This window comes from Homo sapiens, chromosome 20, assembly GCF_000001405.40.
Source record: "Homo sapiens chromosome 20, GRCh38.p14 Primary Assembly".
Lineage (NCBI taxonomy): Eukaryota > Metazoa > Chordata > Mammalia > Primates > Hominidae > Homo > Homo sapiens.
In genome coordinates, this window is record NC_000020.11 from 163,236 (window position 1) to 722,468 (window position 559,233).

Genomic DNA, 559,233 nt, shown 5'->3' on the forward strand with positions numbered 1-559,233 from the left:
GATGTGCCATATAGAATAATTCCCAATAATTCATACAGATACTCCCTGCTGAAGAAGGTGGAGCTTGACCTCCCTCTCCCTTGAGCATGGGCTGTATTTAGCTACTTGTTTCCAAAGAGAAGTGTGTGGAAAGGAGTTAAAAAATAATTTCACCTGGATAAACCTGATAAGGTCATGTTTCAGATTTTATGGAGAAATCATATTGATAACATGAACCTGTGATATGATCTGATGAGAATGGCACTTCACTTCTGTTTTCTTCCTCCCAAAACCCTGCGACCCAAGACAAACAATGAAAAACATCAGAAAAACTCAAATTCAGTGGCATTCTAAACAATATTTGACCAGTATTTCTAAAAACTGTCAAATTTATCAAAAAGGAAGAAATTCTGAGCCACAGTCAAAGACCAGAGAAGCCTAAAGAGACAGGACAACTAAAGGTAATGTGGTATCCTGGATGGACTCTTGGAACAGGAAAAGAACATTAAGGAAAAACTAGTGGTGATAATAGTAATAATAATAAGTGTAGAGTCATTTAGTAGCAATGTATTTAGCTGTGATGGCTGCATTGTGGTAATATAAGATGTTAACAATAGCAGAAACTGGGTGAATATTTGGGAGCTCTCTGTATTATCTTTGCAACATTTCTATAAATCTAAAACTATTCTAAAACTGAAAATGTATTTAAATTTTAGAAAACTGACCACAAAATCAATTTGGCACATTCCTTTTCTTCTTATTTACGAAAGAGCTTCTCATTTCTTCATTGAATGCTTGGTAGAATCTAATGGTAAATTCAACTGGAACGGAACTCTTTACAGGAAGTATTGTTATAGATTAAGTTTATTGCAGGTTAAAAGGCAATTCAGTTTTCTATGCCTTCTAGTCAACTGTTGTATTTGGCATATATACTTTTCCCATGTTCTAAGATTTTTATACTTGCTATCCTAAAACTCTTGTAATATCTTCTTTTTATCTTATTAATGCCTGTAAGATATGTAATGACACCTTCTTTTTCATTTTTGACATCTATTATTTGTTTTATTTTCTCTTTTTTCTTGATAAGTCTCACATTCACTTATTAATTTGATTTATCTTTACAGAAAACAAATTTTCTTCATTAATTTTAGTTTAGTTTCCATTTCTTAGACTGTGACTTGCATTGCCCAATTGAAAGTGATTGAAAGTGACAGGTTCACTTCCAAGTGGAAACTTAAGAGCCAGTGTGTCCATGTGCAGTGGCTCACACCTGTAATCTCAGCACTTTGGGATGCTGAGGCGGGCAGATCACCTGAGGTCAGGAGTTTGAGACCAGCCTGGCCATGGTGGTGAAGCCCTGTCTCTACTAAAAACACAAAAATTAGCCAGGCATGGTGGCAGGGCCTGTAATCCCAGCTATTTGGGAGGCTAAGGAAGGAGAATCACTTGAGCCCAGAAGGCGGAGGTTGCAATGAGCTGAGATCATGCCTCTGCACTCTAGCCTAGGTGACAGAGCCAGACTCTTTCTCAAAAGAAAAAAAAAAAGAGCCAGTGTGCAGTTTAACCGTCTCTCATCTCTCTGCCAAGGTGATTGTGGAAGCACTGTTGACATAGAGCCTCTGTCAGCCTGAAGCCCCGAGTGACCATGAAAGCAGGGTCATTCTTTTGACCTAAAATAGACATCTAGCACTGCCAGAAATAACCTTTTGGGAAGTTACTCTATGAGAGCTGAGGTTTGTTTTTTATTTTGTTTTATATATATTTTTTAAATCAGGAATAACTTAGACCAGGGTGAACAAACTACTGCTGTCAGGGCAAATCCAGCCCATAGCCTGCTTTTGGAAATAAATTTGTATTAGAACACACACACACACACACACACACACACACACACACACACATACACACATACACACAAATATATCTTCACTAATGTTCTTTTTTTCTTGTTTTTCAAAAACTTTTACATACCATAAAATTCACCTGTTTTAAGTGCACAATTTAGTGTCATTTCTATTTTTTATTTTCGGTATGCTTTTCTTTTTGTAACTTTGTTAGGTGCATGTTTATCTTTATAAAAGAAAAGCCTTCCTTCTTTTCAAATATGAGAGTTTAAAGTTGTAAGTTTCTCTCTATACACAGCCTGAGCACCATCCCACAAATTTTCAATATAGAGTATGTTCATTGTTACATTATAAACCTTCTCATTTCTCTTAAACCATGAGCATATAAATAACATATAGATTATATAAAGACTATGGATACAAATGTTAATCATGCAATTTTGTCAACTAGTTATAATTACATATACAGTAACATTACTTTGGTGATATGTAAACCAAAATGTAAACAAAACTTGAAAGCAAACAGAAAATATCATATGCAAAAACTTGTACACACTTGTTCTTCATACAGTTTGTTTTCAAATATGATCTTCTATCTTGTTATAGGTTTTCTATGGCTTTAAACTGACATTTATTTTTCATTTATATTGTCCTCTGTTATGATTCTTCCAGTCCTGAACTTCCTGCATCAGTAATTTTTAAAGATATTTTTGGTTTACAGAAGTTTACCAATTATTACCATAATTTATCATCAATTTATTAACTCTCACCATCATTTCAAAAGTGAAAGAAATTTCACTACCTAAAAATATGTATGTATGACATTTTAGAAGAAAACAGACTTTTAACTAAATGCATTCATGTCTCTTAAAATTTAGTTCTATCATTTTAATTTTTTTCATTTTATTACAGACCAGTTTAAACTTTGTCAGAACCCCATTAGGGCCCATGTATCCATTTAACAACAAAATTCTGTAATTCTTAAATTCTCAAATTCATAATTTATATAACCACTGATACCCAATTGGTAGTAGTCTTCTGAGGAATGTTTCTATTCCATTATTCCTTGTCTTCTCTAATCACTCTCTGAATCTAAACTTCTCTTTAGTTTTTTTTCCCTATAATTAGATGTTGAGGTGTTTGGCTTACTTATCTTCTTTATTAGAATAAATAATATGTATCCCATCCCTAATGATTAGCACTTTGTCAATTTTTATATGTTTATGACAGGTGGACTCACTCTTATTCTAAACTCTGATATTAGTGATATCCAATGCCCCATTCAGAGACCATTAAATTAAAAATGCACTTATTACTTCTGGGACTTTCTAGACAATTTCCTTCATCTTTAAAAGATCTGGGACAAACACCACAAGCTTTGTCCCACATGAAAGTTCTCTGCCCAAGTAATGAAGCATCTAAAAATGCTAGTAAAGATATTAGATTTTAATATAACACATCAATAATTATATTTAATATAAATGATCTAAATCAGGGGTCCCCACCCCCCAGGCCATGGACCGGTATAGGTTTGTGGCCTGTTAGGAACTGGGCCACAGAGCAGGAGGTGAGCAGCAGTGGGAGTGAGCATTACCACCTGAGCTCTGCCTCCTGTCAGATCAGCTGTGGCATTAGATTCTCATAGGAGTTTGAACCTTATTGTGAACTGCACATGCAAAGGATCTTTGCGTGCTCCTTATGAGAATCTAATGCCTGATGATCCAAAGTGGAACAGTTTCATCCTGAAACCATCTTCCCATCCCTGCCAGTTTATGGAAAAATTGACTGCATTAAACCGGTCCCTGGTGCCAAAAAGGCTGGGGACCACTGATCTAAATACACCAATAAAAAGAAAAAGATTGTAAGATTGGATTTTAAAAGACCTGACTCTATACTGACCACAAAAAAAAACCCTCACTTTATTCTTTATTGCATATATTTATGGTGTACAACATGATGTTTTGATACATGTTGTGAAATGGTTAATATAGTCAGGCAAATCAACACGTTCATCATCTCACATAGTTTCCCTTTGTGTGTGTGTCGCAAGAGCACACTACTTTTTTAACAAAAATTCCAAGTAAAATATAATATTATCATAGACCTCACGTTGTACATTAGACCTCTAGACTTTTTTAATCTTACGTATCTGCAATTTTTTATCCTTTGACCTACATCTCTCCATTTCCTTCCCCTCCAACCACACCCCTGGTAACGACCACATTATTCTCTATCTCCTTGTATTCAGCTTTCCTTTTTTTTCTTTTAAGATTCCATGTATAAGTGAAATAGTGCAGTATTTTTCTTTCTGTGTCAGTTTATTTCATTTAGCATAATGTTCTTCATGTTCATTCATGCCTTGGCAAATGGCAGGATCTCCTTTTTGAAGAGTAAATAATATTCCATTGTGTGTGTGTGTCACAGTTTATCCATTCATCTATCAACAGTTCACTTGTTTCAAAATTTTGACTATTGTGAATAATGCTGCAATAAATATGAAAGTACAGATACCTCTATGAAGTTAAGTGGTGATTTCATTTCATTTTTTTTTTTAAAGACAGGGTGTCACAGTGTTACTCTGTAGCCCAGGCTGGAATGCAGTGGTGCAATCATAGCTCACTGTAAATCTCAAACTCCTAGGCTCAAGGAATCCTGCCTCAGTCTCCTGAGTAGCTGGGACTACAGACACACACCATGCTTAGTCAATGTTTTTTAGGTACAGGGTCTTGCTGTGTAGCCCAGGCTGGGCTCAAAGTCCTGACCTCAAGCAATCCTCCTGCTTTGACTTCCCAAATTACCGGGATTACAAGCATGAACCACCTCACTCAGCCTGGTAGTTCTATTTCTAATTCCTTTAGAAGCCTTCATACTGACTCCACAATGGCTACATCTGTCTACATTCCCACCAAGAATGTACAAAGGTTCCCTTTTCTCCACACCCTCATTAACAATTGTTATATCTTGTCTTTTTGGTAATAGTTATACTAACAGGCATGAGGTGATGTCTCATTGTGGTTTTGATTTACATTTCCCTAATGATTAGTGATTTTGAGCCCCTTTTCACATACTTCTTGGCCATTGTTATGTCTTCTTTGGAGAAATGTCTTTTCAAGTCTTTGTCCATTTTTTTAATTGGGTTTGGTTTTTTTTTACTGCTACTGAGCTGTATGAGTTCTTTATATATTTTATATATTAATCCCTTATCAGATATATTTAATATAAAGACAAAGAAAAGCTATAAGACTTTATATCTTAAAAAGCTGGAGTGGCTATATTAATATTGAACAAAATAGATTTCAAAACAAGAAATACTACCAGGGATCAAGACGCACAGAAAGAAGTCAATTCACCATGAAAATATAACAATACTAAATGTGCATGCAACTAACAATAGAACTTCAAAATAAAAGCTTGTAGAACTAAAAAAGAGAAATAGAGAAATCTTCACCTACAACTGGAGATTTTTAGACTGACATTAGCAAGATGGCAGAATAGGAGGTTCCAAGCATCCCTCCTCTCAACAGAAAATTCAACTGGCAGATATCCATGACAAGAGCACTTTGGTAAAAATCCCAAAACTTGGAAATAAGCCAAAGACACCCATGTTGACCACAGAACTGAATAAAAACCACATTAGAAGGGGGAAGAGAAAAGGTCTCACTTTGACCAGGCCACCCCTCCTCCACTCCCTCGCCCAAGTTGGCACACCACTATGCAGACAGGATTGCCCTAGGCCTACAGTTTCTCCAGTGGGAAAAGAAAACTAAAGATGAACATTCAGCTTCCTTAGCCATTCCTGGAATATTCTCAGAAAGCCCATTTCAGTCTCAGTTCACAGGGAAAGCAGGGGATAACGGTGTGGTTAGATCACCTGGGTTCAGATAGAAAAAAAGAAAAGGGGGCATTGCTCACAGTGACCAGTATGAAGATACTGTTGGTAGCTCTGTGTCACTGCCAGCAGAGGTACCAGCCAACAGCATAAGCCACCTGCAAAGCCAAGCTGGTCACTCCCAGAAGCACAGTGGAAATTTCCATCTGGCTTGAGTCCCTAGATGGCCAGCCTCCACAGCCAGCCTCAAATCCCTCCCCAAGGCCCCACGCAGAAATGGAGATACCTGCAACAAAGCATTTCAAACAAAAGAAACAACTGAGACTTGTGCCCCAGGGCATTTAAACAGTGGCTCAGACTCAAAGCTCACTCAAGGAGGGAGATGCCCACCACAGCACCTTTCAGCAAAGCCCAGAGGCTGGACTAGCCACACCCAGAAGTATAAATGGTGGCTCACCTCAGCCTCAAAGCCCACCCCAAGTCTCTGCCTAGGCAAGGGGGCAAGCCTCAACCATGCATTTCAACAAAGCATAGCAGCTGGTCCCAACTACCCTGAACAAAACCTATCTAACCTCAGGACCCAAACAGTGGTAGTGCCCGGCCGGGGAAAATACCATGTCTGTTAAGGGTTCTTACCATGATTTTAAAAAAGAAAGAAAACCTATACACAGACATTCCCAACAGCTTTATTCATAATTGCCAGAAATTGAATACAATCTGAATATCCTTCACTGTGTGGCTTTTAAAAAATCGCATTTATAGTACATCCATAGCATGGAATATTACTTAGCAATAAAAAGAAACAAAGTATTCATACAAGTTGGAGGGATCTTCAAGGAACACTAAGAGTAAAAATGCCAATTTAAAAAGATTACATATCTATGATTCCATTTATATGGCATTCTTGAAATGACAAAATTATAGAGCTAGAGAACAGATTCCTGTTTACCCAGGGTTAGGGAAGGAGGGAGAAGGCTCTCACTGGAAAAGGGTAGCACAAGGAGTCTATGTGATAAACTGTTTTGTGTCTTGACTGTAATGGTGGTCACAAAAATCAAAGCATGTCATAAAATTGTGTAAAACTAAATACATACCTACATGCACACACACAAACAAATGACTACATACATGTAAAACTGATGACATCTGATTAAGACCAATGGAGTATATCAATGTCAATTTCCTGATTATAGTTAAACAAGATGTAACCATTGGAGGGAAAAGGTATATGGGATTTCTCTGCATGTAGGTAAGTCTAAACATATCTCAAAATTATTTTAAATGTCAACTTTTAGGAACAGCTGATATTTTCTCTGTATTTATCCTAAATCACTAAGGCTTTCACAAGATCTCTGCTCCAAAGACCACCATATTTCTTTTTAAATGACATATCTATTGTGAAATGCATTTATGATAGTCAGTATTCTCATGCTGTGGAAATATACTTTAAAAAGAATATAGTCTTTATCCTATACTGAAGCTCTTGTCCCATCCTGTCCTTTTCAAACACTCAGCAGTTCAATTGAGCTTTACAACTTCCATGCACTTCACAAAAAGAAATAAAATAGTGGAGGCTACGCTGATCTCAGCTGGTTTTCATATATTTGGGGGTCAGATGGCTATAGACTGATATAAGCTAGCCTCTGCTGGGACAACTGGGTTCTTCTCCAAAATGTCTCTCTTGTCCTTCCTGCAGACTAGACTGGTCTTGTTCACCTGACTGAGGCAGGGTTCCAATGGAGAAGGCAAAGGCACACAGGCCTTTTGAGGCATAGGCTTGGAAATAGCACAATTTCATTTGTGCCATATTCTCTCTTTTTATGACTTTATTATTTGAATTTGTATATTGCACAAGACTTCCTATTGTTCAGATTTCATTTGCTTTCTTTCTCTTGTATTTTAACATCCTTCACAATTCTCACATCATTATTAAAAGTTGCACTTAACCTAGTAATAGATAAGCATTAGCTGAAATTAGTAATTGCTTAACTTCTATCCTACACTACTTTATCACATACTAGTGTGTCATGTTTCATAGTATAGGAACAAAGTAATCTTGCACGATGATATCTCTGATGCATACCACTATATTTTTGCTCATGGAATGACAGCAAAATTAATTTTTCTGCTGCCAAACTAATATTCAGCCAATCTTTTATTCATCAAATCTAACTACTTAGACCAGGGGCAGTTTCCTTTAGAGTTAGACTGTAATTTGTGTACTAATTTTTTTTTGGTTTTTTGTTTGTTTGCTTGTTTTGCTAAGGGAAAAATTTATTTTCCTGATGTATTTATTATTTTTTAGCTTTTATTTTAGTTTTAGTTTTAGGAATACATGTGCAAGTTTGTTATATAGGTAAATTGCATGTCATGGGTGTTTGGTGTTCACATTCTTTTGTCAGCCAGATAACCATATTCTCTCTTTTAACGCCTATTTAAAATTATATATTTTTAAGCTATACAATGTGATGTTTTGATATACATATGCATATTTAAGCTATACAATGTCATGTTTTGTTGTACATATGCATATTTAAGCTATACAATGTCATGTTTTGATGTACATATGCATATTTAAGCTATACAATGTCATGTTTTGATGTACATATGCATCTTGAAATGAATACTATAGTCAGGCTAATTAACATATCAGTCTCTTCACGTAGTTACCATTGTGTGTGTGACAAGAATGCTTAAGATCTACTCTGATAGTAAATTTCAACTATATAATACAGTATTATCTCTTTTTTATTTTTTACTTTTATTTGTTTATTTTTTTGAGACAGAGTCTCTCTGTGTCTCCCAGGCTGGAGTGCGGTGGCGCCATCTCGGCTCACTGCAAGCTCTGGCTCCCAGGTTCACGCCATTCTCCTGCCTCAGCCTCCTGAGCAGCTGGGACTACAGGTGCCCACCACCACGCCTGGCTAGTTTTTTTGTATTTTTAGTAGAGACGGGGTTTCACTGTGTTAGCCAGGATGGTCTCGATCTCCTGACCTCGTGATCCGCCCACCTCGGCCTCCCAAAGTGCTGGGATTACAGGCGTGAGCCACCACGCCCAGCCTTTATTTATTTATTTATTTTGAGATAGAGTCTCGCTCTGTGGCCCAGGCTGGAGTGCAGTGGCAGCATCTCAGCTCACTGAAATCTCTGCCTCCCAGGTTCAAGCAATTCTCCTGCCTCAACCTCCCAAGTAGCTGGGACTACAGGCACCCTCCACCACACCCAGCTAATTTTTTTATTTTTCATAGAGACGGGGTTTTGCCATGTCGGCCAGGCTGGTCTTGAACTCCTGACCTGAAGTGATCCACCTGCCTCGGCCTCCCAAAGTGCTGGGATTACAGGCATGTGCCACCATGCCTGGCTGATTTTTGTATTTTTAGTAGAGACGGGGTTTCACCATGTTGGACAGGCTGGTCTCGAACTCCTGACCTCAAGTGATCTGCTTGCCTCAGCCTCCCAAAGTCCTGGGATTACAGGCGTGAACCACTGCTTCCGGCCACAGTATTATCAACTGAGGTCCCCATGCTGTGCATTAGATCTCAAAAACTTAATCATCCTACAATACTGGAACGTACTCTTTGACCAACATCTTTTGATTCTGCCACCATTGCTTCTGATAATCACTATTCTCTCTCCTTCTATGAATTTGACTTTTCAAGATTCTACATGTAAGTGATATCATGCAGTATTTTTCTTCCTGTGCCTGGCTTATTTTACTTAGTATAATGTCCTCCAGGTTCATGCACATTGCACAAACGACAGGATTTCTTTGTTTTAAGACTGAATAATATTTCATATTGGATACAACCTAAGTGTTCAACAGATGAATGGATAAACAAATTGTGGTATATACCACCTGTTCTCCCTTGTAAGTGGAAGCTAAATGTCAGGCCTCTGAGCCGAAGCTAAGCCATCACATCCCTTGTGACCTGCACCTATACGCCTACATGGCCTGAAGTAACTGAAGAATCACAAAAGAAGTGAAAATGGCCTGTTCTTGCCTTAACTGATGACATTCCACCACAAAAGAAGTGAAAATGGCTGGTCCTTGCCTTAACTGATGACATTACCTTGTGAAATCCCTTTTCCTGGCTCATCTTGGCTCAAAAAGCTCCCCCACTGAGCACCTTGTGACCCCCACTCCTGCCTGCCAGAGAACAACTCCCCTTTGACTGTAATTTTCCTTTACCTACCCAAATCTTATAAAACGGCCCCACCTCTATCTCCCTTCACTGACTCTGTTTTCGGACTCAGCCTGCCTGCACCCAGGTGAAATAAACAGCCTTGTTGCTCACACAAAGCCTGTTTGGTGGTCTCTTCACACGGACGCGAGTGAAATTTTGGTGCCGTGACTCGGATCAGGGGACCTCCCTTGAGAGATCAATCCCCTGTCCTCCTGCTCTTTGCTCCCTGAGAAAGATCCACCTACGACCTCAGGTCCTCAGACTGACCAGCCCAAGGAACATGACACCAATTTTAAATCAGGTAAGCGGCCTTTTTGTACTCTCTTCTTCAATCTCACTATCCCTCAACCTCTTTCTCCTTTCAATCTTGGCGCCACACTTCAATCTCTCCCTTCTCTTAATTTCAGTTCCTTTCCTTTTCTCCTAGGGACAGGAGACGCATTTTATCCGTGAACCCAAAACTCCGGCGTGGGTCACGGACTCAGCAAGGCAGACTTCCCTTGGTGTTTAATCATTGCGGGAATGCCTCTCTGAATATTCACCCACATTTCAGAGGTGTCTGACCACATGGGGACGCCTGCCTTGGTCCTTCACCCTTAGCAGCAAGTACCGCTTTTCTAGGGAGCAAACACCCCCCACCCCTTCTCTCCATGTCTCTACTCTCTCTTTTCTCTGGGCTTGCCTCCTTCACTATGGGCAGCCTTCCACCCTCCATTCCTCCTTCTTCTCCCTTAGCCTGTGTTTTCAAGAACTTAAAACCTCTTCAACTCACACCTGACCTAAACCTAAATGCCTTATTTTCTTCTACAATGCCGCTTGACCTCAGTACAAACTCGACAGTGGTTCCAAATAGCCAGAAAACAGCACTTTTGGTTTTTCCATCCTACAAGATCTAGATAATTCTTTTCATAAAATAGGCAAACGGTCGGAGGTGTTTGACATCCAGGCATTCTTTTACACATTGTTCCCTCCCTAGTCTCTGTTCCCAATGTGTCTCGTCCCACATCCTCCTTCTTTCCCTCCCACCTGTCCTCTCAGTCCCAATCCCAAGCATTGCTGAGTCTTTCTAATCTTCGTTTTCTGCAGACCCCTCTGACCTCTTACCTCCTCCCCAGGCTGCTCCTCGCCAGGCCGAGCCAGGTCCCAATTCTTCCTCAGCCTCTGCTCCTCCACCCTATAATCCTTTTATCACCTCCCCTCCTCACACCTGCTAGCCCTACCCCACTTGCCCAGCAATTTCCTCTTAAAAAGGTGGTTGGAGCTAAAGGCATAGTCATGGTTAATGCTCCTTTTTCTCTATCCGAACTCTCCCAAAATCAGTTAGCGTTTAGGTTCTTTTTCATCAAATATGAAAAACCCAGCCCAGTTCATGGCTCATTCGGCAGCAACCCTGAGATGCTTTACAGCCCTAGACCCTAAAAGGTCAAAAGGCCGTCTTATCCTCAATATACATTTTATTGCCCAATCTGCCCCGACATTAAATAAAACTCCAAAAAGTAAATTCCAGCCCTCAAACCCCACAACAGGACTTAATTAACCTCGCCTTCAAGGTGTACAATAATAGAGTAGAGGCAGCCAAGTAGCAATGTATTTCTGAGTTGCAATTCCTTGCCTCCACTGTGAGACAATCCCCAGCCACATCTCCAGCACACAAGAACTCCAAACGCCTGAACCGCAGCTGCCAGGAGTTCCTCCAGAACCTCCTCCCCCAAAGTCCGTCCCCTTCTTAATCAATACGGAAGCTACCCACTCCACATTACCTTCTTTTCAAGGGCTTGTTTCCCTTGCCTCCATAACTGTTGTAGGTATTGACGGCCAGGCTTCTAAACCTCTTAAAAACTCCCCAACTCTGGTGCCAACTTAGACAACATTCTTTTATGCACTCTTTTTTAGTTATGCCCATCTGCCGAATTCTCTTATTAGGCCAAGATATTTTAAGTAAATTATCTGCTTCCCTGACTGTTCCTGGACTACAGCCACACCTCATTGCTGCCCTTTTCCCCAGTTCAAAGCCTCCTTCGCATCCTCCTCTCATATCCCCCCACCTTACCCACAAGTATAAGATACCTCTACTCCCTCCTTGGTGACTGATCATGCACCCCTTACCATCCCATTAAAACCTAATCACCCTTACCCCATTCAATGCCAATATCCCATCCCACAGCACGCTTTAAAAAGATTAAAGCCTGTTATCACTTGCCTGTTACAGCATGGCCTTTTAAAGCCTATAAACTCTCCTTACAATTCCCCCATTTTACCTGTCCTAAAACCGGACAAGGCTTACAGGTTAGTTCAGGATCTGCACCTTATCCACCAAATTATTTTGCCTATCCACCCCGTGGTGCCAAACCCATATACTCTCCTATCCTCAATACCTCCCTCCACAACCCATTATTCTGTTCTGGATCTCAAACATGCTTTCTTTACTATTCCTTTGCACCCTACATCCCAGCCTCTCTTCGCTTTCACTTGGACTGACCCTGACACCCATTAGGCTCAGCAAATTACCTGGGCTGTACTGCCGCAAGCCTTCACAGACAGCCCCCATTACTTCAGTCAAGCCCAAATTTCATCCTCATCTGTTACCCATCTCGGCATAATTCTCATAAAAACACAGGTGCTCTCCCTGCTGATCGTGTCCGACTAATCTCCCAAACCCCAATCCCTTCTACAAAACAACAACTCCCTTCCTTCTAGGCATGGTTAGTGCAGTCAGAATTCTTACACAAGAGCCAGGAACATGCCCTGTAGCCTTTCTGTCCAAACAACTTGACCTTACTCTTTTAGCCTGGCTCTCATGTCTGCGTGCAGCGGCTGCCGCCGCCCTAATACTTTTAGAGGCCCTCAAAATCACAAACTATGCTCAACTCACTCTCTACAGTTCTCATAACTTCCAAAATCTATTTTCTTCCTCATACCTGACACATATACTTTCTGCTCCCCAGCTCCTTCAGCTGTACTCACTCTTTTTTGAGTCTCCCACAATTACCCTTGTTCCTGGCTCAGACTTCAATCCGGCCTCCCACGTTATTCTGGATACCACACCTGACCCTCATGACTGTATCTCTCTGATCCACCTGACGTACACCGCATTTCCCCCATTATTTCCCTCTTCCCTGTTCCTCACCCTGATCACATTTAGTTTATTGATGGCAGTTCCACTAGGCCTAATCGCTACACACCAGCAAAGGCAGGCTATGCTATAGTACAAGCCACCAGCCCACCTCTTAGAACCTCTCATTTCCTTTCCATCATGGAAATCTGTCCTCAAGGAAATAACTTCTCAGTGTTCCATCTGCTATTCTACTACTCCTCAGGGATTATTCAGGCCCCCTCCCTTCCCTACACATCAAGCTCAGGGATTTTCCCCTGCCCAGGACTGGCAACTCTTAACTCCCTCTTAGAGTGGATAGATGCTCTTTGCTGGCAGGGGACCCTCCAATCTTTTCACCCTGATGAAGTTCTATTCTTTACTTTTATACTCACTCTTATTCTCATTCCCATTCTTATGCCACCCTCTACCTCTCCCCAGCTATCTCCACCACACTATCAACCTTACCCATTCTCTCCTAGCCGTTTCTAATCCCTCCTTAGTGAACAACCGCTGGCTTTGCATTTCCCTTTCTTCCAGCACCTACACAGTTGTCCCCACCTTACATGCAGACTAGGCAACATCTCCTATCTCCTTACACCTCCAAACTTCCTTTAACAGCCCTCACCTTTACCCTCCTGAAGAACTCATTTACTTTCTAGACAGGTCCAGCAACACCTCCTGAGACATCTCACATCAGCAAGCTGCCGCCCTCCTCCGCACTTAATTAAAAAACCTTTCTCCTTATATCAACTCTACTCCCCCAATATTTGGACCTCTCACAACACAAACTACTATTCCTGTGGCCGCTCCTTTATGTATCTCTCGGCAAAGACCCACTGGAATTCCCCTAGGTAACCTTTCACCTTCTCGATGTTCCTTTATTCTTCATCTCCAAAGCCCAACTACACACATCACTGAAACAATAGGAGCCTTCCAGCTACATATTACAGACAAGCCCTCTATCAATACTGGCAAACTTAAAAACATTAGCTGTAATTATTGCTTAGGAAGACACTTACCCTGTATTTCACTCCATCTTTGGCTGCCTTCCCCTTGCTCATCAGACTCTCCTCCCAGGCCCTCTTCTTGTTTACTTATACCCAGCCCTGTAAATAACAGTGAAAGTTTGCTTGTAGACACTTGACGTTTTCTCATACACCATGAAAATCAAACCTCCCCCTCTATGCAGTTACCCCATCAGTCCCCATTACAACCTCTGATGGCTGCCACCCCAGCTGGATCCCTAAGAGTCTAGGTACAAGACACTCCTTTCAGCATTCCTTCTCATCTTTTTACTTTGCATCTCCGGTTTTGCCTCACACAAGGTCTCTTCTTCCTCTGTGGATCCTCTACCTACATGTGTCTACCTGCTAATTGGACAGGCACATGCACACTAGTTTTCCTTACTCCCAAAATTCAATTTGCAAATGGGACCGAAGAGCTCCCTGTTCCCCTCACGACACTGACACGACAAAAAAGAGTTATTCCACTAATTCCCTTGCTTGTCGGTTTAGGACTTTCTGCCTCCACTATTGCTCTCAGTACTAGAATAGCAGGCATTTCAACCTCTGTCACGACCTTCCATAGCCTGTCTAATGACTTCTCTGCTAGCACCACAGACATATCACAAACTTTATCAGTCCTCCAGGCCCAAGTTGACTCTTTAGCTGCAGTTGTCCTCCAAAACCACCGAGGCCTTGACTTACTCACTGCTGAAAAAGGAGGACTCTGTATATTCTTAAATGAAGAGTGTTGTTTTTATGTAAATCAATCTGGCCTGGTATATGACAACATAAAAAAACTCAAGAATAGAGCCCAAAAACTTGCCAGCCAAGCAAGTAATTACACTGAACCCCCTTGGGCACTCTCTAATTAGACGTCCTGGGTCCTCCCAATTCTTAGTCCTTTAATACCTATTTTTCTCCTTCTTTTATTCAGACCTTGTATCTTCCATTTAGTTTCTCAGTTCATCCAAAACCGTATCCAGGCCCTCACCAATCATTCTATACGACAAATGTTTCTTCTAACAACCCCACAATATCACCCCTTACCACAAAATCTTCCTTCAGCTCAATCTCTCCCACTCTAGGTTCCATGACCCAATCCTGCTCAAAGCAGCCCTGAGAAACATCACCCATTATCTCTCCATGCCAGCCCCCCACCAAAAATATTTTTTTCGCTGCCCCAACACTTCAATACTATTTTATGTTATTTTTCTTATTAATATAAGAAGGCAGGAATGTCAGACCTCTGAGCCGAAGCTAAACCATCGCATCCCCTGTGACCTGCATGTATATGCCCAGATGGCCTGAAGTAACTGAAGAATCACCAAAGAAGTGAAAGTGGCCTGTTAATGCCTTAACTGATGACATTCCACCACAAAAGAAGTGAAAATGGCTGGTCCTTGCCTTAACTGATGACATTACCTTGTGAAATCCTTTCTCCTGGCTCATCCTGGCTCAAAAAGCTCCCCCACTGAGCACCTTGTGACCCCCACTCCTGCCTGCCAGAGAACAACTCCCCTTTGACTGTAATTTTCCTTTACCTACCCAAATCTTATAAAATGGCCCCACCCCTATCTCCCTTCACTGACTCTCTTTTCGGACTCAGCCCGCCTGCACCCAGGTGAAATAGCCTTGTTGCTCACACAAAGCCTGTTTGGTGGTCTCTTCACATGGATGTGAGTGAAATTAATATTAGGTACACACAGACATAAAGATGGGAAAAATAGACAGTGAAGATTTTAAAGGGGATAAGGAAGGGAGAGGAGCAAATGTTGAAAAACTATCTATTCTGTACTATGTTTGCTACTTGGGTGACAGGGTCATTAGAAGCCCAAACCTCAGCATCACACAATAAGCCCATGTAACAAATCTGTACATTTATCCCCTGAATCTAGATTTTAAAATAAGGCTGGGTGTGGTGGCTCACACCTGTAATCCAAACACTTTGGGAGGCTGAGGCAGGAGGATTGCTTGAGCCCAGGAGTTCAAGACCAGCCTGGGCAACATAGACCTTGTCTCTACAAAAAATAAACAAAATCAGCAAAATGTGGAGGTGCGCCTGTAGTCCCAGCTGCTCAGGAGACTGAGGCAGGAAGATTACTTGAGCCCAGGAGCTCAAGGTTGCAGTGAGCTGAGATCGTGCCACTGTACTCCAGCCTAGGCTACCAAGTGAGATTTTGTCTCAAAGAAAATAAGATAAAATTTTTTCTTACATTGTGATATATATGCACAATGGAATTTTCAAATATATAGTATATTATCACTAACTGTAGCCACCATGATGTAAATAGAGCTCTTGAATTTTTTTTTTCTTCTTTTGAAAACAGAGTTTTGCTCTTGTTGCTCTGGCCAGAGTCCAATGGTGCGATCTTGGCTCATTGCAACCTCTGCCTCCCCAGTTCAAGTGATTCTCCTGTCTCAGCCTCCCAAGTAGCTGGGATTACAGGCACATGCCACCACGCCTGGCTAATTTTTGCATTTTTAGTCAAGGCGGGGTTTCACCATGTTGGCCAGACTGGTCCCAAACTCCTGACCTCAGGTGATCTGCCTGCCTCAGTGTCCCAAAGTGCTAGGATTATAAGCATGAGCCACCGTGCCTGAACTCTCTTGAGCTTATTTTTCCTGTCTAAGTGATTTCCCCACCCCTAGCCTCTGATAACTACCATTTTACTCTTTGTTTCTATGAATTCAACTTTTTTACACTCTACATAGAAGTGAGATCATGTCTTTCTGTGCCTGGTTTATTTCATTTAGCTTACTGTCCTCCAGGTTCATCCATGTTGTTGCAAATGACAGAATTTACTTCTTTTTTAAAGCTGAAAAGTATTCCATTGTGATTATGTACCACCATTTTCTTTATTAATTCATCTATTAATGGGCACTTAAGTTGATTCCATGCCTTGGTTATTGTGAATAATGCTGAAATTAACATGAAAGTGCAGATATCTTTTCAACATGCTGATTTTATTTCCATTAGCTATATACCCAGTAATGGGATTGCTGGATCATATAGTAGTTTTCATTTTAATTTTTTAAGGAACTTCCATACAGTTTTCCATAATAGCTATACTAATTTTTATTCCCACCAACAGTGTGCAAGGGTTCCCATTTCTCCACATCCTTTCCAACACTTATTCTCTTTCATAGTATATTTTGAAGTCAGGTAGTGTGATGCCTTCAGCTTTGTTCTTTTTGCTCAAGATTGTTTTGGCTATTCAAAATCTTTTGTGGTTCAATCCAAATTTTAAGATTTTTTTCTGTTTCAGTAAAAAATGTCTTTGGAATTTTGATAGGGATTGCATTAAATCTATAGACCACTTTGGGTACTACAGATATTTTAACAATATTAATTTTTTACTTTCATGAACATGGGATATCTTTCCATCTGTGTCTTCTTCAATTTCTTCCATCAAAGTTTTATACATTTTAGTGTAGAGGCCTTTTACCTCTTTGTTAAATTTATTCCTAAGTATTTTTGTAGCTATTGTAAAAGGATCATTTACTTGATTCACTTCTCAGGTGTTCTTGTTAGTATTCAGAAAAGCTGCTGATTTTTGTATGTTGAATTTATATCCTGCCACTTTACTGAATTCATTTATTAGTTCTAATAGTTATTTGGCAAAGTCTTCAGGATTTTCTGTATATACGATTATGTCATCTGCAAAAAGAAACAATTTCACTTCTTCCTTCCCATTTTAATGCTCTTTTTATTGCATTTTCTTGCCTAATTAATCTGGCTAGAATTTCCAGTACTACATTGATAGAAGTGGCAAAAGTGGGCATTATTTTGTTCTTTATCTTAAAGAAAAAGCTTTTGACTGTTCACCATTGAGTATGATGTTAAATGGGGCTTGTCATATATGATCTTTATTGTGTTGAGATCATTCTTTCTGTATCTAATTTGTTGAGTTTTATCACAAAAGGACGCTGAATGTTGTCAAGTGTTTTTTCTGCATCTGTTGAGATGATCATATGGTTTTTACCCATCACTCTGTTAATGTAGATAAATCTCACTTGATCATGGTGAATAATCCATTTAAAGTATTGTTGAATTCAATTTGCTAGTATTTTCTTGAGGTTTTTGTATCTCTGTTCTAGGGACATCGACCTATAACTTTTTTTTCTTGTATGCCCTTGCTCTGGCTTTATTATAAGGGTACTGCTACCCCAGCATGATTTCCAAATGGCTATGAACCAGTGACTGCTGTGTACAACCAACTTTTCCTCCTTTCAAATGGGAGTGTTGTGGTTATAACATTATAAAACAAATCTTGCAAAGTTAGATAGAAGGCATCAGTTCTAGTGTTTGATAGCACAGCAGAGTGGCTATTGTTAACAACAATTTATTGTATATTTCAAAATAGCTAAAAGAGAAGTTTTGAAATGTTCCCAACACAAAGAAAGGACAAATGTCCAAGGTGCTGGATATCCTAAATAATCTGACTTGATTATTACACATTATATGCATGTATCAAAATATCACATGTGCCCAGAAATATGTACAAATACTATGTATCAATAAAAAAGTTTTTAAAAAATAAATATTACATATAATATATGAATTATATAATAAAACTAGAATATAATATAAAAAGGAAAAAATATATGTAAAATAAATCTTCATAATAAAATAAAATAAAATAATTTGAAAGAGTCTATGAATAAGATTTTGGAGACTACTCTAAGACAGATGCAAGAGCAGGTACCAATAATTCTGTCTGTACCAAAAGAGTGAATAATAAAAATATACAATTTCAACTTAATTTTGCATAAAAAAAAGTGAACAAATAAACATGCATCTAACAATACTGACCACATCCACGTCTTCTATGAGTATGGAGGGGATAAAAGAATAAAAGAAAAAAGTCAAAGCGAAGATTAGATCCCCCCAGTCAGAGCAGAATTCAAGGGTTAATTTATCTGTTCAATTAAGTATATCCCTCACCCCCAACTCAGAAGACACTTCTCTGATTTATCTGACACTAAGCCAAAATGGATTCTCTTATCTAATTTATCAGTAGAATCATATAGAGTAGAGGACACATGTAGATTAAAGACAGTGAGCCAGACCCATCTTCACTGTCACAGTGACAGAATGGACCCTCCTTTAAAATACCCCTGGTGACATTGTAATGAAAGACTAAAAAAGAAAGGGGCTTATAAAGTGCTGCAGTGAAAAAAAGGGCTTCTTATGTGAGCCTTACTTTTAAAGTTCCCTAAGAATTAGGTTGAAAAAGGTCATACATTGACTTTCATAGTGCTGAAATCATCAACAAAAATTTCTAAAATTCTGCAAAGTCCAGTCACTGTTACCTGTGCACTTCTCCAGAATTTTCAAAAGCCAAACTACTAAAAGGAAGGTTCTTGTATGCTCTTGAAACTTTAATATATCCAGCTAAATATTTTTCTCCTTCCTCCCCCTGAAACAAGGTGGTGAGCTGCTCATGGAGTAATAAGGTTCATTGATTTCTTTATCTCACATGAGTAAATATTAGCTCTACAAAAGTTATTTATGACCAGTGCCTTAAATTAAGCAGCATCAACAAATGTCACCACAAAATTTCTCTTCTGTTCATCTGGACAGCATTTTCTACCATCATGACCTACTACAATTTCATCTATCTCATGAGGAGCTTCTTAAGTACGTCCCCCTCATTTATAAGACTTTAAATTTCATACTGAAACAAATGATATGCAATGCTTTTAGAGATCTTAAGATAATCTTTGTCTAAAAATTCTGTCAACTAGATGTTCAAATTGCTACTGAAAATGGAGATGGAACACATACATTAAATGATTCAAATGATATATCGGAATTACCAGTAGCTGTCATGTTTGCCCATCAGATCTGCCCTCAAAAAAGTGTTATGAAAATATTCAAACATTTTTTCTCCCTCTAACTAATTCCTAGCTGTTAGCAGAACCCTCTGTACACACACACACACACACACGGCATTCAGATCTAATTAGACAAAAGAAATTTCATTTGTGAAACAGGAGAAATACCTGAAATTCTGTGAAATATTGTCTCGCATAGAAAATGGAGTTGTTACAAGCCAGGAGAGATTGGGTGCCTATTTTCAACCTTCTTAAAGACAAGAAATTCCAACCAAGAATTTCATATCCTGTCAAATTAAGATTAATAAATGAAAGAGAAATAAAATCTTTTCCAGACACTCCAGTACTAAGAGAAATCCTTATTATTAAAGGCAGTCTTACAAGAGACCCTTCAGGGAGTTCTAAATATGGAAACAAAGGAACGATATTTGCATTTACAAAAACATACTTAAGTACGTGGCCCACAGACCCTAATAAGCAACCACACAATAGAAACTACAAAGCAACCAGCTAACAACTCCATGATAGGATCAAAACCTCACATATTAACATTAACCTTGAATATGAACACTCTAAATGCTCCACTTAAGAGGCACAGAGTAGCAAGTTGGAAAAGAAAAGAAAAGAAAAGAAAAGAAAACTCATCTGTCTGCAGTCTTCAAGAGACCAATATCACATATATGACACCCATAGGCTCAAAGTAAATGGTTGGAGAAAGATCTACCACATAAACAAAAAACAGAAAAAGAGGAGGGGTCATTATTCTTAGATAAAACAAACTTTAAACCAACAACTACTTAGAAAGATAAAAAAGGGCATTACGTGACAATAAAGGGTTAAATTCAATAAGAAGACTTAACTATCCTAAATATATATGCACCCAATATTGGAGCATCTAGATTCATTAAAAAAACTACTTCTAGACCTATGAAAAGACTTAGCCACATGATTATATTGGGGGACTTCAACACCCCACTGACAGCATTAGATAGATGATTGAGGCAGAAAACTAACAAAGAAATCCTGGACTTAAACTTGACACTTGACCAATTCAACTTAATAGACATCTACAGAATATTCCATCCATCAACCACAGAATATATATTCTTCACATCTGCACATGGAACAGACTCCAAGATTGACCACATGCTAGGCCATGGAATAACTATCAACAAATTCAAAATACCAAAATAATGCCAACCAAACTCTCAGACCACACTGGAAAAAAATAGAAATCAATACCAAGAACCTTCAAAACCACACAATTACATGAAAATTAAACAACTTGCTCCTAAACCACTTTTGGATAAACAACAAAATGAAGGCAGAAATTTAAAAATTCATTGAAATAAATGAAAACAGAGACATAGCATACCAAAATATCTGGGATGCAGTGAAAACAGTGTTAGAAAGAAAGTTTATAGCACTAAACACTGACCTTGAAAAGCTAGAAAGATCTCAAATTAATGATATTACGTCACACCTACAGGAACTAGAAAAACAGAAACAAACTAACCACCAAGCTAGCAGAAGAAAAAAAATAACTAAAATCAGTGTAGAACTGAATGAAATTGAGGCTCAAAAATCCATACAAAGACACAGTGACATTACAAGTTTGTTTTTTTAAGGGATAAACGAGATCAATAGACCACTATTTTTTGTTAGTAGATTAACAAAAGAAGTGAGAAGATCCAAATAAGCACAAATAGAAACAACAAAAGTGACATTACAACAGATCCCACAGAAATATGAAAGAGACTATTATGAGCACCTCTATGCACACAAACTAGAAAATCTAGAGGAAGTGGATAAATTCCTGGAAACATACAATCTCCCAAGATTAAACCAGAAAGAAACTGAAACCCTGAACAGACCAATAACAGGTTCCAAAATTGAGTCATCAATTAAAAACCTATTAACTAAAAAAGGCCCTGAACCAGATGGATTCACAGCCCAATTTTACTAGACATACCAATTCTACTAAAACTATTTCAAAAAAGCAAGAAGAAAGATACCTCCCTAACTCATTCTACAAAGTAGGCATCACCCTGGTACCAAAACCTGGCAAAGACACAACAAAAAAAGAAAACTACAGGCCAATATCCCTGATGAAAAAAATGCAGAAATCCTTAAGAAATACTAGCAAACTGAATCAAAGAATACTAAAAAAAGACAGTTAATTCGCCATGAGCAAACAGACCTCCCTCTTGGGATGCAAGGTTGGTTCAACATATGCAAATGAACAAGTGTGATTCACCATATAAACAGAATTAAAAACAAAAACCATATGATCATCTCAATAAATGCAGCAAACCTTTTGATAAACCCAACATCCCTTCATTTAAAAACCCCTCAACAAACTAGGCATCGTAGGAGCATACTCAAAAATAATAAGAGCCCCTATGACAAACCCACAGCCAGCATCATGCTGAATGGGCAAAAACTGAAAGCATTTCCCTTGAGAACTGGGAATGCTTTCTGGAACATTCCAGTTTTCTGGAACATTCCCAGGAATGCCCACTCTCACCACTCAGATTCAGCCTATTACTGGAAGTGCTTGCCAGAGCAATCAGGCAAGAGGAAGAAATAAAAGGCATCCAAATAGGAAAAGAAGAAGTCAAGCTATCTTTCTTCATTGACAGCAGATTATATGCCTAGAAAACCTTAAAGCCTCCACCAAAAGACTCCTGGAACTGATAAACGACTTCAGTAAAGTGTCAGGATACAAAAGTCAAAGTATAAAAATTAACAGCATTTCTATACACCAATAATGTTCAAGCTGAGAGTCAAATCAAGAATGCAATCCCATTTTCAATAACCACACACTCAAAAAAAAAGCCTAGGATTTTTTTCTAACTAAGAAGGTGAAAGATCTCTTCAGATTCAGGGAGAATTATAAAACATTGCTTTAAAAAATTATAGATGTCACAAGCAAATGGAAAAACATTCCATGCCCATGGGTTGGAAAAATCAATATCATTTCAACAGTCATTCTGCCCAAAGCAATCTACAGATTCAATGTTATTCCTATCAAACTACCAAAGCCATTTTTCACAGAATTAGAAACAACTATCCTGAGTTCTTATGGAGCCAAAAAAAGAGCCTGAATAGGCAAAACAATTCTAAGCAAAAAGAACAAAGCCAGAGGCATCTAATTACCCATCTCAAACTACACGATAAGGTTACAGTAACTGAAACAGCATAATACTGATACAAAAACAGACATATAGACCACTGGAACAGAATAAAGAATCCAAAAATAAAGCTGCATGCCTACAGCCATCTGATCTTTGACAAAGTCAACAAAAATACGCAATGGGAAAAGGGCTCCTTATTCAATAAATGGTGCTGGGATAGCTGGCAAGCCACATATAGAAGAATAAAACTGGACCCCTCCTCTCACCATATAAAAAATTAACTCAAGCTGGATTAAAGATAGAAATGTAAGAACTCAAATTACAAGAATCCTAGAAGACAACCTAGAAACACCATTCTGGACATAGGTCTTGGGAAATAATTTATGACTAAGTCCTCAAATCAATTGCAACAAAAACAAAAATTGACAAGTGGGACCTAGTTAAACTAAAGAGCTTCTGCACAGCAAAAGAAACTATCAACAGAGTAAAAAGACAACATACAATGGTAGAAAATATCACAAACTATGCCTCTGACAAAGGTCTAATATCAAGCATCTATAAGGAACTTAATTCAACAAGCAAAAAGAAAATAGCCCCATTAAAAAGTGCGCACAAGACATGAACAGACACCTCTAAAAAGAACACGTACAAGTGGGCAACAAATATATGAAAAAATGTTCAGCATCACTGAACACCAGAGCAATGCAAATCAAAATCACAATGAGATAACCTCTTTACACCACTTAGAGTAGCTATTACTAAAAAATCAAAAAACAACAGATGCTGGCAAGGCCGCAGAGAAAAGGGAATGCTTATACACTGTTAGTGGAAATGTAAATTTGTTCAGCCACTATGGAAAGATGTTTGGAGACTTCTCAAAGAACTTAAAACATAATTACCATTCAACTCAGCAATCCCATTACTGGGTATATATCCAAAAGAAAATAAATTGTTCTACCAAAAAGATGTATGCACGTGTATGTTGATCGCAGCACTATTCATAATAGCAAAGACATGGAATCAACCTAGGTTCCCATCAACAGTGGATTGGATAAAGAAAACGTGGTACATATACACAATGGAATACCATGCTGCCATAAAAAAATAAAATTACCTCTTTTGCAGCAACATGGATGCAGCTGGAGGCCATTATCCTAAGCGAATTAACACAGGAATAGGAAACCTAATACCATATGTTCTCACTAATAAGTGGGAGCTAAACATTGGGTACACATTGACATAACGATGGGAACAATAGACACTGGGGACTAATAGAAGAGGGAAGGAGGAGAGGAGAAAGGGTTGAAAAACTAACTGTTGGGTACTATATTCAGGACCTGAGTGATGGGATCAGTTGTACCCCAAACCTCAACAACACACAGTACACCAATGTAACAAATCTGCACATGTACCCCTGAGGCTAAAATAAAAGTTGAAATTATTTTCTTAAAAATGGAAAGGCTAAATTCCACCTCTACCAATATGTTTACTTAATTTTTATATCCCCCATCTTACTGGTATAAAACCAGGAACATGGCAACCATTCATTTATGTTTGAAGTGTTCAAAAAATGAGTGACTACATCAATAAATGTACTCAGAGGAAAGCACAGGACTTTATTATGTGGGGAATCAAGTTCACAGAAGGAAGCAGATGAATCTTTTGCTGCAGGCTGCTGGATTAGGCAGCACTTTTTATTTAGGAAGAGTGGAGACCAGCGAGACAAGGGCTAGATTTAGGATTAGACTGTGAAAATGGTGATGGTGGGTAAGATGATGTAATCCTGCAGCACACTCAGCTTCTCACCAGAATGTTGATGTGGCTTCTTAAATGACACATGTTTTTTCTCTTCTTCATCATTAGCACAACATAATTTCCCACTTAGACATCCTATTTCATATCTTTCTCCTACCTTGCATTTCTTCCTGCAATAGCCTGTTACTTTATTGAAGCATTTTTTGAGTCTTGCCCCGTCTGTGCATAGGAAACAACATTGAACCAAGGTTAGTGCGTAAGGAAGAGCAGAAGAGGTAGGTATGTGGTTCCCCACAAGTCATGGCCTCCTATGGTCCCAAGTGAACATTATGCTGATAAAAGGAAACTCAGAGGCCCCTCCTTGAAAAATATCCCAAATTAAGGACATTCAAAAGCCCAGGCTCTCAGCCAATGTCCAGTTGCCTCTGAGAACATTAGAACTGATATGACAAAAGAGAAGAGAGAACTCAATTCCTGGTTATCAACCAGAGCCAAGTCCCACCCCTAGGACCATGGCAAAGCTGACTCTCTCCACCAAGCTCCAAAGTCAGCACTCTCTCAGCTCCATCTCAGTCTCATGTCCCCAGAGACGGCTAACATGTCACCATGTGCACAAGACATGTCACCATTGGCACAACTCAGCCAAAGCAACTTTTGAAAGAACATCACAAACAAGACTTTTTAACTTAATTCGGTTTCACACTCACTGATATGGGCAACAGAAATCTCCCTTTGACAAGATCTCATGGGTCTCAGCAACAGGTGCTATTGAGAACTCCTTCCCTTAACCTGGCTCCTCCTGTCTGTCACTCATCACACTCCCCTTGATCTCAGATAAATGTGTTGCCCAGGGATCAAATTCAATTCCATGAATTTGGCTCTAGAGAGCTACATTGTCACCTTCTCAGAGTAATGCACTGAAATTCTAAGTCTCTTGTTTCTAATCCTTATTTGCCCCTCTACCCAAAATTTGAACAAGCCCAAAGAATAAGGTTGGAGAAGAGAGACATACTCTCCCTATCCTAAACTTCAGAATCAGGGAACATCTTTGAGGGTTAGAGGAGTATATTTTGGGGCCATAAAAATACAATATGCCTTCTTCCTAGCAAGAGAGAAGGTAACTCTCACTGACAGGGCTTCTACGATGAACTTTGTGCTTCGTGCTTGTAAGTTCATGTAACCTGTACATCAAATAGAATCATGAAATATAGTAATTATACTCCTTCACAGATGAGAAAATTGAGATTAAAAGGAAATAATGTGCTTAATTCATACAACCCGTCAATGATGAAGACATATTTTAACCTCACATTGACATGACTCCAAAATGTGTGCTATTTTAATTACTGTTGTAGTACAGGCTGAAAATGAATTTGAATGGAAAAGGGAATGGCCAGGCTCTCAGGTGAAAACTGTGTCCAGCATTATAAAGATAATTCTAGATGATGAGTTCATGGATACTTTTGAAAAGGACTCCTGAGAGTCCACTATAGCCCTGACCTCCTCTTACCTCCTTGGGTGCCTCTCTTCTAAGGCATAGACTCAAGTCAGGCAACCAGGAGAATGGGTACTTTTTTATGATTTTGGCCAAATATAAATAATCTTGAAAGTCCTGTTCCCACTCTTACAAATAGTAATATCTCTTAGGATGTTATAGTACATTTGGACAAGTTACCTGTGAGTACCTCAAACAGCAGAATAATGAGAACCAGAAACAGCTTCATATTTACAGACTTCCCAAGAGAAAGAGGCAGCAGAACTTTGTCCAGTGGTCTGTGTGCCACAGGTCTTTAAAGATGATCCAGAGTTTTGAGAGCTATCAGCGCTCGGAGCTCTCATTTTAACCCACACAGACAGAGAGGAATTCCAAGTCCACCCCCGTAACACACACACCTACATCCCCAAATATGGAGCTCACAGTCCCAGAATGTTCCACCATATCATCCCTCCTCCCCCTTCCTCAGGATATGCGCCCCTAGAGAGCAGGAACTATGACTTTCCGTCTGAGCTTCCAACCCATTTGGGTCAAGGTTGGTTGGTCGTGGGCCTTGGGTTGTGTGGGATAATCCTGTCTTATTCCTATTGTTCCAATGTTCCATCCGGCTACTGCTGCCTCTAACAAAACTAACCCAGTTTGGAAGATAAATTAAGTCATTAGTCGACACAGAAGCATATTCAACAATAATTTTTTTAATGTATAAAGCTTCCAGATAGTCATTCTAGGAGTAAGATTGCTTTTAGGTTTGGCTAGATAAATTGATATTATTTGAGAGTTTCCCATAAAGACTTGTCCATCTAGTAGAGCAAAATTCAACAACTGAAAGTTTTCAAAAGATCAAATCTCCTTAGCACAGCACTCAACTTATTATAAACTGGTCTCTGCTCTCCTCTCTTGGGACATTTTATGGAACCATCTATGTTTCTCCCAAACTAGTGGGTACACCTTCCTGAACTTTTACTTCCTTAATCTGTTTCTTTTCACATTTAAATCCCTCCTTACAGATTATATTACACTCCCCATCCCCTCCATATAATTGGTGCTAGTGAACTCCTGGTTTTCCTTCAAAACCAAGTTCAATCATCTCTATATAAGTGAAAGTTTCCCTGACCCAACTAAACAGAGCTGCAAACTCTCTTCTTCGCACCATCACTGTATTTGTACATATTTTTGTTGATGGTCACACTATGTCATGTTCCAATTATTTGTTTATCTGCAATAGTCTGCAGACCCATAAAGGGCAGGTCTCTGGTCTTATTAGACTTGGAGTTCTTTTTCTTTTTTTTTTTTTTTTTGCAGTTGCAAGATTTAATAGAGTGAAAATGGAGCTCCCATACAAAGGGAGGGGACCCAAAGAGGTTAGCCGTTGCCGGCTCGAATGCCTGGGTTTATATCCCAATCATTGTCCCTCCTGCTGTGCTCTCAGGCAATAGATGATTGGCTATTTCTTTACCTCCTGTTTTTGCCTAATTACCATTTTAGTGAGCTCTCTTTCCTACCTGATTGGTCACATGTGAGCTAAGTTGCAAGCCCCGTGTTTAAAGGTGGATGCGGTCACCTTCCCAGCTAGGCTTAGGGATTCTTAGTCGGCCTAGGAAATCCAGCTAGCCCTGTCTCTCAGTACCCCCTCTCAACAGGAAAACCCAAGTGCTGTTGGGGAGGTTGGCCGACGACCGCTCTAACTGCTTCCTCCTGAATTGGGGCATAGTAGGGGTTGTGCAGTTGAGATTTCCTCAGGAGGGGTGCCTTCGATGTCATTAACATTGGAGCATGGGCTAGCAGGCCGGTCCAATGGTCCACGGTAGCTCTTAGTCATGGACGGCATCTGTGGCTCCATTTGAAGAATGATTTGTAGTTTTACAGCTTTGATTCTGGAAAAGACAAACTTAACAAGGAGGTTAAAGATACAGGGATTGAAATGTATGGCCTGCAGTGCAGGGGATTATTTCTTTGGCACACTTTACAGGCCCTGACTATCTATTTGATAGTTTTGAAAAGGCCTGGTCCAGTAAATAATAATTTAGCCATCTGATAGTTGCTATCAATGCCTAAGTGAAAGGTTTGGTAAAGGGTTTTAAGTAATTTCAATTGGTTAGCTGCAGGCAAAAGTATTTTTTCTTCTTTGGTGGCTAGCCATCCTGAGGGGAGGAAAGTATGTCCTCTTGAGGTTCTCCATTCTATTTCTTCTGCTGAGTACTGGGGCTTGGTTTCCTGGAGGGGGTTACCCCACACTAGGGGTCCTTCTATAAGCATTTCTAATGGAGGGTCCTGTCTTGTGGCTCTTTTGGCTTCAACATCTGCTTGGCAGTTCCCTTCTACTTCCCTTTCCTTTTTTTTTTTTTTTTTTATGACCCCGGCAGTGTAAGACTGCCACCTCTTTAGGTTTCTGTACAGCCAATAATAATATCCTAATGGCTTCTTGATGTTTGATAGGTGTTCCCTTGGAAGTTAGGAATTCCCTTTCTCTCCATATTGCTGCATGGGCATGGAGAACTAGGTAAGCATACTTAGAGCCTGTATATATATTTACCCTTTTTCCTTCTCCTAATTCTAGTGCCCTAGTGAGGGCTATTAGTTCTGCCAGCTGAACACTAGTTCCTGGAGTGAGGGGATTACTTTCAAGTATTCCATTATCACTGACCACTGCATACCCCACTTTTCGAAGTCCTTTTTCTACAAAGGAACTTCCATCAGTACATAAGGTGAGGTCAGGATCAGTCAAGGGAACCTCTAAAGGATCCCCTTGAGCAGCGTAGGTTTGAACAATTACTTGCTGACAGTTATGTTCTATCTTTTCTTTATTGTCTGGAAGAAATGTGGCTGGGTTAAGAGTTGCACAAGTGCACAGTCGCAGCACTGGCCCTTCAAGTAATAGAGCCTGATATTTAAGTAAATGGTTGTCTGACAGCCACAAGTCTCCTTTAGCAGTGAGTATGCCATTCACATCATGAGATGTCCACACAGTAAGATCTCTTCCCTGTATTAGTTTAACTGCTTCAGATACTAAGACTACTACTGCTGCCACTACCCGTAAACAATGAGGCCAACCCTTTGCCATTACATCGATTTCCTTACTTAGGTATGCCACGGGTTACAAGCTCATCCCTCAGACCTGTGTAAGGACTCCTAGAGCTATTCCTGTTTTTTTCTGTGACTTATAAAGAAAAGTCTTGCCCCTTTGACAAGCTTAACACTGGGGCTTGGGTTAGGGCCTTCTTTAGGGCCTGGAAAGCTGCTTCTGCTTCAGGTATCCATCTTACTAATGGGTATTTGCTTTCTGAGTTTCCTTAATTGTGTATATAATGGTCTGGCTATTTCGCCATACCTGGGAATCCATATTCTGCAGAAACCTGTTACGCCAAGGAAGCTTTTAGTTGCTTTAGGGTTTTGGGATGAGGATCAGCCAGTATAGGCTGGATATGTTCCTCACTGAGGGCCCTGGTGCCTTTGGATAATTTGAGCCCTAAGTATTTAACCTGCTGTGAGCAGAGCTGAGCCTTTGGTTTGGAAACCTTATAGCCACAGGTGGCGAGGAAATTTAAGAGTGCTTGGGTGGCTTGATTGCACAAGGTTTCTGAACGGGCAGCTAAAATTAAATCATCCATGTACCAAAGGACAAGAGTGTCCAGGTATGAGAACTGGCTCAAGTCTTAGGCTAATGCCTGGCCAAATAGATGGGGGTTATCCCTGAACCCTTGGGGTAAAACAGTCCGGGTGAGTTGAGATGTTGGGTTCGAAGGATCTTCAAAGGTAAACAAGAATTGAAGGTCAGGATGTACAGGGATGCAGAAAAAGGCATCCTTAATGTCCAGGACTATAAACCACTCTGCTTCCTCTGGTGTTTGGGAAAGCAGAGTATACGGGTTAGGTATAGGTGGGTATGGAGCGACAATGGCCTCATTGATAATCCTGAGATCTTGCACTAACCTCCACTGTCCGCTGAGTTTCTGTACTCCTAAAATTGGAGTATTGCAGGGGCTATTGCATGGTTTTACTAGGCCTTGGGCTTTTAGGTCCTTAAAAATATTTTAGAGTCCTTGTTGGGCCTTGGGTGTAAGGGGGTACTGCCTTTGGTAGGGAAAGGAGGTGAAATCCTTTAGTTTAACTCAAACAGAATGGGCATTCTTTGCTCGTCCATGTTGTCCTTCTGTTGCCCAGACTTCAGGATTAATTCCTTCCTCAAGCAGGGGGACAATAAACGGGTGTTCTTTCTCCTATGTTCAGGTGTATAATGGCCCCTGCTTTCGCTAGAATGTCTCTCCCTAACAAGGGAGTGGGGCTTTCAGGCATAATTAGAAAAGCATGTGAAAAGTATAAAGTTCCCCAGTCACAACTTAGTGGCTGGGAGAAGTATCTAGTGACTGGCTGTCCTAGGACCCCTTGGATAGTGACAGATCTGGAGGACAGTTGTCCGGGACAGGACAGTAAGACTGAGAAGGCTGCGCCAGTGTCCAGGAGACAGTTAGCCTCCTGGCTCTCAATGGTCAAGCATACCCGGGACTCTGTGAGGGTGATGGCATGGGCTGGAGCTTGCCCTGGGCACCCTCAGTCCTTCTGCTGGATCATCTGGTTAGTGGCTTCTGACTCAGAGGACCTTCGTCCCCTGGGGCAGTGGGCCTTCCAGTGATTCCCTTGACATAAGGGGCATGGATGAGAGGGTGGCTTATTTCTACTTGGACAATCTTTTTTAAAGTGTCCTTGTAGACCGCACTGGAAGCAAGCCCTATTAGGCATTCGATTTGCCCAGTTTTTCCCTTTTCCAAAGCCTCCTCGACTAGGAGTTCTTAACTCATAGCACAAAATTCATGCTATATGCTCAATACATAATCACTGAATGGCTGAAAAGTACTGAACAAATTACTGCTAGATAAAATACTCCAACACAGCAATAAAGTTAATTATGGCATTTCCTTTAAAAATGCTGTTTACCACTTTTTGCAATTTCTAGGCACCTAATTATAGTAATGAGGTCCCATCTAATCCAAATATCTTTCTGTGACAGTATCTGGAAGAATGTTGGAATTTCTGAAAGCTGTAGAAGTAGCCGTTGATGATTAAACTCTTATCACAACATAGTCAGGGAAAGAGTAAGGTTAGGAATTAGTATTGTATATAGCTTACTATGGATACCAGTAACCAGAGCCCTTATCCCCCTCAGTTAGTAGCTGTATACCTTGTAATCCTGGAGTGGCACAGAAAATAAAGATTGGTGAGGCTTACAGAATCTCATCAAATCATATTTATCATATGAAGACAGCTAAGTTAATGGGTGCAGGAAATTTAGCCGCACGAAGATCAGATGTGTGAATATTTATTAAGGGCTAGGTGCAGTGGCTGGGATTACAGGCGTGCACCATCATGCCCAGCTAATTTTTGTATTTTTAGTAGAGATGGGGTTTCACCACGTTGGCCAGTCTGGTCTTGAACTCCTGACCTCAGGAGATCCACCCACCTCAACCTCCCAAAGTGCTGGGATTACAGGCATGAGCCACCACGCCTGGCTTGTTTTTTTGTTTTTGTTTTTGTTTTAATTTTCTAAGTCTTTCTTGCTGAGGGTCTGTGGATCAAGGAAATACTTATTCAAAAAACAGGTATTAAGTTCCTGTTAATAAATACAAGAAGAAAAGTGCTAACTGAATCACCTGTGGGTTTAAAGACCACCATCAAAGCTACAATTTTGGAGGACAGCCAACTGCTCCCTTGTTCTGTAATTCAATTTTACTCATTGCTGTAAGGGAGTTGGTTCCATTTCTAAATAAATTAAACAGAGATAACCCAAGGATTAGATGAATATAAGTCCAGCTATGCAGGAAATCGTTTGCCACCTTAGTGCACAATAAGAACTAAGAAGTTGGACTCCAGATTAGTGTATGGGATTTCTTTTAGCTTTTTCTAACTAGAATCAAGAAAGATGAGATATTTGACTGTTCTAAACCTTTACTTCAGCCAAGTATGGTGCTCTGGAAGCTTCTCAACCCCACTCCCACTGCCTCCATGTTCAAGACCATCAAATAAGAGGGAATTTCCTCTCCAAGTAGATGTCCATCTTCTACAACATTTTTTCCTACGTCTGATAGATACACTCTAGCAGAACTCCAGTAGCATATTTCACCCAGGATACAAAGGTGTATTTGTCAGCACCAGTCCTGCTGATGTTTTTCCTCAAATTCTGCATTGTTTCTTTCCAAATCTCAAAACCTCCCAGAAAATCCTTCTTGTCTTTTAAGGCTCAGATAAAAATAAGACCTCCTCTGTGATGTCTTCCTAACTCCTCTGATAGACTTGATTAATTACTATTTTGAACCCCCACAGCTCTTTCCATTTGTATTTGTAACACTAATCCCATTCGTGTGTGTGTGTGTGTGTGTGTGTGTGTGTGTGTGTGTCTGTGTATGAATTTTTTTAGCTTTTATTTTAGGTTCAGGAGAACATGTGCAGGTTAGTCACATAGGTAAATTGTATGTCACAGGGATTTGGTGTACAGGTTATTTCATCACCCAGGTAATAAGCATAGTACCTGATAGGTAGTTTGTTGATTCCCACCCTCCTCCTACCTCAAGTAGGCCCCGGTGTTTGTTTCCTTTTTTGTGTCCAGGTGGACTCAATGTTTAGCTCCCATTATAAGTGAGAACACGTGGTATTTGGTTTTCTGTTCCTGTGTTAACTCACTTGGGATACAGGCCTCCAGCTCCATCCATGTCCCTGCAAAAAACATGATTTCATTTTTTATGGCTGTGTAGTATTCGATGGTGTATATGTACCATATTTTATTTATCCAGTGTACCATTGATGGGCATTTAGGTTGATTCCGTGTCTTTGCCATTGTGAATAGTGCTGCAATGAACATACACGTGCATGTGTCTTTATGGTGGAATGATTTATATTCCTTTGGCTATATACCCAATAATGGAATTGCTGGGTCGTATGGTAATTCTGTTTTAAGTTCTTTGAGAAATTGCCAAACTGTTTTCCACAATGGCTGAACTAATTTACACTCCCACCAGCAGTCTAAAAGCATTCCCTTTTCTCCACAACCTCGCCAGCATCTGTTATTTTTTCACTTTTTAATAATAGCTATTCTGACTGGTGTGAGATAGTATCTCATTGTGGTTTTGATTTGCATTTCTCTAATGATAAGTGATGTTGATCTTTTTTTTTCTTTCAAATGCTTCTTAGCCGAGTATATATCTTGTTTTGAAAAGCGTTCCCCATTGCTTGTTTTTGTCAGGTTTGTCAAAGATCACATAGTTGTAGGTGTACAGTCTTATTTCTGGGATCTCTATTCTGTTCCACTGATCTATGTGTCTGTTCTTGTACCAGTGTCATGCTGTTTTGGTTACTGTGGCCCTGTAGTACAGTTTGAAGTTGGGTAGTGTGGTGTCTCCAACTTTGTTCTTTTTGCTTAGAATTGCCTTGGTTATTCAGGCTCCTTTTTGGTTCCATATAAATTTTAACATAGATTTTTCTACTTCTGCAAAGAATGTCAGTGGTAGTTAAATGGGAATAGCATTGAGTCTATAAATTGCTTTGGGCAGTATGGCCATTTTAGTGATATTGATTCTTCCTACCAATGAGCATGGAATGTTTTTTCATTTGTTTGTGTCATCTCTGGTTTCTTTGAGCAGCACTTTTTAGTTCCCCTTGTAGGTAGAAATCTTTCACTTCCCTTGTAAGCTGTATTCCTATGTATTTTATTCTTTTTGTGGCAATTGTGACTGGGAGTTCCTTCATGATTTGGCTCTTGTGTTGAAGGTTATAGGTGTATAAGAATGCTAGTGATTTTTGCACATTGATTTTGTATCCTGCGACTTTGCTGAAGTTGTTTATCAGATTAAGAAGTTGCCTAGCCATGTGCAGAAAATTGAAACTGGACCCCTTCATTACACCATATAATACAAAAATTAACTCGAGATGGATTAAAGACTTAAATGTAAAACCCAAAAGTATAAAAAACCTGGAAGACAACCTAGATAATACCATTCAGGACACAGGCACGGGCGAAGATTTTAGGGTAAAGATGCCAAAAGCAATTGCAACAAAAGCAAAAATGGACAAATGGGATCTAATTAAACTAAAGAGCTTTTGCACAGCAAAAGAAACTATCAACAGAGTAAACAGACAACCTACAGGATGGGAGAAAATTTTTGCAAATTATGCATCCAACAAAGGTCTAACTAATATCCAGCATCTATAAGGAACTTAAACAAATTTACAATAAAAACAAACAACCCCATTAAAAAGTAGGCAAAGAAAACATGAACGGACACTTCTCAAAAAAAGACATACATGCAGCCAACAGTCATATGAAAAAAAGCTCAACATCACTGACCATTAGAGAAATGTGAATTAAAACCACAATGAGATACCATCTCCCACCAGTCAGAATGGCTATTACCAAAAAGTCAAAAATAACAGATGCTGGCCAGGTACAGTGGCTAACACCTGTAATCCCACCACTTTGGGAGGCCTAGGCAGGCAGATGACCTGAGGTCAGGAGTTTGATACCAGCCTGGCCAACATGGCGAGACCCCGTCTCTACTAAAAATACAAAAATTAATCAGTCATGGTGGTGGGCACCTGTAATCCCAGCTACTTAGGAGGCTGAGGCAGGAGAATCACTGGAACCCAGGAGGCGGAGGTTGCAGTGAGCCAAGGCTGCACCATTGCACTCCAGCCTGGGCAACAAGAGCGAAACTCCCATCTCAAAAAAATAAATAAATAAAAATAACAGATGCTGGCAAGGTTGTGAAGAAAAAAGGAATGCTTATACACTATTGGTGTAAATTAGTTCAATCATTGTGGAAGACAGTGTGGAAACTCCTAAAGACCTAAAGACAGAACTACCATTTGACCCAGCAATCCCATTACTGGGTCTATACCCAAAAGAATATAAATCATTCCATTATAAAGACACATACATGCCCATGTTCATTGCAGCATTATTTACAATAACAAAGACTTGGAATCAATTCAAGTGCCTGTCAATAATAGACTGGATAAAGAAAATGTGGTAAATATATGTCATGGAATACTATGCAGCCACAAAAAAGAATGAGATCACGTCCTTTGCAGGGACATGAATGGAGCTGGAAGCTATTATCCTTAGCAAACTAGCACAGGAATAGAAAACCAAATACCACATGTTCTCATTTACAAGTGGGAGCTAACTTATGGGAACACACAGAAACACAGAGGGGAAAAACCACACACTGGGGCCTCTTGGAGGGTGGAGGGTGGGGGGAGGGAGAGAAGCAGAAAAAATAACTAATAGACACTAGGCTTAATATCTGGGTGATGAGGGGCGGGCACAGTGGCTCATGCCTGTAATCCCAGAACTTTGGAAGGCTGAAGCAGGCAGATCGCTTGAGGTCAGGAGTTCGAGACCAGCCTGGCCAATATGGTGAAACCTCATCTCTACTAAAAATACAAAAATTAGCCAAGTGTGGTGGCATGTGCCTGTAATCCCAGCTTCTCGGGAGGCTGAGGCACAAGAATCACTTAAACCAGGGAGGTGGAATTTGCCATGAGCCAAGATGGCGCCACTGCACTCCAGCCTGGGTGACAGAACAAGACTCTGTCTCAAAAAATAATAATAATAATAAATCTGAGTGATGAAATAACCTGTACAACCAACCCCCATGTCACACATTTACCTATGTAACAAACCTGTACCCCCTGCACACATAACCTTTGATCTTAAAATAAAAGTGAAAAAAAAAAGTGTCTGTTCATGATCTTTGCCTTTTTTTTTTTTTTTTTTTTTTTGACAGAGTTTTGCTCTTGTTGCCCAGCCTGGAATGCAATGGCATGATCTTGGCTAACTGCAACCTCCACCTCCTGGATTCAAGCAATTCTCCTGCCTCAGCCTCCCAAATACCTGGGATTACAGGTGCCCACCACCTCAAAGTAAATTTCTTTGAGTTTCCTCAACACAGCTATTGTGAATTATCTGTCAGAAAAGTCACATATCTCTGTCTCTCTGGAATGGCCCCTCCTGCCTTATTTAGTCCATTTGGTGAGGTCATATTTTCCTGGATGGTGTTGATGCTAGTAGATGTTCTTCAGTGTCTGGGCATTGAAGAGTAGGGTATTTATTGCAGCCTTCACTGTCTGAGCTTGTTTGTACCTGTCCTTCTTGGGAAGTCTTTCCGAATATTCAAAAGGTCTTGAGTGTTGTGATCTAAGCTATATCTGCTTTAGGGGGTACCCCAAACCCAGTAATACTGTGGTTCTTGCAGACTCTTAGAGATACCACCTTGATGGTCTTAGACAAGATCTGAGAAAATTCTCTGGATTACCAGGCAGAGGTTCTTGTTCTCTTCCCTTGCTTTCTCCCAAACAAACGGAGTCAGTCTCTCTCTCTCTCTCTCTTTTCTGAGCTACCTAAAGCTGAGGATGGAGTGACATAAGCATCCCTGTGGCCACCAACACTATGACTGCACTGGGTCAGACCTGAAGCCAGCACAGCCCTAGGTCTCACCCAAGGCCTGCTGCAACCACTCCCTGGCTACTTCTCAAGGCCCTGAGGCTCTACAATCAGCAAGTGGCGAAGCCAGCCAGGACTGTGTCCTTCCTTTCAGATCATAAAGGTACCCCAGGCCCAGGATGGATACAGAGGTTCCCATGGGGACTCCGAGACTAGAGTAACAAACCTTAGAAATCTACCTGGTGTTCTATTGTACTGCAGCTGAGCTTGTACTCAAACCACAAGACTCAGTCCTCCCCACTCTTCCCTCTCCTTTCCAAAAGCAGAGGAGCCTTACTTCGTGGCCACCAAAACCACAGGCCACAAGGAATACTGCCAGGCTACTGCTGATGTTCCCTTTAAGCCCCAAGGGTTCTTACGTCAGCTTGTGGTGAATGCTGCCTGGCCTGGGACTAATCCTTCAAGAAGGTAGGCTCCCCTCTGGCCCATGACAGGTCCAGAAATATTCAAGAGTCAAGTCCTAGAATCGAGGACCCCAAGAGCCCACCTGATGCTCTACCTCCTTGTGGCCAAGCTGGTACCTAAGGTGTAAGACAAAGTTCCCTTCATTTTTTCTCTGCTTTTCTCAAGCAGAAGGAGTTCTGCCCTATAGCCACCACAGATGGGGATGTGTTGAGTGTCACCTGAAGCCAGAAAGTCTCATGGGTTCACCCAAGGCCATCAGTGTGGAACCTGGTTATCACTGCTGGTTATTCAGGGCACAAGGGCTCTTTAGTTAGCAGGTGATTAATGCTGCCAGGACTGGGTCCTTCCCTTCAAGGCAGTGGGTTCCCTTCTGGCCCAGGGTGTGTCTAGAGATGTTTTTCAGGAGCTACGTCCTGGAAGAGGGTCTGTCAACTATCTGGTGCCTGATCCTGCTGTGGCTGAGCTGGTATCCAAGATGCAAGACAATGTTCTTCCTACTCTTCTCTCTCTTCTCCTCAAGTGGAAGGAAATGGTCTCTTTTGGAGCTATGAGTTGCGCAGCCTGGGGTTAGGGGAGGATGATGTTAGAACTCCCTTAGCTGCCCTAGCTACTGTTTTAGTAGGTCATGTGCCCCCCAGTCCACTGTCTCTAGGCCCAGTTCAGCACTAGGACTTGCCTAAGAGTTGCAGTCCTTGGGGTTTAGACTGCCTTTCAAGTTTGCTTAGAGACCCAAAGCCCACAGTGGAAAGCTTTGCATGTATTCAAGTTCCGACCACTGAGATCAGCAATTCCCCTCTGGTTAGGGCTGGTTTAAATGCTTCCTCTGTGGGTGGGCCTCAGCTGCATTTGGTCCAGTTTTCCTTTCTGCTCTAACTGGGCAGCACTGAGTTCACTGCCTCACAATTGCCGAGTTTTCCATCCCTCCTCCAGCACCCAGAGATTATCTTTGCATGCTGCTACCGACAGGGCAGTGGGAGTGGGGAGTGCAGGGTGGCAGCTGTGATTGAGGACTGTGTTTTCTATTTCTTCAGTGCCTCATTCAGTGGTAGGAACTAAAATCAAGTGCTATGATTCTTATTCTTATGAAGGTGTTTTTTGTGTAGATAGTTGTTAAATTGGTGCCTTTGCATAGGGGAGGGAGGACGATCAGCGGAGCCTTCCATTCAGGCATCTTGCTCTGCCTCCTTTTTCCATAAATAATTTTTGGGAGTCTAGTATGTTCCAGGAACTCTTTCAGGTCCTGAAAATTAGACATGCATTCATGGAGCATACATTCAAAAGTGGGAAGCAGATAAAAAATCATATGAATAAATATATAGTATGTCAGATGGTGACAGGGCTCTGGAGCAAAAGAAGATATAGAAAGAAGATGACAAGGCCAGGCACGGTGGCTCACACCTGTAATCCCAGCACTTTGGGAGGCTGAGGCGGGCGGATCACCTGAGGTCAGTAGTCCAAGGCCAGCCTGGCCAACATGGCGAAACAAAATACAAAAATTATCCAGGAATGATGGCGGGTCCCTGTAATCCTGGCTACACAGGAGGCTGAGGTGGAAGAATCACTTGAACCCAGAGGTGGAAGTTGCAGTGAGCCAAGATCATGCCATTGCACTCCAGCCTAGGCAAAAGAGGGAGACTCCATCTCAAAAAAAAAAAAAAAAAAAAGTGCTGAGCAAAAAAGAGTACAGTTTTAAATGAGGTATCTGTGAAAAGACTCCTTGAGGCAGTGACATTTCAGGAAGGATGTAAAAGTTATCTGGGGCAAGAGAGTGTCAGGCAATGAGAAGAGCAAGTGCAAAGGCCCTGAGGTGGGACCATGCCCAGTGTGTTCAAGAAGTAGCAAGAAGACCACATGGATAATGTGAAGCAATGAGGAAAGAGAAAAAGGGGATTATATCAGAAAAGTAATGGGGGTGCACATTTGGGGTTACAATAAAGAATTAGACTTTTCCTCTAAGATGGAGGTTATTGGACAGTGCTGACATGATCTGATGTATTTTCAAAAGATGCCTCTGGCTTCTGTGGTCAAAACAGATTGAGAGGGAGGGAAAGTATAAAAGTGGAAAACCTGTTGCATGGGCATTACAAAATCTAAGTGACAGCTAATAGGGCTTAGATAGAGAGCATCAGAGAAGAGGGTGGGAAATGGTCAGACTCTTACATACCTATTGAAAATACAGTCACTCGTAGATTGAAGAGAAAGGAAGAAGTCAAGATAACATCACAGTTTTAGTCTGAGTAACTGAAAGAATGAAGTTGTCACTGACAGAGATGGATATAACAGGAGAAAGTTCAGATTGGTCTTTTTGCTTGAGGGAGGATAAAAACCTTTGTTTGGGATACGTTTGCTTTGGAGTGCTATAGACATCTAAGTGGAATTGTCTTGTAAACAGGAGAGATTTTTAAGCCATGAGACTGAATGGGATTGTCAAGGCTATGACTGCAGAAAAGAGCCTAATGCCTGAGACCTAGAACTCCCCAATGTTGATGAATAAGAAGCAGCAAAGGACACTGAGAAGGTTCATTCCAGTGAGGTCGGAGGAAAACCAAGAGAACATGATGCTCTGGGAGCTTAATTAAATTAAGTTCATCAAGGAGGATAAAGCACCAAATGCTGCTGATACATCAAGATGAGGCATGAGAATTGATCAGTGGCCTACCAGAATCCCAGCTCCATGACCTCTTACCAGATGCCAAGTAGATGACAAATGCATTTCAAATGCATTGCTTACTTTAATCATCACAAGAACACTATGAAGCAGAAATTAATATACCTCAATTTTTAAAACTGGAAAACTACAATTTAGGGAGCTAATAATGTGCCCAATGTCACACAGCCAATAAGGAATTAACTGGGATCAACACAGGTCTGCATGAACCTAAAATTAAAGGCCTTAGCCACTATGCTAAGCTGCCTCTCCAGCTGCCTTCCATGGGTCAATTCTAGGGAGACTGAAGACAAAGTATTCAAATAAAAGATGTTGCTTTATTCAAAAAATGTATTGGCCATGTGCTTGGCTGGACATTCTTCCATGACCTACTCCTTTATACTCTATTCATCACTTACAGGGCAGCCTGTTTTAAGAGAATTCATATTTCTTATTTCTGAAGATGACATTATTACATCCTGGAAGAAATATTGATTGCCCATTTCAGTATATTCCTAAGTCTTTTTGTTCCTCTGTGTCAATTCTTTTTCTTTTATTATTATACTTTAAGTTCTAGGGTACATGTGCACAAAGTGCAGGTTTGTTACATAGGTATGCATGTGCCATGTTGGTGTGCTGCACCCGTTAACTCATCGTTTACATTAAGTATTTCTCCTAATGTTATCCCTCCCCCCTCCCACCACCCCACAACAGGTCCCGGTGTGTGATGTTCCCCACCTGTGTCCAAGTGTTTTCATTGTTTAATTCCCACCTATGAGTGAGAACATGCAGTGTTTGGTTTTCTGTCCTTGCGATAATTTGCTCAGAATGATGGTTTCCAGCGTCATCCATGTCCCTACAAAGGACATGAACTCATCCTTTTTTATGGTTGCATAGTATTCCATAGTGTATATGTGCTACATTTTCTTAATCCAGTCTATCATTGATGGACATTTGGGTTGGTTCGAGGAAGTCAAATTGTCCCTGTTTGCAGATGACATGATTGTATATTTAGAAAACCCCATCATCTCAGCCCAAAACCTCCTTAAGCTAACCAACTTCAGCAAAGTCTCAGGAAACAAAATCAATGTGCAAAAATCACAAGCATTCCTATATACCAGTAACAAACAGAGAGCCAAATCATGAGTGAACTCTCATTCACAATTGCTTCAAAGAGAATAAAATACCTAGGAATTCAACTTACAAGGGATATGAAGGACCTCTTCAAGGAGAACTACAAACCACTGCTCAACGAAATAAAAGAGGACACAAACAAATGGAAGAACGTTCCATGCTCATGGATAGGAAGAATCAATATCGTGAAAATGGCCATACTGCCCAAGGTAATTTATAGATTCAATGCCATCCCCATCAAGCTAGCAATGACTTTCTTCACAGAATTGGAAAAAACTACTTTAAAGTTCATATGGAACCAAAAAAGAGCCCGCATCGCCAAGTCAATCCTAAGCCAAAAGAAAAAAGCTGGAGGCGTCAATTCTTTAATGTCAAGCAGCCTTTATGCAATCTTGGATTGGGCACAAGAAGCACACAATCTCCTCATTTTCAAAGCCCTTCATGGCTAAGCAATAGAGTTCCTCTTGAGTAGGCTGGAACAGATAATGAAATGTTGCTTTTTAGATGTGGTCAGTTAAAAATAAAATCACCTATCAACATTTGTTACTGTACCTCCAGCTGTGATCAATAGTACAAATTGCTTTTAATATCTTACTTATAAATAGACTTTAAGTATGTTTCATTTCTGAGAAATGTTCTCTGAATTCTACTTAAGATGTTATCTTTCCAAACTGCTGGACGGGCTGAATCCAGGCAAGAAATGGGATTGCAAATTCCCTTGCACGAAGACTTGATGGGTGAGTCAAAGCAAGATTCCCTTGCCATTCTTTGTTTAGAGGTGAGAGGAAGGTTAACTAGCATTTTATGCTATAAAAATCAGACACAAAGATAAGCAAAAAGAATACAACAGAAGCCACTCATTATTTCAGCTCTCTGTTAACACTTTGATGTTCACTTCTAAATATGCTTCCTCAAAGTAATTTCTTTTCACAACTGGGTAGGAGATAAGATAAAGCAAAGTGAGCTTGCTTGCTTTTCATCCACTCAGTTAAAAACAGTCTTCCAGTTGACACTCCCTGATACATGCACACTCAGGCACACACAAAAGTCTGCACTCATCCATTAACCTCAAGAAAGAGACCTGTTGACAAAATAGACATACACCAGTTCAGAGGAACCTATGTCACCTGTCCCTAGTAATCTACTTTTAAGCCTAAATATATCAACAGTCAATTTCAGGAAAATTAACATTAAAAAAATTTAGATGAACAATAGGAATGAATGAACTTAAAGGAAAAGAAGCTAATATCAAGGACAGAAGATAATTATTTAAAATGATGAGTGACAAACTTGACTAAAATGCACAACCTCTTCATAACAAAAAGCATGCAGGAGAAGGTACAAGTCAGCACAAGGTTAAAAGACAATCAGAGTAGAACAAAAATTCTATGTGCATGATACCACAAAAAGATTGCTATCCATAATCTATATGAAGAATAACTACAAATCAATAAGAAAATGACAAATGACCCAGAGGAAAATAGGCAAACAATAGTATAGCAGCAAAACATTGTAAGCACTCGTTTCAGAAGGTTGATATAGATTCAGAAATATGATATTCCCTTTAAGAGAATCTGCTTTTAATCCATAAATTGTCTTACAAACTAGTTTTATTAGTTTAATATTAAAGGACCCATTAGTGGGTATATATCCAGAGGAATATAAATCATTGTATTATAAAGACACACACCTGAAAATGTTCATTGCAGTACTATTCACAATAGCAAAGACAAGGAATCAACCTAAATAACCATCAATGACAGGTTGGATAAAGAAAATGTGGTATGTATACACCATGGAATACTGTGTAGCCATAAAAAAGAACAAGATCGCATCTTTTGTGGGAATATGGATGGAACTGCAGACCATTATCCTTAGCAAACTAACGCAGGAACAGAAAGCCAAATACCACATGCTGTCACTTATAAATGAGAGCTAAATGATGAGAACTCGTGAACACAAAGACGGGAACAAGAGACACTGGGGTATCCTTGAGGGTGGAGGGCGGGAGGAGGGAGAGGAGCAGAAAAGACAACAAACCTCTGTGACACAAGTTTTCCTATGTAACCAACCTTCTTATGTCCTCCCAAACCTAAAACAAAAGTTAAAAAAAAAAAAAAGACCCAATTGGAGTTGCAATTTGCTCTTTCCCATTCTACTGCATTTCTGAAACCCAAAGTGTACAAAGAATGTGTCTTATGTTTTATGAAATGTACATTTGGGCCCCCATTTTTTTATTTGTATAACAATTGTAAAACACTATCTAAAGGCATAAAATGGCTAGGATGAGAATTACTATTGGTTCATAATTATATTTGCTTAATTACTGAAGATGTAACTGTACTCGCTTTAAGTATGCCATTTGACTATTGCCCTTCTTTTTGTCCAGAGCCATCAAAAGATTAAAGTATTTGAAATGAATAATGTAATGGTTTTGTCTTCCTGCTACAGTGTGTTTCAGGTTATTTTCTAAAATCATAATGAACCCTGTTTTTTTGTTGTTTTTATTATTTTTTGATAAGTAAATAATGCCACGATTGGTAGATCTAAAACTGAAGAAGGAGACCCTATGGCCTCAATCCAGAATGCCATAGCATGCTAAAATGAGAACTTCCTCCAGGTGTGTATGTGTGTGTTCAGGGCCACCTATGTATGCCCGATACGTCCAGTCTTCGTTGATGAAAATTGTTAGAGGTCAGTATTACAGAAGATAAAACAGAAAGGCCATATGTTAATAATGAGAAATAAGTGGTTAATTCATAATTAGTGAATCTGGTTTCAGCACTTTGGCCTTCGAGGTGGTCAAAACAGGTCTCCAATATGAACTAAGGATTGAAAAGATTAAAATTATTTTTTTAACAAAAATTAAGCTCAAAGAGTCTTGGATGCTTCAGATTGACTCTGCTTCTGGCATAACTTGAATAGAAAATCATATAAGGGTCTATGATGGGCACCATGCCCAGAGCTAGTTGGTTTAAATGTCATTCTATTTTGGACCCTAAAGATAAACATGGCCTACTGTGATTCCGTCCTGCGTGGCTGTTCTCTGGAGCAGTAGTCATTAATCTTTGCCTGCCTTCTCTCCCACCTAGGTGTGTGCCACCACCCCATGGTGACATGAGCTTCATTAATTAAAAAAAAAAAAAACTTTTTCTCTCTTTTCTTAATAGAAATGACCTTGGAAAATTTCTATTGGTCTGTCTTCAAGTTCATTTCTCTTTCCATATCATATCTACATGGCTGTTAAGTCCAAAGTTTATTATTTAAATAAATAAATAAAATTGATAAAACTCTAGCCAGTTGATCAAGAAAAAAGAGACAATTACCAAATTTTCAATATCAGGTATAAAAAGAGGACATCATTACATTAAAAGTTTTGTGAGAGATGATTCTATATGCCAAAATTTTTGACAACCTATATGAAATGGATAAGTTTCTTAAAAGATACAAATTACCAAAACTGACCTAAGAGGAAACATAAAGTTTAAACGATGCTGTATCAATTGGAGAAATTGAATCCATAGTTTAGTCTTCTCACAAAGAAACTTTCATGCCTTGATGGCTTCACTGGTGAAGTATACCAAGAAATAATAATGGCAATTCTACACTAACTCTTTCAGAAAATAAAGGAGGAGACACTTCTCAAATCATTCTTCGAGGCCAATATTACCTTGGTTCCAAAAATATGCAAAGATATCACAAGAAAAGAGAACTATGAGCCAATATCCTCATGAACATAATTTCAGAAATCTATAATAAAATATTAGCAAATTGAATGCGGTGAAGAATAGAAAGGATCATAGAACAGGACAATATGATGTTTATCCCCAGAATGCAAAGTTGATGTAACATCAAAAAATGAATCAACGTAATTCACCATATTGATGGACTAAAGGGGAAAAACATATGATTATTTCAATAAATGCAAGAAAAGCATTTGACAAAATTCAAAGCCCTTTAAAAAAAACTCATCAAACTAGGAGAGATGGTAACTTCAAGCTGAATAATGCTAGCTACAAAAAAGTAACTACAGATAACATCACCTTTAACTTAGAAGGCTCATGTCTTTCTACTTTAATTAGGAACAAATGGTAAGTTGACCACAACCACTTTTACTTAACGTCATACTGAAGGTCTTAGCTACTCCAAAAAGGCTAGAAATAGGAATAAAATGCATGCATTTAGAAAAGGAAGATACAGCAGATTCTATTTTTAGTTTTTAATTTTTATAGGTACATAGTAGATGTATACATTTATGGGGTACAAAGTTATTTTGATACAGGCATACAATGTGTAATAATCATATTAGGGTAAATGGGGTATCCATCACCTCAAACATTTATCTTTTCTTTGTGTTATCAACATTCTAATTATACTCTTTTAGTTATATTTAAATGTAGAATAAATTAATTTTGACTGTAGTCACCCTGTTGTGCTATTGAATACTACATTTTATTCATTCTGTCTTACTATATTTTCATACCCATTGACCATCCCCTCCTCCCAGACCCCCCTACTACCCTTCCCAGACTCTGATCATCATCATTCTACTTTCCGTCTTCATGAGCTCAATTAGTAAAACTTTCCTTTTTTGCAGATAACATGATCATGTACATAGGAAACCCTAAAGAATCCTTGGAAAAGCTATTACATCTAATAAATGAATTTAGCAAAGTTTTGAATGAAAGTCTGTATACAAAAATATATATGTGCATATTTTAGCAAAAAATTAGAAAAAGAAATTTTGACAAAAACTACCCTTTCCATAATAGCATCAAAAATGAAATATTTAGGGGCCGGGCATGATGGCTCACCAATCTTGTACCCCAACAACCAGAATGATTATTTTTTATAGTTTTATGTATAGTCTATTTTGGTTTTAAAATGGCAAAATACTATATGATTTTATATAAAAACTAAACTAACTTAGAAGTATGCAGTAAGAACGTGAAGGTCAAACACGCTGTCCATAACACTTAGGAAAATGAGATCAACAGTAAATAGAAGACTGGTTACTCATCCTACAAGAAATGGTGATGAATAGGCCTGCAAAATATCCTGTAACTCCTCTAGAGGGTGCTCACTAGCAGGACATTCACATGCTACTCCATGTGATGTTAGATTATTGTAAAGCATTATGTTCCTATAAAGGGTGGCGTGACAGTCCATTACCAAGCACGAGACCCTCTGCTGATCTGTCCTAACAAGTGGAATTATGATATGCAGCAACACAGGAACCAGGCTTACGCTAGCCACATTGCAGAGAGACATTGCCAGAATCTCACTTGTAGAGGCCACCATCATATACATCAGTAAGCCTCTCTCCCTGGATCCACATCTCCCTCTATAAGGAGCCCTGTTAACCCCATCATTTAAGGGCTTCATACATTTGCCTTATATTTCTCTCATAAACAAATCAATGAGTTCCAGACTTTTGGTACAAATGTATGAAGACAGAAGAAATCATATTTCAGTCTTAAAAGCCTAATCCCAGAAGTGACACCCATCACTTCACATTCCATTGCCAAGAGCAAATCACATGACCACACAGATGCAAGGGGAATGAGACATTGGCAACCACTTCCCAGTGACCATTATATATTATAGAAGGGGGGCATGCATGTAAGAGGAAAGTTGGTCTTCTCTGACAGAGACGTAGAATTCTACAAACATAGGGGAGGACGTTAAAAGGTGCTGAGCAGATAAAGGTCAAATGTCTGTTACAGAAGGACACAGGCACCAAAAGATAAAGAGATACTCCTCAATTTATGAGGGAGTTATGTCCCAATAAACTCACCATAAATTGAAAATATCATACGTCAAAACTTCATTTAATACAACTAACCTACCTAACATCATAGCTTAGCCAAGCCTGCCTTAAATGTGCTCAGAATATTTATTTGAGCACATAGTTGGGCAAAATCATCTAATAAAAAGACTATTTTATAATAAAGGGTTGAATATTTCCTGTAATTTATTGAATACTGTATTGAAAGTGAAAGATGGAATGGTTGTATGGGTACTTGAAGTATGGTTTCTACTGAATGCATATGGCTTTCACACCATCGTAGAGTCAAGAAATCATGTCAACCATCATAAATAGGGGACTATCTGTATGACAGTAAAAACCATTTTGTTACACAAATAGCAATCATCAAAAAAGAAAACACAGCAATTTCTGTTGCATATATCCAAGCATTCAACAACAAAAGACCTTTCATTTTAATCATTTTTTTAAGACACACGGTCTGACTCTGTTGCCCAGGCTGGAGTGCAATGGTACAATCATAGCTAACTGCAGCCCCGACCTCCTGAGCTCAAGCGATCCTCCTGCCTCAGTCTCTTGAGTAGCTGGGACTACAGGTGCGCATCACTATGCCTGGCTAGTTTTTTCTAGAGGCAGAGTCTTGCTATGTTCCTCAGACTGGTCTCAAACTCTTGGCCTCAAGTGATCCTCCCACCTTGGCTTCCCAAAGTGCTAGAATTACAGAGGTGAGCCACAGCACCTGGCCAAGAATAGACATTTTATATCAAAGTAATTCAAGTATCTATATGAACAAGTAATCGTGCAACTAGGTAATCAGGGCTTTGACCAATTTTGAATTACACAATTAAAGTGCTAATATGTATTGTATTATACTGTATTTGCTGTAGCAATGCAAAAACTTCATTGTTCTTTGTCCCCAAATACAACTGTCACTTATATTTCACTGTTTATGCTGCTAGTACATAGCTTTATAAATTAATCTATCTTGTTTCTGACACTTATACATATTTCATCCTCTGGGGACCTGGAGGAGCATATTCTTTGCCCCACCTCACAATTACCTATGCATATTTCTCAGTAACAGGCATAAGGCACGCTGCACAATCTTAGCTGATGAGATAAGAAGTCTCTCCTAAGGCTTTACTCGCTGGACCATGGCAGAAATGTGGACAAGAGTGGTTGCAGAACATGCTGTGCCTGGGGCAAGGACCCTCTAATAGAACTAGAAGAGATAAGTCACAGGTACAAGGAGTGTGCAATCGGTCTGTTCAGCCACAGTTGCTATTAGAGGCCCCTGAAGAATTTGTTGTACTTTCCACGCTAGGCTACCTCGATCACAGAAATCAGCCTAGAGTCATATAACCCAAAGGGGGAGCTGACATTGCTGCTAAGCCCTCCTCCTGAGGGCCTTTTATCATCTCGTCCTGTAACCTACCTTTGCCAAGACAATTCCTTCAATCTTTGCTTTGTTTCAGGGAACAGTAATCCTACTAAGACTCTAACAGTAGGGACGAGAGAAAGGGATGGAACAAAGGAGTGAGGCAAGGAGGCATCAGATGAAAGTGAGCTAATAATCTGTTGGCACCCATCACATGCTGAGTACTTCCACTTACATTATCACACTTAAGATGCACAATACTTTGGGCATGATGTCACTGCCAGCAAATCTGAAATTAGGAAACTCAGGCCCAGAAGATATGAAGTGACTTTTCCGGGGTATCATTAATGCACCAGCAGTGTAAGCTAAATTGAATCCATTCTGCCTGACACCAAAATCGTATTCCTTTCCTTCCCTCCCACAATTGTTTCCATTGGTGTATAAAACCTCTAAAGATCAAGATGTGGCTTCCTTCTTTAAAGAAATAAAGCTGAGGCTAGGTAGTGACAGGTGGGGGCAAGTATGACCATCTATGAATGTTAAATCTCACCCTCAATCCCACCTTGTAGTTTACCATCTATAGACTTGGCCTTCTTTAGATGAAGCAGTGTTGTAGGGGCCTTTCTCAACTGGTGTTCCTCATTCGAACCACAGAACACAGAAAATGACTTAGGTGACTATTTTCCCAATTCTTCCAAAGATGATACATATGAATACCATTCTAGGTGCTTAGAAGAAAGGTTAATCCAAACACAATGGATGTGTTTGGTTGTTAGGATTTAATTTGCTTGCAGAAACCCAATTGAGACATGCTGGTAGGGAATCTCTAACATTGGTCCACTGTAGAAGACAGAGGAGACGATCAATTTATTTTGTCTATCAACCTGCAGAAATAAAGAGTTTTGGTGGAACTGTAGGTAGAGAAAGAAGGAGGTACCTTCCCATGGCCTTGATGAGCCTGAGTCTTTCTAAATGCCAGGAAGGAAAACTACTCAAATTAGCTGTAACAGGGAGTTATCACAACAATTTTTATTCTCTTGGGAAGTGCTAAAACAAATATATATGGAAATCTTACAGCCAACAGAAACGAATTTCCCACTGCTTTCCTCCCTCCCAAACTTTCCCACTGTCCCTAATTGAAACCCCATTGGAAGGTAACTAAATCCTGTACAACCAGAATCTCCTCATCTAACTTTTCATTTCTCCCTGTGTTAAATTAATCCTGTTTCTCCCTCATGGATTCACCATCAACTTGTACTCTCAAGCTGATGCTGTTCATTTTCCCACTTTTCATGACTCAAGGCCAAAAGGTTGGTATGGCAGCTTCCTCCCTTCCCAATGTTATTTTGAAAACATTGCTTCTGTAGTGTAAAATCCCCAACTAGTCAAGACTCAAGTCAGCTCTTTTCAATGCCTCTTCAACCATCTTTATTGTTATATTTTAAAAAGCAGCCCCCCATTTATTGAGGACTTTGGCACTTTGTTTAGAATGTATCTATTCTGATTATTGCCTTTATTATTGGTGACTTCAGCATCCATATGGAAACACTATCCAGTTCTACAAATGTTCAGTTATTTGTCCTCCTTAATGTCAATAATTTACCTGCTATTCTACTCCTGATTTCTGGCCATAGAGCTGTCCACGTCATCATCAATGACCACTCCACACATGAACTCTGAACTCCTACCACCTTCTCTGATCACACCCAGGCACCTTTTCAGCTCCCTCATTTTATTATAGAACATGCATCCGCCAGACGCTTCCTCCTTCACTTTTCTATTTTTTTTTTTTTTTTTTTTTTTTGAGATGGAGTCTTGCTCTGTCGCCCAGGCTGGAGTGCAGTGGCTCGATCTCGGCTCACTGCAAGCTCCACCTCCCGGGTTCACGCCATTCTCCTGCCTCAGTCTCCCAAGTAGCTGGGACTACAGGTGCCCACCACCACGTCTGGCTAATTTTTTTGTATTTTTAGTAGAGATGGGGATTCACCGTGTTAGCCAGGATGGTCTCGATCTCCTGACTTTGTGATCCACCCGCCTCAGCCTCCCAAAGCCTCCTTCACTTTTCTTTATTAGCCTCAACCCCATGATTCACCACTCCAAGTACTCCCTTGCCAGCATCCTCAAATCCCAATACCATTTTTAAAATTTTTTAAAGAATTTCTGCACCCACCTGTGTGAAAAGTTCAACCCCCAGATCCTTTTAACTGTTTGTCTTCTCCACAGACAAATTCAGGCTGATGAGCAGTGCTGGAAAAAGTGCACAGCTGCGCAGATTAGTGGCACCTGCATTCATGATCTCCAGTTTTCACAAAGCCCTCAGCAGCAGCCACTTGGTTCCCTGTGTGCAGCGTTCAGTGGAAAACTCCATGAGGGCAAGAACAATATCTGCTTTTACTCATTATTTTAACCCACTTGAATGTTAAGCTCCATGATGACAGGGACTTTCTGCGGTATAGATTATTACCGGCCCCTAAGACAGTTTCTGGCACATAATAGACGCTCAATAAATACTCAGTGAAGGAATAAAATAAATAGGAGGTTAAAATTAAGTGATCAACAGTAGTCCAGGGTATTAAAGAGACTCCCCTTAAAAGCTGCAATTAAGCAGAGTCATGAGAGGTGAGTAGGAGCTAGCCTGAGAGGAAATGGAAAAGACAGTATTAAAGGCAGGTTGAACAGCGCCTCTGTGATCCCTCCCTCATGCTTTACACACAATCGTTCTGAGTATTCTGTACTCAAAGCCCTTCCATTCTCTCCAGTTCCACTGCCGCTCCTATGCACCCTCAGATGCAGCCTCTGTATTTCAGCCAGAATGGTAGCTCTAAAAGGTAATTCTGCTCATTATTTTCAGCTTCTATTTGGAACTCCTCTCAGAGCTCTCTAAATTTCCTCAAGATATCTATCAGTTAAATGTGTTCACCCAGTGGTCTTCCATGTGGTTTGTATATGCCAAGGTATCCCCAAAACCCTTTGAAGGAGTCTGCAAGGTCAAAATTATTTTCATAACAATATTTTTAAAATAACTAGTTTCATAATAATATTTTGCCTTTTCACAAAATTGACATTGGCTCTGAAAATGCAAACTGAAGCAGATAAAATAGCTAGTGCCTCACCACAAATCAAAGCAGGGGCACAAGTCTATAATTAGAAGTTGGATTCTTTATCACCAAGCACTTGTAATTTTTTTAAATGCCACTCTTAAGAATATACTTGACAAAGTATAAAAATTTTTAATTTTATTGAATCCCTTGAGTAGATTTTGTTCTAAGGTTAAAGTAAATTAAAGTGGAAACCAGGCCTGGAGAATCCATGAGCAGACAAGGCCTCTTAAGTGCTCATAACTTTTCTTGATTTGCAAACGTAAGCAAAACTTAATTGGAGCTATTTCTTGTAAATGCCTATATTAAAGAAAAATAGAACTTAATCTCAACCAATCAAAAGCAGCTAACTAACTCGTAATTATATAAGAAGGTACTTCCCAGCAGGATAGACCAAATAAGACAAAATTTGTAACTATAACCAATCAAATATTTTATTTGTATTATTTCCACACTTACTGCATAAAAGCGTGTTCCTTACCACTTTTTTTTTTTTCTTGAGACAGGGCCTCACTCTTTCACCCAGGCTGGAGTGCAGCGGCATGGTAATGGCTCATTGCAGCCTCGAACTCCGGGGCTCAAGCAATCCTCCCACCTCAGCCTTCTGAGTAGCTGGGACCACAGGCACCCACCATCATGCCTGGCTAATATTTTTTTTTTTTTTTTTGAGATGGAGTCTGGCTTTGTCACCCAGGCTGGAGTGCAGTGGCGCAATCTCGGCTCATTGCAAGCTCCACCTCCTGGGTTCATGCCATTCTCCTGCCTCAGCCTCCCGAGTAGCTGGGACTACAGGCACCCGCCACTACGCCCATGCCCGGCTAATTTTTTTTTCTTTTTTTTCTTTTTTGGTAGAGAGAAGGGTGTCACCATGTTGCTCAGGCTGGTTTCAAACTCCTAGGCTCAAGCAATCCTCCCACCTTGGCCTCCCAAGGTGCTGGGATTACTGGCAGGAGCCACCATGTCCAGCTTCCTTACCACTTCTTAAGTGAAGACCCCGAACCACTTCTGGTTTGGAGTTGCCCAATTCATGCATTGCTGTTTGCTCAAATAAACTCTTTTAAAAATTTTTATTATGCCTCAGTTTACCTTTTGACACTATGTTCTGAGTAATACAAGGAAAAGTACATATAAAGCACTTCTGCAGTATAACAAGCTATGATGGTTGTCGCCAGAAAAATCACTTAAATAACTATTTGGATTTTAAACTGAACTAGGCACTTTTTTATGAAACATCATTTTTATTTGAAAGAATGATGGAAAAAGTATGGTTATTCAGACTTACATACTTGGCAGAAATTTTCTCAAAAATTAACAAAGTGAACTTGTCATTTCAAAGAAAATAGCTAGCAATATTAGTTACCAATCTATTCTTATAATGTGTGGCTGACAACAAGAAGTGAAGTCACTGCTCCCTTTCCTTGAACCTGGGAAGATCTTTGTAACCAACCTGACCAGTACAATGCAGTGGAAGAAATATCAGGTGATTTCCAAGGCAGAACAGCTTCTGACTGGCCCTCTGTCTCCAGCCACCATGTTAGAAGGAAGTTCAGGCCACATGGAGACAGCAAGGCCTCTAGCTCACAGTCAGCATCAACTGCCAGACATGTAAGTGAATGGGCCTCCAGATGATTCCAGTCCCCAGTCTTTGAGGCTTCCCAGCTGACGTCACTGACATTACCATGCAGAGACAAGCCATCTCTGCTAAGCCTTAATTTTTAACCCATAGAGACCATGAAAGAATAACAAATGATGATTGTTTTGAAGCCACTACATTTTGGGGTAATTCATTATGCAGCAATGGGTAAGTAATCCTGGCATCACATGTTTTTCAAGAATGGGAATATGTCTTTTTCTTCCTGTCTTTCATGTCTAAGCCCTCTATCAGTGGTGCTTGTTGTGTGGAGTTTGGAGCCCAGGAGTAGTCAGAAAAGACTTTGATGACACAGGGTTGCTTGTAGAACATCTAATATGAGCAACTCCTACCTTGTGCTCACTGACCAGGCCCACAGAAAAGTCAACAAGGGCAAAAGTTCTTTGCCTCACAGCACAGAACTGCTCCTTCCTCTCTGGTGCCTCTCCAACCACAAAATTCCTTGTCCCTGTCTTTGCCAGTCTCATGTTAAGAAACCCCATAGACCCAGGTATTCTCCAATCTTGATGATAGAAGGGGAAACTGAGGAAGAGGTCCAGCTCACAACATTCTTACCAGCCCAGGGGGAAGGCCAAGATCTCCACAGAGTCATAAACTCTAGGCCAAGACTATGCCTCTCCCAGGAATATCCAAGTTGGATATACCATATATTTTATGCAGATAAAATAGCTAGTGCCTTACCACAAATCAAAGCAGGGGCACAAATCTGTAACTAGAAGTTGGATTCTTTATCACCAAGCACTTGTAATTTTTTAAAATGCCACTTTTAAGAATATACTTGACAAAGTATAAAAATTATTAATTTTATTGAATCCCTTGAGTAGATTTTGTTCTAAGGTTAAAGTAAATTAAAGTGGAAACCAGGCCTGGAGAATCCATGAAAAGACAAGGCCTCTTAAGTGATAAAACCTGTATTATTCCTACAGAGTCTCCTCTAATGTCAGCAACTGTCCTGGTGTCTCAACCTGTCTTTACCACCTTGATTTAGCCATCATGAAAGATCAGCCAACTCTATGTTATTGTATTTTTATTTCCATCTCTACTTTTTATTACAACAAAGGTCCTACTTCGTTGAATTTTCCCTTGCTTTTAAAAAAACGGAAGGTCTTTAACTTGTTCTGAAGAAACCTCCTGTGAATTTCAAAAGGGCTCCCTATCTGTTGCATGTGGGGAAGGGCCACGCACATCCACATTCCCTTCGTTCCAGGGCACTGGATTTTCAAATATTGAGTTCTTGCTGTCTTCAGTCTTTGAATAAAGCTCACGTGGACAACTATGAAGTTTAAAAGCATAGGTTGAGTTTGGGGTATAGTCATGAGAATAGAGAGGAAAGAGCAGAAGTACAGCTCATTGCAGAGGACAAGCATCATGATATTCAGAACATTTGATATGGAGTGATATGGGGTAAGAGTGAGCTGGGTTTTATTCTGGGAAATCACCCAGCCCTGAAAAAGCTATTTATATTCTTTTGTTCACTTTCCTTATCTGTAACACAGAGACCGTTATGCCAGGTTTCCTAGCTACTTTAGTTGTTGTGAAGCAGCATATTATAAATATCATAAAAGATTATCCAGTGCTAGGTGCCATGGTGCACAGCTGTAATCCCAGCTACTTGGGAGGCAGAGTCAGGAGGATCACTTAAGCCCAAGAGTTCAAGGCTGTACTGCACTGTGTTCACACCTGTGAATAGCCACTGCACTCCAACCTGAGCAACACAGTGCCTCTTAAATATGTATATGTATATATATATATATGTGTGTGTGTGTGTGTGTGTGTGTGTGTGTGTGTGTGTATATATATATATATATACTCTTTTAAATTTACTCTGTTTTAAATATTTTGAGGCAGAAGCAAGACGTTTTGATACAGAAAGCCAGCAGGTTGCTGAATTACAAGACTGAAGCTGAGGAAACTGTGTTTATCAATAGAGATGCACCGCTCATTCTTATAGAGGGAAGATACAAAGTAACTCTATTAAGTCAAGAATTTCTATATGTTTTATTTACTGCAATATCCTCAGTACATAGACAGCAGTTGACATATAGTATTGATCATAGTATCTAATGTTCAATAGATATCTGCTGAATGAACTGAAAAATTAATAATGTTGAGCAATAACAGGTAATCACTGTAAGATAACATTCTGAGGAGACTAAAATTTGAAGAATGCCTACAAGAGAGGGAGATGCAAAGGGAAAACATATCCTAAAAAATGAAATGAAATTATCCTTAAGAGAAAAAAGAAACACCAGTATGATCAAAGATTGCAAGAGGTAGAAGACAAAACTGCATAAAGTAAAACAAAATGCTGAACTCTTGAAATGCAAAAATCCAAAAATCCTGTTGCCTGTTTTTTTTTTGTTTGTTTGTTTGTTTTTTTTGAGATAGAGTTTCACTCTTGTTGCCCAGGCTGAAGTGCAATGGCACCATCTCGGCTCACTGCAACCTCCACCTCCTTGGTTCAAGTGATTCTCCTGCTTCAGCCTCCCAAGTAGCTGGGATTACAGGCGCCCACCACCATGCCCAGCTAATTTTTTGTATTTTTAGTAGAGACGGGTTTCATCATGTTGGCCAGGCTGGTCTCGAACTCCTGACCTCAGGTGATCCACCCATCTTGGCCTCCCAAAGTGCTGGGATTACAGGCATGAGCCACTGCACTCGGCTGTATTTTTTTTTTTCACTTATTTAGAAGGCTGATTTATTATCACCTCCTGCCAGTCACGGGAATGAGACAGAATCACCTTGAGAGTATCTACAGGGAGAATCTGGAGTCCAAATCCCTTCTTAATCAAGAAATGCTCTTTAATCAACTCCCTATATATAGGGAGGTTGATGCTGGGACAAGAGGGGCTGAATAACTTGGGGTTCTAGTCTTGGATATGGAATGGGGGCAAGTGTGTACAATCTCTTTGATTTTCCCCAGGGCTTCCATCAATATTCCAAAAGACTAGAAATTCTGGACAGCAGCTTTTCCCTTCTCTCCCTTTCACACTTCAGTGACTTCTGTCTTCATCTTAAGACACTAATCTACACCCAATTTTCTCTCCTTCCTTTTTGCAGGAATGCTATTCATTCAAAAATGCTGGGATGAAAGAGCAAACTTGCAAGGATATCTGCTACAATAATTAAAGAGAAATAGATGCCTATAATTAAAAACATTGCTGCTTGTCTCTGAAATTATTTGAACACTGTATACATCATAATGTACATAATCAGTTTCCATCTGATATCCCAGACATCTAATCCTGGAAACAACGTCTAATATCTCTACCCCAAAGCAATAGAATTAGAGCTGGAAGGGGCAGGTAAGCAACAGTGTGGACCTTTCTCAGCAGCAGTGAACTTGGGGTGCTCACAACCTGTGCAAAACCAGCTGTGGTGGCTAAGGATTGCCTATGTCACCTCTCCCCCAACTCTAGGCAATGCAGCTTGGGGATAGACTCCTTCCACTTGGGGGAAGAAGAGGGAAGAGTACAGAGGGCTTTGCCTTGCAACTTGGGTACCAGCTCAGCCACAGTAAAGTAAAGTATCAAAAGTTACCCAGCATGGTGCCAGCTGTGGTGGCCACTGGACTTGCCCTTCCCCCAACTCCAAGCAGCCTGGCACAGAGAGAGAGACTCCTTTTGTTTGGGGGTAAATGAGGGAAGAGAAGAAGAAACTCTGCCTGGTAACCCAGGGAATTTGGCCAAATTTAAACCCCAGCCCACTAAGGTGGTTCCTCTAGGACTCAGCGAGAGTTGCAGTGTTTCTGAGCTTAGGGCACCCTCTAGTGCTGATATAGTTTCAATAATCACAGGCTCAAATCACAACACTCAATCTCCTTCAAATACCTGAAAAGCCTTCCCAAGAAGGATGGGTGCAAACAAGCCCAGATTGTGAAGGCTACAATATGTATCTAACTCTTCAATGCCCAGACATCAACAACCATCTTCAAGAGTTAAGAACATCCAGGGAAATATGACCTCATCAAATGAACTAAATAAGGCATCAGTGACCAATCTGAGAATGATGGAGATATGTGACTTTTTAGACAAATAATTCAAAATAGCTGTCTTGATGAAGCTCAACAAACTTCAAGACAACACAGAGAAAGAATTCAGAATTACATCAGAGAAGTTTCACAAAGAAATTGAAGTAATTTCTAAAAAATCAAGCAGAAATTCTGGCACTGAAAAGTTTGATTGTCAAAGTGAAAAATGCATAAGAGTCTTTCAACGGCAGAATTGATCAAGCAGAAGGAACTGGTGAGAACTGGCTATCCAAATATACACGAAGCCAAAAAAAGAATTAAAAAAGAATAAAGTATGCCTACAAAATGTAGAAAATAGTCTCAAAAGGGTAAATCCAAGAGTTATTGGTCTTAAAGAGGATGTAGAGGGAGAGAAAAGGGTAAATAGAGAGATCTTTTCCTCAGCACATGGAACATTTTGAGAGATCAGGGTAGAAAGGTCAGAGAAATAAAAACAAACAACCTTCCAAACCTCAAGAAAGATATAAACATCCAGGTACAAAAAGGTCAAAAAACACCAAGCAGATTCAACCCAAATAAGACTACCTCAAGGCTTATAATAATCAAACTTTCAAAGATCAAAGATAAAGAAAGGATCCTAAAAGCACCAAGAGAAAAGAGGCAAATAACATATAAAGGAACTCCAATACATCTAGCAGCAGACTTTTCAACAGCAACTTTACAGGCCAGGAGGGAGTGGGAAAACATATGAAAACTGCTGAAGGAAAACCAACCTTCAACCTAGAATATTATCTCCAGCAAAATTATCCTCTAAACATGAAGGAAAAATAGTCTCCCAGACAAACAAAAGCTGAGGAATTTCATCAATACCAGATCTGTCTTACAAGAAATGCCCATGGGAGTTCTCCAACCTGAAATAAAAGGACATTAACTAACAACAAGAAATCGTCTGAAGGTATAAACTCACTGGTGATAGTAAGTACACAGACAAATACAAATACCCTAACACTGTAATTCTGGCATATGAACCGTTCATATCTTTAGTAGAAAGACTAAAAGACAAACCAATCAAAAATAATAATGACAACAACTTTTTAAGAGATTGTATAAAAAGATACAGAGACAATAAAAATCAAAAAGAGTGTAGAGTGTAGAGTGGTTGTCTCTTTGCTTGTTAGTCTGTTTTTCTTTTCTTTTTAATCAGGATTAAGTTGTCATCAGTTTAAAATAAGTGGTTATAAGATGTTATTTGCAAGCTTCATGGTAAGTACAAAACAAAAACCTGTAACAAATATGCAAGAAATTAAAACATACTACCACACAAAGTCAACTTTACACAAAGAAAGATGGAAGGAAGGGAGGGAGGGAGGGAGGGAGCAGGGAAGGGAAGGAAGGGAGGGAAGGGAGGGAATGGAGGGAAGGAGGAAAGGAGGGAAGGAGTGAGGGAGGGAGGGAAGGAGTGAGGGAGGGAGGGAAGGAGAGAGGAGAAAAGGAGGGAGAGAGGAGAAAAGGAGGGAGAGAGGAGGGAGGGAGGAAAGGGAGGGAAGGAGGGAGGAAGGGAGGGAAGGAAGGAAGGAGGGAAGGAAGGAAGGAAGGAAGGAAGGAAGGAAGGAAGGAAGGAAGGAAGGAAAAAGAGGACCGATGAAGCAACCAGAAGATAAATTTTTAAATGGCAGTTGTAAGTCCTTATCTATTAATAAGAACATTGAATGTAAATGGACTGAAGTCTCCAATCAAAAGACATAGAGTGGTTGAATGGATAAAAGAGCAAGACCCAACTACATGCTGCCTATGAGAAACTCACTTCACCTATAAAGAAACTCATAGACTGAATATAAAGGAATGAAAAAAGAAATTCTATGCAAATAGAAACCAAAAAAGAAGTTATTATACTTATATCAGATAAAAATATCTTTCAAGACAAAACTGTAAAAAGAGACGAAGGTCGTTGTTTAATAATAAAGGAGTCAATTTTTGCAAGAGGATATAACAATTATAAATATATATGCACCCAACACTAGGGAACACAGATATATAAAGCAAAAATTATTAGTTCTAAAGAGAGAGGTAGACCCCAAAACAATAATAGTTAGGGACACTAACACCCCACTTTCAGCATTGGACAGATCATCAAGACATAAAATCCACAAAGAAATATCAGACTTAGTCTGCACTATAAACCAAATGGACCTAACAGACATTTATAGAACATTTCATCCAACAGCCATGGAATACACATTATTTTCCTCACCATATGAACATTCTCAAAGATAAACCACTTGTTAGGCCACAAAACAGGTCTCAAAAGAATCTAAATAATTAAAACCATATCAAGTATCTTTTATGACCACAGTGGAATAAAAGTAGAAATCAATAACAAGAGGAACTTTGAACACTATACAAACACATGGAAATTAAAAAACATAATCCTGAATGACCGTTGGGTCATTGAAGAAATTAAGACAGAAATTTTAAAATTTCTTGAAACAAATGAAAATGGAAATACAACATTCCAAAACCTATGGGATACAGCAAAAGCAGTACTAAGAGGGAATTTTATAGCAATAAATGTGTATATCAAAAAAGTAGAAAAAATGATCAATAAAGCAGTCTCAGTATCAAAAATTATGCCATATGTCATTCCCTTCCCCAATATAGAAATTATTTAGAAATCAATAACAAAAAGTTCAAGAAAATGTATATTATGAAAAAAATCATGTAAGAATTTCAAAATGTTTTGCACCAAAATAAACTAATACTAACTGGTTATAAAATGTTTGAACAAGATCTAGTTTCAGACACTAAAAAAGATAAGACATCAGTCTGAAAAGAGCCCCTATCAGAGCAACATGAATTCTGCTAAAATTGAAGCAAGAACAAACATCAAATGTACAGTGAAGCTTGGGTAGAAGAATGATGAAATCATTGATGCTTTACAAAAAGTCTATGGGACGATGCCCCAAGGAAGTCAGCAGTTTGCAAATGGATAACTCATTTTAATAAGGGATGAGATAATATTGAAGATGAAGCCACCAGCAGCAGACCACCCACATCAGTTTGGGAGGAAAAAATTAATCTTGTTCATGCCCCAGTTGAAAAGGACTGATAATTAACAGTAAAAACAATTGTCAACATCATAGACTTCTCAGTTGGTTCAGTTAATGGAAATCTGACTAAAAAATTAAAGAAGAACAAACTTTCCACTTGATGGGCGCCAAAACCATTGTGCCAAAATCAGCTACAAACAAGAGCACAGCTTTCAATGAAACTTTAAACAAGTGGGATCAAGATCCTGAAGCATTTATTCAAAGCACTGTAACAAAAGTTGGAATCTGGCTTTACCAGTATGACCCTGAAGACAAAGCAAAATCAAAGCAAAGAGATGGAAGTGATCCAGTCCAAGCAAAAGCTGACCAGTTAAGAACAAAAGTCATGTCAACAATTTTTGGGGGTGCACAAGGCATTTTGCTTGTTGACTTTCTGGAGGGCCAAAGAACAATAACATCTGCTTATTATGAGAGTGTTTTGAGAAAGTTAGCCAAAGCTTTAGCTGAAAAATACCCAGGAAAACTTCACCAGAGAGTCCTTCTCCAACATGACAATGCTCCTGCTCATTCCCCTAGTCAAACAAGGGCAATTTTTCAAGCGTTTTGATGGAAAGTCATTAGGCATCCACATTGCCATCCTGACATGGCTCCTTTTGACTTCTTTTTATCTCCTAATCTTAAAAAAAAATCTTTAAAGGACACCAATTTTTCTTCAGTTAATAATGTAAAAGAACACTGATGTGGTTAAATTCCCAGGAAGCTCAGTCCTTCAGGGATAGACTAAGTGGCTGGTACCATTGCTTACAAAAGTGTCTTGAACTTGATGGAGCTTATGTTGAGAAATAAAGTTTATATCTTTATATTTTTATATTTTAATGTCATCTTCCACAAACTGTTTGAAGTTCCCTCATAACTAAAATGTCCCCACATGCTCAGATAAGAAACACATTTCTCAACCAATGTTTCTCAGATATTAAAGTACATACAAATCACCTGAGGATCTTCCTAATACGCAGATTTTGATTGACTCATTCTGAGATGAATTGAAATCCTGCATTTCTGACAAGCTCTCCGGAAGTGTTGATGCTTCTGGTCTTTCCACCACACTGTGAATAGCAAGGTTCAAACTAATTCATATGTCAGAAAAGATGACACAGTGGAAATTGAAGTGTTTATTTTTAAGTGAATGATTATGATAACAAAACACTGCAAATAAAAACTTATGAAGTCCAGCTAAAGCTGCATATAAAGGGAAAATTAGAGTCTTACCCACTTGGTTATACTGAAGAAAAGCTGAAAATGTATGAGATAACAACACAAATAATAAGTTAGAAAACAATAACAGAATAAAATGAAATTTTATTCAAAGAAGTTCAAAGAAAGGAAGATAAAGCTGAGAGGAGAAAATAATTAAATATTTTTTAATTTTCATAATATTTAAAATAAAATATAATTAAATAAAAATCAAACATAGAATCAACAAAACCAAAAGCTGATTTTGAAAAGACCAATTAATTAATTCACTATAGGAATAACAAAGAAAAAATTGAAAACACATTACCCATATGAAGAATAAAACACGTAGCCATCACTACAAACTCTATAGATAGTAAAGAGATCAAAGGACATATTGTGAGTGACCTTATGCCAAAAATGAAATTTAGAAGAAATAAACATTACTTGATGTGACCCAAGAAGAAATTGAAAATTTGACAGTTCTAAATTGTTAGGGAAATTAAATCTTAAATCTTTAAACTCAGTTGAGTTTTTCTGCTACATTCCAATGTCTGATCCCTAGCTCTATGGGTTTCAACAGACAGTTGTAGAAGCAGCAGAAAAATATCCTTGCTCTTATATTACAGCTACCGTGGTGTGTTCTTGAAGTCCAGCATGTCTAATCATGGGATCCTGTCACCCTACTTTCCTGACTATGAAAGAACTAGCAGATTCTCTGCTGGGCCAGTTTGTTGGAATGTTCTGGAAGTCATTCTGGGAGACCAAGCCCACAGTCAGCTTCTGTAGAGAGTTTATAAGCACATAATTCTGAGTATTAAAAATATTTCTGTTGAAAATAGCTAGTGTTTTTCATTTCCCAACTGATACACATAAATGCAACACTTTGCACATGTGAATAATTTGTCTTTTTACAAAATTATGCTACACTGTTGATAGATTCATTCCATATATACATGCAACATACTTAATTTTTCATAACTTTCCAATTCTTATTAACTCAACTTTTTGTTCCATAATAACTGTGCTTCTCTTTGTACCAGTACTTTCCATATTCTTATTGCTTTGGGACTAGCAAGACACAATGAGGTGAATAATGTTATTTCAATGCATCTTAAAACACCAGAAACCAATTAATATGCGATATTCAGGATTAACTGATTCCAAAGGGCTGTTAATTCCATCTCTTGATATTGACAAGTAGTAAGTAAATATGCCTAAGCTTGATTATTTTTGTTCATAGAAGTAAAATATACATTTCATAAAGTGAAAGTTCATAAGATTTGCTTTTATTGTTTTAAAAAATAACAGTTAATTTAAACAAAACTGAGGAGTCATTGGATACTATAGTAGCTAATGAAATCCTAAGAAGACATGAATTTCAGGAAGGCGAGGAACCAGGGAAACTCTTGAAACTTGAACAATTAATAATATTCAGAGCCAATGAGCTTCAATATCTGAGTTTCTTAGGAAATGTCCCAAATTAGCAGGGGAAAGCATCTGATTGGTAGGCTTGGTTCTATTGTTACACCTGGATCAATCAGCTACGACCAAGGAATCTGAGCAGTACACTATAAAAATTGCTGCTTTTAATTATTTCAACCATTGTGGAAGATAGTGTGGCAATCCCTCAAAAACCTAAAGTCAGAAATACCATTTGACCTAGCAATCCTATTACTGGGTATATGCCCAAAGGAATATAAATGGTTCTATTATAAAGACACATGCATGCATATGTTCACTGCAGCGCTATTCACAATAACAAAGACATAGAATCAACCCAAATGCCCATCATTTGGCCATTTGGATAAAGAATGGATAAAGAAAATGTGGTACATATATACCACGGAATACTATGCAGCCATAAAAAAGAATGAGATCGTGTCCTTTGCAGGGACATGGATGGAGCTGGAGGCCATTATCCTTAGCAAATGAAGGCAGAAACAGAAAACCAAATACTGCATGTTCTCACTTATAGGTGGGAGCAAAATGATGAGAACACATGGACACACAGAGGGGAACAACACACACTGGAGCTTACTGGAGAGTGGAAGGTGGGAGGAGGGAGAGGATGAGGAAAAATAACTAATGGACACTAGGCTTAATAGCTGGGTGATGAAATAATCTATACAACCAACCCCCATGACACACATTACCTATGTAACAAACCAGCACATCCTGCACATATACCCGCGAAGTTAAAAAAGTTTTTTTTTAGTTGCTACTTTAAAAGGATGTGGGAATCATTGTAAACTCAAAAGTTAAAGATGTGCCAAGAGCTGTCTCCCACGAACTTGTTTAACAAACGTACTGACTTTGTATGTTGATCCAATACCCATGCTGGCCACTGGACATACCAGTACAAACAAGGCAGAATCTTCACTCTCCTCTAGCTCTTCTAATTCTCATGCACTAAGTGCCAACCTTAGCATAACTGGGCTGACAATCAGTGAATCAAATATCTAACTCTTATCCTACTCCAACGTTAAGAAAGAGACATGCGACTGGGTGCGGTGGCTCATGCCTGGAACCCCAGCACTTTGGGAGGCCAAGGTGGGCGGATCACTTGAGGTCAGGAGTTTGAGACCAGCCTGGCCAACATGGTGAAACCCCGTCTCTACTGAAAATACAAAAGTTAGCTGGGCATGGTGGTGCATGCCTGTAGTCCCAGATACTCTACTTGGGAGGCTGAGGCAGGAGGATTGCCTGAACCTGGGAGGCGGAGGTTGCAGTGAGTCGAGATCACGCCACTGCACTCCAGCCTGGGCAACAGAGTGAGACTCCATCTCAAAAAAGCAAAAGAGAGACACATGCAAAGGGCTTGCTCTTTCTTTCTCATCTTACCTATCTTATGTTTTCCTCCAGGATCAAGAGCAAGGAATTTGTTGCATAGAGGTGTTCAAGAAAGGGTGTTTTCAAACAGAGTCAGAAAAAACACAACTATACTGCGAGCAGCATACAAACCTGCTTTGGCTGCACTTCACTGCTCATGGCATAAGGCCACGAAGAGGCCAATAAAGGCTGGAGCTCAGGAGCATCAACCCAGATTCAAGGCTTCCTCTCTGGCACCCAACCATGAAGCTCCTTTTTCCTATCTTTGCCAGCCTCATGCTACAGTACCAGGTGAACACAGGTAATGTGGATTCCCAAGTTTAAGATGGGTAGATGAGAGGAACCAAGGATTTGGCTGCCCATGACAATGGAAACCCAAAGAGAGGAGACTGAAAGATTAGCTGTTCAAAAAGATGGCTAAAGAGCTTACCTATTGTATCAGTCATGCACTGATACATTCTCATAGGCCCCAACTGCCAGATTGTGTCCAGTGGAAACACCCAGGAAGCTACAGAGAAAGCAGGGTATTTTTTGTCTATTCAGAAACTATCCAAAATATAATGCTGCCTTCCTGCCCTGTATATGTCTATCATGCTAAGACTAAGCCCAGGTCTACCTCCTTTTAGCTCTATTTCTATCTTAAAAGCCCTTTTTTTTTAAAAAAAGTCCTGGGGTACTTGTGCAGGATGTGCGGTTTGTTACATAGGTAAATGTGTGTCATGGTTATTTGCTGCACCTACCAACCCATCGCCCAGGTATTAAGCCCAGGATGCATTAGCTATTTTTCCTGATGCTCTCCCTCCACCCAACAGGCCCCAGTGTGTGTTGTTCCCCTTCCTGTGAAACCACCTCTTGAAGCAAAGTTTCCTATCAGTTTGTGCTTGGTGTAGAAAGGAGGAAGTTCTTCCCTCATGCTCAAAAAAAAACCCTTTCAAGATCAAGTAAACAGGCCTGTGTTCTCCATCTTGAATTCTTTCAGGTTTTCCAGAGCCTTTATCGCTTCTCTCAGACTTTGTCTTCCTGAAAACCCCCAAACTACCATAAGGGCATCTAGGAATGCATTATAGCAAAAGGCTAAGCCAGGGGATTAACCATTGTTTTTGGAAAAGAAAGGAGAAGCACTGAGATTTGTTTCAGAATACAAGAATCATCCAGCTATTTGAAAAAATTAGCAAAGGGTTTCGGGGCAGGGAAAGTGGAAGTGTCAAAGATGCTTCTAATGTTTTTATCTTCTAATGTTTTTATCTTGGGACCCTAGGAAAAGGGTAGTACCATAAGCAAGTATGGCTGTGTCATCTTGGGTAAAGTCACTTAACCACTTTGAACTTCAATTTCACATGAGTATAATGGGGTTAATCAATGCAGCTGATTCCAATATAAGAATTTTTCTGTTTCCCGTTTGATGAGAAAACAATGTGGAAATGTATGCAAATATGCTTTGAAAATTAGCAGATGCTACATAAATCTCTTGTAATTTAGGGAAAATCATTGGGTTATTAAGATGAACAAGGGAGAAAAGCTTTCTTGATTCAGAAAAAAGAAACACGAGACATTAGGATGGAAAAGTCATTCAGCAGATAAAGATAAGGTACTAAGCCGAGCAGGAAATTTAGAATTATAGATAACAATACAGAAGTTACCTTGGTGGATATGAGGTTAAGGCTAGGATAATGAATGAGACTTCTGAGAGATAGAGTGTCCAAAGAGGCTAGAAGAGATAGAACACCATGCTTCAGGAATCACAGATCTAGTGATTGTTGAGAAGAGAGAAGTCATGGGCTACTGAGTTTGGTGAAAAGATAAGACTCCTGAAAATTCTATTGATTCTCTTTTGAACTTCTTTCTTAAATTAGTTTTATGATGGACTTGGCTCTCATTGGTATTTCCCAAGATTATGGAGATGGGATAGTGATGTCTGACAAGTACCTAAGATGCTAAGTTGAAGGTCTAAAATTCCATCCTAAAAGCAAATAATTACTCTATCATCTACGTGCCCTTTGCTTCTTAAAGTTACTCAAGGAAGGCAGACTAAACAGGAAATTTACTTTGGATTCAAGAGGGGCATAGAGACGCTCTCAGCCTGCCCATTTGCCTTCATCAACATTCCTAAACACTGGGCTTAAAATGTAGTATGAGTAAACTCTCTCTTAGTCTATCCATCTCCCACTAGCAGTTTTAACATCATCTCTAGTTATTAACCTTGGCTCAATGGCTTTCTCTTTTTTTATACAGAATTTATTGGCTTGAGACGCTGTTTAATGGGTTTGGGGAGATGCAGGGATCACTGCAATGTGGATGAAAAAGAGATACAGAAATGCAAGATGAAAAAATGTTGTGTTGGACCAAAAGTGGTTAAATTGATTAAAAACTACCTGCAATATGGAACACCAAATGTACTTAATGAAGACGTCCAAGAAATGCTAAAACCTGCCAAGAATTCTAGTGCTGTGATACAAAGAAAACATATTTTATCTGTTCTCCCCCAAATCAAAAGCACTAGCTTTTTTGCTAATACCAACTTTGTCATCATTCCAAATGCCACCCCTATGAACTCTGCCACCATCAGCACTATGACCCCAGGACAGATCACATACACTGCTACTTCTACCAAGAGTAACACCAAAGAAAGCAGAGATTCTGCCACTGCCTCGCCACCACCAGCACCACCTCCACCAAACATACTGCCAACACCATCACTGGAGCTAGAGGAAGCAGAAGAGCAGTAATGTGGATCTTTCCCTTAAAACTCCAAGTTCCTCTCTATTTTTGCTATCTATAAAATGACATAGAACTGTTTCCTCTGTCATCAGTCATTCAATAAACACTGTTTGAGCACCTACAGTTTATGTAATATTATCATTCTCACAAGAGCCTCACAGAGGGGGTAGAGCTAGGGAGGGATGGAATTGTTTAAGTTTAGATGCCCAGGAGAAAGTAAGCCTCAGGAGGGTGACTACAGCATCGAGTTTGTCCCAAGCATGGCCTAGATTAGGCCTCTGTAGCAAGCATTTATGTCTCTCATATGGTGTGTTTTTCCTGGAGCAACAGTAAGGAAAGCATCAGGAGATGTATTTTCTTTTCTCATGTATTTGGGAGGAAAGGCCCAAATGCAAAATAGAATATGTAGGAATCAGAAAAAGGTTAAATTAATTGTAATAATATATTTTTGTTTCGTTTTGTTTTGAGACGGAGTCTCACTCAGTTGCCCAGGCTGGAGTGCAGTGGTGTGATCTCAGCTCACTGCAACTCCACCTCCCGGGTTCAAGCAATTCTCCTGCCTCAGCCTCCTGAGTAACCGAGATTACAGGCGCACACCACCACACCCAGCTAATTTTTGTATTTTTAGTAGAGACGGGGTTTCACCATGTTGGTCAGGCTGGTCTCGAACTCCTGACCTCGTGATCCGCCTGCCTCGGTCTCCCAAAATGCTGGGATTACAGGCATGAGCCACCACACCCAACCAATAATGTGTTTTATTGAATGCAATATATCCAAAACATGATCATGTTGACATGTAATCAATGTAAAAATTATTTATGAGAGAGTTTACCTTTTTTGGACTACATCTTTGAAATCTCATATGTGTAATTACACATAGAGCACATTTCTATTCATACTAGCCACATCTCAAGTGCTCATAGTCATATATGAATAGAGGATTTCATAGCATATTGAACAGCAACAAGGCTAGAGAGTTTTAGGGCACAAGTAATTATAGTGACTCTTAGGCATAGGGGATGCCCCTAATCCAGAGGAGACAGGCATATTTCTGAGGGCTGTGGCATATAATTTAAGAGTATAGAAATTCAGGTCTGATATGCCCGGACTAGCATCCTAGATTCTGGCACTTTTTAGCTGTGTGGTCTTGAACAAATCATTTATCCACACATAAGCATCAGTTTATTTATTCATAAAATGGAGATGTGAACATTATATTATATCCCAGAAATCAGCAATCTCAGATCACTCTTCCTCTTATTGCCCAAATTACAATGGCACAGCCACCTATTCTAGTTTTTTAATAGCTTTATTGAAGCATAATTGATATACAGAGAATTGAACATATTTAATGTGAATAATGGCATGAGTTTGGGCATATGCAAAATCCTGTGATACTATCACCACAATCAAGGTGATAGACGTATACATCACCTCCCAAAGTAACATGACCATATTTGTAGAAAACCCTGAAAACTTCACGAACACACACACAAAAATGTAGAACTAAGAAATAGATTCAAAAAAGTCAACATACAAATATCAGTGGCATTTCTATACACTTAACAATGAACCATTCCAAAAGAAAATCAAGGAAACAATCTATTTACAAAAGCAACAAAAAGAATAACATAGGAATAAACTTAACCAAAGAAGTGAAAGAGGTACATTAAAAACTTAAAAATATTGATGAAAAAATCAAAGGAAACACAAATAAATGGAAAGATATTCCATGTTTAGGTATTGAAAGACTTAACATTGTTAAACTGTTCATTCTGTCTAAAGCAATCTACAGATATAATACATCTCCCCCCTTCCAAATCCCAATGGCATTTTTTAAAGAAATGGAAAAAACAATCCTAAAATTCACAGGGTACCATAAAAGACCCAGAATAGCAAAATCAATCTTGAGTAAAAAGAACAAAGCTGAAGGCATCACACTTTCTTATTTCAAAATATATTACAAAGGTATAGTAATTAGGCCAGGCGCAGGGACTCACGCCTGTAATCCAGCACTTTGGGAGGCCGAGGCGGGCGGATCATGAGGTCAGGATATCGAGACCATCCTGGCTAACACGGTGAAACCTCGTCTCTACTAAAAACACAAAAAACAAAAAATAGCCGGGCGTGGTGGCGGGCGCCTGTAGTCCCAGCTACTTGGGAGGCTGAGGCAGGAGAATGGCGCGAACCCGGGAGGCGGAGCTTGCAGTGAGCCGAGATTGGGCCACTGCACTCCAGCCTGGGCGACAGAGCCAGACTCTGTTTCAGAAAAATAAATAAATAAATAAATAAATAAATAAATAAATAAATAATGGTGTTGGGAAAACTGGCTACCCACATGCAGAAGAATGAAATTGGATCCTTATCTCACCCCATATAAAAGAAATCAACTCAAAACGGATTAACGACTTAAACATAAGACCTAAAACTGTAAAACTACTAGAAGAAAACACAGTACTGTTCTGTATTTAAGCTCCATGACATCGTTCTGGGCAATGATTTCTTGCATATGACCCCAAAGCACAGGCAACAAAAGTGAAAATAGGTAACTGCATCCAGATTTTTTAACATATTCTTCTCTGCTACATATCACCTACCTCCATTCAAAGGTCACCTTTCCCCATCCTACTCATTTTTTAATACAGTGTCACTCTAAGAAAGACAAAGATTTTTCATGATGCCCCACAGTGATTCTAGAATATAACTAAAAAATATTTTCCTGGAAGTTTTTGCACAACAGAAAGGAGTTGCAATACAAAGCATAAGTTTAACACCTGCTAGATATGTGTTCTCTGAGGAACCCCAAGCCTACCTGATGGGTGTCAGATTCTCTCCCTGCTACAGCTATTTGTCAAACTCTTGAAAGTCCAGCTTTCCTTCCCATGGAAGGAAAATTCCCACGGAATGCTCTCTTCCGTGTTTACCCACAGAAAGGAGAGAAAGGTTCTTTCTCACACAAGTCTAAGGCCTTCCTCTAAGTCACCTTTTCCTATCATAGAACTCACCCAGCACTTCTCAGGATAAATGATACTGCAGAATATGAGTTTGCTTCAGGGAAATCCCATACCCACTGTGAAAAATATGGTAACTCTCCAATATCAGTTCTCCCCCTTTGCTAAGTAATAGAACCCTCCAAATATTAGGTTGACACAAAGCCGACCAGAGAAAAGGCTGAATTTCCCATCTAGAACTGGTCATTCTTCAATTCAGACCAGCCATAACTGGACACTTTTGCAAATATTCATTAATAGTCTTGGTGAAAACCTCAGATTTCCATTTTGCCAAAGTTTCCAAAGGAAAAGAGGGCCTTTTTCTAAGCCCTGAGAGCCCCACAGTGACAGTAAGTTCTCCCTTGGAATTCACCCTGGCATACCTCGGTGCTACCCCAGATCCTTTCCCTCAGGGGCTATGAGATTAGGTTTCATGGCCGAATGTGACGGTTCATGCCTTTAATCCCAACACTTTGGGAGGCCGAGGCAGGAGGATGGCTTGAGCCCAGGAGTTTGAGACCAGTCTGGGCAACATCATGAGACTCTGTCTATGTAAAAAATAAAAATTAACCAGGTGTCATGGTACATAACTCCAGTCCCTGCTACTGTGGGGCAGGGGCTGTGGGGGCTGAGGAGGGAGGATTGCTTGAGCCCAGAAGGTTGAGGCTGCAGTGAGCTGTGGTCGTACCACTGCACTCCAGCCTGGGCAACAGAGCAAGACCCTGCCTTTTAAAGAAAAAGAGAAAGGAGGTTGGGCATGGTGGCTCATGCCTATAATCCCACCACTTTGGGAGGCCGAGGCAGGTGGATCACCTGAGGTCAGGAGTTCGAGACCAGACTGGACAACATGGTGAAACCCCATTTCTACTAAAAATACATAAATTAGCTGGGTGTGGTGGCGGGCACATGTAATCCCAGCTACTCAGGAGGCTGAGGCAGGAGAATTGCTTGAACCTGGGAGGCGAAGGTTGCAGTGAGTCGAGATTGTGCCACTGCACTCCAGCCTGGGTGACAAAAGCAAAACTCCATCTCTAAATAAATAAATAAAAATAAAAAAGAGAGAGAGTGAGATTAGGACTCACCCTGGCCATCCCAGGTCCTGCCACTCCAGGTCCTGCCACTCAGGGACTGTGTGACTCTATATTTTTTTTAACTTCTCAGGCCAATATTAGAACCCAATCTGATCAAATTAGAAACCTATGAACATTCCACTTACTAGCAGTGCATTCATGGAGCACTTCACAGGGAGTCACCAAAGTATCAATCAATCAATAAACTACTACCCTACCCTGAACTATTAGGTTGGTGCAAAGTAATTGCAGTTTTTGCATTGTTGGAATTTGCTGTTTGATATTAGAATGCGTTCTTAAATAAATGTGGTTATGTTACACTTTTTTTTTTTTTTTTTTTGAGATGGAGTTTCGCTCTTGTTGCCCAGGCTGGAGTGCAATGGTGTGATCTTGGCTCACCGTAACCTCCTCCTCCCGGGTTCAAGCTATTCTCCTGCCTCAGCCTCCCTAGAAGCTGGGATTACAGGCCTGTGCCACCATGACTGACTAATTTTGTATTTTTAGTAGAGACGGGGTTTCTCCATGTTGATCAGGCTGGTCTCTAACTCCTGACCTCAGGTGATGCACCCGCCTCAGCCTCCCAAAGTGCTGGGATTACAGGCATGAGTCACTGCTCCCGGCCTATACATCATTTTAATAGGCATTTCTCACTTTATGTTTTTTGATAATGACTTATTACTTGCTGTTGATTTTATGTTTATTTTAGACTATGGAAATGATGTCAGACAAAAAGAAAATTCAAGCGATTTTCTTATTCAAGTTCAAAATGGGTCGTAAAGCAGCAGAGACAACTTGCAACATCGACTGCGCATCTGGTCCAGGAACTGCTAACGAACGTACAGTGCAGTCGTGGTTCAAAAAGTTTTGCAAAGGAGAGGAGAACCTCGAAGATGAGGAATGTAGTGGCCGGCCGTTGGAAGTTGACAACCACCAATTGAGAGCAATCATTGAAGCTGATCCTCTTACAACTATACAAGAAGTTGCTGAAGAACTCAACCTTGACCATTCTATGGTCGTTTGGCATTTGAAGCAAATTGGAAAGATGAAAAAGCTCGATAAGTGGGTGCCTCATGAGCTGAGCAAAAATCAAATCATCATTTTGAAGTGTCGTCATCTCTTATTCTACGCAACAATGAACCATTTCTCAATTGGATTGGGACATGGCAATGAAAAGTGTATTGTATGTGACAACCTGCTACAAGCAGCTCAGTGGTTGGACCAGGAAGCTGCAAAGCACTTCTCAAAGCCAAATTTGCACCAAAAAAAAAGGTCATGGTCACTGTTTGGCACTGTGATCCACTACAGCTTTCTGAATCCCAGCGAAACCATTACCTCTGATAAGCATGCTCAGAAAATGAGATGGAAATGAGATGCACCGAAAACTGCAATGCCTGCAGCCGGCACTGGTCAACAGAAAGGGCCCAGTTCTTTACGACAAGGCCTGACCTCATGTTGCACAACCGACACTTCAAAAGTTGAATGAATTGGGCTACGAAGTTTTGCCTCATCTGCCATATTCACCTGACCTCTCGCCGATCGACTACCACTTCTTCCAACTTTTTGCAGGGAAAATGTTTCCACAATCAGCAGGATGCCGAAAATGCTTCCAAGGGTTTGTTGAATCCCAAAGCACAGATTTTTACACTACAGGAATAAACAAATTTATTCCTCATTGGCAAAAATGTGTTGATTGTAATGGTTCCTAATTTGAGTAATCAAGATGTGTTTGAGCCTAGTTATAGTGATTTAAAATTCACGGTCTGAAATCGCAATTACTTTTGCACCAACCTAATATGTATGCAGGTGAATTCTGTCTGTCTTTGCTAAGCAGTGAGGTGATCCCGTGCTTAATGATGTTACTGCAAGCATGACAGCGGATAGAAGCGGGGAGGGCCAGTGATGAAGATAACTATTAGAGAGGGCATCCCAGTTGATTAGAAGCCCATCCCTAACTAACTACATCACTTCTAAAGGCCTGATTTCCAGTCCAGAACTACTTTGAAAATGTTGTTTATGAACTCAAATTGTTAGTTGTAAAAATTATGAAATGAAAGACTATTATGAGCATATATAAAATAAATTAGCCAGTAAATAACCTAAGATGATGAAGAAAAGAGCACTAAATAAAACCATAAATAAAAAGTTGGGAGCTTGGTAATGTCCAGAAAAAAATATATATTTACTGTAACAAAGCAAAGGCCTTTTGTTAGTACATGAGACTCAGAATGCCTTAAGGAATGTGCTGGGCTCTAGAGGGCAGGGCAGGCACACAGCAGCTGGCACTGTTTGTCCAGACTCCTGCCTGGACAAGTTGAATTAGAAAAATCCAAGCAAGAAACAGTGTCACTACTGGCTTCCCTGCTCTCTACTCATCTGCTCAGAGAGCTGCATGCTAGTTTGGCCTGTCCTGCACCCGTAGAGGACAATAGGTTATCTACATCCTTCACCACTAAGTGAGCCAATGGGCTGAACTGTGTTCCCCTCAAAATTCATATGCTAAAGCCATAACCCACAATGTCACTGTATTTGGAGGTAAAGCCTTTAAAGAGGTAATTAAGGTTAAAAGAGGTCATATGAGCAGGATCCTATCCAACATAATTGGTATCTTTGCGAGAAGAGGAAAAGATACCAAGGATATGCATACACAAAGAAAAGGTCATGTTAGGGCACAGCAAGAGGTCAGCCATCTGCAAGCCAAGGAAGGAGGTCTCAGGAGAAACCAAACCTGCCAGCACCTTGATCTTGGACTTCTCGTCTTCAGGACTGAGAGAAAATGAGTATCTGCTGTTTAAGCCACACAGGCTGTGGTATTCTGCGATAGCAGCCCTAGACTAATACAGGCCATAAAAAAGATAATATCCTTTCTTCCTTCTTTCTGAGCTCTGGGTAAATGGAGGTCAGATAAAGCCAGGTGTGATGGCACATGCCTGTATTACCCGCTACTCAGGAGGCTGAGACAGGAGGATTGCTTGAGCCCAGTAGTTCTAGGCTGTAGTACACTGTGATTATACCTGTGAATAGCCATTGCACTCCAGCCTGGGCAACATAGTGAGACCCTGTCCCCTCCCCAACCAAAAAAAAAAAAAGAAAGGAGGAGGGGGAGGAATGAGGTAGGAACAATAGGAACAACAGATGCTTTTTTTTTTTTTTTTTTTTTGAGACAGAGTTTTGCTCTTTTCACCCAGGCTGGAGTGCAATGGCGTAATCTCGGCTCACTGCAGCCTCCGCCTCCCAGGTTCAAACGATTCTCCTGCTTCAGCCTCCCGAGTAGCCAGGATTACAGGCACCCACCACCATGCCTGACTGATTTTTGTATTTTTAGTAGAGATGGGGTTTCACCATGTTGGCCAGGCTGGTCTCAAACACCTGACATCAGGTGATCCACCTGCCTCAGCCTTCCAAAGTGCTGGGATTACAGGCGCGAGCCACCGTGCCCGGCCAACAGATGCCTCTTAAAACACCCTGAGCCTCTGCCTTTATTCTAAATTTGTCAGTCACAGGCCCGGGAGAAAGCTGAGCAACTTCAATAGGATTTTTAACTCAAATCTAAGACAGAAGTTTATATAAAGTTGTAGTCAGACTCGGCTGTGTTCAGAAAGTATATTTCTTCCATTGCTCAGCAATTATTTATTAGCATCTATTCTGGTCTCTGGGCAAACATTAAGGACTAAGAAATGAATGAACTCTAATCATTTTCATTCTTTAAAAATTGTGCAGCCAAGAAAGAGAAATAAATAGGCAAATGACCACATAACAGCAAGACATGTATAGTGAAAGTCATGCTCACTGCAATAAAAAGAACCTCTAGCTCTGAGTGAGGAAGGGGGAGTGGGTGCTGAGGTTGTGGGAAAGAGGAAGCGTGGGTAGAGTGAGGCAGACTGCTGTGGAGTGGAGCTGTGGGAGTGGCTTAGAGCTTGCAGGAGTAAGGGAATGAGGTGAGAGTGGAGGAACGGCAGAGTGCATATTCTCAGTTGCCAGAGATTCTGGGCAGCTTCTTTCGATCTTTGAGGATTTGGGCAGGAAAGGGTGAGAAAGGCCCATCTAACAATCCTGCGCTTCATAATCCCCTGAATCCTTGAAATTATTACTAAAGCTTAATGCTGGGAAAGATCTCTGATTCCCCTGAATCTGATTTGGCAAGCCAATCAATCATTTGTGTTAATTGGGAAAGAAATCAAATATTTCTGTGTGAATATACTCATCTCAAAACATTTTCAAGATAAAGTGTTTTACAAACTATGCTTCTGAGTCAATAGGATTCAGCTGTTTCGTTTTCATTTCAGCAACTTAGAGGAAGTTTATCTTCAGAAAAAATTGCTATAAGACACTTCCTATAAGCCAGCCCTGTGCCAAATTATTTACATGAATCACCTTCTCTAGTCTTTAAACAGCCCTATTATGAATGGACAATTATCTCAATTTGACAGATGATGAAACTGAGGCTTGAAGAGATTAAGTTACCTAAGATCACACAATATGCCTCCAAAATTCGAAGAGGGCCGAAGGTTGTAATTGTGCAAGAAGAAGCAAATTTTCTATCTCTTTGAACCATAGACTGTGGATCCACTGCAACCTTGCTGAAATGGAAGTCTTTGTTGTTTCATGGGGGTTTTGCTGAATCTTCTGGCTTGTAGCAAGAAACTACTTTATCTTCACCAGATCTTATCAGCACATTGTATACCTGTGTGATACTCTGTGTGCTAATAAAATTATCAAGCTTCCTGTGGGTCCAAATTATGGCAAAAACGTAAGACAAAATGATAATCCCAGCACTTTGGGAGGCCGAGGTGGGTGGAACACAAGGTCAGGAGTTCAAGACCAGCCTGGCCAACATGGTGAGACCCCCGTCTCTACTAAAAATACAAAAATTAGCTAGGTGTGGTGGTGCGCACCTGTAGTCCCAGCTACTCAGGAGGTTGAGGCAGGAGAATCGCTTGAACATGGGAGGCGGAGGTTGCAGTGAGCTGAGATCACACCACTGCACTCTAGCCTGGGTGACAGAGCTAGACTCCATCTCAAAAGAAAAAAAAAAAGAAAAAGCACACGACTAGTTATCATAGATACTGTTGGCTACTGTTTCCTCTCTGTTGTGTGGGTCTGAGCAAAGAGAGGGAATGGGATGCACCGTGCTTTCAGCTCTCTATAGTCTCTTCTGGATTTCAGTGTTTCAGCACAGCCCTAAAAACTACCACATGATTATGCCCCACGTAACAGTCAGATCACCTTGTCTCTAGAGAGACCACGCATCCATAACGAAGAACCTCTTATAACCATGGGTTCCACATCTTTACGGCTTAATCACTGATGCTCTCAGTGAACCTGAAAATTGATCCTGCTGAACAAGATCAATAAACAGAGTTTTGATTCAAAGGCAGCCCAATGAGTTAATAAGTGCTCCATGACAATGCCAAAGAGGATTAAGGAAAGAATAGCAACCTGGAGGAAGATGTATAGAAAAGCAGACCAGGTGCGGTGGCATGCGCCTGTAGTCCCAGCTACCCAGGAGGCTGAGGCAGGTGAATCATTTGAACCTGGGAGGTGGAAGTTACAGTGAGCCGAGATCACGCCACTGCACTCCAGCCTGGGAGACAAAACGAGACTCTGTCAAAAACAACAACAAAAAAAAACCAATATTAATAATGCAAATATTTGAGTTACAGGGCATTTTTAAGAGCCAGATACAGTACTGGGAACCTTGAGTATATTATCTCATTTAGTCCTTAAAACAACCCCATAGACTTTATATAAATAATACAACTGAAAGTTTAACTTAAGTTGCTGAAGTTCACAGATAAGCAGTAGAATCAGGATTGGAACCCATGTCTCATCATATCAGAGACCCTACGCTTAAGTGCTATGCTTCCTTGACTCTCACTGGCAACAGCTTTGGTGCATGTACCTAATGCCAGTTATATCATAAAGGATCTACATGGATAAGCTTATTTCATACTCTTAGAAATGGTTTGGAAGAGGCCAGGCGTGGCGGCTCACACCTGTAATCCCAGCACTTTGGGAGGCCTAGGCAGGCAGATCACGAGGTCAGGAGATCGAGACCATCCTGGCTAACATGGTGAAACCCCATCTCTACTAAAAATACAAAAAATTAGCCAGGCATGGTGGCATGCACCTGTAATCCCAGCTACTCAGGAGGCTGAGGCAGGAGAATTGCTTGAACCTGAGAAGCAGAGGTTGCAGTGAGCCAAGATCACGCCACTGCACTCCAGCCTGGGTGACAGAGTGAGACTTCGTCTCAAAAAAAAAAAAAAAAGTTTGGAAGAAGCTATAGAAGTCTCGATATTACTGGTGACCCAGTATAAGGAGGAGTGGTGAATATCCCTATTCTAAAGGATTTCCTAATCCTGAAGGATTTGGACAGCTCCTGCAATTGCCAAATGTAAGCGGCCTGAAAAGTTCACACTTAGATTATTGCCTTTATTTTTGGCTCCCACACTGTAAAAGAAATTAGAATTAGAGCACAGATACAAAAGCTATGATAATGAAAGTCCTAAAAAAAATTCCATTAAGAAACACACACATATAAGTCAGAAATTCATTGGGAATACCTTTGCATTTTAAGAGATGAGAAGGAAAGAGTTAACAGTAGTCCTGAAATCAATTCTCTCCCTTTAACAGGAGATACTTCTGGCAGGAAAGAAAAAAAAAAAAAAAAAACTTGACTCTGACTCTGTCAGATCTCCTTATAACATGCTAATAAGAGACCTTCTGGTAAATATGCTAATGATATTCACTAGCAGAGGGGTCTTTATGTAGCAGAATGCATCTGCTCAGTCCTCAATTGCTTCTGGTAAACAAACTTAGAGTCTATGAATTTACAGGGCATGGCTCCTTGAAAAATGTCATGTGTTTGTAATGCTAAGTAATTGCCAGAGAATAAAATGGAGATGTTTCTAGCTAAAATAGCCCCTTTGGGTAGCTGATGGGCACCCATGCATCACAGACATCACTTAGAGATCTTTCATGTTAAACCTATCCCATGGCTTATTTTCATGAGGCAAGAAAGGACCTGGGAAGTGGTGTGGACATCCCAGACTTTTGCATTTTTACCTGCTTCGTAATTACCCGTATCCTTGAAATTATTACTAAAGCTTAATGCTGGGAAAGATCTCTGATTCCCCTGATTCTGATTTGGCAAGCCAATCAATCTTTTGTATTAATCAGGAAAGAAAGCCAATATTTCTATATGAATATACTCATCTCAAAACTTTTCAGAAAAGATATTTTCCATACATGGAAATAGCTTAATTAACTTTTTCTGATTATGAGGTTACTTATAGTCATTTTGAACACTCAGACAAAACAGAAAACTTTATGGAAGATAAAATAAGAATAACAAAATCTTTCCCAAAGAGAAAGACCATTAAATTTTTGTATATATCCTTCCAGAGAATACACAAATTATATGTATATATATTTTACATGTATACATATATAACAAAGACTAGCTTATACTACCCACGCTTTCCTGTCATTTTTCTTTTCTACCTAAGATATCACTGACAGTCTTTTATATAATAAGGATAGTCCTCAATTATCATCATTGTTTAAATGGAATTCTAATGTGTTAAGTGCCATAAATTAGCAGATTCTCTATTGATAGACATTTAGCTTACTTTTCACATTCTCACTATGAGTAATGCTAAGAAGGCAATATAGTTCTTGCACCTTCATGAACATATTCTTTTATGCTATGTGCATTATTTTGGGTCAAAGGGCAAGCAGAGTTTCATTTAATTTTGTTTTAGACATGGGCTATATATTGACAAATTGCCCTCCCAGGAACAGTACACAGTTTTTCTTATGTTGCCTCACCCATGCCAGCAGTAGCTAGAAAATGCATTTCCAAAGACTGGTGCTAATTTTCTGTGCATTCTGTGAGTGCTCAGTCAATTTAAGCAATAACCACTTAGAGTAACAAAATCTATTCACCCTAATAGCAGAGATTTCTACTTCATCCCTGGCTCACTGCCCAACTTTTGATCTCATCTAAGGCCAATAAATGTAGCTCCAGACAAGTGACACAGGTAGCTCTGTCCCCATCCAATCTACCCAGCTACTTCTCTTAAGGCACGTTCTGATCCTTCAAGCATGAAGTTCTTGCCTCTGGCTTTTGTTTCTCTCTTGTTTCTGGCTTCAGTGACCTTGAGTACCCTGGAATCTTCCATATTGAGAAAGAAATGATAGAGGGGAGGGGACATGGAAAAAAGAATTAAATATATCTATTTTTAAAAAGAAAGAAAATTTTAGAATGGACATGTCTAGAAGGAGGAGGAAACAGAGGAGGGGGACAGGTATAAAAACTGGACTTCTCTGAATATACTCTGCTTTGAAGGTTTGACTTTGGAATCATCTACATATTTTATCTAATACAAGAATATCGAAACTTAAATGGCAATCCCAAAAATCTAAAAGGAATAGAAATCAAATTAGCCTCTGTAATAAATGGGTTGTATAACCACACAAAGGACTATTTGAAATGACTTTCAAAGAGTAATTTGAGAATACTTCCTTATTGGAATATAACCTAAAAACAGAAGAATTGCAAACTGTTTTCAATGTTTTCAGTAATCATATTGAGACTTTAATACATATATTGTGGGATAAAGGAAATGAATGTTGGTGTCACTGATAGAGATAAGAAATAAAAGTTCAGGTAAAAATTCTGTAAATCCTAAATTTGAATTGGAATTTTATATTTTATTTTTAAAATACCTTTTTCTACCCCCATCCACTGAAAAGCCCTAGAAATATTGGCCAACCTAGTAGAAATGATTTCCCTCTCACCCGGGATATTATCTCTAAATATAATTTACCAAAGTCTTATTGAAGAAATTGCTGTTTCTGAGCTTGAAGCAACTATACAAATGTACCTGGAAGATTTTACCATACTGGAAAAAAGCAGCTTGACAAAGACTACTGAAGTCATGTCAAAAAAAACAAAGAAGTCAACTTGAAGGGGCTTTCTCTTGGCAAAGATGGGAAAATGTGAACCTTGATAAAAAATAATTGCATGCATTATTCACAGTAACCAAGATATGTAATCCACCTAGGTGTCTATGGATGGATAAATATATAAAGAAAATGTGATATACACAATGAAATATTATTCAGCCTTTAAAAAGAAAGAAATCCTGCCATTTGTGACAACACAGATGAACCTGGAGGACATTATGCTAAGTGAAATAAGCCAGACACAGGCAGACAAATACTGAATGATCTCACCTATGTGTGGAATCTTAAAATGTCAAACTCATGGACACAGAGAGTAGGATGGTGGTTACCAAGGGAGTTGAGGGAAATGAAGAAGTACTAGTCAAAGGGTACAAAGTTTCCGTTATGCAGGGTGAATAAGTTCGGGAGCTTACTGCATAGCACAGTGACTACAGTTAATAATACTGTGTTGTATACTTGAAATTTGCTAAGAGTAGATCTTAAATATTGTTACCACAGAAAAAAATGGTGACTATGAGAGGTGATGAATATGTTAATTAGCTTGATAGTGGTAATCATGTCACAATGTATATGTCTATCAAAACATCACATTGTACGTCTTAAATATGTACAATTATTATTTGTCAATTATACCTCAATAAAGCTGGAAACATAAAAATAAAATAACTACAATTAATTGAAACATATCAAACATGTCCAAAACTGATAAAGAAAGGTAAAGAATTTGGCCTGGCACAGCGGCTCACACCTGCAATCTCAGCAGTTTGGGATGCCAAGGCAGGCGGATCACCTGAGGTCAGGAGTTTGAGACCAGCCTGGCCAATATAGCAAAACCCCATCTCTACTAAAAATACAAAAATTAGCTAGGCGTGGTAGCGGGCATCTGTAGTTCCAGCTACTACTCAGGAGGCTGAGATAGAGAATCACTTGAACCCAGAGGTGGAGGTTGCAGTGAGCCGAGATCACGCCACTATACTCCAGCCTGGGTGACAAAGTGAGACTCTGTCTCAAAAAAAAAAAAAAAAGAAAGAAAGAAAAGTGAAGAATTTATCCTGGCTTTTCTGTAAAAACTGCACCTCAGAAGAACCAAATTATTGATAAGGAATTTTGCTCTTTAGAAATATTTCCAGCTAATAAATGAAGGAATAATAGCATTGAGACAAATCGCCATTTTGTAATCTCAGGTGAATTTACGGATCTAGGCAATGATCATTAATGGCTGAGAAAATCACAACAAAAAGAACAATTAGACATTTGTGCCTCCTGATAGAAGTATACAATATCACCTTCAAAGCTATTTTGCCAAAAAAGAAAAAAAAAATCAACCCAAATCTAATCAAGGCTCCCACTCTAACTCCCAAGCTCTAGGATATACCAAGGACAAAGGAAGATCATGAAATACCACCATGGGGATTCAATCAGCAAATTCTGAAATGCAACATTATCCTTCACCCTGCTTGGCCTAAAAGTACAAAATAACACGAGGAAAAATTAGTTTCCAGAGCCTGTTATATTTTGAAAAATCATCAGAAAACTGAGAATCAAGGATAGAATTTCTAGAAAGTTCCTTCCCCTAAAGCTTTCACACTTGCCTCAGTGTATATATGTGGCTATACCACTGACAGGCCGCCAGTCATTAAATTCAAGCTCCAAGAGACAAACTCTTGAAAAAAAGGCAGCCTAGGAGAAAGCAACATGATTTTTCACATATTTTAACTTGGTTTTTCTCATAAAATGGTTTCTGAATGTTTCTTAGCTTTCAATGGGCAATAAATAACTTTTAGGGAAATAGATGTGAGCCAATCTGAGGAAGTATTTGAGATGAAGAGAAGGCTTTGCTGTCTATGAGGAGTGCATTAGAATAGAATCGCTCCAGGAAAAGGTCACCTGTGTTGATTGCCTTTATGAGGTGACATTTAAATAAAAGTACTCGTTCAGTTTTCATTGAAAAACATTAAAAGACATCTCCAAAAATTTTTTTGGGAATGTGAGAAACTCTGCTGCACAAATGATCATGTTTTGTCAAATAAGATGAAAAGAAAAAAAACACACACAAAAATGAAAAAACAGATGGAGGGGTAACATAAATTAAGAAACTCAGAAGACACATCTACAAATTACAATTTATGGATCATATTTGAATGCTGATTCTAAAAATTTGAAAAAATATGCATTTGAGAAAATGAATGCTGACTTCATAGTTTATAATATGAAGTCATATTATAAAATATAATAAGAATGAAATATTAATAATTTATCAGGTATGATAATGGTTTTAAGGATGTGTTTTTTGTTTGTTTGTTTTTTGAGACAGAGTCTCATTCTGTTGCCCAGGCTAGACTGCAGTGGCGCGATCTCGGCTCACTGCAACCTCTGCCTCTTGGGTTCAAGCGATTCTCATGCCTCAGCCTCTCGAGTAGCTGGGATTACAGGCATGCACCACCATACCTGGCTGATTTTTGTATTTTTTTATTAGTAGAGATGGGCTTTTGCCATGTTGGCCAGGCTGGTCTGGAACTTCTGGCCTCAGTTGATCCACCTGCCTCGGCCTCCCAAAGTGCTAGGATTATAGGCATGAGCCACCACGCCCAGCCTAAGAATGTGTTTTTTAACTGTATATATTTAAGGTGTGCAACATGATGTGTGTATGTATATATATATATATATATATATATATATAGAGAGAGAGAGAGAGAGAGAGAGAGAGAAATAATTTCTGTGGTCATGCAAATTAACATATCCATCATCTCACAGCTACAATTTTTGTGTATGTGTGGCAAGAGCACCTAAAATCTACTCTTAGCAAAAATCCTGAATACAATACGATATTATTAACTATTGTACATTAGACCTCTAGACTTGTTTCTCTTACATATCTGCAACTTTGTGTCCTTTGACCTACATTTCCCCATTTCCTACCCCTCCACCACACCCCAGTAATAACCACTTTATTCTCTATCTCTGCATTCAACTTTGTTTTTTCTAGTTTTTAAACTCTGCATATAAGTGAGATCATGCAGAATTTCTCTTTCTGTGTCTGGTTTATTTCACTTAGTACAATGTCCTCCAGATTCACTCACGTTGCCCCATATGGCAGAATCTCCTTCTTTTTTAAGGCTGAAAAATATTCCATTGTATATATACCATAGTTTCTTTGCCCATTTATCCTTCAATGAATACTTCAGTTGTTTCCACACCTCGGCTATTGTGAATAATGCTACAATGAACGTAGGAGTACAGATATTTTATGAGGTGATGATTTCACTTCCTCTAGGTATATACCCAGAGGAGGAATTGCTGGGTCCTATGGTAGTGCTATTTTTAATTTATTTAGGAACCTTCATACTGTTTTCCTTAATGGCTCCACTAATCTACATTCCCACCAAAAGAGTATACAGGTTCCTTAAGGGTGTATTTTTCAAAAGGGTCGCCGAGAGATACCTATTAAAATATATACAAGAGAAATCTTATAATATCAGGGATTTGCTTCAAAGGAGGGGAAATCCAAGAAGGGGAAAGTAAATTGGGTTATATAAGAAACAAGATTGGCCATGAGTTAATGTTGAATTTGGATGATGAATACATGGGGGCTCATTATATTATTGCTTGACTTTTACACACATTTAAATTGTTCAATAGTATGTATTAGTCCATTCTCACACTATATAAAGACATACCTGAAATTGGGTACTTTATAAAGGAAAGAGGTTTAATTGTCTCACAGTTCTGCAGGGCTGTAGAGGCCTCAGGAAACTTACAATCATGGTGGAAGGGGAAGCAAACACATCCTTCTTCACATGGTGGCAGCAAGAAAAAATGCAGCACAAAAGGGGGAAAAGCCCCTTATAAAACCATCAGATCTTGTGAGAACTCACACACTATCACGAGAACAGGATGGGGAAACCACTCCGTGATTCAATTATCTCCACCTGGTCCCTCCCACAAAACGTGGGGATTATGGGAACTACAATTCAAGATGAGATTTCGGTGGTGACGCAGCAAAATCATATCAAGTAATAAGCTGAAAATACCCTTTATATAAATAATGATAACACTGCATGGAAATAAAGAAAAATCTTTAGGATGCAGCCTAACTGGTATTTACGATTTTTTAAACCCTGGATTAAACGCATCTTTTTATAAATGGAAATAATTAATGAAGAACTGAGATGGAATCAAAATAGCAAATCATGCACACACACACACACACACAAATTCTGTTTAGAGAACTAAAACAATATGTCAGAAACGTTGAAGAGTTCATGTGCATCAGTTAGTTCCTGCCATGTAACAAACCACACCAAAATTTAGTAGCTTAAAGCAAAATCATTTATGTATGTCATAATTCTATGAGTTACAAATTGAGGCTGGGCTCAGCTGAGAGGTTCTTCTCTTCACTTTTGGGCTCATGCATGTGAGGATTAATGGGAGCTGGCAGGTCTAGGGTGGACTCCACTGGAATAGTCTGTCTCTGTTCCAAAAGGTTAGCTGAAGCTTGTTTTCCTGGCAACAGAGCAGAGTTCTGAGAGAGCGTGAGTATGCAAGGCCTCTTGAGGCCCAAGCCTAGGTTCAGAACAGGAATCACTTCTGATATACTCTATTGGCCAAAGTTAGTCCCAAGTCCAGATCCAGGCTTGCTCAAAACAGTGGCCCATCTCTCTGGCCCCAATCTCCATAGTTCTGGTAAACAAAAAAAAAAGAAAAAGAAAAAGAAAAAGAAAGAAAGGAAGGAAGGAAGGAAGGAAGGAAGGAAGGAAGGAAGGAAGGAAGGAAGGCTGAGATAACATTGGGTTTTTCCAATGATAAAACCTAGAATTAATGAAGAGCTAAAATTAGTAAATTTTCAAAAATACAAAACACATAAAATGTAAAACTGCTGAAAAGATAAGAAGAAATGAATAAATCTATAATTAAGACGGAAATCTTTAATAGGCCATAGGCCTCAGGAGTCCTCAAAGTAAACAAAAAATGCACAAGCATGCTTATCTTAAAGGATTAAATAGGTATTTTTAAAATATTGATTTAATACACATGTAGAACTATTAAGTAACAAAATAGATACATACAATTTTAAAGCATAGCTAAAAAATGGCTAAAAATTGATTATTATAATACATGTGTATTTCAAATATTCCAAAAGAAGTCAGTCCACTCATATAAACTAACCACAATATAACAACATTAGAACTTCCAAAAAAGGTATGTGTATATGAGGTGGGGTTTTTTCAACCTTCTAAATAATTGTGGGTTAAAAAAACATAAAAACTACAAGATTTTGGAAATGAATCAAAATGAGAGTTCTACATATAAAATCTTCATGAAAATGGTTAAAGTGGAAATTAGATGAAAGATTTAAAGGCATTTACTAGAAAACAAGAAATTTTACATTTTTAAATTAAAAGCTAATTAAACTCAAAGTTAAATTTAGTTAATTAAACTCAAAAAGCTAACAGACCTGAACTTGCTCAGCAGCCTTACCTAAGAATCATCTATTTTACCGATCTTTTCAAAGAAATGTTTTGTTTTTATTGATCAATGCCTCCATATTTTTGAAATTTTTATAGTTTTCATTTATTATATTGACAAATTTTTTTAAATTATTAATGTGGCGCTGGCAATACACTTGTGAAGCATTTAGTTATTTATCCTTAAAATATATTAGTACTTGGCGGAGTGCAGTGGCTCACGCCTGTAATCCCAGCACTTTGGGAGGCTGAGGTGGGCAGGTCACAAGGTCAAGAGATGGAGACCATCCTGGCCAACATGGCGAAACCCCGCCTCTACTAAAAATACAAAAAATAGCTGGGCGTGGTAGTACACACCTATAATCCCAGCTACTCAGGAGGCTGAAGCAGGAGAATCACTTGAACCTGGGAGGCGGAGGTTGTAGTGAGCCAAGATTGGGCCACTGCACTCCAGCCTGGATGACAGAGCAAGACCCTGTCTCAAAAAAAAAAAAAAATTAATCCATGTGCACAAAGAGGCATAATCAGAAATAATCATTTCCAATTTTGGCTGGGCGCAGTGGCTCATGCCTGTAATCCCAGCAATTTGGGAGGCTGAGGCGGGTGAATCACCTGAGGTCAGGAGTTCGAGACCAGCCTGGCCAACATGGTGAAACCCCGTCTCTACTTAAAATACCAAAACTAGCCTGGAGTGGTGGTAGGCACCTGTAATCCCAGCTACTCGGGGGGCTAAGGCAGGAGAATTGCTTGAACCTGGGAGGTGGAGGTTGCAGTGAGCCGAGATGGTGCTATCACACTCCAGCCTGGGGAACAAGAGTGAGATGTCATCTCAAAAAAAAAAAAATCATTTTTATTTTGTTTTTAAAAAGAAAAAATGGGCCGGGCGCGGTGGCTCATGCCTGTAATCCCAGCACTTTGGGAGGCCAAGGCGGGTGGATTACCTGAGGTCAGGAGTTCAAGACCAGCCTGGCCAACATGGTGAAACCACGCCTCTACTAAAAATACAAAAATTAGCCAGAAGTAGTGGCACGTGTCTGTAATCCCAGCTACTCAGGAGGCTGAAGCAGGAGAATCGCTTGAACCTGGGAAGCAGAGTTTCCAGTGAGCCGAGATTATGCCATTGCACTCCAGCCTGGGTGACAGAGCAAGACTCCATCTCATAAAAAAAAAAAAAGGAAAAATTGGAAAAATAAAGTACATGCAGTTTATTTGACAGAGGGATGTTTAACTGAACCACACTACATCCATATATATGAAGTTATGCAGCAATAGAAAAGAATAATGGACATTTATATTTTTAGATATAAAAAGAGCTGTTGAACCTATCATTGAAATTTTAAAAGGAAGCTGAAGAACAAGTACAGTGTAATAAATTATTTGTTTTTTACAATTTAATTATAGAGTAAATGTGATCTTTCTTGGTATATAGTTCTATAGATTTTAATAAATATTTGGATTCATGTAACCACCACCACAAATAGGACACACAACAGTTTCATCACCCTAAGAAAAGTTCCCGGATGCTCACCCCTCTGTAGCCAAACCGTCACCCCACCCATAATCCCTGGCAACCACTGATCTATTTTCCATCACTATAATTTTGCCTTTTCCAAGAATGTGACATAAATGGAATCATGTAGTATTTAACGTTTTGAGACCAGCTTCTCTCAGCATGTGATATGGTATGTACCTGTGTCTCCACCTAAATCTCACGTTGAATTGTAATCCCCGATGTTGGAGGTAGAGCCTAGTGAGAGGCGATTGGATCATGGGGACAGATTTCTCATGAATGGTTCGGTATCATCCCCTTGGTACTGTCCTAAGGATAGTGAGTGAGTTCTGCAGAGACCTGGTTTAAGCGTGGAGCACCTCCCCACTCTCTTGCTCCTGCTCTGGCTATGCCATGTGCCTGCTCACCCTTAACCTTCCACCATGATTGTAAGTTTCCCGAAGCCTCCCCGGAAGCCAAGCAGATGCCAGCATCATGCTTCCTATATAGCCTGCTGAACAGTGAGACAACTAAACCTCTTTTTTTTTTAGCAAATGACCCAGTCCCAGGTATATCTCTATAACAATGTGAGAACGACCTAGTAACAGCATGTCTTTGAGATTCATCCAAGTTTCTACCAGTATCAATAACTCATTCCTTTTTACTGCTGAGTATGATTGTATTCTATGGATGTGGTACATCTGTTTATCCATTCATTCATTGAAGGGCATTTGGGTTGTTTTCAGCTTTTGGCTATCACAAATAAAGTTTCTAAGATGGCCAGGCATGATGGCTCACGTCTCTAACCCCAACACTTTGGGAGGCTGAGATGGGCGTTGAGGTCAAGAGTTTGGGACCAGCCTGGCCAACATGGTGAAACCCTGTCTCTACTAAAAATACAAAAATTAGCTAGGTGTGGTGGCACACACCTGTAATCCCAGCTACTCAGGAGGCTGAGGCAGGAGAATCACTTGAACCTGGGAGGTGGAGGTTGCAGTGAGCCAAGATTACACCACTGCACTCCAGCCTAGGCAATAGAGAGAGACTCTGTCTCAAAAACAAATAAATAAATAAATAAAGTTGATATGAGCAGTTTTTACAGATGTTTGTGTGACCGTAAGTTTTCGTTTCACTAGGGTAAATACCAGGTTCAGGATTGCTAGGTCCTGAGGTACGTGTATGTTTACCTTTCAAATAAACTGACAAACCATTTTCTAGAGTGACTGCAATTTCCAGTTGTTCTGCAACCTCACCAGCAATTGGTGTTGTCAGAAACTTTTTATTTTCATAATTCTTATCAATGTGCACAATTGTTTTTAAAATTCACAGAATTAAAGGAAAATATATTGTGCACTATTTGTGTAATTAAAGCAAAACACAAACACATAAACGGAAGACAAAAATAAGAAACTAATTCAAGAAACTAAAGAAAGAAAAACAAAATTAACTTTTTAAAATTAGAATAAAGGCATATATATGTAATAGGGATAGTTTGAAACACTCCCAAACATCTGCTCTGAGCCAACAACAATCGGATAGCGTGAGGGCAGATACAAATTAAATATGAGACTTAACTCTCCCCGTTAAAAATAAGGAAAGAGACTTACCCAACACCCCTCCCCCCCGCCCTTCTCTTTCTCTGTCTCTTTGAAATGTATGTAAATCTTTTTAAAATGTAAATAGGCCTCTAGCCAGTTTTACAACCCAGGAATATCTTTGTCAAATACCTAGGAGCCATCTCTTTGAAATGTAAGCATCCAGAAAGGTAGTGCTCCTATCTCTGAATTTATATGAGTGGGTAGGTCTCTAACTTTGGCAAGTTCCTTGCTTCAAGTTGCAAAGCCACTTCCTGTCACAAGGATGTGAGAATTTTGTTTTTCCTTTGGTTAAAGCCAACCAGCGAACACAGATGGCCACTCCAATTATCAGGTGAATCTAGGATGAACTATGTGTATGTCAAATGGTACTTCTAAGTTCTCCTATTTGAGAACCAGTTATTGTTTGTCTTGAGAGCATATCTGTAATGGGTTTTATCTTCTTCAGGATATAAACAAGTAGGATTTCTTTCTGTCTTTGCAAACTCTTTGTGAATTGCCTGTGATGTGTCTCACATTCTGGTTCAATGCTTATTCAATGGCAATTGTTTTCTTTCTCTTCTACCTTTGTGGAGAGGTTTTCTAGGTTGAGAGAAGATTTTGTTTTTAATTATATTTCCCCCACAATAGCAAACACATCCCCAACCACATACACACACACACACACACACACACACACACACACACACAACAGGTAATTAGACAGGCCTGAGCAGGGCAGGAGAGGGCTCTTCCCCCACCCACTACGAATGTCAGTGATGGTTCCAAAATTATCACATTGCCTCTCTAAAAGTGATAAATTGGGCAGCGCAGTGGCTCATGCCTGTAATCCCAGCACTTTGGGAGGCTGAGGTGGACAGATCACTTGAGGTCTGGAGTTCAAAACCAGCCTGGCCAACATGGTGAAACCCCATCTCTACTAAAAATACAAAAAATAGCTGAGCATGGTAGTGGACACCTGTAATCCCAGCTACTCAGGAGGCTGAGGCAGGAGAATCGCTTGAACCCAGAAGGTTCAGGTTTCAGCGAGCCAACATTGCCCCACTGCACTCCAGCCTGGGCAACAGAGTGAGACTCCATCTCAAAATAAATAAATAAATAAAATAAGTGAGAACATATGGTACTTATCTTTCTGTGTCTGACTTGCTTCACTTAAGATAATGGCCTCCAGTTATATCCATGTTGCTGCAAAAGACATGATTTTTGTGGAGGGATTGTATTCCATTGTATATATAGACCATAATTTCTTTATCCAATCATCTGTTGATGGACACTCAGTTGATTCCATACCTTTGCCATCATGAATCATGTTGTAATAAACATACAAGTGCAGGTATCTTTTGATGTGATTATTTCTTTTCCTTTGGGTAGATACCTAGTAGTGGGATTGCTGGATCAAAATGGCAGGTGCCTGTAATCCCAGCTACTCCAGAGACTGAGGCAGGGGAATCGCTTGAAACTGGGAGGTGGAGGTTTCAGTGAGCCAAGATCATCCCACTGCACTCCAGCCTGGGTGACAGAGCAAGACTCTGTCTCAAGAAAAAAAAAAAAATGCTGTGTGATTACCCTTATATGGGTTTCCTGGATGAGCCATTTGTTAAATTAATTTTTGTTGGAAATTTCCCCGCAGAGCTGTTGCACATTGTGGGGGGTTAATCCCCAGACACTCCCATGAGGCCCCAGTCACCCAGGGGTGCCTTTGGCTGGGAGGAGCAAGTGCCCTTTCTCCTAGGAGCTGAAAAACTCAGTCTCTTATTTATCTATGAAAACAACAGTTCAGTTTCTCACATAAATGTGTACAGATAAACCGAATTTAGACAGATTTTAGGAGAAAAAGCAATTGAGAATTCCTTTTAGAATGCATCTCCCAACTAGAATTAGGATCCTTAAACAACCACTTCTTAGGAGAAAACCAGCTCAGAATAAATCAAGGACCATCAACCAAAGGGAGGTCTGGGGCTCAGGAGGACTTACCAGTTCCACCAGAGGAGAAGCTCGAAGCTTCAATGGGCCCCTGCTGGCACCTTAGCTCTGGTTTTGGGCAACTCCTTTAGGGTCCTGAGTCTTCCCTGAGGCCTCACGTGTTTGGGCACCAAATTATTGTTGACGAAAAGAGCCAAACTCTGTAAAATATTTTAAGAGATTTATTCTGAGCCAAATATGAGTGACCATGGCCCGTGACACAGCCCTCAGGAAGTCCTGAGAACATGTGCCCAAGGTGGTCGGGGTGCAGCTTGGTTTTGTGTATTTTAGGAAGGCATGAAACATCAATCAAATACATTTAAGAAACACACTGGTTACTTGGAAGTCCCCGCGGGGCTGGGGGCGGGTATCAATGGAAAGGAATGTTCAGGTTAACATAAAGGATTGTGGAGACCAAGTTTTATTGTGAAAAGAAATCTCTCAGATAGCAGACTTCAGAGAGAGAGCAGATTGTAAAATGTTTCTTATCAGACCTAAAAGGGTGCCTGGCTCTTAGTTGATTATCTCCTGGATCTGGAAAGGAAGGGGAAAAAGGGGGTGGGTGGGTGTGGGGGTATAGAATGTGGATCTTTTTCCACCAAAGATTTTGTAAGGCAATTTCAAAGTATGGCAAGGCAATATATTTTGTGATAAAACATTGTGATTTTTTTTTTTTTTTTGTGAGACAGAGTCTCACTAGGTCCCCCAGGCTGGAGTGCAGTGGCGCCATCTCAGCTCACTGCAACCTTCGCCTCCCGGGTTCACGCCATTCTTCTGCCTCAGCCTCCCGAGTAGCTGGGACTACAGGCGCCCGCCACCACGCCCGGCTAACTTTTTGTATTTTTACTAGAGACAGGGTTTTACTGTGTTAGCCAGGATGGTCTCGATCTCCTGACCTCATGGTCCGCCCGCCTCAGCCTCCCAAAGTGCTGGGATTACAGGCGTGAGCCACTGCACCTGGCCAAAACATTGTGATTTTCTTCCTTGTTATGCCAGAGTCAGATTGAAAAGTAAGTCACAATATACAGGGTCAAATAAAACCCATCTTGTAAGAATTTATGGTTTGTAGGGCATAACTCCCTAGACCCCTTAGGTAGGAATTTGGGCAAGATAAAAAATCAGAGTTTAGTCCTCAATTCCTTAAGATAAATCTCTTTCTCTATATATATCTCTCTCTATCTCATATCTCCATCCTATTCTCTGGAAAACTCTGACTAATGCAAGAAATTAAAGAGACAAAACACATAATACAATATCTTAAACAACAAAATACTATTCAGCCATAAAAAAGAATGAAATCCTGTCATTCATGGCAACATGGATGAGCTAGAGCAGTGGTCCCCAACCTTTTTGGCACCAGGCACTGGTATAGTGGAAGACAATTTTTCCATGGTCGGAAGGGGGTGGGAGGATGGTTTTGGGAAGAAACTGTTCCATCTCAGACCATCAGGCAGTAGTTAGATTCTCATAAGGAGTGTGCAACCTGGATCCCTTGCATGCGCAGTTCATAATAGGGTTTGTGCTTCCATGAGAATCTAATGCTTCTGCACATCTGACAGGAGATGGAGCTCCGGGGTAATGCTCACCTGCCACTCACCTCTTGCTGTGCTCCCAGTTCCTAACAGGCCATGGTCCCCATACCAATCTATAGCCCAGGGGTTGGGGACCCCTGGCCTAGAGGACATTATGTTAAGTGAAATAAGTCAGGCACAGAAACATAAATGCTGCACATTCTCACTTATATGTGGGAACTAAAAAAGTTGAGCTTACAGGCCCGGCTCGGTGGCTCACACCTGTAATCCCAACATTTTGAGAGGCCAAGGCGGGTGGATCACCTGAGGCCAGGAGTTTGAGACCAGCCTGGCCAACATGGTGAAATCCCATCTCTACTAAAAATACAAAAATTAGCCGGGTGTGGTGGCGGGTGCCTGTAATCCCAGCTGCTCAGGAGGCTGAGGCAGGAGAATCGCTTGAACCTGGGAGACAGAGTTGCAGTGCACCAAGATTGCACCACTGCACTCCAGCCTGGGAGACAGGGTGAGACTCCATCTCAAAAAAAAAAAAAAAAGTTGAGCTTTCAGAAGTAGAGAGTAAAATAATGTAGCAGGTAGAAGAGGATACGGAGAGGTTGGTTTTAACAAATACAAAATCACAGCTAGATAGGAGGAATAAGTTCTAGGGTTCCATAGCTCTGTAGGGTGACTGTAGCCAACAATCACTTATTGCATATTTTCAAATAGCTAGAAGAGAGGATTTTGAATGTTCTCGCACAAAGAAATGAGAAATGTTTGAGGTACCCTGATTTGATCATTACACATTGTGTACACGTATTGAAATATCACTCTGTATCCCATAAATATGTATAATTATTATGTCAATTAAAAATAAAATTTTAATTTAAAAATACATTTTAAAAATCAATACAATATCTGACCTGACACTGCAATCTCAACTCAAGGAGGAAATGAATGCTGTAAAAGGCATTATTAGGTCAATTGGCAAATTGGAATACAGATATATATATATATATATATATATATATGGATAGATGATAGACTAGATAAAAGTGGTGTCCATTTAAATTTATGGAGTTAGTAACTATACTGTCATACAGGAGAATATCCCTATTCTTAGGAAATACACACTGAATTATTTGGGAGTAAAAGGCCACGATAATATAAGGCCATGAACATATAACTTATGCTCAATAGATTCAAAGAAGAAAATATACAAATATAGAGAGACTAATATAGATATATATATATCCATAGATAGAGAGAGGTGGGGCAAATGCTAAAGCAAGAAAGATAAAATGTCAACAATAGGCAAATCTCAGGGGAGCTGGGGAAAAGGTATCGTACAATTTGTATTTTGCAGCCGGTATGTTTTAAATTATTTTTAAATGAAAAGATTTTTTAATGGGTTGAGGAAATTGGAGTGACTTATATTTATGACATCCAATGGACTGTGCATGCTGTATGGAAACAAGGAGAAAATAAATGTCATCATTGCTTAACAAGTGAAGGGTAAAAAGACAATTAACTCACTGAAGACTACGCACAGAAACACAAAAGCCTTTGCTTCTGTGGTTATAGGTTTACCAAAGGCACAAAGGGATTTGTATTTATTTTAGGATTATAATTTACATCACTTAGTTGGAAAAATTACAGATTTTAAGATATTTTTACAAATCTGAGTGACTGTAAAGACTGCTAAAGTCTTGGGACATATTCTTACCAAGTCCCAGATCTTTTGTTTTGTTTTGTTTTGTGCCTGAAATCAAACCAGGTTTTTTAGACCAGGAAAACGTGAGAAGCTAGAGCTGCTCTACTCAGTTGGCCCAAACCAGGACTCCGGAGATTATTCCCTTATACAGCAGGCACCACATTAGAGAAAGGATTCTGGAAAAGTGAGCTGGAACAGAAAAGAACTGTCTCAATGGGAAACAGACTCCAAAGGACGCTATTGGGGGGAGGAAAACACAAAATATTTCTTGAGAAGAATGTGGAAATGGCAAAGTCTCTAGCCTCCAGAAACCTTAAACTCTAGGGAAAGAAAGCAAAAATTTAGAGGTAAGAGTGTTCATATTAAAATTCAAACAATAAGTAGTTTTTCTATAAACTCTCTTTTTTTCTAATCATGAAAGTACACATAATCATTCTCTCCAAACTCAGACATTTTAGACAGATAGATAGATAGATGACAGATAGATAGATAGATAGATAGATAGATAGATAGATAGATAGATACACATGCATACATACTACATACATATATACCTACATATGTTGGCACATAGATGTTCCTTTACCACAGATTAAGTTATTCTAGATGCATATCTTGTAGCCTACATTTTTATACATTTTCATCATTTTAATAACTGCATACTGCTCTATTATATTCTGTATTTTCTATATTAGATTAGATCCATGTTTTATCACCATTTAGGTAGCTTTTGGTTTTCTGTTACTGTAATGTTGAGATAAACGTCTTTATGTACTTGTTCAATTATTCCCATTAAACAAAAGCCCAAGGTACAAAGTTTCTGAGTAAAAAAATAGGCACATTTTAAGGCTTCTGATATATATTGCCAAATTGTGCTACAAAAGAAAAACTGTACCAATTAACACTCCCAGCAACAACGCCAAGAGAATGCTAGTTTCCCCACATCTCACCAACACTGTCTAGAACGCATAGTTTTAGAGATGAACGCTGGGAACCGACGCACTGTTTGCTCTACCTCTCCCCCTCCTAACAGTCTAGAACACAGGCGCTCAATAAATCAATCCAGGCTCCAGTCCAGTAGACATTCTGATCTAATCTGACTGCTCTGGGTAACAGAAAAGTCTCCCTTGGTTCACTGCCCAGTATCCTGGCATCATGTGGATCCTATAAAGGCAGTAGCTCCAAGCACATTACAGAGGGACCCAACTCCATTAAACCACCACCAGCTCCCCAAGCCACCCCTTCAGCCATGAAGTTCCTGCTCCTGGTCTTGGCAGCCCTCGGATTCCTGACCCAGGTGATCCCAGGTAAACTGGATAAATAGGAGGAAAGGAAAACTGGGAACGAGGAACACTAGCATATCTGGTTGCTCTGGTGATAGATGAGCCAGGTTGGGTGGAGGCAGGGCTCACCCCACTGAGTTCCAGTCTAAGGTAGAGATCTCCTAACAACCACCACTAGCCTTGATATCCCACACCCAAACACCACCCTATATAACCTTTACAAAAATTTGTTTTCTATTCTAAAATGATAGTCACCCTCAACCTAAACCAAAATATCTTCTTTCACTTTATGTGAGCTCCTTATATCTAACCTCCTAAGACACACTGAAGGCTTCTGTCATCACCATGTGCATCCATTGAGATCAGCCCGGGTTGGAGCTCAAAGGAGATTTTGAGCCTAGAAGGAAGAGATTGAGGTTCCCATCCCTATGCTCAACAGACAGCTGGCAGGTGGGGGATGGAAGCAGACCTCTTAGAGGGCTAGTTCCCACAGGATGGTAAGCAATGGGTTCAGCTCAAACCCTGGGGCTAGGAGATAATGCAGGGTCAGAAAGAGAGAGAGACAGACACACAGAGAGCAGGGAGAGAGAGAGATCAGAGGAGGGCCAGGCAACGGATGTGAAGAAAGCCAAAGAGGCTTGAGGGTGCTCCGAAGAGGCCCCTGCTGTGAGCCAATGGCAGACACAGAGCACTGAGGCAAACAGATTTCAGCAGATGGTGAAATGGTGCACAGCACTGGGTGAATGCAAAAATGCCCTGTCACTGGCAACCGTTATTTTCTTTTTAATGATTTTGGAGAAAGATTTGACTCCTCCCACTTTGCCCCAGGTTGACTCATATTTACAGTTTTAGAGTCTATGAAAACAAGTAAGGTAGAAACACCTTAAAAGGGAGCCTGTGGGGTGAGTGAGACTAGCCCCATTTCTCCCTTTTGAGTATCCAAGCTCCTCCCTGACCGTGAAGACCAGGCTCCCCACCCCTGTTTTTACCCATACATCCTATTCTGTAGTATCAAATTTAGCAAAAAGCTTCAAAGATGCAGATACTGGCAAAGAAGAAGAGCTCGTCAGACAGAGTTCCCCAAGGCCATCAATCCAGGAAGATTTTTGTCTCCTCATCACTGGCTTTCCCAAGTCTCATTTGCACAACATCCTAAGGATACACCTCAGAACAAAAAGCCAAACACTCCCATCTGGCGCTGACGCTTTAGTAGCCCTGTGCTGCTTCTAACCATGACTTCTCTGTCTTGTCCTCTCCCATACAGCCAGTGCAGGTGGGTCAAAATGTGTGAGTAACACCCCAGGATACTGCAGGACATGTTGCCACTGGGGGGAGACAGCATTGTTCATGTGCAACGCTTCCAGAAAATGCTGCATCAGCTACTCCTTCCTGCCGAAGCCTGACCTACCACAGCTCATCGGTAACCACTGGCAATCAAGGAGAAGAAACACACAAAGGAAAGACAAGAAGCAACAAACGACCGTAACATCATAATAACCACTGCTATCGCCTCCACCAACTCAGAGAAATATCATTTCCACAGTTCCAATTCCTCCTACATTGCTGAGTACTAGCCAAGGCTCCTCTTTATGGGGCAGATATCTATAGCCAACCCCAAAACTTCTGTCTTCTATCATTCTGTCATTCATCTAGTAACTAATTTGGAGTTTGTATCTATCTTACGAGAACAATCATCATGCAGATTCGTCCACAGGGGATCTGTCAGTTTGGGTCCTCCAAATGAAAAATGTCAAGACAGAATTGGACATGCAAAAGATTGACTGGGAGAACACACCTCTGATGGACAAAGGTGAGACAGAGCAGCCACAGGCAGGGAGAGCCTTCAGACTGCAACGCTGGCCTGATACGTGTCAAAGGAGAGAGGGATAGAGGAGGATTGAATAGAAGGAGACTAAGACTGCAGCTCTAAGAAAGTCTCAGCCAAACAGATGGGGAGGCCCAAAGCAAGGCTTGCCCCTCAGAGGAGCTCACGCAGGGCAGGAATAGCCAGGTTCTCATATCCCAGGGGTTCAGACTTTGGCTGAGAACAGCCCCTGGAGAACATGGGGTGACTGCTACCATAGGTCTGGAAGTATGAGGCTGTCCACCAACTATCCCCTTGAAGCAAGTTCTCTTGAAAGGAAATCTAAACAGTGCACCCCCATGGCTGCCACGGAGTATAAGGAGGGAGAGAAAGGAGCTGAAAGTCTAGGTTTGGCCAGCTAGGTAGACTGACTTGTGAGGTATTTATTTATTCATTTGAGTAACAAAGCAGACAGAATACATAGCCACCATTGGTAGTACACCCCAAAAGCAAGGATGGCATGATGCTGGTGACTCAAACGTGCCTACTCATGGTGTCAAATTGGCATAATCCTCTTGGGAAGCTGTGTGGAAATAAGCACAGAGAAGCAGAACTCTAATTGCTTAATCCACTAAACATTACTTCTGGGAATTGGCTCATCATAAATTATCCAAGAGAAGCACAAAGTTATGGGCACAAAGGTTTTCCATATAATATTATTTAAAATGCTGAGAAAATGAAAAAATCTAAATGGTGAAATATATACTAATGCCATCTATAAATACAAACAAATAGAATGTTTATAGAATAATGGAACATAATAACATTATTCAAAATTGCATTTATGCTATAGTTGTCAAAATTGTCTCCTTATATGATACAAAACTCATGAAAATTATGACTTTTTTGTTTGGTTGGAAAGCAGAATTATGCATAAATTTCCTCTTACAGTTCGATGCCCATTAGTTTTATATAACATTTATTTGACACGTACTGACTTCTATCTGAGAAGAACAAACCAAAACACTCAGGCCTAAATAATTAAAAACGGTCCTAAAAACTAGCAAACCAGATAAGAAAAGATGTTAATGCCCATTCCCTAACTTATGTCTTAGACCAAAATTAATTCTAGATGGTTTTAAAATGACAGTGTAAAAGTAAAGTATTAAAAGATTGTGTGGTCAAATATTCAATTTAAGAGCAAGGAAATTCTTATAAATATAACAATAGAGGCAGAACTCATGTAAGAATAAATTGATTAGGTGGTATTAAATATTAAGTTCTTATGTATGTCAAAAGATATCATTTTGAAATTCATCCATCTTATTGGGTATTGCAGGAGTTCATTCCTTTTTGTTTATAAATACTCTTCCGTCATATGAATAGTATTCATTTGTATACTGGTTTGTTGATGGACATTTGGGTTGTTCCCAGTTTATGGCTATTACAAATAAAGCTTCTATGAACATTTATGTACAAATCTTTGTATGGATGTATGCTTTCATTTCCCTAAGGTAAATACCTAGGAGTAGAACGTCTGAATCATATGGTAGGTGAATGTTTAGCTTTTTTGTTTGTTTGTTTGTTTGTTTGTTTGTTTGTTTGTTTTTTGAGATAGAGTTTCGCTCTTGTTGCCCGGGCTGGAGTGCAATGGTGCGATCTCAGCTCACTGCAACCTCCGCCTCCTGGGTTCAAGCAATTGTCCTTCCTCGGCCTCCTGAGTAGCTGGGATTACAGGCACGCACCACCCCCCGACCCCGGCTAATTTTTGTATTTTTAGTAGAGACGGGGTTTCTCCATGTTGGTCAGGCTGGCCTCGAACTCCTGACCTCAGGTGATCCGCCCGCCTTGGCCTCCCAAAATGCTGAGATTACAGGCATGAGAATGTTTAGCTTTTAAAGGAAATACAAAATTGTTTTCCAAAATGGTTGTGCCAGTGGATGTGCCCATCAGCAGGATGTGAAAGTTCCAGCCGTTCCTCATCCTCACCAGCATGTGATATGGTCAGTCTTTTGCATTTTCATCATTCTAATAGATGTGTAGTGGTATTTCATTATGCTTTCAATTTGCATTTTTTTAATAACTAGTTATCAAAAAAGTATATTCTGTATGATTCTATTTACATAAAGTTCTTTAAATTCTTTTAAAATTGCATACAATTATTTAAAATAGAAAGTAAGAATCTAACGACAGAAAGCAGATCACTGGTTGTCAGGGGATGTGAAAGGTGCATGGAGAGGGCTGAAAGAATGTAAAGGGACCTGAGGACACTTTGAGGGGTGATCAGTCAAGACACATTCATAGGCCGGGCGCGGTGGCTCATGCCTGTAATCCCAGCACTTTGGGAGGCCGAGGCAGGTGGATCACGAGGTCAGGAGATCAAGACCATCCTGGCTAACACGGTGAAACCCCGTCTCTACTAAATATGCAAAAAATTAGCCGGGTGTGGTGGTGGGCGCCTGTATTCCTAGCTACTCGGGAGGCTGAGGCAGGAGAATGGCGTGAACCCAGGAGGTGGAGCTTGCAGTGAGCCAAGATCGCGCCACTGCACTCCAGCCTGGGCGACAGGGCGAGACTGTCTCAAAAAAAAAAAAAAAAAAAGATACATTCATAATCTTGATTGAGGTAATGGCTTAATGGGGGTGTACATAAGTCAAAAAATTACAAAATGGTAAACTTTAAATGTGTTCAGTTTATTGTATGTCAATTTAAACTTCCAAAAAAGCTATTATTTTAATAAAATAAATAAATCTCACAGTGAAACAGAAATATTAAAGTATCATAAATAGTTTAAAGACGTATGACAAACTGAGACATGTGATGAAGTATCGATACCAATAAAATATAACAAGTTAACATGAAGCAACAGGGAAAACATGAAACCCCTAGCAGAAAATGAAAAAGTAACATGAACTAGCTTTTTAACTCTATAAACGGCCTGAAAAATGGGAAAAAATCTGTGTGACTGTGATCAAATAAATGCAGATTAAAACTACAATGAGATCTTGTTTTTTACCTATCGGATTGTCAGAGAATTAACAAACCCAAGTCTGACAAGGCATAAATAGAAATAAGTCTCATCATCAGATGCTCCGGTTTATAACTAAATATGTCCATTCTGGAAGACATTTATCTATACAGCTTTCAAAACCCTTAAAAATGTTCATGTTCTGTGGCTCAGAGACTCTACTTTTAGGGATATATTCTGGGGAAATAATTAGAGTTCATATCAAAAAGATTAATGTATATACAGCACAATCATAGCAGCATAGTTTAAAGTAGTGAAGAGGCAGTGGGGTAAGATGGCTGAACAGAAGCCTCCACTGATCATCCTCCCCACTAGAACACCAAATTTGACAACTATCTACACAAAAAAGCACCTTCATAAGAATAAAAAATGAGGTGAGTGATCACAGTACCTAGCTTTAACTTCATATCACCTAAAGAGGCACTGAGAAGGTAGGAAAGACAGTCCTGAATTGCTGACACCGCCTCTCCCCAGTCCTCAGGCAGCAGCTGTGTGGTGTGCAGAGACAATATGTGTACTTGCAGGAGGGAGAGCACAGTGATTGTGGGATTTCACATTGGAACTCAGTGCTGCTAGCACCAGGCAGAACCCAGCAGGTGCCTAAAAGGGATCATTTAGACCATCCCTAGCCAGGGGGACATCACCCATCCCAGAGGTCGGAACTCCAGTTTCCGCAAGCCTCACCACCGTGGGCTAAAGAGCTCTGGGGTCCTAAATAAACTTGAAAGGCCGTATAGGCCACAAGAACTGCAATTCCTAGGCAACTGCTAGTGCTGTGCTGGGCTCAGAGGCAGTAGATTTAGGGACCACTCAACCTAGTGAGACACCAGCTGGGGTGTGTGTGTGTGTGTGTGTGTGTGCGTGTGTGTGTGTGTGTGTGATTCTCGTGCCTCAGCCTCCCAAGTAGCTGGTGATGGCAGTGGCAGCCCATCTGGAGTGGACGCTGCCATCAAGCCAGCTGCAGCAGGGAGGGACAGCTGGGGCTGCACATTCCACAGAGCTGCAGAGCTGGGGACAATGAGAGCCCCACACCTTCCAAGCTGGTGCAGCAGGAGCTCCCCAGGTGCAACTGCAGCCACTCAAGTCACGGCTGTGAACCCCGGCCTCCCTGTGTTCTTGTGGGTGCTGGGAGCAGGCAGGGGTCCTGCACTTTTGGGTGCAGCTGCAGGCGCCCAAACCATGGCTGCGGAACCAGACATCTCTACACTCTTGAGGGTCAGGGAAGTCCCCACTGCCCTCACAAGCTTAGAAGTGCCTGCTCCCACAGCCTGGCGCCTCCCTGCTGTCGGTGCCCGCTCTAATCTTGGAGCAAAGTTGAGGCCAAGCCCAGGTGCTGTCATAGCCTGTTGGGTGTGCACACGCTTGGGGCAGTGCTGACATACCAGCCCCCTGCCGCCTCGGACCCCTACAGACCTCGGGTGCTGACGAGCATAGGAGGAAAGCCGAGGTGGGGCTGAGGGCAGCTCGGCACCTACAGCCTGGGTGCCATGAATGGCAGTAGGAGTCTTCTCAGTTCTGTCTCCCTCCCTTCAGTGTGGATGAAGGGGTAGAAATGAGGTACAGCATCCTGTCTTTCCCAGGGGTCGTGTTGCATCCTTTAATAGTTTACCACTGACAGCACTACCAACGATTTGGGGATTGTGTCTCGAGGAAGCAATTGACCTAAATTTCATGTATCAATGAAACTGTTTTTCCTTATGGTTTTAATTATTTATTTATTTTATAAAATAAAATAAATAGGCTTTTAATATATAATGAAAGCCTTTTAATGTTAACATGCAAGGACTGAAAGAATACCTGTTGGACTGCAAGATGGCTGCTCCCTCTACCCTCAGCTTCAACTGGCCTGTCAGCCAAGCTTTGATTTCCTAGGCAGAATATAAAAGAATTCCTCTCTGTGGTGGTCCAGGAGACCAAGGGAATTTGGGGAGGTGATAGAACTGCACCCTGATCATGCTGGTGGTGAAAACTCGTGCAACCGTACACCCAAATGTCATCTTTTTTACTGTATGTTAATTTTAGAAATCAGAAAGTAAAAGATGCAATCACAAAAATATCATTTGGTAGGACAAACTTATTCAGTATATGAAGATAATAGAGAACTTTTATACAAAAGTGGCTCTTACAAAATATTAATATAAAATATTAAAATATAAATTCTCAAGAGCTATAACTTAAACTTCTATGTTAATTTAGGTAAGCAATTCTCCTATGAAAAGACTTAACGAATTCTTTCCTTTTCTTTTCCTCTTGTCTTTTCATTTTGCTGCAAGGAGCAGCCTTAAAGCTGACTGAAACAGTTATTGTGACCAGCATGTAATGCTTGAAAAGATGAAAATCCAGCTTTAAATATGCTCAATCTCAATAACTTTTTTGGTTTTTTTTTTTTTTTTTTTTTTTGAGACGGAGTCTTGCCTTGTCACCCAGGCTGGAGTGCAATGGCACGATCTCGGTTCACTGCAACTTTCGACTCCCAGATTCAAATGATTCTCCTGCCTCAGCCTCTTGAGTAGCTGGGATTACAGGCACCGGCCACCATGCCCAGCTATTGTTTGTATTTTTAGTAGAGATGGGGTTTCACCATGTTGGCAAGGCTGGTCTCGAACTCCTGACCTCATTATCTGCCGCCTTGGCCTCCCAAAGTACTGGGATTACAGGTGTGAGCCACCGCGCCTGGCCTCAATAACTTTTTAATAGGTATATGCTTAGTTTATTCATGTTTCTTTGCTAGTTTTTTTTCCCTGCAAAGAAGAAGAAGAAAAATAATTTTAAATCTTATTTGAAGGATGATTGTACACTGTGTTATTGGCCTTGGAAAGGAGAGAAGGAGGAAAAGGAGTAGGAAAAGGGAAAATATCTTAAGAGGTTGTACTGTTAATCTACTTCCAGGCAGATTTTAACCACTAAAGCTAAAATGCTATTATGAAATTGAATATTTCAATTGAATATTGAAAATGGTATAATGATGCCGGGTACGGTGGCTCATGCCTGTAATGGTAGCACTTTGGGAGGCCAAGGTGGGTGCATCACTTGAGGTCAGGAGTTCGAGACTAGCCTGGCCAACATGGTGAAACTCTACCTCTACTAAAAATACCAAAAAAATAGCCGGAAATTGCTTGAACCTGAGAGGCAGAGGTTGCAATGAGCTGAGATCATGCCACTGCACTTCAGCCTGGGCAAGAGAGCAAGACTCCATCTTAAATAAATAAATAAATAAATGAAAATGGTATAGTGGCTTGAAGATGCAGGGGCCCATGAGGAAGAACATGGATGGCCCCTAGAAGCTGAAAGCAGCCCCCAGGTGGCAGCCAGCAAGGAAGTGGGGTCTTCAATTCTACACGTGCAAGGAACTGAATTCTATCAACAACCTGAATGAGCTTGGAAGCTGATTCTTCCCCAGAAGCCGCAGATAAGAGCTCAGCCTGCTAGGGGCTTGAGAAAGGGGAAAGTGACTTTAAAAATGTAACTCGAGGGAGTTCCAAAAGGCTAAGCGATTCGGTGAATCTAATAAACATGTTAAAATGCATAAAGTTCGGGTGTGGGGGAAAGGGAAGGGAGAGCATTAGGACAAATAGGTTCTTTTCTGAGTTCTGGCCAGGAGGCTTCTTGATCAGTTCAAATTGTTACAAAGTTCAGCTGGAGGTTTCCTTCTCCCTGTGGCCGCTCTGGGCCTCTGGCAGCCCTCCTCAAGGAGCAATCCGTTTCCTTCAGAGGGTCTGTGGGTTCTCCTGGCTTCCCTAATGCGTTCCTGCAGTCCTTCTGAAGCAAAACTTAATGATGCGAGCCTCCACACGCTGCTCTGACCGTCCGAGTGGGAGCTGCAATCTAGTCCTGCCTCCCGTCTGTCATGATCCCTGGTGGTTTTTGACTACAGCTCAATTGTTTTAGATTCCATGTGTAAGTGAGAACATGAAGTATTTGTCTTTCTGTGTTTGACTCATTTCACCTAGCAGAATGTGTAATAAACATTAACAAAATGAATGTGTAAAATCAGGTAGTGATCACAGCTACAAAGAAAATAAAACAGAGTGATAGATGGAAAGTGATGGGGAGGAAGAACCTGGTTAGAAATGGTGGTCAGGCAGGACCTCTCTAAGAAGGGAAAAGAGCTGTGACTGCACGATAAGCCGGCCACGTGAAGACCTTGAGGACAACATGCAAAGCTGATGACCCACCGGCCCTGCAAAGACCGGGCGGGAGATAAGCTTGGCTGGCGCGAAGAAAGAAGGCTGGAGGGAGTAGAAATGGGGACAGGAGCTGAACGCTGGGAGAGGGGGCTCAAAGCCAGCTCGCGTAGGCAGGGACTGGGCACTCGCAATGCGCGCAGAACAAAGGCCTCTCTCTCTCTTTCGCCACACTAAGGGCCAACATGGTCATCTCCAGGTGCGGATTCTGCCGTAAAATGCGCCCCTGGCGACTCACGACCAGGACGCATTCCGCACCGCTCCCCCACGCCCCGCAGCCCGCCCTCGAGGCTGATTGATTTGTGCCAGTCTCTACCGCCATCTGCCGGCAGCACTCGGTACACCCGCGCCCTGGAGGTCGCACGCGCTGGCCAAACGGGCGCACCAGACACTTTTCAGGGCCCTGCCAAAGACCTCCCAATGTCTACTGGCGTCCCAGACACAAGAGATCCAGGCCAAGACTCACACTTCACAAGATACACAGACACGGGCCTTAGGGAACAGGAAATTCCATGAAACTTCCATTTACCCAATTAGCCGGACTCACTGAGCCCCAGAATAGGGTTTTCAACCAACTCCTACTAAAATTAAAAAGTAATGTGTGGTATAGATTGGAATAATAGACATTGGAGGCTACAAACGATGGGAGGCGGAGAGGGGTGAGGGTTGAAAAATTACCTATTGGGTGCAACATTCACTATCCGGGTAATGGGGCACTAGAAGCCCACTCCACCACTATGCAATATATGTATTTGTACCCCGTAAATCTATAAAAATAAAAACTACATTAAAAATAATAATAATGTCTGGTCATCTAAATAGTACCTCTACAGCTTATTAAGTGCTCTGGAGACGTCCCAGTTGCCTGTCCTTCCCATTAAAGGTGATATCCAGTGCTGATTTCCCCTTCAACCTCGGGTTCCCATAAACCTCTTCTTTCTCACTCCTGCTGCCCTCCGGTACTCCAATAAAGAATGATAGATGGGCCGGGAGCAGTGGCTCACGCCTGTAATCCCAGCACTTTGGGAGGCCAAGGCGGATGGATCACCTGAGGTCAGGAGTTGGAGACCAGCCTGGTCAACATGGTGAAACCCCGTTTCTACTAAAATACAAAAATTAGCTGGGCATGGTGGCGGGCCTCAGTAATCCCAGCTACTCAGGAGGCTGAGGCAGGAGAATCGCTTGAACCCGGGGGCAGAAGTTGCAGTGAGCAGAGATTGTGCCACTGCACTCCAACCTGGGCGACAGAGCAAGACTCCGTCTCAAAAAAGAAAAAAAGAAAAGAAACAGTCCCAGTATGCATCCATGTGCATGTGCATGCAGGTGTATCTGCCTGTGAGAGCTGCGCACGCGGCTCTGAGTACCTGGGAAGACACCCATGTACAGATGCTGTACATGTGCGGGGTCACTCTCTGGCGCATTCGGAGGCATGAGGGCTACGTGCAATGCGAGGGAACCTATGTCCAGGCTTCCTTTCTTGGTTTTCCTCCTCTGAACTCATGCATCCCTTCACAAACAGTCCAGCTCCTGGCTAAAAACCTATGTGTGATTTTTCAGCCCAAACACAGGCAATGACAGGTTTTACCTGGCAGGCCTCACAGCTGAGTCGTGCACAGCTGATGCGTTGCAGTCTTTAAAGACAGTTGCAGACACAGACTCAGGCCTCCTGGACAGTCGACCTCTCACACACATCTCCGCTCCCAACCCAAGTCTTCATTCAGACACGTCTTCATTGCAGTGGGGTAGGCCTTCGGCCAGGACCTCCTTATCTTGGGGAGTGGAGAATCCTTGAAGACACTTTCCTCCATGCTGACTCAGAAGTTTTCCCACTCTCCCTTCCCCACCCCATCCCTGGCCCCCAGGTCCGTACAACTTCAGGAGCCTTTTTGTTGGAAGCTTTTCTGCAGTGAGACCAACCCCACACCTGTGCTCATCCACCCGACCCCAGTTGGCATCATTCTATGAGGAAATTAGAACAGGTGGATCTGTGTTCTACAAAATAAAACAAACCAGGTTCTCTGGTTTAGCCTCTTTCTTGTACTGTAATAATAAGAGATTTGGGGCTTGGCTATTACTTGCTTTGACTTTTTTTGTTTTGAGACAGGGTTTCGCTCTGTCACCCAGGCTGGAGTGCAGTGGTGCGATCTCGGCTCACTGCAACCTCCGCCTCCTGGGCTCAAGCAATCCTCCCACCTCAGTCTCCCTAGTAGCTAGGACTACAGGTGCACACCATCATGCCCAGCTAATTTTTATATTTTTTATAGAGATGGGGTTTCACCATGTTGTCCAGTCTGGTCTCAAATTCCTGAGATCAAGCAACCCACTGGCCTCAGCCTCCCAAAGTGTGAGGATTACAGGCCTGAGCCACCATGCCGGGCCATCATTAATCAGCTACTCCAGCACTTAGCAGTTCAGCTCTCTCCTGCTCAGCTGAGCTCCTGATTGTACAGTGGTTAAGAGCAAACTGCCTCTGCCACTTAGTAACCTGGTGACTTGAAAAATCACTTTGCCTTTTCATCCTTTGGTTTCTTCATCTGTAAAATGAAAATAACAATAAACAATACCTACTTCACAGGGTGGTTGTTGTGAGGGTGTAGTGAGTTGATGTATGTAAAGCATAACGTAGGTTCCATTGAAGTGTTTGCTATTGTGTTCAACAGGGTCCATTTCTGCTTGGAGATCCACATGGCTCTGGGGAGTACCTGTTGGCTCAGCCTAGGTCACGTGTTCCACCTTAACCATCCCTTCCCTGCTCCAAGGTAGAGCCCGTGACCTGAACTAAACCAGCAGGCACGCTCCACCTCCAACACCGGCTCAAGGTGGGCGTGTAATATAAGCTGGTTCAATTAGAATGAATCTTTTTTTTTTTTTTTTAAAGACGGAGTCTCATCCCCCATCACCCAGACTGGAGAGCAGTGGCACAATCTCAGCTCACTGCAACCTCTGCCTCCCAGGTTCAAGCAATTATCCTGCTTCAGCCTCCTGAGTAGCTGGGATTACAGGTGCCTGCTGCCACGCCCAGCTCATTTTTGTATTTTTAGTAGACACAGGGTGTTGCCATGTTGGCCAGGATGGTCTCGAACTCCTGACCTCAAGTGATCCACCCACCTCGGCCTCCCAAAGTGCTAGGATTACAGGCGTGAACCACTGTGCCCAGCCCAATTACAGTGAATCTTAATACACTGGCTGAAAATTCTGGGACACAGCCAGTCTCTCTCTTTCCAACAGGACATGTACAAGGACCTGTACAACCCTGGGAGATGCTGGCATATTGGGGCCACAAGCAGTGCTGACCTGAAGAAAAGGGCAACACCTCAGAAAACAAAGTAGATAAATAGAAACCAAGTCCTTGGTGCCATCACTTGATTTCTGGACAAAGCCTCACCTAAGCTATTTATTGACCTGAGCCCTTCATAGTTTAGGCCAATGTGATTTGGTTGTTTTGTTACCTGTAACCAAGTATCTTAACACAAAGTGGATCTGTGAGTGACCAGAGCCTCTTGGGGGTTGTAGCAATCTAGTAGTTGGCCCAGAAAGGCCAACTCTGAGATGGAGTGTAGGGTGCAGAATGTTGAGTAATGAGTGCTCTTGGAATCAACAACTGAGGAAGACAGAAATATGCAGGATTGGGCACAGGGAGAAGTTCAGCTGCAGTGCAGGCCCAAGGGTAGTTGCAGCTGAGCCTTCAGGAAGTTCTGGAGCCAGAGTAGCCCTTCTGAGTTGTTCCAAGCACTGAAGGCCTAGCAAGTTCCAGGGGTATTAAAATCAATAAGCCTGTCAGCCCCGACAATGCCCTCAATAGGTCTGGGCACAGATTGGAGAGAAGCTGGGCTCCCACTGCACCAGGAGGGAGTGGCCCAGAGCCACTGAGCCATGGAGACTCAGGCAGGGGGTTGCTCCAGCACTTCTTCTGGAGAAGTTTTGAGCCCCAGATGCAGTTAGCACAGTTGCCCGCCCCTTATCATAAGACGAAGTCCGTTCCCACCACATCTTCTGCAAGACCTAGCTGGGGACCCCGAGACACTGGCAAAAAAGCAAATGTAAATCCAGCTTTATTGGTAAAAAAGGAATAGCAGATTTAATCAGAAATTCCCACCTGGCCCAGCAGCACCAACCAGAAAGAAGGGAAGAAGAGAGGAAAAAACCACAGGAAGAAAGAAAGGAGGGAGGGAGGGAGAGGAGGAAGGAAGGAGGAGGGAAGGGAAGGGGGGAAGAAGGGAGGGAGGGAGGGAGGGAAAGAAAGAGGGAGGAAGGGCAGAGGGAGCAGGGAGACTGTAGATCAGGGTCTGAATGGAGATCCGGTCCTGGAAGTAAATGATCCAAGGCTCCAGGTGCTGGGAAGAGAGCAGGAGGGGAGGGCGGCCCATGGCACTGCCATCTAGAAGGGTAGTGGCTCTTCCACAGGAATGTTGAGGATGACATCCATGTCTGGGGTGCACCTGGTGGGAGGCAGCACAGAAGGCCATGAGAGACCAGAGGTGGCGGTGTGGGAGCACCCACTCAGAGGAGCCCTGCTCTTTAGAACTCTGGTACGTACTTGGGTTGGGGGGCAATCCCAAAATACAATCTGTGATCTATCTGTGACCTCAAAGCCCAACTGTGCATACACAAGCATACACACACACACACACACACACACACACACACACACATACACACACATCAAAAATGGAAAAGAAATGAGTTTGGCAGGACAAATGTTCCCCTGACAAGTCTGAGGTCAAGAGGGAGCAGGAACTCAGCTCTGAAATGCTGAGGGCCCTCAAGATGATCACTGGCTTTGGAGTGAGGATGACAGGTTTGATAACTTTGACCTGTGTCACCTTGAGCAAGCTATTTCTACTCTCCCAGCCTCACTCCTTCAGTTGGCACTTAAGTGAAAAGCACTCATTAAGTCCCAGACCCCAAGTGAGCCTCAGTTTCCTCATCTGTCAAATGGGTTTAATATTCTAACCTCAGTCATTGGTGGAAAGATTAAATGAGACCATGCCAGCAGGTAATAAGTGCTCAGTAAATGACAGGCATTATTATTTCCATGAAAGTAGCAAGAGAGATGGATTCCCATCAGCAATATATTCCCCATTGCAGGGACCAGCACAAATATTTAAGAGGCTGAAGGATTACATTCTGTTTCACTCTCTTTTCTCTCTTCCAAGGAGACCATCCTCTCTCATGGTTTCAATAATCTGCTGATACACATGAAGTATTTAGGCAGGAAATGTCAGGATACTTGCAATTTACAAATACTATTAAAAAAATGAACATGAAACCAACATAGAAAAAAAAAAAATTTCTAAATCTAGATGGGCAAAACTGGCTATTCATTATATCATTCTCTCTTCTTTATATTTGAAATTTTTCATAATAATAGTAAAAAAAAAAAGTTCATCTCTATGCTGGCAACACCTAAATTTCTACTTCCAGCCAATATCTGTCCTCTGAGGTCTACACTCATCTTGTCAATTGCCCACCCAATGACTCCACCTTGGCACCTCATATAAATCAAACTTACTGTCCAAGTCAACTGTATGGTTTTTGTTTTGTTTTGTTTTGTTTGAGACATGGTCTCACTCGGTCACCCAGGCTGGAATGCAGTGGTGCAATCACAGCTCACTGCAGCCTGGAACTCCTCAATCGATCCTCCTGCCTCCCAAATAGCTGGGACCACAGGCACGTGCCACCACATCTGGCTAATTTTTTAATTTTTTGTAGAGATGGAGGTCTCACTATGTTGTCCCCCTGGTCTCGAACTCCCAGCCTCAAGCGATCCTTCTTCCTCATCCTCCTAAAGCACTGGGATTACAGGTGTGAGCCACCATGCCTGCCTCCAAATAAACTTTTTGACTGTGCCTACATACACATCCCTCACCCCGCCCCAGCCTTCCCAATCTCTGCATTTGACATCACCACCACCCCATTATAAAAGTCAGGAACCCAGGGGTTATTCTTGATACCTCCCTTTCCTGTACTTCCCAAGTCATGCAAGTCCTTCTTACTTTCCTAAATATTTCTCCAATCTATCTATTTCTCCCATTTCTTCTGCCACACTCTTGGCCAGGCCACTTCCCATGTTCCCCTGGACAACTGCCCTCACACCCACTAGAATTCCAGCTGCCATTCTGGCTCCTTGCCAATCTCATCCCCATGCTCTTTTCTTTTCTTTTAAGAAAGAGTCTTGCTCTATTAAGCAGGCTGGAAGGCAGTAGCACCATCTTGGCTCACTACAACCTCTGTCTCTAGGGCTCAAGCAATCCTCCTGCCTTAGCCTTCACTGCAGCTGGGACTACAGGCGCACGCCACCACGCCTGGCTAACTTTTGTATTTTTTGTAGAGATGGGGTTTCACCATGTTGCCCAAGCTGGTCTTGAACTCCTGGGCTCAAGCAATCCTCCCACCTTGGCCTCCCAAAACGCTGAGATTACAGGCATGAGCCACCACACCCAGCCCACCATGCTCTTTTCAAACTGACTTTTTTGGAATACAAATCTGATCATGTGGCTTAAGATCCTTTGCTTCTGGGATCAGGCAGAACATCTGGGCCTACAGGGCACTGCATGGAGGTCCCTAGGGGCTGAGTTGCCCTGCTCCCTTCCCGCCACTCTCCCTGTCACTCTGCATTCCAACCACTCTGGCCTCACTCAGCTCCGTGTCAATGCCAAGTTCCTTCCAACCATAGCTCCTTCACAGCTCAAGGCTCAACATGTGGTTGGTTCATAGAGCAGTAACATAAGCATCACCGGGTAGCTTCTTAGAAATGCAGAATCAGGCTGGGCATGGTGGTTCACACCTGTAATCCCAGCACTTTGGGAGGCCAAGGCAGGCAGATCACTTGAGGTCAGGAGTTTGAGACCAGCCTGGCCAACATGGCAAAACCCCGTTTCTACTAAAAAACATAAAAATTAGCCAGGCATGGTGGTGCACACCTGTAATCCCAGCTACTCGGGAGGCTGAGACAAGAGAATCACTTGAACCCAGGAGGCGGAGGTTGCAGTGAGCTGAGATGGTGCCAGTGCACTCCAGCCTGGGAGACAGAGCTAGACTCTGTCTCAAGAAGAAGGAAGGAAGAAAGGAAGGAAGGGAGGGAGGGAGGGAGGGAGGGAGGGAGGGAGGGGAAAGAAAGAAAGAAGGAAGAAAGAAAAAGAAAGAAAAGAGAAAGACAGAGAGAGAAAGAAAGAAAGAAAAAGAAAAGAGAGAAAGGAAGGAATGAAGGAAGGAAAGAAAGAAAAGAAAAGAAAAAAGAAATGTAGATTCATGAGCCCCACTGAGACCTACTGACTTGGAATCTGCTTTTTAACGCGATCTCCAGGTGTTTCCTGGGCATGTTCCAGTTGGAGAGGCTCTGCTTAACAGTGTGCCATTTCTACTTTTTAGGAGGGAAAATGTGCTTCCTTGCTCCTGGTGTTCCCTTCCACGTGGAAGGGCATCCATGAGTGTATTGCTCCTGGCCTCTCTCTGCCCCCTTAAATTCTGCTTTTGGAAAGGGGGTATGACCACCAGAATGGTGAGTGTGAGGAGAGGAAGGGGACACAGGGAGCCCAGTCCCTTTCTCTCTCAGCAGCAAGAAACCCGAAAGGACTCCACTCTTCTCTGCCCCAAGGCCTGGCTCCACGTGGGTCCAGCTCCACCATGATCGGGTGGTTCAATTTGCCTAATTCTGGGTTCACTATTCAGAGGCCAACACAGTCTCTAAAATCAGCTTTACCAGAATAAAGGTGATAACCTGGCCCACATGCACCTTACCCCTTTCAGTCTCATTCACTGTGTTCAGAGTTCAGGTAAAGACAAGTGACTATTTATTACGTCCCCCGGAGACCCTGGCACCACCGCCTAGAATTGCTCTTCCTTCAGCTCCCCCATCAGTCTCTTTCACCTAGTGAATTTCTATGCATCCTTCAAGCCTCAGTTCAAATGTCACATCCTCAGGAAAACCTTCCTTGACTGCCCAGACTTGCTGTCCTAACAGTTGCTTTCTTTTTTCTTTTTTTTTTAATTAAAAAAAAATTTTTTTTTAGATGGAGTCTCGCTCTGTCACCCAGACTGGAATGCAGTGGCACAATCTCGGCTGACCGCAACCTCCGCCTTCCAGGTTCAAGCAATTCTCTGCCTCAGCCTCCCGAGTAGCTGGGATTACAGGCACCCGCCACCATGCCCAGCTAGTTTTTGTATTTTTAGTAGAGACAGGGTTTCATCATCTTGGCCAGGCTGGTCTTGAACTCCTGACCTCGTGATCCACCGGCCTTGGCCTCCCAAATTGCTGGGATTACAGGCGTGAGCCACTGCACCCAGCTCCTAAGAGTCACTTTTGCAGTGGCATGTACTCTACTCAGCAGCTCTGGGCTCTGCTGCAACTCCACATTTATTTGTGGCTCATTATCGACTCATGTCCAGTTCCCTCTTTAGTTCCATGAGGGCGGGACCAAGGACTGTTCTCATTCACATGGTGCCTGGCATTCAGAGGCACTTCATAAATCCAATAGTATTTTGTTTTGGGGGCGGGGGGCGGTTTAGAAATAGAAGAAAAGGAAGAAATGGCGATAGGAGAGGAGAAGGAAGGAAAACGACAGGAGGGAGAGACAGATGAAGAAGAAAAATTAAAGAATTTGCAAATGCTAGGCTCTGCCACACATGGTCCTGTGGTGTCATCAAGGAGAGGTAAGCCTGGGGGACCCCCAACCCAACCGCAGAGGGCTTGCCCCAAGGAAGGGCAGGCAAAGAATTGGTTTCTGGGGCCCAGAAACCTGCCAAGTGAACAGGACAGACTTCTCTCCTTGTAGAGTGTCTTCCAGGCTATTCTTCCCTGAAGCCAACCACCCCACTCAACTCTGCCTTCCTCAAAAACCCAGAAGTGGAAGGCTGTACCCACTTGGTTGACACATGGGATCTGGGAACTAGAAGGGCCCTTAGAGATTACACCACCCAGCCTGCTGTGTACAGATGGGAATTGGAGGCCTTTGCAGAGATGGGAAAGGTCACATCTGCCCCTGGTCAGTGGCAGATCCAAGGTGGAAACCCAGGACCGCCCCTCCCTCCCTGTACAGGGTTCTGCCATCCACACCAGGCTGCCTTCCCCAAGAACAGAGAGCCTCCGTGAGCTCAGAGTGTGACTGGTTTAAGAGGCAGTGGCAAAAAGATCACATACTTGGGTCTCCGAAGCAGAACATCCTCAAATATGACCTCTCGGGGTTCCCGGGTCTGGGCTTGGAGCTCTTCCACCTCGGCCCTTAATACAGGCATGTTCTCCTCAAACTGGTCAATAATCTGAGAGGAAAGGCACAGCAGGGGAGAAGGGAGAGGCAAATGGCCCCCAACCAAAGGGAGAAAGGCCAAAATGAACGAGGAGCAAAGCTATCTGGGGAAATGGTATGGGTTCTGTCACTGGGACTTGCTGGACTCCAGGGAGGGGACTTCCCCATGCAAGGTGCGGCTGGCTTCCAAGTTAGTGACAATATTCAGTGGTGCTGAAACAGGTGAGGGATCATGGAGAATGGAGACAGGTTACAAAGTGGCGGGGAATGCTCAATCATGGGAATGAATGGAGGCTGGCAGAGATAGTGAAGGGCATACACATTAAAAACCAGTGAAGAGGCAAGATAATGAAAATTAATTCAAGAAGGCAGTGATGGTGAAGTTCATTAACACTGATAATGGGTGGTGGGCAGTAACAAGAATCAAGGGGTAAAGATGCACGGTGGTTAATGGCTGAATAGGTGATGTTTGGTGATGGTTGTAAATGGGTCATTAGCCAGCATTGCTGGCTAATGAGGCAAGGCCTAGGTCAGTGCCAATCGCCTTCCCAGATGAAAGACAAGTGACAGTAATGGCACCGGCAAGGAGGGAGGCCAACACCAGAGTCAGAGACCTCCTGAGCGCCAGATCAGGAGAAGCCTGACTCATTCCCACAGGCCGTGGGGACTGCCCATCCACTGCTTCCCTACAGGGACCACCACCTTCCTTGCCCACGCACTTCTCTGAACCTTTGCATGCATTTCAGGAAGTCCTGGCTTTCCCACATCTTCTGTAGGAGAGCCTCTTCATAGGGACGCTGGGTTTCCTGTGGAGGAAGAAGAGGTCTGGCCCCCAGGTGCCTCTTCCTGGGCAGCAGAACATGGTAGAGACCGATGGGGCTGCAGTGGGCCTGGAGGCAGAGGATGGGGAAGAGGGCGGGGTGGGGGTGAGACCTGGATCCCCGCTCCCACACAGCAACTGGCTACTCACCGCCACCACAGAACTCAGAATTTTTTTCTTCTTCTTCTGAATCTTGTCAGACAAGGATTCCAGGACCTTTCTGCGCATCTCACCGAGGTCATCCAGCTCATCCTGGGAGCCAGCAGAAGGGTGTTGGTCACCAGTCCTGCCTCCCACACAGTCTGGTGGGAGAGGGGCAGGGGCTCCCCTACCTGCTGGCTGTCCTTAACCTGCTGCAGCTGGCGCATAAGAGTGGAGATCTGGACAGACTTGATGGAATACTCATGGTCCATGTAAGTGCTCAGGAAGTTCACTTCCTCCTGGGTCTTCTCAATCTTGGCATTCAGCTGCTCTGCCTGCTGCTCAAGATCTGGGGAGGGGTTAGGGAGGTCAGCAGGGACAGGAGGCAAGACCTTCCCTCAAGCACCTGGGCCCCAGGAGGCCCAGGAGGCAAGGTCTCCTTGGCCAGTAACTGGGGTCTGGGCTGAGGTGAGCTCACACAGGGCTGGGAGGTGGTTAAAAGTTAAGGCTCTAGACGGTTTTCCACCCCTGCAGGAGAAGAGGCAATGCTGGGTAGGAAAAAGGAAGGGAATTGGTGCATGATCCCTAGACTAGTCCCCACTCTGCCACTGACTTGCCGGGTGGCTCTCGCCAAGACTGTCCCTCTCCAGACTTCAGTCTCCTCAGAGACACACTCAAGGAAGTGAGACCAGGCAGATGGGGTGACAGTGGCTCCCAAGACACAACCCATGGCAGGATTAAGACAAAGTCTATCCTGTCTTCCTCCAGAGAGACCCCCAATGTCTGGGGTTGACTGATCCACCACCCCTCTGCTCAGCAGGTGTGTAGTCTGCTCAGGGAAAAGGAACCACAGGCCAGGCAGGATGGAAGCCAGGAGACCCAGGTTCTAGCCCAGCCACTGACTCCCAGAAGGACCTTGGCAGGAAACAGAGCCAGGCTAGGATTGGATTCTGGCTCCTAGCTATATAACCTTCCACAAGCTACTGCACCTCTCTTAGCCTCGGTTTCCTCATCTGTAAAATGGGAGGACAGCTTCCCTGCCTCCAAGTAGTTGCAATGACTGAGTGTGTGCCTGTAACAATGCAGACATTGGTAGAGACCCAGATACGGGGCCTGGAAAGAGCTAAGTGTTGGGTAACTATGCTATTCGCTCTGTATCTTAGCATTCCCATCTGCCAAGAAGAGAGCCAATGGGGCTGAGGGTTTCTGAATGGCAAGTACAAGGTGAATGCTCTGCTGCTGACCTCCCCAAGGTGCCAGGGGGGAGGGTCAAGGAATTTGCCAGGGATTCTTACAGCTCATCTTGCATTTCTTCTTTTCTTCCCACTCCTGAAGCTCAGATTTCAATTGCTGCAGCCTCTTCTTGTTTGAGTACTCCAAGATGTCGATGATGGTCTGCGGGAGGGGTGGAGTCAACTCACCCACAGGCTCTGCTGGCTCTCAGAGGCGGCCACCCAGCACTTCCTCAGAGGAGTCCCCAGTCCCAACCTCACTCCCAGAAACCTGACCAGAGGCTAATCGGGACAGTAACAGTGTCCACCCATAGGGTTGTTGTAAGGACTATATAAAGACATACAGATCGCTTGCTATTACACGTAGAGGTGTTTGCAAATGCTGTTGGTGGTAGCAGCGACCTCTGTCGCACCGGTACAGTATGTGCCCGGTGAACCCCCTCTGGGACGGGTGCTATGGTGCCGCATTTCACAGAGCTCGGGGAGGCAAAGTTAACTAAAAGTCTCCCGGCCAGTGAGTGCTGGCGCGCTGGGATGAAACCCATCTCGGTCCTCTTGCAAAGCCCAGGTGAGGGGAGTGAAGGGTGAAGAAATGCGTCTTCCAGGTGGAGGAAGCACCACGTGCAGTGGGCGGGGAAAGGCAGGAGAGGGCGCGCGAGTGCGCGGAGGGAGGGCGGGACGGAGGGAGGGAGGGCGGGACGGAGGGAGGGAGGGAGGGACGGAGGGCGGGACGGCGGGAGGGCGGGACGGAGGGACGGAGGGAGGGCGGGACGGAGGGCGGGAGGGCGGGACGGAGGGAGGGAGGGAGGGAGGGACGGAGGGCGGGACGGAGGGACGGAGGGAGGGAGGGAGGGACGGAGGTTGGGACGGAGGGACGGAGGGCGGGCGGATGCCGCGGGTCTCACCGCCAGGGTGTCCTGCTGCTGCAGCAGGGCCCGCACGTGCAGGGTCGTGCTGTTCTCCATCTCCTGGATGGTCTCGATCAGCTCCCGGTTGAGCTTGCTGAGGAAGTTCTCACGGCTTCGGAGCTCTCGCAGAGCGGCCCTCCCGCTCCTGAGCGAGGTCTGCGGGCGGAGGGAAGAGCAGAGAGGCGGCGCTGCGCCCTGCCCGGCCTGAGCCCCCGAAAGCCCGTGGACCCGCCGCCCCGGCCCCGCCAGACGCCCGCCCCCGTGCGGCCTCCTGCTGGTAAACGCGGCCCAAGCTGGGCGGTTCCCCATTGTCTGCGCCGCCCGGGAGCTCCGGGACTCTCATCCGTTCGGAAACGCACGTGTACCCATCATCTCACATCCCTGAGGTGCGGGTGCATCTACAGTTGGTGGCGTGTCACCAACTAATCAACAAATATATTATTAGTGGGTAAATAAAGATGTGCCTTCATATCAATGGCTTCTCAGAATCAATGAAATATAGAAATAATAGTAAGGGCCGGGCGGGGTGGCTCACGTCTATAATCCCAGCACTTTGGGAGGCCAAGGTGGGCCGATCACGAGGTCAAGAGTTCGAGACCAGCCTGACCAACATGGTGAAACCCCGTCTCCACTAAAAATACAAAAATTAGCCGAGCGTGGTGGCGCGTGCCTGTAATGCCAGCTACTGGGGAGGCTGAGGCAGGAGAATCGCTTGAACCTGGGAGGCGGAGGTTGCAGTGAGCGAGATGGCGCCACTGCTCTCCAGCCTGGGCGACAGAGGAAGATTCCTGTCCCAATAATAATAATAATAATAAACGCCCCAGGTAGGTTAAGAAGGTGGCAGAGCGACCGCCATGTCTGGAGGAGAAGCAGGGGAGGCAAAATGGATGATAAACGTCAGCATTTCCGGGCAGGCCGCGGAGTCAATGAGTACTCTCATTTCACACAACAGCCCCCAGTGGAACAAGGAGGGTCTGAGGGTTAAGTGACTCGCCTAAGGTTACACCCAGCAGGTGCATAAAACCTACAGTAACAACAACAACAACAATTGTACTTCCCTAAGGTTACACCCAGCAGGTGCATAAAACCTACAGTAACAATAACAACAACAATTGTACTCCCCTAAGGTTACACCCAGCAGGTGCATAAAACCTACAGTAACAATAACAACAACAATTGTACTCCCCTAAGGTTACACCCAGCAGGTGCATAAAACCTACAGTAACAATAACAACAACAATTGCTGAGGGCCCTCTACATGCCAGGCCAGGTGCTGTGCCTTGCTCTGCAGGTGGCACATGGTATCTGTTCACCCTCCAACAGCTTTATGTTTACTAACTCTATTTTGCTGATAAATGGAGGCTCAGAGAGTTTAATGACTTGCCCAGTGTCACACAGTCAAGAAGTGGCAGGGCTGGAACTGGAAAGCCAGACTTCTGAATCCCAATGTCTGTCTTTCCGTTATGCTAAAACAAGAACTGAGTAGCCTTAAAACTGCAAGGCATGGCTGAACCACGTAGTGACTAAGACTTGGATGTTGAACCTAGACACACCTTGGTTCAAATCCCAGCTCAGCCACTTACCATCTAAGAGAATCTGGGCAAGTTAGTTAATGTCTCAGAGCCTCCTTATACTCATTCTAAAGGTAAGGAAACTAGTATCTGTTTTAGAGAACTGCCGTAAAATATAAATGAGATTGGACAGGTGCGGTGACTCACGCCTGTAATCCCAACACTTTGCGAGGCCCAGATGGGAGGATCACTCAAGGCCAGGAGTTCAAGACCAGCCTGGGCAACATAGTGAGACCTCATTTCTACAAAAAGTAAACAAAATTCGCTGGGTGTGGTGGTGTACACCTACAGTCCTAGCTACTCAGGAGTCTGAGGTGGGAGGAATGTTTGAGCCCAGAAGATCGAGGCTGCAGTAAGTCAAGATTATGCCACCACACTCCAGCCCGGGTAACACAGCAAGAACTTGTCTCTAAAAGTAAATAAATAAATAAATAAATACAATTTTAAAAAATTAAAATGTTCGCTGGGCATGGTGGTGTGCACCTATAGTCCTAGCTACTTGGGAGGCTGAGGCAGGAGGATCTCTTGAGCCCAGGAGTTTACGGCTGCAGTGAGCTATGATTATGCCATTTCACTTTAGCCTGGGTGACAGAGCAAGACCCTGTCTTTAAATTCACAATCAAGCCACTTAGTGAGAGTGCACTCATGTGCACTCAGTGAACAATAGCTGATACTACTGTCTCTGGCTCTAACCCTCTACCCCTGCCATAAATATTTGCTCTTTCATTTGTTCCTGTACTTCCTCATTTCTCCGTCCTTTACTAAAAACGACCCCTTCCTAGCCCTCAGCTCCTTTATTTCTCATATAACAGTAATCATGCTGATGTGCTGAGTGCTTGCCATGTGGCTGATACTGTACTAAGCACTTCATGCGCACTGCAGCACATCACCCTCACAGCAAGACTAAGAGATGGGCACTATTATTAGGCCAACTTTATAAAAGTGGACAGCAGTCGGGCACAGTGGTTCACACCTGTAATCCCAGCACTTTGGAAGAGCAAGGTGGAAGGACTACTTGAGCCCAGGAGTTAGAGCCCTGGGCAACAAAGGGAGATCCCATCTCTACGAAAATTAGCTGGGCATGATAGTGCATGTCTATAGTCCCAACTACTCCGAGAGGCTGAGGTGGGAGGATCACCTGGGCTCGGAAGGTCCAGGCTGCAGTGAGCCATGATCATGCCACTGCGCTCCAGCCTGGATGACACAGCGAGACCCTGTCTCAATCAGTCAATGTGGACAGCAAGGATTAAATTCAGTAACTTATTCAAGGTCACACATAGCAGAGCTGTCATCCTTGAAGTCTTGCCTCCTAGCCACTCCACTACCTTGTCTCCACATCTCCAGACCAAAATACCCAGAAGTATCTTGTGAAAAATGTTATTCTCCAAGTCCTGGGCCCACTGAAACAGCAGCACTAGGGTTTCAGTTCAAATGTCACCCACCTTAGCAGCCTCTCGTTAGCACCTAAACAATTACTGCCACACTCTCCTCCGTGCCTCCAGCCCCCTAACCTTATTCTTAGGCTTCTCTTTAGCTCTTATCATCATTTCAAATATCTTTCTCTTGTTGATTGTCAGTCTCCCCCATCCAATAGAATGGAAGTCCCCTAAGATCAGAGGTCACATTACTGGTGAACCCTCATACTCAGAATAGAACCTGGCACATGGTAGGTGCTCAATCAATATTTGTTGATTCATTAAATGAATGAAAGATTGCAAGAGACAGTATTAAGAACTGGACTGGTTAGGAGCACAAGTTTTAGAGCCAAATTGTCCACGTTCAGCTTCTACATCAATCAAAAACACCTAAACCCCTCTAAAGTTAGGATAAAAATAACAGAAATGGCTGGAAGCGGTGGCTCACACCTATAATCCCAGCACTTTGGGAGGCCAAGGCGGGCAGATCACCTAAGGTCAGGAGTTGGAGACCAGCCTGGCCAATATGGTGAAACCCCATCTCTACTAACAATACAAAAAATTAGCTGGGCGTGGTGGTGGGCGCCTGTAATCCCAGGTACTCAGGAGGCTGAGGCAGGAGACTCACTCAAACCTGGGAGGTGGAGGTTGCAGTGACCTGAGATCTTGCCACTGCACTCCAGCCTGGGTGACGGAGTGAAACTCTGTCTCAAAAAAAAATTTTTTTAAAAACTAAGAGAAATATGAGTTCCTCCTTTAAGAATACTGGGCTACCTCTAAACCATTTTGCAAGATAAAAGGTTAAAGGGGAAAAAAAGGTTTCAAAGCAAATTATATTTTCCCTTGTTCTTTATATAGTAGTCATTGTTCATTGAGCTATTAAAAATTTTCTTGAAGAATTATTCTATAGTATTTTGTAGTCTTTATAATACTTAGTATTTTACTTTCTGCTATGTATGCTAAGGACTTGTCTTCCTTTAGGCATTTCAAATACTTTGAGACATTGTTCAGATAATTACAGAAGCCATAAAACAATGTATAGCGAGGAAATTAATTACCTACAATTGTAGCGATTGATGTGAAAATTTTCATTGTCAGTTTCTAAGGCTTGCTTCAAAGTACACTGTAAGAAAATTTAATTTACTGGAATTTTTTTTTTTTGAGATGAAGTCTCACTCTGTCTCCCAGGCTGGAGTGCAGTGGCACCATCTCAGCTCACTGCAACCTCTGCCTCCCAGGTTCAAGCCGGTCTCCTGCCTCAGCCTCCCGAGTAGCTGGGACTACAGGTGCGTGCTACCACACCCAGCTAATTTTTGTAGTTTGAGTAGAAACGGGGTTTCACCACGTTGGCCAGGCTGGTCTCGAACTCCTGACGTCAAATGATCCACCCACCTAGACCTCCCAAAGTGCTGGGATTATAGGCATGAGCCACCACACCCGGCCAAGTTGCTGCAAATTTTAAGATAAATAAGCCACTAGATCGTGTTCCTAATGCAACAAAATAACAAGCAATTCTGATTATTTCTTGAGTCTTAAACAGAACAGCAAACGCTTTGTTTAACTGGCTTTGACCCCTGATCCTGCCATTTCCTGGCTGTGTGACCTGGTGCATGTCATTTATCTCCCTGCGCCTCAGTTTCCCGGTTTGTAAAATAGGAACAAGGATAAGCGTGCTCACACAGTTCCTGTGAGGAAGAAATGAGTCAAGTCTGGCACCCACAAAGTTCTCAGCACATGTTTGCTACAGCCATCATCCCCGTCCCTGTCCTGGGCCCAGTGTCCAGGGAAGATGTGCCTCATACCTTCATTAACCAGATTTTGGCATGCATCTTCCCAGGGTCCAACTTCCGCCTTCTATGTAGTTCTCTTGGATTCTTCGGCTGGCAGCTTGTCACCACCGTAGTGGGCTTGAAGTGAAACACTAGGGGTAGACAGGAAAGGACAGGGAGAGAGTGAGGGTCCCGGAAGGCCTGAGGCCAGGTTCCCGGGAGTGCACCATTAATGAGAGGAGGGCCAGACCCCAGCTCCACCCTCTGACTGCCTTATAATGTGACACTAGACCGAGGGTGAAATTCACACCCTTCACTAAGCTCCCAGGACAGACTCTGGGCCTCAATATGAGGGAGGGACAAGCCCAGGTGAAAGCAGTAACTATGGACATGGACAGAGGGGAGGGCAGGGCAGCCAGGAACCCCGCTCTCAAATGTCCAGTCAGAAAGAGAGTCGGGAACTCCCACTCCTTGTGTCTTTCCAGTAGCTACTGCAGCACAGGACAGCAGAAAGACCAGAGTCTGGCAGGCCTGAATCCAAATCCCTGCTGTCCCACCAACCTGGCTGGCAGAAGGCCTGATGGGGTAGGGGTTAAGAGCAAGAACTAATGAGCCAGACAGTCCAAGTTTAAATCCAGGCTCTTGGCCAGGCATGGCGGCTCACGCCTGTAATCTCAACACTTTGGGAGGCCAAGGCGGGCGGATCACCTGTGGTCAACAGTTCAAGATCAGCCTGGCCAACATGGTGAAACCCTGTCTCTATTAAAAATACAAAAAATGAGATGGACATGATGATGGGCGCCTGTAATCCCAGCTACTTGGGAGGCTGAGGCAAGAGAATCGTTTGAACTCGGGAGGCGGAGGTTGCAGTGGTGCGAGATCCCGCCACTGCACTCCAGCCTGGGTGACAGAGACTCTATCTCAAAAAATATATATAATCATAAAAATAAATTTTTAAAAATTCCAGGTTCTGCCTTCTACTAGCTGCGTGACCTTGAGCAAGTCAAATGACCTCTGTGTCCCTCCATTCGTCCACCTATAAAATGGGAATAATCATCACGCCCACCTCATAGAGTCTTCCTGAAGATGAAAGAAGTTACTATACCTTAAAGGTGTTTGGAATAGTGCCTGATGCATATTCAGTGCTGGATACACATTACCAGTTGTTACTCTTACTTCTAGTGACCTGAGAAGTGGGACCACAACACCAGACGAAGGCACAGCAGCCACGCAAAACTCCAACTGGCTGTCTCTGAAACACTCTAAGGGCTGTGGTTCTGCCAGATAAGAGTACAGGCATTTGGGGGGCATATTCTCAGAATCCCTGTTTCCTCTCTGCCTGTCGTGCAATGACATGGGACAAATCGCCCAGGTGGATCCAGCTGTACTCTCAGTCCTCACCAAAATCCCTGCTTCAGGTACAACCCAGCTCATCTGGGAGAGATACTAATCTCTTTAATAGATCAATGTCCTTCATCCTGAGAAATGCTGGCATTAACTATGGAGATGATTAAGTAAATTAATTTTGTGTTTAATTTATAAATTACCTGTATATATCCGGTTTTTAGTTGTATTGTATAAGAGATAGAATGATTAATAGGTTAATCTTGTGATTCTAATTTTAAAAGTGTAAGTGGGATTTTGATTTAGATTTAAGTTGAAAGGTTTAATACACTCTTATTAGCTCCGTTGCCCAGGCTGGTGTTCAATGGCGAGATCTCGGCTCACTGCTACTTCTGCCTCCCAGATTCAAGCAATTCTCCTGCCTCAGCCTCCTGAATAGCTGGGATAACAGGTGCCCGCCACCACACCCAGCTAATTTTTTAATTTTTAGTAGAGATGCGGTTTTGCCATGTTGGCCAGGCTGGTCCTGACCTCAGGGGATCCACCTGCCTCAGCCTCCCAAAGTGCTGGGATTACAGGTGTGAGCCACCGCGCCCGGCCAGATTACCCATATTTAGAAGTTTAAGTATTAGATATACAAGAATTATGTAAATACCCAATGGTTTTTGTTAATCAGACAAGTGAACCATTTGAAAATGAAAATGAATACGTTAAAATTTAAGATGTGGCTTAAAAGGTTTAGGAGAATTTAATTAACCAAGTTCCAAAACCCCCTTACAAGTGTTTATAAAAATTGTAAGATTCTTAAGTTGAATTTAAATGCTTAAGGAAGATTTGCAGTTTTAATAATGAGGATTTATTTTCATTATTGGTAGTAGCCCTAATTTATCTTTTTTTAAATTAAATCTTTTATTACAAGATAGTTCAGATTCACAAGCAGTTTTAAGAAATAATACGGAGGGGCTGGCCGTGGTGGCTCACGCCTGTAATCCCAGCACTTTGGGAGGCTGAGGCATGTGGATCACCTGAGGTTAGGAGTTCAAGATCAGCCTGGCGAACATGGTGAAACCCCATCTCTACTAAAAATACAAAATTTAGCCAGGTGTGGTGGTGCACGCCTGTAATCCCAGCTACTTGGGAGGCTGAGGCAGGGGAATCGCTTGAACCCGGGAGTTGGAGGTTACAGTGAGCTGAGATCACACCACTGTACTCCAGCCTGGGTAAGAGAGACAGAGAGAGAGAGAGACTCTGTCTGAAAAAAAGGAAAGGAAAGGAGAGGAGAGGAGAGGGGAGGGGAAGGGAGGGGAGAGGAAAAGGAAAAGAAAAAGAAAAAGAAAAAGAAAGGAAAGAAAAGGAAACAGAGGTAGTCTATGTACCCTTTACCCAGTTTCTCCCAGTGGCAACATCCTGCAAAAGTACGGTACAATATCACAACCAGGATATTGACATTAAGATGAGCAAGATATAGGACTTTCCCATAACCACAAGGATCCTGCCTGTCGCCTTCTACAACCACACCCACTTCCCTCCCCTTACCACCCTCCTCACAACTCTGTCCCTAACCCCTGCAATCACTAATCTGCTCTCCATTTCTATAATTTTGTGATCCCCAGAAGGTTATATAAATGGAATCATCCAGTATGTAACTGTGGGGATTGGCTTTTTTTTACTTGGCATAATTCTCTGGAGATTCATCCAAGTTGTTGAATATATCAATAGTTCTTTCCTGTTTATCGCTGTATAGTTTTCCACGGTGGGGATACACCATAGGTTGTTTAAACATTCACCCACTGAGGGACTTCAAGGTTGTTTCCAGTTTTGAGGAATTATGAACGAGGCTGCTATGAACATTCACATACTGGCTTTTGTGTGAATATAAGTTTTCATTTCTCTGGAATAAATGCCCAAGAGTAAAACTGCTGGGTCGGATTACTAGGAAGTGCATGTTTCATGTTGTTAGAAATGGCCACACTTGTTTCCAGAGAGGCTGCATCATTTTACCTTCCCACCAGCAATTGCGCACAATCTGACGTCTCCTCTTTGCTAGCATTTGGTGTTATCACTATTTTTTTATTTTAGCCATTTCGATAGGTGTGCAGTGATATCTCACTGTGGCTTAATTTGCATTGCCCCAATGGCTAATGATGTTGAACATCTTTTTAATGTGCTTATCTGACATCTGTATATCTGCTTTGGTGAAATGTCTCTTCATGTCTTTTTCCCATTGCCTAACTGAATTGTCTGTTTCACTGTTGAGTTTTTACTGTTACTGATATATTCTACATAGTAGTCCTTTGTCAGATACATGGTTTGCAAATATTTTCTCCAAGTCTATAGCTTGTCTTTTCATCCTCCTAAAAAGGTCTTTCATAAGGCCAGGTGCAGTGGCTCTCACCTATAATCCCAGCACTTTGGGAGGCTGAGGCGGGCAGATTACTTGAGGTCACAAGTTCGAGACCAGCCTGTCTCTACTAAAAATACAAAAATTAGCCAGGCATGGTGGCACACGCCTTCAGTCCCAGCTACTCGGGAGGCTAAGGCAGGAGAATCGCTTGAACCCGGGAGACAGAGTTTGCAGTGAGCTGAGATCGCACCACTGCACCCTGGCCTGAGCAACAAAGCGAGACTCCTTCTCAAAAAAAAAAAAAAAAAAAAAAGTCTTTCACAGAACAAAATTTTTAATTTTGATGCAGTCCAATTCATCTATTTTTCTTTTATGGGTCAAGCTTTTGGTGTGATACCTAAGAACTCTTCACTTGGCCCTAGGCCCCAAAGATTTTTCTCTCCTGTTTTCTTCTAAAAGTTTTTCAGTTTCACATTTTACATTTAATTTCTATTTTATTTTATCTTTGAGCTAATTTTTATATTCGTTGTTAAATCATTTCTTTCTTTTTCTTTTTCTTTTTTTTTTTTTTTTTTTTTTTGCCTATGGGTGTCCAATTGCTCCAGCGCCACCCATGGAAAAGGCTTTCTTCCTCCACTGAATTGTTTTTCCACTTTCTGAAAAACCCATTGGGAATATTGGTATGGATTTATTCCCTTTTCCTCACTGGGAAGTGTTGGCAGTGTCCAGCAGGTAGCTGATCCTTCATTCCCTGCTTGGTGGTGCTGATTCCCCAACTGGGATAGTGCTGGCAGGGATGAGTGGGGAGGTCATCTTCTAACCCCCACCTGGCAGAAGACAGTGCTCTGACTCTCTCTCTAGGGTAGTGTCAACAGAGTCTAGCAGTGACAAGATTTCATGAAGTGTCATGAGGTGGGACTCATCACCTCTGGGCTTCACTCCCCTCCCCCAGCCTACCTATGTCAGTAGAGCCTGGTGGGAGCCTGAGCCTCTATCCCCACCCAGCATCAGTGAGGTAAAATAAGGTAGTGAGATGCAGGGCAACTTGGCATTCTACTCTCCCATCTCCTTTCTGTGTTTCAGTGTTGCCCACAGGGGAGCTGATCTAACATTACTTACTCAGAGGCAATGAGGTGGTATGAGTGATTTTATACATAGATGTATACATAAGTATGCTAGATTGTCTATGAAGTTCATTTCAGGATACCAAAGAAATATTACAAAATATTTGTTATTAATTCTCACAACAATCCTAGGTGGTATTAGTGTCCCCATTTCACAAATGAGAAAACCAAGGCTCAGAGAGATGAATGATTTTTCCAAGTGAGTAAATGGCAGAGCCAAAATCTGACCCCATGTCTGCCTGAGCCTGACCCAAGGCCTCGGAACTCCCCTGTAAAGCATGATAATGATGTGGCAGAGTTTATTCTACGATTTCACCAAACCTTGTTTTCTTTTCCTCCTGGAAAAACAGATGGACTACATTTCCCACCTTCCCTTGTGGTTAGCAGAGGTCATGTGGCTAAATTATGGCCCCTGAAACATGAGTAGGAGTAACATTTGTCACTTCAAATCTGGACCCCCCCCAAAAAAAATGCCCACATAATTGTCCATGTTCTTGTTCTCTCTCTTCCCTCTATGCCAGCTGGATGCAAAAGTATCCAGCAGAAGACTTCAAGACCTTACAAAATATCAGACCCACAAGGTCAAAGGAACCTGGATCCCTGAATGACCATGTGGAACAGAATCCCTCCTTCCTCAGATCCACAAATGTACTGTGGCATAAATGAGATATAAACTTCTATATCAATACTTGCAATTTGGGCATTGTTTATTACATCAGTTAGCCTACCCTAATATAAGTGGTGTCACCAAGAGCCAAAAGCAGCCACTCTATCCTGTCTCCAACCCCCACACCAGCTCCCAGGTGCCTCCGCCCACCTGGTTGGACCCTAGTCAAAGTCTTCATTTTGCTTGTATGAAGGCTGTTGGCTTGTTGGACTGGAGGCAGAGTAGATGGCTTGGTTTCCTGCTTGGACTGCTGCCATGGAACATAATCCTACAAAATATACAATCAGTCACATAGCACCATGAGTTTATATCCCAGCTCTACCCTTTTCAGATATCTGTGACCCCAAGCAAGTGACTTGACCTCTCCTGAGCCTCAATCTTCTCATCTGTAAAGTGGATCTAATAATAAAACCTACTTCTGTGGATTGGCGCAAGAATTCTGAGAGATATTTATGAAGCATGTGGTAAGTGCTCCATAAATGTTAGCTATCACTTTTTTAAATCAGCCAGCCAGAATTTACTAAGCACATCCAGGCTGTGAGGTGCTAAGAACTGTGAGAAACAGAAGGCATGGAAAAGACGCAGACATCCACCCTCAGGAAACCAGAGCAGCAATCAGATGAATAAGAGAGCAGCATAATATACCCTTACATTCTGATAAGACAGTGAGAGGAGAAAAATGAGGTTCTGAGGCTTGCTCTGGGTCCCACAGCAAAGTGTGACCCGGCTGGGACTGGAATTCGGGTCTCCAGCCTATATCCGCGGAGCAGTCACGACCGTGAGAGTGGAGAGCAGGTGGACTGCAGGGCCAGCGAGCCTCCCACCCCAGCCCTAGTCCCCCAAGACTCACCGGAACCTGGAACTCCTGGACTATGGAGTGAGTCCCAGAGTGCTTGGGTCTGGAAAGAGTTGGGAAGGGAAAGAACTTCCATTATCCCCAGCCCAAGGGGCAGCAAGCAGCAATTCGAAACAGGATTGGAGTCTCGAACCAGAAACTGCAGTTTACCGGGGACAATAGCCCCGCGGGAGTGGGGCGGGGCCAAGGAGATGTGGGCGGGGAGAGGACGGGGGTCAGAAGACCGAGGGCGACCTCGAGGCGAGGGCGGGACAGCGGCGGGGTGTGAAGTACGCATGCGTATTCCGCCTTTCTTCCAATTTTTTTTTTTTTTTTTTTTTACCTACTTTTGTAAGACATGCGCCATTGGGGAAAATGGAAGAGAAGTTGCGAGTCTGTGAGACCCTGATCTTCTGGTATAACTACTCGGCTTTTCCAACTTCCTTGTCTCAGTGTAGATCGCGCGGTAACCCAGGCCACTCAGAAGTCCCGAGACCCGATGCTTTCGCCAGCGTCTCGGTCTCCAAGGAAACGCGACGCCGCCTACCGAGCGCCTAAAGGGACTAACCTCTCAAGGCAAAATCTAGTTCGGCCCGCTTTTCAATTTTCAAATTCCCTTCAGTTTGCTCTGCCCATAATCCTAAAATATGATATCATATTTCTCCACTCTCATCAAACTTCCACCATTTCCTTCGCCATCTTCACTCTTGGCTAATGAGTTTGCTTCCAATTTTACTAAGAAAATTGTGGGAATCAGTAAACCCACAAGTTCATGGCATCATTTACTCGCCTACTTGCCTCCCTCCCGTAACTACGTATAAACTGCCTACTAAGACCAATTCCTACATTTATGCACCGAATCCTATCCTCTCACGTTTTCTCAAAGATATTGGCCGAGCAGTTCTCCCCGTTTTTTCCTCCTCTTTTCTCTCTCCTTTGTATCATCAGTATACCAACGTATTTTTAAATTTCTTCTATTTAAAAAGATTGTCCACAGCCGGACACGGTGGCTCATGCATATAAGCATGAGAGCACTTTGGGAGGCCAGAGGTGGGAAGATCGCTTGAGCCAGAAAGGTCCAGTCTGCAGTGAGCCACGATCCAGCCACTGCATTCCAGCCTGGTTGACAGAGCAAGACCCTATCTCTAAATAAATAAACAAACCACTTCCCCTCCAGCCAGCTCCCATTTCTGCTTCATTTTAAAGCAAAACTCCTAGAGAGGTTTGCCTACTCTGTTTCCCATTTTTTTCCCTCCTCTCAATCAGGCTTTCACTCCCCACTGAAACTGCCCTCGTCAACATCATTGGTGACCTCCACTTTGCTAAACCCCATGGTCACTTCTAGGTCCTCCCTTTATTTGGCCTGTCTGCAGCATTTGACACAACAGATCACTCCCTCCCCTGAAACACTTTCTTAACTTAGTATCCAGGAAACCACTCTTGAGTTGCTTCCTGCCTCCTTTTCAGTCTCCTTTGCTGGTTCCTCCTCTTCTCCCTTTATCATTGTAGTATCCCAGGACTCAGTCCCAGCCCCCTCCCTTCCAGTCTCATGGTTTTGAATACCATCCGTACCCAGATGCCTCTCAGACTCACGTCTCCATCCTCCCCCTGAATTCCAGCCATGTACATCCAACTGCCTGCTTGGGCCCCTTATAAGCAACTCTAATGTGCAATATTTTTCCAGAAACATTTTTCCCGAACTTAAAATAGGGCATCTCTCTTCTTGGAATCATCCTTAACTCATCTCTTATCCCACATCCATCAGCAGATCCTGTTGCAATAACTTCAACGTATATCTGGAATAGGACCACACATACACACACACACACCCCTCTTTCCTTTTGTACCCCAACTAAAGTACTAGTTCCCACCCTTGCCCTACACCAATTCTCTCTCTACACACCAGATTTGCTAGATAGAGCACGGATTTAAAAGAGAATTCCAGTTTAAAAGATAATTGGGCGGGAGCAATAATTTTAAATCACTTAAACTTCAATAGGGGAACATTGCTATAGAATACCATGTCAGAGCTCCCAACCTTTTCTGCCTCTTAAAAATCACAGGAGAATGTGTTTAAATGCACTGTGGTAAATAGAAGCAGCTGCTAGGATAAAAAGCAATTAGCCCAGGTACTCTGGCTATTCAGGCCCCTCCTGGCTGACCCTAGAGCTGAGGGAATCACTGTGTTGGGTACCCTCATTTGCAGAGCACACCATATGACAGCACTCTTGCTGGGCAACTCTGTACCAGGAAACCATTAAAAAGTAAAAGATAAAGGCCGGGCACGGTGGCTCACGCCTGTAATCTCAGCACTTTGGGAGGCCGAGGCAGATGGATCACCTGAGGTCAGAAGTTCGAGACCAGCCTGGCCAACATGATGAAACCCCATCTCTACTAAAAATACAAAATAGGATTAGCCAGGCGTGGTGGCGGGTGCCTGTAATCCCAGCTACTTGGGAGGCTGAGGCAGGAGAATTACTTGAAGCAGGGAGGCTGATGTTGCAGTGAGCCAAGATCACGCCACTGCACTCCAACCTGGACAACAATAATGAAACTCCATCTCAAAAAAAAAAAAAAGTAAAAGATAGGAATACATGACAGATCCAGGTAGTGACTTACTCAACAGCCATTCCTCCCCATCATCGCAACTATTGGATCCTGATCTTGTCCATGTATGCACTTGCCTTAATGGAGGCAGGCCCCAGGTCCAGCCCTAGTCCTAGTCCCAGCTCCAATAGTCATGACTGTCTGAGGCTGGACTTGGTGAGCCAATTTCCCTTTCCAGTTAGAGGTCTAGTCATAGATACATGATGAAAGTCTGGCTAAGAAGACAGGATGAGAAATCTACTCAAAGGCTTTTGGGAAAGGTTTTCATCACACTTTTAAAAAAAGGCATTGCAGAAAAACATTCCTTCATCTGCTGGTAGACATTGTCATATCTGTGTGGGATTCCTGGAATCGCGGAACTGTGAGGGGAGTTGGCCAAAGAGGATATACAGTGAATGGTAGAGAGGAAAATGTAAAAACCTTCTTCCTTGATAGCACTGTTGAGCCATTAAATTAACCAACCCTAGCCTGGCACAATAGTATGTGCCTGTAATACCAGCTACTTGGGAAGCTGACGCAGGAGCATCGCTTGAGGCCAGGCATTTGAGATCAGTCTGGGCAACATAGTGAGACCACATCTCAGAAAAAAAAAATTTTGTTTTAATTAGCCAGATGTGATGATGTGCACCTGTAGTCTCAGCTACTTGGGAGGCTGTGGTGGGAGGATTGCTTGAGCCCATGAGTTTGAGACTGCAGTGAGCTATGATTGTGCCACTGCACGCCAGTCTGGGCAACAGAGTAAGATTCTGTCTCTAAAAGAAATTAATTAATTAAATTAACCTTTCACCTATCTAGAAAATACTTGAGATTAAATAAGAAATCACATTACTGGGTGAGCAAATTTGAGTTGAGTTTTCTGGTACTTGCAGACCAAAAGCATTTTACTGAACCCTACGTCTGGAGGAACAACAAGATAGAAGGAACCTGGGTGGGTCCCTGACAACCTTGCAGGAGAAAGTCACCTACCTGTCCTTACTGCCTGCCAAATTCCGAGCTGCTTCATCAAAGAGAAATAAACCTCCACCTTGTCTGAGACCCTGTATTTGAGAGTCCCTTTGTTACAGTAGCTTAACCTGTACCTTGATTAATACAAAGAAGAGCTTGGCCACTGTCAGACAGCCTTCCTCATCAGACATGCTGACCCAGCATGGACACCCACTGAGAGCTGCCTGTGCCCCACATCTCAGGTACTTAACCAGTAATATTACTGCCTCCCACTTCAATTTTTTTTTGTTTTTGAGACAGAGTTTCGCTCTTGTTGCCCAGACTGGAGTGCAATGGCATGATCTTGGCTCACCACAACCTCTGCCTCCCGGGTTCAAGTGATTCTCCTGCCTCAGCCTCTCGAGTAGCTGGGACTACAGGCATGCGCCACCACAACCGGCTAATTTTGTATTTTTAGTTGAGACGGGGTTTCTCTATGTTGCTCAAGCTGGTCTCGAACTCCTAACTTCAGGTGACCCGCCCGCCTTGGCCTCCCAAAGTGCTGGGATTACAGGTGTGAGCCACCGCACCTGGCCCCACTTCAAATTTTTAAAAAAAATACATAAAAACATTTGCAAAAATGCTGCCATCTTAATCAAAGCCAAAACACACTTGAGGGGCCACTGACAATCACCTGTAACAAAGCTGTTGGAACTGGGATTGAATCAGATGGGGTCCATTTGCACTTACACCTGTTCAGGTGGCATTTCTGTGTTCACGAACACCTGATGGAACTTCCTGCCCCCAGGATAGGTGGGCAAGATGAGCTGGCCTTTCCTCCCTGCACATGTGAGGTGATAAATGTGATAGAGGGCCTCTCAGGCCTGCTTGGCTCCAGGCTCAGCAATGGCAACCTGGGCTCTGATTCCATCAACATCTTGCTGAGAGGTGGACTAGGCTGAGCAGGCAGTCTCGGGCTTCCATCCATGTCATTTGATGTGCTGGCTTTGTGGCAAATGTGCACAGCATCCTAAACCCACAATCCCTACTGTTGTCACTGGGTAAGATGCCGTGGTTCTTGTGGAGACACCTGCTATACTCGACATAACAAGATCCTAGACATTCCTTCTTATCATCTGCACAGCCCTCCAGAGCTGCTCTCTCCATACGGCCTCAGTGCCCATCCGGACTGCTCTCCTTGCAGGGTACCTGCCTGGCCCCTGTAGCTCCTGATGTAATAATCTCTGCAAAATTTGACCTGGAAAAAATGAAACTGACCAAAAGGATGGCCCTACACATACCAATGAAATTGTACAACAGAAGAAGATATGATTAGCAAAATTGGACATGGAGCCAGAACCTAATCCACAAGTCAAATATTTTCAAAATACAGACAGATGCCTTTAAAGTCCAACACAAAACAAAAATGCTCAAAATACGTTGATTATATGAGAGTTCCTGACTAGTGCAGTAAGACAAGAAAAAGTATAAGATTTGAAAAAAGAGACAAAACCTTCATTATTCACAGACGATATGATTGGCAATACAGAAAAGTAAAGAGATTCCAAAAACCACTGGAAATTTTTTAAGGTTTCAACTTTGTTGCCAGATATGGGGTCAGTACACAAAATTCAATCGTGTTTCCTCTAACGGACACCAACAAACCATATGTAACTTCTGATTTACAATAATTTCACTTACAATAGCAGTCAAACCACGTGGTACTTTGGAATAAATCCCCAAAAGTATGTAAGACCTTTATGAAGAAAACTATAATATTTTATTGAAATTCATAAAATAAGGCCTAAATAAGTGAGAAATCAAGTGGGGTCATTGATGGAAAGACTCCGTGTTATAAAGTGGTAATTCTGTACAAATGCAGTGCAACGCCAATTAAGATCTCATAGTTTCCTGGAACTTAGTAGGCAGGTTGTGAAATTTATATGGAGGTTCCAAATATAGCTGAGACCATCTTAAAGAAGACGAAAGAGAGAGAAGAATGTTTCCCATAAAAGAAGAAACTGGAGTTCAGATTTCTCTTTGGAAACTGAAAGATCCCCCCACAGTGGACCCTCACTTCTGGAGAGGAATATTCAGCTACAGTTGACTAGCAGTTGCCCCTTCAGATAGAATATTCGATCTCCAGTTCACCCAGTATATCTTCTACTTAAGGCACCTGCCTGACCCTTGCAGATATTTGATTATGTGATAGTTACCTGGAGTGAGGGCTTAAGATAAGAGGAATGGAAGAGATTGTTTAAAATACATCTATTGTTTGGTTGTGTAAGTATTCTCCTCATGGTGAAACTTGACCAGGCAAGTAGAAAGAATAACAGAGAAGTATGTGAATCTAAGACATTGATGTTTCTGGTAATGGTGAAGTTCCGAGTATGATCACGGGAATGCGTGGCTGAGAAGGGATAAAGGAAATGGTGCCTGAGGATATAAAGTGAGAGGACTGGAAAGTGCAAACGGCCCAAGTCAGTGGCTCCCCTGAGACCAATACCAGCAGTTGGGATGAAGGGAATCTGCCTGTTAACAAGGTTTCCTAGGATCTGATGCACAGTTCTTGATCCACGGCGTCAGAAATAAAGTGGTTAAATAAATATAAGCTACCGGCCGGGCGCGGTGGCTCACGCCTGTAACCCCAGCACTTTGGGAGGCCGAGGCGGGCGATCACGAGGTCAGGAGATCGAGACCATCCTGGCTAACACGGTGAAATCCCGTCTCTACTAAAAATACAAAAAATTAGCCAGGCGTGGTGGCGGGCGCCTGTAGTCCCAGCTACTCAGGAGGCCGAGGCAGGAGAATGGCGTGAACCCGGGAGGCGGAGCCTGCAGTGAGCCGAGATTGAGCCACTGCACTCCAGCCTGGGCGACAGACCAAGAGTCCGTCTCAAAAAAGAAAGAAAGAAAGAAATATAAGCTACCTATACGTGGGGCTGCCTATTAACTCCGCCAAGTGACTTAACTCCTGCCTCTTTATCTGTAAAATGGGCATAATTACAGCATTGTTTTTGGAAGATTCCATGTAATAAAGTCTGAAGTGTGCTTAACACAGTACTGGGAACTTAAGCAGCACTCACACTTCATCCTAAATACGACGAAAGTCTTTTCAAAAAAATAAAAATTAATGCAATATGACTTACTTGGAAATGTATCAAAAAATAAAGACCGATGAATGGATCGAGGCGTAGTGTGACAGAGTAAAATTTTAATGATAAAAAGTTAATGGTAAAATGTTCACTGTAAAACTTTCAACTTTTCTTCTTGAAAACGTGCATAATCCGACGTGGGAAAAAAAATAACGCATTGCAGTCAGTTCTGGGGAAACGGAAAGCTAAGTTTTAATTTTGCTATTGCTTTTGCTTTTTTAACAGAAAAGGTACAAAAAAGAAAAAATGGGAGAGATGTTGCCGAACTCCGTCCCGCCTGTGGGCTGTGGGCCGTTAGCAAAGCTGCTAGCATGAAATCGTCGAGCACCGCTTGCGAAACGCCAAATCCTCGAGAGCGAGGCCGGAGGCTGCCAAACCCGCGCTGGGGAAAGGGCCGCCTCCGGGCGCCCCATCCCGCTGCGGACGGAGGTGAGGTTGGAGCGAGCGCTGGCGGAAGAGAGGCTCAGCGCAGGGGGCGCAGAGCCGGCGCTGGCCAATATGCGCCGCATGTGATACCTTTGAGGGCGCGGCGGGGGAGGGTAGCGTCAAATTTCAAAAAAAAAAAAAAACCAAACCCACACAGCCCCGGCGGGCGGGCGCGCGCGATGGGCGCCCTTTGGCTGCGGGAGCGAGTGGAGGATGCTGGGAAGGAGGTAAAATGGCCACCGGCGGCGGCGCGGAGGAAGAGAGGAAACGGGGGCGGCCGCAGCTTCTGCCCCCCGCGCGGCCCGCGGCCCGGGGCGAGGAGGCCGACGGCGGCCGCGAGAAGATGGGCTGGGCCCAGGTGGTGAAGAATCTAGCCGAGAAGAAGGGCGAATTCCGCGAGCCGCGGCCGCCGCGGCGGGAGGAGGAAAGCGGCGGCGGTGGAGGGAGCGCCGGGCTCGGCGGCCCCGCGGGCCTGGCGGCGCCGGACCTCGGCGACTTCCCACCGGCTGGCCGCGGGGATCCGAAGGGCCGTCGGAGAGATCCGGCCGGCGAGGCGGTGGACCCCCGCAAAAAGAAGGGCGCTGCGGAGGCGGGCAGGAGGAAGAAGGCCGAGGCGGCGGCGGCCGCCATGGCGACCCCGGCCAGGCCCGGCGAGGCCGAGGACGCGGCCGAGCGGCCCCTCCAGGATGAGCCGGCGGCGGCGGCAGGCCCGGGCAAGGGTCGCTTCCTCGTCCGCATCTGTTTCCAGGGAGACGAGGGCGCCTGCCCGACCCGGGACTTCGTGGTAGGAGCGCTTATCCTGCGCTCCATCGGCATGGACCCGAGCGACATCTACGCGGTCATCCAGATCCCGGGCAGCCGCGAATTCGACGTGAGCTTCCGCTCAGCGGAGAAGCTGGCCCTGTTCCTACGCGTCTACGAGGAGAAGCGGGAGCAGGAGGACTGCTGGGAGAACTTTGTGGTGCTGGGGCGGAGCAAGTCCAGCTTGAAGACGCTCTTCATCCTCTTCCGGAACGAGACGGTGGACGTGGAGGACATTGTGACTTGGCTCAAGCGCCACTGCGACGTGCTGGCCGTGCCGGTGAAAGTGACCGACAGGTTTGGGATCTGGACCGGGGAGTACAAATGCGAGATCGAGCTGCGCCAGGGGGAGGGCGGGGTCAGGCACTTGCCAGGGGCCTTCTTCCTGGGGGCCGAGAGGGGCTACAGCTGGTACAAGGGGCAGCCCAAGACATGCTTTAAATGTGGTTCCCGGACCCACATGAGCGGCAGCTGCACGCAGGACAGGTGCTTCAGGTGCGGGGAGGAGGGGCACCTGAGCCCTTACTGCCGGAAGGGCATCGTGTGCAACCTCTGTGGCAAGCGAGGACACGCCTTTGCCCAGTGTCCCAAAGCAGTGCACAATTCCGTGGCAGCTCAGCTAACCGGCGTGGCCGGGCACTAAACACCCGCCTGCCTGCCAGGGTGAACACACAGCCAGCTTATCCCTCTTAAGTGCCAAAACTTTTTTTTAAACCATTTTTTATCGTTTTTGAAGGAGATCTTTTTAAAACCTACAAGAGACATCTCTCTATGCCTTCTTAAACCGAGTTTACTCCATTTCAGCCTGTTCTGAATTGGTGACTCTGTCACCAATAACGACTGCGGAGAACTGTAGCGTGCAGATGTGTTGCCCCTCCCTTTTAAAATTTTATTTTCGTTTTTCTATTGGGTATTTGTTTTGTTTCTTGTACTTTTTCTCTCTCTCCTTGCCCCCCTCCCGCCCTCCCCGCCCCATACCTTTTCTTCCCCTGGATTTTCACCCTTTGGGCTGCCTTGCTCATCTTTATGCCCCAGCACTAGGTACGGGGCCCAACACGTGGTAGGCACTCCATCAGTGTTTGCTGAATTGAAAACATTGTTGACTGTGGCTTCTATCAGAGTGTCTACCTTTTGCAGCTCTTCCCCTCCCTCATTTAATTTGCTGCTTTTAATCTACGTGGTCTGAGAATTTGTGAAACCAGTGTTGTTAGAAGTGTATATAATCTGAATCAATAAGCTCTGAATGGTGGCCAAGGGCCTCTCTTATGGCACAAAGATGCATGGACTTCATGACAGCTCTTTTGGTGGCTCAGAAGCCATTTTTTATAGAATCATGGAATCTAGAATATTCCTGCTGGAAAGAACCTGAGAGTTGGTTTGGACCAATTCCCTGGTTTTCCAGCAGATGAAACAGGCCCAAAGAGGTTAAATGACTGGGTGAAAATCACATAGCTGTCTGGTGCCAGAGCCAGCCTATAGTAGAGTCCCCTGACCCCAAGCCCGGTGCTCATTCCACTACCTCTCACACTTCACAACAATTTCCTCAACACTTGAGGGCCCAGAAAGTCTGATCTCTCCAGAATGATCAGCCCAGAGGAATGCTGAGAAATCACCTGGAGGAGGGAGCAGAAAGAGAAGGTTTTTAAGGAGGGGCTTCTGAATACTTGGGAGATACGGAACGGACCAAGGACCACACTCCAGGGTGCATTCGTTGCTCCCTGGGGCACCACTTCTGGATTACAGTGTGCCAGGTCCTTTGGAGGCCCTACCCCTTCCCCATTCATTGCCACCAGTGAGAAATGGGGGTGCCCCTGTGTAAAGAAACCTACCAAAGGTTTACATTTGCACCTTAGCCTCAATAGCTACGAACCCTAGAGAAGCAGCTAGCTGGAGCTCATGTGCAACTCCTGATTCTCAGGAGAAAGATGGATTTTAACCCAAAATTATGAGTGAGCTGTTAACTCTAAAATGTACTTGGGAGATAGGCCAAGCGAGAGGTCATGGGCCAACTAAGTGTTATCCAGTAGAAAAGACAGTACACTGCTTTTCTTTTAGTGTTTGCTTTTCCTTTGCTATATGTTTTGCTATTTCCTTGTGGCTTAGAATGTAAAATTGATTGTTAAAAGTTTTGTTCTGAATAAATATTTATCTTTTGTATTGCTAAAACTGGTGCACTATTTCCTTTCAAAGTGTTAGATGCACAGTTACCCAGCTCCAGACCGTATTTCAATCCCACTTCCCCTACACTCCATTTGTTTACCTTGCTAAATACATTTCCCACCCCTGCAGGCAACACTTAGCACCTACTACGTTGTGCCGGTCCCTTTGCATCACAATCAGCACACTGTTAAAACGGGTTTTAAGTCCTAACACAGTTCCAATAAATCAGAATCACTGTTAGAGGAAGTGAAACATTTTAGTTAATCATCCTCAAGCAATTCTGATGGGCAGCCAGGTTTGAGACCAGAGTATAAGATGTGTGAGCTGAACCCTGCCCTCAGGGAGATTACAGACCTGTGGGAAAGAGAGGTGGTTTGCCAGCTTCCTCGTCTTTCTGTTACTGTAAGCGCGCGCTGTGGATGGGATGCAAAATATTCTTGGGTTCTGGGAAAATGCCATTTCTTCCAGCTGTTGAAAAAGCGGGATCCAGGGAGCTGACTTCTCCAAGTTAGCCCCCACTGGAGACTGGGCCTGCAGGCAGAATAGGGTCAAGGTCCCTGGACTTCAGGTCCAATACCCTGCAGACCCCAGATACAACTCTCTGAAGGATTTTCCAGCTGGTGATGCTAGGATGATCTGATCCTGAGAGTTAAACGTTCCCAGTATATTGACTCTGACTCAGTGATTTGAGGATATTTCCAGAGCTGATCTGGAGTTGGGACCTGGTAGGCTCTTGGGAATCCTGTCTTTCAGAGCCAGTTCAACCCCTCTCCTTGTCTCCCAAAGCAAGCAGACTCTCCCCTCCCTCCCATCCCTCTTTCCCGTCTTTGCCAGCGGTTTCCCTCCCTCTCACAGAGCTGGAGGCCAGGGGCCAGGAGAAAGCCTGCATTCACCATACTCTCCACTCCGTTCCTCAAAGCAGGCACTGTGCCAGGGAGCCTCCTTGAAGGAACCTTCCCTCTCCTGGCCCCATCCCCCCACTCTCCAGGAGGGAGGAGAGGAAGAAACTGTTTCCCTGCCCATCCCCCACAGGATCTGCTTCAAGGCCTCCTGCCTGGTGGCCCAGGGACAGCCAGGGGCTGGAGCTGAACAAACCTCCCCCAGCTTCCTTTCCTGATCAAGCAGCCCTCAAATTACAATTCTTCACTGTTTTTGGGCTCCTGGAAAGTGTGCAGAGATGCCCGGACTGAGGCTGGTTGACTAGGGGACATTGATTCATTCCACTTCAACAAATACGGAGGGCATTAGAGCTGGGCCCCATGCAAGGCCCTCTGCATAGGCTGCCTTGAACAAGACAGTGCACTTGCAATGGAAGGTACAGATAAGTAACAGTAGGCAATGTTTACAATCATATATTTAACAATTTTTTTTTGAGACAGAGTCTCACTCTGTTGCCCAGGCTGGAGTGCAGTGGCATGATCTTGGCTCACTGCAACCTCCACCTCCCGGATTCAAGCGATTCATGTGCCTGAGCCTTCCAAGTAGCTGGGATTACAGGCACGTGCCACCACGCCCGGCTAATTTTTGTATTTTTAGTGGAGATGGGGTTTCAGCATGTTGGCCAGGCTGGTCTCGAACTCCTGACCTCAGGTGATCCACCTGCCTCAGCCTCTGAAAGTGCTGGGATTACAGGCGTGAGACACCGCACCCAGCCAACATTTGTCCTGTATAGAATTGTCTGAAGTAAAGGTTTCCCTAGAAGAGAAAACGTCCTGACTGAAACCTGCAAGATGAGTAAGAACCAGGCTAAGAGTGAAGAGACAGCCAAGCAGCAGAAATAGCAGATGTAGAGGCCTGGAGGCCAGAGAGCACACAGCGTGTTCGGACTGGCCAAGAGTCAGGGGAAGATGTGGCTGGGAGAAAACGCCGAGAAGAGGTGTCACAGGGCTTACCAGCCATATTTAAAAACGTGGATTTTGTCCTCAGAGCCTCCAATCAGGCCTCCTCCATTCCATTCATTCTTTCAACACATGCCTGTTAAGCGCCAACTCTATAGGGGCCTTTTCTAAGCGATGGAACACAGCATGGAGCAGGATAATCAAGTCCCTGAAGCTCAGATTCTAGAGTCACACAAGTACATAATTACAGACGATGATGCACTAAAAGAAACATACAGGGTGAGATCCCTGTTTAACAAGCAAAGCTGATCCAGTCTTAAGGATCAGAGAAAATGTTTGAACTGAGATGGAAAAGACATAAAAGGAGTTAATCGAGAGATGGGGCTGGGGATTAAGGGATGGCAAGGGTATTAACCTAGGCAAGAGGGATAGCAAGTAAAACAACCCTATAGTGGGAGGAGGCATGACCACTTCTAGAGACTAAATGAATCAGTCTAAGTTTAGAAACAGAAACCACTCTTGCTGTTGAAGAAAATGCTGGTCCCTGGGCTGGGTATTAGGAATGACTCCTAGAACACCATAGAACTGCCAGGGGAGTTACTACCTCTCACAGTCAGAAAGACAGAAGCCAGGAGGCCACCACTGGAAAGGCTGAGCATGAGGACACAATGGTGAAGCTGCCACCCAAAGACAGGATCCTGGGATCAGAAAGTCACTGCCAATGCCACTGGCAGGACAGTGAAATGCCAAGTCCTTTCCCTGCCTCTACAAAGCCAGGGACTGTGCACTACTGTCTCCGCAACCATTTACAGGTAAAAACAGCCCAAACTGTCTGGCTTACTTATGCCTCCCTTCCATCTTTTATGCAAATACATCTAAGTGCTAGAGCCCTAGCTGCAAGGGAGTTGGGAGATGTTTTAGCTTTCCAGCATCCGCAACATAGGAAGGCACATAGAATGGGGATGGGTGCTGTCTGTCAAAAGACAATATCCAGCACAAAAAATGTGACTGCAGTGCAGAGAAGAGGAGCTCGTGGGAGCATCTGGTAGGCCATGTTAAGAATGTGGGTCTAAGAACGATGTGCCATTGAAGGACTTGCAAGCAAGAGAGTAACATGATTAGATTGGTTATGTTTTACAAGCATCATTCAGGATAGTTGGTGGAGACTGGGTCAGAGGAGAGCCCAAGGGGAAATACAGTATAGTTCACCCAGGTCTCTCGAGAGATGAGGACATCTTAGGCATGGAAGGCGGAGATGTACAGAGAGAAACAGCCGAGTAAAGAAATCTTTCAGAGTTTAAGTCAACAAGATTTGGAGCTATATTTGACATGGGCTGGGAGAAAGTTAAGTACCAAGGATGTTGCCCAGGTTTCTAGCTTCTGCAGTTGGATGGATGGTGGGGCTTTTCCCTGAGATGCGAAACAGAAGAGAAAATCCAAGTTTAGGGTGAAGGGCTTGAATTTGATTTTGGATATATTGAGTTTAAGGTCTCCGTAGAGGATATCTAAGAGGAGATGTGGAGTAGGCGGTTGGATACACACAGATCTTACATTCCTAGGAGAATTCTGGCCCTGAGAAATAAACACAGGAGTTGTACAGCTGTGGCTTTCAAACTGTTTTACCACATCCCACAGTAAGATATATATTTTACATTGCAGCCATCATACATATGCATGTGTGTATTTATATCTAAATCTGAAATAAGCTTCCTCAAACAATATTTGCCCTGTGCATGATGCACCTTGACACTTTCTATTCCATTGCTTCATCCTTTTGTCAATGCTTATATGACGTGTTAAACTGATTTCACACTCTCCTAATGGTCAAGAGAGAAAGCAGAAGGAAAGATTATACCAACTAAGATTGTGCCTCAAGCAACTTTGACACAGTTTTCCCTGATGGAAAAGGAGATGGTGAAAAACTAATAAGGGACAGCCAGAAAGGGAGAAGGAAAACCAGAACGTGCAGAAACACATAAACCAAGGGAGGACATTTCAGGTGGTAGGGGTTAACAATTGTGTCAAGGGCTGCAAGAAATCAAGTAAAATCAGCTCTAAGAAATGTCAATTGAGGCCGGGCGCGGTGGCTCATGCCTGAAATCCCAGCACTTTGGGAGGCCGAGGCGGGCGGATCATGAGGTCAGGAGATTGAGACCATCCTGGCTAACACAGTGAAACCCCGTCTCTACTAAAAATACAAAAAATTAGTTGGGCGTGGTGGCGGGCGCCTGTAATCCCAGCTACTCGGGAGGCTGAGGCAGGAGAATGGCGTGAACCCAGGAGGCGGAGCTTGCAGTGAGCTGAGATTGAGCCACTGCACTCCAGCCTGGGCGACAGAGCGAGACGCCGTCAAAAAAAAAAAAAAAATGTCAATTGAGATCAGAACTGAAGAGTGCCCTAGGATTGAGTAGTGTGGAGGTTATCAATAAGGGCCTTTTAGAGGAAAGTGATGGGGGCAGATTAAGGAGCAAATGATCTTTCTAAGATGTCAATCTGGCACGCTGACCATTTTATTCCCATGTCACGTCCTCTGGGACTCCCTTGTGCACTTGGAACCCAGCCTGGTACCCGATCCCTTTCACAAGAGGCTCCTGGACTCCTTTCCAACCTTACTCTCAGCCAGATTGCCCATTACATCCCTTTATGTCAACTCCAGTTACGGCTGACAAACAGCAACCAGAAAGAATTTTGGAGTATGGAGTGGTACAAGACCAAGCTAAGGGGCCAGGTGCAATGGTTCATGCCTGTAATCCTAGCACTTTGGGAGGCCTAGGCAAGTGGATCGCTTGAGGTCAGGAGTTCGAGACCAGCCTGGCCAACATGGTGAAATCCTGTCTCTACTAAAAATACAAAAAAAAATAGCCATGTATGGTGGCATGCACCTGTAGTCCCAGCTACTCAGGAGGCTGAGGCAGGAGAACTGCTTGAACCTGGTGATACAGGAAGGGAAGTGCTGGGAAGGGAAGGGCACAGTCCCTTTAAATGACATGGAAGGGAGAAAGGGCGTGGTCCCTGGCTAGGGCTCCACCCCAGCCTGTGCCCATGGACCTAGGTGAGGACAGGCATTTTTGTTTTCCTGCCCAAATGTTGCATTTCCCAAGACCACCCTGGCCGGCCACGCCCCCATCCTGTGCCTATAAAAACCCTAGCAGGCAGACACACAGGTAACTGGACGGCTAGAGGAGCACATCAGTGGAGGAACACACAAGCGGCTGGACGTCGAGAGGAACGCACCGACAGGCACTGACAAACCAGCACACCACAGGCCATCGACCAACAGAACTATGCAGAGTTTGGCTGGGGCAGTCGGAGGGGAGCCTGGGCCACTGAACAGTCCAACTCCAGGGGAAAACCTTCTCACTCCATCCCCTTCTGGCTTCCTCCATCTGCTGAGAGATACCTCCACTCAATAAAACCTTGCACTAATTCTTCAAGCCCAGGTGTGATCCAATTCTTCTGGTACACCAAGGCAAGAACCCAGGATACAGAAAGCCCTCTGTCCTTGCAACAAGGTAGAGTGTCTAATTGAGCTGGTTAACACAAGCCACCTATAGATGGCAAAACTAAGAGCATACGGTAGCATAAGCCCATTGGGGCTTCAGGAGCTGTAAACATCCACCACTAGACACTCGTGGGGTCGGAGCCCCACAACCTGCCCATCTGTATGCTCCCCTAGAGGTTTGAGCAGCGGGACACTGAAGAAGTGAGCCACTCCCCTTGTCACACGCCCTGGGACGGGGACAAGGGAACTTTTCCCGTTTCAGTGGGAGGCAGAGGTTGCAGTGAGCCGAGATTGTGCCACACTGCACTCTAGCCTGGGCAACAGAGCGAGACTCCATCTCTAAATAAATAAATAAAAGGACCAAGCTAAGGGTGAGGAGACGTCAGATCATGCTGAGTTGAGGGTGGGGGCGCCACAGGAGTGCACCAAACGTGTACAAAGGCACTGATACATACAGCCCCATTTGCTGGCTTGTCAATGTGACTAAGATTTGGGGTAGGACATAGTAAAAGAAAATAAACACAGATATATTATGGAAAAGAATGTAAACTTTGCAGAGTTTTAAATAAAATATGACTTTTTTTTTTTTTGAGGCAGGGTCTCACTTTGTTAACCAGGCTGGAGTGCAGTGGCTCACTGCGTGGCTCGCTACAGCCTACAACTCCTGGGCTCAAGCAATACTTCTGCCCCAGCCTCCTGTGTAACTGAGACTACAGGCACACACCACCACACCCAGCTAATTTTTTCTTTCTTTCTTTTTTTTTTTTTTTTTTTTTTTGAGACGGAGTCTCACTCTGTTGCCCAGGCTGGAGTGCAGTGGCACAATCTCGGCTCACTGCAACCTCTGCCTCCCGGGTTCACTGTGGATATATCCCCTCCCGGGATATATCCATCACTGTGCCTGGCACAGCTGCAGCCTCCCAAGTAGCTGGGACTACAGGCACCCGCCACCACGCCCGGCTAATTTTTTGTATTTTTAGTAGAGATGGGGTTTCACCGCATTAGCCAGGATGGTCTCAATCTCCTGACCTCGTGATCCGCCTGCCTCGGCCTCCCAAAGTGCTGGGATTACAGGCGTGAGCCACCACTCCCAGCCTCTCTCTTTCTTTCTCCTCTTTCTTCTCTTTCTTTCTTTTCTTTTTCTTTTCTTTTCTTTCTTCCTTCCTTCCTCCTTTCCTTCCTTTCCTTCCCTTTCTCTCTCTCCTTCCTTCTTTCCTTCCTTCCTTCCTTCTTCTTTCTTTCTCTTTCTTTTCTTTCTTCAGGGTCTCAATATGTTGGCCAGGCTGGTCTTGAACTCCTGCCCTCAAGTGATCCTTCCACCTTGGCTTCTCAGAGTGGTAGGATTACAGGTGTAAGCCACCACACCCAGCCCAAGAAAGATTTTATTTTATTTTTTTATACAGACAGGGTCTTGCTATGTTGCCCAGGCTAGACTCAAACTCCTGGACAACATAGCAATCTTCCTGCCTCAGCCTCCCTAGTAGCCAGGTGTGCACGGAACAAATTATATGTATTAATATGGAACAATCTCTAAGACACATTATTAAATGAAAAAAAGCAAGATATGGTATCCTACAGTTTACATTTTTTAATGTTGGAATAAATACATACATACCCTCAGCACCATAGGAAAGATTTTAAAAAAGAAAAAATATATATACATATGCTTATTTTTGTACAAATATGTAACACTGGAAGGATATTAATGAAATTCGTAATTTGTAACTTTGGAGAACTGGATATTTGGGGTTTGGGATAAAAGGAAAGTTTATTTTCCACTGTGTATCCCTGCTTTTAAAAAAATATTTCATCTATTATCTCTAACAACAACAAAAACAACTTTTAACAACAAAAATAAATGCAAAACACAAGACTTCAACGAAATTCCTATAGACTTTAGAGAGACAGGAGTCCATCTCCTCTATCTTTAAAAGTAAAGGCCGGGCTTAGTGGCTCATGCCTGTAATTCCAACACTTTGGGAAGCCAAGGCAGGAGGACTGCTTGAGCCCAGGAGTTTGAGGCCAGCTGAGGCAACACAGGGATATCCTGTCTCTACAAAAAAAAAACAAATCGTTGGGTGTGGTGGTACATGCCTGTGGTCCCAGCTACTTGGGAGGCTGAAACAGGAGGATCACTTGAGGTTGAGGCTGCAGTGAGCCGTGATGGCACCACTGCACTCCAGCCTGGGCCGCAGAGTGAGACCCTGTCTCTAAAAATAAAATAAAATAAAATAAAAATAAAAAATAAGAACTTTGATGGAAGAGTTTAAGAAATTCTATAGCAGACAACACATTGGTCTCCCTGCTTCCAGGCTCCCTCTCCTTCCAACCATGGAATCCACCCCAAAACAAAACTTGATCACATTTCTCCCCCGCTTAAAGAACTTCAAAGATTTTGCGTCCTCCCTGGTGTTCACCAGGGCCTGCCTGACCAGCCCTGCCTCCTCTGGGCCTCCTCTCTTGTCGGGCCTCCCCCTCTTACCCTGGCTTGGCTTCCCCTTCTGCTCCAGCTGGTCATTCCTGGAAGCAGATCTCTTCCTCCCCTACCCATGGTTAATCCTTACCTGCCTGGGGCACTCAGCTCTAATGCTGCTTCCTAACTAGAGCCTACCCTAACATCCTGTATCAGACCCTCTTACACCGTCCGTTACCTCCCTGGCCTCTCCTTCAGCAGTTACTCGGGTGCAATGATATACTTATTTGTGCCATGGTTTGATTGATATCTGCCTCTGCCTCTCCACTTTGAGCTCCCTGAGGGCAGGAACCAGTCTCTTTTGGCTCACGGTTATAGCTTGAGCAATTAGCACTATGCCTGGCACAGAGTAAAGCCTAATAAATATTTATTGCATGCATGATCTAGAATCACTTGGCTGAGGTTACAGATTAAGACACGTGTCTACTTGTCCTTCTTTAATATACTTAACATACCTTAGCACTCTGTCATTGACACATACTGAACAAGGGCTTATTCATTCATCTTTTAAAAGCTAACTCACTCTTTTAGTTTTCCCACCTTTGATAAGGGAGGATAGGACCTGGGAGGTCAGGCCCTCGGTTTACTAGCTCATCCTCCTCTATTTCTCTGAGAGCATAAAATCACTGGAAGTCAGCCAGCATGCCCCATGGCACTGTGAGGCACAGGGGAGAAGCACCAGGCTCCTGGATTCTGAATGCGTGGCTTTGAAGCCTGGCAAGAGTGGCCCCTTCCCTGAGTCCCCCACCACCCCTCCCCTTGGGGCGAGGATTCTGCAGGCATGAGAAGTGCCCACCCAGAGTCTGTGCCTATGCCTTCTAGAACACGCTCTGATACCCGATAATTCCCTTCCAAAATGTCACTAAGTTAATTCACAGGGCTCTTTGTGGGCCTCATCCCTGGCTTCATCTCACCTGAGGGCAAACTATACTGCCTGATGCACATCTTATAGACCTGAGCCTTGGGCCTCAAGATAGCTGTTTGCAGGTGACAGCTAGGTGTTGACCCATGCATGCTAGCTCCATCACTGATGGGATGAGAGGTAGCTGGATAAGGGATGGATACAGGTTCCAGGGGACAGGTCTCCTTGGGCCTACACATTCTGGCACATAACTCCAAGGGTCTTAGAATTCTAATTTGAACATGGCCTTCCAGGTTGTTAGAGGATATATCCATCAAGGAAGAAAACAGAACATATTTCATTTAACACTTGCTGGACTGTTGTATAATTTCTAACTATAGAGACATATGGTATATGGGCCTCCAACTCTACTCTTGTTCTGAGCCCCACAAATGCCCATTTGGTTCTGTCATTTCTTTGCATAGACAAGCTACATAACCTCTCTGAACTTCAGTTTCCTGAGCAGGAAAATGGGTCTATGGTAATAACTACATTATCAGGGCTGGTGAGAAAATGAAATAAAATAATCCATGTCAAGGGCTTGAGAAGAATGCCCTCTGGCTGTCGTCTCCTATGACTTCCTGTATGATCTCCAAACTGCTCTCTTTGCAGGGTTTCAACACGGCTGCTCCCTCCTGCCTCCTTACCCACAGCCAATAACCTCCCCATTCTCTCCACCTAGTCAAATCCCACCGTCTTCAATTGTGATAATAGCTGGTTGATTGCACGTTTACTACGTTTCAGGCATTGTATTAAGAACTTTCCATGCATTAACTCAGTTCTGACACCAACTCGATGAAGCAGGCACTGTTTATTATTCCCCAAACACAAAGACACAGGGATCTGGAGACTGGAAGCACTGGCGGCTGCAAGTGGCAGGGCTGGCGGGGTGTGAAGCCGGAGAGGAGTCTTTCTGCAGTCAGGCCTCCCAAATCCCGGGATGGAATCAAGGAGCCTTTGGCTGTCCCACCCCTCCTCCTCCAAGCCCCCAAATCCAAGTCTGTTATATCCCGTCAGCTCTGCGGGCCTGCCTGTGACTTTCAGCCCAAGGGGGCGGGCACTTCGTGTCACGCCACGTTGTCCACATCATCGACCCTCCCTCCCCTTCTCCCCTTCCTTCCTTCCCTCCCTCTCTTCCTCCCATTGAGTGCCAGTTCTGTGCCAAGCTTTGCTGTTCAAAATGTTACGAGTGGAGAAGTCAGGGAAGGATGGAATTATAGGTGTTTCTTCTTCATACCTTTCTGTTTGGCTGATTTTTTTTCAAATGAGCACGCAGGCCCGGTTCCTCAAACCCACTTCCAATGTGGCATTGCTGGGTTGGTTTGGTCCAAGGAAAGCCCTGTCTCCTTAACTCCCAGCCCCCACGCCTCCTCCGCCGGCCCCCAAATCCAGGCCGCCCTGCCCCCTCCGGAAAGGGGAGTTGGGGGCGAGCGCCGAAATCTGAGTGGCTCTTTCAAGCCTCCGTTGCCATAGAAACCGGCCGCACAGGCCGATGCTGTCCATTACACCATCCTCTAGCCTCGCAGCCAATGGACTCCGAGCTCCATCGCCAGAGGCCCCGCCCCCCAGCTCTGGGGAGTCCACCAATCAGCAGGTCCCGTGACTTAGAGCCCTGCCCTCGGCCCAGGGACACCACCAATGCGCTTCGACCCTGCCCTCCTTCTCTTCGGTGTAACAAGAAGACTCGATATTTTTTTTTTTTTTTTTAGGAATTCTCCAGATCAGAAGGAATTGGCAGTAAGGCCTCTGTCAGCTGCACCCTGAATAATCTTTGGCTGCTATTTTATTTAAGGAGAGCAAAACTGTTTCAATTACGCAACAATATATACCATTCTCTACTAAAACAATTTTAGGAAATGAAAATGTAGGCAATGGGATGATATAGTCTGCTCTATATGAATGTCTTTCATTATAGGTATTTTAATTTAACTTAAAATGATCAAGGAACTAGTCATCTTTCCTTTGTATTTCAAATGCATACAAAATTAAAGATACCGAGTTTTTTGATGCAGAGTTCATGAGACATTGACTTAATTAGTTGGTAGGCAACTTTTACTGAACCATCTAATTCCTGGTTCAGAACATTACAACTGGAGGATAAATGAATATTTCTCTTAATCCATGGAAGAAATTCTGTTTTTGAGGCGGGCTGCGTAAATGGCTCTGACACTCTGGAGTCTAAATAAACCAAATGTGTTTTTAAAACCCGTTTGCCATTACAAAAAAAAAACTTCAATTTTTTAGAACACTTTTAGATTTACAGAAAAATTGTGAATATAAAGTTCCCGTCTACCCCAGCCACCCACCCTGTTTCTTTCATTATTATTATTATTATTGAGACAGGGTCCCGCTCTTTCACCCAGGCTGGAGTGCAGTGGCGCGATCTCGGCTCACTGCAACCTCCGCCTCCCAGGCTCAGGCGATCCTCCCACCTCAGCCTCCCAAGTAGCAGAGACTACAGGGGCATGCCACCAAGCCCAGCTGATTTTTGCATTTTTCATAGAGATGAAGTCTCGCCATGTTGCTCAGGCTGGTGTTTCTGCTATTAACATCACATATGGTATTGCAGACGCATGGTATATTTGTTCCAATTAATAAACCAATAATGATACATTATTTATTAATTAGAGTTCACAGTTTATTCAGATTTCCTTCGTTTTTACCCAACGTTCTTTTTCTACTCCATCTTTTTCTACTCCAGGATCCATCCAGCATGCCTCATCGCACTAGCTGTCGTGTCTCTCTGGGCTCCTCTTGGCTGGGGCGGTTTCTCACATAGCAACATGACATCACTGTTGGTGCTGCGTCAGGTTTCTCTACTGGAAAGTCAGTCTTCTTTTGCCCCTTTTCATACTGTACTCTTTGGAAGGAAGTCACTATGCTCGGGCCACACTTAAGTGAGGAGTTATGCTCTATCTCCTTAAGGTTGGAATAGCTACATAGATTATTTGGGATTTTTCTACACTGAAGATTTGTCTCATTTATTCAGTAATTTATTTATATCAGTATGGATTCACAGATAATTATTTAATACTTTAGGTTATAATCCAATACTATTTGATTTTGTTGCTCAAGTTGTTCCAGCTTTGGCTTTTGGGAGCTCTTTCGGTTGGCTCCCGTCTCCCTTTGACACACCCCTATTTTTGTGGGGTTTTCTCGTTGCCGTCAAGCACTTCCTTACTTTCTGGCACTACAAGATGCCTCAGGCTCATCTTTCGTATTTCCTGCCCCAGTCCTCAAATCAGCCATTTCGCAAGAGCTTTGATTGTTTCGGAGAAGGGTATTTATTAGAAACCAAGAACTGGGCGCTAGGTGCACTCATTGCTACTAGGGTGTCATTTATTTCCTTCCTCCCTCCCTCCCTCCCTCCCTTCCTTTTTGAGACAGAGTCTCACTCCATCACCCACACTGGAGTGCACACTCATGGCTACAGCCACGTAGCCATGGTAATGAAGCCATAACCTCACGAAGCTTCCAGTTTACACAATTAGAGGGTTAATTACCAAGTTGCCCAGCACTCTGCAGTGTGCTGTGTAGGCAATGCGGGGGTAAATTATCTGAAGAGAATTTAAAGACAATAAAAACTGCAGCCTAGACCTCCTGGGCTCAAGTGATCCTCCCTCCTTAGCCTCCTGAGTAGCTAGGACCACAGGTGTGTGCCACCACACTCAGCTAATTTTAATTTTCAATTTTTTTTTTTGTAGAGATAAGGTCTTGCCATGTTGCCCAGACTGATACAACTCCCGGCCTCAAGCCATCCTCCTGCCTTGGCCTCCCAAAGTGTTGGGATTACAGGCGTGAGCCACCACACCTGGCCTTGGGGTATCATTTCTTTTAAGCCTTCTCAACTGACAGAACAAAGAAATATATCTGTATATACCAATGTGTATATATATACACACATATCTATATTTCCATTTGTAACCATCTGTATATATATTAAGCTAAACATGAGTTCCTGTTTATATTTACCACTTGAATCCAGGGATCATTTGGCTTGCTTCCTGCTTGCTTATCTCTAAATTCCCACTCCAATAACGGGAAACCTGGTTCCCATCATCCACATCCACCATCCATTTACTTAATTGTTCAAGTCCAGTATACATGTGTAGGATTATCAAAATTGTTAACCCATACCCCTGTGGGAAACTTTATCAAGTAGAGTACATTCTTCTGAACACTTTCTTTTGCCTTTAGTGTTCCAGCAGACTCCACTTGTTTCTTTTTTCTTTTTCTTTTTTTTTTTTTTTTGAGACAGAGCCTCACTCTGTTGCCCAGGTTGGAGTGCTGGAGTGCAGCGGGGCCATCACAGCTCACAGCAGCCTTGACTTCCCAGTCTTAAGTGATCCTCCTGCCTCAGCCTCCCAAGTAGCTGGGACTACAGGCATGCGCCACTACACCCATCTAATTTTTTAAAATTTTTGTAGAGATGGGATCTCACTATGTTGCCTAGGCTTGTCTCCAACTCCTGGGCTCCAGTGATCCTCCCGCCTCAGCCTCCCAAAGTCCTGGGATTAAAGGCATGAGCCACCACGCCTGGCCCACTCATTTCTAAAGTTACTTAGGTCAGCACGTTTTCCTCTATCCTCTTCATGAGGTCATTTCACACATTTGTAATACGGTGAAGATGTTTGTCATATTCTGCATGACATTTTGGAATTATCTAAATGTCCTAAGTGATTTTTTTAACTTTGCATGCATTAAGGTTCACTTTTTGTGCTATTAAGTTTAATGGATATCAACCAATGCACAGTCATATACCCACATTTCTTCACCCTAAAAAACCCCCTGTGCTCACTTATTGAACCCTCTCCCCGCCAAACACTGGCAACCACACATCCGTTTACTGTATCTATGGTTTTGCCTTTTTGTGCCATTATTAAAAAAAAGAAAGACGCACAATATTTTTGTTGTTGCTCTTGTCACAGCTGCCACCCATTGAATCCTTACTATGTCCCAGGTCCAGAATTACACTGTCCCATTTTGAAGATGAGGAAACAGATGCAAATGAGTTGAAGTACTCCCTAGAGACTCATAACAATAAGCAAAGTTTGACTTCTATGATTAACTTCTGAGTCACCTCTGGGAATATTTGTAATATGTCTAATAGCCACACTTCTTTTGTTTGTTTTGATACAGGGGTCTTGCTGTTGCCTAGGCTGGAGTACAGTGGCTACTCACAGGTGCAATCATAGGGCACTACAGCCTTGAACTCCTGGGCTCAAGCAATCCTCCTGCCTCAACCTCAAAAGTGGCTGGGACTACAATGTGTGCCACTGTGCCCAGCTATATTAGCCACATTTCAAGTACTCAATAGCCGCTGTGCAGTTTATACTATTATATTGGTTTCTGAGTTTTGTTTTTGAGACTGCGTCTTGCTCTGTCACCAGGCTGGAGTGCAATGGCACAATCTCGGCTCACTGCAACCTCCACCACCTGGGTTCAAGCGATTCTCCTGCCTCAGCCTCCCAAATAGCTGAGACTACAGGTACGTATCACCAAGACCAGCTAACTTTTGTATTTTTAGTAGAGACATGGTTTCACCATGTTGGCCAGGATGGTCTCGATCTCTTGACCTCGTGATCTGCCCGCCTCGGCCTCCCAAAGTGTTGGGATTACAGGTGTGAGCCACCGTGCCTAGCTATATTGTTTTTTAAAAGATCTCTTATTATTTAGTGAAAAGAAAGGACCTGTAGTCTCAGTTACTCAGGAGGCTGAGGTGGGAAGATCATTTGAGCCCCAGAGTTTGAGGTAGCAGTGAGCTATGATGATGCCACTGCACTCCAGCCTGGGCAACAGAGGGAGATGCCATCTCACACACATACAAAAGAAAAGAGACCTTGTAATGCACACACTATCATAATCTCTGATTTTTCTTTTTTTTTTTTTTTTTTTGAGACACTGTCTTGCTCTGTTGCCCAGGCTGGAGTGCAGTGGGGTGATCACTGCTCACTGCAGCCTCAACCTCCTGGGCTCAAGTGATCCTCCCACCTCAGCCTCCCCAGTGGTTGGGACCACAAATGTGCACCACCACAACTGGTAAATTTTTTATTTATTGTAGAGATGTGGGTCTCAATATTTTGCCCAGGCTGGTCTCAAACTCCTAGGCTCAAGCTAGCCTCCCAAAGTGCTGGGATTATAGGTATGAGCCACTGGCTTTTTTTGTTTGTTTGTTTGTTTTTGTTTTTGATATGGAGTTTTGCTCTTGTTGCCCAGGCTGGAGTGCAATGGCGCTATCTTGGCTCACTGCAACCTCTGCCTCCCAGGTTCAAGTAATTCTCCTCCCTCAGCCTTCTGAGTAGCTGGGATTACAGGCATGCGCCAACACCTCCAGTTAATTTTGTATTTTTAGTAGAGACGGGGTTTCTCCATGTTGGTCAGACTGGTCTCAAACTCCTGACCGCAGGTGATCTGCCTGCCTCAGCCTCCAAAAGTGCTGGGATTACAGGTGCGAGCCACTGCCCCTGGCCTGACTTTTTTAAAATCAGGAAATTTAGATGAATCAAAAAAGAAATTACCTTGTCCCTATTGTTCTCTTCTCATTATGAATGTCTTTGAGGACCATGCCAGTTGGCAAATAGGTATTTTGGAGCTAGACACAGTTAGGGTGAGTGGAGTAACACGACAGTACCTACAACAGCCACACCCACACCTGAGTTGGCTTCATCCTGCCTTCAGGTATCATTAAGAATAGGTATTATTATTATTATTATTATTATTATTATTTTGAGACCGAGTCTCACTCTGTCGCCCAGGCTGGAGTGCAGTGGCACAATCTCCGCTCATTGCAACCTCTGCCTCCCAGGTTCAAGCGATTCTCCTGCCTCAGCCTTCTGGGACTACAGGCCCGTGCCACCACGCCCGGCTAATTTTTTGTATTTTTAGTAGAGATGGGTTTCATCGTGTTAGCCAGGATGGTTTCCATCTCCTGACCTCATGATCCTCCTGCCTCAGCCTTCCAAAGTGCTGGGATTACAGATGTGAGCCACCACACCTGGCCATATATATATTTTTTTCTTTGAGACAGTTCCACTCTGTCACCCAGGCTGGAGTGCAGTGGTGTGATCATGGCTCACTGCAGCCTGGAACTCCCAGGCTCAAGAGATCCTCCTGACTCAGTCTCCCAAGTAACTAGGACTATAGGCACACACCACCAGGCCCAGTTAATTTTTCTATTTTTAGAGACGGGGTCTCACTATGTTGCCCAGACTCGTCTCGAACTCCTGGGCTCAAGCAATCCTTCCAACCTCTACTTCCCAAAGTGTTGGGATTGTAGGCATGAGACACCACATCTGGCCTATAATGGAATATTATTTGGCAATAAAAAGGAAGTTCTGATACATGCTACAACATAGATGAACCTAGAAATCATGATGCTAAGTGAAAGAAGCCAGGCACAAAAGGCCACATGTTGTATGATTCTCTTTACATGAACTGTCCAGAAGAGACAAATCCATGGATACAGAAGCAGATTAATGGTGGCCTAGGGCTGGGGATTAGAGGGAAGGCAGAGCAGATGGGAGAGTGACTGCTAATGAGTACTGATGCTAATGGTTTCTTTTGGGGATGATGAAAATAGTCTAAAATCCATTGTGGCAACAGTTACACAACTCTGTGAATGCACTGAAAGCCACTGAATTGTAAACTATAAATGACTGAATAGTGTGGTATGTGAATTACATCTCAACAAAGCTGTTTTTTTTTTTTTTTAATGTTCTGGAAGAATCAGGATAGACATTACCTCAGGTGAAGGAAGGCAGGAGATGGGATGGTAAAGGAATTCATTGGGGAAAACAGGTTATCAATGTTCCAGTTCTTGTGTCAGATTGCTGACTCCACAGATTTTTATTATGTTATGTAAAAATAAATACACACAGGGCCAGGCATGGTGGCTCACACCTGTATCCCAGCACTTTGGGAGGCTGTGGTGGGAAAATCGCTTGAGCCCAGGAGTTCAAGACCAGCCTAGGAAACATAGTGAGAACCTGCCTCTACAAAAAAAATTTTTCGAAATTAGCCAGCCATGGTGGCATGCATCTGTAGTCCTAACTACTTGGGAGGCTGAGGCAGGAGGATCACTTGGGCCCAGAAGTTCCAGGATGCAGTGAGCTATGATCGCACCACTGTACTCCAGCCCAGGCAACAGAGCAAGACCAGGTCTCTAAAAAAAACCCACACAAGCATAAAGTGAGGGAATCACAGGCAACAATGAGAATGTGTCGCAGATGAAGCGATTCTGTATACCTGAGACAGAGGGAGATGAACGGGAAACGGCAGAGAGTGGTCAGGACAGTCCTCTCTGGGGAGCCCGTTTGAGCCGAAGCTAGGATGAGTAGATGCTCCAGCCCATGTGGGGATGGGGGTGAAAAGAGTTCCAGACAAAGGAGACAGCATGAATGAGGGCCCTGAGGTAGGCCCAAGCCTGTTGTGTTTGGGGGACAGCCAGTTTAAATGTCTGTTCTGTTATATTGTGGAGTCTCTGTGTATGAATTTTTCCTAAAGAAATAACAGACAGGCCGGGTGCAGTGGCTCACGCCTGTCATCCCAGCACTTCGGGAGGCTGAGGCAGGCAGATCATGAGGTCAGGAGATCGAGACCATCCTGGCCAACATGGTGAAACCCCATCTCTATTAAAAATACAGGTCGGGCACGGTGGCTCACGCCTGTAATCCCAGCACTTTGGGAGGCCAAGGCAGGCAGATCACAAGGTGAGGAGATCGAGACCATCCTGGCTAACACGGTGAAAACCCAGCTCTACTAAAAATACAAAAAAAAAAAAATTAGCCGGGCATGGTGGCGGGCGCCTGTAGTCCCAGCTACTCGGGAGGCTGAGACAGGAGAATGGTGTGAACCCGGGAGGCAGAGCTTGCAGTGAGCCGACATCAAGCCACTGCACTCCAGCCTGGGTGACAAAGCGAGAATCCGTCTCAAAAAAAAATAAAAATTAGCTGGGTGTGGTAGCGCACACTTGTAATCCCAGCTACTCAGGAGGCTGAGGAAAGAGAATCGCTTGAACCCAGGAGGTGGAGATTACAGTGAGCCAAGATTGCGCCACTGCACTCCAGCCTGGCGACAGAGCGAGACTCCATCTCTAAATAAATAAGTGGCCAAAAACATACATACAAAGGTGTTCACTGCCATATTGTTTATAATAGCAAAAAGGGGTAAAACAATCAAAATGTCTTTCAAGAAGGAACTGATTCACTTTGGGAGGCCGAGGTGGGCAGATCACCTGAGGTCAGGAGTTCGAGACCAGCCTGACCAACATGGTGAAACCCCATCTCTAATAAGAACACAAAATTAGCCAGGCGTGGTGATGCACGCCTGTAATTCCAGCTACTTGGAAGGCTGAGGCAGCAGAGTCATTTGAACCCAGGAGGCAGAGTTTGCAGTAATCCGAGATCACGCCATTGCACTCCAGCCCAGGCAAAAAGAGTGAAACTCCGTCTCTAAAAAAAAAAGAACTGATTAAATGAATTACAATATACTCGGCAGACCTGGACGAGAACCTACGCACTACATGGAAAGAGAAAAGAGATGTGAAAAAAGCAGGTTACTAGAAATTACATATAGTAACATTCCACTTGTGTAAAAAAAACTATGTGTGCATGTGATTATAAGCATTTAAGTTTCTGGATGGCCAGGTGAAGTGGCTCATGCCTGTAATCCCAGCACTTTGGGAGGCCAAGGTGGGCAGACCGCTTAAGCCCAGGAATTTGAGACCAGCTCGGGCAACGTGGCAAAACTCAGTCTCTATAAAAAATACAAAAAATTAGCCCTGTGTGGTGGTACGCGTCTGTAGTCCCAGCTACCTGGGACACTGACGTGGGAAGATCACTTGAGCCCAAGAGGTTGAGGCTGCAGTGAGCTGTGATTGCGCCACTGCACCCCATCCTGGGTGACAGGGAGAGACCTTGTCGAAAAAAAAAAAAGGCCGGGCACGGTGGCTCACGCTTATAATCCCAGCACTTTAGGAGGCCAAGGCGGGCAGATCACAAGGTCAGGAGTTCCAGACCAGCCTGGCCGATATGGCGAAACCCCGTCTCTATTAAAAATACAAAAATTAGTCGGGCGCAGTGGTGGGCGGCTGTAGTCCCAGCTACTTGGGAGGCTGAGGCAGGAGAATCGCTTGAACGTGGGAGGCAGAGGTTGCGGTGAGCCAGGATCGCGTCACTGCACTCCAGCCTGGGCAACAGAGTGAGACTCCGTCCCGTCTCAAAAAAAAAAAATTCTGGAAAATTACATTAAAATTTAAAATTTACTCATTATAATGCCATTTTTCTAGATTACAGGAGACGTTCACTTTTCGCCTTATATAATTCAGTATAAGGCCGGGCGCAGTGGCTCATGCCTGTAATCCCAAAACTTTGGGAGGCCGAGGCGGGCGGATCACTTGAGGTCAGGAATTCGAGGCCAGCCTGACCAACATGGCGAAACTCCGTCTCTACTAAAAATACAAAAATTAGCCAGGCGTGGTGGCACGCACCTGTAGTTCCAGCTACTCAGGAGGCTGAGGCAGGAGAATCGCTTGAACCTGGGAGGAGGAAGTTGCAGTGAGCTGAGATCACGCCACTGCACTCCAGCCTGGTGACAGAGCGAGACTCCACACACACACACACACACACACACACACACACACAAACACAAACACCATATATATACATATATAACTTTTGTAATAATAAAAAACATACTTCTACTTAAAGAGAATATCAATAAGCCCTAAAGTTTTTCATAGTGAAAGCCCTTCAAAATTGCTTGACAAATAAATTCTAAGTATACTAACTATGGGAAAAATGTATGCTTGCGAAGACTTTGTTAGACACATTTTCTTAAATGCTGAAGCTATAATTTAAAAATGAAGATTTCAGGAGACAAAATAAAGTCAGCTGGATAAAAAATGTGCAGAGAGAAAAAATATACCAAAATGTTAAGAGTGAGTGTCTCGGCCGGGCGCAGTGGCTCATGCCTGTAATCCCGGCACTTTGGGAGGCTGATGCGGGCGGATCACGGGGTCAAGAGTTTGAGATCAGCCGGCCAACATAGTGAAACCCCGTCTCTACTAAAAATACAAAAATTAGCCGGGCATGGTGATGCATGCCTGTAGTCCCAGCCACTTGGGAGGCTTAGGGAGGAGAATCACTTGAACCCGGGAGGCAGAGGTTGTGGTGAGCTGAGATCGTGCCACTGCCCTTCAGCCTGGGCAACAGAGCAGGACTCTGTCTCAAAAAAAAAAAAAGAGTGGGTGTCTCTTGGCACTGAGACAATGAATCCCAACAAATTCCCAACAAATGATATTTTTTCCTTAAATTTCAGAATTTTTGAAGTTTTACACAATGAATATTTTGTGATCTGAAAATTTTTTCTTCCCCTCCTCTTCCAATTCAACAGCTGAATAATAATCTTGTGTTCATTGTCTGCTACTGCTTAAGACATTCTTTCCAGACTTAGAGGCTTAACAAAGCAAACAGCTACCATCTCACAGTTTCTGTGGGTCATGAATCCACGCAGAGTTTAGTTGCATGGTTCTGGCTCAGGGTCATTCACGAGGTTGCAGTTGAGATGCTGGTCAGGGCTGCAGTCATCTGAAGACTTGACTGGGGCTGGAGGATCTGATTCCAGGATGGATCGATCACTCAGATGGCTGTTGGAAGTAGGTCTCAGTTCCTTGTTGGTGTTGGCAGGAGGCTTCAGTTTCTCACCACGTAGAGCTTTCCACAGGGCTGCTTGAGTGCCCTCGCATGACAGCTGACTTCTCCCAGAATAAATGATACAAAATAAGACAGCCAGGAGGAAAACATAGAGCTTTCTATGTCCAATCTTAGATATCACAAACCATCACTTCTGCCATATTCTATTAGTTAGAGGCAAGTTCACACTTAACTGGGAAGGGGAGGAGGAATTAGGCTCTTCCTTTTGAAGGAAGGAACATTAAAGAATTTGTGAAGGGCCGGGCGCAGTGGCTCATGCCTGTAATCCCAGCACTTTGGGAGGCTGAGGGGGGCGGATCATGAGGTCAGGAGATTGAGACCATCCTGGCTAAAACGGTGAAACCCTGTCTCTACTAAAAAAATACAACAAAAATTAGCAGGGCGTGGTGGCAGGCGCCTGTAGTCCCAGCTACTGGGGAGGCTGAGGCAGGAGAATGGCGTGAACCCGGGAGGCGGAGCTTGCAGTGAGCCGAGATGGCGCCACCGCACTCCAGCCTGGGTGACAGAGCAAGACTCCATCTCAAAAAGAAAAAAAAAAAAAGAATTTGTGAACATGTTTTTGAAACACAAGAAAATTTCCAGCTGATCTTTCCCCCCAAATTTCCCTCCTCCAATCCAACTACAACACATGAAACTCCTTAATCTTGCTGAAGCGTACCTCTGATCATGTCATCCTGCAATAAAAAAACTGTCCCTGGCTCCCCACAACCCAGGGAACTCCATAACTTGGCTTCTGAGGACCAACTACCGTATTGCCCTTCAGCTCCAGCTCAACATAAACGCATCGTATTCCTCATGTACACTCCCCCATCTCTGGTCTTGGCACCTATCCATGCCCTCTCAATACCTCGTCCCAGTCTCCTTCCCATCTCCAGTCCCTTGCACTTGCTGTTTCCTCTGCCTGGAATGTTTTACATGGATGGTTCTTCGTCATCTTGAGATCTAAACTCTCCCCCATCTCTATCATCCCCCGTCCCAGTCACTCACTCTCTCATTACCTTGTTTTCTTTTCATTGTCGTTTGAGACAGGGTCTCACTCTGTCCCACAGGCTGGGGTGCAGTGGTACGATCACAGCTCACTGCAGCCTCAACTTCCCGGGCTCAAACGATCTTCCTGCCTCAGCCTCCCAAGTAGCTAGGACTAAAGGCACAGGCCATCACACCTGGCTGTTTTGTATTTTTTGTAGAGACAGGCTTTTGCCATGTTGCCTAGGCTGGTCTTGAACTTCTAGGCTCAAGCATCTGCCCACCTCAGCCTCTCAAAGCGCTGGGATTTCAGATGTGAGCCACCTTGCCCAGCCCCTCCCTCCCTTCTTTCCATCACCCAGTCTGGGGTGCAGTGGCACCATCATAGCTCACTACAGCCTCAAAATCTCTGGCTTAAGCGTTTTCCCACCTCAGCCTCCCCAGAAGCTGAGATGACAGGTGCTTGCTACCATGCCCGGCTAATTTTTGAATTTTTGTGGAGGTGGGATTTCTCTATGTTACCCAGGCTGGTCTGAAACTCCTGGGCTCAAGCGATTCTCCCGCCTTGGCATCCCAAAGTGCAGGGATTACAGGCGTGAACCACCACACCCAGCCCAGCTTTATTTTCTTTATAGCAGTCACAACTATCTGAAATTATCTTATTTGTTTACCTGCTCTTTTCTGTTGCCCTCACTTGCTCCTTAAGAACAGGGACCTCTGTCTTGGTCACTGCTGTAACCCAGTAGCCCCAGTTCCAAGTTCACTGCCTGGTGCACAGTAGGTGGCCAATAAATTGTTGAATTAAATGTCCTCTCTTCCAGGGAGTTGTTTTAGAAAGAATCACACACTGCATAAATGTCTGTTGAGGAAGAAAATGAAAAAAACAAAAGTGAAGACATTATCTTCTCGGCTGAACTTCCCACACCATCTTCTCTGTCATTAATAAGTCCTGGTGTCTACACTGGGGAAGGCAGTCCAAGGTTCTTCCAGGGCCTAGGTTCAGCCAGACTTTAACCATCTCTAGCTCCTCAGAGTCCGTCAAAGGGCCTAAGGAATGGTAAGTATTAATAATGTTTGTTTATGTATTTATTTATTTATTTATTTTGAGATAAAGTCTCTGTCTCCCAGGCCGGAGTGCAGAGGTACAATCATTACAACTTCCACCTTTCCGGCTCAAGCAATCCTCCTGCCTCAGCCTGCCAAGTAGCTAGGACTACAGGCAGGCACCACCCTGCCCAGCTAATTTTTGTACTTTTTTTTGTAGAGTAAGGGTTTCACCATGTTGCCCAGGCTGGTCTTGAACTCCTGGCCTTAAGTGATCTGCCTGCCTCAGCCTCCCAAAGTGCTAAGACTACAGCTGTGAACCACTGTGCAGGGTCAAATGTTTATTAATGGATGCATGCATGGATGGAAGAAGGAAAGGAGGCAGGTGTGAATAATGAATGCAGCATTTTCACTGCTGAGAATAAAGAGTGAAATCCTGGTCCAAATCAGTTTGGCAGTGAGTAAGGTTAGGAACTATTCACATACATTGGAATAATAATAGCAGCAGCAGCTACAGGGTCAGAGACAGATCTTTGAGAGGCCATAAGCATTGAAAAGATTGTGGTACCTATCACACACCGTCTAAAATAAAACAAATATTTTATTTATGGGAAAAGTGTTAAGGTGTTGATAATTCCAAGAAAGCTTTTATTTGTCCTACAATCATTACTTTGATACCTTTTCTGAAATCCTAGAGCTGTCCCCACTCTGCCCATTTTTTTTTCTCATTATGGTGATGTCTCTGGGTTGCTGGTGACCTGCGTAACTATTGGGAAATCTAGTTTCTCAAAACTTTTAGTTTTTTTTTAGACAGGGTCTCACTCTGTCACTCAGGCTGGAGTGCAGCGGCTCACTGCAACATCCGCCTCCTAGGTTCAAGCGATTCTCATACCTCAGTCTCCTGAGTAGCTGGGATTACAGGTACGCGTCACCAAGCCTGACTCATTATTTTGTACTTTTAGTAGAGACAAGGTTTCACCATATCGGCCAGGCGGATCTCGAACTTCTGACCTCAAATGATCCGCCCGCCTTGGCTTCCCAAAGTGCTGGGATTACAGGTGTGAGCCACCGCGTCCCGTCTATCATAAGTTTTATTGAACATTGCCTAGGTATCAGGATGTGTTTACATGCATTATCTCATTTAATCTGTAAAACCACCATGTGAGGGAGAAACTGAATTATCCCCATTTTCAGGATAAGGAAAAGGAGGGACTGGGAATGTGAACTCAGGAAGTGTGACTCCATCGGGTAGACTGCTCAGGCTGCAGATGTAAAGGTTTTACACGTAGGCTTTTCCAGATCTCAGCTTCTGAAAGGCGGAGGGACCGTTTGGACGGGAGCAGGGCCTCCTCTTCCAAGCACCCTGTGCCTTTAAGAGTCGCCCCCTCCCTCCAGGGATGCTCCAATTTCTTTCTCCCCACCACCCCCACCCCGCCCCCCGCGCCGCGGAGCCGCACCTCGGTCCTTCCTCCCCGCCCCACACCCTCAAGCTCGGCTCTTGGCCTTCGCTCGTCCAGAAGTGGGTGAGCTGTACCGCCAGAGGCGCATTCTCCTAGCCCCAAACCATGCCCGCTACGCCCCAGCGGAATGCCACCTTAAAGACCCTAATCCGGGCACCTCCCAGCTCCTGCTTCCCAAGGGCGAGGCCTCAGCGCCCCCTCCCATCGCCCATGCTCACGACGCCGTGAAGGTGACCTCCCCCAGGGGCGGCACACGCCCAGTGGTGCCCGAACTGGCTCACACGTGGTGAGCCGGGAGCGCGCGGCCCCTCCCCGCCACGCGCCTCGTGCCGGCCACCCGGCCACGCCCCCAGGACTGGCTCCGCCCCGTGCCCCTGCACGCTTCTCCAGGCTTGGGTGGGGCGACGCGCCCAAGTCGGGCACCGGGCAGGCTACGGGGTGGGGTAGGACCTGGGAATGGCGCACCCACGCATCCTCGAATGTCGCCTGCGGTTTGTGAAAAGCGGGAAGTCCGCCCAGCTCAGGACCTTTGGCTGGCAGGCGAGGTGCCCCGCGGCCCTTGGTGCTGAGCAGGGGAGAGACAGCTGGGACCGCGAGCCTGGGAATCGAATCCTAGTCTGCGTGTCCTCGGTGCTTCCTATTTGGAAACTGGGCATCATATTATCATATTCCCTTCTCCCTCCGGATTCTTATGGAGCTTCGAACGAGATTAAATATACATATATATGAGAAAGGGATTTGTTCACTAGGTCCAAAAGCATTTGCTGGTCCCATATGTGGTCGGACCCTGTGTGTAGTAGGCGGGGGGCAACATCTACGACAACCTGAGTTCGTCCCCTTAAGAAGCTTTCCTGAGTCTTGGGCCCCCCAAATTCTCTTCTGGGATGGTCCGAAAAGACGTCCCTGAAAGAGGAAAGGGCGGAAATCCTACCTGACGGCAGGTGTCTCGGAATGAGCTAAAATTTAAAAGGCAACGCGGGGCAGGGACAAGCGTCCAGCGTCAGATGGAAGCAGGCTCGCGTCCCCTACCCTTCCTCCAACCCCTAACCTAAGAAAAGAAACCGATCTCGCCGGTCTCCCCCAATCCTAGCCGCGAGACCGCCCAGCCCCGCAGCCCGAGCCCCGCCCCGCTCCGGCGGCCAGCGATTGGGAGATGCAAATACCGGCTTCTCTGCCCAGCAACGGGTGACGCGGCGCCCGAGCGCGAGGCGGGGCCCGGCCGCAGCCCAAGCGGGCACCTCGGTGTTTACACGGGGCGGCCCCGCGCGCGCCGCAGCGGCCCGCAGACGGCGAGGGGGAGGGGTGGTGCGCGCGCCGGCGGGGCCGCGCGGGGAGAAAGACACTGAAAGGCGTCGGCGGCCGGGCGGGGAGCGGCGCGCGCGGGCCGCGGCGGAGCCAGAGGCTGCAGGAAGAGCCCGCGGGGGCCCGGAGGGTGCGATTCCTCGGCCCCCGCAAAACAATGTGTGTTGTGAGCCAGGACGCAACTTGCCGGAGGCGGCGGGGGCGCGCCGAGCCCGCCTGAGACCGCGCTGACCTTCTCCCCCCGCCGTCCGTTGGGCCCGAGCGCCCAGCTCCTCGCTCCCCAGTTCGCGGGGGCCGGGCCGAGCCGCGGGGCGGGGCCGCCCCTCCGTCGCCGCTGCCTCCTCCCCCACCCCCAGCCGCGGAGGATGCGGACGGCCCCCGGCGGCGTCTAGCGGCCCCGGGCCCAGGCGCGATGGTGCAGCAGCGGGGCGCGAGGGCCAAGCGGGACGGCGGGCCGCCGCCCCCGGGACCCGGGCCGGCCGAGGAGGGGGCGCGCGAGCCCGGCTGGTGCAAGACCCCGAGCGGCCACATCAAGAGGCCGATGAACGCATTCATGGTGTGGTCGCAGCACGAACGGCGGAAGATCATGGACCAGTGGCCCGACATGCACAACGCCGAGATCTCCAAGCGCCTGGGCCGCCGCTGGCAGCTGCTGCAGGACTCGGAGAAGATCCCGTTCGTGCGGGAGGCGGAGCGGCTGCGGCTCAAGCACATGGCGGATTACCCGGACTACAAGTACCGGCCGCGCAAAAAGAGCAAGGGGGCGCCCGCCAAGGCGCGGCCCCGCCCCCCCGGTGGTAGCGGTGGCGGCAGCCGGCTCAAGCCCGGGCCGCAGCTGCCTGGCCGCGGGGGCCGCCGAGCAGCGGGAGGGCCTTTGGGGGGCGGGGCGGCGGCGCCCGAGGACGACGATGAAGACGACGACGAGGAGCTGCTGGAAGTGCGCCTGGTCGAGACCCCGGGGCGGGAGCTGTGGAGGATGGTCCCGGCGGGACGGGCCGCTCGGGGACAAGCGGAGCGCGCCCAAGGGCCGTCGGGCGAGGGGGCGGCCGCCGCCGCCGCCGCCTCCCCGACACCGTCGGAGGACGAGGAGCCGGAGGAAGAGGAGGAGGAGGCGGCAGCGGCTGAGGAAGGTGAAGAGGAGACGGTGGCGTCGGGGGAGGAGTCGCTGGGCTTTCTGTCCAGGCTGCCCCCTGGCCCGGCCGGCCTGGACTGCAGCGCCCTGGATCGCGACCCGGACCTGCAGCCTCCCTCGGGCACGTCGCACTTCGAGTTCCCGGACTACTGCACCCCCGAGGTTACCGAGATGATCGCGGGGGACTGGCGCCCGTCTAGCATCGCAGACCTGGTTTTCACCTACTGAGCCCACCGTCAGCGGGGCGCGCACGCCCCCAAACCAGCTGTTTACATACAGGAATCAGGTATTGGGGCCCCTCGGAGGCCGAGGCTGGCACCCCATCTCCCGCGCAGCCTGCCCCCTCCTGGACGTGCCCATCCCCCCTCAGATCCAGACATGCCCCTCCCCCGCAGACACACCCCAAGGCAGCCCAACCCCCACCCCTTCCCCGACACCCAAGCCCCTCCCCACGTCGCCCCCTCCTGCACAGCCACCAGCAGCCAGCCCCCTCCGATACACCTCCCGTCCTCTCCTACAGACCTGCACCCCTCCCCCCTTTTGCACACGCCCCTCCTCGTGGCCGGAGGACCCGCCCCCTCCTTTGCTCCGGAATCTCTCCTCCCTCGCCCGGCCCGCCTTCTCTGGGTTAGGGGGGCGATGCGGCCGGGTGGCAACGCACGCGCCTCCTGCGCCCCTCCCTTCCCTGGGGGGAGGGGCGCACCCCTTTTATCCCCGGAGCGCTAGGGCCCGCCCCTCCGCTGGGGCCCACCCCCTTCGTGCGCATGCTTAATGCTTCTGGGGAGGAGGGGGCTGGTCCCAGCGGAGCCGCACTCTTCGCCCGCTCCGGGCAAAAGCGGGGGCGAGTGTAGAGCGATCCTGGGAAATCCTTTGATCCGGGAGCCCTAGGTTTCCTCTCCAGCCAACGGGGCGTCGCTGCCTTAATGGGAGGAGCACTCGGAAGGGTTGGTTTGGGCCTGAAACTCTCCCAAGTGGCATAGCCCCTTTTCCGGTATGGGGTCTCCTACACCCACGCGCACCACCTCTCCGGTCGCGTGGCTGCCTCTACAGCCTACCTATACGTCCCTTTTTCCCCCCAACTGGGAATTGAGAGGTAAGGTCTTTCTCTGGAAATCCAGCAGTAGAGGAAGGGACCACCCAAGAAAACTAAAAACCAAGGCACCTTACCAGTCTGTCTGGGGACAGGATCCCTGCTGCACCTTCCCCACCCCCTCCTGGGAAGTGCCCCCTCACCTCAGGGCACCCGCAACCTGGGCTCCTCCCTGAGCGCACCGGCCCTTCCTGTCACCCAGGTCCACCCTCAGTACTCAAGCTGCAGTATACAGCGGGAAAAACTGAGGCACTTTGGTGCTAGGGGTTTGGGACTGAGGCGTGGAGAGCAGATGTGATGGCAGGAAGACTCTCGCTTTTAAACATCTGGTTTGGGAGAGACCATCGACTTGGCCAGTGAGACTGAGAATGGATTCCGAGTAGTGATGGGCCGTTTGCACCTCGGTTTTTCCACGTGAGAAATGGGGAGAACGCTGCTGTTAGGAGGAAGTTGTGTCCAGTTCAGGGTGCCCTCGGGAGCCCTGTCCCTGTTGCTGTGGCCCCTCTCACGCCGCCATCTCTCTGCCCCGCCCCGCCCCTCCGGCCTCCCCACACCCCCCTTGCCCTCACTACCTGTATCTCACCGGCGTGTGTTCACCCTCCCGGGTGGCTCACACACTCTCATTCACACACACAAATCTCAGGAACAAACGGTCCCAGAGTCCTCCGGACCCCTGCCCAGGGTCTCTGCAGGTCTCTGCCCCACGCGTTCCCGTCGCTGACAAAGCCACCAGCTGCCTCCTTTAAGCTTGGTGCTCCGGCTCTGGGCCTTTCTTGCGCTCTATTTTTTTTTTTTTTTTTTTTAAGAAAAACAACAACAACAAAAAAAGACAATGAAAAAAAAAACGTCATGTGAGTGAAGAGATGTCACTGTCTGTGGTCTTGGAGAACTAGTCTCGTAGCTGAGGGGTGGGGTCCCTCTGTCTGGGGCACTGGCACCCACAGCAGGACTCCGCCAGTCTGATGCCAGGACTGAATAAAGTGTATTTGCCCCGACCTTGCCCTGTGGTTCTGCATGTCTGTGCTCTTCCTCAACCCTCCCTAAACAGTTTGCCAGATTCAAGTCCGTGTGATTTGGGCCCGAGCTGGGTGTCCCAGGGCAAGCCACCTTGCCTGTCTAGGCCTCTATGTCAGGACTCCCTGGCCTTCATGAAGAATAGCAAACTCATCCCTGTAGGGACCAGGCAGGTAACATAGACGAGTGACTCTGGGTGGACAGTGGTGTCATGACCCACTTCAAGGGGCCTACCTCCTGCCAGTTGTGACCCTGTGGGAATGCAGTCCACAGTGGCCAGGTGGCCAGATTTTTCAAGAAAAGCTGGATGGATGTTTCTGAGTCATCTTAATTTCAAAATGAGACTCATATTTTAAAATTTCTGTGGGCCAAATGAAACAAGTATGCAGGCAGGTCTGGTCCGAGGGGGCTGGCTTGGCCATGCCTTTCTGTGCCTTTAATGAGGACTAAGAAGCAAGATTGGGCCACACTGTCTGGACTCAAAGCCCAGCTCCACCACTGAGCACCCGTGTGACTCTTTCCATATGTATAACGTGGGGATAATAATAATAGCTGCTTCACAGGATGAAATGAAGTTTGAGGTGAGAAGCATTCACCATGGTGCCCATCGTGTTACTCCATTGTCAGAGGAGGAAACGGGGTCAGGCAGGAAAGCAACTTAAAGGAGGGCCTGCAAGCAGCCAGGGTCAGAGACAGGGCTTGGTTCTGCTTCCTGGTGAAGCATGGCTTCGGGGTGCTGCCTCTCCCTCCCTGTTTGAATCTGCAGATTGTGTTAGGCCCCCAGCTGAGGGCCTGGAGTGGTGGGATTGGTCCCAGTGCCTGGCGCACATTGGCCTGCAGAGTAGATTAACTGAATGACCAAAGAGCAACAGAAGTCTAGTGATTCTTGTCTTTGAGGTTCTGACTGGTGTTTTACAACTGAGTCCAAGGCTTTTCCCTCCTTTGTCCCTCTGACACCCCTCCCCCTAATTCTCATCTGTCAGATCCAGTGTATTCCTAAGCTGGGACAAAGCCTCTGTTTTCCCAGTAGGAGCCAGGGCTGAGTGTGGAAATTACAGTGACTGCTTCTTCTCAGCTTCTCTGGTTGAAAGCAAGCTGGCGAAGTAAGAGGAGGTAGAGTTGAGAAGGTGTGGAAGATAGGGACAGCTGCCCCCAGAACTCCCTTCAAGGGAGGACTTCCCCAGCTATGGGAAGTGCCATCAGGGTGGCCGCAGCTGCAGAGAGCCACTTCACCTGAGACCACGCCCTTCCTGGGGCAGCCTGTATCTGGTGTCTGAGTGAGGCATGGTATAAACACCTGGTCATTTCAATCCAACATGGGACGGACACTGACAGACAGTACTCCCAGCAGGCCCAGGCCAGCCAGGGCTTCGTCAGGCCTGCAGCACAATTTGACTTCCTATGCCCAGGCCTGCTTCCTCTTCTTCCTCTTCTTTTCACAGGTGCTTATTCCTAATAAACATCTTGCAACCCAAACTCAGTCTCATTGTCTGTTTCTAGAGAAACCCAGTCTACAACAGAGGGTTCAAGAGACTGGACAAAGGGAATTGGGTCAGTGGCCCAGCAACTGCAGCTAGGCCGGTCGGATGTATCCTAATGTCAAGAGTCTGTTCACCGATGCCATCAGCACCAAACTAGGGGCTGCACACTTTCCTAGTCTGCACACCAGTCACGTCAATTAGAGACTCCAGCCTCAGCCCGAAGGCCTTCCAGGGCCCCCTGCTGATGCCATTCTCACTGCCAGTCCGTCCCCTGGTAAAAGCAGGTGGGAGGGAGGTCGTCATCTGAGTTTGTCTTACAGAATAGCCTGGAATGGGGTGCACGGTAAAATGCCTGACCGGAGATAATGCTAGAGCTGTGGAACCTTGGGCAAGCCTCTTCCCCTTTGTGGGCTGTACTGGGAGTCGGTAATAGGACTAGAAGAGGGACCATCTCATTTTGGTTCCTTCCATTTCAGATGCTGACCTGAAAGGTCGGGGAGACAGCTCCTTATGGGGTCTCTGGGGCCACCTAGTGGCTAAGAGGAGTAGAACCAAGGTTCTGTGCAGTTGGGAGGTGGGAGTCGGGGTGTGTCCCAGGCCAAGGAACTGAGTCCCACTCGAGTCTCACTCCATTCATGCATTGACTCATTGCTGGGTCATGCCCCTTGCCTGGGTGGTGTGAGCCACCCTGCTTCCAAGGCTTTCAAAACACCATACGCTGATGTATTGTTTCTCATCTATTGCTGCGTAACAAATTGCCACAAGCTTAGCAGTGTAAAACAACATGCATTTGTTATTTCAGTCTCCATGCATCAGGAGTCCAGCATGCCTTAGCTGGGTCTCTGCTCAGGATCTCACAAGGCAGCAGCTGGGGTGCTGGTGGCCCGCATTCCTTCTTGGAGCTCAGCAGCCTTTTCCAAGCTCTCACGGTAGTGGGCAGAATTCAGTTCTTTGTGCTTATAGGACAGAGATCCCTGTTCTATTGCTGGCTGTCAGTTAGTACCACTCTTGATTACTACAAGCTGCTCAGTTTCTTGCCACATGGCCCCCACAGGGCCTCCCCAGCCTTCTCACAATATTGCAACTTATTTTGTCAAGGCCAGAGGAGAATTTTTCTGCTGCTTGGAGTCACTTGGCTCAGGGAAGGTTTAAGCTCTCTTTTAAAAGCCTCTCCTGGCTGGGCATGGTGTGTTCATGCCTGTAATCCCAGCACTTTGGGAGGCCAAGGTGGGTGGATCACCTGAGGTCAGCAGTTCGAGACCAGCCTGGCCAAATGGTGAAACCCCTTCTCTACTAAAAATACAAAAATTAGCCTGGCGTGGTGGCAGTCGCCTGTAATCCCAGCTACTTGGGAGGCTGAGGCAGGAGAATCACTCGAACCTGGGAGGCGGAGGTTGCAGTGAGCCAAGACCAAGCCACTGCACTTCAGCCTGGGCGACAGAGCAAGACTCTGTCTCAAAAAAAAAAAAAGAAAAAAAAGGAAAAAGAGAGAGAGAAAAAAAAAGCCTTCCCTAATTAGGTCAGACTCACCCAGGAAAATCTCCTTTTTGATTAGGCATCAACTAATGTGGGATTTTATATCTGCAAAAAATCCCTTCACCTTTGCAGTATATTGTAGCCTTATAAGAGTGACAGCTGTCATACTAGATTTGCCCACACTCAAAAGGGAGGAGGCTGTCTAGGGCAGCTACACCAGAGACTGGGAATCTTGGGGGCCATCTTAGAATTCTGCTTATCACACACCTGTAATCCCAGCACTTCGGGAGGCCAAGGTGGGAGGATTTCTTGAGTCCAGGAGTTCAAGACCAACCTGGCCAACATAGCAAGACCTAATCTCTAGTAAAGTTTTTTTTAAAAAAATTAGCCAGGCACGGTGGTACACACCTGTAGTCTCAGCTACTTGGGAAGCTGAAGTATCATAGCTGAGAATTCTCAGGTCTACATCTCCATCCCAGACATGACTAGACTAGCTGCCTTCTTGTCATCTCCACTGATATATCTAATTGGCACCTCAAACTGGACATGCCAAAAAATGAACTGTTTCCACAGTGCTCCCAAGCCTGCTTCCACAGACCACATCTGCACAGCTGATGTGAAATGAAAGGCTAAAGCCTCTCAGTTATCCTTGATGCCTCTTTTCCTCCCAGCGCCATCTCCCTTATACCCTGTTGGCTCTACCTTCAAAATATGCCCTGTGTCTTGTCACTTCTCACATCTTCCATGGCCTCTGGGTCCAGGATATAAGGGCATACGAAGGGCTCCTTGCGTTTTCCTTTGCCCCACTCATAGTCTTATTGTCCACACAGCAGCCGGAGTGATCTGGTTAAACTGTAAATCCCAGCACACCCTGCCACTGTTCAAAATTCTCCAAAGACTCTCATTCAGTAGAAGCCAGAGTCCTCAGCATGGCCTGCAAAGCCCCATAAGAAGTAGCCTGTGGCTCAGCCTCGGCTTCATCTTCTACTTTTTCTGTTTCTCACATGCCCAGTCACACTGGTCTTGCTGTTCCTCAAAAGTGCCAATCACACTTCCGCCTGAAGGCTTTTGCACATGCTTTTCCCTCTGCTTAAGATACCCTTCCTCCGGCTGGGCGAGGTGGCTCACGCTTCTAATCCTAGCACTTTGGGAGGTCCAGGTGGGTGGATCACCTGAAGTCAGGAGTTCGAGACCAGCCTGGCCAACATGGCGAAACCCCTTCTCTACTAAAAATACAAAATTAGCTGGGCGTGGTGACACATGCCTGCAGTCCCAGTTACTCAGGAGGCTGAGACAGGAGAATCACTTGAATCCAGGAAGCAGAGGCTGCAGTGAGCTGAGATCGCATCACTGCACTCCAGCCTGGGCAAGACAAAGCGAGACTTCACCTCAAAAAACAAACAAAAAAATACCCTTCCTCCAGATAGCCACATGTCTTACTTCCTTCAGGTCTCAGCTCCCAGGGCGCCCTAGAGTAGGCACAGGGAGTACCTCACAGTGTCCTCCCTGACCATCCATATAAAGTAACATCCTCCATAAACTATCCTGTTACTTTGCTTTATTTTTCTGAATAGCATTTATCACTATCTGGCATTTATCACCTGTAGTTTTTACTTTTTGTCTCTCTCTCTCTAATTTGTATGTAAGCTTCATAAGGAAGGAATGACTCTGGACTGGACTCCATGCCTCAGCACATTCACCCACCCATTCAACAAACATTCTTAAGGGTCTAGGCTGGGCATGGTGGCTCATGCCTGTAATCCCAGCACTATGGGAGGCCGAGGTGGGAGGATCACTTGAAGCCAGGAGTTTGAGACCAGCCTGGGCAAGGAAACAAGACCCTGCCTCTAAAAAATACAATTTAAAAAAGTATCCAGGCACAGTGGCGTGAGCCTATAGTCCCAGCTACTCGGGAGGCTGAGCTGGGAAGATCTCTTGTGCCCAGGAGTTCAAGGCTGCAGTGAGCCATGGTCATGCCACTACACTCCAGCCTGGGTGACAGAGTTAGACCCTGCCTGTAAAAAAAAAAAGGTGGGGGGCAGGGTGGGGAAGGTTTGCCTTGACCAGGCCGCGTGCTAGGTGCCGGGCATACAAAAGTGAAAAACGTGATTTGTCCTCAGTGAGCTCACAGGTCTGAGGAGACACATAAACCCAGGAATGGAAATGCTTTGCTGGCGATGGACAGTGAGTCTGGGAGAACATTGAGGAGATGTTTAACCCAGACAATGGAGTGGGGTGTGGTCAGGTCATTCCCTGGAGGAGGTGATGTTTAAGCTGTGGCATGAAACCTCAGTAGGATGTGATGACCTTAGAACATGGCTACACGTTCTTTGACATTCCTCCTTTAAATTACCTTCCCTTTGAATCTGGGCTGGGCCTTCATGATCCATTTGTAACCAACAGGACACAGCAGACATGGTGCTGCAGGATTTCCAAGGCTAAGTCACGCTGAACCGCCATGTTGAAAGGCCAACAGCCAAGACTGCCATGTGGAGAAGCAGCCCGGGCCACGTGGGAAGACCATGTGTAGGTAGCTGCTCCAGTTGACAGCTGAGCCCAGGCACCAGACTTATGAGTTGAGAAGCTTCCAGGGGATTCCAGCCCCTCATAATTCAACTCACTCCCAGCTGTTGGAGGGCCTTCCCAGCAGAGGCCCAGCCATCACAGAGCAGAGACAAGCCATCCCTTCTATATCCTGTCTGAATTCCTGACCCAGAGTCCACGAACATAATGAGATGGCAGTTGTCCACACTATTAGGTTTTGGGGCAGTTTGTTATGAAGGAATAACTGGAACAATAGGATAAGGAAGAGTGAGGTGAAGGAAAGGACTTTACAGATGCCAGCAACAGTACATGGGAAGACCTGGTAAGAGTGGCTGACACAGAAGCTAACCAGCTTGCGGGGAAGGTGTGGAGAGAGGAGGGTGACAGGCAAGAGTGAGAAGGACCTTGAAGGTATTTGGACTTTATCCCGAGTCTTCACACTGCAGCCCAAGGGGTCAAGGAGTCTTTTTTTTTGTATGGTAAACATGGGGTCTTGCTATGTTGCCCAGGCTGGTCACAAACTCCTGGCCTCCAGAGATCCTCCTGCCTTGGCCTCCTAAAGTGCTGAAATTACAGGTGTGAGACACTGTGCCCAGCCTCCAAGGGGTCTTCTCTTTTTTTTGAGACCGCGTCTCGCTCTATTGCCCAGGCTGGAGTGCAATGGCGCAATCTCAGCTCACTGCAATCTCCGCCTCCTAGGTTCAAGCGATTCTCCTGCCTCAGCCTCCTGAGTAGCTGGGACTACAGGCATATGCCACCACACCTGGATAATTTTTGTATTTTTAGTAGAGACAGGGTTTTACCATGTTGGTCAGGCTGGTCTTGAACTCCTTACCTCATATGATCTGCCCACCTCATCCTCCCAAAGTGCTGGGATTACAGGCGTGAGCCACCATGCCCAGCCGGGGTCCTTTGAAAACACAAACCTGACCACTGCTGTAAACCTTTCGATGGCCCCTTACTACCCTCAGGATAAACTCTTGAAATTCAAGGCATTTTGCAGTTGACTCCCTCACTCTTTTATAGATTTATCTTCGGTCACTTTATCCTCAGCTACGCCAGGCCACTCTCCAGTGACAATGCTTCCCGCCTCACCCATGCTATTTATCTTTGCTCATGTGGAGGAATTAGTGGGACTTTGGGCTAATCACCTTGCCTTTCGAGGCCTCAGTTTCCCCATCTGTATGATTAGGTGGTTGGACTAGAAGTTTTTGTTTTGTTTTGTTTTTGTTTTTGTTTTTTTGAGACCGAGTTTCACTCTGTCGCCCAGGCTGGAGTGCAGTGCTGTGATCTCGGCTCACTGCAACCTCTGCCTCCCGGGTTCAAGTGATTTTTCTGCCTCAGCCTCCCAAGTGACTGGGATTACAGGCATGCACCACCAGGCCCAGGTAATTTTTTTGCATTTTTAGTAGAAACAGGGTTTCACCATGTTGGCCAGGCTGGTCTTGAACTCCTGACCTCAAGTGATCCACCTGCCTCGGCCTCTCAAAGTGCTGGGATTACAGGTGTGAGCCACGACACCCAGCCTTAGATGTCTCTTAAGAGCATATCTAGCCTGGCATTCTAGGAGTCTATGAAAAGGAGGGAGAAAGGTGTCTGTAGCCAAACCTGCCTGTCTGGCTTCTTCTAGGTTGCCTAGCAATGGATGCCAACCCTCTCCCCCATCCTTGGGGGTTTCTTAGCAACCCAGTTTCTCACCCTCTGCTGTTTTCAGGGTTTCCTTTTAACTAAATGTCAAGTTTTGCTCTTTCTCCTCCAGAAAACCTGAGGCCAAGGGTCTCTGTGTAGAGCTGGATACAACCCAGAATACACAGAGACCTGGGTTTGAGGTCAGTGGAGGATTTGCTGTGTGACTTGGAGGTCTTTGACCTCTCTGGCTTTCATTTCAGACTGTGATTCCCTGTCATATGCTCCTCAGAGTTCTTCTTCTTTTCTTCTTCTTCTTCTTTCCTCTTCTTCTTCTTCTTCTTCTTCTTCTTCTTCTTCTTCTTCTTCTTCTTCTTCTTCTTCTTCTTCTCTTCTTCTTTCTTCTTCTTCTTCTTTCTTTTCTTCTTCTTCCTCTTCCTCTTCTTCTTCTTCTTCTTCTCCTCCTCCTCCTCCTCCTCCTCCTCCTCCTTCTCCTTCCTTCTTTCTTCTTCTTCTTCTTCTTTTGTTTTTTGAGACCTAGTCTCACTCTGTCGCCCAGGCTGGAGTGCAGTGGGGCGATCCCGGCTCACTGCAACCTCCGCCTCCCTGGTACAAGCAGTTCTCCTGCCTCAGCCTCCCAAGTAGCTGGGATTACAGGTGCACGCCACCATGCCCAGCTAATTTTGTATTTTTAGTAGACACAGGGTTTCACTATGTTAGCCAGGCTGATCTCGAACTCCCAAACTTTGGGATTACAAGCATGAGCCACTGTGCCCAGCCTGTTCTTTTCTATTTTTTGAGATGGAGTCTCACTCTGTCACTTAGGCTGGAGTACAGTGGCACAATCTCAGCTCACTGCAACATCCACCTCCCAAGTTCAAACGATTTTTCTGCCTCAGCCACCAAAGTAAGCTGGGATTATAGGTGAACACCACCACACCGGGCTAATTTTTTGTATTATTTGGTAGAGACGGGTTTTCACCGTGTTACCCAGGCTGGTCTCAGACTCCTGACCTCAAGTGATCCGCCAGCATCAGCCTCCCAAAGTGCTGGGATTACAGGCATGAGCCACTGTGCCCAGCCCTCTGTATTGTTCTGATTTTAGTATATGTGTGCTGAAATGAGCACTTCCCTCTTCTCTTGTATGCGTTTGGTTTGACTACCAAATTTATTCACTTTTGCAATAAACCGTCACTGAGCACCTACTATGTTCCAGGCACTGTCTTAAGGACTGGGGATTCGTCAGTGAATAAAGCAGACATAGTCCCTTCCCTCACAGAGCTTATACTCTAGTAGATGGAAACGTATAATGAATAAACAGATAAGTGCACATAATGATATCATGCAGTGAAGGGGACAAAGTGTAAGGAAGGGCTACTATTTTAGATGAGGAGGTTGTATCAGTCAAGATGGGCTAGGGAAGTCAGAGATGGTTGGGAAGAAAAAGCCTGGCTTCCCCCTTTCTCCCTCCAACTTCCTGTGGGTGCCTCACCTTGGGTGACCTCAGCTAGAGGCCAGCTGACAAAGGAGGCTGAGTAGCTTCCAGGGGTCAGCTCTGCAAAGCAGGAAAGAGCAAGGAATCCACTGGAAGCAAGAAGGCCCAAAAGTACCTTGGGAGGTACGCCGCTTTTTCAGCTCACTCACTGCCTGTAAACTGTCAGGGACCCTAGGATCATTAAAAAATATTTTGAGGGCCGGGCGTGGTGGCTCACGCCTGTAATCCCAGCACTTTGGGAGGCTGAGGTGGGTGGATCACTTGAGGTCGGGAGATCGAGACCAGCCTGACCAACATGGAGAAACCCCATCTCTACTAAAAATACAAAATTAGCCAGGCGTGGTGGTGTGTGCCTGTAATCCCAGCTACTCGGGAGGCTGAGGCAGGAGAATCACTTGAACCCAGGAGACAGAGGTTGCAGTGAGCTGAGATCACACCATTGCACTCCACCCTGGGCAACAGGAGCGAAACTCTGTCTCTCTCTCTCTCTCTCTCTCTATCTATATATATATAGATAGAGAGAGAGAGAGAGAGTAGTAAAATACAGATAGCATAACATTTACCATCTTAACCATCTTTAGGTGTACAACTCACTGGATATTAAGTATAGTCACATTGTTGTGCAACCATCACCATCATCCATCTTGAGAACTCTTCATCGTGCAAAACTGAAGTTCTGGATCCACTATGCACTAACTCTCCATTTCCCCCTCCCCCTAGCTCTTAGCAACCACCATTCTGCTTTCTATATGTATGAATTTGACTATGGTATATGTCTCATATAAGCAGAATCATACAGTGTTTACTTTTCGTGACTGGTCTATTTCACTTCACATCATGTCCTCAAGGTTTATCCATTGCAGCATGTATCAGAATTTCCTTCTTTTTAAAGCTGAGTAATATTCTATTGCATGTGTATATCACATCTTGCTTATCCATTCATCTGTTGATAGACACTTGGGTTGCTTCCACCTTTTAGCTATTGAGAATAATGTTGCTATGAAAATGGGTTTGGAAATTTCTCTTCAAGATACACTGCTTTCAGTTCTTTTTTTTTTCTCTCTGAGACAGTCTCACTCTATTGCCCAGGCTGGAGTGCAGTGGCACAATCTCCGCTCACTGCAACCTCCACTTCCTGGGTCCAAGCAATTCTCCTGCCTCAGCCTCCCGAGTAGCTGGGATTACAGGCTCACACCACCGCACCTGATGTGTGTGTGTGTGTGTGTGTGTGTGTGTGTGTGTGTCTGTGTGTGTTTAGTAGGGATGAGGCTTTGCCATGTTTGTCAGGCTGCTCTCAAATTCCTGATCTCAGGTGATCCGCCTGCCTTTGCCTCCCAAAGTGCTGGGATTACAGGAGTGAGCCACCACCCCTGGCTTCAGTTCTTTGGGGTATATAACTAGAAGTAAAATTGCCAGATCATGTGGTAATTCTATTTTTACTTTTTCAAGGAATCACTATGTGTTTTCCATAGCATCTGCACCATTTTTCATTGTTATCAACAATTCACAGGGTTCCAGTTTCCCCCTATCCTTGCCAAAACTTGTTATTCTGTTTTGTTTTATGGTAGTCATCCTAATGGGTATGAAGTGACTAGGATCATTTTGAGACCCAAACAGTCACAGGCTTTTTTGTTGTTGTTGCCCAGGCTGGAGTGCAGTGGTGCAATCATAGTTGACCGCAGCCTCAACCTCCTTGGGCTCAGGTGAACCTCCCACCTCAGGCTCCCAAGGAGCTGGGACTACAGGCACACACCACCACATCCAGCTAATTTTTGTGTATTTTGTAGAGACAGGGTTTTGCCATGTTGACCAGGCTAGTCTTGAATTCCTGGGCTCAAGCAATCCACCTGCCTCCAGCCTCCCAAAGTGCTAGGATTATAGGCACCCAGCTTCATAGGCTTTTTAGCCCAGGCTTGTGATTTCTTTGTCAGTATAATTCTCTGAAAAACTTAGGTTTCTGGCAGGGGGCAGTGGCTCACGCCTGTAATCCCAGCACTTTGGGAGGCCGAGGCGGACGGATCACCTAAGGTTAGAAGTTCGACACCAGCCTGACCAACAGGGTGAAACCCCATCTCTACCAAATACAAAAAATTAGCCAGGCATGGTAGCATATGCCTGTAATCCCAGCTACTTGGGAGGCGGAAGCAGGAGAATCACTTGAACCCAGGAGGTGGAGGTTGCAGTGAGCCAAGATTGTGCCATTGCACTCTAGCCTGGGCAACAAGAGTGAAACTCCATCTCAAAAAAAATCTTAGGTTTCTTATCGATTTGACTGTAGTTAATGGTACTAAAACCATACCCACAATACTTTTCAATATATTGTCCTCAAGTCTGCTTTTTCCCTTTGCTTTCTATCCTAAAGCTGTCACTCTCAATGTAATGGCAATTAGCAAGAATAACAGGTGGCAGAGTTGCACCTCTAAAGTGATCTTGGCTCTGAGAGTTTTTACAGGACATTTTTCACTCAAAGCCTTTTAAAAATCCAATCTCATACTTTAGTTGATTCTAGCCTTGAAGTACTTTAATTGATAAAAAAGAAAGTTCATAAGGTCATTGGGAAGATTAATTATCCCAGCATATAGTAAATGCTCTATAAATGATACCCATCTTTGTCACTTTTTTTTTTTTTTTTGAGACGGAGTCTCACTCTGTCGCCAGGCTGGAGTGGCACAATCTTGTATTACTGCAACCTCCGCCTCCTGGGTTCAAGCAATTCTCCTGCCTCAGCCTCCCAAGCGAGTAGCTGGGACTACAGGCAGCATGCTGCCACTCCCGGCTAATTTTTTTTTTTTTTTTTTTTCAGTAGAGCTGGGGTTTCACCATATTTTCTTTCTTTCTTTCTTTCTTTTCTTTCTTTCTTTCTTTCTCTTTCTTTTCTTTTCTTTTCTTTTTCTTTCTTTCTTTTCTTCTCAGAGTCTCTCTCTGTCACCCAGGCTGGAGTGCAGTGGCATGATCTTGGCTCACTGCAACCTCTACTTCAAGTGATTCTCCTGCCTCAGCCTCAAGAGTAGCTGGGACTACAGGCATGTACCACCATGTCCAGATAATTTTTGTATTTTTAGTAGAGACAGAGTTTCACCACGTTGGCCAGGCTGGTCTCAAACTCCTGACCTCAAGTGATCCACCCACCTCAGCCTCCCAAAGTGCTGGGATCACAGGTGTGAGCCACCATGCCTGGACAAATTTTCCTATTTCTTAATAGATAATCCATCTTGTTTTTCTCAAAAGTAGACAGTTTATCAGGTGTCGTGTCTCTCACCTTCCCACCCTACTCACCTATAAACTAATATAACAATAACAGTAACAATAACCATAATTTGCTGAGTTCTAATTTTGTTCCAGGTACTTTGGATAAGTGTCTTATATGCACATCTCATTTCACTCTTTCAACCCCTCTGAGAGGCAAGTACTTAAATTATCTTCATTTTACAGTCAGGGAAACTGAGGCACAGAGTGTTTAAATCATGTAAGCAGTAAGTAGTGGAGCTAAGATTCAAACGCAGATCTGCTGGACTCCAGAGTTCAACTTACAGACACTACATTGTGGCTCTTCTTGGTGGCCCCCTCCCCTCCTCCCCAGGCTCTCAGAGGATACAGGATCCCTCCTTTGCTAGTCAAGGCCAGCCCATCCCCCTGTATATTTGACTTCATCTCTTCCCACTGCCCCAGGATTTCATCCACCCCTGCTCTGATATCAGGGGCCCCCTCCCCTTCTGTCCATGGTGTGGGGCTTTTTGCACTTCACACACACACACACACAGGTGCACATACATACACACCCCTTCTCCAAACCACTCCACAAAGGGCCCCTGCCTCCTCACTTTCTTGCCTTCCACATCACACCCTAAATTCTCCTGGCCAAGGTTCCCACTGACCTCCTTGTTGCCAAACCTAAGTCCTGTTGTCCCGCTGTGTGTCTCTTATGCACTTGGCAAGGCTGAGCAGGTCCTTCTTGGAAATGTGTTTCTTTGGTTTCTATGACACAATGCACCCCCACTCCAAAACACACATACACACATCCCAGATTCTTGCCCCCACCCACCACCACCCGCTATCTCTCTAGATGCTTCTGTGGTTCTTTCTCCTCCTCTGACCTCTTCAAATGTAGTATGGTGGTTTTAAAACATGTCCATAATTTTTTTTTTTTTTTTTGAGATAGAGTCTCACTTTGTTGCCCGAGCTGGATACAGTGGTGCGATCAGGTGCGTGCCACCATGCTCAGCTAATTTTTTTTAACTTTTAAGTTTTTTGGAGAGATAGGGGCTCCCTGTGTTGACCAAGCTGGTCTCGAGCTCCTGGGCTCAAGCGATCCTCCCATCTTGGCCTCCCAAAGTGCTAGGATTACAGACTTCAGCCATCGTGCCCAACCATGTCTATAAATTCTTTAAGACTCCTCCCACTGAGTAACAGAGTCTGTTTCTTCCCCTTGAATCTGAGCCAAACTTAGTGACTCAGACTACAGTAGAAATGATTCTATGGTGACTTGTGAGGCTGGGTCATAAAGGCAATGTGGCCTGACTCATGGGAGTCCTGAGCTACAGTGTAAGAGGTGTCAACACTCTCAGCTGCCATGCTGTGAGGAAGCCCAACTGGCTCATGCAGAGAGACAACATGGAGAGGCCTTGAGGCTATATGAAGAGAGATGCTTGGCCAGCTCCCAGCTGCTCCAGCTCCCCAGTGCTCCGGCTTCCACTGTAACCACAAAAGAGACACCAAGGCAGAACCACCCAGATGAGCCCTTCCCAAATTCCTGACCCACAGAAATTGTGAAAGATGATAAAAATCATTGGATTTGGAGTGGTCTGTTATGCAGCCATAGACAGCCAAACAGAGGCATCTTAATCTGCTTGGGCTACTATAACAATTTAGCATGGAGCAGGTGGCTTGACAACACACATTTATTCCTCAGGTCTGCAGGGTGAAGAGTCTAAGATCAAGGTGCTGGCAAATTCCATTCTGCTGGCAACCAAGGGCCTGACTTCTGGTGTACAGACGACCATCCTATTGTAGCCCCAAATGGCACAGAGAAGAAGCAAGCTCTCAAGTCTCCTCTTATCAGGCTGTAATCCCTCCCAAAGGCCCACTTCCAAATAACATCACCTTAGGACTTCAACATATGAATATGAGGGAGATACAAACATTCAGTCTGCAGCAGAGGGCTTCGTTAGAGCTCTGACCTGAGCACGCTTCATCTCAATGTCATTGTTTTTGCCAGCTCTACATCCACTGCCCTTTTTTTTTTTTTTTTTTTTTTTTTTTTTTTTTGAGACAGAGTCTCACTCTTATCACCCAGGCTACGGTGCAGTGGCACGATCTTGGCTCACTGCAACCTCCGCCTCCCAGCTTCAAGTGATTCTCCTGCCTCAGCCTCCGGAGTAGCTGGGACTACAGGTGCATGCCACCACACCCGGCTGATTTTTGTATTTTTAGTAGAGACAGGGTTTCACCATGTTGGTCAGGCTGGTCTCAAACTCCTGACCTTGTGATCCACCTGCCTCAGCCTCCCAAAGTGCTGGGATTACAGGCATGAGCCACTGGGCCTGGCCCCACTGCCCTTTCTTACAGTAACAGTATTTCAATTTCCCTTTAGGGAAGCTCTTCAAGCAGGTTCTCAGTCCAAGAGGTTTCTCTGGGTTAAGCACTGCCAGCCACCCAAAGGGTGAGCAAGTAACCAGCCAATCAGAGACACTCCAGTGGGTTCAGTAAATGACATATTATCTAACTGGGGTGAGGGGAATCAACATCAGGGCTTTTCCTGAGACTATAAGGAGAAACAGATTCTTTTCCCAGCAGTTAAATTTGAAGTCTGTGGCCATTTTGCTACCATATAGGGAAAATCTGCCTGACATTGAAGCCAACACAGATGAGGGAAGAGCCAAGAGATAAAGAGAAAGATCCTGAGCATCTGGATACAGCCATGCCTGAAGCCAGTATCCCTTGACTTCTCAATTATGTGAGCCTTTATATTCCCTTTGTTTAAAGCCAGTTCAAGTTTAAAACTGCCATTTCCAGTGAGAACAATTCCCTATGTTGTATCTAAGGCCAAGACCTTGCCCCTGACTCTAGGCCAGAATGTCCTGTACAGTGCCATTCAACTCTGCCAAAAGCAAAGGGCATCAACTTCTCCACAACCTGGCTTTCCCTCATCTATTTTACATCTCTGTTAATGGGAGCATCACCCACCTGACCTATAAACATAAAAGTCAGCCTCTATCCTCTCTGTCTCTCTCCCTCTCTCTGTCTCTCTCTCTCTCTCTCAATCCCTGTCACTTCCCTTACTTCTTAGTAACCAAGTTCTGCCAACTTAACTTTATGGACATTTTTCACACCTGCACCCTCCTTTCCATTTTTCCTGCCCACTCCAATTCTTCATCATTTCTCACCTAAATTTTTACAAAATCAATAGATAACTAACATAGAGGTGTATAGTAAAAAGTGAATTTCGGCCGGGCACAGTGGCTCATGCCTGTAATCCCAGCACTTTGGGAGGCCGAGGCAGGCAGATCATGAGGTCAGGAGATAGAGACCATCCTGGCCAACATGGTGAAACCTCATCTGTACTAAAAATACAAAAAAAAATTAGCTGGGCATGGTGGCATGTGCTTGTAGTCCCAGCTACTGGGGAGGCTGAGGCAGGAGAATCGCTTGAACCCGGGAGGCGGAGGTTGCAGTGAGCTGAGATCGCACCACTGCCCTCCAGCCTGGTGACAGAGCGAGACTCCATCTCAAAAAAAAAAAAAAAAAGTGAATTTCATTCCCACCCTTGCCATCAGTTACCCTCCCCCAAGGCATCTACTGTTACCTCTTTCTTGTCTATTTTCCCAGAAGTTCTCTATATGTGCCATCTTTTTGAGAATTTCAAATGGAGGCATACTATCAAGACTTTTCAGAACACTGCATCCTTCTTCACTTGAAGTGTGATTAATATAAATAATTATAGACTAATTTCTTCTTTCTAATGGATGCATAGTATTCCACAAAGACATATAATGTACATAACTCGTCTTCCATTGATGGATATTTAAGTGGTGTCCCAGTTATCTGTTAGCACAGAACAAAACCCCCCAAACCTAGTGGTATAACACAATAACCACTTGAATATGCTTGTGGGTTCTGTGTGTCAGGAATTCAGGCAGGACACAGTGAGGCCAGCTTGTTTCTACTCTGCAATGTTTGAGTCTTCAGCTAGGAAGATTTGAAGATTTGAAGGCTGAAGCTGATTCAAATGGCTGGCCACTGGAATCATCTTGTTCTTCCCCTTCCCCTTCGCCTTCTACAGTGCAATGGCATGATGTCGGCTCACTGCAACCTCTGCCTCCCGGGTTCAAGCAATTCTCCTGCCTCATCCTCCCTAGTAGCTGGGATTACAGGTGCACGCCACCATGCCCGGCTATTTTTGTATTTTTAGTAGAGACGGGGTTTTGCCATGTGGCCAGGCTGGTCTCGAACTCCTGAACTCAGGGTATCCACCCGCCTTGGCCTCCCAAAGTGCTGGGATTACAGGTGTGAGCCACCGTGCCTGGCCTCATCTGGTTCTTCTTCACTCACTTCTTTTATGCTTGAACTGGGATGACTCAAAGCTAAGCTTAGCTGGGACTGTGGTGCCTTCATGTGTCCTCTCCTGATGGTCTTGGCATCCTGACAGCATGGCAGCCTCTAAGCAGACATGGAGCCCTAGGTAGGCATGGTGCCTCAGGCTCCAAGAGCTAGAGTTCTAGCAGAAGTTGCCTGTACTTTTATGTCTGGACCTTAGAAGTCAGAGTGTTACTTCCACCGTACTCCATTGGTTGAAGCAGTCATCAGCTCACCCAAGATTCAGAGAGGGTACAAGGATCCCACCTCTCTACAGAGGAGTGCTAAAGAATTTGTAGCTATATTTTAAAACCACCACAGGTTGTTTCCAATCTGTAGCTATTCCTGTAGTTCATTTTACAGGCTAACATCTCTTGAATGTCTTCATTTCTCTGCACCAGGCCAAGACACTGTCATCTCTGATCTCTTTGCTGATCTCTTGCTGTCACTCTTGTGCTCAACATGCTGTTCTCTTGACAGCAGCCAGAGGTCTTTTCAGAATGAAAATCAGATCACATCCCACCCCTCTTCATAACCCTTCCATGGCTCCCCACTACCCTTGGGCTGAAGCTCAAACTCCTTACCTTGGCTTATGAGGCCCCACAAGGTCTCACTTCTGCCTGCCTCTCCAATGCCATCTCCTGTCACCATTTGGGGCCTTTAGTTTTGAGCTGCAAGAGTTCCTCCCATCACACACACACACATACACACACACACACACACTTAAATGAGTAAGTAAATAGAACATACAAAACGCTTAAACACTTTGCACATAGTGAGCATAATAAGTTTGCTACTATTATTAGACTGTCTTCAGTAAATATTTACTGGGCTGCCTACTCAGTGCCAAGCACTATGGGAGGCTCACAGATACAACACGAACAAGAAATATGTGGCCTTGGCCAGACGCGGTGGCTCACGCTTACAATCCCAGCACTTTGGGAGGCCGAGGCAGGTGGATCACTTGAGCTCAGGAGTTCAAGACCAGCCTGGGCATCATGGCAAAACCCTGTCTCTATTAAAAATACAAAAAATTAGCTAGGCATGGTAGTGCGTGCCTGTAGTCCCAGCTCCTCAGGCGACTGAGGTGGGAGGATCACCTGAGCCTTGGGAGATCGAGGCTGCAGTGAGCCGTGATCATGCCACCGCACTCCAGCCTGGACAACAGAGTGAGACGCTGTCTCAAAAAAATAAAAATTAAAAAAAAAGAAAAAGAAAAACTAAAAAGGAAGATGTGGCCCTATCTTGCCGAGCTCATTCTTCTGTGTGTCCCCAGCCCCTAGCACAAGGAGAAACAGAATAGATGCTCAAGACACAAAGGCATGTCTGTGCAAGGGTGCTTGATGACGGTTGGAGGGGCACAATGACTTTCCCAAGATCACACAGCAAATGTGGGACAAAATCAAGGCTGACAGCTCATGACAGGGTGGGAGGCAGATGCAGCTGCCTGGCACAGGCTGGCTCTCCAGGGAGATGGGCAGTGGGCACGCATTGCCCAGGGCAGAACTGGGGCTAGGGGAGGAAACAACAAGGGAGGCTGTCATTAGCTCCTTCCAAAGTGGAGGTCACTTCTCTCCCAACCCCGAGTCCTCCACCCAAACTCCCTTCTCAAGGTACAAGGGCTGATCCCGTACCAGGGATGGGTAGGGACTCAAAGAGGAAAAGAGGATGAAAAGAGGATGGGGACTGAGTGAGATGTGAGGACTCCAGAGGGATTAGCGGCTCTCAAGGCAAGTGGGAGGGGACTTCCCGGTAGGAGCCCGGAGACAGATGGGAGCCTGTGAAGAGGGCGGGGGCCCGGCGAGGAGAAGCGGTTTCTACGCTGGGGTGGGGCTCCATGAGGGGGATGGAGACCTGGAAAAGGGACTGACGGTGCAGCGAGGAGAGGAAGGCTCGGTTAAGGGATGGGTCTTCCACGGGAGGGGTGGGGAACTGCGGGAGTGACGGCAGCTTCGGTGAGGAGTCTGAGGGGCTGCGTGAGGGGCTGGGGCCCAGGGAGTCCGAGGGGTCTCTGTGAGGGCGCTGGGGTGTCCGAGCGAGCAGGGAACTCTGGAAGGGGACAGGAGCCGGGGGAGCTGCAGGCGGCCGCCGTCTGCAGAGCCAGGCCCTGAGGCGGGCCGGCGCCCCCTCCCCCGCCCCGAACTGCGGCGCAGGCGCGAACCGGACCCGCCTTTGCTCGGCGGAGACAGCAGGCAGAGAGGTGAGCTTAGCCCTGCCCCACGCGCGGCCAGGCCCCAGCCCCAGCCCCTGGAGAACCCCCGCGCTCTGCCCGCATCCTCAGCCCGGGCCGTGTCCCGCCAGGGCCGGGACCTTTGCGCCTGAGCCTCGGCTTTGGGAGGTGGGGGTCCCAGGGAAGCAGCAGGGGCGGGAGACAGAAACAGCCCCATCGCCCCTCGACGCCTCAGGGTTGATAGGCTGGGTAGAGGCTTCAAAGGACACCCCCACCCCCGCCAACACTTCAAAAACCCATTCCTACCCCTCTCTGCCTCAGTTTCTCTCTAGGGAAAAGGACGCAGTTGGTGTGGAGCAGGGCATCGGTGGTCCTGTCAGGAAGAGTGGCGCGGGTGCCGGTGGGGAAGGGAGGCGGGAAATGGCCTGATTTCCCCGGCCGACACCCCCTACCCATCCCCCCCGGGAGGGCGCCCCTTCTCCCCCGCCCGGGCAGCGCTGGACGCTGTAGTGGGCGAGTCTGAGGGTCTGGGAAGGACACAACTGAATGAGGCTGTGCAGAGGCGACAGATTCCGTCCATCTTCGGGCCCTGGCTTCCGTCACTTCCGCCCGTGCCTGCCGCCCCTCGCCTCCTCCCTCCGCCGCAGTCTCCCCACGTCGGACAGCGCAGCCCCCTCCGCCTCCCGCTCCCCTCCCACCGAGCTCCTCCCGGCTCCCGGGCTGGGGACGCCTCCCTAGCGGTTCCCATGGCAACCCTCGTCCCGGGTGCCTGCGCCCCGCCCCCCGCCCGCCAGACCTACTCCGTGCAGCCCTGAAACGCCAGGCGGAGGGGCCAGGCCGAGCGGGAGGCAGCGTCAAGGTCACCTTCCCTCTCCAGTAGCAGCAGGACTGAGTGATTCCATCTATTTGGAGTCGCGGAAGCGGTGAATTGGAGGGGAGGAGCTGACCCAGGTCAACAGCCCCGAAGCCCCCTCCACACCTCCTCACCTGTGGCCTTGAACAGTGGTCTCCGCACGGAGGCTCCTACCGTCCCCCAGGCCCCATTTCTTCTCCCCACCCGGGCCTCCCCAGCGCCTCGCCGGGGCGGGTACCGCGCTGGCCGCACCCTCCGCACAGCCCGCCCCGCCCGCCTCCTCCGGCGAGCCCTCCTCTCCAGACCTCTCGCCCTCCTCCTCCGACGGTCCTTCGCTTTCAGTCTCTGCCTTTTCCCGTTCTCTGTCGTGGCTTTTGTTGTTGTTGTTTTTCCTCCTTTCCTTCCCCGCTCTTCTTTTCCCTGAATTGTAAGTGAGGAGGGTGTACAGCCACTATTTATGGACAGGCTTTCTTGACAGCAATCTTGTGTGCCGTGTGACTCCAAGCAGAACCTCCAACCGTGTGTGTGTGTGTGTGTGTGTGTGTGTGTGTGTGTGTGTGTGTCGTACCTATCTGGGTATGTCTCTGTATGCTTTGTGAGTATGTCTGTGTGTTTCTCTGTGCTGTTTCGGTGAGTTTCTCTATGCAGGGATTTGAGGACCACATCTGATTGGAAGTGAGGGGCAGCTGTCAGGACCTTTATCTTACCCTTTGGAACAAGCACATTGTTTCATTTTGCAGGAGGCTGCTAATTAAGGCTGAGGGCCATCATGGAGACTGGGGTAGAAGCCCAGTCCTCCCCCAACACCTCCTGGCTTTGGTTCGGGCCAAACCTGTATATGGATATACAAGTACCTTCCATTCCCAAGATCCGTGTCCACTTTTGTGGAAAAAAAAAAAAAGGTTATTTGATAGGTTTCTCTGGAAATCTAACAGCCCTTAAGCCTAAGAGTCTTTAATCCTGAGGGACCCTGACTTTCACTTCCAATGGAGTCAAAATTCATTGGAATCTGGAGGCTTTCAGGGGCAGTCCTGGGGAGGACCTTTTTATAGCCTTGCAGCTTGGGAACTCCAGCCCAAGTGTCAGCCATGACAATTACCCCCAGGAGGGGGTCTGAAGGGGAGCGGAGGGTGAGGCTCTCTCATTCCAGATATGGAGACTAAAAAGTTCAAGATGGAAGTAATAGCAAAAAAATTACAGTACTAATCACAACAGCTACCATTTCTCAGCATTAGACACAGTAACTGTATGAAAGAAGTATGATTATTAGGTCTGTTTTACAGATGAGGAAACTGAGACCCAGAAAGGTGGAAGCACTTGTCTAAGGTCACGCCTCCAGGAAGCAGTGTGTCCACGACTCCAGTCCAAGTGGTCAGGCTCCAGAGCCCACAGTCCCAGGTACTGGGTGGCCTCCAGAGTAAACATGCACATTTATTGACACCTCCAATTGCCAGGCACTGGGCTAAGGCCTTCAGTGCATTGGCTCATTCGCAGTGTGCTTTGGGAAGGACAGGCTGGGATTCCAAAAGGCCAGACTGTGCTATGCGTGTAGGGTGTCTCGAGTGGGAGGAGAAGCGGGTGGGGCACAAAGATTTAGGGGGCTTATGAAGGTCACCATGAGCAGCTCCCACTAATCCCTCCCTCCGTCAGCTGCACCTTACCTGCTCCCCAGGGGTCCATGATGCCGAGCTGCAATCGTTCCTGCAGCTGCAGCCGCGGCCCCAGCGTGGAGGATGGCAAGTGGTATGGGGTCCGCTCCTACCTGCACCTCTTCTATGAGGACTGTGCAGGCACTGCTCTCAGCGACGACCCTGAGGGACCTCCGGTCCTGTGCCCCCGCCGGCCCTGGCCCTCACTGTGTTGGAAGGTAAGGCCAGATGAGCACCTCCCATGATTCCTCTGCCTTGATGGAGGAAATGAGTCTGAATTTGAGGCTCAGAGGAAAAAAGAAGAGATAGCGTAGTAGTTAGGAGTCTTGCACAGTCAAGCAACAGAAAACCCAATTCAAATGGGTTTAAATAATGAAGGGAGCCTTCATTGTATTTGTATTTACATACAAATTATTTACATAATTATTTACATATTTATTGTATGTAAATAATGGTGGCTCATGCCTGTAATCCCAGCACTTTGGGAGGCTGAGGTGGGCAGATCACCTGAGGTCTGGAGTTCAACACCTGCTCTGTCAGCATGGCGAAACCCTTTCTCTACTAAAAATACAAAAATGGACCGGGTGCGGTAGTTCACGCCTGTAATCCCAGCACTTTGGTAGGCGGAGGCTGAGGCTGGTGGATCTCGAGGTCAGGAGTTGGAGACCAGCCTGGCCAACATAGTGAAACCCTGTCTGTACTAAAAATACAAAAATTAGCTGGGTGTGGTGGCGGGCGCCTGTAATCCCGGCTACTCGGGAGGCTGAGGCAGGAGAATCACTTGAAACCAAAAGGTGGAGGTTGCAGTGAGCTGAGATCAATCCATTGCACTCCAGCCTGGGTGAAAGAGCGAAACTCCCTCTAAAAAAAAAAAAAAAAAAAAATGAGCCGGGCGTGGTGGCAGGCGCCTGTAATCCCAGTTACTTAGGAGGCTGAGGCAGGAGAATTGCTTGAACCCAGGAGGCAGAGGTTGCAGTGAGCCAAGTTTGCACCATTGCACTCCAGCTGGGCGACAGAACAAGACTCTGTCTCAAAAAAAAAAAAAAAAAAAAAAAAAAAAAAGAAAAAAGAAGGGAAAATGTTGCTCATTTTTTAGAAGAGACCCAAGGTCCAAGGTTGCATACTTTCAGGCAAAGTTTGATCCAGCAGTTCAACCCTTTATACCAAGGACTTTGCAAGTTTTCTTAGTCTTCAGCCTCCTCATGGTGCCCCTACCCTGGTAGCCTGTTAGCTTCAGACTCTCCCCACATGTTCCCCAAATGGCCACTACTGTGTGGACTCTCAGGTCTTCACTCCACACCATCTAAGGGAAGTCAGCATTTCCTGTGGTATTTCCTTCAGAAAAGAAAATAGCCTGTAATCCCATCATTTTGGGAGGCCAAGGTGGGTGGATCACCTGAGGTCAGGAGTTCGAGACCAGCTTAGCCAACGTGGTGAAACCTCATCTCTACTAGAAATACAAAAATTAGCTGGGTGTGGTGATGGGCGCCTATAATCCCAGCTACTCTGGAGGCTGAGGCAGGATAATCACTAGAACCCGGGAGACAGCAGTTGCAGTGAGCAGAGATCGTGCCGTTGCACTCCAGCCTGCACAACAAGAGTGAAACTCTGTCTTAAAAAAACAAACAAACAAAAAATGGCCACAGGTACTGGCTTACACCTGTAATCCCAGCACTTTGAGAGGCTGAAGCAGGAGGATTGCTTGAGCCCAGGAATTCAAGATCAGCCTGGGCAACATAGTGAGACTTCATCTCTACTAAAAATAAAAAATTAGCTGGATGTAGTGGCGCGGGCCTGTGATGCCTACTACTCAAGAGGCTGAGCCAGGAGGATCGTTTGAGCCCAGGAGGTTGAAGCTGCAGTGAGCCATGATTGTGCCACTGCACTCCAGCCTGGGCAACAGAGTGAGACTCTGTCAAGAAAAGAAAAGAGAGAAGAAAGGAAGAGAGAAAGCAAAATAGTAAGATATTAAAAACATGTTACCATTTACCTTAGCACCAAAGAAGAGAGAAATACTTAGGTGTAAATCTAACAAAATATCTGTAATATGAGAAGAACTACAAAACTCAAAAGATATCAAATAACTAAATAAATGGAGAAATAGTTCATATTCGTGGATTGGAATAGTCAAGATGTTAGTTCTTCCCAACCTGATCTTTGATTCAATGCAATGCCAATCAAAACCCCAGCACGTTATTTTGTGGACGTCAAAATGTCACCTCCTCAGGGAGGAGATCCCTGGACTGAGTCGGGTCCCTTGCTTTACTCTGGGCAAACTCTGTGCCCATTCATTCTTCAATACACTTACCACTTTGCACACTTGTAGTTTATATGGAGAGGTAAAAGATTCAGAAATTTAAAAATCATTTATAAGAAACAATGCTTTTAATTCCCAGAAGTCCTGACAAGCATTGTGTTGGCTCTCATTGGGTCACTTGCCAGCCTTGAACTAATTACTATGGTTAAGAGATGGACTATGCTGACTGGCAGGAAGTGAGGTTCATCTCACTTAAATCTTACTGTGGTTTCTCAATGGTAGACTGGAGTACCTTGCCAGGGCAGAGAAAAAATGTGAAGAATTGATGTCTTTAACAGCCAAGGAGACTAGTCGGCCAGGGTGCACCAATGGGTCAAGGTGTAGAGGTGGCAATGAGCTGAGTGCCTGCTATGGGCATAGCTCTTTGCTAAATATTCTCGGGAGACTGAGGCAGAGGGTCCCTTCTTTTGCTTTCAAAGGACTTCACTCTAGTGAGGAGGTAAGGTGCCAACCTCTGCAGAGAGGCCAACTTACATAACTTCAGGTCAGGTCTGTAGGGAACACCAGGAGAGGAAATGATCAAGGAAGACTTCCAAGGAAAGGTTAGTGTGTATTTAAAATTTTTAAGCATCTTCTTATTGCGAGGCACTGTGCTAGGCTCTTGGGAACACAGAATTTAAGACATGAGGTCCCTGTCTTCGAGGAACTCTTTTAGCTGTGGTTTATTTAATCATTCAGCAAACATTTATTCAGCCTTTGCTCTGTGCCGGCACGTGCTAGGCACAGAAGACTCCTAGTGAGCCAAAACAGGCACAGTCTGCTCTCATGGAGCTCTCAGTACTGCGGGAGAGGCAGACGTCACTTACATAGCAACCAAAATACATGTCCAAGTGTGCACAATGGTAAGTGTATTGAAGAATGAATGGGCACAGTTTGCCCAGAGTAAAGCAAGAGACCTGACTCAGTCCAGGGGTCTTCTCCCTGAGGAGGTGAGGTTTGAGATGAGATCTGATGGTGCATAGGAGTTAACCCAACAGAGACAGGAAGGTAGAAAGGATAAAGAGATGAGTTGGGATGGAGGGAAACACAGGGTTGGCCGGAGAAACCCACTGCTAGGTGGGAGCTGGGAAGGAAATTAAGAGGCCTCAGGATTCCAAATAAAACATGACAGTTTATGCCTCCTGTCAGTTAGACCCCAGCAAGTGTGTTCTGTGATTCCCATCTCCTGAGGATGGATCAAGGGGTTACCCTTAAGTCTGGTGAGGATCCAAGGTGATCCCTTGGCCAGGGGCCCCTGGCTGACCCTGACTGCTTCCTGGTCTGTCTGCTTCTCCCTAGATCAGCCTGTCCTCGGGGACCCTGCTTCTGCTGCTGGGTGTGGCGGCTCTGACCACTGGCTATGCAGTGCCCCCCAAGCTGGAGGGCATCGGTGAGGGTGAGTTCCTGGTGTTGGATCAGCGGGCAGCCGACTACAACCAGGCCCTGGGCACCTGTCGCCTGGCAGGCACAGCGCTCTGTGTGGCAGCTGGAGTTCTGCTCGCCATCTGCCTCTTCTGGGCCATGATAGGCTGGCTGAGCCAGGACACCAAGGCAGAGCCCTTGGACCCCGAAGCCGACAGCCACGTGGAGGTCTTCGGGGATGAGCCAGAGCAGCAGTTGTCACCCATTTTCCGCAATGCCAGTGGCCAGTCATGGTTCTCGCCACCCGCCAGCCCCTTTGGGCAATCTTCTGTGCAGACTATCCAGCCCAAGAGGGACTCCTGAGCTGCCCACATGGCCTAAGATGTGGGTCCTGGATCCTTCCCCCCTTCTCACCATAACCCCCTCTCAGTGTTTCCCCAACTTCTCCCTTTTAGCAGGGTCCCTTTAGAGCCCAACTCCAGGTCAAATCTGGAGCTCAAATCCCAGTGCTCCCTCCCCAGGAGTGGGGCCCCAACTCTTCCAAGATACCAGCATTCCTCAAGTCCTCCCAAAACTTCCTACCCACACCCTCTTCCCAAGGCCCTCAGGGGCAGAAAACATCTCCTTCAACCCGTCCCCACTCCTTCCTCTGCATGACCTTGGGCAAACCCTTGCCCTTTCAAGCCATCAGCTCCTGCCTCTCTGCCATGAGGGCTTTGGATCAGATTCCTCTTCTCGCCAGGATGAGGACACGCACTGCCCTCCATAGACACAGATGAAGGGGTGGGGGTCATTCAGCTCGAATGGGTCCCAGATGCTCACTTGGCCTTTCCCTGCAGGATGAGTGAAGACGTTTGCCTCTCACAGTGTGTCTTCTACCTGCATTTTGGCATCAGAGCCCCCCAGCCCACCCACCACAGGCAATTACTAGCCCTAGTTGATAGGTGAGGTGGGTGAAGAAGGCTGGAGGTGACATGTCCGAGGTCACACAACAAAGCAGCATGCAGGAACTAGAAACACATCTTCAGCCTCCTCCTGGGCCAGCTCTTGTGCTACAGGTGGGGCGGAGCCAGCCCCTCACCTTCCTGGTTCCCTGAGGGTCCTCAGGGTGGAGGACAGGTTTGGCCCAGAAAGACTAGCCAGAGGCCTGATGGTCCCAGGTGGCTCTGGATATACTTTGGATATGGATTTAAATGGTCTCTAAGAGCCGGGGGTAGGGGGCAGGAAAAGTGGGTTGTCTTTGCCCCTCAAAGTCCACCTACCTAGAAACCAAGCCCACGGTCTTGGCCGTGACCCTGATAATAAATGGGCTCTCTCAGAGGCGCCAGCCCCTCCCTCCCCAGCCGGAGGCGTCATCTCTCTTCTGTACCACTAGAGGGAGCTCTGATGCAGCTGGAGAGCAGCGCTCAAGGCTCTCGCCCCTCCCCTCCCTAACCCTTACCTTCAGTCTCCACCAGCCTGAAGGGCCTCCTAGGGGATCCTCAGGCGGCCCCCACCAGGGCACACCCTACTGTCCTTGTGCCTCACGCCCCCTCCTCATCCTGCACCCCTTCCATCCCACCTTCCCTTTCAATAAACAGCTGGGATGGATACTGACTTTGTTTCCTTTCTCCCTGGCCACTGGGGCGTGGGGAGGAGAAAGACACAGACTCAGGAGCACCTACTGTGTGCTGGGCACGACCCATTATTTCTCATTCGCTCCTCAGGATAACCTGTTGAGAAAGGAATTATTGTCTTCTTTTTTTTTTTTTTAAGATGTTGTCTCGCTCTGTCGCCCAGGCTGGAATGCAGTGGGGCGATCTTGGCTCACTGCAACCTCTGCCTCCTGGGTTCAACCAATTCTCCTGCCTCAGCCTCCCAAGTAGCTGATATTACAGGTGCACGCCACCACGCCTGGCTAATTTTTGTATTTATAGTGGAGACGGGGTTTTACCATGTTGGCCAGGCTGGTCTTGAACTCCTGACCTCAAATGATCCGCCTGCCTCGGCCTCCCAAAGTGCTGGGATTACCGGGTGAGCCACCTTACCCAGACTTATTGTCTTCATTTTACAGATGCGGTAACTGATGATCAGAGAGGTGAGTGATTTATTTTTTATTTTTATTTTTAATTCTTTTTTATTTTTTTCGAGACGGAGTCTGGCTCTGTCACCCAGGCTGGAGTGCAGTGGCACGAGCTCAGCTCACTGCAAGCTCCGCCTCCCGGGTTCATGCCAGTCTCCTGCCTCAGCCTCCCAAGTAGCTGGGACTATGAGTAGCTGGGACTACAGGTGCCTGCCAACACACCCAGCTAATTTTTTGTATTTTTAGTAGAGACAGAGTTTCACCATGTTAGCCAGCATGGTCTCAAATCTCCTGACCTCGTGATCCGCCCGCCTCGGCCTCCCAAAGTGCTGGGATTACAGGCGTGAGCCACCGCGCCCGGCCTATTTTTAATTCTTTTTATTTCAGTAGCCTTTGGGGTCAAAGTGGGTTTTGGTTACATGAATTAGTTCTATAGTGATTCTGAGATTTTAGTACACCTATCACCTGAGCAGTGTATACTGTACCCAATACGCAGTTTTTTATCCCTCATCCCCTCCCAACCTCCCTGGACTCAGTCCCCAAAGTTCGTTATATCACTCTGTATGCCTATGCATCCTCATAGCTTAGCTTCCGCTTATATAAGTGAGAACCTACCGTATCTGGATTTCCGTTCCTGAGTTACTTCACTTAGGATAATGGCCTCCAGCTCCACCCAAGTCCTGCAGTGGATTTAAATGCTCAGCCTAGGGCCTGGAGGGGTGGCTGGGCCAGGCGAGGTGGCTCACGCCTGTAATCCCAGGACTTTGGGAGGCCGAGGTGGGTGGATCACCTGAGGTCAGGAGTTCAAGACCAGCCTGGCCAACATGGTAAAACCCCATAACTACTAAAAATACAAAAATTAGCTGAGCATGGTGGTGCATGCCTGTAATCCCAGCTACTCGGGAGACTGAGGCAGGAGAATTGCTTGAACCCGGGTGGTGGAGGTTGCAGTGAACCAAGTTCACACCATTGCACTCCAGCCTGGGCAACAGAGCAAGCCTCTGTCTCAAAAAAAAAAAAAAAAAGTGCTTAGCCTGATTGGCCTATTGCCTGAGTGTGGAGCTCCTGTCTTTGGGTGGGAAGGAGATTTCTCAGCCACCTTGAGAACACACTTCCTCTAGTTCTGAAAGGAATGTGAGGGCCAGGGTGTGGGAGAGGGGGCTGAAGCCAAAGGTAAGATCTTTTCCAGGCCTGGAAGAGTAATTAACCCCTTTTGGCACTCACCAGGGGCTGGGCCTTGTTCTTAGTGCCTTACAGAATTCGGGAATTCATTTAACCAGGACGACAACCTCTGAGGTGGCGGCTATTATTCTCAAACCTAGTTTTTCCTAAACTCCAGGCTTGCGTTCCCATCTGCATTCACCTGGATGTTGAATTTAAACTCAACTATCTCAAACTGTTCTCCTTGTTACCACCCCTCCCTGACCAAACCTGCCTCTACTATGCTGCCCACGTCTTAGAGAGTAGCGTCCCCATTCTTCTGGCTGCTCCAGCCAAAACCTCCTCTCTTTCCTCACACCCTGTATCCAATCCATCAGCAAGTCCTGTCAACTCAACCTTGGAAATATATCCTGTACCCAACTACACCTCGACATCCCCGTGGCTGATTCCATGGTCTGAACCACCAGCGACCAGCGCCTCGATCTGGATCATTGCACCAGCTTCCCCCGGTCTCCTGGCTTCTGAGTTTTGAACCCCACCCTACTCCACGCCTTGACTCCCCAAGTCTAATTACTACACAGTAGCCAGACAGATCTTGTTAGAACATAAACTAGGTCATGTTCCTCCTCCGCTCCAAACCTTCCCATGGCTCCCACCTAACTCAGAGTAGCCAAAACCCTCCCTGTGGCCTCCAAGGCCCTACACAATTTGCTGATTTCCACTCCCCCCGCACTTTCCTCTGTAACCCCAACTCCCACCACTCTCCAGGTTCCTGTGTCCTCTCCAGCCAGGATCCTGACTCAGGGCCTTTGCCTCACTGTTCCCTCTGCTGGGGTACTCCTCCCCAGTTGACGACATGGGCAGTTCCTTCAAGTCGTTGCTCAAACATCACCTTCTCAGCAAGGCCTTCCCTGAGCAGCCTATTAGAATTGCAACCAGGCCAGGCGCAGTGGCTCAAGCCAGTAATCCCAGCACTTTGGGAGGCCGAAGCAGGTGGATCTCCTAAGGTTGGGAGTTCGAGACCAGCCTGACCAACATGGAGAAACCCCGTCTCTACTAAAAATACAAAATCACCCAGGCATGGTGGCACATGCCTGTAATCCCAGCTACTCGGGAGGCTGAGGCAGGAGAATCACTTGAACCTGGGAGGCGGAGATTGTGGTGAGCTGAGATCGCACCATTGCACTCCAGCCTGGGCAACAAGAGCGAAACCCCATCTCAAAAACAGGAAAAACAAAAAACAAAAAAATGCAACCATGCCGGCCAGGTGGAGTGGCTCACACCTGTAATCCCAGCACTTTGGGAGGCCAACGTGGGCAGATCACCTGAGGTCAGGAGTTGGAGACCAGCCTGGGCAACATGGTGAAACCCTATCTCTACTGAAAATACAAAAATTACCCAGGCATGGTGGCACGTGTCTGTAATCCCAGCTACTTGAGAGGCTGAGGCATGACAATCACTTGAACTCGGGAGGTGGAGGTTGCAGTGAGCCAAGATCGCGCCATTGCATTCCAGCTTGGGCGACAGAGCGAAACTCCATCTCAAAAAAATAAAAGGAAGCTAACACAGAGTATAAATGGTGCAGGCAGTTTGACAATATCAAAATAGAAAATACACATGCCCTTTGATTTCTCCCTCTTATGCAGGTGGATCTATAGATTCAACTCTACATGTTGGAACACTATAGTATTATTTGTAATTAAAGCATTTGGAAACAACCTAAATGCTCATGGTAGGGGACTATTAATAAAATACGGTAAGGCTGAGTGCAGTGGCTCACGCCTGTCATCCCAGTACTTTGGGAGGCCAACGCAGGAGGATCACTTGAGGCCAGGAGTTCAAGACCAACCTGGGCAACATAGGGCAACATAGCAAGGCCCCATCTCTACAAAAAATTAAAAATTAGCTGGGCATGGTGGCACACGCCTGTAGTCTCAGCTATTAATATTTGGGAGGCTGAGGCAGGAGGATCACACCACTGCACTTTAGCCTGAATACTGAGTAACAAAGCAAAACCCTGTCTCTCTTAAAAAAAAAATTGGGGGGAAGGACAAGTCTTTTTTCTTTTCTTTTCTTTTCTTTTCTTTTTTTTTTTTTTTTTGAGATGGAATTTCACTCTTGTTGCCCAGGCTGGAGTGCAATGGTGTGATCTCGGCTCACGGCAACCTCCGCCTCCTGGGTTCAAGCAATTCTGCTTCAGCCTCCCGAGTGGCTGGGATTATAGTCATGCGCCACCACACCTGGCTAATTTTGTATTTTAGGTAGAGACGGGGTTTCTCCATGTTGGTCAGGCTGGTCTTGAACTCCCAACTCCTGGCCTCGGCCTCCCAAAGTGCTGGGATTAGAGGTGTGAGCCACCGTGCCCAGCCAGGACAAGTCTTCTTACAGAAGAATTCCAATTAGTAAATGTAGAAGGATTGAGAGAAATTGAAAAATCATCATTAGAACACCGGAATAATAATTGCTGCAGGCAACATCTACCAATGAACAATAAAATGAGTGGGTGAAACTTTAAGGAGAAACAAGGTTTTTTTTTTAGAAACGGGATCTTACTACATTGTCCAGGCTGGTCTGGAACTCCTAGGCTCAATGGGATCCTCCCACCTCATGCTCCCCAGTAGCTGCTACTACAGGCACATACCACCCCACCAGGCTTGAAACAAAATATTTGCATAGCCTCAAAGTATCTATCCCCAAATATGTATTAATTAGTATGGTGGTTTTAACATATGCATACATGTTCTTTGATGCTCTGCCATCTAGGAAATGGAGCTTAATTTTTCTCCTCTTGAGTGTGGGCTGGACTCAGCAACTTGCTTCTAACAAGTAGAATGTGGAAAGGCAAAAACAGTGACTTCACAGTGGAAAAATCTGGCAGACACCACCTTAACCAAATGAAGGCTGGCACCACCAGTCAAAAGTCTTGTTGATATCACAGCCTCTGAAATGATGTGGTGAGAAGGGCACTTGGCCTGAGTGGCATTCTTCCCCCAAATCCGTAACGTCAGCCTAATCATGAGAAGACCCATTCTACAAAAGATCTGACCAGCACTCTTCAAATGTGTCCAGGTCACGAAAGACAAGGAAAGGACAAGAAACGGTCTCAGGTTGGAGGAGACTAAGGAGACGTGGCTGAAGGATACACAGGATCTCCCTGTACTGTCCATGTAACTCTTCAATAAATCTACAATTATTTCAAAATAGCAAAAAATACGATTGCTGGCCGGGCACAGTGGCTCACGCTTGTAATCCCAGCACTTTGGGAGGCCAAGAAGGGCAGATTACTTGAGGTCAGGAGTTTGAGATCAGCCTGGCCAACATGGTGAAACCCTGTCTCTACTAAAAATGCAAAAATTAGCTGGGCGTGGTGGCATGTGTCTGTAATTCCAGCTGCTCGAGTAGCTGAGGCAGGAGAATGGCGTGAACCCGGGAGGCGGAGCTTGCAGTGAGCCGAGATTGCGCCACTGCACTCCCGCCTGGGCCACAGAGCGAGACTCCGTCTCAAAAAAAAAAAAAAAAAAATTACTGTGGTCAAGATGGAATAACAGGGATCTGGTTTAACACACCCCAAAAAGGACCTAAGAAAGGACCATTCCCTCTCCTCTCTGAGGTGGGAAGATCTGGGAAGGAGAGGAGGCTGACCAGTGGGGTCTACCTTCTGCTCCACCCCTCTTCTATCCAAGAGTCTGAGCACCCAACCCCCACACCACCCTGGAGGCTCCCGCCCTCGTGCTGAGTCTGGCATGCCCTCCCCATCCCTACTGGCCCAGGGGACTAGGTTAGCTCAGAGAAGCCCTTCTAACTCACCCACAACTGGACCAAAGAAGGATTGATCTGGGGCCACTGCCTGGTCCCTGGGAGCACTGTGCTAGGGCAGGGGGCTGAGATGCCCCAGGGTAAGAGACAGAACAGTGATTTTTTTTTTTCTAAGACAGAGTTTCGCTCTTATTGCCCAGGCTGGAGTGCAATGCGCGATCTTGGCTCACCGCAATCTCCGCCTCCCAGGTTCGAGCGATTCTCCTGCCTCAGCCTCCCGAGTAGCTGGGATTACAGGCATGTGTCACCACGCCCCCCGGCTAATTTTGTACTTTTAGTAGACACAGGGCTTCTCCATGTTGGTCAGGCTAGTCTCAAACTCCTGACCTCAGGTGATCCTCCCACCTTGGCCTCCCAAAGTGCTGGGATTACAGGCATGTGCCACCGCACCCGGCCAAAAACAGTGATATTCATATAGATGGGGGAGGGATTAATGGGGGTGGAGTGAGAGAGAGCCTGCTGGAGCAGTCCGAAAGGCAGGCATTCCTTCTGTTCAGCAACATTCCTGCCCCCACAATCTCCTCCCACAACTTATATCTAGTGCAGGCTGAGAGTGAATCTGTCTGCCAGTGTTCAAGCCACTGTGTGAACCTGAGTTTCTTAACCGTTCTGAGTGTCAGGAGTTTTTTTCATCTCCAAAATAGGAGCAACAAGGATACCAATCCCTTGAGATTGTATGAAGCTTAATGCACTTAACACAGCACCTGGCACGTAGACATGCTCCCTAAATGCCAGCTGTTATTATGAAAGAGAGAAGTCTGAGGTTCAGAACTAGCAGGCAACACATAATCTATAATGATGGATGGCTCAGACAGGGTCCTGTCCTATAGGGACTCACAGTCTAGTGGAAAGGACAGTCCTGTGGACAGCAAATGGCAATATACCTGGGTAAGTACTGTAATAGAATAACAAAGTAATATCCTATCACGGGGCAGTCACGGGGGCAGTGAGAGACAAGCGCTTGTCCATGCCAGGCTCTGTACTCAGTCCATCACATACATTAGGTCTTGCAGTCCTCATACCACCATAAGGTGGTTACCATTATCTCCAATTCACAGAAAAGCAAACAGTATGGAGTGTTTAAGCGTCCTGTCCGAGATGGCATAGCTAGTGGAGCTGAAATTTGAACCCAAGTAATCCAGGTCCAGAATGCCCCGGATGCAGAAATGACCACACAGATTCTACCAATGAACTAACCTGATAAGGTTGGAGGTCATACTCATAACCCCTCACACAGGTCCACACAGACACAGGCAAGCACACCCATGTCTATTCAGATACACACCAATTCCTGTCTATGACGAGCGCTCAGAAAATCCTCCACAACACCACACCAGGAATGATGTGCATTTTGAGAAAAAAAAAAATCAGCTCTGAAGACCTCACAGACACATGCAGTGAAATGTAAATGGAGGGACCCACCCAAGTTCTTGAATAGCACATTACATGCCTGGATGCACATCAGCGGGCATGTAAATGATGACGAGGAGGTCTGCAGACACTGACACGCTGCATTTGCACTCACTCTGCTACTGAATTTTTTAGCAGCTACATTTACTGAGCACCTACTGTATGTAAGGAAAGATAAAGCAGCCGGGAGCTGTGGCTCACGCCTGTAATCTCAGCGCTTTGGGAGGCCAAGGCAGGTGGATCACCTGAGCTCAGGAGACCAGCCTGGCCAACATGGTAAAACCTTGTCTCTACTAAAAATAATACAAAAATTAGCTGAGTGTGGTGGCATGCACCTGTAATCCCAGCTACTCAGGAGGCTGAGGCAGGAGAATCGCTTGAACCCAGGAGGTGGAGGTTGCAGTGAGCCAAGATCACGCCATTGCACTCCAGCCTGGGTGACAGAATGAAACTCTGTCTCAAAGAAAAAAAAAAAAAAAAGTAAAAAAGATAAAGCTCAGAGAAGTGAAGTGGCTTGCCCAAAGTCAAATGGCTGAGATTCAAACCCTGGCCCTATAATATTAGGCAACGGTGTCTCCCTCCACCACTGTGCAGATGCATCCATGAGTGAAGAGATGTGCTATGGCTGGATTCCCTCATTGACATTCCCTGTGACCTTGGACATGGCATGGCCTTGTCTGGCCCACATTCTCATGTTGAGTCCATTCACAGGTGTGCTCCATGGATGTGCATGGATGGGACCGGCAACCCTGGCCTTGCTCTGAGTCTCAGCTTGGCTTGGTGTCACCAGGGCTGTGAGCTTCCAATCCCAGCCTTGCCATGTCCCAGAGCACATGGCTCAAAACCAAGCTCTGGGCATCAGGCCAGCAGGGCCCCTGTGATGGAAGAACTGACAGGATTTCATAAGCATCCGGCCCGGGACACGTGGTCAGGGCAGGGAGAAGGGAGATAAACAGGATGTCCACCAGGGTGTGCACCTGGGCAGGGTCCATGGACCAGGTGTGGCAGGGGAAGAGCTGTCAGGACTTGGCATCTGATGGGCACTCAGCAGATATAGGCTGTGTGAGGGGAGGAGTTTGTGGGGAGGCAGGGCTGCAGCTTTGCTTCCATCCTGGAGGCCAGGAATGAGGGAGTAAGTGAGCCATTGACTCAATGAATGAATGAATGAGCGAGTGAGTGAAGGAAGGAAGGGGTAAGTAAATAAGTGAAGAATGGAATGGGGGAGGGAGTGAATTTATTTATTTATTTATTTATTTATTTTGAGACAGGGTCTTGCTCTGTTGCCCAGGCTGGAGTGCAGTCTCAGCTCACTGCAACCTCTACCTCTCAGGCTCAAGGGATTCTCCCACCTCAGCCCCCAGCATAGCTGGGACTACAGGCGCATGCCGCCACATCCCGCTAATTTTTGTATTTTCTGTAGAGATGGGGTTTCGCTATGTCGGCCAGGCTGGTCTCAAACTCCTGGGCTCAAGCGATCTGCCTGCCTCAGCCTCTGCAGTGCTGAGATTACAGGTGTGAGCCACCGTGCTGAGCTGTGAATTTATTTTTTACACAAATCTGAGTGCTCACTCTGTGCTGGCCCTGGACGGGTCTCTGTGGATGTCTGGTGAGCAGGATGGACACAGCCCGGTCATTGCAACGCTAAAAGCTTGAATGACACCAGTCAGGCTGGGGAACTGGGAGGGCCCTTGACATGCAGAGTGACTCAGCCAGTGTGAGCAGGGGTTGTCAGCATGCCTAGGGGAGCAAGAGACTGTGAGAGATGTGTGTGTATACTTGTGTGCCTGTGTGTGTCCGTGTGTACACATGTGTGCGCCGACACAGCCAGGTGTTGGCCAATGCAGGTGTGGTGTCCTCAAGAGCACAGTGCATCCTGATTCTTCACCCTCCCAGGCCTCCCCTGCCCCTGTTGTGTGCCAGCTGGGCCTGCCCCATGTTATGCCTGACGCCCACGCAAAAGCTGCTTCTTCCAGTCACAGGACAAAGGCATCCTCAGCCCAGACCCTGTACCCCAGGGGTAAAGACCTCTCAGACCCCTAGTGCTCCTCAGCATGGACCTCTCCACCAGGAGCCTCAGAGTTGTGAGAAGCACAGGCACCCAAAGCCCACCGCCCTGTGTCCATGTGCATGGAGTGTGCCCAGGTACACGCAAGGGCTGGAGATGCCCCAGGGCGGTCCAGACAGACGTGCAGATGACACATTGGCCACTGAGTTTCCACAGACACTGAGCTAAGTGCTTTCGAGACACACTGGGTGACCTTAGGCGTATCACCCTCTCTGAGCCTCAGTTTCTAATCTAAAAGTAGGGTAATTATACTCACTTCCAGTCTTGTTAGAATAACTCAATGCATGATCAGCTCAACACATCATGATTATTTTTCCTGAGTTCCTGCCTTCCCAGCTATATTGTCTATTCCTCAACAGTACCCACTGAGTCTTATATCCCCGTTTCTCCTATGATACTCCATTACACAGGACTCAAATAACTACCTGCTCTAAGAATTGCTGAGTGACATGTAGTCCTCATAAATAGCAATAATAGTCACTAACATTTATATAACAACAAGAGCCAGCAATTTTGATTTTTTATTGTGTCAGGCATTGTGCTGAACACTTTACATTCCTTCATTCATTTGACAAACATTCACTGAACACCTGGTAGGTGCTGGGCTCTGTGCTAGACCTGCAGATGCAGCATCTCTGCCCTCAAGGTTCTTACATTCTGATGGGGAAGAAGAGACAGACAAAAGACAGTTTGGCGGGGCACAGTGGCTCACGCCTGTAATCCCAGCACTTTGGTAAGCCGAGGCAGGCAGATCACTTGAGGTCAGGAGTTTGAGACCAGCCTGGTCAACATGGTGAAACCCCTGTCTCTACTGAAAAAATACAAAAATTAGCCAAGTGTGGAGGTAGGCATCTGTAATCCCAGCTACTCGGGAGGCTGAGGCACAAGAATGACTTGAACCTAGAAGGTGGAGGTTGTAGTGAGCAGAGATCGAGCCACTGCACTCCAGCCTGGGCGACAGAGCGAGATTCAGCCTCAAAAAAAAAAAAAAGATAATTTAATACATAAATGGGATAATTTCAAACCTTGACAAGTGCTACAAATAAAATAAGGAAGAGTTATGGATTAGAGACAAACTGCAGGGATTAGGTGGGGCATGATGCTTGATGAGTGATCAGGGAGGGCCTCTCTGAGGAGCAAATATTTGATCTGAGACCTGAAGAAGAAGGAAGAGCCTGGAAAGATACAGGAAAAGTTCCAGGCAGATGGCATAGCAAGGGCAAAGGCCCTGGGGCAGGAAGAACTTGGTAGGTTCGAGGACTAGGAGAAAGGGACCATAGCTGGAGGATGATTCAGCAAACCTGGCAGGTCTGTCCTGGATGACTCAGCAAGCCTTGCAGGTCTGTTCTGGTTTCAGAACCCAGGCATTTTGTCCTTCACTCCAGGCTGCCTCAGAGACATGCATCCCTGCCATACACAACAATGTGTGCACGCTGGCACACATGCACATGCATGCACACACACACTCTGCATGCTGACACACAACTAAGGGCCGGACCAGCCATGATAGTCTAAGACACTAACATTTTTCTCTAGTGTCTTGTGGGGCCAAGTAGAAGGGCCAGATGTCACCTTTGCCCAGCCTTCCAGAAGTTCTGGGCCAAAGAAAGATTAAATGGCAGGAAGAGAAAAATGGCTTAATAAGGAGGTGACGGGGAACTCGGGTGGCCTGTGGGGGTGCGGAGATGGGGGGAGATGATAGAGATGTGAGAGCCCATGGGCACATCCCCTCTGGGGAAGTGAGGGAGCACCGAGAACAGAGAAGCAGAGGGAGTGGAGACGGTTCTCAGAAGCACAGGGCCTCCACACTCACCACAGCCCCTACTCAGCCGACATGCCTTGCTTCCTCTCACCTCCCCTGGTTCACCTCAGAGATGGGACACTCATTGCCCACCAGGGCAGCCTGGGTGGTGCCAACTGTGAGAGAGCTCCCCTTCCACATCTGCCTTTGTGGCTGTAAAATGTGGAAAGAATAAGAGAAATACCTATGAAATCTGCAGGAAGATACTTTCTTTTTTTTTTTTTTTTTTTTTTGAGATGGAGTTTAGTTCTTGTCGCCCAGGCTGGAGTGCAGTGGAGCGATCTCAGCTCACTGCAACCTCCGCCTCCCAGGTTCAAGCAATTCTCCTGCCTCAGTCTCCCGAGTAGCTGGGATTACAGGTGCTCGCCATCACACCCAGCTAATTTTTTTGTATTTTTAGTAGAGATGGGGTTTCGCCATGTTGGGCAAGCTGGTCTCGAACTCCTAACCTCAGGTGATCCACCCACCTCAGCCTCCCAAAGGAGGCTGGGATTACATTTTTCTAAATCAGTTCGGTAAAAATCAAAAATTTTGAGAACACCTGGTGTTGTAGTTCTGGGAAGCAGGTACTCACATGCTTTGCTGGCAGGAGGTAGATTGATAACAATCTCTATAGAGGAGGAGCCAGAGATCTCTCTTAAAAGTGCAAATGCACAAACTTTTGACTTAGAAATTCTGCTTCTGGGCAGGGCGCGGTGGCTCACGCCTGTGATCCCTGCCTCCCAGGCCAAGGTTGCAGTGAGCTGAGATCGCACCATTGCACTCCAGCCTGGGCAACAAGAGCGAAACTCTGTCTCAAAAAAGAAAGAAAGAAAGAAAGAAAAATTCTACTTCTAGGAAATTAGCTCAGAACTTCTCTCCACACCCCCATGTATGAACACTGCAGCATTTTTTGTTATAGCAAAAGACTGGAAATAATTAACTGTTCATTGACAAGGGATGGTTTAAATAAACCAGTACATTCCTAACCATGGAATAGGACCAAGCTGTAAAAACTGACCAGGCAGGTCTTTCTGGACTGACACGGAAGAGTCCCCAAGATAAATTGTTAAATAGGAAGGAAAAAGGCAATCTGAAGGACATGGAGTGTGCTCCCATCTGTGTAAAAAAGTGACAATAAATCCTCATATTTTATGTCTTGAAGGAAACACGAGAAAATGGCTTGACCCCAGGAAGATGAACTAGGAGCTGGGGATAGGAGTGGGAGGGAGACTTCTCAAGTATTACTCTTCTGTGCCTTTGAATTTTGAGCTAAAATATTTAAATAAAATATTAATATAATTAATATAATACAATTAATAATTAATATTGAATAAAATAAAATATCTAAAAATCTGCTCCCCGGGTGCGGTGGCCCACGCCTATAATCCCAGCACTTTGGGAGGCCAAGGCTGGTGGATCACCTGAGGTCGAGAGTTAGAGACCAGCCTGACCAACATGGAGAAACCCCGGCTCTACTAAAAATACAAAATAATTAGCCGGGAGAGGTGGCGCATGCTTGTAATCCCAGCTACTCAGCAGGCTGAGGCAGAAGAATCGCTTGAACCCGGAAGACGGAGGTTGCAGTGAGCCAAGATCGCACCATTGCACTCCAGCCTGGGCAACAGAAGCAAAACTCCGTCTCCAAAAACAAACAAAAAAACAAAACAAACAAACAAACAAAACCACAACTGTCTGCTCAAAAGTGCCATCCTCCTACACACTCCTTGCCCTCAGCTAAGTTCTGTCCCCATGGAACTCTCCCTGGAAGAGACAATCTGTCTCCCAAGAGAGCAGGCCTATGTGTGAGTCCTGGTTCCATCACTGACCCTAAGTGTGACCTCAGGCAAGACACTCCCACCCCTGACTTGTACTAGACAGTTCTCCCCAGCACTGACATTCTGTCTCTCCTGCTGGAGGGGCAGGAGGGCAGGCACAGTGTCTTCTTGCTCTGTGATTCATTCAGTTCACTTAAACTGAGTTACCTACTCCAGGCCAGAGTTTGGGTTCATCCATTTCTTGCCCTCCATGCCCACCCCAGGGTCTGGCATGGGAGTTGGTACCCTATAGGAGTTCTGAACAGACTCAGCTTACGGATGAGGAACAGACGGTGGGTCAGATGCGCGGTAAGGAGGGTCAGGTACACGGCCCATGGGATCGAATAGATTCATGGGTGGGTCTTTAAGACAACCGCCTTCACTCAATCCTAAGCCCTCCCCACAGCTACCACCCTATTTTTTCTCCCCTTTGCAGAAAAGGGCTTTGAGAAAATTGTCTATCCTCGCTGTTTTTAATTAGTCTTCTCTCTCTCTCTCCCTCTGAGACAGGATCTGCTCTCTCACCCAAGCTGGAGTGCAGTGGCGTGATCATGGCTCACTGCAGCCTCAACCTCCTGGGCTCAAACGATCTTCCCACCTCAGCCTCCTGAGTAGCTGGGACTACAGGTGTGCACTACCATGCCTGGCTAATTTTTGTATTTTTTGTAGAGACTGGGTTTTGCCATGTTGCCCAGGCTGGTTTTGAACTCCCAGGCTCAAGTGATCCATCCACCTCAGCCTCCCAAAGTGCTGGGACTGCAGGTGTGAGCCACCACACCTGGCCCTCTTGTCTCTTAAGTCCATTTAATCATGCTTCTACCTGTCACTTCCCTAGTTGAAACTGCTCTTGTCAATTTCAACACATTGCTAAATCCAATGTGTTCAGTTCTCATTCTTCATCTTTTTTTTTTTTTTTTTTTGAGACAGAGTCTTGCTCTGTCACCCAGGCTGGAATACAGTGGCACGATCTTGGCCCACTGCAACCTCTGCCTCCTGGGTTCAAGCGATTCTCCTGCCTCAGCCTCCCGAGTAGTTGGGACTACAGGCACAAGCCACCAAACCCAGCTAATTTTTGTATTTTTAGTTGAGACGGCATTTCACCATGTTGGCCAGGATGGTCTCAATCTCTTGACCTCGTGATCCGCCCACCTTGGCCTCCAAAAGTGCTGGGATTACAGGTGTGAGCCACCGCACCCGGCCCATTCTTCATCTTCTTAACTGATCAACAGTTTGACACAGCTGACCACTCCCTGCTCTTTGATGTACTTCTTTTCACTTGGTGGCCAGGCCTCCACTCTCTGCTGGTTTTCCTCCTTCTCAGGCTCCCTGCTTCTCCCATTCCTGTTGGAGCAGTGAGGACTTGGTCCCTGGAGCTCTCATCCAGTCTCACGTCTATGACTCCCAACACTGTATCCTCAGCCCAGACCTCTCCCCTGAACTCCAGCCCATACATTCAAATACCTACCTGATGTCTCTTTGAGGATGTCAAAAGACATGACAGACTCCACAGAACCAAAGCTGAACCTGGGCTTCCCCCAAACACCTCGCTCCATGTCATTTGATGGCAGTTCCATACCTGTCACCGTTCAGGCCAAGAAACCTTGGAAGCACCTTGACACCTCCTTTTCCCTCAAACTCCACATCTAGACCATCAGCAATCCTGTTGGCTCCACCTTTAAAATATACCCAGAATCCAGTCACAGCTCACCTCTAGCATGGCCACTGCCCTGCTCTGAGCCACTGGAGTTTAAGAGAATTATTGCAACACCTGCTCCCTTGTCTTCCTGTCCTTGCCTCATTCAGTCTATTCCAAGTACAGATCCCTAAATGATTTTATTTTAAAAGTAAGTCAAGGCTGGGCATGGTAGCTCATGCCTGTAATCCTAGCGCTTGAGGAGGCCGAGGAAGGAGGATCACTTGGGTGTAGGAGTTTGAGACCCACCTGGGCAATGTGGCAAAACCCTGTCTGTACTTAAAAAAAAGAAAAAAAATGGCTGGGCATGGTGGCTCACCCTGTAATCTTAGCACTTTGGGAGGCTGAGGCGGGTGAATCACCTGAGGTCAGGAGTTCGAGACCAGCCTGGCCAACATGATGAAACCCCATCTCTACTAAAAATACAAAAATTAGCCGGGCAAGGTGATGCACGCCTGTAGTCCCAGCTACTCAGGAGGCTAAGGAAGAAGAATCACTGGAACCCAGGAGGTGGAGGTTGCAGTGAGCCAAGATCGCGCCACTGCACTCCAGCCTGCATGACAGGAGCGAGACTCCATCTCAAAAAAAAAAAAAAAAAAAAAAAGGTAAGTGAGATCACTTCCCTCCTCTCCTTAAACCCTCCCCTGCCTCCCCATGACTCCTCAGCGTCCTTTCAAAGGCCTCCAAAGCTCCAGATTATCTGAACCCCCTTTACCTCTCTGACCTCATCTCCCACCGCCTCCCTGTCACTGGCTGCACTCCAGCCACATTGACCTTCTCCGATGGCACACCAGTCAGCTAGTCAGCTTCCTTTTGGAGCTTTTGCATGAGCTGTTCCTCTTCCTGAAGAATTTGCCCTTCGGATAGTCTCAGGGCATCCACTGAACACTCCACTCAATACAGCCACTGCCTGCCCACCCAACACTCCTCATCTCTGTACTTACTCTTTTTTTCCCTTGCATTCGTCACCCCCTAACATGTGCTACAATGTACTTATTATGGTAATTATTTCTTGCATGTTTCTTTCTTTTTTTTTTTGAGACAGGGTCTCACTCTGTTGCCCAGTCTGGAGTGCAGCAGCATGATCTCAGCTCACTGAAATCTTGGCCTACCTGGCTCAGGCCATCCTCCCTCCTCTGCCTCCTGAGTAGCTGGGACTACAGGCACTCACCACCATGCCTGGCTAGTTGTTGTACTTTTTTGTAGAGATGAGGTTTCACCATGTTGCCTAAGCTAGTCTAAAACTCCTAGGCTCAAGTGATCCTCCCGCCTCAGCCTCCCGAAGTACTGGGATTGCGGGTGTGAGCCGCTGTGCCTGGCTGCACTTTTCCTTCTAATGGAATGTAAGCGCCACTTTTGTCTGTTATTTTCACTGTAGTATCCCTAGCCTTTGGAATGTTGCCTGGCAAGTAGTAGGTACTCAGTAAATATTTGTTGAAGAAACGGATGATTCTATAAATAGCATGGATTGATATGGGAAAGCTATGTAGGTGGATGGATGGATGCTTGTCGGATGGAGGGTAGATGAAAGAACAGCGAGAAATTCGAATGGCTAGATGGTGGGGATGCATTATAAAATAATAATTCATAGATGGAAAAGGAATGAATAGATGGGTGGAGGGATTTAATCTCTTCAACTACTATTTACTGACCACTTGCCGTGTGCCAGGCACTGTATGAGGTGCTAGAGACACTGGTGAGCCACACAGGCAAGGTGCCTGTCCTAAGGGAGCCTGTAGTTCAGTGGGTGAGGCAGACACTAAACAAATAACAAATACATACATAATTCCAATTATAGTTAAGTGTTCTGGTGGAAAAGAACAGGATGCTCTGGGAGAGAATAATATGGATAAGTGATGGAAAAATGGACAATAAATGGGTAGATGGAGATGGATAGGATCGGGGTTATTTGCCTTAAAGGGCCTGGCTTCAGGACTGGAGCTGCTTTACCTTAAAGGGCCTGTCGGACCACATGTACCATCCCACATCCCAGACCAGCTCTGCACTCAGAGACTGTCCCTCTCTCCCTGCCCTGACTCAGCACCTGCCTGGCCTATCCCCAGTGGTCCTGCCTGACTCTACCTCCAGCTCCCACCCTGCTGAGTCACAGTCAGGCTGGTCAGGGGGCTGTCCCATGTTCAGTCCAGCCCCTCAGCCTTCCTCGACCTGGGGGGGTATGGGGAGCAGCCCAGAGGGGAGGGGAGCAGGTGCCAAGCTCTTGATTCCTGTGCCTGAGCACTGCCCTGTTGAGACCAGAGAGAGAATCTATGGCTAGGGTATCTGGGGCTACAGTTGGGGTTTATCTGGGGCCTGGGGTCACACATGATGGATTAGAGCTAAATCTATCTCCAGGGTTATAACTCAATCAGGAGCTAGAATTCAAATTCAGTTTATGGATCATGTGGGGAAAAAGTGACCAAGACACCGTTCAGTTTGGGACCTGGGTCGGCGTTAGCTGTGGCTACGGCCCAGGGCTTAGTGATCACAGGTCAGACCATGTTCAAGGTTTCAGGCCAGAGTGCAGTTGAAGTGCAAAGTCAGGCAATAGGGTTCACCCTAGGACCACAGTCAAGGATCTGGGTCAGTTAGTGTCCAGGGCACTGGCCTTGTCTCCTCTTCTTTGGGAGAGAAGCCAGGTGGATGAGTTGGATCTAAATGTCCTGAGGAGCAACTTCCAGCTCAAGTTCCTTCACCCAGGCGGCCTAAGCCCTCTCAGCACTGGCCCCAAAGCCTTCCTTCATCCCTCAACTTCCTCCATCACTCCCTGACAGCCTGGCCTTGCTCAGTGTCCCTCGCAAGGCTGAACAGTCCTCATTCTGGCACCTCAGGGGACAGGGTAGGGGTGGGGACTATGGGACAGGGCTCAGTGCTGGACCCAGGAGGGCGCCTTGCGCAAGGTTTTCTGATGCAACTGGCTGAGTGCTTCAGCATTCCACCCCCACCCCCCAAGCTTTTCTCAGAAAGGCAAGGCCTGGGCAGTTATCCAGACTGAACATATAATCCCCTTCCTTCTCTGGCCTTTGATGGCTTCAGGACCTGCAGGCAAAAGGAAGGCAGGAAGGCAGGCAGGAAGGAAGGAAGGTCAGGTGACTCAGCAATGCGTCCAGCACTGGGAGCTGGCAGATCTGGGGCTCCCTCATCCTCCAGCTGAGAGGCGAGAAAGAGAATCAGGATCCCTGGAAGTTTGGAGATCCTAACCCCTTATACATACAAAGCAGCAATTATGTGCCTAAGCCCAGGGAGAGACCTGTAGCTGCCCAAGGTCAGAGGCAAGGTCAGAACCAGACCAGCTGTCTTCAGCCCATGGCTATGATCTAGCTATTTCCACTACACAGAAAGAGAGAACCCTTCACCCTTGAGGAGGACACGGGACTTCCCCAGGAACCTCCCGTCAATCCTGTTGAGGCTCCTGAAATGGTGGAATGACGTGGACTTTGGAACCACGCAGACCTGGGTTTAAATCCCAGGCCAGGCACGGTGGCTCATGACTGTAATCCCAACACTTTGGGAGGCTGAGGCAGGCAGATCACTTGTGGTCAGGAGTTTGAGACCAGCCTGGCCAACATGGTAAAACCCCATCTCTACTAAAAATACAAAAACTAGCCAGGCGTGGTGGCACACGCCTGTAATCCCAGCTACTCAGGAGGCAGAAGCGTGAGAATCGCTTGAACCCGGGAGGCGGAGGTTGCAGTGGGCTGAGATCATGCCACCGCACTCCTAGGTGAGAGTGAGACTCCGTCTCAAAAAGCCACACTGGCTAGCTGTGTAACGCTGGGCAGGTTACTTTCACTCTTTGACACTGGATTTGCTCACTTGCAAAGTGGGCGTAAATGCATCCTTAGCTCACAGGGCTGTGGTGAGGCTGACATGAGGAAGCACTGGAAGGCACAGCTTAGGCTCCACATGGGCCACTCTCAGGAAGTGTGTCCCCACCTCCCCCTTTATCCTCAGCTCTCACTGGGTGTGTTTGCTGGGGAAGGAGGTGCAGCAGCCCTGGGGCCTTGGAAATAATAATAGCCACTCACCCTCCAGTGCTTACCATGTGCTGGGAACTCTCCTAAGCGTGAACTTAACCTGTATTAGCCCATTTAACCCTCCATTTAATCCAATAACAGTTCCCAGGCCAGGCATGGTGGTGCATGCCCATAGTCCCAGCTACTCAGGAAGCTGAGGCGGGAGTATCGCTTGAGCCTGGGAGGTTGAGGCTACAGTGAGTCATGATCACCCTACTGCACTGCAGCCTGGGCAACAGAGTGAGATCTTCTCTCAAAAGAAAAGAAAAGAAAAGAGGGAAGGAAGGAAGGAAGGGAGGGAGGGAAATCCCAATGACAATAAGCAGTTCAATAACCCTACAGGAAAACACTGTCATCAATCCCACTTTATAGATAGGGCTGTGGGTCTGAGTAGCTAAGTGACTTTGTCCAAGACAGTGGACAAGAGACCACACGGATTTTGAGCCAGGCCAGCTGGCTCTGAATCCCACTGTCTCCTCCCTCCTTAAACTAGTGATGTCACTGCTCTGAGCCCTGGTTTCCTCATCTGTCTCCAGGGATAAAAATAGCAGCTTCATGGGGAAGTTTGAGGATGACACAAGATGACGTAAGGGAGGTCCCCACACAGGGCTCCACCCACAGGCATGAGAAGAGCCTTTCTCAGGAAGAATCCCAGGCCGCCCCTGGGGCAACCGCCGGGCTGGCCTTCCTGCCTCTCCTTAGGCCCAGCCTAGCGTGATCTGGATGGTGAGAGATTTCTGCAAAGCCCCCAGGGGCCTCCAGAGAAGGGAGGTGCCCGGTCTCCTAGATAAGGGCTCCCAGAGAGGATCACAGCCCTGGAGTTGCCATTCTTGAATCACCCACTGTCTTCCCCAAGTTGATTGGTCTGAATCCATGTACTTATTTTTTATATTAGTTCCATAATGTCTTCCTTCCAACCAGCTCATCTTTTACTTATTTATTTATTTATTTATTTTATTTATTTTTTTATACAGAGTCTTGCTCTGTCACCCAGGCTGAAGTGCAGTGGTATGATCTCGGCTCACGGCAATCTCTGCCTCCTGGGTTCAAGCGACTCTCATGCCTCAGCCTCCCAAGTAGCTGGGACTACAGGTGCATGCCACCACGTCCAGCTAATTTTTGTATTTTTAGCGGAGATAGGTTTTTGCCATGTTGGCCAGGCTGGTCTCAAACTCCTGACCTCAGGTGATCCACTCACCTCTGCCTCCCAAAGTGCTGGGATTACAAGCATGGACCACTGTGCTTGACCACAACCACCTCATTTTAAAAAACTTATCTAAATTTATTTAACATGGAAATTTTAAATCACTGACCTCAAATAGAAAACTACTATGATTTGCCATAAAGAAGAGGTAAGCATACAATTACATACAAAAAAAGCAGAACCAGGTTATTCCATTCCAGCTAAATCCTGTTTCTTGCTGAAGGCTCCAAGCTGAACTCTGCTGTCTCATTCTTAACAAGAGAGGTGTTAAAAACATAGAAGCTGTGAGGCCGGGCACGGTGGCTCATGCCTGTAATCCCAGCACTTTGGGAGGCCGAGCGAGTGGATCACGAGGTCAGGAGATCGAGACCATCCTGGCTAGCACGGTGAAACCCCGTCTCTACTAAAAACAATAACAACAACAACAACAATCAGCCGGGCGTGGTGGCGGGCGCCTGTAGTCCCAGCTGCTTGGGAGGCTGAGGCAGGAGAATCGCTTGAACCCGGGAGGCAGAGATTGCAGTGAGCTGAGATCATACCACTGCATTTCAGCCTGGGTGACAGAGCAAGAGCAAGACTCCGTCTCAAAAACAAACAAAACAACAACAACAAAAAAAAAAACCATACAAGCTGTTGGCCGGGCGCGGTGGCTCACACCTGTAATCCCAGCACTCTGGGAGGCCAAGGTGGGTGGATCACGTGGTCAGGAGATCAAGACCATCCTGGCCAACATGGTGAAACCCTGTCTCTAGCAAAAATACAAAAATTAGCTGGGTGTGGTGGCACACGCCCATATTCCCAGCTACTGGGGAGGCTGAGGCAGGAGGATGGCGTGAACCCGGGAGGCGGAGCTTGCAGTGAGCTGAGATCACGCCAGTGCACTCTAGCCTGGGTGACAGAGCGAGACTCCGTCTCAAAGAAAAAGAAAAAAAAAAAAAGAAGCTGTTAAATGAGACTTTCTCCCTGAGTCTTTGGAGAAACAGCAAGAAAACTGAAAGGGTTTAAGTGTATCACAATTATGATTCAAAGTTATGTCATACGGTATCTGGAGACCCTAAAACCCTCTGGCACTCAGCCATTGTTGTACATGGTATATTTCAGAAAACACTGACCTCACTGACCTACTCCAACTTTCTCTTCTTATTTTACAGATAAGAAATTTGAAGCCCCCGCAAAGGGAGGTGACTTGTCCACAATCTCACAGGCTCAGTGGCTTCAGCCAGACTTGGAACGCAACCAGAAGTTCTAAGGCATCATGTCACTTTTGTGGGGGAAATGTATGAAGATGAAAAGTTTCAAGGACACCTATGGTGGAATTTTAGGCATATGGCAATCACTAGGGACACCCATGTGGAAGGAAAGGAGGCAGGCATGGCTCATGTCATTGCTGTGGGCCCCACATCAGTGCTGGGGGTCAGAGACGGAACTCATCAGAACTATAGCAAAGAGGCCGGGCACAGTGGCTCACGCCTATAATCCCAGCAGTTTAGGAGGCCAAGGTGGGCGGATCATTTAAGGTCAGGAGTTCGAGACCAGCGTGGCCAACTTGGTGAAACCCCGTCTCTACTAAAAATACAAAAACATTAGCCAGGTGTGGTAGTCCACACCTGTAATGCCAGCTACTCAGGGAGCTGAGGCAGGAGAATTGCTTGAACCCGGGAGGCAGAGGTTGCAGTGAGCCAAGATCACATGCCACTTCCCTCCAGCCTGGGCAGCAGAGCGAGACACTGCCTCAAAAAAACAAACAAACAAACAAAAAACCAAACCTATAGGAAAGAGAAAAGCAGCCTTCTGGGCTCAGAAATCTGAGTAGAAAGATGTTCTGAGCCTGGAGAAAGAAATTCATAAAAGCCTGACTCTCTCTCCAGAAAAGAGTACATTTCTGCATTTAATTTTGGGAGGTTGGTCACCATTCTTTTCCTCGCTTCTAAATAAATGCTTATATAGCATTTATATTCCAGTCACTTTACAAATATTGTCATTTAATTCTCATGCAAACCAACGAGGTAGGAACTATTGTTATCCCCATTTTACAGATGGGGAAACTGAAGTACAAAGAGCTGAAGTAACTTTTCCAAAATAGATGTGGTTTTGAACCCAAGAAATGTGATACAACTATGACATGAGGCAGTCCCAATGCATTGAATCCTTATGACTGCAATGCAAGGGAGGTATAATTAACTGCATTTTATAGATGCAGAAACTGAGGCTTGAGGCTATTTGGTGTTTCTGGTGTAGATCTAGGAGCCAAACTCCAGCCTACCTAGACTCTTTGCCTCTGCTGTACCCCTGGACCATGTGTTAGGAATTCTTGGTACAGGGTGGTAGTGCTCAATATGGTAGTGGTTTTAGTCTGTTTTCTGTTGCTTATAACAGAATGTCTGAAACTGAACAATTTTGAAAGAAAAGGAATTTATTCCTTACAGCTATGGAGGATAGGAAGTCCAAGATTGAGGGGGCACTTCTGGTGAGGGCCTTATTCCTGGTCTCTGAAGTGTCTGGAGGTGGCACAGGGTATAGCGTGGAGAGGGGACTGGGCATGCTGACATGCTATGCTTTGGTCTCTCTTCCTCTTCTTATAAAGCCACCAGTTCTCCTCCTGTGAAAACCCACAAATCCATTAATCCATGAGTGGGTTAGTCCATTCATAAGGGCAGAGGCTTCATGATCCAATCACTTCTTAAAAGTCCCAACCGCTCAGTACTGCCACATTGGGGGATTAAGTTTCCAGCACATGACATTTGGGGGACACATTTAAACCATAGCAGTAGCCATTTGCCACATGTGGTTATTGAGCACTTCAAGTATGGCTAATGTGGCTAGTGTGACTGAGAATTTTTTATTTTATTGAATATTTTAATTTTTTTTTTTTTTTTTGAGATGGAGTCTCACTCTGTCGCCCAGGTCAGAGTGCAGTGTCATGATCTCGGCTCACTGCAACCTCCGCCTCCCGGGGTCAAGTGATTCTCCTGCCTCAACATCCCGAGTAGCTGGGATTACAGGTGTGTGCCACCATGCCCGGCAAATTTTTGTATTTTTAGTAGAGACAGGGTTTCACTGTGTTAGCCAGGACGATCTTGATCTTCTGACCTCATGATCCACCCACCTCCGCCTCCCAAAGTGCTGGGATTACAGGCATGAGCCACTGCGCCCAGCCTCACATTATATTTCTATTGGAACACAGAATGGTCTAGAGAATTGGGATTTGACAAACCCAGCTGTGACAAGTCACCAAAATTTGGGGGCCATACCCAGGGTGCCGTTCCTGTCACGATACCCATAGGTCCATGTGGAGGCTGCAGGGATACAAAGCTCGTGAAATATCCCAGGATGGCATGGGCACTGGAGTCAGCTGCCCCAAGTTCAAATCTGAAATCAGTCTTTTTGTTTTTTTTTTTTTTTTGAGATGCAGTTTCACTCTTGTTGCCCAAGCTGGAATGCAGTGGCGCAATTGGCTCACTGCAACCTCCGCCTCCTGGGTTCAAGCGATTCTCCTGTCTCAGCCTCCCGAGTAGCTGGGATTACAGGTACATGCCATCACGCCCGGCTAAATTTTTGTATTCTTAGCAGAAACCGGGTTTCACCACCTTAGCCAGGCTGGTCTCCATCTCCTGACTTCAGGTGATCCGCCTGCCTCAGCCTCCCAAAGTGTTGGGATTACAGGCGTGAGCCACCGCGCCCAGCCTGAAATCAGTCTTATACGACCAGCTGGGTGGTCTTGGGTAGGTCCCTTACCTTAACTCTTCTTGTCTGCAGAATGGAGGTGACTTACTGTTTTTCTCTGTCTCCCTTTCACATCTTTGCACTCTTCACCCCTTCTCTTCCCTCAGCTTTTAGTTTAAACATCACCTTTCTGATAAGCCCTGCTGAAAATGGCCACCCTCAGTCATGACGGAGAACAAGTCTTTCCTATTTTATTCAAGAAAATGCATGATGCAATCTATTTTAAATGATCATGGTTTTAATTTTATTTTCCTGATAATGGTCTATCTCTCCACTGATTTATAAGATTTGTAAGAGCAGGGGTGGATCATTCTGGTCACTGCTGAGTCCCCAGCATTTAGAACAGGGGCTGACACAGCACAAAACAACGTTAGTTGGGAATGTACAAGCAAACCCAGCACACCTTCAGAGGGGTGCTCAGGAAACAGCCCTCCCACCTTTCTTCACCCCTCACAGCTGTGGGATCTTCCTAACCATTTCGGTGTCCCAGGATAGAGGATGAGTTTATTCACCCCTCCCCAGCAGGGGAGTTGCCAGGATTAAATGAGATCCCAGAATGCCCTGGTATACCCTGAAGGCTCTGGGACACAGGTGAGCTGGTCCCCAGGGATTTGGAAACAGGAAAACAAATATGACTCCACCCTGCCTCCCATCCAGCCTCTGCCTAGAGGAGTTATTTTATTTTATTTTACTTTTTTTTTTTTTTTGAGACGGAGTCTTGCTCTGTCGCCCAGGCTGGAGTGCAATGGCGCAATCTCAGCTCATTGCAACTCCTGCCTCCTGGGTTCAAGCGATTCTCCTGCCTCAGCCTCCCGAGTAGCTGGGACTACAGGTGTGTTTTTTGTATTTTTAGTAATTTTTTGTACTTTTAGTAGAAACGGGTTTCACCGTGTTAGCCAGGATGGTCTTGATCTCCCGACCTCGTGATCCACCTGCCTCAGCCTCCCAAAGTGCTGGGATTACAGGCATAAGCCACCACGCCCAGCCTCTAGAGGAGTTATTTTACTTACTTACTTATTTATTTATTACACAGGATCTCACTCTGTCACCCAACCTGGAGTGCAGTGGCACAATCACGTTTCACTGTAACCTGAACTCCTGGGCTCAAGTGATCCTCCTACCTCAGCTTCCTAAGTAGCTGGGACCACAAGCTCGTACCACCATGCCCGCTATCTTTTTCTCTTTGTAAAGACAGGGTCTTACTATGTCATCCAGGCTGTTCTCAAACTCCTGGCCTCAAGCAATCCTCCCGTCTTGGCCTCCCAAAGTGCTAGGATTACAGACATGAGCCAGCTCACCCAGCTGAGGAGTTATTTTTTGACACTGGTGAATTCAGATCAAAAGGGATTTCTAAGAAAGGTGCTGGACCCAGGCCGGGCGCGGTGGCTCATGCCTGTAATCTCAGCACTTTGGGAGGCCGAGGCAGGTGGATTATCTGAGGTCAGGAGTTCGAGACCAGCCTGACCAACATGGAGAAACCCTGTCTCTACTAAAAATACAAAATTAGCCAGGCATAGTAGCGCATGCCTGTAATCCCAGCTACTTGGGAGGCTGAGGCAGGAGAATCGCTTGAACCCGGGAGGTGGAGGTTGCAGTGAGCCGAGATCGTGCCATCGCACTCAATCCTGGGCAACGAGTGAAACTCTGCCTCAAAAAAAGAAAAAAAAAGAAAGGTGCTGGACGCCTAGGACGCAGAGGGGTGTTTCACCCCAAATCAAGTAGCACCAAGCCCTCCCAGGCCTTGGGTGCAAGCATATTAAAGGCCTCTTTCCCTCTCTGTCTCCATTGTTTACACTCCACTGAGCATCCGCAATGTGCCACACACTGTTCTAAGCGTCTTACACATATTAAATTATTTAATCCTCACAACAACTTTATGAAGTGAGCGCAATTATGAGCCCATTTTATGGAGCAGGAAGTTGAGGCAGGGTTTTAGGTAGCTTTTCTGGGGTAGCACTGTGGGTTGGAGCGGAGGTGGAGTGCACTCTTAGGCCAGCTGGCTCTAGGGGCTCTTCACCACTAGGCCGCACTGCCTCTAGCAAAGGGACGCGGGGAAGCTCAGCAGACCTTAGGCCTCCCAAGGGCGCCACGGTGGTTCCTTTGAGCCCAGAGTCAGCTCTTAAGTCCATAGGCCTTCCTGAAGCTTCTGAACCACTTGCCCATAGCTGGGCCTCAGGCTGGCTCTCAGTAGAATGTGGAGAATGGAGATTCCCGCATGTCCACTTCTCCTAAAGGTTTTATAAGGCAGTGCTGGGAATGTGCTTTATAAAAAAGGGGAAGCACCCCGACAACAGTCACTGTTTGCTCTTTTAAGCACCATCCTGAGAAGGAGGAATGTTCTTCCCATTTCATAGGTGGGGAAACCGAGGCTCAGAAGAGCAAATTTTTGGCCGGGCGCGGTGGCTCACGCCTGTAATCCCAGCACTTTGGGAGGCCGAGGCGGGTGGATCACGAGGTCAGGAGATCGAGACCATCCTGGCTAACAAGGTGAAACCCCGTCTCTACTAAAAATACAAAAAATTAGCCGGGCGTGGTGCGGGCGCCTGTAGTCCCAGCTACTCGGGAGGCTGAGGCAGGAGAATGGCGTGAACCCGGGAGGCGGAGCTTGCAGTGAGCCGAGATCGCGCCACCGCCCTCCAGCCTGGGCGACAGAGCAAGACTCTGTCTCAAAAAAAAAAAAAAAAAGAGCAAATTTTTTTTCCAAGGTGATAGGGAGAGTCCGTGGCTGATGTCTGCACTGACCAGACGCCCCTAGGGGGCCAGCGAGGGCGGGTCCCAGGTGCAGCGGATGCAGAGGAGAGAGGCCCGGGCGCGGCGCGGGGGATGGTGCGATCCCGGGCCCGAGGGCATCAGACGGCGGCTGATTAGCTCCGGTTTGCATCACCCGGACCGGGGGATTAGCTCCGGTTTGCATCACCCGGACCGGGGGATTAGCTCCGGTTTGCATCACCCGGACCGGGGGCCGGGCGCGCACGAGACTCGCAGCGGAAGTGGAGGCGGCTCCGCGCGCGTCCGCTGCTAGGACCCGGGCAGGGCTGGAGCTGGGCTGGGATCCCGAGCTCGGCAGCAGCGCAGCGGGCCGGCCCACCTGCTGGTGCCCTGGAGGCTCTGAGCCCCGGCGGCGCCCGGGCCCACGCGGAACGACGGGGCGAGGTACTCGGCGGGGTGCGGCCTGCGGACTCGCCCGGAGGCCGGGGGGCGGGAGGGGGCGGCCGGGGAAGGGGGCGCCGGAAGCCTCTGGGCGTCTGCGTGTTGCCGCGTGTTACACGCACGCACGCCCCTTACACACCTTTTCACAGACCCCGCCGTCGGGGCGCGGCCAGGTCAGATCCCTTTTGATCCGGGCCTGGGCTGAGTGCTCCCCCCGGGCTTCAGGTGACGCGGCCCCGCGGAGCGTGGGGTCGCCCGAGTTGGGCTGGGGAAGCCAGGGACGGAGGTGTCCGGCCGTCACCCCTAGAGGAGGGCGTGCGGGGGTCTGTTTTGCGTGAGTGCGGGATAGGGGAGTCGTGTGGTGCGGTGAGGGGCTTGTGGGGGGCACTGGAGGACTCTGGGGGTGGCGGGGGATCCGAGGGGGTCCTCGTGAACCCGCAGGGGAGAGTCCTGGGTGAGGGTGGGTCCCGAGCACCTGTGTCTCAGGAGATGGTGAGAGCTGTCTGGAGGGCTGGGCACTTGGTGGCAGGGGTTGGCGGTGCAGGGGACACCGCCGGGACAGGGCTGGGGTGCCCTGGAGCGGGGGAGCCGAGGGAGTGGGAGCGGGGGCGCAGCGCGCGATCTCTGGCCCGGCAGGGCCGCTGGTTCTCCCCAGTGCGCGGCTCCGGGTTTGCAGGTGGACGGTGCGCGCGTGTCTGCGGTGTGTGCTGTGCCTGCAGACCGGGGAGGGCGGGGGACGACAGCCACCTCCTTCCCTCTGCCTCACCCCCCTCCTGTCCCAGGGCCGCGCTTCAATTTCCGCTGAAACTTCTGACTCGGACACCCGCCGCCTTTCGCTTGGGCTCCCACGGGAGGGGCCTGGCTGCGGGGGGCGGGGCGGGGTGGGGGTGCGGCCTTGCTCGGGTAGACCATGGGTGTGACAGCTGGGAGGGCTGTGTGTGTGTGTGTGTGTGTGTGTGTGCGTGCGCGCGCGCGCTTGCGCTTGATGTAACCCGCCCTCATTTCCCTGGGTCCCGAGTGTGGCAGGGAACAGCAAGAGGTAGATATTAGGGGCTGCTTTCATTCCACATCACAGATTCTATTCTGCAGTGTGGTCTGCAAAATGCCTTGCCCAAGATGTATAGACTCAGTTACCGCATCTGTCCCCATCTGGGTGGAGCTTATCCCAGGCCCCAACAGGCTCTGAGGGATGGCCGGGGCCAAGGCAGCCTGGACTACTGATGTGGCACAGGCCAGAGGGACTCCAGGCAGTCTCCTGCTGCACAGGGCACAAAGCATGTGCACAGCCAGGTATCATCCTGCGTGACTCAGAACAGCCTTGAGATGTAAGGAGTGTCATCCCAGCCTCGAACCTGGGGAGCTTTCTAAGACTCCCAAGGATGGTACTTATGCATCTTGCTGTGAAGAATAACAGGATGAGTGCTAATAATGACCATTTCCTGACACCTACCTGGCAACAGGTCCATAAGCTCTACATGCTTCATTTGTGTTTTCATTTCATCATCACGAAAAACCTGTAAGCTTTGCATCCTGTTCCCACTTTACAGGAACTGAGGCTCAGAAAGCTTGAGGAACTTGACCAGGGGTACCCCCCAGCTAGAAAGGGTTTGAGACAGGATTAGAACCCAGGAATATCTGACTACAGCCACTCCTTACTGCATTCTTACCAAGCCAAAGTCATGACCTTTCACTCATGTGGGGAGGCCTTCCCTTCCAAGGCAGCTCTTCCATTTGGGAGCAGCGTACTTGGAGAGGTGGGCCTCTGTCTGGTAACTGACTCATGTTGCCTTGTTAATCCTGCCTTGAACTGTTGGGAAGGTCTTTAACCAGGCTGAGGTCTCTCGCACCAATGCCCATACCTGGGCATGCACCTCCTTGGAATGGAGTTTAAGTGGGTGGGCAGATGGGTTCTAGAGAGAACCCGTCTGCCCTGACCATGCCCTACTGCCCTCTCCTTCAGCCACCACACACACAGTCACACAGCTGCGTGAATGGTGGCTTTCCTTTCACTTAACAGTTCACTCTGGAGATCCTTCCAATTACCCTATAAAGAGCATCCTCAACCTTTTAAATGGCTGCACATTGTTCCGTTGTGTGGATGAAGTATAATTTATGTAACCAGCCCTGTAATTATAGACAGCCAATTATTTCTGTCAAAAGGGCTGCAGGAATAACTGTGTATTTGCATGCTTACACACACACACCTCTACAGAATAAATTCTTAGCAATGGGATTAATTGCTGAATCAAAGCTCACACGCTTTTCATCGTTGTTTTTGTTTTGTTTTGTTTTGCTTTGTTTTGAGACAGTCTCACTTTGTTGCACAGGCTAGAGTTCCTGACCATGGCTCACTGAAGCCTTTACCTTCTGGGCTCAAGTGATTCCCCTACTTCAACCTCCTGCATGGCTGGGACTACAGCTGTGTGCCATCATGACCAGATAATTTTTTTTTTCTTAGGGACAGGGTCTCGCTACGTTGCCTAGGCTGGTCTTGAACTCCTGGGCTCAAGTGATCTTCCTGCTTCAGCCTCCCAAAGTACTGGGATTACAGGCATGAAGCACTGCACCCAGCCTGTTTTTCATTTTGATATTGTCAAAATGCACTCCTCAGAGGTGGTACCTTTTATCCTCCCACTAGCACTGTCTTCATTGTTAGTGGCTGCACTGCCACTATTCCACAGTATAAACCCACTTTTCATGACACTGCCAAGACATAAGGGTCTGAAATACTTAACAGTTTTCTTCCACAGTCCCCAAAATACAGGCTTCTCCCCCAGCTCAGGACATGAAGCCATCATCCCTCCTCATTGCAGGAGCCAAAGGCTGGACCTCACCTCGATTCCACCCTCTCCTTCACCCCTCACATCCAATCCATCCAGTCCATCCAGTCTGCCACTGAGTCCTCTTGATCTTCCTCCTATGAGCCCTTAACTTCGCGTCTCCATCTAGCACCCCCTAGTCCAGGTCACCTTCTCCTGCCTGGACTCGTGCTTGTGTGGGCCTCCTAGCTAGTCTCACTGCCCCGTCTTGTACTTTCAAATCCACCCTAAAAGCATGATGTTCCCCTGCTGAAATCCTTCAGTGGCTCCCCACTGCCTTTGGATAATTCCAAATCCTATTGTGTGTTAATTAGGATTAGGCTCAGCTGTAATATAGAAACAGCCACTTAATAGCTAAAATGAAATAGACGTTTTTTTCTTCTTTTTCTCTTTTTTTGAGACAGAGTCTTGCTCTGTCCCCAGGCTGGAGTGCAGTGGCGAGATCTCAGCTCACTACAACCTCTGCCTCCCAGGCTCAAGTGATTCTCCTGCCTCAGCCTCCCGAGTAGCTGGGACTACAGGCATGCACCACCATGCCCACCTAATTTTTGTATGTTTAGTAGAGATGGGGTTTCACCATGTTGGCCAAGATGGTCTCGATCTCCTGACCTTGTGATCTGCCTGCCTCGGCCTCCCAAAGTGCTGGGATTACAGGCATGAGCCACTGCGCCCAGCCTTCAATAGATGTTTATTTCTCTCCTGTGTAAAAAACCTGGAGGTCTGGCCTGACAACTCCATGTGTCAGGGACCTAGGCTCCTCTCTTGCTCTACTGTATGTGGTACTTCTGAAGCCAAGGTAGATGCTGGAGCTCCAGCAGTTAGGTCCACATTCCAGCATACAGGAAAGGAGGAAATGAGGAAGTTGGGCCCTCCCTTTAAGAACACTGTCCTGGGCATTGTACACAACACTTCCACTTGTGTCCTACTAGCCATATGCTGATACAAGGATACAAGGGAGACAGGAAATGCAGTTTATTCTAGGTGTCCTTGTGCTCAGCTGAAAATCTCAGGTTCTAATCCTATGTAAGGAGGGGAGACCTGAAACTGGGGACCACTAACCACCTCTGCCATATGATGCTCGTAGAGCCCTTCACAATAGGGCCTCTACTAACCTCACCTTATTTTTATTTATTTATTTATTTTTGAGACGGAGTTTCACTCTTGTCGCCCAGGCCGGAGTGCAATGACACTATCTCAGCTCACCGCAACCTTTGCCTCCTGGGTTCAAGCAACTCTCCTGCCTCAGACTCCTGAGTAGCTGGGATTACAGGCGTGTGCCACCACGCCCGGCTAATTTTTGTAGTTTTAGTAGAGACGGGGTTTCACCATGTTGGTCAGGCTGGTCTCAAACTCCTGACCTCAGGTGACCTGCCTGCCTCGGCCTCCCAAAGTGCTGGGATTACAGGTGTGAGCCACCACGCCCGGCCTATTTTTTTTTTTTTTTTAACTTTTCACTTTTTTTTGCAGTCACGCTCATTCTCCACCGTGTTCTTGGGGAACATGCAGCATGTTCTTTTGCCTCTTCCCTCACCCCAGAACAGGGGTTACTGGACAGCGGCATCAACTTCACCTGGGAACTGGATAGAAATGCAGATTCAGACCTTCTGAATGAGCTACTTTGGGAGTAGGGCCCAGCAATGTATGTTGAAACAGGCCTCCAGATGATCTCAATGCTTGCTCAAGTTTGAGAACCACTGAACCGCAGTATGACTCTCCGTGTCACCTGGCTAACTCTGCCTCACTTTCAGGTCTCAGTGTAGACACCACCTCTTCTAGGAAGACCTCTCTTGACCCACCAGCCCAGGAGAGAGGCCTCTCTGGGTTCCTAGAGGCCCATGCTTCTCTGTATAGTAGGGCTGATCACACTGTATGTGATTTTTTTTTTTTTTTTTGAGAGAGTCTTTACTCTGTCACCAGGCTGGAGTGCAGTGGCACAAACATGGCTCACTGAAGCCTCAACCTCCCAGGCTCAAGCAATCTTCCCACCTCAGCCTCCCAAGTAGCTGGGACTACAGGCATCCACCACCACACCCAGCTAATTAAAAAAAAATTTTTTTTTGTAGAGACAGGGTCTCACTATGTTGCCCAAGCTGGTCTTGAACTTTTGGGTTCAAGCAGTCTTCCCACCATGGCCTTCCAAAGTGCTAGGATTACAGGTGTGGGCCACTGCACCTAGCCTTGGACGTGATTTTATTACTCATCTGCCCTCCAAATTGACTGGAAGATCCTGACGGCAAGACTGCTGTCTAACCTACTTCTCTTCCTAGCACCCAGTGTTAAGTGAATGAACAAGATCATATCTCTCATCTGTGAATGTACGAGAGCCATGGATTATGAGATTAGTTGATTTTCTTAACTATAATTTTTAGAAACAAGCTGTGTTTTTAAGCAGGTATTTATTTCCTTAAATGTACATTTCTGATTACAAAATACTTTTTTTTGAGACAGAGTCTTGCTCTGTCACCCAGGCTGGAGTGTAGTGGCACAATCTCGGCTCATTACAACCTCTGCCTCCTGGGTTCAAGCGATTCTCCTGCCTCAGCCTTCCCAGTAGCTGGGATTACAGGTATGCACCACCACGCCCGGCTAATTTTTTTTTTCTCCCGTGACGGAGTCTTGTTCTGTTGGCCAGGCTGAAGTGCAGTGGTGTGATCTCAGCTCACTGCAACCTCCACCTCCCGGGTTCAAGTGATTCTCCTGTCTCAGCCTCCCAAGTAGCTGGGATTACAGGCCCACGCCACCACGCCTGGCTAATTTTTCTATTTTTAGTAGAGATGGGGTTTCACCATGTTGGCCAGGCTGGTCTCAAACTCCTGACCTCATGATCCACCACCTTGGCCTCCCAAAGTGCTGCCGTGGGCTGCACTTTGGCATTGCCTTGGTCACGTGCTGCTACCTGGGATTACAGGCATAAGCCACTGCGCCTGGCCTAATTTTTGTATTTTTTAGTAGAGACAGGGTTTCACCATGTTGGCCAGGCTGGTCTTGAACTCCCAGCCTCATGATTCGCCCACCTTGGCCTCCCAAAGTGCTGGGATTACAGGCGTGAGCCACCACGCCTGGCCAGGAAATACATTTACATGGCTCAAATTCAAAACTATAAAAGTCGGCCAAACATGGTGACTCACATCTGTAATCCTAACACTTTGGGAGGCTGAGGCAGGAGGATTGCTTGAGCTCAGGTGAGACCAGCCTAGGCAATGTAGGGAGACCCCCATCTCTACAAAGAATAAAAAAAAATTAGTCAGGCATCATAGTGCACACCTGTAGTCCCAGCTACTTGGGAGGCTGAGGTGGAAGAATCACCTGAACCCTGAGGTCGAGGCTGCAAGTGAACTGTAATAGTAAGAGTCTCCTCCTAATCTTGTGCATCCTTTCAGAGAGAGAGATGATAGATATTCAAACAAATACATACATATATATAACATATTTATATATATTCTTTTTAACATAAAAGTATAGCCAGGTGTGGTGGTTCACTACTAGAGTCCCAGCTACTTAGGAAGCTGAGGTGGGAGGTTCACTTGAGGCCACGAGTTTGAGACCAGCGTGGGCAACATCTCTTGGGGAAAAAAAAAAAAAAACCCACCATAAAAGCATTCTATAACACGTAATTCTGTGTTTGTCTTTCTTCTCTTAATACATCTTGGAGATCAGTACGCATCAGTATATAGAGAGCTTCCTTGTCCTTTTTCAGGGCTGTGTAGTATTCTGCTGTATGGCTATACCATGATGTTTTCACTAGCTTTCTACTGCCTGACATTTGGGATATTTCCTGCTTTTGCTATTGGACACAAGGCTCTGATGAACAGCCTTTACTATATTTAATTTTTTTGTGAGAAGTTTAACTGGAAGATAAATTCCCAGAAGTGGGGCACCCAGTTAAGGATATGTGACTTTGTCATTTTAACACACACTGCCAGATCACCCCCTATAAATGTTGTGCCACGTATCCTCCCACCAGCAGGGGAAAGGAGGGGCCACCAAGCAGTCTCACTTTAGTGCTTTTCTCTCCTTTTTACCAGATGCGAGCCACCCCTCTGGCTGCTCCTGCGGGTTCCCTGTCCAGGAAGAAGCGGTTGGAGTTGGATGACAACTTAGATACCGAGCGTCCCGTCCAGAAACGAGCTCGAAGTGGGCCCCAGCCCAGACTGCCCCCCTGCCTGTTGCCCCTGAGCCCACCTACTGCTCCAGATCGTGCAACTGCTGTGGCCACTGCCTCCCGTCTTGGGCCCTATGTCCTCCTGGAGCCCGAGGAGGGCGGGCGGGCCTACCAGGCCCTGCACTGCCCTACAGGCACTGAGTATACCTGCAAGGTACGTGCCCATGGGCGGCTGTCCCCCAGCACCACAGGAGGCCTGGGAAGGAGGCCTCCAAAGGATTGCCAGGGTGCAGAGGGGTCCTTATGTTCATTCATTCTTGTGTTTGTTTAGTGGGGAAGCATCCAGGGAGCCCCTGCTGGACTGATACTAGAGAGGTAAACCAGAGGTCGTCCCAGTCCTGGGGGAGTTCACAGCTTAGGCCCTACAGTGTGATAAATGCTGCAGGGGTAGAACTTAGGGATCATGGGCGCAGAAAAGGCCGAGCAGAAGTTAGCCAGGTAGAAGTGGGAGATGGGAGTTGCAGGCAGGGGGAACAGCTGTTCAAAGGCCTAGAAAAGTGAGGGGATAGCACTTTAGAGAATGAAAAGGACTTCTCTGTGGCCAGAGTGGAGAGGATGTGCAGAAAGGGGCAGGAGATGAAGGTTGGCAGCAGCTGGTCATGAAGGTGTTAACAAGGGGCCTCCACTGGGCTGTGCGGAGCTACTGAAGATGTTTGCACAAGAGAAGGGTAGGGCATGGTAGACATCAAAACTCCTGGGACCTCGGAGGTGATCGAGCCTAACCTGGGGCCATTTTACAGATAGGAAGACTGAGATGAAGACAGGAGAAGGGCCATGCGTGAAGTCACATAGCACTGGGCCTGGCTCCTGGGGTAAACTAAGGGGTAGAAAAGTCTGAGGATTCCTGGCAGAAACCAGGAAATGGACAGGGTCAAGGCCCCTGAGGGTCAGCCCATGCAGGACACTGACAAGTGACAGTCCAAGAAGACAGAGATGAGAATAAAAAGTGTAACAATAGGTATTCACTGTGCACCAGGTACTATGATGATTGCTTAGTGTGCACAATCTCTTTTAATCTTGACACAACCAATGAGGTGGTTTCTATCATTGTGCCCCTTTTATAGATAGAGGACACTGAGACTCAGAAAGCCATGGTTACTTGCCACATGACAGAGCCAGGTGGTATCAGAGCTGGGATTGGGCCCAGGAGGCTGAGCCCAGAGAGTCCTGTGCCCGTGCTAGGATAAGCGTTTCACACAATCAGGGCAGGCTGCCCTGGCAGGCAAGCATAAGGAAGATAAGGGGGACCTGGAAACCCAAGGGAGAGTAGCGGGGGCCTGGGTCCCTTGGGAATGCACAGAGAAGCAGAAGGACTTAAGCCTCCTCCTGGGGCAGCAGCAGAGCTTTGCTCTGTTGACGGAGATGCAGTGAACAGCGGGGCAGATCCAGACAGGGTCCAGCCCCTAGCTTCACCTGGCCTCTTGTGCACAGATCTCCAGCGCCCTTACCAGGTGCCCTAAGGAGCCCAGAACTCTGGGTCCCCTTCCTGCAGCATCACAGGCTCTTTTCCACTCCCGCTGGGGAGGTGAGTCCATGATAAGAGGAATAACCCAAGCAGGCTCAGGAGAGAAGCGCCATGCGTTCACAGGGCCCTGATTCTCAAGAAACATTTGGGAAAATCCACTGGAACATACTCACCCCTATGCCAATGTGCACCATGGGTGCTGAATGGTCATTTCCACACTTCCTCAGCTTTTCTGGTCAGTGTGTAGAAAGATCAAAATCTTGTCTTTGTAAATGATCAACTTATTCATTAATTCAACACAACTTCATTGAGCACCCGTATTTGCCATGTACCATGCTGTGGTTAAAAAACAAAGTTCTGTTCTCATCAAGCTGACGTTCTAGTGGGAGATACAGACACTAAACAAGCGAATAAGTAAAATACGTGTCAGGTGGCCGGGCGCGGTGGCTCACACCTGTAATCCCAGCACTTTGGGAGGCCGAGGTAGGCAGATCACCTGAAGTCAGGAGTTCGAGACTATCCTGGCCAACATGGTGAAACCTTGTTTCTATTAAAAATACAAAAAATTAGCCGGGCATGGTGGCAGGGGCCTGTAATCCCAGCTACTCGAGAGGCTGAGGCAGGAGAATCTCTTGAACCTGGGAGGTGGAGGTTGCAGTGAGCCGAGATCACACCACTGCACTCCAGCCTGGGCAACAAGAGCAAAACTCCGTCTCAAAAAAACAAAAAACAAACAGGAAAACCCTTATTCCAGCATCTTTCTTGGTTCCTTTGCAATGCTTATCAGCATTTGTCAATATTTGGTTTCTGGGCATGTTTGCATGGCCTCCCAGTGGGCACCGGAGAGCAGAGCCCATGGCTGTCAGTCTAGCTGGACATGTGGCTGGCCCGTGCAGGCCCAGGGCCAGCATACTGAATGAATGAAAGCGTGGGTGGGCAAAGAGGACGGGAGCTGTGACGGTGATGAGCATCAGGTGCCTTCTGCATCATCCGCCCTTCCGGATTCCTCCTGCTTTGTGGGTTATTTTTCTGTTTGGGTGACCTGTTACTTTTCAGTTATCCGATGTTTGAGGCCATATAGCGTAGCAGTTAAGAGCACAGACAAAAGGCCGGGTGCAGTGGCTCACACCTGTAATCCCAGCCCTTTGGAAGGCTGAGGCGGGAGGATCACCTGAGGTCAGGAGTTCGAGACCAGCTTAGCCAACATGATGAAACCCCATCTCTACTAAAAATACAAAAATTAGCTAGGTGCGGTGGCACATGCCTGTAATCCCAGCTACACTGGGGGCTGAAGCGGGAGAATCACTTGAATCCAGGAGGCGGAGTTTGCAGTGAGCTGAGATTGCGCCAGTGTGCTCCAGCCTGGGTGACAGAGCGAGACTCCGTCTCAAAAAAAAAAAAAAAAAAAAAAAGCACAGACAGTGGAGTGCATACGTGCAAATCTCAGCCGTGCTGTTTGCTGGCTGTGTGGCCTCTCAGCTTCGTTAACCGTAAAATGGAGCAAGTCATCCTACCTTATAGGACCATGGTCAGGGCTGAGTGACTCGGTCAGTGAAGCGCTTGGTGCGATGCCTAGCACATGGTAGTGTCTAATAGGTCAGCTGTGACTGTTTGCAATGCCAGCCTCAGCTCCCGGGAGTCCCCAGCTGTGCTAACACCATGCTCTGCCCACAGGTGTACCCCGTCCAGGAAGCCCTGGCCGTGCTGGAGCCCTATGCGCGGCTGCCCCCGCACAAGCATGTGGCTCGGCCCACTGAGGTCCTGGCTGGTACCCAGCTCCTCTACGCCTTTTTCACTCGGACCCATGGGGACATGCACAGCCTGGTGCGAAGCCGCCACCGTATCCCTGAGCCTGAGGCTGCCGTGCTCTTCCGCCAGATGGCCACCGCCCTGGCGCACTGTCACCAGCACGGTCTGGTCCTGCGTGATCTCAAGCTGTGTCGCTTTGTCTTCGCTGACCGTGAGAGGTGAGTGTGGTCTCAGAGACCCCAGCCACAGACACACCCAGGGGGTGGGCCATGATGGAGAGAAACCGAGGCCCAGGAAGGCAAGGTAACTTAGGCAAGAAGTGGGAGAAACTGAAGTAACCAGCAGCCCCTGTTTAGTTCCCTGAGAAGAGTTGACTCAGGCCAGGTGCAGTGGCTCACGCCTTTAATCCCAGCACTTTGGGAGGCCGAGGTGGGTGAATCACTTGAAGTCAGGAGTTCGAGACCAGCCTGGCCAACATGGTGAAACTCCGTCTCTACTAAAAATACAAAAATTAGCCTAGTGTGGTGGCGCACACCTGTAATCCCAGCTACTCTGAAGGCTGAGGCAGGAGAACTGCTTGAACCTGGGAGGCGGAAGTTGCAGTGAGCCAAGATCACGCCACTGCACTCCAGCCTCGGCAACAGAGTGAGATTCCATCTCAAAAAAAAAAAAAAGAGTTGACTCAGTCCTCTTGGGAGCCCCTTGGGATTCTGGGATGGAGCACTGAGATGTGAAAGTCATAGTAGCCGACAGTGACGAAAGCATCGCCACATTATCTAACGTGGTCTTCCATCCTTACAAACACGAGGCAGGTACTGTTATTATCCCCATATGATCAAGGAAACTGAGGCCCAGAGAGCTCAAGTAACTTGCCCAAGATCCCATAGCAGAATAAATGGTAGAGCTGGGATTTGAACCTAGATCTGACTCCAGAGCCTGGGTCTTAATTCAATCTGAGCTTGAGAGGCAGGGGCCTGGCTGGGCTTACCAACTGACTTTGGGTGACCTAGTGTCTCTGAGCCTCAGTTTCTCCGTTGGTAAGGAAAAGGGCTGGATTGTTAGGGTGTTTTCAGGATTCCAAGACCACAGCCAAAATAGGGTCTGAGGTTCCCCACACGGGAACGTTTTCTGTGAAACTGAGAATTAGCACTTTTTGGTTAAAAGAATCTTCCTTCTCTAGGTTGGGATGCTAAGAATTTTTTTTTTTTTAATTGAGACAGAGTCTCACTCTGTCACCCAGGCTGGAATGCAATGGCGCGATCTTGGCTCACTGCAACCTCTGCTGCCTGGGTTCAAGTGATACGCCTGCCTCAGCCTCCCGAATAGCTGGGACTACAGGCATGCGCCACCATGCCTGGCTCATTTTTTCTATGTTTAGTAGAAACGGGGTTTTGCCATGTTGGCCAGGCTGGTCTTGAACTCTTGACCTTAGGTGATCCGCCTGCCTCGGCCTCCCAAAGTGCTGGGATTACAGGTGTGAGGTACTGCACCCAGCCTAGACGCTAAGAAAAATTTTTAAAAGATAATTCTGGGGAGAAGGGCAGAGAGACTCGCCTCCTGTTCCCTCTCCAGATTCCTGGGGGCAGTCAAGATGTGTCAGGGAGTGCACTAAGCTGCCAGTTACACAGGAGTTTTCTGTGGAGAAAGGAGTGTGACCCCATGGCATTTTAAAAAACTTTTTATCTTGAAATAATTTTAGACTTTTAGAAAACCTACAAAAATAGTTCAAAGAGTTTCTGCATATCCTTTAACCAGTGCTCTCCAATGTTAACACCTGACGTAGCTATGGTACAATTACCCAAACTATTAACTAAGCCACAGATTGATTCCCACTTCCCGAGTTTCCCACTAACACCCCTTGCTGTGCAGGATCCAGTGAGGATCCCAATTTAGTCATCAGTGGTTTCCTTGGTCTCTTCCAATCTGAGACAGTTCCTCAGTCTTTCCCTGTCTTTGAAGACCCATGACCTTGACACTTTTTTTTTTTTGAGACAGGGTCTCACTCTGTCACCCAGGCTGGAGTGCAGTGGTGTGATCACAGCTCACTGCAGCCTCAACCTCCCGGGCTCAAGTGATCCTCCCACCTCAGCCTCCTGAGTAGTTGGTTCTACAGGTGTGTGCCACCCCACCTGGCTAATTGAGATGGGGTCTTGCTATGTTGCCCAGGCTGGTCTCAGACTCCTGAGCTCAAGCAATCTGCCTGCCTCAGCCTCCCAAAATCCTGGGATTATAGGCGTGAGCCACTGCTCCTGGCCATAACCTTGAGACTTTTGAAGAGTACTGATCAGTTACTTTGTATGTCCCTCAATTTGGATTTGATTGATGTTTTCTCACAGTTAGATTGCAGTTATGTATTTTTGGCAAGAACAACACAGAATCGATAGGCCCCTCTCCACATCATATCAAGAGATACTTGAGCTGATAGTCATTCCTATGTCGTGACCTTGATCACTTGGTTAGGGCAGGACCTACCAGGTTTCTCTACTGTAAGGTCCTAATTTACCCTTTGTAATTGACAAATACCTTGGGGGAGGTAAGCTAGGCATATAAATATCCTGTTTTTCCTCAACTTTCACCCACTAATTTTAGCAGCCATCCATCTTGCCTATAGCAGTTATTATTGTGGTGCTTGCCTAAGTCTAATTTTCTTTTTCTTTTTTTTCTTTCTTTCTTTTTTTTTTTTTTTTGAGACAGAGTCTCGCTCTGTTGCCCAGGTTGGAGTGCAGTGGCACGATCTCGGCTCACTGCAACCTCCACCTCCCGGGTTCAAGTGATTCTCGTGCCTCAGCCTCTTGAGCAGCTGGGATTACAGGCACACACCACCACACTTGGCTAATTTTTGTATTTTTAGTAGAGATGGGGTTTTGCCATGTTGGCCAGGCTGGTCTCGAAATCCGCCTGCCTTGGCCTCCCAAAGTGCTGGGATTATAGGCATGGGCCGCTGCGCCCAGCCCCCAAGGCTGATTTTCTGTTAATATTTCCTTCTACATTTTATATTAGAACAAGCATGCCTTTTTTAAAGAAGTAACATTTATAATGATGTTTAAGCTAGTACATAACTTCAAACACATTTTAGGCTTAGGGTAGATACAACTACCCCGGACCTCCTGGAGGAGACAGCGTGCTTCCTGCTCTTTTCAAGAAGTCACTTGATGGCCCACACCTGTTATCCCAGTGCTTCGGGAAGCCAAAGTAGGAGGACTGCTTGAGCCCAGGAGTTCGAGGCCAGCCTAGGCAACACAGAAAACCCCATCTGTACAAAAAATTTATAAAAATTAGCCAGGTGTGGTGATGCACACCTGTGATCCCAGCTACTTGGGAGGCTGAGGCAGGAGGATTGCTTGAGCCCAGAAGTTTGAGGCTGCAGTGAACTAGGATTGCACCACTGCACTCCAGCCTGGGTGGCAGAGTGAGACCCTATCTCTAAAGAAAAAAAAGAAAAAAAAAAAGAAAAATCACATGAGAGTCATTGGTAGAAGAGGGACCGTGAGTTAGATAGACCTGTGTTTAAATCCTGGGTTCTGCTTCTTACCTGCTTTTTGGCCCTGAGCAAATGACTTCACCTGCCTGAGCCTTTGTTTCTTCATCTGTAAAATGGGCTAATAATGCTGACACCCCTTGTCCCCCAATACTGTGATTCATAGGATTGGTCAGTATTTGTGAAATGCCACTGGACACCCAGGAAGTAATGCCATAAAGAAGAAACTAATAGCAGTGGTAATAGAATGATTACTATTAAAGTCATCTTTGAGTGCTCAGTGGAAGTTGTTTAAAGTAGAAATTGCAAATGGCAGGACACACTTTTTTTTTTTTTTTGAGACAGGGTCTCACTCTGTCACCCAGGCCGGAGTGCAGTGGCGCGATCTCAGCTCACTGCAACCGCCACCTCCTGGGCTCAAGTCATATCCTTCTGCCTCAGCCTCCCAAGTAGCTGGGACTACAGGTGCGAATCACCATGCCTGCTAATTTTCGTATTTTTTGTAGAGATAGGTTTTTACCGTGTTGCCCAGGCTGGTCTTGAACTCCTGAACTCAAGTGATCCCCCTACCTCGGCCTCCCAAAGTGCTAGGATTACCGGCATGAGCCACCGCGCCCAGCCTTACACACTTTTTTTTTTGCCCTGCTTACCTGTTTGTGTTTTTTATATAAACTGGTTGCCAATATTTTTTAAATGGGGACCTTTTCATTAAAATACAATTCCTGGCTTCTCTTGGGGAAAACAATGGGAATGTGGGGCCATCTTGGGAACTGCGAGGGTGGGTCACAGCACTGGCTCTGAGTATCTGCCAGCCAGCGTTCCCATCCCAGGCCCATGCTCTACAGCTGTAAAATGGTGTCTTCCTTGCAGGCTGTAGCCTAGATAGAATGAGGTGAGCCAGGTAATGAGCTGGGTCAAGGGCCAGGAACACAGCAGGCACTTGGTAAACCCTAGAATGCGTTGTGTACCCTTTTTAGGTAGCGCTTGTGCTGAGATGTCAGGCACACTTCCTGTTTCTCTCATCTTATTACCTGCCTGGACCCTAAGTTTGTAGCTGGTTTAAGAGAGGCTTAACCCTCTCAGCCCCATCAGCCCCCTCCCCAAGGGACTCTGTTGAAAAATGTATTCCTTTCAGAATTTTAGTTTAAATTTAATTGCTCTGTGGCCTTAAATGACTTAACCTCTCTGAGCCTGGGCTTGGGTATCTGTAAAACAGGATCAGACATCACAGGACTGGCTTGTGTCTGTCAAAGGCCAGCAGGCACTTGGAAAGTGGGTGCCACAAGGGTGATAGCATGGGGTGGTGGCATGGGGGTTCTGGGTAGGACCTGACCCTTCTGTTTCTCCCCATGTCCCAGGAAGAAGCTGGTGCTGGAGAACCTGGAGGACTCCTGCGTGCTGACTGGGCCAGATGATTCCCTGTGGGACAAGCACGCGTGCCCAGCCTACGTGGGACCTGAGATACTCAGCTCACGGGCCTCATACTCGGGCAAGGCAGCCGATGTCTGGAGCCTGGGCGTGGCGCTCTTCACCATGCTGGCCGGCCACTACCCCTTCCAGGACTCGGAGCCTGTCCTGCTCTTCGGCAAGATCCGCCGCGGGGCCTACGCCTTGCCTGCAGGCCTCTCGGCCCCTGCCCGCTGTCTGGTTCGCTGCCTCCTTCGTCGGGAGCCAGCTGAACGGCTCACAGCCACAGGCATCCTCCTGCACCCCTGGCTGCGACAGGACCCGATGCCCTTAGCCCCAACCCGATCCCATCTCTGGGAGGCTGCCCAGGTGGTCCCTGATGGACTGGGGCTGGACGAAGCCAGGGAAGAGGAGGGAGACAGAGAAGTGGTTCTGTATGGCTAGGACCACCCTACTACACGCTCAGCTGCCAACAGTGGATTGAGTTTGGGGGTAGCTCCAAGCCTTCTCCTGCCTCTGAACTGAGCCAAACCTTCAGTGCCTTCCAGAAGGGAGAAAGGCAGAAGCCTGTGTGGAGTGTGCTGTGTACACATCTGCTTTGTTCCACACACATGCAGTTCCTGCTTGGGTGCTTATCAGGTGCCAAGCCCTGTTCTCGGTGCTGGGAGTACAGCAGTGAGCAAAGGAGACAATATTCCCTGCTCACAGAGATGACAAACTGGCATCCTTGAGCTGACAACACTTTTCCATGACCATAGGTCACTGTCTACACTGGGTACACTTTGTACCAGTGTCGGCCTCCACTGATGCTGGTGCTCAGGCACCTCTGTCCAAGGACAATCCCTTTCACAAACAAACCAGCTGCCTTTGTATCTTGTACCTTTTCAGAGAAAGGGAGGTATCCCTGTGCCAAAGGCTCCAGGCCTCTCCCCTGCAACTCAGGACCCAAGCCCAGCTCACTCTGGGAACTGTGTTCCCAGCATCTCTGTCCTCTTGATTAAGAGATTCTCCTTCCAGGCCTAAGCCTGGGATTTGGGCCAGAGATAAGAATCCAAACTATGAGGCTAGTTCTTGTCTAACTCAAGACTGTTCTGGAATGAGGGTCCAGGCCTGTCAACCATGGGGCTTCTGACCTGAGCACCAAGGTTGAGGGACAGGATTAGGCAGGGTCTGTCCTGTGGCCACCTGGAAAGTCCCAGGTGGGACTCTTCTGGGGACACTTGGGGTCCACAATCCCAGGTCCATACTCTAGGTTTTGGATACCATGAGTATGTATGTTTACCTGTGCCTAATAAAGGAGAATTATGAAATAATTTTATTTTTCTCTGCAATTTCTTCCATCCTTTCCAACGATCTCTTACCAGTTTTTCCTGCCTTCAAAACTGGCCCCCATGGTGAAAGGCCGTAGAGTTGTGTCTTAACCTGGGCTGAGTGGTTTGTGAGAACAGATTACCTGGAGCCCAGTGGGTCTTCCTGCACTCCTTCTGTTTCTTCTGGCAGCAGCAGTGTCTCTATTAGGGTACTTTCTGAGTCAAAATGGCTTCAACAAGATGGAAATATGTTTCACACAAAACAAGAAGTCAGCAGATAGGGTGGGCTTCAGTGCTGGTCCATTCAACTCCCAAAGCTGCGCACAGGGACCCCGGCTCTCCAGGCTCCTTCTGTCTCTTGGCTGTATTGTCTCGAGACTGCTGGCCCAATGGCTACAGCAGGTGTCACATTAAAGAGGTCCATGACCAGAGGAAGAAGCCAGGGGTCATTGTAGTACCTGAGAACTCAGAACTCTGGAGTCAGGCTGCCTGGAATTAAATCCTGGCTCCAGCACTCAATAGCTGTTTGACCCTTGGCAAGTTTCTTAACCACTCTATGCCTCAGATTCTTCATCTGTGAAATGGGGGACAATGATAGTACCTAACTTATGAGAACTAAATGACTTATTTTGTATAAAGCAATTAGAACAAGCAGCGCCTGGCATAATAAGCCCACAATAAAAGTTACTCCCGGCTGGGCACGGTGGCTCACGCCTGTAATCCCAGCACTTTGGGAGGCCGAGGTGGGCAGATCACAAGGTCAGGAGTTCAAGACCAACCTGACCAACATGGTGAAACCCCGTCTCTACTAAAAATACAAAAATTTTTAGTAGAGACGGGGCGTGGTGGTGCGTGCCTGTAGTCCCAGCTACTCGGGAGGCTGAGGCAGGAGAATTGCTTGAACCCGGGAGGTGGACGTTGCAGTGAGCCAAGATCCCGCCACTGCACTCAGCCTGGGCAAGAGAGCGAGACTCCGTCTCGAAAAAAAAAAAAATGGTGCTCCCACATTTCTTTCTTGGGATGGAGGAAGCTTTCCCAGAAGCGCTCCTGACCGACTTTCCCACACATCTCACTGGTCAGAACTGCATCACTTGCCGTTTCTGACCAATCACCAGCTTACATTCATGGGGCACGTGCTTACACTAACCATGGCACTCCTCGAGCTAAGTGGAGCTCATGCGTCATATGGAGGGGTAGTGACTCCTGAGCAAAACCAGGTTCAAAGAGGGAGGGGATCGTAGGGAAAAGAATGTGCGGAAGTGCGGAGGCCCAGCCAACAGCCTGCTAACTGCAGATACTCGAGAGCGGCCACCCTAGATCATCTGACCCAGGCTGGCCCACGCTAGAATTGCCCAGTGACCCGCAAGGTCATGAGCTAATTGAGCTAAATAAAATCATTGTGTTTTTTTGTTTGTTTGTTTTGTTTTTGTTGTTTTGTTTTTTGAGACAGAGTCTCACTCTGTCACCCAGGCTGGAGTGCAGTGGTGCGATCTTGGCTCACTGCAACCTCTGCCTCCCGGGTTTTCAAACGATTCTTCTGCTTCTGCCTCAGCCTCCCGAGTAGCTGGGATTACAGGCACGCGCCACTACACCCGGCTAATTTTTATATTTTTAGTAGAGACGGGGGTTTCGCCATGTTGGCCAGGCTGGTCTCCAACTCCTGACCTCAGGTGATAGGCCCACCTCGGCCACCCAAAGTGCTGGTATTACAGGCGTGAGCCGCCGCACCCGGCCAATCATTGTGGTTTTAAGTCACTAAGTTTGAGGCTATTTTGTTTTACAGCAAAAGCTAACTGATGCAGACAGGGACAAGTCAGTCTCATCTCTGTGCACCCAGCATTGCCCAGAACAGGGCCTAGTTGTGTCTAGGGTCTCATGGGGCAGCCCCTGACCTCTATCTTGCCCCTCCCAGCTTCCAACAGACCCTGTCCCAGCTCCCTCCAAGCTGAGTGTTGGCCTGATACCTACCAGTGGAGCGAGGGGAACACGAGGACTGCCAAGGGCAGGTACCGTGCCAACCCTTCACTCCATTCCACAAAGAGACTCATTTACTCCTCATGACAATCCAGTGAGGCAGATGTTCCTGTCACTTTACAGATAAGACAAATGAGCTTTAGAGAGAGCAGAAGACTCATCCAAGACCTCACAACAGAGAAAAAGACTCCTCTGGTTTTTGCCTTGGAGCAGGAACTTTTGACAAGGCTGCGCAGATGCAGCCACATGAAAACCGCCCATTAAAAATGTAATATCGGCCCGGAGCGGGGGCTCACGCCTGTAATCCCAGCACTTTGGGAGGCCGAGGCAGGCAGATCACTTGAGGTCAGGAGTTGAAGACCAGCCTGGCCAACATGGTGAAACCCCGTCTCTACTAAAAATACAAAAAATAGCCAGGCGTGGTGGCATGGGCCTGTAATCCCAGCTACTCGGGAGGCTGAGGCAGGAGAATCACTTGAACCCAGGAGGCAGAGATTGCAGTGAGTCAAGATTGCACCACTGCACTCCAGCCTGAGCGACAGAGCAAGACTCTGTCTCAAAATAATAATAAAATGTAATATTCACTCTTATCAAATAATGGATGTCACCACACCCCGACCCTAATTAGTGAGGACTTTCATGTTCTACTTGTCTTCATTTAATCATCATTGTATAAGAGTTTTACAATATCAAATTAGTAGATGTATATTACTGAAAGGGAAGGACTGTTAGAAATTTACTTGAGGAATGTCTGCCACTGGGGGCTGAACACAAAAGATCCTATTGTGACCTGCCAGATTATTCATTCACTTAGCAATTCAACAACCATCGCTGAATGCCTACTATAGGCCAGGTGCCATGCAAGACAGATGTGCTCCCACCCTCAAGGGTTCACAGTCTAATAGAGGAGAGAGATGTTAAACAGATAACTGTACAGATGGCATAGCTAATTATATTCGTGGAAGTTCGTTGTGGCAAAGACAGGCATCTCAATATTTCAGGAGCTCCCCTATATTTTCTAGCCTCCCTTACAGTCACATGACTAGTTCTGACCAGTGGGGTGTGTGTAGGAGTGGCAGGCTGAAGCAATGGAGAGCTGGTGAGCCTCATCCCTCTCTTCCCCTGCCACAGCCACCTTGCGCCCACAAGTTCCCTTAGCTACAAGCTGGAGGAGAGCCACCAGATCCACCTTAGATTTCACTGAGCAAGAAATAAAGCTTCTTGTGTTAAGTCTTTCAGATTTGGAGTTTGTCTGGTAGATAGTGTTAATTACCATGACTAAGGAAAATTTGCCATTAGTGAAGGGAGGAAAAATATTCTCCACCAGTAACAAGGCCATGTCAGTCTGCTGCATTATAAACCCCAAACAGTAGTTTATGATCCTCTGGGCTGGCAATTTGGGCTGAATTCAGCTGGGTCACTCCTGCAGCTGCAGGCAGCAAGCAGCTCGAATGTCTACCTTGCCAGGAAGGCTCTTCTCTGCTCCACATGGCCTCGTCCTCCAATAGGCATAGCCTACTCCTTCCTATGGTGGTCTCAGGGTTTCAGAAAGCAACAAGAGAGGACAAATTCCAGTGTTCAAGCTGCACTAGTGTCAAAGCATATCAAATAGCATGTCAAATTCCACATCAAATTCAGGATGCAGGCAAATTGATTCTTTCTCTTGATGGGAAGAGCTGAAAATAATGTGTGGTCTTGTTTTTCAATGTACAGTGGTCCCATTTATCCAGGGGGGATACATTCCAAGACCCCCAGTGGATGCCTGAAACCACAGATAGTACAGAATTCTGTATATACCATGTTTTTTACTATACATACATACCTACGATAAGGTTTAATTTGTAAATTAAACTCTTACAAATTAAGAGTTAACAACAGCTGGGCACAGTGGCTCACGCCTGTAATCCCAGCACTTTGGGAGGCCGAGGTGGGCGGATCACGAGGTCAAGAGATCGAGACCATCATGACCAACATGGTGAAACTCCGTCTCTACTAAAAATACAAAAATTATCTGGGTGTAGTGGCGCATGCCTGTAATCCCAGCTACTTGGGAGGCTGAGGCAGGAGAATCATTTGAACCCGGGAGGCGGAGGTTGCAGTGAGCTGAGATCGCGCCACTGCACTCCAGCCTGGTGACAGAGCGAGACTCCACCTCAAAAAAAAAAAAAAAACAAAAAAAACAAACAGTTAACAATAAATAGAACAGTTATAACAGTATGTTGTAATAAAAGTTATGCGAATGTGGTCTCTCCCTCAAAATGTCCTATTGTACTGTACTCACCCTTCTTGTGATGATGGGAGATAATAAAATGCCTACATGATGAGATGAAGGTAAATGAATGACATGGGCATTGTGATCTAGCGTTAGACTACTACTCACCTGATGATACGTCAGAAGGAGAATCATCTCCTTTGGGTGATCCAGGATCATGAAGCCGTGACAATGTCCATGATTGGATGTCAGGAGCAGATGATGTTAATGATTAACCGTGGGTAATGTCTACAATATGGATACAGTGCAAAAGGGATGATTCACATCCTACGTGGAATAGTGCAGGATTGCATGAGATTTCATCATGTGGTTGGCTGCAGGTAACTGACATTGCAGAAAGCAAAACCACAGATCATGGGGGTGGGGGTGGGGAACTACTGTACAACATGAGATATATTTGATCAAATAAGATGAGGTGCACCTAAAACTTTCCCTACAGGTTGTATGCCCCTGAGTAAATTGCTTGGTGTCTCTGGATCTCCAGCTGTTCCCCTTCTCTCTGCATGGCTAAGCCCTGTCCGTCACTTGGGGCTGGACCTAGAGCCCTGCCTGGCCACTAAGCCCTCAGAACAGGGTTTCTTTTTTAAAAAAGACAGGGTCGGGAGGTGGAGGTTGCAATGAGCCAAGGTCGCACCATTGCACTCCAGCCTGGGTGACAAGAGTGAAACTCCATCTCAAAAAAAAAAAAAAAAAAAAAAAAAAAAAAAAAAAAAGACAGGGTCTCACTCTGTCACCCAGGCTGGAGTACAGTGGTGTGATCATGGCTCGCTGCAGCCTTGAACACCTGGGCTCAAGCTGTCCCCCAACCTCAGCTTCCTGAGTAGCTGGGAGTGCCACCACGCCTAGCTAGTTTTTTAAAAAATTGTTTTGTAGAGACAGGGGCCTCACTATTTTGCCCAGGCTGGTCTTGAATGCCTGGCCTCAAATGATCCTCCTGCCTTGGCCTCCCAAAGCACTGGGGTTACAGGTATGACCACTACCCACAACCAGAACATTTCTCAAATGTGATTGGTTGATCTCCTGCATCCATCCCTGGGGTGCTTGTTTAAAATGCAGAGCCCTGGATCCTCCCCCAACCTAGAGAGTCAGAACATCTGGGCTTCTGCATCTTAACAAGCTCCCTGGGTGATGCTGCTGGGCCTCCAAGTTGGAGAACCTCTGTATTTGAAGAAATCCGGACTCCTTGGGGACTCAAATCTTATTTCAGCTCTTCTCTGGACTAGTTTGACTTTAGCCTTGGTGTAAAATGGGTATACATTTTACACGCCTGTGACGCCAGGATGCGCTCACAGGGGAGGGAGGGCTTTATCAGAGGTCAGAATCTAAGCCACCACTACAGTTGTACTAGATCCAAGGAGAAAGACTCCCAGGCCTCATTTCCTCATCGTTCTCTCTTCTCTTACCTGGCTTTATGGTTCTTCATAGCACTGAGCACCACCAGGCAGTGTATTTTATGTTTTTTTTGAGCTTTATAATGCCAGGGACTATGTTTTGTTTATAACTGTTCACCCAGTTCCTAGAACAGTGCCTGGTACACAGGAGTGCTCAATAAATGTTTGTGGAATGACTGAATAAAAGTTGTTCCTGTACAGATTCCACCTGCCTAGAGCAAAGCCAGGACACTGATTGGGATGAACACATAGCACATGCCAGACATGGCTTTGAGTGCTTTACCTGGATCATCTCACTTTATATGTGACAGCCAAATGGTCCCCAGTGACCTTCACCAGCTGCTATTCACGCCTTTGTACAGTTTCCTCCCATCCTAAGCTGGGCTGACCAGTGTAATGAATACAATATTGTGAAATGAGAAAGTATGACTTTTAAGATTAGGTCATAAAATATGTTATGGCTTCTGCCTTGCTCTTCTGGATCATCTGCTCTGGGGACAGCCAGCTGCCATGTTGCGAGGACACTCAATTACCCCTGTGGAAACTTACATGTGGTGAGGATCGTAGGCATTCTGCAAATAACCAGCACCACCCAGGCACATAAAAGAGCTTTCTTGAGTCAATCCTCCAGCCCCAGTCAAGCCTTCAGATGACTGCAGCCCCAGCCGACATCTTAACTACAACCTCATGAGTGACCCTGAGCCAGAACCATCTATGTAGCTGCTCCCCAGTTCCTAACCCACAGAAACTATGTGATAGCATACATGTTGATTGCTTTTTTAAGCAATTAATTTTGGGAAATTTGCCACATATCAATAATTAATAACTTGTACAGATTCTCACAACAGCCTATGTGGGAGGAGCCATCATAATTACCATTGAACAGAGAAAGAAACTGAGGCCCAGATAGGGGGAATCTTTGTCCAGGGTCACACAGATAGTGAACTGTAGCACTGAGATTGGAACCCAAGTTTGAATGACTAGAGTCTACCCACTGAGGTGAAGGTGTTCAAGTTGAATGCCAGCTCTTCCCCTGAAGGGCCAAGGCTGAGACCAGAAAACCTGAAACAATATAGCTGCACCCAATATAAATATATGCAGGTAACTCAGGGCTGATGGTACATGACCATAATAAATCAGCAGGGTCATCAGGAGAAAACAAGACAACAGGAGCGAAAACAGATAGAAACAAATATGCCCAGAGTTTGTATATCAGTATTATCAGACGCAGATTATAAAACAAAATGTTGGCCGGGCACGGGGGCTCATGCCTGTAATCCCAGCACTTTGGGAGGCCAAGGCGCATGGATCACCTGAGGTCAAGAGTTCAAGACCAGCCTGACCAACATGGGGAAACCCCGTCTCAAATAAAAATACAAAAAAATTAGCTGGGCCTGGTGGCAGGCTCCTGTAATCCCAGGTACTTCAGGAGGCTGAGGTAGGAGAATCGCTTGTACCCGGGAGGGAGAGGTTGCAGTGAGCTGAGATCGCACCATCTCACTCCAGCCTGGGCAACAAGAGCGAAACTCTGTCTAAAAAAAAAAAAAGTTTACTGCGTTTAAATAAATAAATAACCTAGAAACATTGCCAAAGTATAGAAAATTATATCACATGACAACAAATTTTAAAATAACCTAACAGAACTTCTAAAATAAAATAATACAATAATCAAAATTTTTAGGCCAGGCACAGTGGCTCACACCTGTAATCCCAGCACTTTGGGAAGCCGAAGTGGGTGGATCACTTGAGGTCAGGAGTTCGAGACCAGCCTGGCCAACATGGTGAAACCCTGTCTCTACTAAAAATACAAAAAATTAGCCAGGAGTGGTGGCAGACACCTGTAATCCCAGCTACTCAGGAGGCTGAGGCAGGAGAATCACCTGAACCCGGGAGGCAGAGGTTGCAGTGAGCTAAGATCGTGCCATTTGCACTCCAGCCTGGGCAACAAGAGTGAAACTCTGTCACACACACACACACACACACACACACACACAAATTAAATTTAAAAGATGGGCTAAACAGCAAACTAGATATGGCTAAAGAGGGAATTAGTGAGACAGAAATCAGACACCAATCACAGATTCAAGAAACTCCATAAATTTTACACATAGACACATCATAGTAAAAGTGCAAAAAGCCAAAGATTTTTTTTAAAAAACTCTTAAAAGCACTCAGAGGAAAAGAATCAGAGATTCTAAAAACAAAAAACAAAACAAAACAAAAAAACCCCAAAACAACAACAACAAAAAACAAACAAAAAACCAGTACTACAACATGGATAAACCTCAAAAACGTTATGTCAAGAAAAACCCCAAAGTTATGCCAAGTGAAAGAAGCCAGTCACAAAGGTTCACATATTGTCAAAATCTAATTTTCTTTTTGAGACAGGGTCTCACTCTGTCACCCAGGCTGGAGTGCAGTGGGACGATCACTGCTCTACAGGTGCACGCCATCACACTCGGCTAATTTTTGTATTTTTTGTAGAGATGGGGTTTCACCATGTTGCCCAGGCTGGTCTTGAATTCCTGGGCTCAAGCGATCCACCTGGCTTGGCCTCCCCAAGTGCTGGGATTACTGGCATGAGCCACTGTGGCCCATCAGTAAGATCTAATTTCTATAAAATATCAAGAAGAGGAAAGTCTATAGAGACATAAAGTATATTAGTGCTGTCAGTTGGAGGATGGGAAACAGGGAATGTCTGCTAATGAGTACAGGTCTATTTTGGGGTGATAAGAATGTTCTTTCTTTCTTTTTTTTTTTTTGGTCTGAGACAGAGTCTCGCTCTATCACGCAGGCTGGAGTACAACGGTGCGATCTCAGCTCACTGCAACCTCTGCCTCCCAGGTTCAAGCCATTCTCATGCCTCAGGCTCTGCAGTAGCTAGGATTACAGATGTCCGCCACCACACCTGGCTAATTTTTGTATTTTTAGTAGAGACAGGGTTTCACCATGTTGGCCAGGCTGGTCTCGAACTCCTGACCTCAAGTGATCCGCCCACCTCGGCCTCTCAAAGTGCTGGGATTGTAGGTGTGAGCCACCATGCTCAGCCAAAAATGTCCTAAAATTTGATTGTGATGATGGGTGTACAATTCTGTAAATGTTACTAAAAACTATTGAATTGTATATTTTAGGTGGGTGGATTTTATGGCATATAAATTATATCTCAATAAAGCTGTTTATAAAAAGAACAGCAGTTAGATTGACAGGTGATGATATCTCAATAAAGCTGTTTATAAAAAGAACAGCAGTTAGATTGACAGGTGATGATATCTCAACAGCAACCATTTCCCAGCATTTTGGGAGGCCGAGGTGGGCAGATCATTTGAGCCCAGGAGTTCAAGACCAGCCTGGGCAACATGACCAAACCCTGTCTCTACAAAAATTAGCCAGCTGTGGTGGCACGTGCCCGTGGTTTGCAGCTACTCGGGAAGCTGAGCCCAGGAGTTGGAGGCTGTAGTGAGCCATGATCACGCCACTGCACTCCAGCCTGGGCAACAAGAGTGAAACTCCATCTCAAAAAAAAAAAAAAAAAAAAAAAAGGCTTCCCCAGGCCATTCAAATGTACAGCCAAAGTTAAGAAACATTGTCTAAAGGGATGTGTTTCCGGCAAAAGAAAAATTATCCCAGATGAAGGTCTGAGGTTCATTCCTTCATTCAACATATGGAGCCTCCATTATGTGTTTGGAACTGTTCTAGACACCAGGAACACAGCAGTGAGCAAAACAAACCAAAGTCCCTGCCCTCTAGGAGAGGAAAACAGACCCAGAATAACATAAATAAGTAAAACATGCTCCGTTAGACAGTAATAGATGCTGAGAAGAAAAAATGAAGCCAGGAAAGCGGATGTGAAATGCTGGATACGTGTGTCTGTGAAATTTCAGATGGAGTAACTAGGGAAGATTTTTGGGTAAAGACCAAAATAAAGGGAAGGAGGGAGCCATGCAGACGTTTGGGTTATGGCAGGTGCAAAGGCCTTAGGGCGGGAGTGTGTCTGACTTACTCCAGGACCCAGCAGGTCAATGGGACTTGAGTGGAATGAGGCAGGGGCAGGGCAGTCAGCTACGAAGACAGAGATCGGGAGGCAATTTGCGAGCCCTGGGACAGATCTCGGATTTTGCTTTAAGTGAGATGGGAGTACTTGGGTCGGGGAGTGGCATGGGTTTGATTTACATTTTAACAGGACTCTCCGGCAGCTAGGTGGAAATGGACGGTAGGGGGCAAAAAGAGAAGCAAGGAGGCCCAGGAGGAGGCTGGTTCAAGACCCCTGAGATGATGGAGCACTGATGGAGCTGGAGCGGGATGGGGCCGGAGGAGGTGAGGGATGAGATTCTGCAAGTGGAGCCCGCAGGATCTGCTGATCGATGGGACGAGGAACGGGAGAAAAATTAAAGCGGCGCATGAGGCAGACGAATGCAAACTTCACCAATAGCTCAACGAAAAGACAGACGGTGACCGCTGAGAGGCAGCGTCGGATCTGGGTAAGGGCGGGTTCCTGAGCCTGCCAGGCCTGGATTCAAACCTCGGCTGAGTGGCCTTGGACAGGTCATCAACAAACAGAGCCTTCGTTTATTCATGTGCAAACGGGGCCAAGGACCGGGCCTGCCCCGAGGTATGCCTGAGGCTTGGGTGAGCAGGCGCCGGGCTCGCAGGGCGCGCTCCTAACCCGTCCCCAGCGGCTCGACGCTGTGGATCCCGCCGCCCTCCAGCCCCGGCTCCGGCGCCGACTCCTGCTCAGGCTCCTGCTCCTGCCCCCGGCCCCGCCCCCGGCCCCGGCCCCGGCCCCCGGCCCACCCCGGCCCCGCCCCCAGCCCCCGGCCCCCCCGGCCCCGCCCCCGGCCCCGCCCCGGCCCCGCCCACCCCGCCTGCGGCCCAGCTCCTTCCCGCGGCTCTGCGATGCGGCCCGCAGGGTGACCCGGGCGGGAGTCCGGGGACCCGCGATCAGCCCCGGAGGACGGGGTGGGGTCGCCCCAAACAGGAGCGCCGGGACCGCTGGGACCCCGCACTCGGCGTCCGCCGCCGCCGGGTAGCCGGGCAGTGGAGGTCCCGGATGAGGCGACAATTTTTCCGGCCCCCCCTCCCAGTCCCGCCCCACTTCCGGGGCCGCCACTTTCACTTTCTCTTCCGCCGAAGCCGCTCCCCTTGCGAAGAACTGGGGCCTCCCGGGAGGAGAGAGGGCTTTGCCTTGAAACCCGGGACGCCAGGGGCGCTCCCGCAAGTGGGGGTCCTCCGGGACTTGGAACGCCCCGGCTGGGTGGTGTCCGGGCGTCCTTTCCCCGCTTCTTCCCACCTCGGCTGGTCCCGTTTCCTCCTGCGCCCAGTGCGGACCTGTCTCGGCGCCCGCTGCCCTCTCACCGCCCCACGCAGGATCCCGGCCTGGTCACCGGGCAGTGTGATGCTTCCCGACTGCCGCGGGGACAGCGAGGCACACACAGGGCTTGGGCCGCGCCGGAGGCCACACGGCCTGGCTGAGTTGCTCCTGGTCTCCCGCCTCTCCCAGGCGACCCGGAGGTAGCATTTCCCAGGAGGCACGGTCCCCCCCAGGGGGATGGGCACAGCCACGCCAGATGGACGAGAAGACCAAGAAAGGTGGGCACAGGCTGGAGGTGGCTGGGGAACTTCCGGTGGGAAGTGGGCCCCGCAGGACCTGGCCTTGCCCCTGGCCAGAAGGGCCTTGGAGAGGGGGCTTTAGCCTGCCCTCCCTCTACCCTCCTCCCCATCAGTTTCCTCCTTTGGTACCTGCTGGCTTCCAGAGCCATCTTGGGGCCCTGAGAACTCCTTGGGCTGGCTCTGTGCTGAGATGGGGCTAGGGGACTCGCAGAGGACACAGGGCATTGAACTTGGAGACCTCCTGGGCTGGTGGGAGACAGACGTCAGTTGACCTGAGAAGCAGGGGTACTTGCCTCTTCTCTTGTCCCCTGCACCTAGGGTTGTAGAACGGAAGTCAGTCACTGCCTTGCTGGAAACCCTCCCATGCCCCTCTGTGTTCTCCAAACAAAACCCAGAGGCCCTGGGTGGCCCACAGGATATCTGTCCTCAGTCACCCCGCCATGCTCACTCTACTGGAGCCCCACTGGCTTCCTTCGGTTCTCATCCAACCATTTTTTGGCCAAGGCCCTTACTCTTCCTTCCACCTGGACCACTCTTCCCCACTGGAGCTTGACACGTGCAGCTTCTCCTCCTTCAGGTCTTAGCTTCAGTGTTACCCCCTCCCAGAGGCCTCCCCTGGTCTCCTTAACCTGTTTATTTCCCTGCCAGCAAGGATCGCAATCTGACTTTTTTTTTTTTTCTTGTTAAACTTGTTCATTGTCTCCCCACTGGGCAGGGAGATCCATAAGGAGAGGGGCCCTGTTTATAAATCTCTGTGGGATTCCAGTTCCTGGGACAGTGGGTGGCACACAGTAGAAGCTCAATAACTGCTTGTTGGATAAATGAATAGAAATATGAGGGACCCTGGGAATGGGAAGGACAAACAACCAAATGAGCCTAGTGTGAGGAGGAGTGGGGAATATTAGAGAACCCCTCCCGGAGAAAGGGACTTTTAGTCTGGGTGCTGAAGGATACGTAGGAGTTCACCAGGAAGACAGAGAAAGCAGCACACACAAAGGATCGCCTCCTTTCCTACCCCATTACTCTCAGCTCCTGAAAATAAACCCTGTGCTAACTGGCTCCTGCTGTACTGGCTTTCAGCAGAGGAAATGGCCCTGAGCCTCACCCGAGCAGTGGCGGGCGGGGATGAACAGGTGGCAATGAAGTGTGCCATCTGGCTGGCAGAGCAACGGGTGCCCCTGAGTGTGCAACTGAAGCCTGAGGTCTCCCCAACGCAGGACATCAGGTGAGGAGTGCATGGCTGGCCTGAACCCAAGGGACAGCAGGACAGGATATTCTTGCCTGTAGAACAGTTCTTCCTAATGGCACGTTCTGGCTTCAGGAGGCCTGGCTTCTAACCCTAGTTATGTCATTAATCAACTGTGAAATACAGAGCAGGTCACTTCACCTCTCAGTGTGTCCTCATTTTAAAAATCAGACCGTAACAGTAGCTATCTCATAGGGTTGTTAGGAGGTGTACTGTATTAGGATGTTAGGCCTTATACAACAGAAGAAAACGGAACAGTGACGTAAACAAATTTGATGGCAGGGAGTCCAGATAGGGAGGTTCTGCTCCCGACAGTCCTCAGAGGCTCATATTGTTTCTCTCACCATTCTGCCATTCATTCCCAGATTCCTCATGGTGCAAAATGGCCATTCCAGCTCCATCCAGCCATCACATCACAGGAGGAAGGGAAGAAAGACACCCCTCCACACTCTTCTAAAGAGCATAGCTCAAAAATTGTACACACTTCTTCCGTTAATTCCTGTGGACCAGAACTGATTCCCACAGCTACAGTTCAGCTTGAGGGGAGACTGTATAGCCAAGATATTCAGCTAGAATTCAGGGGTTCGCTTGGTAAGGGAAGGGAAGAGAATGGATACTGTCGGTCTGTGCTCCAGGAGACTTAAACTCAATGCTGAAACACTTTGCACAATGCCTGGCGTGTTATGCACTCAATAATAAACATTAGTGTCTATCGTTATTTTTTGACTGCTTTTTCATTACTGGATAGTAAGGCAATAGTTTTATGGTTTCTGATTTTTGGTTCTCTTGGTGGGTCCCATTTGGTTTTTCTTAAAACAGTTTTATTTATTTATTTATCCTTACAGTTCGACCATTTAAAGTATACAGTTCAATGGCTTTTAGTATATTCAAGGTTGTGCAACCATTGCCACAATCAATTTTAGAACATTTTCATCATCCTGTAAAGAAACCTGGTACTCATTAGCAGCCAGTCCTCATCTCTCTACCTTTTCCCTAACTCCCCAACCTTAGGCAACCACTAATCTACTTTTTATCTCTAGGGATCTACCTTCTGGAAATTCCATATAAGTTGAATCATGCAATATGTGGCCTTTTGTATCTGGCTTCTTTCACTTAGGATCGTTTTCGAGATTCATCCATGTTGTAGCATGTCTAACAACTTCATTCCCCTTTTTTTTTTTGACATGGGGTCTCTTGTCTAGGTTGAAGTGCAGTGGTGCCATCATCGCTCACTACAGCCTCAACTTCCTGGATTCAAGCAGTCCTCCTGCCTTGGCCTCCCAGGTAGCTGGGACTACTGGCATGTACCACCACACCCGGCTAATTTTTTTTTTCTTTGAGATGGGAGTCTCACTCTGTCCCCCAGGCTGGAGTGCAGTGGCGCGATCTCAGCTCACTGCAAGCTCCACCTCCCAGGTTCACGCCATTCTCCTGCCTCAGCTTCCCGAGTAGCTGGGACTACAGGCGCCCGCCACCACGCCCAGCTAATTTTTTGTATTTTTAGTAGAGACGGGGTTTCGCCGTGTTAACCAGGATGGTCTCCATCTCCTGACCTCGTGATCCGCCCGCCTATGCCTCCCAATGTGCTGGGACTACAGGCGTGAGCCACCACACCCAGCCACACCTGGCTAATTTTTAGAAAGTCTGTAGAGATAAGGTCTTGCTTTGTTGTCTGGGCTGGTCTTGAACTTCTGGCTTAAGCAGTCTTCCCACCTCAGCCTCTCAAAGTGCTGGGATTACAGGTGTGAGCCACCATGCCCAACCAGAACTTTATTCCTTTTTATTGCCAAATAATAATCTATTGTATAGACATATCTCATTATCTTTACTCATTAAATCAGTTGATGGACATTTGGGTGTTTCTATTTTTTGGCTATTATAAACAATGCTGCCGTGAACATTTGTGTCCAACTTTTTGTGTGGACACGTTTTCATTTCTCTTGGATACACACTAGCAGTGGAATTGCTGGGTCATACAGTAACTCTATGTTACTTTTTGAAGAAATGCCAGACAGTTTTCCAAAGTGGCTGCACCATTTTACATTCCCACCAGCATATATGAGGGTTCTAGTTTCTCCACATCATCTCTAATACTTGTTGTTGTTTATCTTTTTGATTATAGCCATCCTAGTAAGTTTGAAGAGGTATCTCACTGTGGTTTTGATTTGCAATTTCCTAACCATTTGATGACAAATGATGTTAAGCATCTTTTCATGCACATATTTTCTTTGGAGGTTTGCCTATTCAGGTCTTTTGCCCATTTTAAAATTGGGTTTATCTTTTTTTTTTTTTGAGATGGAGTCTCGCTCTGTCACCCAAGCAGGAGTGCAATGGTGCAATCTCGGCTCACTGCAACCTCCGCCTCCCAGGTTCAAGTGATTCTCCTGCCCCAGCCTCCTGAGTAGCTGGATTACAGGTGCCCACCACTACACTGGCTAATTTTTGTATTTTTAGTAGAGACGGGTCTTACCATGTTGGCCAGGCTGGTCTTGAACTCCTGACCTCAGGTGATCCACCCACCTTGGCCTTTCCAAAGTGTTGGGATTACAGGCATGAGCCACTGCACCCGGCTGGGTTTATGTTTTTATATTGAGTTGTAGGAGTACTTTATTCATTTTAGCTAGAAGTACTTTATTCATTTTAGCTTATCAGCTACATGATTTGCAAAAATTTTCTCTCATTCTGTGGATTGTCTTCTCACTTTGTTGATGGTATCCTTTGAACCACAAAAGTTTTAAATTTTGATGATGTCCAGTTAGTCTATGTTTTATTTTGTTGTTTGTGCTTTTGGTGTCATATCTAAGAAATCGTTGCCTCATCCAAGGTCATGAAGATTTACCTCTATATTTTCTTCTAAAGATTTTATGGTTTTAGCTCTTACATTTAGGTCTTTGGTCCATTTTGATTTAATTTTTATATAAGGTGTGAGGTAAGGGTCCAGCTTCATTCTTTTGCACGTGGATATTGAGTTGTGCCGGCACTATTTGTTAAGGCTGTTTTCCTCTGTTTAATCATCTTAACCCTTTTTGGAAATTAATTGACCATAAATGTGAGTGCTTATTTCTGGACTCTCATTTCTATACCATTGAACTATAATATATATCTGCCCTTACGCCAGTACCACACTAATTACTATAGCTTCATAGTATTTGAAATCAGGAAATACAAGTTCTCCAACTTTTGTTCTTTTTCAATATTGTTTTGGTTATTGCAAGTCTCTTGAATTTCCATATAAATTTTACGATCAGCTTGTCTGTTTCTGCAAAAAAAAAACAACAACAACTGGGAATTTTGGTAGGGATTTCATTGAATCTGTAGATCATTGGCCACTTGATTTTAAACAAAATATTGAGATATCTACTTCTTGAAATGATTGCTTGAGACAGTACCTGTGTACTCCTTGCTATGAAAAATGAGGAAGTTAACATACTCATCTTCCACCTTTCCTTTTCCTTACTTTTTTTGTTGAAGTATCATTGTGGACACTTTCCCAGTTGACTTCCACTTGATCCCCTGAATTAACTAACTGGCACTGGCGTTTCCTTTGTAAAATGTACAATGTCAGCCACCATCTTGCTACTAAAGTGTGGCCTGTGGACCACAACATGGGGGGAATCTCAGGTCTCACCTCAGACTTGCTGGGTCAGAACCTGAGTTTTGAGAGGCTCTGGGCAACCGGCACCTCTCAGACCTGCTGTTGGGTTCTCATCGATGGACCCGATGCTTCCTAGCAAATGATACCTGTTGTATGTGTTATTGGTAATAACATAGTTTACTTAGCTATTACATTAATTAATAAAACATGAGCGCTGAAAGAGTTGTTTCTGTGAAAATAAGCTGATTGCTTTAAAAAGATAAGAGACAAATCACCAAAAAAAAAAAAAAAAAAGATTAACACTTTTGGGTGAGACAGTAGTAAGGAAATACAGTAAAAATCCAGAAGGGCTCTGTGCTCTGATGCTTCAGGAGTGTGTCTAAGTTCTTGCTCGCTTTAAAGAAGCTGCTACTAGAAATTATAGATCATGATTATCGATGTGGTTCATACAAAAAAAAAAAAGAAAAATCCCTGGGAAACTCCAATGAGCAGGTATAAACTCACGCTGGGCATGGCGGCTCAGCACTTTGGAAGGCTCAGGCAGGAGAATGGCTTGAACTCGAGTTTAAGACCAGCCTGGGCAACATAGTGAGACCTTGTCTCTGCAAAAAATAAAAAAAATTAGCCAGGCTGGGTGGCACACACCTGTAGTCCCAGCTATTTGAGAGGCTGAGATGAGAGGATTATTAGACCCTGGGTGGTTGAGGTTGCAGTGAGCCATGATCATGCCTGAGTGACAAGGTGAAACCCTGTCTCAAAGAAAGAAAGAGAGAAAAGCCATTGGCTGTACACCTAGAGACTGGCCAGTGAATATGCATTTATAGTATGTAAGTTAAAATTAAGTGTTTAAGCTTTGTCTGCAGCTGTTTTTGTGATTCTCTGCTGTTCACCAGCGATCCTGATGTCACATTGGATGAGAGAGCTCCAGCTGTATTTTTTTGTTGATAGTGTTAAGATTATAGCTTTAAAAAATTTTGTTTTCTAACATAATTAAGGCCTTTATGCTTTGCCTCTAGGTTGATTCTAAAAGTGTAACACTACTAGAAAGGATTTATAGTATTTTGATTATGGAAATATTATTCACTATAGAATAACTAGTGCAGTTGAAACCATATGCACTTTTATGTTTCAAAACCCTTATTGCTGGAAGAACATTTTGGGGTTAAGATCCAGTCCTTTTCATTTTTTACTTTTCTTCTATTCTCCTGTATCAGACTCATCTATTTTTGTTTTTCAAGAACTTTTCACGTGGAAAATGTGGTAAACTTTTAGAGTCTTTGCATGTTTAAAAATTTCTATATTTTGCTCTGTCAATTCATTGATAGTTGACTGGGTATTCAAATTGTTTACCTGAAGAATTTTGAGAGCATTTTCTGGACTGCTTTTAAATAAATTTCAGATATTATTTTATCCTTAAATACTTTAGTATGTGTCTTCAAAAAATTAGGACTTGGCGGGGCACGATGGATGATGCTTGTAATCCTAGCACTTTGGGAGGCTGAGGCAGGTGGACTGCTTGAACCCATGAGTTCAAAACCAGCCTGGGCAACATAGTGAAACCTTGTCTCTACAAAACATTAGCTAGGCATGGTGGTGCGCCCATCTAGTCCCAGCTACCCAGGAGGCTGAGGTGGGAGGGTCACCTCAGTCCAGGAGATTGAAGCTGCAGTGAGCCAAGATCATGCCACTACACTCCATCCTGGGTGACAGAAGTGAGACCCTGTCTCAAAAAAAACAAAAACAAACAAAACCCCTCAATACTATTATCACACCTTAGAAAAGGAATAAGAATTCCTTAAAATCCGCTAATGCCCTGTTTATATTCACATTTTCCTATTTCATTAGTGCTTTTTACAATTGGTTTCTTCAAATCAGGAGCCAAACAAGATCTACATGTAGCATTTCTTACTATGTCTTAAGTCCCTTTTACTCTCCTCTATTTTTATGCCACTAGTTTTTTTTTTAAGAAACCTGGTCTTTTGACCTCTAGAATTTTCCCCATATTCTGGATCTATCCATTACCTCTTCATGGTATGTATTAGACCACTCTAGCATTGCTACAAAGAAATATCTGAGACTGGGTAATTTGTAAAGAAAAGAGGTTTAATTGACTCAGTTCTGCAGGTGGTGTAGGAAGCATGGTCCTGACATTTGCTTGGCTTCTGGGGAGGCCTCAGTGAACTTTTACTGAAGCGGGAGCAGGCACTTCACATGGTGAGAGAGGGAGCAAGAGAGAGAGTTGGTGGGGAGGTGCCACACTTTACAACAGCCAGATCTCACGAGGACTCACTATGGCGAGAAGTCACTACAGTGAGCGCAGCACCAGGCTGTGAGGGAGCTGCCCCTATGACCCAAACACCTCCCACCAGGCCTCACCTTCAACACTGAGGATTACAGTTCAAGGTAAGATTTGGGCAGGGACAAATACCCAGACTATCATGGTGTCATTTACTATCTCCCGTTTTTCCTGTAACTGGTAGTTAGAGATAAAGTTTCAATTAGTCAGCAGTCACTTTTTTTTTTTTTTTTTTTGAGACAGAGTTTCACTCTGTTGCCCAGGCTGGAGTGCGGTGGCGCAATCTTGGCTCACTGCACGGTCCGCCTCCCGGGTTCACACCATTCTCCTGCCTCAATCTCCTGAGTAGCTGGGACTACAGGCGCCCGCCACCGTGCCTGGCTAATTTTTTTTTTTGTATTTTTAGTAGAGACGGGTTTTCACCGTGTTAGCCAGGATGGTCTCGATCTCCTGACCTCGTGATCCACCCACCTCGGCCTCCCAAAGTGCTGGGATTCAGCAGTCACTTTTAATGTGCAGGAACTCTTCCTCATTTTTTGGTTGCTTCATGCCTTTCCTTGCTTTCTGAATGCAGTGTTTTCCCAAATCTCTCTGAAGGTACTAGTTAGACTTCACTGTTGCTTATTGTTCCATACCCTAAATGATCTCTGTTTCCTTTGGGGTCGGTTCTGTTTTTTCATCTTTTCATGCTTTTGATTTTCCAAACATGTTGGAGGATCCTCAAGAAAGTTAAAACCACTTTCTCTGGAATAATACCATGTAGATTTAAATCCTGCCTCTGGCTGAACACAGTGGCTTACTCCTGTAATCCCACTTCGGGAGGCCAAGGCAGGAGGATCACTTGAGGCCAAGAGTTCAAGACCAGCTTTGGCAACATAGTGAGACCCTGTCTCTACAAAAACTTAAAAAATTAGCCAGGCATGGTGGCATGAGCCTGTGGTCCCAGCTACTTGGGAGGCTGAGATGGGAAGAGCCCAGGAGGTTGATACTGCAGTGAGCCAAGGTAGCACTACTGCACTCCAGCCTGGGCCACAGAAAGAGAGCCTGTGTCTTAAAATTAAATCAAGACATACAAATGAATCCTGCCTCTAACAGTTATTAGTTGCTTAGTTTGGCAGAGTCACTGGAACCTATCTGTGCCTCACATTTTTATCTGTAAAACAGGGATACAGCAGTACCTGTCTGATGGGTTGGTTGAGAGGATTAAATGAGTTAATACACATGAAGTGCATTAAATAGTCTTAGCACGTAGTTAACAACAACTTCTGGTGGTTTCACTAAGGAGCAGGGGAGAGAAGACAGAAGAGGTTGGAGAGGTCAGGGAGGTGCCAGATCATGGAGGCCCTCGTGTGCTGCCACGAGTTGATTCTAAGAGTAGCGTGGAGCCATTGGAGGGGCCTAACTGGTGGGTTCTAATAAAGGAAGAAGCATGGGTGGGGCCTACCCCAGACTGGGGTTTGTGTGTGTGTGTGTGTGTGTGTGTGTGCATGGCCATGTGCCTGTGTGCAAATATGTACATGTCTGTAGCCGGTGGCTGAGGCTGGACCCCTGGCCAGAGCCCATGCTGAGCCCCTGCTGTTCTCTGCAGGCTGTGGGTGAGCGTGGAGGATGCTCAGATGCACACCGTCACCATCTGGCTCACAGTGCGCCCTGATATGACAGTGGCGTCTCTCAAGGACATGGTGAGTGAGGAGGCGGAGGGCGACACTGGGGTGAAGGCTCTCCCTTTCACTCCTGCTTCCTCTCTCTCCTCTGGCCCTCCCTTCCCACTCTCCCTCTCTTTGCCCCCACCAGGTTTTTCTGGACTATGGCTTCCCACCAGTCTTGCAGCAGTGGGTGATTGGGCAGCGGCTGGCACGAGACCAGGAGACCCTGCACTCCCATGGGGTGCGGCAGAATGGGGACAGTGCCTACCTCTATCTGCTGTCAGCCCGCAACACCTCCCTCAACCCTCAGGAGCTGCAGCGGGAGCGGCAGCTGCGGATGCTGGAAGGTGAGGCTCTGCCCTGAGCACCGCCGGACCCAGCGGGGGCCCTGGACTCACTTGAGGGCATAGGGCAAGCAGGGGCAGAGCCCCTGGGTTTTTAGTCAGGGACTCACCCAGAGGACCCTATCCAAGTGGGGAAGAGAGGACCTAAGACACATGGGAGGGAGCATTTCAGGGACCCATCATGAGAACAGCTGGCACGGGGAGGGGTGGACTCCGTCCAGGCTCCGGCATTCCCAGCTGTGTGACCTTGGGCAAGGTTGCTCCTATCTGCTGCCCAGTTTGCTAAAATCATAAATTGGGTATGACAGTGATCGTGATAACTAGTGTTTATTCTTAATTTTTAACTTCTGAAATGTTTCAGACCTACAGAAAAGTTGCTAAATTTTACAAAGTAGTACATAAAGAATTCCCATGTACCTTTCATGTGGGTTTTACCACATGTGCTTTCTTTTTTTTTTTGAGACGGAGTCTCGCTCTGTCGCCCAGGCTGGAGTGCAGTGGCACAATCTCGGCTCACTGCAAGCTCCGACTCCCGGGTTCACGCCATTCTCCTGCCTCAGCCTCCGGAGTAGCTGGGACTACAGGCGCCCGCCACCACGCCCGGCTAATTTTTTATATTTTTAGTAGAGACGGGGTTTCACCGTGTTAGCCAGGATGGTCTCGATCTCCTGACTTTGTGATCCGCCCGCCTCGGCCTCCCAAAGTGCTGGGATTACAGGCGTGAGCCACCACGCCCAACCCACATTTGCTTTCTTTTATCATTCTCTTTCTATATAAAATTATTTTTTTTCTGAACCATTTTGAGAGTAAGTTGCAGACATGATGTCTCTTTCCCCTAAATAATTCAGTGTGCATTTCCTTGAAAAGAAAGGTCATTTTCTTACATTACTGGGTATAACAATCCAACTCAGGAAACTAACGCTGATACAGTACTGGTATCCAGTCTACAGATCTTACTCAGATTTTACCAGTTGTCCCACTATTGTCATTTATAGCAAAAGACTTGGCATTCTGCTGTCATGTCTCAGTCCCTTTCAAAGAGTCCAGGCCAGTTTCTTTTTTTTGGCGGGGGTTGGGGGCTGATGTTTCCTCCGGAGTGGATCAAGTCACTGTTTTGGCAGGACCGCCTCAGCGGTGCTCTTGGGTCCCTCTTGGTGCATCCTTCAGGAGGCACGGAAGGGCTGGTGTTGTGCTGGGTTTTGAAGCTCAAAGGACATAGAAGCATTTATCGGTGGAATAGGGACCCTGACCCTGGGGGAGCCAGGATGCCCACTTGGCCAGATGGAAGCTGGAGGTACCCCCAGGGAGGAGGGAGAGGATAGGGGGAGGGTCTGCCTGGCTGGCTCAGGGAGACCCACCCCCATGGGTGTGGACCAAGTGGGCCGCGTGGAACCACCACCCTTTAACCCTCCTCCACAGATCTGGGCTTCAAGGACCTCACGCTGCAGCCGCGGGGCCCTCTGGAGCCAGGCCCCCCAAAGCCCGGGGTCCCCCAGGAACCCGGACGGGGGCAGCCAGATGCAGTGCCTGAGCCCCCACCGGTAAGCTGTCCTTGGCCTCAGTATCCTCTTCTGTGCCCCTCCCTTGCCTCACCCTGCCCAGTCGGGCTCACAGCACCCTCTGCTCCCAGGTGGGCTGGCAGTGCCCCGGGTGCACCTTCATCAACAAGCCCACGCGGCCTGGCTGTGAGATGTGCTGCCGGGCGCGCCCCGAGGCCTACCAGGTCCCCGCCTCATACCAGCCCGACGAGGAGGAGCGAGCGCGCCTGGCGGGCGAGGAGGAGGCGCTGCGTCAGTACCAGCAGGTGGGCGGGAAAGTCCCTGGACAGACACCTGCAGACCGCACGGGGGAGGTGTAGGCCAGGAAGGGAGACACCTGCGCACTGCCGCGCCTCTCCGTTACTGCCTTGCCCCTCCCAACCATGCTGCTGGCAGTGACCCTGCACCTGGCTGTGACCCTGCACCTGGCTGTGACCTGCCCTCTCTCAAAGGTCACCCTGTGGCTGAGACCCGCTCCCTGGCTGTGGCGCACATCCAGGTTCACATGCCCCACTCCCACGTGGGCTGTGGCTCCATCCCCAGCTTTGACACACCACACGAGTATGGCTGGCCATGACCCCAGCACCCTAGCCATGACCCCAGCACCCTAGCCATGACCACACCTCAGCTCGGACCTCACCCCCACCCGTCTGTGACCTAAGCCTGCTCCACCTCGCCGTGACCTCACCCTGGACTCTCCTACTCCTGACCTCTTCCCTCTCGGGCTGGGCCCACCCCTGACTTCCTGAGAGCCTGGCCTGGACCCTCGCTGCGCCCTAGGGGGATGACCCCCGACCCCGGTCCTACGCCTTAGCCCTACCCCGCCCCCATCGTGACACACGCACTAATGACACAGACATTGATCCCCGAGTGCTCCCCATTCTGATCTCACCCCTGGCCCCACCTGCATTCCCCTTGGACCCGGTGCTGCCCCTGGCCACCCCACTCCTGTTCCCGTCTCAGCTCCTCGGCTTCGTCACTTCCCCACCCCTGACGTTGAGTGGCTCCACCAGCCCTGGCCCGGGCCCTGCCCTGCTACCTGACTCACCACTCAGACCCCGGCCCCCTTCCTTACCTTGCTGCCATTGCTGTCTCACCTGGCGCCTTCCGTGGCTACCTGGCCGGCCTCCCCTCCCTTGGCTTCCCCACCTCCACCTGGCCTCACTCCCAGCCCCGCCCCTCCCAACCTGCCTGCTCCTGCCCATCCCCCACCCCCCACCCCCCATCCCCCAGCCCCACCCCCATCCCCCACCCCCGTCCCCCATCCCCCATCCCTACTGGCTCCCAGCTTTGCCTGTGGCTGGTCTGACCCAGCCCTGACCACGCCCCCTGGCCCTTCCCCCTTCGGGGTCTGACCCGCCCCCGAGGCCCTGACCCGCCCCGTGGCCCCGCCCCGTGTGCCCAGCGGAAGCAGCAGCAGCAGGAGGGGAACTACCTGCAGCACGTCCAGCTGGACCAGAGGAGCCTGGTGCTGAACACGGAGCCCGCCGAGTGCCCCGTGTGCTACTCGGTGCTGGCGCCCGGCGAGGCCGTGGTGCTGCGTGAGTGTCTGCACACCTTCTGCAGGTGCGGCCCCCAGTCCCACCCCCGGCAATGCAGCTTAATCAAAGCCGCCAATTACGCAGGGCTGGACGTGGGTGGGGCCCTGTGCTCTGATACCTCATTGGACGCCCGCGAAAACCTACGAGGTAGGCTCCGTCTCCCCATGTTGCGGACGAGGAACCTGAGGGAAAGAGAGGCCCAGCGCCTTACCCCAGGCCCACGGCTCATGAGAGAAGCAGCCTAGACGTGAGCGCAGGCGTGGGGGGAGACTCCCTTCCCCTCTACCTTTCGCCGCCCGGGCTCCTGCAGCCACGCTGCTCTCAGCCTCGCTGTGGGCATCTGCCAGTTTCTGAGTCTCCTGTCATGGCCCCCCCACCCCTGAATGTGGGGAACACAGACCCGCTCACCACAGCGGACCCTTGTGGAGCCGCCCCTGGGTGACAGGCTCCGTGCCTGCCTCCTGCAGCTTACATTCCAGCAGAGAGGCTGATGAGAATCGGATAATCGCTGGTTGATGTCTTTGTGAATTGTGTCAAATGCTACATACAGTACATTAAGAGACAACAGGAGTCCTTCCCAGAGAGGGTGGTCTGGAAGCTTCCAAGGAGGTAGCCCCAGAGCAGGGACCGGAAGGCCTGCTGTAGGTGTGGGGTGTGGGCCTGGCCTGTTGGAGGAGACTGAGGAGGTCTCTTGGTGGCTGGAGCAGAGGGATGAAGGGGGTAATCAGAGCAGGATAGAGAGGTGTTGGGTACGTGAGCAGCAGTGAGGAGTTGGGATTTGTTCTGGGTAGGATGGGAGTCACTGGGGAGACATGGCTGCTGTTCTGAGATAGACTCTAGGGGCCAGATGGATGCAGGGAGCCCAGCGAGGAGGCTCCTGGAGTCACCCAGGTGGGGGATGTGGGGCCTGGACCAGAGAATCAGAGCGGCAGTATGGAGGCAGGGTGGAGGCCTTGGTGATGGGTTGGTGAGAGGGATGGGAAGGAAGGAGATATTGAGGAGAAGTCCACCTGGGGTGACTGAGTGAGGCCCCTGGGGTCAGGCCTTGCCATGTGAGGGATGGAGTCCCCAGTGAAGGGGGTTCCTATGATCCTAACTCTTTTCCCCTCCCCTCCCCTAGGGAGTGCCTGCAGGGCACCATCCGCAACAGCCAGGAGGCGGAGGTCTCCTGCCCCTTCATTGACAACACCTACTCGTGCTCGGGCAAGCTGCTGGAGAGGGAGATCAAGGCGGTAAGGCCTCAGGGTGGGAGACATACCCCAAGTCCCAACTCCTAAGGAACTGGGCCCTGAGCAGGCAGCAGACATCTTTCTTTTCTTTCTTTTTTTTTTTTGGAGATGGGGTCTCACTATGTTGTCCAAGCTGGTCTCAAACTCCTGGGCTTAAGCGATCATTCATCCTCAGCCCCCCAGACATTTTTCAAGAGCTTTGTCCATGTGGGGTGTTGAGACCCCAAGCAGAAAAAGAATTGAGGGGAGTAGCTAGTCAAGAAACCACATCTATGAAGGAAGGACAGCAGAGTTGTTAAGAATCAGGGACTCGGCTGGGCGTGGCAGCTCACACCTGTAATCCCAGCACTTTGGGAGGATGAAGTGGGCAGATTGCTTGAACCCATGAGTTCCAGACCAACCTGGGCAACATGGCAAAAAATATTCAAAAAATAGCCAGGCGCGGGGGCATGCGCCTGTAGTCCTAGCTACTTGGGTGGGGTCTGGGATGAGTGGGCTGAGGTGGGAGGATTGCTTGAGCCTAGGAAGTAAGGTTGCAGTGAGCTGTGATTGTGCCACTGCACTCCAGCCTGGGCAACAGAGTGAGACCTTGCCTCAAAAAAAGAAAAAAAAAATTAGTCAGGGAACTCTGGAGCCTGGTGGCCTGGGTGTGTGACCACAAGTCAGATATTTAACCTCTCTATGCCTCTATCTCATCTCTGTTAGAGTCAGAGTTACAGCTTCTATTTCCAGGATTGCAAAGATTACAGTAGAGGATATGTGTATAGAATTCATAGTAGTACATCCAGGCGCAGTGGCTCATTCCTGTAATCCCAGCGCTTTGGGAGGCCAAGGCGGGTGGATCACCTGAGGTCGGGAATTCGAGATCAGCCTGACTAACATGGAGAAACCCCATCTCTACTAAAAATAGAAAATTAGCCGGGTGTGGTGGCGCATGCCTGTAATCCCAGCTACTCAGGAGGCTGAGGCAGGGGAATCGCTTGAACCCCGGAGGCGGAGGTTGTGGTGAACTGAGATCGCGCCATTGCACTCCAGCCTGGGCAACCAGAGCGAAACTCCGTCTGAAAATATATATATATATATTTAGAGTAGTGCTTGTCACATAGTAAGCCTTTGTTGTTGTTAGCGCTTACTGTGTAACAAATCACTGCAGGCTCAAAACAACAGTCATTTATTCAGCTCATAAATCTGCAAGTTAGGACAGTTGGCCCTCTGTATCTGTGGGTACCACACTGGAGAATTCAGCAACGGTGGATAGAACATATTCTTACAAAAAAAATTACAATAAAAAACAAATTTAAAAAACAATACAGCATAAACTATTTGTATAACATTTATGTTATATTAGGTATTATAAATAATCTACAGATGATTTAAAGTGTATGGGAGGATGTTGGTAGGTTGTATGCAAATACTGCACTATTTTATATAAGGGGTTTGAGCATCCATGGATTTGGGTATCTGCAGGGGTCTTGGAACCAATTCTCTGGATACCGAGGGATGACTATAATTTGGGCTGGACTTACCTGGATGGTTCTTCTGGTCTGGGCAGGGCCTCGCTGATTTCACCTGGGCCTGGCTGGTGGGTCAGCCGCGGTGGCCTGGTTTATAATGGTCTCATCTGTGATGACTGGGATGACTGGGGCCTCCTTCCACTTCAATGTCTCACCCACCAGCAGGCTGCCCGGGCCTTCTCATGTCATGGTGGTCTCAAGGTTCCAAGAGCAGCCATGGGGAGCCCCAGTGCATGTGTACTTTCTAAGTCTGCTCATTTCTCACTTGACACTGTCCCATTGGCCAAAGCAAGTCCCATGCTCAAGCACAGAGTCCATTGGGAAGGGACCACCCAAAAGTGTGGAATCGGGGAGACAGAAACAAATTGGAGTCACCACTCCGCCAGTCTGTCACAGCGTTATGTGTGTCTGCATACGTGTGTGCTTGCCGCTGGCGCTCTTCATGAATTCGTTAGCAGGTTCTCTGCCTGGCTGCTGGTGATCTCGAGCAAGTTGTTTCCCTTCTGTGGGACTCCATTTCCTTATCTGAAAAGTGGACAGTTGGGCTTGATTCATGGTTTTCAAACTGCTGGGAAATGACCTTCCCAGACTTGGGCACTGTGGGTTCCCAGGCCAAAACATGGCAGCCGAGGCCCAAATGGGAGATCCCCACAAAACACATACACAGACCTCCTCTTTATTTCTGTCCCCCCTGCCTCTCTCCTATGCCCCTATTTCTCCTGAGAATGCTCCCAACTTCACCAAGTGTTTATGGAGCCCAAGAGGTTCTGCCCCTGGGGAAAAGGGGGAGGCAGAAGAGGTAGAACTTTGGGAGTTCACAGCTCTGATATCAGGAGCAGCCCCATTTTTCTCTGTTGTCTCTGGGTGGTTGCTGAGGCTCCTTCGCTCTGGCCTGGAGAGACCTCATGACCAGTCATTCCATATGTCCCCAGCACCCATAGCCATTTGCTTAGAGGTTTCCCTGTGGAGTCCACCCCAGCCAAGGGGCATTATGCTGGGGCCAGGTTCATGCCAAAGGGCTGCATGAACTTCCCTGGAGCCCACTGGAGTTGATGTGAGTCTCAGAAAATGGTCAAGTGTGACAGAGAGAAGGAGGCAGGGATCAGCCAAGTAATGTAGTGGAGGTTGTTTTTACAAAAACAGAAAAATATGCCTCACCACATAGAACCAGAGCAGAAATCAGAGAGAAAATCACCCACAAACCCAGGAAATCCTCCAATTGCATTTTATCTTATTTCCTTCAGTATCTCTGGGCAAATTTTTTTTTTTTTTCCTTTTTGAGATGAAGTCTCACTCTGTCATCCAGGCTGGAGTGCAATGGCGCGATCTCAGCCCACTGCAAGCTCCGCCTCCCGGGTTCACGCCATTCTCCTGCCTCAGCCTCCCAAGTAGCTGGGACTAGAGGCGCACACCGCCATGCCCAGCTAATTTTTGTATTTTCAGTACAGACGAGTTTTCACCATGTTGGCCAGGCTGGTCTTGAACTCCTGACCTCAGGTGATCCACCCACCTCGGCCTCCCAAAGTGCTAGGATTACAGGCGTGAGCCACCGTGCCCAGCCAGATATGATTTTTTAAGTCAACTTTACTTAAGTATACTTTGCACACAATAAAATGTACTCATTGTAAGTATGCAGTCAGGTAAATTTTAACAAATGTAACTCTCGTAACCACCAACCACTGTTACATATAACATAGGCATGATTTCTGCCTCATTGTAACCAGCATGGATACAATCGCTTTAGCTTTTGTTATTTTGCTATAGAATTTTTCTAAAGATTATTACAAATCTCAATAGCACATATACTGTTTATACCTCTTAGTTCTAGTTTCTCAGTTTGTAATACTCCTTCAAGGAATGTTTTGCATGGTGTATTCTTTTTTTTTTTTTTTTTTGAGACGAAGTCTCACTCTGTTGCCTAAGCTGGAGTACATTGGTGTGATCTTGGCTCACTGCAACCTCCACCTCCCGGGTTCAAACGATTCTCCTGCCTCAGCCTCCCGAGTAGCTGGGACTACAGGCAGATGCCACCACACCCAGCTAATTTTTGTATTTTTAGTAGAGATGGGGTTTCACTATGTTGGCCAAGCTAGTCTTAAACTCCTGACCTCGTGATGCGCCCGCCTCGGCCTCCCAGAGTGTTCAGATTACAGGCGTGATCCATCATTCCTGGCTGGTGCATCTTATATATTATTTTCTTGGGATAAAGTTAAAGAAGTGGGATGGGTACCAAAGGGTCAGAAAAGTTTGGGATGGTTGAAACGTTATTGCCACATTGCTTTCTCAGTGCTACGTACTAGCTTACTAGTTTGTTTAATTTTTATTTTTTATTTTTGCGGGTACATAGTTGGTGTATATATTTCTGGGGTACATGAAATACTTTGATACAGGCATGCAATGCGTAATAATCACATCATGGAGAATGGGGAATCCATCCCCTCAAGCATTTATCCTTTGTGTTACAGACAATCCAGTTAACCTCTCTTAGTTATTATAAAATGTACAATTAAATTATTGGCTACAGTCTGTTGTGCTATCAAATACTAGGTCTTACTCTATTTTTTTGTACCAATTTGCCATCCCCACTCCCCTGCCACGCCTCACTACCCTTTGCAGCCTCTGGTAAGCATCCTTTTACTGTCTGTCCTCATTAGTTCAGTTGTTTCGATTTTTAGCACCTGCAAATAAGTGAGAACATGTAATGTTTGTTTGTCTGTGCCTGGCTTATTTCATTTAACATAATGACCTCCAGTTCTTCCATGTTGCTGTAAATGGCAGGATTGCATTCTTTTTTGTGGCCGAATAGTACTCCATTGTATATATGTGCCACGTTTTCTTTATAGGATACTAGTTTAATCATGTCTTTCCCAACATTGCTTATTATTTATGTTCTTTTCTTTATTGTGAGAAAATAGACATAACATTTACCATTTTAACCAGTTTTTAGTATACAGTTCAGTGGCATTAAGTACATTCACACTGTTGTGCAACCATCACCACCATCCACCTCCAGAACTTTTAGAAATTCCCCCCACTTTCTTTCACTTTCTTTTTACTTTTCTTTTCCTTTTTTTTTTTTTTTTTTTTTTTTTTTTAGCTAGGATTTCATTCTGTCACCCAGGTTGGAGTGCAGTGCATCAGTCATGGCTCACTGCATCCTTGACCTTCTGGGCTCAAGCGATCCTCACAACCCAGCCTCCCAAGCAGCTGGGACTACAGGTGTGAGCACCACACCTGGTTATTTTATTTTTTAAAAAAATTTTTTGGTAGAGATGAGGTCTCACTGTATTTCTCAGGCTGGTCTGAAACTCTTGGCCTCAAGGAATCCTCCTGCCTTGACTGACCTCCCAAAGTGCTGGGATTACAAGTGTAAGCCACCACACCTGGCCTAAAATCCACTCTTTGAATGGAGTTTTTCAACACTATGAGGATTACATGAAGAAAAGAGCCTGGGGCTGGGTTGGAGTTTCTGGGCTGGGGGCTTTCTGGAGGGTATTTAGTGGTCAAGGGTCATATGTCAGGTGTTCTGAATCCTGAGCAGCAAGGACATGGTGTGTTGGCAGCTCCTGACCCCTGAGGATTACCAGCGATTTCTAGACCTGGGCATCTCCATTGCTGAAAACCGCAGTGCCTTCAGCTACCATTGCAAGACCCCAGATTGCAAGGGATGGTGCTTCTTTGAGGATGATGTCAATGAGTTCACCTGCCCTGTGTGTTTCCACGTCAACTGCCTGCTCTGCAAGGTGGGGCCTGCAGGGACTCCCCCCACCTAGTCACTGTCATCTTGCCTGGAGCTCACCACACTGCAGTGCGTGTTCTCCTGGGAAGGGAGCTGTGACACTGGCCTGCTGGTCATGACTTAGAGCTACATGTCAGTGGGAGAGTGTGGCTTGAGCCTGAACTGAGCCCTGGCCCCACAGACGGAGTCCCAGCCCCAGCCCCAGATGGAGCCTCAAACCTAGGCAGCCCTGGTTCACAATGGAGCCCCGACCCTGGGCCAGTCTGACCCCAGTCACAGACTGAATCCCAGTCCCACATTGAGCCCTGATCCCATCCAAGTCCATAGACTTGGCCTCTGACCAAACCTGACCCTGCACTTGTCACTTAAGGTGGTCCCATATTCAGCTCAGACCCTGAACCGAGCTCTGACCCTGGCTTCTGACTGAATCTGTGACAGACTAAGGCCTGACCCTGGCCCTATACCACGTCTCCACCCGTGTCCTCAACTGAGTGCTGACCCCAAACCTAGACAGCCCTACCTGATCCTTCCCCCAGGCCTGTCCCCGCCGCTTCATCTCAAAAGTTGAAGGTGAGGAGCCGGTAAACAGGTCTGGAGCCTGGTCTCAGACTCAGCCTGAGCAAGCTCAGTCTGGGGTCATTGGGCCTGTAACCCCGGGCAGGCCCTTGTTAGGGATGCAGGGTCTCACCCTAGGGGTATAAGGGATTTCTGTGCCCATCAGAACTTAAATAAGCTGGGTGTGGCAGCACATGTCAGTGGTCCCAGCTACTCAGGAGGCTGAGGTATATTTTGCTGTTAGCATATGTGATGACCTTGACTTCACCTCCCTGGCGCCAATATCCTCTTCTGTAAAATGGCTTATGCATTACAAAGTGAGGTCCTGCCAGTGACTACACCTAGAGGCATTAAGTGCCTTTGTGGACTCCTGCCCTGCACCTCACCTCTCCCAGCTTCTTAACCCCCTGAGGAACCTTCTTACCTTGAGTCCCTCACCCGCTACAGGCCATCCATGAGCAGATGAACTGCAAGGAGTATCAGGAGGACCTGGCCCTGCGGGCTCAGAACGATGTGGCTGCCCGGCAGACGACAGAGATGCTGAAGGTGAGGCTGGGACAGGGCCGAGGCCTAGGGATTTTAAGTTCTGGGATCCAGGTGGGGGCTGGGGGCTTCCCAGTAAGGGCTGTGCTCACACATCCCTGGAGGCTCTGACCTCCCTTCTGGCTGTCACTCCCATCCGGAGGTGGGACTTAGGCCGAATGGTCATGTCAGGAAGAGCGTCTGGGTGGAGGGTGGAGACCACAGGAATGAAGAGGGGGTTGCTGGATGGAGCCTGGCCTGGCAGAGCCACACAGGAGAGACTCCACAGCTCTAGAGGGTCACCACCTTCTCCCTGCCATGGGGAGGGGCCAGGCTGGGTGACTGCCCCAGCCCCGCCCCAGGGCCAGCACCTGCCCCACTCCAGGTGATGCTGCAGCAGGGCGAGGCCATGCGCTGCCCCCAGTGCCAGATCGTGGTACAGAAGAAGGACGGCTGCGACTGGATCCGCTGCACCGTCTGCCACACCGAGATCTGCTGGGTCACCAAGGGCCCACGCTGGGGCCCTGGGGTGAGTCTTTGCTCGTGGTGGTGTGGAGAGGGTGCCCTTGTGGGCTTTGCCTTAGAGGAGGGCTGGGAAAACTACAGCCCATGGGCCATATCCAACCCAGCACCTGAATTTGTACAGCTCCCGAGGTAAGAATTTTTTTTTTTTTTTTTGAAACGGAGTTTCACTCTTGTTGCCCAGGCTGGAGTGCAATAGCACAATCTCAGCTCACTGCAACCTCTGCCTTCCGGGTTCAAGCAATTCTCCTGCCTCAGCCTCCCAAGTAGCTGGGATTACAGGCATGCGCCACCACGCCCGGCTAGTTTTGTATTTTTAGGAGAGACGGGGTTTCTCCATGTTGGTCAGACTGGTCTCAAATTCCCGACCGCAGGTGATCCACCTGCCTCGGCCTCCCAAAGTGCTAGGATTACAGGCGTGAGCCACCGGGCCGCAAGAATGTTCTTTACATCTTTAAATGGTTGAAAAAATACCAGAAGATGACTATTTTGTGACGTGAAAATTACATGAAATCCACGTTTCAGTGTCCGTAGGTAAAGTGCTTTGGAGCACAGCCGTGTTCATTCATTCACATGTTGGCTGTGGTTGCTTTTACACTACAGAGGCAGAGGCCGTATGGCTGCCCGGCCCAAAATGACTGGCCCTTTGCAGAAAAGGTTTGCCCACTCCTGCCCTAGAGGACAGCAAGTAAAGGTTCGATCTGGAGTCAGAGGTGGATTGGCCCCTGGCTCTGGCACATACTGACTGTGTGATTAGGCTGCCTGCCACTCACCTCTGTCAGCCCCATTTCCTCTGTGAAATGGAGATGATAGCTGGGCTTATCTCAGGCTTGTTGTCAGAATCAAGTGGAAAAATTGCAAGAGAAGTGCTTAGAGAGCCTGTCACTTGGTGAGCACCCTTGCAGATGGTAGCTGTCGTTATTAGGGGTGTGCTCTGGAATTGGGGGCCTGTTGCTACGTTCAGGTAGACTTTCAGACAGGTGGAGGCAGAGGAAACTGCCCTCTCGCATGCTGACATGTCTAGAATATGCAGAGTGGTCAGATCCTCTCCCTGGCCTGTTCCCGGATCTAGGCGTGGGTAGACTGAGTGCTGTGGGAGCCCAGAAAAGGCCTCAGTGACTCTCCATCAGGTAGCTGAGGCTGACCAGGCCATTCTTGCAGGAGGACCTGCAGAGGCAAAGGCCCGGGGTGGGAGAGCGCTCGGCTGTGGGGGCAGTCTCTGCACTGCGCTGACATTCTCTTCTCTTCCTCCCATCCTCTAGGGCCCAGGAGACACCAGCGGGGGCTGCCGCTGCAGGGTAAATGGGATTCCTTGCCACCCAAGCTGTCAGAACTGCCACTGAGCTAAAGATGGTGGGGCCACATGCTGACCCAGCCCCACATCCACATTCTGTTAGAATGTAGCTCAGGGAGCTTCGTGGACGGCCTTGCTTGCTGTAGCGTTGTAGGGGCCCTGCCTGCACTGCGGTTGTCCACGGTCACATCTGCCCCAGTGCCTTTGTCCTTCCCTTGGGGCTTGCCGGCCAGACTTCTCTCCCCTGCGGCTCCCACCTCTGCCTGACCCCAGCCTTAAACATAGCCCCTGGCCAGAGGCCTTGCTGGGTGGAGCCTCTGTGTGACTCCATACTCCTCCCACCACAACACTCATCTGTCAAACACCAAGCACTCTCAGCCTCCCCGCCTTCAGCTGTCAGCTTTCTGGGGCTAACTTCTCTGCCTTTGTGGTTGGAGGCCTGAGGCCTCTTGGAACTCTTGCTAACCTGTTCAGAGCCAGGAAGGAGACTGCACAGTTTTGAAAGCACAGCCCGTCAGGTCCGGCTCTGCGTCTCCCTCTCTGCAGCCTGTGTAAGCTATTATAATTAAAATGGTTTTCCGGGAAGGGATGAGTGTGATGTCCTTGAGAGGAAATGAATGTCCTGGCCTGGGACTCTACACACAGGCAGGATCCTGAGGTCTCTGGGAACTGCATCAGAAAGTTGACTTGTCAGTCCATCTGTGGTAGAATGAGGCTGTGACTGAGCACTGGGACCTTTCTACCAGATGTGGACCCCATGCCCAGCCTCAGGGGCAAGGATGCTCTTGGGTCACCGTCAGCCAGGACAGGTGGAGTGTGCAGTGTGTCAAGTCTGCAGAGAAGGATGGGCTTAGGGGCGGGAGGGGAAGTCTTGCCACTCCTGCTCCCTTTTGACCTCTCAGCAGGCATCTAGGGTTGGCAGGTAGATAGTTCAAGAAGGAACGAAGCTGCTGCAGTTGAGGGGTGGGGTTGTCCATCCTATTTTCTCGTCTCAAGCAAGATGGCACAGTATCGATTCAGCAGTATTTACTAGAACCCACTCTGTGCTGGTCGGAGGTTACTAAGACAGGGTCCTGGGATGTTCATTCTCTAAGTCTTTCCTCCGCTCTGTGACCCACCCTCCTTCCCCTTTTGAGATCTGGTATTTGATGCCCAACACATTGTCCACGCTGTGACGTGACCATCATCATAGCAGGCAGAGGGCGCCTCTGCTGCTGAAGGCCTGTGATTTTGTGGGGAAGGGCCTGTTCTAGCAACTGGAAAGGCACTGCCACCTGCCGTTGGATGCCAGGACTCAAGAGCTGGCCCCAGTCACTGTGCGCAGAGCTGTCTGAGAATGTGTGAGTGGACTGGGTCCTTCGGCACTGCCTGCATTGGCTCAGGGCAGTCAACCGTCGCAGAGGATGAGGGGCACACTCAGGCAGCCTCCCCGGCCCTGGAGGCAGAAAGGCCCAGGCAGAACCACTGACTGGGAGGAAACAGAAAAAGCAGAGGAGAGCCAGGCTGCAGGCGTGTGGATGGGACCAGCTCAGGCAGACGCTGTCTCATACCCACTCTCCCCTCTCTTGCCAGGGCCTGGCCTGGTGTCTCTCAGGAGCCTGGGCATGAGACAAAAGCAGAGATTGTTCTCTTGTGGTACCACAGGCTGTAACCAGTCCACCCAGTGTTGTTTTAGAAATTTAAATCGGTTGCCCATCTTTTTAAATTGGCAACATCGTTTACCACATTAAAATCTAGATGCCCTGCTTCTCTTGAAAATGTCAAAGCTTGGTAATGCCAGGTCCTCACTTCTACCTGGGGGGAATGGAGTCACAGAGATGTCAAATCTCTTCATGGGGTGTACACCCTCCAGTTTGCCACAGTCCTCACCACCCCAGGACTCACGCCGAGGCCTTTCCAGTGCCCTTGCACCATCCTTTTTCTCGTAAGAGGAAGATGAAGTGGGGCTCTACGCGCGGCGTATCACAGGTGAGGGCGAGACCAGCAGAGAGGGCTGTGCTGGCTGTGGCTTTGCTCGGCCTGCCCCATCCATGCTGCAGTGGTGCGGAGGAGCAGGGAGCTGTGTAGGGCCAACCCCGGTTCCTGCCTCAGCTCCACCCGCCTTGCACCTGCAAGTGAAAGGTCTTAAGACGAGCAGGCCCAGGGCACCCTCTACTGCAGGGTCAGGTGGAGGTGCCTCCACCTCCCAAGGCTCACCCATGCCAGGGGCCCAGAACTTGAGAGGCCAGCACCAACTCTCCAGGGCCGAACGAAAACCAAACCCCAGGGCTTTGGACTCAAACCATCGAGAGGAAGCAGCAAGAGGTCCCAAAGGTACTTGAGTGACACAATGATCATCATTCTCTCCTCAGGGGCAGGACAGGGGCAGGGGAAGGTGAGTGGAAGCCCATTGCTCAGATAAAGAGCAGCTGCCACGGAGGGTAGCCCGTCGGCCTATGCCGGCGCTCACTGGTGTCTTCCTCTAGTGCTTGGGGCTGGCATGGAATCTGCTCAAATGCAGGCAGCTGAAGGTGAGCCCGCAGCCTGGTGATCCCAAGTGCCAACCATGAGGAAGTCTGGAGAAAAGACCAGGGAGCAGGGGCCCTCGTGAGGAGCAGGAATTGGCAGCAGGGGCCACCAGCAGAACACCAGAGGGGACAGTGGCAGGGGGAGGAAGATACAGCCAGGCTGGGTCTCAGCCCCAGCTGAGGGTCTCACCTCTTAGCTGGTGAAGGCTCCGGCCTGTTCCTGCTTTCGGTCACCACTTCATCCCTGGGTGATCGTGGGCCCGGTGCAGGGCTGGCTACAAGTGTTTGTTGATTGGTAACTGCTCATGAAAATGGCAACAGCACTAGCACAGCTTCACAAATAGAAACACATTTCACCAACACCCTTGCAGGAAGCCCTCCAGGAGGGCCAAGACCATCCCTGCTTTACTGTTATGGACGTGAGCCTCCGAGAGGCAGTGACTTAGATGCTCACCCAGCCAGGAAGGAAGGAACACACTCGACCCTCAGTCTAAGACCCCATCAGGCCACTAATAATTCTCCCTCCAAACCCAGCTCAGGTCAAGGCCTATCTTCACCCCCAAATCATCCCTAAGGCAGCCTCAACTCTCCACAGCACTACAGCCATCCTGCCCGGCCCCAGTGCTCCACAGACCCTAAACCCGAGCCCTCCCGGGCTTTGTTGGCCCCAAACCACCTACACTTGTTACGTGTTATTTTTACACTGGCGTTTCCCCTCAGCCTTGCATACTGTGTGGTGTTGTCTGACACCACTTTTCCAGCTCTCTGACACCAACTGGGGCTAGTGTCAGGTTCCACAGATTAAAGGGCTCAGTCCCACACTTCCGATGGAGTCACAGATGGGGTGCCCAGGCTACCCACACTTCCTGGGCTACCCACACTTCCTGGGCTACCCACACTTCCTGGCCAACTACACATTCAGGGGTTCCCATGACTCCACCCCCTCAGGTTCAATAATTTGCCTGAGTGACTCAGAACTGAAGATCACCCTGCCCTGACGCTTCCTGGTGTGGTGTCCTCAAGGATGCAGTGTGGGCAGGAACAGCCACGCTTGAGATGAACAGGGTTAGGGATGGGAGCGACTGGCAGCCACTGCAATCTCAAGTTTTGGGGTTTTTTTTGTTTTTTTTTTGAGACGGAGTTTTGCTCTGTTGCCCAGGCTGGAGTGCAGGGGTGCAGTCTTGGCTCACTGCAACCTCCGCCTCCCAAGTTCAAGTAATTCTCCTGCCTCAGCCTCCCGAGTAGCTGGGATTACAGGCACCCGCCATCATGCCCGGCTAATTTTTGTATTTTAGTAGAGACGGGGTTTCACCATGTTGGCCAGGCTGGTCTCGAACTCCTGACCTCAGGTGATCCACCTGCCTCGGCCTCCCAAAGTGCTGGAATTATAGGCGTGAGCCACCGCGCCCAGCCCTGAATCTCAAGTTTGTAAAGTGCTCCACCTCTGTCACTCCAACTCCCAGGAGTCACTGCTTGGGATTGAAAGTTTCCGCCCTCGAATCACCTGGTCTTTCTGGTGCAGGAGCAACCCCGAGGCAATCTAGGGGCCCTGCTCTAACGAATTCATTAGCATGAACTCAAATGGGCTGGAAAGGGGTTATGAATAACAAAAGACACTCACCACTCACGAAATTCCAAGGGTTGTAGGAGACCCGTGTTAGGAACCCAGGAGAAAGACCAAATATTTCTTAGTATCCCACACATACCCTTCCTTTAGTTCTCCAATTATCATAATTCTATTCATCCTTCACATTCCACCCTCACCTTCTATGAAAGTGCCCTGAATTTGCTGCAGGATAGATTGCTCCTGGAGTGCAGCTCTGGTGTGAGCTTTCAGAGGCAGCGCAGTGCCCTGGGCAGCCTGCGTAATCCACGACTGTCAGATCAAAGGGCAGTGTGACCCTGGCCCACAGTGGCAGGAGCTGAGTGCCACTGGCTTGGCCCCGGGAACCTGCGCATCTCCCCTCTGAGCCAAGGAAACAAACAACACAGACAACAGTGTCTCCCCGATGGCCCCATCCCCAGGGTGGAGGCCCTGCACCGGGCACTGCTCTGCGCGCGCGCTCCCCAGCAGCCAGCAGTGTCTGGAGGATACTGGAAAGCTTGGCAAGAGTAGGCTGAGCAGCTCCTCTGTGGACAGAAAGGGCATGTGGAGAAGCGGCACATCAAGCTCTGGTTAGGATCCAAAACCAAATGCCAGCTCCTAGGATCCCCAGACCAGGGTGTGAAACACACCAAGAGCACCCCAGACCCGCACCAGTTGTGTCGACTGTGACAGTACCCAGAGTGGAAAAAACATGAACTCAAACTGTGTTTTCCTCCACTGCTCTCTCAATACCAACAGACATCTGTGGCCAAATGTGTTGGGGATTTCTCCCCTGACACCAAGCAAGCAAGCAATTCTGCAGCCTACATCAGCTGGGTATCCTCCAATTCAATTCAGTGCTCACCCTACCTATAGTATCTGGAAATGGAATCCACAGGTTCAAGGCTCTGTCCCACAAGACCGCCGCCTCTGCCACAACATTGGACTGACCACCCTCTTTGGGTGGCATGATTTGCCAAGAGTGGCTCACAGAACTCAGGGAAACTTATGTTTACCAGTTTATTACAAACATTATTAGAAAAGGATACAAATAAGTAAACAGCCAGATGAAGATACACACAGGGTGAGGTCTGGACGGGTCCTGGGCAAATGCTGGAGCTTCTGTCCCCATGGAGTGGGGGTGCGCCACCCTCTTGGCACATGGACAAGTTCTCGTTCCCCTCCCTCCACATGTTCAGCTCTTCAGAAGCTCCCGTGTTCCTGGGCCTTTTATGGAGACGTCATTGGATAGGCATGGCTGAAGCATGGCAGCTGTGTTGAGATGAAACTGGACAAAAAGCATAAGGTCTAAACCCAGCAAGGCCTGTCTGTCCAGATGCTTCTTGGCCTCTCTGTGCAGCGTTCCTCCTTCCGGGTATGGGGCAGCACCCTCTCTGGAATGAGGGTCTTATGAGCTACAGTCAGATTAAAGTCTGGTGTTGAGCAAGTGAAATGGGGCAGGAGAAGGTCACAGACAGAGATTCCGTTTTCTGAGGCCTGCAGTGTCCCAACATTATAACAAAGGGTTATGGGAGTGATGAACCAGGAACTGTGGACAAAAACATCTACACACGTATAAAATATCACAGTGCCCTGGGCTGCAGCTGGAGTGTGTGGGTCATAATTCTTGCAGATGAAACAGAAACAGCAAGACTGTAGGTACTGCCCAAGGTCTCCTAGCCAGTCAAGGCTGACCAGGAGTCCACAGACCATGGCACAGTTCTGGGCCTGACATGGAAGGTGGGAGCATCCAGATCAGAGACCATTCCCACTGAGCGGTGGCCAAGGACGGAATGACAGAAGAGGTGATTAGTAACCACATATGGCTGTTTATTTGATACAGGGCTCTGTACAAAATATTTACACATATTCTTTACAGAATAAGTAAACCACCTGAAGGTAATTAGATAATGCTTTCTTCTCAATGACAGGGAGAATCCTGGTGTCAGCAAAGTTAGAAAACAGATAAACATTCTCCTTCCGAGGCCACAACTCAAGCAAATGCCACTTGCTTCCTAGGATCTGAAAAGCTGTGGCCTTGGGACCCTGGTCACATGCACCTCCTTTCCTCAACCCCATCAATTCCTTCAGTATTTACAAACAGGCTTGAGTACTTGTGGAAGGAGGGGCAGCTGGTGCCGCCCACTGAGAGGATGACAAGAGGGCCAGCTTGCTTTGGGAGAGCACTGGGAATATCTGCCGCATCATCACCTCTGGAAGAATTTCCTTTGCCCTGATGAATACACCACTGTCTAAATTAATCCATCGACATCACACTTACCCCACAGTGGGGCTCCTGAGCCATGGACAATGATCCATCCCTTTGAGCTTTTTTTGGTTTTAAAGTGCGTAGTGGTGGCTGGGCGTGGTGGCTCACACCTGTAATCCCAGCACTTTGGGAGGACGAGACGGGCAGATCACCTGAGGTCAGGAGTTCGAGACCAGCCTGGCCAACGTGGCGAAACCCCATCTCTACTAAAAATACAAAAATTAGTCAGGCGTGGTAGCAGGTGCCTGTAGTCCCAGCTACTCGGGAGGCTGAGGCAGCGAGAATTGCCTGAACTTGGGAGGCGGAGGTTGCAGTGAGCTGAGACTGCACCACTGCACTCCAGCCTGGGCAACAGAGTGAGACTCCATCTCAGAAAAAAGAAAATAATAATAAAATAAATAAAAATAAAGTGCTTAGTGTAACTCAGCGGACAGGGCTCCCAGCTGCTCTGGCACGTGGGACACCCTCCACCCTGCACACAACAGGCATGCAAAGAGGACTGGATATGGTGGGGTAGAGTGCTTCTGGTGTGTTCACTTTAAGAAAACATCTGCCAAGAGAGAAGAGTGCCCAGGAAAGACCAGGAAAATACAAGTACATGGCTGCTTCATACCATATACCCCAATTCTTTAAAGCAGCAAAAGGCACTTTTTTTTTCAGGCCAGAGTGAATCTAAAACAAACCTGGCTTTGCTTACAGGGAAGCTGTCCCAGAAGGACTGAGTGATGCCTCTTGTTCCCTAAGGTCTGGAGAGTCTTTGCAAGTTTCCAACGACATTTCCAACCAGGTGGGAGAGACCAGCAGTTGACGAGTCAAGTCAGACCCAAAAAACGACGCCAAGGTAGTGAGTGGGTGCCTATTTGGGAGTAGGATGATTTGAGGAAAACAGGAAGAAAAACCGGTCAGAAAGTGGCACTTTGGAAGTGGAAAGCTGTTTGCAAATAGCAACTCTGGCTAAAGCGAAAATGTTAATCAAGTAGAAAGTAAAATTCAGGATCTTAGAAGCTCATCCTTCTGATGAGAACTATTTTTTTTTCCGTGAAGGAACTATTATTACTTTAAAAGTGAGGGTAATTTACATATGGGGTGTATATATTCTAAAAATAGTAATAAAAGTACCTTTTATAAGCAATGTTGTGTGGCTTGTAGAAGAAAGCAGGGAGGAAAAAAAGGCAGGCAAAACTAGTCTAGGTCTAGGCCCTAAAAATGAGCTTCCTTCCCACTTGACTGGAAACGCCCATGTGATTTCTAGGCTGAAAATAGGTAGGATTTAACGAGTAACCTAGTTCCCTTCTGTCTCTGATTTCTGATCAGCTGATGGAGCTGCTAGTAAGAGGGGCCGATCATGCTCCCAGACGAGTCCTTTGGCCTCTTGCTCTCCATCCCAAGCCTGACTCCTTCAGCAGCAGCCCCCTCCTTCTGTGTCCATCTGATGCAGGCAAGCAGGAGCAGTAAGAGGGCATCCCATGTTCCAGTTCACCTTCTATGGGGTGACTAGGAGGTTCCCGGTAACTAGGGCAGCCCAGGCCCAGCAGGTTGCAAAAGCAGCTGCAAGCTTCAGAAACCCACTTCCTCCAACACCAGGGAGGTGGCAGAGAGCCCATCCAAAAGCCCACTGGGAGAGGCATAAGATTCTGTGCCAGGCCCCCAGGTCCCCTCTGTGTCAGGTAGGCTCTGCTACTGGCCTCTGAAGTAAAGGCAAACACAAACGGGCAGGGCAGGGTGGCAGGAATAAAAAACTCTGGACAGAAACCCTTTTAATAAAGGAAATTCCACCCCTCCCAATCCTTCCATGGAAGGGTGAGACCTTAATGTGATGTAAGAGGAAGGTCTTCTCTGGCTTTCAGGGAAACAGCTGCAGCTGAAACTTAGGGGCCCATTCCAGGGCACTTTTCACCACAGCCAGTGCAGCCGCTCCAAGTGCCACTGTCAGCCCCATCACTGCCAATTTCACAAAGCGGTTGGTCCTTGGCTTGGTCAGGACATCTTTTGTTCGATCTTCAGGCCGCAGAAGTCCCCGAAACCGCTGCCGCAGCACCATATCAGGCCTCTGCTGGGCTGATGCCAGCTCAAAGTCTTTGAAAGTAGAGGCTGCCGTCCTGCAGGGGAAAGAGACGGAAGGAAGGAAGTGGTATGAAAGAGGAGGAGGAAAGCAAAACTACACCACATAGGCTGCGGGCAGAGCCTTTCATTGCTGGGAAAGCTCTTTATGATAAAGACCCATATGTCTACAGTGGGGATTCCACTGGCCTAAGCTCAGATCTCTGGAAACATGCCCCAACCCTATCCCACCAGACACAAACCTTCCCTCGCTTCTGCTCATTTACAGCCACCCCCATTCAACCAGTGTCCCAGCCTTGCTCACCTCTCAGCTTGCTGTTGGGCAGCGGCCTCCCGAGCAAGTTCGGATGGGGGAAACTGAACAAAAAGGTCTCCTGCTCTGCTGATCAGTGTCTCATAGGGCAAGTCCTGAGGGATCTGGGACAACAGGTGGTGGACCGAGGCCATGTCACAGTCACAGTCCAGGACTTCCTGCTCGCGATACAACACAATCTGTGGGGAGGTAGTAAAGCCTTGCAGTCAGAGGCCAGACACACAGGGCCTGGGCCACCTGCACTCCATTATCCTTGCAGATGAATTTAAACTGGTAACAGACAGGACTCAGCCCAAATGTTGAGCAAACTCTTGTATCCATCAAGGAAGTAATAACATATATACGCTCAGTGCTACTCCTACTCTCTGGCCCTTCCTGCAAACTTCCACCACATGACATGAAAGGCTGACCAGTTACAATCTAAGTCCTTCGGGCATGCTGGGCTGCTCAGGTGTCCCTTTAAGTCTTGAAAGAAATGAAGGAGATTCTTTTAGGAGAAAGTAGGAGAATTATTGGGAGATTCCTGGAGCTCCAGCATAGAAGAAATGGTTCAAAACAGTAGAAAGAACAGTCTTGCTCCCTTTAAGCATCTTCCTTCTGACTGTTGGTCCACAAATCCACAGATGCTCAAGGGACCAGTGGTCATTGAAGGACTTCCCTGAATTCCCATCTCCACCCCATCCCTCAAGACCCTTCTACTAACTGAAGCCCCTACCCTCCACCGCAAGCCGCCTCCCTTGTCTGTCATGACACCAGATCTCTTCTTTTCTTAAATCTGGAGTTGACAGCTTACGCTACTATTTCCCTAATTGTGTTCATCAGCTGAACATATATTCCAGACAATGTCAACAGGAACCCTGACAATTCACAATGCAGATTAGCATTTTAAAGGTTCAGAAGTGTCATGCAGCAAAAAAAATCTGATTTTGTTTATACCCAGCATTTCCCAACTTACTATTTTTTGTGTGTGACACCCCCATTAATACTGCACAGAATGGTGTCCAGGGACACCAGCCTGGGAAGTGCTGTCTTTTGCATCTTTCCATAATCCCCAGGTTTCCCTTCAGGGAAAATGACCACAGTGGGATGGGTGATGGTGAACCCAGCTGCTGGCTCGTGGCCTGTACCTACCACGGCTGCAAAGTAAATCGGCATCAGTGGGTGGCAGGCCAGGAAGAAGTCATATAACCGCACGACGTGCCTGAAGTCAGACAGGACATGCCCAAACCAGGTGATGAGCCAGCTGAGGGCAAAGATGGTCCCTACCTCAGCACTAGAAACAAAGGAAAGGCAGGTGTCAGGTCCTGTGGGCCATCCCTTCCCTCTCTCTGGGCCTTATAGCGCTGGTGAGAAGGAAGCATTTAGGAATAAGATTTCTGGAAAATTCAGTTACCTAGGAATTCAGCATCTTCTCCTTACAAAATATTTAATACAAAGTCTTTAAGGTGTACCACAACACTAACACCACAACAGGGTCCTGGCTGCTTTATCTCACTGGGTGCTCGCCTACTGGCCAACAAATGTCAACTACAGGAACGAGAAGCAGTTGTTTTCAGAGAACTACGCCATGATTCTCCTTCTGACTAAGTCTTACCCTTCTGGGGGGCACAGGTACATATTCCCAAGCCTGAAAACATGACTGCATTAATTTTTCTGTTAACATGAGACAACTGAAATATCTTAAGATGTAGCTGCCAGACACGGTGAGTCACGCCTATAATCTCAGCACTTTGGGAGGCCAAAGCGGGCGGATCACCTGACATCGGGAGCTCGAGACCAGCCTGACCAACATGGAGAAACCCTGTCTCTACTAAAAATACAAAATTAGCCGAGCGTGGTGGCGCATGCCTGTAATCCCAGCTACTTGAGGCTGAGGCAGAAGAATCGCTTGAACCCGGAAGATAGAGGTTGCAGTGAGCCAAGATCATGCCATTGCACTCCAGCCTGGGCAACAAGAGAAAATACTCCATCTCAAAAAAAAAGAAGGCATAGCCATTACCTTTTAAAAAATTTTAAAAAAAGAGGCATTGGCCAAGAACACATTTCCAACTAAACAGAGAAGAAACAAAACATCACATGGGATTTGCAAAAAAATATTTCTTCTCTTTGGTACTTGGGAAATAAAACAACCCATTGTTGGCCTTCCCCTTCTCGCCACTGGATCCCACAGGACTTTGTGTTTCTCTTGTGGCAATAACCTCAACATCTTACCTTGGCATACATACCTTATCCACCTCTCCCCACTAGATGTAAACTCAAGGGATGGGCTATGTCCCCCAAAGAGCACAGTCCCCAAAAATGCTCCAAGAACTGAATTACCCAGATTGCTGGTGACTGGAACAACTGGGGAGAACTTAACAAATCCACCCAAGACAATGAGGAAACTGCGCTCGGCTTGTGAGGAGTGTTTCAGGTGTGGGGGGGTGTGGGCGTGTGTATGCATGCACACAGAAATGCAGACACATATGTACCTCTGCATGAAGTCATGGAGCTCTGGATTCACCTGGTCAATGATGGGCATCAGATAGTTTAATATATGCTTGGTGTTGTCCATTGTTGGATCCATAAAATCCCTGGAGGGAGACAATTCAATAAGCCTGGTTACCAAACACTTAGATCAGGGCTCAGGGTGGCGAGGGCTCAAACTCCTAAAAAAGCTGACCAGAAAACAGGCCAGTGAGTTATCCCCAGGACGGCTGAGGAGTGATGCCCGTCGTCTTGTGTTCCTCTCTACTGGTACCTGAGGTGGTGGGTAGATAATTTTTCTACCAGGGATGTTGCCAGCCTCTCGCCTACCACCAGCAGAAATGTGACCACAATGTCATGGTAGCCCTGGTAGTAGTGCAGCTGAGGGTTGCGCTCCAAGATGAGGAGGATGATGTCAATCAGTTCTTCCTGGAGCCCTTCTCTCTGTTCCTCTGGCATGCCTGGGGACAGGAACAGAGATGCCTTTGAACATACCAAGCAGCCTAGTTAACAAGGAGGTCGAAGAAGGCCAGCAATGAATTTTCAGAGAAAAAAGGAAAATGAATTACAAATAATTTGGCAACGCATATCAAGATCCACTGTTGATACCACCTGGCATACAGGAAAAGGCAGCTGCTAGCTTTCCAGTAGGGGAAGCTGCAGATGCCACCCTAACCAAGTTGCTGCAGTTAATACTGCTGGGACACAGTATTTAACTGCAGAATTTCAACTATGGGAGCCACAGACGGCCTCTGCCTCCCGAGGTGATGCACTGACAGAGCTCAGCATCATGTCTGCAGGATTTCTATCAACAGCGCACAGACCTCAATCTCACAATGAAGAAATACCCAATATCCCCAAAGGAAGAGAAATTTAACTCTCATACAATACAAAGGAACTGTTCCAGATTAAAAATGGCTAAAGATATAGGACAACAGCATGAGAAACGCATAAATCTATATTTCCTTTTCCAGTGAAGCACATTACTCGAAGAAATGGTGAAATGTGAATAAAATCTGTGGATTAATTAGTTAACTATTTTTCAGTGTTGTTACTGATGTTGCTCAGTGTACTGTGATTACATGAGAGCCTTATATTTAGGAAATATGTCCTGAAACACTTGGGGTAAAAAGATGTCATGTTTGCAACTTACTCTTAAATAGTTCAGAGAAAAAGTGTATGTCTATGTGTAAAGCGAAGGAAAGACAGAAAGCAGCTAAAAAAGCAAATGTAGGCCAGGCGCGGTGGCTCACGCCTGTAATCCCAGCACTTTGGGAGGCAGAGGCAGGTGGATCACGAGGTCAGGAGATCGAGACCATCCTGGCTAATATGGTGAAAAACCCCGTCTCTAATAAAAAATACAAAAAATTAGCTGGGCGTGGTGGCAGGCGCCTGTAGTCCCAGCTACTTGGGAGGCTGAGGCAGGAGAATGGCATGAACCCAGGAACCAGAGCTTGCAGTGAGCTGAGATCGTGCCACTGCACTGCAGCCCGGGCGAGAGAGCAAGACTCCGTCTCCAAGAAAAAAAAAGCAAATGTAGTAAAATGTGAAAACAAAAGGAAATCTGGGTAAAAGGTATCTGGGGAATTCTTTGTCCTATTTTTACAACCTTTCAGTAAGTATGAAATTATATAAAAATAAAAAAATTTTAAAGTTACACGGTCCCCTTTAAACCAAAGCAAACGTTACAGGAAAAACTGATCCTCTTGATCCAAAGATGTATTATAGCTGGAAATAGGGAAGCCTGTCTCAGGAGTTCTTTCAGGGAGTTCTTTTACTGCTGGAGCTAGTGCTGCCAGCAGTAAAAATGCCTTGGCCTTATGAGCCAGGTTAGAAGAATGGCACATGCACAGCTTCTCCACACCATTAGCTTTCAGTTACAAACACATACTCAGAGAGAGAAAGCAGCTAATGTAAGGGCCCAAACTAAACCGGACAAAGGATTGCAGGTAAGAGCAAAACTCACCTCTTGCCCATATTTACCCCACCCCTTCTCAAATAAAAAGCATACCCTAAAAGATAAATAAGGAAACGAAGCAAACCCAGGGCTGCTGATAGGTGAAGCAGTGAAAGGAGTGAGAGTAAAAATTAAACCCTGTGTGAATTTTCAGCAGAAAAGCAGTGAGCCAAGCCCAGAAGACCATGAATGGAAAAAGAATATGAAGCCACACTGTAAGTTCAGCCTACAGAAAGCGTATCACAGATATTACATCAATGGAAGAGGAATAAAGGGTTCAGAGGGAAAACAGGTTACCTAGGAAAAAATGGGGGTGGCTCTTGCCTGTAATCCCAGCACTTTGGGAGGCTGAGGTACGTGCATCACCTGAGGTCAGGAGTTCGAGAGCAGCCTGGCCAACATGGTGAAACCCCATCTCTATTAAAAACACACACACACAAAATTAGCTGGGCGTGGTGGCGGGCACCTGTAATCCCAGCTACTTGGGAGGCTGAGGCAGGAGAACTGCCTGAACCTGGGAGGCGGAGGTTGTAGTGAGCTGAGACAGTGCCATTGCACTCCAGCCTGCAACAAGAGTGAAACTCTGTCTTTAAAAAAAAAAAAAAAAGGGAGGCATCTGTCCTATATGATCTCATCCAAACCAGCAGGCTAGGAAAAGGGAATGGACCGTGGGCATGTGCTTTTATCAAAACCACGCTGGCAGGCTACTGCTACCTGGGTATTGCAAGAATCTGTCCAGGGAGCAAGAATGCCAGCAGGAAAGCAGCCCCTTCAACAACAAAAGCCAGGCCAGAGCACAGTGCAGAAGAGGGAGGCAGCCAGCTTAGAGGCTCCTGTTCCCTTTAGCAATTCTCCTCTCTTCATGACCTAAAGGTGGAGTTGCCAGAGGAAGAAAAATAGGTCATCCATGTGAGGTTTGTTGCCCAGTTCCCTTCACTGTGAAAATTGAGACAACGGTCCTTCTTTTCTTTCTTCCTGAAATAAAGAGGTAATTTTAGGAATACATTCTTTTTTGTTTGTTTGTTTTGTTTTTATTTATTTATTTTTTTATCTATTGCTGCTTAATTTGTTAATTAAGGAATATACTCTTACACAAACAGGGAATGGCCTCTCTTCCCTCTAAGGAATCTTACATATGTATGCGCAAGGTACCATCGTTTTTAAACCTAATTAAGATATTACTCATTCTTGTTGGTGCCCAATTCCACACCAATCTGCTCTTTAATGCCAGACTGATGGCTCTAACAATCCTTATTAACTCCTTTTTGTGGCTTCAAGGAAAAACAAAAACCTCTTCTCTCATTCACCACCTCTAGGCCAGGAGAAATTATTTTTGGTTCAGGCTTTCACAGTGGGGGTCTGAAAGTGACCAGTCAAGAAAAGGATGACTCAGCAAAAGGAGAGCTCTGAAGGTCCCTGAGGCGGCAGGGTCCAGCATATTAGGTCACATGGTATGACCTGGAACAGATACAGTCTTTCCAAATGTGGCAGGACCGGGAGAGCTTCTCACCAGGAGGGAACCGCCGCAATGACCGCCGGACGTCCAGCAACACTTGTTGGTAGTCCTTGCTCATCTGCCGTAGGTTCTTCCCTATTGAAGGAAAAGGCACGTTATTGCAGGAATGCCTGAGAAGCCAGACCAGAAGCAAAACATTCTGGGATGACACAAAAGGCCTAGAGGGCACATGTCAGCTTCTCCTGAAGAGGATGATATGACTCAAGATACAACATTTGGCAGGGAATCCCTAGTTTGGTTCCAAACATTATGTTTCCTGCAAGTCACAATGACCCTAAGAGAAGGGAGCACAGACTGCCCAGGAGACAATACAGCAGGGTGGGAAGGAGAGCAAAGACGTAAGGAGGCCAGGCGCCTCGTGCAGAAGGCCACTGTGCATCACTGGGAACTGCTCTGAATTTCAAAGTCCACAGCTACAAAATGAGGATATTCCAAGGATCAAATAAAATCATGAATGTGGGAACAACAGACCACTGAAAAAAACCCTAACGCCTATAAAGTTGTGGGAGCACTAAGCTGTTTAGAAAGGTATATTGAGACTCACATAAAGAACCACCTAACAACTCTTGACCCAGCAATTCTAAAACTAAAGAGCTGCAAAGAGGAGACAGTCCTTGTGTTCAGCTGCTAAGTCCAATACAGCATGAAAGGAGGCAGTCTCTAGCCATTATACATATAACAAGTGTACATTTCCTCCAACCAAACCAAGTGCTGTATAATAAGCGTACATTTCTCTCACAACCCAAATCCAAAGCTAGTAAGGCTGGGCAACACTTCCTCACACGTAGGCTTCACGGTATAAAAAGATGAGGGAAGTTTGGAACCTGATAGAAGAACATCATCTCAGGATTCAGGGTGTGAACATGGCACTGCCTTAGCCTTCCAACAAAAAGCTGACTGCTCTGAAGCAGCCAATTCCAAGGATAATAACAAGTGGCAACTCAACACCTACTGGGTGACATCATGACGCTGTGAACTTTTTGGTGGCAGAAGTCCTGTTTCAATCATCTCCAGTACCTGGCAATCATAGCACAACTAATATTTGCCAACTGAAAGAATCCTCAGCACTTGGCATTTTGCCATGATGGCAGGAAAGCTACAAGGTGAGTGCACTGAGTGAATGAGCAGCAGAGTGGATTCACTGTTCTACAGGACTTTTACTATTTTGAACTTCATTCCAAGGAACTCTTTTCACCACATGGGCCTTGCACATTAGTTAGGTAACTCTTTTCACAGAATTACAGGATTTTAGAACTCCAAAGGATTTCAGTATTTCCCAATAAAAAGAGGGTGTTTTCTTTTTTTTTGAGTATCTCACTCTGTCGCCCAGGCTGGAGTATACTGGCGCAATCTCGGCTCATTGCAACTTCCGCCTCCTCGGTTCAAGCGATTCTCCTGCCTCAGCTTCCCTAGTAGCTGGAATTACAGGTGTGTGCCACCATACTCAGCTAATTTTTGTATTTTTAGTAGAGATGGGGTTTCACCATGTTGGCCGGGCTGGTCTCGAACTCCTGACCTCAAGTGATTCACCTGCCTCAGCCTCCCAAAATGCTAGGATTACAGGCGTGAGCCACTGTGCCCGGACAAAAGAGGGTGTTTTTGTGTGTGTTTAATTTTACTTTACTTTTAGAGATTGGATCTTGCCATGTTGCCCAGGCTGGCCTCAAACTCCTGGGCTCAAGTAATCCTGCCTCATCCTCCCAAGCAGCTAAGACTACAGCCGTGCACCACCATGTCTGGCTAGTTTTTAAATTTTTGTAGAGACAGGGTTTCGCAATGTTGCCCATGCTGGCCTCAAACTTCCAGTCTCAAGTGACCCTCCTGCCTCAGCCTCCGAAAGTGCTGGAATTACAGGTGTGAGTCACCTCGCCCAGCCACAAAATACGCATTTTTTTTTTTTTTTTTTTTTTTTGAGACGGAGTCTCACTCTGTCACCCAGGCTGGAGGACAGTGGTGCAATCTCTGCTCACTGCAACCTCCACCTTCCAGGTTCAAGCAATTCTCTGCTGCAGCCTCCTGCGTAGCTGGGATTACAGGCACCTGCCACCATACCTGGCTAATGTTCGTATTTTTTTTTTTTTTTTTTAGTAGAGATGGGGTTTCACCATCTTGGCCAGGCTGGTCTTGAACTTCTGACCTCAAGATCCACCTGCCTCAGCCTCCCAAAGTGCTGGGATTACAGGCGTGAGCCACCACACCCGGCCCAAAATATGCATTTTTAAAAAACACTTGCCAAGCAAGTATGCAGAACAAAGCATATGCATTTTTAATAAATTCACTTGCCTAGCCAATATTTTAATCCCTAATAAAAAAAGAACTTGCCTGGGCGTGGTAGCTCATGCCTGTAATCCCAGCACTTTGGGAGGCCGAAGCAGGCTGATCACTTGAGGTCAGGAATTCGAGACCAGCCTGGTCAACATGGCAAAACCCCATCTCTACTAAAAATACAAAAATTAGCCAGGCATGGTAGCGCATGTCTGTAATCCCAGCTACTAGGAAGGCTGAGGCAGGAAAATTGCTTGAACCCAGGGGGCAGAGGTTGCAGTGAGCTGAGATTGTGCCACCGCACTCCAGCCTGGGTGACAGAGCAAGACTCCGTCTCAAAAATAAATAAAATAAAAACAAGTAAAAAAAGAACTCATTCCACTTTTGAATAAAATTCTACTTATCGGTTTGGCCTTATTTTCAGAGTGGGCCCAAGCATTTCCCAAAACACCCTAGATTTATTCATATACCCTTGGTTTGAAAGGACCATAAAAATTAAAGATCCTGGAATTCTTTTCCCCCTGTCTCCTAGATAAGCTCCCCTCACAGCCTCCCCCACTCCCCTTACCTGATATAGGAGGTGGGTCATTGGCATTGACATTGAGGAGCTTGGGCCACACTTTTCGTCTGATCTCATCAGTCAGGAGCCCTCCTTCACTGATAGCCATGCGTCTAAGGGCAGCCACATCAGTGGGATCACTGTTCAGAGCCTGGTGTATCTCTGCCACTTTCTTTTTCCTTTTGGCGTTAAAGTCTGAAGATAAGGATAGGGAAGAATTAGGCGCACATTCAGCACGTGCATATTTTCTGCCTAGGACTCAAGCTCCTTTTTGATATGAGGTACAGGTAAGTATCTCCTCTTAGCTCTAAGACTGCCTGCTGGCATAAAGTCTCACAGCCAGATGCACTATTCATTTCGGGCCCAGTCTACTGGACCTCATGGTGGGAGGCTTGGAGAGCCCACTATAAAACAGATTTTAAATCACCGATTTTTAAAAAGATAGTCTCTTTTTATAGGTCTGAACCAAAAATCATAGGCACAGACTGGAAATAATTATTAGTTGTTGTTGTTTTTAAGAGACAGTGTCGGCTGGGTGTGGTGGCTCATGCCTGTAATCCCAGCACTTTGGGAGGCCGAGGTGGGCGGATCACAAGTTCAGGAATTCGAGACCAGCCTGGCCAATATGGTGAACCCCCGTCTCTCCTAAAAATACAAAAATTAGCTGGGCATCGTGGTGCTCGCCTGTAGTCCCAGCTACTCAGGAGGCTGAGGCAGAAGAATCACTTAAACCTGGGAGGCGGAGGTTGCAGTGAGCCGAGATCGTGCCACTGCACTCCAGCCAGGATGACAGAGCGAGACTCCGTCTTGAAAAAAAAAAAAAAAAAGAGACATTGTCTCTCTAAGTTGCCCAGGCTGGCCTCAAACTCCTAGGCAAAACCGATCCTCCCACCTCAGCCTTCCAAACAGCTGGGACTACAGGTGCATGCCACCATGCCTGGTCCAGAAATAATTACACGTACTTTTTTTTTTTTTTTTTTTTGAGACGGAGTCTCGGTCTGTAGCCCAGGCTGGAGTGCAGTGGCGCAATCTCAGCTCACTGCAACCTCCGCCTCCCGGGTCCCGGTTCAAGCAATTCTGCCTCAGCCTCCCAAGTAGCTGGGATTTCAGGCACGCACCACCATGCCCAGCTATATTTTTGTATTTTTAGCAGAGATAGCGTTCACAACGTTGGCCAGGGTGGTCATGAACTCCTGACGTCGTGATCCTCCTGCCTCGGTCTCCCAAAGTGCTAGGATTACAGGTGTGAGCCACCACGCCCAGCCTATATGTACTTTTTTTTTTTTTTTTTTGAGAAGGACTCTTGCTCTGTCGCCAGGCTGGAGTGCAGTGGCACGATCTCGGCTCACTGCAACCTCTGCCTCCCGGGTTCAAGTGATTCTCCTGTCTCAGCCTCCCAATACATTAAAAAAAAAAAAAAAAAAAAGGTAAGTGAGGCTGGGCACGGTGGCTCATGCCTGTAATCCCAGCACTTTGGGAGGCCGAAGTGGGCAGATAATGAGGTCAGGAGTTCGAGACCAGCCTGGCCAACATGGCAAAACCTCATCTCTACTAAAAATACAAAAATTAGCCAGGCGTGGTGGCATGCACCTGTAATCCCAGCTACTCGGGAGGCTGAGGCAGGAGAGTCGCTTGAAACCCAGGAGGCTGAAGTTGCAGTGAGCCAAGATCGTGCCACTGCACTCCAGCCTGGGCGACAAAGTGAGACTCCGTCTCAAAAAAAATGATAAGTGAAAAAAGAAATGTGTTAAAATCAGACAGATCTTGGTTCAAATCCTGGCTCTGCCACTTATCTGATCCATAATCTTGGACAGATGACTTCCCTGCTCTGGGCCTCTGGACTGACACCCTCTTGTCAGGATAGTTACCATGGTACACAGTAGATACTTACTAAATATTAGCTCCCCTCCTCACTCTGAAACAACATGTATTTTACAAATCAACCTACAGATATTTAATTAGTACGTAATATGCAAAGCACTAAGGAGATATACTGTGTAAGTAACAAGCAAGGAATTACAACTATAATAAACGCTCAGTAAATTCAGGCATATCTAGCAGTTAGTGTCAATGTTTTCATACAAGAATGTCCATTCTTAATTCCCAAACTTCACAGAGCATATACATCTCTTACTGTAACAATTTTTTCCTGTTGTTTAAATAGGAAAAATGCATGTCACCAAAACTCGATACTACATTGAAAACATAACCACATGAAAAGGTCTCCTGTTACACGCTACTACAACTGGTAAAAACATTAGAATCACATAGAGATTTTTTTTTTTTTTTGAGATGGAGTCTCACTGTCGCCCAGGCTGGAGTGTAATGGCGCGATCTCAGCTCACTGCAACCTCCCTGTCCCAGGTTCAAGTGATTTTCCTGCCTCAGCCTCCTGAGTAGCTGGGATTACAGGCATGCACCACCACGCTTTGCTAATTTTTTTTTTTTTTTAGACAGGGTTTCACCATGTTGGCCAGGCTGGTCTCGAACTCCTGACCTCAAGTGATCCACCTGCCTCAGCCTCCCAAAGTGCTGAGATTACAAGCGTGAGCCACCACGCCTGGCCAACACAGAGATGTTTTCAAAACCAGTGTCAAAGGGTACTTGGGTTTCCAGTGTGGCTGGTGACACTGCCACCAGACACTGCCACAGAGAGGCTGTGACACTGCATACAAAGGAACTGTTTCTTAAAAACCATAGTAAGTAATGTTTTAAGCATCTTACATCCTTATGTGATAGTCTGTTATTCATAGACATTTTGCCATGTTTAAATTACTTTTTAGGACTGGTCCCTGAGTGGTGCTATTTACAACTCATTGATTACAATCAGTTAGATTTCTTTGTTCCTTTTCCACGCCCACTGCTTCACTTGACTAGCCTTCAAATAAATAAATAAATAACTTTTTTGGGAAATTGGTTGGGAATTTGTGGTTAGTAGCTATCATATCATTTTTCTATGTGAAATAACAGAGTATTGCTTTTTGGCCTTTGGCTGAGATCAGGGGAGATAAAGGAGTAAAAGGCTCTGAAAGTTTGCATGCAGAATGTCTGCTTTTAGGGATGGCTTGTGGAAGTTAAATGGATGATGCCTGTATTTCAGTTCTTTCTAGTTGCCAGTACCATTGAGAAAATATGTCAAAAACACAAGAAATGTTACACAAGACAACACCAAACGTCACAAGGCAGTAGACTATAATTGTCAAAAAAGGTGCATGCAGACAATAATGGCCAAGAGCTCAAAGAGACTGCAGTGGGTCAGGGCCAAGCTAACCTGAGAAGTGTACCTTAAAAAGGAAGAGGAGCAAAACTCTCTTGACATGCTTAATTGTGATGTTTAATGAACATCCTTGCAGTGTAAGACGACCTTTTTAAAATACATTCTTGGCCGGGGACGGTGGCTCACGTCTGTAATCCCAGCACTTTGGGAGGCCAAGGCAGGCAGATCACCTGAGGTCAGGAGTTCGAGACCAGCCTGGCCAACATGGTGAAACCCTGTCTCTACTTTAAAAATACAAAAAACTAGCCGGGCATGGTGGCAGGCGCTTGTGGTCCCAGCTACTCAGGAGGCTGAGGCAGGAGAATCGCTTGAACCTGCAAGGTGGAGGTTATAGTGAGCCGAGATAGCGTCACTGCACTCTAGCCTGGACGTCAGAGCAAGACTCTGTCTCAAAAGAAAAATAAATAAATAAATAAATTCTCTCGGCTTCAGACCTACCTATCTTTGGTGTCTCAAGTTAAACCCAAAGCAGCACCCATCACATCTGCCTTTTCTTTACTTTTGTCTCCTATTGCTTCCAGATACCTTCTTCCTTTTCCTGCAAAGCCCATTCTGCTGGAGTGGAAAAGTCCAATGCCTTGATGCCAGGGTCTTGTTCAGTCACTCAAGATGGAGTGTAGTGGCACAGTCATGGCTCACTGCAGCCTCAACCATATATATATAGTTTAAATAAATCAATAAACCAATAAATTCTCTCTTAATGATGGTTTGAGCCTCACCACTTGATTAGGACAATCAGCATAACCTGTAGAATCTTATTTGGAATTGAATTCTGTATTGTAATTTTGTTCCTGTTCATTTTTAAATTTTATTTTTCTTTCACTGTAAAGATGATACTCTGCTTTAAATGTTAAAAGTGTACAAGCAAAAGGCCGGGCACAGTGGTTCACACCTGTAATCCCAGCACTTTGGGAGGCTGAGGCAGGCAGATCACGAGGTCAGGTGTTCGAGACCAGCCTGACCAACATGAGGAAACCCCGTCTCTACTAAAAATACAAAAGTTAGCCTGGCCTGGTGGCGCACGCCTGTAATCCCAGCTACTCATGAGGCTGAAAGAGGAGAATTGCTTGAACCCCGGTGGCAGAGGCTGGAGTGAGCCAAGATCGCACAACTGCACTCCAGCCTGGGCGCGACATAGCGAGACTCCATCTCAAAAACAAACAAACAAAAAAAAGTGTACAAGTTAAGGAAGCCAGGTACAATGGCTCACACCTGTAATCCCAGTGCTGTGGAGGGCCAAGGTGTGAGAATCACTTGAGTCCACAAAATCGAGAACAGCCTGGGCAACAAAGTGAGACCCTGTCTCTACAAAAAGTACGAAAAGTTAGCCAGGCATGGTGGTCCCAGCTACTCAGGAGGCTGGGGCGAGAGGATCACTTGAGCCCAGGAGTATAAGGCTGTGGTGAGCTATGATAGCACCACTGCACTTCAGCCTAGGTGACAGAGCAATACCCTATTATCAAGGCACTGGACTTTTCCACTCCAGCAGAATTCTAAATTTTATTTAAACTATGTAGTATATATTAGGTGCAAGGCACCAGAGTTCATGTGAAGTGGAAGATATCACCAGAAGGTAGGGCAGATTTTAGAAATAACTAACAGAAGGTACATTAGGTTTTAGAAGGGACACCAAGCATCTTCCCCAGCAATGTTCTAGTCTGAGGAAAAGGAGGAAGGTGTCCTGGTGACCTGTCTCTAAAAACAAAAACAAGGCTGGGCACGGTGGTTCATGCCTGTGATCCCAGCATTTTGGGAGGCCGAGGCGGGCAGACCACCTGAGATTGCGAGTTTGAGACCAGCCTGACCAACACGGAGAAACCCCATCTCTACTAAAAATACAAAATTAGCCGGGCGTGGTGGCACAGGCCGGTAATGCCAGCTACTCAGGAGGCTGAAGCAGAATCGCTTGAACCCAGGGGGCGGAGATTGAGGTAAGCTGAGATTGCAGATCGCGCCATTGCACTCCAGCCTGGGCAACAAGAGCGAAACTCCGTTTCAAAAAAAAAAAAAAAAAAAAAAAAAAAAAAAAAAACAGGCTGGGCGCAGTGGCTCACGCCTGTAATCCTCGCACTTTGGGAGGCCGAAGTGGGCAGATCATCTGAGGTCAGGAGTTCGAGACCAGCCTGACCAACATGGAGAAACCCCGTCTCTACTAAAAATACAAAAAATTAGCCGGGCGTGGCGGCGCATGCCTGTAATCCCAGCTACTCGGGAGGCTGAGGCAGGAGAATTGCTTGAACCTGGGAGGCAGAGGTTGCAGTGAGCCGAGATCATGCTATATGCCACTGCACTCTAGCCTGGGCGACAAGAGCGAAACTCCGTCTCAAAAACAACAACAACAACGACAGCAACCACGGACGGTGGCTCGTGCCTGTAATCCAGCATTTTTTTTTTTTTTTTTTTTTTTGAGACGGAGTCTCGCCCTATTGCCCAGACTGGAGTGCAGAGGCGCAATCTCGGCTTACTGCAACCTCCACCTCCCAGGTTCAAGTGATTCTCCTGCCTCAGTCTCCTGAGTAGCTGGGATTACGGGCACGTGCCACCATGCCTGGCTAATTTTTTTTTTTGTATTTTTAGTAGAGACAGGGTTTCACCATGTTGGTCAGGCTAGTCTCAAACTCCTGACCTCGTGACCCGCCAGTCTCAGCCTCCCAAAGTACTGAGATTACAGGCGTGAGCCACCACACCTGGCCTATCCCAGCACTTTGGGAGGCCGAGGTGGATGGATCACTGAGGTCAGGAGATTGAGACGAGCCTGGCCAACATGGTGAAACTCCATCTCTATTAAAAATACAATAATTAGGCCAGGTGCGGTGGCTCACGCCTGCAATTCCAGCAGTTTGGGAGGCCGAGGTGGGCAGATCATGAGGTCAGGAGATCGAGACCATCTTGGCTAACACGGTGAAACCCTGTCTTTACTAAAAAAATACAAAAAAATTAGCCAGGCGTGGTGGCGGGCGCCTGTAGTCCCAGCTACTCGAGAGGCTGAGGCAGGAGAATGAGGTGAACCTGGGAGGCGGAGCTTGCAGTGAGCTGAGATCACACCACTGCACTCTAGCCTGGGTGACAAGTTCTGTCTCAAAAAAAAAAAAAAAAGGCAGAAAGAACATGGATTCACCTGCTTATACAAGAAAAAAGGAAAAAAAAAAGTGTACGAGTTGCCTTGTTACAATAAAACTAAATGTGTATACACACAAAGGAAATGGAGGACATTCAGGGGCTGGGATGAAGGGTACAGAAGAAAGGCCAGGAGATACGGCCCTTCCATTTGACAGTAAATAGACTAATTAAAAAATATTTATGTAGTATATATTAGGTGCAAGGCACCAGAGTTCATTTGAAGTGGAAGATATCACCAGAAGGTAGGGCAGATTTTAGAAATAACTAACAGAAGGTACATTAGGTTTTAGAAGGGACACCAAGCATCTTCCCCAGCAATGTTCTAGTCTGAGACCATTGTGAGTCTACAAACTGTTTCTATGACAAAGCTGTACATTATTATTATTATTATTATTATTTTATTTTTATTTTTTGAGACAGAGTCTTGCTTTGTCTCCCAGGCTGGAGTGCAGTGAAGCAATCTTGGCTCACTGGAACCTCTGTCTCTTGGGTTCAAACCATTCTCGGGCCTCAGCCTCCCAGGTAGCCAGGATTACAGGCGCATGCTGCCACCACACCTAGCTAATTTTTTGTATTTTTAGTAGAGACAGGGTTTCACCATGCCAGGCTGGTCTCGAACTCCTGACCTGAAGTGATCTGCCTGCCTCAGGCTCCCAAAGTGCTGGGATTATAGGCATGAGCCATCAGGTCTGGCCCATTATTAACATAAATTAAAGTTGGTACTAATAAGTCACAGGTGAGCTACCTATGAGACCTGAAACGTAAAACCCACATAAACAGAGGCACTAGCTGGTTTGGAGCCATGTGCAATTGGAAGTGCGACAGAAAGATAATAGGAGTAACTTTTCACCTCGGTAAACCTGTCCTCCTGGCTTGACTGCTGTTTCCTGGTAACCTAGTAGGGTGACCATTTGTCCTCATCTGTCTGAGATCTTCCTGGTTTATACCTAGAGTCCTGGCACAATTGTTCACAGCAAACCCTTTCTGCTCCCTGTATTCTCAAATATGTCCCAGTTTGGAAGCCAAATTAAATGGTTACCTACCTAGAAATCATTAAAAATAAAACCCCTTCTGGGCACACCTATAATCCCAGTACTTTGGGAGGCCAAGGTGGGCAGATTACCTGAAGTCAGGAGATCGAGACCAGCCTGACCAACATGGTGAAACCCTGTCTCTACTAAAAATATAAAAATTAGCCGGGTGTGGTGGTGCACGCTTGTAGTCCCATCTACTCAGGAGGATGAGGCAGGAGAATCGCTTGAACCCGGGAGGCGGAGGTTACAGTGTGCCGAGATCATGCCACTGTACTCCAGACTGGGCAACAGAGTGACACTCTGTCTCATAAAATAAATAAATAAAAAATAAAATAAAATAGGCCAGGCGTGGTGGCTCATGCCTGTAATCCCAGCACTTTGGGAAGTCGAGGCGAGCGGATCACCTGAGGTCAGGCGTTCGAGACCAGCCTGACCAACATGGCGAAACCCCGTCTCCACTAAAAATACAAAATTAGCCAGGCGTGGTGGCAGGTGCCTGTAATCCTAGTTACTTGGGAGGCTGAGGCAGGAGAATCACTTGAACCCAAGAGGCGGAGGTTACAGTGAGCTGAGATCACGCCACTGCACTCCAGCCTGGGCAACGAGAGCAAAACTCCGTCTCAAAAAAATAAACAAAATAAAAATAAAAATATAATAAAATAAAAACCACTGCCGGGCATGGTTTTTAGTCCAGACGTGGCTCATGCTTATAATCCCAGCACTTTAGGAAGCCGACGTGGGCAGATTGCTTGACCCCAGGATTTGGAGAGCAACCAGCCTGCACAACATGGCAAAACCTTGTCTCTACAAAAAATAGGTGGGCGTGACGGCGTGCACCTGTAATTCCAGCTGCTTAGGAGGCAGAGGCGGGTTGTAGTGAGGCATGATTGTGCCACTGCACTCCAGCCTGGGTGATAGAGTAAGACTCTGTCTCAAAAACAAAAAAAAATCTCCAATTTCTTCTGTCAGCATAACACCTAGTCAATTGTTCATGAGATGTGTCAAGCTCTTGACTCAGGTGTGTCCTTTCATCCATTCATCCATTCATCCATTCATCCGCCTGCCCATTTGTCCAGTCATTCATCAGTCTGTCACTTAATGGGTGTCTACTTGTACTAAGCACTGTACTGGGGATAAAAAGATGAATTACTCCCTCCCAGCCCTTGAAGGGCTCACAGTAGGGACACAAACAATTATTATATATAATAGAATCTGAGGGATTATGAAAATCCAGAGGAAAGAATGACTTTTTTTCTTCTTCTTTTTTTTTGAGACGGAGTTACGCTCTTTGTTGCCCAGGCTGGAGCGCAGTGTTGCGATCTCAGCTCACTGCAACCTCCACCTCCTGGGTTTGAGCAGTTCTCCTGCCTCAGCCTCCCGAGTAGCTGGGATTACAGGCATTCACCACCACGCCTGGCTAATTTTTTGTATTTTTAGTGGAGACGGGGTTTTGCCATGTTGGCCAGGCTGGTCTTGAAATCCTGATCTCAGGTGATCTGCCTGCCTCGGCCTCCCAAAGTGCTGGGATTACAGGAGTGAGCCACCACACCTGGCCAAGAATGACTACTTCTAAAGCAGTCAGGAAAGGCTTCACCAAGAATATATTCTGGATCCTTCTTTTAATTTTTTTTTTTTTTTTTTTTGAGACAGAGTTTCACTCTTGTTGCCCAGGATGGAGTGCAACGGCACGATCTCAGCTCACCGCAACCTCCACCTCCCAGGTTCAAGCAATTCTCCTGCCTCAGCCTCCCGAGTAGCTGGGATTACAGGCATGCACCACCATGCCTGGCTAATTTTGTATTTTTAGTAGAGACAGGGTTTTTCCATGTTGGTCAGGCTGGTCTCGAACTCCCCACCTCAGGTGATCCGCCCACCTTGGCCTCCCAAAGTGCTAGGATTACAGGCATGAGCCACCGCATCTGGCCCTTCTTTTTAATTTTTATTTATTTATTTAGACAGGGTCTCACTCTGTTGCCTTGGCTGGAGTGCAGTGGCACAATCATAGCTCACTGCAGCCTCAACCTCTAGGGCTCAAGCGATCCTTCCACCTCAGCCTTCTATGCCACCATGCCTAATTTTAAAAAAATTTTTTGTAGAGGTGGGGTCTCATTATGTTGCCCAGACTGATCTTGAACTCCTGGGCTCAAGCAATCCTCTTGCCTCAACCTCCCAAAGTGCTAGGATCGCAGATGTGAGCCACCACACTGGGCTCTGGTACGTTCTTAAAGAAAATTTTGCCACAGGGAAGAGTGTGTTAAGGGGAAAGTACTCCAGGCAGAAGAGTTATGTGCAAAGACCTTGTCACATGAAAGAAACACCATGTCCAGGAAACAAAGAGTTCTATGAAGCTGAAGTGCCAGGTAAAGGGAGAGAACAGAAGCAGGTAGCACCGCAGTAAAAGAGGCTGGGCTGGATTCATCCCGCAAAGGAGTCTGGGTTTATCCTGTACTCAGGAGGAAGACAGGGAGGGATTTTACTTTGGGCCTGAGGGCCATCCTTTGGAAGACCAGGCTGTACGTTTTCAAGAGGGGTCAAAAACATGCAGGAAACAGAGAAGCCTTTTTATATAACATCGGTGGAGGCAAACCATGAGAAGAATTTAATTTCCAACAAAGAGAAAAAACCTAACATATTTAATTTTTTTTTAACTTGGGAGTACCCCTGCACTTTCCACACATCACAAATTGACAGCACTTGAGTGGCAATACTGAATACTGCTTGAGGGAAGCTGATATTCAGAAGTCTTGTTAACCTATTTGCTAAGAGTATGATAATTTTTCTTCAGTTTGTTTAGACATACATCCACCCCATCTCTCTTTCTAAATAAGCTATTCGGCAATCTGGGAGAAAGGAAATCTTGTATCTTGGGGAAAAAAACCACTATGCAGTCAACTGAATTTCCATGAGGTTTTGGCAAACCATTTGCCAGAATGTTACTTAATTCTGAACTCAAATCCTCAAATCATACCTCCCATAACTCATTTCTCTTAAGACTCTGTTCCAATTTTTTTTTTTTTTTTAGAGACAGGGTCTTACTCTGTCACCCAGGCTGGAGAATAGTGGCACGATCATGGCTCACTGCAGCCTCAACCTTCTGGGCTCAAGTGATCCTCCTGCCTTAGCCTCCCAGGTAGCTGGGACCACAGACAAGCTCCACTGGCCCAGCTAATTTTTGCGTATATATATTTTGTAGAGAAAAAAAGTGTTGCCCAGGCTGATCTCAAACTCCTGGGCTCTAGTGATCCACCCACCTCGACCTCCCAAAGTGCTGGGATTACAGGCGTTGAGCCACCATACCTGGCCTCCAATTCTACTTTTAATCCTGCATTTCAAAATTTACTTACTATTTCAAAATTTTTGGCACTCTGTGGGAACGCAACAAATACGTGCAGAATATAGTAAGTGATTTAGTTTAGTTATTGTTCCTCTGGAAAAAACTGGCTTGCAGTAAATGACATTATTTTTCCCATACTGTTAAGGTGATGCTCACTGCAGAACTCTCTAAACAGATCTGCAGACTCTTTGGCCTGTTTCTAACACTACCGGTGTTTCCCAGAGGAGGATGCTGTCCCAACGTGGATTTCGGCTGCTGTTTTTTTCAGGCCCCAACACCACCCTCCTCAACCCCACAGCCTAGTGATTAAATGTCAGTGGCAGATGGAGAAAGCACTCCCACGTGTGCCACTCTGACAAATACTTTATTCCAACTAAATGTATAGGCTCTCACTGTGACATAAAAAGGGAAGAGGAAACAGAAAATTCAAGTGAGCTAAAGATGTATGAATTACAGAGTGAGATCAACTGCTAGACGACACAGGGAGGGAGTTAGCAGCGTCTCCACTGAAAGACAAATTCACAGACATCCTGTTTATTTCCGAAAGAGAAACATCATAGAGCTATTCTTGGGATGTTCAGGAAAAGATTAAAATAAATGCCTATTATCTATTGTATTTCGAGATAAACTTTATAGATTTAGAGCAGGACACACATTTCTGGACTTGAGAACGCTGTATCTGGCTTGGAATAAAAGCCCACATTTCATCTAGAGGTAGAATGTATGTCATTCTAATCTCCCTCAATCCTTTCTTCTCCAATTTCTTTATTGCCCCACTTACAAGATAGTGCACTATTATTCCAAAGCTGATACCTTCCAAATTCCTTTATAGTAGAGGTCTTGGCTATCATAACCATGATGGAACGAATGACCGTCCTACAGCTGGCTGCAAAATATAAGACTGCTATAAATAAATCCCTGATGCCTGAAAAGTAATTCATTCAACAAAGGAAGATAGGTATGACTTTGGCCTACTCTTCATTAGAACGCTTATTTTTATTTATTTATTTATTTATTTATAAAGAGGGCAAAGCAGACTTTATTTGAGGGGCACCACAGCAATAGGTATAGCAACAACTGCAACAGGGTTTTGTAGTCAGGGAGGGAGATCAGACTCAACTCCCTAAAATGCTAATTTTAACAATGGGACACTTCATCTGAACTGTGGTTCTTAATGGTTCAGATAAAGATGACACAACCCACTATTGGCTTAAACTTCTCCCAACTCTGGCTACAGAATCCAGGTAAAGATTTCTGCCCCCTCAGAGTAATAGGCATGTCCAAAATCACCTGGATTAGGGCACTTAATACACTGGGAAGGGACGATAACAACTAAAGATGACCACTATCCATGCCTCCTCTAAAAGTTTTTTCATATATTTTTTCATATCACCAAAACAAATACTAACTTGGATCAACTAATTTATATAATGGAATCTCGTGTGAGCGTACAAAATTCCATACTGATTATTTGGTTTAAGCCTGCATTATCATAAAGGCTTTACAGTCTTTAAACTGAAATTAAGCTCAAATTAAGAAATGCTAGTCTTAAAACAATGGAAGGGGGGGGCCGTTTTGTGTGGAGGGAGGGAGACAGACATACCCCTACACCCACCCACAACTACTGATATTGACATTGGAAATTAACTTGAAAATTTATGCCTGTAGTCCCAGCTACTCAGGAGGCTGAGGTGGGAGGAGCACTTAAGTCCAGGAGTTGGGAGATGACAGTGAGCTTTGACTGTGACACTGCACTCCAACCCGGGTGACAGGGCAAGATCCCATCTCTCAAAAAAAAAAAAAAAAAATGCTTTAACTCCACGTCTGTACCAGAAGACCACAGCAGGAGAGGAAAACCTTATTTCAGTCTGGGTAAGAGTTCTATTAAACACAAAATAAAACAAACTAGCCTCTGTTTCTGGAGGTCTTCATTAGTAGTTTCTACAAAACAGTATCCAAATTAGCAAAGATTCTGTTAACTACCTGGAAAAAGCAGGTACCAAGAAAGAATGTTTCACTACAATGGAAAAAAACAGTCTAGTAAGTAAACCAATCTGACTATAAACGCTACAAAAGAGGGATTCTAGCATTAGTAACTTTGCCAACAATACTCTGATATGATTAAAAAACAAAACAATAACAAAAACAAAAAACCTCATCTTTAAATTTGTCCCATTCATCCAGAGAAGCAAAATCAAGGAAACTAGAGGGGGTAAAGTCTTGCAACAGATACACAGCTGCACTGCCAACAGGTCACAAGACCCATGCTGCCTAGGGCATTGACTGTTATGCCATGAGGACAGACATCACACAAACACCAGTAATTAAAGGGTTACGGTGCCAAAGGGTTCAGAGCTCCACTTCCATTCAGTATCAGAACATAAGAAAAAGGGAAAAACAGAAAATGAGCCCAAATAAAATATAAAATAAAATATAGATACCAGGAGCTTCCTCAAAATATGTGGGTTGTATTAATAACGTGTTTGGCTCTGTTACGGGCACCATCCATCAGAGGACTGGAAATAGGGAAAGTCACCTTAGTCTTCCTCAAGGAAAAAAGATTATTTAACTTGGTTCACGGTGTACATTCATAATTTTAACTGTCATGTATTTATTGAATGAAAAACATTTGAGAACATCATGTGCAACAAAAACATGATTTCACAGAAATTGTCCAAACTAAAAGAGTATAAAAATAGAAGCGCTTTTTATACAATTATTTACTTATTATTATTATTGAGATAGGGTCTCCATCTGTCACCCAGGCCGGAGTGCAGTGGCGCAATCATAGAGTAGCCTCTAAGTCCTGGGCTCAAGCGATCCTCCTGCCTCAGCCTCCAGAGTCGTTGGGATCACAGGCTCGAGCCTCCACACCCGACTAACTTTTAAAAACTTTTTGTAGAGATGAGGCCTCGCTGTGTTTCCCAGCCTGATCTCGAAATCCTGGCCTCAATCGATCCTCCAACCATGGCCTCCCAAAGCGCTGGGATTACAGGCGCGAGCCATGGTGCCCGGCCGCTTTTACACAATTGAATAACATTAAAATAGGTGGCAGAAGACAGACAGAAAGTCGATTCGTGGTTGCCAGGCGTCGTGAATACCGGGGAACGCGGAGTGCCTATTAATGGGTAAGGGTTTCGTTTTGGAATCAGACAGCGGCGATGGCTGCACAACTTTGTGAATTTTCTAAGAATCACTGAACTGTGCACCTTAAAGGAAGAACTGTGTGGTAATTACATCGGCGGTACGCGGGCAGCGCGTCAATCAAGCCGGCGACGGTGAATGCAGTTCGGGAGAGCTGATACCCCTCGGGGAGGCGGCTCCGGGAGCCTGCGGACGTGGCGGACGCCTGGGACGGGGTGGGCCTGGCCTCCGCGCTCGAGGAGTCCCAGTCCTCTCCAGATGGAAGAAAGCCGGGGCGCGAAGCCGCCGCCCGCTCTTCTGCCTGGGGACGCGACTCTGCCGCCAGGCTCCCTCGGGTCAGCTCGGCACCCGCCCGAGCCCCCCCAGTTCCAGGCCCTCTCCTCATCAGACGTGCCCTGGGCCCTCAGCCTGTTCCTCTCGCCGCCCGGAACCCCGCAGCAGCCCCGGGTCCCCAGCCCGCGCCCCTCCGGCGCCGCCTCCGCCAGCTGCCCCTGCCCCCCGGGCCGCCCTCGCAGGCCGCTCCCGGCGCCCCGGTCGGCTTCCGTACCTGCCTTCTCCGCGCCGCCGTCCCAGTGGCCGGAGGTGGGGCCGTCGCCCTGCGCACTCCGGAGGGCCATGCCCCGGGGCCCCGGGCCCCCACCCGAGCCCCGGCTGGTGGCGGAGCCGGGAGAAGACGCGGCTCCGACCGCGGGACGTAGCACCCGCTCGGCATCGGCAGGCTCCCCTCCGTCGGCCAGCGGCGCGCAGGCGCGCAGGCGCCCCGCTGGCCCCGCCCCGCGCCGGCACGTGACCCTGCGCTACGCCCGGCCGGCGGCGGGGGAGGCTGCGGAAAGAGCGCGGTGAGCGCTCTGAGGAGTTGGCTTCGTCTGCGCTGTAGACTCTACGGTGTAGAGTGTGGCGCTCTTGAGCGAGTGTGCTCGAGACCAGCTGTCGTTTCCTTTGCTTCTTTCATCTGTAAAATAGTATTGATGATAATAAAAATATTGAACTCACAAGGTTATTGAGAGTGTTTAGAACATCACCAAGCATATAGTAAATACTCCACAATTATGACCAATTTTTGCTTACCAAGGATTATTTTTTTACCTCCTGTCTCGTCTCCCCACACGAACTCCTGTCATCAGTTCTTGGGTACTTGGGGATCTAGCAGGTTCATGTCATACGGGTCCGCAGGTTATGCACTGCACAAGGCCTGGGAGCGCCATTTACGTAGACGTTCACGTGAACCGTGCCCCCTTAAGTTGTGCGAAATAGTGGCCACTCATCTAAAGCAGCGCTCTGGCTTATCAGGTCTGATTTCCTTCTCGTCTTCAGTGATATTCCTTTCTTTCCAATTAGACATCCATTCCCTTGGTTATATCCCTGATATTGTGATTGTGGCCTCCCGAATTTCTAGTGCTAGGTCTTCATGCTGAAGTTCCCATAATTCCAGTTGCTTGATGACTCTCTTCCACCTCCCACCCCCAACCACAACAGTTCTTTATTATCCTGAGACCTCCAGCCCATGAAACTCCTGACCTCGTGATCCGCCCGCCTCAGCCTCTCAAAGTGCTGGGATTACAGGCGTGAGCCACCGCGCACAGCCAAGTTTTACAGTTCTATTCATAAATCTAGTAAATTATATCAGTTATTTGGTCCCATTAATAAACTAAGCTAATTAAAATCCTTTGAACATTTGAAACTGCATTTATAAATTCAATTCGTTTTTCTAAGTATCACAGGTTTCTAACAAAGCCTTTCAAGTCCTTGTGTAATTCTTGTAAATGTAATACATTTATAAGAATACTGAGTCATGAGTGCTTTCAAATGTGTCAATACAAACGAGATTTCATCTTAAAATCAAAAGTCTAAATCTATTCAAATACATATTTGTAATTAGTACAAGAATAATCTGTTAGAATTCTCAAAATTATCTTTTTTTTTTTTTTGAGACAGAGTCTCACTCTATCACCCAGACTGGAGTGCAATAGCGATCATAGCTCACTGCAGCCTCAAGCTCCTGGGCTCAAGCTAGCCTCCTGTTGCAGCCTCCCGAGTAGCTGAGACTGTAGGTACACACTACCATGCCTGGCTAGTTTTTTTAGTTTTTATAGAGGGGGTGGGGAATCTCCCTATGTTGCCCAGGCCGGTCTCAAACTGCCTTCGCCTCCCAAAGCTCTGGGATTACAGGCGTGAATCACAGTGCCAAGCTCTTGAAATTATCTTGAACATTATAGGAATTTAAAGTATCACATTTACACAGATGCCTTAATGCAAAATTATTAATACTAGAAGTTTGAAAACATTTCTAGTCTTTGTTCTAAATCATCTGTGAGGCTCATGCCTGTAATCCCAGCACTTTGGGAGGTGAAGGGCTGCAGATCACTTGAGGTCAGGAGTTCAAGACCAGCCTCACCAACATGGTGAAACCCCATCTCTACTAAAAATACAAAAATTAGCTGGGCATGGTGGTGCCTGCCTGTAATCCCAGCTACTTGGGAGGCTGAGGCAGGAGAATTGCTTGAACCTGGGAGGCAGAGGTTGCAGTGAGCCAAGATTGCGCCACTGCACTCCAGCCTAAGAGACGGAGTGAGACTCCATCTCAAAAAATAAATAAATAAAATGAAATAAATCATCATTGAGGTTAAAAGATGCTTAGTGCCCACTGAAGGAAGATTTAAGTCATCCCAGTTTAAGAGTAACGTGCTCAAGCAATTTGAGATATTTATTCCCTTCTCAGTTTACTGCGCTGGTCATCCAGCCAGCTGGATTCTTGCTTTTGGTAGTGATGGAACAGTGACCCCCACCCCATTCCCACCACCACAACTCTAGGACTAAACAGTTGTGTGGTCGTTGTGAAGCTTGGGCCAGAATTTACTTTCAAAAAATGTCCCGCTTCATGTATAATATAAAGACCTTACAATAAATTCCCATTTCTTCCCTCCTGTTCTTCTTGCTGTTGTCCTACATTTTACTTTTTAAAATCCCTTCCTTCTCTTGCTTTCTCCCCTCTACCCACCAACCACTTGCAAACAACCACTGATCTACATCCTGTCACTATAGATTGGTTTTCATTTTCTGGAATTTTTTATGGACGGAATCATATAGTATGTAGTCTTTTTTGTCTGGCTTCTTTTACTCAGCGTAATTATTTTATAAGCAATCATGTTGCATTAATCAATAGTTCATTTGTTTTTGTTGTTAAGTAGAATTTCATCTTAGAAATATACCACGATTCATTTTATCAGTATTTTAAATTTTTGCATGTGCTGCAAGTACACAATTCATTGCTAATATGCTTGCCTTAGACCAGGCGGTTAGCAAAAAAGATGGTCTGCCCACCTGCAAGCCAAAACCACTCTACTGCCTGATTTTGCACGGCTCATGAACTAAGAATGGCTTTTACCTTGATAAATGTTGAAAAATCACAACTTAATTGTAGCACATTAAAACTATATGGAATTTAAATCTCAGTGTCCATAAACCTTTACTGAAACAGAGTCACGCTCATTCATTTACCTACTGTCTATGGCTGTTTTCATGCTGCAACGGTAGAGTTCAGTGGTTGCAACAGAGATATGGCCTACAAAACCTAAAATATTTATTATCTGCTCCTTTATGTATTTATTTATTTTATGTGTGTATGTATGTATGTATTTTTTTGAGATGGAGTTTCACTCTTGTTGCCCAGGCTGGAGTGCAATGGCGCAATCGCAGCTCACTGCAACCTCCGCCTCCCAGGTCCACGTGATTCTCCTGCCTCAGCCTCCCGAGTAGCTGGGATTAGCCCGCCACCATGCCTGGCTAATTTTTTTGTATTTTTAGTAGAGACGGGGTTTTGCCATGTTGGTCAGGCTGGTCTCAAACTCCCGACCTCAGGTGATCCGCCCGCCTCAGCCTCCCAAAGTGCCTGGGATTACAGGCATGAGCCACCGCACCCGGCCTATCTGCTCCTTTATAGAAAAAGATTGGCAGGACGTGGTGGCTCACACCTGTAATCCCAGCACTTTGGGAGGCCGAGGCAGGCAGATTACATGAGGCCAGGAGTTCGAGACCAGCTTGGCCAAAGTGGTGAAACCCCGTCTTTACTAAACATACAAAAATTAGCCAGGCATAGTGGCACAGGTCTGTAATCCCAGCTACTCAGGAGGCTGAGGCAGGAGAATCACTTGAACCCAGGAGGCGGAGACTGCAGTGAGCCGAGATCACACCATTGCACTCCAGCCTGGGTGACAGAGTGAGACTCCACATAAAAAAAAAAAAAAAAAAAAAAAAGTTTTGTGACCCTCTATTGTAGAGATGGAGGTATTGGGGCTGTTGCCCAGGCTGGCCTTCAACTCCTGGCCTCAAGGGATCCTCCTGCTTCAGCCTCCCAAAAATGATGGGATTTCAAGTTTGAGCCCCATGCCCAGCTCACTTCAGTTATTTCTAAGGTAATTTAAAAAAGATTTTAATTGTACTTACCTTCATTCAATTTCCAGTGCTCTTAATTTCATTGTGTAGACCCAGGTTTTTTTCTGGTATCATATTCCTTTTGCCTGAAAAACTTCCTTTAGTATCTTGTAGAAGGAGCAATGAATTCCGTTTTTCTTTATCTGAAACAGGGTTTATTTCTCCTTTATTTTGAAAGACACTTTCATTTGGGTATAGGATTCCGGAATTTTGGGTGAGCAGTTTTTGTGTGTGTATGTGTTTTTCCCCTATCAGCATCAGCAATAAGGTCACTCCATTGGCTTCTAGCTTGCATAGTTTCTGACGTCTCCATAATTCTTAGCTTCCTCTGTATGCAATGTCTTCTTTTTCCTTGCTGCCTTTAAGATTTTCTTTTGTTTTAGCATTTCGAGTATATCTAATTTTATATGTGTGTGTGTATATATATATATATATATATATATATATATATATATATGAGTTTATTCTGCATGTTCTCTGAGCTTCTTGGATTTTGTGGTTTGCTCTGTCCTTAATGTTGAAAAGTTCTCAGCCTTTAATTCTTCAAATGTTTCTTTTCCTGTTCTCTCTCCTTTCTTCTGGGAATCTAACTATAATATGTTTGAGTGTTTGATATTGTCCCACAACTCTTGGATGTTCTCTTTTGACGGTTTTTTTTCCCTTCACCCTTTTTCCCCAGTGTTTCAGTTTGAATAATTTCTCTTGACCTATCTTTGAGTTCATTCATTCTCTCCTTGGCTGTGTCAAATCCACTGACGAGCTCCATGAGGCACTCTTCATCTCTGCATCTCTGTTAGTGTGTTTCTTTTTTTTTTTTTTTTTTGAGACAGAGTCTCGCTCTGTCCTCCAGGCGTGCAGTGGCGCAATCTCGGCTCACTGCAAGCTCTGCCTCCCGGGTTCACACCATTCTCCTGCCTCAGCCTCCTGAGTAGGTGGGACTACAGGCTCCCGCCACCATGCCCGGCTGATTTTTTGTATTTTTAGTAGAGACGGGGTTTCACCGCGTTAGCCAGGATGGTCTCAATCTCCTGACCTCGTGATCTGCCCGCCTCGGCCTCCCAAAGTGCTGGAATTACAGGCGTGAGCCACCGCACCTGGCCATTAGTGTGTTTCTTATTTTGACCAGTTCCATTTGGTTCTCATAGCTTCCATCTCTCTACTGAGATTGCACTTTTGATCTTGCATATTGTCTACTTTTACTGTTAGACCTTTTACCATATTAGTTATTTGAAATTCTGTATCACATAGCTCTGACATCTGTGTTTGGTTCTGAAGATTGCTTTGTCTCTTGGGAGTATGTCATTTATCTCTTGCTTCATAAGTGTTGGTGAAAGTTGGACATCTTGTGTAGGATAGTAGAGGCCCAGGGAAATGGGTTTTGTGTAGAAATGGGCACACTTTTCCTTCTGTTAGGTCTTTAGCGTGGGGGTTTGAATTAACCTAGTTAGGAGTTGTGATAGGCTGGGTGGGTGGCTCATGCCTGTATTCCCAGCACTTTGGGAGGCCAAGGCAGGAAGATTGCTTGAACACAGGAGTTTGAGATCAGCCTGGACAACATAGTGAAACCCCATCTCTACAAAAAAAATAAAAATTATCTAGGCATTTTTGGTGCATGCCTGTTGTCCTAGCTACTGGGAAGGCTTGCCGAGTCTGTCCTGCAGACTCTGCCCAAGCGACGGATGAAAGGAGTACTCAGATACAGATATCCAGTGAAAGAGCAGGATAGGGGACTGCCAGCACTAGGGGCCGAAGAGAATTAGCAGTTCCCCTAAGCCGGCAGCCCTCGCATTTGTTTGGTACAGATTTAATGACAAAGGCTTGGAGCAAACACAATTTGTGGGTAATAAACATTGTTGACCCCCCGAGTAGAGAGCAGTCCTGCATGCAAATGATTAAAGGTTGGTTTCTGGAGACAGGAGTAGACAAATTTATCTAGATAAGTTTCTTTACATTCCCTTGTTATCTGCCCTTTGCTCTCAGGCTCCAGATGAGACAATTTGGCTGCCTTCAGCCATAATTTCCTTCCAAAGCTTTTGTAAAACCTCCTGGCCTTTCAAGAAGGTTTGTGTCTTTACTATAATTTCTCCCACCACCCTGACCAATCTCCTACATCTCCCCCTTTTCTGTTTTTTGCATCAGCTTTTGTTAATTGAAGAGTACAGATGTGCAGCAACAGGTTTTTCAGGTGTAGTGGTCACTGCTTGTATTTCGGCTTTGCATCCTAGAATTAGTAAATAACATAAGATAAACGTGAATATAATCAGTAACATTCTTTTCCAATCAAGGAGTGACATGTAGTGTTACTTGCCACCTCAGTTCAGTGTGTGCCCTTACTAAGGAACCCCACTGGGGGTATGTTAACCCCTTCCAGCCAAGCAGTTACGTTATTAGAGGCTGGGAAGGGGGTGTCCACCCAGGTAATAGGGTGGAAGAAAAGCAGATTTAGAAGATGGGCCCAATAGAGTGTAGCAGGTACTGGTTGCAGGCAGAGTGAGGGAATTAAACAAGGTTAATAAAGCATAGTAAGGAATAAATTATCTGGAGTGAATGGTGTTTGTGTCCAGAGCAGGATTCGTTCAGCCTCCTGAGTTGTCTTCTTCAGCATCCCCCAGGTAATGTCTGGGGCTTGTGTCGTCTGAGGAAGCTGCATCATCCAGGGCTGTGGGTCCTGCAGGGACATTTCCTTCATTTCTGGTACCAGGTTGGGTCCTAGCCACACCATGTTAAGGTTTGATGCGTTGTGCTGGAATCCAAAGAGGACCTGAGGTGATGTGAACACAACCATATCCTCTTCCCCATGTTGGCAACTCATTTGGACCACACCATACATTACTGTTTACATCTTTCCATAAAACTGTGGGTTTTATGTCTTGAGAGGTTTTAGCAAAGTGCTTTTCTATAGCTGATTGAAATTTATCATTTAAATTTAAGAAATTAAGGGTAAATAAGGCTTTTGCTAGTAGTGTTGCAGGGTCCTTACTCATACTCCCCCTTTTTTGTTTTTTGAGCATATTTTTAAGAGTGGACACGTTCTACTATGGCCTGTCCTTGGGGGTTATACGGGATGCCTGTGGAATGCTGGATGTTCCACGTGTGACAAAATTGTTGAAATTGTGAGCTGGCATGAGCCAGACCATTATCAGTTTTAATTTTTGTGGGCCGCCCCATAAATGCAAAAGTTAAGAGAAGAGTTTAATAACATATCAGGTGGACTTTCCAGGAAGAGCATTGTGCTAATTAGGTGAGAATAGGTATCAATGGATACTTGTACATATCTTAGTTTTCCAAATTCAGGGACGTGAGTAACATCTGTTTGCCATAACTGATTAGGTTCTAGTCCTCTAGGGTTAACGCCTGTTGAAGGAGGGGACATGCCTGTGAGCTGGCAATCCGGGCATTGCAGGATAATTTGTTTAGCTAGTCTTTGGGTAAGTTGAAATTGTTCAGTTAAGTTCCTTCAATTTTGGTGGAAAAATTGACGCAACTGCATGGCTTGGTGAAGCAGTGACATCATAACTTGCAGGTCTGCTTGTTCATTGCCATAAGCCAGTGGGCCAGGCAGTGAGCTGTGGGCTCGAATATGTGTGATAAAAATAGGATGTGTACGTTGATCCAGCAATTGCTGAAGTTGAAGAAAAAGTGCACACAGGGTGAGCTTGAGAGTGGACTTAATGAGGGCTGTTTTAAGGTTTTGCAATAAATAAACAGAGTAAGCAGAGTCACTAATATTGATAGGCAGAGTGGAAAAGTTCTCCAGGGGCAATATTAAGGCTCCAACCTCAGCTCTCTGAGTGCTAGTAAATCCAGAATGAGTGAGGAAATTATGCAGTCTCCACCAAACAGGCGCTTTTCTGTTTTTACCAGAGCCATCAGTAAAAAGTGTTAAAGTGTTGGGGTATGGGGGAGTGAACTACTTTTGTAGGCACAACTACAGGAGTACGAGATAAGAACTGAATTACGTTGTCAGCAGGAAGGGCATGCTCTATATGGCCTGTGTAATCAGAGATTGCTATCTGAAGATCTAGAGATAGGGGCAATACTGATCCAAATTGCCTTTTACTCAAAGGAATTCTTATGACATCATAACCTAGCAACTGATTGCACTATCTGCGGCCTGTATAGATGACTTTACTAACTAGCTGGATATAGGAAGATAGTGTTTTAGTCTCGGTATGTGAGCAAAAAACCCATTCTAGGAAGCGTAGTCCTGGGGTCATCTCTCCTATTAATACTGTTGGGGAATGTTTAGTAGGAAAAACAAACAATTGAACTGACTATCGGGGTGTCTATGTGATATAGTTGCCTCTGAGAAATAGCTTGCTCTATTTCCTCAATTTCCCTTTTTGCTGCAGGAGTCAAATACCTGGGAGAGTCTAGGGCTGTATTGCCCTTTAGGATAGAAAACAGTTTTGTAACTTATCAGTAGTTATGCCCAACGTGGGGTGAAGTCAATTAATATTGCCCAGTAACTTTTGATAATCATTTAAGGTGTGTAAATCGCTAGTATTTAACCTTTTGAGGTCTTACTGACCAGAAGTTAGTATGTATCCAAGATATTTCCAATTGTACTTTTTCAGGTGCTATGATTAAACCTCTTAACTGTGTATTCTTTATGACAGAGGCATATAAACTTAAAAGCACTGGCTCTGTTGGGGCTGCTAGGAAAATATCATCCATAAAATGAATAATCTTGCAACTAGGAAATTCTTTTCTACTGGGGAGCAAAGCCTGATTTACATGATACTGACACATGGTAGGACTGAACAGCATCCCTTGAGGAAGTACTTTCCAATGAAATCAGCGAGCTGGCCTCTCATTACTGATAACTGGTATTGTAAATGCCAATTTTTCTCTGTCCTGTTCTACAAGGGGAATAGTATAAAAGCAGTCCTTTAAGTCAATAATGACTATAGGCCAATCTTGAGGAATCGCCTCAAAGGGGAAGGGAGGTCCCGTTGAAGGGGCCCCATAGGTTGCAAATTAGCATTGATAGCCTGTAAGTCATGCAAAAGTCTCCATTTGCCAGACCTTTTGGGAATGATGAAAATGGGCGAATTCCAAGGGCTGTTTGACAGTTCTATATGGCCAGCTTTTAATTGTTCTTCCACTAATTCATGGGCTTTTTGTAATTTCTCTCTCTTTAAAGGCTACTGTTTTACCCAAATAGGATTTTGAGAGAGCCATGTCAGGGGTAGGGGAGGAATAACAGTGGCCATTATTAGAAAGGTTTGCTGTTCACACAATTTATCAAATTCTGCCCTCCAGAGGAGGTACTGACTGGCCTTTAAAGTTGTTTTAGCTAGCACTGACCAGTCCCATGGGGTGATATGGAAGTTGTCTGCTATGGTTTCAATTATTCCTTTTGTAAATGGGCTAGTGGCTCCGTTTAATGCTTTTTCTTACCACTTTATAAGCGTCAAAAGAAGTTGTCTGCTATGGCTTCAATTATTCCTTTCATAAATGGGCTAGCAGCTCCATTTTCTTTAACGTTTTTTTCTTATCTCTTTATAAGCGTCAAAAGAAATGGGTTCATATACCTGATCGCCTTGTCGATCTTGCATTACTGGGCAGGCTAAGAGCTCCCCTTCTGATGCCGCTTGGCTAAGACAGGGTCCCAAAGCTGTAGTGTATCCCTTGTCTTTTTCCAATTTATTGGAGGAGGGGGCTCAGGCAAAACCTCTGTTTCCTCTTTGTTATTTTTGCCTGTTAATGGCTGGGCTGAGGGAGAAGGAGGAGACGGTAGGGTAGGTGACGGTTCCATCTCCCTTACTTTTTTAGGCTTTTCTGTGTAGAGTGGGACCAAAGCAGTCCTAACTAAAGCCCATAACGTTAAAGATGTTACTGAGACCCATTGCCCTTGCTCATGATGTTAAAATTTCTTCCCAGAGCTCTACGTCTAGTGTACCTTCTTCCGAGAGCCATGGGTTATGGGAAACAACAGTTTGCATTAGGTCCCATAATTGAGCCTGTCTGAGGCTCTGCTAACTTTCAGCATTTGTTTTACTACTTTTATATACTGTTGCTGTTGAGCTGACAACTGTTGTCCCATGATGACAACTGTCATCCCATGATGATCGTCCCTAGCTTGAGCAATTCCTTTGAACTTGGAAATGCTGAACAGGCACCAATGACTTACTGACTGCGCAGTCTCTTCACCTTCATTTTCGAGGGTTCCGTCGTGATCTGTTGCAGCATTCCTCACACAGGGAATCACCTGCCGAGTCTGTCCCACAGACTTTGGCCGAGTGACAGATGAAAGGAGTACTCAGACACAGATATTCAGTGAGAGAGCAGGCTAGGGGACTGCCAGCACTAGGGGCCGAAGAGAGTTAGCAGTCCCCTTAAGCTGGTGGCCCTCACATTTATTTAGCACAAATTTAATGACAAAGGCTTGGAGCAAACACAATTTGTGGGCAATAAACATTGTCAACATCCCAAGTAGACAGCAGTCCTGTGTGTGAATGATCAAAGGTTGGTTTCTGGACACAGGAATAAACAAATTTATCTAGGTAAGTTCCTATACAACTCCCCTGTTATCTGCCCTTTGCTCTCAGGCTTCAGATAAGAATTTGGCTGCCTTCAGCCATAATTTCTTTCTGAAGCTTTTGCAAAACCTCTCGGCCTTCCAAGAAGGTTTGTGTCTTTCCTATAATTTCTCCCACCACCCTGACCAATCTCCTACAAAGGCTGAAGCAGGAGGATTGCTTGAGCCCAGGAGTTTGAGGCTGCAGTGAGCTGCGATCACACCACTGCACTTCAGCCTGGGCAACAGAGCAAGACCTTGTCTCTAAAAAGTAAATAAAAAAAAGAGTTGGGCTAGGTTTGAGGTTTATTGTTGCTATGGTTACCCCCAATGCAGCAGCTTCCAGTTCCTCCAATGACACCTTGGACTGAGGGTGCAGGCTGGCCTGCCAGAGGGATTTTCTCCTTCCATGTGTGCTCCCTGCTCAGCTTTAGGTCCTCCCTTTGTGACCCTCAGAAAGGGTCTTCTTCCCATACTCTTGTCTCTCTCCTGTAACATTTTTACTTCTAACTCAAGGCTTGTCAGCTTACCATTGGCAGGTGGGGGAGGAGGGAATTCTCTGTTCTGATCAAGTCTCAGTCTCTGTCAGGCCCTTTGTGTCTCTGATTTTGGGGTTATGTCCTCCTTAGTGCTCCTGTTCCTCCCCCAGTTCTGGGCCCAGTGTGTATTCCTGCCCCTGCCCAGGGAAAGTTTTGTTTTGTTCCTGTTTCATTCCCCCAGATGCAAGGGAGCTTCATCCAAGGGGGTGACAGGATTTGGTGTCCTTCCCTCCACAGACTAAGGCTTTTGTCCGGTAGGGGATACAGGGAAGGGTCTGGGTGGAGCACTGTGATCCTTTCACAGTAGCTGCCATTGTCTTCTTCCAGATCTTGAGACATTTTATTAAAACTTTCTCCAATCTTCTGTGTGCTCCCAGTGGGGTTCATGGTGAAAAACGCTGAAAAGGGTAAAGACTACTGCAGTCTCCATGACCCAGTCCCTCACCAGTGTCCACTTGTGTTTACCAGGTAACCAGTGCCCATGTCATCTCTTCCATTTTGTGCCTGTCTCTCCTTAGATTTGAAGCCAGTTGATTGTCTTCTGATCTCAGCTCTCCAGAAGACCTTTTCCAGAAGACCTCTCCCTGTGTATCCACTTCTAAACCAGTCACAACTGCCCGAGTCTCACAGCAGCATGGTGGATATCCCGCTGTCCCTCAAACTGGGGCTCTGTCAACAAAGAGGAAGGGAGGAATGACTCCCTTGGGAGGAGACAACAACATTGCAAGTGATCTAGTCTTTGAAAGGCTTTTAAGCAAGGGACTGAGATAAAATTTATTTATTATTTTTAAGAGAGAGGTTCTCACTCTGTCAGCCAGGTCTCACTGAGAGCAATGTGATCATAGCTCACTGCAGCCTCCAACTCCTGGGCTCAACGTATCCTCCCACCCAGCCTCCCCAGTAGCTAGCACTATAGTCACACACCACCACACTAGTTAATGTTTTCATTTTTTGTAGAACAGAGGACTCGCTGTGTTACCCAGGCCTCAAGTGATCATCGGGCCTTGGCCTCCCAAAATGCTGGGGTTATAGATATGAGTCACTGTGCCTGGACTAGAATATTTATTTTTGAAAGATCTTTGGTTGCAGGTGTCAGATGAATCAGGAATTGAGACGAGATGGGAAGGCATCAAGACCAGTTATCTGCTATGATACTCCAAGCAAGAGAGGATGGTGGCTGGGATGAGGAATTTGGCAACGGGAATGGGAGGAAGTGGATGCATTCAAGATAAATATCCATTTATTAAAAGTAGTTGCTTTTTCACCAGAGTAATACATAAATATAGTTTTAAAAGTAAATACTGCTACTATCTTAACAATAATTTAAAAAATCTCAAAATAACATGCAACTGTTTGATTTTTCAGTTTTAGGCATTAGTTCCCCTTATAAATGATGAGAGTTTAGAGCTTAGACCGCTTGTCCTGTTACCAACACCACCACACATGCCAGCATTTCCCATCACTCCTCTTTCCATTGTCATCATACTGTAATCCTGGTTAGACCAGTATTCAGTGTTTCCATTATGACTACGTAAATTCTAATCACAGCTGAACCAGCAGTATGATATTTAGTTTTCCCTCCTTTCATAACTTTTCCCATTCCTGCTGAGTTAATACTTTTTTGGCTTGTCTTACTCTGCTCAGTTTTCATTTTGTAAACTTTTAAACATTTGAACTCTAGCAAATATACTGAGAAGTGCCCCAAACGTAAATGGAGAGTTTAACAAATAATTATAGAGCAAATACAACATTTAGGTACCACCCCAATAAACACAACACCGAGGACCCCCAGAAGCACCCTGTGTATAGTGGAATGTTGTGTTGTTTCTGGCCATGGAGTCTCAAAGACTGATTCTCAATTTTTGTTGCTTGAAAACAAGTAAACAAGTATTCTCAGCCGGGCACGGTGGCTCACGCCTATAATCTCAGCACTTTTGGAGGCCGAGGCAGGCAGATTACTTGATGTCAGGAGTTCCAGACCAGCCTGGCCAACATGGTGAAACCCTGTTGTTTTGTAAAAATACAAAAACTATCTGGGTGTGGTGGCATGTGCCTATAATCCCAACTACTTGGGAGGCTGAGGCAGGAGAATCGCTTGAACCTGGGAGGTGGAGGTTGCAGTGGGCTGAGATCATGCCACCGCACTCCAGCCTGGGTGACAGAGTTAAGACTCTGACTCAAAAAAAAAAAAAAAAAGTTGGTGTAATCCTTTCCACACACACATATATATATACATAGATGTTATATGTGGTTGCCTTCTGTTCCTACTGATATATATGAATAGTATGGCTGATTGCATTATTGGTTTGTTTCTTCATTCCCCTGTAATAAGACTAAACATACACACCCTTTGCCATATAACCTCATAAAGTTTTCCCAACACAGGCTCTATGCTTCCCTACTGCACTGATGTTGGGCTTGGCTATGTGATTTGCTTTCGCCAATGGGATGATGGTGCTTGTGACACAGCAGAGGCTTGAAATGTGCTTGTGTGATTCCATTTGGTCTCTTCTAAGTTTCTGTGATTCATGAGAAGAGCACGCCCTGAGTAGCTGCTGCAACTTCTGCCACATTGGGCAAACCTGAATCCAATTCACATGGAGGTGTCCAGCCCAGCCGACCCACAACCTGAAAAACAGCTGCTTGGGCTGAACTTGATCTAGATCAGCTGAACTACATACAGTTGCCTTAGAAATTTGTGAGACTAAGACTAGACAGAGAACAAAAGCAAAAGAAAGAAAAAATTTGTCTGCAATGACTGGCTAGGAACCTGGACAGATTCCTGGCAACATAGCTGTGCAAAAGCAGCCCCACAAGCAAAATTGAGCCAGGAGACAGGGTTCTGATCCCAGGCATGGGCCTTGGCAGCTGAAACTTGTTAGGCTGGGCCTCTCCCTCGCCAGTTCAGGCAGCCCCTCCTCTGAGGCCTCATGGACCATTCTCTCTTCTCCAAGACTTCAAGATTCCTTCCTAGTGAGTTTTTCTTTTTTACTTTTAGATGGAGTCTGGCTCTGTCACCCAGGCTGGAGTACACTGACGTGATCTCAGCTCACTGTAACCGCCACCTCCCAGGCTCAAGCAATTCTCCTGCCTCAGCCTCCCAAGTAGCTGGGACTGCAGGCACACGTCACCAAGCCCAGCTAATTTTTGTATTTTTTAGTAGAAACAGGGTGTCACCATGTTGTTCAGTCTGGTTTCAAACTCCTGACCTCAGGTGATCCACTCGCCTTGGTCTCCCAAAGTGTTGGATTACAGGCGTGAGCCACCATGCCCGGCACCTAGTGAGTTTTTCTGTTACTTTTTTTTTTGGAGGCGGGGTCTCCCTATGTTGCACAGGCTGGAGTGCAGTGGTGAAATCATGGCTCACTGCAGCCTCAACCTCCTGGGCTCAATTGATTCCTCCATCTCAGCCTCCCAAGTAGCTGGGACTACAGGCATGCACCACCATGCCCAGCTAATCTGTGTATTTTTTGTAGAGAGGGTTTCATCATGTTTCCCAGACCGGCCTTGAATTCCTGAGCTCAAGTGAGTCGCCCGCCTCCACCTCTCAAAGTGCTGAGATTACAGGTGTGAGCCACTGCACCCAGCCTGTTAAATCTTTTTTTCAATTAATAACAACTTCTTTTACAGACAGGGTCTCACTCTGTTGCTCAGTCTGGGGTGCAGTGGCACTATCATAGCTCACTGCAGCCTTGAACCCCTGGGCTCAAGTGATCCTCCTGCCTCAGCCTCCAGAGTAGCTAGCACTACAGGCATGTGCCACCACATCCAGCTAATTTTTAATTTTGGTAGAGACAGGGTCTCCCTATGTTGCCCAGGCTGGTCTCCAACTCGTGGCCTCAAGCAATCCTCCTGCCTCAGCCTCCCAAAGAGCTGAGATTACAGGCATGAGCCACCACGCCCAGCTTCTGTGACTTTAAAAAAATCTTTTTAGACAGGGTCTTGCTCTGTCACTTGGGCTTGAGTACTGTGGCACAATCACACCTCACTGCAGCCTTGACTTCTTGGGCTCAGGCAATTAATTCTCGTCCTTTGGCCTCCCCAGTAGCTAGGACACAGGCGCACACCACCACACTCAGCTAATCTATTTTTTGTAGAGGTGGGTTTTCGCCATGTTGTCCAGGCTGGTCTGGGACTCCCGGCTCCCAAAGTGTTCCAACCACAGGTGTGTGGGCCTTCCGTGGTATCTTAACCTCATCACCCAGAGGCAACAACAGCTAGTATTCTTCTAGTTTTTACCACCCCCACCACCTCAATCCTGCCCCTGTAGCCTTTCCAAGTGCCACAGCATTGTTTCAGTTTCTATCTTAGAAAGCCCGGGAGTCTGTGTCCTATCTCCCTGGGGGCATTCAAACCCTAGTCCATAGCCTGAGGCCCACCTATACCCAGACCCAGTGTCTTGGAAGCACTGACTTTAATACCCACTTAGGCTGGGCGCAGTGGCTCACGCCTGTAATCCCACCACTTTGGGAGGCTTGGGCGGGCGGATCACCTGAGGTCGGGAGTTCGAGACCAGCCTGACCAACATGGAGAAACCCCGTCTCTACTAAAAATACAAAATTAGCTGGGCGTGGTGGTGCATGTAATCCCATGCCTGTCTCAAAAACAAAACAAACAAACAAAACAAAACAAAACAAAAAAACCCCAGTTACATTCAGGATGAATTCTGCCTTCCTTTTTGCCACCTTGGGATTTCCATTTCTTTCTCTGAAATAGGCATTTGCATTTTTCCTAGGATTTTTTTTTTAAAACAGTTGGAATTATCCCATATACACAATTTTTTCACTTTTCTAATTAACATACATTTCCCCATGGGCTTGTGTCTCACCTCTCAATCCCCAGTGTATAGCAAAGACCAGGCTCAGGGGCACTTACAAATGTTTGTTGAAACCAAAGACATCCTATATTACAGAAATGAACTTTGGAAAGACCAGTCAGCGTGGGTGGGTGAGGAATGCCAGAGACGGGAGAACAAAATGAGGTATACCGTCAGGTTTGAAGGGTTGAGGGTTATGGAGGGTTCTTCATAGGAAGTTCACCATGGAGTTCTTGGAACTGTTCAACACACAGAAGCAAGGTCCTCTCCTTCTAGGTATGGCTAGAAATGTTTATCAATAGCTGAGACTCTGATTCCCAGGGTGGGATCAGGAAGCCAGCCCCAGCTGCTGCAGCATTTTTTTCCCTTTTTCTCATTACAGGAGCCAAGAAAACTGTCAAAGCAGATGATGCAAGAGTGAAGCTGACTCAGAAATACTCAATCCCCCCAGGAACTTCTCTAAGAAATGGACTGACCATCCTGTAAGCTTCCATCTGGAGGTACCTGGGGAAGGGCTTCTCACATTGAGGCCAATAAGAATCCCTAGTGGGCCAGGTGTGGTGGCTCATGCCTCTAATCTCAGCACTTTGGGAGGCCAAGGCGGGTAGACTGTTGAGCTCAGGAGTTCAAGACCAGCCTGGGCAACACGGCAAAACTTCATCTCTACCAAAAAAAAAAAAAAAAAAATTAGCCAAGCATGATGGCTCGTGCCTGTAGTCCCTGGAAGGCTGAGTTGGGAGGATCACCTGAGCCTGGGAGGTTGAGGCTGCAGTGAGCTGTGATGGCGCTACTGCACTCTAGCCTGGGTAACAGAGCAAGACCCGTATCAAAAAACAAAACAAACAAAAAACTTCTAGTGAGTAGAGCGACAGGGAGACAAATCCAGTTTGTAATTTGCTACAGTGCAAAATATCTGGCTTTCCATAGAGGGAGTGGGAACAAGGCAATGCTGGCCTTCATTCAATCAGAAACTTGACTTGTACCCGTTGAAAACCTGTCATGTTTAATGCTTGGATATTTTTTCTTCTAGTAAAGACACTTTACTGCCACCTGCTGGAAAAGAGTCAGAAATTTTCCAAATGCAAACATCTATGGCCTCCCTATAATGTAGCATCCTTTTACTGTACATAGTCTGCACAACTGTACAATTTAGAAGAGAAACCAACATTTGGTGTAACTCTACCATATACCAGGCATCTGTCATAGAATCTGAACAACCGCTCTATGAAATCAGTACTTATACCCCAATTTAACAGATAGGAAATATTGGGACCTCTGGGGAAGGGAGGAAGAAGAGGGTATCACCAAAAAAGGGCAAAAAGGGGGCTTGGTCTGTATTGGCAATGGAAATTCAACTTGGGTGGTAGGATTATGGATGTGTTACAGCTTTCTTTATAATTTGGTACATGCCTAAAATGTTTTACAATAACAATTTAAATCACCTGTGAAGAAAAGATTCAGAGAGGTTAACTGATCAAAAAAATCACACTGCCAGACAGAACTCTGTTAGAGGTAGACCACTTGCAGTAACATTACATTGCTTCTCTAATGGTTAAATTTAGCACAGAATCAAAGGAGAGCTATAAAGTCTAGGAAGTACTTATTTACATAGGATTGAGTCCAGAACATCTTGTGACACCATCTACATATGTTTTACTTGGAGAATAGTCTGAATTTCGTATTACACGTTGAGCATTTCTAATTTGAAAATACAAAATCCTCAAAAATCTGAAATTTTTTAAGCATCAACATGATGCCTAAAGTAAATGCTATTTGGAATATTTCAAATTTCAGATTAGGAATATTGAACTGGTATGTATTCCGCAAATATTCCAAAAATCCAAAAAAATTCAAAACACTTCTGGTCCCAACCATTTTGGATAGGGGATATTCAACCTATATTACACACAGGTAATACAGCAGGGGAAAAGCAGGGAGACTGCAGCATCTAAGTCTACTAAATTGGCCAGGATCATTCCTTAGTCTTCAGATACCTATTTATCAGGGTCTCATTAAATAAAGTTACTTGTCATGTTAGTTCAGTCTGGCCTGTGGCTTGTAATTATAGCTGCAAACTCAAGGGCAAAGTTCTTAGGATTTTGAGATGCTCTTTATGCAACAATACTTCCATTTACTTTGTGTGTGTGTGTGTGTGTGTGTGGGTGGGTGGGTGTGTGTGTGTAGGGAGAGAAAGGGGGCAATGGAGTGGAGAGTGGAACTACAATTTATTAAGCACCTATTATTACAAGCCAAGTAGGGTGTTAAATATTTTCCTCGTGCCATTCCATTCAATACTCTTCGATCCTGAGGGAAAACGAACCCACTTAAAAAAAAAAACAAAAGGTTTTAATGAGGATTGCATAAGACATGCAAGGTCACCAGGGAGTTTACATGCAAGTGGGGAGATACAAAATAATACAACAAAAGTTCAGGTGTTCTGAGGAAAAAGAAGGGCAAGGGTAAGTGATGACAGTGGGGGAAGTCGGATTCAGGATAAACCAATTTTAGACTCATTTTTTGAGGAAGGAACTGAGCATGACCTTACCACACAGCCTTTTTAGTTAAGTGTTTCTTTAACTAGGAAAAGGCCCTGGGAAGACAGGCTCTCTACTATGCAAACCCAATTCCAGTCTTGGGAGAGAATTTGCTGGTGGGACAAAATCAGGTTTTTCAAGAGATGCTTAAATGGTCAATTCTAATTATAACCATACTTGTCAAAAGGTGAAGCAAAGATGAAAGTTAAAAACTAAGAAGAAATTAAAATTCCCAAATCTGTCAACCAATCTCTAATTTTCTCTGCTACTTTAGGACTATAGTAATTAGCCATACCCTGAGGATCTACTTTACAAGATATATTCCTCTGACAGTCCCACTCTAACAATTTAATCTATCTTATGTAAGCTGGACAGGCATTTCAAGTACAAGAAACAGAATTCAAAACGTGAAAACGGAGCCATCTATCACACACGGTGTCGGTTGGAGAAGCATATTGCTCAGGCTGCAGGGACATTTCATTTATTTAAATGTTTTTATTAAAAAAAATTAAAGACCTTCATGGCACAACTTCTTCCCAGCACAGTTATGGTTTAGTCATACCAATTACAATACAATTACAACCAATAAAGCAAGGTGGGGAGGGCCTTCTGGCTTCAAACTTAAAAAAAAGCAGAGGAAGAGGGGAGGGACCACTTCAAACAAAGTTTAAAAATACTTTAAAAAATCTTTCAGAGTAATTGCCAACATAACCTTTCATGTTGGCCATTCCATTTCCTGCCATCTAAGCAATGCAGACACAGGTAGTGCTGAGAAATAGTGTCCCAATACAAGGTATACAGATGAGGTAATTTACAACAACACGTAAGTTGTTACTCTGTAAACCCTTGCCTCCCCCCCACCCCCCACCCAATTGGGTCTTTTTTTTTTTTCTCTCTCTCCATGCTTCTGCAGTGACTCTTAAGTAGCATTTTTAAAAACTTCTATTTATTTTAAAAGGCTCTTGGGTGGCACCTCAGAGTCCTCTGCATTCACCTTCGGTTTATTCCAAGGTCTGATGGGTGTAAGGAGGTCCAGCTGTCTGCAGCTCTCCGCATCAGCCTAAGCTACACCTCAATTTCCGAGCTACAAGGATAGGGTATGAAGTCTTGATTTACAACCCTCTCCCCACCTCAAAAGAAAGAACTCATTAGTTATAAGTGTCCTGTTCAAATCACAATCCAGTGCAAACATAATCACAAATTGCATCTCTGGCACATCTGGTGCTTTTAGCTTCTGCACAAATTCAACATGGTAACCCTCACAGCATTCTAGGGCATAAAAGGGTCAAGTACAATAAATATCCACTGTAAGTGGTCATAAGGAAGAAAATCACCCTGCCACACAGTCAGAATGTTTTCCCTTCAGCTCTCCCTACCGTTGAGAAGCGCTATAAAAGGAGGCTTTAGCGTCCTCTAAAGTTTACCATTATATTCACTAAAGCCACCACCTTGATAAAGTTACTAAAGCCAAGATGGGTTACAAAGTTAGATAAGTTCATTAAATTCAACTCCCCAAACAATTACGTTTATCTATGATGCCTAGGCGAGAAAGGCCTGTGAATCTATAAGGTAGGAGAATGGGGAACTAAGATTTTAGGCCTTAAAATATGTTGGAAGAATTTTTCCTAGTTCCCACAAGCAGCTACTGTAATGAAATAACAGGAGAAAATACAGAGCTGATGGTTTTGCTATTGTGCTTAAAAAACTAGGCTTCCTCAGTGAAGCACCTGATAAACTTAGGTGGTTGGATTACAGTGGAAAGTCCACTTTACACACACACACAAACACACAAAAACTGGCGACTTTTTCCATCCCCAATCCCTGCACTGCTGAGACACAAAATGAGTTTTATGGCAAAGGATCCTTAATCCCCAGAGACGCTTTGGCTTGTGGTGCTTTTTTTTTAAGGCCTCTCTGCTCTGCCCGGTACCATGGGTCGAACGAGGGGTGTATAAAATGGGGGCCTTGGGAAGCCTCCACGGTACAGGGCTGCAGGCCCCTCAGATGTGAACATGAGACACCCACCCAGCAAGACCTTTACACAGGGAACTTAAATCTAACCTTGATAAATAAAACCAAACGTTTATTTACACCAAAGAATTCCAACACTGGATCTTTCACATATGAAGGACAAAGTATTATATATATACACACAGCAAGGGGTGGCGGGGCTGTAACAAGAGAGTTTATAGTTTTCCCACAATTACAGGTCTACCATTTCAGCTTCAATGGAGATAGTGGCTCTGCTCCTACCTCTCAAGATACATTTACAAGACTGAGGAGCAGGTCTTCTCACTGGATGGCATGTGAGGGAAGGGGACGGTCGGAGGAAAAGAAGGTAGAAAGCTTAAAATGGAAGTCAGTGTGGCCACATCTCCCATTAGCTCTAGCATGAAACCTGTACAGACAATGTTTGTTTCTTTTGTAAAAAGCAGTAAGTTATGCCCAGTAACTAAATGAATTCAAAATGGCCAAGACAAAGAAAACTAAGAAAGATTTTGCCTTCCCTCTCCTACCAGCTATGGAGCACAGCATGTTGGGAGATGAACAGGGAAAAGACCAAGGTAAGGAGCCTGGGAGGGAAGGTATCAACATTTTAAACTGAACTAAAAATAAAAGTATAAATGAGTTGGATTTAGGGTTAGATCAGTAAGACATGATTCTTACTGAACAGAAGTTTTTAGTATCTGTCTGCATTTTGGGTAGATTTTCAACATCTTGATGTAACTAAGACACACTTCCACAAGAGCCACTAGGATAACCCCACTGAAGCGCTTATGGAGTAAAGTGATGTAAGCGACCAGCAAGCAGTCCACTGCTCCTATAGATTGGGTCCTCCCTTCCTTCTTTCCTTCCTTCCTTTCTTCCTGCCTCCCCTGAGAAGCTACATTTTTGTAATCTCTGGAGAAGAGCACGAGATACCAACCCCCTAAAGTGTGGGACGGTGGAGGAACAATGGTGGGAATGGGAAGAAGTCTCCACCTAAATGCAGCAGCCGGGATTGAGGCTGGTTTATCTTTGTTCTTTTGTGATGAGGAACTAAATTTGGGAGGGGAGAAAAAAAAATTTGTCCATGAAATATTCCACCTGCAGGTAATTTTTCAGGGAATCCCCTGAGTTATGAAAAGTTCGAGTTAAAAAAAAAAAGAAAAAAGAAAATCAGCCTATTATAATTTTTTTTTTATGACTGAACTACTATAAATCCACAAGCAACGGTTCAGACACGGTGCTTCTGAAGTGTTTCACCCCTCCCCGCCAGGCGCAAGCTGCATCAAGGAGAGGGTGGACTCCCCCACCTCTGCTCAGGCATCAGGAGACAGATAGGGCCGTTACTGCTGAGCGCCAGCGGCAGCTGGAACAGGCATCCCAAGGGGGTTGGCAGCAGCAATCACTGGTGAGCCTGCCAGAGGTCCAAGGGGTGAAGGGGTTGGCACTGAAGAAATCCCTGAAAGAAAAGAGCTGTCAGTGAGCCAAAGACACCAACCATGGCAATCTTACCAGTTTCTCATAGCACTCACTGCAAAAGGAACACAATAATTCTTTACTGAAGACTTCCTCTTAGCTGGATTTTTACATATACTTCAAGTCTGACCCTCACAAATTCAAGTTAAAGTGGCAAGTCCTAATCAATTTAAGAGACAGGTAAAGAAATCTAGGCTTGGACAATTTAAGGAGTTTGTCCAAAGTACACGATTAAGCAAGTGGCAACCATGGTTGGATTCTAACCCAGGCCTGTCTAGGGCAGAGATGTCCACCCTGGTGACCAGTAGCCAACCACATGTGGCTGCTGAGCACTTGAAATATGGCTAGTGCAACTGAGGAACTACATTTTAAATTTTATTCAATTGTAATTAAATAGCCTCACGTGGCTAGTCACTACCATACTGAACAGCACATGACTGCAGTCAAAGCTCATGTGCTCTTACACCATGCTGTCTTGATAGCTGGCAGCTTTCAAAATTACTGAAAGTCAATTTGAATGGGGAAAGAGCATTTTCTAAGATAAAATTGTGTTTTGGAATTTATTTCCATTTGATTTCTTCCACCTCTCTAATCATGTTTTTGTGTGTGTGTGTGTGTGTGTGTGTGTGTGTACACACAGGTAATACATTCACATGGTTCAAAATACAAAAGGTTCAAAAAAGTATACAAAGGCCAGGTGCAGTGTCTCACGCCTGTAATGCCAGCACTTTGGGAGGCCAAGTTGGGCGGATCACCTGAGGTCAGGAGTTCAAGACCAGCCTGGCCAACATGGTGAAACCCCATCTCTACTAAAAATACAAAAATTAGCTGGGCGTCATGGCGGGCGCCTGTAGTCCCAGCTACCTGGGAGGTTGAGGTGGGAGAATCGCTTGAACCCGGGAGGCGGAGGCTGCAGCAGCTGAGATTGTGCCACTGCACTCCAGCCTTGGCCACAGAGCAAGACCTTGTCTCCAAAAAAAAAAAAAAAAAAAAAAAAAAAAAAAAAAAAAAAAAAAATATATATATATATATATATATATATATGAGAACATTATTATACATTCTTCTCCACTCCTCTTAGACATGGCTCTGCATCTCACTTTTTCTTTTGAGACAGAGTCTCACTCTCACCCAGGCTGGAGGGCAACGGTGCGATCTCGGCTCACTGCAACCTCTGCCTCCCAAGTTCAAGCGATTATCTTGCCTTAGCCTCCAAGTAGCTGGGATTAAAGGCGCCGCCGCCACGCCCAGCTAATTTTTTGTATTTCCAGTAGAGACAGGGTTTCGCCATGCTGGCCAGGCTGGTCTCGAACTCCTGACCTCAAGTGACCCACCCGCCTCAGCCTCCCAAAGTGCTGGGATTACAGGCATGAGCCACTGCACCTGGCCCTGCATCTTGCGTTTTAAATTTCACATTATTATATTGGAGTTGGAGATCTAACAGAACATGAAACTCTTATTCTACTGGCTGCACCACATTCCATTAAATGGATATACCATAACTGATTTAACCAGTTTCCTACTGATAGCTATTCTCAATGTTTTGTTATTACAAATAAGGCTACAAGTAAGTTTGGATATACATTACTCTGTACAGAGGTAGGATACTCAAGGGGTAAATTCTAGAAGGCAGTTAGTTCTTTTCTTAAAAAAGAGGAGGGCAACAGCAATTATTTGAGGATATGTAAGTAAATGCCTTCACTACCAGATATGCACCCACTTGGATGTTGCCTATATGTATAATTCTTATGCTATGTGCCTGTAGTTCCTTTGGAATAACTGGGTACTCTATAAAAATTCACTGTGCGTCACAATGATCCAATAATGGAAAACCATTTTACTTATGTTTTTACAACTGATAGGCACTCTATAGTTGCTCTGGCACATGTCACGGAACTGTCCTTGTACACATACACACCTATGTATAAACCCCACCTCTATACCCCATTTCTTAACATTGTTTCTAAGGGCCATGTAACTACTGTCATTTCAAACTATAAGATGAAATGGTGTATTTTTCCTTTTCATGGCTTGGCACTTTCAAGCCCCTATGCCAAAAATTTTCAGCCAGGAATGCTGAGATTCTAGCCTAGAAGGGGATACCCTACTCAAGACAGTATCACTAAAGTATACCAAATGTCAAGCATGCTGAAACCTGGTTAAAAAAAAGTCACAAGGCCACCAGTACGGAGAAGAGAAGGTATACAAGAAATCAGACCACAAAGCTAAGAACAGTAATTGACTTCCACATTTTTTTAAAGAAAATTTACCAATGAACTGACCTGACATCATATTGGCGCTGCTGACGGGCGTACTGCCCCCTGGCATGCTAGATGAACCCATTCGAGCCTGGTCCTTCACAACAGTGTCTAGAAAAGAGACAAAAAGGCTAGGTTCTGTTTTGCTTGAAAGATTAAACTAATGGTCTGGAAGCCTGAAAGCAGCCAGCTTCATTCTTTGCAATTTATATATACTCTACATTATTCCCCAAAGAACTTAAGGTGGCAATTGCCTTCACCATGAATTAGACAAGTGGTAAAAAGCAGAAATAGCTTTCCTATCAAACTGTGGTAAAAGCTAACCTTTCAATCAAATGGTAGAAAGATGAGGTAATTATTTATAGCAGAGCGAATTTAATGAAGCCCTGGTCCTGTTGAGGTTTAATGGAGACAAGACACTGTAACTCGGCAAAGACGGTAATATATTACCAGTGTGTCCACAGCCCAGTACCAAGTAGGCCAAAGCTATAGGTCCATGTAGCTTAGGGCTATGACCACATTCTCTATCCCAATCAGCCTATCTATCTGCTTCAGGTATTGGGCAAAAGTATAAATGATTCAGTACAAAACCATCACACCGAAGGAAAAATGTCATGTTGCAGCTAACATCACAGTGCAGATGGGGTGGGTCTCAGTGGTATTTTCACTTAGGATGGCACAGGTGGCTATACTCACAAATCTAAGTCAAGGTGTTCATACAATTTTAAGATTTGTAAGCCTCATTAGCTCTTTCCAACGAATGATTACTAGGGACAGGAAAGATACAGGGCTGTGTATTCTAATTCAACCATTCCAGACTGAGGCACTGAGAAGTGTCATCCTCACAGTATGAAAAGAGTTTATTTAGGAATGCTCTTGTGTCATGTATTCTGTTACAGAAGAATTCTTCCAGTAATTCTGCAATGTAGTTGCCATCACTATCCCCACTGGAAGAATCTGAGGCTCAGTGTGGGTGAATTAACTTTGCAGCAAGCTGACAGGAGCTGGGATTACGACTCTGTTCTATAGGACTCTGCGCCTGCACAAACTCTGTGGGCTAGATATCTGGACTCACAGAAATAGGGGTGCTCCATTGCCTCTCTTGCAGTAAGCCGTGACTGGTGGTCATATCGCAGCAGTTTGTCCAGGAAATCCAAGGCCTCAGGGCTGACAAGGTGCTGATTTTCACTGTGGACAAAGCGTTCCCATCGCTTTCGAGAGTGTCTGCAGGACCAAAAGAGGGCATGAGAAATGGGCCACGTGGGCACAGAAGCCCAACATTTCATTCCTACATTTTTCTTAGTGGCTAACAGCCCAGACAAAAGCAAAGAGGGATCCAAACTCAAGAGGGTAGTCTTGCACCGCTCTGCCACTGAGTGGGACAACAAAGCTAACTGGAGACTGGAAACAACATAGCTAGAGTGAAAAAAGACATCTGAGTCCTCTCAATTTTAAGAAACATAATTCAGGTTACTTGACAGGACGTGACCGCTTCTGTGTAGCAAGGAGGGTCAGGTGGCTGAGCTCACCAGGCCTATTTCCCATCCCCACACATATTCCTGGCATCTCTGCCAATTGGCCAGCAAAAGCCTTTGCATCAGGAAAGTCCATCTCCTCCTGTTGAGTGGTTAAGTGTATAAGTACTATATCTAGTCACTACTGTTAAGAGTCGGTTGTCTGCATATAGCCTTTTTTTTTTTTTTTTTGGAGACAGGGTCTCACTCTGTTGCCCAGACTGGAGCGCAGCCACATGTTCATTGCTCTCTGTAGCATTCCCTCCTGGGCTCAAGGGAAGCTCCTGCCTCAGCTTCCTAGTAGTCTGGACTACTGCCACACATCACCATGCATGGAGTCGAGGGTCTCATTATGTTGTCCAGGCTGGTCTCCAACTCCTGGGCTCAAGTGATCCTCCTAAAGTTCTGGGATTACAGATATGAGCCACCGTGCCCAGCCTGCACATCAGTCTTAAAGCATGCATTTTCTACTTCAATTTCTTTCTCTTGGAGAGAGGTTTTTCACTTAAAGAAGCAAGGTAAATTTTGATTTTTGCCTCAACTGTAACCCTTCTACTAGAATCTACATTCATTTTGTAGGAATCCTCTAGCTATAACCCCTCCATCAGACTCCTGTAAGTTAATTTGAATAAAGGGCCATTCAATCCAATGCCTTTATCAGAGGCCTGCTCAATGCAGCATCCTGTGGCACTGGACCACTGACATCCTGACAGTGCTGGCAAAGAAAACATAACTATTTTGAAGATCCTAAGTGCCAGTTCACTCTCAAAGTGCTTAAGCCACAGATGCACATATTTTGTTTCATGACTTACCTGCCCAAGATATCATTGAAACGTGGATCTAATTCAATGTTGTATTTGTCAATATAGTCATATAAATCTTCTGTCCCCAGAACCTTGGCTATCCTCACCAACTAGTATTAAAGAAAGACAAAAACCCATATCACAAGCATATTATATTAACAAATCAACAATTAACAATGATTGAATTTACATAAACGGGTCATCATGTCTACAGGTATGAATGCTACCTCCTAACAGTTTAGACTTCAACTCAATGTGATAGTGTTAGAAAAAGCAAACTACTTTATAAACTGGTTTCTTCCTCTTGAAATGTCACCCTGGTGAACCCTTATTTTTCTCCCCTCAAAACCCAATTGAAGATGTCACTTCTTTTGGGAAGCTCCCATTGCACACTCAAACTACTCACCACTACTGCCTTTTGTGCCTTGTCCACATTTCTACTCTGAAGTTATGACTGTAACCTATTTTGTTGTATGTTTGACTCCCTTACAAGATCAGCTATGAACTATCTGAGGGGAAGAAAACTATTCTTTCTTTTTTCTGTATTCCTCAGTACTGCATGCACTTGATACAGAGTTATTGACTTTAATGGAATTCAGGTTGTATTCTTTGACTCATTAAAATTGGACATGGTGCTCAAAGGGAACAAGACAATGGTACCTTCCACAAGGTCCTAGAATCATTCCAGGTTCTTGTGAATGAAAGAGCCCTTTGATCTTCAAGGGGGAAGTGGAGTTAGTTTAAGAAACATCTGTAACTCAACCCATATAAAGAGCCAAAAGGATCACAGAAATACCACATATGGGCTCACATATTGGAGAAAACACCATATTGGAGATAAGGGTTTATTAGGAGAATTCTAAGGTAATGTCCTATTTTAAAAATCTGGATGACAATTTATATGTATTCTTCACAATAAAATAAGCAATGCAAATGACAAAGACTAGGGGGGAATGTCTGATTTCAAAAGGCTAAGCTGGTAGCTCCCGAAACATCAATCTAAGGATCAATATCGGGGTGGCTGAATAAACAGTGAACTGAAAGTTACAGGCAGTGCTGGCTATCATTGCATTAGGCCAGTACATTTTTCAATGGGTATAACATATATTACCTGATCATAATTGTCATGTCCATGGAAAAATGGCTCCTTCCGAAAGATCATACTTGCCAGCATACAACCCAAACTCCACATATCCAAACTATAATCGTACATCTGCATAAAAGTAAACTCACTGTTATTATCTGTGAATCCTCAGGCTTGTCACTTCAAAATAAAAAATTAATTTTTAAAATTAAAAAAAAATCACTCCACTGACTCAAAATCAAAACACTAATAACATCTTCATATATTTCTTTTTAGTCTTTCTTTTTTTTTTTTTTGGAGACAGAGTCTCACTCTGCTGCCCATGCTGGAGTGCAGTGGCGCAATCTTGGCTCACCACAACCTCCGCCTCCCGGGTTCAAGCAATTCTCCTGCCTCAGCCTCCTGACTAGCTGGGACTACAGGCGCGTGCCACCATGCCTGGCTAATTTTGTATTTTTAGTAGAGACGGGGTTTCACTACGTTGGCCAGTGGTCTCAAACTCCTGACCTCATGATCTGCTCGCCTCAGGTTCCCAAAGTGCTAGGATTACAGGCATGACCCACCGTGCCTGGCTAGTTTTTTCTTTTTTTTTTTTTTTTAGTTTTTTTTTTAGTTTTTTCTTTTATGCATCTTTCACTCGGTTTTAAAACAATTTTTACTTTTTTTTTTTTTTTTTGAGACAGAGTCTTGCTCTGTCGCCCAGGCTGCAGGGGTGTGATCTTGGCTCATTGCAACTCAGCTTCCCAGGTTCAAGCAATTCTCTGCCTCAGCCTCCTGAGTAGCTGGGATTACAAGCGCCCACCACCGCGCCTGGCTAATTTTTTTGTATTTTTAGTAGAGACAGGGTTTCACCATCTTGGCCAGGCTGGTCTTGAGCTCCTGACCTTGTGATCCACTTGCCTTGGCCTTTCCAAGTGCTGGGATTATAGGCGTGAGCCACTGTGCCTGGCTCTTTTTTTTTTTTTTTTAAAGACACAGGGTCTTGCTCTGTTGCCCAGGCTGGAGTGTAGTGGCGTGATCATAGCTCACTGCAGCCTCCAACTCCTGGGCTTAGGCCTCCTGAGTAGGTAGGATTACAGGCATACACCACTATGCTCAGCTAATATACATACTATTTTGAATTGTTTTCTTCACTTACATGAAAAAAAAAAAAAAAAAACCTCCAAATTGTTAGCCCATGGAGACCATCTAATGTGTATCATTAGTATTTTATTACATAAATGTTTCAGAATTCAATCTTTAATTTTCCTATAATAGGACAGTGTTCTGTTTTTCACAATTATTAGTAATACTGTAAAAACTATTTTTATGCATAAAATGCTTTTTGAACTCAGGGCTATAGCCTTAAGACCCCAAGAAAGAAATTCCTACAAGAACAAAAAGTCTGAAACTTTTAAAATCAACTGATAATAACCTGGAAAGACTGGGCATAAAAGATACTCCCAAGAAAACTTCAGATTTTTAAACACTTGGCAAATCTATTATTAATTTGGTTCCTTTCTCCTTTTTCTGTGAGGAGAAAGAAGGCTTTTTGGGGGAGCTGGGGAGAAGACCTTTTTATTTAGTATACAATTCAGAAGAACAAGAAAACATTCTTGAATTTACTCTGAAGATTGGTTAAACTTAGTTACAGGATGGGCATGGTGGCTCATGCCTGTAATCTCAGCACTTTGGGGAGCCAAGGTGTGAGGATGGGTTGTGCCCAGGAGTTTGAGATCAGCCTGGGCAACATAGTGAGACTTTCTCTCTACACACAAAAAAATTAAAAATTAGCTGGGTGTGGTAGTGCACGCCTGTAGTCCCAGCTACTCAGGAGGCTAAGCTGGAAGGATCACTTGAGCCCAGAAGTTCGGGGCTGCAGTCAGCTATGATCATGGCATTGCACTCCAGCCTGGGCAACAGAGCAAAACCCTGCCTCAGAAAACAAACAAAAGGCCGGGCGTGGTGGCTCACGAGGGCAGGAGATCGAGACCATCCTGGCTAACACAGTGAAACCCAGTCTCTACTAAAAATACAAGAAAAATTAGCTGGGGTGGTGGTGGGTGCCTGTAGTCCCAGCTACTTGGGAGGCTGAGGCAGGAGAAAGGTGTGAACCTGGGAGGCGGAGCTTGCAGTGAGCCGAGATCATGCCACTGCACTGCAGCCTGGGCGACAGAGTGAGACTCCGTCTCAAAACAAAAACAAAAACAAAAACAAAACAGCTTACAATTCAAAACAGTTCTGGAACTGCTGATTATAGAACATATCTTTGGCTACTTTCCCTCAAGTCAGGATCAAATGCAAACCTATTCATATTCTACCGACATTATGACAATAAAAGTAATGTAAGTCATGGTACATGAATTAAGGTGATTTATATTTTACATTTCATATAAAAAGGACAGCTGTGAATGTGCATTAAGTGGCCTACCTAAATGCACAAAATGATACTTTTTTTTTTTTGGTAAATTATGTGCGAAATAAACACAGGATCAAAACTGTGCCTGCCCTTCTGTTCTTACCTGATAGTCTACAAGTAGCTCAGGACCTTTGAAGTATCGGGAAGCAACTCGGACATTATATTCTTGGCCAGGATGATAAAACTCAGCCAAACCCCAGTCTATTAGTCGTAGCTGAAAAAGAATAAACCATGAGCAATCTTATCTTTCTCTAAGCTACCCACACTGTGCCATTAGCATACTCTTGATAAAATATACCAGACACGTCACTCTTTACTGAAACCCCTCCACTGACTACTTATAGCCTTTAGAATGAAAATAAAACTTCTTAGCTTGACAAACCTCTTTCTCCATGATTTTGTTCCTGGAAGACACAATCTCACCTGTGCTTTTACAAATTTCTTAAACTGCTCAATGACTAAAATGTCCCTACTACCCAGCCTATAATCCTATTGGTAAGCATTTCCTTAACTTTTGGAATATTTAAGTCAGCTTCTCAATGAAGTCTGATCATTGCCTTCAGCCCCCTGAATTTTAGATATATTTCTTTAACAGAACCTAAACTCTTTATGTTTTCTACCTTTCTTTTTCAATATGGACGACAAGCTCCTTAGGGGTAGGGACTGTTTTATTCACCTTTGTAATTTTCAGAATTCAACATAATGCCTGGTATACAGGAGAAAAATGAATAAATATTTGCTGGATAGATGAAATAACAGAAAAGTCATACAATACAGCTTTTACCAAAATGCATCCTAAACATGGAAAAAGGGGTAAGAGGCAAGCTTATCTGCCCACTGTGCATAGCATGACCATGATCTGAAGTGCCAGCAGTAGGCCCTGAGGAAAAACATCGGACTGCTCTGGCACTAAGTTTACTGCCTGTATCTCAAAACTAAACCTTTGATTACTCCCTGCAAAAGCACCTCCACTCAGTCTCCCCCTGTTCGGTTAAAGGTGATACTCATCCTGTCATACAAGCCAAAACTTAAGATTCACCCTGGATTCTTGATTCCCTCAGACCTCACATTTAATCTGTCAAAAAATTCTGAAGGTTCTATCATATTGTGACCATTATCATCACCTCCACTGCCACTGCCCCGATCCAAGCCACCACCACCTCTTGTTTGATATATTGCCATAGCCCCTTCTCCTAACTGGTCTCACTGCTTTCACTCTTGCCCTCTAGTCTAAACAGTTTAATAAATACTAAATAGTTTAATAGTTATTTTAAAAATAATTAAATATTTAAAAATAAATATAAACAGCTTTTTAAAAGGATTGTTCAGGTTGCTATGGAGAGATTATAGATTCACAGGAAATTGCCAAAGTAGTAGAGATTCTCTGCACCCTTTACCCAGTTTCCCCTAATAGTAACATCTTACATAACTACAGTACAATATCAAAATCAAGAAACTGACACTGGCACAATTCAGAAAGATCTTATTCAGGTTTCACCAGTTTTACATGCACGCATGTGTTTGTGTGTGTGTTTCTATGCAATTTCATCACATATGTAAGTTGATATAATCTCCTCAACAAGATATAGAACTGTTCCATCACCACACACATGTCCTGTGTGTTAGCCCAACCCCTGGCAACCCCTCTGCTCTTTATCTCTATCATTTTGAGAATGCTACAAAAATGGAGTCATTGGCATATAACTTTTTTTGAGACTGCCTTTTTTCACTAAGCATGAGATCCATCCAAGTTGTTGCATGTGTCATACTTCTTTCCTTTTTATTGCTGAGAAATACTACTTCATAATAATATTATATGGTATGGATATGCCAGTTTGTTTAACCATTCCCTCATTGAAGGGCACTTTTCCCCATTTTTTTTTTTTTTTTTTTTTGAGACGCAGTCTCGCTCTGTCACCCAGGCTGGAGCACAGTGGCACGATCTCGGCTCACTGCAACCTCCGCCTCCGGGGTTCAAGCAATTCTCCTGCCTCAGCCTCCTGAGTAGCTGGGATTACAGGTGCATGCCACCAGGCCCGGCTAATTTTTGTATTTTTTTAGTAGAGACAGGGTTTCACCATGTTGGCCAGGCTGGTCTTGAACTCCTGAACTCGTCATCTGCCTGCCTTGGCCTCCCAAAATGATTACAGGTGTGAGCCACTGCACCCAGCTTTTCCCCCCAATTTTAAGCTATTACAAATATAGTTGCATTCATATATAGGCTTTTGTGTGGACCTAAGATTTTGTTGCTCTGAGATAAATGCCACTGCAGGATTGTATGGTAAGCATATGTTTAGCTTTTCAAGAAACCAACCAACTATAAAACAATAGTTAAGCATTTTCCAAAATGCCAAACTTTGCATTCCTACCAGCAATGTATGAGAGATCAAGTTTCTTCACATTTTTGCCAGCACTTGGTACCATCACTATTTTTTATTTTAGCTGTTCTAATAAATGTGTAGTTAACTTTTAAATTTCAAGTGAGAACATGCTAAAGCTTAGAATATGCAAAAGCTCTCTATCTTCAGAGAAAAGGCCTAACAATGACCAATAAGGTTTTACATGATTTGGTTTTACCTCTTTGATTTCATTTCCTCCTTCTTTCCCCGCATTCATTCTGTCCCAGCTTTATCCTTGCTGCTGCTCTTCCAACATGCCAAACATATCCTTACCTGAAGGGCTTTTGTACTTGCTATTTACTCTGCCTTGGGACATGTTTCTTCATAAGACTGCATGGCTGGGTCCCTCCCAGTGCTCTCTAAAATGTCACCTTTCCAATGAAACCTTCCCTTATAACTGGTTTAAAACTGCAAATACCCTCTTGCCATTCCCTATTCGTTTTTTCTTCTACATCAAAATAACTTTCTATCCCACCAGCCTCCCTAAATGTAGCTCCTAAAAGACAAGCATTTATTGTATGTTGAGTTCACTTACATATCCCCAGCCCTAGGGTGGTGCCTCTGACATGGTGTGTGTCTAAAAGTAATTCAGTTGCATAAATAAATCACCTGCCTCCCCAGAGACCACAACAGGCAAGTCATCACAGCTTGTCACCTTAAAAAACTGAAATGCTAAAGCATGTGGCCATTACAGCTCTCATGTAAAAGCATTTGCAGACAACAGGGCCCTTATGACATCCAATAAACAGAAACAGCATTTTCTGTATATCTCGTCCACTTAACTGTGCACATTTAATTCTCACGAATACCTAGTCGCCTGCAGGGCTATTATTACCCACACTGTACACGTAAGAAAAAGAAGGCAAATGGAGAGAAAGTAGTTTCTCAGGAAACCAGTTACTCAATAAATAAGGCGAGAAGCCACGTTTCCGGGCTTAGAAGATGAACATTTTGCCCACTTTACTCATGTTTCCTTCTTGGGAATATTCTTAGGAATATAAATAATGGTTCAAACATGTTGACTTGTAAATTCGTACATTCATTCACCAAATATTTCTCAACTGCCGAATAGGTACTAGGGCCTGTGACAACACAAGGGATAAAGTGTTGAAGATGGGCAATTAGCTACATCATGTAGATAAATAACACTTGTCAGCCTATCACTTTACCTTTCTGTGCTCATGATCAATCATGACATTATGGGGCTTGACATCTCTGTGCATAATTCCCATGCTGTGACAATAATCCAGGGCCTGTGGGATGAACGGGTCAGAAAGGAGTTAGCCTGAATAATACGTAAGAGTCCTTTACTTTTCCCTCCATGTAAATTTTCCTTTTAGCCTCACAATACCCCTGGGATTCAAGCTGAGGACACAGTCACTTCCACAGCAATGCTTCAGAGACTTGTTCATGATCTCACAGTCAAGCAAACTCAGCTCTCTGAGCTTAGAGATCTTTTTCTGACACAGTTGTTTCAACATGTTTTCTGTCCTAAAAGACCCAAAGTATACCCAAATTGCACCACTTCAAATTTTTCTGTCTTGTCCAGATCCTAGATTATTTCCACAGACCCCTCAAAGAAAGAAAACAGATCTTTACTACAAACCTCTTATTCTAAGAACAGTAATTCTTTAGCCATTAAGAGTCTGTAACAGAGGTTGGCAGACCACAGGCCAAATTTGGCCTGATGTCTGCTTTTGTAAATAATGTTTTATTGCAACATAGCCATGCCTATTTGTTTGCATATTGTTTATGGTTGCTCTTGTGCAACAACAGCAGACTTGAATAGTGTGACAAACACTACATGGCCCACAAAGCCTAAAATATTTACTATTTGGCCCTTTAAAGAAGTTTGCCAATGCCTGATTTAGGTCATCAAATCCAATCTGAAATGTTTCCAACCTCAAACTAAAGGGAACTGAGTAGTATAATCTTTGGGGTTTGTTAATCCCAGCCTTTCAGTCAGCCGACGTTGTTGGCCAAATTCTTGTCCTTCCTGAAGGGCAACTTGGGTTCCTACAGTTCCCAGGGCTGGGCAATCATATCTGTAACTTTCTAAAGCCTTGCTTGCCACAAACTGCATGAGCCAATGGAAAGATCAAGTATCTCTGCTGGCACAATCTCCTCAGGGGATTTCTAAGGCTCCAACAGCAGGCTTTATGTCAACTCTTGTTTAGTAAGAAAGCTTAGCCAACTTTTAGCAATTCTCTCTTCTAGGAAGCTGATCTTGTGGCTACTGGGAACAAGATATTTGGTGACCCCACTTTAGAAATGTAAGTAAATTTTCAATTAGCATCTATAAGCAGAAATTTACACAATCCTTAGGACAATTACCCTTTGAGAACTGAGTTAAAGTTTACTGTTTTATTTGCTGACTCTTAAGTGAGATAAAGTATACCAGAAGCTAGCACGTCAGGTGTTTTCACGAGTTTTGAAAATTTAATATTAACTTACATAGGGGCCACAGAAATTACAAATATTTGTTAAGGGGTCAGTCCCAGCTATCTTACAAATACCCTTTTTCAAATTGTTCTAAATTATACTCCCACTAGACCCCATTCCATAACCCTTAGCACAAGGGTTCTGATACTATTATTATTAATTTTTATTTATTTATGTATTTAGAGACAGGGTCTTACTCTGTGCTACTGCACTCCAGCCTGTGCAACAATCATAGCTCACTGCTGCCTCAAATTCCTGAGATCCTCCTGTCACAGCCTCCCAAGTAGCTGGAATTACAAGCATAAGCCACCATACCCAGCTAATTTTTAAATTTTTTGTAGAGACAGGGTCTCACTATGTTGCTCAGGCTGGTCTTGATCTCCTGGCCTCAAGCAATCCTCCTGCCTTGGCCTCCCAAGTAGCTGGGACTTACAGGTGCACACCACCATGCCCAGGTAATTAAACAATTTTTTTTTGTAGAGATGGGGATCTCACTATGTCACCCAGGCTGGTCTTTTGATCTCCTGGCCTCAAGCAATCCTCCTGCCTCAGCCTTCCAAAGTGCTGGGATTACAGGTATGATACTATTAACTTATTAAAAACTTATATAGAGGTCCCTTCTTTCAACATACTTTACAAAGTTAATCTGCTGGCTTTTCTACCATCAATTGACTATTTAACAAAAAGAAGACCAATTTAAAAAATATTTAGTATTCAAGGTTCACTTACCTTCAGAATCTCATACATGTAAAATCGAATATCATAGTCTGTTAACGTCTGGTACAATTGCTGTTAAAGACAAATGTTTGAGCCATGAAATAATGCTGACAGAAAGGCATTTTTCACCCTCACTCACAGTAATTCAAACCAAGACTTGGCTCATTTACCGTTGTTCCAAGATCTGTCCATTCACTGCCCTCTATTTCTCCAACATTACATTAACTTTAAAGAGATACTTTGGGTCTTCAACTCTTAAAAATGAAGAATTACTTAAACATATATTGCGGAAGCTATAATCCACTGTCAGAAACATACTGATCTAGATACGTTAATATGCACTGACACCCACCTATAATTTAGTTTGCTTTTCATGTATCTTCAGACCTTCTCAAAAGAGGCATTTTGGCAAATATACTGCCTCCTTAGTAGGGAACTAACTCATCTTTGCCTTACATAGTTGGCCCTGCAGATCACCAGTGGGTATGCAGATGGCATGATACCAAACCTGTTGAGTCAATTTAACAAAACTATTCTTGTTCCAATTGGAAAGTAAACTCTGAACAACTGTTATGTATCCTTTCCAGTTTCCAAAGAGTTGCAGAATGTTTTTTACATGGACATATCTTTTTTTTTTTTTTTTTTTTTTGAGACAGGGTCCTCACTCTGCTGCCCAGGCTGGAGTGCCGTGCTGCAATCATAACTCACTGCAACCTCAAACTCCTGGGCTCAAGCGATCCTCCTACCTCAGCTTCCCCAGTAGCTAGGACTACAGGCGAAAGCCACCATGCCCAGCCACAGGTACGTCTCTTTAATGGTTAGCAACGTCTTCTGACAAAGTTTTTCTTGAAATTATCATTCTGACTCTAAAGCAGTTCCTCTTCCTTTCTCCCTATCTCTGCAACAGAATTCACTAATTTATTAATATATAACATTCTGGATACTGGACTGGTGGAAAGGCAAATCGAAGATTTTTACTTTTACTCCAAAAGAGTAGCTATATTCTTCTGTAAAATTGGAACTGTGTGAAATAAGTAGGCCACTGGATAGACTGGAATTCTGAGATATCTCTTATAGAGGTTTGTGTTATGGCAGAATTTGACATTATCCTTCCTCGATCCCTGCCTTTTAAGATCTATAGCCCACAGTTTATGAGGAATCCTAAGAAATAAGCAGTCCCTACTTTTATACATACAATATATTTCTTCCTGAACACTATTGTTTAAAGCGAATTGCCATATGGCCAGATCCTAAGTGAACGTGTGTTACTGCCTTCATTAGGTTGGACATCAGCAGAAACTGTCAACTAAGTAGTGAGAAGTCAATGTGTTGGTCATTAAAAAGAACATTAAACAAATGGGCAAAATATCAAGATGCAGAAAGTGGGCACTGCTTATATAGGAGTTCTTCTATCTTAAAATTTGCACTGTAAGGATGAAAAGCTTTTTAAAAACAAATGCGAAGCAAGCTCTTCTAACAGCATCATCCCCAAAGGCTATGTGGTCTAAAAACCCACTAGCCCGAAACAGTTGGTTATATATTATACCTTGAAGTCTGTGTTGTTTACGTGTTCAAAAACCAAGGCGGGGGTTCGTGACTAGGGGAAAAGAACAAAAACAAAAACACACATTAGCAATAGCCCTGACAGCTTTAATGGGGACAATGTTTGCGGATGCTGCGTGGTGAAATTTGGCAGTCCTCGCCTCAGTAGTAAGAAACCCTCTATTGCTACAAGCCCTCCCCGCTCTGATCATCACCGCACTTAGGTCATTTTTGGGATGGATTTCAAACAGAAGACATGGAGCTGAAGTCTCACCAGGCTCTAGGCAGCCCGACAATGCGCCCATCGCCCATCGGCATCGGACCTGAGTTTGCAAAATGGATTAACACATTTCAGTTTCCAGTGCTATCAGTCTCTTAGCCTAGAAGAATAAGAAATAGTCTGTGGGTGGAGGTCTCTTTGAAAGAAAGACCCAAGCTAGTTAAATGGTATATCTGATTAAGCACTTTCAAAGCAGGACTTAATGATGAGGGTTGGGGGAGGGAACAAAAAGAGGCCAGTTGTGCTCCAGGTCAAACACCATCTCAGCTCTGGCGGGCCTTGCTAACACCTACTATACTCACCACAGGGTCTTTTACAATGTCTGCCAGTGTGATGATGTTGGGACCTCCTCTCAAATTCTCCAAAATCTTTATTTCACGCTTAATTTTCTTCTTTTTTACTGGCTGAAAGGGGAAAAGTACATCAGCAAAAAAAAAAAAAAAAAATTTTTTCAGAGTATTTCAACACGTAGTGTAATACATAAATGATAAATGGCTTACTTATGAGCACACCTTGAAGGAAGAAAATGTGTCACATTCGTCTCTGAATCCTTCTCCTAGCACTGTGCCAGGTATTCTGCAGGTACTTACAAATGTTGAATTGAAAGAAAAAAAGATTTCTATTCCAAAGACCAGACACTTCTGCAGAATTAGCATTTCAATCATCAGTCTTGATGTTAATGTTTTAAAACATGTTAAACATGTTAATGTCTTAAAACCTTACAAAGTAGCAATTTAAATCGTTAGTAATACTAAAGTATATCAAACTTTTTATCAATTAGGATGAAACATGGGCCCTTTCCATTTCTTCCTCTAATTAGGGCCAACAACAAGGATGGCCAAAACATCTTTGTGTAGCACAACCCTGAGGGTAAAGGGTGAGTCTTGGAGTCACAATGCCCAATGTGAAACCTACCTTTACTACCTGCTGGCTGTTAATGGCAAACTACATAACCTCTCTAAGCCTTTCATTAAGTGTAAAATGAGTAACAAGAGTACCCATCTCATAAGATTGTTGCAAGAATCAAATGAGGTATTCGAAAGATTTCGGAATATGGCTGAAACATAACATAATAATAACTGTCTAGCCTGATCACCAATGCTCTTTTTTTTTTTTTTTTTTTTTTGAGACAGAGTCTTGCTCTGTCACCCAGGCTGGAGTGCAGTGGTGCAATCTTGGCTCACTGCAACCTCCGCCTCCTGGGTTCACGCCATTCTCTTGCCTCAGCCTCCCGAGTAGCTGGGACTACAGGCACCCGCCACCAGGCCAGGCTAATTTTTGTATTTTTAGTAGAGACGGGGTTTCACCGTGTTAGCCAGGATGGTCTCGATCTCCTGACCTCGTGATCTGCCTGCCTCGGCCTCCCAAAGTGCCAATACTCTTATAAATGAACCCCTCCATTCTAAAGAGTATTCTGCAGAGCATATCTTAAACATTCCTTTGTCCTTACCCATTCTTTCCACATCTGTTCTAGTATGGAATCCTTTTCATTTTTTTCTGAGGAGGGCCTTGGTCCCACTGCACCTCCTTTATAAAGCCTTTTTTTTTTTTTGAGACAGAGTCTTGCTCTGTCGCCCAGGCTGGAGTGTAGTAGCATGATCTCAGCTCACTGCAACTTCCGCCTCCCGGGTTCAAGCAATTCTCCTGCCTCAGCCTCCCGAGTAGCTGGGATTACAGGCGCCAGCCACCATGCCCAGCTAATTTTTGTATTTTTAGTAGAGACAGGGTTTCATCATGTTGGTCAGGATCGTCTCGAACTCCTGACCTCATGATCCGCCTGCCTTGGCCTTCCAAAGTGCTGGGATTATAGGCATGAGCCACTGTGCCTGGGCTTATATTATAAAGCCTTCTCCTGAATAGTCTAAAACAGTGCTGGCCCAAAGGAAATATAATACAAACCACATGTGTAATTTTAAATGTGTTAGTAGCCACATCAAGAAAATTTTAAAAAGGACAAAATTAATGTACTTTATTAATCTAAAATCTTAACATATAAATCAATATAAAAATTATTAATCTATTTTACCTTTTTTTGTATTAAACCCTTGAAATCTAATGTATTTTACTCTTACAGCATATCTCAATTCAGCCCAGCCATATTTCAAGTGCTTAACAGCCTCATGTGGCCTGCGTGCCTGCTGTACTGGACTGTGCAGGTCTTTTCCTAGGGTGTTGGTCACCTCAGACTAGATGCACTGCATATAACTCTTAGAAGTTAAGTACATCTCATCTCTTCATTAACAAGATTGGTGGTTACTAAAGTTTGATGACCAACAATCACCTGGATTTTTTTAATATACAGACTCACAGAACCCACCAAGATTCACTAAATCAAAATCTTGAGAGGGAAACGGGGGATTTATTTTTAGATACTTTCCAGGCTGATGATCCAGGTCCAGAAACTACCAAATAATACTATAAATTCTTTTAACTTTGTCTTAAGCCTCAAGCACATGATAGCAGAAAGCAAGCAGATTTTGGAAACATTGACAGTTCTCAAAACCTGGCTTTGTGGTTGTGCAGTGTTCAGAAAAGCATTTAAATGTTTCTCACTGCTGAAAGGGACTATACTCGCCTGTTAGTGATTTACATACCACAGTTAGAACAGGTCCAATGCAAAGTGGTACCCAATAAACAGAAGCTATTTTACTAATGACTTCCATGTAGTCCATTGAATTCAACCCACGACCTCTTACCCAATACAATATCTACCTAAGAAACAAGATAATATAAGTCTTCTCTTCCTGCTTCAACTATTCAGATCTTTATAAACTGTTATATTATCTGGGAGATCTTTCCACCCTGCAGAGACTAACCCAACAACTTACCTCCTGTTTTCCATTAACCCAACTGCTGGTTTTTTAGTGGAAAAAAAAAGCTTCTGGTTGACAAAACTACTCTACAGAATGCTTCAAATCTATAAACTTAAAAAGCTGGTTTGTGACAGACCAGGCAGCTGACTCAGGCCCGAATTTAATGCGATCAATGCAACTTTTGTCTTATTAAATAGGGGAGATTAAAAATTTTAAATATGGTTTACAAAGGAAATTCATCTATACTTACACCACCTACCCACAGTTACAGTAAAATATACAATACAGTTAGAAAGACTGAGCTGAAAAAAATCTTTCTAAATCACCCTTCATTCAAAATCATCAAGGGCTCACAATTACCTAGAAGAGATAGTCATATAATTTTAAGACTGCAAGGAAATGCAGAGATTATTTTTTCCAGGCCTTCGCCAACTTAATCTCTCTTTCCAAGTTCAACTCCTATGTATGGTCACATAACATCTTTCACATGAAATATTTCTCTCACTTTTCCCTCCTCCTCTTTTCTTATCTTGGTGCACTCTACAGCCTGCTTCCCTTCACCACTTCCACCCAACACCTATCCAAATCCTCCTCCCATTCAGCCTGAAGACAGCTCCTGGGAGCTTTTCCTAACTACTACCCTCTTCTGAACTGTAGACCCACTATGCATGCTTTTCATGTGGCTCTAAATAATAATATATCACCTCATTCTATCATATACCTTTCCATATGAATATCACCATACAATCACAAAGAACTCCAGTCTCCAACGTATGTATATATACACACAATTTTGTGTTTGATCCTTTTTGTTTTTTGAGACAGGGTCTCATTCTCATCGCCCAGGCTGGAGTGCAGTGGTTTGATCATAGATCCGTGCAACCTTCAACTTCCAGGCTCAAGCGATCCTCCCACTTTAGCCCCTCGAGGACCTGCGACTAAAGGCACATGCCACCATGCTCAGCCAACATTCTTTTTAATAGATGGATAAACATGTCCTAGGTTAAAAGGACTACTATGGCTAGTCACCCACATGTTTTGATTTCCAACCTAGTTCTCTTTCTACATATTTCAAGACAGATATAAATACTTAAACTCTCTGGTTCTCAAAGGGCATGTGAAGCACCCCAGCAATGCACAGGAATACTGTGGAACACTTTACATTTTTGAGGAAGACACATCAACCCATCGTTGAATCTGCCAGACACTGGGTGCACTGCCAGCTTGAGGTGGTTCGTAGTTTCAACATTAGATTGTGTTACACTCCTCGTGATGGATTGTGTTATACTCCTCGCGATGGCATATTTTTGTGAAGCTGGGTTTGCAGTAGTTGCTGTGGTAAAAAGCAAGTACTGCACAAAAATCAATGACAGGAAATGAGGGTGGTGGTGTCCAACCAATGACAACATTTGAAAAGCTATGCAGCAACAGGTCTACATAACCCAACAGTAACAAATTATAGTTATATAAGAACAAATTTAACTTTTTTCTTTTAATTTATGTGAATAACTTTTTAAATGGCTACCAAGTTGCTAAGATATAAATACTTAGCGGGCAGGCGCAGTGGCTCACGCCTGTAATCCCAGCACTTTGGGAGGCCGAGGCGGGCGGATCACCTGAGGTCAGGAGTTTGAGACCAGCCTGACCAATATGGTGAAACCCCGTCTCTATTAAAATTACAAAAATTAGCCGGGCATTGCTGGCGTGCATCTGTAGTCCCAGCTACTTGGGAGGCTAAGGCAGGAGAATCGCTTGAACCCAGGAGGCGGAGGTTGCAGTGAGCCGAGATCGCGCCACTGCACTCCAGCCTGGGCGACAGAGCGAGACTCCTTCTCAAAACAAAAACAAAAACAATAAAAAAAACAAAACTTACTTAGCTATTTGGACCTTGCTACTTAATACAGAGAACTATGAGGTATTTCTTGACTTAGGAGTACCGTGAAAAATTAAAGACAGTATAAGTGTTATAAATTGAGAAAGTTTGGAAACTTCTACTTTTCAGTGTCAAATATGAAAAAGTTCCTGTGGTAAGGAACTATATGCTAAGTTCCCAATATATGACAGTGCACAGCATAGTTATAACTAAATTAAAAGTTGTATATTGGTCTCCCAGAGGCCAAATCTGGCCTGTGCATTGTTTTTTTAAAATCTTGAGCCAACACTTAAAAGTCAGGAAAATTCATATACAAATATAAATTTCTGGCTTTTATTTGCAAAACAGAGTATCAAGCAACAATGGACTTGCATTACTGCAGGGCAATCATCAGCTTCAGCTGAGAAGCAGCTAACTCCTTTTGAAGAGGCATGTGTTTCCCAGTTTGTTTCAGTCCCTACCACTCACATCACCTAAGCAAGGGCAATTACACCCGACTAGCTGCACTAATATCATCTGTCTGTCCCCCTCGAGTCCTGTGACTCCTCATCTTTACAAAGTAGAGGCAATGATTTATTTATTGAAAACAAAAGCCTCATTATATAATGAAAAGTAAAGGAAATAAGTATTAGGCAATAACTGGGAGAGAAGAGACTGTACCTTTGCTCCCTTACTCTGCCACAACCTAGCTATATGAGTCAACTCAAATCACTTCTCTTGCTTCAGTTTCCCGATCTGTCAAATAAGCAGAACTTGTTCTATTGAGTTCATAGGATACAATAAAATTTTATTTATTTGCTTTGGCACCAAAAACCTTTTAAATGCTGTTTTAAAAAAGTCTTCAAAACTACTTTTAAAAATCTATATTCCAAATACCTCTGAAATTATCTCTTGTACTCACCTTGAGAATTTTAACAACAACTTTTTCATTATTTGTGATGTTGATGGCTTCAAATACTTCACTGTATTTACCTCGGCCTAATTTTCGAACCAGCTGGTAGTCATCTTGATTTCTGTGGACACAAACAAAATGACTTATAAACGGTCAAATTATCAGCATCAATTCAAATTACAGGAATCTATTACCAGCAGCTGTAATAGAAATAAGAAGTATTTCAAACAATTCCCAAATAGGTTTTTTTTTTTTTTTTTTTTTTTTTGGAGATGGAGTCTCACTCTGTCGCCCAGGCTAGAGTGCAGTGGCGCGATCTCTGCTGACTGCCAGCTCCACCTCCCGGGTTCACACCATTCTCCTGCCTCAGCCTCCCGAGCAGCTGGGACCACAGGCGCCTGCCACCATGCCCGGCTAATTTTTTGAATTTTTAGTAGAGACGGCGGGTCCTCACCGTGTTAACCAGGATGGTCTCGATCTCCTGACCTCGTGATTCGTCCGCCTCGGCCTCCCAAAGTGCTGGGATTACAGGCGTGAGCCACCGCGCCTGGCCCATTGTATTTTTTTTTTTTTTAAATTAGGCCAATTAAAATACGTGTGTTTCAAATCCTAGAATTAGAAAAACTTATACCTTTCAATTATTCTTTCTAATCCCAAACTGTTTACATCTTTATTGGCACATGACATGGAGCTGGCTTGTATTAAGGTTTGTTCTAAATACGTTTGTCTCCAACAAGAGACAGCTTTCCCCAAGAGAATAATTTTTTTTTTTTTTTTTTTTTTTGAGACGGAGTCTTGCTCTGTCGCCCAGGCTGGAGTGCAGTGGCGTGATCTCGGCTCGCTGCAAGCCCCGCCTCCCAGGTTCACGCCATTCTCCTGCCTCAGCCTCCCCTAGTAGCTGGGACTACAGGCGCCCACCACCACGCCCGGCTAATTTTTTTGTATTTTTAGTAAAGACGGGGTTTCACCGTGTTAGCCAGGATGGTCTCGATCTCCTGACCTTGTGATCCGCCCGCCTTGGCCTCCCAAAGTGCTGGGATTACAGGCGTGAGCCACCGCACCCGGCCGGAGAATAATTTTTATATATTCTTGTCCCTTAGTGCTTGGTCCAGTGTTGGCACTTAGCAGGAACTAAAAACATTTTGCAAGACTGTTTCAATCTAGCCACACTTTGGCAGCAGCTGATTTTTAACAGGCCTCTTTGAAGGTAAATGGCTTTCAAATGTATAGGCTTAATCTATTTGCCCTCCAGGGCAAGCTCTGGGGATAGTCCATGCGTAGTACGAAGCACATTATAGATTGTAAACTATAATCAGCGATCCCCTCCTCTACATATACCCATATTCTGTGACCAATAAGCAACATCAGAGGTAATAAACAGAGGTAGAATAAGGGAAATGCCAACATTTTCCTCCTGCCCCTGCCTGCTTCCAATGTAGAGCGCTTTGCTCTGAAGAATGACAAACACAGTTCCAATAAGGCCTAAATTCTATCCTACTGGATAGAATCCTCTGGACCTACTAAGTATCCAATATGAACCAAATCAACCACCTCAACCATTCATTTTCCTCAAGTAGCTAAAAAGAAAGTGAATGAAAAGACAAAAGGTACTAAAAACAATGGACAACATAATAATCATGGCAGGTGTAGGGGAAGAATGCTCCTACTTCTGGTTGAGTTCTCTTCCTATGGGAGGGCATACAAAACAAATGCCAGCAAGCAAACAGAACCATGCCAAAAGCCCAAAAGGGCTCTTTAGTGCCATTTAAGCAGAACCAAGTGCAAAGCACTCAATTTGAAGATAGCGGCTGAAATTCCTATAGTAAACACAGTGTCACCTAGAGTCCAAAGCCTGTGACATAAGAGGAGAATTGTTAGATTATCAGTAATAACAACATTTATTGGTACTAAACCACACTGGCATTTAATGGTGTCTTTACAGCATACAGTGCCTCTGTATTCAGAGGCAATGTATTTACTGTTAAGAATCATGGCATACTCAAATTAGCTGGGTAGGGTGGAAGGTGCCTGTAATCCCAGCTACTCGAGAGGCTGAGGTGGGAGAATCACGTGAACCCAGGAGGCGGAGGCTGCAGTGAGCCGAGATCACACCACTGCACTGCAGCCAGGGCAACAGAGCAAGACTCATTTCCACACACACACATACACAAATTCATGGCATACTCAAGATTAAAAATACGCCCTATGACAATTTAGGGAAGCCATCCACTAACCACTTACAGGTTACAGAAATCACATGCAGTCAGATATAAAATACAGCATACAGGAGCTGTAGCTTTAGTTTTCAAATTGCTTTCTTTTGCACTTGAATGTCAAAATGCTTTTATCACAAAAGTATGATCTGAACAATTAAATGTCTACCACATTGGGACAGGAAATGCAAACATCCAAATGAGTCTGCACAGAGAATTAGGAGGGCAAACACAGCTGTTCAGGCAGACTACAACTGTTCAAGATAGAATTTGGGCTGAATTCCATGCTAAGACATGCCTAGTCTCAGGATAAGGGCAAATGTTTAAGAATTTAATTGTTTCTCATCAGAAAGAAGTTACCTCTTTGGAGAACTGTTTCGTCCTCCTGTATTAACACGAAACAACATTCTCTACCTCAAAAATACTTTATATAAGACTTTGGTGTTTTCAAAGTCTCTCAAGTATCACTTCTCACTGATCTGCAATGCCCTTGGCTTGATAAGCAAGCTGATAGGTAACTTTTTGTTGCCAGGTGCCCATACAGAATACCGTCATGCGTTATTTAATGACATTCTGAGAAATGTGTTAAACATCAGAGTGTTTACACAAACCTACATGGTATGGCATATTACATACCTAGGGTATGGCCTACGGCTCCTAGGATACAAATGTGTACCGTAATAAATACTTTAGGCAATTGTAACACAATGGTATTTGTGTATCTAAACGTAGAAAAGGTAATGAATGCACTGTTGATGTTACGATGACATCACTAGGCCACAGACATTTTTCAGCTCTCTTATAATCTTATGGAACCACTGTCCTACATGTGGTCTGTCATTAATTCAAACTTTGTTATGTGGTGCACGACTGCATATACATCATAGAAAAGGATAAGAAACTAAAATGATTTTTAAATGGTAAGCCCATTAAAATTGTTCACTTGCCAAAGCAACTCTGCTTCCTCACTGCAAAACCAAATTTTCAGCTCAAAAGAAAACACAAATTGGGCTTTGATCCTGAGGTATACACATACAGAGTCACGGAGGTTTTCTGACAAAAACTACTCAACAGATCCACAAGATTCAGCCCTTTGAGTGAGTATAATGAAGTCAACAAAAACAATTACCCCCATTCCACCACATGTGACTCGTAATCCCAGTATTCTCGAGGTCTGTGTGTATTAACATCTGTGTAAACTCTGGCCCTGCTTGGCACGGGTCCCGACATGTCAGACAGGTTGGCGGACAAAGCTGGACTTGATGTTTGGAGATCTGGCAGTCACTGTGTTCAGAAGCAGCTGGGGGTAAGACCTTGTTTCAGACCTGTTTTCTTCAAACTGCAGAAACAAAATGCACAAAGTCCAAGGAATCATTTACAGAAGGTATATGGGAAGGAAATAATCTTACAAATAATAATGGCCTGAAATATACCTCTGGCTCTCCTACCTACAGCCAATAAATATAGCTCAACTGTGTTAACCAGTGCTTCCTATAACATGAGAAGAAAAATCCCAAGAAATACAGTAAACTGATATTTGCTTTAATCATATTTTGCCAAATATCCTGTTACCTCTGCAGGCAAAATTTGAATGATTTTTGTAAGACAGCCTGGAAGAGAAAAATGGCATTGAGGATAGATACATCAGCATTACCACTAGTTATATATTCTACAAAAGGTATTGGCAAGAAAAATACTTTCTTTTCAGCAGCTTTCTGTAACTTAAGTAGGGGTGCTAAAAGGTTCTAGAATGGCGGCAAAGCTAAGAGTACAACTTGCCATTCTGACTCATATTTGATGAAACCAGGAAGAGAATAAAGGCTTGTTCTCATACATCAAAGCTCCATGTCATCTTATACCAATCCAAATCTTTTGGGGGAACCTTAAGGTAATAATCAGTAGAACCTTGATCACCATTTGAAAGACACACTTGGTTTCATTAAATTTAAAAACAGAAATCAGTAATATTCTCTTTATATTTAATACAGGAGCTTAAAAACTGGTATAAAACAGTAATACAGATTAGCTGAGCTAATGCAAAATTTGACACCGGGGGAAAATAAGTAAGATGTTAGAAATATGCTATCAAATCAGGTTCCTTTCCAATGATGTCTTCCCTATCTCCTACAGCATGTGCTGATTCCCCTCATTATGCATTTAGATGAAATTGTATTGAGTCTCCAGATTGTGATAACGTGAGAAGGATATAACACGTATGCAAGTCTCCTGGCTGAGACAGCATAACTTCAATTTGTATGTGTGTATGTGTTTTAAGACAGGGTCTTATTCCACTGCCCAGACTGGAATGCAGTGGTGTGATCATGGCTCACTGAAGCCTCAACTTCCTGGACTCCGGTGATTCTTTCACCTCAGCCTCCCAGGTAGCTGAGACTACAGGCACGCACCACCACCCTCAGCTAATTTTCTGTATTTTCAGTAGAGACGGTGTTTCACCATGTTGCCCAGGCTGGTCTTGAACTCCCAGGCTCAAGCAATCCTCCCACCTCAGCCTCCCAAAGTGCTGAGATCACAGATGTGAGCCACCGCACCCAGCCATAACTTCAATTCAATTACCAGGAAACATTCAGAAAAAGAGGAAGTGTCTATTTAAAAAGGGGGAAGGGGTACTATACTTCTAAAACATGTCCACAGCATAAAAGACAAATGGAGGCTAAAGAGACATTGCATAAATGCAATACTCTAGACTGTATCCCATACTGCAGGAGGTGGAGGGGGATGCTATAAAAAACAATATCGACAGAACTGGAATTCAGAGGGTATTAAATTATTGTATCAATGTAAATTTGTGAAGTTGGTACATAATCACAATAGTTAAGAGAATATACCTATTCTTTTTTTTTTTTTTTTGAGATGGAGTTTCGCTCTTGTTGCTCAGGCTGGAGTGCAATGGCGTGATCTTGGCTCACCACAACCTCTGCCGCCTCCCAGGTTCATGTGATTCTCCTGCCTCAGCCTCCCGAGTAGCTGGGATTACAGGCATGCGCCACCATGCCTGGCTAATTTTGTATTTTTAGTAGAGATAGGGTTTCTCTATGTTGGTCAGGCTGGTCTCAAACTCCCGACCTCAGGTGATCCGCCCTCCTCGGCCTCCCAAAGTGCTAGGATTACAGGCGTGAGCCACCTCGCCCAGCCCAAGAATATGTCTATTGTTAAGAAATTTTCCTGAAGTAATTAGAAGTAAACAGCCATGATGCATATAATCTACCCTAAAATGATTCAGGAAAAAAATGTGCCCACACGTTTACATGTGTATATATATAGCACACATGACTGCACACTCACAAATGATAAAACAAGCTGGGTAAAATATTACAATAGGTAAACGTGCGTAAAGGGAATAGAGATGCCCTTTGTACTATTTTTATTTACTTTTTGTTGAAATCTTCTTATTTGAAACAAGGTCTCCCTCTGTAGGCCAGGCTAGAGTACAGTGGTCTGATCACAGCTCACTGCAGCCTTGACCTCCCAGGCTCAATCAATCCTCCCACCTCTGCCTCCCAAGTAGTTGGGACCACAGGCGTGGGCTACCACAGCTGGCTAATTAAATAAATTTTTTTTTTGTAAAGATGGGGTTTCCCTATGTTGCCCAGGCTGGTCTCAAACTCCTGGGTTCAAGTGATGCTCCCACCACAGCCTCCCAAAGTACTGTGATTATAGGAGTGATCCACCATACCCAGCTTGTTGAAACACTTTTTTAAATTGTGGTAAAATATACATAACATAAACTTTATGGCCAGGCACAGTGGCTCACTTTGGGAGGCTTAAGAGGGTGGATCGCTTGAACCCAGGAGTTCGCAACCAGTCTGGGCAACATGGTAAAACCCCATCTCTACTGAAAATACAAAAAATTAGCCAGGTGTGATGGTGTCTGCCTGCAGTCCCAGCTACTTGGGAGGCTGAGGCAGGAGAATCACCAGAGACCAGGAAGTCGAGGCTACAGTGAGCTGTGATTGCACCACTGCACTCCAGCCTGGGTGACAGGAGAGAGACCTCATCTAAAAAAAATAAAAACTGCCATTTTATCCACATTTAAACCTAAAGCTCAGTTGCATTAAGTATATTCACATTCTTGTGCAGTAATCACCAGATCATCCATTTCTACAAATTTTTACCATCCCAAATGAAAACTATGTATCCACTAAACACTAATTTTCCCTCCCCCAACTCTTTGCAACCACTATTCTATTTTCTGCCTGAGCTGGCTATTCTAGGAACCTCATATAAGTGGAATCAGACAATATTTGTCCTTTGTTTTGTTTATTTAATTTAGCATAATGTCTTCAAGGCTGATCCATGTTGTAGCATGTGTTAGAATTCCAATCCTTTTAAAGGCTGAATGATATTGCACTGTGTATATATATACACACACACACACACACACACACACACCACATTTTGCTTATCCATTTATCTGCTGATGGACACTTGAGTTGCTTCCACAGCTTGGCTATTGTAAATAATGCTGCTATGAACATAGGTGTACAAACATCTGTTTGAGACCTCGCTTTCAAATCTTTTATGTATATATCCAGAAGTGGAACTGCTGAACCATGTAGTAATTCTATGTTAATTTTTTGAAGAACCAGCATATTGTTTCAACAAGCTGGGCACGGTGGCTCACTCCTATACAGCAACTGTATCATTTTACACTCCCAGGAACAGTGCAAAGGCTACAACTTCTCTACATCCTTACTAACACTTGTTATTTTCTGTTTTTTGCTTGTTTTTATAGAGACAGGGGTCTTGCTTATGCCCAGGCTGGTCTTGAGCTCCTGGCCTCAAGGGATCCTCCCACCTCGGCCTCCCAAAGTGCTCTCAAAATAGACTGTGCCTGGCCTATTTTTTGGTTTTCTTTTCTTCTTCTTCTTTTTTTTTTTTCAGTAACAGCCCTCCTAATGAGTATGAAGTTGTATCTCATTGACTGTGATTTTAATTTGCATTTCCCTAATGATTAATGATGTTGAGCATCTTTTTACATGCTTATTGGCCATTTGTATATTTGTTTTGGAGAATGTCTATTCAAAGCTGTTGTCCATTTTTTGATTGGGTTGTTTTGTTTGTTGACGATGCATTTGTTAACTATACTGTTTTTTTGTTGCTTACAAGCTGCTCATCTTTCCAAGGTAAGCTGTAACTTAGCTACCACACCCAAAGAGAAGCCAGAAGAGATACCTCCTTATGCCCATGGTGTCGGCAGCTAAAGGCTTTCAGAAGAATAGCAAGACTGGGATGGAGATTAATTCTCTATTCCTTAACCGTGACAAACACAATTAATGACATTCCACTCCAAATATATGAGATCAAAAGATTCACATGCTGACTTATGAATTCTCCCACCCAAAAAACTGCTGTAACTTGCCTCTGTTCAACTCAAACCTTCTGAGGTTCCATAAATGTACTAAATGACCAGAAAACAACAAAGTAATTCAAGTACCAAAAGTCTTTAAAATTATTTCTATTTCTTTGATTTTGTAAAACCTGGGTGACATTAATCTATCTTCACTTAATATCAGTTAAAACTGTAAACGCACACACACACAAACACATCAAACATGCAAAAACCAGATGTTTTCTTGTAATTTTTCTTCTTCCCAAAGAAATAAGGTCATCTATGTTGTAGGATTGGTGACTCTGTGACTACTATGCCTGCCTTGACAGCAATGAAAGACACTAGGAAAACCGTAGAGAAAGGTGTAGGTGTGAATATGGCCAAAATAGTAGAAACAGCAGCATGAACCCAACAGAAATGCTGTCCCCAGAAATTTATTACTTTTAATATACTAAACTTTTAAATTCTCAGCCTCTCCTCTGACAGGAAACAGTATCTTTCTCTACATAACCTTTACAGCCACTTTACTCTTCTGGTTAACATTTTATACGTGTAAGACAGCCTTCGTCTGTGGATCTCAAAGCCCTTTTCCTATGCTTAAAAGTGATCTCTCTGTTGGGCTTTTCCCAGCTTTGGTTCATCACTTATAAAACCTGTCTAACTGTGCTTGCAGACTGAAGGGAAGATGAAGTGAGATGATCTTCCAGAAAGGGCTTAGAAACATGAAATGCATGTAAATTTGTATTAAGTAATTACTATCCCCTAGCTCCTTAGTGAAAGCTAATAAGCAGAAACCTATCTTTACAGGCTGGAACCTTCATTCTTTAAAATACAAAAATTATAGTAGCCGTGGTTAATTCCCGGCCACTGAGGGCTAACTCCCAAGTATACATGACATTACAAAATGAGTCCTCATTTCTCCCTGGAAACCATCTGACATATGGAGAATAGCCAACTCCTATTACTAGTCATGTACATTCTCATCACCCAGTCTTCTTCTGCTGTTTCAAGGCCCTGGCATCCTCTGTGAGGAGTGGGAAAAGACTAATAACTAATGAAACTCTTGAGATTCTCCAGTACTTGTCTGAATGACCCTTGAAGCTTTGGGGCTCATCAACTGGGACCTAATTTATGAACTAGCAGATCTGATTCTCCACTGGGAAGACAACAAGCTAACTATTTTTGCAGTACCCCCAAAGAGGTGCTTCACCTTACTGTCACGCATACCAAATAATCTGCTTATAGTAAGAAAGGTATTCACATGAATTTCAAATGGCTGGCCTTCATTAATTATACGGGAAAATAAAACAGAGGATTCTTCAACTGTGACTCTGTAATCTCAGATAGATAAAAGGGTACTAAGAGATTGGGGGTTAAGGGATGGTGATAAAAAGGGGATGTGAAGCCCAGTGTGGTGGCTCATACCTATAATCCCAGCACTCTGGCAGGATCACTTGAGCCCAGGAGTTTGAGACCACCCTGGGCAACACAGCGAGACCTCCTCTCTACAAATAACATAAAAATGAGCTGGGTGTAGTGGAGTACAACTGTGGTCCCAGGTACTTGGTAGGCTGAGATGGAAGGATCACTTGAGCCTGGGAGGTCAAGGTTGCAGTGAGCCATGATCTCACCACTGCACTCCAACCTGGGTGACAGAGCAAGACCCTGTCTCAAAAACAAACAAACAAACAAACAAAAAACAAAAACAAGAGGGGATGTGAAAAGACAGAAAAGGGAGGTCAAAGACCAAATATTATCATTATTATTTTTTTGAGACAGGAGACAGGGTCTTGCGCTGTCACCCAGGCTGGAGTGCAGTGGTGCAATCTCGCTCGGCTCACTGAAACCTCCACCTCATCTCCTGGGCTTGAGCAATCCTCCCACCTCAGCCTCCTGAGTAGTTGGGACTATAGCTATGCGCCATCAGGCCCAGCTAATATTTGTATTTTTTGTAGAGACAAGGTTTTGTCATGATGCCCAGGCTGGTCTCAAACTCCTGGACTCAAGTGATCCACCAGCCTCAGCCTCCCGAAGTGCTGAGATTACAGGTGTGAGCCACCATGCCCAACCAAGATAAACATTATCTTATTTAGAAATAGTATTTCACTTATACCTCTGCAAATGCATATGTATATCACATGTAAGCTAACAGGAAGAAAACACACAGCCTACATTTCTCAATTTTTGGTTTGATTCTTCCCTACATTCCTGATTTTGTCCATCCCTTAAATAGATAACCATCTACTATGAAAAAGTACTATCCTAGGCCTTAGGAATATAAGTGAGCAAGGCAGAACAGGGGTGAGACAAGTATGCCATTGAAGATTTTACCTATGGACTAAGGGTAACAGAAATTCATTGAAAAGTTTTAAGCAGAAAAGTGACCCATACATATTGTTTTTAAAATTTTTACTCTGGCTGAGTGTGGGACAGGACTTAGGGAGAAGGCTGTTAACAGTAGCACACGTGAGAGAAATGATGACCTAAGGTGGTGGCATGTGGAGATCAGTGGACTAATATGAGGAACAAAATTTATGGTGTAAAATCAATAGCTCTGAGTGAACTGGAAAATGCTGTATGAAGTGGGAGGTGACTCTTGGATTTCTTGCTTGACAGACTGTTGGTGCCATTCATGGAGATAAGAGTGCACAAGATAGGTTTTGGACTTAAGGTTAAAATGGCTTTGAATCATTCAAACGAAGATTCTGAATAGGCAGTTAGATATTACAAGTCTGGAACTAAGAGTTTCTCAGCTTTAAGTATCTAACTCTTCCAACAACTCTACGAGGCAAGCATTAGTTTCTCTAATCTACAAATAAGAACAGCCTAAGTTCAGTAGCTTGACCAAGAATATCCAATACAGTTACAGCTGGGATTCAAAGACAGTGAGTTGGCCTCCAAGGTTCAAGTCTTCTCACTCCTACAGAACACAATCACTTTCTACTGCACATTCACACACACACACACCAGTCTTCAAATCTTAATTTCTCAATTGGACCCTAAGTTCTACAAAGTTAAGAACCATGTTTAATTTACCTTTTTAATTTATAGTACCTAGCCTAAGGCTTGCATTTTGTAGCACGTTCAGTAAACACTATTTGGTGATCAAATTAATCTTGGTTTATTTTTTAAAAATGAAATGAAAATGAAGTTGCATCCAAAGTATAGGGTGTTCCTAAATACTTCAGGTCATCTGGTACGCAACTAGGAGAACTGGAAAACCAAGTCAAAGGTTCTTGAGTAATTGTTCCCTTCCCTCTCTCTCTTTCCCAATACTACAGCTTCTATTAAATCACAGGACTACAACTAGGATTTGTCTTTTTCCCCTCGATAATTCAAATTAAGAGAATACTGAAGAAACTTGATTTTACCAATTTTTATAGCAGCTTATTTGGAAGATGGAAAAAGTGCCTGAGTCCTAGATATTTGGAAGATCAATTCTCCTCTCCACTGTTCATAATACTAGTATATCTTAAGGCAATCTAACAAAATGCACTGCCTTTCTTATTAAGTTCCATTTTAAATTGTCTTACTTAGTGCTTACTGTTCTCATGTAATTGCATAAAAGGAGGTGTAACTTTAGTGGCTAACCATTTCAGACCACTACATCTACCTTAACACCGTCAGAATGACTTTGAAGACATGGCTAGGTCTTGTATGCTCAACGTTTAGCCTAACAGAAGCCAATTAATCAGCTACGAAAAAAGTATCATGTCAATGAATTTTTCCCGACTGAAGTAAGATCACATCGAAGCCAACTGCATGGGTCTGCATGACCTATTCTTTAATAAAGTATAAGTAAATAAAAAGAAAATGCCATTAAACCATAAGGAAAAATTGTCCATTGCCAAAATCATAAGTTTACTGATATACACTGAATACAGCAGAATTAATTTCAATAAAAACTCCTCTTGCCCTTAGCTAGTCCCTCCTTCTAATCTCTTATGTTCAGTTGTTATTTTTCAATTTGGCAACTAAAAAGAAAACTAGAGGCTTAGTAACAGTCCAATACCAGAAAACTATACAAACAAGTTTGCTTAGTCATTTCTGCTAATGTATTTTTATTGATGAATTTCCTAGTATCAGAAATGGAAAAGATCATTCTAGAACTTTAAGTCAATTTTTGAACTGTAATATAATTAGTTCTTTTTAACCCTAATGTTTATTAGTCTCCATCTTAAAAGGAAAAAAAAAATCTCCTTCTCATCCCTAAATGAACCATAGCAAATGAACAAGATCTCATCATCATCCCGACAGGACAAAGATTTCTATAGCAAAGAATGAGGAATGTGCTTAGATTGCACTGACTGCATGGTTTAGGACTGCTTGTTTAGAGGAAAAGCAGCTATACAGGAAGACACCTTTTATGCACTGCTGCAGAGAATGAACTCTTTTTCCAAGCAATCAGGCAACATAAACTGGTAAGAGACAAACAAGACTTGTGGAACTCAGCGAGACCTTAAATATGTATACTTTTCTACCTTGCTACAGAAGCAAAGAGAAAAATTCAGTCAAACTTGCCCATTTCCCTTTACAAAAGGGGCACTGATTAGAAGGCCAACTTAATACAAAAAAGCACAAGTAGCTAATGTTACCTGAATTACTTATTTCAAATGTCCATACTTAACCTTAATTTCTTTCTTCCTTTCCAATCAAGAGCAGAATGCTCATACATCAAGCATTTACTGAACGTTTACTATGTACCAGGAAATGTGTGCCTGACTGCCAGAAAGGCATTCTTTCTCTTGGTCCTGGAGAAAGTATCTCTGCCCTCAGACAAAGAAAACAGACCATTACAATCTCAAGTGATCAGTGCTTGAAACAATTAAGTCATGGTGGTGTACAGACGTTGAAGGGTATTTAAACTATCACCAACCCATCATTCATTCAACAAATATTTATGGAGTACCTAAAATGGGGAAAAACTGTAAGAGAAAAAAAAAACTGCACTTAAAGTACGCACAGGAATTATTCAGATGGAAAACATTAAAACAAGAAATTGCAAAGCGTAACACTTTAAAGCAAGTTAAGAATTTTAAAGACCTATAATTTTGCACCCTAAAATGACCAAAGGCTGGCACATTTTGTTATCTTCTATAAGAAACACATCATTGGATGCCACATGCAACGTGGCATCAGGTGTAAAAAAGCACCTGATGTGCTTTTTTTGCACATCAGGTCAGCAACCTTTTTATATCTGATTTGGAGACTATTAGTTTACTCGACTGTTACCATTTTGTGCTTAAAACAAACAGTATCATTAATTCACAAGCTTTGGAATTCTTTCTCTTTATTTTCTTTTCTCTACTTCCAACACTAATCAGTTCCTTGTTGCCCAAGCTGGAGTGCAGTGGCACAATCGTAGCTCACTGCCACTTCAAATTCCTGGGCTCAAGTAATCCTCCCACCTCAGCCTCCCAAGTAACTGAGGCTACAGGCATGTGTCACCACACCTGGCCCACTCATCTTTAAATAAGACAGAGAAGTAATTATAGCCAAAAGGGAATAGAAAATGCAAACCCAGAGATATAAGCAAGCAAGGAAGCCTGGAAAGCCTTTGTTGATCCTGAAAATTAGAATTTTGTTCTCACATAAACCAAAGCCCAGGGCTCTCACAAGACAAAAAGTCTAATAGGAGGCCCTCTTCATAAGGTGGGACTTCAGAGGCATACTTCCTAATGGTGAGAGTGACTAGGGAGTGGAAGATCCAGGGAGGAATTAAAGCCCTACTGAAGGGAATATCATATCTTAAGCTTGTTTTAAGGTGGTCTCTGGATTAGTGCCCATGCATACCTGATATAAGCAAGCTCTCCATGGAGGAAAGTACCTTACTGTGGGCCTCAAATGATCACTACAAATATCTATTTTTATTTTTATTATTTTTTATTTTTTTGAGACAGAGTCTCGCTCTGTCACCCAGGCTGGAGTACAGTGGCCTGATCTCAGCTCACTGCAAGCTCTGCTTCCTGGGTTCACGCCATTCTCCTGCCTCAGCCTCCCGAGTAGCTGGGACTACAGGAGTCCGCCACCACGCCCGGCTAATTTTTTTTTTTTTTTTTTTTTTAAGTAAAGACGGGGTTTCACCGTGTTAGCCAGGACGGTCTCGATCTCCTGACCTCGTGATCCACCCGCCTTGGCCTCCCAAAGTGCTGGGATTACAGGTGTGAGCCACCGCACCCAGCCAATTATTTATTTTTAAATACAATGTCCTAGCAGATCTCAAAAAACAAGAGGAAAAATATAGTGAAATCGTTGGATATACTTTTTTTTTTTTTTTTTTTTGCCACAAAGTCTTGTTCTGCCACCCAGGTTAGAGTGCAGTGGCACGATCTCAGTTCATTGCAACCTCTGCCTCCCAGGTTCAAGTGATTCTCCTGCCTCAGCCTCCAGAGTAGCTGGGACTACAGGTGCATGCCACCATGCCCGGCTAATTTTTGTATTTTTAGTAGTGAGGGGGTTTTGCCATGTTTTGGCCAGGCTGGTCTTGAACTTCTGACCTCAAGTGACCCGCCCATCTTGGCCTCCCAAAGTGCTGTGATTATAGGCGTAAGCCACCGTGCCCAGCCAGTTTGATATACTTTTAATTGGTACTAGCAGAAAAGAGAATGGGATAAAGGCAGTAACTGAAGACAGTTGAAAATATCCCAGAAGCAATCAGACACAATCAAATTCCAGAAGCAAACAATTTCCAAACAAGATCAATAAAAAGAAATCCAAAACCAAACATATAATTACAAAATAGCAGGAAAAAACAAAGATGAGTTGGGTGTAATGGCACAGGCCTATAGTCCCAGCTATTTGGGAGGCTGATACAGGAAGATTGCTTGTGCCCAGGAGTTGGAGGCCAGCCTGGGCAAAACAGCAAGACCTTGTCTCAAACAAAAACAAAAAACTAAAGACAAGCAAGTACAGAAAAAGGCAGATTATATTCAAAGAGCAACATTAGAACAGCTGATTTTTCAAAACCAACAATGAAGCCAAGTAGTTTAATACCTGCAGTGTGCTGAAAAAAATAAATAGCCGCCAAATTAAAATTCTGTTATCAAGCAAATGTCTCTAAAGAAAAAAGAAAAATAATCCCATTTTGGAAGGTCTGAGTTGAAAGAAAAAATAAAGAGCAAAAAAGAGGAAAATTTACAGACAGCTCCAAACAAACACTGATTATACAAAAGAATAACAATACCTTGAGGAGCTTTAAAACATAGAATACATAACAATAAAAACACAGTGTATTGAGGAGATTTCAAAGTATTCTTTCTAAAGGTCTTTTATTATATGAAAAGAAGATAAAATTATAATATCAGGTTTTGCTAAGTTATAGCTGCAAGTCACAAGATGTATGACAACTAATTACAGAATAAAAATAGCATATATTTCCAAACCAGAAAGAGGGAAAAGTAAAATCATAAAAAGAATCCAAAAGAATGTTAAGAAGGGAGAAGAAAAAAATCTAGAACATAAGAAGCATAGGGGAAGAAAGTTGAATTGGAATATGATTAATTATATTAAATATAAGTGGAATAAATTATCCAGGTAAAAGACAAAGACTATCATATCAGACTGGATTAAAAAAGAAATCCAAATGAACCAGAATAATCCAAACAATTCTGAAAAATAATAAAGCTGGAAGAATTATACTAACTGATCTTAAACTTATTACAAAGCTATAGTTGTCAAAACAGTGTATTGGCAAAAGGATAATACATAGATCAAGGGAACAGAATAAAGAGTACAGAAATACACTCACACAAACAAGGCCAATTAATTTTTGACAAAGGTACAAAGGCAGTTCAATGGAGAAAGGACATATATACATATATATATAAATATATTATGTATTTTTTTCGAGATAGGGTCTGCCTCTGGTGCCCACGCTGGAGTGCAGGGGCATGATCTCAACTCACTGCAACCTCCGCCTCCTGGGTTCAAGTGATTCTCCTGCCTCAGCCTCCAAAGTAGCTAGGACCACAGGAGTGTGTCACTATGCCCTGCTAATTTTTGTATTTTTAGTAGAGACAGGGTTTCACCATATTGCCTAGGCTGGTCTCAAATTTCTGAGCTCAACTGATCCACCTGCCTTGGCCTCCCAAAGTGCTGGGATTACAGGCATAATAATCTTTTCTATAAATTGTTTTGGAAGACTTGGAGATCAATATGCAAAATCATAAACTTTAATCTAAATCTCACACTTTATATAAAGATAATTCATAATGAATCACAGATATCAATGTAAAACTTGGGTCAGATGCGGTGGCTCATGACTGTATAATCCCAGGCTGGGTGACAAGGCAAGACTCTACCTCTGGGGGGGAAAAAAAAAGATATAAATGTAAAATTATCAAACCTTCTTGCAACCAGGGGTTAGGCAGAGTTTGAAGACATGACACTAAAAGCATGGGCTGTAAAACTGATAAACTGAACTTCATCAACGTTAAAATATTTCTGCTCTGTGAAAGACACTATTAAGAAAATAAGCCAGACACAAGAAGAATGTATTTGCAAATCACAAATCGAATAAAGAACTTGTATCTGTAACATTAAAAAACTCAATAAGAAAACAGCTCAATTTAAAAATGGGCAAAAGACGTGAACATACACACCACAAAAGAAGATATACACATAAGTATATGAAAAGATACACAACACTGCCAGACAGCAGGGAAAATGAAATTAAATCATACAACTACCACTACAGATTTATTAAAATGGCTAAAATTTAAAAAAACAGAAAACAAAACTATACCAAAAGCTGGTGTGGATGCAGAGTAACAGTAACTAATACATTCCTGGTAGGAATGCAAAATGGTTTTGGAAAACAGTTTGGCAGTTTCTTATAGAGTTAAACATGTACTTAAGCATACAACCAGCATTCCCACTCCTAGGTATTTACTCAAGAGAAACGGAAACCCGTATCTACACAAAAACTTATACACAAACATTTAAGGCAGCTTTATTCATAATTGTGAAAAAACAGAAACAACCAAGGTGTCCAACAGTTACATGAACAAACAAATGGTTTGCCATGTGATGCTTAGCAATAAAAAGGAACAAATTACTGATTTGTGCAACAAAATGGATGAATCGTTTTTCTTTTTTTGGTAGAGACAGGGTCTCGCTTTGTTGCCCAGGCTGGTCTCAAACGTCTAGCCTCAAGTAATCCTTTGGCTTCAGTCTCCCAAAGTGCTAGGATTACAGGTGTGAGCTGCTACACCTGACCAACATGGTGAATCTTAAAAGTGAAGAAGCCAGAAACAAAAGCCTACATATTGTATACTTCCATTTATATCAGGGGTCCCCAATCCCCGGGCCATGGGCCTGTACCAGTTCATGGCCTGTTAGGAACCAGGCTACACAGCAGGAGGTGAGCAGCGGGAGTCACTCGCATTACTGCCCGAGCTCTGCCTCCTGTCCCATCAGCAACAGCATTAGATTCTCATAGGAGAACCCTATTGTGAACTGCACATGTGAGGAATCTAGGAGGTGGAGCTCAATTTTTCTCCTTTAAGGAAAGGAAATAAGTAAGCATGGAAAGAGAGCCTAAATTTCTCCCTTTCCATGCTTATTCATTACAAGGGTATTCCTAAGTCCAATGGGCTTGGAAAGGGAGAAATAGCAACTCTACAGTAGAAAAACCTGGCAGACTTTACTGAAATATCACTAGTGTTAAGTCACTTTGACATCATATGCCCCTGATATAATGTGATGAGAAGGGCACTTCACCTCTGTGGTAGTCTTCTCAAAAATCCATAACCACAATTTAATCTTGAGAAAACATCAAACCTGTATTGAAGGACATTCTATAACATACATCACCAGTCTTCTTCAAAAGTTTCCAAGTAATGAAAATTAAAGACAGACTAAGAAGCTTCACAGACTGGAGGATACTAAGGAGACATGATGACTAAATTAATGTGGTATCCTGGACTGGCTCCTTGAACAGAAAAAGGATACAACTGGTAAAATCCAAACAAAGCCTGTAGTTTAGTTAATAGTATTATACCGATGTTAATTTCTTAATTATTTTATTTATTTATTTATTTTTAGAGATGGGGTCTCACTTTGTCACCCAGGCTGGAGTGCAATGGTGTGATCCTAGCTCTCCCAGTTCACAGCAGCCTCAAACTCCTGGGCTCAAGCGATCCTCCTGCCCCAGCCTCCTAAGTAGCTAGGACTACAGGCACATGCCACCATGCCCACCTAACTTCTGAGAACCAGGTTGGTCTCAAACGCCTGGCCTCAAGCAATCCTCCCCACCACGGCCTCCAGAGTTACTGGGATAACAGGTGTGAGCCACCATGACTGGCCCAGTTTCTTAGTGTTGATGACATATCACGGTTATGGCAAGATGTGAACATTAGGATATACTGAGGGAAGCATATATGGAGATTCTATCTGTAACTTCTGTAAACCTAAAATTTTCAACATTACAAGTTAAATACTGCCAATATTTAACTTGAAATGCTAAAGAGGATGAGATGCTAGAGAAGATGAGGAAAAACTGAAACTCATACATTGCTAGTGTGAACGCAAAATAGTACTGTATAGCCATTCTAGAAAACAGTTTGGCAACTTCTTTATAAATAAGTTAAATGTACATTTTTCATATGACCCAGCAATCCAACTCACAGTTATTTACCCTAGAAAAATGAAAACTTAGGTCCACAAAAGCCTATAATGTTATGTTCACAGCAACTGTATTCATAATCACCAAAGAATGAAAACCAAAATGTCCTTCAAGGAGTGAATGGATAAAAATAACTATAGTCTATCCATAAATGGAATACTACTCAGTAATAAAAAGGAACTAACCATTTACACACACAATAACTTTGATGAATCTCAGAGGCAGTATGCTGAATGAAATAAGCCAGTCTCAAAATATTACATAATGTTTGATTTCATTTATATGACATTCACGAAAAGATAAAACTGTAGTGAGGTTGGGCACGGTGGCTCACGCCTGTAATCCCAGCACTTTGGGAGGCCGAAGCGGATGGATCACAAGGTCAGGAGATCGAGACCATCCTGGCTAACACGGTGAAACCCCGTCTCTACTAAAAATATAAAAAATTAGCCGGGAGCGGTGGTGGGCGCCTGTAGTCCCAACTACTCGGGAGGCTGAGCTTGCAGTGAGCTGAGATCACGCCAATGCACTCCAGCCTGGGCGACAGAGCAAGACTCCATCTCAAAAAAAAAAAAAAAAAAAAAAACTGTAGTAACTCAGAACAGAACAGTGGTTGCTAGAGATTAGGGGTGGGAGGCTAGGTATGTTACCAAGGGTAACATGCAGAAGGTGATATAACTATTCTATGTCCCAGTTGTGATGGTAGTTACTTGAATCTATGTATGTATTAAAATTCATAGAACAGTATACACAAAAAGGAGTCAATTTTACTGTGTATTAATTTAAAAAAAAATTTAAAAAAAGGAAAAAAATTCTATCACATGCTGTCTAAAAGAGATACATCTAGGCCGGGTGCAGCTGCTCACGCCTGTAATCCCAGCACTTTGGGAGGCTGAGGTGGGCAGATCACCTGAGGTCAGGAGCTCAAAACCACCCTGGCCAGTACAGTGAAACCCATCTCTACTAAAAATACAAAAATGAGCTGGGTGTGGTGGTGCGTGCCTGTAGTCCCAGCTGCTCTTAGAGGCTGAGGCAGGGGAATCGCTTGAAACTCTCGAGAGGCGAAGGTTGTAGCAAGATAACGCCATTGCATTCCAGCCTGGGAGACAGAGGGAGGCTCCTTCTCAAAAAAAAAAAAAAAAAAATTAATAAACAAATAAATAAAAGAGATACATCTAGGCCAGGTGTGGTGGCTCACTTGAGGTCAGGAGTTTGAGACCAGCCTGGCCAACACAGCGAAACCTCATCTCTACTTAAAAACAACAACAACAACAAAACACAAAAATTAGCTGGGTGTGGTGGCGGGTGCCTATAATCCCAGCTACTCAGGAGGCTGAGGCTGGAGAATCGCTTGAACCTAGGAGGTGGAGGTTGCAGTGGGCACTCCAGCATGGGTGACGGAGACTCCATCTCAAAAAAAAAAAAAAAAAAAAAAGAGATACATCTAAAACATGGGGTATATATTATATACACGATGTATACATGCACTGAAACATCACAATATATCCCATAAATATGTACAATTATGTATCAATTAGAAATTAAGAGCTGGGCACAGCTCAGGGGTCCCTGCACTTTGGGAGACTGAAGAGGAAAGATGGCTTGAGGCTGAGTTCGTGACCAGCCTGGGCAACACAGCAAGACTACCATCTCTACAGAAAAATTTAAAAGTTAGCTAAGTATGGTGCATGCACCTGTGTCCTAGCTACTCAGAAGGCTGAAGTGATCATGTGAACCTAGGAGTTTGAGGCTTCAGTGAGCTATGATCACAGTGTTGCACTCCAACCTGGCTGACAGACACTCTGCCTCAAAATCAATCAATCAATAAATTTTAAATAAAAAAAAACATAGGCTATAGAGAGTTTGTTCATAAAAATACGATATTTCAAAACGTGGGATACAATTAAAGCAGGACTTAGAAATTTATAAACTTAGGCCAGGTGTGGTTGCTCATGCCTGTAATCCCAGCACTTTGGGAGGCTGAGGTGAGTGGATTACTTGAATCTAGGAGTTCGAGACCAGCCTGGGCAACATGGCGAGACCTCGCCTCTATAAAAATAAAAATTTTAAAAATCGGCTGGGCGCAGTGGCTCACGCCTGTAATCCCAGCACTGTGGGAGGCTGAGGCGGGCGGATCACGAGGTCAGAAGATCGAGACCACCCTGGCTAACATGGTGAAACCCCGTCTCTACTAAAAATACAAAAATTAGCTGGGCATGGTGGCGGGCGCCTGTAATCCCAGCTACTCAGGAGGCTGAGGCAAGAGAATGGCGTGAACCCGGGAGGCAGAGCTTGCAGTGAGCCGAGATCGTGCCACTGCACTCCAGCCTGGGCGACAGAGCGAGACTCCATCTCAAAAAAAAAAAAAAAAAGAAAAAAAAAATAATAATAATTAGGCTGTGCACAGTGGCTAATGCCTGTAATCCCAACACTTTGGGAGGCTGAGGCCAAGGTGTGAGGATTGCTTGAGCTCAGGAGTTTGGAGACCAGCCTAGGCAACATAGTGAGACCCTGTCTCTATTTTTTTAACTTAAAACTATTAAAAAAAAAAAAAAAAAAAAAAAGCCAGGTGTGGTGGCATGCACCTGTGGTCCAACTATTCAGGAGTCTGAGATGGGAGGAACACTTGAGCCTAGGAGGTGGAGGCTGCAGTGAGCTGTGATTATGCCACTGCACTCTAGCCTGGGCGACATAGCAAGGCCCTGATTCGAAAATAAAAATTCATAAACTTGAACTTAGAAAAGCAAACTAAAAATTAAGAACTTACACATATCTCAATAAATTTGAAAACAGAAGCCCAGAGAAACTAGAAGGAAAAAAACGGGAAAAGCAGCAATCAAAGAAATATGAAACAAAGAGGATCCACAATACCAATTGAGTCTTTAAAAATGCTCGTGCTGAGCCCGTGGCTCATGCCTGTAATCCCAACACTTTGAAAGGCCAAGGCAAAGGATTGTCTGAGTCCAGGAGTTTGAGATCAGCCTGGGCAACAGAGTGCAACCCCCAATCTCTACAAAAATAATTTAAAAATTAGGCCAGGCATGGTGGCTCATGACTGTAATCCCAATACTTAGGAAGGCTGAAGCGGGAAGACTGCTTGAGCCCAGGAGTTTGAGACCAGCCTGGGCAATACAGTGAGACTCCATCTCAAAAAAATTGTTTTTAATAATAAAAACAATGGAAAAAATTAGCTGAGTCCCAGCTACTCAGGAGGCTAAGGCAGGAAGATCACTTGAGCCCAGGAGTTTGAGGCTGCAGTGAGCTATGATCATGTCACTGCACTCTAGCCAGGGCGACAGAGAAAGACCCTGCCTCTGCAGGTGGGGGGGAAGAAATTAAAAATGTAAGTGTGCTTGATTTAAGAAAAAAAAAAAGAAGGGCCAGGTGTGATGGCTCATACCTGTAATCCCAGCACTTTGGGAGGCTGAAGCAGGCGGATCACAAGGTCAGGAGCTCGAGACCAGTCTGGCCAATATGGTGAAACCCCATCTCTACTAAAAATATAAAAAATTAGCTGGGTGTGGTGCCACACGCCTGTAGTCCCAGCAGGAGGATAAGGCAGGAGAATCGCTTGAACCCGGGAGGCGGCAGAGGTTGCAGTGAGCTGAGATCATGCCACTGCACTCCAGCCTGGCGACAGTGAGACTCTGTCTCAAAAAAAGAAAGAAAGAATGAGAGAGAGAGAGAGAAAGAGAGAGAGACAGACAGAGAGAGAGAGAGAGAGAGAGAGAGAGAGAGAGAGAGAGAGAATGAATATTAGGGTAAATGTCCAATATCAAGAATGGAAATGAGGGAGTGAGGGATGAATTAGGGTAAATGTCCAGTATCAAGAATGGAAATGATACATCACTACAGATCCTACAGATGGTAAAAAGATAAGACAATATCACGAACAACTTTGTGCCCACAAACTTGAAATTCCCAGAAGAAAAATAATTTATCAAAACTGATACAAGATCCCAGTCTGATTCTCAGGGAGAAAAAACAAAAACTGACACAAAAAATGAAAACCATAAATAGTCCCATAACCAATAAATTCAATCAGTATTGTTTCAACCTGTTCTATTCTAATGTCTTTGAACTGCACAGATTAACATTTTCAAAACATTTGTTTAAACTGACTGAACTTGCTTCCCACTCCTCTCCAGGTCTCTGTGCTTTTATACATTGATTATGCCTTCCAATAGTGCTTGCTAGGGGAAATCCTACTCACCCTTCAAGAATCAGCAAACTTTACATCCACTATGAAGCACACTATGAAGCATTCCCATCTTTCTCCAAAACAGGCCAAGTACCTCTTCTACAGGGCCAAAGCAACCCCATATACTCTCTGACATTGTCACACTGAATGTGTTTTGTTTACATACACCTCTCTCCTCAGATTATGAATTCAAGTACTTGGACTTTGATTTATTTCTCTTGGTGGATGCCCCGTGTTTCACCACACTGCCCAGGCTGGTCTCAAACTCCTGACCTCAGGTGATCCAACTGTTTCAGCCTCCCAAAGTGCTAGGGTTACAGGCATGAGCCACTGTGCCCGGCCTGTGGTTTTTAAAATGCTCCTCAGTCTTACCTATAAATGTTATTGCATCCATCCTTTTTAAACCAGGGGAAAAAGGTTTCCTACTATCACTTACCAAAGAGATGTGAAACTAGTCAGTATGGGTGAATGATGTTTCTTGGAGATTTTATGAGGTTCCACGCTGCATGATTTACCATGTGATGAGCACACTGCTTGACAAGCCTTGATAGAGCTACAAAAACAGTTCAGTACTCCGTTACTGAAAGGATCTTGGATTTAAAAGACATCATAAGGTTGCAGAAAGAATAAGTACACTAGAACCACTACAACCTACATCTGATGTTGGATATGTTATTTAACCTACCTGATTAAAGTGAGAAAACTGCAGAATATAAGGATTATCACCCTTCCCCCACTCCCTTCTTTACTGCCATGGTGGCAGGTTACATAGCAGACAACCATCATCTCCGCAGGTGATCAATAACCAACAGCTAATAAGGTAGGTTGTCCTAAAACTGACAAAAATAGAATAGGCTGGAAGTAAGGGCAGTAAAAACTGGTTGCCTTTCAATTCTGAAGATATTATGTGAATGCCTATGTCAGTCACTGATTCTTGGGATTTATCATTTTTGTGTGTGTAACAGGGTCTTGCTCTGTCACCCAGGGTGGGTGACTGCAGCCTTGACCTCCCAGGCTCAAGCAATCCTCCTCCTTCAGCTTCCTTAGTAGCTGGGACCATAGGCATACACTACTGTCCCCTGCTAATTAAATTTTTTCTTTTTTTTCTTTCTTTCTTTTGTTTTTTTTTCTGAGATGTCTTTTGTTTTTGTTCTGAGGTCTTGTTATGTTACCCAGGCTGGTCTGGAAGTCCTAAGCTCAAGCAATCCTCCTACCTTGGCCTCCCAACGTGCTGGGATTATAGGCATGAGCCACCATGCCCAGCCAGATTTATCACTGTTAAACCAGCAAGTCCATGACCTAAGTAATGTCTTTCTCATTTTACAGAAGGCAAAACTGCATAACCTTCCCAATGTCAGAGGTAGTGATTGGAAAACATTCGTCTAGATTCACAGCCTATTCTTCTGTTCTACAGCAAGGGACTGTAAACTGGTGACCACAAACACAGCCAACCCCCATACCCATGGTTTCAGTTACCCGCAGTCAACTGCAGTCTGAAAATATTAAATGGAAAATTCCAGAAATAAATAAGTCATAAGTTTTATTTTCCATGTTTGTTTTTAGAGACGAGGATTCACTCAGTCACCCAGGCTGGAGTGCAGTGGTGCAACCGTAGCTCACTGTAGCAGCCTCTACCTCCCATCTCAGCCTCCCTTGTAGCTGGGACCACGGGCATGCACCACCACTCCTGGCTATTTTTTTTTTTTTTTTGTAAAGAAGGTTTCTCACTATGTTGCCCGGGCTAGTCTTGAACTCCTGGGCTCAAGCAATCCTCCCGCCTTACCCTCCCAAAGTGCTGGGATTACAGGCATGAGCCATTGCACCCAGCCATGTTTTAAATTGTACATGGTTCTGAGTAATGTGATGAAATCTTGCACCATCTAGTACCATCCAGCCCTGGATGTGAATCATCCCTTTGTCCAGCTGTATATGCCACCTGCTCATTAGTCACTTGGTAGCCTTCTTGGTTACTTGAATGTTGCAGTATTGCAGTGCTTGTCTTCAAGTTACCCTTATTTTACTTAAGAAATGCCCCAAAGTGCAAGAGTAGCGATGCTGAGAATCTGGAAATGCCAATGTGAAGCTGTAAAGTGCTTCCTTTAAGTAAAAAGGTAAAAGTTCTTGACTTAATATGGAAAAAAAAATCATATGTGGAAATTGCTAAGATCTATGGTAAGAACAAATCTTCTATCAGTGATAATGTGAAGAGGGAAAAATAAATTCACATTTGTTTTGCTGTTGTACCTCAAACTGCAAAAGTTATGACCGCAGTATGTGATAAATGCTTAGTTAAAATGGAAAAGGCATTAAATTTGTGGGTAGAAGACATCAACAGAAAACTGTGTTCCAACTGATGATAATCAGGTTTGGTATTATCTGTGGTTTCAGGCATCCACTGGGGATCTTGGAATATATTTCCCACAGATGGCTGGGAACAGGACTACTCTGTGTGTATATCTCCTATTTGGCTCACATATTACTTTTAAAAATTGAGATAAAATCCATGTAACATAAAACTCATCATTTTAGGGTACAATCAGTACCCTAAAATGGTGTGTTTTCGTATATTCACAATGCTGTGGAACCATCACCACTATCTGATTCCAGAACACTTCATCGCCCCAAAAAGAAACCCAGTACCTCAGAGGATTAACTCCCAATAGCCTCTTCCTACAATCCTCTGGCAACCAATAATCTGCTTTCTGTCTTCATGTATTTGCCTATTATGGACATTTCACATAAATGGAATCATGCAATATGTGGCCTCTTCCACTTAGCAAAATGTCTACAAGTTTATCCACGTTGTTGCAAGTATCAGTAATTCATTTCCTTTTACAGCTGAATTCACTGTATAAATACATCACATTCTGGTTGTCCATTCACTGACAGATATTTGGACTGTCTCCACTTTTTGGCTACTATGAAATAATGTCGCTAGGTGCATATGTGTACAAGTTTTTCACTTTTTTTCCTTTTTTTTTTTTTTTTTAGAGTCAGGACCTTGCTCTGTCACCCAGGCTGGAGTGCAATGGCATGATCATAGTTCACTTCACTGCAGCCTCACACTCCTGAGCTCAAGTGATCCTCCTACCTCAGTCTTCCAAGTAGCTGGGACTATGGGTGTGCGCCACCACGCCCAGTTAATTTTCTGCATTTTTAGTAGAGACAGGGTTTCGCCATGTTGCCCAGGCTGGTCTCGAACTCCTGGATTCAAGCGATCATCCCATCTTAGCCTTCCAAAGTGTTGGGACTACAGTATGAGCCACAGTGCCCAGCCTTCACACTGTTTTTAAAAAGTAAATCAGGGGCCAGGCATAGTGGCTCACACCTGTAACCCCACCAGTTTGGGAGGCTGAGGCAGGCGGATTACCTGAGGTCAGGAGTTCATGACAGCCTTGGCCAACATGATGAAACCCCATTTGTACTAAAAATACAAAATTAGCCAGGTGTGGTGGTGGGCACCTGTAATCTCAGCTACTTGGGAGCCTGAGACAGGAGAATCACTTGAACCTGGGAGGCAGAGGTTACAGTGAGCTGAGATCGCGCCATTGCACTCCAGCCTGGGTGAAAAGAGTGAAATTCCGTCTCAAAAAACAAAAGAAAAGGTATTAAGGTGAATTATGTATTAAAATTTTTCACAATTAATATTTTTCAAAGTGACAGTTACCAAAATTAAAAAAAAATTTAACTTTCTATTTCTTAAAAGAAATAAAGCAGGAGGGAGGGCAGGTAGGTCTGTCTGTCTGGTAACAATGACTCTTCATTCCTGCACTGACAAAAACCTGCTGGATATGCTAAGCTGTGACTGTCCAACAACTGGCTCTTTTAACAGACACCCAATGGAGATACCACACGTAAACCTGGACAACTCTTCATTTACCTTATTGACTCGACTCCTGAAGGCATTTGAGCAATCAATCCCTGGTTTATACTAAATATATAAATTTACAAATAATAAGATGGGGGAACTCTTATTTAGACTACACAAATTTTGGAACTGAAAATGCAGCTCAACAATGAGATCAGTGGCCATGAACTCTCTGGTAAATGTATATAAAGCAGCATGTACATGTACATTTTTTTTTGAAGAAAAAAATTATTACAGGCTCAGGAAATCTGTAAACTCCAGCAAAATTAATAATTCCTGAGTTAGACAAACAGAAACTCATCTAAGAAGGCTAACTTGGTGATTTACATAAATATTAAAAAATTAAACTGCTCAAACTAAGTATATGCCATTCTTTCCTGAAGGAAGACAAGAAGACAATGTATCCTAGGCTTCAGAGTATGAGACCCAAGCTTGATGAATGATTAACAAAATGTCAGCCTCAGAAAAGATACAGTAGCATTCAGAGTTAGTCAGGTAGAGATAACAGTTTTACAAAAGGGAACTTTACTTCTGCCTCACATTACTGCTTAGAAAATAAGAACTTGAATTTCTTCACTACTGTCCAACCTTAAATTGTTCACAGTCTTGTATTTTAAAGCATATCCTTTGAATCATGTGTCCAAAGAGAATTACTTGTGGGTCAGAGAGGTACCTTAAAATGGCTTTAAAAACTTAAAACCAAGATTATTTTCAGATTGTTTACCCCCTTGAATCTTAAAACTGTTCAGATATCCAATTACTGAGCTTTCTAAATTAGTGCTCCCAGTTTTTCTAAACTTTTAACTTTTTTTTTTTTTGAGATGGAGTCTCGCTCTGTCGCCAGGCCTGGAGTGCAGTGGCACGCTCTCGGCTTACTGCAACCTCCGCCTCCTGGGTTCAAGCGATTCCCCCGCCTCAGCCTCCTGAGTATCTGGACTACAGGCAAGCGCCACCATGCCCGGCTAATTTTTTTTTTTTTTTTTTTTTGTATTTTAGTAGAGACAGGGTTTCACCATGTTGGCCAGGATGGTCTTGAACTCCTGATCTTGTGATCTGCCCGCCTCGGCCTCCCAAAGTGCTGGGATTACAGGTGTGAGCCACTGCTCCCAGTCTTTTTTACAGTCAAGACAGAAAATAATATTTGTATGGCACAATGGGGTAAATGATCAAGACTGCTCTGGATCTGAGGTCATTAGTTTGGATGCTGTATCCAAACTATATTCTGCATGAATGGCCAGAGGTGTGAGGGGACCAGTATCTCAACACATCTGTAACGCACCCTAACACAATACACTGGTTGAGAAATTCTAGTTTAAATAACTTGTGGAGATCACGACCTGAATAGTCAAAATCCATGCAGCAGGTTGAGAAAACTATTTCACAATTCCTCTTATTTCAAGAGATACGCAATCACCTTTTGCAGCTTTCAAGTATAGACCAGATGTACTAACAGGCAACCATTTCGTCTGGAAGATCATCTATTTGGAGGTCACTGACACAAAAAAACAAAAACAACAAAGACAAAACAAGCCTCCTTACCCTAGCTCAGAAGGATAAGCCAAAAGAAAACAGGTTAACGGTAAAAATGTATGATTAAATGAAGTTATTGTTTTTTTTCCTCCACTTCATATTGATTCTCTTTTCCCATGTCAATTTAAGGTGGTAACCATGGCCAACAACATTCTCTCTCACCTATCATACTAATGCCATATAAGTAGTAGTGTTTTTGTTTTTTCAAGTGGGGAAATATATACAGCTCAAAAAAACAAAAAAATATCTAGCAACTAACTCCTTGGCAGTTCCCTTGACTCTCTGACCTTTAAGTCCCAAGGTTCTAAGTATACAATGAATAAGAAAACTACCTGTTCAAACCCAACAGAATATGTTTTTTTCTGGTTTGATTAAGGCTTCGAATTTGGAACATAAATACTCTCAGTAATACTTAGTAATTCATGAAGTTACTGCTTGTGTAAACTTGCAGAATATTTAACTTTAGGAGATTATAAATCCTAACATGCCCCTAGGGGCCTTCTGCTTTTATTCCTACATACAAAACATACAACATGTTTGTTTTTAAAAACAATGCACATAGGCCAGGTGTGGTGGCACACACCTGTAGTCCCAGCTACTTGGGAGGCTGAGGCAGAAGCATCACTTGAACCCAGGAGGCAGAGGTTGCAATGAGCCGAGATCATGTCACTGCACTCCAGCCTGGGTGACAGAGCGAGACGCTGTCTCAAAATAAATACATACATACATACAAAAAAATTAAACCAATACACGGAAGTATTACTTCCATAAAACAAACCAGGAAGTACAGTAAAACAGAAAACATTAGCATTTGGGCCTTTTGTGTGAATTACATTTCTCCACCTTCAACCCAGAAAAGGGATCTGAGTGTCAATGTGACATAAATGACATAGCAACAGTGTGAGGTCTCCCAATGAAGGGAGGTATTAGAAGAAAATCCAAGCAGTTTGATTTGGATTAATAGTTCTACCCCAAACACCTAAGAGAAATCGGAATTCCAGTACTGTCTCTTACAATATAGTCATCATCTATACACCTTTTTACCACGCCATATAAGCAAAATAAAGTCACAATGTGAAACTTTACTCCACTGGCTATTACCCTCTGGAACCAAAAGATGGAAAACTTCATTTGGGATATACAGTAATCTAAAGAAAAATTCAGCACTTATGAATGTAATAACTACTGTTACCATTTGAATGCCTCTTACAAACCAGGCACAGTATCAGATGCATATTCTGATTTTAGAAATAAACAGATTCAGAGGTTAAATAATCTGCCAAAAACAACAGGATTACTAAGTGGTGGAAGCCAGATCTGTTTAGGATCCAAAGCCTAAATAGGTTCTTTTCACTAAATTTAATACTATTTCCTTAGTTCTCCAAACTGATTTATTAACAGCCTATCCAAAACACTATAATAAAATGAACTGCTTTAAATTTGGAGGCAAGGTAGGGGTGGGATACTGAGTTTCAATAATCAGGTTTCTTCATTATTCTTTTACCTGAATGGGCTGGCCACCAGGCCACAATTGTATAAAAATCAGATTTTAAATGATGGAAAAGCTTTTCTGTGTGGCTACTGAAGGGAGAAAGGAAGACAACTGAGACATGCCCCACCTTGCTGGCTGGGGGCTGGTGACATCTGTGGGCCTCAGTGTTGGACTCCAGATGCAACAAAGCCTAAAGTTTTGAATATGTATGAAGGTCAATGTGATGTTTTCCAAAAACAGTCATAAAAGATGGCTGTGAAAAACCCCCTAGTATAACAACTGTATGTAACAAGAGCATATAGGTAGCTGCAGATGAATGCTCAGGTCCTTAGCTGTGGTGTTTAAAAATTCTTCAGACCAGGCTGGGTGCAGTGGCTCACACCTGCAATCCCAGCACTTTGGGAGGCCGAGATGGGTGGATTGCCTGAGCTCAGGTGTTAGAGACCAGCCTGGGAAACACAGTGAAACCCCATCTCTACTAAAATACAAAAAAAAAAAAAAGCCAGGCGTGGCAGCGTGCGCCTGTAGTCCCAGCTACTTGGGAGGCTGAGGCAGGAGAATTGCTTGAACCCGGGAGGTGGAGGTTGCAGTGAGCCAAGGTCGTGCCACTGCACTCCAGCCTGGCAACAGAGTGAGATGCTATCTCCCAAAAAAAAAAAAAAAAAAAAAAAAAAAAAAAATTTCTTCGGACCAGTGTGGTGGCTCATGAGTGTAATCTCAGCACTTTGGGAGGCTGAGTTAAGAGGACTGCTTGAGCCCAGGAGTTTGAGACCAGCCTGGGCAACATGGTGAGACCTTGTCTCTACAAAAAAAATTAACAACTACCCACAAAGAAAACCCTAGCTCAAGATGGCTTCACTGGAAGGAAAAATGAACTGGTCAGGAAGACAGACAAATAGAAGCAAATAATGAAAGCATTTTATTTGACATTGATAACCTTCTCACAATAAATTATGTGGCAAAATACATGCTTGAATACTTAATTGCTAGGCAATAGTCTATTTTCATTTTTTCACAAAAGGTAGACAACTCCAAAGCAGATGGCCATTTGTAGCCATTCTATATAATCATAAATACACAAAACACTGGCCGGGCGCGGTGGCTCACGCCTGTAACCCCAGCACTTTGGGAGGCTGAGGCGGGTGGATCACCTGAGGTCAGGAGTTTGAGGCCAGCGTGGCCAACATGGCGACACCCCGCCTCTACTAAAAATACAAAAATTAGCCCGGTGGGGTGGCATGCACCTGTAATCCCAGTTACTTAGGAGGCTGAGAGAGGAGAATCACTTGAACCCAGGAGGCAGAGATTGCGCCACTGCACTCCAGCTTGGGCGACAGAGCAAGACTCCATCTCAAAAAAAAAAAAAAAAAAAGTTTTAAAGTGCCGATAAATACAAGTTCCTGGTCTGCCTACAGTTTATCACTTAATAATACAAAGCAAACAAGAAAGCAAGTTAGTGGATTACCTGAGAGAGCAAGACATAGAGAAGATGTTAATGCAGGGAGCTGGCCTTCTCCAAACATATCCCTAACACACAATATTCAAGCAATTCCCAAACTGTGATCAGAGAACCACTGGGAGTAAGACCTCTGATCTATATTTACAAGTCTATAGGTGAGCAAAGGTAGACCTTTTCCTGAGTCTGAGATGGGAATATTACCTTCTCTATCTAGAAGCAAAAGAATCCTAGACTCACCAGGACTAGGTAATAGACACTGTACACGAGTAATTGAGGTAATCTACACTGGGCGTGACTTACATACTGATCCACCCCTAGGCAGCAATTCATACCTCACCCACCCAACAGGCTACATTAGAAACAAGGAAGTACAGGTCAAAAGTCTCATTAAAAAAATAAGAACTCTTGGCAGCAGAAAATGAAAATAAAGAATGAAGAATGACAGCACTGGCAATAAACACATTCTTTTCTCCGAAAGGGAAGGGAAAGAACTAATGTTGGGCACCCACATGCCAGACATTTTATCAATTTTCTCCTTTAATCCTCAATAATCCTGAGATAATACTAGCTAGTACTCTAGTTATTAATCCTCACAAAAATCCTGAGGTAGGTACTACTAATTCCCATGTTACAGGTGAAGAAACCAAAAGTTAGTAAGTTGCCCAAGGTAGTTGTTATCCGAACTGTAGAGACAAGAACTCCCAGACTTGAAGAGGTTAAGTAAACTTCCCCAAACTCAAAGTGGGAGTTCTTTCCCACTAACCTATTGCCTTCCCCTCCCTACCCGCAATCTCAATTAATTCTCTATTCTACCCCCTTCTCATTTCTGCAGCTGTTTCAAAAACTACACCTAAGATACAAAGCAAATAGGAGTTATTATAAGAAAACACCTCCAAAATCTACTAAGTTGTGGTATGATATGCCTGTTATCAGAAAACGTCACTCAATTTTGAGCTTGGAGGGCAGTGACAGTTTGGAGATCTTTAGCACAACGCCTGCCAGAAACGTGGCAGGCGCTCAGGATCTGCTGAATGAACAACATCTTCTGAGTGGTTATGAATTCAATAACCCAAAATGACCATCTCGTATTTCTGGATATGACATGATACCATTTTTTGGAAAATAATTTACCCATTCATTTTAAACAGGGTAGCTTTCTTAAAATTTATAGAACATTGATGAGATAGCTAAACTGAGAAATGCCCATTAAAGCATTAGTCATAACTTCAGGAAAATTTCAAATGTTCACTTTTCCAAGCAAATTAAAATGTTTCAGCTAATAAAAACCTGTCAGAAAAACCCACAAGACAAGAAAGTATAAAAAGAAAAGAGCAGCCAATATAAGGGCATTTAAGATGTCACACATAAAAAATTATAAAACATTAATCTAACTTGTACCTTGGTATTTAACCCTAAAACTGTCACCTCAGATAACACAATATTTTCTATGCAAGAAAACATTATCACCACGAATGTAAAGAAGCTTGCCGACCATAGCAACTGTTGCTACGTAGGGTTTTTTAATGTCTAAGACTGAAAGACAGAATTTGTAGAAACCAGTTAAAATGCCACTCTTAGCAGTATCTTGTGATACTGTGAATGCTTTCACCTTAAACTTTTTAAAAGACTCAATCTTTGACTTCTACATGTGAAAAAAAAAAAGTACATCTGGGAGCACTCAACGTAAGAAAACTACCAATTGTCTATAACCCAATGAAAATACATCCTTTGTTACAATGACAGCAGCTACTTTTCCTTAATAATCCTAGAGGAATTTCTTCATTTGAAAAGCTGGCTGGCCTAGATTTCTCTATAAACTAAATGACATGCTACTTTCGAAATTATCCATTTCAGAAGTTCAAAGAAATTCAGGTATAAGAACACATTAATACTCTCATGAAACAAACCTTATCCAGGTTACCCACGAATTGTGACAGATCAAAACCCAGTTTCTCATTTCAAATCAAGTATCACATTATTTATTACCTTAAAATACTAAGCCCTTACCTAATTCAATGGCAAATCATATTGGTTTTCAGTTTCTGAACTTGTACAAATCATACTGTAATATTTATGCAAAAGTTGTCATATAGTTGAATATTATAGACAGTTAACATCTTTTTTTTTTTTTTTTGAGACGGAGTCTTGCTCTGTCCCCCAGGCTGGAGTGCAGTGGCGTGATCTTGACTCACTGCAACCAACCTCCGTCTCCCAGGTTCAAGTGATTCTCAGCCTCCTGAGTAGCTGGGACCACAGGCACGCACCTCCACACTCAGCTAATTTTAGTAGAGATGGGGTTTTACCATGTTGGCCAGGCTGGTCTTGTCCTGACCTCAAGTCATCTGCCCACCTCGGCCTCTCAAAGAACTGGGATTACAGGTGTGAGCCACCATGCCCGGCCAACAGTAGAAAAGGGTACTCAGGGAACATAGTTCAAAAGTCATGATTCTCTATTGGCTGGACCAGGATTCTAGACTAGCTCTAGGGCTGAGATATCTTAGTAGACCAGTTAACATTCATGTGGCCCAATTTCCCTTACTCTAAACCCAAAGTCAAACATAACCTCTAAAGTCTTTCATACCCTGAAATGCTAATCTTGTAATCATCTTTCTATTCAGGTAATAACTCAAAAGAAATGGTCTCACTTCCTTCATCCTCTGACTAAAGTTTAGTTAGTCCATATTTTATGAATCCAATTAATAGGATACTTTAAAGAACAAAAAGAAAAGACTTTTCTTAAAAGCTAGAAACTCCATTCTGTAGTGATGATTCCCAGATCTGACTCTTAAACTCAACAACCTCAACAGACAATGACAGGGAGAAAAGATCTTACAAGTTTGAGCTGAGCTGGGGTGGGGTGGGAGGTGTGAGAGAACAGAGAGACAGTTACAAATTCACAAAAATGTATCACCCATTTCCATCTCCTCTAAAAAAATATGAAATAAGCCTTAAAAGGCTGTCATAGAAACCCATTATTAAGCCAATAAAAACTAATGAAGAAATTATGTCATTTATCCAAGATATGGAAGAACCACCTATTTACAGAAATCCTACCAATGTCCTAGACCTTCAGAAACTACATCTCACTAAGCTGACCATCAAGCCCCTTCAAACTGCATCTAAGGACAATAATAATATTCAAACATCAAGAAACAGGCACAGGTTCCACTCAACACCATTATTCCGTGGAGTCTTCCAGGACTAAATTGTTTTATAGAATCTTTGCTATCTTTGTTCTCTAGAAAATGATATCCCAAAGACTCTAAAATAAAACCAGCAAAACCCCTGTATTTGTTTTCCATTGTGTCATAACAAATTATCACAAACAAAACAACACAAATGGATTATCTTACAGAAGTCAGTGGGCTTGACTGGGTCTCACAAGGGCTAAATGAGGGTATCCAGTGGGTGGGTTCCCTGCTGGAAACTCTGGGGAAAATTTGCTTCCACATTCATTCAAGCTATTGGCTGAATTTAGTTCCTTGCAGCTGTAGGACTGAGTTCCCACTTCCTTGCTGGTTGTCAGCTGGGACTGGCCTTTCCTACTAGAGGCTGCCTGCATTCCCCGTCTCACACTTTCAATCTGGTCCCCTCCAGTAACGGCAGGCTGAGTCCTTCTCATGCTTCAAATTTGACTTCCCCTTCTGCCTCATCTCTGACACCAGCCAGAAAAAGTTCTCTGCTTTTAAGTGCTTATGTGAGTAGAATAAACCCACCCAGAAAATCCAAGATAATCTACCTAAGATCCTTAACTTTAATTAAATCTACTTAACATATTCATGTTCCAGGGTTTATAGTATGGAAATCGTAGGGGAGCCATTCTGCTTACCGCAGTCTGCCTTCTGGTTTCCAAGGATTCATCTCTCTCTCAAATGCAAAATACATCCATCCCATCCCAAGGTCCCAAAGGTTTCCCATCTAAAGCTTATCATTTCAGAAGTCCCAAATCTCATTCATCTATTCAGGTGTGGATGAGGTTCTGGGGACAAAACAGTAAGTCCAATTCCTGGGGCACAATTCCTAAAGAAACAAGTTCTCTACTCCCAACATACCACTGTGAGACATGTAGAGAATAACAGTTAGACATTCCAGTTCAAATGGGCAAAATGTAAAAGAAAACAGAGCCTCCGGTCCAAAGCAGTTTCAAAATCTAGGGAATCTCCATTCCATTTCAAAGCCTGGGAAAAATCCTCTCCAGCTTTTAGCTCCACCCCTCTGGGCTCTCCTATCTCCGTCTGAGTCACCCTGATTCTTTTATGAAAAGCAACACATTCACATGTGAGTAGTTTTATCAGCCTGCTTCCTATCAGTAGAATTTGGGGGGTCCAACAGCCCTATTACTTTCTGTCTCTTTCAATCCAAACTAGAACTGTTTATGTTGGCATAAAATTCTCAAGAACCTAATGGGCTGTGGAAGTATTCCACATGGGTCCACTCCATTAAAGTTCACATTCACAAATAAACCAGGCTGCACATTTAATACTTTGCTTGGAAATCTCAGCTAAATATACAAGTTCATCACTTGCAAATTTGGCTTTCCATATAACCATAGGATACAATTCTGCTAAACTTAGTTGCTACTATGTAACAAGGATCCCCTTTCTGCCAGTTTCCAATAAGAAAGACCTCACTTCTGTCTGGGCCCTCACTAGCAGAGTCATTAACATCCATATTGCTACTAAAAGTATGTCCTAGGCCTTTTCTTTTTTGACAGGGTCTCACTCTGCCACCCAGGCTGGAGTGCAGTGGTGCCATTACCGCTCACTGCAGCCTTGACTTCCTGGGCTCAAGCGATCCTCCTGTGTTCCAGGCCTTTTCTATCATGCCCCTCAAAACAATTCTAACCTTTATCTACTGCCACTTTCATTTTTAGGTAATAGTACCCCACTCCTGGTACCAAAATCTATACTAGTGTTCTACTGCTGCCATAACAAATTACCACAAATGTAGTAGCTAAAAATAACACAAATTTGTTATCTCACAGTTATTGTAGGTCAGAAGTTGGGTGGGCTTGGCTAGCTAGGTCTTTTGCTTAGGGTCTCACGAGGCCAAAAATCAAGGTGTCTCAAGGTTGCATTCCTTGGTGGAAACTGGGAAATTCACTTCCAAGCTCAATCAGGTTGTTGACCAAATTCAGGTTCCTTCTGGTTGCACAACTGAGGTCCCCATTTCTTTCTGGTTGTCAGCCAGGGACTGGTCTTTGCCACTAGAGGCTGCCCACATTCCTTCTGATAAACTTTCCATGTGGTCCTCTCTAGCAAAGGCAAATGGAGTCCTTCTCATGCTTCAAATCTCTGATTTCCTTTTCTGCCCATTTCTCTGATCCCAGTTGGAGAAAGTTCTCTGCTTTTAAGGACTTAAGTGACTAGATTCGGCCCACCCAGAAAATCCAGGATAATTTTTCTATTTTAAGATTCTTAACCTTAATTACACCTGCCAAGTTCCTTTTGCCATGTAACACAGGATAGCTACAGATTCTGGGGATCAAGGTATGGCACCTTGGGAAGAGGGAGATGTAATTCTGCCTACTACAAATCCAAGTCCTATGGAAGGGTTTAAACTCACTTCCTAAAGAAAATCATCCCTTTCTTTAACAGAGTGTGAAGTAAAGATGTATATATTTTACTTATGTGAAGTAAAGTATATATACATACATACATATGTCTTTACTTATGTGACACAAAGATGTATGTTCAGAGATAGAGACAATAGTAAAAACAAGGACTCACTCTGGATGAGTGAGTAGGAAAAGGACGCGCAGTATGGAAAAGGAGTTGCCACCTGTTTCATCCTCAAATTGCAAGGCACTTCACCCATAACTACTTAGAAACTAACCCATGCTCCTCCTTAAATGTGTATTTCTCTTCTCTGTATTCCACAAAGGAGTACATAACTAGGCTTTTTTTTATTTTTAAAGAAAAGTCACCTCACGGGGACCTAACTGTATAATCAGTTGATTAATCAATCTAAGCAAATTTCCAATCTTGCATTCTTTCTTCAAGTCATACACCCTCCCGCAATAGCAAACCAAAGCCAAGTATTTCAAAGTCACAGAAGGACAAAAACATGCCCTGCTAAGACTGCAGGTGAACTTTTGAGAATACCACGGAGGAGAACTAGTATTGGTACTGGACTTTCAGCCCCAGGTCCACCAAGCCAGTAAAGCCAAATGACTTACAACAAAACCCTACAACAACTACAAAGATACTACTCTAAAGCCCTGTCTACAGTCAAATTCTTGACTATAAATTTTACTTAGAACAGAAGAGCCCCAAATATACCAGCTAGTCCCTTTACAGTGACAGGTAAAAGCTACTTACTACACTTACTACCTGCCAGACACTGTAGTAAGCACTTGACACAAATTGTCTTATTTACTCTTCTCCGTAAACTCACAAGCTAGAAAATACCATCATCCCCCTTTTACAGACGGGAAAACTGAGGCTTAGAGAGTTTAGGTCACACAGCTAAGTAGCAATGGCCCTGATATTTGAGAACCTAGGCAGTCTGGTTTTTAACCACTGGGCCTACACTGCACTCCTCAGATGGAATGAAGTCTCCAATTCTTGGAAAAATCTTCCCTTCTTAGTTTTCTTTTTTCTTTTTGAGGCGGAGTCTCGCTCTGTCGCCCAGGCTGGAGTGCAGTGGCGGATCTCAGCTCACTGCCACCTCCGCCTCCCAGGTTCAAGCGATTCTCCTGCCTTAGCCTCCCGAGTAGCTGGGATTACAGGCGCGCGCCACCAAGCCCGGCTGATATTTGCATTTTTAGTACAGACGGGGTTTCACCGTGTTGGTCAGGCTGGTCTCGAACTCCTGACCTCGTGATCCACCCGCCTCGGCCTCCCAGAGTGCTGGGATTACAGGCGTGAGCCACACGCCCGGCCTCTCTTCTTAGTTTTCATTTCCTCTCCCCATGTCCCATTCTCGTAGAATTAAACAGCTGAAAAGTAATCAAGTCTTCCCAAATAATTTGCCACCTTCTTTTCAAAACTCTTTCCTCCACACAAAGCAATAGCCAAGATGCAACTTCTCCTGACCCTGACTCTGCTTCCCCAAAACAAACTACAGAAGCTCCACCCATCACCTGCTTAATCTAGCAATGTTCCAACACTGCAAAAAACACACAACGAAAAACAAAATTGAAAAGTCCTACTCTTTCAAAAGGTCACCAACATATGTATACCCTTAGCCAAGCTTTCTCTCCATACCTCTTTTTCTATCCAGGCTCCTAACTAGTCCTTAACTCCAACTCCAGACGTTCTGCCCCACGTCTTGGTCCCTTCCCCCTTTCGCCCCAGCAACCCCGCCTGGGGTTCTCTCCACCTCGCACCCACTCTGCAGGTGGGAAGCTCAGCCCCGCCCAGAGGGACCCTAAGAAGGCCCCTACTCCAGCTGCCCAGTTTCGCGGGAGGGTTCACTGCACACTACCCAGCAGGCACCACTCCCTCCGCACCCTCCCCCAGCACCCCCCTGCGGCCCCACCCCTCAAGTTCCCTTCCCCCTCTGACGACCCCCTCCTCCAAGTTGTCCCCTAGTCCCCACCCAGTTCAGTCCTCTCCTCTGCAATAAGCTGGACTCCGGCAGCCGGTTCCCACCCTCACATCGGCCTCTGCCCCCAAACCTCGCCCTCCGCCCTGAGGGGTGGCCCCTGGGCCTCCCCGATGGGCTGCAGGGGCCTCGCTTGGTTTATGTGTGAAGGTGGGGGCAGGGGAAGGCGACGGGCCGCTCAGGAGTCTGCTGGAAGCGTGAGGGTCGGCCGCGCTCCGCTGCCCTATCCTGGGCCCACCCCACCCGCCAACGACCTCGCCTGGCTGCTCCCTAGGTACCTGTGGTGGAAGCGGCAGCGGCGGCGGCCGCTCTCCCCTCTGCTCACACAGACAATATGGCGGCGATGGAGGAGGAGACACACGGCTCGGCCGCCAGCCGCAGGGACCAGAGCGAGGCTGCAGCCGCTGCTGCCGGAAGCGGAAACCCCCTCCTACCAGGAGGCGGGGCGAGACAGCTTCCGACTCCGCCCCCAGAGGAATCTCTCTGAATGCGGCCATGCTGGGATGTCCTATTGTAACCTTAGGGATTCAGTTCTGGCCTAGGGTGCAAAATGGAAGGAATCCCCAACGCAAAGCAGAATAAGGAGACTTGCAATAGTTAAGCGCATTTTATTTCAATAGTGTTAACAAGTGACAACAGAGAGAACACGAACCTCCCATTAGGTGAACAGTTGGTTTGACCCAAGTTAAGATGGCGGTACCCAGGTTTCCCACACTTCACCCAGCTGGCCCCCCTTTCTTGAAAAGAACCATGCGCGACCTGCAGAGCTGTAGAGCCAAGCATTCTGGGAGCTGAAGTCTCTTTTGCTCTGACCCCTCGTTTTAAATTAGGGTTTCAGCAACACTTTCTATTCAAACTTGGAGTTCGGAAGAAGTGAATGAAAGTTGGACCCTAGGAAGGGCATGGCGCAGGAGTCTGAGAAGTGAGGATACTAGCTCTCAAGAGACCAAGGCCCAATTCCTTCCTCCTACAGGAGTCCTGCCAAGAGCTGTGCGTCCAAAATACAGTGTTTTTTTTTCCTTCTATCTGCCTCCCACCCCTGCTCTCCTTGCCCGAGCTACCTCCCCAAAACAGCCACAAAGCACTTTCTACCATGCAGAGCTCATCATGGTCTCCCTATGGTCAAAAATCTCCCATGGACCTCTTTATGCACCAAAGATAGCCCAAACTCTTCACTTGACATTCAGAGTCCTCCATAATTTGGCCAAACCCTCCTTTCCAGCCTCCTATTCTGCCACTCTCTTCTCAAATTCCGGAAGATTCCACCCACAAGACTGCAAACAATTCCTGGAACTTAGCTGTGTTGCCTCCCTCCCTTTACACTGGCAGTTACTTCTCTTACTGTCACCTCATGGACTGGATAATTTCTGTATGCCGATTGAACTAATTCAGGGATCCTTTCCTCTAGGGGTCTCCTCTCTGTTTAACTCCCTCCAACCCAGACACTATCAGTCAGTAACCTGAGGACCTCAGTCTGTCTCCTCCATCAGACTGGGAGCCCCCAGTGGACAGGGCTCCATCTGATGATCAACCTCTCCTTTGCAGGCCCTGATAAAAGCTGAAGCGTCTAAGAGTTGCTGAAAGGAGTTCAAGTATTAGTCTCACCTCTGGTGGGACAGAGGTGTGAGCACTGGAACGAGGGTGAGGAGGCCAGGTTCTTTCAGTACCAACCATTATCCCTAACTGTCTCAGAATAGCTGGTTGTCTCAGGAATGGGCCTCTCCACCCTCCACAGCCCTGCCTTCACAGTTTGTCAGCTGACTAGCACCTCTGCTCCCAAAGAGGCACCTCTTCCCCATGTGGGGTTAGGGCTGGTGGTGGCTGCAGACTTATAGTGATGGCCTCAGGGAGGTGGCTGTGGCCTTCTCTGGACCTCATCTGCTAGACAGCTTGTGACATCTGATCCCAATTGCCTGGGAACCCACAACAGTTTTTCTCTCAGTGTCCTGTAACTGGGCCTCAATTTCCCCACTTGTGGACTGAGGAGGTTATACAAGATAATCCCAAAGTTTCTGGGAAGCCATCTTCCAGGAAATGATACCCTTCTACCTACCTCTCGAACGTATCTTTTTGGCTCTTGTGGCTTTGTTTTTCCCAACTGTATTCACATTTGTTTAACTCACAACAATTCATCATTTGCTATGAGCCAGACACTGTGCTAGGTACTGGGGATGTGTTATGAGGAAGACATACACCAGTTGCTCACTGGTGGAGCTTACCTTCTAAAGTGAGAAGCAAGTAATGCACAGGTAAACAAATGCATAAACAAAGTAATTTCAGGTAGCAATAAGTGCTACGAAAGGAAAAGATAAGTAGCTGTGAAGTATAGAGCTTTAGCTTGAGTGGTTCAGAAGGTCCCTTTGAGAAGGAAACAGTAAGTGCAAACGTCCCAAGGCAGGAAAGAGCATCACAAGTTTGAAGAAGGAGGCCATGGTGGCTGAAGCACTGCAAATAAAGGGAAGAAGAGGAAGAAATATGGTGGGAGAGGTGGGCAGGGCATTCAGGTCATGATAAGGAAGCTGGGTTTTCATCTGAGTGTAGTGAGGATATTTCCCATTGCTTAGCCTTCATGCCTTTCCAATCTCAGCCTCTCTCACAGCATTAGTTCTTCATTCTTCTTCCTAGTTCTGGCCTCTATCCATGACTTCATTCAGAGGGCTCACCTGGGCACACATATACAACCCTCATACTCATGCAGGACATAATTGAAACCCAACTCCTGCCGTCTACTACGCCAGCCTCATGTAGGTCTCCGGTCTCAAGAGGCTTCCCATCCCAAGTGTTCACCTAGTTGTAGACTTAACATTTATCCTTAACTCTTACTGTCTCTGATCCCCCACATCACACCTCTCAGGCTAGTCTTTCTGCAAACAACAGCAGCAGAAGCAAGAGTTAAGATGTTGAGAGTACTTGCACTGTGCCACACACTGAATGTTCATCATCTCACTTAATCCTCATGTCAACCTGATGAGGTAGAAACCAAAAGTATCTCACCGTACAGATGAGGAGACTCAGGTTCACAGAGATCACAGGCCATGCCCAAGGTCACATGCCGGAGATGGAGCTTGCATTTCAACCTGGGCCATTAGAGTGACTCTCTCTCTCTCTCTCTCTTTTGAGACAGGATCTTGCTCTGTTGTCCAGGCTGGAGTGCAGTGGCATGATCACAGCTCATTATAACCTTGAACTCCTGTGCTTAAGCGATCCTCCCACCTTAGCCTCCTGAGTAGCTAGGACTACAGACATGCACCACCATGCCTGGCTCATTTTTAATTTAGTAGTATTATTATTACTATTATTATTATTGTACAGATGGGGTCTTGCTATGTTGCCAGGGCTGGTCTTGAACTCCTAGGCTCAAGCAGTTCCCCTGCCTTGGCCTCCCAAAGTGCTAGAATTACAGGCAAAAGTTTTAATCATGCACTAAGAACCTAAGTGTATTTGCTTTCTATTGCTGCTTAACAAAATCACCCCACAATATAGTGGCTTAAAACAACAATATTTTATGTTTGTGTGGATTGGCAGTTTGGACATGTCTCAGCCAGGACAGCTCTTTTCTGCTCCAAGTGGTCTTTCCTGGCTTACTCTTACGTTTGCTGTCAGTGAACAGGCCAGCAAACTGGTTAGAACTCCATGGCCTCATTCACATGTCTGGCAGTTGGTTGGGGTTGTTGGCTTGAGTGCCTTGGTTCTCCTCCATGTTGCTTCTTCAGTAAGCTAACTCAGGCTTACTTACATGACGGCCCCCAGAAGAAAGAAAACAAAAGCAGCAAGATCTCTTCAGATCTAGGCTTAGAAATGATATAGCATCATTTTCACTGTATTATATCGATCAAAGGCAGTCATATGGCCAGCTCAGATTCAAGGAGAGTAGAAATAGATTCCATCTCTTCATGAGAAAAACATCAAATCATACTGCAAGGAGTCATGTGTATAAGGAGGGTGGAATTGTTGTGGCCACCTTTGCAAACATTATATCACATAAGTAATCGTAGGCATGGAACTGGTTAAAGAAATTATGGTACAGCCAGACATGGGGCTATTCACAGCAATGAGAACTAACATTTTTGAGCACTTAATATGTGTCAGACACTGTACAAGATGCTTTACATCTATTAACTCATTTAATCCTCACAACAGCTCTCTGTGGCCAGTACATTTTTAATCCCCATTTTAGAGATTAAGAACACCAAGTCTCAGAGAGGTTAAACAACTAGTCCAATGTCACACAGCAAGTGACAAAGCCATTGAAAAGAATGAAGACAGTATTATGTCCTGACATAGAAATCTGGCCCTGACATTCTGTTATACGATACAAAGCAAGAGACAAACAGTAGTTTGATCAGAAAACATTTAAAAAGCACATTTAAATAATTAGGAGATGTGTGTCTTTTTTTTTTCTGAGATGGAGTTTCACTCTTGTTGCCCAGGGTGGAGTCCAATGATGCCATCTTGGCTCACTGCAACCTCCGCCTTCTGGGTTCAAGCGATTCTCCTGCCTCAACCTCCCGAGTAGCTGGGATTACAGGTGCCCACCATGCCCAGCTAATTTTTGTATTTTTAGTAGAGATGGGATTTCACCATGTTGGCCAGGCTGGTCTTGAACTCCTGACCTCAGGTGATTGCCTGTCTTGGCCTCCCAAAGTCCTGGGATTACAGGCATGAGCCACTGCGTTCAGCTGGAGATGTATGTCTTATAAAAATTAGTAGAATAAAAATTTTTATGTCTTATAAAAATTAGTAGGCCGGGCGCGGTGGCTGATGCCTGTAATCCCAGCACTTTGGGAGGCCAAGGCGGGTGGATCACAAGGTCAGGAGATCGAGACCACCCTGGCTAACACGGTGAAAACTTGTCTCTACTAAAAATACAAAAATTAGCCGGGCATGGTGGTGGGTGCCTGTAGTCCCAGCTACTCAGGAGGCTGAGGCAGGAGAATGGCGTGAACCCGGGAGGCAGAGCTTGCAGTGAGCTGAGATTGCACCACTGCACTCCAGCCTGGGCAACAGAGCGCGACTCTGTCTCAAAAAAAATAAATAAATACAATAAATTAGTAGATCTATATGTCTTATAGTTTTAGATAAATTCAGGAAGAATTTACTACAAACTATTAATGGAGCTTATCTTTGAAGAGGAGAAAAGGAGAAAACTTTTATTTAAACACCTCTGTTTGTGTTGCTTGAATATTTTTTTTTTTTTTTTTTTTTTTTTGAGACAGATTCTTGCTCTGTTGCCCAGGCTGAAGTGCAGTGGCAATGGTCACAGCTTGCTGCAGCCTCAACCTCCAGGGCTCAAGTAGTCCTTGCACCTCAGTCTCCCAAGTAGTTGAGACCACAAGTGTGTGCCATCATGCCTGGCTAATTTATTTTTATGTTTTGTAGAGATAGGGTCTCCCCATGCTGGCCATGCTGGTCACAAACTCCTGGGTTCAAGTGATCCTCCCGCCTTGGCCTCGCAAAGTGCTGGAATTACAGGCACAAAGCCTGGCCTTCTTTGAATTTTTTTATAGCAATCATAAATTTTTATTTCAATACCTTATAAAGAAGAAAATGCTTTTAAAATGTCCTTCAACTTGGCTCCCACCTATGTCTTTTTCTATTTGGTTTTATTTTTATTGTTTTTTGTTTTCTTTTTTGATACCACCCCAGCCCAACCCCTTATCAATTCTGACCCGAAGTTTTGTGGCTACCTTGAGGGCCCCTCCTCTCTCCCTCTGTAGTTCATCCTGCCTGCTGCTGGGGGAAAGCTCATTAACCATCATGTTCCATTTTTGTCTAAGAGTTTTCAATGGTATTGCATTGTCTACACAGAAAGTCCAAACCCTTTGGCCTTGTACATTGGGTGTTTGTAAGTTTGACTCCAACTTGGTTGGATTCCAGCTCTGTCACTTACTAGCAGCATATAGTTGGATAAGTTATTAGATCTCTCTGAGCCTCAATTTCCACATCTTTTTTTAAAAAAATGAAAGAAAAGACCAGGTGTGGTGGCTCATGCCTGTAATTCCAGCACTTTGGGAGGCTGAGGTGGGTGGATCACCTGAGGTCAGGAGTTTGAGACCAGCCTGGCCAACACAGAGAAACCCTGTCTCTAGTAAAAATACAAAAATTAGCCGGGCATGGTGGCACATGGCTGTAATCCCAGCTACTCGGGAGGCTGAGGCAGGGAGAATTGCTTGAACCTGGAAAGTGGAGGTTGCAGTGAGCCGAGATTGTGCCACTGCACTCCAGCTGAGTGACAGAGCAAAACTCTGTCTCAAAGGAAAGAAAGAAAGAAATAAAGAAAGAAAGAAAGAAAGAAAGAAAGAAAAAGGAAGAGAGAGAGAGAAAGAAAAAGAGAAAAGAAAGAAAAGGATATAGCATTACATATTTTGTGGCAAATTAGATTACTGTTCAGTGACTGTTCACTTTCTCACCCAGCCAGGGGCAATTAATATTTTCCTGCCCCATTAATATTAGGCTTGGCCATATGGTTTGCTTTGGCTAGTGGAATATACATATCAGTTACAATGTGCAAATTCCAGCCTAGGCCTTAAGAGGTCTCTCTTGTTTTCAATTGGCTGTCTTAGAATTTTCACCTCTTCCTTGAAGGGCGAGCTGTCATTGGTGCCTTACATCTTTTGAAACAGACTTCCAATCAAGGCTGTAGTAGGCAAGTCTGAGATAAGAATAGTTCTTTACTCTTTAGTTTTAGTTTGCATTAATTAAATTATAATTTATAGTTTTTCGTGAACTCCATATTTTTGAATGAGCGGAAGCTAAAGAGGTGGGAAGAGAATGCTCTGTCTCAATTTGGGAAAGCAGTAGCTTCTGTCCAATCCTCCAGCATCAAACAGGCTAGTCCTAGAAGAATAAAGGACACACATAGTAGATCTGAAATTGAGTCAACCCCAGCAGAACCCAGCCAAGATCAGCCAAACCCAAATGACTACATATGAGAGAGGGAGAAATCAATGTTTGCTTCTGTCAGCACAGAGTCTTGGGGCAGTTTGATATGCAACATTATTATAGGAATAGCCAACTAACAGATTCACATCATAGGGCTTTTTTCAGGGTTAAATAAATGAATACAGGAAACGCCTTAAAAATACACTGGCATATAGCAAGGGTGTAATGCATGAGAACTACTATTATTGGGGGTGCAACTGTGAACAAAACAAGCCCCTGTTCTCAAGGATCTTATGTTCTGCGGAGAGATGTATGGAATGGCAGCTGGTGATGAGTGTTATGGAAGAAAATAAAGCAGGGAAGGAGAGGGAGTGCTGAGGTAAAATTTCAAATGTGATCATCAACAAAACTTCAACGGAAGGTGAAACTTGACCAAATCCAAGAGGAAGTGAGGCGGGGAGCCAGAAAGTATGTGGGAGAAGATTGTCCCAAGCAGAGAGAATTCGGATGGGCAAAGACCGTGAAGTAGGCTCATGCCTGGTGAATTTCAGGAATGGTCAGTAGATAGGGCAGCTGAGCCGAGGGAGTGGCTGATCTCGTCTCGGCTCTGCTGGGGTTGACTCAAATTCAGGTCTACTGCATGTGTCTTTTGTTCTTCTGGGACCAGCCTGTTTGATGCAGGAGGTTTGGACAGAAGGGGGACAATGTCTCAGAGGTTCACAAGGTACTGGATTGTGCACAGCCATGTAGGGCTATCGTGAGGACTTGCTTCTGCTCTGAATGAGGTGGGGAGCTATGGGAGGGTTTTGACCAGGTGGAGAGCAGGCTCTGCTATGCATTTTTATAGGATTTGTCCAGCTGCTAAGTGTGGACTAGATGGACCGGGAATGAGGGCTGAAGCAGGGAGAAAAGATAAGAAGCTACTACCACAAGCCAGACAAGAGATGGTGTTGCTTTGAACCAAAGTTGGACTCCGAGGTTCTTTTCAAAGTAAAATCAAAAGAATTTACTGATAGGTGTGGTATGGGGTGTTTGAGGAAAAAAAGAATTGAGGATGACTCCAAGGCTTCTGGCCTGAGGAACTGAAAGAAGGAATTTGCCAGTAACTGAGATGAAGAAGGCTATAGAAGAGAACTTCTTGGGGCAGGGGGAGAAAGAGAGGAGGAATTAGCAGTTCCATTTGCGACTTGTTAAATTTAAGTGAGCTATGAGACTTCCAAGTGCAGATGACTAATCAGAAGTTAGATGTATGAATCTGAGCCCAGGAGAGAGGTCCAAGCTGGAGACGTAATTTTTGGGAGTTACTATGTACTAAATTTTGTCCTCCCCAAATTTATATATTGAAACCCTAACACCCAATGTGACACTATTTGGAGACAGGGTCTTTAAAGGAGGTTAAAAGAGATCATAGAGTGGGCCCTAATTCAACAGGACTATTGTCCTTACAGGAAGATGAGATATCAGAGCTCATTCTCTCCCCATGCAGGTGCTCAGAGGAAATGCTGTGTGAGGACACAGCAAGAAGGCAGCCATTTACAAGCCAGGCAGAGAGCCTTCACCAGAAACCCTCCCTGACAGCACCTTGATCTCAGATTTCCAGCCTCTCAGTGAGAGGCTGAACTGTGAGAAAATAAATTTCTGTTGTTTAATCCTCTCAGTCTGTGGCATTTTGTTATGGTAGTTTGAGCAGACTACTACTGAGTCATCAACAGAGAAATGGTTTTTAAAGCCATGAGGGGCCAGGCATGGTGGCTCACACCTGTAATCCCAGCACTTTGGGAGGCTGAGGTAGGCAGATCACTTGAAGTCAGGAGTCTGAGACCAGCCTGGCCAACATGGTAAAACCCCGTCTCTATTAAAAATACAAAAATTAGCTGGGTGTGGCGGTGTGTGCCTGTAATCCCAGCTACCCAGGAGGCTGAGGCAGGAGAATTGCTTGAACCCGGGAGGCGGAGGTTGCAGTGAGCTGAGATCGAGCCACTGCACTCCAGCCTGGGCGACAAGGAAGAAACTGTCTCAAAAATAAATAAATAAGTAAATAGCCATAAGGCTGGGTGAAATTGCCCAGGGAATGAGTGTAGACAGAGAAGGAGGACCAAGGACTGCGCCCTGGGGCATCCAACAGTAAGAGACAAGCAACCAGCAAAGGAGCCTGAGAAGGAGCAGCCAGTGGGGTAAGTGTCCTGGGGACCAAGTGAAAAACGTGTTTCATGGAAGGAGTGTTGATCCCCTGATCCCCTGTGTCAGATGCTGCTGAGGGGTCAGAAAAGAAAAGAACAAAGAGCTGATTTACAAAGTGGAGGACATTGTTTTGACAGGAGAGAGTGTAGGTAGGTTGGTGGGAACAAAAGTCTGATTGGAGTGGGATTAAGAGAGAATAGGAGAAAATATAAATATAGACATAGAAAGGAAGGAAAAAAGGAAGGAAGGAAGGAAGGAGGGCTCTTTTTTTTTTTTTCTTTTTGAGATGGGTTCTCACTCTGTCGCCCAGGTTGGAGTGCAGTGGTGTGATCTCAGCTCACTGCAACCTCCGCCTCCCAGGTTCAAGCGATTCTCCTGCCTCAGCCTCCCGAGTAGCTGGGATTACAGGTGCGTGCCACCACGTCTGGCTAATTTTTGTATTTTTAGTAGAGATGGGGTTTTGCCATGTTGGCCAGGCTAGTCTCAAACTCCTGACATCAGGTGATCTGCCTGCCTCAGCCTCCCAAAGTGCTGGGATTAGAGGTGTGAGCCACCACACCTGGCCTGGAGAGCTCTTTTTAAGAGTAGAAAGCTGGGCCAGGCGCAGTGGCTCATGCCTGTAATCCCAGCACTTTGGGAGGCCGAGGCAGGCGGATCACCTGAGATCAGGAGTTTGAGACCAGCCGGGCCAACATGGTGAAACCCAGTCTCTACTAAAAATACAAAAAGTTAGCCAGGTGTGGTGGTGCATGCCTGTAATCCCAGCTCCTCAGGAGACTGAGCTAGGACAATTGCTTGAACCTGGGAGGTGGAGGTTGCAGTGAGCTGAGATAGTGCCATTGCACTCCAGCCCGGGCAATGAGAGTGAAACTCTGTCTCAAAAAAAAAAAAAAAAAAAAGTAGGAAGCAAATGACTAAATGTAGAAGAATAGGAGTTGGCAACCACCATAGGAGACAATCATTAATGGACACTGCAGTAGTGGATTAAAGTTTGATGAGAAATAGGGCATTTGCACAGTCTGAGAATATCTCCCCCCAAGATACTTATTAATTACAAAGGGTAAAATAGTAACTTTACATGGAGAAACACAGCCAACACCACTTGACCAAGTGATAAAGTGAACATCACCAGTAGCAGGGCAAATTGACATCATGTGGCTTCCGGGATGATGCACTGAGTGGGACGTCGCGTCACGTCAGTGATATTTCTGCCAAAGAGGCATAATTGACTCATGAGGAAGCATTAGAAAAGCCCAAAGTGGCCAGGCACAGTGACTCACACCTGTAATCCCAGCACTTTGGGAGGCTGAGGTGGGCAGATCACGAGGTCAGGAGTTCGAGACAAGCCTGACCAACATGGTGAAACCCTGTTTCTACTAAAAATACAAAAATTAGCTGGGCATGGTGGCGTGCGCCTGTAGTCCCAACTACTCAGGAGGCTGAGGCAAGAAAATCGCTTGAACCCAGGAGGCAGAGGTTGCAGTGAGCCGAGATTGCACCACTGCACTCTAGCCTGGGCAACAGAGCAAGACTCCGTCTAAAAAAAAAAAAATGTCCAAAGTGAGGATATCTTTGCAAGAGAACCTTACTCTTTAAAAATGTTGAAGTGGTAAAAGACAAAGGAAGACTGAGGAATAGTTTTAGATGAAGGAGAATAAAGTAATTACAACTACTGAATGCAATGTGAGATCCTAGATTAAGAAAAAATCATTTTCACTTACTACAAAATATATTAACTAGATGAGTGGTGAAATTTGAATAAGATCTGTAGATTAGATAATGGTTTTGCATCAGTGTAAAACGTCCCGATTTTGGTTATTATAAGAGAATGTCCTTCCTTTTAGGAAATGTGTACTGGTTTTTAGGCCTGTAACTTACCATAAAAGAGTTCAGGGTTGGAGGAAAGAAAAATAAATGATAAAGCAAAGATGGTAAAATCTGGGTAATGGGTATTTGGCTATTCTGTTTTTGTTTTTGAGACAGGGTCTCACTCTGTTACCCAGGCTGGAGTGCAGTGGTGTGATCATAGCTCACTGCAGCCTCAACCTCCCAGGCTCAAGCAATGCTCCCACCTCAACCTCCTGAGTAGCTGGGACCACAGTTGCGCACCACCACACCTGACTCATTTTTAAATATTTTTTAGAGATGGGGTCTCCCTGTGTTGCCCAGGCTGGTCTCAAATTCTAGGCTCAAGCAATCCTCCCATCTCAGCCTTCCAAAATGCTGAGATTTTAGGTGTTAGCCATTGTGGCTGGTGAGATTTGAGTGTTCTTTGTACTACTTTGTAACTTTTCTGTAAGTGACATTATGTCAAAATAAATTCTAACAAGAGAGAATAGAAGGAAAGGAAGTAGAGACATGGAGGCAGTGAGTCCAGGTAACTTTTTGAGGAGTTTTGCTATAGAACTGAGGACAGGTGGCAGGTGGAGAGCAAAATGGGGTCAAGATAAGTTGTTCAAAGGCAGAAATTGTAGCATGTTTTTATGCTGATGAGAGAGATTCAGTAGATTGGAAAAAAAAGTAATAATGCAGACAGAGAGAGAGAAGAGAGTGGCTAGAATGGTGTCTCTGGAGAGAAGGATGGGATCTAGTATACAAATGGGGGCTTTGACCTTGGAGCACAGATGGCTCATCCATGGTCACAGAAGGGAGGGCAGAGTATTTGGGTACCAGATTGGTAGGTAGGTAGCTGTGCAGTGGAAATGTGTGGAAATGCTTTCTGATTGCTACCATTTTCCCTGTGAAATAGGAAGCAAGGTCCTTGGCTAAGAGTGAGAATGGGGGAGAAGGTGATGGAGGTTTGAAAAGATAGGAAGGAAGTGTGTAGGGAAAATGAATGGATCTACTGTGATTGTCAGGCAGAACAAAAGACACCACTGAAGCTATCATCATTCAAGTAAAGTGAGGCCAGTCTACATGGTGGTGTGTTTTTCTCCAGCCACATTCCACTGCAGGGGGACAAACACAGAGGGATGTGGAGTTGGCACCAACTAACAGGTGTTTAGTCAGAGAGGGTCAGGGGGATCTTGGGAGTATGCAGCACAGTGGGGATAAAGTTATATCATGGCTGTAATCCACAAAGAAGGAAGTGAGGACAAGGAAACACCAAGGTTCAGAGAGGTTTAGTGACTTACCCAAGCTTGCACAGCTAGTGAATAATGAGTTGGTCTCTGCATCCAGGCAGTGTGGCTCAAAGCTTATTCTCTCACCAACCCAGTATACACAGGCTGTCCCCAGGGTGTAGCATAGCATTTGGCACATGTAGCCTCTGCTAACAAGTGAATTAAATTGTACCTGGGGTTCTCTCTGCCTTTCATTCTATGCCTCCGAAGAATACTAAATAAAATAAAATAAAACAACAACAACATAAAAACCTAGCTTCTTCCTTGCCTTCAAGCTGTCTTTGATGTCTTAGTGTGCACGATGAAGGAGATGTACCATCAGTCTCCTTTGGGTGGCCATTGGTTCATGCCTGCAGTCTGGCTTTCAGCAGGTCATTCTCAGCACATACTCTGGGGCAGACACTTTCTCAGGTTCTCAGTACACAGCGGGAAACAAGTCAGTATTCCTGGCCTGGTGGAGCTCAGTCAAGTGGGGAGAAGATAAGCAGACAAATCTAGCATTGCAAACTGGGATTATCGCCAGGAGAGACAAGTGGGCGGGGTATGAGAGTGCATGAGAGTAAAGCCGACCTAGTGGAGGGCGGGAAGAAGAGTTTACCCAAGGAAGGTCAGGAGGGGTGGCCCATGGGGCTGACTGAAGAGGAGAAACAGCATGGGCAAAGGTCCTAAGATAGGAACATGCCTGTTAATGGCATATCAAGGAGGCCAATGTGGTCCAGACGTATATGGAGAGGGTGGAGGGTGGGAGGGAACATAGTGGGAAATGAGATGGGAGAGGTTGGCAGGATCCACTACACCCTGTAGAGGAATCTGATTTAAGAACAATAGGGTTTAAGCAGGGGAATGATTTCGTAAGGTTTTACATTTATCAGCCAGGTGCGGTGGCTCACGCCTGTAGTCCCAGCACTTTGGAAGGCTGAGATGGGCGGATTGCTTGAGCTCAGGAGTTCAACATGGGGAAACCCCATCTGTAAAAAAATATACAAAAATTAGGCTGGGCGTGGTGGCTCATGCCTGTAATCCCAGCACTTTGGGAGGCTGAGGAGGGCAGATTATGAGGTCAGGAGATGGAGACCATCCTGGCTAGTAGTGAAACCCCTGGCTAGATGGTGAAACCCCATCTCTACTAAAAATACAGAAAAATTAGCCGGGCGTGGTGGCAGGCGCCTGTAGTCCCAGCTACTCGGGAGGCTGAGGCAGGAGAATGGTGTGAACTGGGAGATGGAACTTGAAGTGAGCTGAGATCATGCCACTGCACTCCAGCCTGGGTGACAGAGCGAGACTCCGTCTCAAAAAAAAAAAAATATATATATATATATATAAAATACAAAAATTAGCAGGGCGTGGCATCATGCACCTGTATTCCCAGCTACTTGGGGGCTGAGGCAGGAGGATTGCATGAACCCAAGGAGTTGAGGCTGCAGTGAGCCGAGATCACCCCACTGTGCTCTAGCCTCAATGACAAAGTGAGATCCTGTCTCAACAACAACAAAAAAAATTTTTTTTATTTATAAAAGACCTCTTTGGCTGCTGGGCCAGGAGCAGGGAGGACAGGAGGCAGGGGTAGGAGTGGAGGTGTGGGAGGAGAGGAAGCAGGAGAGGAGTGGAGGTGTGGGGGCAGGGGAGGCAGTGGGTGGGCCAGGAGAGAGGTGATGTGGCATGGGCTAAGATGGAAGCAGTGCAGATAAAGAGAGGTGGATTGACTTGGGACATATTTTGGAGCTGGAGTTCACCACAGGGAAACTGAGGCCCAGTGCTTCCAAGGATAGCGCTCCAGCTCTCCCAGCCCAATGGAAGCTTTTAGATACTTCTGCACTGTGGGGGTCACTTGTGGGTGGTTGCATTGGGGGACGAGTGGCCAGGACAGGTGACCTCTGACTTTTGTCTGGTGATGCGTGAGTCTCAGATTGGGCTTTGAAGGAGCCATGGGTACCTTGCTGGGCAGGTGGAGCATGTCCTTAGAGGATCATCCCACCATCCTCACGTAACCCTGCAGGTCTCTTCTCTCTGAGTCATAGTTCTCACACTTGTAACATGAAGAGGGACAGTACCCACTTAGGCGACATCACCCCCTTCTTACAGATGAGACAACTAGGCCAGGTACAGTAGCTCATGCCTGTAATCCCAGCACTGTGGGAGGCTGAGGCAGGCAGATCGCTTGAGCCCACACATTTGAGACCAGCCTGGGCAACATGGCAAAACTCTGAATCTACAGAAAATACAAAGATTAGCTGTGTGTGGTGGCATGCGCCTGTAGTCCCAGCTACTTGGGAGACTGAGGTAGGAGGATCACTTGAGCCCAGGAGGTGGAGGTTACAGTGAGCTGAGATCCACCACTATACTCCAGCCTGGGAGACAGATTGAGACTTTGTCTCAAAAAACAAAAACAAAAACAAAACCACCACCACCACCACAACAAAAAAACCCAAAAGAAAACAGATGAGACAACTGAGCCTCAGTGAAGGGAAGTGGCTCTTTAGGGTCATACAGGAGTAAAGACACAGCCAAGACTAGCACCCAGGCTAGAGCCTGGGCTGTTGACCTTTCTGCTTCATCATTTGCCTCCCATACCTTTCCTGGGCTCGTCAGTCCTGGGGATGCTCAACTCACCCAACACTGTGTTTCAAGCCCAGGGAATCCAGGATCGGTTAGTTCAGTGGTTAGGGGTATGGGCTGCTTGGATTCTATTTCCAGCGCCACCAAGGGGCCTTATTCTGTCTGAACCTTGGTTTTCTCCTCTGCAAAATGGGGCTAACAGTGCATACCCTTGTAGCACTGTTACAAGGTAGGGGAACTGTACAGATGTAATGATTTGTGTATGTGAGTCATTTACAAGCCTTTGGAGTGGCTGGCACCCATCATTGTTTGCTGTTGCTGTGATTATCATGCCATTGGACTGTGGCTTGAAACCCTACAGGCCCAAGGCTCCCTTTAATAGTAGTTATAATGCTTCTTTTCTAAAATAAAATACATGAATAACATAACCTGCTGACGCACATAATTTTTTTTTTTTGAGACCGAGTCTCACTCTGTCATCCAGGCTGGAGTGCAGCGGCACAATCTCGGCTCACTGCAACCTCCGCCTCCTGGGTTCAAGTGATTATCCTGCCTCAGCCTCCCGAATAGGTAAGATTACAGGCGCATGCCACCATGCCCAGCTAATTTTTGTATTTTTAGTAGAGACAGGGTTTCACCATGTTGGCCAGGATGGTCTCGATCTCTTGACCTCGTGATCCTTCCGCCTTGGCCTCCCAAAGTGCTGGGATTACAGGAGTGAGCCACCGCGCCCGGCCATGCATAGTTTTAAACATAAATAATGTCCTAGTTGTAATTTAAAAGAAAATAAAGTGAAAATAATTTAGAATAAATTAATATGTAAATGTTCCAGGACAATGTGTAGAAACCATCACAAAGTAGTTGGGTGGGCTCTGCTCTGGGTGGAATCATTGAGAATCTGCAGGCTGAATTGGTAACGCCGCACTGGCGGCACATGCACTGTGACTGCATGGCTGTGATAGTCTGAAATGTGAGCAGTCTAGGTAAAGTTCTGAACCAAACACAATCCATTCTGTTCCCAATCGCTACAGACTAAATGTTTGTCTCCCCCAAAATCTTACGTCAAAGCCTAATCCCCAGCGTGATGGTATTAGGAGATGGGGCCTTTTGGAGGTGATTAGGTTATGAGTGCAGAGCCCTCATGAGTGGGATTAGTGCCCTTATAAAAGAGGCCCCAGAGAGCTCTGCTGCCCCTTCTACCATGTGAGGACACGGTGAGAAGCCATCTATGAACCAGGAAGCGGTCTTCACCAGACATGGAATCTGCCAGCTCCTGGATGTTGGACTTGCCAGGCTTCGGATCTGTAAGAAATAAATTTCTGTTGCTTATAAGCCACCAGTCTGTGTAATTTGTTACAGTGGCCTGAACTGACTAAGACACCAATTTATGTGAAGGTTGCTTTCCTGGCAGAGTCGCTGTTATTAAAACCAAGCAAACACACATTGTACTGGAAAAGGCAAAACTATAGAGACAATGAAAAGATCAGTGGTTGCCAGGGCTCAGGGGAGGGGAGAGAGGGATGCACAGGTGGAGCACAGGGCATTTTTAGGGCAGGGGACCTCTTCTGTATGATGCTGTAATGGTAGATAAAGGATGTATGTACTTGTCAAAACCCAGCATGGGCCGGGCGCGGTGGCTCACGCCTGTAATCCCAGCACTTTGGGAGGCCGAGGCGGGCGGATTGCCTGAGCTCAGGAGTTTGCAACCAGCCTGGCGCTACAGAAATCCTGCTTCAAATCCAGAAACCCCGTCTCTACTAAAAAACACAGAAAATTAGCTGCGCGTGGCGGCATGTGCCTGTAGTCCCAGCTACTCGGGAGGCTGAGGCAGGAGAATTTCTTGAACCCGGGAGGTGGAGGGTGCAGTGAGCCGAGATCGTGCCACTGCACTCCAGCCTGGGTGACAGAGCGAGACTCTGTCTCAAAAACAAAAAACAAGCAAACAAAAAAACAAAAAAAAACAAAAAATCCCCAGCATGGTAGAACTGTGCAACACAAAGAGTGAACTGTAAGGTAACTGTGGATTTCAGTTAATAATTGTGTGTCAAAATTGGTTTATCAATTGTAACAGATGCACCATGCATTTGCACTAATGCAAAATGTTAATAACAGGAGAAACTGCATGTTTGGAGAAGGAGTACAAGGGAACTGTCTATGATTTCTGTGTCATTTTTCTTTTTCTTTTCTGAGAGAGGGTCTTGCTCTGTCCCCCAGGCTAAAGTACAGTGGCACGATTAGAGTCCACTGCAGCCTCAAACTCCTAGGTTCAAGCAATCCTTTAGCCTCAGCCTCCCAAGTAGCTAGGACCACACACATGTGCCACCATGCTAGGGAAATTAAAAAAAAAAATTGTGGAGACAGGTTCTTGCTATCTTGCTCAGGCTGGTCTCAAACTCTTGGCCTCAAGCAATCTCCCCATCTCGGCCTCCCAAAGCACTGGGATTACAGGCGTGAGCCAGTGTGCCCAGTCTCTGCACAGTTTTGCTCTAAGTCTAAAACTTCTCTAAAAAAGTAGTCTATTAAACATAAAAAACAAAATGAAAACCCCCACACATTGTGTTTATATGTAAAATAGAATTCGGTCCTTGGCTCAGATAATTAAAAACAAGGTTTTTACCTACACTAATTACCAAAGGGAGATTTGAAAATCATGACTTGAGATGCACTGCAGGATGTCTGCACCCTTGCTCCCCTCCTGCATGGCCGGGGCACCCCCTGGTCACTGGGAACTCTCCAACACTCTTGGTGACATTGCCCCCTTGAGGATCTCTGCACTGGATCTTTGCTCCCTCTCCTGCAGAACCCACAACTGCTGACTTACTGATCTTGGGTGATGTCTGATTAAAAAGTCTCCCCAGGCTTAGGAAACTCAAGGTGCCACTGTGGACACAGCTCCCACATTTCAGCTTCCAGAAATCCTGCTTCAAATCCAGATCCCAGCACTCCCTCATTATGTGGACTTGAATGAGTCACATCAATTTATTGAGCTTCAGTTTCCCCATTGATGGGAAAAAGGGTGATTGATAATACCTGCCATACTTTATATTCATAATGAATATAATGAGTATATTCATTAACTCAGTAAATATATATTGAACACCTACTGTCTGTGCTGAGAATTCAACAGCGAGCAGAACAAACATCTCTGCCTTATTGGAGCTTATGGTCTCGTGATGGGGACAGACAAAAATCAAACAAATATATGAGATAATGTCAGTGATAAATAAAAATAAGGCAGAGTCACAGATGGAAAGAGGGTAGGGCAAGGGATCCTTGGTAAGTGTCGTCCTGGATGGCTTCCCAGAGGAGATGGCATTTGAACAGGGCTGGGAATGAAGTGAAGGAACGTGCCACGAAAGTCTCAGGGCGAAGAGGCAACAGCAAACACCAAAACCCTGAGGTGGGAATGTGCTTGGTGAATTCGAGAAACAGCAAGGAGGCCAGTGAGGCCGGTGGGGAGTAAGAGGGAAGAGAAAGTGAGGACAGAGAGATCTGGAGAAGCCAGACTCTGTAAGGAATTGGGGGTTTATCCCAAGTGCAGCAGGGAGAAAACTTGAAGAGTTATTTACTGGGGAAGGCTTCCTGTGTTGTGTGCCCTTGCAGGTGAGAAAAGGTGATGAGCCCACTCTAAAGCCAACTCTATGGCCCATGACCGTGGTCTGGGACACTTTGAGCAGAAAGCGTCCTGTTCTCCTTGGAGTCAAAGGATTGGTGACAGTGTCTGCCATGCTGTAGTTTCCACAAAATACCACCAGGTGACGACTCTGGGTCACGCTTCTAACTTGTGGGTTCTTGATTCCTGGAGGGCTTTTGCTAAAACACAGACTGCTCCTGGCCCCAGCCTTCCAAAGCGCTGGATTACAGGTGTGAGCCACCACACCTGGCCTGACAGCCATGTTTTTAGCTTTTAAAAGCAAAACTTTGGCATTAGCACTATCTCTGTGAGAGGGGCCGATCATTCCTGTTTTCCAGATGGGTCTATGAGGCTCAGAGAGGAGAAATCATTGTCTCCATGAGCAAAAGTGATAAAACTGGCACTCGGCCCCCATGTCTGCCTGACTTCAAGGCCCCCAATCCTTCAGGGATGCCACACCCATGTGCCCAGTGAGGCTCTGGGAATTTTAAAAACTCATCCAATTTAATCCTTACAACTGAACAAATCCCATGCAACGTTAATGTCTCCATTTTAGAGATGAGAAAACTGAGGACTAGAACTGAGAAATAAGTCACCTGATGTCGCTGAGCTGTTCTAAGGCTGACATCATGCATTTTGGAGTCAGAGAGACCTGAATCTCAACTCTAGCTCACACTCTCCCTAGCTATGTTCACCTGATTTCTCTGAGCCACAGTTTAAGATGGGAATAAGAGCCCCTCCTGCTTGGTAGCTGTTGGTAATATTTATGAACAAATCTAGGCCTGGGGCCTCTTAGGCTTACAGTGGCACCAGCCTCTTCTGTTCTGGAATCAGGAGGGAAAGTGATTGACCCGGCATTGGCCATCCCTGGCCTGGCTGGGATCAGAAGGGTCCTGGAAGGATAGGCAGTACCCGGCAAAGACTGGGGAGGGAGCTTGCTTAGCAGAGGTGTGAGGGACCTCACAGGAGTCCCCACAGGGTGTCCAGGTAGGCATAGGTATGGACGGCTGGACAGGGACTCCAGTTGGCCAACCAAGAACAGGGATAGAGCTTGGGCTTTGGGGTCAGGCAGCTTGAAGCTCTGGGTTCCAGCTCCCAGATCTGTAAAGTGGAACAGTAATGACTCTTCCCTGTTTTGGATTATTGAGAGGACCCCGGGGAACAGTGGGCTCAGCTGGAGGGATGACATTCTAAAGTGTTCTCTGGGACCTTAACCCCAGTCTCACAGGAGATGGGCCTTTGACTGTGGCCTTTCTGAAACCTGAGAATGTTAATGGTCACATAACGTTAGTAACAGTGATGGCAGATAACATCTGTCATGGATTAGAGGCCACTGGGAGGTTCTCCCTCACAGTTCTGGGTTCTTTGGATCAGAAACATGGCACAAACACACAGCCAAGGGTGGTTTAGGGCCTTGCAACTTACAAAGTCCTTCCATAGCATTGCACTGCACCCTGTGTTAAGATAAATTCTCCAAGCTTTAAGCACTCTGCTAAGTGCTTGACAGGCCTTATTTTATTCTTCCAAAACACTTTGAAGTGGGTGTTGCCTTGACCCCCATTCTTCAGCTGAGGAAATGGGAGGCATAGTGAGGTCAAGTGACTTGCCTAAGGCTACTCAGCTGGAACGTAGAGCGCCTCATCCCATGCTTGACTCTGAGTAGAGCAAGGGTTGCACAGCAAGTCAGAGGCTGAGAGGGCCTTGGAAGGACCCGAGGCTCCCCTAGCCACTCCTGCCTGGCACCGATTCCTCCAATCCCACCTGGAAGTGGCTGGAAGTGAGAGGGAGAGGCGGTAGGGGTGCTGAGCCTGAAGGGAGGTTTCAGGACTCAGGCTAGGAAGGCAGAGAAGGAGAGGAGGGACGGAAGTGCCCCTTCCCCCTAGAGCCACTGAGGGGAGAGATAAAGGCATGAGGAGATGTAGCTGGGGCCAAGACAAGGAGGAAGAGAAGAGCTCAGGAGCTAGAAGGAACAACTATCTGGGGAGGAAGCCCCGTTCCAAGAGAGAAGGCCAGGGATGGGAAGGGGTGGGCCAGGCCCTTGGGCTGGGGTCCTGGGTCCCAGTTTTAGCAGGTAGCAAGACCCCGAACTGGATAGAGGGTTGCCTTCAGTAGATACCCTATCATTCCTGTGTTATGAGAGGTTGGGGCCACTTGAGGTGAGCCCAGGATTCAGCCTTCGAGGCTCAACACACTTGAGTCCAGCTGAATGACAGAATGAGCCATAGGACACTGTCCCAGGCCTGACTTCCTTCCTTCAACAAATATCTATGGAGGATTCACCAAGGGCCAGGCTGGGCTCCCAGCAGGAAACAAAGTCCCTCTGAAGAGAGACTAACACCTTCGTTAAGGAGCCCCCAATCTCATAGGAGAGATGGACAAAAAGCAGAAAATGAATTGGTATCCAGTATCACTTTTGGCTGTAAAGGTGATCAGGGGAAAATGAATGGATTGGAGTCTACCTATTTTGTGATGGCGGTCAGGGAGGGCCCCTCTGAGAAGGTGTCATCTGCACAGAGGCCTGAAGGAGATGAGGCAGTAGCTATGAATCTGGGGGAAGAGCATTTCAGGCAAGCGCAAAGGCCAGGGCAAAGGCCTTGAGGCAAGAAGATGCTGCTGTGGAGGAAGGAGGGCACCAAGCAAGGAGGCCAGTGTGGCTGCTGGTGAGAGATAAGAGAGTGAAGGAAGATGAGGGTAGAGTCCGGGGGGCAGATCACATAGGGCCTCAAAGGCCACTCTATGGATTTTAGCTGCATCTCATGTGACATGGACATTGAAGGATTTTTATGTGTGTGTGTTTGTTTGTTTGTTTGTTTTTGAGAGGGATTCTCGCTCTGTCACCCAGGCTGGAGTGCAGTGGCACATCTCGGCTCACTGCAACCTCCACCTCCCACATTCAAGCGATTCTCTTGCCTCAGCCTCCCAAGTAGCTGGGATTACAGGTGTGTACCACCACGCTTGGCTAATTTTTGTATTTTTAGTAGAGACAGGGTTTCACCATGTTGGCCAAGCTGGTCTTGAACTCCTGACCTCAACTGATCCACCTGCCTCGGCCTCCCAAAGTGCTGGGACTACAGGTGTAGGCCACTGTGGCCTGTGACATTGGAAGGTTTTGAGCAGAGGTATGTGTTGTGACCTGACTCAGGTTTTACCAGAATCCCCCTGAGAGATGTTCTGGCCACCACTGAAGAAGACTGGAGGGTAGAGCAGGCAAGGGCTGATGCAGGGAGCCCAGTGAGGAGGCTGGTCAATGAGCACAGCAGTTTGGCCAACGATCTGGGGTGCTAAATATCAACAGAAACAAAAATATTTATTGCATGCTTTCTGTGGGTCACAAACTATTCTAAGTGGTTGCTTGACATGGAATGCTTTTAATCTTCAGTACAGATTTTAGGTAGATCATATTTTTGTACATTTATGTCTATTTGTCTCTGGACTGATTTTTTTTTAATTGAGATGAAATTCACATAATATAAATCAACCATTTGAAAGTATACATCTCAGCGGCATTTAGTATATTCACGACATTGTACAGCCACACTTCTGTCTAGTTCCAAAATATTTTCAACACCCCCCCCAAAGAAACTTTGTACCCATCAAAGATAGATGATATTTTTATCCTAATTTTACAGATGAACAAGCAGAGGCGTGGACAAGCAGAGTCACGTGCCCCAGGTCACACAGCCAGGAAATGGAACAAGCTGGCCACAGGTGTTGGGAGGAACATGTTGACAAGCTGCCCAGGATGGCCTGGAGGCCCCTTCGGGGTCCCCCAGGTAATAGCACCAAACTGCCTTTTATTTTTATTTATTTATTTTGAGACAGAATTTTGTTCTTGTCACCCAGGTTGGAGTGCAATAGTGCAATCTTGGCTCACTGCAACCTCCGCCTCCCGGGTTCAAGTGATTCTCCTGCCTCAGCCTCCCAAGTAGCTGGGATTACAGGCATGTGCCACCATGCCTGGCTAATTTTTTGTATTTAGTAAAGACAGGGTTTCATCACGTTGGTCAGGCTGGTCTCGAACTCCTGACCTCAGGTAATCCACCGCCTCTGCCTGCCAAAGTGCTGGGATTACAGGCGTGAACCATCATGTCCAGCCCAAATTGCCTTTTAAGAAGGGCATGTCAGCCGGGCGCGGTGGCTTACACCTGTAATCCCAGCATTTTGGGAGGCTGAGGCGGGCGGATCACCTGACGTGGTGAGTTTGAGACCAGCCTGAACAACATGGAGAAACCCGTCTCTACTGAAAATACAAGATTAGCCGGGCATGGTGGTTTATGCCTGTAATCCCAGCTACTTGGGAGGCTGAGGCAAGAGAATCACTTGAACCTGGGAGGTGGAGGAGGTTGCGGTGAGCCGAGATCACGCCATTGCACTCCAGTCTGGGCAACAAGAGTGAAACAATGTCTCAAAAAAAATAAAAATAAAAATAAAAATAAAAATAAAAAAAAGAAGGACATGTCCTCACTTCTGGGCTTTTGTTTTGTGGAAGGGGTGGGATACATTTGAGGCCAGAAAACAGAAAGCACTGGGAAGGCTGAACAGTGGCCCCTGCACCCTCTCTCAGGATGGTGCACAGAGGAGAATGGGGACTCTGGAGCCAGGCTGTTGAGTTCAATTCCCTTCTCCCACCTTTCTTCCATGTTGTGAAGTTGGGATAATAAGAGCACCAATCTCATCAGTGTTGGGGGAAAGTGAATTTCCCATCAGTAGAGCTCAGCACTGCCCGTAGTATTTGCTCAATCAACAGCAGCCTGCATTCTCTTTGCTGCCCTCTCCACTCCAGGAAATAAGTTAAGCAGGTACCTAAATGCAATCTCAGTGTTGGGCCTCGTAAAACATCTGGGACAAGACATCCTCCATTACCAGAAAAAATGCAGTCATAAAAATCTCAAGGTTGACAGGATAGTGCCCATTTTTATTTATTTATTATTATTATTATTATTTTGAGAGAAAGCCTCACTCTGTGGCCCAGGCTGGAATGCAGTGGCACGATCTTGGCTCACTGCAACCTCCACCTCCCAGGTTCAAGCGATTCTCCTGGCTCAGCCTCCCGAGTAGCTGGGATTACAGGCACCTGCCACCACGCCTGGCTAATTTTTGTATTTTTAGGAGAGACAGGGTTTCACTATGTTGGCCAGGCTGGTCTCGAGCTCCTGACCTCTAGTGATCTGCCCGCCTCGGCCACCCAAAGTGCTGGGATTATAGATGTGAGCCACCGCACCCGGCCCTGATACCCATTTTTAAAAATCACATACAATCAAAATTCAGGATATAATTTACATAAAAACAAAAGCACTCATTTTGTCCATCCCTTGCTTTGGGTTTATCTACCGGTCTTGTTGACTCCATTGCTAATATACATCCAGGTCCCATCCCATCTTCCCAACCTTTCCCAGTCTTTCATCCTTCAGCTGCACCTCTATGGCAAGGAGCCACCTCATGAACATCAGTTTCAGACTTGACAGCTGATGGCCGGGGGTGCACATGGGCTTGTGGAGACACGGTCAGGGAGCCCTGGGTCTACACCTGAGTCTGCCTGGGCCGCTGTCCGTTGTGTAATCTTCATCAGGCCACATCCTCTCTCTGAGTCTCAGTTTTCTTTTCCTTAAATTGGAGATGAAAAAGTCTGTCTCACTTGGCAGTCAAGAAGGTCCAACAGGATAACTTCATCCATGGTGAGAGAGTGGAGGAGAGGCCCCCAGGAGGAGGCAGGGATCTCATTCTGCGGGTACTGTACTTGGTTCTGGGAGTGGGATGGCAGACAAGCGTGTCACTGTCTTTGTTCTCAGAGCTTTGGTTGTGGAACGGGAATGGGAAGGTAAGGGAGGGTACCCCTGGCAGGGGCACAGCATAAACCAGGGTGTGGAGATGGGATGGCGAGGCAGGACTGCCCCAGAACTCTGTCCCCAGGGGCTGGCAGTGCTGAGAGGGACAGAGGGAGAAGCGATTGTTTATTCTCAGCCTCAGGAGGACGCAGGAGAATCTCAGGCATCAAATTTAGTGCAGCACACCTGCCTAGGCAAAACTGGACAGCTCCACCTCAACTTTGTAGAGGGGCAGAGAAAGCTGTGGGGAACCACCTTCCTGCTCTTGTCATGAAGTCCTCCTCAACTGGAAGCCCAAGCTTCAGGCCAGGAACTTCCCCAGCAGAGGCAGCCTTCCCCAGGGGGCCAAGACCTTGGCAGAATGTCTGGGGTGCTCATGGCAGCGCCTCTCACCTGGCCCCTGCCAAATCAGTTTCTGCTTGGCCTCTGCAGGATCTGACCTCGTTGAGTCCCCAGGGCCCAGTTCTCTGCCTCTGAGGCTAAAAGTGAGATCGTTTCCTGGTTGAGGAGTGACTAAAAGACTTCTGTGTGTAGAGACTGGGTTTTGCTGTGTTGGCCAGGCTGGTCTCGAACTCCTGACCCCAAGTGATTCACCTTAAGGTGAATGTGTGGCTGTGTACGCGCACGTGCAGAGCAGAACCATCACTCTGCTTGGGCTAGGCAGCTGGACTAATCGTCCATTTCCCCCCGCCCGGAGGCCTCTTCCAGGCCCCCAGCTGCCCTGATGGGCCAGGTCAGCCCCCCCCACAGGAGCCCCCAGCCGCTCCCCATTCGGCTTTCCTTGTATTGTGCGCTGCCTGGTTTCTCGAGGAAATGGGGCGGCTGCTGGGTGCGGGGGCGGCCGCCAGCAGCCCCACCCCCTTCCCCCCATTGTCACTCCTGGCTTCTGCCCCTAGCCCCTGCTGCTGACACTAAAAATAGACCTGTTCACAGGGAGACGGCCCCACCCCTGAGCGGGGCCCCAGGCTCAGTGTCAGGTTGGGTTTGCCAAGACAGAGCTGCCCTGGGGACTGAGGTGGCTCAGCTGAAAGACCGGGGTCGAAACACGTTAGGGCTGTGTGACCTTAGGTCCCCTTTTCTCCTCTCTGAGCCTCAATTTCCTCACCTTTAAAATGGGGTAAGGCTACCTACCTGCTAAGGTTGCTCTTGACAATGAACAGAAGCTGGGTGAGTCACAAGCGCACTTCGTTCTCGTCCTGCCCGTGGTTTGGTGCTGCCTGAGCGGCTTGAGAACCTGGAGGACAGATGGCATAACACACGCCTTCATCTTCAATCTGCCTTGAATGATTGCCAAGGACTTCCAAATCCCCCTAAACAGAGGAGCTGGAAGAGCCCACTTGGGAATCCAAAAGTGTCCGCAGCTCTGCTGTGTGAGCCCGGGTAGGTGCCTCCTCTCTGGCATCCATGAGCTCACACGTGAAGTATGCAGCCAGGCTGGGACTCGAACCTGTGTCTGCAGCCTCTGAAGACTGTTTTTTCCGCTTTAAGGGGCTGCCTCCATGCTGATGACTCCAAGGACTTCCTGGCTGGGATAACCCTGCCTTTTCGTCTACAAACACATGATTCATGGTGAAGGAAGATGCTGGGCGGTGGGCATGGAAGCCTGAGCTGGGGGCTGGGTAGTTCCCCTTGAGCCCATGCAGATGGGCAGCTGTCCTCAGATGCCACCCGCAGCCATTGGGTTGGGCCCTGCAAAGGAGATACTGGCATGTGTCTGTCTACCAGGCTCTTTTTTGTTGTTGTTCCTTTGTCCTTTTTTTTAAACCATGGAATATTTCAAATATGGGTCTTTCATATACATTCAAAACCTTGAACTCTTAGAATTACTTTTGTCACAGTTGCAATTTTTTTTTAAATTTTTATTTCATTTGTCTATTTATTTTTTGAGACGGAGTCTCGCTCTGTTACCCAGGTTAGAGTGCAGTGACCTGATCTTGGCTCACTGCAACCTTCGCCTCCCAGGTTCAAGCAATTCTCCTGCCTCAGCCTTCCAAGTAGCTGGGATTACAGGCACGCACCACCATGCCCAGCTAATTTTTGTATTTTTAGTAGAGACAGGGTTTTACCATGTTGGCCAGGCTGGTCTTGAACTCCTAACCTCAGGTGATCGGTCCACCTTGGCCTCCCAAAGCGCTGGGATTACAGGTGTGAGCCAGCGTGCCTGGCCTGCAATTTGATATATGTCTATGTAATTACCTATCTCCCATTAATCCTGGGCCCTAGAACAGGGACTGAGACTTTATTATTAATCCATGTATTCCCCCCCAAAACAAATACAGTACTGTTATTCTCCCACACAGACCCTGAGAGCAAGCAGACTTGTCTCTATTGTTTGTGTTTTGGGATTTGTGGGGACACCTTGTGACCCAGTTTTGTTGTAAATCTTGTCCATGGGGTTTTGGTTTTGCTACCTAATTGCTTTGCCAATTTTTATGTGGGGATTTAGAAAGATTTAAAAGCTGAGTTTTCCACTGCAGACATACCCATATTCCCGAATCTTGACTCTTTCTAAATACATATGTACATGAGAAAAAAAAAATCAGCACTCAAGGTATTCAGTGACAGGTTTCTCTCAGAACCTGGAAATGCTGGAAATGACCACTGTTGCTTAGTCGGGGCTCCTTTCTTTCTTTTTTTTTTTTTTTTGAGGCAGAGTCTTGCTCTGTCGCCTAGGCTGGAGCGCAGTGGCGCAATCTTGGCTCACTGCAACCTCTGCCTCCCGGGTTCAAGGAATTCTGCCCAAGCCTCCTGAGTAGCTGGGATTACAGGTGCATGCCATGACTCCCGGCTAATTTTCGTATTTTTAGTAGAGATGGTGTTTCACCATGTTGGCCAGGCTGGTCTCGAACTCCTGACCTAGTGATCTGCCCACCTCGGCCTCCCAAAGTGCTGGGATTACAGGCGTGAGCCACCGCACCCAGCCTGAGGCTCCTTTCTTATATTTTATGTGTATCAAGCAAACTTAGGTACCTGGTCTAGTTCTTACACAAAGAGTGTACTTCCCCACTTAAAAACGGCTACATTGGGCTGGGTGTGGTGGCTCATGCCTGTAATCCCAGCATTTTGGGAGGCTGAGGCGGGTGGATCATTTGAGGTCAGAAGTTCGAGACCAGCCTGGCCAACATGGTGAAACCCTATCTCTACTAAAAATACAAAAACATTAGCCCGGTGTGGTGGCAGATGCCTGTAATCCCAGCTACTCTGGAGGCTGAGGTGAGAGAGTCTCTCGAACCCAGGAAGCGGAGGTTGCAGTAAGCTGAGATCACAGCACTGCACTCCAGCCTGGGTGACAGAGCAAGACTCTATCTCAAATAAATAAATAAATAAATAAATAAATAAATAAAATAAAATGGCTACATTAAAAGTAGGATTTTTAGCTTTTGTTCCATAGACCTCTTCGGCATATGGTGAAGTGGGGATGGACCCCTTCTCAAAATGTGGTTTTTTTTTAATTAGTCTTTTTTTTTTTTTTTTTCAATAGAGGTGGCGTCTGACTATGATGCCTAGCCTGGTCTCCAACTCCTGGGCTCAAGTGATCCTCCTGCCTTAGCCTTCCAGACAGCAGGGATTACAGGCATGAGCTACTGCACCTGGATTTTTTTTTAATGTTTTATAAATGCATAAAATAAAATGCACGATATTACAAAGGAAACCAATTATACTGAAATGCTATTACTGCAATATAAACAAGGGTTTGTGATGCAGTGATGAGGTGAACTTCTTTATTAGTACATTAAATAACAAGATGGGGAAGCAGGTTGCAGGTCACCATGAACGTAAACAATATGTAATGTTATCTGCAACCACTGTGATATGAAATGAAAGTATCTTTGACTTCTGTTGTAACAGTCACTGCTAACCCTACCATGCTTCTTGATCCACATTCATACTTGAAGGAAATGCTGCATTTCAATTAGAGGTTAGTGAATATAAAGTTATTTTTTCCCACCTAAGTTCATGAAGTTTCTGAGTTCTAGATCAGGTAAAGAACCCCTGCTAAAAATTGTGGCTGTCCCTCACTTGATTCAACCAGTCTCTTATTGAAAAGTCACCCCACCTCAGCATTTCTTCAAATCTCATCCTTATGCAGTTGGGGAAACTGAGGCCCAGGCTGGAGAACAAACTTGGGTCATTCTGCCCTGGGGGGATTGCAGAATCCAGTGTCCTGATTCCCGGCTCAGGTTATTTTCCAGCTCCTCCCCTACCAGGCGGGTGGCAGGGACCCCCCCTCGGCCCCACCTCCCTGCTCGCCAGGAGCAGCTGGCGTCCTGTCCCGAGAGTGACCCAGCCCCGCCCCGCCCTCGCCCCACCCTGGCCGGCCAGCTGTGGATGTGACAGGAGGCTTGGCTCTGGCTCACTCCGGCACATTCCTGGCCCAGCCACTGTTTTCCTCTTCTTCTTTTTTTTTTTGGTGGTGACTTTTTCTCCCATACCCCTCCCACTCCTTTTCCTCAAAAATGCTGTGTCTTTCCCCAGAGGGTCCCTCTGGGCGGCTCCGGGAGGGAAATGTGGCCTGGATTTCCTGGAACGCGTGGAGCTGGAGTCTCAGCGCTGGGAGGAGGGAAGCTGTTGGCAGCAGGGCACCCCCCCAACATAACTGGGCCTCCCTGGAGAAAGAGGGTGAGCGGAGCCTCAATATTCCCTTTGCACTGGGCCCTCTGAGCAGTGGCACCCGCAGCTGCAGCGAGTGGGCTGCTGCCTCGGGGATAGTGAGACGCCTCTAGGAAACCGCGGCTCTGTGATCTTGGGGAAGCTGGGCATTCTCTCTGAGCTTGGGTTTCCTTGCTCCTTAGAACTGAGGATGTGATCTGGATCTGCCACAGCTGGTGGGACAGTCCAGTGAGGCGATGGCTGTACATGGTCCCTTTCCAAACAGGGAACAAGAAGCGAGGTGTTGGGGGCATCTGGGGATGCAGGTTTGGGGGCTGCATTTGGGGCAGCAGGGGTGGAACAGAGAATTTCCATCCTTCCTTCTTACCTTCATTCATTCATGAGACAAACGTGTATCAGACAATTACCATTGTGCCTCTCGGGGCTCACAATAAGAGACAAGTAAATGTCTCCTGTAGGGGCAGGTGCAGATGAGTGCTCTAAGAAAAAGTGAAGCAGGGTGCAGGGATAGAGTTTCTGAGGGTGCTGGGGGGAGCTGCTCTGCTGGGGCACCACATGAGCCCAGGCAGAGGGAGCAGTGGGTGCTGAAGGCTCTGAGGTGGGAGCAAGCAAGGAAGGGAAGAGAAGGCAAGGTTTGTGTGGAGTGGGGGAGACAGCAGAGAGGGCTGTGGGGACTTCTGGGTGAGGCGAGGACTTTGGCTCGATTCATGGGAAGCTACGAAGGGCTTTGAGCCTGCAGTGACACAGTCTGTAAAGGACCCACGGGGCTCTACAGGAGGTGCGCACGTGGAGGAGTGACTTGGAGGCCAAGCAGCTGGGGTCCTGGCTTCAGCTCCTCCCTGGCTCTGTGAGCGTGGACAGGATGCTTCTCCTTGAGCCTCATTTTCCTCCTCAGTAGAGTGGGCTCATGGAGCTCTGAAGACTAAGAGGAAGGGTCATCAAAGTGATGACCCTTTGCCATCACTTTGCCTGTGAGCTACAGGTCTCTATAAGTGGGAGCTGTTTTTTTCTATGAGCCTCTGAGGATTGGAGCCACTTGCTTAGGGGGAGGCTTTGGGGACAGAGCCAAAGGCTGGTTCCGAGCCCAGGTAGAGCAGTGGCTGCTCAGATTTTGGGGACATGTGGTGTCATGATCTGGGAGGGGGATATTCTTGAGTTGTCTGCAGCCCTTTTCCCCTTATGGGTACGTGGCTGGATTTAGGGAACCCTAGGGCAAGGGAAGAAGGGCTAGGAGCTGCCCCTGAGATCTGTGAGATGGGAGGTGGCCGGGTGTTCAGAGGTTCTCTGAGGTTGCAGAATGCCCTGTCAACCACTCTCCCATACCCAGAGGGGGCTGGACGCATCCCTCTCTCCCTTGTCCTCAGTCTCGATTTTCTCATCTGTGAGGTGGGCACAACAAGTCCTAATCCTGGCAGTGATAGGAACGTTTGGGGAAGCAGTGATTTGTCATGCATGATGCGGTCGGACAGGACCCTGCCCTTAAGAAGGAGGGAGCCCACCTGCCCAGGCACTGTGCTGAGCTTCTGTGCATTAGCTGAAAGTGGACAGGATGACGTCACTTCACTGGAACTTTCTGTGGCTTCTCTTTGCTCTCCTATGGAGGTTCCATGGGAGGTAGGAGCTGGGGGCTAACCCTGCATACCTTATAAACCTCAACTCTCACATCCTCCTGGCTTTCTGTGTCCAGGTTCACAGGCCTCCTGAATCTCCCTCCTTAATGCCCACGTTGTTCTGGCCTCTGAGACATTGTGTTACTCCCTGAATTCCTTCCTCTTGCCCTAGTAAACTCTCCCTCCCTGCTCAGCTCAGTTTAACTATCTCTTCCTAGAGGAAGCCCACCCTGTCCTGTAGACTAGGCTGAGTCTCACATTGCGGCATCTTAAGGTGCTGCCTCCTCTCCTGGTAACACCTGTCGCTGTTGTAATTTCACAGGTGTTGCTGCAATTACCTGGTTGCTGACTCTCCCCACATTAGGACTGTGTGTTCCATGAGGGCAGGGACGTTTTCTCGATCACAGCCATATCCCCAACAGTAATAGCAAATTGCAGATGCTCAATAAATGCTTTCTGGATAAATGGAGGGGTGAAATCATTTTGACAATCAGAAGAAGAAGGTGCCCCCCTTTTACAGATAAGGAACCAAAGGTACAGAGAGATTAAGTAACATGCCCCGAGGTCACACAGCCAGAATCAGATGGTGTCTGTCTGGGAATGTGTCCCTGCAAGCCAGGCCTAGAAGGTGGGCAGATGGGGTTACGCAGAGAGGAGCTAGGACCATCTGGATAAGGGAGGGTTGTGGGGGCAAGCCCCACCCATCCTTGTTTTCTCCATTCGAATAGTGGTTTGTGGCTGTTTTCCTCAAGGGCGACTCAGGTGACCTTCAGGTTGGGGCCTCCTGGGTCCCAGGGGCCTGCTGGGTGGAGGGCCCGGTCTGGCTGGGCTGCTTTTCTCGCCCCTTTGCCGGCCCGCTGGCTTCACGCACAGATTACAACTTCCCCTCTTCGGCCGTCTTACGCAGGCCACCTCCGGCTCGCCATTGTCTCATTGTTTGCTGAGGGAAGCTCCAGGAGGAAATCAACCTGCTGCTCACCCCAAGCAGGGAGTTTCACCCCCAGCCCCCACCCAGGGAATGCCTGGGGGGAGGGCAGGAGGGGTGGGGGCAGGTAGCAGGCAATGCAACAGGCAGCCTTGAAGGGAGTGAGCTCCCTGGCCGGGAAGTATGCAAGCAGAAGCTACATTCACAGCACCTATTTACTAGGTCCTCTCCCAGGCTGCACGTCAGGCAGCTGGAGACACAGATGCTAGAAAAGGGTCTTGTCCTTAAAGACCCTGTAGCCTAGAAGAGATGCTGGGCAGGGCCTCAAAGCCAAATGCCTTAGGGGCCAGACAGGTGACAGAAATCTGTAGGCCTGCGAGCAATGCTGAGTGGTCGGGACGTTAAATGAAAACTATGGTGCGAAGGAAGGCTTTTAGATTCCAATTTTATTTTAACATGTTGCTAATCAAACAAATGAGTCCTCCAGCCTGATGTAGACTGCGGAACCCCAGCCTAGCCCTTTAGAAAGGAATTCTTGTTCTGGGGTGAAATTGGATCAATAGTTATTGGTGTCTGCCCCTATGCCTTTAGCTATAGCTGTGATGGGCAGTTCCCAGCACACTGACAGCATCCCTTTTCAAACACCCAGCAGTCATTTGGCTTCTCTGAAGACTTGGGAACTCTCTCAGGGACCTGGGAGGAGTTGATGCCACTAGGGGCACCCCTCAGTCAATGGGGAATGGGAGTTAGTGGGTAAATGCCCCATCCTCTTATCCATTGGAAGTTCCTGGTCACTCAAAGGTCTGCAGTGAGTTGGGGGCACTGGTTGCCCATACTGGAAACTGGCTCAATAACTCACTTTTTATCCGTTTCCCCTCTTCGCTGTCACTCTCCCAGATCCCTCTGGCTTCCTGGGCTACCGGCTCCCAAATTCTTGTCTCAGGCTCTGCTTTTAGGGGAACCCAAACTAAAACAGTCTCTAATATTCTTTCCAAATAGCTTATGATTGTACACTTAGGTGATTCTAATATCCAATGACTTTAACTCTGTGATTATAAGTTTTCATAAGTAAACCCAACTGTGATTCCAGAATGATGTCATTCTAATATGGCCGAGATACACCTATCAGAACTGGAATGCTCCATTTTGTACAACTGAATTTTGCTTCTCTTGAGCTCCTATTTTTTTTTTCCGATGCCAGAAAATGCAAACTTCAAAAAAATCTAGACAAAAACCAATTATTTCAGATTTGAACTCAGTTGGGTGAATCAAGCTTTCCCTGGCATCCCTTTTTTCCCGGATTCATTTAAGTCCTGGAAGGGTAGAGGCATCTTGGCATTGGTTGAGGGAAGAAGGGGTCTGTGACTGGTGTTTCTCAAGCTATACCAACCCATCTGGCTCTCCAGCATGCTTCTGCCCCCTTGGCATTCACTGGAGATGACCCACTCATGTTGATGCTTTGATCTCTAGGGTCAAAGAAGCATAGCTTTCTCCTCCTGGACCATACACTGTAAGAGTCACGTCCACTCCATTCAGTCATCTGAAAAGATGTGTTCACTTTTTACACCTCACAAGGCCCTGTATACAAACTCGTCATTCAATCAAATGTACTTGCTGAGTATCCGGCATGTGTTGGCATTGAGCCAGGCACTGAGGATACAAAGATGAAAAGACAGGTCCCTTTCCTCAAGTCATTTGCAAGCCAAATAATGTATAAATATTTTCAACTTACATATTGTGATGTCCATTATGAAGGAACCAAATAGGGTAGGCAGAGAAAGCCTCTTTGAAGAGCTGTCATTGGAGCCAAAGTCTAAAGTCAGGGGAAGCCACAAAAAGGTTTAGCAAGAAAGACATGTCTGATTATATCTGTAACTGTAAAACATTTTCTTTTTCTCTTTCTTTCTTTTATTATTATTTTTTGGAGACAGGGTCTCACTTTGTCACACAGGCCAGAGGGCACTGGTGCGATTTTGGTTCACTGCAGCCTCAACCTACGGGGCTCAAGCGATCTCCTTCCTCAGCCCCCCAAGTAGCTGGGATTCTAGGCACATGCCACCATGCCCAGTTAATTTTTTTGTATTTTTTGTAGAGATAGGGTTTCACCATGTTGCCCAGGCTGGTCTCGAACTCCTGAGCTCAAGTGATATGCCCACCTTGGCCTGCCAAAGCATTAGGATTAGAGGTGTGAGCCATCACGTTTGGCCGGTAACTGTAAAACTTTTTGTAATACTGAAGGCATCTCCTGCATTTTTTCATACATTTTACTTTTCCCCTATTTATTGGTGGCCTCCATCACCTTAGAGATTCACGTCTCAAAGGACAAGAGTCATGGAAATTTAGTCAAAGCCCTGAGTAATTTGAGAGTGTACAATTTATGCCATAAATAATAGATTGAGAAGAATAGATGAGTCAAATTGGTTTTCCTCTTTAGGAAACGAGATAAAGATTATCGGGAGGTGGGGAGAAGGGAAGTGTAGCAGAGATGTCCAGCTGTCATGCAATTACCCGACTTCCCCTTCTTCTATAGCTGCAGATGGCCATGTATCTACACTGCATTTCGCTGTCTCCCTTGCAGTTTAGGCGTGGCCACGTGACCAGGCTCTGGCAAAGGATATGTGAACCGAATGGTGTGTGCAACTTCTGGGTCATGCATTGAAAGAAAAAAAGGGGCATCCTCTTCCCACACCTCTTCTTCCCTTCCTGCCAGCTAGAATTTGGCATGGTGGCAGGAGCAGTAGCAGCCGTCTTAGACCACAAGACTGAAGCCACACGTTGAGGATGTCAGAACAACAAAATGGAAGGATCCCAGGTATCTGACGTCATGGGACTCATAGCGGCCTAGACTGCTTGCCCCCTACTGGTTAGTGAGAGAGAAATCAATAGCTGAGTTAGCATCCCAAGTAATACAGAGGGTCAGAAATATAGGAAATTAGCCTGTTGCTGTGGCTCACGCCTCTAATCCCTGCACTTTGGGAGGCTGAGTTGGGCAGATCACTTGAGGTCAGGTTTTGAGACCAGCCTGGCCAACATGGTGAAACCCTGTCTCTACTAAAAATACAAAAACTAGCTGCGGCATGGTAGGACATGTGCCTGTAATCCCAGCTACTCAGGAGGCTGAGGCTGGAGAATTGCTTGAACCCGGGAGGCAGAGGTTGCAGTGAGCTGAGATTGTGCCACTGCACTCCAGCATGGGTGACAGAGCAAGGCTCTGTCTCAAAAAAAAAAAAAAAAAGAAAGGAAAGAAATATAGGAAATTAGTGTGCATAGACACTGGTGTAACCCTGAAAAAAGAATAGAAACTTCGTGTGGTCTTGAGGGGTCTAAGGTCTGGGCCCAGAGCCTTAATTCTGGGTAGAACCCAAGGAAGCCATGAACCTAACTGCCTGAGTGTGTGTGCAGGCACCTGGAGCAGGACACTTCAGGGGAAGGGAGGTGAACTGAGGGGAAAAAGCAAAAGAAGACACCCAGAATTGACCAAGATTAAGTTTCTCCTACCTAGTGGAATGGAGGCTATTTATTTTGGGTGTGAGCTGAGAGTTGTACCTGCTTCCCATTTTATTATTATTGTATTATTATTCCTGGATCCCAGCCCAGCAGTTAACAGGAACCTGAGTGGAGGCTGAGTTTTATCAATAAATTTTTGCTGAGCACCAAGGCCCAGGCTCAGGTCCCAGCCTAGCTCCCTACTTGCTGGGTGGCCTTGAGCATGTTACTTCTCTTTTCTGAGCCTTGGTGATCTCATTGGGAACATAAAGGGGTTGAACTCCAGGATGCTCAAGGTGGCTCTTTTTGCATTGATGTCCTGTGGTTTTTCTCTGGGTCTGGCAATGAGGGCAGTTCAGGAAAAGTGTGATAAAATAGCTCTACTTTAGTTCATAGAGGGACAAGACACAGTCACATGGGCACACATGTACACACACACACACACACACACACACACACACAAATGTGATTAACCAAACATCATGGTAGCCAAGAAGATATGTAGCATTAAGGTTTAGAATACAGGCTTTGAAGTCAAACAGACCAGAGTTAACAACCTCATTTTGTTTTTATTTTCTTTTTTAAAATTTTTTTAAAATTATACTTTAAGTTCTAGGGTACATGTGCACAACGTGCAGGTTTGTTACATATGTATACATGTGCCATGTTGGTGTGCTGCACCCATTAACTGGACATTTACATTAGGTATATCTGCTAATGCTATCCCTCCCTCCTCCCCTTACCCCACAACAGGCCCCGGTGTGTGATGTTCCCCTTCCTGTGTCCAAGTGTTCTCATTGTTCAGTTCCCACCTATGAGTGAGAACATGCGGTGTTTGGTTTTTTGTCCTTGCGATAGTTTGCTGAGAATGATGGCTTCCAGCTTCATCCATGTCTCTACAAAGGACATGAACACATCCTTTTTTATGGCTGCATAGTATTCCATGGTGTATATGTGCCACATTTTCTTAATCCAGTCTATCAATGATGGACATTTGGGTTGCTTCCAAGTCTTTGCTATTGTGAATAGCGCCGCAATAAACATACATGTGCATGTGTCTTTATAGCAGCATGATTTATAATCCTTTGGGTATATACCCAGTAATGGGATGGCTGGGTCAAATGGTATTTCTAGTTCTAGATCCCTGAGGAATTGCCACACTGTCTTCCACAATGGTTGAACTAGTTTACAGTCCCACCAACAGTGTAAAAGCATTCCTTTCTCCACATCCTCTCTAGCACCTGTTGTTTCCTGACTTTTTAACGATCGCCATTCTTACTGGTGTGAGATGGTATCTCATTGTGGTTTTGATTTGCATTTCTCTGATGGCCAGTGATGATGAGCATTTTTTCATATGTCTGTTGGCTGCATAAATGTCTTCTTTTGAGAAGTGTCTGTTCATATCCTTCGCCCACTTGTTGATGGGGTTGTTTGTTTTTTTCTTGTAAATTTGTTTGAGTTCTTTGTAGATTCTGGATATTAGCCCTTTGTCAGATGAGTAGATTGCAAAAATTTTCTCCCATTCTGTAGGTTGCCTGTTTACTCTGATGGTAGTTTCTTTTGCTGTGCAGAAGCTCTTTAGTTTAATTAGATCCCATTTGTCAATTTTGGCTTTTGTTGCCATTGCTTTTAGTGTTTTAGTCATGAAGTCCTTGCCCATGCCTATGTCCTGAATGGCATTGCCTAGGTTTTCTTCTAGGGTTTTTATGGTTTTAGGTCTAACATTTAAGTCTTTAATCCATCTTGAGTTAATTTTTGTATTAGGTGTAAGGAAGGGATCCAGTTTCAGCTTTCTACATATGGCTAGCCAGTTTTCCCAGCACCATTTGCTAAATAGGGAATCCTTTCCCCATTTCTTGTTTTTGTCAGGTTTGTCAAAGATCAGGTGGAGCAACCCCATTTTCATCACTAACTAGCTGGTGACCTTGGATAAGTCACTTTATTTCTCTGAGTCTTGGGTTTCTCCCATTTAAAAGGAGGATGATAATACCTATATTTAGGGCTTTCATGTAATAAAATAAGGTAATTTATGTGCAGCTCCAAGATCACGCTGGGCACGTTACAGATACTCAGTAAATGGTGGTTATTCTGATGAGGATTGTGAGCCATGGTGAGAATCAAGTGAAAGGTGGAGAAGGGCAGAGCTGGTGGGTCTTGAGTATGGACTAGGAAGATCCATGAAGTCCAGGGTGTAGGGAGGCTCTTGGAGAAGGCAGGACATGAGCAGTGCAGGGATGTGTAAAAGCGTGACCAGATGGGATGAAATACCCTTTTAGGAGAAGGAGAAAATAGACCCAGAAGCGAGGTAGAGCCAGGCTTGAGAAAATTACTTCCTCTTTCTGAGCCTTATTTTTCCTCTTGGTAAAGCGAGTGTAACAATATCTGCCTTGCAATGTTGTTATAGCGATTATTGAGATGTTAGAAGTCAAGCTCCCATTAAGATGCCTGGCTCATGTAAGGCATCAAATATTAGTTTCATTCCTTTCCCAAGAGAGGGTACTCACAAAATATCATCAGGGCTAGTAACACAGAGGATAAATATTTGAGGGGATGGATACCTCATTCTCCATGATGTGATTATGTCACATTGCATACCTATATCAAAACATCTCATGTACCCCATAAATATATACACCGAATATGTACCCCAAAAATTAAAAATAAACAATTTTTAAAAAAATCCCCCAAAACAAAAACAAATGAACAAACAAAGACAAAATGTCAGGGCTAGAGTGACCCTCAACGCCTTTCTATGGTAACATACACATCTATTCATGAACTGTTCACACATCATTCATCAATCTATACAGCTATCACTTATGCATTTTTCATATATCCATTCAAACACCAACAATTCATTCATCACCCATTGTTCATTCATCTAGCCAAAAGTCCATTCATCCTTCACTCACCATCTATCCTTATCCATCATCATGCATTCATCAGCAACCTTCCATCTGTCTACCTATCATCTATTCTATATTCATCCTTCATCAATCTATTTCATATCCATACACCCATTCAGCCAGCTACTCAAGCAGCCATCATTCTTTCATCTGTCTATCCATTTATCATTTATCCATCATCCACCTATCCACCTGCCATTAGTTAGCCATCACCATCTCTCATGAATTTATTTGTTCCTCAACTATCCATTCTTCATGCATCTATCCATCTATTTATCACTCAATGATCCATCCATCCATTATTTCATTCATCATTTATGCACCCACCATTTTTCACGCATGAAATATTCATCCAAAATCTATTCTTCATTTCTTCATAGCTATCATTTACAAGCCAAACATCAACCCACCAATTTACTCTTCCTCCCTTCCTCTTCCATGCATCATCCATCCTTCATTCACTCTTTCACTAAACATCTGTCATCTATTAGCCATGCCTATCATCATCTATGTATCTTCCATCGACATAACCACCTACGATCTATGTAATTTCATCATCCATCTGTATATGTTTATCCAGTCATTCATTCATTTATGTTTCATCTTCCATATTGCCTGTCAGGTAACATACACCAGAGATACAGACTAAATAAGCTACAACCTGTCCTCCAGTTGTTCAGAGTCTAGTGGAGAAAGATAAATAAGCCTATGATAGCTGCTGTACCAGAGGAATGACTGTACCAAGCACCCCAGGGGAGACCACACAGGAGAGAGCCACAGACTCTGAGGGAACTGGGGAAGGACTCACAAAGGAGGTGGCAGTTCATTAAACTGGGTCTCGAAGAATGATTAGAAGGTCCACTGTTTTTTTTTTTTTTTTTTTTTTTTTGAGACAGAGTCTCACTCTGTCCCCCAGGCTGGAGTGCAGTGGCATGATCGTGGCTCACTGCAACCTCTGCCTTCCAGGTTCAAGCAATTCTCGTGCCTCAGCCTCCCGAGTAGCTAGGACTACAGGTGCCCGCCACCAGGCCTGGCTAATTTTTTGTATTTTTAGTAGAGATGGGGTTTTACCGTGTTGGCCAGGCTGGTCTCGAACTCCTGACCTCAAGTGATCTGCTCCTGACCTCAAGTGATCTGCGCGACTTGGCCTCCCAAAGTGCTGGGATTACAGGCGTGAGTGAGCCACTGTGCCCAGCCCAAAGGTCCCCTGGTATTTTTATGGGGGGAAATGAGTCCTAAGAGGGGAAGTGACTGTGCATAATCATACTAAGAGTTAATTAACAGGACAGAGACTTGTAACCAAGTCTCTAGCCTACTATACTAGTTCTGTTTCCACTTCTTATGGGAAACAGTAAGTTACTCAAGGGAAGACAAGTAAGCAAAGAAAACCTGCCTCGAAGCACCAGAAGGCTGCTGTTTTAGGATCTGGTTGTAGATGGGGTGGAGAAGGGGATTTTCCTAGACCTCAGCTTCTCATTCAGGGAGAGGTAACAGCAGAAGCCCCAGGAATATTTGACAAAGGGCAGGAAAGAAGGAGGAGGAGAGACAGAGCACAGTGAGGTGAGGAGAAAAACAGGTCAGGCACAGTGGGGCTCATACCTGTAATCCCAGTGTTTTGAGAGATCGAGGTGGGAGGATCACTTGAGGCCAGGACTTGGAGACCAGCCTGGGAAACTCCATCTCTACCAAAAAAAATTAACCGGGTGTGGTAGCATGTGCCTGTAGTCCTGGCTGAGGCAGGAGGATCCCCTTGAGCCCAGGAGTTTGAGGCTGGCTGCAGTGAGCTAAGATCGTGCCTCTGCACTCCAGCCTGGGTGACAGAGCGAGCCCCTGCTTCAAAAGGAAATAATATAATAATAAAAAAACCCCACCTACTATTTTCTTGTTACCTTTACTTGGGTAATTAATAATAATATTGTTACTGCTTGGCACGGTGGCTTATGCCAGCAATCCCAGCACTTTGGGAGGCCGAGGTGGGTGGGTCATTTGAGGTCGGGAGTTTGAGACCAGCCTGGCCAACATGGTGAAACCGTCTCTACTAAAAATATGCAAATTAACCAGGTATGGTTACACATGCCTGTAGTCCTAGCTACTTGGGAGGCTGAGGCAGGAGAATCACTTGAATCCAGGAGGTGGAGGTTGCAGCGAGCCGAGATCATGCCATTGCACTCCAGCCTGGGCAACAGAGCGAGAGTCCATGTCAAAAATAAAAATAATAATAATGTTGTTAATATTCTAGCAGCCATGTTTTATTGAGCACAGACTACGTGCTGAACAGTGTGCTATAGATTTTTCATGCATCATACCATTTTATACCTCACCCTCAGCAGCCCCAAGAAGCAGTTATTACTCTTGTCCCCATTTTGTGAATGAGGAAACTAAGTTCCTGAGAAGGTAAGCTAGGATTTAAATATGGTCTGTGTGACTACAAATTCCATGTCCTTTCCACTCCTCTTTGCTGCCTCTCTCATCGTTCTTTGGGTATGGTATATAATAAGTGACTCAGACATACATGTGCATTCACTAAGATATATGCTTCATTTTACTGGAGATTTTCTCTGTATCCTCAGACTCTGAAATAGTGGACATAGTAGGAAAGAAAAAATTTGTTGAATTTTCATAGCTATCATTTACAAGCCAAACATCAACCCACCAAGAAATATCTTCTATTTCTTGTTGAATTATCTTGCAAAGAAAATGGATAATCAATTAGAATATAGGGTATACAGGTTTGTCTATTCTGACACAAGTCCAAAGTTTTTTGTTTTTTTTTTTTGAGATAAGAGTCTTGCTCTGTTGCCCAGGCTGGAGTGAGTGCAATGGCACGATCTTGGCTCACTGCAACCTCCGCCTCCCAGGTTCAAGCGATTCTCCTGCCTCAGCCTCTCAAGTAGCTGGGATTACAGCTGCCTGCCACCATGCCAGCTATTGTTTTTTTGTATTTTTAGTAGAGATGGGGTTTCACCATATTGGCCAGGCTGGTCTCGCACTTCTGACCTCAAGTGATCTGCTTGCCTTGGCCTCCCAAAGTGCTGGGATTACAGACGTGAGCCACCGTGCCTGGGCAAATCTGAAGTATTAATAGCATAAAGATATAATTATTTTTCTCCCAGGTCCAGGAGTAGGCTGGGCATGGTAGCTCATGCCTGTGGTCCCGGCTACACAGGAGGCTGAGGTGGGCGGATTGCTTGAGCTCAGGAGTTCGAGGTTGCAGTGAGCTATGATTGTGCTGCTGCACTCCAGCCTGGGTGACAGAGGGAGATGCTATCTCAAAATAATAATAATAATAATCCAGGACAAGCTTGTTTGGGTCCCAGGCTTCTTCTGTCATGCAGCTCTGCCACCCCCAGGGTGTTGCCCTAGTCCCCGTGGTCTCAGATGCCACCCACATATCTACACCACAGGCAGTAGGCAGTGGAAAAGGCATGAGGCAACTATGACTTGCAGGTTGCTCTCCCCACTTCTGTTCACCTACCACTGGTCAGAATTTAGTCATGTGATAGTAACCAGCTGCAAGGGAGGCTGGGCAATGTAGTCTTTATTCTGAGAGGCTATGTGTTCAGGTAAAAGTGAGAGGTTTTATTTCCACAGGAGAAGGGGAAAATGGGTATGAGGGGCAAGTAGGGGTCTCTGGCGTAGATGAGAAGAAGATGTATGGACACCAATATTCTCTATCATGTGAAGACTCCTAGGGTCACATATCATCTCTCCCATTAGACAGCAAGCTCCCTGAGGGCAGGGGGCTAGATTAATCACCCTGGTGTCCCTGAAAGCTTCTAGCTCAGACTTAAGGAAGAAGACTTTTTCAGTCCCGGATAGAGGTCTAATGATCTGATGGAACCAGAGCAAGTAGGTTAGAGGCCTTTTGCCTGGTGACGACCAAAGTGGAGAGGCCAGGCGTCTGGGAGGCGGCCAGCAACAGTAGAGAGAGACGCAGGAAAGCGACTTGCAAGGGGGCTGGAGTGGGTGAAAGGTCAGAGGAGAGTCTGGAAAGGAGGATGCAGTGTTGCAGGGCGGGCAGAGCTGGGGGAAGGAGGGGATAATTTAGTAATCACAGCTCTTCCCTCAATAGAATGCTCAAGGGCTCACAAAGCATCTTGGCCTCCATGTTCTCACTGGTGAGGATAGATGGTACATGAAGTTAGGTGGCAGATGGGGGGGTGCTTCGGATTGCCACCAGCCCATTCCTATCTAGAGAACTGTCACTGGTTTCCTTCTTCGTTTCCCATGTGCTTCCTTTCTCCTTCCCTGTCTCCCTTCCTTCTTCCTTCCTTGATTTCTCTCTTCTTCCTCTGTATGTGTGGATATACACATGTATAACACACACACACACATAGACATACATATATATGTATATCTGAATGTATGTCTCTGTATGTACAGATATACACATATACATATATGTATATGTGCATACACATATGTGATGACCAAAGTGGAGAGGGCTAAAAGATGAGGCCAGGTGTCTGGGAGGCAGCCAGCAACAGTAGAGAGAGACGCAGGAAAGCGACTTGCAAGGGGACTGGAATGGGTGAAAGGTCAGAAAAGAAGTGTGTATATGTGTGTATGTATATGTGTGTATATGTATATGTACATATATGTGTGTACATATGTATGTGTGTGTGTGTGTGTGTGTATGTATAATCACCTACTATGTGCCAGGAGGTATTGTGAAAGTTATTGAGAAACACACTGGTGAGCAAACCAGACAAGATCCTTGCCCTCATGGAGCTTATGCTTAAGAGAGAGAGATATTACACAAATAAATGCACAAATAGCTCCATAACCGTTAAATGTGACCAACGACTAGCGCTATGCAGAAGTGCAGAATGCTGTGAGAGCATATTCGTTGTGTATTCCAGCATTTATTAAACAAATATTTAATAAAGCAAATTATATGTATTAGAGATTTGCTTTTTTTTTTTTTTTTTTTTGAGATGGAGTCTTGCTCTGTTGCCCAGGCTGGAGTGCAGTGGCACGATCTTGGCTCACTGCAACCTCTGCTGCCCAGGTTCAAGCGATTCTCCTGCCTCAGCCTCCCGAGTACCTGGGATTACAGGTATGTGCCACCACGTCTGGCTAATTCTTGTTTTTTAGTAGAGACGGGGTTTCAGCATCTTGGCCAGGCTGGTCTTGAACTCCTGACTTCGTGATCCACCTGTCTTGGCCTCCCAAAGTGCTGGGATTATAGGCATGAGCCACTGCGCCTGGCCTAGAGATAATTTTTAGAAAGGAATAAAATCACGCTCTTGTTCAAATATAAAATGAACATGTGTCAAAGATTTTATTTAACTCATTAATTTATGAGGTAACCAATAAGGTGTTAAAAAATAGTTCAAAGGAGAATCCAAAGAGAAGAGGCATACATAGGTAATGAGGATTGCTTACATTAATTTGCTAAAGATGCAAAACTGTTTTCTTCCAAGAGTACTGGGGGGAATGAATTGCATCTTTATTATTATTATTTTGAGACAGGGTCTCTCTCTGTTGCCAAAGGGCTAGAATGCAGTGGTATGATCATGGCTCACTGCAGCCTCAACCTCCTGGGCTCAAGCGATCCTCCCACCTCAGCCTCCTGAGTAGTTGGGACTATAGACAAGTGATATGTGACACCTTGCTAGCTAATTTTTAAATAATTTTTTGTAGAGATGGGGTTTCTCTCTGTTGCCCAGGCTGGTCTCAAACTCCTGGGCTCAAGTGTTCCTGCCACAGGCTCCCAAAGTGCTGGGATTACAGGCGCGAGCCACCGCATCTGGCCTCAACTGCATCTTGAGCAGAAGAAATTTGTTTGCATCTCTGTGACGAGAATTGTTTTTATTATCATCAATCTTGTTACAACATATTGAAGTGTACGCTAGCTCAAAAATGTGAAATGCGTCGGCAACCATAGAATCAGCTAACCTGAAATGATGTAAAGACAATTCATACCATTCTGGAGGACTTCCAGTAATCTTTGTGGACTTTTTTTTTTCAGCTTCAAAGTATTTTACAGTTTTTCCTGATGTGAGTCAGATCGGTACTAGATACTAATAATACAGAGGTAAACCATACAGACACAATTTCTCCCTCAAGGACAATATTCCCTTATGTTCTAACTGGGGTGGAGAGCCGGGGAACAGTTTTTGGAAGCCAAACTGAGTCTTTGCCATTTATACAGTCATATGTTAATTAACAACAGGAATATGTTCTGAGAAATGTGTCGTCAGGTGATTTCATTCTTGTGCAAACGTAGAATGTACTGTCACAATTCTAGATGGTACAACCTACTAGGCACCTAGTCTCTATTCTATAACCTATTTCTTCTAGGTTACAAATTTGTACCTCATGTTACTGTACTGAATATTGTAGGCAATTGTAACACAATGGTAAGTATTTTTGTATCTAAGCATAGATAAATATAGAAAAGATACAGAAAAAATATGTAGAAAAGATTTTTTTTAAAAAAGACACACTTGTATCTTTACTGTGAATGGAGCTTGCAGGACTGGAAGTTACTCTTGGTGAGTTAGGAAGTGGTGACTGGATGTGAAAGTCTAGGACATTACTGCACACTACTGTAGACTTTATAAACACTGTACACTTAGGCTATACTAAATTTATTTTTAAAATTTGTTTCTTTCTTCAATAGTTAACTTTAGCTTACTGTAACTGTTTTGTTCTATAAACAAAAAAATTTTAAAAACACTTTTTGTATTATTTTGTAATAACACTTAGCTTAAAATAGGAACACATTGTACAGCTGTATAAAAACATTTTCTTTCTTTATATCCTTATTCTATAAGCCTTTTTCTACTTTTAAATGTTTTTTCCTTAAATTTTGTTGTTGTTGTTGTTAAAAACTAAGACACAAACACACACATTAGCTTCAGCCTACACAAGGTCAGGATCATCAATATCACTGTCTTCCACCTCCACGTTTCGTTCCACTGGAAGGTTTTCAGGGCAGTAACACCTGTGGGGCTATCATATCCTGTGACAACAATACCTTCTTTTGAATACCTCCTGAAAAACCTACCTGAGGCTGTTTTACAGTTAACTTATTTTTTTTTAATAAGTAGAAGGAGCACACTGTAAAATAACAATTAAAAAGTATAGTAAACATGTAAATCAATAAGTTGTTTATTGTCATTATCAAGTATTATGTACTGAACATTTTTTTTTTTTTTTTTTGAGATGGAGTTTCGCTCTGGTTGCCCAGGCTGGAGTGCAATGGCACAATCTTGGCTCACTGCAACTTCTGTCTCCCAGGTTCAAGCGATTCTTCCGCCTCAGCCTCCGGAGTAGCTGGGATTACAGGCATGCACCACCACGCCGGGCTAATTTTGTATTTTTAGTAGAGATGGGCACACCAACTAAAGAACATCAAAGCCCAGAGCGAGAACCTTCCTCCCTTTCCCATTTTCCTTCAACTTGTTATTAAGGAGAAAGTCTCTGTTCAATGCTGGTGTGTTTTTAACACCTCTCTTAACACTTACTTCCCTTTTTAACAGAGAATAGGCCTCCAGAGCCTTTGGCAGGCCACCGGATCTGGCTAGAATGTGATGACATTGTTTTGTTTTCATTGTACTTATTTTTATGGCTACCTTCTATTTATGGCACGAGATACTGGTTTTCCATTTAGGGAGGGCCCTAAACTTTCCTTTTGACATAATATATTTATGTTTTTAGAAGAAGGACCATTTAAAGAAAAAATATTATGTAATATTAATTACATAATATTTGCAGCACAGGTGGTACTGAGACAGGGAAAAAATTATAAAGAGGTATGTAATGTGCTGAAAAGGAGGACATGCTTCTCAGGCTAATGCCTCTCCCAGCCCCTACTTAACAGAAGGGACCACTGAGGCACAGAGAGGAGAAGGGACTTTGTCAAGGTCACACTGATGATGTGGACTAAGAACTGACAGCCTCTTGATAGCCCTGTGGTGGGGGATATCTTGTGTCAGATGGGGAGGGCAGAGGTCAGGGACTGTGTGCAGCCCCATTGGTCAGTCCAGTGCACTGATCCGCTAGTCAGACAGAGTCCTCCAAGGTTGACCAAGTCATGGACTGAAGGCAAAAAGGACCGGGGGACCTGGAGGGGAGGAGAGAAGAATGCTGGTGTTTATCACGCACTAACTATGCTAGATGCTCGGGTGCCGGACGTCACCCCTAGGGAATTCACAAATTTGGGGGCAGACACGTCCTACAAAAATAACTCAAGTTTCTGGCGAAAGTGTGGTAAGTGTTCCAGCAGAGGCCTCTCTAGTGACATCTAGGTTTTTGTCTGCTCACTGGTCATTTCCCCATATTCTTTTGGGAAACCACCTCTTCACCACTCTTGATTCTTGTAGCTCAGACCAGGCAAACCCCACACCCACTTCAGAGGTGGGCACATGACCAGACCTGGCCAATTAGAACACTTTATCCCTCTTGCCACAGAGACTGGCACATGGTTGGGCGCGTGACCCAAGGCAGGCCAGAGGGGGCCTTCCCCAGGAATTTGCTGGAACTACTGGAGAAAAATCCCACTTCATAGGGTTTTTAAAATGGATACACTGTAAGCCAGAGTTGCTGGCAGCTATCTTTGCCACCAAAAGAGAGAGGTTCTCTGAAAATGAAGCTGACAGGAAAGCAGGGATGACAGATGGAGAGACAGCTAGAGTCCTAATGCTACTGTATGGTCACCTCCTGGACCCAGCCGTGAAATCAGTGACCCTGAACACAGTTCTATTTTGCTTTGTTACCCAGGCTGGAGCTTTTTATTTTTGTAATTAAATTAAATTAAATTAAATTTTAATTTTTAGAGACAAGGTCTCGCTTTATCACCTAGACTGGAGTGCGTGGTGCAATCACAGCTCACTGCAGAATCAGCCTCCTAGGCTCAAGTGATCCTCCTGCCTCAGCCTCCCATGTAGTTGGGACTACAGTTGTGTGCCACCACGTCTGGCTAATTTTTAATTTTTATTATTATTTAATTTAATTTTTAATTTTTATTTTTTGTAGACATGTGGTCTCACTATGTTACCCAGGCTGGTCTTGAACTCCTGGCCTCAAGTGATCCTCCTACCTTTATCTCCCAAAGTTCTGGGATTCCAGGTGTGAGCCATTGTGCCTGGCTCGTTTTTATTTTTATAGAGATGGGGTCTCTCTATGTTGCCCAGGCTTGAACTCGGTTCTAGAAGGCAATAACACACACACACACACACACACACACATACATATTTGCATTAGCCACTTTGAGATGGGTTTCTGTCTCTTAAAACCAAAAAGAGACCTGTCTAATTCCAGGCAGAAACAATATCATGGGAATGTTGGCAAGGGAGAGGGATTGGAGTGTGTGTAAAGATTTATCTGGGAGTCCTTCCTCGTGGAGGTAGGTTTTGAGCAGGGTTTTGAGAAATGGAGAGGATTTTGATATATAAAGAAGGTGAAGAAACAGTATTTCCAGGGAGGGGAACATCCTGGGCAAAGGCTTGGTGGTGGAAGAGGGCAGGGAAGTGGCGCCGTCCAGTGTGATTGGAGAGAGGATGGGGATAGAGAGGAGGTGGGAGAAGAGCTGGCAAGAAGGGATGTGCCCTAATCGTGCAGAGATCCAGTCTGCTCCTTCACCTGCATCCTCCTCCTCTGGAGGCGTGCCCTTCATCAGTTAATTCATCCACAGCCATTTACTGAACACCAGCATGCGTCAGGCACTGTCAAAGGGCTGGCGAGAGAGCTGTGGGCCACACCACCAAGTCCCTGCCCTCTTGTAGCTTCTTTTGTAGGTGAAGGACACAGGTGGTAAACATGAGCAAGAAATAAACAAGTATCATAGTGTCAGGGAGCAGTAACTGTTATCTAGAAAAATTAAGACGAGTAAAGGGAATACAGACTAGTGGAGAGGTGTTTGGGATGAAAACGGATAATACTGATGGTTGACCGACATCGTGAGTGCACTCAATGCCACTGAACTGGTAAAATGGTTAAAATGATAAATTTTACATTAGGTATTTTTCTGTTCTTTATATTATGTACATTTTACCACAATAAAAAACAGGATTGGCAGAGGGGTGCTATTTTAGCTAGGGTGGTCAGGGCATGTCTCTCTAAGGAGGTGTCGTTTGAACAGAATGGAGGGGAATTAGCAAGCCTTGAAGAGATTGGGGGGAAGGTATTCTGGGTGGAGGGAATTGCCAGGACAGATCCTGTGGGGCCAGAGTCGGCCTGGTGTGTTCTAAGGACAGCAAGTGGGCCCCTGTGGCTGGAGCCCAGAGAGCAAAGGGAGAGGGGGAGGAAGATGAGTACAGGGATCAGCAGGGGCTTGTATGCCAGGAGAGAACTTTGGATTTGGTTGTATGAGTGATGGGAAGCCATCGGAGGGCTGAGCAGGGAAGGGATATGAATCAGAGTTTCTGTTCAATTCTCCCTCTGCCCACACTCAGTCCTGCTCTTAATCAGGTTGGTAATCTTGCCTCTGCTTCTGACTATCTCTCTCTCCTGGCTGCTACCCTCTTCTGCACATCTTCATGACCACTATCTTGCTGAGGTCATCTTTTTTTTTTTTTTTTGAGACAGAGTCTCACTCTGTCTCCCAGCTGAAGTGCAGTGGCACAATCTCGGCTCGCTACAGCCTCTGCCTCCTGGGTTCAAGTCATTCTCATGCCTCAGCCTCCCGAGTAGCTGGGATTCAGGCGAGCACCACCATACCCAGTTAATTTTTGTATTTGTAGTAACGATGGGGTTTTGCCATGTTGGCCAGGCTGGTCTTGAACACCTGGCCTCAAGTGATCCACCCACCTTGGCCTCCCAAAGTGCTGGGATTACAGGTGTGAACCACCACACCCAGAGAGGTCATTGTTTTTATATGGCTGACCCAAATGGCCTCCAACTGGCCTCCCTGCCTCCTGCCGACCCAGCCTCCACCAGTCATCAGGGTCTCTTTCTACCCGCAGCTCTGACCAGCCCTTGCCTTGGTGAGAGCCACAGCCTCCCAACTTCCAGTCCAGCCCCATCTATCTTCTTTTCTCCTCACCCCAAAGCCCACACTTAGTCACTCAGAGCCTCCATGGGGTTCCCCTGCTGCCTGCCGTAGGCTTGCCCTCCTCAAGGCTGGTGTATGGCTCTCTGCTCTACTCGGGTTCCTTTTCACCTAGACAGCCCCCTCCCATCCTTCAACAGCCTCCCAGCATCACTCCTCTGTGAAGCCTTCCTTGGCTGTCCCACCCGCAGGCTGGCTTAGCTAGCTCCTCTTCAGTGCTCCCTAAACCACTCACATCTTCCACTTTCAGAGCCCCGAGCATGTGGCATGCAAAGCACATTGGTTTGGTTTGGTTTTGTACAAACCTTTCCCTTTCCTCAGCTCCCTGAACCCCCCAGTTCCCTGTTCATAGTATGTTCGCAACAAATGTTTATTGAATAAATGAATGAGTTTGGAATTTATCTTGCAGAAACAATACTCCCACCACCACTACCAGCACCTCCACCAACGAAAATAATATCCAACCCAAGTTGATGACTTGCTATGCATCGGGCACTGTGCTACACACTTCCAAATCTGGATCTGATTTCTATTTCATAATATTAGGAGGAAATCACTGTGTTAGCCCCACTTTAGAGATGAGAAAACTGAGGCATGGTGAAATTAATCAATTTTCCTAAGGCTACATAACTCAGAAGCAGGAGAGCCGACAGTCCAAAGTGTGCAGCCCAAAGCCGTGGGCACCGCATGCAGCTGGAGGAGGTGTCTTGGCATTACTGCATCCACGGACGGGGTTTCCAGGAGTCCTGGAGTTCCATATGAAGATTGATTGTCCATGAACTTTTTGGGCATGGGGGCAGGTCCATTACTTGTATTTTTTTTTTTTTTGACAGGGTCTTGCTTTGTTACCCAGGCTGGAGTGCAGTGGTATGGTCATAGCTCACTGCAGCCTCCATCTCCTGGGTTCGAGAGATCCTCTCACCTCAGCTTCCCAAGTAGCTGGGACCACAGGCATGCATCACCATGTCTGCATTATATATATATATATATATTTTTTTTTTTTTTTAAGAGATGGTGTCTCCCTGTGTTGTGCAGGCTGGTCTCGAACTCCTGTGCTCAAGTGATCCTCCTGCCTTGGCCTCCCAAAGTGTTGGGAGTACAGGTGTGGGCCATCGTGCCCAGCCGTGATCCATTACTTTTTTTTTTTTTTTTTTTGAGACGGAGTCATGCTCTATCACCCAGGCTGGAGTGTAGTAGTGAGATCTCGGCTCACTGCAACTTCTGCCTCCTGGGTTCAAGCGATTCTTCTGCCTCAGCCTCCTGAGTAGCTGGGATTACAGGTGTGTGCTACCTCGCTTGACTAATTTTTGTTTTTTTAGTAGAGACAGGGTTTCACCATGTTGACCAGGCTGGTCTCGAACTCCTGACCTCAAGTGATCCGCCCACCTCGGCCTCCCAAAGTGCTGAGATTATAGGTGTGGGCCACCGCACCCGGCTGGTCCATTACTTTTACCAGGGTCTTAGAGGGGCTCTTGATAATTCCTATATTTAAGATGCTCCTCTGCACATAAGGGGGAAAGATGGAGAGTTTTCGAGTATTGGACTGTTGCGGTTCAACCTATGCTTTAGAGAGATCACGTTGGCTATCCATTGCAGTGTAATGCAGGGAGAAGAGATTGGAAATATCCCTAAGATTCACCAAGAGTGGATGTGTTAATCATATCATGGTACCTCCTTCCACAGAAGGGAATAATACGCAGCCATAAAGATGAATGAGGAGTCTCTTTATGTACCAATGTGAAATGATTCCTAAGATATTTATGTCAGAGAGAGAGAGACAGGGTCTGGGTCTCACTCTGTCTCCCAGACTGGAGTGCAGTAGTGTGATCTCGGTTCACTACAGCCTCCATCTCTGGGGGCTCAAGAGATCCTCTCGCCTCAGCCTCCTCAGTAGCTAGGACTACAGGCTTGCACCACCACGCTTGGCTAATTAAAATAAAATTTTTTTTTGGAGAGACTAGGTCTCACTATATTGCCCAGGCTGGTCTCAAACTTCTGGGCCAAAGAGATTCTCGCACCTCAGCCTTCCAAAGTGCTGGGATTACAGGCGTGAGCTACCCTGCCTGGCCTTCCAAGACATAGTTTAAGTAAATACAGCAAGGTGCAGGCCAGCATGTATAATTAGCTTCTATGTATGTTTTTTAGGAAGGGAGGGGTTAAGATTATAGATCTAGATGTGCTTCTATATGCATAAAAAATCTTTGGCAATATTCACTGTTAAATAGTCAGTGGAAACCCTACCTCATAGGGTTTTTATGAGGGTTACATGAGTTAATATTAGATAATTGCTTAGAAGAGTACCTGGCACACATTAAGCACTACAGAAGATTTTATTTAATAAAATAAAAAAGAGTGGCGGGCGCCTGTAGTCCCGGTTACTTGGGAGGCTGAGGCAGGGGAATGGCGTGAACCCGGGAGGCGGAGCTTGCAGTGAGATGAGATCGCGCCACTGCACTCCAGCCTGGGCGACAGTGTGAGACTCTGTCTCAAAAAAAAAAAAAAAAAAAAAAGAGGGTCCCTTAGGGGATGGAGACCAGGTGACTAAGGGGCAGGGAGAGAGACTTATTTTTCATCTGAGGCCTTAGACGCCTTTTGAATTTGGTACCATGGGTAAATTTTTTTTATTTTTATTTATTAATTTATTTTTGAGACAGAGTCTCACTCTGTCACCCAGGCTGGAGTGCAGTGGCACGATCTCGGCTCACTGCAACCTCCACCTCCCGGGTTCAAGTGATTCTCCTGCCTCAGCCTCCCTCGTAGCTGGGATTACAGTTGTGCGCCACCACACCTGGCTAATTTTTGTATTTTTAGTAGAGTTGGATTTTCGCCATGTTGGCCAGCCTGGTCTCGAACTCTTGACATCAGATGATCTGCCTGCCTCAGCCTTCCAAAGTGCTACGATGACAGGCGTGAGCCACCACGCCCGGCCTATTTTTTTGAAGTTGAAATTCAGTGTATCTTGGCCAGGCGTGGTGGCTCATGCTGTAACCCTAGCACTTTGGGAAGCTGAGGCAGGTGGATTGCTTGAGCTCAGGAGTTTGAGAGCAGCCTGGGCAACATAGTGAGACCCTATCTCTCAAAAAAATGCAAAAATTAGCTGGGTGTAGTGGCGTGCACCTGTAGTCCCAGCTACTTGGGGGGCTGAGGTGGGAGGATTGCTTGAGCCCAGGAGGCATAGGTTGCAGTGAGCCGAGCTCACACCACTGCACTCCAGCCTGGACGACGGTGAGACCCTGTCTCAAAAAAGAAAACAAAAAACAAAAAACAAAAAAAAAAAAAGAGAAAGAAAGAAATTCAGCATATCTAGATAGCTAAGAGATCATCTGAGGGGGTCAGGGCCTGGAAGGAGATCCCACCCAGAATCCCCGGGAATTCGCTGTAATTGGTCAAAGGCCACATTGTGTAGTGTGAGAAATCAGGACGTGAGGAAAAGGCGGACAGGAGACACCAAAACACCCACGCCCCAGGGCCCACTATAAAAAGCACATTTAAAAACACCAGACTGGAAAAGTTTTATTATTATTATTATTATTTTTTAAATAGCAAAAGCGAGTCCCCCCAGGAGGCGCACTGCAGCTGCGGCTGTGGCGGTTCCCAGGTGATGTCAGTCCTGGCCAGGCGCCAGTCCCGGCCCCTTGGAGACGGTCTTGGTGGGTTCAGCTTGACTGTTTTTCCTTCCTGAGACTTGAGGACACCTTCCTGTCTCAAAGAAGGAAGCCTTTCCAGGGCTTTCTGAAAGCCAGGGGCAGGGGAGGCGGTGGGCCTGGGCTGCAAGGGCAGAGAGAGGCAGGGAAGGTGGGTGGGGGTGGGGAGGAGCGGGGGCTGCCTCTGGGAGGAGAGTGAGGGTGGAGAGAGCAGAAGACAAGCCTGGCTCCTGGGTGGCTCTTTAGCCCTCCCACCCGGGGGCGCGAGGGGGTCTGCTTCTTGGGAATCCAAGGCCCGCCTCCCTGGCCCCATTGCTTCTCAGCCCTGGCTGCTTCCTGGGGAGGCCCCTGGGTGGGGTGAGGTTGTGGGGTGAGAGAGGTTCCCACAGAGTTCCCAGTTGGTCAGTGTCTTTTCTCCCTCCCTGAGCCCTGGGCCCACCCTTTCTTCTCTATGGTTAAAGGCTCTTTGCCAATATCTTCCAGGCCAAGCGCGGTGGCTCACGCCTGTAATCCCAGCACTTCGGGAGGCTGCAGCAGGCAGATCTCCTGAGGTCAGAAGTTTGAGGCCAGCCTGGTCAATATGGTGAAACCCTGTCTCTACTAAAAATACAAAAATTAGCCAGGTGTGGTGGCACGCTCCTGAATCCCAGCTACTCTGGAGGCCGAGGCAGGAGAATCGCTTGAACCTGGGAGACGGAGGTTGCAGTGAGTCGAATCATGCCACTGCACTCCAGCCTGGGTGATGGAGCGAGACTCTGTCTGAAAACAAAAACAAAAACAAAAACAAAACAAAACAAAACAAAACACCCAAGATTCTGCCAATATCTTCCAAACTGGGTTTTCTGCAGATGGGACGATCCACAGAGCTGGGTTTGAGGTCCAACTCTGCACTCCTAGCCGTGCGACCTCAGGCTGGTCACTGCTTTTCTTTGAGTGCCACCTCTGAAATGGATTAGGTTGGCCTTACAGGGTGGTTATGCAGAGTGAGTGAGACAGAACAATGCCTCTTGGTCCTTCCCGAGTATCTGCTAGGCACCCACAACGCGCCGGTGCCACCAGGCGCTCGGGATGCTCAGCATTTGGCACAGAGGCAGCAGAGCAGGGAGGTGAAGAGAGTGGGCTCTGGACCCAGCCTCAGTCCACATCCCGGTTCTGTCCTTTGATGGCCGTGTGAGGATAGTGACAGCCTGTCTCACTGGGTCGTAGAGGAGTAAATGAGTTACAGGCCGTGGAACAGTGCCTGGCACTGAGGCGGTGCTAGGTAAGTGTTTGCTTTTATTTTCGACTTCTGTCCAACCAGCCTTCTGTTGCTTTGACAGCTTCATGGGGCTGCTCTGGGCACTCAAAGGAGATATGTTGGGGATTCAGGGGTTGTGTTTAGGGGAGACCCAGGTCCTGCAGGTGCCCCATCATTCATACTGATGCAGGGGTGGCCTGGAAGCTGCAGAACCATTCACACTCGGCAAAGCCTTCTCTCACCTTGGAAGCATCATTCCTAATGACGACACAGGTCTCCCAGCCATGCGTTCCCACATAACTTAGAAGCACCCATCCCATTTTTATTATTTGCTCAGAGCCTGCTTTTTCAGTAGGCCGTAAACTCCATGAGGTCAGGTACTACATCTGGCTTATTCTCTGATCATCCCTAGAGCCTTGTGTGGTTCATGGAGAAGTTCAAAACATGTTTGTTGACGGACTTACTGACTGACAAAGTCTGCCAGCCTTATGTTGGTCTACAATGTTACACTCTATCCCATGCCTCCTGCTGAGTTTTACCCTCCTGCTGTGATGCAGGCTGTGGGATCTGGAGCTAGACCCCCTCAGTTGGAATCCTGGCTGTGCCATTGCCTAGCTGGGTGCCCTTGGGCTTGGTTTTCTAGTCTGTGAAATGGGGATAGCAACAGTACCTACCTATGTGGCTTGTTGCAAGTGAGGCCATCTCTGTATGTCACTCAGAGAAGTGCCTTGGATTAGTCAGTTCCATCAACATCAGGACTAGGCACGCACCTGGTGAGGTCATGTGGGGGTGGTGGTTGAGAGCCCAGTGGGGCTCTGCAGCTAGAACATCTGATTCAAATCCACCAGCCACTGTGTCACCTTGGCCAAGTTCTTTAACCTCCTTGTGCCTCCGTTTCCTCATCTATAAAATGGAGCAATAATAATACATATCTAACCAGCTTTTGAGCAAGCTGTATGTATGTATGTATTTATTTATTTAGAGACGGGGTCTTACTCTATTGCCCAGGCTGGAGTGCAGTGGTGCAATCTCGGCTCACTGCAACCTCCAACTCCTGGGTTGAAGGGATTTTCCTGCCTCGGCCTCCTGAGTAGCTGGGATTACAGGCACGCACCACCATGCCCAGCTAATTTTTGTATTTTTAGCAGAGATGGGGTTTGGCCATGTTGGCCAGGCTGGTCTTGAACTCCTGGCCTCAAGTGATCTGCCCTCCTCCGCCTTCCAAAGCACTGTGATTACAGGCATGAGCCACTGCCCCCCGCGAAGCTGTATTTATTTTATGTAAAGTGCATAGCCTAGGCCTGACACGTAGTAGGTCCTCAAAAGAGTCAGGCATTTTTCCAAGCCATTCAGAAAAAAACAACTCCTAGATTTTATCAGCCTTCCCTCCCACAAGGCCAGTGTGTCCCAGCTGACAAAGTTGCTGGCCGTGCTGACGTGAGGAAAAGCAAGGGCCAGAGAGGGCCAGACGCCTACCCTGGGTCACACAGGAGCAGTGGCCAACCTAGAATAGGCTAGGTCTTCTGTCTCGCAGCCTGTTCATCCTGAGTGCCTCCCTGGTTTCCAGGCCCTGCTGGCCTGCCCTCTGACCCTAGCCCCCTGGGAGCTCTATCCCAGGCCCATGGGGTCTGCAAATCTGGTCTGGATTAGACACGCTGAGAAGCAAACGCCAGCCCCCCCAGCCGGCTGCCCAGTGGGACCTGTGCTCACAGCTGCTGAGGCTCATAGGGACATAAATCATGGTGGCAGGAGACTCGGGGGATGGGACCACCTTAGCCTCCTAAGGGGCACAGGGGCCTGAGAGTCACGAGCAGAGGCACCTGGGTCTGCTGGGGATATTTTCCATCGTCTGTTGGACAAGCTAAAGCCAGGGTGCATCAGAGGGGGCCAGGACACCATTTGGCAGCCCTCGCATCACAGTAGGCCAAGATCCCAACTTCTTTTTAACTTTTCATTTTGCAATCATTTACAACATGCAGAAAAGTGACAAAAGTGGTGCAGAGAACTCCCATATACCCTGTACTCAGATTCACCACATTTTAAGTTTGTCATATTTACTCTATCCTTTTCTCTCACACATATATTATTTCTCTTCTGAACCATTTGAGAGAGCACGTTACCTACATCATACTTCTCCTTAATAGTACTTCAGGATGTATTTTTTTTTTTTTTTTTGAGACGGAGTCTCACTCTGTCACCCAGGCTGGAGTGCAATGGTGCGATCTTGGCTCACTGCAACCTCTGCCTCCCGGGTTCGAGCAGTTCTCCTGCCTCAGCCTCCCGAGTAGCTGGGATTACAGGCGCCTGCCACCACAGGGTTTCACCATGTTGGCCAGGCTGGTCTCGAACTCCTGACCTCAGGTGATGCGCCCACCTCGGCCTCCCAAAGTGCTGGGATTACAAGCTGAGCCACCACGCCCGGCCTAGGATGTAATTCTTAAGCACAAGGATATCCTCTGACACAATCAGGGTGCTGTTAGCAAATACAGAAAATTTAACTTTGATGCAATACCTTAATCTATTGTTCATATCCCAATTTTGTGTGACCATGTCTCAAAAAAAAAAATTGTCAACTCTACCAAGAAGGTCCCCTGTCACATTTTCCCCTCTGCAGTACAGGATCCAGTTCAAAGTCATGTATCGCATTTACCTGTTCAGGTCTATACTTGATATCACAACTACACGAGGTAAAATATACAGTCGTAAGAGACACAGATGGGGTTGAACAAAGACATCCAACTTCATATGTACGTCCCATGAACCAATGTTTCTATAAATCCTCTAATTATATGGTGTTCCACAATAATGCATCACGCTCCTGACTGTGTGGAGGTAGTTAAGAGTTAACTTGCCAGGCCAGGCACAGTGGCTCACACCTGTAATCCCAGCACTTTGGGAGGCTGAGGCTGGAGGATTGCTTGAGCCCAGGAATTTGAGACTAGCCTGGGCAACATGGCGAAACCCCCTCAAAATAAAAAATTAGCTGGGCATCATGGTGCACACCTGTAGTCCCAGCTACTCAGGAGGCTGAGGCGCTAGGACTACCTGACTCCAGGAGGTGGAGGCTGCAGTGAGCCATGATCGTGCCACCTGCACTCCAGCCTGGGTGACAGGGTGTAACCGTGTCTCAAAGAAAAAAAAAAGTTAACTTACCAAATATGCCATAGTCTTCAGCACTCTCTTTTTGTAGTGCTTCATTTTTTAACCTAATAAAAGCCTCATAAAATGGGAGTGGCCTGGGACAATGAGGGGAACCTGAAGTGCTGTGGGTGCAAGAGGTCCTGTGTTCTCAGCCCTGCTCAGCTCCAGATGCTGTGCAACCGTGGCCCATCACCGCTCCTCTCTGAGCTTCAGGTTGCCATGGGTGACCTCTGAGGCCTTCCTGCTCATAACTGTGGAGTCAGAGAAAACAGCCCTGCATGGCAAGGAGGGAGATTTGTGTTCTTGGTGTCCCAACAGGGCCAAGGACCTGCTGGGGAACCCCAGGCAGGTTGCCCTCTGTCTTGTCTCACTTTCTTCATTGTGAAATGATGAACTCTGAGATTATTCTTGTGCTGCTGCTTCATGTGTCAAGACTTGCAGGGAGAGTGTAACCCTTTGGGGTCCAAGGTGGCCTGGCTGAGTCGGTCATTCCAACCCCTTCAGTCCTGGATTTCTTCTCCCTGAGCAGCTTTACTCCTGTGGCCTCAAGTTGGCCTGGAGAAGCTTGGCTGGGCTGGACCATCCCGGAGGCGACAGGCATGCTGGGGGAGCGGACAATGTTACAAAATGTTCCCCAGAGGAGCTGCCTATATATGCAGACCACACCTGTGCTTCTCCCCGGTCACGTGTGTGGGCTGACCTTGCAGCTCACAAAGGCTCATGGGCATTAACTGTCCATTACCAGGAAGATAGCAAGCTGCAAAATATGCATAATGGAGCACTATGCAGCTATGAAAAGGTGTGAAACAGCTCTGTAAGCAACCAAGGGTCTCCAAGAAGTACAGTTAAGAAAAAAAAATCCAGTGCAGAGAGGAGTGTGTGAAATGCTACCACTTGTGTGGAAAAACAATATCTATGTAATTTGCCTATATATGCAGACCATCTCTGCCGGAATCCATAGGATCCTGGTTACCTTAACATAGCAATTGCCTCTGGGGACTGGAGCTGGTGGCTGGGAGAGAAGGAGACTTATTGTCAGTTTATTCTTTTTTGTGTCTCATTCAAAGGAAAGAACCGGTATGTGTAGATGTGCAAGAGGGGCTGGCTCCTGGGAAGCTGCTAATTGCATTTCTTGATCTCCATGCTGGGTGTACAGGTGTGCTCAGCTTGTGAAAATCCATTGAGCTGTACCCTTACACCCTGTGCACTTTCCTGAATGTGTCTTATACTTCCATAAAAAGTGTAAACTTGGCCGGGCGCAGTAACTCATGCCTGTAATCCCAGCACTTTGGGAGGCCAACATGGGTGGGTCACCTGAGGTCAGGAGTTCGAGACCAGCCTTGCCAACATGGTGAAACCCCGTCTTTACTAAAAATACAAAAATTAGCCAGGCGTGGTGGTGCACGTCTGTACTCCCAGCTACTCAGGAGGCTGAGGCAGGAGAATCGCTTGAACCCGGGAGGTGGAGGTTGCAGTGAGCCAAGATCACGCCACTGCACTCCAACCTGGGTGACAGAGTGAGATCCATCTTAAAAAAAAAAAAAAAGCGTAAACTTAGCATGGTTTAAATGATTTGTTAAGCGTATGTGTGCTAGTTTAACAAAAACGCTGCAGAGCTGGGCGCAGTGGCTCATGCCTATAATCCCAGCACTTTGGGAGGCTGAGGTGGATCGCTTGAGCCCAGGAGCTGGAGACCAGCCTGCATAACATAGTAAGAACCTGTCTCTACAAAATAAACAAATAAATAAAATTAGCCAGGCCTGGTGGTGTATGCCCGTATTTCCAGCTACTCCGCAGGCTGAGGTGGGAGGATCACTTGAGGACAGGAGGTTAAGCCTGCAGCGAGCTATGACTGTGCCACTGCACTCCAGCCTGGGTGACAGAGTGAGACCCTATCTCAAACAAAACAACAAAAAATACTCGGTGGGATTATCGTCTTCACTGTGGCTGTCTCTGGGATAAGTGATATTTCTAGAGTCTTATAGCATTTTGAATTTGTTTTACAATGAAAGCACAGGCAGAGAAACCTATAAATATTTTTTCAGAAACAGTTATCAGTATAGAAGCTTTTTTGGAAGGACACTCAGGAAGCTGCCTCTGGGGAGGGGCCTGAGGAGGTCTGTACTTTTCACTGCATACCATTTGATACAACTTGGATTACTTACCAGTGCATACAGGGTCTATTAAAAACTATCTCACAAAGCAAAACAAATACTTATCTTTCTGTTCTAGCTGCTCTTACTAGTTAGAGACTGAGCCAGGGAGGCCCAGAGGGGTCAAGCAACATCTCTGGGGTCACCCAGCAAATCTGGTGGCGGAGTGGGCCTCCAGCCAGAGCACCCAAGTGTCTGCTCTGCCCCCACTCCCAGGCTTCCTGCCATTGACAAGGCCACAGTCCTTTTCCTGTGGCTTTGCCAGAGGCTGGCTGTACCTGGGAGGGTAGGCGCAGGGGGAGCAATGTGCTTTCCTAATCAGCTCCCAAAGGGGGAAGCACAGCCACGCTGGGACACAGGATAAGCACGACCAGTGTTCCTGAAACAGCGGGGAAGTGAGGTAGAGGGTGCTTGGAAAGCTCTCCTGGGTGGGGGACCCCGGCCCCCTGGGGCCCTCCTTCCTCTACTTCTTACACCAAAGGAATTAAGCATGGTAATTTCATGGCCTGCTCCAGCCTAGGGACTGGCAATTCCACAACTCCCTTGATCTCCCTGGGCCTCGGTTTTCATCTGTGAGGAAGACCAGGTTGGTCGGGCTCATTCCTGTGGCATCTGGCACAGTGCCTGCCACACAGAGGGTATTGACAATCTGTTTGTCAATTTGCAAAATCGGAGCCACAATTCAGGCTCAGATGGTCAAACGCAGGGGAGTGGGGTAGAGGCAGAACAGAGGGGATACGAACGTGGACTCTGGGGCCAGAGTGCAGTCAGTAAACATGAAATAGATCACTTGAGCTCAGGAGTTTGAGACCAGCCTGGGCAACATAGTGAGACCCTGTCTCTAAAAAAATAAAAATAAAAGTGTTTGTTAAATAAATAAACTGTTGAAATAGGCATATGAATGTACCTTGCTGAGGAGAGGGTGGCTGCCTGGCTGCCCTGGCCTTTCCCTGGCTCTCCCACCCTCGGGCCTCTCGAGCTTCTCTGATCCTGACCTCACAGGGACACAGCCCCAGCCCGAGAGCCAAGAACTCCTAGCTGCACTGATCAGCTGACGCATCGCTGTCTCTGCTGGGTCTGCAGTGGGGAAGACACCAGCTCTCACCTCCCAGGGCTCCTGGGAGTGTAATTGGGGTAACAGGTGCTGGCTTTCCACTTGGGGCATCTCCAGGGCAAGGAAGGAGCTGCTCTGGGCTTCAAAGGTGGACGGACCTCAGGGTGTCACCCTGCCACGTGCCTCTGGGTGTCATCGGTCTTCTAAAGCATTTCAGCTAACACAGGGGTAAGAATATTCCCCTTTAGCATGCACTCATTTGCACTTGTGGAAAACCACATGGCTTGTTGGTGATCGCATCAAAGAGGGATGGGTTAAAGGATGGCATGTTCACAAAATGGAATAATAAGCAGCTCAGGAAGAAATGAAATACCCTTTAGGTACTGACTTGGGATGATACCAAGCTAGATTAAGGAAAAAAAGAAGGAGCCAAAAGTGTGTACGATGTGCTGTCATTTGTGTATTTGCCTGATCATTCATAGTGAATGGGACATCACAGGAAACTGGTGCCCTAGGCTGCTTGCAGAGAGGAGAGCTGGTGGCTGGAGGACAGGGGCACGGAGACTTTTCAACACATACCCTCTGGTACCTTCTGAGTTTTGAACCATGTGAATGAAATGAACACAGGCCTTATTCAAAAATAAGTAAAATTAAGATTTCTTTACCAACCATATCAGACACCTAACAGTTGTTAAGAACATCTGATAAACAGCAGACTGAGGAAAGTTTGGTTATGGCGCCCGGAGAGGGGGCTCTGCCTGCCTTCCCCCGCCCCACCCCCACCCTTCCAGGGCTCAGGGCAGCCCCCAGAACATCTGTGCCTCTCTCTAGGTCCAGGGGAGGGCCCACCTCTGACCTCCGATGTCCACGGGACTCTCCTCAGCTCAGAACGACGTCTTTTATTTAAAAATAGCTTTTATTTTAAACTCACCAATTCTCTCTCACACACACTCACACTCACGCACAGATACACACACACCCTGTCACCAACAGTCTTTGTTTTTCCAAAAGTTCTGCCTTGTCTCTGACCAGCCAGAGCTGGGCAGGCTGAATGGATCCTCACAGCTCTCCAGGATCGGGTGGAGATGTCCCGAGGGCCCTGCCCAGAGTGTCCCGGAACAGGCCATGGTCCCCCGGTCCCTACACAAAGAAGGGGTGGGCTTGGCTCCTGGGGTCTTCTTCCCTGTCCAGCCAGTGGCTGGCTCCTGGCCTCCTTCTCCAGGGTCCAGGCTCATCTCCGTGGCCCTCGAAGGGGGGCCACCCCCCTCACCTTCAAGCAGCTGCCCCCCAGGTCACGACGGCCACCCTGCAGAGGGGGAGAAAGAGTATAAAGAGGTTCGATTAGGCCAGTGTGAACACTGGAACTAACCTCTGTATCCCTCAAGAGGGATCCTGATCAATAAATCACAGTTCAGCCACACGATCAAGTTCTCTGCAACAGAAAGCAGAAGAAACCCTTTCTGGACTGATACAGACTGCTGCCAAATGACAATGTTTAGGGACAAAAGCAAGGGGCAGGCTGAATGCGCCTGTGTGCTGTGATTGCTGGGGAGAAGCACACACGGGAAATTGTGAGTGGGTTTCTTCAGAGAGGAATTTGATGATGGAGAGAGGATGGGAGGGAGGCTCTCTCATGCTATACTGTTTTTTGAGATGGAGTCTTGCTCTGTTGCCAGGCTGGAATGCAGTGGCACAATCTCAGCTCACTGCAACCTCTGCCTCCCGGGTTCAAGTGATTCTCCTGCCTCATCCTCCCGAGTAGCGGGGACTACAGGGGCCCACCGCCACACCCGGCTAATTTTTGTATTCACGCTATACTTTTTTACCTTTTCTACTTCTTTCCCATATGATCTGTTGCTTAAAAAAAATCCAATATATTTTAAAGCATAATATTTTACACGGGCAAAACAAGCACACCCCACAGTGGTCCTCCCCCTGCCTGACTGCATGCCTAGCGGCTCACTCGTCCACCTTTAAAAGGGGACTCGGTTTCTGGCCTCCTTGACTTCCCTCAGGGCGTCCCCTTTCCCAGGAATGTGCTCTCAGGTCTTGTCTCCCTGGAAAGGTTTCTCTGTTCCTGAAATTGCCTAGCACTTCCTGCCTTTCTGGGGACATTCCATGGGGATGAATCTCAGAAGGACAAGGCAGGGTCTCTCCTTTGTCTCCCCATCTGGACTGGGATCTCAGGGAGTGGTAGGGAAAAGGAGTTCTTCACTCTGTGGTCCCATTTCCAGCCTGGGCTCTCTTGGCCCAGGACCTGACTTGGAGCAGGCACCAATCAAGGCCGCCTGAATTAAGTGGCAGCCATTGGAAGATGGGCTAATGGCGGCAGTCCCTGAAACCATCAGTCCTTACAGGGGCTGTCTCTACCAGCTCTTCTCATTGATATTTTCAGACTGGACACATGGGTTTCATCCTCACCGTAAGCCAGAGAGGTCACAGATGTTAAAGCACCCCCTCTTTTGAGGCCTCCAGCCACTGAATGACTGGCCCAGAGGCACCCAGCCAGTTGTAAAAGAGCTGGGCTAGAAATCTATGTTGTCCAACAATCTGTCCTGTTTCCAGGACATGATAGTGTCTGAAATCCCACTGTAAATGCTCATCACCCTGAGCCTGGCTAGATGATGGAGGAACAGGCAGCTTTCTCAGCCCACTTAGAGAAACAGCTGACCATCTGGGAGCTCTGTCCCCTGCCCCCTCCACCCCCAGGTCCAGGTTGGGGCAGATCCATCCAGATGCGAGCCCAGCCTCCCTCGAGGCTCTTGCAGCCCAGGGACAGCATGTTCACTCACAGGCAGGGCTATTTTGAGGGCTGAGGCCACAGTCCCAGCAGAGCCTGGGGCTTGGGCTTCTCAGACAAACTCTGGCAGGAGTGGCTGAGAAGGGCAGATAGGGGAGGGGGTGCAATATTAAGGTTGAATTAGAAAACTGGCCTTCCTCTCTTTTACTCTGTAAGTGCTCAGGGACAGGGAGAGCCGCCCCCTCCCACCCCAAGTCTGGAGGTCAGCTGGAGACCTAGGGTCCCAGAAGAATGCTGGGACTGTTCACCTCCCTGAACCTCAGTTTCTTCATCTATGAAATGGGGACAAAATGATTTTACTTGCCATCTCAAGGTGCAGTCGAATGTGAATGCAGCTGTGTAAGCTGCTAAGTGTACTTAGAAGAGGTCTTGACGGCCGGGTATGGTGGCTTATGCCTGTAATCCCAGCACTTTTGGGAGGCCGAGGCAGGCGGATCACCTGAGGCCAGGAGTTCGAGACCAGCCTGGCCAACATGGCAAAACCCCGTCTCTACTAAAAATACAAAAAATTAGCCAGGTGTGGTGGCTGGCACCTGTAATCCCAGCTACTTGGGAGGCTGGGGCAGGAGAACTGCTTGAACCCGGGAGGCGGAGGCTGCAGTGAGTTGAGATCGTGCCACTGTACTCCAGCCTGGGCGACAGAGCGAGACTCCATCGCAAAAAAAAAAAAAAAAAAGTCCTGACAAGACCCCAGTTTGTTTGTCCCTTAGGAACTCAGCACCAAGGGTCTTCGGGAAGCACCATGGTTAGGAGTTAGGCTCAAGTGAGACAGACCTAGGCTTCGATCCCTACTTTGCCAAGGGCCAACTACTGGACCTCAGGCAAGTGATTTCATCTCACTGAGCCTCAGTTTCCCCCCCGTAAAGGGGAATTACTTTACAGGATCACACAAGCTAATCTAGGTAAAGCCTTGGCACAGTGTTGGGAACAAAGTAAATGTTCAATAAATGTTCATAAGTATTATTATCAGCATCATCTATGGACAGTGCCTCCTGGTCCCAGCTACCCTCTGGGTATACCAACAGGGGAGAGCCTTACAAGATGATCCTGTCCAATCCTCACCCCCAGGTGACAAAGGGAAAACAGGGCAGAGACAAGAACCCCCTTTCCACCTCCCACGTGCTAATTCTACCACAGAGGGCCACACCTAACCCCTCCTTCAACAGAAAGATGCTACAGGAAACTGTTTCCACGGCAACCCCAACTCCAGACTGGCCAGGATGGGAGGGAGGTGGTGGCTCAGGGTAAAGGAACGGGGTCTTGGGTCTTAAAGCTCTTCTGGCCCACAAAGCTCAGAAGGGAGCAAGAGCTCCCCAAGCCAGCCAGTTTTCTTCCAGCAGAGTCTTCAAGGGGCCATAGCTGGCCAGGATTGCCCCTCTCGCCTATTCCCAGAGGAGACCGTGGGGTTGAGAGCATGGTTTCTACAGCCAAATTTGGCTGAGTTCTTGGTCCCATAGACAGATCCCAGGGAAGCGGCCAGGCCCAGGGGAGGCCCCTGTGAGCTGTGGGACAGGCCTGAGACCTGCAGAGAAGTCCCCCAGCCTGCTTGCTATGGGGGTGGACACATGACAGTTACAGGGACTTCCCTCTGTAACCTATCCCACGTCCCAACCAGGCAGGCCTGAGTTTGAATCCTGGTTCCATCACTGACTGTGTGTCTCTGCGCCACTGGCAGCACCTCTAAGCAAGTGGGGATAACCACAGCGCCTCATTCCTGGCTGTTGCAGGATTTTAATGATAAATCATAAAGAGCGCTTAGCACAGATCAGTGCTCATGAAGGCTGCTGTCACTGCTGTTATTGGCCATTGTGCTCCCCCTCTGCACTCCTGCCACTTTTAACCTCTTCCCTCTTCCTTCTCTAGGCCTGAGCTCTTGCTGTATGCCCCAATCCTAGAACACCCTTTCCTACCCCTTCATCGGCCTGCCCCTGTTCTAAAGCATCCTTCAGAAATGAGACACAGAAACCCTGTCAGCACTCACCCTGGGTTGGAGGCTTTCTCTGGGCTCTGAGAATCCCTTTGTGCTTCCCCTCCCCCACCATCAGACCACAGCATCCTCATCTTCATCTCCCTGCCCTGACCCTGGGGCTGTACTGTCAGGTCCTGACTGGTGGAAGGGTGGGGACCTACAACCTGCTTCTCTGGGGTTCTCAGAGCCAACAGAAGGCAGCTGTTGGGTAGCTAAGGGTTGCTAACTGGAATGAATGGGTGAAAGGCAGTCAGGGAGTATCCCTGAGAGCCCCTTCAGGCCCTCCCATCCCAGGAAGCCTTAAAGGCCCACTCCTGGCTTCTCAGCCCAGCCTGGGGCACTGACAGGGGCCCACAGCTGGGAGCAGCAGGGACCCTGGAGAGGGCACAAGCCTGAGGCTAAGAAGACCGACGATTCAGGGCAACTGAGGCAGCCAAGTGTTGAGCAACCAGGCTGGATATCTGATGAGCCAGACAGAGGGTGGTCTCAGGCCAAGATGCAGAGGCCTCCGCAGAACAGGGTGGAGCAAGGGACCAACGGCAGCTGTGAGAACCAAACAGCAGGGAGTCAGGGGCCTAACTCCAATTCCCCATGCCCTTCCACTTGGCCACCAAAAGTCAGTACTCTCTCAGCCTCAGTTTCCCCGGATGTAAATGGTAGCTGCTGGAATACAAGTTGTTAGACAGGCTTCTTTACTGTAGGAAAAGCCCAGGCCAGAAAGGCACACGGTCGGGGGATGAAGCAGGTTCCTTGGAGCCTGGGCAAGGTTTCAGCCAAGAGGCCACCTCTGCTGCCACACAGCCCCCGCCCACCCCTACCAGCCTGATCCACTTTCTTGCCCAGGACACATTGCAGGAGCTGCACACCAGCTCCCTCCAGCTGACCCAAGAGTGCCCTCTCCCAACACCACGTCCTTTTGGGGGCTGGGGACTCTCAGAGGGCCCCTTCTTCACTCCTACTGCTCATCCGCTGGGTACCTCAGGCTCTCGGTTGGCGGTTTGTGGCCTCCTTTCTTCTCAGTCTCCTGCTCTTGGGTTAGATCTTAGGACAGGGGACAATTATTTCAAGGTGGGGGCAACACACACCGGGCAAGCCCAGGGCCAGCGCCCCGGCTTCCCAGCTGAGTAAATGTGGGCAGGTGATCCCATCTCTGATGCTCAGATCCTCATCAGGATAAAATGGGCAGAAAAACTACCTGCCTGAAGGGATTCTTGTGAAGGCAAAAAAGTGGATGTGGAGCGCATCGGCACAGAGGAAGACTCCATAAAAGATGGGTCTTTGTTACTCAGTCCTCATGCCGTCTTCCCAGCAGGAAGGAAGTTCCAGCACACCTTTCGTTGGAGGGGATATCCCACACTGAGCAGTTAAATCAGACCCGAACTCTGGGTTTTCCCGCATCCTTCTGTTTGGGGGCCTGGGCATTAAGTCAGTGGTTCTGGGCTTGGGGTGCCGCACCCAGCACGAATTCCACGTCGCTTCCCCCTGGCCTCGTTGGGGACCCCTGCACCTCTCCGGTTCCCGCAGAGGCGCTGCCCCCCGCCTACCCCGACCTGGCGGCCGCAGCGAGGGACGCAGCACACTCACCCCCTTGCGCTGGTTGCTGAGGCAGAAGGTGCAGATGGAGCGCGGCTGGCGGCCGCCGTCGGCGGCGGCGGGGACGGCGCCCTTGGCACTGCCCGCGGCACGGAAGCACGGCTGCCCGTCGTCGGCCGAGTCGCCCAGCAGCAGCACGTTGGCCAGGTGCGCGATGTAGCTGGACGCCAGGCGCACGGTCTCGATCTTGGACAGCTTGCGGTCCACCGGCTCGGTGGGGATGAGCGTGCGCAGCGCCGTGAAGGCCGTGTTCACGCTCTGAGTGCGGTCCCGCTCCCGCGCGTTGGCCGCCTGCCGCTGTCGCACCACCACCACGGGGCCCGCGCCGCCGCCGCCGCCCGCCCGCCGCCCGCCCCCGGGGCCCGGGCCGCGCCGCGCCGCCTCCGGGCCCTCGCAGCAGCCGAACGACTGGTCCGACGCGTCGCTCTCGCTGCGGTTCTCCTCGTCCTCGCTCAGCAGCCGCACGTCCGGGTACAGCACGTGCGCGCCGACGGGCCGCAGCAGCGCGAACGCCATGGGCGCCGGCCGCGTCCCTCCGTGCGCCGCGTCCCAGCGTCGGCCGCGCCCCGCCGTGCGCTCCCGCGCGCTCCCACGGCCCCGCCGGCCCCCGCCTTATAGGCGAGGGAGGGGCCAATGGCAAGGCCGCCCCGGCCGGGGGCGGAGGGCTCCGCCCGGCCAATGGGGAGGCGTCCGCCCGGCCAATGGGGAGGCGTCCGCCGCGCCCTGGCCAATGGCGACGCTCCCACCGCCTCCGTCCCCCAGGTTGAAAGCGGCCCGGGAGCCGGCGGCCCACCCCGAAGGCCCCCGTTCCCGGCTGGCTAGCCCGGCAGATGCTGGAGGTCTGGGAGGGTCGGCCGGGGTGGGCCCAGATCCGAACTTTTTGTCTCCAGCCTGGACCACCTGGGAGACGCGGGCAGATCCCTTTCTCCTCTCTGGGCCTCAGTTTCCTCGTTCGGAACGTTCAGATTGCAGAGAAACAGCTAGTGTCTGCCTGCCCTCCAATTCTAATCCTGTAGTTCTGCAGCTTTCACGTGCGTAAGAACTGGGGAAGGGGCTTTTGCTATTACAGAGTCCCAAATTGCTCCCATTCTGATTGAGCAGTTCTGGAACGGGCCCAGGAACCTACATTTTGTAACAAGCCATTGGTGATAGTGGTGGTGTCCGTGGAGAACACTTGGAGAAAAGCTATAATCTTTCCAAATGAGGATTCGACAGTGTCTTGTCCCTGAAGACAAACTTAAAAAGAAGAAGAAAAAAAAAAGCAAAACAAAACCACAATACACAAACACCAGTAGTTCGTTCGTTTTTTCAACAAATATTCGTTGGGTCCCTACTATGTGTCAGACATGGTTTTAGGTCTGAGGATACAGCCATTAACAAAATAAATTCTTCACCCTCACGGAACTGACGTTTTGGTTAAGGAACTACTGTGTACCAGACTCGGTGCTATATACTCTATTGCGCCCAGCTGAGGCTGCAGGATGGCAGCCCTGAGTTACAGGTCAGAGAGCTCCGGCCTTCAGTCGTACAGGTGGGAGTGGCGGCGCTAGCTCCAGCCTGTCCGGTTTCACTACCTCTTGGAATCCTACCACCACCATCCCATCACACACACACGGGCTATCTTTCCTCAATGCCTGCTTGCCTTCTAGAAACCTTAGATTGTTCAGCCTGACGTGTCCTCTTCAGAGAATTGCTGAGCCAAAGGTGGTTGCCGGGGTCTCGATCTCACTCGTGCCTGCTGCTCAGCTCTCTCCAGGCACTAGCTAAACCAGCATCCACTTGGCCTTGAAAATAAGCCCGAGTGGCAGCCGGTGTAGCAGACAGAGCGCAGGGAGTGGAGTTGAAAGGCTTCTAGGTGCATTTTGGCTCCTCTGGGCGTCTGTTTTCCTGACGATGCCTGCAGCTCTGCCATGCTGTGCTTTCCTGGCTTCCCTGATCCAGGCCAGAATTAGGGGAAGAAGAGGGAGCGAGGGATTTCCCATGACTGCCGGGGGAGGAGCCCCTTAGGACCCAGGGTCTGCGGGAGAGTCTGTTCCCACACCTGGATCCCCCCACCGCCAGCATTTGACCGTGACCCCAGCCAGGCTGGGCTTTGGGGAGGAGGGAAACAGCCAGCATGGGCCCCCTCCCCGCAGGGCTGGTCCCACACACAGCCCCAGACCAGGCTGCTGCTTCCTGAGCCGATGAATTATTACCGGGAGATTTCCTTCCCTGTCTGCGCCTCCTCACAGGGGCTCCCAGCTCACTTCACTTTCGCTTTCTCCCCCTTCTCCCCCTCCTCTCTGCTTCTGACCCTCAGGCAGCTTGAAATTCCTCTGTCCAGCCCCCTCCCAATTCCACCTCCAACTGGAGATGCCAACCAAGGCGTGAACTGGGCCCGGAAGGCGAAGAGGGGCTTGCCTTGTAGGCTCATTCATTTATTTGCTCCTTAGGCATATTTTGACACTTGGGACCCTGGGAGTAGAAGAAAACCATGAATGAGACTGAGACAGGCCTTCTGCAGCCGAGAGGGGAAGGCGAGCTGTAAACAAAGGATTTCAAGACAATGTGGTAGGAGCAAGCCAGGGTCTGGTATCAGAGAGACCCAGTTCCGGTTCCAAGGTTAGCTGCTTCCCAGAGTCTCAGTTGCCTGCTCTGAAAATGAGATAATAATAGTACCCATTCCCAGGGCTGGTGATGGTTCCATGAGTTTGTGCCAGTAGAGCTGGGCTTGGCACACAGGAGTGCTCAGTACCTGAGAGGAGTTTGTGCTACTGTTTTTAGGGGCTGGCCCCAGCCAACTGCCTGGGAAAGGGCTGAGCAGCATTGACTTTTCTAGGTCTTGTCCCTGGGAGTGCGGAGGGGACTCCTACCACATTCTCAGCTCACCTACACAGGGGACCTCAGCTTCCCCCATTCTCTGTCCCTCACTCTGCTCCAGCCACACTGGCCTCCCCACTAAATCTGGAGCCCACTTCTTCCTGGCCCCCCTGGCCCCTGATAGTCTCATAGTTTGTTCACTCATTTCCTTCAAATCTTCACTCAAATCTTATCTCAGGGAGGCCCTTCCTGACCACCAGCACTAACAGTAATGGCTTCTCCAACCTGCCAGCACCCCCAGCTCTCCCTTTCCCCTTATCCTGCTTTATTTCTTTTTATAGCATTTGTCACTGACTTTCATTCATTCACTTATTCATTCTACAAATATTAACTGAGCACCTGCTATGTGCTAGGCACAGTTCTGGGTACTGCGGATACAGCAGTAGAGACATTACATATTTATTTGTCTACCACCTGTCTCCCTCCACTAGAGTATAAGCTCCATGGGGCAGGTACTTTGTGTATTTTGCTCATCTCACTTCCTTCCCAACACAACCTTCTGAGGTAGGTATTGTCATTATTCCCATTTTACAGATGAAGATACGGAGGTTCAAAGAGGGGAAAGTGACTTGCCCGAGGTCACACGGTGGGCCAATGTGGGAGCTGAGATTGGTCTGACTCCAAAGCCATTGCTCCTTCCCTAACCACATGGCTTCTGAGGCAGCCTAGAGGCCTGTGAGGGCTGAGTAGGAGTCTGCCAGGTAAGAGGAGACAGGTGTCACAGGCTGAGAGGGTAGAGGCTGGTCCCTGCCTCCCTGACCATGGGCACCCTTCACTTCTACAAAAAGCATTTGTTTCTCAGAGGCACCTGCTGTGCACAACTCTGAGCCTGTGCTCCAGCTGTCCTTCCTGCTTGGAATGCTGCCCCTTTGGGTCTGACCAGACATCCCTAGTCCTCTGCCAGTGTTCAGAGTAGCAGATGGTGAAGGCCTCTTTGCCACTTTTTGCCAACCTTGCTGCAAAGTCTTGTTGTGTTCATCACACCATATTTTGACTTTTCTCCCTTCATCCCTGATTCTCACTTCCATTTCCCTCCCCTAACAGGGCACCCACTCCCATATCTTTGACGCATGCCTTTGGATATATGTGTGTCTTTATAAAATGTGCATGGCGTTGATTTGTGTGTGGAGGTTTTTAATGTATATAAATAGTGGTTTCAATAGATCTGTGTCATAGGCTATTTTGTTTCCTCGACACTGCTCTGTGTGCTGAGTCCAGCTCAAGTCCCTTGGTTCCCACTGCTGCTAAGCATGCACGGTGTGCGTGTGCCACCATGCCTCCTTTTCCCACCGCTTTAGTGATGGATGCTGGCTACCTCCAGTTCCCACCTCCCCAAGCAAAGCTGTGATGGACTTGCAGTGTGTGACTCTCATGGACTCCCGTGTGTATTTCTCTGGGATGTACACTCGGGGGCAGGATCCCTGGGGTGGAGAGAATACATACAGTTACTGCACTCTATGACGGCTGCCTCAGTCTACATGCCCAGCAGCAGGGCATGAGGGACCACTTTCTCCACATGCACCCTAGCACTTGGAATTATCTGACTTCCCAATGATGGAGATATGGGTTGTTTTCCATCTCCTTGTGCTTGCCTCCATCACGGTGTGGGCAATAATGAATACTTGTTGCACTTTGGGTGGCCGAGGCGGGTGGATCATTGAGGTCAGGAGTCTGAGACCATCCTGGCCAACATGGAGAAACCCCGTCTCTAGTGAAAATACAAAAATTAGCCAGGCGTGGTGGTGTACCTGTAATCCCAGCTACTCAGGAGGCTGAGTCAGGAGAATCGCTTGAACCTGGGAGGCAGAGGTTGCAGTGAGCCGAGATCGCGCCACTGCACTCCAGCCTGGGTGACAGAGCAAGACTCCATCTCTCTCTCTCTCTCTCTCTCTCTATATATATATATATATATATACATATATATATGTATATATATGTATATATATGTGTATATATGTGTATATATATGTATATATGTGTATATATATATGTATATATATATATAATGAATACTTGTTGAACAAATGAATGAAAAGGCTAATACACAGCCTCCCACACCTACCTTGTACCAAACCTCAGTCTAGAAGGTGGCGGTATATGTGTGTATGTTTGTGTGTAGAGAGGGGAATATAAGACAAAGTCTTATGCCTCAACCTGCTTAGAGAAAAAGACTAATGACAGTTAGCATTTATTGAGGGCTTACTTTGTGTCAAGAATTCATAGGTGTATATTCACAACCTTAACTTCAGTGAGACAAGTAAAATGCATTTCTCTCTCATTCAAGGCCTTTGGAGGTAGGGCTGCTCTGGCATTCCACAGTGTGGTCGCCAGCTTCCAAGATTGCCAGCAATGATCCTTGCCTCCTAGTATTCATCTGCGTGTGTAGAACCCTCCCCCATTGAATCAGATTTGACTCATGTGACCAAAAGAATATGACAGAAGTGACGGTATGTGACTTCTGAATGTAGCTCATAAAGGCATTGAGCTCCTGCCTTGTTCTCTTGAGTCATTTACTCTGGGGACAGCAGCCACCATGCCATGAGGACACTCAAGCCGTCTGTGGAGAGAGACCAAGGTCCCTAGCCTACAGCCATCACCAATTTGCCAGCCAAGTGAGTGAGCCTCCTTGGATGTGGATCCTGAATTCCTGACCTGCAGGACCTGTGAAAAAGAAGAAAGATAATACAGAAAGACAAAGAAAAAAGATAATAAATAATTATTGGCTGGGCGCAGTGGCTCACACCTGTAATCCCAGGACTTCACAAGGCTGAGGCCAAAGGATCGTTTGAGGCCAGGAGTTTGAGACCAGCCTGGGTAACATAGTGAGACCCTGTCTCTAAAAGAAAAAAAAGGAAAAGAAATTTGCTGGATGCTCTGGTGCATGCCTGTGTTCCCAGCTACTCTGGAGGCTGAGGCAGGAGGGTCGCTTGAGCCCAGGAGTTTGAGGCTGCAGTGAGCCATGATCACACCACTGCACTCCAGCCTGGGCAACAGAGCAAGACCTTGTCTCTAAAAACACAAAAATTATCAATGTTGTAATCCCGTAAGTTTAGGGTGTTTTGTTATGCAACATTAGATAACTAAAACAGATGGTGCCGGGGACCCAGGCTCTGTCTATCTTTTTACTGCACCATACATAGCTTTCACTTCCTAGTTCTCTTACAGAGCCACATGGCCACAGGAGCCATTCTATCTGCATTCCAACTGGCAAAAAGGAGAAAGAGGCAGAAGGAAGAGCATGCTTTAATCTGTAGAACACCAACCTCACTCCGTTCACATCCCGTTGGCAAGATCTTGTCATTTGACCATACTTAACTGAAAAGGAGGCTGAGTATATAGTCTTTTGCAGGTAGGTGTCCGTGTGTGCAGCTGAACACTGGGTTTCTGTTAGTGAGGAAGAAGGGAAGAATGGCTATTGAAAACAACTAACCATAGGTGTTATATACCATAGGTGTTAACTCTGGAGATAATAATGTCACATGGTTAAGTTTGCACATTTGGGAGCCTGACTGCCTGGTTTCAGTTCTCAGTTAGGCCACTTACCAGATGTGTGATCTTGGGAAATTTACCAAACTTTTCTGGGCCTCAGTTTCCTCATCTGTAAACAGGGCTCACAGTAAAGCCTGCCTCATAGGGTTGTTATGAGGATTAAATGAGTCAATGTATGTAGCGTTTATAACAGTCCTGGCACATGGTATGTGCTGTGTGTTAGCTGTTTTCATTATATAATCCTTACAAGGGTTTTTTTTTTTTTTTGACAGAGTTTCACAATTATTGCCCAGGCTGGAGTGCAATGGTGCGATCGCAGCTCACTGCAACCTCTGCCTCCCAGGAGGATTCTCCTGCCTCAGCTTCCCATGTAGCTGGGATTACAGGCATGCACCAGCATGCCTGGCTGATTTTGTATTTTTAGTAGAGACTGGGTTTCACCACATTGGTCAGGCTGGTCTTGAACTCCTGACCTCAAGTGATCCACCCTCTTTGGCCTCGTAAAGTGCTGGGATTACAGGCATGAGCCACCGCGCCTGGCCACAAGGGGTTTTCTTAAGTTCTCACAACCAGCAAGTGATGGAAGCAGAATTTGGCCCAAAAGCATTTTTTTCCACTTGCGTCATCCCATAGAAATTCGTAGAGTGCAAGATCAAGACCCAGATCAGTACACCGCACATAATACGCATCCAGAAATATCTGTCGAATGAGTGAGTTAAATAAACACGTAAACTGTCCTTACATAGAGATGCTAGGTTTTGTTTGGTTTTGTTTTATGTTCAGTTAATGAGAATGCTCCATTGACCCCATCTGGTTCCTCTAGTATGGGGCTGATGCCCTTGATACCATGCTAGAACTCAGTCCCTCCAGGGTCCCTCCAAGCCATCATTTTTAAGGGTGAATTCCTGGGAACACTTGTTCTTGCGGATGCTCAGGATTCCATGATTTTTTTTAAAAAAAGTCAGAGAAGCTGCATTTTATATCCCCCTCCTAGCGACCTGCAACAACATTAGCATGTTAAAGAGTCGGAGAAATCCTGCAACAAAAAAGCTTGTTGGGCTTCATTTCAATCTGCATTTTGTTTTCTTATTTTTTTGAGACGAGGTCTTACTCTGTTGCCCAGGCTGGAGTATAGTGATGCAATCATGGTTCACTGCAGCCTCGACCTCCCAGGCTCAAGCAATCCTCCCACCTCAGCCTCCCAAATAACTAGGACTACAGGCATGTGACAAACCCAGTTAATTTTTAATTTTTTTGTAGAGATTTAATTTTTTTTTTTGTAGGCAACTATGTTGCCTAAGCTAGTCTCTAATTCCTGGACTCAAGCAATCCTTCTGCCTTGGCCTCCCAAAGTGCTGAGATTACAAACATGAGCTACCGTGCCTGGTCTCAATCTGCATTTTCTGAGCTTATTTTAGGCTTACTTGATTAAAGACTCACTTCCTGCCCCCAACACCAGACACCTAATAGAGAATACAGTTTAGCAGACATTTCTCCGGGCTGTTGCCACTGACATCTACCTCAGTGTGAGTGGGTATCCATTCTTTCTAGACAGCATGTTTGATAGGAGTGAAGTGGAAGTGAGCAGGTGGGTGCTGGTTACCAGGAAGAGACAGGGTAAGAGAGGGAACATACAGGCATATGTCCGAGCCCCACTTTCTAAGGGACATAAAAATATCATTGAAAATATAATAGGTGGAGAAAAGTGTATTTCGTGGTACTTCTTTCAGGGAAAATGCAATGTAAATTGAAATAATAATATTATTGAGGGGTAACAATATGCCAGGCACTCTGCTAGGAACTTATTTAATCCTCACAGCAGTCTCATGAGCTAAGTACTATTAATATTCCCGTTCTATAGGTGAGTAGACTAAAGAGCAGAAAGGTTAAGTAATTTGCTTAAGGTCACATAGCTAGGGAGTGGACAGGAATTCTTTGATAAGTTGCTTGTGGTGAGGATAACAAGGGAAGACCCTCCCCCGGGGTAGTTTAAGCTCAGATGCTCACAAAACTCTGCTCCAGGGAGAGTGAGCCTACTTGGTTGAAGAGCACTGATTTTGTTGAGTAGAGGATGCAAGTTTGGGCCAGAGTGGAATTGTTCAAGAATAGAGAGGAGGTTGGTGCTGCCATGGGTGCCCTCCTTCAGCTCCATCGCTTTAAGGAAAGGATGAGCTCATGTTTAAAGACTTTTAAGTTGAAGGCAGTGCTAAATAATTTAGTGTGGTCAGGTACCCACCTGACTCAGGTTGACCCTGACACCAGTGCCAGGTGTGGCAGAATCACCAAAATGGTGTGGAAGATCAAGATAATGCTAAATGAAACTACCATTTAAGTCTGCTTTGAAAACTCAAGGAGTTTGGAGCTCAGAGTTGCCAAGAACAAGTTGGAATGGCCTGAGGCTGCCATGCTATGAGGAAGCCCAGGCCACATGGAGAGGCCACATGCTTTTGACTGGTCGTTCTGGTCTTTCAATTCTCCCAGCTCCAGGAACAGACACATGAGTGAAGAGGCTTTCATACAATTCCAGCCCCAGTTATCGAGTCTTTGCCATTGAAGCCTCAGACATCATGGACAGTGACAAGTCTTCACTGCTCTACCCATTCTGAATCCTGAACTACAGAATCCGTGAGCATAAGGAAATGCTTAAGACACCAAATTGTGGGGTAATTTGTCACACAGCAACACTAATTGTGACTGTAGCTCACTAAAATGCCTCCCAAATATTATCTTCACAACTAAAAGCACCAAAAAACCTGAAAGTACAGTTGAATTTCATGATTTGCTATAATTATATTCTAGAAAGTCACTGCAAACACTGAATTAGCAAATACTGAACCACTGCTCCTAGGAGAAATACAGGCTTAGGTTCCTGTGAACCATTCTGTTCCCAACATGTTCATCAACTCATCAATACTTAAGCTTGTTTTATGCATGTTTCTGTTGAAAGACACCATGTTTAATACATATTGTTGATTCACTCACATTGCACTCATGGCCAACAGCACTGTAACTCACGCCTGAATGAAGCTTATCTAACTCACATGATCTTCTCTGTAAGGCACATCAAAGCCTTCTGGTGCTTAGGAACATTAGACAGCACCTCAGCACCATGCCCGGGGCCATTGTCAACAGTACAATCACCAGCGGAAGACACAAAAATTTGTAAAATGTGGCACTGAATAGACTGAAAAGGACAGTTGTTTACAGTGTGAGAGCTGAAAGAAGAAGGCAGCGTGTCACTTTGTATGATCTCACCTGGAAACATGCATCAAGTGACTCAAAAAAAATTTTTTTTTTCGAGACAGGGTCTCACTCTGTTGCCAGGCTGGAGTGCAGTGGTGGGATCTCTGCTCACTGCAACCTCCGCCTCCCGGGTTCAAGCAGTTCTCCTGCCTCAGCCTCCCAAGTAGCTGGGACTACAGGCACACGCCACCACACCTGGCTGATTTTTGTATTTTTAGTAGAGACAGGGTTTCACCATGTTGGCCAGGATGGTCTCAATCGCTTGACCTTGTTATCTGCCCACCTCGGCCTCCCAAAGTGCTAGGATTACAGGCGTGAGCCACTGCGCCCAACTGGCAACTCAAATTTTTCATGACTCCTCAAGTATCCATCAATGACCATGAGAGCTCCAGCGAGTGTTGATTTTGAGGTTACAAATTTAGTGAGTAGATGAATCCACGACTCCACAATCAGTGACTAATAAGAATTGACTGCATTATTTAATAAGTTCAGGGCTTGCCGTCGTGATTCACAATTGGAGAAAGCGAGGCATGGAGCAAGTCCAGGGGTGTTCCAAAAGGCCTCACTTTTCTCCTTTGCAAACTGTGGCTGATGAGGGCCATCCTGCGGGGTTTGTGGAGAGAAGGGATAGTAACAACAGCTGCATTGTATGGTGCTATGTGCTGCACACTTTGCACACCTGATCATTTAATACTCACAATGATCCCTAGCAGATGGATCCTATTACCAAGTTCATTTTACAGATGAGGAAGCTTAGACCCAGCAAGGTTAAGGGGCTGTGCTCAAGGTCTTACCTTCTAGGAGAGGCAGAGCTGGATCTGAAGCCATTTCTGTTCTCAGCCCCTGCTGTGTGCTTTCCTACCATCCTCTCCAGACTCGCCCTGAGCCCAAGTTGCTGAGGCATGTGGCACGGTGCCTGGCACACAGTAGGCTCACAGTAGTGGCTGCTTTGATGATGACCATAAACTGGGATCTGGGGTCCTTGAGATGATTCTACCAAGGGGACCCGGGGGAAGCTGAGCCCTGGGGCAAAGTGGGGGCCAGCACAGGAGCTGCTGGGGAAGGAACAGAGCCTGTGCGGTGGGAAGATAGGACATGGAGCAAAGAGGATCTTGAATCAGACCCCGTGGTCCCCTCCTACAGAGGGTTAAAGCAAGCCAGCCTCCTTCCGGCTGAGCGGAAATCAGATTTTGAGAGCTGAGCAGGGCTCTGGAGGGATGTTTTTCTTCTCCATTTGTCTGCTTGTGGCTGGCCCATAAAATCCACCGGAACTCCATGCTGGACTGAGGAATTCCTGCTGAACAGGGACATGGAGAACGCAGGCTGGGAGGGGGCATAGTGTGGATCCTTATCAGAGCAGAGACCACCCCATCTTCAAGGCCCCACCTCCAGGTTGGGTGATCCCCTCTGGAGGCCTCATAGGATTCCTGGGTAAGGGGAGGGACCAGGATCGACAGGGTGGGGGAAAGTCCAAGGAACAAGTGATACCCCCTCCCACCTTTTCAAAGTGAACTTGTGGGGTGAGGAATGAGAGGAGACAGGGAGGGTCAGGCTGTGGCAGGTCAGTGAAGTGTGATGCAGGTTCCACCTTCTACGCTGTGTGACATTGGGCAAGTCTCTGCCCGTTTCCTCATCATTGCAACCAGGGGGCTGGAGCTAGATGACCACCATGTGTAATTTTCTAATCAGAGCTGACAGTCTGAGGCTCTTTCTGTCTAGTTTGCACCTTGCATGCATGTCCTCCCCTGAAGGCAGTGCAATTATTATAACCCCTATTTTAAAGGTAAATAAACCAAGGCTCACTGAGGCAAGGTGACCTGAGCAATTTTGCCCTTGAAGGGCTGGGACAGGATGCAAACCTAGACAATTGGTGCCAGAATTCATCTCTCAAGCATTCGCTCTCCTGCCTCCCAACACGAGTTTCTACTTCTCTTTGCCCTGGGATGACCTCTCCTTTGTCTCTTGGCTTGATGACCTCATTTTTAAAGATTCGGCTCATGCATCACCTCCCCCAAGAAGCCTGTCCTGACTAACTAAGCTCGGTTGGGGCTCCTCTCTGTCTGCTCATGCCTCTGGGAAGTAGCTGTCTCTTTTGGTCACTGGGCTGTGAGCCCTGGATGAGCAGAGCCACTTCTCATTCCTTCCTGTGCCTCCTGCATCAGCCAACATAAAAAGCTTTCAATTTTCCTTGAAGATTCTAAGTGCTTGTGGTGGTTTTAGAACATGGCTGCCTTAAGAAGTGGGGTCCATTGGTAGCTCATGCCTGTAATCCCAGCACTTTGGGAGGCTGAGGCAGGAGGATTGCTTGAGCCCAGGAAGCTGAGGCCAGCCTGGGCAACACAGCAAAATCCCGTCTCTACAAAAAATACAAAAATTAGCCAGATGTGGCAGCATGTGCCTGTGGGCTCAGCCCCTTGGGAGGCTGTGGCAGGAGGATCACCTGAACCTGGGGAGGTCAAGGCTGCTGTGAGCTGTGATTGCACCACCGCACTCCAGCCTGGGTGATAGAGGGAGACCCTGTCTCAAAAAAAAAATGGGGTTTATGTCTCCTCCTCTTGAGTCTGGGTGGGCTCGTAACAGCTTTAACCAATAGAATATGTCAGAAGTGACTCTGCGACTACTGAGACTGTTCACTGGCACTCTGTTTTTGGAGCCCTGAGCTGCCGTAGAAGATGTTCAAATACTCTGGGACTACCATGCTGTGGGGTCACATGTAGGCCCTCCTAGTCTTCAAGTCATCCTGGTCTGGGGACTCCAGATGATTCCAGTTCTTAGTTGTTTCATATCCAGCCTTTGAGTCCTCCCGGCTGAGGACCAAGACACCACGGAGCAAAAACAAGCCATCCCCACCACTCCTGGCCCGAATTCCTAAGCATAATAAAATGGTGGCTGCTTAAAGCCACGGAGTTTTGGGGTAGTTTGTTACACAGAGGTGGTAACGGGAACAGTGCGACCACCCTGGGCATGTCACCTTCCTCTCTGGCCAGCCAGAAGGTGCAGCAGCCACAAAGCTCTCTGCCTCCTCCCTTCCCTCAGCGGTGTGCTGCTGACACAGCAGTCAGAGATGCCCCATAAATGCTTCAAACAGACCATGTCCCTCCTTTGCTCAAAACCGTCTGTTGGCTCCCAGCTCACTCAGAGGAAATGCCAGATTCTTACCATGGCCCACGGGCCCTACATGATGGGACCCCTCTCCAGCCCATGGCCTCTCTGTCCTGTCTCCCACCCTCTCCCTTCTCCAGCCACACCACCTCCTTGCTACTCCTTGAACACCACATACGCCCTGTCTCAGGGCCTTTGCGCTTGCCAAGGACAGTGCTCCATTGCCTGGAACATTCTTTCTCCAGGTGTTGCTTGGTTCAGTCCCTCATCTTGTTCATGTCCCTGCTCAGATGTCATCTTCTCAGTGAGGCCCTCTCTTCCTACTCCCAAACCCCTTGACTTGCTCTATTTTCCTCTCGCCATGGCCCTTAGAACTACCTAACACACTATGCACTTTACTTATTGTGTTTCCCCGCCCACCCCGTCCACCCTAGAATGTCAATACCACAGGGCAGGAATCTTGGTTATTCTTTAATGTCTCCCCAGTGCCTGTAAGAGTACCCAACACTCACAGTGGTTTGCTGAATGAATGAATGAATGAGCTGTAGGAGCCCAGAAGGGGTTCGTTGCCTTCCCTAGGACTATGTATGTGGGGAAGCAGAGTGGGTGAGGAAAGGGCAGGATTGGAGTGACTGGGTTGAGCCAGTGTGGCCAGGGCTGGAGGACATTTCTTGGAAGTGACAACTCACTGCCCAGCTGGGGAATCCTGAGGATGGGAGAGTGCAGGGCAAGCCTTTGAAGATGCAAACATGGGTCGTCTCCGGGGCCTCCCTCCTTCCTGGTCTTGTGTGTCTCCGGCCCTGCCAGTAAACAGGATCTCTGGGCAACTGCCTGAGAACCCTGCCCAGTGCCCCAGAGGCCCTGACGTGCTCCTTCCTGAGCTATAAATCAGGTACCTTCCAGCTGTGTGACATCCTGGATTTGATGGGGAAGGCAGAGCAGACAGATTTGTTGCAAAGAGCTGTGCACTGCACCTTGATTTCCTTGTTAGCAAAATAGGAAGGATAGGAGCGTTGACTTCAAGCTGTGGCTGTGAAATCGAGTGAGATAATGCATGAAATTCCTCTGTAAACAGAGATGCTTCAAGGACGCATTAGTGGGTGGAGGCACAGGGAGCAAATCCCAACTCTGCCGCTGAGCTCTGTGTCTTCACCTGTAAAATGGGGTTAATGTGAATCACTAACTTCCTAGGGCTATTGAGGGATTCAAAAATGGAGAGAAAAGTCTTAGTACCCAATGAACGTGCAATAGATATTAGCTGTTATTAATGGTAACTATTACCATAATGATAAAGAATCAGATGTTATTGATAAGCCATTTGGGAGACCGAGAGTCTCAGTTCATACCCCAGAGGGGACCATGGACTTGGCACAGCACGATTTCAACCCTGTGCCTTTTGTGTATATTTCAATCTGGTCAGAGACTATCTCCCACTCACAGGCCACCTCCTCCCCCTACCCCCAGAAAGGCTATACTTGTGAGCACACCACTTCCCTAAAATATGCCACAAGAGTCGACATCTAGCCAGGCACAGTGGCTCATGTCTATAATCCCAGCAATTTGGGAGGCCAAGGTAGGAGGATAGCTTGAATCCAGGAGTTCGAGACCAGCCTGGGCAAGATGGTGAAACCATCTCTACTAAATAATTTTTTAAAAATTAGCTGGGTGTGGTAGTGTGCACCTGTAGTCCCAGCTACTTGGGAGGCTAAAGTGGGAGGATTGCTTGAGCCCAGAAATTCAAGGCTGCAGTGAGCTGTGGTTGTACCATTCCACTTCAGCCTGGGCAACAGGGCAAGACCTTGTCTCTAAAAAAATTTAAAACAAACAAACAAACAAAGAATAAATATCTAGCCTTGAAGCCAGCCTTGGGGGTGGGGTGGGAGGAGGACTATTTGTGTGCAGGAGTTCAAACCCAGGCCCCATCACTCCCCAGATGTGGAAACTTAGACATGTTATTTAATTGTCCTATGCCTCAGTTCCCTCAACTGAAAAAGAGAATAATAATAGTACCCATCTCTTCTAGTTGCATTGAGGACTGAATGAGTTAAAAAGTACCCAACACACCATATGAGATAATGCTATTTTCATTCTACCAATGGGTAAACTGAGGCTCAGCTAGGAGAAAGAACTTGGTTCAAGCTATCAGTCGTGTTGTTTATTGGCCCTAAGTTGTGACGAGTTTCATTATACCATTAGAAGCCCCCGAACAGTGAACTCATTGTTTGTGAGGTATCTCTATCTCTTAGTGATTTTTTAGTTAAATGAGAGTCCATGCTAATCATTTATAAAAAATGGATAAGATAAAAACTTAACATTGAAACATCCATGGGCTTCTTTCCATAAGAAATGGAGAAACTCTTGCTCCTAGTATTAAAAGGTCGTGGGTTCCAGTTTGAGATGCACCAAGCAAGGTAATAGGAAGTCCTTGAAGGTTCTTGAGCAGGGGGAAGCATGAACTTAAAGCATATGAACCATGTGTTTGGGTCAATTCAAGTTACTGAGACTTAGACATTGCTGGTGGGATGCAAATTGCTACAATCTCTGTGGAGGGTGATTGAGTTCCACAAATATTTAAGATAAATGTAAGAGCTCCTACCAAATGCCAGGTGCTGTTCAGGTGCTAAGGATTTGCAGCAAATAAATCCAACCAAGTCCCTCTGCCTGGTGCTTATTTTCTGGAGAGGAGACACACAATGAATGAATATACAACTTAGTATAGCGTGCACTGGGGAAAGAAATAAGAGCATTTCTACAATAATGTTTACTGCAGTGTGAAGGGGGATCTGAAGAGGCTGGACAGAGCCAAGTATGGGTGAAGATGTGGAGATAGCGCTGGGGGTGTGTGGACTGGAGCTGCCATCTGGAGAGCAATCTGTCCAGTTAAATCTGTACATTGGGTGCATAAATTATGGCCACCAATTATTTGACATTCCTCCCATCTAGATGTAGGTCTATGTATCTGCTCTCTGAATCTGGGCTGGCCTCTGACTGCTTTGACAAACAACTATGGTGGAAGTGATGATGTGTCAGTTTCCAGGCCTAGGCTTTAAAAGATTGGCAGCTTCTACTTCCTCTTTCTTGGAACAATTACTTGAGGGGAAGCCAGCTGCCATGAAGAACTCCAGCCACCCCAAGACTGCCATTCTGTGAGGAAGTCCCGCGAACAATGGAAAGAAGTCCTCTAGGATGAGACACCATGTGATGGAGAGAGAGGCCAGGAACATCAAGGCTGTAGACATGAGTGAAGATGCCATCTTGAAAGGGAACCTCCAGCCGTAGCTGTTTCAGTTGATACCACAAGGTTCAGAAAGGAGCCACCCAGCTGAGTCCTTCCTAAATTCCTGACTCACAAAGTAATGAACAAAGTGGTTGCTTTAAGCCTCTAAGTTGAGGGTAGTTTATTGTAGTGCAAAAGATAACCAGAATAGATATATCCGATGACCCAGCAATTATACTCCTGGCTATATGTCCAGACAAAATTCTCTTATCAGCCCATAGAGGATATGGCCATATTGTTGTGGCAACAGAGAGTTAGAGGCCACTCAGGTATCCATTACTGGGGTGGTAGAAAGGAATACATGGTAGGTGCAAAGAGCTCTAGGCAGCAATCAGAAGTCACAGGTGAAGCCACACATACAAGTCTGTTATGTTCTACGTGAAGACTTATACACCACAGAATGCACAAAGAACCCATCAGAATCTATGGAGGTGCAGAAAATATGAAGGGGAAATGGGATAAAAAGGAATAACTAGAGAGAGAGAAACAAAACCAAACAAAGGAGGGTGCACAGGGGTAAGTTATGATAATCTGCCATGAATTGAGGTCTTATTAAACTCAACGCTCTACATTTAAAATCTAAAAAGTAATAACAAAGGCCAACAAAATTAATGTGTGTGAATAGGGGGTTGGTTAAATAAATTGTAGCACATCCACATGAGGGAGTACTGTAAAGCCATAAAAAAGAGTGGCAGAGCTTGCTATGTACTAACATGTAAGAGTCCCAAAGTATGTCGAAAAGGCTATAAGAAGGGTATTGAAAAGGATGCATAATAGGCTTCCATTTGGGGGGAGATACCAGTGTGTGTGGTTGTGGATATGTTTATAGACAAATGGTATATCTGTGGAAGGATGCTCCTGGGGAAAAGAGCCAGATGTCAGGGGAGAGGGGTGGATGGCACTTCAGAAGAGCAGGCACCCAGGAGCTGTGTTCAGAGAAGGAATTGCCACTAACACTGGGACCACCTCCTCCAGGCCAGGATCACGCCAGGTGTGGGGGCTCAGAGTGGGCAGAGAGCCTCTGCTGCTTCCAAGATGCCCAGGGTCCTGACTGTGTCCATGATGCAACCTCAGCCAACAAGTTGGTTGGGCACTGCCCACTGCTGTGCCCTCATCAGCCACTGTCCTCACTTCATTGCCACTCACCATCACCACTCTCCTTCATTCTGCCTGAAACACTCCTCCCCACTGCCCGTCTCCCTCTGTTACTTAATACTCAAACTAGTACAGAGAATAACAGAATAAAATCCCATGTACTCACTGCTCAGTTTAAGGAATAATACTTTTCTTTTCTTTTTTGAGATGAAGTCTCGCTCTGTTGCCCAGGCTGGGGTGCAGCAGCGTGATCTCAGCTCACTGCAACCTCCGCCTCCCAGATTCAAGTGATTCTTCTGCCTCAGCCTCCTGAGTAGCTGGGATTACAGGGATACGCCACCACACCTGGCTAATTTTTGTATTTTTAGTAGAGATGGGATTTCACCAAGTTGGTCAGGCTGGTCTCAAACTCCTGACCTCGTGATCTGCCTGCCCCGGCCTCCCAAAATGCTGGGATTACAGGCATGAGCCACTGCGCCTGGCCTAAAACTTTTCAAAAAGAATTGAGAGTGAATGGTTTTAAATATGTCCACAAATTCTTGGACACTCCTCTCTTCAAAAAGTAGAGTTACATTCTCCTTACCTTTGAGTATGGGCTGAGCTCAGCAACTCATGTCTAATGAAGAGGATGTGGTGAATGAGGATGGGTCACAAAAGGGATACAACTTCTGCTTAATTGTCCATCTGTCCGTCTATCTCTCCATGCTCACTTTTGGAATCCAGCCACCATGTTGTGATAGAACCCAAGATGCATGGGCGGGCCCACATGGAGAGGAACTGAGGCCCTCTCCCCTCTTCCCAGTCCCTGATCAACAACCATCACAAATTTGCTAGCCACCCAGATGAACCCCCTTTGGCTTGGCAGCAAATTCTCCAGCTTACCCTCCAACTCCCCAACCCGATAGGCCTTCAGATGACTGCAGGCCCAGCTGACAGCTGAATTTAGCTTCCTGAGGACCAGAACCACCCAGCTAAACCATGCCCATATTCCTGCCTTCAGAAACTGTGAGATATAAAAAATGACTGTTAGTACTTTGAAAACATTATGTTTTGGGATGATTTCTAATGCAGGATCGATTGCTAATACAGAGGGTCCCTGGTATCCCTCCCCACCATCCCCATCCACCCTCTTAGAAGCCACAATCCTGATGTTTATTATTTCCATGAATGTTTTACCTTTTACTACATATAATAAATCCTTACCCAATACATAGGACTATATTTCCTTCTTTTTTAAAGAATTTTTTCTTTTTGAGATGGAGTTTTGCTCTTGTTGCTCAGGCTGGGGTGCAATGGCGCGATCTCGGCTCACTGCAACCTCCGCTTCTCGAGTTCAAGCGTCATTCTTAAAAATGTATAGAAGTGCATATATATTGTATGGATTCTGTGCATCCTACCTCGCATGCTCTTTTCCTTGCACAGTGTGCATTGGCGACCCATCTGCATTGAGGCAGGCAGCTGCCATTCGTTGGCACTGCTGGGCATTCTTCCCTTATATGAATATGTTAATACCACGATATAGTATCTGAAGTCCATGTTGATGAACATTTGGATGGTTTTTATTTTTTGCTATTACAAACAACAGCGCTGGTAACATCCACTTGCCCTCTTCCCTCTTTCACATGGCACCTTCTTGTTCTTGGAGGTCTCAGCTCTAACAATGTAACCCCACCAACCCCCCGCTCCAGCTAATGGGTTCTCTGTCCCCACATGTGCCTCCCAAGCTGGCTTTTGATGGTGCTCCCTCTGTTTTTCCTTCTGGCATCTACTCCGTGTGGTCAACATTCAGTTATCTTTTCCTGTCTGGAGCTAGAGGGTAAGCCCCATGAAGGCAGGCAGAGTAGTGGGTTTTTTTCCCCAGTCCCCTCCATCCCTGATGCTTTGCACAGGGCCTGGCACACAGTAGGTTCGCAAGAAAAATTGTTGGATCAGGAATGGCTGAGAATTAGCTTCCTCTCTTTGGGCTTCAGTTTTCCCATCTGCACAGTGAAAACTTTAGATAATTTCGGGGTGATTTTAGGTTTAGCCTTTGAGAGGTGCCTCAGTGGCCGCCACAAAATATCGGAAGACCCCAACTTTCAGCAGAGCTGGCCTTGTTTCCCTTGTGTCTTAGATTGGTCTCTATGGCAGATTATGTTTAAAAAGAATAGCCACCATTTATTGAGCGCTCACTACGTGATAGGCATGCTGTCAGCTGGCAGATGCATTTCCTCATTTTGGCCACTCATTAACCCTCAGAAGTAGCACTGTTACTATGCTCTTTATAAAGAGGGGTAAACTGAGGCAAAGAGAGGTGAAGTCACTTGTCAGAGGACTAGCAAAGGAGGGAGCTGGGATTTGTAGCACAAGAGACTATCAGAGCCCATTCGCCAACCCTGGTGCAGCCCTGCCCCACTGGTACCACAGCTTTAAAGAAGTGGGGTGGGAGGCAGAGGAGGAGGACGGTGAAGGACAAGGGTGAAGAGAAATGTTTGGATAAGTTTGACAGCCACTCTTCTGAAGGGCTTTGCCAGCCGCAGCATTCGGGTGTCCCTAGTCACGGGGGCTCCGTCACTTCCCTATCCCCCTGTTTCCCGGCCCTGATGGGTCTTGCTCTGTCACCCAGGAGGCTGGAGTGCAGTGGCGTGATCACAGCTCACTGCAGCCTGGAACTCCCGGGCTCAAGTGATGTTCCCCATCAGCCTTCCTAGTAGCTGCGACTACAGGCGTGCACCACCATGCCCAGCTAAGTTTTAAATGTTTATATAGACACAGGGTCTCACTATGTTGCCCAGGCTGGTCTCGAACTCCTGGCCTAAAGCAATCCTCCTGTCTTGGCCTCTCAGAGCACTGGGATTAAAGTGTGAGCCACTGTGCCTGGCTGAGATTTATTGATCACATAGATACCTATATTATTCTAAGTGTTTTTCAAGTGACAACTCATTTAATCTTCATAACTGTCCTGTGACGTAGATAGTATCAGTTTTATCAGTATTTTATGGAGATTAAGTAACAGAAGCACAGAAAGGTCAAGTAACTTGCACAGAGTCACACAGCTGGTAAGATGTGGACCCAGCTTTGAATCCAGGCAGTCCAGCTCCAGAATCCTTGTGCTTCACATCACCACACGCTGCCTTCACCATCACGTGTCAGTTCCACACAAGTGGATGCCCACAATGGTTGGGAGTAAGGGGAAAAGGAGTAGGGCTTGAGGAAAAAATAAAAGTGAAGCGTGTGATGATAATGAGCTATGCTTGAGAAATGGGATTAACTCAGCTCTCTGTACTTGATAGAAAAAAGAAGGAGAAGGAGGAGAGGAAAGAAGAAGAAGGAAATATTTAACTGGACTCTCCGGGGCTTAATTATAACAACTGTCTGGCACCTAAGGTCCTTCCCTAGCTGGGCTTGCTGCTTCTCTAATCTCATTTCCCTACGTTTCTCACGGTGCTCCAGTCACTCCAGGCCACACCTGATCCCAGAAACCTACTTGTTCCTACTTTGAGCCTTTGCTTGTGCTGTTTCTTCCATTAAGGGTGCCCTTTTTGCCAGGTGCAGTGGCTCATGCCTATAATCCCAGCACTTTGGGAGGCCGAGGTGGGACAATCACCTGAGGTCAGGAGTTCGAGACCAGCCTGGCCAACATGGTGAAACCCCGTCTCTACTAAAAACACAAAAGTTAGCCAGGCGTGGTGGCAGGTGCTTGTAATCCCAACTACTTGGGCGGCTGAGGTGGGAGGATCGCTTGAACCTGGGAGGCAGAGGTTGCAATGAGCTGAGATCATGTCGCTACACTCCAGCCTGGGCAACAGAGCTAGAGACTCCGTCACAAAAAAAAAAAAAAAAAAAAAAAAAGAGTGCTCCTTTCCCCATTTTAGGAACTCCTACACATCCATCAAAACCTGGCCTAAAGGCCCTCTCCTCAATGGAACCTTTTCCAGCCTTTCACTTCTTGGGGTTCCCACAGCCCTTTACATGTCTCTATTCTGGTTGGCTCACCTGCTAGCCAGTGAGCTCCTGGAGGACAGGGATGGGTCTGGCTCATCTCTTTAACCGCCATGCTGAGCCCAGAGCCTGGTAAATGGTGGGTGCTCTATAAGCTCGTGCCCAGTCACTCACCTTTACAGCTCCAGTGTCTGGCTGACAGTGGGTGCTCAGTACATGTGGTTGGACAGATCAATGAGTGAATATTTGACGGAAGGGTGAATAATGACATCAAGGCTGCATTCCAATAACAGCACAATCCCAGTGCTGAGAAAACAATTCACAGCCCTGGATTCATATCATGGAATTCTGATTCCTAGGCCCCTTTGTTCCCAGAGCTATCCGATGATGCTGAAGAAGAGTCCCTGGGCATCATCTGTTCCAGCTGTGTGACCTTGAGCAAGTTGTTTAACCACCTTGTGCCCCAAGATTCTCATCTGCATAAAGAAGAGAAATAGCTACACCTTCCTCATGGGCTAGTTACAAGGATGAAATTTGATCATATGTGCCAAGCACTTAACACAACACATGAACATCACGGCATTGGCATGTCAGCTATGCCAATGACTCTATTTATACCTGAATTTTTATTTGAAATAATTTCAGACTTACAGAAAGTTTGCAATAATAATACAAAGAATTCCTACATACCATCACCCAGATTCCTTAAATGTTAACATTTTGCATTCTTTGCTTTTTCATTCTCTCTCAGCATATATTTTTGTCCAGTGCCTGAATTGTTGGAAATAAGTTGCAGACATGTTGACTCTTTACCTCTAAGTTAATTATCCCATGTATATTTCTAAAAACAAGAATATTCTCTTACAAAATCGCAGGACAGATAGAAAAATCAGGACACTGATACAATGCTATTGTCTATCTTATAGACCTATTGAAATTTTTTCAGTTCTACTAATGTCCTTTGTAGCAAATAAACAAAAAGATTTCTACCCCCCCACCCCACCCACTCAGTAACCAGTCCAGGACACATGTTGTATTTAATGTTTATGTCTCTTTAGTCTTCTTTTTAGTCTTATCTGGAGCAGTTTCTTTTTTTTGAGACAGAGTCTTGCTCTGTTGCCCAGGCTGGAGTGCAGTGGTGCCACCTCGGCTCACTGCAACCTCTGTCTCCCAGGTTGAAGTGATTCTCCTGCCTCAGTCTCCCGAGTAGCAGGAATTACAGGCGCCTGCCACCACGTTCAGCTAATTTTTGTATTTTTTTAGTTTTACCACGTTGACCAGGTTGGTCTCGAATTCCTGGCCTCAAGTGATCCACCTGCCTCGGCCTCCCGAAGTGCTGGGATTACAGGCGTGAGCCACTGTACCCAGCGTGGAACAGTTTCTTTGGCTTTTATGGCTGACATTATTTGAAGAGTTTAGGCCAGTTTTTTGTTTTGTTTTGTTTTGGTTTTTGAAGATGGAGTTTCACTCTTATTGCCCAGGCTGGAGTGCAATGGCACCATCTTGGCTCACTGCAACCTCCGCCTCTGGGTTCAAGCGATTCTCCTGCCTCAGCCTCCTGAGTAGCTAGGATTACAGGCGCTCGCCACTATGCCTGGCTAATTTTTTGTATTTTTAGTAGAGACAGGGTTTCACCATGTTGGCCAGGCTGGTCTCGAACTCCTGATCTCAGGTGATCCATCTGCCTCGGCCTCTCAAAGTGCTGGGATTACAGGTGTAAGCCACTGTGCCCAGCCTGGAACAGTTTCTTTGACTTTTATGATCAACATTATTTGAAAAGTTTAGACCAGTTGTTTTGCAGATTGTCCCTCTGTTTGGATTTTTGTGTTATTTCTTTATGCTTGGATTCAGATCAGGCACTTGTGGCAAGAACACCGCATCAGTGACGCTTTGTCCTTCACAGTGCGTCCCATCAGGGGGCCCATGATGCCTGCCGACTTGCCCCACTATTAGCAATGTTCACTGTGATCATTTGGTGAAGGTGGTGTCTGCCAGTTTTCCCTACTGTAAAGTTACCATTTTTCTCTTTGTAATTAACGAATACCTTATAGGAAGATACACTGATACTATGTAAATATTCTGTTTCTCTTTATATTTCCTGCCCATATATTTCCTAGCAGGATGATCTATTTTGCAATAGATGCAATTATTATTTGATAAAGGAATACATAAACATGGACCAATATTCCAACAGTATAAAAGAGTGTAAGGCAAATCTCCCACCCACTCCGTCCCCAGCCACCCCGATCCTCTCCCCAAGCCATCCCTAGTCTCACTGTTTCTTGTGTCCTTCCAGAAATGTTCTATGCATAGACAAGCGAATCCACTCATCCATCTTCTTCTCGAGTTATGTGCATGCAGAAGGTAGCTAAATAGACACATGATCTGCATCTTGTTTTATTTCATTTAATATTTTGGAGACCATTTCATATTTGAACACAAAGAGAGATCTCTTGCTGATTTTAGAAACTTATGTCCATCTGAGGTGCAATCCCAGGGTAGTCAATCTCTTTCAGGTTCACAAATAAGGAAGCTGAGACTCAGAGTGGGGAAGGGACAGGTCCCAATGTCAGAGGCAAAACAGACTTGGAAACCAGCCTGGAACCCCTGAATAAGAGAGTTGACAGGTCTTACTATTGGGGAACCAGTCCTTCCAAGGGCCTTTTCAACAAAATGCCAGACCCAGGCTCATGCCCCCGTTCTCAGCCTGGCTTCTCCCTCCTTCCCCCCTCCTCCCCTGGGTCCCTTCTTAACTCTCGTTAGGGACTCCCCTCCAGCTCCCTGCTGGGCCAGGCCTTGGGAGCCCCATTGATCCTCTGACAGCCCAAGACAGATTGGTGGGGAGTGTGTATTCAGGTGCAGGCGCCAGCACATGGAGGCCAGATGAGAATGGGGTGGAGGGGGTCAGGGGCCTGCTGGGGTGGGGGGATTGAGGATTGAGGAAGGCCAGGATAGTGCATCCCACAGACACCTGCCTCCCCTCTTTCTCCCCCACCAATTCCTGCCCTTCTTGGGGCTTCTGTTCCTCCCGCCTCCTCTTGCCAGGCGTGGGCAGGCCAGAGGGGCTGGGGCAGGGCCTGGGAGGCCTGGGGGTGTAGCAGAGAGAAGTCGGGATGGGGAGTGAGCCTTGCTTGGTTTGATCTCAGCTCAGGCCCTCTTGTGAGACTCAGGCAGATGACATCTCTTGAGCCTCCGTCTCCTCGGGGCAATAAGAAGGAAATAAACTTCATACAGCGTCCAGCAGCCAGTGAGGCATGGCCAGTAAAGGTCTCCATGTCCTTCATTGGCCTCTTAAGGCTCCCACTGCATTGTTCCTGTCTGATTATGGAAGCCCCCAAGCCAAGGCGGCCCCTCGGCTCTGCCTGCGGAAAGTTTTCCCTTCACCTGCGCAGACCAGGCCGATGTGGCCTCCAGAATGGAGGGGTCAGCCTAGGTTGCCTGTGACAACTCTGAAAGGCCTTAGGAGGCACAGCATCTCAAGTGCACACCCGAGTATGGCGTGATCTGCAAGGGGAATAGGGGCTGGGGGGAGACATAGGCTTTGAAGATGAATCAGGCTGGAGCAGGGTGGAAGTGGGCTCAGGGAGATGGAGCAGGAGGGGTTGGTCAGGGAAGAGGGAGCTCAAGGGAGGAGACATAAGCGCAGAGAGTGAGATAGATAGGGACCCAGCAGCAAGTGGGCTCAGAGAGGGGCTGTGGTGCAGAGAGAATGAGACTCAGATGGGGGCTGTAGACTCAGAGAGAGAGATGGGGACAAAAGGGGAGTGGGGGCTCAGGCAAAGGGATGAAGGCAGAGATGGGAAAATTGGGAGGGAGGGGAGCATCCGTTTTGGGAGGGAAGTGTCAGTTTTGAGCACACACAGTCCTCTGCAGCTTGAGGAGGAGGAAGGCTGGGTCTGTGGAGGGTGGGGAGCGGGTGGCACCAGAACAAAGCCCCGGGGGTAGCAGCCTGGGCCCTGCAGCTCCTTCGCAGCTGACAGTCCCTGAGCTAATTACCATTAATGAGCAGCTGGGCCCAGTTTCCCGGGATTTGCATTCACTGTGCTAGTCAGCGCCACTGTGGATGGAAGCCAGCGCCAGCCTTCTGGGGTGGGGGTGACTCAGGGAGCCGAGGTAAGATCGCTGGCTTCATGTGGGGCTGAAGAAGGTGTGGCTTTGCCTTTCCTGCAGGTTAGGAGATGGCCGAGGTACAATCGTGCCTGGAGGCAGGGCACTGGCATCATCCACCTGTCCTCAGCCAGGGCCGGGGTAAGGGTCTTGGGGAAGGAACAGGTCTTGTGGCCCTCAGAAGCCCTCAGACATTTGGTTGCAGGGGCCCTCAGATTGTGCAGCCAGCTGTCCACTGCGGAGTTGAGGGAATAGACCACAGAGGAGCAACGTGCTGCTCAAACTCATACCAAGACAGCATTGCTCGTTAAGCGTGCCTGTGTCAGACGCTGTCCAAAGCACTTTACTGAATCTTCACTACCAACCCCATGTGGTGGCTGTTATTAGCAATCCCATTTTACAGATGAGGAAACTGAGGCACAGAGCGGTCACACAGCCAGGGACCAGCAGGGCTGGCATTTGAGCCCAGTCCTCCTGACTGATCCCTGCTGGGCAATAGGGCTGAGGAGCTCTCAGACCTGGGTTTTCCCTTGTGATGGGGGCTAACAGTGCCTCTCTCCCCCTAATTCCACTCTCTGCAGGGATGCCGGTATGTTTGGTGCCCCTGGCAGGGTTGGGAGGTGAGACTTAAGTACAAATAAATAAACAGGGAGCAGATGGTTGTGGGGGGAGTGGTGGTGCTGGGAGGGATAGGGCCAGGGCCTCCCACTTCTCCTTGGGAAAACATTTCTGGGCTGGAGCAAATGGATTCCAGACTCAGGACCTGGGAGCCCCTTCCCCAGGCCTGCCCTCCTGCCTGCTGGCCTCAGACCTGGCCCAGCCCTTGGGAGAAATGGTGGGCTGGGGTCCCGAGTCTTGGGTTCTGCCCATCCCTCATTTCTCTCTCTTCTTCCTGTGTGGCCTTGAGCAAGTCCCTTTACCTTTCTGTGCCTCTATTTCCTCATCTGTCAAATGAGTGGAAGGAGAATGAACTTTATCAAGTTTCTGTTCAAGGGCCACCTCCCCTGGGAAGCCTTTCTTGATTGCTCCAGGCAGCTTCTGTTAGAGCAACAGCCTCGAGTATCAAGGAGAACATAGGTATTTGTGTTTTTCATTTCACAACAATCCATTCAACAGATACTTTCTCAGGGTCACCTATGTGCCTGGCACGATGCCACACTCCAGGCTGACTCGTAGTTTTTCTCTGTAGCTCCAGTGCTGGCCCAGAGTAGCCACTAATAAACATGTGTCATGTGCATGAATGATGAGTGGGTGACTGAAAGGGAGCATGAGGAGCTGCAGTGTTTCCCAAACGTGGTACTTGTATCTTGGGGGTGGGAGTGGGGAGTGGATAAAAGATGATACGGGTGAACAGCAACAAGTTATTAAATAACAATAAATCAACAGTGAAAAAGTTATTCCTTTTTCATTACCTCCCAGTCCTTCTTACAGGCCAAGGAGAAGGTCTCCGATGATGCCAGGAACGTGTTTCTAGCACCTGTGGATCTCTCTTTCTCTCTCTCTCTCCCCCAACTCCCGCAAAACCCACCCCAAGAAGGCTGGTCTTGGGCTCAGAGCTTCTACAGACAACACTATCTAGAATTTGAGAATGTTGTTTGGTTTCCATTTTATTCATTTTGGTCAGTTACCTTTTATTTGTGACAAGGGATTTTGATTTTTCCTTTGTTTGGACATGGCCAGTGGGAGTTGGAAGTGTTTGGCACTTTCTGATGAAGTGATCAGGACCAGGGTGGGGAAGAGGGCTCGACTGAAAAGGGGCACGAGAGCACTTGTGGGGTGATGGAAATGTTCTGTGTTTTGCTTGTGGTCGTAGTTACATGGCTGTGTACATTTTTCAAAATGCATTGCACGATAACACTTAAAATAGGTGCATTTTATTGTATGTAAATTATACCTCAAAGTTGATTTAGAAACACATATTGAGGGCTGGGAATGGTGGCTTACGCCTGCAATCCTAGCACTTTGGGAGGCCAAGGTGGGTGGATCACCTGATGTCGGGAGTTCGAGAACAGCCTGGCCAACTTAGCAAAACCCTATCTTTACTAAAAATACAAAAAAATTAGCCGGGCGTGGTGGTGCATGCCTGTAACCCTGGCTACTCAGGAGGCCGAGGCATGAGAATTCTTGAATCTGGGAGACAGAGGTTGCAGTGAGCTGAGATTGCACTACTGCACCCCAGAGCGAGACTCTGTCTCAAAACCACCACCACCACCAGCACCACCACCAGCACCACCACCACCACCACCACCAGCACATGTTGAGGATATTAAGTAGATAATAATACAGATGGCATGTAGGTGTGGCCAAAGTCATGAAGGTTGCCCACCACACGGTAAACTTTGTAGTCAGTGAATAAATGGATAGATAGGAGATAGAATGGAGGAATGCATGAATGGGTAAATGAGCAAGCGAATGAATACCTATCTCATCCATTCTACACAGCCCCAGCACATTGGGAGGTTGTCCTATCTCAACTTGCATAGCTCCTAGAATGGGGGAACTCACTACCTTATGACATAGCCCTTTCCACATCTGAACCACTAGGAGTGTGTAAAAGACATTTTCTCATATTAAGTTTATCTTTCTGGAGATCCTGTGCTCTCTGGGGCCCCACAGACACATCTGCTTCCCTGTCTGGGGACAGCCCAAACACTTGCCCTCCCCAGGCTGCCCTTCTCTGGGCCCTTCTGCCCAGATGCTTGGCTGCTGTGCCCACCAGGTCCTGCTTGCACAGAGCTTATATCCTAGTGGGCGGCAGGACAAAGAACAAGCACACAGGCACACAAACACAATGATTCCATGCTATGAAGGAAATGCAGAGTGAGACTGTTGGGAAGAGCATGGCGGGGTGTGGAGAGGCAAGGGGAGTCTCTCTAGGAAGGTAATATTTGAGCTGGGACCTGAAGAATGCAACAAAGCCAGAAGAACAAGAGAAAGGGCATTCCAGATAGAGGCAAGAGCAAGTGCAAGAGCCCTGAGATCACAGAGCAATTGGAAACTAGGAAGCAGCCAGCCTGGCTGGACATGGACATTTTGGGTATTGATGGTGAAGAGCCTGGAATTGTTTTCTAAATTTGATCTCCAAACACTTTTAAGCAAGAGGTGATATGATATGACATATTTTAGCAGACAATGAATATTTCCTGAATTAAAATTGAAGACCCTTCTAGTTCCAATAGTTCCATGCTTCCCAAAGTGATACTGAAATGACTTCAGGAGAGAACAGGCTGGGCGTGGTAGCTCACATCTGTAATCCCAACGCTTTGGGAGGGTAAGGCAGGAGGATTGCTCGAGGCCAGGAGTTCAAGACCAGCATTGGCAACATAGTGAGATCCCCATCTCTACAGAAATAAAAATAAAAATAAAAAAATTAAGGCCGGGCACAGTGGCTCAAGCCTGTAATCCCAGCACTTTGGAAGGCCAAGGTGGGTGGATCATGAGGTCAGGAGTTCGAGACCAGTCTGGCCAACATGGTGAAACCCCATCTCTACTAAAAATACAAAAAATTTAGCTGGGCATGTTGGCGTGTGCCTGTAATCCCAACTACTTAGGAGGCTGAGGCAGGAGAATCACTTGAACCTGAAAGGTGGAGGTTGCAGTGAACCGAGATCACACCACTGCACTCCAGCCTGGGCGACAGAATGAGACTCTGTTAAAAAAAAAAAAAAAAAAAAGCTGGACATGATGGAACATACCTGTGGTCCTAGCTACTCAGGGGGCTGAGGCAGGAGGATCACATGAGCCCAGGAGGTCAAGGCTGCATGAGCTGTGATCTTACTACTCCACCTCAGCCTAGGTGACACAGCCAGACCTTGCCTCAAAAAAAATTTTTTTTTAAAAGAAAAGAGACAATCATGTGATGGTTGCCAGAATGGCCTCCAGAGAGGGCCTCCCTAGGCTGAATCCTGGCTCTGCCTCATCCTTGCCGTATGACTCTGGGCCAAGGACCTTGCCTCTTTGAGCCTCAGTTTTTACATCTGCAAAGTGGGGGTCATAATTGTCCCTGTCTTATTGGCTTGTTGTGAGGATTAAATGACTTTATATTGGAGAACAGGGCCCAGCATGTCAAAAGTACTTTCTGTTTGTTAAATACAATGAAAAAGGGTGAGGACATGCAGAAGCAAGATTAATCCTTTTTCAATCTCTTCCAGTCCTGATTCCTGCAAGGAGAGTCAGGGTTGGTGGGGATGTGTATCTCTAACACCAGCCCAATCTGGAGGAAGTTAGTAACAAGGTTATATTTATGTTGTTTATATTTACAGCTACCTTTATTTGTGCCACATGATACAATTTTTTTTTTTTTTTGAGATGGAGTCTCACTGTCTCCAGGCTGGAGGGCAATGGCACAATCTTGGCTCACTGAAACCTCCACCTCCTGGGTTCAAGCAGTTCTCCTGCCTCAGCCACCCGAGCAGCTGGGATTATGGGTGCTCATCACCATGCCCGGCTTATTCTGTAGTTTTAGAAGAGACGGGGTTTCACCGTGTTGGCCAGGCTGGTCTTGAACTCCTGACCTCAGGTGATCCACCCATCTCAGCCTCCCAAAGTGCTGGGATTACAGGCGTGAGCCACCGCGTCTGGCCCAAATTTTCCATCTACCCTGGCTATTTCAAGTTTCCTTATTTTTTTTTTTTAAAGTAAAACAAAAGCAAATAGATTTAGAAATTCAAGGGCCATGGTCCCTGAGGTAATGGCAAGCCCTCCTGTCCCAAATGGCCCAAATTGTGCAGGTGGTCATTGAGCCATTGATGGGACTTTAGGAAGCATGGTTTTATTTTTATTTTTATTTTTTAGATGGAGTCTCGCTCTGTTGCCCAAGCTGGAGTGCAATGGTGCAATCTTGGCTCACTGCAACCTTCACCTCCTGGGTTCAAGCAATTCTCCTGCCTCAGCCTCCCAAGTAGCTGGGATTACAGGCGCCCGCCACCACTCCCGGCTGATTTTTGTATTTTTAGTAGAGATGGGATTTCACCATCTTGGCCAAGCTGGTCTTGAACTCCTGACCTTGTGATCCACCTGTCTTGGCCTCCCAAAGTGGTGGGATTACAGGCATGAGCCACCGCGCCCCGCCCAGAAACCTGTTTCTAAGCTCAGCACAGGGAATAGCTCCTTTTTCAAGTTATGTCCTGATCCGGATCACTTCTTTCTACCCGTGTGCAATCCACCAAGCATCACCTGGGGCTCTGGTGACAGCAGCATCCCCTTCACCTTCTTTCTCTTCCTGCTCCACTCGGCAGCCAGAGCCAGACCATGTCCTTCCTCTGCTCAAAGCCTCACAAGGCTCCCAGCTCACTTGGAGAAAAAGCCGAAGTCCTCACCCAGCTATGAGGCCCCTCCCAAGCTGATGACCCTCACCCCTCCTCACCCCTCCAGCCTCGTCACCTGCCCAGCCACAGCCCTTCTCCCACCTCCACTGACCCCACCACACTGGCCTCCTTGCTGCTTCTTGAACACTCACTCTGTGCAGGCTCCAGCTCAGGACTTTTGCATATGCTGTTCCCTCTGCCTGGAACACATCCCTCTGACACCCACAGGGCATTTTTCCTCTCATTGCCCAGGTCAATGCCCCCTCTCAGAGAGGCCCATCCACCTTACCTAAATATTTCCTAGCTCATTCTTCCTCCCTCCCCTGCTTTTCCCTCAGAGCATATATCACTACCAGACATCACATTTTACCTTTGATACATATGTTGTGTGTGTCATCGCCTGTCTCCCAGAGTGGACTTCAAGAGGACAGAAGTTTGCGTCTGTTTTGTACTCTGATGGCTCCAGTGCCTGGAATGGTACTGATTTGCAGAATGAATGTCCAGGGGTGTGTGTGAAGGGTGGAGGGCAGTCACTCCCAGCCCTGCCCAGCCTCACTGTGGCCCCTCAGTCCCCTCTCCGGATATAGCTTTTCTCTCTGCCTGCCCCACCCTCTGACCCTCAAGGGCAGGCCAGGGCAGCAAGCTTGTCCCTTAGGAGGGAGGTTTCCAGCTGCAGGGCAGACCTTCCTCCTATACCTCCATCCCAGGTAAGCCCAACTGGAGCTGCCCTCTCGTGGAGGGTACTCCAAGGATGAAGGGCCTTAGGGGAAGAGCCACCCTGAATGTCTCTGGGCAGCCAGGAACCTGCTCACAGCCTCCGCGACCTCATCGGGAAAGAGGCAAGACTCATGAGAGTGAATGGCCCACGGGGAGTTACTATGCTTGTCCCCTTTTACAGATGAGAAAACTGAGGCTCAGAGAGGTGAATCTGTCTCTAGGGCAGCTGGAGCCTCTGTCCCCTCCTCTGTAAAATGAGGAGAATAACTCCTCCCTCCTAAGGTTACCTTGAGGATTAAATGAGCTAAATAAAGCCTTTAAACACAGAGCTGTGTCTGGCACATAGGAGGTGCTCAATAAATGTTGGGTACTCTTGTTGTTCTGACAGGTGAACTAACTTTCCAAGGTCTCACAGTTAGTAAGTAACACAAACAAATTCAAACCCAGATCTGTCTGAATCTAAAGTGATTCCCAGAGGGGGGGCAGTGGCTCACACCAGCACTTTGGGAGGTCGAGGCAGGAGGATCACTTGTGCCCAGGGGTTCGGGACTAGCCTGGGCAACGTGACAAGACATTGTTTGTCTCCGCAAAAAACTTACAAAATTAGCCAGGCATGGTGGTACGTGCCTGTGGTCCCAGTTACTTGGGAGGCTGAGGCTGGAGGATGGTTTGAGCCTGGGAGTTGGAGACTGCAATGAGCTGTGATCACACCACTGCACTCCATCCTGGGTCAGAGAGCTAGACCTGGTTTCGAAAAAAAGTCAAATAAATAAAGAAAGTGACTCCTGTGCACAACCACAAAATAATAACAATAACAGCGACGACAACAGCAACAACACCTCCGAGCAGTAACAGCATTTTCCACTGCAGACGGCGGCGCTGAGGGTACAGGGATAAGATCATCCGGTGACAGGGATCATCATCCCTGCCTGGCATAGAAACCCGGACATCGGACCCTGCCCTCCCGCTGCTTCCGCAGGGACAGGGGGCAGCCAGCAGAGCCTCCCTCTGGGGGTGCCCCCCAATCTGGTTGCCTGGGACGGGGGCCCAGCGGGGGTGGAGTTGCCTGGGGGGGGGGCCCAGCGGGGGTGGAGTTGCCTGGGGGGGGAGGCCCAGCGGGGGTGGAGTTGCCTGGGGGGGGGAGGCCCAGCGGGGGTGGAGTTGCCTGGGGGGGGGTGCCCAGCGGGGGTGGAGTTGCCTGGGGGGGGCCCAGCGGGGGTGGAGTTGCCTGTGGGGGGAGGCCCAGCGGGGGTGGAGTTGCCTGGGGGGGGCCCAGCGGGGGTGGGGTTGCCTGGGGGGGGAGGCCCAGCGGGGGTGGAGTTGCCTGGGGGGGGGAGGCCCAGCGGGGGTGGAGTTGCCTGGGGGGGGGTGCCCAGCGGGGGTGGAGTTGCCTGGGGGGGGCCCAGCGGGGGTGGAGTTGCCTGTGGTGGGGGGCCAGCGGGGGTGAAGTTGCCTGGGGGGGGCCAGCGGGGGTGGAGTTGCCTGGGGGGGGGCCAGCGGGGGTGGAGTTGCCTGTGGGGGGGGGCCAGCGGGGGTGGAGTTGCCTGGGGGGGGCCAGCGGGGGTGGAGTTGCCTGGGGGGGGCCAGCGGGGGTGGAGCACCCTGGACGGCCCCGCGGAGCCCCCTGCGGGAGGCGAGGGCGGCCCTCGGGCTCTGGAAGGGGCCGCGCGGCCTGGAAGACATTACACGGCTGTCGGGCGGGGGGCGGCGCTCGCAGTTCCGGAGGGGGGTCCCGGCGGCGGACGCGCGGGGTGAGGGGACCGCCCGGCCACAGAGCGCGCTTTGTTCTGCGCCGCCCCCGGGAGCTGGAACCAATGGATTGGCGGCAGCTGAGGTCATCTGTCAGGCGGAGCCGGGGGGTCAGGCCCGGGGAAGGGGCCGCGAGGGAGGGCGGCGCGCGTGGGCCGGCGGGGTGCGGGTGGACGAGCCGGGGGCCCTGCGGCAGGTGGCTACGCTGCTTCGGTCCTCAGTTTACCCGTCTGTCCAACAGGAAAGATCATTTCTGCCCTGTCCACCTCTGGGGGCTAATGTGAGAGTTAAAGTAGGGGAGCTACAGTGATGATGATGATGACGACGGAGGATGACAGCCTTCCCCTAATCGCAGTCTCTACTTCGGGTACCATAGAAGTGCTAAGTCAGGGGCTGGACGCAAATGTGCTTTGTAGCCTATAGTGCGTGCCTGTGTGGGAAGCGGGATGGATGTTTCACCCCACCCTCTTTCAGCCCAGGGAAGTCAGTGGCTCCCCCTGATTGCCTGCCTTGACCCTGGGTGCCAGGCTTGGTCTGCCTTCTCCAGGGGTGATAGGTGCAGCTGCCCAAGCCTGAGCCCAGGAACCCATTGCAGCCTGTCCTTGGAGCCTTCTGGTCCAGGGTAGGGCGGGACTGGAGTGACCCAGATAGGTGGGGTTTTTTTTTCTGACTGGGGGTAGGTCAGGGTCTCAAGGCTCTCCTTTGCCTCCTACAAAAGGACAGCCCTTTCTTTCATCAATTCACTCATTCATTCATTCACACTGCCACCTGCCTGTGCCTCACAGTTCCCATCCATGAGATAATGAGGCTTCTAAACATTTGATACAGGGTCCCCCAGGGAAGGAGATCATCAAATACAGGGAGGCCCAGAAACGGCCCAAAATGCGTGTGTGTGTATTTTTGGGGAAAGGACTCATGGCTTTCTTGTGTTCTCAACCACGTTCATGATCCCAAACAAGGCTAAGAAGTACTGGTTGGAGTGCAGGGAAGGCAAATAGGCTCCCAAACTCCACCGGAGAGGGTGGCACTTGGAACAACCACTTTGGAGAGCAATTTGCCAGGGTCTTAGAAGATGGAAATGGGCGTATGCATCAGCCAGGCAGCTCCACTCCTGGGTATACAGTTGAAAGAGCAGGGTGATGGCGGGGGCCGTTCGCAGCCGCAAATAACTGTAAGCCCCCATGCTTCCATGAACATGATCACGACTAACAAACGGCTACATTCACAGCCTGGAACACCACGCAGCGGTGAAAAAGAATGAGATAGACTCAGCTGGAATTTATTCATTTGACAGATATTGATTAACACTACTATCTTTTAGGCACTGTTCTTAGCACTGAACCTACAGTGATAAACAAGACAGATTGAGTCCTGCCTTAAGAACGTACATTTGGCCAGGCACGGTGGCTCACACCTGTAATCCCAGCACTTTGGGAGGCCAATATGGGAGGACTGCTTGAGGCCGGGAGTTGAAAATCAGCCTGATAAACATTGTGAGACCTCATCTCTACAAAAGAAAAATAAAAAATTAGCTGGGTGTGGTGACACACACCTGTAATCCCAGCTACTCAGGAGGCTAAGTGGGAGGATTGCTTGAACCCAGAAGTTGGAGGCTGCAGTGAGCCACGATGGTGCCACTGCATACTCCAGCCTGGGTGGTAGAGCAAGATCCTGTCTTAAAAAAAAAAACAAAAAAAGCAGACACAGAAGAAAATTTGGGAGAGTGTGACAAATGCCATGAAGAAAATAAAACTGGATAAAGGGACGGAATGATGGGGGAGGGGGCTGTTTTAGACGCTATGGTTGGGAAGGCCCCTGAAGAAGTGACATTTGGGCACAGACCAGAATGAGGGAGACTGGGAGACAGGCACGCACGAATGGGATGGACGGCTGGGGCACAGTGCCAAGGGAGAAAAGCAATCCACAAAACAGCGCAAAAAAAGAAAACATTTTTTACTTAAACGCACATTCATTACTATTAAATTAGATAAGAGTCTGGGAGGCTCTATGCCAAATTCATAAAGGTAACTGTCCCAAGAGGGCAAAGGAATAATCAGGACTAGGTTTTGTGGTGGGCTTCCGCTTGCCTCTAATACTTTAAATTTCTAATATTTAATTATTTAACATTTTAATATTTTAATGTTTAAACGGTAAATATGGCTGAATGCAGTGGCTCATGCCTGTAATATCATACTTTGGGAGGCCAAGGCGGGAGGATCACTTGAGGCCAGGAGTTGGAGACCAACCACCCCAGGCAACAGAGCAAGACCTGGTCTCTATAAAACGTTAAAAACAAAATTAGCTGGGTGTGGTGGTGCCTGTAGTCCTAGCTACTCGGGAGGCTGAGGCAGGAGGATGGCTTGAGCCCAGGAGTTTGAGGTTGCAGTGAGCTATAATCAGAACATTGCGTGCCAGCTTTGGTAACAGAGCAAAACCCCATCACAAACAAACGAACAAACACATTTTAAAAAGTAAATATACTTATATAAAACTTGTGAAATGGCTGGGCATGGTGGCTCACACCTGTAATCCCAGTGCCTCGGGAGGCCGAGGCGGACAGATCACCTGAGGCCAAGAGTTCAAGGTCAGCCTGGCCAACATGGTGAAACCCCATTTCTACTAAAACAACAACAACAAAAAGCCTTGTGAAATGAAAACAAAAAAAAAAAAAAAAAGGAAATTTAAATCTACCACGGTCAAGTGGGTGGGTTCCAGGGCGGTGAAGGCACATACTGCCTTTCACTGGAGCCAAGTTCCTGGGGGCAGAGGTTTTTTTGGGGAGGGACACTGTAGGTCATGGTAGCCCAGCCAGTAGGAGCCCAGAAGCTTCTTGGAGGAGGTACCACCTTTGCTGAGCCTGAGATTCTCTGGCCCAGCACCCCCAGTATAGACAGGAATGGGTAGACATGTGCGCAAGGTTACAGAACAAGAGCTGATAAATAGAACCTGAACTCCAGACTCATCCCGGCTGAACCCGGGTTAACTATCCCGCCTCTTTCAGCCCTGCGCGTGCATCCAGCCCCTTCCCACAGCTGTAGCTCTTGCAGGCCAGAGGGACGGCCCTGCCGCGGGGGCCGGAGAGCAGCGCCACCTGCTGCTGTAAGAGGGAAACGCAACTTCCGGCTACCAGCAGGTTACACCCTTTAAAACCCAGCTCCTCTTCCTTAAATGATCAAGCAGTACCCCTCTACTCCGAATCTGTTCTGCACCTCCTTCGCAGTGCCTGGCAGGGCCCTTAGCGCTGTCTGGTTGGGTCTTCTCTGCAAGAAGGAAAAGTTGTTTCAGGAGGGGGCGACCATCTTCACTCTCATTCCAGCCCAGCGGGCACAGGAGGAGTTTACTCACAGAAGACAGGGGCACCTCACCTTCGCTACAAACCTTAGGGGTACACAATCCATTTGACAGCCTGGAAGAAGTCCCCAGGGAAGGGACAGAACCGCCCAAGGTCACACAGTTAATGAGTAGACAAGCTGGGGGGAATGAGTAGACTCATTCCACTGGGGATGGAAGTGGGGAAGTCACCGTATTTGAAAATAACTGACGCAGTTATTAGCAGCTCTTAGCATGTGGTCCCTGAACAGCAGCATCAGCAACATCTGGGAACTTGTTAGAAAAGCAAATTATCAGGCCCTGCCCCAACTCGCCTCAATCAGAAACTCTGGGGGGCCGGGGGCAGTGGCCATGTCTGTAATCCCAGCACTTTGGGAAGCTGAGGCGGGAGAATCGCTTGTGCCCAGGAGTTTAGGACCAGCCCAGAGAACACAGCAAAACCCTGTCTCTACAAAAAAATGAGAAGGGCGCACCTGTAGTCCCAGCTACTCAGGAGGTTGACGTGGGAGGATCACTTAAGCCCCGGGAGGTCAAGGCTGCAGTGAGTCATGATCGTGCCACTGCACTCCAGCCTGGGTGACAGGGCATGACCCTGTCTCAAAAAAAAAAGAAAGTGGGGGTGGGGCCCAGCAATCTGGTATTTAGCAAACAAGCTTGAGACCCTGAACCATTGGTCTAAAGGAATTGCACACCCCCCCTTTTTTTTTTTAAATTAAATAAACTTTTATTTTGGAATGATACTAGATTTACAGAGAAGTTGCAGAGATAGTACAAAGAGTTCCTGTATACCCTTCACCCAGCCTACCCCAAGGTCAACATCTTACATCACCATGGTACATCTGTCAAAACCAAGAGACTGAAATTGGTATATTAACTAAAATTCAGACTTTTTTCAGATTTCCAATTTTCCCACTAATGTCCTGTTTTTGTTCCAAGACCCAATCCAGGATGCCACATTGCACTGAAGACACTCTCCCTTTTCAATTCTATTACTGGTCACCTCAGTCAACTTTCCCGGGGAAAGAGAATGCATGGGAAAAGCTCTTGTCCTTATTATTGAACTGGAGAAACTGAGGCTTAAAAGTGCCGAGTGACCAAGTTCCCTTAGAGGGCAGTGAGAACAAGGCCTGCCTTACTCTGTTCCCTTTCCCCAGGGACTCTTGGTTTTCAGAAGCCCCTCTGGAATGTCCTACCTGGCCTAACCCCATACCAGCAGTGCAGACAAGGAGGCACTCCTACTACAGTGGGTCCAGCCCATGGAGAGACTCACTTCCTGCCCCAACACCTCTTCCCCTAGACCCTGAGGGCCAGGACAATGTCTTAGTGCCTTCCAACTTGGCAGAGTGAGGCCCCATGAGACAGAGAGAAAGGGGGAAGAGGGAAATACCTTTATCCAAATAAATACCCATCCAAAATTATTTGTGATAGGTGAAAAATGGCCACAAGCTCTTTGTGGTTCCCCTCATCAAGACATGTAGTCTGTTTCTCATCCCTTGAATCTGGGTAAAGCCTTGTGATTTGCTCTGACCAAAAGAACTTAGCAGAAGTGACACTGTCCTAGTCCCAGTTCCAGGCCAAGAACTCAAGAAGTCTTTCAGCTTCTACTCTCACTCTCTTTGGAATCCTGAAGCCATCATGTGAATAAGCCTGAGCTAGCCTGCTGGAGAGGCCACATGGAGGAGAACCAAGCAATTCCAGCCAACAGCCTGTCACCTGCCAGGCAAGTGAGTAAGGCTATCCTAGACCATCCAGGCCCAGCTGAGGTAACAGCTGACCTTAGCTCCATGAGGGATCCCAGGTGTGAGCAGCAGAACTGCCCTGTTGAGCCCAGCCCAAATTGCCAACCCATAGGATTGTGGGAAAATACAGGGTTTGTTTCTAGCTGCCAAGTTTGGGGATGGTTTGTTACACAGCAAAAGCTAACTGGTACACAATTCTGCATTTCTCTCTTGGTAATGGGATCCCAGTTTTATTGCAGGAGGCAGTGTGCCAGTCTCAGTAGATGGAACACGATTGGTCTATTCAGCCATGACAATTCTGTTCCCTGCTGTCTTAGCTTTGTTTGCAGCTAGAGGTGCAATGGTAGCTGGCTCGGGCCAAGGGCATCTAAGTGAAGATATGCAGAGGGAGAGAGCAGGAAACAGACTTCTGACGAGGTTTTACTTTCTGATAGAAGGTGACGGGTCCAGCTAGTTTGGCCCTTCCTCTTCCTCCACCCCTCCTTCCTTGAACGCAGACATGATTCTTGGGGATACAGCAGCCATCTTGGGACCATGAAGTAACGAGCACTGAGATTAAGGCAAAAGGATCCAAGACGTGACCCCTACCTTCGTGGAGTTGTTGAACCAATACCATTAGCCACCCATCTCCAGAATCCATGCTATGTGGAAAAACAATCTTCTGTTTGTTTAAACCACTGCAATCAAGGTTTTCCTTTCCTTGCAGCTGAATGTAGTCCATATAAGAGGTTACATAGACAAAAATGCAGAGGGATCCTTGTCCTTGGGAATTTGGAGCCGGCAGCACGTGGCTCTTCAAGCCCATCTCTGTTCTCCTTCTCGGTAATGCTTCAAGGGTAAGGCCATGATCCTATTGTCACAGAGGTGGGAACTGGGGCTCCCACACTGTACAGTGAGTCCAAGGCCTTGTAGCTGGTGAGAGGGGTGCCCAGAGTCAGACCCTCTCGCCAGGTGCAAAGAGAATGCACCCCTGCTATCCCTTCTGCATGGCCCAGCCTGCTGGAGGCCAGGTGTGTCTTCTGGGCTCTTGAAGGTGGCAGCAGGTGCCAAGGAGGCTGCTACTGCAAGTCTGGTGTGGATGCTCCCAGGTACACCCTTAGGTCTGAGAGAGTGGACTGGACAAGCTTGGCGGGGATGGTCTCTCGCTGCAGTTGCTGGTAGGCCGCGTAGCGGTGGCAGCCCCCAAAGGAGTAGAAGTAGTCACCTCCCTGGGCCCCTTTGATCCAGAGGACATCGATGGGGGGCACGCTGTCTGGGTCCTCCTGGGGAGAAGAGGCACAGAGTCAATGGACATGGTACAAGGCTTGAGAGTTTGTAAAGCAGACTTTGTCCACTTGTGCTGAGCTCCTTATAAGGTGATCACACTGGACTACTGTGAGAGACAACTGTTAATTATCAGGAATTTTGTGAGCTGTTCGACATCACCTTGTAGCTTGAAAATCAGCCATGGGAGAGTATTTACACCAGAGAAATGGACAGATGCTACAAATCAGGGATTTCTCCCACACATGTATCAGCACACCACATGCACACTATCCAGCTGGCCCTGTTGTAGACCCTGGGAATACGGTACAGCTGGAATGTGACTGAATCAGGCCCTGGCTTCAAGGGGCTCCAGTCTAGTGGGGCAGATGGAACAAGAAGTAAATATTAGAGTGACAAATGCTATAATGACAATAACACAGGTGACAGGACAGAGATGGGGTCCACGAGGCCTCTCTGAGGTAAGAATGAAGCAGAGTACTTGGAAAGATAGAGAAGTGGGGCCGGGCACGGTGGCTCATGCCTGTAATCCCAGAACTTTGGGAGGCCGAGGCGGGTGGATCACCTGAGGTCAGGAGTTTGAGACCAGCCTGGCCAAAATGGCACAACCCTGTCTCTACTAAAAATACAAAAATTAGCTGGGCATGGTGGTGTATGCCTGTAATCACAGTTACTCAGGAGGCTGAGGCAGGAGAATCACTTGAACCCAGGAGGCGGAGGTTGCAGTGAGCTGAGATCGCACCATTGCACTCCAGCCTCGGCGATGGAACGAGAATCCATCTCAAAAAAAAAAAAAAAAGAGAGAAGTGGAATAGTTTCGATTAAGAGCTCAACTGCCTGGGTTCAAATCTAGCTCTGCTGCTTAACAGCTATGTGATCTTGGGCAATTCATCTTTTTGTGCCTCAGTTGCCCCATCTATCAAATTGGATGGAGATAACAGATCCATCTCATAGAATTTTTGGGTTAAATGGGTTAATATATATAAAGCACTTCAAACCATGCTTGGCACACGGAAAGTGCTCAGTAATGTATGCTGTGTATGACCTGAGGGAAGAACGTTCCATGCAAAGGGAACAGCAAACGCAAAGGACTTGAAACCAGAGCACGTTCACTGTGTAGGAGGCACAGCAAGGAGTTCACTAGAGTGGACTCCAGGGCTCCAGGAATGGTCAGAAAGGCCAGCAGGAGCCAGATGGTGCAGGTCTGCTTCTGAGAGCAGTGGGTGGGCCCTGGAGTGTTGGCAACAGGGGAGGGTGACATGATCTGATGCATGTTCTAGAAAGTTGTCACAGGAGAACAGACTTGGCAGGGTGGACAGGGCACAGGGCTGGAAGGCAGAGGGGAGGCCTCTGCAGGTATTCAGCAGAAGATGCTGGTCTGGATGATGGTGTGGTGGGGACAGGGAGAGGTAGACAGGTTTGGGACACATTTACGGGGCAGGCCCAAGGGGTCTGGCAGAAGGGGTGAATCCAAGGGCAAGAGAAAAGGGAGAATCTAAGTTGACTTCCTGTTAGGGGCCCACACAGCCAGGTGGAGAGTAGGTCATCCTCTAAACAGGGAAAGTCTGGGGCAGGACGGGTGCAGGGTAGAGCACTCTGGGGAGACCCCATTAAGTGTGAGCGGCGTGGAAGGCCTCCTGCTGCTGGTCCACGGGTTCTCTCTCATGATTCCACAAATGATTATTCAGCAGTAAGGTGCAGCAGTCACAAGCCTGAGCTCTGGAACCTGGCACACCTGACTTTGGATCTCAGCTCCTCTCCACAGCAGCTGGGGCACACAGCCCTCTGAACACCATTCCTCACCTGTAAACTGGGAATAAAACATCCTAGAGGGCTGCTGATGAAGAGTCAGTGAGCTGATGCCTACCGGGCATTAGTGGAGCACTAAGGAGGGCAGCCGTGCCAGGCAGGCCTTGTGCCGGGTACTGGAGGCACGATGGTGGATGGCCAGAATGATGGCTCCCAAAGATGTCCACGCCCGAATGCTTCTGAATGTGTTACCTTACATGGGAGAAGGGACTTGGCAGACAGAATTAAGGTAAGGATCCTGAGATGCGGAAATTATCCAAGGTTATCTAGATGGGTCGAATGCCATTATCAGGGTCCTTAAAACTGGAAGAGGAAGTAGAGGAAGAGGTCAGAGTGATGCGATGTGAGAAGGCCTTGGCCTGATGTTGCTGGCTTTGAAGACAGAGGAAGAGGCCATAAGCCAAGCAGTGTGGGTGGCGTCTGGAAGCTGGGAAAGGCGAGGAAATGGATTCTCCCCTAGAGCCTACAGAAAGTAGTGCAGCCCTGCTTGGTGTTAGCCCAGTAAGACCCATTTTGGACTTCTGACCATAAATAAACCTGTGTTGTTTTAAGCCATCAACTTTGTGGTAACTTACAGTGGCCCCAGAAAACTAATACAGGTGTATGTAAGCAAAGGCAGAGCTGGTTCTGGCCCTCAGAGCCTACGGTTCTAGCACGGAAGGCAGGTGTCTAGACAGGACGTTAAAAGCCAGTGGGCTGTAATCCCAGCACTTTGGGAGGCCGAGGTGGGCAGATCGCTTGAGGTCTGGAGTTTCAGACCAGCCTGGCCAACAGGGTGAAACCCCATCTCTACTAAAAATACAAAAATTAGCCAGGCGTGGTGGTGGGCGCCTGTAATCCCAGCTACTTGGGAGGCTGAGGCAGGAGAATGGCTTGAACCCGGGAGGCGGAGGTTGCAGTGAGCCAAGATCGTGCCACTGCACTCCAGCCAGGGTGACAGACCCAGACAACGTCTTAAAAAAAAAAAAAAAAAGCCAGTGAGATCAGAGCTATGCAGGTGGGCACACAGGTGGCTGCAGGCCCACAGAAGCTCCTAACCCGGTAGGGATGGTCAGGGAAGATCCTGACACTGAGACAGGAAGACCGAGAAAGAGTGAGAAACGACAAGGCAGAGATAGAAGAGGTTCTCAACGGGAGAAAAAGCCCAGTGGTGGGACAGGGCATGCATGGCAGATCCCTTCCCATCTCAGCCAGGCGCCGTGCTACTATTGTGGCAACAGATAAGATGGGACGAGGTCCTCGCCCTTGTGGAGTGCACGTGAGGTCAGGAAGACAGAAAATAAAATGCAACACAAATAGATGTATAATATAATTTCTGGTGGACATAAGTGGTATCCTGAAAAACATCTCGGGCTAAGGGGAGAGCTAGAGAGGCCAGTGACTCTGACCAAGGGTGATCAAGGAGGCAGAGAGCTGAACCAGGCAGGGGAGCAGGCCCTGTGGTTGTCTGGGGAAGTGGCTCCAGGCAGTGAGGACACTAGTGTAAATACTAGGACTGAAAGTTATCGGGGGTGGCTGTAGAGGTGCTGGGTGGGGCTTAGGGATCTCATGTGCTCACCTTCCAAGGGTCGGGGGAAGGGGACACAACGTTATGTAGGCCTAACCTGACACCTGTTCTTGCGGGGCCCCCAAGTTCCTGCCAGAATCACTCCGGTATTCTTAACACCCTTCCTCAGTGGTGGAGCTGACCCTTGACCTCTCCCACTTCCCATTCAGACAAGGGCCTCCCAGCAGATATGACACACCTAGTCCCACTGTCACTGACTGTCACAGCCATGAGAGCCCACGGCTTATCTCCGGGTAGTGCGGTGGCCATGTGCTGGGCAGTGGGGCCCAGGCTGCCTGGGTGTGAATTCCAGCCGTGTCACTTTTTAAGCGCCTGATCTTAGTCAAGCCGCTGAAATCTTCCCTGCCTCAGTTCTCGTCTGCAAAAGAGCCACTATCTACCTCCTAGGGTTGGCATAGGAAACTGAGGGACTTCCTGCAGTTCCTGGACCACTGCAAGCACTAGCGTTATAAGCGTTATCATCACTACTTTAATTATCTCGCCCAATTCCCTCCTTGCTCAAGTGAGGAAACAGAGGCCCAGAGAGGCCCAGCTACTTGCTCAAGGTCACACAGCAGAGGCTGAGCTCCGGCTGGGCCCGGAACCAGTCCGTCTCGCGTCCATCGCAGCGACCTCCCTCCTCCGGCAACCTCCCTCCTCCGAAGCCCTCCCTCCGGTTGGCTGGACTCCCCGAGGCCTCACCCGGATCGTGTCCACGAGGCTCTGCACCTTGGCGGGGTCCAACACGGACGGCAGCGGCCGGATGAGCACGCTCAGCGGCACGTTGTGCACCGCGGCGATGCGGCCCGAGTGGATGCTGCCGCCCTGCGCGCCGCCGCTCGGCCCGGGCCCCTCGGGCGCCCCCCGACCCGCGCCGGCCCTGCCCAGCGTTCCTCCTGCACGCAGCCCCATCGTCGCCGCCGCCGCGGGACTCGCCGCCTCCCCCCGGCCTTAACTCCGGCCGGGCCATACCATTCCGCGCGGCCGGGGGGGGGGGCCCGTGCCAGGGCAGCGCGCGTTTCTCCCCCGACCCCGCCGCGGTCCGGCCTCGACCCCGCGGTCCCCAGCCCGACTCCGGCTCCGCTCGCCAGGTGCCGCCAGACTCGCGCGGGGCTCAGGCTCTCCACCGGGGGGCGCCTCTCGCCTCCCCTGCGCCGCGCGGCGTCCGGGGAGTGGAAACGCCCGGGCGGGCTGACTCAGGGTGAGTTTGCAGGTCGCGGGGCGGGAGGGGCGCGGGTGACGCACCGGCCGGGCCGACTTAGGCCGCGGGGGCGGGGGCGGGGGAGAGCGCGGCGGACCTGCCCAGCCAGGGTGAGTCGGCAAAGCCCGCGGTGCGCTGCTGCCCCGCTGCTGGGGTTCCTAGCCAGCGAGGTTATGATCCCCACCAGCGGTTCCACTTCCAGTCTGGCGCCGGCTGTGTCTGGAGTCGTTCCGAACATTTTGCACGTGTATTAACGTATCTGAACCTCAAAACAACCCTGCAAGGAAGGTATGACTGTTATTCCCATTTTACAGAAGAGGAGACTGAGACACAGGTTTAAGTGATGTACCCAAGATCACGGAACTAGTAAGTGGCCGAATCCGCGTTCAAATCCAGACGGTCTGGCTCCAGAGTCCGCCTTCTACCCCACCGTTGGCTGCCTTGGTTCAGCAACAGTGACTGTCACACGGAGCCCTCAGGAGTCGCGCTGACAATGGGTGGGCCCTGCCTTCAAGTTCCACACTGTCTGTTTGTGTCATTACAACACTACTGGAAGTAGGTGCAGTTATAGACCCGCTGTTCAAGGTCAGCTGAAATGAAAGTCAGGTCACACGAGTCCAAACTGTGGGGCCACTTAACCACCAACTCCAAGCAGGAAGGTGGACGATCCCAGACTCGGTCGAAGACAAGCATGTCTGGTTTGCTTGTCTTCCTTCTCAACCTGAATGGCACGAACATGGAGAAATGCATACTTACCCTGCCAGCTGGAGAAAACTGGAGACGAAGGAGGGAGCCAGGAGTTTCTACTTTGCCTTCCACCAGTTGCTGACACTTTCTGAACCCCGTCTGTAAAATGAAGTCATGCTGCCCATCACTCAAAGTTGTGTGAATTGAGAGAGTGCTCATAGTGCTCTGTGAATTGCATAACATCCATTTTGCTGTTGAAGATCATTTATTTTGGGTTCTTAGTCTCTCACAAAACCTTAGAACACTGACACCAAGACTCCAGCCTTTCCCTTTCGAAACATAATTCCCGTGCGCACCTAAATGATACTTTATTTCAAGAAGTAGAACTGACACCCACACCTCAGCCCCAGAATTATTCAGAATTAGAGAATTTCATCAAGAGGGAAGTTATCCCTTCTAAAACATCTTCCTCATTACAGGAAGTAAGAATGGCAGGATAACAGTTTCTAGAGTGGAAAAGTGGAGCTCTGGCCTGATTCTATCATCATGGTGTACCCAGGGAGGCCTCATTTCCTGGTATCAAATTCTCTGTGTTAAGATATCTATGGCCCAATTCAAAATGGCTTAAGCAATAAGAAGGTTTGTTTTCTCACATAATAAAATGTTTGGAGGTAGGTATGTCCAAGGTTGGTAAAGAGGCAGTTGAACAATGTGACCAAAGACTCCAGTTCTGGCTGGGCCCGGTGGCTCACACCTGTAATCCCAGCACTTTGGAAGGCTGAGGCAGGCGAATCACTTGAGGCCAGGAGTTCGAGACCAGCCTAGCCAACATAGTGAAACCCTGTCTCTACCAAAAGTACAAAAATTAGGCAGGCATGGTGGCGCGCGCCTGTAGTCCCAGTTACTCCAGAGGCTGAGACAGGAGAATTGCTTGAAACCGAGAGGCAGAGGTTGCAGTGAGCTGAGATCATGCCGTTGCACTACAGCCTGGGTGAGAGAGTGAGACTCTCTCAGAAAAAAAAGACCCTGGTTCTGTCTATCCTTTTGTGCCATCATCCTTGGTGTTCTGTTATCCTGCGGTGTGCCCCTCATGGTCCCAAGATGGCTACTGTAGCTCAAAACATCACATCATTACATGCGAATGTCCACAAGTGGAAGTTAGGACATCCCTTCGAGCCTCTTTTTAAGAGTGAAGAAACCTTCCCTGGCTGGATGCAGTGGCTCACACCTTCTGACCTTCCACTCCTCAAGCCCCGGAGTCAACTCTAGTCACACTGGCCTCCTTGCTGTGCCTCTTCCACAGCGAATGTGTCCTGGCCTCAGACCCTTTACATTTGCTGTTCCCTGTGCATGGAACGCTCTTCCCTCAGGTCATACATAGCATACATTACTGAGTGCTCTCCATGTGCCCAGCATGGTTTGATGCGCTTTACATATATTAACTCATGGAACCTAACAGCTTTATGAGACGAGTCTGTTATCTCCATCCCCATTTGATAGATGGGGCATCCCTGTGGGAGCTCTGCCCATTCCAGAGGTGCCAGGCCATTCACTAATGGGGGCAGGAGCCGGTGAGTAAATGCCAGTCTTGTGCTGTCACAGGTGGACGATTCAGAGAGGTGTTCTAGACCATTCAGATCTTTCTGGAACCTTCTCAGAGACCAGAAGTACTCAGCCCTATTGCTACAACTGACTTCACTAACACACCCTCTGTCCCATTCCTCCCACCCCTTACTTCTGCTTCCAGGGATCACCTCCCACATAAACGACTTACACTCAAGTCTCAGACTTGCTATCAGGGAACCAAAACTAAAACAAAAGGGAAACTTGATACTGGGTCATCCCCTATAGTTCTGTACCTTGCCTGGGTTAAAATTGCACTATTTTATTAGATGTGTGACCTTGGGCCAGTCACCTGTCTGTGCCTGTTTCCTAATCTGTAAAACGGACATAATGTCACCTAATTCACAGGGGTGTTGGAAGAGTGAAGAGAGATGGTGTTAGGTGAGGTCCTTAAAACAGTGCACAACGCATTATAAGTGCTCAATAAATGTTTGCTGTTTGATTGCATTTTAAATTGTAACAGAGCTTGAACGTCTCTCCGTGTCTTCACTTTCAGACTAGGCTTGATGTATTAGTCAAGACTTTTGTTTGCAAGTGACAGAAAGCCAAAGTGAATTAGCTTAATGAAAATGGGGATGCTTGGCTATTCCCGTGACTGAGGTGAAGCGGAGCCTCAGGGGAAAGTAAGTTGAGAGATTTCTTTTCTCTGCCCTCACTCAGCAGAGGGATTATCTCTACATGTCAGGAACATGACTGTCAACAGCGATGATATTTGGCTTTAAATAAGGGAAACCTGACAACAGAGACTTCATACAACTTAAAGTGTTTCCTCTTTAAAAAAAAAAACAGTCGAGGTAGGAAGTCCATGGCTGGGATGGCTGCTCCATGGTCACTAGTGGCATAGGCCCTTTCTATCTTGCCGCTCCATCATTTTCCAGCAGAGTTTTCATTCTCAGGGTCACCTCCTATTCAGGATTGCTGCTGAAGTGCCAGCCGTCTCATCCAAATTCCACCCTGGAAAGAGGTGGAGAAATGGAAAGGCAAAGGATATGACCCCTCCCCTTTTGAGGATGCTATCTCAGAAGTTTTGTATAACACTTCCCCTTGCATGTCATTGACTAGAAATTGGTCACACGGCCACCCCTGGCTGCAAGGGCAGCTGGATATGTTGTCTTCATCCGTAGCGGTAATGTGCTGAGCTAAAACTGGAGTTCTCTTACTAAGGAAGAATAGAGATTGATAAGTAGCTAGCAATCGGGGCCACAGCTCTCAAGTTACAGGCCTTATGGCACAGAGACAGGGAGAGAGAGAAAATTTCCAAGTTCTAGTCAGATGCCTACATATGGACAAGCCAGCTATGGCATTGGGGGACACAGACTTTCTTAAAAGCATAAGCCACCATTATTTATTATAATGACTTAAAGGTAAGGAGTTCATTTAAAGATAATTACTGGTCACCTGCTATTGGCTAGGCTAGACCCAGGGGATTTAGTGATCAGCAAAAAGACACTACCAATCTCTGCATTATGAGGCTTACAGTGTAGTGGAGGATTCAGATAATGACCAAATAATCACACTGGTTAATGGAAAGTATACATTGGTAGTGGGTGCTGCAAAAGAATGGCATGTGGTTCTGAGGAAGTGTTTTAGTCCTTTTTGGCTGCCATAGCAATACCATAGACTGGGTGGTTTATAAACAACAGAACTTTGTCTCTTACAGTTTTAGGGGCTGAGAAATCCAAGATCAAGGTGACTTTGTATCTCCCCAACATTCATATGTTGAAATCCCAACCTCCAGGTGATGGTGTTGGGAGGTGGGCCTTTGGGAAGTGATTATGTCACGGGGTTCATGGGGGTAGAGCCCTCATGAATGAGATTAGTGTCCTTTTTCTTTCTTTTGAGACAGGGTCTCACTTTGTCACCCAGGCTGGAGTGCAGTAGAACTGTAAAGAAAACTTCTAATTTTTAAAATCAGGAACCTGATAATAACTAAGGAATCCTGAACAGAGTGTTGGTAGAAATACAGATGAAAAAGGCCATTTGGATGAGGAAATGAGGAAGATATTATTGGACAATGGAAAAAAGGCCATGTTGTTATAAAATGGCAAAGAACTTGGCTGAATTATGTCCACGTTCTAGTGTTTTATAGGAGGTAGAACTTGTGAGCAATGAAACGGAATATTTAGCTAAAGCTATTTCTAAGCAAAGTGTTGAAGCTGTGGCTTGGCTCCTCCTGACTGCTTATAGTAAAATAGAAGCAGAAAGAAATGAGTTAAAGATGTGACTTTTAAGCGAATAGGAAGCAAAACGTAAAGATTTGAAAAATTTTCAGCCTATCCATATTGCAAAGAATGAGAAAGAATGTTTGGGAGAAAACACCATAGTCTCCATAAGGAGACTGTAATGGTGATGAACGTAATCAGCCATCCCAGCAGGAAAACTGCCGTCTTGAATTGAAGGGGAAGGAGATGGGAAGGGATGAGGAAGGAAAGCTGTCTGACTTCTTGGATTTTTCAGGACAAGACCAGAGTGCAAACTCTTCAAGACAAGGGAAGAATGACCCTGAAGGCAATTCAGAGATCATCAAGGCTATCTCCTTGCTTTCAAAAGTCGGGAGCATTGCCTTGCATTCAGCAGGTTAGAGGGCCTCTGTCCAAAGCCATGGAGGAAGAGCTGCCCAGAGCTGTTGGTGTGGGGCTACCCAGAGCCCTGGGAACATGACTTCTGCGGGATAGAGCTGGAGGGACAGGACCACCACCCCAGAGGGTACAGAGGGTGGGACCACCACCATTGTGGATCTGGAAGGCTGCCTCAGTGGGCCTGGAAGCAGAGCATTTAATGAACTAAAAATGATTTTTCTTGAGCCTTAAGATCTCATGGAGTTTGCCTTGTAGTTTGGATGTAATTTGGATCTGCTATTCCTTTCTTCTTTCCTATTTCTCCCTTTTGGAATGGTCTATCCTATGCCTGTCTCACCATTGTATTTTGGAAGCAGATAACTTGCTTGATTTCACAGGCTCACCGCTGGAGAACAATTTGCCCCAGGATGCATCACACCTTGAGTCTCAGCCATATCTGACTTAGATGACACTTAGATAATAAAACTTTGGATTTTAGACTTCAGAGTTAATGCTGGAATGAGTTAAGGCTTTTGGGGCTGTTGGAATGTAAGGAATGAATGTATTTTGCATGTGAGAAGGATGTGAATTTGGCGGGGGATGGGGACGGAGGCAGAATGCTATAGACTGAATGTTTGTGTTCCTCCAAAATTCATGTTAAAATCCTAACCCCCAGTATGATGGTATTAGGAGGTGGGCTTTTGGGAGGCACGTTAAGGCCAGTTCATTTCATGGTCACAAGATGACATGCTTTTCTGTTCACACTGGAGGGGAAGAGGAACTGGACTTCCTTTCCTCTTAAGAAAAAGGAAGCAGCAAAGTTTTCCATACCCTTCCAGCAACCCTCTCCTTAAGTCTCATTGGCCAGAATTGGGTCATGTGCCCATTTCTGAACGATGGGAGATGTTAGTATTAGACCAGTAAAGACTACCTCTTAAGCTGATGTTCAGTCCCCAGATTGCGTGGTTGCTAATCCAGGAGAGAGGGGTGGGGTGGAATGGTTATTGGACCCACATAACTGGGCTGGATATGGCTGATGGAGACCCAGCATTCTTTCCCACCTCCCTCTAGGGTGCCTTCTAGATTGCCTAGTTGGAGAGTTAAAAACTCTATTTCTCAGATCTCTTTGCAGCAAAGATACTAACAGGGAATTAAGTTCTACCAGTTAGATGTACTTTCATGAGACATGGATGGCAGAGGTGGGCCGGGGCCATCTTCCATCTTTTGACTCTTGCTACTGTCAAGATTGTCTTGGAGGTGTTAAGATTTTCTGTAGCAGTGTTCCAGCATTGTGCCACCAGCACAGTGGGAGACAGGAGATAGTTATAGAGGCAGTGGCAAGGGCCTGCTGATCCCTGGCTTGCACCTATGATGCGGTGTTCTGTATCTCAATAGTTCCAGGGCACCTTATTGACCACCACCAACCCCCACTCCGCACCCTCTCCCACCACTGACTGTGGAAGAGGCAGGTGCTGTCTCAGTGGCAGCAGTTCTGCAGTGGGGTTCTGGGGTCCAGCAGATGGCTCACTTCAGCCCTTACACAAATTTTGTCAGCAGCCAATTATTGAAGTATTAAATCCTTTCTCCTTCAAAGGAATTTAATACTTGTTTATAAAATCCTGTCTAGAGTGGTTTCTGTTCCTGGCACCTAAAACAAACATAATGGATCCAACAGCCAGTCACGGGCAGTGTATGTGGGTGGTTAAGGGATGCAGCAGATGCCTGGGTTTCTCAAAACCCCACTGGCGAGGCGGGCAGATCACTTGAGGCAAGGAGTTCGAGACCAGCCTGGCCAACATGGCAAAAACCTGTCTCTACTAAAAATACAAAAATTGGCTGGACGCGGGGGCTCACGCCTGTAATCCCAGAACTTGGAGAGGCCGAGGCGCGCGGATCACAAGGTCAAGAGATCGAGACAATCCTGGCCAACATGGTGAAACCCTGTCTCTACCAAAAATAGAAAAATTAGCTGGGCATGGTGGCACATGCCTGTAGTCCCAGCTACTTGGGAGGCTGAGGCAGGAGAATTGCCTGAACCCAGGAGGCGGAGGTTGCAGTGAGCCAAGCTCACACCACTGCAGCCTGGCAAGGCAGCGAGACTCCATCTCAAAAAAAAAAAAAAAAAACCAAAAACAAATTAGCCGGGCGTGGTGGCACATGCCTGTAATTCCAGCTACTTGGGAGGCTGAGGCAGGAGAACTGCTTGAACCCAGAAGGCAGAAGTTGCAGTGAGCTGAGATTGCGTCACTGCACTCCAGCCTGGGTGACACAGCAAGACTCTGTCTCAAAAAAAAAAACAACAAGAAACCACTGGAGATTTTGCAGAGTTGTGGGGAGGTTCCCACAACTGCTGCTGTCAAAAACAGCTAGCACATTGCTCAGGATGCAGCTGCTTGTCCAGAGGGGTGTGAAGGGAAGGCGGACAGGCACCAGGGAGGCAGTCTACAAACTGAGTGCACTGCTTACACAGGAGGAAACTGACAAAGAGGCCCCAGAGGAGGCAGATTCTAGCCTGCAGCTTCCCCATCCCTCAAAGCATGCAGGTTATGCTTCTTGGTAAGTCTGAGTTGAGGGTAGGTGGCAGGGGTTGGTGGTCCCCAGTGAAGTTTTTAGTAAGGTGAGACAGATTTGTATCTTGAAGGATCACTAAGGCAGCTATCGAGGATGATGGATTGGTTGCCTTGAACACTTTTGGTGACAGGCAGCTCAGAAGCTCTAGGGGCAAGTCACTGTTTTTGGACAACTTTCCAGCTGAGCCAAAGTCAACCTTTTTGCCTGCTTCCACTCACTGAATATGTGACCATATATGACTAGGCAGAGCAGTAGGGGGTGAACTGGGGAAGATTATAGGGGTTGTAAACTGGCTGTCAACAGACACATGTGGACCACAGTTTTAACTGTTTGGTGGGTGTAGTTAATTTGAATCCTATTTCTCTAAGGTGAGACACTCTTTCCAATTAGTCACAGGCTTCACCTTCCCTAATGTCTTAAGGCAACTGGCTTCACTCACATGTTATTAATCTGGTTTTTAAACCCTTATTTGAGGAGTATTAAGGATTGAGGATGCCTGAGAACTTGTAAATGCCAAGGGACCCTTGGGGCTGTGTGACCCTTGGTGGCAGCTACAGGCTGGTCAGGCTACAGAGAGGAAAATGGAGTGGAAAAGTAGTATCTCTCAGATGCCCTCCCCTTCGTCTCATTCCCCCCCTTCATCCCCACCCCTTGCTCCAATCAGAAGGTCTAGAGGCGATGGTGAGTGGCCAAAGTCCCTTTAATATCCCTGAATTGCGTTACAAGTAATACTGCTGGAGGTGGGGAAGGGATGGGGGTTTGGGGGTGAGTTGGGATAGGACGGAGGAGGAGCGCCAAGCGCTCATACAAAATATGGCCAAAAGGCTTAGCATGCATGGAAAATTATTGCTGTCAGAAGTTGCTATTTACAGGGTCAACGCCTCCATAATTGCTTCTGCTACCCCTCTCCCTCCCACCATCCCTGCAGCCTCCCTTCCCGCTGGGCCTGGAGCTGAGCAAAGGCCCATTCACCCCTCTGGAGCCCTAGGGAAGTGCCCCTGCTGCAGGGGTGCCTCCAGTCTCCCCCCTCTTTTGTGGCTAAGAGGAGGGGAGAGGAGGATCTGAGAGTCCAGGACTCCTGCCCCCAAGCTGGCTGCAGAGCAATGGGGCAGAGGCGTGTGCTTAAAGCGGAGGGGGCCAGGGCCCGTGCGCGTGGAGGTGTGTGCTTCGGTCCTCGCCCGGGCATGCAAAAGCGCAGCGGAGGAGGTAGTGGCGGCCAACGGGCGGGTGGCTGGCAGCCCGGCCCCTCTGTCCGGGAGAGTTGCATAGACATGGCCGGGAGAGAGCGCCCCTCCCGGGGAGCAGGCCAGAGGCCCCAGCGGGTCCGGGGCTCAGTCGGTCCCTGGAACCTGGGGTCCCTCGGGAAGAAGAATAAACAGGAAACAAATCGAAGAGGCTCCTCTCTCCGGGCCGCCTGGAGTGGCAGGGGAAGGTTCAGGAAGGTGGGGACCTGCCCCACGCCTGGACCTCCTGATGCTCCCTCACCCCCCCAGTTGAGGGTCAGCAAGCTGCCCCCCCATTCTCGAGTCCCCTTCCTTAGCGAGTGCAGGCTCTGAAGAGGGTGGGTTTCTCCCGAGACGCGGGGGTGTGTGTGGTGGGGGCAGCCCTCTGTGGCCTGTGCTGTCCCTCTCCTTGCCTGGCTTCCTGACCTCCCAGTCCAGCTGGGGAAGCCAGACGGTCCCTGGGTGAGGCCAAGAGATTAAATAGAATAATAAATAGATAAATAAATAAATACACAAATAAATAACTGGAAGGACCCAGCCGGATGGGGGAAGGGCATTGGCGAGGTGCTCCAGACCTCCCCCCAACAAGTAAGGAAGGGGATCTGTGGCCCTGGGGATGGGGGAAAGTGCTCAGAGAATCTGGGGGTAGGGCAGCTCCAGACTGTGGAAGCCCAGGTTGTGCCGGGGTGAGAGAGGGGTTACATTAGGGGGCAGGGCCCTGAAGTGCCCCTCAAGCCCCCTCCAGGTTAGGTAGACTCAGAGGGGTGAGAGCTGCTAGAGAGGTGAGGGCAGCTGGAGCTGGGGCTGGGAGTGGGTGATGAGATCCCCATGGACTGAAGACAGTAGGAACTGTGTGTGGGAGTGGGGTGTGGGGGTGTGTGTGTGTGTGAATGGCCAGACCTAAGGCCTGAGCATGGATGGGATCAGGGACAGATCGGAGACTTCAAGAAGGGTGAAGATTAGATCCCCAGATGGACACACTCTGGGAGATTCAGCAGAGGCCAGAGGGATGGTCTGGGGTTGGACTGTGGTCTCAGGGCGGCAGGGCCTGCGTCCAGGTGTGGATGGGGAAACTGAGGCAGGTATGGGCGTCAAGGGTATAGGTTTGCGGCTTTCATTGGGGGCTCCAGTAGAGGAATGGTCAGAGAGATTCAGCTGAGAAGCGAGAGAAAAGATCTAGAAGTTAGAAGAGCAGCGCGGGGTCTGGGAGGGAGAAATTTCCGGCTCTGGGGCGCGGGAGAGGTGCGGACCTGGTGCCTGAGTTGGGAGCCTTGAAGGCGCGGACAGGGGGGTCAAGGTCCGAGGGATGGCCGGAAAGGATGAAGTGGGTCGGGGGACGCTGGGGAAGACGGTGTGGAAGTGAGTCGTGGGTTTGGGGGTTGGGGAGAAAAGTTCCGGGCCGGGCCGGGGGTCCCCACGAGAGGGTCATGGGCAGGGAAACGCAGCCGGGGCTGGGCGAGGGCGCTGCGGGCGCAGGTAGGGGGCCCGGGGCGCGTGGAGAGCGAGTTCCGGGCGCGAGGGCGAGGCGGAAGGCTCAGCTGGCCGGGCCGGCGGGGGTCGGCGGGGGTGGCTCGGCCGCCTTGGCGCAGGCCGCCTCGCAGTGCTTGTGGAGGTAGGACTTGAGCGCGAAGCTCTTGTCGCACTGGCGGCAGCGGTAGTGCTTGAAGGCCGAGTGCGTCTGCATGTGCGCGCGCAGGTTGGAGCGGTCGGCGAAGGCCTTGCCGCAGTGCGCGCAGCCGAACGGCTTTTCGCCGGTGTGCGAGCGCATGTGACCCTGCAGCAGCCAGGGCCGCGAGAAGGCCTTGCCGCAGACGCCGCACTTGTGGCGCAGGTTGTGCGTGAGCAGGTGCATGGCGAGCGCGGGCATGGACACGTAGGCCTTGCCGCACGTCGGGCATTTGCGCGCCAGCTGGCTGTCCAGGCTGCGGTGCGTCTGCTTGTGGCGGCTCAGGTTCGACGACGTGGCGTAGGTCTTGCCGCACTCGGCGCACGCGTGCCGGTGCCCGCCGCCCGCCTGCGCCCCCGCGCGCCCCGCGCGCCCCCCGGCGCCCCCCGCGTCTCCCGAGCCCCCCGCGTCCCCGCCGCCCCCGCCCCGCCGCCGCCGCGAGCGCCCGTCCGAGATGAAGAAGGCGTCCATGGAGTAGCTGTCGGTCACTGCCGCCTCCCCTCGGAAGTAGCGCGCCGACAGGCTCGACTGCGGGCTTTCGGGGTCGCTGTACTCCTCCGGCGCCGCCGGCGGGTACGCGGGCTCGGCCGGGGCCAGCTCCAGGCCCGGCTTCTGGTCCGCATCGTAGCTGCTCGGGGGCAGGCGGTGCGGGGCGTACCCTGGAGGGGGCGAGAAGTGGAGGGGCGGTGAGAGGAGGCGCCGAAGAGGGTTTCCCGCTTTGAGCGCGTCACCCTTTGCGCCTTCCAGCTTGGCGCCCCTGTGGCAGCTCCGACAGTGGTGGTCTCCGACCTGCACCTCAGCTCTTCCTGTCAGGCAGCCTGGGTTCAATTCCTTCCTCCATCGACGGCAGTGCAAATAGCCGCCACCCCAACCCACGGAGCATGGGGCCAGCACGGTTGTACAGAGCGTACCTTCACTATCCAGTGCTCACAACCGCGGAGTGATGGTCTTATAATACCCACGCTACAGGTAGAGAAACTGAGGCGCAGAGAGATGCAGCAGTCTAACCTTACAGTCAGGAAGTGATGGAGCCCTTGCCAGTGTGACCCTGAAGCCCATGCTGTCTCTATTCCAACAACATGCTGCCGTTGCAGCCCTGTAACTTCTCTGGATCTCAGTTTTCTCATCTGCAAAATGGAGCTTGTGATTGGACACCTCCTTCCAGGGTCGTTGGAAGGACTGAGTAAAGTGACGATAATAAGCGTGTGTTAAGCTCTTACTGTTTGCCAGACTCTGCCTCGGTGCTTTACGCATGTTAACTCTAATCGTCACAGACCCAAGGAAGTCGGCACTATTGTAATCCCCATTTGATGTGTAAGGAAATGAACAAAGGTGGGGGAGCATACAGTAATTGCTATATAAATGTTAGCTATTATAATTATGCTTTTTACTTGCTTGGAGATAGTTTCCTCCCCCACCACACTGTGAGCTCCCCATGGTTGGATCTGTGTGCCCAGCACATGCCTGGCTCAAAGTAGGTGTGCGATGAATAGATGTTGCATGAAGGAATCACAATCCAGTTAGACCCACCTGCCAGGGTTGCTGAAGCATTTAACAGGGGTCAAGTGTGTGGCATGTAATAGGTGCTACAGAAAGGGGACTTCCTCGCACCTGCTCCCAAGCCTGCTCTAGAAGTCGTCGGAAGTCCGCAGTGAGAATTCCCCTCCCCCTCCTCCTCCCACTTAGCTGGAGTTGGACCAGGAATCCTGTCTGCCAAGGGTTTGAGTGATTGGTGGGTGGGCAGGCTGGGGTCTCCCTGGGGATTCCGTAGGGGATTCTCATGGGCAGGGGCCATTCTGATTTGCCTCTGCCTCCCATGGCCTAGGCTGGTCCTAGCACCTTCCCTGAGACCCTGGGGGCTGGGCTCCCTGGAGAGTTTCTGGCAGACAAACTTTTCATCCTGGCACTTGATGGGCAAGTGATTCCATTGTTCTGTGATTCCACAGAACAATGAAGGTTAGGTCCGTTTGGGAGGTTTCCCACCTGGGGAGTGGGATTTGACCTTCTCCTGGTGACCCCTGAGACCTGTAACCACTCCTCCTTCCCTCCTCCCCTAGCCTCCTTCACTGAAGTGAGCAGGTGGAGGAGGGTTTTGTAAGGGGAAACAGGGTTCAAGATGTTCAGACTTTTAGCTGGGTACTCTGGTCAGCTTTCGTTTCCCACACAGCCTGGCTGATTCAGCCTCCAGGCCTTTGCCTCTCATCTGGAGTTTGGGATGGACACAGGGTGAAGTCTGTGTGCCCCTGAAGGCAAGGGTGTGCCCTTATTTTTACCTCTGTCCCTTCAGCAGCCAGCACAGGGCCCTCTGCACACAGAAGTCATTGTGGATTATGGAAGTGGATGACTCGGAAGCGGGGGGCTCTGTGGTTGGATGTAAAGGGGGATAGTGATAGTGGCAATTTTTTAATCTGGGGAGAGGAGATGCCCAGCCTCTCCGCACCCTATGTCTCCCGTCCCATCTGCCTGTGGTCTGGAGGTCCCCCTGCTTCCCACTCCGGGAACCAGGCCTGGTACTCAGGTCCCAGAACATTCAGGAGTGTTGTTTCAGACTGAGTTAAATACCCGTCAGGCACTCCCAGACCCCCCTCCTTCTCCTTCTGTATTTCCTCACGTTGTAATTCCTGGTGATGATAATAATAGCTAATATTCACTGAGCACTTACTGTGTGCACCAGGCTCTGTGCTAAGTGCTTCGCTCCCATCATCTCACTGAATCATCACAAAACTACTCTCATCACAGATAAGGAAACTGAGGGACAGTGTGGTGATGGCACTTGCTCCAGGGGTGGAGCAAGGATTGGAATCCACTGCCCCCTTGGTTTCCCACATACTGGGAGGTCCTCCAGGAGGGGGCTGTGGCTGAGCTGTTCACCTCCCATTCCCAGGGCCCTAGCTAGTGGGCACTTAATAAGTATTTGTGGAATGAGTGATGATGATTTGCGAGGCCAGCCTCACTCCCCAGCCTAGCAGGACCTGGTATAGACAGTCCTGTTCACCTGGTCTCAGGGCAGGTCTGCATCTCATGTGTCTGGGGCCATGGAAGGGGAAGGGTGGTTTGGTTCTCCAACACAGATTCCAGCTGAGTGCCTTTGGGTGGGTTGTGCTTCAGGTCCTTTTTTTTTAAAATGGGATTTATCTGGAGGGGTGACTGATCACGTAACCAGTGCTTTGAGTTCTATTATTAAAGGATGACATATTGGATAAGAGTAAAACTTTGGTGCCAGACGGCCTGGATTGTTTTGGCTCTACCATTCCCAGCAGTGTGACCTTGGCCAAACGATTTGGCCTCTGTGTGACTCTACCGTTTCAGTAAGGGGTCTGCCAGTAAACAGTATATAAACAAATGATAACCAGCACTCTCAGAGCACTCCTGTGTCAGGCACTCTTACAAGGGCTTTCCACACATGAAAGCATTCTACCCCCATGACACACAAGGTGGTAGGTACCCTTTTATAGAAGAGGAAACCAAGGCACAAGGAAGCTAAGTAACAAGCCTAAGATTGTGCAGCTGATAAGTTAGAGCCAGGATTCCAGCTCAGTGGCTGGCACATTTTAAATCCACCACGCATGTTGGCTGTTATTATGAACAATAATAACAATCTCCCCAGATGGGTTTCTGTGCTGCAGCTTTCTTGGCATCTGCCCCAACACATCGTGCTGCTCCTCTCTGGGCCTCTGTTTCCTCACCCGGGATGTGTAATTTCTATTTCACGTTCTGATGGGAAAATATCTGGTGCATAGTAGGAGCTCCATCAGTGAACCAGAGCGTTCTCCATGAGGTGCTCTGCCCATGGCGCCCTCTGCTGGTGGCCCTCAGCGCTGTTGACTTTCCTCCTGTTGCAAGGGGCTCTTTATGAAGAAATAGGGGTGCCTTCAACAAAGGCTGCTCATTTGCCTAGGGAGGGCTGCAGAAGTGTCTTCAGGATAGGAATTGTGAGCCCAGACCAGACACCCAGTCAGTGGATTTTGGCATGGGTTGAGAGCATCCTGTGAGAGTTTGTGTGGTCATGTTAGGAGGAGGTGGTTCTAACTTGCTTTGTGACTGTGGCCAGGTTGCTTAACCTTTCTGGGCGGAATCTATACATGACAAAGATGGACTGGAATGGTCTAAAGACCCTTTCTGCATCATGGCTGAATCAGTCCCTCCATGATGCTCTTTGTCCCCTCCACTCCCAGCTCCTCCAATTCCACCCCGTTTTCCTCAGATTCACAGACATCTCCCTAGGCAACCTTGGGCAAGTTACTTAACATCTTTCTGCCACACCTGTATAAGGGAGTTCATAATAAGGCTGAATAAATGAATGCATGTAAAGTGCTTAGGACAATGCCTGACACATAATAGCTGCCCTCTTGAGCTGTTATTATTGTTACTGGTAGTATTCCTGTGTTTCCTGGTGATATATCCTTCTAATCTGCCAGAGAGTAGGAGATACACATGGGTGTCTTAGGCTGCTGTGTGACCTTGAGCAAACCACCTCACCTCTCTGAGCCTCAACCCTGGAGACTCCTTTAGGACACTAAAAGCCATACTTTAACCTAATGCATGGAACCCAGACAGGTACCTTCCTCTGCCCTAAGAGTGACTATAGAAGGCTGAGATACCTATCCTGCAACTGACAGGGTGAGACAGGACTCTTGTTTGGGTTCCCACAGAGATAGGGATGAGCTGGGATTCAGAGAAAAGAGAATCTCAGGTGAGATCTCTCATCCTAGCCCTTGAATTCAGGCCGTAGCCATGTGACCTTGGGTAAGTCGCATAACTTATCTGGGCTCAAATCCTCCATTTGAGGAATGTGGACCAGAGGCACCCCTGTCATGTAGGGATATGGGGAGGGCCCAGAAATACTTTGGAGATGTGCACATGTCACCTGGAAATGACTTTGGTTTTCCCTGCCCAAGAGTCTTGATATTTTAGACTGAAGGTCCAGAATCTGTCTTTTTAAAAATCGGTACTCAAAGGAGTGGTGAAAGGGAAATTTATGAGAACTAAGGTGCTGGGCCCTCTGCAGACACTGTCTCATTTAGCTGCCTGACCCCCTGCGGGGATGGAGGGGGATGTGTAACAAATACTGCTACTGCTACTGCTGGTGCTTCCAACTAGCACCAGCCTCCCTGTGAGCCAGACATTGCCCTGTGCCCAGAGGCCCAGAGAGGGGAGAGGATTTGCCCAAGGTCACTGAGAGGGAGGCGGCAGGTTTGAAACCCTCCAAGGCCTGTGTTTTTTCCAAAACACCAGAGAGGGCATGGAGACTTGCTGGGGAAGAGATCTTCAATTGGTAGGGGAAGGGGTGGTGCGTTTCCTCAAACACTCCCTAGTTAGCCTGTGGTGGGGTGGGTGGGGGCACGGGGTGGTGGGGGCATGGAGAAGCTGTTGTGGAAAATGCTTCAGCCTCTTGTAAGTATTTGTAAATCATACTTAATAACAGTAATGCCTATCACTTACTGAGCACTTACTTGGTGCAAGGCATCCTGCTAAATGCTTTGTGCACATTAGCTCATGTCTAAGGTCACTTCCCTCCATGCCCTTGTTCTGCAGAAGCTGAAGCCCAGACAAAGGCCTTGACCCACCTCAGGTCACAAAACAAGTTCTCATCAGAGCTGGGTTGGCCTCCTTTTCTTTCCTTTTTTTCAGTCCAGGACTCCTTTCCCCAGTCTCTCCCAGACTCCCAAGGTGCCAAACTTTCTCCAGGGAATTCCTAGCCTCAGCCTCACCTCTCTGTCCTAAAATGGGCAGAAAAAGACAGGGGCCTGGTGGGGGGCCAGCTTCCCCGGCGGCCCACTTTCCTGAGGAGGGCTGGGCCCTGCTGGGTGGTAGGGGCTGGAGGAGCTGCTGTATGGGTATATTTAGAGCTGCTTCTTGCTGTGCCAGGGCCTCGGGCCTCGAGAATCAGCTCCAGCCAGCTGAGCAGAAAGCCAGGTCTGTCAGCAGCAAAGCGGGATAAAAATAGTTTCTCCTGTCTGCTCACAGAGCTGGGCAAAGGGGCTGGGTACCTCCCCCTCCCCTTATTATAGCATCTTTGTTAGCGGTTCCCTGGGCACTGGACCAGAAATGACACCCACCTCCTCCAAAGGCCTGGCAGCTGGTACATCTGCCCACGGGGAGGAGGTCCCTGTGCCCAAATGAGCAGGGGACAGAGTGAGGTCTGGCCCAACATGACCAACGCTGCATGGCTTGGGGCTGATGCCCACTGACCCAGGCCCAAGGAACTTTGAGAGAATTTCAAGGCTTTTCCCCACCACCCCCATCTCTTGGAATTCCCCACATTCTGGTCTTTCCTGACTGTGACCCAATTCCTGTGGCCTACAGGGAGGTCCAGAGCTCTGCAGGAATCAATAGGAAAGATTTTTCAGGGGGGTATGGAGATGAGAGTGAGTGGCTCAGGGTCTTCATTTGCCCAGCCTGGGTTCGTAGAGTTGCCTCCTGCTCCCTCGGGGGGGATCTCCAGTGGGCCCTTTCTGGGCCTCGTTCCGGAGACTGGGTGTGTTGTGCAGTGCTCCACCTCTTCCCCCGGCCTCCTACTTTCTGCTCTGCCGCCTCTCTCTCTAGAAGGGTGCACTCAGAGGGCCCATTCCAAACCCCTCCCTATCCAAAGGCTGGCCTGGCAGTAGACGCTTCACTTCAGGGGAGTCCACAGCTGGGAAAGAGACCAAGAGGCCCGAGGGACCCCATCTCTCCCGGCAGAGGGCCTCCAGGCTGTGGGGGCCCCTAAAACCTGTGGATGTAGCACCCACTAGGGAGGTGTGACAGGGTGCACCGTTTATGCTCTTGTGACTTTGGGCAAGTCACGGCCTCTCTGTGACCTCAGTTTTGCCTCTGTAGGTTGGAGTGAATCCTCCCCTGCCCCCCGCTGCCCTTTGCCCACTGTGGATTTGTGTGGCCAGAGAGTGCCTTTGGGATGTGTAGATTGCTGTACTGACATAAGGGACTTGGTGTACTCTCTGGCCCTCCTTCAGCAATCAAAGACTGAGACTATCTAAAGTGTGGAAGCTCAGCTCAGGACCCTCACGTCCCTCTCGTAACCCCAGGCTTTAGAGGAAATCAGGGGTTCCCAGATTCCATATCTCACATGGGCCTCATCATTCCACACTTCCACTGAGCCCTGTTAATTCACAGGAATATTAGATTTCTGGGTCCCTAGAAGGTCAAAGCTGAAAGAGATCATATTCAACCGTTTGATATTATGAAAGGAAAACAGAGGCTGGGAGGAGAGGGGAGACTAGGCCAAGGCCACACAGAAGGCTAATGGTGAGTCTAAGACTTGAACTCAGCCCAGCCTTGAGAGCGGATCTGGACAATGACCTTGGACTGGAAACTGGGCCTGAATCTTGATTCTGGACCCAGCACTTTGCCCTGGACCTGTTCATAGGTATTGAAATTTGAAATTGGACATGGATTTGTCCTGGATAGCAGACCTGGACCTATAACCTCAGACACTGACCTTGGACCTAGTCCTTGGACCTGGTCCTATACCTGAAGTTTGACGTAGGCATTGGACTTGGACCTCAGATCTGTACTTGGATGTTGGACTGAATGTTGGACCTTGACCTAGACTTTGAACCTGGGCCTCTGACATGTCTTTAACCTGGACCTTGGACCTGGACCAAGGCCAAGTTACCAGGGAAAGGGGTGGTTAGAGAAGACTCAGATGGGTCTGCTGTGTGTCCATGGGCACCTCCCCAGCCTTCTCTGTGCTTGCTCTTCCAAAAGACTGGGGAAGCCCTTTTGCATTGCTGCTCCCCAGAGGAGCTTTCTGAGGTGTGGAATGGATGTGTGGCAGCTGGGGACATTGGGCCGGGCTCCCGGGCTTGGCCTGGAGCGACTACCCGGCACCATCAGAGGGAGTGAGAGGAAGTGGGCGCTGGTTTAATGTGGTCAGCTAGATAAGCCCATGGGTAGAAGTAGGAGAGTTTCCTCAGCTTGCTGGGGGAGGCTTAATGTAGCTGCAGAGGGCAGACAACTGTGTTATTGGATTGGCATTGATCCCTCATCTGCCTGGGTTGGATGCACTCTGAGAGGGCAGGAGGGCAGGACAGGGCGGGGATGCAGAGGAAGGGGGGCCTGGCTCCAAGCTGGGGTTCGGAGTTAAGGTGGAGGGGAGGCAGACACTCCAGAAGATATTCTTGGCAGGGGCCCACAGAGACCACTGACATGCATGTGGGTGGGCCACCTTCTTTGGGGTGGCTGAGAGTCCCAGTATCCTTCAGATGGGGGCCCCGGTCTGTGGGGAGGGCCTGGTGGAGTTGGAGGGTGAGGTTAGCAGAGGGTTAGGATGATGTAAGTTGGCATCTCCCAGAAAGACTGAGTCTGTGCTCAGAATCACCCAGGGGAGAAGAGGGGAAGGGAAAGCAGTGGAGGAGCAAGAGAGGCATCTTACTTGAGGGGACAATGAAATTAGATCTATTCCCACTTATCAGGGAGCTCTGCAGAGAGACCTGGTGCTTTCTTCATTTGAGGGGCTCCCCTTCCCTGTTTAGGAGTTCTGTGGGCTTGGGGGGACCCTGGAGCACAGACAGACTTGCTGCACCCTCTGTTCTGCCTGGCGGTAGAGGCTGAAAGGGAGTAGGAAGGCAAAGAAGAGCATTGCTCGTGTGTGTGTGTGTGTGTGTGTGTGTGTGTGTGTGCGCGCGTGCGTGTGTGTGTATGGAGGAGGAGCAGGAGTCCTCCAGGAATTCTCCAGCATTCTCAGGCATTCCCAGAGCTGGGGTACACCTCTTTAATTTGGGGTTCTGCATCTTTATCAGCTAGGAGCTTGTGGTTTCTCTGACCTCCACATTCACAGGCTCCCCCAACCCCTGCTCCCCCGACCCAGGTTTCCCTCCCGCCAGCCTCATCCTGACCCTGCAGCCCGAGCTGCAGGAATGGCTTGTAAGAAGATCTTTCTAATAACTGGAACTATCTCCAGCCCCAGGCCTCCCCCGCCCTCCCTCCCTCCCTCTCTCCTTCCCTCCCTCCCTTGCTTCTCCTCCCTCCCTCTCCTCATCTTCCCCCCCTCCTCTCTTTCTCCTTGTTTACCCAGCACACTTACACACGCTGAGAGAGAAAAACGTCGGCTCAGCAATTTTTCACACTTCCCTCAAATGCTCAGCAAGGTTATTTCCGGCAGAGCGGAGACAACGGGCCACCAGGAGCCGGCGGGCTCTCAGCAGACCCCCAGCACCCTCCACCCGCCCAGGGAATAAGGGATCCCTCACTGCCCAGTCTGGCCGCACCCCAGGGAGGGAAGAGGCCCCTGAAAACAAGACAAGGCAGACTTTGTATTTCCCAGTCATACCTAGGCTTGGTCTCTGGCACTGACCGTCCACTGCAGACACTGCCAAGGTGGCCAGGCCAGGGTGCCTGTCCTCACTATGGGGTAGCCTACAGAGACCAAAGCCAAGAAAAGTGCCCGATCCCAGAAATGCCGCTACCCTCAGCCAGGTGGCGTATGTTCAGTGGAGCCCTAAGGAAACCCTGACAGTGGCCTCCCAGCATCCTGTTAGACCCCTGTGCAGGCATCTCCAGTGCCTGACATTCCATAGTTGACCTTCACAGAAGCTGAGCTTGTCAAAGTTGGAAGGATGCTTAGTTTATGCCATCAAAACTCTTTCACTGCTGGGGAGGCTGAGGACCAGAGAAGGGAAGGCACTTGCCCAAGGTCACACAGCATGTGAGAGATCTAGAGCCCAGGCCTCCAAATTTCAGGCCAGGTTTCTGGCTATCAGCACAGCCTCAGGATTCCTGAGAGGTGAGGGAGTTGGTCTGGAGACCCATGGGGAAGGGGACAAAGACAGAGGTGGTTCTAGGGTGTTAAACCCGGTGGAACCTCTGCAGAAACACCCTGCTGGTGGCTCTGCACCCGCCCTGCTTCCCACTATTCACTCAGGGGCTCCTTTCAAAGCTTTTTTTTGGACTGAATTCAAGGCAAGGCATTCTCTTGCCTCCCTCCTGAGGAACAGCCTGCAGTTTTGGCTGTGCATGGGAAATTCTCTGGGCTTCTCTGGGTTTCCTCAGCTGGCCTGGGGACAGGACCAACGGGGCTTCAGGGGGTGGAATCCCAGAGCTTTGTGTCAGTGTCAGTCCCTTAAGAGATCCATATCCCAAGCTTGCAGATATTTCAGTTTCTACCAGCTTTGAGCGCACACTCTCCAGCTTTGGCATGGCCCCAGGTCCACCCTCTGTCCTGCCAGCCCTCAGCCCTGCTCAGCCATGTCCCTGGGCTTCTGACCTCCACCTCAAGAGGCCCTGTGATCAAGAAAAGAGGACAGTAGAATAAGGGACATGTGGGCAGAGGAGAAGGGGTTTCTGTTAAGGGTCTGGGGGATGCCAGTGGATGAGGGGCTGTAGCTGTATCCCTGATCACTCTGTAACTTCTTTGACCTTGATGAGGTCACAAAGCCCTTTGCCCAGCACTCTCTCTCTCTCTACCTGGTGTGGCAGAGTGATGGAATGTGGGTGAAGTGCTTGGAAATCCCAGAGGTGGAAGCCCCCATCCTCCCAGGCTCCTGTCTTTGCCATCTCAGTTCCCCCCTCATCCTCAGTCCTTTCTTTTCTCCTCTCTCAATCTCCCTCTTTCTCTCTCTCTCTTTCCCCACCCCCATCTCTCTCTCTCTCTCTCTCTCACACACACACACACACACACACACACACACACACACACACAACCCAAAGCTGCCACATGTGATGTCAGATCTCTCACTACCAAAGGGACACCTCCTCTTCAGACACCTGCCCTGGTGGGGGCCATCAGGGGAGAACCCCTTTGTGATCCCCTTGGTGGAGGATGGGATCCACAGAAGCAGTCTCCACTTTCCCCTGCCTTCCAGAGATCACCCCCTTCTGCACCTGAATGACTTCTCTTGTTCCTCAAACCCTTGTCCCTGCAGGAACTTGTTCTGAGAAGAGATGGAGTGTGTGTGTGTGTGTGTGTGTGTGTGTGTGTGTGTGTGTGTGTATGTGTAGTGAGGAGGGGGCTTACGAGGAGCAGCAGGGTTGGTTCTGGAGGGGGTTGAGAAGCTGGGGATGGGGAAGGAGTGCAATCCAGGGGACCAGGAGCCACTTTGGGGGAACCCCTCCCAGAAATCCTCTCTTTCTTGCAGTCCCCAGGACAGGCCCAGCCTTTGGCAGGCATGTGGCTGAGGGTAACAAAAGAGTTATTGAGAGAGGGGGTCTGAGAGCACTTGTGTGACATCGGCAGGGGAGCAGGTTTGAAGGGAGGGAGGGCGCCCCCAGCCACCCCCAGGGAACCAACCCTGTCTCTCCAGGGACTGAACATCCAGGGCTCTTTACCTTCCCCCTTCCCGGGCAGCCAGCTTCTCTTCCTCAACGGGGGAGAGGGAACCCTCAAAGTGCCTTGTGCCTCAGTGCCCAGCGCTGGCCTTTCACGAGCAGCCCCGTCTGTGTTCTCTTGCCACCCCCTCACTCTAGCCCTATTTGAGGGCCACAACTTTCAAAGTCCCGGCTGGCGCGTGGCTGCGGGATGGGCCGACCCCGCGACTTTCCCTTTGTACGACCTAGCCCCTGCCCCGCCCGCACGGCCCTTGGAAAGCCCGGGAGGAGCCCACGGCCAGAGAGATCTCCTCCCGGGGGTTTCCTGTCGCACGCGCCCCTCCTCGTGGCCCAAGCTGGGGAGGGCCCCAGCTCCCCTCGCCTCTTCTCCCAACCCCCCGCCCCCGCCGGGTCCCACTCACCGTTGTCCCCGGGAGGCCCCCGGGCGCCAGGCAGCACGTAGGCTGTCTCCAAGGGGTGGTAGGTGGGGGCCGGCACCCCGCTGCACTGGAAGCCGTCCCCTTTGATCTTCTTTACCAGGAAGGAGCGCGGCATGGCGCGGCCGGCGCGGGGCTCGGTGCGGGGAGGCGGCCGGCCGGGCGCGATCGGCTGTGTCCGCGCGGGTTTTCAGCACTGGACAGCTCCCAGCGGGCTGGAGCGCGGGAGGCCGCTCGGAGCCGGCACCGGTGGCGGCGGCCCCGGCTCGGGCTCGGGCTTGGCGGCGGCGGCGCGCAGACAGGGGATCGCGGGAGCTGCGCTCAGCACTCCGGCTGCCGGCTTTATATGGGACGCAGGCTGGAGATCAGGTGGTCCCCTAGCAATGGAACCGCTCGGCGCTCTAATCCATCAAATGTCCCCCAGGACAATCGCTCCGCACACGTTCCCCTGAACCGGCGGCGGTGGGGGCAGGCCCGGAGCAGGCAGGAGGGGAGAAAGTGAGGGCGAGAAAGGCGCAGAGACAGAGAGGGACGGAGAAAGGGGAGTGAGGGGGGCGGGGAGAAGAAGAGAGACTCGGAGAAAGACAGAGACATACAGGGAAAGAGAGACGCACACGCTGAGAGAGGTAGAAATAGAAGCAGAGAGACCAAGATAAGGACAAAAAGACACAAGAGAGAAACAGAGAGAGAAGAAAGACAGAGATGGAGAGAAGTAGCAACACACACACACCCACGGGAGGAAAAGAGAAATCCAGGCACACAAAAAGGAAACCCCCCCAGGGATGCAAAGAAAGGGAAAGAAAAGTGCAAAAGAGAGGGGGAAGCCGAGGGGAACGGAGGGAAAGCGGTCCCGAGCAGGCGGGGTTCAGGCACATGGGGCCGCAGGGAAGGGGATGCAGAGGAAAGAGTGCGCACTGGCCAGCGGCCACCCTCCCGCCTCCAGTCCTCTCCCTCTCCCCCAGTTCTGAAGTGGCCAGGGTGGACGCTCAGCTTTCACTAGAGTAAGTCTCCCCTCCCCCCTGCTCGGGCTCCCACTGGAGCCCCCTGTTGGGTTTGGGGTTCAACTTTCTTCTTCCAGAACTGGTGGGGGGAGCAAGTCCCCCACGCCGATGCCTGGCCTTGCTCGGTTGGTCCTGTTCCGGTGCCTAGCTCAGGCGGGCGCTGCAAGAGGAAGTGAAAATCGTCCAGTAATTAATTTTCCTGCTGCCGGGGGGTGGTGGTTTTGACACATCCGAGGCAGTGTCTTTCCCTGAAGCGGGGAGCAGACAATAGAGACACGTGGACTGGGAAGGGAGAGGGGGGAAGGGAGGGGGAGCGGGGCTCCTGCTGGAACTCTTTGCAGGTCAGCTCCTTTGTCTCTAAAAGGATCTGAGCAGACCCGCCACCCCCAGTCCGACCCAAACCTGGGGGAGCCCCCATATCTTGGCAGGACCAAGGAGCAGGAGAGCTCAGCCCCCTGCCCAGAGGGTGCTGGGCAAAGCCCCATGGTGGCGGACCTGCTTTAGCAAGTGTGGGATGGCCAGTGCACAAGAGTCCCAGAATCAGACTCTAGGAATTCCAGGCTCTCGCTGTCAATGGAATTCTGGTTATGAGATGCAAGGCTGGTGGAGTGGGGATGTCCTTTTGGGACTGGGTCATCCAATACCAGTTTGCAGGCTAAGACCTAGAGAGGGCTTGGAGGTGCTTGAGGTCATGCAGTGAGTCAGCAGCAATTGCCAGAGACCTCAGTGGCCTCTGGGCACCACTGAATCAGGGCCTATCATGGTCCTTGAGGTGTAGCCCAGAAGTCTCAGAATAAAACTGGGGCCCCTCGTGGTGGTTCAAGCCTGTAATCCCAGCATTTTGGGAGGCTGAGGCAGGAGGATCACTTGAGGTCAGGAGTTTGAGACCAGCCTGGGCAACATAGTGAGACCTTGTCTCTACAAATAGTTAAAAAAAAAAAAAAAATTAGCCAGGTGTGGTGGTGCACACATGTGGCCTTAGCTACTTGGGAGGATGTGGTGGGAGGATCGCTTGGGCCTGGGAGTTCGAGGCTGCAGTGAGCTGTAATGGCACCACTGCGCTCCAGCCTGGATGAAAGAGCGAGACCCTATCTCCAAAATAATAATAATAATAATAATAAGTTAGAGTTTCCAATGCAGGATCTGTTGGCCTTGAATATTTTCAAAAGACATAAAGATGCAAGGATGTGGAAGCAGAAGGTTTGCCATTGAATTTGCCCTGTATGGTTTTAGATTGTTTTCCCTGACCGAAATAAGGAATTAAGGCAGTTTACTCCCTATATATAAACATTGAAAAACATTGCAGGTCCAAAACAATGGGGGCCCCTGATCTTGCCAAGGCCCTGCATGGTCTAGAGGTCCCCCACCATCTTTCCTGTTGCATTGCCTCATATCTTGCCCATGGGAATTTTTTTTTTTTTTGAGATGGAGTTTCGCTCTCGTTGTCCAGGCTGGAGTGCAATGGCGCGATCACAGCCCACTGCAACCTCCGCCTCCCAGGTTCAAGTGATTCTCCTGTCTCAGCCTCCTGAATAGCTGGGATTACAGGGTGCGCCACCATGCCTGGCTAATTTTTTGTCTTTTTATCAGAGACGGGGTTTCACCATGTTGCCCATGGGACTTTTTTAAACCTCTGTCACTGAGAGTTGAAGTGACCACACCCTTGACTCATGGCACGCCCATGCATTCTCTGCTCCAGCCATAGGTGCCTACTGGTGCTTTGGGCTTGCAGCTCTCTTGACCTGTATACCATTTCCACTGCCCAGAGTCCTTCCCTGCACTTCACCCTAGGAAACCCCTACTTGTTCTCAAGACTCAGCCGAGGGGTCACTTCCTCCAGGAGGTGTCCCTGACTTCCATCATTGCAGACTGGGCCAACTCACCCACTGGTCCCTGAGCTTCATGAGGACAAAGACTCTGTCCCATGTATGGCTTAACACACTCTTAACAGTGTGCATGAGGGTCTTCTAGCTCCCCTACTTATTAGCCATAGGTCCTTGGACAAGTTACTCAACCGCTCTGTGCCTCAATTTCCCCACTTATAAAATGGGAATAATAATTGTCACTACCTAAGTGTTGTTGGGAGTGTTAGAAGAGTTACTACATATAAAGGGCTTGGAATGGTGACTGGCATATGGTAGGAGTTCAATGCTTGAGGGTTCTATATATGCAGTTTTGCCTGTAGCATGCAGCGCTCATTTGTTACATGTTAGTGGGATTCTGTGGAATGAGTGGTGAACTAGGCATCTCTGGTCCCTGCTTTCTTGCAGCTGATCTTGCAGCTGTCCATTCATTGAGTGGATGGACACCAAGCAAGAAAATCCTTAAATCAACAATATATTTTCAGATAGTTGACCAGTGCTGTGAGGAACATAAAACAGGGTGAGATGATGGAGAGTGATGGTGCCTTTAGGCAGGGTGACCAGCAAGGGTCTCCTGGGAGAGGTGGCATGTGCACCTAGACTTGAGCCAGCCATGGAAGGAGCCCAGGAAAGAGTGCTCCAGCCAGAGGCTTCACAAGTTCAAAGGCTCTGAGGCAGGAATGAGCTTGAGCAGCTGAGGACAGCAAGAAGGGAAGGAAGATGAGTTCAACATGTTAGCAGGGCCAGACCCAGAGATTACTCCATAAATCCCAAATGAATGAGTGAATGAAAGAATGAATGATTGTAGGGGTGAGATTCAGCCTATAACTATAGCTTACAACTGTGACTAAGTAGACCTATTGGTTGGAGAATAACTTTTCACTGTTTACATAGAGGAAGTTGCTTATTTGTTCAGTCATTGACAATTGTGGTATAGCCATATTTTTTAGTTTGTGCTGGGTACTTGGATCTCTGTCCTCTAGGGGTGCCTAGTTCACTGTGGGTAAATAAGGCAAGTGGGTGTCATCTAGCTCACCTCCACCTGCCTGATGGTTCTACCTCTCCAACCTCACATCTAAGAGATGGCAAAACGGATCCCAGAGTCCTTAAAAAGGAATATAGGTCACAGCAACTTTTGACAGAGCTGGGACTGGACTGTTCTCACTGGGCAAGATAGTGATCCACCCCTTAACTGATCAAAGGAAGCCCCACAGAAATGGTGTATTAATAGGTCCTGCAGCCCACTAGTGTCGGGTTGAGGATAGAACCCCAGGTCTCTGACCACAGGTTGGAAGGTGGTGTGGGTGCATTTAGCATATGAGAAGAAGCCTTGAGCCCTGAAGATGAGGTTCCAAAATACCTTCAGAGGGGAGGAGGCCTTAAGTATGGATGAAATACACAATGGCCAGCAGAATTTCATCACTAGGACACCAGGAAGGGCCTTCTGTCCCCCAAACCTCCCCCCACCCCAGCTTACTGGTTTCAGGAAGTTCACTGTGGGGAATTAATTTCTCTAAGTCACATGAAATAAGGAAATAACTTTTATTCCCAAGGATGTTCGCTGCAGCATCAGAGATGGTAATAAAAACCCTGGGTTGGAGAAAGCAAGGAGAGGGTTGTGAAGAAGACGTTCACTCCATGTAGTATTCTGCAGCCATTAAAAATTCTCATTTGGGGAGAAAAGCTCATAAAATGTGTTAAGTGAGGGGTGCAGAATACAGAAACCTCTCACAGCACGTTCACAACCATGAACCAAAACAAAAATAAACACACACAAAAGAGTGAAATAAGGGTCTGGAACTATGGGGTTTCCCTCTCCCTTCTTTTTGTGTTTTCCAAAAAGATCATAAAATATTTCAGTTCAGCCAGGTGCAGTGGCTCACGCCTGTAATCCCAGTACTTTGGGAGGCTGAGGCGGGTGGATCACGAGGTCAAGAGATTGAGACCATCCTGGCCAACATTGTGAAACCCCATCTCTACTAAAAATACAAAAATTAGTTGGGCATGGTGGCGCGCGACTGTAGTGTCAGCTACTAGGGAGGCTGAGGCAGGAGAATCTCTTGAACCCAGGAGGTGGAAGTTGCAGTGAGCTGAGATCGCGCCACTGCACTCCAGCCTTGTGACAGAGCAAGACTCCATCTCAGGAAAAAAAAAATAGTTCAACAAATATTTATCTTGAGCACTTGCTAACTGTCACTTACTTCCAAATAGAAGAAATGCTGAAGTTTAGTAAACCATGTCAGGATATTCACTATTCATTCTTCTGACTTTTGGGAAGTTGGCATTGTGAATTTCCCCAGTGGCAATAATAATTATTAGTACATCGCCAGCAACATTACAGAGCCACCCCACAGGCCTGGCAGTGTGCTAAGCACTTTCCCTTTGAAGAAGGTGACCTTGCCTGGGGCTTTAGATTGAGGGATTTGGAGTCAGCCTATTTTCAGTTTAAATTCCTGCTCTGCCATTTCCCGACTGTGTAATTCTCTGTGCCTCCATTTTCTCATCTGTAAAATGGGTGTATAAATTGGGCCTGTCTCACAAGGTTGCAGTGAGGATTAAATGATAATATAGGCATCAAGTGCTTAGAGCAGTGCCTGGCACACAATAACTTGATAAATGTTGACAGTTGCTATTTACATATCCTCACTTATCTAAGCCTTACCATGGCCTCATGGGAGAAGGTGCTGTTATTGAAATGACTGGTTCATGGCTACATAGTCACTGTACAGAGGAGCTAAAGAGTGTCCCATGTCTTCATGGCCTACTGCCTTCCTGCCCAGGAGCCCCAGGTCTTGGCATAATAGGTCTAGCTGGCTGCAGGCTTAGCCCTCTCTGGCCTACCTCGTCTGCTCTGGCATCTTCCATATTTCAACTGTGCCCTGCCCATCAGGAAGAAGGGCAGTTCCCAGGGTCTAGGTGTGAGTCTCAGGGCTGTGTGACCCTAGGTGGCTGGCAGAGCCACCCTGGGCCTCACCCTGCACATCCATAAAGAGGGGTTGGGGCATCCTATGATTCACTGGCTTCACTCTATGGGGTCAGGAAGGAGCACTGACCTGGGAGTCAGGAGCCCAGTTCCAGCCCTGCTTCTGCTCCCTTTGCCCTCCCCTTTGGGCCCCAGCTTTCTTGTCTGTCAAATGGGAATGGGACAAGATGGTCCCTGAGCTGCTGTCCAGACCCGGTAATGGAATTCTGTATGAATTCCAAGGAGGAGAGTAGCCACAAATGCATCCGCTCCACGCTGATGGGGCTCTCTCTCCGGTAAGCTTCACTTACTCTGCCATTTCTCCAGTGTATTTTATCAGACCCACCTCCTCTGAGCCAAAGAAAAGAGGGTAGGAGCAGGATGAAACAAACTCACAGCTCTGTTCATTCAGGCTCATCACAGAGATGACTTGCCCAAGGGCATGTGGCAGGTCCTCTGAAATTTGAGGAAGGCTGTGTTTTCTTTTGTGTCACTTTGGTCCTCCGGGAAGCAGATGTGAAAATGGAGGTGTAAGTGTAAGAGATTTATTGAGAAAACACCGTGAGAAATGGAGGAGAGCCTTCAGAGAGGGATGCAGGTCTGATACTGTGAAAGGAGAGGTGGAATAAAGAAAGATTGGGGAAGAGGAGCCTCAGGCCATGGTGCAGGTCTAAGGAAGTCCTAGCCAACCCAACAGGGAGCTCCTGTGCAAAGATTTCCTGTAGAGGAGTCCCGTGCTCGACAGAAGGGCAGACCCTAGTTTCCCACCATGCTCAGTCATCAGCCGGCCTGTCCTGGAAGAGTGGCTGTGCTGACAACTATGGCAGATTGCAAAGGTGTTGCAGCTGGAGGCTCTCAGTGACTGTAGTCCAGAGAAGATCTGAGTGGCACCTCCCTAAGGCTGCCACATGTTTTTCTTTATTCATTTAATAGACACTTACAGAACTCTGGGCCATGTGCCAGTTACTGATCTATGCACTTTACAAATATTACCTTAGTTAATCCTTACCCTCGCCTTTTGAGACAGATGGTATTTTTAGCCCCATTTTATAGAGGGAGAAACTGAGCACAAAGAGGTTAAGTAAGTTGCCCAAGGTTTCACAGCCAGTAGGTGATAAGCCACAAATCCAACCCAGGCAAGCTGCTTGGAGGCTCTGCTCTGACCACTCCACCACACTGCCTCCTCTCCAGCTGCAAATGCCTTGGTGGCAATTTCTGGGACCATTTCCATTTTCATTTTTCATTGGCTCAGGACCTCACAGCCTTAACAGGAAGGGGCCTACTGTGGTGGCTGGGGGCATAGCAGGGTCCCAGCTCCCCCTGAAGCTTCTACCTTGCTCCCTCAAAGACTTCCACCTCAAAGCCTTTGCATATATTGTTCCCACTGCCCAGAGCACTCTTCCACCCCCTTCCTTGCCTAGGTAACCCCTCCTCCCATCGCTCCCTTGCCTGACCCCAGGATCTAGCCCAGGATAGGGGTGATATGTAGTGGAAAGGAGCTAGTTGACATTTATTGAGCACTTATTATGTGCTAGGAGCCAAGTCCAGCCCTTTACATAGATTGCCTCACTTAACCATCATAACAACCTGTGAGTGTGGCCCATGGCTATCCCCATTTTACAGATGAGGAAACCAAGGCTCACAGATGCAAGGTGACTTGCCCAAGGAGACCCAGCTAGGAATCAGTGGTGTCAGTATTTAAACCAGGCTGCCTGGCTACAAAGTCCTGATCTTAAACCATGAGTCCTTCCCTCTAAGAGGGCAAAAGATACCAATGCTAGGGTGGGTAGGTGAGGGCCCTCCAAAGAATGTCCCTCCCCTTCCCCCTGCCAGGGCTGACAGCTCCTTGAGTGGGATTCCGGATCTGCTCCATTCATTGCCGCACCTCCATCGTCTACCCAGAGCCGGGTAAATAGTAAGTGCTCAGTAAATACATCAATTGAATGAATAAACTAATGAGTGAAAAACCTTCTTGCGACCCGCAGTCACCTTGGTCCCCTTTGACCAGAGCCAGGTTGACGTGTCAACCGTCAAGATATCCCTCTGTTTTGGGTGATAATTAGATTTCTATCTTGACTGTTACAGACATTGGTATTCCTCCATTAAAATGTCTTTCTTTCAGGCCAGGTCCGGTGGCTCACGCCTGTAATCCCAACACTCTGGGGGGCCGAGGCGGGTGGATCACCTGAGTTCAGGAGTTCGAGACCAGACTGGCCAACATGGTGAAACCCTGTCTCTACTAAAAATACAAAAATCAGCTGGGCATGATGGGGCGTGCCTGTGATCCCAGCTACTCAGGAGGCTGAGGCATGAGAATCGCTTGAACCTGGGAGGAGGAGGTTGCAGTGAGCCAAGACTGCGCCACTGCACTCCAGCCTAGGTGATGGAGTGAGACTCTGTCTTAAAAAAAAAAAAAAAAGAAAGAAAGAAAAGAAAAAAAGTCTTTCTTTCAAAGTTGGAGACATCCCTAAACATTCTAACTCCTGTCCCTGACAAGGTCCCATCTTAAGCAGGTCTCTGAAACCTCTGGAAGAAGGAATTGGCTATCAGGAGTCTGATCACCAGGCTGCCTGCGGGGTCAGGGTATTTGGGGTGGGCCTCTGGCATGGTTTAGCGGTGGGCTGGCCAAAAGCCCCTAGACAAGAGCCCACCATTCAAGCAAGTGGGATAACTCAGCGTTTGGGCCTGGGTCACCCTGAGCCAAGTTTTATTTTTTATTTTTATTTTGTAGAGGTAGGGTCTTGCTCTCATCCAGGCTGTAGTGCAGTGTTGTGATCATGGCTTATGGCAGCCTTGAACTCCTGGGGTCAAGTGATCCTCCTCCCTCAGCCTCCTGAGCAGCTGGGACTACAGGTGCATGCCACCATGCCCTGGCTAATTTTTAAACTCTTTGTAGAGATGGGATTTTGCTATACTTCCCAGACTGGTCTCAAACTCTTGGCCTCAAGTGATCCTCACGCCTCGGCCTCCTAAAGTGCTGGGATTATAGATGTGAGCCACTGTACCTGGCTGAGCCAAATTTTAATCCTGGCTCTGCCTCTTCAAGCTGGTTGGCCCTGGGCAAGTTACTTTGCCTCTTTGCAGCTCTATTTCATCTCTGTAAACAGAGGCCAGTGGGAGCACCTGCTAAGTAGGGCTGTAGGGGGCTTCATGTATAGTCAGCCCTTGGTAAGTGGGAGCTCTACTTGAAGGGCCTTTGAGATAACAGCATTGTCTCCTCCCCACCCCCATTTGACAGTTGTGGAACCTGAGGCATGGGACAGGGAAATGCTTTCCCTGGAACATTCAGGCTCCCTGCCAAGTCAGGATGGGCTTCCTCACTCCAAGGTGGCCTCTCTTGCCTCCCTCTCTTCCCCACCAGCCGAGCTCAGAACCATGCCTGGGAGATGCTGAGGTGGCAATGGAGCTGCAGAGTTGGCATTTCCAGGCTCCCAGGACTCCTGGCACAGAGGAATCAACCCCTCTCAGCAGCCCCGGCTCTGCCTCCTGCTCCCTGCCTCTGCTCATATACCAGCTGGGACTCATCAGCTTCTAGAGAAAGCCAGGAGGTGGCCCAGGTGCATGGAGGCAGGGGGCTGTCAATATTGACCTGTGCTTGACCGCAGACTTTGCCAGTGGACAGGTTGCTAAGGAGTCAGAATGTCCACATGCCCCTAGTGCTCATCTTCCTAGCCTCCCATCTCACCTAGCTGCAGAGGGGGAGGGGGAGCACAAGAGTTGAAAGCGTGGATGATCTGGGTTCACTTCGGCTGCTTACCAACAAGTTACCCAGCCTGGGGAAGTTTCCCATCCTCTTTTTATCTCAGTTTCTTCAACTGTTACATGAGGATGTTGATACTAATGGCTTATCTTGAAGGGCAGATGGAAGATGAGTGAGGTGTTTGCACACAGCCAGTGCTCAATAATATTGGCCATTGTTAATTCTGAGGCTATCCTCTTACAGTGACCTCTTGGGCCTTTCAGCCCCAAGGAGCCTCTCCTCTCTCTGACTCCTGTGGCTCTGTCAAGATCCTGCAATGAAATTCTTCTGGAACCCTATCCAGATGGTGAACTCTTCAAGGGCGGGGACCCCATACAGGTGCCCCATTATAGGCCTGGTACACAACAGGTGCTCATGAAAAGGCCTGCTTGGCTGTGATACTACATGAACTTACAGAACCCTCACAACTACTTTTGGAGGCATATGACATGATTATCCCCTTTTATAAAAAGGGGGACAGTGGGTAACATCGAGGTGAAGAAATTGCCCAAGCAGCTGGGCGCGATGGCTCACGCCTATAGTCCCAACACTTTGGGAGGCTGAGGTGGGTGGATCATTTGAGGCCAGGAGTTCAAGGCCAGCCTGGCCAACATGGCGAAACCCCATCTCTGCTACAAATACAAATACAAATAATAATAATAATAATAATAATAATAATAATAATAATAATAATAATAGCCAGGCATGCTGGCATGCACCTGTAATCCCAGCTACTGAGGCTGAGGCATGAGAATCATTTGAACCGGGAGGCAGAGGTAAGAGGGAGCCAAGATCGGGCCACTGCATTCCATCCTGGGTGACAGAGTAAGACTCTGTCTCAAGAAACAAACAAACAACAAACAAACAACAACAACAAAGAAAAAGAAAGAAAAAAATTGCCCAGGGGCTCACAGCTATAAATCTGCAGATACTTATTGTGACCTGCCATGTGCCAGACACTGTGCTAAGAGCTGGGGACACAGCAATGAACAAGACAGAGACCTGCTCTCATGTGGCTTACATCCTGCTGAGCCAAGAGTAGGTAGATATGCCAATGTCCTGTCATAGAAAGCACCAGGCAGGGAAATGGGCAAAGACAGAGAGAGGTGGAGGCCGGGCGCGGTGGCTCACGCCTGTAATCCCAGCACTTTGGGAGGCCGAGGCGGGCGGATCACGAGGTCAGGAGATTGAGACCATCCTGGCTAACACGGTGAAACCCCGTCTCTACTAAAAATACAAAAAATCAGCCGGGCGTGGTAGCAGGCGCCTGTAATCTCAGCTACTCGGGAGGCTGAGGCAGGAGAATGGCGTGAACCCGGGAGGCGGAGCTTGCAGTGAGCCGAGATCGCGCCACTGCACTCCAGCCTGGGCGACAGAGATAGACTCCATCTCAAAAAAAAAAAAAAAAAGAGAGGTGGAGCGAGAGCCATTTTAGATAGGGTAGTCAAGGAAGACCTCTCTGAGGAGGTGACTTTTGTGTAGAGTCCAGAATGCAGCAAGTGCTGGGTGAAGCCTCAGGAAATCTGCTTTAGCATTGCTGTGGCAGATTCAGGGTGGAATCCAGGAGATCCCAGGACTGGTGGTGCCTAGAGCCCAGTTGGCTAGATCAACTTCAGTGTGGATAAATGACTCCCCTGCCCCCGCGAACTTACCTTCCTGGAGCAGTTAAAAGAACGGGGCACATGACCTAGATTCTCTGAGCTTCACTTTTCTCATCTGTAAAATGGGGATTGAAAAGCATAGCTTACAATTCTGAGAGCTGAGTTGATTAACAGAGATGGTCCATGTAAAATGCTGGGCTCAGAGCTGGGCTGACCAGATTCACCTAGTCCTTGGTGGCTGGAGTGGGCAGGTGACCTTCCTTTTGGCCGTCCAGCACCCTCCAACTCCTTGCTTCTGAGACCTCACCTCCCACTCATGGTATCATTGCTGGCCTTCCCAGCCCCGTCTTGGCCAGGGGGCAGTCAAGTGACCCAGATTAGCCTCGTGCCATTCTGTTGAGGGTGTGGTGGTTGCTACATTGAGTGTCCAGAGGTAGCAAGGACTAAAGTCCTGGTGTCAGCATCCAGCGTTGGTGTCAGCAGCACGAGCTCTGTCTTGGGGACCCGTGGTGTCAGCAGTGAAGTCTCCCTCAGGCCAGGGCTTTGGTCTGATTTGAGGGCTTTTTTCTTTTCTGGATATGAAGCCTGTAAGCCTTCTGACCCTCCTGGAGATCCTTCAGGCACGTCTGCAGCCATGGGTCCTGGATGATTTAGCAGCTCACGCCATTGTCTGGAAACTCCACTGGTACTATTTTTCTCATGTTCAGCTCTCTGTGCACAGACTCCATCCTTCTGGCCCAGATGGCCCCTTGGGGATATGCACATACCAAGTTCTTTCCACTGTCCTCACTTTGAGGGCAGGGGCCTGGGTTGTTCATTTTTGTGTCCCCAGATCCTAGCACAGAGCGGCTCAGAGGAAAGGCTCAATGCATGTCCATGGTGTCAACAAATCAGTGGCACAGGATACAGTTTCCACACATCTCCCCATCCTGGTTGCTTCCCCGAACCATTTTCCAGTCTGTCAGTGTTCTTCTGAATATACAGGATCCAGAACTGAGCACAAAACTCCAGAAATAGGTGAATGGAGCTGAGCAGAATGAAACTGTCACCTCCCTTACCGTAGATACCGGACTTCTAATTACATGACCAGACATTTAATAAGCTTGTTTTGTTTCCCTGGGTGGCATATATCAAGCTACTAGCAAGCGTTTTGTTTTCATGGTCCTCTACCCACATATTGTTGCAAAACCTCACTTTACTGCCCTTCTCCCTTAATTTCACGCTTATAATAGTATTGCCCCTCTCTCACTTCCCAGGAATGCCAAGTCGATTACAGCTCAAGAGCCCAATCTTGACTGGTCCGTAGCCTGGAACATGGTGCTGAGATAGATGCTGTAACTGAGTTTGGGCTCACTGAGAAAGACTGCTGCAATTGATTAACGATGTCTGCCAAGCTGTGTAAAGTGAAGTAATGTCATTCCCTATCACAAGTCCTAACCTGGGGTCCATGGAAAGAATTTAGTTGGTCTGTCATTAACTTGGATAGGGAAAGTATTACATCTTTAATTTCATTAACCTCTATCTGAAACTTATCATTCCTTCAATTATGAATGCAGGCAACAGACCACAGTGGTATTAGCAGGACCTGTGACTTTGTCACCAATAGAAATCACAGATTTTTTAAAATGACATTACAGACGTTCCGCATATCTTGAAATATAATTTACATGCACTGTGACTTGGAAATGATAAGTTATTTGCTAAGTACTCATTTACTTACTCACATTTGTTTAGCGCCTAGTCAATAGCCTGGTGACGTGCCAGGACCTGGGCTGGGTGCTATAGGCAAAAGGCAGATGCGTAAGGCTCAGTCCTTCCCTCAAAAGAGAAAAGCAGACAGTGACAATGGAAAGGCTTGATGCTTTGATGGGGGAAGTACCTGAGGCCCCCAACCCAGCCCAGAGGGATCAGGGAAGGCTTCCCAGAGGAAGTGGCCTCTCAGATGAGTAGGAAGTAACCAGACCCCTGAGTGCTGAGAAAAAGTGTTCAGGGAGCAGAAACAGCATGAGTAACGAAGCTAGGAAAGAAAGAGGACACAGGGCTTACAAAGTATTCCATGGCGGGGATGGGGAGGGGAGGAGAGAAGCGGGGAGATGGCTGGGGGGGTCAGGCAGGCCCCTGGAAGTCATGCTTGGCGGTACCCTGGTCGTGGGGGGGAAGGGGTGCTGGCGCTTGCTGCCCCATCTGTCTCAGTGGCATTGAGCTGTGACTTCAGTGGCCTGGGGAAGTTCAAGGTCACCTCTGGGGTGGAGGAGGTGGAGACATCTCACCAGGGCTGGCAAAGGCCAACTGGGAAGCTGGGGCCGATACCTGCCCCTCACGGCAGCCACCACAAGGGGCCTTCTGCTCCGAAGGCCCAAGCACGCCCTGTTCCTTTATTTATGGGCCGTGTGAGCAATTTGCTGCTTGCTGGCCGGCTGGCTGGGTGTGCGATGCGGGGATTACTCACGCCCCAGTTGTGGTCCGGCCTCTGCAGGCTGCGGGGTAGTGAGTGAGGTAATTAAGTGTAAAAGATGGAGCAGGCAGGGGAGGGCTGAGGGCGGTGAGCAGTCACTGGTTCTTTTCAGGAGCAGGGGAGTGAGATAATGTAGGATAATAGCCTAGCCAAACCCTGCCCAGGCAGCCCGGCCTGTGCTGAGAGGTGCCCCCCAAACGGCCAAGACAATTCAGCCTTTTCAGGGAAAATGGGGGGGCTTGGGCAGGGCCTGGCTCCCAGGGACAGCTGTATGGAAATGACAGCTCCTCTCCTTCGTCCTGTCCTGTGTTGGCTCAGGGTAGGGGCAAGTGTAAGTGTCTTCAGCTGGGGATGAGGCCAGGGCAGGGGGCAGTAGATGGGACCAGGAAAGCTGGTGGGTGAGAGGAGGGATCCATGCGGGGCTGGGAGACTGACCTGTGTATGTGGCACAGGCACAGTGGTTCGTGGCAGCAGACTCCAGGGCCTGACTCACCTGGTGGAAACTGTGGTGTGGCTTTGGCTAGCTGTGTGACATCAGCCTAGTTGTGGTCCTTCTCTGAGCCTCAGGACTCTCATCTGTCAAATGGGGCTGTCAAACAATTCCTACTTCCCGGGGGTGTTTGGAGAATGGTTCGTAGCGCCTGATGCACAGGGGCTACGAAATGCTTGACATGGTGAAGTCCAGAATCAGAGTGCATTAGTCATTCACTCATTCAGTGGATAAATGTTTATTGAGTGCCTACCATGTTCTAATGGTTCCTGGGAAAGCAGCAGTGACTAGAACAGAGTCCCTTTCCTCTTGGAGATGACATTCTAAGAGGGGAGACAGACCATTAATCGTGAAACACATAAGCATAAAAGGTCATACCAGCAATCCCACTTCTGAAAACTTATTCTATAGACATGTTTGCATACATGTGGAATGAATGCATTCATGGTTATTTATTGCAATTTTGTTTGGCATAGCAAAATCTTAGTAATGATCTAAATGCCTGTTACACATGGGCTGACTGAAGTATGGAATATTATATAGCCATTAAAAAGGGTGAGACCATTTCTATTTCTGTTTATTTTTATTTACTTTTTTTAGAGATGGGATCTCACTATGTTGACCAGGCTGGTCTTAAACTCGTCACTGGTGAGACCATTTCTTATGTACTGATATAGAAAGCTCCCTAAGATGTTTTGACAAATAAGAAAAGGAATGTGAAGGATAGTTTCTGTAAAAGAGGAGACAATTTGAAAAATGTATTTCTATTAGCTTGTGTATATATGAAACTAATAATAGTTGTTACCCAAGGAGAGGAGTAGGGTTGGAATGAGAGACAGGAAGGGGAGAGTTTCACTGTATACTTTTCTATAACTTTTATTTTTGTATGAAGTGAATGTATTACTAGTTCAAAAAAGAGAAAATAAATATTCAGCTTCCTCTTTCCTCCTTTCCTTCCTCAGCATTTGTTGGAGGTAGCTGTTGAGATTTGGGACTAAGCAACAAAGGCAGCTGAGTGAGGTGGTGGCTCAGTGTGCCTGGGGATTGAACAAACAGGTTCATATATCAAGGATAATGAGAGCCAGGTTGCTCAGCATCAGAGAAGGGAATTACAAGTATGAAAACAGGAAAGGCTAGAAAGAACCCTGTGGTGTTAGATTGGAGTTAGAGGAATCAGTGTAAACTCATAGCTTTTGATATATATAGTTACATAAGCATGCATGCAAGTGTGTGTGTGTGTGTGTGTGTGTGTGTGTGTGTGTGTGTGTGTGTGATGCATATGTGCATTTCCCAGTTCTGTCCAAAAAGACAGCAATAATCAATACACCATGTAGCCACGAATACACCTAACACCTAGATCTTGGGTTTTAAATACTATTCTCCACTGAAAGGAACTGGGGCTTGGGAAAATAGTAGATTTGAGGGCTGGAGCAGGAAAAGTGCCCTGTGCCTGGTACCATGGTACATGAAACATCTAGCTGTGCCATATGATAGGCAAGTGCTCAAGTAATGCTGAGGACATGTCAAAAGACCAAGGTGCCAACTTAAAGGGACTCCCAATGGCCAAATCTGGGACAACTTGAGTATCAAAATAATGACAGTAACAGATTATAAGCCATGAAATATAAATAGTCCTGATATACAGACACATACACGTATTACATACACACATACATACATACACACATGTGCAGAAAGAGAAAGCTCTTTCTTACACTAGAATGCCCAATAATAGGTGTGGAAGGAAGGATGCAACTAGTATGGTAATAATTGATTCAAACAAGAAGCATTACTAGATGCTAAAACTAAAGCCATTGTGTGAAAATTTGTTGAGGAGTAGGATATTTACATAGTCTTAAAGAGTCTTTCCACAAGATACAATACCTGCAAAAGGAAGGAGAGTGACTTTATAGCGAAGAAACATGGCAGAGACTATCTTAGTCGAGTGATCAAAGGCTGCATCACTGTTACTGGACAAACTGACATGAGGCTCCTGATGGGATGCACAGGGAAGAGTGAAAAATCACTTCTGTGATGTTCCTGCCAGAGATGCAAAACTGAAATCTAATCACGAGGAGCCGTCACATAAACCCAATTTGAGGAACCTTCTACAAAACAACTGGCCTGTAACCTGGGTAAGTATCAAGGTAATGAAAGGCAAAGAAAAACTGAGGGACCGTCACAGATTAGAGGAGACTAAAGAGATAAGACAATGAAATACAATGAGTAATTCTGGATGGATCTTTTTGTTTATTATAAAGGACATTATTATTGAGACAATGGACAATATTTGACTGGGCTCTGAAGATTGGATGGTAGTAATATATCAATGTCAATTTCCTGATTTTGATGATTTTATTGTGGTTATGTAGGAGAATATACTTGCTTTTAGGAAATGTACACTAAAGTATTCCAGGATAACAGGGAATCAAATTGACAATTTACTCTCAAACAATTCAAAGAAAATCTCTCTATATATAAATCTCTAAGAGAGAATGATAAAGCAAATATGTTTAAATGTCAATATTTGGGGATTCTGGGTAAACAATATATGAGAATTCTTTGTACAATGTTTGCAACTCTTCTGTAGGTTTAACATTATTTTACAATAAAGTTATTTACATGAAACTGAAACCATATGATGTCAAGTAATGATAAGTGATATATAGAAAAATCAAGTGGGCAGAGGAACAGAAAATGAGGGGGTGGTGCTATTCTAGATGGTATGGTCCAGGCAGGCCTCTCTAGGGGAGGACCTTTGAGCAGAGACCTAGTGGGAGGGAGGGAGTAGCTCCATGGATACTTGGGGAGAGTCTCAAAGGCCGAGGGACCCATCTGAGAAAAGGCCCAGAGTGGGACCAGCTTGGCCTGTGTATTAGTGTCTATTGCTATGTAACAAATCATCACCAACTTAGTGGCTTCAAACAACAGCCATTTAGCTCACAGTTCTGTAAGTCATCGTCTGGCACAGAGCAACTGAGTTCTTTGCTCAGGATATTACAAGGTAGAAACCAAGGTGTAGGTTGGGCTTAGTTCTTATGTGAAGGCTCTGGGGAAAAAATCCACTTCCAATTTCATTCTTTTCTTTTCTTTTTTTTCTTTTTCTTTTTTTTTTTGTGCAGTTGCAGAGAGGAAAGGAGGAAATTTTTCGATAGAAAAATCTTGGAGATCCTGTTGCTGTCACCCATCGGGCTGTTGGAAGCTGGGGTTAGTCCAGAAGTCTTCAGGTAATGCCAGGGTGTTGCCCTGGCCAGGAACTCTCAGTTGCCTCTGAACTTCTTCCAGCCCCACATGATGGCTAAGCTCTCCATGAAAGGAGACCAGTTGGAAACAAAGCCAACATTCCCAGCACCCTGAGGGCACTGAAGGATTGGCTAAGTTCTCCCCGGCAAGCCTGTTCCCTGAGAAAATGGAGGACAGAGTCCTTAAAATGAAAGAGCTGGGGTCTGTGCCTATACTCACTCTTTCAATGAATCTACGTCGGATCCCAGGCAGGCCCCCACAATGAAGTGGTGTTGTTCAACTGAGGTAATACCCAAGGTTCGTTGTCTCATGGCCACAGAAAACTAGGACTCGGACACACCAGAGTGAGGTTAAGAGCAGAAGTTTAATAGGCAAAAGAAAGAGAAAAGCTCTCTCTGTTGCAGAGAGAGGGGTCCTGGCGAAAATGGGTTGCCCCCAAGTTCATTCTTGTTGTTCGCAATGTTCAGCGTCTTGCGGTTGTGGGACTGACCGTAACAGACGATTTTTTTGTTGGCTAGAAGCCACCTGCATTCCTTGATGTGTGGCCCCTCCATCTTCAAGTGAGCAATGGTGTTTTGAATCCTCCTTATGCTTCATGTCTTTGACTTCCTCTTCTGTGACCAACCGGGAAAAACTCACTGCTTTAAAAGGGCTCTTAGGATTAGATCAGGTACTGTGTTAGTTCACTTTTGCATTGCTATAAAGAAATACCTGAGGCTGGGTGATTTATAAAGAAAAGTGGTTTAATTGGCTCATGGCTCTGCAGGCTGTACCAGCATAGCTCTAGCATCTGCTTCTGGTGAGGCCTCGGGAAGCTTCTAATCATGGTAGAAGGTGAAGGGAGAGCAAGTGGTGTCACATGGTGAGAGCCAGAGCAAGAGAGAGAAGGGGAGGGTGCCAGATTCTTTTATTTTTTATTTTTGTTTTTTGAGACAGAGTCTTGCTCTGTTGCCCAGGCTGGAGTGCAGTGGCATGATCTCGGCTCACTGCAACCTCCACCTCTCGGGTTCAAGTGACTCCCATGCCTCAGCCTCCTGAGCAGCTGGGACTACAGGTGCACGCCACCATGCCCAGCTAATTTTTTTGCATTTTTGTTAGAGATGGAGTTTTGCCATGTTGCTCAGGCTGGTCTCGAACTCCTGAACTCAGGCAATCTGCCCACCTTGGCCTCCCAAAGTGCTGGGAATTCAGGCATGAGACATGGCGCCTGGCCCCAGACTCTTTTGAACAAGCAGATCTGTGAACTAACCGGGTGAGAACTCACTTATTACCAAGGGGATGGTGGTAAACCATTCATGAGGAATCCGCCCCGGTGATCCAATACCTCCCGCCAGGCCCACCTCCGACACTGGGAATCACATTTCAACGTGAGATTTCAGAAGACACACATCCAAACCGTATCAAGCATACCCAGAGATTTTCCGTATCTTAAGGCCATTTATGCCAAATAACATAAGCTGATCACAAGAGTAAACGCCACCATATTCACAGCGCAGGGTATTTTACAGGACATGTACACAGGATGGGGAGGACTGGGCTGAAATCCTGGAGGCCATCTTAGAATCTGCCTATCATAGTTGCCGGGGTTGAGAAACAAGAAAGCCAGTGTGGCTGGAGCACAGTGAACAAGGGGGTGCAGGGAGGAGAGACAGCAGAGTATCACAGGTGGAGAGACACATATATACCACCTAGCCTGATGGGAGGCTGAAGGCCTGAAAGTCACCTTGTGCAATTTTGGTTCCTGAGGAAGGGGAGGGTCATGCGAGTTCCTCCATGGATTCACTTGCACTAAAAAGCACCCCTGGGGTGGGACCCAGTCGATGATGGAAGTCAATGGAATGCGTGTTGAAGAGTAGCCCTTGGAGAACCAGTGGGCTGCTGGGCATAGGTGATAAGTTCTGCTCTGTGCATTTGGCCCAGTAGGCACAATGCCAAGAAGCCATGGGCTCGTCAAGGATCCATGGAGAAGTCTGAAATCTAAAAAAGCTGGCTGGAAAAATATTTTAAAACTTTCCAAACTTGAAAGACTTAGTGAAGTGCCTACCAAGTAGCATTGTGTCAATGGGTCATGAGCAACGCCCAAGTCTCCTAATAGTTACATATGCGTTCTATGTGATGTGACTGCATTTTGTTTCCATTTTAACATTATTGTATTTATTTTTTCGTAGTATCATGTGCAATGTACAAATAAAAAGGAACAAAAGGAGATGCCCTGAAAAGCAAGTCTCTCTCCCACCTCTGACCCCCAGCCACGCACCCTCTCCCCACTGAGGCGTTTCCTGTACTCAAAGGTATTTTGTGCACATGCTAATGAACATGTATATATACACCTGACTCCTCCCCTTTTCACAATGGTGGCTGTTCTGCCTGCTTTTTTTCTTTTTTCTTGGCAGTACATCTTGGAGATGTTTCCTATTGGCTCATGTGGAGCTGCCCATTCTTTTGTACAGCAGCAGAGCAGTCTGTTATTTGGATGAACTGTCATTTATTAACTAGACATGCCCACAACCCTGCCACCTCTTTTCCTAACACACTGGGCAGTCTTGGCCTCTCCCAGGCTCCCTGGGAGGGTCACTACTTTCACAAAGATGATGCCCACTTCTGCCCATGGAATCTGGCTTGCCCAGTGACTACCTGACAGGGTTGAGTGACACCACCCAGAAGTGCAAAGAAGGCAGTAAAGAAGAAAGAAGAATTTATTAGGTGCCCGAGGAAGGGCTCAATCCTGCCAGTCTAAACATTGTTGTACATACCTCCTGATATGTTTTTCTAGAATGTCTCCAGGAAGGGATTGCTGGGAATAAGTGCAAAATAATGCCCAATTGTTCTCCAGAGTGGTTGTACAACTGACTCCCTTATCACCAGTGTCAAGGAGTCCTTGTTCCACATAATTGATCACATTTGGACTTGTCTAGCTTTTTAAGTTTTGCCAATTGAGTAGACAGGAAATGAGCTTTTAATTTGGATTTCTCTAATTACTCAGAGGTTGAGCATCTTTTCAAATGTTTGTTGGCTATTCATGTTTTCGCTTCTCTATGTCTGTCCAAATCTTTAGTCCATTTTTCTTTTTGATTGTTTGTCCTTGTCTTATTGAATTGTAGGGGTTCTTTATATATTTGGGTGCTAATCTTTGTCAGTTAAATTGTTACGGACATCTTCTAGCTTGTGACTTGTCTTTCCACTTTTAAAAAATGGTGAACTTTGATGAACGGTATCGGTTGTAATGTAACTAATTTATTAATATATGCCTTTATGGTTTGTCCTTTCTGTTTCTTGCTTCAGGAATCCTTTCCAACCCAAAGCCATCCCCATGTTTCTATGATGCACATGTATATATATTATTTATTTATTTATTTTTTGAGATGGAGTCTCGTTTTGTCCCCCAGGCTGGAGTGCAGTGGCGCAATCTCGGCTCACTGCAAGCTCCGCCTCCTGGGTTCACGCCATTCTCCTGCCTCAGCCTCCGGAGTAGCTGGGACTACAGGCGCCCGCTACCATGCCCGGCTATTTTTTTTGTATTTTTTAGTAGAGACAGGGTTTCACCATGTTAGCCAGGATGGTCTCGATCTCCTGACCTCATGATCTGCCCACCTCGGCCTCCCAAAGTTCTGGGATTACAGGCGTGAGCCACCACGCCTGGCACATGTATATATATATTTTAAAAAGATCATATGTGCATCCTGTTTTGTAGCTACTTTTCCACTTACCTAACATGAAGGAACATTTTTTCCATGTTTAAATAGTCTACAACATCTTTGGTAAATGGTTGCATAGTTTTCCATTGTATGGAATATACAGTCTTTATTTACTGAATCCCCTGTGATGAACATTTAAGTTGCTTTCAGCTTTCATATGATCAATAATGCTGCCAAGAATATCCTGAAGCTGTTGGGGTCCACATTCATGATCATTTCTCTTAGATAAAGTCATAGAAATGAAATTGCCCATAGAATTTAAGGCTTCGGATACATTTGACCAAATTTGCCAGAGGATCCACTTTTGATTCCTTTCCAAGAAGCAATATGCCATTGTGTTCAATTGCCCTTCCCAAGAGTCTGGAATCAGCAAAGTAGGGGTCCTGGAGATGATGTTTTGAACTGGAGCTGTTAGCAGGCATGTTCTGTTGTGTGCAGAAATAGTTACTGTAGCAGTTAAAGATTTTCCCTGTCCTCTTCCTTCCTACCCTCTCCTGACTCCTGACAGGTAAGATGCCATTATTAGTACTATTAAGAGAAAAGAGCCAAGAAATTAGGCCTGCTTTGGTAATGATTCTTGGCTAATTAATTGCATTTCCAATGGCCATAAGCTCCTGCTTCAACCAGCACCTCTATGTGTTGAAGGCAAGAAAAGGGGTCCACTACAGCTGCTACCTCCTGGGCTGGGCACATAACATTCTCATAAAAATGTTTGTCCAGTCAATGAAGGATTTCGGTTTTTTTTAAGAGACAGGGTCTCATTCTGTTGCCCAGGCTGGAGTGCAGTGTCACGATCACGGCTCACGCAGTCTTGACCTCCTGGGCTCAAATGATCCTCCCACCTCAGCCTCAAATGATCCTCCCACCTCAGCCTCCCGAGTAGCTCGGACCACGGGCACATGCCACCATGCCTGGCTGATTTTTGTATTTTTTGTAGAGATGGGGTTTCGCCATGTTGATGAGGCTGGTCTCGAACTCCTGGCTCAAGCAATCCACGTGCCTCGGCTTTCCAAAAAGATTACAGGCATGAGCTACCGTGCTCCCGGTCAGGAATCTTTTAAAAGTCTCCTGGGTTGTCTTGGATGAGAAAAATAAAAAGAAGTCTCCCAGAGAACTTGAAAGCCTTAGATCAGGATTCCCTTCCTTCAGAGGGGTAAGAGGTGGGTGCCAAGCATTTAATTCTTAAGCATTTATTTTAGCAAATATCAACATGTATAGTAATTGATACTTTTATAGTAATTGATATTAATTTTCATGTATGGCAGCACAAAGTTTCCCATTAGCGTGAACTGGCTTTTTGTTTTTTTAAATGAGGCTATTTAAAGAAAAATATTAAGTAAATTGGTGGAAGATAGCCTGCAGATGGGGGTGGGGAGGAGGTGGTGTGATTCCGCCCAAACTTCGAGAAACACTGCTTCGGTGGAAACCGCTCCGTGAGGAAGGCCTTAAGCCAGGGCTGGGTTGGGTCAGGAGAAAGCAGGGCCTTGGGATTCCAGGCGGAGGGCACTGGGAGGCTCTGGAGGGTGCAGTGAGGCTGCCACAGTCAAAGGCCGGGCGGCTGGGAGGGGCTTTCGGAGCTCTTCCTGGTATTTAAATCATATTTAGGGATTATAAAGTGTGATCCTTCTCATTGTGTCATTTGACACTCACAGCAACTTTGTGGAGTTTCAGGCAATAAGGAGATTGCCTTGTCAGTTTACAGAAGGAAACGGAGGCAGAGAGAGACGCAGCAATTTGCCCAGGGTCTCAGGTGAGTAAAAGGCCTCAGTGGTGGGTGTGGGCAGCATGGCTGGAAGAAGCGGAATTTGGTGTGGAATTTGTGGAGATGTGTCAGGAGTTGCACCTCTGGGACTAGGGCACTCACAGCCCTCTCCTAATAACAATAACAACCACCATTAGCATTTATGGAGTGCTCGCTGCGGGCTGGCTCTGTGCTGAGCAACTCTGGCTGTCTCACTGCACACTTTACACTAACGCAATGGGAGGGGAGGTGTCATTATCCCCCAGAAAGTGTCAAGGGCAGGAGTTATTGATTCATGGTGTCTGCTCTTGTAGAAATTTGAATTCCAGTAAGGGAGAGGGGAGCCAGAAAATAACCACGGGAAGACATCAATGAATGAGATAATTTCACATAACGATAAATGCCAGGGAGAAAAAACCCACAGGGCAATGTGATATGGCCTCTGGAGGTGGAGAAGGAACTGCTCCAGATGAGGCCATCCGTGAAGGCTTCTCTGAGGAGGTGACATTAGAGCCAGAGCCAGTAACGTCTGGACTTGAACCTGGGCTTGCGGCATGGGAGAGTCCTGCATCTGACTCCAAACTTCCCCTCCTCTGTCTCCTGTGGATCACAGAATGCTTTTGCCAGAGACTCAATCCCTTGTTAAGAATCATGGAGTTGGCCGGGCACGGTGGTTCATGCCTGTAATCCTAGCACTTTGGGAGGCTGCGGCGGGTGGATCACTTGAGGTCAGGAGTTCAAAACCAGCCTGGCCAACATGGTGAAACCCCGTCTCTACTAAAAATACAAAAAATTAGCAGGGCATGATGGTGCGAGCCTGTAATCCCAGCTGCTCAGGAGGCTGAGGCAGGAGAATTGCTTGAACCTGGGAGGTGGAGGTTGCAGTGAGCCGAGATCCCACCACTGCACTCCAGCCTGGGTGACAGAGCTAGACTCTGTCTCAAAAAAAAAAAAAAAAAAAAAAAATCATGGAGTCCTGGCTTAGGGAACGGAGTGTCCAGGAACTAGGGATGAAAGGATGGTAAGATATCCAAGCTGGAGAGACCTCACCTGTGGTGCTGCCTTGTCCAACTCCAGGAGCTTCATGCACTTGCCGACAGTGGAGTTATGCCACGTTAGGGGTCACTCTAGATGATTCCCCTGGCCAAAGGGAAACCAAGTCCCAGAGACGAGATGGGTCCTGCCAAAGGCTGTAGCTTACAGCTGTGCAAGTTGTGCTGGGCTCCAGGGAGCCCAACTGGAGGCTAAGGGGATGCCTTGCATCCCACCAGGGGGCTGCACCAGGAAGAAAGGGTACCTGTTTCTAATTCACACAAAGGAATGCTATGGGCTAGGGGTGGCCCTGAGCCTCGTGGAGGATGGGGGCAGAGGTGAGATCCCCACATCGTTGTGCCATCCTTTTTCCCACCTCTCCTGCTTCCTGCTTTGTTCCTGCCAGTCCCTGGAGGGCAGGCGGGTGAGCATCTTCACCATTGAGGGATGCCCCCTCCTTAATTGTGGCAAGGGGGGCCCTTTGCAGCCCAGTGCAGGCCTTATGGGACAGTGAAGAGGAAAAGAAGCAAGCTGGCCAGGATTCCCTGGGGTTTTTGTGGAGCTGACAGGCTGAGGAGTGGTTGGTTCCGGGGGCGGGGGTGGCCCAGAAGTGCCTTATCTCCTCTGGGCCAGTGTCAGCTCCTGTCCCCAGCCTGCAGCACAGGCTGGAGCTGCCAGCCTGGGGACTGCAGCAAATTTGCATTTATATTGGAGACTTCTGTTTCCAGGGCTTGGGGGGAGGAGGGGTGGCCACCACCATCAGCTGAGCAGAGATGCAGGAGAGGAGGGGCCTGCAGCCCTGTCCTGCCAGGGGCACAGGAAGTGGCCGATGGGCCCAGTCTGCCTGGCTGAGGGAACAGTGGCACAGAAGGTTCTCTGGGCACGCGGCCGGCCCCGACAGCCTGCCTGTCCACCCTCCCAGACGCTCGCCAACATCAGCTGGGAGTTGGCTCTGCCCCCAGGCCTGGGAGAAAGGTCAGAGGCCGGTGCCAGCAAGGGACTAAGCAAGGCCAAAGCACTCCTGTGACAGGGTGCAACTGCGTGTCACCCGGTCTCAGCCCCACAAAATTGTAAATTGTTTTAGCCAAGAAAACGGAGGCTCAGAGGGGCTTAGCCATTAGCTCAAGGTGATCCAGCTTATCATCCATGCCCCATGAGCCTCCCAGGAACACCCGGGATACTCACACACCCTGGATGCCATCTATACTTAGGGGACAAAGAGGAGTTGACACCCCTTTTCCAGCTAAGTTCTGGAGGGTCAAGGGAAGTTATTGCAGGCTCGTGACACTGTTAGGGCTGGTTTTGTGACAGCTTAGGAATCATGTTTCTTTCTCTCTTTTCTTTCTTTTTTTTTTTTTTTTTTAGAGACAGTCTCACTCAGCTGCCCAGGCTGAAGTGTAGTGCAGTCATGGCTCACTGCAGCCTCAGCCTCCCGGGCTTAAGAGATCCTCCCACCTCAGCCTCCTGAGTAGCTGGGACCACAGGAGCATGCCACCATGCCTGGCTAATTTTTTAATTTTTTATTATTAGTAGAGACTGGGTCTCGCTCTATTGCCCAGGCTGGACTGGAACTCCTGGCCTCAAGGGATCCTCTCGTCTTGGCCTCCCAAAGTGCTGGTGTAAGTCATGGCTCCTGGCCTCATGTTTCGTTTTATGGTGAAATCCATAAAATGGGTTTTTTTAGGGCCAGGTTCAGGCCAGGTTTCCCCTTGTCTTTGGAGAATGTAGCTTCTCCCATCTGTGAGGTTCCATGTGAAGAAGGAATGGAAGGAAGGAGAGAAGACAAGAAGGGAAGGAGGGGGGACAGGAGGAGGGAGAAATAGGGAGTGAAGTATAGAATAAATAAATAGAAGAGGGGGGCCGGGCATGGTGGCTCATGCCTGTAATCCCAGCACTTCGGGAGGCCAAGGTGGGCGGTTCACCTGAGGTCGGGACCAGCCCGACCAACATGGAGAAACCCTGTCTCTACTAAAAGTACAAAATTAGCCAGGTGTGGTGGTGCATGCCTGTAATCCCAGTTACTCTGGAGGCTGAGGCAGGAGAATCGCTTGAACTCGGGAGGCGGAGGTTGCTCTCCAGCCTGGGCAACAAGAATGAAACTCTGTCTCAATCAATCAATCAATCAATCAGTAGAAGAGGGGATAGAAGGAAGGAGTGGAAGGAGGGAAGGAAGGGAGAGGGAGTAGATGAGAAGAGAAGATAGAGTCATCCTGCACCCCGCCCCCCAGGTGTGCTTGTTGCTGCTGGAAGTGCCCCCTCTGTGCCCTTTCCCTGGCTGTTGTATGGAATGGTGGTCCTCTCCCCATCCTCCTCACCCTACAGCTGAGACCTCCTGACCTCCAGTAGCAGGTGAGCCCTGCTCCAGGTGGGGGACCAGTGACAAGCTGGTTGGGGCTCCAGGAAGCAGAAGTTGGGGCCCTGTTGTGATCCCTGGGCTTTATTTCCATCCTCAGGGCTCAGCTGCCTCTGGAGGGGGCTCTGCCTTGCTCTTTGGGTTCTCTCCACACACTCCCTCCCCCACTCTTCCAGACGGAGGTCTTGGCCCCATTCCCCCAGCCTGTGGCTGTAGGCTTGCAGCTGACAAACCTCCTGGTCCTGGCTCTCCGTCCAGCAGAACAAGCCCTCCCTGTCTGTCACCAAACAGTCAGGACGGCCTGTTCCACCTGGCAGGCTGGACTATTGCCCAGCTTAGTCTTGGGAAGTGAGGACCAGGGCTGACAACCCACTGCCTGAGTTCAAATCTTTGCTGTGCCTCTTTCTGGCTGTGTGGCCTTGGGCAAGACCCGTTACCTCTCTGAGCTTCTGGCTTCTCATCCGTCAATGGGCATAATGTTAGGATCTGCCTCTTGGATTACTGTATGAATGATACGAGATCGTTCATGGAAAGTGCTTGGCTTGGTGCCTGGCACCAAGACATTTCAGCTTATATTATCCTAGCTGTATCCTTCAGTGTCTGTCTGGCCTAGGTGGGATGTCAGGTTCCAGGGACCTGTCCCCATGCTTCCTCCATTAACCCCTTTATGACTAGTGTCACCTGATATGACTATTTCAACACACATAGGATTGAACCCTGGTACTATTATACCATTACTACTTCTCCTAGTTGTTGTATAAGTGCTTATGGGATCAGGCACTGTTCAAGCCATTTTAAAATATGACTCCACATTCCTTTAAATTCCTCTAATCAAGAAGTGGGGCCTATGTCCCCTCTCTTGATTGCTCCCAGGAATAAAATATGGTTAGAAATGACCATGCTGGCTGCGTGCGGTGGCTCACGCCTGTAATCCCAGCACTTTGGGAGGCTGAGGTGGGCGGACCACCCGAGGGCAGGAGTTTGAGACCAGCCTGGCCAACCAACATGGTGAAACCCCATCTCTACTAAAAATACAAAAAAATTAGCCGGGCGTGGTAGCTGTAATCCCAGCTACTCGGGAGGCTGAGGCGGGAGAATCACTTGAACCCGGGAGGCAGAGGTTGCAGTCAGCCTAGATCGTGCCACTGCACTCTAGCCTGGGCAACAGAGTAAGACTCCTTCTCAAAATAAATAAATAAATAAATAATAAAAAAAATGACCATGCCACTTCTGCTTGAGTCTCTGGGGACACTCACTCTTGGAACTGTTGGAACCCAGCCTGCATGCTAGGAGGAAGCCCAGGACCCACGGAGAGGCCAGGTGTGGATGTTCTGGCCTGCAGTCTCCACTGTGCCACTCCTAACTGCCACACATGTGAGGGGAAGACAATTCTAGATGATTCTAGTCCCCTGCCTTCAACTCTTTTCAGCTGAGGCCCCAGATACTGTAGAACAGAAGGAAGCCACCCCCATGTGCTCTGTCTGAATCTGTGAGCATAAGAAAATGGTTAACAGTACTACACGTTGGGGTTGTTATGCCACAGTAAATCACCAGAATCCCTGTGCTGACTCATTTAAGCTTCACAACTTAGGAAGTAGCTGTTCTTATCATCTCCATTTCATAGATGAGGAAATTAAGACCCAAAATGCTTTAGCAAGCTACCTGAGTCCACAGATCTTCTAAGAGGAAGAGCTGGGATTCGTGCCCATGGGTTTGAGCATTGAAGAATCAAGCAGGGCCCATGTCCTACAGGGCCTAGTGGGCCACATAGGTGACTGGATGTCATCTTGAGGGCCTTGGAGGGCTGTGGGAAGACACTGATGTGTGGAATTCACGAGGTCGGGAGAGGGCACTAAGAAGCTTGCTTAGGTGCAACGTGGAGGGTGGGTGAGAAGGGGCTGGAAGTGGCCCACGAGGATGGACAGTGCCACCCTGCCATGGTCCACCATCCTCTCCATGTCCTGCTCCTCAAAGTTACGAGGGCAGCAGCAGGAGGCCTGGTCTCAGGCCCTAATGAGCTCTGCACCTATCAGAGCTTGGCCTAGCCGGAGATCCCAGCCAATTCCTTTGGGCTGACTTAGGCTGTGCCCTTGGACGGACAGAGCTGGGCAGTCAGGGCTGGGAGCCTGACAGTGTGAACAGGAAGTTGACGGCCCAGGAGCATCCTCTGTTCCCTGCACATCAAGGTGGGCCACATAGCTCCAAGATCATCTGTGCCAACTGGATCTACTGGGTTTGGAGTTGGCTGAGAGTGGAAGGGAGCCCACAAGAAGAGTGACCTAAAGAGGACAGACACTGATTTCTTTTTCTTATTACCAATCTGGAAGCAGGCAGTCCCGGGCTGGTATAATGGCTCTTTGATCCTCAGGGACCCAGACTCCTTCTATCTTGTTGTTCCACCCTCAACACTTCATAGTCCAAGGTGGCCGCTCATTCTCTGGCCATCATGTCCACATTCCAGCCAGAGGGAAAGAGGAAGAGGCAAAGAATGCTCTGGTCTCTTTAAGGACCCCTCACCCCCACCGCTCAGAAGTTGTACTCGGTACTCCGTTTACCTCTTCATGGCAGGAATGCAGACACATGGCCACCCCTAACTGCAAGAGAGGCTGGGAAGCGTGGTCTCTGTTCTGCCATCCATTCACCCAGCTATATCGGTGGGGAGGGGGTTCTCATACTGCGGGACATGGCAAATCGCTTGGAATGCCAGCCACACCTGGCACCTGGAAGCCAGAGTGAGTGTTTTGAAACTTGAATCATTTAACTTCGTTGCTTAAAATGATCCTGTAGCACTCACTGCTCCCATGATAAAGGCCAAATCCTCATCTGACCCCCAGGGCTGCCTGATCTCACCGTGGCTCACCTCTCCAGCCTCATGCCCTGGTTCCCCCAGCCCCATCCTCCCCAACTCACCCTAACATTGAAATTAAACCATGCCCACTCCATCCTCACCTTGGGTCTCCCTTTGTGCTCTGATATTTGGGTTCTCTTCATGCCACAGCTCCACCCAATGTGTGCTCTGCTTCCTTAGCTGTAAAAGGAGCTCCCCATAGTACCCACTGGGCACATAATAGGGTCACTTGCTTGGGTACAACGTGGCGGGTGGGTGAGAAGGGGATGGAAGTGGTCCACAAATAATGATTTGGGAGAACACAAATAATCAGACATAAAGAGCCACAGAGGCACTTACTGACTCTAAGGACTGTGGTTATAAAGCCCCTGCAATGTGCCAGGTTGGTACTATGGGGAGCTCCTTTTATAGATAAGGAAACAGTGCATGCTGGGCGGAGCTGTGGTGTGAGGTCCTGCTGCACTGCCTTGCTGATGAGAAAAAACACTTATGGGCAGAGCGCTTTACACTGAGCAACTCTGTGCCTGCCTTTGTCTCAGGCAGTCCTCTAGCCATTGTGCCCCCCCCTTTTTTTTTCTGAGATGGAGTTTTGCTCTTATTGCCCAGGCTGGAGTGCAATCGTGCAATCTTGGCTCACCGCACTCTCCACCTCCCAGGTTCAAGTGATTCTCCTGCCTCAGCCTCCCAAGTAGCTGGGATTACAGGCATGCACCATGACACCTGGCTAATTTTGGGTTTTTATTAGAGACGGAGTTTCTCCATGTTGGTCAGGCTGGTCTCGAACTCCTGACCTCAGGTGATCCACCCACTTCGGCTTCCCAAAGTGCTGGGATTACAGGTATGAGCCACCACACCTGGCCCACTGTGCCCCTTTTGCACATGAGGAAATGGGAGAGGGACTGTGATTCTGTAAGGTCATATAGCCAGGTAGTAGCCATGCCTTGACTGGAACCCAGCTCTGCCTGCCCCTTCCCTGCTGGCAGTTGCATCACCTGCCTTCTCTGGGGAGTGAATGAGGACAAGCCACACTTGACCTTCCATGGTCCTGTAGCAGAGATTTTAAAGTCCAGCTTTTAGAGAGGAACGTGAAAGCCCAGAGAGGAAGGAACTTGCCCTTGGTCCTATACTCCATCAAGCACAATGCTGGGAAGGGACTCAGGTCTCCTGACTCCCAGTCCAGAGCTCTTGCACACTTTGCTCCTTCATGCAACAAATATTTATTGAGCATCTACTGTGTACCAGCACAGTGCTAGCCCTTGAGAACACAGCAGCAAACACAACAGACACAAAACCCTGGCCCTGTGGAGTGGACATTCCAGGGCTGGGTGGAGGAGTGGGAGACCAATACGGACCAAGTAAGTCAGCTGCAGCACTGTCTTTCCTCTTATTTATTTCCGGAAACAAATAATTATGGAGAACTTTATTGCTATAAGACAGACATGGTCCTGACTCTCCTACAGTGAGAATATAGTGTTGGAGACAGGCACTCAATGAGAGACACATAAATAAGCAAAGTTCAGATTGTGATCATAGCTGAGAAGAAAACAAGGTTGAAGTGCTAGAGAGTAATGGGGATGCGGTACTGGTAGTTAACTTCAGATGGGGTGGCCAGGAAAAGCCTCTCCAGGAAGTGACTCTTGAGCTGAGACCCAAAGCATGCAATGGGGCCCAACAGTGTTCCAGGTGGAGGGAACAGCAAGTGCCAGGGTGCAGAAGTAGGACAGAGCTTGGTGGGAGAAAGGAACAGAGAGAAGGCCAAGGTGGCTGGAGCAGGGCGAGAGGGGGAGGTTGGCAAGAGGGAGGGGGCTGGAGAAAGTCCAGAGTGTCGTGGATAGACACTGAATAAAGAGAAGGGATGACTAGCCCCCTACAGTTCACCCCTGGGTGGGGGTTGGGTAGTCGTCTTTGCATCTGATAATTTCCCAGCTAGACCCCCAAGGGGTGGGGGCCAAACACCTGCTGGCCTGGCACTGCCTGTCTCTGCAGAGATAAAGTTCCCTGCCCCCCGTTCACCAGGACCCCGCTCTGTGGTGCCTCCACCTGCACAGTCAGGCAGGGCATTGTGTGTTCCGGCCGGCACACCTGGCATTCACCAGCCTGCTGGTTGCCTGATTTAGGGGCTCATCCTGCCTGGCTCAGGGGTCTGTTCCCTGGAGTCTACCAGCTGGGACTAGGCTGGCTGAGGAGGAAGACACAGGCGCTGGTGGTGGCCACAAAGAAGGCACCCTTTACCGTTGCACGCCCATTGGACCATGTTTGAAACCCCAGGCCTCCCTTTTCCAGCCATCCTTCCCTGGGTGGCAGAGTCTGGGCTTGGGCAGAAAGGTTCAAGGGGCAGTTTCACTGCTGTGCTTAGAAATTTTCTCTCCCTCTCTGGGCCTGTTTCCTCATCTGTGCAACGGAAGGGTTGACCTGGATAAACTCATGGTGTAGACTCTAGAGCCAGACTGCCTGGGTTTGAACCTTTACCACGTAGTGACCATATGAATTTAGCTAAGTTACTCAACCTTTCGTTCTCAGTTTACCTACATGTAAAATGGAGGTACAATAATAACACCTATTTCAAGGGCTGCGGGAGGATTAAGTGAATTATATATGTCTGGTGCTTCAAACAGTGCCTGCTCTATGGTAAGTGCTATATATTTTAACTCTGATCATTATTATTAACGTCTTTGGAAAACATTGCACTGGAAAGACTCAGTGGAGAAATCTGAGTTCATTTGTTTGCAAACTTTTTGGTCTTTGTTTTTAACAGAGAAGCTCTGCATTGGTCAGGAGAAATTTTACTCAGAGCCCCAGCTGTTAGCAGGGGATTGAAGGGGGGCGCCTGCCCCACCTGCTTCCCCGTCTCTGTGTCTGCAGCCCCCAAGAGGCCTACTGGAGCATAACTTGAAAATCCCTGCTCAGTTTATCTCCTTCAGCTCACAGTCAGGGAAACTGAGACTCAGAGAGGAGCAGGGATCTGCCCAGTGAGTGGCCCAGCCTAGACTAGAACCCAGATCTCCTATTTTTCTCAATACAAGACAAGGGGCAGGGGCTAAGAGAGAAGCTAAGACCAGAAGCCTCTTAGGGGACTGGGTGCATTGTGTCGTCAAGTCATTAGCATGCAAATGATATGCAAATGAATGCAAAACAGCATGTTTTATGCTAATTTGCAGAGTCGAGAGCGACGACATTTTTGGTAATAGGGCGGCAGTCCTGGTCCCTGGGCATTGCCGAACACGCGTCCTTTTTTTCTTTTCTTCTTTCATTATTATGATCGGGCCCATAAATCTTGGTTTGGCTGTGACTCCGCCCCTTCTTGCTTGAAAGCCTGGCTCCTATCATTCTCAAGGGCTCCCTTGCCAGTCCTCTGGTCCGGCCTGGGCCCAGGGACAGGCCTGAGCAGTGGGTCAGAGAACCAGGACTCAGGAGCCACCAGTCAGAGCTAGAGGGTGACCCCAGCTCTGGCCTGGAAGCCACTTCTGAAGGAGGGGACCGTGGCACTTCCTCTGAGCTCCCACAGCCACTGTGGCTTCTGTGCCATTGTCTGTTTGGGGCTGGCTTGCTCCTTTTCTTGTCAGGGCGCCCAGTACCTGGAACACAGGTTCAGGATGTGTTTGGTGTTTGAAGACTGAATCCATATATGGAGAGCTGGTGGTGTACCCTAGTGATGAGCCTGCAGTCTCTGAAAACATGCAGCTTGAGTTAAAACCCTGGCACCACTACTTTCTGAGAAAATAGTAGTATGTACTCACAGCTAACCTTTTGTTTTTGTTTTGTTTTGAGACAGGGTCTCATTCTGTGGCTCAGGCATGAGTGTAGTGGCATGATTGCAGCTCACTGCAGCCTCAGCCTTCTGGGCTCAATCCATCCTCCCACCTCAGCCTCCTGAGTAGCTGGCACTACAGGTGCACACTGCTACCATGCCCAGCTAATTTTTTTTTTTTTTTTTTTTTGTAGAGATGGGGTCTTGCCATGTTGTCCAGGCAGGTCTCGAACTCCTGGGCTCAAGCCATCCTTCTGCCTCGGCCTACCAAAGTGCAGGGATTACAGGTAAGAGCCATCACACCAGGCCCATAGCTAATTGAGCACCTACCATGTTCCAGGGCTCTGCTTTGTAATTGTTGTGAACGCTGTCACTGATAAGAGTATCCTAGAAGGTGAGTATCGTTATCATTGCTCTCATTTTACAGAGAGGGTTAAATGATTTGCCTGAGGTCACACTCCCCAGGGTAATGGTAAAGGGGTATTTATATTTACTAAGGATGAGTGCTTCATCAGGCAGGGGCCTTTAAGGCACTCAGCAAAGCTTCTGTCACAGGGTACCAGGGTCTCCACCTGTGCTATCAAGCCACTCTTTTGACAATGTTAAACTTTACCTGAGCCCTGTGCTCCTGAAAAACAGCGATGGTCCAGAAATCCCCCCAACTTTTTGTTTTCTGAAGTCTCCCTACCTTTTCTGTTCAGGGAAATGGCTTAGCAAAACGAGCCACCCTTCCCCATATGACTCAGATAAGACGTAGTCCCCTCTTTCTAGTGTATCCTGTAAGACTGGAGGATGACTCCCTTGCTGGCCTGTGATCTTTCCCCTTTTGCTGGAACCTGCTGACAAGGCCAAGGCCAAGGACCCTCCCACTTCCCATTCTTTGTCTCATGGTTGATTAGCTGAGATGAGAACTGTGTGTCCTCTCTGAAACTAGCTAGACACAGAGATGAACATTTCCTCTTCAATGGACTGATGGAGATATCCCCTATTTGTAAGACAATCCCCACTTTAAATCCCTCCTGCTGTAACCTGTCTCCTCACCCCTACAAAAGTCAAAGGCAAATCCATCCTGTCCAGACACTCTGATTTTGGGATCTGGGATGCTCTCCCTGTTGCAATAGCATGAATAATACCATCAACCCCAATTCTTCCGTGTATTTTGTCTTTGACCCTTTCCACCGTGCTGTTTTCCACCTAAGGCTCTGAGCTAGGTAAGAGCCCTGTGACCTTGGAGTACTTCTCGGGCTTCTCTGTACCTTAGGTTTAAAACGGATGCGCACAGGCGTTATGTCCTCAGGTTGTGAGATAAAAGGAGACGACGCCAGGGAAACGCTCGGTCGCTTGGCACTGTGCCCAGCAGCGTGAGTGCTCCAGAAATGTCAACCATTGTGAGTCCAGGAGAGGAGAGTGGCGCTCAGAGAGGGAACGGGACCTGCCGGGAGACTCACAGCGGGAGGAAGGGGGAGTAGGGCGCACGTCTGGTGACCTCCGCCCCCAGCTGTGGGAGTGTGCCCTGTGACCCCCTCATCCTGCCTTTGGATCACGAGCTGGGGTCGGGGGAGGGGATGGTGGGGGGGACACTGCTCGGTCCTCCACTCCGTGTGCCCTGTGACCCCCTCATCCTGCCTTTGGATCACGAGCTGGGGTCGGGGGAGGGGATGGTGGGGGGGACACTGCTCGGTCCTCCGCTCCCCTCCGCCCGCCTTTGATTGTGGTGAGCAGCGAGTCGCGGAGCAAATTAACTTTTCGCACACTTCATTATGCGCCGTCCCGCGTCCCCCGGGGCCGAGGCCCGCGCCCCCGCCCCGCGCCGACAACTTGATTGGGCAATTAATCTTCGCGCCCCCCACACCCCCTCCCGGCCCCGGGCCTTTGTGCGCCCGAGCGTGGGCCGTGGGCGCCCCCCGGGCCGCCCGGTCTGCTGGCGCAGATAAGGCGCCCCTCGCCGCGCGGCCCCGCCTTTGTCAGGGCGCCCGCAGGCCCGGCCGCCGCGCTGCCGTCTCGCACCCCATCCGCGCGCCCCCGCCCCTTGGCTCGGTCCATCTGTTTGAGCTTCACAATCCTCCAGCGGCCGGGGGCTGGGGGCGGGGTCTCGCTCTTGGGCAGGCAGCCAGCACCCCCTCCCCCCGGCCCCCCCACCCAGCCCCCAGACACGCGCGCGCACGCCCACTCGCACGCGGGGCCGCCCTGTCAAGCAGTGCGGTATTAATTAAGAAGGTGGGGGGGAAGCACAGCAGCAGTTTGAAGAATTGTGGGGCGGAGGGTTCCCAGCGGTGTCCAGAAAAGAGGGGGACCCTGCCACCCATCTCGTACCGCAGGTGCTTAACGCCTGGTTATTGGCTTGGGGATCTACAGGCTCCCATGGCTGGGGGTGGGGGTTAGGGGAGGTGGGAGGTGGGAGGGAGAGGCCTGGGAATTTGCCTGACAGTGTCTCTTTGTGCATTTTTCTGGGGTTTTGCCAGCAGTTGACCCAGCCTCAGAAAGGTAGCCTGTGATTCAGGTAGTGTTGAAAACCAGAGGCCCAAAGGCAGGATAAATCTGGGCCTATTTTAGAGGCCAATAGCGTGGTGGTTCAGAAAGGGGTTCCAACAGTTCTCCCTACTCGCCGTTGAGGATTTGCGTCAGGTAACCACCCTGCGCCCGGGGCGGTGGAGGTGATGGGCTGAGACCGTGTTGGCGCAGTGCTGGGTACACGGTGAGTGCTCACAAGTGCTGGTTCTTGCTGTTTTCTGTGATTTTCCTTGGAGGGGCACAGGGAAAACCAAAAATGGCTGGTGCTGGAAAGAGGCCCTTGAGTTTCATCTCACAGCTGGCGGTAGGGTGAAGCTTGGCAAAAAACCTGTGGTCTGTGCTGAGCTTGGGGCTGGGTGTGTGTGTGTGTGTGTGTGTGTCTATGGTCTTTGAGAAGTGTCTTCATCAGCATATGACTTGTGTGAGTTTTTGGGTAGAGAAGGCACAGCCTTCACTAGTTTCTACAAGAAGGGTGTGATCCAGTGTGCGAAGAATCCCTGTGTGCAGGGCTGGGAAATCAGCTTCATCTCTTCCATCCAAGAACAGCATGGCTGGCACGCTTATTGTGTGCGGAGTCCACGGTAGCGTCCCTAGGTGCTAGGGACAACCGTGAGCAGAGCAGAGTTCTTGGCTGCCTTCACAGACTCGCAGTCTCCTTCGGAAGATGAATGAGAAATAAAATAAACATGTAAGACATGAGGTAGGTCACTAGGTGACATGAGCTTTAGATAAAAACAAAGCAGGGCACCTGATTAGGAGGGTGGGCCCTACTTGCCAGACCCCTACCCTCATCCCCAATACAGTGTGTATCATTGCCTGGGCAGGAAAGGGCCACACTCCTGGGTCTAGGGAACTAGGTCCCTAAGTAGCCTCATGTCCCCACCCACTAGGACCCAGCCTCCAGCCAGTTCTGTTGCATGGGGCAGGGTCCCTGGGAAGATGGGCAGGCCTCAGACTGCTGCAACCTCTGCCCCTAGCCCTGAGGTGGTGGCAGTAGTGTTTCCCTCTGATAATGACATACTCCAGTCTTGCATGACCACGATGCCTCATGAGCCCACAGTCCAGAAGGGGCCTGGTGAGCAGGAGCTGAATTAAAATGGAAAATACGGCCTCCCTTCCCCCCTTCCTGTTCCTCCCCACTTACTCCCTTCATTCCTGCTGCTCCTGAAGCCATGGGTGAATAGTTTCTCAGTCTCTTTGCCTTGCTGAGCTGGGTTAGTTGGGTTAGCAGGATGGACATCTCCTTATGGATACTAGAGTTAGGAGACACCCAGAACCAGCAGGTGGGATTTTAGAAAGTGCTGTTTGGCTCTGACCAACCCCTACTCCCACCCCATGCATAGCAGGGTTAGTTTCCTCATCAACTCTGGTCTCTGATTCTGATGTTCTGCCCCTAAGCATCCTACATTCTAACATTGTATTCTTCTGACTTTTTAGAATTTTCCCATCCTATGCATCTTACACGAATATGGTGAAGTTCTGATTTCCGCCCTTATGTTCTAGATTGAGTCTTCAGTATTAATTTTGTTGGGGTCTACCCATTCAAATAACAATAGAGAAAGACTATGTGCAGAGTCACATAATACTAGTCATGATAGTAGCAATTAACATCCTTTTGACCTTGGTTTTATTTAACAGTTTTTTTTTTTGAGAATTTTCTAAGCGCCAGACACCATTCTAGACATTATACAAATAAATAGATAAAAATGAATAAATAAATAAATGTTATTTTAGAAGGTGCAATTGAAATTGAGAGTCAAGGCAGGACTCACTAAGAAAGTGACAATATTTTCTTTCTGCTTTCAGTTATGGAGATTTGAAATCTCAGTTGATAAGGTGGATTTATTTCTCCTTGCAGGTCATTCACTTTTTCCTTCATGTATTTTGAATCTCTGCTATTGGGGGCATAAATATTTAGAATTGTTATATGCTCATGATTAACTGACCTTTTTTTTTTTTTTTTAGATGGAGAGTCTTGCTCTGTCGCCCAGGCTGGAGTGCAGTGGCGCAATCTCGACTCACTGCAACCTCCGCCTCCTGGGCTCAAGAGATTCTCTGGCCTCAGCCTCCTGAGTAGCTGGGATTACGGGTGTGCACCACCACGCCCAGTTAATATTTGTATTTTTAGTAGAGATGGGGTTTCACCATGTTGGTCAGGCTGGTCTCAAACTCCTGACCTTGTGATCCACCTGCCTTGGCTTCCCAAAGTGCTGGGATTACAGGCGTGAGCCACCGCACCCAGCCTTGACCTTTTTAATCATTATAAAATGACCTTATCTTTCCTGGTAATATTCTTTGCTCTGAAACAAACATTGTCTGATATGAAACTAGCTACTCCTCCAGTGTTATTTTGATTACTGTTACTTTCCATCTTTGTACTTTTAACTTGTGTGTTTACACTTAAGGTGTGCCGTTTTGAAGGTTGGGTCTTATTTTTTTTTTTTAAAAAAAACAATATTTGGGTCTTATTTTTTTAAAAAAATCCAATCTAACAATCTCTGCTTTTTAATTGAGGGTATTTAGACCATTTACATTTGATGTGATCATTGACGTGGTTAGATTTAAGTCTATCATCTTGCTATTTGTTTTATTTTTGTCCCATCTGTTCTTTGCTTCCTTTTTCTTCTTTTTCTGTCTTCTTTTGTATAAGCTCAGTTTTTTTTACTATTTCATTTTAACTCCTCCTTTTTTATTATATCGTTTTACCTTCTCTGTTGGTTTATTAACTGTAATGTTTTGTTTGTTATCTTAGTAGTTACATTAGGCCTTATAAGCCTGGGTACGGTGGCTCACACCTGTAATCCCAGCACTTTGGGAGGCTGAGGTGGGCGGATCACCTGAGGTCAGGAGTTTGAGACCAGCTTGCCAATATAGTGAACCCCTGTCTCTACTAAAAATACAAAAATTAGCCAGGCATGGTGGTGCATGCTTACAGTCCCAGCTACTCGGGAGGCTGAGGCAGGAGAATTGCTTGAACCTGGGAGGCAGAGGTTGCAGTGAGCTGAGATAGCACTACTACACTCCAGCCTGGGTGACAGAGCAAGACTCAAAAAGAAAATCATGTAATAGTATACTTTCATTTCCTTCCTGGCCTTCTTGCTGTTGTTGTCATACATACATATGTGTGACAGACTCCACAAAATGTTATTATTTTTGTTTAAATGCTAAGTTATCTTTTTTTAAATTAAATAATCAGAAAAGATTTTATATATTTAACTCATGTAGTTAACACTTCTGGTGACCTCCATTCCCTTATGTAGATCCAGATTTCCATCTGGTATCATTTTCCTTCTGCCTGAAGGATTTCCTTTATCACTTCTTGCAGTGCAGATCTGTTGGTGACAAATGCATTCAGCTTTTGTATGTCTGAAATCATCTTTATTTCATCTTCATTTTTAAAAGATATTTTAACTGGGTATAGAATTCTAGATCGGCAGGTTTTTTCTTTCATTAGCTTAAAAGATGTTGTTGCTTCACTATTTTCTTCCTTAAATTGTGTCCAACAAGAAATCTGCCATTATCCTTATCTTTGTTTCTCTATACTTTACAAGGCTTTTCTTTCTCTGACTGTTTTTAATATTTATCTGTTTGTCACTGGTTTTGAGCAATTCGTTCATGGTGGGTAATTTCCTTCCTGTTTCTTGTGCTTGAGGTTCGTTAAGCTTCTTGGATCTGTGAGTTTATAGTTTATATCAGATATGAAATATTCTCAGCCATTAATTTTCTATTTCCTCTCCTTTGGGGACTTCAAAGACACATATATTAGGCTTCTTGAAGTTGTTCCATAGCTCCTAATACTCTTGGTTTTTTGGATTCTTTCTTTTTCTCTGAGTCGTCGATTTTGGGTAGTTTCTATTGCTACATCTTAAAATTCTCTAATCTTTTCTTCTGTCACATCAGCATATTTTTCATTTCAGACATGTAGTTATCATTTCTAGAAGTTCAGTTTGGGTCATTTTATATCTTCCAAGTCTCTCCTTAACCTTTGAACATGCAGACCATGAAATACAATTTGAATACTTATTTTAATGCTCTTATCTCCTACTTCTGTATCAGTTCTGGGTCAGTTTCAATTGATTGATTATTATTCTTGTATGGGCCATGTTTTCTTGCTTATTTACGTGCATGGTAAACTTTGGATGCCAGGCATTGTGAACATTACCCTTGTTGGGTGCTGTACACTTTTATATTTCTATAAATCTCCTTCAGTTTTGCTCTAAGATGCAATTAAGTTACTTGGAAACAGTTTTATCCTTCCTAGTCTTGCTTTTATAATTTGTTGAGTGGGTCCAGAGCAGTGCTATCTGTTGAGGGCTAATTATATACCACTGTTGAGAAAAGACCTTCCTGAGCACTCTACCCAGTACCCCAGAAATTATGAGGGTTTTTTCTGTTTATTAATATTTCTGGTTTTGTGTGAGTGCTGAGCACTGTTCTCTAATCTTATCAGATGATTTTCACCCCTACTTCAGTGTAGTTTTATCATACAAAAGCACCAACCAGTACTCAGTCTAATACTCAAGGGGGACTTTCTTCATATCTCTGGAATAGTCTCTCTGTGCAACTCTTTCCTCCCAATACTGTGTCCTGCAAACTCTGCCCTCTTTGTCCTTCCTGGACTCTCAACTCTATTTCCTTAACTCAGGAAGCCTCCTGGGTGCTGCCTGGGTTCCTCCTCCCTGCACTAGGTTCTGAAAACTCTCTCCAAGCGGCAAACTGAGGCCATGATAGGGTTCATCTTATTTCCCACTTCTCAGGGATCATGATCCTTTATTGCCTGTTGCCTAGAGTCTTAAAAATTACAGTTTCATGTATTTTGCCTGGTTTGGTTTGTTTGTTTGATTGTTTCAAGCAGGAGAGTAAATTCAGTTTCTGATACTCCATCTTGGGTGGAAGCAGATATGAGAAGGTGACATTTGAACACAAACTTGAAGGAGTTGATGGAGTGAACCAAGAGGATATGGGAGTGGGGAGAGGAAGGAGATTCTAGGCAGTGTGAACAGCAAGTACAATGGTCTCCTGCGTGTATAGCTGAGAGTGCGGGTAGTGTGTTTGAGGAAGGAAGGGAGCACGTATGGCTGGAGCAGAGAGTTATGTGGGGAAAGTGGGGAGAGGGAGGGATGAGGTGTCAGCTTGTGTAGGACCTTGCAGGCCATGGAGAGGATTTTGGCTTTTACACCAAATGAAATGGGAGCCATGGGAGGATTTTGAGCAGAGGGAGGACATCTTTTACAGGATCTCTGAATCGATTGGATTAACTGAAAGGGATAAGAGGGCAAGAGAGAAAGCCAGAGACTTGCTGGGAACCAGTGCACTAAGCCAGGTGAATGCTAGTGACTCAGACACATGAAAGGACACACTACCAAGGGGGTGAATAACTAGGAGCGGGGATGAAGGAGGCTTCTGGGGTGCTGTCGGTGTCTTGTATCTTGATCTGAGGGAGGTTACATCATCTGCTCACTGTGTGAAGATTCATTGAGCTGGATGTACACGTCTAAATTGTGTTCACAATTGAATTGAATACATGAATATATTACTATATAAATATACTATATACATATAAAACTTAGAAAACAAAGTAGGGAGATGAAGGTGGCTTGGACTAGACTGTTATCAGTGGAGGTGGGAAGAACTGTATGCATTCTAGATCTCTTTTATATGTAGATCCAATAAGATTTGCAAACAGATCTAATGTTAGATGTGAAGACAGAGAATAGTCCAGGATAATGTCAAGTTCTCTGGCTGAGCTACAGCAAAGACTGAGGACCTGCTGTGTACCAGAGCTTGGGCTAAGCTCTATTAACTTCTTTAATCTTCATGACAATTCTAGGAAGTAAGTCTGGCAAGAGCTGCTTCTGAGGTTTTTGTGGGGCTACTGGGAGCCTTTCCACCAGAAGTGTAGTTTGTGTGATGGATTCCAGAGGTAGTGGTGGCCACCTTTGCCTCCATGAGGTTACAGGCTGCCTGAGAGTGAGGCCTACAAGAAAGAAATCAAAGCCATGATAGAGAGAGAGACAGGATCCTCACAGTAACATGTCAGCACCTGGATTCAGCCATAACAGAAGCCAGTGCCCTGGGCTTCTCAGTTATATAAATTAATAATTACTTTTTTTTTTATTTCTTTCACTTCTAACTGAAGAGTCCAGACTGATACAACTTCTTCATATGTGTCCCCTGTCTGCACCATCCAATGGACCATCAACAGCAGCTACATCCTCTCCTTACCGTTGCTTGCTTGCTTTTTTTGAGACAAGGTCTCTTTCTGTTGATCAGACTGGAGTGCAGTGGCATAATCACAGCTCACTGCAGCCTTGACCTCTTGGGCTCAAGCAGTCCTTCTGCCTCAGCCTCCTAAGTAGCTGGGTCTATAGGTGCTTGCCATCATGCCCAGCTATTTTTTTTTTTTTCATAGAGACAGGGTCTCACTATGCTGTCTAGGCTGGTCTTGAACTCCTGGACTCAAGAAATCTTCCTGCCTTGGCCTCCCAAAGTAGTGGGATTACAGGCGTGAGCCACCGTGTTTGGCCGTCCTTACCATTTCTAATGCCTGCTCTGCACTTTCTCTCTCTGGACCTTTGCTCCTACAGGTCCTCCTTTCCAGAATGCCTTTCCTCCCTTACCTTCTGCCCTCACATCAAAACCAGCCCCCTACTCAAAGCCATCCTAACTCCACCAGCTGAAGGATGGAGCTGGCAGAGTGCTTAGATATCAATCCATTTTACAGATGGGAATACCAAGGTCACTGTGAGACAGGGCAGATTTGTGGTCAGGACTCCCGCGTTCTGACTCTCTGAGACTCTTTCCATGATCCTCCAGGACAGCCTTTTCTGTGCCCTCCCTTGCGTGGGGTTGAACAGTACTTTTCACAACAATTTACACTCTCCCATACCCCAACCCTTGCACGTGCTGTTTCCTCAGTCTGGGATGCCCTATTCCATTCTGTCCTTCCGGAAAGGGTGCCACTTGAACTTGGAGATTCAACTCAAGGATCAGACTTCCAGAAGCCTTCTCTTTTTCCCAGGGTGGCTCTGTGTCCTGCCTGGTACTCCCACAGCTGCCTCTGGTACCTCCATGAACCCATTTATCCATTTGTTTTTTAGGTGTCTGTTTCTTGTTTGCCTCACCTGTTAGGTAGGGGAACTGAGGCAGACCTCCTGGCCAAAGAAGGCTCCCAACTGATGTTTGTGAATCAACATAGAGTGAGAAAGAGCCCCGTGGAGTGGGGCGGGGGGTGGAGAGCCAGCGCTGGGCGTGGAGGCAGGACGCCTGGGCTCCAGTCCAGCCACCACCACTCTAGTGTGTGGCCTCATGCAAGTCATGTCCTCTCCTTGAGCCTCAGGCTTTTTTGGCAGTAAAAAGGGCAGAACATCATAGTAGTTAATACCTCAGGCAGCCTGGATTTGAATCTTGGCTGTGTGACTTTAGGCAGTTTACTCCAGCTCTCTGTGCCTGTTTCCTCATTTGCAAAATGGGGGCAATAAACATATCTGCATCATAGGGTATTTGTGAGCATTAAATGAGTTAATGTTTACAAAGCTTTCAAACCATGCTTGCTTGGCACATCATATAAGCATCCCAGAGTGAGAACCATTAAACAAAAGAAACCCTTCCCTTCCTGAGAGGAGAGGAGAGCTTGACAAACTCTAAAGTGGCGTGTGAGTGAACTATGGTCACTCTCAGGGGGTAAGCTGCCTGGAAAAGGCTGACTCTGACACTGACTAGTGTGTGTCTTTGGAGAAATCATGTCACCTCTCTGGGACTCAGCTTCCCCATCTATCAAATGGAGGAGTTGGTCTAGCGCAGTTGGAGTTAAAGTGCTTTGTCTCTTTGAGTTTTATGTCCATGTCAGTAGAGTGGGCTGAGAGCTGCATGTCTGTCATGCGCTCCTGGTGAGAATGAAATACGATGATGGGCCGGACGCGGTGGCTCATGCCTGTAATCCCAGCACTTTGGGAGGCTGAGGCGGGTGGATCACTTGAGGTCAGGAGTTCGTGACCAGCCTGGCCAACATGGTGAAACCCTGTCTCTACTAAAAATACAAAAATTAGCCGGGTGTGGTGGCGGGCGCCTGTAATCCCAGCTACTTGGGAGGCTGAGGCAGGAGAATCGCTTGAACCCGGGAGGTGGAGGTTGCAGTGGAACCAGGATTGAGCCACTGCACTCCAGCCTGGGCAAAAAAGTGAGACTCTGTCTCAAAACAAATAAATAAAATAAAAAATATAATAATAAATAAATAAATACAATGATGTCTGGAGCACTTGCCAGTCATGCCTGCCACATAGCAAGTAATCTGTCATAACTGTCACTGTTATTCTGGCCCTGACATTCCAGGGTTCCTTGAGGTGGGGCAGGATGAGGGATGGGCTGGGCATCATGAAGGAAGGTGCTGATGTATCACCTACTGACAGTTTAGAAAAGGGAAGGCAGCCATGTGACCCACAGGCAGTGTCCCCCTGCCTGAGCCTTATTTGCAGGGCTGTGGCATCGGTGAGCAGGACAGGGACCACCACGCCCACTAGAGAAAGAAGCACGTGCTGCTTTTGTGAGTTCACAAAGGTCTTGGTTTTCCAGGGCCAACAGTGTCCCCGCCACACGTGACCACCTCAGAACCATCACCTGCCACCTGCCAGGGCCTGGGAGTTGGAATCTGAGGTGGAAGGAGAGAGCAGGGGCCAACTCCTGGCTGCTCCCCTCTCTTGGTATGTGACCCTGGGCAAGCCTCTGCACCTCTGTCCCCTTTGTCCTCTCTTGTCACATAATGAGGTTTTGAGTGTCTTAGATAGGGAGGATGTCTCCCTATCTAAGGATAGGATAGGATAGAAATGGCCAGGCCCTGGTGCCTCTGCTAGCTCAGTCTGGCTGGGACGACCTGGGAAGAACATGGCCTCAGTTCCAAAGCCAAGGCGGCTCCTGGGGGAGCTGCAGCTGGAGGCTGTCAGCTTGCTGCCCTCCTTGCTGCTGAAGGACAAGCTTTTTCTTGAAGATAGGATGGATAGGATGTCTCCTATCCATCAGGAGATGCGATTATTGGCCTAGACTGGGCAGGGTCTCCACCTGGGCGACGGGTTGGGAGGCGGAAGTGAAGCTGGTGGCATGAACCATTCTCAGTGACCTTTCACCAGGGTGAGTGGGAAGTAGTTGGGAGCATCGAGGCCTCACTCTCCATCCTGAAGATGGAGCACAGACTGGCTGGCTGAGGCCGGGAGCTCATCACGGGATGGAGACAGATTGGCAGACAAAGAGGAGGCGGGCGGTTGGGGCTGGGTGCCCCTGGGGAGGAAGGCGGGGAGAGAGCGTAGGAGCAGGAGGAAAGAAGGCTGGGCTTATGTGCAGCCTCACAGACTGGGCCTGCAGAGTCTCCAGCTGGAGGTTGGGACTGGACCTTCCTCCTGAATGGGCAGGGAGGGAGGCTTGTTGGCCTAGCCCTCGGGGTTCTTGAAATAAATGAGGGAGGGCCTTGGGGGGTGGTAAATTGCTGAGGCTGTGATAAACATTCTCCCCTTCCCACAAAACACACACAGGCACGTGTGCGTGCATACACATACACACACACACCCTGGCCACACTGCTGTGCATATCTTACTGATTGTTGTCCTCTGTGACAGCAGTTCTCCAAGTTGAGTGCATTGGAAGGATCAGTTAAAATGCAGATTTCCAGGCATTTCCATCTCTAAATGTAGGGTGTGGCCTGAGAATGTGTATGTCTTACAGGATCCTGGTTGATGCTGATGCTGGGGGTTCTGGGACACACTTTGAGAACCACTGCTCCATTGAGCAGCCTTTCAGTTTGGGTGCCCCTCGGTGCTGGTGCTGGGAGAGAGTTAGGAGGGCAAGGGGGTTAGTGAGGGCTGCTACCTGTGAAACACAAAGCAGGAGGGAATGGAATTGGCCAGGAGAGCCTCAGACCACAGCCCGGGCCTGCAGAGTCACCCTCTAGGGGTCTCTGGAGTAAAGATTATCCACAGAGAAGCCCCACATGGGGCAGAAATGGCCAGGCCCTGGTGCCTCTGCTAGCTCAGTCTGGCTGGGACGACCTGGGAAGAACATGGCCTCAGTTCCAAAGCCAAGGCGGCTCCTGGAGGAGCTGCAGCTGGAGGCTGTCACCTTGCTGCCCTCCTTGCTGCTGAAGGACAAGCTTTTTCTTGAAGAGAGACTGTGTCCCATCCACAACTGCCCCAGGCATCTACCACATGCCAGGCTCTGTGCAGAGTGTTTACCTGGATGAATGCAGTTTCAGATCAGAGCAACCTGGCCAAGCAAATATAATCGTCCCCATCTAATAGATGGGGAAAATGAGGGATTAAGTCATCTGCCCAGTGGTGGAGTCAAGATTTATCCCCTCTTGTGCCTTAGCACTCATCCCTGTCAGCTTCCCTGGGTGGTGAAGAACATTAGCTCCTTTTACACCTGAGGAATCTGAGGTGTGGAGAGGTCAGTGACTTGCGGTAGAGGTGGGTAGAGGATCCGGGATTCCAACCCTGCTCATGCCCCTCTTTTTAAATTTCAAGATGCTGTCCCTTGAGTACTTCTAGGGGGATGTAATGGCAGAAACTTGGGGCTGGAAGAAGCCTCCCTGGCATTTGACAGGTGGGTACACTGAGGCCCAGGGAGGCAATCAGCCGTGCCTCAGTGCCTCTCTCTGCCCTGAAGGGGCTCCCTGTTGTGTGTGGGGTATAACCCCCCCGTAATTCATGCATTCAGCACACACTGGTGGGCACCCATTGTGGGTCAGTCCCCCAAGCCAGAGTACTGTTGGTGAGTGGGAAGGCAGACGTGGGTGCAGAGGGTCTGTGCAGTGATTGGGGATGCACTGGGGATTGGAGGGGGCAGTTGACATGTGTGGGGTGCATGCAGGGAGGCTTCCTGGAGGAGATAGTCTGAGAGAGGAGGAGGTGAGAAGGGTACTCAAGGATGAGAAAAGAACAGAAACAAAGGCTTGGAGGTGGGGGAAGTGATATTGCCTTTAGGAAATTGATAGAAAATCTGTAGCTGAGATAGTGTGGGGAAGGTATGGCCAGAAATGAGGTGGAAAGTGGAAGCTTGGCCTGGGGAAGTGGTGGAAAGCTCTGGACTTGAACCATGACCCTGGTTCTGTTCAAGGCAGGGCTACTCTCTGCAGGGCTCTGAATTCTCCAGATTTCCCTCTTACCTTTCCGAACTTCCTGCGGTGGCCAACCCCTAAAATAGCCCCCAGTAATCTTTGAGTCCTAATAACCAGTAGGATTTTGTGGAAATGACAGAGTGTGACTTCCAAGGCTGGATCATAGAGTGTGTTGCAGCTTCTGCCTTGGTCTCTGGGTTTGATCCCCCCGGAGAAGCCAGCTGCCGGGCTGTGAAGTCACTCAAGCAGCCTGCAGAAAGGCCACATGGAGAGAAACTGAGGTCCTGCCTGCAGCCAGCATGGACTTGCTAGTCATATGACTGAGCCACCTTGGAAGTGGATCCTCCAGCCCCAGGCAAGCCTTCAGATGACAGCAGCCCAGAATCACCTAGCCAGGCCTGTTCTATATTCCTGACCCAGAGAAACTGAGACACACTAAATGATCATTGTGTTGTACGTCACTAAGTTTTGGGGTCATTTGCCGTGCAGCATCAGATAATGAGGGCTTCTCTGTGCCCTTTCTTGGCTTCTTCTGTTGCTTCAGCTGCCATCTGATGAAAGTCTGATGAAAACCAAAGGCCCTCCTCCAGAAAAGTTCAGGTA

At 46.5% G+C, this 559,233-nt stretch overlaps 15 protein-coding genes and 2 long non-coding RNA genes across 54 annotated transcripts, besides 77 other annotated features; 8 read left to right on the plus strand and 9 right to left on the minus strand.

Annotated features, from left to right (window-relative positions):
- Positions 1–24,617: 24,617 nt before the first annotated feature.
- Positions 24,618–26,476, minus strand: DEFB128 (defensin beta 128). The gene is made up of 2 exons (NM_001037732.3): positions 26,340–26,476; positions 24,618–24,883 (listed from the first exon to the last, which is right to left on the minus strand). The coding sequence occupies exons 1-2, from the start codon at positions 26,386–26,388 to the stop codon at positions 24,651–24,653; spliced, it is 282 nt and encodes a 93-aa protein (NP_001032821.1). The 5' UTR covers positions 26,389–26,476; the 3' UTR covers positions 24,618–24,650.
- A 37,546-nt stretch (positions 26,477–64,022) lies between these two features.
- DEFB129 (defensin beta 129) lies at positions 64,023–66,651 on the plus strand. The gene is made up of 2 exons (NM_080831.4): positions 64,023–64,111; positions 66,043–66,651. The coding sequence occupies exons 1-2, from the start codon at positions 64,054–64,056 to the stop codon at positions 66,534–66,536; spliced, it is 552 nt and encodes a 183-aa protein (NP_543021.1). The 5' UTR covers positions 64,023–64,053; the 3' UTR covers positions 66,537–66,651.
- Positions 66,652–94,488: 27,837 nt separating this feature from the next.
- DEFB132 (defensin beta 132) lies at positions 94,489–97,861 on the plus strand. The gene is made up of 2 exons (NM_207469.3): positions 94,489–94,601; positions 95,842–97,861. The coding sequence occupies exons 1-2, from the start codon at positions 94,544–94,546 to the stop codon at positions 96,069–96,071; spliced, it is 288 nt and encodes a 95-aa protein (NP_997352.1). The 5' UTR covers positions 94,489–94,543; the 3' UTR covers positions 96,072–97,861.
- A 9,766-nt stretch (positions 97,862–107,627) lies between these two features.
- C20orf96 (chromosome 20 open reading frame 96) lies at positions 107,628–127,515 on the minus strand. 7 transcript variants are annotated; one of them, NM_153269.3, is made up of 11 exons: positions 127,356–127,515; positions 127,024–127,072; positions 126,324–126,441; positions 120,728–120,846; positions 115,937–116,095; positions 115,095–115,194; positions 113,991–114,148; positions 113,809–113,910; positions 113,558–113,644; positions 112,733–112,851; positions 107,628–108,032 (listed from the first exon to the last, which is right to left on the minus strand). In NM_153269.3, the coding sequence occupies exons 1-11, from the start codon at positions 127,373–127,375 to the stop codon at positions 107,972–107,974; spliced, it is 1,092 nt and encodes a 363-aa protein (NP_695001.2). In that variant the 5' UTR covers positions 127,376–127,515; the 3' UTR covers positions 107,628–107,971. The 7 variants fall into 7 exon arrangements, with proteins under 7 accessions (NP_695001.2, NP_542138.1, XP_047295853.1 ...); NM_080571.2 differs by having other exon boundaries at positions 127,352–127,515; XM_047439897.1 differs by lacking the exon at positions 127,356–127,515 and adding an exon at positions 127,180–127,295.
- Positions 126,898–126,967: an enhancer, noted in NCBI's record as "active region_17432". NCBI's record gives its function as "activates an Ori minimal core promoter by ATAC-STARR-seq in GM12878 lymphoblastoid cells {active_cell/tissue: GM12878}" and the evidence as "EXISTENCE:reporter gene assay evidence [ECO:0000049][PMID:35858748]".
- Positions 127,028–127,157: an enhancer, noted in NCBI's record as "active region_17433". NCBI's record gives its function as "activates an Ori minimal core promoter by ATAC-STARR-seq in GM12878 lymphoblastoid cells {active_cell/tissue: GM12878}" and the evidence as "EXISTENCE:reporter gene assay evidence [ECO:0000049][PMID:35858748]".
- A 6,819-nt stretch (positions 127,516–134,334) lies between the features above and the next one.
- On the plus strand, positions 134,335–137,086 carry ZCCHC3 (zinc finger CCHC-type containing 3). The gene has a single exon (NM_033089.7). It carries the CDS (start codon positions 134,352–134,354, stop codon positions 135,561–135,563), a length of 1,212 nt encoding a protein of 403 aa, NP_149080.2. The 5' UTR covers positions 134,335–134,351; the 3' UTR covers positions 135,564–137,086.
- Positions 134,439–134,528: a silencer, noted in NCBI's record as "silent region_12560". NCBI's record gives its function as "represses an Ori minimal core promoter by ATAC-STARR-seq in GM12878 lymphoblastoid cells {active_cell/tissue: GM12878}" and the evidence as "EXISTENCE:reporter gene assay evidence [ECO:0000049][PMID:35858748]".
- Positions 134,709–134,778: a silencer, noted in NCBI's record as "silent region_12561". NCBI's record gives its function as "represses an Ori minimal core promoter by ATAC-STARR-seq in GM12878 lymphoblastoid cells {active_cell/tissue: GM12878}" and the evidence as "EXISTENCE:reporter gene assay evidence [ECO:0000049][PMID:35858748]".
- Positions 137,970–138,264: a silencer, noted in NCBI's record as "tiled region #12860; HepG2 Repressive non-DNase unmatched - State 14:Gen5'". NCBI's record gives its function as "represses a minimal TATA promoter and a strong SV40 promoter by Sharpr-MPRA in HepG2 cells {active_cell/tissue: HepG2}" and the evidence as "EXISTENCE:reporter gene assay evidence [ECO:0000049][PMID:27701403]".
- Positions 146,445–146,504: an enhancer, noted in NCBI's record as "active region_17434". NCBI's record gives its function as "activates an Ori minimal core promoter by ATAC-STARR-seq in GM12878 lymphoblastoid cells {active_cell/tissue: GM12878}" and the evidence as "EXISTENCE:reporter gene assay evidence [ECO:0000049][PMID:35858748]".
- Positions 147,254–147,333: an enhancer, noted in NCBI's record as "active region_17435". NCBI's record gives its function as "activates an Ori minimal core promoter by ATAC-STARR-seq in GM12878 lymphoblastoid cells {active_cell/tissue: GM12878}" and the evidence as "EXISTENCE:reporter gene assay evidence [ECO:0000049][PMID:35858748]".
- Positions 156,452–162,017, minus strand: NRSN2-AS1 (NRSN2 antisense RNA 1). Its single transcript, NR_109990.1, has 3 exons — positions 161,907–162,017; positions 159,143–159,330; positions 156,452–157,546 (listed from the first exon to the last, which is right to left on the minus strand). It is a non-coding gene; the product is annotated as an NRSN2 antisense RNA 1 (long non-coding RNA).
- Positions 161,187–161,446: a silencer, noted in NCBI's record as "silent region_12562". NCBI's record gives its function as "represses an Ori minimal core promoter by ATAC-STARR-seq in GM12878 lymphoblastoid cells {active_cell/tissue: GM12878}" and the evidence as "EXISTENCE:reporter gene assay evidence [ECO:0000049][PMID:35858748]".
- Positions 162,007–162,316: a silencer, noted in NCBI's record as "silent region_12563". NCBI's record gives its function as "represses an Ori minimal core promoter by ATAC-STARR-seq in GM12878 lymphoblastoid cells {active_cell/tissue: GM12878}" and the evidence as "EXISTENCE:reporter gene assay evidence [ECO:0000049][PMID:35858748]".
- Positions 162,317–166,989, plus strand: SOX12 (SRY-box transcription factor 12). Its single transcript, NM_006943.4, has one exon. The coding sequence runs from the start codon at positions 162,690–162,692 to the stop codon at positions 163,635–163,637; it is 948 nt and encodes a 315-aa protein (NP_008874.2). The 5' UTR covers positions 162,317–162,689; the 3' UTR covers positions 163,638–166,989.
- Positions 162,427–162,806: a silencer, noted in NCBI's record as "silent region_12564". NCBI's record gives its function as "represses an Ori minimal core promoter by ATAC-STARR-seq in GM12878 lymphoblastoid cells {active_cell/tissue: GM12878}" and the evidence as "EXISTENCE:reporter gene assay evidence [ECO:0000049][PMID:35858748]".
- Positions 162,877–162,936: a silencer, noted in NCBI's record as "silent region_12565". NCBI's record gives its function as "represses an Ori minimal core promoter by ATAC-STARR-seq in GM12878 lymphoblastoid cells {active_cell/tissue: GM12878}" and the evidence as "EXISTENCE:reporter gene assay evidence [ECO:0000049][PMID:35858748]".
- Positions 162,957–163,446: a silencer, noted in NCBI's record as "silent region_12566". NCBI's record gives its function as "represses an Ori minimal core promoter by ATAC-STARR-seq in GM12878 lymphoblastoid cells {active_cell/tissue: GM12878}" and the evidence as "EXISTENCE:reporter gene assay evidence [ECO:0000049][PMID:35858748]".
- Positions 163,807–163,876: a silencer, noted in NCBI's record as "silent region_12567". NCBI's record gives its function as "represses an Ori minimal core promoter by ATAC-STARR-seq in GM12878 lymphoblastoid cells {active_cell/tissue: GM12878}" and the evidence as "EXISTENCE:reporter gene assay evidence [ECO:0000049][PMID:35858748]".
- Positions 163,917–164,206: a silencer, noted in NCBI's record as "silent region_12568". NCBI's record gives its function as "represses an Ori minimal core promoter by ATAC-STARR-seq in GM12878 lymphoblastoid cells {active_cell/tissue: GM12878}" and the evidence as "EXISTENCE:reporter gene assay evidence [ECO:0000049][PMID:35858748]".
- Positions 167,390–167,684: an enhancer, noted in NCBI's record as "identical tiled regions #7859 and #9812; K562 Activating DNase unmatched - State 25:Art". NCBI's record gives its function as "activates a minimal TATA promoter and a strong SV40 promoter by Sharpr-MPRA in K562 cells {active_cell/tissue: K562}" and the evidence as "EXISTENCE:reporter gene assay evidence [ECO:0000049][PMID:27701403]".
- Positions 182,648–183,411: an enhancer, noted in NCBI's record as "H3K4me1 hESC enhancer chr20:326527-327290 (GRCh37/hg19 assembly coordinates)". NCBI's record gives its function as "activates a minimal SCP1, AML or CMV promoter by ChIP-STARR-seq in naive and primed H9 embryonic stem cells {active_cell/tissue: H9 hESC(naive and primed)}" and the evidence as "EXISTENCE:reporter gene assay evidence [ECO:0000049][PMID:30033119]".
- LOC101929937 (serine/arginine repetitive matrix protein 2-like) lies at positions 183,031–185,455 on the minus strand. Its single transcript, XM_047440635.1, has 4 exons — positions 185,438–185,455; positions 184,865–185,150; positions 184,184–184,779; positions 183,031–183,756 (listed from the first exon to the last, which is right to left on the minus strand). The coding sequence occupies exons 1-4, from the start codon at positions 185,453–185,455 to the stop codon at positions 183,433–183,435; spliced, it is 1,224 nt and encodes a 407-aa protein (XP_047296591.1). The 3' UTR covers positions 183,031–183,432.
- Positions 183,412–184,174: an enhancer, noted in NCBI's record as "H3K27ac-H3K4me1 hESC enhancer chr20:327291-328053 (GRCh37/hg19 assembly coordinates)". NCBI's record gives its function as "activates a minimal SCP1, AML or CMV promoter by ChIP-STARR-seq in primed H9 embryonic stem cells {active_cell/tissue: H9 hESC(primed)}" and the evidence as "EXISTENCE:reporter gene assay evidence [ECO:0000049][PMID:30033119]".
- Positions 183,744–184,163: a silencer, noted in NCBI's record as "silent region_12569". NCBI's record gives its function as "represses an Ori minimal core promoter by ATAC-STARR-seq in GM12878 lymphoblastoid cells {active_cell/tissue: GM12878}" and the evidence as "EXISTENCE:reporter gene assay evidence [ECO:0000049][PMID:35858748]".
- NRSN2 (neurensin 2) lies at positions 183,876–191,627 on the plus strand. 9 transcript variants are annotated; one of them, NM_001323679.2, is made up of 6 exons: positions 183,876–183,907; positions 184,199–184,271; positions 186,014–186,128; positions 186,403–186,597; positions 189,975–190,071; positions 190,204–191,627. In NM_001323679.2, exons 4-6 carry the CDS (start codon positions 186,409–186,411, stop codon positions 190,398–190,400), a joined length of 483 nt encoding a protein of 160 aa, NP_001310608.1. In that variant the 5' UTR covers positions 183,876–183,907; positions 184,199–184,271; positions 186,014–186,128; positions 186,403–186,408; the 3' UTR covers positions 190,401–191,627. The 9 variants fall into 9 exon arrangements, 8 of the variants coding, with proteins under 8 accessions (NP_001310608.1, NP_001310613.1, NP_001310611.1 ...); NM_001323684.2 differs by having other exon boundaries at positions 184,199–184,277; positions 186,381–186,597; positions 189,975–191,627; NM_001323682.2 differs by having other exon boundaries at positions 184,199–184,277; positions 189,975–191,627.
- Positions 184,175–184,937: an enhancer, noted in NCBI's record as "H3K27ac hESC enhancer chr20:328054-328816 (GRCh37/hg19 assembly coordinates)". NCBI's record gives its function as "activates a minimal SCP1, AML or CMV promoter by ChIP-STARR-seq in primed H9 embryonic stem cells {active_cell/tissue: H9 hESC(primed)}" and the evidence as "EXISTENCE:reporter gene assay evidence [ECO:0000049][PMID:30033119]".
- Positions 184,175–184,983: a biological region, named in NCBI's record as "H3K27ac hESC enhancer GRCh37_chr20:328054-328816".
- Positions 184,184–184,713: a silencer, noted in NCBI's record as "silent region_12570". NCBI's record gives its function as "represses an Ori minimal core promoter by ATAC-STARR-seq in GM12878 lymphoblastoid cells {active_cell/tissue: GM12878}" and the evidence as "EXISTENCE:reporter gene assay evidence [ECO:0000049][PMID:35858748]".
- Positions 184,894–184,983: a silencer, noted in NCBI's record as "silent region_12571". NCBI's record gives its function as "represses an Ori minimal core promoter by ATAC-STARR-seq in GM12878 lymphoblastoid cells {active_cell/tissue: GM12878}" and the evidence as "EXISTENCE:reporter gene assay evidence [ECO:0000049][PMID:35858748]".
- Positions 186,010–186,304: a silencer, noted in NCBI's record as "tiled region #10349; K562 Repressive non-DNase unmatched - State 14:Gen5'". NCBI's record gives its function as "represses a minimal TATA promoter and a strong SV40 promoter by Sharpr-MPRA in K562 cells {active_cell/tissue: K562}" and the evidence as "EXISTENCE:reporter gene assay evidence [ECO:0000049][PMID:27701403]".
- Positions 193,010–193,304: a silencer, noted in NCBI's record as "tiled region #12668; K562 Repressive DNase matched - State 6:EnhF". NCBI's record gives its function as "represses a minimal TATA promoter and a strong SV40 promoter by Sharpr-MPRA in K562 cells {active_cell/tissue: K562}" and the evidence as "EXISTENCE:reporter gene assay evidence [ECO:0000049][PMID:27701403]".
- Positions 199,990–200,284: an enhancer, noted in NCBI's record as "tiled region #10396; K562 Activating DNase unmatched - State 5:Enh". NCBI's record gives its function as "activates a minimal TATA promoter and a strong SV40 promoter by Sharpr-MPRA in K562 cells {active_cell/tissue: K562}" and the evidence as "EXISTENCE:reporter gene assay evidence [ECO:0000049][PMID:27701403]".
- Positions 201,748–202,347: an enhancer, noted in NCBI's record as "H3K27ac-H3K4me1 hESC enhancer chr20:345627-346226 (GRCh37/hg19 assembly coordinates)". NCBI's record gives its function as "activates a minimal SCP1, AML or CMV promoter by ChIP-STARR-seq in primed H9 embryonic stem cells {active_cell/tissue: H9 hESC(primed)}" and the evidence as "EXISTENCE:reporter gene assay evidence [ECO:0000049][PMID:30033119]".
- Positions 217,525–234,324, plus strand: TRIB3 (tribbles pseudokinase 3). 6 transcript variants are annotated; one of them, NM_001301201.1, is made up of 5 exons: positions 218,060–218,265; positions 219,198–219,391; positions 224,776–225,066; positions 228,052–228,344; positions 232,963–234,324. In NM_001301201.1, exons 2-5 carry the CDS (start codon positions 219,311–219,313, stop codon positions 233,453–233,455), a joined length of 1,158 nt encoding a protein of 385 aa, NP_001288130.1. In that variant the 5' UTR covers positions 218,060–218,265; positions 219,198–219,310; the 3' UTR covers positions 233,456–234,324. The 6 variants fall into 6 exon arrangements, with proteins under 6 accessions (NP_066981.2, NP_001288130.1, NP_001288125.1 ...); NM_021158.5 differs by lacking the exons at positions 218,060–218,265; positions 219,198–219,391 and adding an exon at positions 217,525–217,934; NM_001301196.1 differs by lacking the exon at positions 219,198–219,391.
- Positions 217,809–217,968: a silencer, noted in NCBI's record as "silent region_12572". NCBI's record gives its function as "represses an Ori minimal core promoter by ATAC-STARR-seq in GM12878 lymphoblastoid cells {active_cell/tissue: GM12878}" and the evidence as "EXISTENCE:reporter gene assay evidence [ECO:0000049][PMID:35858748]".
- Positions 217,989–218,098: a silencer, noted in NCBI's record as "silent region_12573". NCBI's record gives its function as "represses an Ori minimal core promoter by ATAC-STARR-seq in GM12878 lymphoblastoid cells {active_cell/tissue: GM12878}" and the evidence as "EXISTENCE:reporter gene assay evidence [ECO:0000049][PMID:35858748]".
- Positions 218,369–218,958: a silencer, noted in NCBI's record as "silent region_12574". NCBI's record gives its function as "represses an Ori minimal core promoter by ATAC-STARR-seq in GM12878 lymphoblastoid cells {active_cell/tissue: GM12878}" and the evidence as "EXISTENCE:reporter gene assay evidence [ECO:0000049][PMID:35858748]".
- Positions 218,369–219,642: a biological region, named in NCBI's record as "H3K27ac-H3K4me1 hESC enhancer GRCh37_chr20:362523-363521".
- Positions 218,644–219,642: an enhancer, noted in NCBI's record as "H3K27ac-H3K4me1 hESC enhancer chr20:362523-363521 (GRCh37/hg19 assembly coordinates)". NCBI's record gives its function as "activates a minimal SCP1, AML or CMV promoter by ChIP-STARR-seq in primed H9 embryonic stem cells {active_cell/tissue: H9 hESC(primed)}" and the evidence as "EXISTENCE:reporter gene assay evidence [ECO:0000049][PMID:30033119]".
- Positions 235,767–236,267: an enhancer, noted in NCBI's record as "H3K27ac hESC enhancer chr20:379646-380146 (GRCh37/hg19 assembly coordinates)". NCBI's record gives its function as "activates a minimal SCP1, AML or CMV promoter by ChIP-STARR-seq in primed H9 embryonic stem cells {active_cell/tissue: H9 hESC(primed)}" and the evidence as "EXISTENCE:reporter gene assay evidence [ECO:0000049][PMID:30033119]".
- Positions 238,782–239,058: a transcriptional cis regulatory region, noted in NCBI's record as "candidate enhancer chr20.29 targeted for multiplex CRISPR interference". NCBI's record gives its function as "positively regulates RBCK1 gene expression in K562 cells {active_cell/tissue: K562}" and the evidence as "EXISTENCE:mutant phenotype evidence [ECO:0000015][PMID:30612741]".
- Positions 242,782–242,938: a silencer, noted in NCBI's record as "fragment chr20:386661-386817 (GRCh37/hg19 assembly coordinates)". NCBI's record gives its function as "represses an EF-1alpha promoter that drives an FKBP-Casp9 reporter gene in an ReSE screen in phorbol 12-myristate 13-acetate-treated (for megakaryocytic differentiation) K562 erythroleukemia cells {active_cell/tissue: K562(+PMA)}" and the evidence as "EXISTENCE:reporter gene assay evidence [ECO:0000049][PMID:32094911]".
- Positions 244,762–245,031: a silencer, noted in NCBI's record as "silent region_12575". NCBI's record gives its function as "represses an Ori minimal core promoter by ATAC-STARR-seq in GM12878 lymphoblastoid cells {active_cell/tissue: GM12878}" and the evidence as "EXISTENCE:reporter gene assay evidence [ECO:0000049][PMID:35858748]".
- Positions 245,009–245,651: an enhancer, noted in NCBI's record as "H3K27ac-H3K4me1 hESC enhancer chr20:388888-389530 (GRCh37/hg19 assembly coordinates)". NCBI's record gives its function as "activates a minimal SCP1, AML or CMV promoter by ChIP-STARR-seq in naive H9 embryonic stem cells {active_cell/tissue: H9 hESC(naive)}" and the evidence as "EXISTENCE:reporter gene assay evidence [ECO:0000049][PMID:30033119]".
- On the plus strand, positions 245,064–268,904 carry RBCK1 (RANBP2-type and C3HC4-type zinc finger containing 1). Of its 14 annotated transcripts, none has more exons than XM_011529137.3 (13): positions 245,064–245,544; positions 246,595–246,790; positions 253,985–254,107; positions 254,291–254,384; positions 254,497–254,695; positions 256,112–256,233; positions 256,323–256,496; positions 257,636–257,796; positions 258,892–259,003; positions 264,078–264,257; positions 265,256–265,354; positions 265,716–265,859; positions 267,115–268,904. In XM_011529137.3, the coding sequence occupies exons 1-13, from the start codon at positions 245,523–245,525 to the stop codon at positions 267,193–267,195; spliced, it is 1,707 nt and encodes a 568-aa protein (XP_011527439.1). In that variant the 5' UTR covers positions 245,064–245,522; the 3' UTR covers positions 267,196–268,904. The 14 variants fall into 14 exon arrangements, 13 of the variants coding, with proteins under 13 accessions (XP_011527439.1, XP_011527440.1, NP_001397699.1 ...); XM_011529138.2 differs by having other exon boundaries at positions 246,646–246,790; NR_136659.2 differs by lacking the exon at positions 253,985–254,107 and having other exon boundaries at positions 246,646–246,790; positions 257,636–257,771.
- Positions 245,602–245,651: an enhancer, noted in NCBI's record as "active region_17436". NCBI's record gives its function as "activates an Ori minimal core promoter by ATAC-STARR-seq in GM12878 lymphoblastoid cells {active_cell/tissue: GM12878}" and the evidence as "EXISTENCE:reporter gene assay evidence [ECO:0000049][PMID:35858748]".
- Positions 245,652–246,292: an enhancer, noted in NCBI's record as "H3K27ac-H3K4me1 hESC enhancer chr20:389531-390171 (GRCh37/hg19 assembly coordinates)". NCBI's record gives its function as "activates a minimal SCP1, AML or CMV promoter by ChIP-STARR-seq in naive H9 embryonic stem cells {active_cell/tissue: H9 hESC(naive)}" and the evidence as "EXISTENCE:reporter gene assay evidence [ECO:0000049][PMID:30033119]".
- Positions 245,702–245,801: an enhancer, noted in NCBI's record as "active region_17437". NCBI's record gives its function as "activates an Ori minimal core promoter by ATAC-STARR-seq in GM12878 lymphoblastoid cells {active_cell/tissue: GM12878}" and the evidence as "EXISTENCE:reporter gene assay evidence [ECO:0000049][PMID:35858748]".
- Positions 245,862–245,961: an enhancer, noted in NCBI's record as "active region_17438". NCBI's record gives its function as "activates an Ori minimal core promoter by ATAC-STARR-seq in GM12878 lymphoblastoid cells {active_cell/tissue: GM12878}" and the evidence as "EXISTENCE:reporter gene assay evidence [ECO:0000049][PMID:35858748]".
- Positions 245,972–246,041: an enhancer, noted in NCBI's record as "active region_17439". NCBI's record gives its function as "activates an Ori minimal core promoter by ATAC-STARR-seq in GM12878 lymphoblastoid cells {active_cell/tissue: GM12878}" and the evidence as "EXISTENCE:reporter gene assay evidence [ECO:0000049][PMID:35858748]".
- Positions 257,533–257,582: a silencer, noted in NCBI's record as "silent region_12576". NCBI's record gives its function as "represses an Ori minimal core promoter by ATAC-STARR-seq in GM12878 lymphoblastoid cells {active_cell/tissue: GM12878}" and the evidence as "EXISTENCE:reporter gene assay evidence [ECO:0000049][PMID:35858748]".
- Positions 266,735–267,235: an enhancer, noted in NCBI's record as "H3K4me1 hESC enhancer chr20:410614-411114 (GRCh37/hg19 assembly coordinates)". NCBI's record gives its function as "activates a minimal SCP1, AML or CMV promoter by ChIP-STARR-seq in naive H9 embryonic stem cells {active_cell/tissue: H9 hESC(naive)}" and the evidence as "EXISTENCE:reporter gene assay evidence [ECO:0000049][PMID:30033119]".
- Positions 267,236–267,736: an enhancer, noted in NCBI's record as "H3K4me1 hESC enhancer chr20:411115-411615 (GRCh37/hg19 assembly coordinates)". NCBI's record gives its function as "activates a minimal SCP1, AML or CMV promoter by ChIP-STARR-seq in naive H9 embryonic stem cells {active_cell/tissue: H9 hESC(naive)}" and the evidence as "EXISTENCE:reporter gene assay evidence [ECO:0000049][PMID:30033119]".
- On the minus strand, positions 272,245–299,298 carry TBC1D20 (TBC1 domain family member 20). Of its 2 annotated transcripts, NR_111901.2 has the most exons (10): positions 299,101–299,298; positions 284,654–284,839; positions 281,815–281,895; positions 278,622–278,808; positions 278,353–278,454; positions 277,013–277,154; positions 275,873–276,060; positions 275,315–275,606; positions 274,205–274,363; positions 272,245–272,735 (listed from the first exon to the last, which is right to left on the minus strand). NR_111901.2 is itself a non-coding variant. In NM_144628.4 (8 exons), exons 1-8 carry the CDS (start codon positions 299,168–299,170, stop codon positions 275,351–275,353), a joined length of 1,212 nt encoding a protein of 403 aa, NP_653229.1. In that variant the 5' UTR covers positions 299,171–299,298; the 3' UTR covers positions 272,245–275,350. The 2 variants fall into 2 exon arrangements, 1 of the variants encoding a protein (NP_653229.1); NM_144628.4 differs by having other exon boundaries at positions 272,245–275,606.
- Positions 298,681–298,829: a silencer, noted in NCBI's record as "fragment chr20:442560-442708 (GRCh37/hg19 assembly coordinates)". NCBI's record gives its function as "represses an EF-1alpha promoter that drives an FKBP-Casp9 reporter gene in an ReSE screen in HepG2 liver carcinoma cells {active_cell/tissue: HepG2}" and the evidence as "EXISTENCE:reporter gene assay evidence [ECO:0000049][PMID:32094911]".
- Positions 298,898–299,387: a silencer, noted in NCBI's record as "silent region_12577". NCBI's record gives its function as "represses an Ori minimal core promoter by ATAC-STARR-seq in GM12878 lymphoblastoid cells {active_cell/tissue: GM12878}" and the evidence as "EXISTENCE:reporter gene assay evidence [ECO:0000049][PMID:35858748]".
- Positions 299,668–299,737: a silencer, noted in NCBI's record as "silent region_12578". NCBI's record gives its function as "represses an Ori minimal core promoter by ATAC-STARR-seq in GM12878 lymphoblastoid cells {active_cell/tissue: GM12878}" and the evidence as "EXISTENCE:reporter gene assay evidence [ECO:0000049][PMID:35858748]".
- CSNK2A1 (casein kinase 2 alpha 1) lies at positions 309,263–380,555 on the minus strand. 5 transcript variants are annotated; one of them, NM_001362770.2, is made up of 15 exons: positions 380,437–380,555; positions 364,698–364,814; positions 345,216–345,425; positions 341,883–341,994; positions 336,598–336,699; positions 336,020–336,070; positions 334,486–334,545; positions 332,484–332,567; positions 329,019–329,129; positions 326,545–326,646; positions 325,443–325,543; positions 324,192–324,340; positions 323,141–323,227; positions 320,693–320,841; positions 309,263–310,715 (listed from the first exon to the last, which is right to left on the minus strand). In NM_001362770.2, the coding sequence occupies exons 3-14, from the start codon at positions 345,314–345,316 to the stop codon at positions 320,726–320,728; spliced, it is 1,176 nt and encodes a 391-aa protein (NP_001349699.1). In that variant the 5' UTR covers positions 345,317–345,425; positions 364,698–364,814; positions 380,437–380,555; the 3' UTR covers positions 309,263–310,715; positions 320,693–320,725. The 5 variants fall into 5 exon arrangements, with proteins under 5 accessions (NP_001349699.1, NP_001349700.1, NP_808227.1 ...); NM_001362771.2 differs by lacking the exon at positions 364,698–364,814; NM_177559.3 differs by having other exon boundaries at positions 309,263–320,841.
- Positions 312,965–313,169: a silencer, noted in NCBI's record as "fragment chr20:456844-457048 (GRCh37/hg19 assembly coordinates)". NCBI's record gives its function as "represses an EF-1alpha promoter that drives an FKBP-Casp9 reporter gene in an ReSE screen in K562 erythroleukemia cells {active_cell/tissue: K562}" and the evidence as "EXISTENCE:reporter gene assay evidence [ECO:0000049][PMID:32094911]".
- Positions 371,447–371,496: an enhancer, noted in NCBI's record as "active region_17440". NCBI's record gives its function as "activates an Ori minimal core promoter by ATAC-STARR-seq in GM12878 lymphoblastoid cells {active_cell/tissue: GM12878}" and the evidence as "EXISTENCE:reporter gene assay evidence [ECO:0000049][PMID:35858748]".
- Positions 378,875–379,568: an enhancer, noted in NCBI's record as "H3K4me1 hESC enhancer chr20:522754-523447 (GRCh37/hg19 assembly coordinates)". NCBI's record gives its function as "activates a minimal SCP1, AML or CMV promoter by ChIP-STARR-seq in naive H9 embryonic stem cells {active_cell/tissue: H9 hESC(naive)}" and the evidence as "EXISTENCE:reporter gene assay evidence [ECO:0000049][PMID:30033119]".
- Positions 380,061–380,120: a silencer, noted in NCBI's record as "silent region_12579". NCBI's record gives its function as "represses an Ori minimal core promoter by ATAC-STARR-seq in GM12878 lymphoblastoid cells {active_cell/tissue: GM12878}" and the evidence as "EXISTENCE:reporter gene assay evidence [ECO:0000049][PMID:35858748]".
- Positions 380,262–380,955: an enhancer, noted in NCBI's record as "NANOG-H3K27ac-H3K4me1 hESC enhancer chr20:524141-524834 (GRCh37/hg19 assembly coordinates)". NCBI's record gives its function as "activates a minimal SCP1, AML or CMV promoter by ChIP-STARR-seq in naive H9 embryonic stem cells {active_cell/tissue: H9 hESC(naive)}" and the evidence as "EXISTENCE:reporter gene assay evidence [ECO:0000049][PMID:30033119]".
- Positions 380,441–380,590: an enhancer, noted in NCBI's record as "active region_17441". NCBI's record gives its function as "activates an Ori minimal core promoter by ATAC-STARR-seq in GM12878 lymphoblastoid cells {active_cell/tissue: GM12878}" and the evidence as "EXISTENCE:reporter gene assay evidence [ECO:0000049][PMID:35858748]".
- Positions 380,611–380,690: an enhancer, noted in NCBI's record as "active region_17442". NCBI's record gives its function as "activates an Ori minimal core promoter by ATAC-STARR-seq in GM12878 lymphoblastoid cells {active_cell/tissue: GM12878}" and the evidence as "EXISTENCE:reporter gene assay evidence [ECO:0000049][PMID:35858748]".
- Positions 380,801–380,850: an enhancer, noted in NCBI's record as "active region_17443". NCBI's record gives its function as "activates an Ori minimal core promoter by ATAC-STARR-seq in GM12878 lymphoblastoid cells {active_cell/tissue: GM12878}" and the evidence as "EXISTENCE:reporter gene assay evidence [ECO:0000049][PMID:35858748]".
- Positions 380,961–381,020: an enhancer, noted in NCBI's record as "active region_17444". NCBI's record gives its function as "activates an Ori minimal core promoter by ATAC-STARR-seq in GM12878 lymphoblastoid cells {active_cell/tissue: GM12878}" and the evidence as "EXISTENCE:reporter gene assay evidence [ECO:0000049][PMID:35858748]".
- Positions 409,070–409,830: an enhancer, noted in NCBI's record as "H3K4me1 hESC enhancer chr20:552949-553709 (GRCh37/hg19 assembly coordinates)". NCBI's record gives its function as "activates a minimal SCP1, AML or CMV promoter by ChIP-STARR-seq in primed H9 embryonic stem cells {active_cell/tissue: H9 hESC(primed)}" and the evidence as "EXISTENCE:reporter gene assay evidence [ECO:0000049][PMID:30033119]".
- Positions 413,890–414,184: an enhancer, noted in NCBI's record as "tiled region #14258; K562 Activating non-DNase unmatched - State 5:Enh". NCBI's record gives its function as "activates a minimal TATA promoter and a strong SV40 promoter by Sharpr-MPRA in K562 cells {active_cell/tissue: K562}" and the evidence as "EXISTENCE:reporter gene assay evidence [ECO:0000049][PMID:27701403]".
- Positions 428,296–428,519: a silencer, noted in NCBI's record as "fragment chr20:572175-572398 (GRCh37/hg19 assembly coordinates)". NCBI's record gives its function as "represses an EF-1alpha promoter that drives an FKBP-Casp9 reporter gene in an ReSE screen in K562 erythroleukemia cells {active_cell/tissue: K562}" and the evidence as "EXISTENCE:reporter gene assay evidence [ECO:0000049][PMID:32094911]".
- TCF15 (transcription factor 15) lies at positions 441,022–447,074 on the minus strand. The gene is made up of 2 exons (NM_004609.4): positions 446,478–447,074; positions 441,022–441,430 (listed from the first exon to the last, which is right to left on the minus strand). Exons 1-2 carry the CDS (start codon positions 447,000–447,002, stop codon positions 441,356–441,358), a joined length of 600 nt encoding a protein of 199 aa, NP_004600.3. The 5' UTR covers positions 447,003–447,074; the 3' UTR covers positions 441,022–441,355.
- Positions 446,992–447,161: a silencer, noted in NCBI's record as "silent region_12580". NCBI's record gives its function as "represses an Ori minimal core promoter by ATAC-STARR-seq in GM12878 lymphoblastoid cells {active_cell/tissue: GM12878}" and the evidence as "EXISTENCE:reporter gene assay evidence [ECO:0000049][PMID:35858748]".
- Positions 447,172–447,281: a silencer, noted in NCBI's record as "silent region_12581". NCBI's record gives its function as "represses an Ori minimal core promoter by ATAC-STARR-seq in GM12878 lymphoblastoid cells {active_cell/tissue: GM12878}" and the evidence as "EXISTENCE:reporter gene assay evidence [ECO:0000049][PMID:35858748]".
- Positions 447,981–448,481: an enhancer, noted in NCBI's record as "H3K4me1 hESC enhancer chr20:591860-592360 (GRCh37/hg19 assembly coordinates)". NCBI's record gives its function as "activates a minimal SCP1, AML or CMV promoter by ChIP-STARR-seq in naive H9 embryonic stem cells {active_cell/tissue: H9 hESC(naive)}" and the evidence as "EXISTENCE:reporter gene assay evidence [ECO:0000049][PMID:30033119]".
- Positions 448,482–448,982: an enhancer, noted in NCBI's record as "H3K4me1 hESC enhancer chr20:592361-592861 (GRCh37/hg19 assembly coordinates)". NCBI's record gives its function as "activates a minimal SCP1, AML or CMV promoter by ChIP-STARR-seq in naive and primed H9 embryonic stem cells {active_cell/tissue: H9 hESC(naive and primed)}" and the evidence as "EXISTENCE:reporter gene assay evidence [ECO:0000049][PMID:30033119]".
- Positions 452,464–453,663: an enhancer, noted in NCBI's record as "BRD4-independent group 4 enhancer chr20:596343-597542 (GRCh37/hg19 assembly coordinates)". NCBI's record gives its function as "activates an origin of replication core promoter dependent on BRD2, P300/CBP, MED14 and CDK7 cofactors, and independent of BRD4, by STARR-seq in HCT116 cells {active_cell/tissue: HCT116}" and the evidence as "EXISTENCE:reporter gene assay evidence [ECO:0000049][PMID:35650434]".
- Positions 457,893–458,722: an enhancer, noted in NCBI's record as "H3K27ac-H3K4me1 hESC enhancer chr20:601772-602601 (GRCh37/hg19 assembly coordinates)". NCBI's record gives its function as "activates a minimal SCP1, AML or CMV promoter by ChIP-STARR-seq in primed H9 embryonic stem cells {active_cell/tissue: H9 hESC(primed)}" and the evidence as "EXISTENCE:reporter gene assay evidence [ECO:0000049][PMID:30033119]".
- Positions 458,723–459,551: an enhancer, noted in NCBI's record as "H3K27ac-H3K4me1 hESC enhancer chr20:602602-603430 (GRCh37/hg19 assembly coordinates)". NCBI's record gives its function as "activates a minimal SCP1, AML or CMV promoter by ChIP-STARR-seq in primed H9 embryonic stem cells {active_cell/tissue: H9 hESC(primed)}" and the evidence as "EXISTENCE:reporter gene assay evidence [ECO:0000049][PMID:30033119]".
- Positions 470,932–471,509: an enhancer, noted in NCBI's record as "H3K4me1 hESC enhancer chr20:614811-615388 (GRCh37/hg19 assembly coordinates)". NCBI's record gives its function as "activates a minimal SCP1, AML or CMV promoter by ChIP-STARR-seq in naive H9 embryonic stem cells {active_cell/tissue: H9 hESC(naive)}" and the evidence as "EXISTENCE:reporter gene assay evidence [ECO:0000049][PMID:30033119]".
- SRXN1 (sulfiredoxin 1) lies at positions 483,380–489,965 on the minus strand. The gene is made up of 2 exons (NM_080725.3): positions 489,741–489,965; positions 483,380–485,682 (listed from the first exon to the last, which is right to left on the minus strand). Exons 1-2 carry the CDS (start codon positions 489,948–489,950, stop codon positions 485,479–485,481), a joined length of 414 nt encoding a protein of 137 aa, NP_542763.1. The 5' UTR covers positions 489,951–489,965; the 3' UTR covers positions 483,380–485,478.
- LOC107985423 (uncharacterized) lies at positions 489,718–495,612 on the plus strand. Its single transcript, XR_001754452.2, has 2 exons — positions 489,718–490,239; positions 490,554–495,612. It is a non-coding gene; the product is annotated as an uncharacterized LOC107985423 (long non-coding RNA).
- Positions 489,843–490,402: a silencer, noted in NCBI's record as "silent region_12582". NCBI's record gives its function as "represses an Ori minimal core promoter by ATAC-STARR-seq in GM12878 lymphoblastoid cells {active_cell/tissue: GM12878}" and the evidence as "EXISTENCE:reporter gene assay evidence [ECO:0000049][PMID:35858748]".
- Positions 498,273–498,886: an enhancer, noted in NCBI's record as "H3K27ac-H3K4me1 hESC enhancer chr20:642152-642765 (GRCh37/hg19 assembly coordinates)". NCBI's record gives its function as "activates a minimal SCP1, AML or CMV promoter by ChIP-STARR-seq in primed H9 embryonic stem cells {active_cell/tissue: H9 hESC(primed)}" and the evidence as "EXISTENCE:reporter gene assay evidence [ECO:0000049][PMID:30033119]".
- On the minus strand, positions 498,361–512,567 carry SCRT2 (scratch family transcriptional repressor 2). The gene is made up of 2 exons (NM_033129.4): positions 512,234–512,567; positions 498,361–501,226 (listed from the first exon to the last, which is right to left on the minus strand). The coding sequence occupies exons 1-2, from the start codon at positions 512,364–512,366 to the stop codon at positions 500,436–500,438; spliced, it is 924 nt and encodes a 307-aa protein (NP_149120.1). The 5' UTR covers positions 512,367–512,567; the 3' UTR covers positions 498,361–500,435.
- Positions 498,887–499,499: an enhancer, noted in NCBI's record as "H3K27ac-H3K4me1 hESC enhancer chr20:642766-643378 (GRCh37/hg19 assembly coordinates)". NCBI's record gives its function as "activates a minimal SCP1, AML or CMV promoter by ChIP-STARR-seq in primed H9 embryonic stem cells {active_cell/tissue: H9 hESC(primed)}" and the evidence as "EXISTENCE:reporter gene assay evidence [ECO:0000049][PMID:30033119]".
- Positions 509,795–510,308: an enhancer, noted in NCBI's record as "H3K4me1 hESC enhancer chr20:653674-654187 (GRCh37/hg19 assembly coordinates)". NCBI's record gives its function as "activates a minimal SCP1, AML or CMV promoter by ChIP-STARR-seq in primed H9 embryonic stem cells {active_cell/tissue: H9 hESC(primed)}" and the evidence as "EXISTENCE:reporter gene assay evidence [ECO:0000049][PMID:30033119]".
- Positions 512,437–512,516: a silencer, noted in NCBI's record as "silent region_12583". NCBI's record gives its function as "represses an Ori minimal core promoter by ATAC-STARR-seq in GM12878 lymphoblastoid cells {active_cell/tissue: GM12878}" and the evidence as "EXISTENCE:reporter gene assay evidence [ECO:0000049][PMID:35858748]".
- Positions 521,770–522,064: a silencer, noted in NCBI's record as "tiled region #5118; HepG2 Repressive non-DNase unmatched - State 21:Repr". NCBI's record gives its function as "represses a minimal TATA promoter and a strong SV40 promoter by Sharpr-MPRA in HepG2 cells {active_cell/tissue: HepG2}" and the evidence as "EXISTENCE:reporter gene assay evidence [ECO:0000049][PMID:27701403]".
- Positions 525,305–525,885: an enhancer, noted in NCBI's record as "H3K4me1 hESC enhancer chr20:669184-669764 (GRCh37/hg19 assembly coordinates)". NCBI's record gives its function as "activates a minimal SCP1, AML or CMV promoter by ChIP-STARR-seq in primed H9 embryonic stem cells {active_cell/tissue: H9 hESC(primed)}" and the evidence as "EXISTENCE:reporter gene assay evidence [ECO:0000049][PMID:30033119]".
- Positions 525,886–526,464: an enhancer, noted in NCBI's record as "H3K4me1 hESC enhancer chr20:669765-670343 (GRCh37/hg19 assembly coordinates)". NCBI's record gives its function as "activates a minimal SCP1, AML or CMV promoter by ChIP-STARR-seq in primed H9 embryonic stem cells {active_cell/tissue: H9 hESC(primed)}" and the evidence as "EXISTENCE:reporter gene assay evidence [ECO:0000049][PMID:30033119]".
- Positions 545,757–545,957: a silencer, noted in NCBI's record as "peak4111 fragment used in MPRA reporter construct". NCBI's record gives its function as "represses an SCP1 promoter by STARR-seq MPRAs in K562 erythroleukemia cells {active_cell/tissue: K562}" and the evidence as "EXISTENCE:reporter gene assay evidence [ECO:0000049][PMID:32103011]".
- Positions 556,660–557,164: an enhancer, noted in NCBI's record as "H3K4me1 hESC enhancer chr20:700539-701043 (GRCh37/hg19 assembly coordinates)". NCBI's record gives its function as "activates a minimal SCP1, AML or CMV promoter by ChIP-STARR-seq in naive H9 embryonic stem cells {active_cell/tissue: H9 hESC(naive)}" and the evidence as "EXISTENCE:reporter gene assay evidence [ECO:0000049][PMID:30033119]".

Excerpts from the sequence above, each read along its gene's own strand:
- DEFB128 (NM_001037732.3), bottom strand. The coding sequence starts at position 26,388 with ATGAAGCTGTTTCTGGTTCTCATTATTCTGCTGTTTGAGGTACTCACA. Across the intron at positions 24,884-26,339 it reads GCTGTTTGAGGTACTCACAG|ACGGGGCAAGACTCAAAAAA; the intron begins GTAACTTGTCCA and ends TCCTATGCACAG.
- DEFB129 (NM_080831.4), top strand. The coding sequence starts at position 64,054 with ATGAAGCTCCTTTTTCCTATCTTTGCCAGCCTCATGCTACAGTACCAG. Across the intron at positions 64,112-66,042 it reads ACAGTACCAGGTGAACACAG|AATTTATTGGCTTGAGACGC; the intron begins GTAATGTGGATT and ends TTTTTTATACAG.
- DEFB132 (NM_207469.3), top strand. The coding sequence starts at position 94,544 with ATGAAGTTCCTGCTCCTGGTCTTGGCAGCCCTCGGATTCCTGACCCAG. Across the intron at positions 94,602-95,841 it reads CCTGACCCAGGTGATCCCAG|CCAGTGCAGGTGGGTCAAAA; the intron begins GTAAACTGGATA and ends TCTCCCATACAG.
- C20orf96 (NM_153269.3), bottom strand. The coding sequence starts at position 127,375 with ATGGCGCATGTCTTACAAAA. Across the intron at positions 113,645-113,808 it reads TTCTGAGTTCTGTGGTGGCG|GAAACCCAGCGTCCCTATGA; the intron begins GTGAGTAGCCAG and ends CTTCCTCCACAG. Across the intron at positions 112,852-113,557 it reads GCATGCAAAGGTTCAGAGAA|ATTATTGACCAGTTTGAGGA; the intron begins GTGCGTGGGCAA and ends CTTTCCTCTCAG.
- ZCCHC3 (NM_033089.7), top strand. The coding sequence starts at position 134,352 with ATGGCCACCGGCGGCGGCGCGGAGGAAGAGAGGAAACGGGGGCGGCCG.
- SOX12 (NM_006943.4), top strand. The coding sequence starts at position 162,690 with ATGGTGCAGCAGCGGGGCGCGAGGGCCAAGCGGGACGGCGGGCCGCCG.
- LOC101929937 (XM_047440635.1), bottom strand. Across the intron at positions 184,780-184,864 it reads ACCACTGTTCAAGGCCACAG|ATGGAATCACTCAGTCCTGC; the intron begins GTGAGGAGGTGT and ends GACTCCAAATAG. Across the intron at positions 183,757-184,183 it reads AGAAACTGAGGCAGAGAGGG|AGTTCCCTGCTCGCTCGGAC; the intron begins GTAGGAATGGGT and ends GTCCCCTTCCAG.
- NRSN2 (NM_001323684.2), top strand. The coding sequence starts at position 186,409 with ATGATGCCGAGCTGCAATCGTTCCTGCAGCTGCAGCCGCGGCCCCAGC. Across the intron at positions 186,598-189,974 it reads GGCCCTCACTGTGTTGGAAG|ATCAGCCTGTCCTCGGGGAC; the intron begins GTAAGGCCAGAT and ends GCTTCTCCCTAG.
- TRIB3 (NM_001301201.1), top strand. The coding sequence starts at position 219,311 with ATGGTACTTATGCATCTTGCTGTGAAGAATAACAGGATGAGTGCTAAT. Across the intron at positions 225,067-228,051 it reads GCACTGAGTATACCTGCAAG|GTGTACCCCGTCCAGGAAGC; the intron begins GTACGTGCCCAT and ends CTCTGCCCACAG. Across the intron at positions 228,345-232,962 it reads GTCTTCGCTGACCGTGAGAG|GAAGAAGCTGGTGCTGGAGA; the intron begins GTGAGTGTGGTC and ends CCCATGTCCCAG.
- RBCK1 (XM_011529137.3), top strand. The coding sequence starts at position 245,523 with ATGGACGAGAAGACCAAGAAAG. Across the intron at positions 254,385-254,496 it reads TGGCGTCTCTCAAGGACATG|GTTTTTCTGGACTATGGCTT; the intron begins GTGAGTGAGGAG and ends TGCCCCCACCAG. Across the intron at positions 256,234-256,322 it reads CAGTGCCTGAGCCCCCACCG|GTGGGCTGGCAGTGCCCCGG; the intron begins GTAAGCTGTCCT and ends CTCTGCTCCCAG.
- TBC1D20 (NM_144628.4), bottom strand. The coding sequence starts at position 299,170 with ATGGCCCTCCGGAGTGCGCAGGGCGACGGCCCCACCTCCGGCCACTGG. Across the intron at positions 284,840-299,100 it reads CGGCGGCGCGGAGAAGGCAG|ACTTTAACGCCAAAAGGAAA; the intron begins GTACGGAAGCCG and ends CCTTATCTTCAG. Across the intron at positions 275,607-275,872 it reads GCCCAACAGCAAGCTGAGAG|GACGGCAGCCTCTACTTTCA; the intron begins GTGAGCAAGGCT and ends TTTCCCCTGCAG.
- CSNK2A1 (NM_001362771.2), bottom strand. The coding sequence starts at position 345,316 with ATGTCGGGACCCGTGCCAAGCAGGGCCAGAGTTTACACAGATGTTAAT. Across the intron at positions 332,568-334,485 it reads ACATGTATGAGATTCTGAAG|GCCCTGGATTATTGTCACAG; the intron begins GTAAGTGAACCT and ends TTCATCCCACAG. Across the intron at positions 326,647-329,018 it reads AGCTACTTGTAGACTATCAG|ATGTACGATTATAGTTTGGA; the intron begins GTAAGAACAGAA and ends ACTTTTATGCAG.
- TCF15 (NM_004609.4), bottom strand. The coding sequence starts at position 447,002 with ATGGCGTTCGCGCTGCTGCGGCCCGTCGGCGCGCACGTGCTGTACCCG. Across the intron at positions 441,431-446,477 it reads TCAGCAACCAGCGCAAGGGG|GGTGGCCGTCGTGACCTGGG; the intron begins GTGAGTGTGCTG and ends CCCCCTCTGCAG.
- SRXN1 (NM_080725.3), bottom strand. The coding sequence starts at position 489,950 with ATGGGGCTGCGTGCAGGAGGAACGCTGGGCAGGGCCGGCGCGGGTCGG. Across the intron at positions 485,683-489,740 it reads GCCTCGTGGACACGATCCGG|GAGGACCCAGACAGCGTGCC; the intron begins GTGAGGCCTCGG and ends TCTTCTCCCCAG.
- SCRT2 (NM_033129.4), bottom strand. The coding sequence starts at position 512,366 with ATGCCGCGCTCCTTCCTGGTAAAGAAGATCAAAGGGGACGGCTTCCAG. Across the intron at positions 501,227-512,233 it reads GGGGCCTCCCGGGGACAACG|GGTACGCCCCGCACCGCCTG; the intron begins GTGAGTGGGACC and ends CGCCCCCTCCAG.